Source organism: Sinohyriopsis cumingii, chromosome 15, assembly GCF_028554795.1.
Source record: "Sinohyriopsis cumingii isolate HCF-2022 chromosome 15, ASM2855479v2, whole genome shotgun sequence".
Classification (NCBI taxonomy): Eukaryota; Metazoa; Mollusca; class Bivalvia; order Unionida; family Unionidae; genus Sinohyriopsis; species Sinohyriopsis cumingii.
In genome coordinates this window covers 14641159-15217874 of record NC_142975.1, presented here as the reverse complement: position 1 = coordinate 15217874, position 576716 = coordinate 14641159, and the positions used below count along the sequence as shown (strand labels likewise).

At 35.3% G+C, this 576716-nt stretch overlaps 6 protein-coding genes across 11 annotated transcripts; 2 read left to right on the top strand and 4 right to left on the bottom strand.

The window, feature by feature from the left end:
* The first annotated feature begins 8041 nt into the window (after positions 1–8041).
* LOC149781299 (uncharacterized) lies at positions 8042–130673 on the top strand. Its single transcript, XM_089935386.1, has 13 exons — positions 8042–8514; positions 36528–36636; positions 65640–65770; positions 84493–84601; positions 85953–86112; positions 97027–97194; positions 99424–99643; positions 100346–100492; positions 103723–103876; positions 104396–104576; positions 115944–116131; positions 116938–117066; positions 126465–130673. Exons 1-13 carry the CDS (start codon positions 8336–8338, stop codon positions 126621–126623), a joined length of 2034 nt encoding a protein of 677 aa, XP_089791512.1. The 5' UTR covers positions 8042–8335; the 3' UTR covers positions 126624–130673.
* Positions 130674–134312: 3639 nt separating this feature from the next.
* Positions 134313–173623, bottom strand: LOC149781298 (YEATS domain-containing protein 4-like). Its single transcript, XM_089935387.1, has 8 exons — positions 173284–173623; positions 168066–168185; positions 162255–162321; positions 160859–160953; positions 154959–155051; positions 145381–145468; positions 140847–141071; positions 134313–137294 (listed from the first exon to the last, which is right to left on the bottom strand). The coding sequence occupies exons 1-7, from the start codon at positions 173323–173325 to the stop codon at positions 140878–140880; spliced, it is 699 nt and encodes a 232-aa protein (XP_089791513.1). The 5' UTR covers positions 173326–173623; the 3' UTR covers positions 134313–137294; positions 140847–140877.
* Positions 173624–182291: 8668 nt separating this feature from the next.
* Positions 182292–506390, top strand: LOC149781297 (putative N-acetylated-alpha-linked acidic dipeptidase). Of its 6 annotated transcripts, none has more exons than XM_089935382.1 (20): positions 182292–182413; positions 211617–211668; positions 386819–387173; positions 405461–405534; positions 418723–418863; positions 421784–421922; positions 423875–423997; positions 438409–438592; positions 439267–439357; positions 442680–442766; positions 454062–454147; positions 458893–459012; positions 467684–467766; positions 469359–469422; positions 475679–475838; positions 478156–478249; positions 488090–488342; positions 489475–489562; positions 497945–498037; positions 499672–506390. In XM_089935382.1, the coding sequence occupies exons 3-20, from the start codon at positions 386820–386822 to the stop codon at positions 499874–499876; spliced, it is 2439 nt and encodes an 812-aa protein (XP_089791508.1). In that variant the 5' UTR covers positions 182292–182413; positions 211617–211668; position 386819; the 3' UTR covers positions 499877–506390. The 6 variants fall into 6 exon arrangements, with proteins under 6 accessions (XP_089791508.1, XP_089791510.1, XP_089791507.1 ...); XM_089935384.1 differs by lacking the exon at positions 182292–182413 and adding an exon at positions 189662–189746; XM_089935381.1 differs by lacking the exons at positions 182292–182413; positions 211617–211668 and adding an exon at positions 268604–270389 and having other exon boundaries at positions 488093–488342.
* Positions 506391–552714: 46324 nt separating this feature from the next.
* LOC149781296 (uncharacterized) lies at positions 552715–553497 on the bottom strand. Its single transcript, XM_089934694.1, has one exon. The coding sequence runs from the start codon at positions 553495–553497 to the stop codon at positions 552715–552717; it is 783 nt and encodes a 260-aa protein (XP_089790820.1).
* An 8846-nt stretch (positions 553498–562343) lies between these two features.
* On the bottom strand, positions 562344–562864 carry LOC149781295 (uncharacterized). Its single transcript, XM_089934693.1, has 2 exons — positions 562643–562864; positions 562344–562439 (listed from the first exon to the last, which is right to left on the bottom strand). The coding sequence occupies exons 1-2, from the start codon at positions 562862–562864 to the stop codon at positions 562344–562346; spliced, it is 318 nt and encodes a 105-aa protein (XP_089790819.1).
* A 1582-nt stretch (positions 562865–564446) lies between these two features.
* On the bottom strand, positions 564447–565229 carry LOC149781294 (uncharacterized). The gene has a single exon (XM_089934692.1). The coding sequence runs from the start codon at positions 565227–565229 to the stop codon at positions 564447–564449; it is 783 nt and encodes a 260-aa protein (XP_089790818.1).
* Positions 565230–576716: the final 11487 nt, after the last annotated feature.

Genomic DNA, 576716 nt, shown 5'->3' with positions numbered 1-576716 from the left:
GGACACAACAGTATCAAATCAAGCCAAGGAAGGATTTGTTCTTTATTCGTTCACCCCGAAAGATATACCACCTGGATATCTGATTGTGCAAGAGCCGATCAATCCGGTTTATTTAAGGTGTTATAATCCACTGTTATCAAGAATAAATTTCAAACTAACAGACCAATCTGGCCACCTTCTGGATTTAAGGCATTAAACGCTACATATTAATCTACTTGTGAAATCCTAAGGATTTCCATTGTAAAGATCTCATCGTAAAGATTTCTATTCTAAAAATCTTCAAATCCATGATTTTCAAGGATTTTGTCTTAAGACTTTTATCCTAAGGATTTCTATCCTAAAAATCTCATTAAAAAAAAATCCTGACAGTCAGCGTGGATATTATTTTTACTGTCGCTCAGAATAAGAAATTTATTTTTCCTGACAGACCCTGATTTCCAATTAATCAAACGAGTATTATATAATGTACCAGAACGTGAAGGTTTTTATTCACGACAAGCAAACACTTGAAAACTACATCAAAGATGTGTTTATGCAGTCCCCGGTCAGCACAGTTGATTTGGTTATTGATGTATTCGGTAATGAAGACTTTTATTAACGCAGGGACAGTTAGATGAACTGCGGCAAAAACGTATTTGTGTGATCACATGTGACAGAGATCAGATTTTAAATTACGCGCATTCCTGCATTAAATTTGATCGGCTTAAGGAAATATTATTTAACTCATCAGATGCAGGTAAGATTGATACAAGTGAAGATAACTCATCAGATGCAGGTCAGATTGATTGATGTAGGTAAAAAAAAATCAGATTGATGCAGGTAAAAAATATTTTTTTTTACTGTCAGTGCAACCAGACTGACATCTACTTTCAATTTCTTTTCCACGTACCTGACTTCATTTCCCAGGGGTTTAACTCACGATTTGCACGACTCTATTATCTGCATCTACATAGGAAAACGAAATCCAGCTATTAAACTTGTATGAAAAAATTGATTTGGTTATATTTTCTGCAACACGTTGGACTGAACTCTGGTTAATGCAGAAATACCTGCCAGCCGCGTTCATTGACTGAAAATTTATCTTTTCACCGGTCGCTATATTTAAAGATTAAACCGCTCTCTTTCCAATGCTCTTAAACCGACCAGCTATTCCACGTGCAACATTCTCGCGTTGTGTGATAGCTTGTAGGTTAGAGAAATTATTGTTAAGTTTTTGTCCGTCAATATGATCGATCACAAGGCCGTCTTTAATCTCTCCAAAGAATCATTCGAATACAAACCTGTGATTGTAATATGTTCTTTTATTCCCAACGTTGAACATACGATAACCAGCATTATTAACAGCACCATCTGTTTTTTTCGACCTACAATTTCTAATATCACCATTACGATTCGCTTCGTAATTCTTGATGACAGGGTGTCGGACAAATTCTTGATTCATTATACAATAATAATGTCATTTGTCTAATTTATAATTTGTCTGAAATCTAGTTATATAATCGCGCTCACATTTCAGCGCATCATTGTTATTTTGTTTTGTTATAATATCGCTTAAGTTCACGATATCTTTTCCCCCCGCAACTTGCACATAACTGTGTTTTACCCTGACCCCAACACCACATCGCAGACACGGTATTGGTCCCAAACTTCCTTTTCGAACACTTTGGGAATGTTCCCCGCAGAATTCTTTTCTACAGGATTTATTGCAAGGAGTTACAGATCCCACTTTAAGCCACCTGCACTGATTGGTTTGAGGCATTATATATTCATTTCTTATTTAAATGTCTGCCTTAAATATAATATGGAAGAGTTTGAGAGATTATCTGCAATCAAGCCCCGGAAAGCTTCTAGATTCGATCTTGACAGACTAACCCCTGATTCGCGGAGGCAAGCCCTGACTGGTCTGTTTGATATTATCAGAGATGCCAAAGAAGAATTTCGTAATGATGGAGCATCTCACGTGTGGTCTACATTCAAAATTATACGCAACGTTGACAAAGTCAACGTCGACGAAGTCATTGATACTACAATGAGTGATGCACGAGCGAAAACAATTATCGATTACCTCAATCAGAAATATCATTTCAGAATAAAGTTTTTTGTGCAAGCAGATTCCGATACGTGGATTATCCGTGACAAACGTGACCCTGTCCTTGCTAATGGAAAAACCGCTCTGTTAAGTAAAGATTCCAAACCAGGAATGTTAACTGGGATTGATAAACCATATTACGCTCGAGCGTATCCTGTGACCGCGGTCATTTATGGAATCTAACAGCTAAATGATAGACCTAACATTAATGATCTTACCCCGATGAGATTTTCAAAGCTGAATTGTGTAGCCGAGGGAGTAATGGAACATTTTAAAAATGCGAAGCGTGGAAACGGTTTAACTGATCTGCGACGTGAAAAAATAGCGAAGTGGGCTGAATCGGTTAAGGATACAGGAGCGTCAATAAACGATGTAGCTGAGTTATCAAGTAAATTAAAATTTCCAATGGTAGTAAAAACGTTAACGGGGGAGGTTTTATATGAATCAGGGAATAAGGGAAATGGAGCACCAATTGAAATTATTGACCATAACGCTCACGCTTGGACTAACGCAGTAACAATATTTCCACTAAATCGTGTTGTGAGATATTACTCGTCAGAGAGTTTTTGGAGTGGAATGTTTGATGCTATCAGCCGGATAAGCGAAAACGACCCCGTGTCAGTGTGGTTGTTTAAAAGTTCCGAAGATGGCGAGTATGATCAATTTGTAAGACCTAACGGCGAATTATATCGTAAAGAATCTCTCCACAAAGAAATGAGAAAACTCGCACAGAGATACACAGAAAATACTGAGCAGTTATTAACCAATTGTTTTACAGTTCCGTCAGTTGCTGCCCACGCCGCGAGACAGAGAAACTCATGGAGACCAACACATGCTGAGTTCCTTGAAGATGTCCAGGATAGTTGTATCGAATACGGACACGGCGGTTTGTGGAACACCGAGTATAATATCGGCGAGATGATTTCCGTAGATATGACCGCGTGTTATCCCGGAAGTTTTTTTGGGATGGGCGAATGTGCTGGATATTTTAAAAGATTTGGTCATCCTTGTCATGAGATGGTAAGAGTATCAATTAATGGCCCATTACCTGATTTTGATCTGACAGGATTTGCTCTTGTAACGTTGTTTGAATTCACTATGAATCTTCATCCTTGCTATTATGTTTGGTTTGGCAGACACTTCTCGGAGAAACCTTGGGCGCCAATAGTGTTATTACGATATATGCTTGACAGTAAAATATTGATATCGTTGGTTGTCAGTGAAGCAATTATACCATATCGGCCGCAGACTTCGGTTTGGTTACCAACACCGGAGCATATCAGTGTCGATGAAGTCATCGAAGAATATTCGCGGAAATATCCGGACCTGTCCGCGGATATCATCGTTAATGATGCTTCTAATATTCTTAAGTTTAAACTCAGCAACAGTGAAAAAACAGCAAAGGATCTTGGTAGAAGAATAATCGGTAAATTTACTCAAGGTGGTGCATATGACCATAAACGGCATCACTCACGATTGATTATGGATGATGTTGAATTAGATTTTATAATTAATGATACCACTGCGAGAAATATACTTTGTAATCGGGAAGACGCTTACTTGTCTGACGGAACACGGTTGGGCACAATTGTTAGTTACATCAATGGAGAATCACCTCAGTACACACATTTAAGATCTTCGATGCTCGCTTATGTTTCTATAAATTTGCTATCGATGATAAATAGATTTACTGACACTGCAGTTAGAGTTGCAACGCATTCATTTTATATCGATAAAAGACATTCAGAATTACTGGCTCATTTCACAAGCAATGATGAATCATGGAGTTCATGGAGAATAAAAACAGAAATGTTACATTGTTATTGTAAATCCGCAGATGTTGCGGTTAAAGATAGCTATTGCAAATCAGAATTATCAGAAATGTCGAATTCACCATCTGTGTATGATCCAGTATCCAGACACAAAACCGTTTATTTGAACGGGGCGGGGAGCTCTGGTAAGACAACTCGAGTGATTGAATTATTTCGACATAATTCAGATATGATTGTGCTAACACCAACACACAGACTTGCCAGGGATATGAAACAACGAGGAGTCAATTCTAGTACTTATCACAGCTTTTTCAAATACAGCGGTGGTGTGTGCACTTCAGATCGAATGGGAGAGAAATATATTCCAAAGGTTATAATTTGGGATGAAATATGTACGGTACCGTTAGAAACATTAAAAACATTTCTCGATTGGTTATTAACAAAAAATACAGCTGTGATAATGTGCGGCGATCACGGTCAGCCACCTCCGTTTGTTGGACCATCCCCACACGATTGGTTGAAGAATTTTGTTGATTATTACGAAGTAGTGACTGATGATCATAGATCTCTTGATGCAGAATTAAAGGAATTTAAAACATTAATCAGACTACAATCGAATAAAATTCAAAGTGAAATTATGCGTGAAATAATTTCAGAAACTTCCTTGAACGACTTTTGGAAAACGTGGAGACCAAACGATTTGATAGTGGCAAGTAGAAAGATAGTCAGAGACACACTTCAACAACAGTTATTTCAATTACACAAGAAAAAATTTCCAACACTGCCAGTGCCATTGTGTTACAGACCAGCTGATACGCGGTTACAGAATATCGACGTTGATATACCAGGACAGTCAGGGAGGAAGCAGAATCTTGTGTTGAATGATATTGTCGCAGTTGATGTCAATGTTGTTGAAAATGCATTGCGCGCCGATAAATCCTCGTGGACCCTAGAATACGCAATGACGATACATTCATCTCAAGGACTAACTATCTCTGATACAGCTGTTTGGATCATTGATGATCGAATCGAGTGGTCAAACTTAGTTTACTTGGCTGTGTCCAGAGTCAGAATAATATCTCAACTGCGGAGAATTGTTTTGGATGAGTCAATGGCTGATGAAATTAATAATGAAAACAACAGTGATATAATCAGAAAAAAAATTAGCTGGTTACAAACAGAGTGACAAAAAAAATAATCGAGAATTTGACCTTGATGTTGAATTTATCATGACACTGAAGCAACAGCAGAATAATCATTGTGTAAGCTGTAATTGTATAATTCAAGACAATTTACCGTAGATAGAAAGGATAATAGTCTTGGTCATACACACGAAAATGTGATGCTGACCTGTCTCGAGTGCAACCGGCGTAGGGGTGCTAGTTAAGTGATCTAGGCGGTAATTGTGTGTCCTCGGAAATTACTTGTAATTGTTCACGTGTGAATCCACGTTGAGGAGCAGTCGAATCCAACCTGTAGATTGCTGGTCTACCAGTAGATCTGGTTATGTTAGATATCTTGTGTGTCGTGATGCTCCAGATAGGATCAGTCGCTCTTTTTTTAACTTTTTCAAGTTCACCTGGTTCATATAAATATCTAACAGTGACATCACCCAGTATTGGGTGTGCTGAAAAATCACGTCGTTGTGGTATATGTTTTTTGGTAATTGCGTTAATAGGTTTCATGCTGGTTGTTCGAGTAATTTCATTATTTAATGCAGCTATCAGGCTTGGTAATCTTGCAACCCATTCGCGTGATCTCTTGTCCTGAATGAATTCCTTCGCGTATTGATATCCAAATAACCGCTCAGCAAGTGTTCGATTAAATCGTTCAACAATTGCCTGATCACGGTGAATTTCAGTATGCCCTCGTCTGATGTTGACATTATGTTGCTTCATCAGCGATGATACTGCACCCTGAAATTCTTTGCCAGGATCAACTTGTAAGAGATTGGCCATCGTATACCACCTCGTTGATAAATTCGTTCAAAAGCATTGGCTACTTCAGATGCTGTTTTAGTCGTTAACGGTTCTGCATCTTTGTATCTACTTGCAGCATCAGCTACAGTTAACGCGTATTTATATGTTATTTATTTGACGTCTTCGGATTTTAATAGTATTATGTGGCAGAAATAATATATCAGCCTGATGAACTTCATTAGGAACACTAACATTGAAATGTGCAAAGTGAATTTGTTTAGGCGGTGGTTGGTAAATTTGCAATATTGCCTGTTTGGATAACCACTTTTTAGCAGTATCGCGCGTAACTTTTGCTGCTTCAGCGAGTTTACTAATTGCTGTGCTACCCCTCCAGTATCCTTTTGGGGAATAATAAATCGACTCCAGTATAATTAATTACCAGCACCTAACGCTAATTTACCTTTCATTGCGGATTTTATTAACCAACTAGCTAATTTTTCCTTGAGAGATTTATCAGTGATGGAATTTAACGCGTGAATTAATTTCACATCTGCGAGATGTCTATGCTGCAGATCTTTACTTTTATAAGCTACATCATGAGCATGACACGCCTTATCAATAGCGTTTATCGGATATTCACCTGGTTTTGGTTGATCTTGGTCATCAAGTCTGATATCAAGTCGGGTTCCAGGGCCGCAGTAATTATATCCTGGAAGATGTTTTTCTCCTGGGTATTTAGCCCACGGAGTCCCAGGTATGTTTGTTAATTTTGCTGCGATGTCACCCCTGTGTATCTTTTTTTATTACTTGATTTTGGCTTTGACTTTGACTTTGGTTTTGACTTTTCACCTGACTTGTCAGTGGAGATAAATTTAAATTTCTTTATTACCGCATCGTTCACACTTGCCCGTAACCGCAGATCTATTATTTTTTGTTGTAATGGTTGTTAGATCACTTGTTGGCGTGTGCGCCCTGCATTTAACACAATATAGATCCATATTTATTTTATATTATTCTAATGGAGATCACTGACTTTTCTGCTACAAAATGACGAGAACCAGTTAAGCATATTGCTGCGTTACTAAATTCTATTCGAATGATTATCATTGGTCCATCTGGAAGTGGCAAGACACAATTACTGTTGAATTTAATAATGAAGTGGATGAAGTGGGATAAATTATATCTGGTAGCTCCATCTGTAGACGATCAGCGTTGCTACGAAGTTTTAAAAGACTTTAATGAAAGCACAAAATCGTTAAGCGGAGACGATGTTGTTGACTTTATAACTGACATCAATGAACCGCCAAGTATTGATGATATTGATGGGTCAATTAACAATTTAGTTGTTTACGATGATGTAATGTTGGATAAACAATCAAATCCCGCCAGGATATTTTCCAGAGGTAGACACAAAAACACAGATGTAATTTATGTAACCCAGCGGTATACACAGATCCCTAAAGTGATAAGGGATAACTGTAATATTCTTACTGTCTTTAACGGAGTTGATACTCACACGTTACGAAATATTCATCAGATCTGGTGTAGTGGTGATATGGACATAAATAAGTTTAGAAATTTTTTTAGTCGTGCTAAAACAACCCCATACGGATTTATGACAATAAATTTACACGATCCTCGAACACGGTATCGAATCGGGTTAGATAAATTTTTTAATTGACATCAGCAGGGAGGGCGACGCTCTCAACGCGTCACCGACGATCGCGCATTTTTCCTTAAGTTGCATCGAAGAAAAAAAAAACTATCAGCGATAACAGGTAAACCAATTTGTCATTGACGGAGTTGTTTTCTGAATATAGCATTTTTTTAAAAAAAACAATTTTGCGATCCCCCAGGAAGTCGTATTTTGGCGAAATACAGGTGAACCAATTAGAGCTTGTTCGCCCTCCCTGCTGCTGTTTCTGCGCAAAACAGTTAGTTATATACTGTATATAGATTCATTTTAAAGATGGTTCAGACATACTATGTGCGATTTACGGTACTTTTTTGTCACATTTATCCATTGTAAGGTATATTTTTGGAAAAAAATCTGGAACATTTTCTTTCTAACGCATTATATATAATCTAGTCCAACAGACTCCAAGATATTTTATGTGTATGGTATGATCAGTATATATATATATATATATATATATATATATATATATATATATATATATATAAAATCTACATGCCTCCTTATGAGAAAAAATAACCACAGCTTCATCGCGCGCACGCAACTAAACCGTCGATACCTTAAAGACTATAAAGCACGAAGCACGCGGCAAGTGGATTTACCCTTTGCCAAAAGATAACTCAACCAATCAGATCGGGTTTGTACACGCTGGTCGGAAGCCTATCAGCGGTCAGTAATGCAGTACAATGAAATCAAGGTAATGCAAGTAAGAGCGATGATCGGCTCGGAAGTAAACATGTAAAGTGACCGACACGTAACCTTTGATTGTTGGCTTTTGGAGAGCTGATCGTACTTCTTTCTTGTGTGATGCATTTTATCACAGGAACTGAAAGGTGCAGCATCGAATTCGAACTTAAAGATGCCGTCGTCGGATGAAAAGTGTTTACGTTACTATCACTGTTATCTATTTTTATGGTCAATACTCAGTCTCGTAGTTCGCAGTGCAGATGTACCTATAGACCAGTTCAATTCGTGTACTGCCGTAATAAACAAGAGAATCATCAGCTTGCAACCCCTGGCCAAACGAAATGGACCTAGGTGAGTGGATTTTATTGTCTTAATCCAAAGGTGGGCTGTTATTTTCAATTTATAGTTTTATATTGCTCTGGTGTAATAGTGAAATAATACTATCATACCACAGAATCGTCATATATTATTCATGTATTTGGTGGACGCTGGAGTTGCATATATTGAATGGAATGAGGCTGATTGTTATTGTTTTTATTGCAATAATTAATGAGAGACAGTATATCAGGACGGTTTTGTATGACATAACTGGTAATTATGTACGTAAAGTGTTATTATTATTATTACTATTGTTATTATTATTATTATTATTATTATTAACAAATGCCAATGAAAAGAAGTAGACGATGAAGCAAAACAGCATTTTCAAAATCCAGAAAACCAATTATCTCCTTCTCCTAAATGTCATACCATCAACACCTATCACGGAGAGTTTGCTGTAACATGTTTGATATCTGGTTAGGATCTGAGATACCATTTGGTGTGATAAAGAATAAACGAAGTGAAAACTAGAAACATTTTGATATTCTACCTTGTCCTCCTGGATGATAATAATTATACAATTTTGAAAGGAGGGTATTGGAAGTAGATATTATATTTCTGTAAGCTTTGACAGGGAAAGTGTCTTGGTTGAGAAATAAATATAAAGTTATCAACAAATTGAATTTTGTTTCTCATGATCTTGTTTGTTCCTATCAGACTCATGTACCCTTTAAACATTATATGATATTTAGTTGAATTTTGGAGACAACTTAACAAATAAACATTACCTTAAATATCCAGTTGACATTATTATTATTATTATTGTTATTATCCATGATTATTATTCATGAGTATTGTTAATATTTGTATTAATATTAGTATTATCCGTGATTATGAAGATGATTATTATTATTATTATTATTATTATTCATTAACATGTCTTTTAGAAAAACTTTAAATACTGTGAACCAATATTGTGTGGTGTCTCAGCTTCCCTACTGAACATGTCAGCCATCAGTGATGATCAAAACCTCAGCGTATACTAGCATAGTTTAGAATCCTGAAAATATCTTCTTTTTTTGGACTTGTCAGTGATCTTTAACTTACAATAATTTTTTTAATGTAAACAATCTTTGTTATACTGAAATAATAATGTAGACTTCAGTTGTCAATGGTCTTAAATTGTAATTCTTTACCTACACAAGGTTTGATTTATTGAAATAATAATTAGAATGTCAGAATATTACATACTGCAGTGCTGTCCAATTTCTTTAAAAGCATTGCAAATAATTAATTTGTGAAAGAAATCCATTTATGCTTAGAGTTGTGACCAAAATGCTGACCATATTTATTATGGTAAATCAGTTTGTGGGCAGTTTATACTTTTCAAGATGAACACAAAATACAGTGTATATGTTTTGGATTGTATGATTTGTTCTTTAATTATTAGCAGTTTTGTTACCATACAGATCAGGAGCTGTACGTTTAGAACAATATTTCACAAAATTGAAAATATTTAATTTGTGCTTATATTGATTTTTTTCAGTTTGATATTTATTCCTTTACATGAAATTTTGTGAAACGCTTTCAAAGAAATATCCACAGGTTTTATAGATATGTGATTTTAACTTTCTTTGCAACTAAATGACCGTATATACATACTCATCTGTGAGGGTCCAGTTGCAGTCTTAATAAAAAAAATCTGAGTTTCAAATATTACAAAAATATTACATAAACTTCTTTTCATAATCAAAACAATTTTCAAATTTAATATGTTACGTTTTTTATGAAAATATTACTTTTGAGTGATAATATCTTGACAGTAATTTGAAGTGAAAATTATGTGTAATATAATTGTAATATGCATTTTCTATTTCGTATAGTCAGTTGTTCTGTTTTATCATCATCCGTACTTTAATGCACTATTACACCTTTTTCTTTACACTGGAATTCATTTGTATTAAAATCAAGGTCGCTGACATGCTTTACATATTGTGGAGATCTGATGGATCACAGAATGAGGTCATGTTCAGTTGAGATTTTGATTCACCAATCAAATTACAGCTTTCACATTTACAAAAAGTGAGATACTTTATTCAGAAGTCATTATTGTTTATTTCTCATTAACACAAAAGGCAGTGCTTATTCTGAGACATTAGCAAATATAAATTGACTGAATTAAAAAGGTTAGCAAAGCATGAACCCATATTAGAGTTTGTCGGATCTGCTTATTATGAGCAAGTCTTGAAATTAATCTGATTGCACCGAGATTACACCTAATGTGATCTAATGCAAGCATTTTTTCTAAACAGTTCAAAAAGTTGCACCAGTATGGGACTAATGGTGAATGTTGTCTTATCAATAACATAGATGGTGGAGACTGTACACAAATGCAAGGATGATTTCAAGAACAAAATTTGATTGTGAAATGAGTATGATGGGAAAATTTTAAAGCATTGGCTTCTGGTTTCTGGTATCCTATCCATCTTTCTTCATGTACGTTTCGGTACAATTTTTGGTCAGATTTAAATATTAATATTGGAGTTTGTATATAGCATAAAAAATGTACAATTTGTATATAATGTAACCAAGTTTACAATTCGTTGGATTTGTATGTAGTTTAAACCAAGTATTCATATTATTGGGTTTGTATATAGTGTAAAACAAACATTCATATTATTGGGGTTTATGTATAGTGTAAAACAAACATTCATATTATTGGGGTTTGTATATGGTGTAAAACAAACATTCATGTTATTGGGTTTGTATATGATGTAAACCAAGCATTCATATTATTGGGGTTTATGTATAGTGTAAACCAATTATTCATATTATAGGAATTTGTATATATTGTAAACAAGTAGTGATATTATTGGGGTCTGCATTTAGTGTAACCAAATAAATAATTTTGTATATAGTATAAACAAGTATTCATACTGCTTGGGTTTGTTTATACATGTAAACCAAATCGATCATTTTATTTCTGTTTTGTTCAGTTGTTAGCTATGTTTGCAGTTACAGTTCTTGATGTGTTTTTCTGTATGACAATGGTTTTCTTAAAGGTAGTCCCTTATTGAGACTGAATATGTTCAGTGAACAAAATTACCAAGCCGCCCCATAAGTGGTTTATCCAGGTCAGTTCACGTGAAGAAATTGGGTCACAGCTGACTTACATAATCAGACAGTTCTCCTCACTAGTAGCCTAAATCAAATTAATTGACACCATTATGTACATGAGCTGACAGAGGAGGATGGTACACTAACACTAGATTTTAGGATAAACCAATGTCAAGGCTGAATTGTCTGGATATGGGATAAAGTGACAAGGACAGTAAAGGCAGCTTAATTTCTGTCTAGCTGCAGCAAGAAAGGTTCATGTTTTTCAGTTTTGTATGCTTTATAGATTAGAAAACTAACCAACTTTTTAATGAACCAGTCGCCCGGAAAAACAGCCATTCTTGTTATGGTGCCAGTATGATTAAAAATGATATTCAGTATTTGAAGTAAAAAAGACAGCACTGATAGAAGTTCATCTTTGCATATCATTTTGGAATTCTAGATCCATTTATTTTATTTTTTGTCAGATAAATTTAGCAACTGTGTTACGAACATGTATTGTTAGCACAGATTATTCCAAATTACATTTTTCACTTTTAGAAAAATGAGAGTTATAAATGTAATTTGAATGGAGAATGAAAAGGTAAAGATAAATTGACCTCATATCCGTGCCCTTCATTTCTTCTTCTTATAAATAGATCTATAGTTCTGTGCATTGTAAGTCGTTCGGTTTCACTCAGATTGATCCAGAGCTTTGTTTATTTGTTGCCAGTGGATAATGGCAGATACGTAAATGAGGCTTGACTGTGCTAACATTGATATATGTATTAGAGATGTTTTCCAGCAGCTACGATCAGGCAGTTTTTAATTATGATGTCATCTGGCTATTTTAGTTTTGATGTCTGCTGGCTGGCCAGCCAATACGCTGCCTGTTACAAATTTAATTTCATTCAGTTACTCAAGTTCTCCACCCACCTGCTGTGATCAAACCTTGTAGGTGGCTTTTATATGGGTTAAAGAAGAAGGTTTTCAATATTGGGCTCAAAAGGTTGAAAGTCAAGGCCACTGACTAAATGAAGAAAAATGCACAATATCTTTTGATTACCAGACTTTGCATTTAGGGCAGGGAATGAAATAGTTGATGTTGGAGTCAACTGTTCAAAGCTCCAGGACACTGTGACAAAGAATGCAAATGGTTTCCAAATAGAAACATTGTTTCTACATCACTTACCTAGAACAAGGTTTGTAGATATCTTGTATTTTGTGTTAGAGTTAAGTCCATCATTTTTGAATAAAAAGGTCAAAGTTCAAGAGAACTTTAAGATGAAACGTGTTATATGCACAGTAACATCAGTTCTACATCACAAGCCGGGGCTAAACTTTGCGGATGCTTAGCACTTGGGGTAAAGAAGAAGATTATCATTGGTGGGGTCACATGGTCAAAGTTCATGGCCACTTTGATGGATTGTCTTTTCCATAAGTAGAAAAATGTAGCACCATAGTTATTTTATGTGAACGTTTCATACAAAGTCCCAGTTGCACATGGTCTATTACCTAATATGAAAGTCATGCTTTTATATGTTTACGCCCAGCCTATACTTCATTAAATTCTTCAGATATTTAGGAAATTTCCCCCATTTTTTTTTTTTATGGCAAGGGGGCAGTTTTTCCATAAATTTTGCTTGCTACAACAGACACTGGGGTTACTCTAGGCACAATCAAAATGATCATCTTGAAATACACATTATCAATTCAGAATAAATGGTCATATCAACATTAGGTTTTCACTAAAGGGCTTGTTATGAAGCTCATTTGGTTCTAAATGAAAATGGTGCAGATTTGACATCCATCATGACCACCATGGCAGTCATCTTTAAAATGTTGCTGCTCATCCTTAATGAAAAGTCATAACAACAATCTTACTAAATGGGTGGTCATAATCAACAAGGGGTTGTTACTGAAAGACTTCATATGATGTTTAGTTGGTCATCACTGAAAATGGTGCTGATATCAGACTTTGGTTAAATTACTTTTGTCTGTTACAATTACAGTGTGATTGCAGATGTCAATTACAATTTCAGTCATTCCAAGTTCTGGCTGTTCAATTACAATTACCATGTGCTGGTAGTTGTAAATTACAGTTATAATTCAGTCACTCAAAGTTATGACTGTTCAATTACAATTACTGTTATTTTTGTCAGTTACAAACATAATTACTTTTTCCTTGTAATGAGTCACAAAAAGACAAATAATTTTGTTTTGAGTATTTTATGTATCTCTTATATAAAAAATGTATTATAAGCAAACTTAAAAATATTGGTATGAAAATGATGGTATTATGGGAATTCCTTATCAGCCAGGAGCCAGGTGATTTACCCAGCCACTTTTACTTTACACCTGGCTACTTTAAAAAGAAACCTATATCCCCATCAGGGGAGGTCCCCCTGCCTACTTTGGCAACTCACCCTCCAACATTAATGGAAGGTCTTGTATATTTGACATAATTTATAAGAAATATCTGATAAAGACTACAAATATGCAAACCGGTTACATAAAATGCTGATTACATCTTTGAACCACTCGTCTGACAGCCTGCATCTTTCTGACCTAAAGATCTTGCCAGTGACTGAGAAGAGTCACCCTACTGGAGCTGATGAGGCAGGGATAAAGAGAGTCACTTACTCTTGAAAAGAGTCCTTATTAGCTTTCCAGTAATGTCATTGGGTCACATTTGTCATCAATGGAGCCCTCTCAGAGGTATAAATCCAGCACATTTCTGGAAAACTCATACTTGATCTTTATGCAAAGCTGAACAATTAACATCATACAACCGTAGGAATACTCATTTCGATCAGTCCATATGTCCACTGTCGGACACATTCCTGGTATATTCTGCAGGCACTCTGTGATTCTGGCATGGGTGTCATGAACCTTGACAGGCAGAGTCTTGATGCTGAAATGTTTTCATGTTGCCAGCGTATATGAAGGCTGTGCTGTTCAAAGAAGTTCATGAGATGCCTTGTTGTCCAGTATAGACAGGGAATCTATCCACTTGTCACAAAATTGGTCACCAAGTTTGTCATGTTTGTCTGTCACCAGTATGCCATGGTCTTCCGGTTTGAGTGATAACTAATGTCATACTAGACTATCTTATCTGTCAACACTGGAGATGTGGATGTGGCTGTAAAAATTATTGGAATATCAGGATGATTTCTCTGCATTAAATAAACATGGTTCATTTCTAATAGAATAATGTTGTTGTTGTTGTAGGGTTTAATGCCATTTTTCAGCACACAATAAGCTGTATGCCATGGCCAATATTAATGGTGGAGGAAGAACCCAGGAAATCCCTGGAAAGAACCACCAACCCTTGAAAAGCTACTGGCAAGCTTTCTCACATACCCACATTGGCCGAATCCAAGACTCGAACCCACGCAGACAGAGGTGAGATGGCAGTGATCCAAAACAGAGAGTGCTTTAGACCACTTGGCTACTCGGGGCCCCAATAGAATAATTAACAGACATGGATTAATATACAGGATTCTAATATTAGCACTGGATAATTTAATTTGATACCTTATGAGAATGATGATTTGATAATAACAGAATAACGACATTAAGGATGATTTATGCTTAAGATATTGCATCCGTCATTTGAAAACATTGTAAATTACAAAGTTATGAAATATCAGTTACTGTGCTTAACTATTTGTGTGACTCTGCTGTAATACGGTAGTTGGGAGCTATATAACACGACCATGCCATAGACCGAACCGTGTTATAAACAACCAGGTTAGTAAGCTGAAGAAAATGATGCATGTACCCCCAAAAATTGCAGGGGGGGGGGGGAATAGGTAATTAATGCGGGCGCAAAAATACATGCTTCATTGGCACAGTTACCATCTTAATCGATGCATATTAAATGAGAAATACACTGTAGTGAAAACAGAGAAGGCATATATAACATTTTACTTTATTCAGAGACTCGTGCATTGGTACATGTACTTGTATATGTACATGTCTAATGTATATCAATACCGTGTACTCACCCGCGAATCTCATCACATACAATGAATCCACAAGTAATTCTATCGAAAATATGCTCACACACACATACTTAAAATATTCATTACTTCTGTCACAGGTCTTATAGGTCTATCACATAACGAATGATAAACACATTTACTTTTCAGTACGTCCCAAGTTGGTAAAAGTTGGTTTGCGTTTTAAGCCGCCGTTAGTTGTATTCGTAAGCATGAACTTTTTCCCTACAAAAAGGAAACTTTCACGGCACAAAACTTAATCCAGTCACGTTGGAAAATGAAACAAGCCATCAGATTGCATTGCTTTTATTTAAGTTTGGTACTGACTTCTTTTCAAGAAAGGCTCTTTGTTTTTATTTAAGATTGTTGTCGGCTTTCTTTAATGAAGGGTGCATGTGTTATTGAAGTCACCGCTAAAGGACAACTTCGGAGAACCAAACAAATGCCCGTTTCTTACTGTGGCGGCAACATCAGATAATTGTACTGCATGATTGAGACTGATCCCCCCTCCCCCTTTGCTTAGTATATTTTCATAACAATCGGTGCTTCAAAGGTAATCTGTTTTCTCTGAAATCTGAGCAAACTATTTTATCTGGGTACATTAAAAAAAAAAGGAATTGGCCGTCGTTTGATTGATTGTGTTACTGTACTTCCCTGCCTTTTGAGTGCAACAAGTAAGCTCTTGGTGTTTGTTTATATTTTTTTACATTTGTGGTAGGTAGCTGAGTGATGCTGCTTTCCAGCAATGCGTCAGAAATTTAAAAAAGGGAAAACGGTCGATAGAGGCGCATGTGTTCTGGTCTGATGACAGGGATTAATATACAAATATGAGAGCTATGAAGGCTTTAATTATGAGCGAGAAGAAGAGGAATTTTACTTACCACCCAAACACAAATAACAATCTACGTAAATATATTAATTACTACTAGCGAGCAGCCGAAAAAAAGATTGAGATATAGCCTCGTCCGGTTGATCTCCGCTGCGAGAAATGTCAAAAATAAAAATATAAAATAATAAGCAGCAGAGAGGGCGAACAGACCATAGAATTCCGGCAAACAAATAAAACAAACAAAATAAAATCATCTGTAGAAAGGTCCAGATTTTTACAAATAAACGTTTCCTGGGAGGTTTTTATTTTTTGTTGAAACCAACCCCATCAATAAAACCCTAGTTCGAAAAGGTAGCTGAAAAATAAAGTACACTACGTATTTATTTATTTTTTTTGTTTAATTACTGGACGACCAACATTGGTAGGCGCCCTCTCTGCTGCTATATTAATTAAAAAATTGTTATATTAAAAATAATGGTACATCCAGAATCTCATACTGCAAGAATAGCACGAGAACGATTAGAAGCAATTAAAAAATTTCTTCCCGTGCGAGATTCATTTAGAAAAAATCTACAAGCGCAGCAAGAAGCACGAGTTGAGTACGAAGAAAACACTAAAAAACTGTTTAAGCCCGTCACTGCAGCTACTGAGAAAGTTACAACAGTCATCAAAGAGGATCTTCTTCCGGTATCAAAACAAACAGCAGAACAAACCGAAAAAATAGCAAGAAGAACTAAACAAACAAAGAAGATTTTACGAGATCTTCCACCTGACATAGCCAGGGAAATAGCTGCGGCTCAACCCCCACCTGTTGGTGAGGAAATACTTGAAAGTATTGGAAAACTTCGTACTGAAGTCGCCAACGTGCAAAAAGAACATACACCTGAACCTGAACTAGTAGAAAAAAACGTAGAATTGATTGCAAAATTTAGGAAAGGGTTTGTTGAAGAAATTAGAAATACTAAAAAAGAACAATTACCCGAGGTAATATTAAATTTAATAAATCTAGTATTTTAAAACCCCGTCATGAAAAAGTAAATGATGATAATCTTATTAAATATATATATATCGCGTATATTACAACAAAAAACAAGCTAGAGGTCAAGAATATGAAATTATTAATGAAGAAGTAAAATGACTTTATAGAGAGAGACTGAAACAACAAGAACAACTCTCCCAGTATCAGCTTCCTCCACCTCCACAACGTAAAAAAATTTCTGCGCCGGCAATGACATATTCACCGGTAGATTCACCACATGGATTTCGAAAAAGTGACTCCCCGGTCACCACTGAAGTACTTTCTCCGGTAATGCAACCACCAGTATTTAAAACACCTCAAGATGAACCTAAAACAGGATCTGGTTTATGTCCTGATAATATCATTAATGATGTGTCACGGTTAGAGGTTCTCATAGGAGGAAAACGTGCGGGAAATAATTCACCAGAAATAATTAATGAAGCATCTGATATTTGTCGGCGATTATTTCAAGGTGGTATCATGGATATCGGCGTTTACCGAGAACTTATCGATGAACTTGCTGATGACTAGTTGTTAGATAAATGGTAAATAAAAATAAGATGATCATACATGATAATCATCGTAAACCCGTGCAGGTCAGAGCGGTAAACTCACGATTACCAATCTACAGAGCTACTTACGGAGATGGACTTGGTGATGTTATTCAGGGATTATTTACAAGGATAGCCCCAAAAGTAGCACCCGTTGCAAAACAATTAACGATGAAAGCTATTGATATTGTTCGTTATAAAGCGCCTGGTGCAATTGTCAATGTTGCTGGTAAGGCGTTCTCGGCGATCAAAGAAAGACTAGCACGATTATTGCGACGAAAACAACAACCACCGGTGAAACTGGCAAGTACTGAGGTGATGCCAGCAGACGTAAGTAAAATAATAGATCAGGCTGCAAATCAAAAACTAGCGGCGATATCTGAAGAAGCAGAAAAAAATATAACAGCAAATTTAATAGCAGGAAGCGGTCTTCGTCGACGATGATCATCATTTGGAAAAATGGTAATTATAATAAAAATGTTCAAGCGCGAATCAGACCCAGCATTTGATATGGAGGCACCTGTCCTTAAGTATGAATCTATACGTGATTATCAGTTTTATTTTTATGACGCAAGACAACCAAATCAGCGGGGGAGAATCGAATTACAGGTTCATGATACAAGTAGATATTTCTTGCCCGCTGAGGCGTTTATTGAAGTAGAAGGTAGACTTGTAACGAATGTTGTAGCTAATACGCCCTATGCTGCTAATTTGCGTGTTGGTTTTGTCAACAACGGGATTATGGCGTTGTTTGATAGCGCCACATACATGATTGATGGAAAAAATATTGAATCAATTCAGAAAGACGTTGATGTTGCTACAACAATAATTGGTCTAGCGAGATATTCTGACGACTTTACAGGATCAGTCGGTCCAACAATGATGTTTGCTAAGGATATTACTAACCACGCTGATCATGTTCAATATACTAAATTACTGACACCAGCAGGTACTGCCGACGCACAACCAGTTGATTTTGAACACGCAGACAGACCAGGTGCTGCTTTTGATATTATAAAAAGTGTTAATACGACTTACAACTTAGGATTTGCAACACGCCGAGCAGCGCTGTCAGGAAATAATAGAAATTTTTCGTGTGCAATTCCATTATCTCACATCTTTGGATTTTGCAGAAATGTTAGAAAGGTCATCTTTGGAGCTAAACACACAATTGTGCTCGTAAGAAAAGGTGATGATAATGATGCAATCTGGCGAGGTGCTGGTGTTGCTGATGGTAAAGTAAATATATCAAAACTTTCATTGTGGATGCCAGTAATGACACCATCAATTACTGAGGAACAAAAATTACTTTCTTTTATGGATCAAGGCGGTAAATCATTGCTATCATGGTTAACAGTAACCACAGATGCTATTCAAAGTTCTGTTGTTGGTTTATTTACATGGCATATAGCATCACAGCAAGGTGTTTCTGCACCACGACATATTATTATTGCGCTGCAAGATAATGCTCGGACGAATAATCAAGAACGTTCACATATGATATTTGACAATCTTGAAGTTAATGAAGTTTCCTTACGGATAAATGGACATCAAGAACCAGCTGAAGATATATTGTTAAATTTTGATCAAAATCACGTAGCGCGTGCATATCATCGTTTAATGTCATTCATGGGACGTGATCAAAATATAGATACTGGTTTGCAAATATCACAATTAGATTTTACAAATCTATATCCGATTTATTATTTTTCGCTAGAACATCTTGATTTATCCAAACAATCTGTCGTTGATATACACTTTCGAGCTCGTGTTAATGCCCTGCCAGAAATCGCGGCTGGTCCACTGGTTGTTCATGGTCCTTACAGAGCAGTCGCGGTCATACTTAGCGATAAAGCCATGTTACTTGAAGGCGGTAGTGGTCGAATGAGAGTCGTTGATGCACCAGTGGAAAATATTTAATCATGTTATTTAGAAAAAATATATTTTATATAAAAATGTCGTATGGTCATGTTAATGTTACTCTGACTCCTGGTCAGGTAAAAAAGCTTCAATCAAAAACCGCCAACAAATGCGGAACTAAAATATCACTAAAACGAGATCAGATTAGTGGTGGTCCAAATAAATTATCGTTAACAAATAATCAGATTAAACATTTCAATAAAGCCCTAGAATCAAAAACTGGAGTTCAATTTCATCTTTCCCCGAGCGCCATCAAAGACATGGTTAAAACCGGTGGTATATTTCCACTTCTTGCGCCTATTCCAGCGTTAATAGCTGCTGCTGCTCCAGCCGTAGCAAAAGCAGCCGCGCTAGGTGCTGTTGGAACAGCTGCTGGAATGGCTCTAAAGAAAGCAACTGGAAATGGATACAAAAAAAGGGACGCGGTCTAACATTACCCGGATCTCGCTGGGGAAGAGGTCTAAGGCTTCCTCGTTAGACGTTCCAGCATCAAATTTTGATTTACTTGATGCTGCTAAACGATTAAAAATAAAAGCCTTTAGAGGTGTTTTTATGCGAGATCAATTACCAAAACAACCGAATAAACTTGAAACAGGTATTATTAATCTCGACTCCAATTCAGGACCCGGTACTCATTGGGTATCATACGCGGTTGATCCACGTGGAATCGTTTATTTTGATTCGTACGGGTTAGCTCCACCCGTTGAATTTATCAAGTATGTCGCACCACTCCACGCAAGAACCTCTGGTTCAAAAGTTTGGTATTCAACGCTACCCACACAAACAATGACAGATCCTCCAATATGTGGCCGTGAAGTAATTAATGTACTCGACGCTATATCAAAATCATCCAAACCACCACATAAAGTCGTGCATGATTATACAAGTAACCGATTCGTTTCGCGTAAAGTGTTTTAAACAACAGGTCTTATTATAATGGTTGATATTTACGGAAGATTCTCACGTGTTAAGAGAACATCCGGCGATGTTGATCTGTCGAAGTATGCGACTAAAGATGAACTTGCTGATATCATGAACCTGGCTGGAGTTGACCCAGATGAGGTTGTTATTTTTCAAGATCGATATGGTAAACTAAAAACGAGCAATATCAGATGGAATGGTATAGTTCGACGAGTGCTCGGTGCAGTTACAGATAATATTCCTGTGTTTACTGATGGCGGCAGAATCAGGGATTCAAGTATGTCGTTTGCAACCATCAGAGATGAAATTGCAAGAAGCGTTGCTAATCGCGTGAAAAACACCGGCGACACAATGACGGGTGAACTCAGAATGAACGGAAACAAAATAGTAGTTTTAAGAGATCCAACATCCGGTGAAGATGCTGCAACGAAAAAGTATGTTGACATTAGCTATGGTACGGTAGATAATAAATTATCCACGTTACGGGCTGAGTATGATGTTCACGTGGGCGCTTTTGCAAGATTTCGCAGAAACCATCAAAAAACCGCAGAAGATTTTTTTGGTTCTCCGCACTCCGTTGACATAAAACTCGTTGATATCAAAACCAACATTGACACGATCAAACAAACACAGCAGGATATCAAGACCAACATTGACACGATCAAACGAACACAGCAAGACATCGTAGTGGCGATTCCTGAGATCGTTAACAAAACCGGTCTGATTAAAATTCCAACCGGAATAACTCCCGGACAAATCACAAACATCGTATACACAGTATCATCGGGATTTGCAACATGGTCGCAGCAAAATAAAACTATCAAATATACCGCAACAGTCACTGGCGTGTACAGGTTGTCCGTGTTCAGTGCTGCGCGATTTGAGATATTTACAACGTTTCCATGGCGTGATTCCACCGACAGGTTTTCCGGGGTTGTATCTATTATATTAAATAGCGGAACCGAAGAAATATTTATTCTGGAAGCAGCTGATAAGAAATTAACCGCAACATCTTACTGGTGGTGTTTGGAATTTGTAGCTGAAACACCTCAATTGGTTACTGCATAAAAATATATGGACGGTGCACAATACAGATACAGTCAAGCGCGTGAATGGCAGGCGGCGCTAAAAGATCAAGTCGAACAATATACAGTAAAAGTAAAAAAAATATCGACGACGATTAGTTATCGTGGACGTGATTGTTTATTCAGTATCCGCTGTTGTTGCTGGAACGGGTGTTATATTATCAGCGGTGACAATGATGGCACCAGGAGCCGTAACTATTTGTATTTCAGCAGCAACAACTATTGCAGGTGTGCTTAATATCATCGCAAAAAAAATATGTACTTGCACGAACGAAAAATTATCCGATTGCTTAATAAAATTACACACAGCGACGGTAGCATACTCGAAATTATCCTCGTTGTTATCAGCGAGTCTCAGTGATGGAATTATATCTGATTTCGAGTTTTCAATGATAACTAAAATATATGACGAAGGTATCGGTATTAAAGATACAAGTATTAATAATGACAGAATTACTCCAGCAGATCGTGTCTAACACAACTCCGCCAAAGATAACGATGATCTCGGTAAGTTCATCTGATCCTGAATTTAGTATTAACTTTCCTACTGCAATTCCAGTAAAAGAAATAGCATCAGCTCAATTACGGGTATATTACAGCTGGCCAAATATCAGATCAAAATCAGTTAATGGTATACCAGCAAATAATTTGCTTGTATTTGCTAACAAGAACAAGCCAGATGGTACTCCTGACTGGATAGATGTTGGAATACCCACTGGTAGTTATGAGATTGAAGATATCAATGAGGAATTTCAACGTAGAATAAAATCAATAACCGGAAAAGAAGCAAAAATATCAATTAACGTTCATGAACCGACGCTATCTTCGACGGTTGAGATACATTCTCCTGATTACCTCGTTGATATTTATCAATCCACGATAAGATCCGTACTAGGTTGGCCTGAAATTCCCCCGGTGTATGAAGGACCACCAGAACCAACTCGGGATGATTTTACATCATCGAAAAGTTTTCATCATAATATTAAAATGAATTATACAAGTTTCTGGTGGAACATAGAAAAACGTGTATGGGATAAACTGGATCAATTTCGTGTCAATAATAATGGTGAGTACTATTGGCTCTTACACAACGTTGATGGTGGTAATTCATTTTACGATATAAATATCAATAATGTCATCAGTATCATAAATTCAGACCACGAAGAACAGCTAGACAATTTACGTGATAGTTTTCGAGAATATTTGTCTGATTTGACATCTACGCGTGAAGAAATTATTAAACGAGTAGAAATTTTAAATAATATAGCTGATACTATTGAATATTTTCATAATAGAATCATAAACCTGGTTTTTGAATCATCGGGCGATCATAGAAGATTTTTCGCAACCAAATACAAAATACCCGAAGCTGACATTGTAACGTTTAAGTTTCCTGATTATAATCCAGATAAATTAAGAAAATCTGTCAATGATGTCATTGATGAGTTTTATCCTAAAATACTCGATGCATGGAGAAAACTAGCACCACTAGCAACTGTTCTCAGACATAATAATGATCCACATGGCGGCGGCAGACACATATCTCCAGGAATCGTTAATATAACCAGCACGATCGTGGTCAATCTGGTTTGTGACGTAGTCGATGGTAGCTATCAAATAGATCTCGGAAAATCAAATCAGGCTCAACAAGGATATATTTTATATACATTTACACCACAAGTTTCCCCCGGAAGTTTAATCGTGCAAGAACCAACTAATCCTGTGTATTTGCGGTGTCACAATAATATGTTAGCACGAAAAATTTTTAAGCTCACAGACCACCTCAATCGCTTAATTGACATACGTGGAGAAGAACTTGTGATAAATCTGTATGTGAAATCATAGATCTTTGATTTTAAAGATACAGTAAATATTATATAATGTACCAGCATGTGAGGGTTTTTATACATGACAAAGAAGTACTTGAAAACGCCATCAGAACAACGTTTTCACAAAATACAGAACAATTTAACGTTAATTTAGTTATTGATAAATACGGAAACGAGGATTTCTTATTAACACAAGAACAGTTAGATGAGCTCCGTCAAAAACATATTATCGAGATCATTTGTAGCAGAGATCAGATTCTAAATTATGCACACTCCTGTATTAAAGTCGATCAACTTAAAAAAATAATATTCCAGAATGAATAAAATAAGGAGCGGATTAAGAAATATTTTATTTTATTTTATTTTATTTTATCAGAAATATTTTATTTTATTTTATCAGAAATATTTTATTTTTTCTGAATTTCAGTGAAAAATCAACAAATTTCGTGTTTTTTGAGGGGTATTTTACCCATCTTGGGTGATTTTGTCCATTAGATCGTCGGGTAAAGTTGCTTGATTCTCTAATTGATTTTAATTGAATAAGATACCAAAACCAGCAAAAACCAGTAAATCAGTAAAAAAAATTACATATTTTTGAGCTAATTTTACTGATTTTTTCTCATTTTTGCTGGTTTTGGTATTTTATTCAATTAAAATCAATTAGAGAATCAGGCAACTCCCCCCCCCCCCGATCTAATGGATAATTCAGAAAATAAAATAAATAATAAATCTGAGTACCAACTAACCCATCAGAGTTATAAATTTGATCATTTTACATAAATCCGAGTACCAACTAACCCATCAGTTATAAATTTGATCATTTTACATCAATCCGAGTACTAACTAACCCATCAGTTATAAATTTGATCATTTTACATAAATCTGAGTACCAACTAACCCATCAGTTTCAGAAAAAATAAAATATTTCAGAATAAATAAAATATTTCAGAAAAAATAAAATATTTCAGAATAAATAAAATATTTCAGAATAAATAAAATATTTCAGAATAAATAAATAATAATTCAGGATAAATAAAATATTTCAGAAAAAATAAATAATAATTCAGAATAAATAAATAATAATTCAGAATAAATAATAATTCAGAATAAATAAAATATTTCAGAATAAATAAATAATAATTCAGAATAAATATAATCTCAGAATAAATAAAATATTTCAGAATAAATATAATCTCAGAATAAATATAATCTCAGAATAAATAATAATTCAGAATAAATAAAATATTTCAGAATAAATAAATAATAATTCAGAATGAATATAATCTCAGAATAAATAAAATATTTCAGAATAAATATAATCTCAGAATAAATAAATAATAATTCAGACAGGGTTGCTTTGGTCGCTACCTGCTGACATCATTTTTCTTAAGTATCTTATGCGGGTACTGATTGTTTTATTCGTTTCGTACTCGTGGGATAACAGCGATCTAATTCTTTCTACTGCGACAGAAAGAGGAACAAATTCATTTACTTGATCATCGTTCACCATAGCTAGTAACTGAAACATAGCTGCCTGAATCCGCTTTATGAACTTATATTGAGATGATAGAACGTACTTATTTTCATCCTTAAGCTCTTCTAATGTTTCAAAATCAGATATTATTTTTTCAGGATTTAGTTCATCAGATATATTAATTTTGTTTTCTTCTAGTTTTTTGATAGCAGAAATAATGTCTTTGATACTTTCATGGTTCATTATATTATATATAAATCTTTAAAATAAAAAAAAAATTATCCCTACAGAACCCCTATCGAGTCTTTAGCGAGTTCGTCAGGATGTTTCAAGGACAGTACAGCCAAGAACTCGCAGATTGCCATCGTATTCTACCAAGTTCACCAGGCATACAGAACATTTAATGAATGAAGAGCCCCTATCGAGTCTTTAGTGAGCTCAGATTATGCAATGAATGATGACACAAACATATATTATGAGATGGAACCTCTATTCGAGTCTTTTAGCAGGTTTAAATATGCAATGAAAGAATTAAGGACGGCACAAATACATATTATGAATGAACCTCTATTCGAGTCTTTTACCAGGTTCATTAAGTATGTAATGAGATGTAATGAATGAAATATATGTAATGAGATGTAATGAATGAATGAATGAAATGAGATGTAATGAATGAAATGAAATGAGGCCATTTTCTCCGCTCAACAGAACACTCACCCACCAAATAATCAACCCGTGGGAAATACAAAAGCATGTATCTACCACGTTTGACATGGTAGGATGGTGTTCTGAGAGCGGAGGGGGGCTGGCGGAGCCCCAATTAATTATAAAAATCGCAATTATGCGTACACCACCGACAAGTTGTCAGCCATGGGATTCGATCCTGTACCGCGAGCGTCACAGTCCAATACGATACCGATTGAGCCATCGAATCCTGTTAGAAACATATGTTTGGGAAGTTAATATATAGCTAAGGAACTAATTTCAAATATATTTACACTAAAATAACGGTTTCTGAATAATAATAATTTCTACGCTTAAATAACTATTTCTGCATTCAAATAACGGTTTCTGAATAATAACAGCGGTTTCTGAATATATCTGTATTATAAAACAGACTGCAAAACCTGCGAAATCAATAACGGATTGTGAAATACACCTGTACACCATAACAACGGTTTCTAAGCTGTTTGTAAATGCAGCATATACAGCTACCTGCGGATCAATAACAGCGTTTGTAAAATTGCCCTGATTTCTCGTAATGTTGTATGATGGGAAATATTTAAAAACCATAAATATACTTCTACGAGTAATTAATTACGACGTAATTAGTTAAACTGACTAATTACGATCATAAAAAATAAAAAATCTGCGAAGAAAACTATATATTACAAAGTAATCTCCCCCTTATGTAATCAAAAATTCAGTAGTATACGATTATACAGTACTGGGTCTCCTCAAATAATAATATAATTCAATGTGGTGATGATAATTATTGATACTGAAAGATGATTTTTTGCTTATATTTCTTTGAGAAAGCGGTTTTATATATATTTTCTGCTACTTTTTGTACTGAATGCGGGTGAATATCAATATATTTCGCAGGAGAACATATCGAACGAAATATAATTACTTTGCCAGTTTCTGTGTTTGTGGAATTTACCGCCCTCTTTCCGATTGTTTTACATCTTCCAGTATTACCACATGCAGAGTTCATGCTTTGCGTGACAACCCGAAGGTTGGATAAACTATTATTTTGAGGATCTCTGTCAACATGATCAATAACAAGATCGTCTTTGATCACTCCGAAGAAACACTTGTACGTAAATCGATGACAGAGATACCTTTTCTTCCCAACAGTGAATCTAAGATAGCCAGTATTAGAAACAGTACCAACCGGTCTCTTCAACATGCAATTTCTAATCATGCCATTACGATCTGATTCATAGTTTGTTATTGTGGGATGTGGGACAAATATATTTTACTCCATTATAATAATATTGTTTGTCTGAAATCTTGATATATAATCCTCCACGGATTTTATAGCGTTTTCACCATTATTATTTTTTTTGTTGTAATATCTTTTAAGCTCTCTGAACCGTTTTCCCCCGCACTTTCCACATAATTCTTTTTTTCCTCGCACCCTAACACCACACCGCAGACACGGTATTGGTCCTAGACTTCCTCATCGTATGCCCTGTAAGTGCATCCAACAAAATTCACCTCTACAGGATTTGTTGCATCGATTTACTGAACCGATCATCAACCATCTGCATTGAGATATTGTATATATAATATTTTTTATTTAAATATTTGTTTTAATTATATGAACGAGTTTGAGAAATTATCCCAAGCTAGGCCTGTTAAATATAAATTCAACCTCGACAGATTATCTTCTGACTTGCCAGTACGAGATTTGGTTGATCCGAAAAATAAAAGTCTGATCTCGAAAATTCACTACGCCAAGAAAGAATTTTACACAGATGGTGCATCTCACACATGGTCAACGTTCAAGATTATTCGCAATACTGTCAAGGACGCCACAATGAATGACAAGCGAGCGGCAACTATCATTAACTACATCACTGTATACGAGGGCAATCAAAAATATTTCTTCAAAGTAAAATTTATTGTATTAACAGAAACAGGTAGTTGGATTATCTGTGACAAATTTGATCCTGTCCTTGGTAATAATAAAACTGTCATATTAAGTAAAAATTCCAGACCGGGTCTATTGACGGGTATTGATAAACCGTATTATGAGCGAGCGTATCCTGTAACAGCGGTTATTTATGGAATTTATGAGATAAATAAAAAACCCAAAGTTGATAAACTGGCACCCATGAAATTTTCAAGGTTAAATTGTGTAGCCGAACGAGTAATAGAACACTTTACAAACGTGATGCGTGGAAATGGATTAACTGATTTAAGACGTAAAAAAATAAACTCGTGTGCTGATTCAGTTAAGGATACCGGTGCTACAATAAAAGATGTTGCTGAACTAGGAAAAATATTAAAATTTCCAATAGCAGTATCAACAATAACGGGAGAAGTACTGTACGAATCGAAATATAAATCGAAAGGAGCTTCAATAAATATTATTGATCATAACGCGCACGCATGGACCAGCGCAGTAACAATATTTCCACGTGATCGAACTGTTAGATTTTACCCCTCAGACATGTTTGATTTTATCAACGAAATAAGTAAAAACGATCCTGTATCGGTATGGTTATTTAAAAGTAATGAGGAAGGTGAATTTGATCAGTTTGTTAGACTAAATGGTGAAATATATCGAACAGAATCTCTCCACGACGAGATGAAAAATCTCGCGAAAAACTTTTCCGCGGAAAATACTGACAGATTACTAACTAATTGCTTTACCGTTCCATCTGTTGCGGCTCATTTCGCCAGAGAAAGAAATTCATGGAAACCAACACGATTTGATTTACTTGAAGATGTGCGCGCAAGTTGTGTCGAATACGGACAAGGCGGATTGTGGAATACCAAATATAATTACGATGATGTTATTTCAGTTGATATGGCTGCATGTTATCCAGGAAGTTTTCTAGGATACAGAGATTGTTCTGTATACTTTAAAAGATTTGGTCACCCTACAAACGAGATGACGCGAGTGGCAATTAATGGACCATTACCTGATTTTGATCTGACTGGATTTGCTTGTGTTGAATCATTAGAGTTTAACGAAAATCTTCACAAGATTTGTTATGTTTGGTTTGGTAGACATTTTTGTGAAAAACGTTGGACGCCTATAGTTTTATTACGATATATGCTAGATTGTGCGATACTGACATCGTTGGTGGTCAGTGAGGCAATTATATCATATCATGCACAGACCGAAGTTTGGTTGCCCATGCCAGATTATATCAATCTCGATGAAGTTATTAGCGAGTTTAAGGAAAAATGTCCTGATGTTTCCGAAGATGATATTATCAAAGAAGCTCCTAAAATTCTCGAGATTAAACTCAAAACCGCAAAAGATCTCGGCAGAAAAATTATAGGTAAATTTACTCAAGGTGGTGCATATGATCATAAAAGACATCACGCATGATTAATTCTAGATGATGCCGAGTACGATTTTATAATCGCTGATACAACAGCGAGAAATATATTTGTAAATCGAGAAGGTGTTTATTTATCCGATGAAACAAAATTGGGCACGATCGTTAGTTACATAAATGACGTCTCCCCACAATATACTCATCTAAGATCTTCCATGTTGGCTTATGTTTCTATAAATTTATTATCAATGATTAATAGATTTCCCAAGACCGCAGTCAGAGTCGCAACAGATTCGTTTGATATTTCGAGTAAATATTTAGAATCTGTTATGAAATTCACAAGTAATGATGAACGATGGGGTTCGTGGAGGATAAAAAAAGAAATATTACACAATTACACAGAATCAGCAGATGTTCCAATGAGAGATTTGTATCGTAAGGGTAATAAAATATCAGAAATGTCGAAAGCGCCATCGTTGAGTGATCCAATAACCAGATATAAGACAGTATATCTCAATGGACCTGGTGGATGCGGCAAAACGACTCGAGCAATTAATGTTTTTAGAAATTCAGATATGATCGTGCTGACACCCACACATAGACTTGCACGCGAGATGAAACAACGGCAAGTACAATCGTGCACGTATCATAGTTTCTTTCAGTGGTGCGGGGATACATGGACTCCTGAACGAATGGGAGAAAAATATATACCTAAAATAATTATTTGGGATGAGATATGCACGGTGTCATTGGATACATTAAAAACGTTTCTTGATTGGTTGTTGACGAAAAATACCGCTGTGGTGGTGTGTGGCGATCATGGTCAACCACCGCCTTTTGTTGGACCATCTCCACATGATTGGTTAAAAAATTTCGTTGATTATTACGAAGAAATAGATGATGATCATAGAGCTCTCGATGCAAATTTAAAGGAGTTTAAAAAATTAATCAGATTACAATCAAACAAAATTCAGTGTGAAATAATACGCAGAGTAATCTCAGAGACCTCAATGAGTGATTTTTTGAATTTATGGAGACCCAACGATTTGATCGTAGCAAGCAGAAAAATAATCAGAGACGATTTACAACAGCAGTTATTTCAACTAAATAAAGAAAAATACTCAGAATTTCCTGTTCCGTTGTGTTATAGACCATCAGATACACGAAAACAAAATATTAATGTTGATAATCCAGGACAGACTGAAAAACAAAATCTCGTATTAAATGATATTGTCGCCGTTGATATCAGTGTGGTCGAAGATGCATTATGCGCTGACAAATCTCTATGGGTGTTGGGATACGCTATGACGATCCACTCATCTCAGGGATTAACTATTTCTGACACACGAGTCTGGATTGTGGACTATCGCATCGAGTGGTCAAATTTAGTCTATTTAGTGGTATCAAGGGTGAGAAAAATATCTCAATTACGTAGAATTATAATTCCTGAAATCGTTGATAAATTTAACATCATCGATGATGATATAATAAGAAAAAAATTAATCGGATACAAGCAATCTGATAAAAAAAATAAACGCAACTTTGATCTTGATGTTGAATTTATTATTGAGTTAAAACAGCAGCAGAATAATCATTGCACAAGTTGCAATTGTATAATGTTATGGCAGTATTCGAGTAATGATTCAAGACAATTTACCATAGATAGAAAAGATAATAGTCGCGGTCATACATGAGAAAATACCATGTTGACCTGTCTTGAATGTAATCGACGTAGAGGCGCCAGCGCCTTGGGTGCTAGTTAAGTGATCTGGGTGGTAATTGTGTTTCCGTGGGGATTATTTGTAGTTGTTCACGTGTAAATCCACATTGAGGAGCAGCCGAATCTAGTCTGTAGATTGCAGGTCTACCTGAGGATCTTGTCACGGTGGATATTTTGTGTGTGGTAACACTCCAAATAGGATCAGTCGCTCTTTTTTTACCACCTTCAAGTTCACCCAGTTCATATAAATATCTGACTGTAACATCACCCAATATTTTTTGTTTTTCAACATCTTTTCGTTGTGTTGGTATATTTTTTTGTGTGACTGCGCTAATGGGTTTCATGTTGGTTGTTCGTGTAATCTCATTATTTAATGCAGCTATCATGTTTGGTAATCTTACAACCCATTCGCGAGATCTTTTATCCTGAATAAATTCCTTCGCGTATTGATATCCAAATAACCGCTCAGCGAGTGTTCGATTAAATCGCTCAACAATTGCCTGATCACGGTGAATTGCAGTATGACCTCGTCGTATTTTGGTATTATGTTGTTTCATCAACGATGATACTGGACCAAGAAATTCTTACCAGGATCAACCTGTAATAATTGTGGCCATTGCAGACCACCTCGTTGATAAATTCGTTCAAACGCATCGGCCACTTCAGATGATGTTTTCGTTGATAACGGTTCTGCTTCTTTATATCTACTTGCAACATCAACTACGGTTAACGCGTACTTGTACGTTTTTCTACGTACAGTATCATGCGGTAAAAACAGAATATCTGCTTGATGAACTTCATTAGGAACACTAACATCAAAATACGTGTACTGAATTCGTTTCGGTGGTGGTAGATAAATTTGCCATATTGCTTGTTTGGATAACCACGCTTTAGCAGTAGAATGTTTAACCGCTGCTGCATCAGCAAGTTTACCAATTGCTGCTTTGCCTCTCCAGTATCCAATTGGTGAATAATAAATCGATTCCATTTATATATTACCAGCCCCAAGCGCTAATTTACTTTTCATCACGGATCTTACTAACCAATTAGCTAATTTTTCTTTGATATTTTTATTTTTTATAGAATCTAGCGCGTGAATTAATTTCACATCCGCAATATGTCTGTCTTGTAGATTTTTACTTTTATAAGCTACATCATGAGCGTGACAAGCTCGATCAATAGCGTTTATTGGTTCCTCGCCTGGTTTTGGTTGATCTTGATTATCGAGCCTGATATCAAGTCTGGTACCAGGACCGCAATAATTATGTCCTGGTAGATGTTTTTCTCCGCTGTATTTAGCCCATGGAGTACCTGGAAACTTTGACATCAAATTAGCAATATCACCGCGGCGCCCATTAGGTAAAAACGAAAATTTCTTCCTACCGCACACAGAACATTTTCCACCATATGCTATTTTTTTATTTTTTGTTGTAACCGTAGCTAAATCAGTAGTTGGAGTTTTAAATCTAGAATGTAAGCAATATAAATTCAGGATATAATATATATGGATATAATTGATTTCTCAGCAACAAGAAAACGAGAGCCAGTTAAACACCACCCTGCGTTACCAAATTCCATCAGAATGATTATCATAGGACCATCTGGATCGGGTAAGACGCAGTTATTACTTAATTTAATAATGAGATGGTTGAAATGGGATAAATTATATTTAGTAGCACCATCCGCTGATGATCAACGATGTTATGATGTACTTAAAGATTTCAATGAAAACGCGCGATTACTGGATGAAGGTAATGATGTTATAGAGTTTATAACCGATATTGATGAAGCACCGTCCGTAGATGTTTTAGACGGATTTATCAATAATTTAGTTGTATACGACGATGTGATGCTAGATAAACAATCAAATCCAGCTAGAATATTTTCTCGCGGTAGACATAAAAATACAGATGTGATCTATGTTACTCAACGATATACACAAATTCCGAAGGTGATTAGAGACAACTGCAACATTTTAGTTGTGTTTAATGGTGTAGACACACACACGCTGCGAAATATTCATCAAACTTGGTGTGGTGGTGAAATGGATATAATTAAATTCAGAAATTTCTTCTCACGAGCGCAAGCTACTCCGCATGGATTTATAACAATAAATTTACATGATCCAAGAACAAGATATCGTGTGGGTCTTGATAAAATTTTTTAATTAATATAGCAGCAGAGAGGGCGCCTACCAATGTTGGTCATCCAGTAATTAAACAAAAAAAAATAAATAAATACGTAGAGTACTTTATTTTTCAGCTACCTTTTTGAACTAGGGTTTTATTGATGGGGATGGTTTCAACAAAAAATAAAAACTTCCCAGGAAACGTTTATTTGTAAAAATCTGGACCTTTCTACAGATGATTTTATTTTGTTTGTTTTATTTGTTTGTCGGAATTCTATGGTCTGTTCGCCCTCTCTGCTGCTTAATAATTAAAAAAAATGCGGATATCTCACAACATACATTACTCGTTCCAGATGTCAACATAAGCGAATTATGACATAACAATGCACTGTTAAGATGGTTTGTTAGTATGGTCAAAAATTGTGTTTATGTAACAATAAATTTCAGTGCATTTTATATCAAGTTTGAGGCTTTCTTTCATTGGACTTCTGAATTTCTCCGTTCCAAACCAGTGGTTGTACATACAAGTTTAAACGGATAAAAAAGTTGTCAATTAAAAAAAAATCGCCCGGTGGTATATTTTTCCACCAATAAGGAAAATAAAAAGCAATTTGCGACATTGGAGAAGCCCTGCGCGATCACTGCATAAACTTTTGACGTGTTTTTCCCCCGTACTTTTAACAAGAAAAAACTTTCTTTGTGTACAACGAAAATACATATAATTTCAGGAGCCATGCCACAATAGTCTGATATTATTCATACGCGATTTCTTGCCAAAAAAATGAAAAACTTTTTTGTTTTTTTCGTTCCTTTAAGAAAGATTTTTTTATCCGAAAAAACAACATATATATATATATATATATATATATATATATATATATATATATATCTATATATATATATATATATATATATATATATATATAATCGGGAGCTATACAATGGCCGTGTTGTATCCTAATTCGTATTATAACGGAGCGCGCTATAGCGGGTTCACACTGTATGTACTTATGCAATAATGTTGCATACATTTAAATTTGTTTCAATGCAGAAAAGTTATTCAACTTTTAGCCAAAATTATTTTTGATGTATCTAAAATAACTTTCAGCATATATATATATATATATATATATATATATATATATATATATATATATATATATATATATATATATAGTTTACTTATCTAAAACTCAGCCTGATTGCTTATTGTATATTAATTCCTTTATTATTAGCTTAATTCCTGACTTAATATAAATGTGAATATTTTCCCAATCCTTACAGTTTATTTGTCATTAAAAAAAATACATTTATCTTTGCTTTTGTAATTGCCTTGTAATTGATCAATTACACAAATCTAGACCTTCAATTACAGATACAGTTTCAGTTACATCATATTGGTTATGTTCAGTTACAATTAAAATTACAGATAACAGAGTAATTGTAATTAATTTCTCAGTTACACCAAGTTATGTTGTAATTGAACCTGAGTCTGGCTAGTATGACTTCAAATATGGCCACCAAGACAGCTGTCTTGAAAATCTTGTTATTGCTATTTTTCCTGAGCAGAAAGTCATATTAACCGTAAGACTTCTTATGATATCAGTTTGGGGCTAAATGTAAATTGTGTCACTTGGACACCCACTATTGCAACAACAGCAGCTAATTTTATAACCTTGTTATAGCCACTCCTGCTGAATGTATGGCTGTGTCACTATGGGGATTTTATGAAAAGGCTTCTTATGACATTTGGTTGGTCCTAAATGAAGATGTTTGTGATCTGATATTAAATATGTCCACCATGCTAGCCATCTTGAGGGTGATTGTTATTGCTTTTCCTCAAAAATCATATTAAACATGGAGGCTTCATATGGTGTCTGGACTGTCTTAAATGAGAACTGTGGCACTGTAATGTCCAATATGGCAGCCACGGTGTTCATCTTGAAACTTTTACAAATGCTACTCCAATATGGAAAATCATATCAACAAGGAATTTGCACCAGAAGAGTTCTGATGATATCTAGTTCGGTCTTTGTTGAAAGTGTGCTGACATCCAATATAGTCACCATGGCAGCCATCTTGAAAATCTTTATTTTGCTACTTATCCAAAGTGGAAAGTCATATAACACAGGGTTTTCACCAGAATAACTATTATGTCTAGTTGGTCCTCAATAAAAATGTTGCTGATTGGACTTTAAACATCCATAACATGGCAGTCATCTTGTAAATCTTATTGTCTTTTCTAATAAATGGAAAGTCAGCGTGGTTTTTGTTTTACCAGAAGACTTCTTGTGATACATATATCTAGCCAATGCTGAATGAAAATGATGCTGATATGACCTCCAGTATTAACATAGCCAGTTATTGTTACTCCTACATAATTAGTAGTTGTAGTAACCTTATATTTTTCTCAACATATTTCTTATGACATCTATTTGGTTCTAGATGAAATTGCAGCCTAGCAGACATCCAAAATGGCTGCCACAATGAGCATATCCTACTGAATGGACGGTCATATTGCATGGGATTTTCTCCAGAAGTCTTCTAATGGCGTCAAAGTTTGTCATATTTGAAGATATTGATGAACTGACTCCAATATGGCCACCACAGTGGCTAATATAAAAATCTCATCTCAGAGAGATATTACAGATCACTTAAACATTGAGCCATAAAACAGAAGAAATGATCTTAAGCCAAAAAAACGTGTGATTTCATTGGGTCAGCTGTCCTTGTTTTTGGTGACAAACCTTACACTTTTTCCTTCTAGGGGAAATTTAAAAATGAAAGAAATCAATACCAAAAATTCCGAAATTGATTTTTGCATCTAGTTGAGCAGGTTTTGCCCACTTCTTGAAGTGCTTAGTACATTATATATACTAATCATTATAATTTATATAATATTTTTAACAAAAATTACCTACCTACCTACTTATCCCAATTTGTTTGTAAAAGATATTGTAATACATTGATGTGTCGCTGAAAATCCAGGCATCATAATTATGCAGTCCTCTTCATCTTTAAAAAAAAAGATAATGAGGGGTAGTACAGTGGTCTCTCACTGTAAAATATAATGAGTACTTCTCATCAGGTGTTTAAAAAATAAATTGATGGATAATATAGTGGCCTTTCACTGTAATGCCTGTCTTGGGTATAATTTTGCATTTCTCATCAGTAATAAAGTAGTCTCTCACAGTAATGTCTGTCTTGGGTATAATTTTGCATTTCTCATCAGTAATACAGTGGCCTCTCACAGTAAAGCACAGTCTTTTGTTTATCATCATTTGTTTAAATTAAGATACTAATGAGTAATGTAGTGGATTCTGCAGTTTTAAATAGCAGATATTTTTGCGTAAAATAATTGTTCTCATTTTCTGAAGATTTATTGAAAAATCATATTTGTTTCTGTTTCCTTTTGATGTTTTTTATGCATGTCCTTTCTTTTGCAGGATTTTTACAGTGTACAATTCTTGGAACTACAGTTTTAACCCATGTTTTTCGTTTGATGAACCTGAAAATCCTCATGAGGGATTTGGTGATCAGTGTCTGTCGGTTCTTGTGAGTAACGAAAAATGAAATAATTTTTGTTATATCTTAGCACATATTTATGATTCTCTTTATTAATTGTGTGTATGTCTGTGTTTATGTATGTGCATATGTCTGTGTTTATGTATGTGTGTATGTCTGTGTTTATGTATGTGTTTATGTATATGTGTGTATGTCTGTGTTTATATATGTGTATATGTCTGTGTTTATGTATGTGTGTATGTATATGTTTATGTCTGTGTATGTCTGTGTTTATATGTGTGTATATCTGTATTTATGTCTGTGTATGTCTGTGTTTATATGTGTGTATGCCTGTGTGTATGTCTGTGTTTATATATGTGTGTATGTCTGTGTTTATATATGTGTATGTCTGTGCTTATTTATTGTGTGTATGTCTGTGTTTATATATGTGTGTATGTCTGTTTATTTATTGTGTGTATGTCTGTGTTTATGTATGTGTGTATGTATGTGTGTATGTCTGTGTTTATATATGTGTGTATGTCTGTGTTTATGTATGTTTATGTACATAAGAACTATTTCGGATGCACCTGGATTTATGATTAAGTGAACTTGTATTATTTTTCTTTCATCCATTGTAATCGTCATTCAGTGTCCATTCTCAGTTGTCATTTACAACTTCTGTCAAAAACCACGTGACTATTTTCAACATGATTTTACAGGGAACGTTCTGGTATTAAGGCCACTGAAATTTCTTTGGTTGGTGCCAATCCATTATCCAGTTGGCTGCTGTTATTAAATGTAGAACAACCTTTACACAGCCTTAAAATCTACATAGCTGAATTTGACCATATTTTACTGAAAGCATGCTAGCCTGAAGGCTTTTTAGCTCTGTACATGTGACACGGATCTGCTATCTGATGCAAAATGGCCACCACTACTGAAAATAGAAAAGACTTTATAAAGAAAGGCTTTTGAATAACTGTAATTTGAAGTTGAAGACCATATATAAATGTGAAATATTGTGTAAAAGGAAGTAGCCTGATATTTTATGTATCATTTTGGGATTAAATTTGCTTACTGATTAAAAAAATATATATTGTTTTGGAGGTTCTGATACCTAGCAAAACTAAAGAGTCACTAATACTATAAAATTATATTTGCTTTAGTAAATGTCTAAAACATTGGTTGCTTTAATGTTATCACCTGTGTATTAATTATTTTGTGGCATTTTATTTGATACATGTTATTTAAGTCGCAGATTATTTCAAGATTTATATTTGATGTTTTCTGAGTGCCAACAACAGTAATTGTATAGCAATAAACCAGAATTTTAAAAACAATTAGGAACAACTGAAAAAATACCATTTTTTTCTGAATGTTTTGGCCAGCCCACATTTAATTTTGTTCATGGATAACATGAAAGATCATGCTCATTTAGATGTTTAAGTATTTGTCCCAGTATTTTTTAGTACCTTCTAGACATAGACTAAAATGCATGATTCAGTAATGGTTGCTTTTGCATGCAGTTTGCAAATCATTGTCAGTTCAAAGTTATGGCAGTTTGCATCAGAAAAATGCAAATTATTTATGTAAATATATATATATATAGAATGTGTAACTAATTATTAGTAAATGCAAGTTATTTAAGTAGTTATATACTGAATGTGTAACAGCATTGTGTTGTTGAGTAATACTGTCAAAATATTGTTTTAAAAAATTGAATTGAGTCTTGCAATTTGGTTGCCTTTCAGTAAATGGAGGGGATAAATGAACATTAAAAATCTTATTCTGACCAGGTGGTTCAGTTTTTAGCATGAAACCCATAGCACTCATATTTTATTTGGCTAATTAGACAGTGTGGTATAAGCAAAGTGCTCCAGACATATCTTTCTATTCCAATATCACTATACATAATAATGGGCTGTCACAAGTTTACATGTCTTTTATCCAGCTGACCAACATGAAACCCACTTGGGTCACTTGTTAGATCTTTGTATTAATTGTTCTTCATATAATTTTAACCAGTCTCTTTGAGAAAAGCATAGTGATAATAGAAGTTTGATTTTCGAGCACATTGATTACATTTAAGAGGAAAAAATGTTATGAAATTACTAAACCATTTTTTGTTTTAAAGAAAAAACACATTCTTGGTCAGTATCACAATGATTTGGGATTGCTTTATTTGAGGCGTGTTTGTTGTGCTGATTGCATTGCTGCACTTGTATTGCTTCCAGTATATTATAAATGTTTTATTAATGTAAGATGGAAAAACATATGGGGTTACATTTAATATTATGTATTGTGTTAATTTAGTCAGTTACTTGAAAGGGCAAGTTATTTTAGCAGGTCTTTGTCTTATGAAGTTCCACAAAAGTTACGATTGTAAAAGAATTTTTAATTGAGTTTTAAATTCAGGTTCCAAGTGCATTGTGAGGCAATAAAACAGTACCTGTTCAGGTGCCATAATTCAAAGTACTGGAGGGTAGCACTTGATAGTTTAAAGTCATTGTGATTGGGTTTTATTAAGCATTGGGGATATTAAAATACCCTATGGCTGCCTGGCTGTCTGTTCATTATCGTGTCATCTCCCAAAATGTTGGCGAAAATTTCTTGAAACTTTATGGTAACCATCAGCAAGAGTGGTTACATACTGGGCTACAGCCCCTATTCAGTTGGTTGGTATTTTATGACACAGCAAGAGTGGTTACATACTGAACTTCTGTCCCTATTTGGTTAGTTGGTGTTTTATGGCACATCAAGAGTGGTTACATCCTGAGCTTTTGTCTCTATTTGTTTAGATGTTGTGTAATGGCATGGCAAGAGGTGTTACATCCTGAGCTCCTATCCCTGCTTGATTGGTTGGTGTTTTATGGCACAGCAAGAGTGGTTACATCCTGAGCTCATATCCTTTATTGGTGGGTTGGTGTTTTATGTCACAGCAAGAATGGTTACACCATGAGCTCCTATCCCTACTTGGTTGGTTGGTGTTTTATGGCACAGCAAGAGTGGTTACATCCTGAGCTTCTATCCCTATTTGTTGGTTGGTGTTTTATGGCACAGCAAGAGTTGTTACACCCTGAGCTCCTATCCCTATTGGGTTGGTAGGTGTTTTATGGCATGGCAAGAGTGGTTTCATACGAGACTACTGCCCCTGTTCAGTTGGTTGGTGTTTTATGACACAGCAAGAGTGGTTACATATTGAACTTCTGTCCCTATTTGGTTGGTTATTGTTTTATGGCACATCAAGAGTGGTTACAACCTGAGCTTTTGTCCCTTTTTGCTTAGATGTTGTGTAATGGCATGGCAAGAGTGGTTACATCCTGAGCTCCTATCCCTATTTGGTTGGTTGGTGTTTTATGGCACAGCAAGAGTGGTTACATCCTGAGCTCCTATCCCTACTTGGTTGGTTGGTGTTTTATGGCACAGCAAGAATGGTTACATCCTGAGCTCCTATCCCTATTTGATTGGTTGGTGTTTTATGGCACAGCAAGAATGGTTACACCCTGAGCTCCTATCCCTACATGGTTGGTTGGTTGGTGTTTTATGGCACAGCAAGAGTGGTTACATCCAGAGCTCCTATCCCTATTTGGTTGGTTGGTGTTTTATGGCACAGCAAGAATGGTTACACCCTGAGCTCCTATCCCTACTTGGTTGGTTGGTTGGTGTTTTATGGCACAGCAAGAGTGGTTACATCCTGAGCTCCTATCCCTACCTGGTTGGTTGGTGTTTTATGGCACAGCAAGAGTAGTTACACCATGAGCTTCTATCCCTACTTGGTTGGTTGGTGTTTTATGGCACAGCAAGAGTAGTTACATCCTGGGCTCATATCCCTATTTGGTTGGTTGTTGTGTTGTGGCACAGCAAGAGTTGTTACACCCTGAGCTCCTATCCCTATTGGGTTGGTAGGTGTTTTATGGCATGGCAAGAGTGGTTTCATACGAGACTACTGCCCCTGTTCAGTTGGTTGGTGTTTTATGACACAGCAAGAGTGGTTACATATTGAACTTCTGTCCCTATTTGGTTGGTTATTGTTTTATGGCACATCAAGAGTGGTTACAACCTGAGCTTTTGTCCCTTTTTGCTTAGATGTTGTGTAATGGCATGGCAAGAGTGGTTACATCCTGAGCTCCTATCCCTATTTGGTTGGTTGGTGTTTTATGGCACAGCAAGAGTGGTTACATCCTGAGCTCCTATCCCTACTTGGTTGGTTGGTGTTTTATGGCACAGCAAGAATGGTTACATCCTGAGCTCCTATCCCTATTTGATTGGTTGGTGTTTTATGGCACAGCAAGAATGGTTACACCCTGAGCTCCTATCCCTACATGGTTGGTTGGTTGGTGTTTTATGGCACAGCAAGAGTGGTTACATCCTGAGCTCCTATCCCTATTTGGTTGGTTGGTGTTTTATGGCACAGCAAGAATGGTTACACCCTGAGCTCCTATCCCTACTTGGTTGGTTGGTTGGTGTTTTATGGCACAGCAAGAGTGGTTACATCCTGAGCTCCTATCCCTACCTGGTTGGTTGGTGTTTTATGGCACAGCAAGAGTAGTTACACCATGAGCTTCTATCCCTACTTGGTTGGTTGGTGTTTTATGGCACAGCAAGAGTGGTTACATCCTGGGCTCCTATCCCTTATTGTTGGGTTGGTGTTTTATGGCACAGCAAGAGTGGTTACATCCTGGGCTCATATCCCTATTTGGTTGGTTGTTGTGTTGTGGCACAGCAAGAGTGTTTACATCTTGGATTCCTGGCTTTGTTTGGTTTGTTTTTGTTTTTCCAGTAAAATGCAAATGGTACCTGGCCTAGACTGATTTTATGGTAGGATTTCAACATACACCTATATGATTTTGAGTTAGGCTTTCACATCACAGCTCCTGTTTCCATTATTTACCTCTTGTGACATACAGGAGGGTGCAGTTGTGCCTGTTTTACATTCTCAAGTCTGCAGGGGTTCCTGGGTTTGGGTCAGAAGTAAAATGTTTGAACATTTCAAGTACACTGATATTTTAAATATTTTCTGTCAAAGTTTGATACATACAGTCATGTGACAGATTTTATATGATGATCTGTGAGTTGTTGCCTTTGGTTGGAGTGAGGAATTGTGGGAAGATTTGGAATATGCAGCAAAAGTATGGTCCCATTTGCAATTGTGAGCCATTGTGGTTACTGAAGATCACGGATGTATTTGTGCGAAGAAGAAAGTAGATCATTATAAATTAACACTTGATGTGATTGAATTTTTTTTATCAATTTTGTGTGCTCAAAATGAGTAAAGCTTGATAGAGTTGATAACAAATGAAATGAGCATGTCACAAGTATGATATGTGACCCTTGTTTGTAAAACCGTGGATGCACTGATTTACTGTCTCAGTACATTGATTTACAGTCTCAATACATTGATTTACTGTCTCAATGCATTGATTTACTGTCTCAATACATTGATTTACTGTCTCAATGCATTTATTTACTGTCTCAACACATTGATTTACTGTCTCAGTGCATTGATTTACTGTCTCAATGCATTGATTTACTGTCTCAATACATTGATTTACTGTCTCAATGCATTGATTTACTGTCTCAGTGCATTTATTTACTGTCTCAATGCATTGATTTACTGTCTCAATACATTGATTTACTGTCTTAATACATTGATTTACTGTCTCGTAACATTATCTTGATGAATCAGCATTTATTCAACACTTTGATGCAACAAGAAGGTACAAGGGGCGTTAATATCCATCTGGGTTAGCAATATTCAGCAGCTAAGCTTTATTCTTTGTGTACATATACCCCATACACCAGAATTCATTTCAAACTGGGTTAAGATGTAATTAAGTCAGATCTACAGGCAAGGGTATTTCACTCCCTGGCTTGAAACTAATTGTTTTCTTTACTTATTTATGATGTAATGTAAATGAGTCCTAATAATGAAGATGAGAATTGTGCCATTTTGAATGTGTCAGATGGCTTAGTGACTATGGCTAGTTCAGGGTGTATTTGATTTTGTAACTCTTTGTGAGTTTGTATGTTGTGGTCAAGTACAGAAGAACCTCAGTTATCCGTCAGGGTTCAGGACTGAGACAACGACGGATATGAGAATAGACGGATAATAGAATGTGTACATTGAAAGTATTATAAAATAGACGAGGTCATCAAAAAATCATTAGAACTTCGATTATCCGTCAGGGTACGAGACTGAGACCATGACAGATATGAGAATAGACGGATAATAGAATGAGTACATTGAAAGTATTATAAAATAGACCATGTCATCAAAAAATCATAATATCTACATATGTACATGTACCTGTTTTTAATATTTTGACATACAATGCCTTGAAAGTTAACGGAGACTGGCGGTTAATCGGGTGCTGGATAAACAAATTCCTACTGTACAGTCATTTCTATTGTGCACAGAAAATTAGGAATTTGAACAGTTAGCATAGTTTATATTAATTATACATGTTGTCATACAACATGAGCTTTATATACAGCAGGAGATATGTAATGGCAGTTTTGGATTAAATGCATAAAATTAAATTGCTTTGTATAATGTGAATACATGAAAATATTTCTTATGTGTTTTTCTGTAAAATTTTCTGCACTAAAGACACAAATATTTTGCTTTTCTAGAGTGCTGGTGAAATTATGTATTTCCTGCAAAATGAAGTCACATTTATGAACGTGAATTTTATCTGACCTATATTGTGTGTGACAACCATTAATCTTTTGGCGCAATCATTACATTTTTTTCCCACCCATTAATGTCTTGCATTCAGCAGTATATGGCTTATGCTTTTTGGTACATTAAAAAAAGCAAAACATATGATGTATCATTTTTATTTTCATTGTTTAAATCCCACACATCATACAAATTGAGAATATGCCAAAAAGAAGAATACTGTTCACTGTCGACTTAAATGTATGTCCCTTATTTTCTATTTATAGCAGCTGTTTTTGACACATCTCCAAGAAAACAGACAGGTACATCAAACTGAAAACTCATATCAGAAATTCATTTTATTTTGATATCATACTTAGTGGACCAGTCTATATTTTTAAAAAATGTCATATGTTAATCAAAACAGTCATAATCGATGAGACTGATGTATTTCATATGACTGAAAAATGTAAGAGAGGACTCTTTTAAAGCTTCAATAGCACCTAACTCAATTAGAAAGAAAACTATGAATGTAATGTAATACATCATTCTCAGACTGAGTAGTACTGTCATGATCATTGCAGACTTTGTGGACAACGTTATGTATTGAAAGTTCATTATGTGGACCAGCGAAAAGTGAATGTTGTTTATAAATAATTTGTCGGTAAGTTTTTTGTTTATATCCTGGCAATAATCAACATGGATTTTAAATAACTGCAGATACAGGTTAGTAGCAAAAATAAATGTACATTTTTTTATGGTTTCTTGTAATTATGCCATGTAATCAGTTACACTTTTTACACTTAGATTATGCTTCTCTGCCACTTACATTAGTAACAGTTACACTTAGATTAGTAACAGTTACACTTACATTAGTAACAGTTACACTTACATTAGTAACAGTTACGCTTAGATTAGTAACAGTTACACTTACATTAGTAACAGTTACACTTACATTAGTAACAGTTACGCTTAGTCGTCTCTGTGGGTTGGCATGTATTCTGTATTGACAGGATCCACGTTTTCTCGTACAATTTAATTTGCTTGATATTTCTTCAGTAACATTCAGAATAAAGCATTCATAACATTGTTTGGTTCATTTTGATCTTACAAGTCACATGATTCCATATTTGAGGATATTTCTGCATGGAAGAGGTTCATTGTATTACTGGCATACTATTTTACCATATTTTTTTCTGGTAGTATGTACCATGGTGCTTTTTCACTGTACAGGTACTTCTGTAGTTTCTGTCAATAAGGAATGTACGGAAATTCCCAAGTAATCTTGTTACAGATTTCATGATAATAACAGCAGGCTTTACTGCTCCATTGGCCTAACTGATCAAAGCATATGCCTAGATGTGGGAGGTCACAGGTTTGAACCCTTTCTGAGTCATACCCATGAACTTATAAAAATAGCAGTTGTCTCACTTGGCACTCAGAATTAAGGGGTTAGTGTTAGGACTGATTAGCCTGGGTGGGACATGATGCTACATGACTGTGGCATCACACGTGCATATCCCAGTGCTAGATATCACTATAAATTGCCACATTTCAAATATTATAGCAATATAACTCAAATTGTTCAAGCTACTTTAAAAATCTTCCCCCATCACACACACAAACACAGAGGATGTTTTCATTTTTTGTGACAAAATAATTAAGAAAATTATTGTTTTTCTTTTTTACAAGCAGTCAGATTTGTCACAAATAAAATTCGAATATTACAAATATAATTATATTTATGATTCTTTAATCACATGATTGACACATGTCAAGTAGGCACACATGGTAGCCAAATGTAGAGTTGTGATATACCCAAATCCAATGTTTGAAAAAATGTTAAAAATTTTGGATTAAAAAAGTTTCATTAATTTGGTTATTTACTATCATATGCTAATGTTATATACATGTATTCATTTGTAAGAATGCAAAGGTTTTCAGGTACCAGTTAGAATTTTATGTAATTTCTCGGGTCCATTAAATGTTTTATCGTATTTTAAGTAAGTGTGTTTTATGTTTACTGGTCCTTTCTGATAAATATCATGCCCAGGCATTGGCAGACCACTCAAAGTTTTCCTGCCTATTGTAAGTAAGGTAGCTCATTAACTGTAGGCTTCAGTTTCAACACTTCTACTTTTATCAACAAACACTCTAATGGCAACACAATTTCTTTCACATGGTGTAAGCTACAGCATAAGCCTAATCACCCCACATTAGTTACAGTTGTTACAATTGTTAGATCACAACATCGTACAACATTTTACATGCAGGGTTCATACAGTTTTTTAAGGTCTTTGACAGTTTGGGAAAAATGAGGTAGCATTTTCAAGGCCTTAAACGTTTGGGAAAATCAAGCAGTTTACACTGAGGTCTTTAAATGTCTTTGAAAATTTAAATAAACTCAAACATTTAAATTTCTTTCCATAATCACAAATAAAATTGTCCCAGGTTGTTAGATTCGGATGTAGTCAAGTTTTCCTGGTTTCTTTCTTTTGATTAATTATAGTTTGAATTTCATCATTAAACAATATTGTAGTATTTTGCATTCATTGTTTTCTAACATACGTTTTATGCAAAATGTTAATGAAAAAAGTCTTTGCAATCTATGTTTGTGGTCTTTGATGAAACAAAATGCATAATTAGTTTCTGCAATATAAAATTTTTGTGTTTTTTAACTACTGCAAATGTCAAAACAAATAATACTGTGCATGAAAAATTGTGTACCATGGTATTCTGTGGTATTTCGGAGCATGCCATGATATACCACAAATATATTAGGGACCAGCAATTTAATGCTCAGGGACAGCAGCCTGACACTTTTGTTGGTAACTTTCTTTCTGTCAATAGCTGAAAAAATATCTTGTTCTGATTTATTGCAAAATAACACTATATTATATCCATTTTTTAAATAAAAAAAAAGAATAAAATTGAGATAAAACAAAGTAAAATATCTCAGCTCAAAAAAATATTGCAGCAACCACTCCCCTTCCCAAATATCAAAAAAATAAATATGATCAGTATCTTATAGCAGATGATTTTGTTATCACTCCGGAGGCCTAATTTTTTTATATCTGACAAAACTCAGAATATTAACTTTCATCATGAATTGTTCAGACGATGTTGATAATATGAAACATCAATGCATAGTTATTGGCGACAACATTTCTTCAAACCCAATGCATAGTCAGATACCACTCTGTATCTGATTGGCTGAGCTCATTACATACCACTCTGGAGATATATTTCTGATCTGAATTTTATCAGACCAGTAATACAGTACATGTATATGCTTTGCAGGTGATGTATTTCCTGGTCAACATGGTGGATATGGACACAGTGGGCAAGAGAGCAATTTTCCACTCTCAGTTCTGAAAGTTCACTATATCAGGCGGATGTCTTAGTGTATTTCTGTTCAGTCCACTGGAACTCTGTCATGGATTTAAGCCATTGAAATAAATACAGTCCCAAGTCAGAGGACGTGGGTTTCTTTTTTGCTTGGACCAGCAAAATTTCTAAGTTCACATGCTCACACAGTCAATTAATATTCAAAGAAATGCAAATAACAATTCAGATTGAAACAAAAAATATTGTCCAAAACGATGAAAAATACTGTCCATAATCTATTGTCTTTTCATCGTAACTGAACTACCATGTATCTAAACTAAATAATCCTGTTATATTCTGCCTCTCTCTGTTTACTACATTAACGCCTAAAGATGGAATAAATTAAAATGCATCAGCGCAGAAATTATGTTCAGAGTTATAAAAAATATTTTAAACACGTGCATTAGATTATATTCAGGTAAATTGTTTGTGTTAAAGTCATTTGTCTCCCATTTTGAACATCCAGTATTGATCTGGTCATTTGTACAGCAAACATGAATTATTACAGTCCTCTTTGGACATATGAAATTGGTCATCTTGTCATTTGTACAGCAAACATGAATTATTACAGTCCTCTTCGGACATATGAAATTGGTCATCTGGTCATTTGTACAGCAAACATGAATCATTACAGTCCTCTTTGGACATATGAAATTGGTCATCTGGTCATTTGTACAGCAAACATGAATTATTACAGTCCTCTTTGGACATATGAAATTGGTCATCTGGGTCAGATTCTCTGAGTGTTATGCATTTTTAACGTACACTGTTTAGAGTATTCAAGTTGTCATCTAGTGGTTGTAGGGTGTTGAAAATAATCAAGTTACTAAGAATTCTGTGCTTCATGACATTGTCCTGTTTTGTTTCTGGTTTTGGTATTTATTCAGTGTGTTACCATTGAATGAATTTTCTGATTCATTTGTGGGGAGTGGGGTGCCGAAAGAAATTTGACCATTTCAGGTGAAATACAATCTAAGCAAGCTAAATGATTCTATGAACAAACTAGGCGACAGCATTTCTTCAAACCCAAATGAATGAAATTTCATGTAAAACACATTTCAACAGTTGATGAACCTCACAATCTATGGAAGGAATGGAAAGCTTAAAAACTGATGGCATCAGAATTCACCAAGCATCTCAAATGTAAATAAATGCATCAAAACCAGTGACAACTCATTGTTTATTCAAGTTAAAGAATATGTGACCAGATGATTATAAAATTTAGAATTTATACATGCTCTAGTAAAATATCATCTGAGACTTAACTTTTATGTCATTTGCACATGTAGCAAAATGCCTGAAAGTTGATTCAGACTACTTGAATGACAAGGCAACAACGACATTTGAAATTACCATAGCCTTTAAAGAAGTTTGAGACATCCAGAGTTTGTAGTGTGACAATTGGTCATATTACGACTTAATGGTTTTAAACTAAGCAGCAGGAAAGAAGCACATTATGTAAAATTTGACAGCTAATTTATTTCCCTAGAATACTAGGTACATGTACAGAGTGAAAATTTAAAAGGAACAAGTATAAACACATGAAGTTGCAATGAAATTCCAGTGGTGTTCCAGATAAGTTCCAATATTGAATGTGTTGATGTGCATGTAGTTTCAAACATCCTACTTTGCCAGTGACCTAGAATGTTTTGATGTGTTAACAGTCTTTTGATGTACAACAATAATATAATCCAAAATGTTCATGTGTGAATTCACTCAAATTTTAAATTAATGTTTTAGTCCAAGAAAAATTTGAGTAAATAAATCCAACCAAATTAAAAACTGAATACAACTATAAGATGTTAAGGCAAGAATGAATAATTCTTAGGTAAACAAGATTACATAGCCCTCTACATGACATAGATTGCAGTTACCATTTTCTGGAAATACTCTGTCAACTTAATGGGAAATTTCCATTCTAGAAGTTTCTAAGGTCAGAATCAAGTCTATTTTCAACTCATTAACCCCTAGAGGTTTTTGTTGTTTTCACCTGAAGTGTGAGTAGGAAACACATTTTGGGGGCCATTTCTGAATATATCCTAATACATCGACTTCCAAGAGATTTTCCATTAGCTGTATGCCTAGTTGTGTTAGAAACATCATTTTTCATTGGTTATTTTGCTCACTCATGAGCAGAAGAGTAAGATTATTTTTTTTGCTTAATGGACCCATTATATTTGTATCAAGACCAAAGTTCACCGGTCTGCGTGCAGTTCAGACCGGTCTGCCTTAGATCTGAGGCAAAAAAGTCTAAAATCCAGACACAAAATCGGATTCCGACCACGGGCGAATTTTGGCTGGAAAAAAAAAAGGGGGGGGGGGGTCTAAAATATTAGTGCAACTAAAACATCCAGATTATTTGGTATCATTGTAGAGCTACATCCGTCTACCTTTCTATAATACCTCCCACTTTAGTGTATCATACATGGCCTTGATGCTACAGAGCTCGGCAGTAAGCTACTACCTGTAGCCACGTTAATGAGCTAACTTGAATTGGTGTAAACATGTTTACCATTAATGATGATCAGAATATTCAATGCACAATCATAGAGAAAATAATTATGTATTATGTTTTTAATTAAAAAAAATGTCACTGGTACACCATTATCTTGTGTTTAGACAATGGTAAGGTACAAAATACAGATATACATGACATATAATCTTGGAGAAAAGCCAATAAATAAGACAAATGTGCTAACAGTGGTTAATGTAACAGCTGACTTAACTGGTGAAGATCTTGATAATGTCAGAAGACACAGCCAGGATAAAATTTGGGAGACTTTTCTTCATATGTCAGCGGAGACCATTATGAAAGAGAAACTAGCAGGATTTACAGCTGATGGTGAAACAAATATTCAGGGTAAACAAAATTAAAAGTTTGCTTTGTATAGGCTGGGATCCTTAAGTCAACAGGACCAGAACTAAATAGCAAAGAGTCCGACAGTAGTAGTTCTGAAGATATTGATTATGAAATGGAGATATCACAAGAACTTGTTAATTTTGAGATATATTACTTTATGATGGAATAAAAGTAGAAGAATTCAGTGATTTGCTGTTTTGAACACAATGTATATTTGGTCGAAGTCAATCTAAGGTTATGAAAATATACTCTGGTAAGCTTGATATTTTGATATTTCTGTGCCTGATTGGAGCCTTAATATGTTTTATGGCAACCCTTGCTGGTTTTATTGCATTTGACCCCAACTCAACACAGTAAACAGATGGGGAAAACACTGAAGCCATAAACTTATCAATGGCAGGTGTAAATTCATATCTTTATCAGTACAATCTAGACAGTAGCAACATTTCTTGTAATATTTAGCAGTGTCCCATAGAGGCATACATAAATGAATGGATATACATGTAACATAGACAAAATACAACATTTTTAATTTCTTGGATATCTTGCCCCATCCCACAGCCTACCCCATGACAGAGTGTTTTAGTGGCCAAGTCGCTGACTATTAAATGGTTCTGCACACAACTTAGAAAGAACACTATCTTCCAATGGTCAGTTGAGGGGCAAGTTCCACATGAGTTGGTGGACATCCACTATTACATAATATTAGTGTGACTTTCTAACTGGAATAGTGAAACTTGTCTGTCCACCGCAGATAATGCAGTCATTCATCACTACCATTTATATCTTGTCCATTAAGGCCAACAAAAAAGACTGATTAATTTCCATTGTGGAAACATGGGTAATTTTCAGTGTATGTACATTTATATCATCATAATCTTGCATCTGATTAAATGAGCTTTTTACCACTAAAGGGGCCATATTTCTAATTTGATTTTGATAAAAATGGACTATAAGTTTGCATCTTGAAGATTCAGGATTTTTTTTTATTGATACTGTTTTGTAAGACCAGCAAGCATTTGTTGTTTCGGGTTTAATGGCTGTTTCTTAAGGCAATATAGGCTATACATGGTGGTCCAAATAATTGGTGGAGGAAGAACCTGGGAAAAAACACCGACCCATAGGAAACTAAAGGCAGCTTTTTCACATGTCCACATTGGCCAAGCCTTAGAATCAAACCCATGCAGATGGAGGTGAGATGGCAGTGATCAGTGAAGGCAAGCACTTTAGACCACTAAATTTCAGATTTACAGATACTATTAAATATGACATTGTTTTCAAATCCAGATATTGGCCACATTGGATCCAGATCCAGATTTTAATATTAGACTTGGTGTAGATGGACAGGAATCCAGAATAACTTGAATGCTTTAATCTACCCATACTGCCCATTTGTTTGATCCAGAATCAAACACAAAATTTGTTCTCTGTGCCACATTTCACTGTTGGACTCAAGTCCAACATATCTATTCGACCTCACCCATGTGTACACACCAGCAAGATACTTACGAAACAAGATGGCTGCCATGTATATGTGGTCTTAACACAGCTCCACTCAACTCCATGAACTTGGTGTAAAAACTGGTGTTAAATATGCTAATACCTGTAGCCATCATTTATACTGTGGATTTATGACAATATTAAGTTAGTGTAAGTGAAATTTTATGTGCACATGTTCATGTATTCAAGTGAATTTGGAAACCTATTCAGAACAAAGGATTTTTGGCTATCCAAGATGGCTACCGAAGTGGATATACTTGAAATTGAACTACACCTACCATATCTGAACTTAAGTTGATACCAACTCAAACACATTATGCAAGTTTCATTCAAAAGTTTATGGATATGTGCTAGTCATAAATAAGGATCTGATATACATTTGCTATCACTGCTATGAACAAGCTGAAAATATCAGAATCATGGAAACATATTTAAATACCAGCCTTGTAGGTTCCTTACTCAACACACTCAGCTCAGCCTTTTCTGCATCATTCTCTGGCTTTAGTATGTCTGATATACCTGAAGATCAGAGCCACACAGATAATCCCATGCAGGAAGGTCATGTTCAGAATAAAAATGAAAACGATGGTGCAGATGAGGATTTGGAATTATCCATTATGGCTGACACTCCAGAATTCTTGAGGGTCAAACATAATAAATACAGTATCACTGTGAATATAGATCCACAAAAGTTTGAGTTTGTAAAACAGATATTGGATTTAGAACCTTGCATGACTTCATGCAGTTCAAGTGTACAAAATGGTATTATCTACAGAACACAAGAGAAAAACACTGTGACAGCTACATTGTATAAAACAACATGTGTCTTACATATACAGGGGCTGAACAGTCTCACATGGTTAGATCATATTATCTGTAAATGTAGACAGGATGAGAATACCCATGCTAAAGGCATTTATATGCTGACATCTACACCAGTAACTAGATGTAGTACCAAACATGAAACAGTTCCTAAAGTCTTTGACCTAAATGACTCAGGCAATAAAATTAACACCCCTCCAGAGTGTCAGGCAATTACACGCTCCATAAATCATGCCCACAGCAGTGATGGCTTAAGCCTTAATAATTTCTTCATGTGTGTACATCAAAAAACAATTAGGAAATTGGAGACCCAAATCGAAGAATTAAAACTACAGTTACATGCTATTAAATCAGCACAGGGAAAGGTTAATGAGCAAGTAACCTCATGTGAAACAGCAATTCAGACAGACTCCCAAATATCAACAGTATCAGATGCTCAGACACAGACAATCCCAGTACCAGCCAAAAGAAAATGTAAAATGACCATGCAAATAAAAACTGATGCCCAAAGTAATCCTGCATTGCAGACAACAGTATCCCCCTCTCAGTCATGTGACACACCTGCAACAGCAATAAGTGTACATCCATGGCCCGCAGTTCAAACAAGTCTGTTACCTTCACCAACAACTGCATTTCCCAGTGCTCAGACAAATGTGTCAGAATCAACAACAGTAGTTCACACAACTGAAACACCAATTTCAGCACCCCTTCCTCCAAGATATGTGTCTGAAATACAATCCAGAGTCCAACACACGACATAAAAAGCCAGAAAAGATAGAACTCTAATAATTGGCTCCTCAATTTTGAAAAGTATAATGTAGTAGCGCCTTTCTGATGTCACTGCGCTATGGGGAATTAGTCACAAGCAAGAGGGTTTCTTCTTTTTCTACCTTTAATGATGTATGTTGCCCCTAGTTCTTCATGCTGACTCCCTGCACTATGTTTGACCTGGTTATTTAAACAATCCTAGCGGACTTAAGAGAAAACATTCCCTGAAGACCTATTCTAAACTAATATTCTGGTCTGATTGTGTTAGGTGCAGACCCTTTATCTAACTCTAATCTACATATCAAAATGCACAGAATCTAAATTTTGTAATCCAAAATAAAGCCATATATGTACTCTCCATACACACTCTTTTCCCACTGATGCTGTGTGTTAGAATTTATAAAAATATTATTTTGAATATGAAATTACTTGTAAACTTTATCCTTTTGAGCAAATTACTTCAAAATTAAACTAAAACTACTCAACTCTATTTTAAGCACCTTATACCTACTAAAAGAGATTCAAATTTCCCTTCAAATGGTCACTAATTTTAATGTTTAAGCATTATGGCAAACTTGCTATAATTGATTTTAATTAGCTTTACAAACACATCTTCCAACTGTTCTACTGACTCCTTTGTTTCAATTTCTCTGGACTGTAACTTGACACCATAGCATTTGAATAGCTGCTGGTAACCTAGTATTGACCCCAAATCTCTGCCTCTAAATCTAACAGTGACTGTAGAGTTACTCCTCTATCCTAGACATACTGTTATTAAATTTATGTAGAGAATTTAGAAAATTTATACACAAATATATCTTTCCTTCTAAAACTAATATAAATACCATAGCACCTGAAATAACTAAATTTAGCCCTATAATAATAATACCAAGGAGACTTTTTAAAACAGATGTACAGACTTTAAGAGGTGCAAAAATCAACATCACTGACAGAATAATGAACAGTGACCTAACCAAATACAAACAAATTATTATTTTAGTAGGTGGAAATGATGCCTGTGAGGGAAGGTCACTAAATCAACTCAAAACAGATTTTGAAAGTTTATTGTATGCTGCTAGATATTGCAGCCCAAATACATGTAAATTAATGATATCGGGACTACCTCCTCGTGTGGACACCAAGGCCAAAGAAATAAATGATCTGATAATTGACTTATGTGAAGATTTCAACCTACAGTACATTCCACAATACAAATCTTTCTTCATTCAGAATCAGGATGTCAACCTTAGTCTCTACCACAGAGACAAAATTCATCTAAGCAGAAAAGGAACCTCTCAGCTACTGAGAAATATTAACATGTATGCCCCTATTTTCAAGCACTTTAATGAAGAGTGTTGTCTTAACTGTGGAGAAACTGGGCACATGACACAGGTATGCCATCATGGCAAACAGATCGAGTGTTTTAGGTGCCATAAATATGGACACAAACAAAGACTTTGTCCATCAATGTATACATATTAGGAAGCTGGCAAAGAGGAGAATGCCAACACTTCATTTACAAAAAAACTAAATGTACCCAGTGGGACTCTTGACTCTAACTATTCAATGGACACTATTGTAGATGCAAATGTAAATGGATTTTCAGGGTTTGTATGTGACTTTGAAGATGCTAATATATATGAACATTTAAATATAGAAATAGGATGTCAGAATGATAAAAGCAGTATGGAGACAATCTCAGTGAGTACCCCATTGCATGATGACATACATGTAATTGATATGAAACTAAATACAAAAGGTTTTAACATAGGTCACTTAAATGTACAAGGTATAGTGGGAAAGATAGACCAGATTAAGTTAATGTTGTCTTCCATGGAAAATAATATACATGTTTTAGGACTCACTGAAACCAAATTAAATGCTAACCACAATGATGATCTATTTCACTGTCAAGGCTACAAGAAACCATTTCATAGGGACAGAGAGACAGCAGGGGGGGTCTTGTTGTATACATTAGGGAAGATGTAAATGTAAAAAGGCGACTTGACTTGGAGTCACATGAAATTGAGAGTATCTGGGTGGAAATTTTTCAAAATAATGCAAAATCTTTCCTAGCTGGTTTCATTTATAGACCACCTTCCTCCAAAGCATTTTGGAATGATAACTTTTTGAAACAAATAGAAAATGTTCTAGCACAGGAGAAAGAAACATATATACTCGGAGATATAAATAAGGACCTTCTCAATACTCAAATAAGGAACAACTGGATGGAATTTATTGAATCATTAGGCCTAGACCAGCTGGTAAATTAGCCTACAAGGGTAACAGAAAAATCAAGCACTCTTATTGATCACATTTATACTAACCTACCAGACAATGTGGCTTGTGTTAATGTACCAAATGGTCTTAGTGACCACTATCCTACTTTTTTGACAAGAAAGGTTAAATGCAAGAAAAATAAGAAAAATACACATAAAACGATCACTTACAGATCGTTCAAAACTTTTAATGAAGAACAATTTCTCAATGACCTATATAAAGTTCCATGGAGTATGATCCAAAATTTGGATGACATAGATGAAGCCATGAGGGTGTGGACTGACTTATTTATGGATGTAGTATCTAAGCATGCACCAATGAAAGTACATCGAGTAAAGACTGATATTCAACCTAATTGGCTTACTACTGAAATCCTAGATGCTATGAAAACACGAGACAAATTCAAGGCTATGGAAAACCATGCACATCATAAAGTATGGAGAAATAAAATAACAAGTATGATCAAAAAACCTAAAAAAACTTATTATCAATCATTGCTTGAAAACAAAAAGAGCAACACAAACTCCATTTGGAAAGTCTTCAATGAACTCACTGGAGGAACGCACAAAAAACAGACAAATAAAATTCACTCACTTCTGGTAAATGACACCATAGTCACTGATGAAACTGACATTGCAAATATTTTCTATGATTTTTTCATCAACATTACCACAAAGTTAAAAGAGCCAGTGATAGAAAACAACTTTAATGAACTGAAAAAGTTCTGCAGCAGTAAAATCTCAAAGGAGGTATGTTTCTCTATCCCACCAGTGTCAAAAAACTTTGTTAAAAAATGTCTCAGTGAACTTGATACCAAGAAAGCTACAGGACTTGATCAGATTGGTCCACGACTCATTAAATCTTCTGCCTTTGCTATTGTAGATAGCATAACATTCATAATTAATTTAAGTATTGCAACCTCATCTGTCCCCAAAATATGGAAAACTGCAAAAGTAACTCCTATTCACAAATCTGGTTCTAAGGATGATGCTGATAACTACCGACCAATTTCAATACTACCAAACTTGTCAAAATTGATTGAAAAACATGTCCATGACTCATTCATGTCGTATTTAACCAAACACTTGCTGTTACACCCTAATCAATCAGGCTTTAGACAGAACCATTCCTGTGAGACTGCCTTGATCTCCCTAACTGATAAATGGCTTCAAGCACTTGACCAAGGTAGAATAATAGGAACTGTATTTGTAGATTTCAGGAAAGCTTTTGACATGGTGGATCATGAAATCCTTTTGAAGAAACTGAAAATCTACCAGTGTGATGAAAGAACAATTAGATGGTTTACTTCGTACTTAAATGAGAGAACACAACATGTTTACATAAATAATGTTCTGTCTGAACCTGAAACAATTAGATATGGAGTACCACAAGGCTCAATTCTAGGTCCACTACTATTCATTTTATTTATTAATGACCTACCACTTTTACTAAGAGACTCAATATCATCTACAGATCTCTATGCAGATGACACAACATTGTCAGACATCCAAAACACAAAGCATGAGCTCGAAATTTCTTTACAGAATGCACTAAACAAACTGGAAAACTGGTGCACATGTAATGGCATGGTGGTAAAGACTGGTAAAACTAAAATATTACTTATCTCAACACGGCAAAGAAGGACAAATCTTGATAGTGATGAACTATGTCTGACATGGAAGGATACAAATCTGCAAATAGTCTGTCATGATAGGCTACTTGGTGTTCTGGTAGATAATAACCTATCATGGACTGAACATATCAAACATACCAGTAAAAAAGTCAATTCAAGTTTATGGCTTCTCAGTAGGATAAGACATTTTCTCCCTGAAAGGCACAGGAAACTATTTTATAACAGTTATATACAACCCTATTTGGACTACTGTAGTACAGTATGGGGTAATTCAAATGACAAAAACATAGCAAAGCTGGCACATCTTCAAAAAAGAGCATTTGGGCTAATATCAATCCAGAAAGAAAGCAAGGAAAGTTTAGCTGGTAGGTTAAAAATATTACCTATTAAAGATCGAATCTGTTTGAGAAAAGCCAAATTAATGTACATGATATCTCAGAATAGTGCTCCTGAATATTTACAATCACTATTCCAGTATAGGCTACCAGGTAATACTCCCCACCTGCGATCCATGTCTACCAAACAGTATAAAATTCCCAAACCAAATAAGGAGTTATTTAAAAAAAGTTTCCAATACTCTGGAACTCTGCTCTGGAATAGTATTCCAGCTGAGATTAGAAATGCCCACTCTATTTCCTTCTTCCAAACCCAATATATCCAGTGGCTTCAGAGATGCAGCTTAAATAAATAAATTCCTTTGTATGAGGGCCTCAAGGTAGATTAGTTGTTAGCTAATTGTGTTACCCTCTTTAAATAAGGTCATTATTATTACGCTCCTCTGCTAACAATCATATACTCATTATTCCCACTGAGAAAACAAAGTCATATGGACAGTGTTCTTTTGCATACCAGGGCCCAGCAACGTGGAATAAATTGCCCACTGAACTTAGACACAAAGACACAGTGACTACATTCAAGAGGGCTCTCAAAACTCACTTATTTCGACTGCAAAAACAAGTTTAAAGACCTAATAATGTTTCCTACCTTAAATATTCTCGGCATGTTTTTTTTAATGTTTTCTGATTTCATGGTGTTTGTTTTTGTAATCATATCATTATATGTTTTTTATCTTATAGGTATTTTCTAATGTTGTAAAGCGCTTAGAGCTTCTAAAGATTAGGTGCTATACAAAGTCCTCATTATTATTATTATTATAAGGCTTTAATCTTTGTGCATTTTCAAATGATGAAAGTACATTGAAGAAAATTGGCCACTTAAAAATCAGTGCAGAAGTTCTTTTTTTTAAATCTGATACATGACAATACTTTTTAAAAAAAAAAGCATAAAAGATGACAATCCCATATTTGTAGACATTATATCATGTCAAAATGAGCTTTGATCATAGAAGGAAAGATAACAATTCCATTCATTAGACATCATGTCATATCAAATTGTTTCTATGGAGAGATGCAGGAAAATTCCATTTTGTTTCCACAGAACAATTTGGGGAAGTTGCCCTTTTCATTTTCATATAAGGATTGGAGAAGGTGTTATTTTTTTCCACAGAAGGATTTGGGAAGTTGCACTTTTGTCTTTATAGAAAGATTGGGAATGTTGCTCTTTGTTTCCACAGAATGATTGGGGAAGTTTTTTGTTTCCACTGAGGGTTTGGGTAAGGTGTCATTTTGTTTTCAAAGAAAGCTTAGTTTTCATCGGCTTTCAAAATTTATGGTCTGTAACAACCACAAATCCACAAAAGGTAGGTTTGCATGAAAAACTGAATTCATGATGTTTGACAGTATCTTTTATTTGCATCTACTTAAAGATTTCATTGATACTTGGTACATATCGTACTCATCTTATGAAAATATGCTGATTGACCAGTGATTATGCTACTCTGACTTTGTAAGAATTATTGCATATTATTTTAAACTTCAATTGCAGCCTTAGTCAACTAGTCTTCTGCATGCTTTCATTGGGGTCAGTACTATAAACCTTTTGCCATCCTGTGCTGGGATGTGGGAAAGAATGATTATGTTTACATGAGTAGATTGCTCACCATTCCTTTAATCATTATATTGTCATTTGCATGTTTATGAAAACCTAGTTTGGGTGTGATGAGCCCAGGTAGCTTTTTTTGTTAGTCTCCTAAAGCTAGGTCAGTCCTTAATGTATTGCATACCATGTACTTGCTCCAACAAATACCGTATATATTCTGTTGAGTCAAACTGCAAACAACTAAGACATATTGCACATGCAGATCAGGGTCTCTGTTGTTTGTTCTACTGATTACTCCTGAGAAACTGCACAGACCCAGGTCTGCCAGCACATTATACAACAGTAGATCTGGGTCTGTACAGTTTGCCATGGACTCATCTTATAAATGAGTAGACACGATACCAGTGTAATTCATTGCATACCTTAACCTGAAAAAATTAGATGAACTAGGATTGCTTACTTATGGAGTAACCAGCCTCAAGGTCAGCTGAGCTTTGCAGTCTCATTAATCAGTTTTCTTCTGTCAGATGTCCTTGAAGGCAGCTGCCTAATCACAAACACATCACCTGTTATTATTATTACCTCAAACAATGGAAAGAATATTGTAGTGCTTACATTCAGACTTGTTGGTTTCACGAATGAAACTGGTATATGCCCCTCTGTCCATCAGTATTGCTGCCAAGGCTTCAGAAAACCTTGAAATTCTGATATTATAATAAAGCCTGTATTGAATGACCACTTGATATAAAAGACCACCTGCTTTTGAGGCCAGATTCTCAGTGCATGGGTTTGTTGATTTTAGAGTTATGACCTGTCCATGGAGACCACCTGTCTTGAGAAGCAATCATTTTTTTCGCAGAAGGGATGCTCTTAAAAGACGGGAACAACTGTGCTATTACTCTCATGAACCACCTAGAAAATCATCTGTGTAAACTTCTTTCATTTGTCTTGATGTCTGGTTGGTTGTAAATTGAGTTGGCACACTGCTAAATGAAAATGGTGCTGCTGGAATGCCCAATGTGGCTGCCACATCCTAAAATTCAGGTTATTGCTACACCTTCTGCATGGTAAGTCATATTGTTATGGGATTTTCACCTCAGGACTTATGATTATGTCTGCTTGTTTTGAAATGGTGCTGCTTGACGATTCGGTATGGCCACTACTTCTCCTGAGCAGAAAATTATATTGACATGGAGCTTTCACTGGAAATCTTTCTTGTGATATCTAGTCAGTAACAATGTTGCCGATCAGATCTAATGACCATTATGGCCACCATGGCAGCCATCTTGAAAATCTTGTTACCAGCACAACCCCACCACCCCATGACTTTGCTAAAATTGTCATGGTGCTTAATTAGGAAAGACTACCTTGTGTCTATTAAATTGCTGAACTTTAAAGTACAGTCTGGGATTTAGCGATGAGAGTTTTATAACACTGGAAATCAAAATGGATGAGACTGTAATCAGGTACAGTGTATTTAGCAATCTATAAATACTAACCAAACTGGAACAAGGAACACGTCATATATAAAGTTCTTCCAGCAAGCGTCATTTCTACTGGGTAACGTGTATCTAGATAATATAGAGACCCCCTTCCGACCAGGATATTTCTTTATCACAAGATGTATTTTGGCACAACTAAAATGTTGAACACAGCATGGTAATTTGTTTCTGCAAATCAAGACAATATAATTTTTCTGGGGACCAGATTTTTGTTTTTTGTTGTTGCTGCTTGGTTTAAAAGAATTTGATCTCTTTTAAGTAAAAAGTAGCATTGAATTATGTGTCTGTGTCACTCTCTCTCTCTCTCTCTCTCTCTCTCTCTCTCTCTCTCTCTCTATATATATATATATATATATATATATATATATATATATATATATATATATATATATATATATGAGAGTGTGTAACATCTGTGTAGCATCAGCATCTGTTTATAACAAAGACATGTAATTTACATATTAACTCATTAAAATTAACAAGCTAAGCATACATTGGATATATCAATTTCAATTCCATATTTCTGAGTTTTCAGGAGAGAGAGAGAGAGAGAGAGAGAGAGAATGAAATGGTATGGTATGGTATTTGCATGTCTGTATTGTTAATCTCCTAGCTTAACTGAAAATATAAAAGATGTAGTTATTTACTGTTTCATGGAAAATATAAAATACACAGTTACTTTTACCATAATGAGGTCACTAAAAAAGTTATATCTCTTGCCATTTATCTATATATTCATAAAAACATCTGAGACCTCTAATTTTCAAGCAGTTGTTATACAAAAAAGGTTAAAAAAGTCTATTAAAAACATGGTTTTAAGAATGTGAAAAATTAAGCATTATTTTAAATAGTTTATCTGTTTATACTTGTCTGCTTGTATATCACTGCAAAATATATAAAAAGCATTTACGGGAACAACACATGCAAAGTGCACTACCTATAGCATGCAAGAAAGAGTGAGAGATATATTTTCTTAAAGTCAACACTTAATTTCAGTAATCACACCTCTGTGTGTGTGTGTGTGTGTGTGTTCAGACTTGAAACTGGGTTCTAATGCTGGAGCGTTTTAAGCTGATAATTATAGAGCCTTGGCTGTTAATATGCTATCACTTACAACATGGCTAAATAAAGTGCATACAATTTCAGATTTACCTTTCTTATCTGATAAAATGTCTACCTTCTACTATCAGACACATTAATTAGATCTGCATTCTGGTCTTGTAAGTGATTTATCCCCACCCACACCACCAGCATTTTGTTTAACCAGATTTTTTAAAATAGAGATGAAAAGAAAATCTAAATCTGTATTAATGATATTACTGGCGTATATATGTTATTTTTCTTAATATGTGGCCATGTAAATTTCAATAAAATTTGATCATTCATTATACTTCATTATTGTATGCCCTTGTAGGCAAACTAGAATTGTACAGTGCTCAGCATTTAAAATGAGGTCAGTTGTAAAGGTGTTTCACTAGGTTTGGAAATAAAGCTTAAGGTGGTATGGTTTGTAGAGTGTTATCTATCATTGTAATTTCAATTTAAATTACACTCAGACATGTACAGTATGTACTCGCTAATAAGTAAGATCCATTGCAACTTTCCCATGTCCAAATGTGCCATTACATAATTGTTATGACCTAATCCGTAGAACAACCAACATACACCCTGATCTGCCATTTCATAAAGAGCCAAGAAATCTAATGCTAAAAGAAGAGCACCTAAATCCAGCCCACAAAAGGTGTCGCAAACCACTGACCCTGGTGGATACATTATATGTGTGACATGTAAGCCTCGTAACTCTACTACTGAGAAACTCGGGTTATTTCCGGCCCATCCAAAAATGGAGCAACAGACTAAAGGCGCAAGTGGAAATGGATGCTGTAAATCAAATAAAGATAAGATTAAAGAATCTGCAATGACTTTCAAAAAGGATCCATCCATGCACTTTAATAATTTAGGAATGTAGAGAGTATGGACACAAGAGTGCCCTCACGATGTCTTACAGTGGATAGCTTCTGGAAGTCCAATATGTTTGCCACATTCATAAATATGATTGACACTATAATAGAATGCTAAAGGGAATAATACAATAGCTGTTTGCCTTGAGGAGACATTTTTAGAAGAAAGCAATCGAGTTAATCTTAACAACTTTGTAACATTGCAGATTTTCAAGAAATCCTGAAGAGTGTCTATCATCATAAATAATACAATTAATCACGGCCAAATTAATCCCAATACTACTTTGTGTGTTGTTACATAAAGCTCGTTCACTTTGTGCAGTGTATCTCATTCCAAGCACTCCGATCAGTCCATCTGTTTAAACAGATGCCAGCACCTTTTGTTTTAATTTGAAACTTTAATGGCCACCATACACTTTGAGGCAGTGAAGATTTCAGCAAAAGAGAGAGAAGATAGAAGAGTTTGTTGCAAGACACAGTCTGCTTTTCTAAAGACATATACAATACATACATCCTGCCATAGGATCCACCTCATCCTAAAAGTCTTACTATTTGTAATCGCTGTTACTTCTTACGGAAATTGGTGACAACCCAATGTGGCTGGTTACCACTATCCAGCAATAGTCCCAAACCTTAAGAATTAATTAGGGTAGAAACAAAAATTGAACAAGGCAGGTTGGGAAAAGTTGCAATCCTTTGTGAATAAAAGTTGATCATGATTTTGATATCATAGTGAATCCAGTACCACTGTTTACTAAGATATGTTTATGTTGACGTCCTACCAAACACTTGGGCACTTCTAAATGTGTCAAGACACCATATTTTCACTGTGCTTGCAAAGATGCCTTCATGGAATGGAAAAATGTTCTTAAACCTTTCAGTATCAATCTCGCAACTGAAAATCTGAATACATTATATACCACATACATGTACACTAGGCAAAGGTTTATCATATCATCAGAGAGTGCAGTATGAAAACAAGGAAATCCTGTATCCCACTCTCACTCCTCTATTAAATCATTATGGAATAGTGTACAAAAAGTCTGTGGCAAAAATAACAACAGCTTTATCAAACATTGACATAAATCTGATGAAAATGGTCAAATCTGTAGAAGTTCAGATACATTGGCTGAAACATTCTTAGAAAACTTCATACAGTAAACTTTCACCATGTCAAAACCCTGGAAGAAACTAATTTTCTAAATTTCAAATTTGCTAAGACTGAATATTACAATAACCCTTGAACTCTCGAAGAATTACACACACACACATACGCATGCACACACACAGACACACACACACACACACATACACACTTTGGAGAAGTCCAGGGCATATTGTCCATCCGAGTCATTCTATTTACAATTTTTCTTTGTTGTCACTCTTTCATTTTTGTGTTAATTTTAGGAGTGTCAAACATTAAAAGTGAGTAATTGTTACTTACTTTTCATGATTTATTCATAATTGCTAAAATTTCATGTCTCTGGTTCTAATTTTGATACCAATTCATTTATTGCCACAAAATGTGCCCTGTTAATGGATCTTGTAATATGTCTTGCATGAAATCTGGGTCTCCATGACCTCATTCTAGTGATTTTTTTCTCAACTTTGTTTAGTTATATGCAGGCCTTAACTCCTGTAACTTTTCACTAATTTTTGCTACCAAACTTGGAGTGGGGTTGCATTTTCCAGAGATAATATGTCTTGCAACTGAAATATTTTTTGCAACATATTTTGCAGGACTTATTTAAAATTGCAAAACTTGCTCTTTGGTTGGTTTGTTGCTAGAATACATCAAAATTTGATTTCTTTACAGTGTTTTCCAGGGTTTATTTAACATTGCTTATATTAAATATAGCACATCCTGGCAAAAAAGTCCTATATCCCATCATTCGTTACTACATGTATGAGGTGACAGTTGAGGCAGAGATGTGTTGTGCATCAAGAGTAGGCCACTGTAACCTTCTTTCCAGGGTTTATTAAACATTGCTTATATAGCATGTCCTGGTTCAAAGTCTCATATTCCATCATTTGTTACTACATGTACGAGGTGCTAGTTGAGACAGTCTAGTGCCGAGCATCAAGAGTAGGCCACAGTAACCATCTTTCCAGGATTTATTAAACATTGCATAAAATTTATAACTTTGCCACAGCAGCTTGCATTGTGCAATATTGCTTATTAACATTAGTGACTTGGAAACCTCATCATAATGTCATAAGAAAATGTTATAGAAAGAATCCATTACAAATCCTTCATTCATTTTGCAATAGAAGTTACATAATTTATCGAAAAATTGGATCTTTACATTTTTTACGATGTGATGTTCATTTTTTGTTTAAGAGTTCTTTGTTTACACATCTTGGTATCTTTTAGGCTGTTTAATATCAAATTCCTGTGTAGAAACTATACTGAAAACAACATCATGCACTGTTTTTAAAGGTTACATTTTAATAATTTTGAAAGTAAGAATTTATATGAGGATTTATTACATTTCTCGTTTGTTTTAAATATGAGTGCCCTGTGTCACAATATCAAGTCTTCATGTAGTGTTTTCATTGGTTGCCATCCGGGTTGAATAATGATTTTTCATGTGCTTCTGACATGGGTTTCCATCTGGGTGTAATTATGATTTTTCATGTACTTCTGACATGGGTTGCATCTGGGTGGAACAAAGATGTTTCACATACTTTTGATGTGGGTTGTTATTTGTGGGAATATTGTTTTCATGTACTTTGAAAATGGGCAGCCATCTATGTAATTATTGTTTTTTCATGTACTTTGAAAATGGGCAGTCATCTAGTTAATTATTGTTTTTTCATGTACTTTTAAAATGGGCAGCTATCTGTTGGAAATAGATTTTTGATGTACTTATAAGGCATTGCCATCTGTGAGAATATTGATTTTTCATGTGCTTTTAAAATGGGCAGTGGTCTATGTAATTATTGGGTTTTCATGTACTTTTAACATGGGCAGCCATCTGTGTAATTATTTGGGTTTTCATGTACATGTACATTCAAAATAGGCAGCCTTTTGTGTAATTATTGGGTTTCCAATACTTTTAAAATGGGCAGCCATCTGTGTAATTATTGGGTTTTCATGTACTTTTAAATTGGGCATATGTGTAATTATTGGGGTCTTATGTACTTTTAAAATGGACAGCCATCTGTTTAATTATTGGGTTTTCATATATTTTAGAAATGGGGAGCTGTCTGTGCAGTTATTCGGTTTTCATGTACTTTTAGTAAGCAGTTGTCAGTGTAATGATTGGGTTTTTCATGTAATTTTAAAATGGGAAGCCATCTGTGTAATCATTGGGTTTTGGGGGTTTTCTTGTCCTTTTAAATTTGGCATCTGTGTAATTATTGGGGTTTTATGTACTTTTAGAATACATGTAGTTAGTCATCTGTGTAATTATTGGGTCTTCCTCTACTTTTAGAATAGTTAGTCATCTGTAATTATTGAGTTTCCAGGTACAGTAGTATTCAAATGGGCAGCCATCTTTGTAGTTATTGGTTTTTCATGTACTTTTAAAATTGGTAACCTTCTGGAATGTTTTGATTTAAAGCATGATTCAAATAAATGAATTTAAAAAAACCTCTTGAATCATAATTTCATTTCTCATTGGAAATATTGGAAAACATATTTGGAGTTTTGTAACAGAATGTTTTGTGACTAAATGAGAATTTCAAAACTAAAATTGTAAAGGATTTTACATGCTTGTCACATTTATTCACTCCTTAGGTATGCAAGTTTCGTGAAGAGAACAACAGGAAGTTCTACTATACATTGGGATTCCAGGCAGGAGCCAAATTCCAGGCATCAGTAGCGGAAGATGGCAACACCACAGTTGCCCTGATTTATCAGGGTTACAGGTAGGTACACAATTTAAAAAGAGAAAGAAAACAAGAAAAAATGCATCCATAATAATCAGTACATGTATTCACATTTATATGTATTATAACTTAATTTTCCTGAAAGTGGTACATCGTATCACCACACAAGGAAGAAAAACGCTTTATATTACTAAGCATGAGTCTGAGTTATGCAGTCTTTGTGATAAAAATAAAGTCTGAAATTTTTTAGTATTAGACGGTGAAATTTTGAAACTCTTTGAACAGATAATTTCAGTATTTTGTTTGAATTGAGCATTATTTGGTGTAATTAAGACTATTTACTTCCTGATGAAGACATTTATGTTGTTATCTATCATCTAATCATCGATAAATCTGTCTAGCCTATCATGCTGTGGTGTTGTCTGTTCATCATCTATCCATCGATAAATCAAGATTAACTTTTGTATTCCCTTTGCCTTAGTAACTTAACAACTCGTAGCCTTGTTTATTTTTGTGTTGTCTGTTCATTGATGCTGGCAACATGTGGTTGATATGTCTGTATGAGTTGCCCAATACAGGGTGTTATACAGTTTGTATGATTTGCAGAGTTGCCCAATACAGGATGTTATACAGTTTGTATGATTTTCAGAGTTGCCCAATACAGGATGTTATACAGTTTGTATGATTTTCAGAGTTGCCCAATACAGGATGTTATACAGTTTGTATGATTTGCAGAGTTGCCCAATACAGGATGTTATACAGTTTGTATGATTTGCAGAGTTGCCCAATACAGGATGTTATACAGTTTGTATGATTTGCAGAGTTGCCCAAGACAGGATGTTATACACTTTGTAGACAATAAGATCCTTTTTCAGTGCGCTGCACAGTTACTATGGAGACAACCTTTGCCAAATACAAAAATTATATTTAGCAGGGTAACTGCTTCACGTTCTGAAGGTTGCTTTGTCCAAAGGTTTATAAGTCTGAACTCATTTTTGTATGAGAGCTCTATTTTCCAAAAAATTTTGCCCCGAGTTCCATTGTTCTGAAGGTTCACAAGTTTGAAGAATATAGGGGTCATTGGTCCAAAGGATCATTGATCCAAGGGTTCATAACTTCATTGGAAAAGTTTGAAAGGTTGACAAGTCCAAAATTTGTTAGTCCAATGGATTTTAACTACGGGTTCATTGGATCAGATGTTCATCAGTCCAAAAATATTTGAAAAAGGGTTTACAGGTTCAAAGGGTCTTTATGGTCCAACAGTAGTTAAAAATGGGTTCATTGGTTCGAACATCCACTTCTGTTTTTTCATTCCATCTGAATCTTTGGCCAATATACCTTGGACTATTTCACCCTTCTTTTGGGTCAGTGAACCTTCCGACTAGCACACCTTTGGATCATGAAACTTAGGGCTACTGAACCTTGCTTTGGGACTGACGACCCCTCAGATGAATGAACCTTTGAAATGGCAAAACTATCTTTTGGACCATAGAACCTTCAGATCAATGAAGTGTAGGATAATTTAAATGTAACCATGTATCAGCTATGTTCAAAACATGCAAAAACAAGAATTTGTTTAATTATTCTCAAGGTTTGCCTGATGTTTTTTATTCCATTGGGATGAGGGCACTTTAGCGTCATAAAATGTCTTTTAAAAATGCACATTATCATAAAAGTGAAGAAATTAATATCATTGAAATATAATGACTGTATATGTACTTACAACGTGTTCTTTGTTATCTCCAAGTTATTATGTACGTAAAATGTGTTCTTTGTTATCTCCTGTACTTACGTGTTCTTTGTTATCTCCAAGTTATTATGTACTTACAATATGTTCTTTGTTATCTCCAAATTATTATGTACTTACAATGTGTTCTTTGTTATCTCCAAGTTATTACATGATTTAAGGTCAAATTCATTTGTCTTTCAGTTTAAGTAATTTTATATCCTCTTTTTCTTCACTACTCCATATAATTTGATTGCCACATTCTTAGGTAGGCCAACATTAGGCTAACATTGGACTAGCCAGGAACTGGACATTGCCGAGAACCCCACATCAAGGGTTATGTACTGTCAATTAGGTCAGCCCAGTACTAATGATGATGGTCGTGGGAATGAGTAGCCATCTTGGATTATCTTAATTGAATACTCATGTCATTAGAGTAATAGTGCTTTTCATTAGGTGATATGATGTTTATGTATCAGATTAATTGTATAAGGATAGCAGGAAAGGTATAAGCATAGTGGCAAAAGTTTATAGTGTAGCAGATGATTGGTTATAAGGCATAGTGAGCTTAAATGATAGTATAGTGGGACTCCTATGGTGAAAGGCCATGGGTAGAAAACTGGTTCTGAGTGATTGTGCAGTATACCCAATGACTTAAACACCAACACTGTAAATGTGCTTCATCGGCACACAGAAAAGCATATTTGAGGTCATGAATGCATTAGACAGTTTAGACTCTGTATCATGTTACTGTAAACCCACCCACCCCAGTATACTGCAGTCTCAATGCATACTGTAAACCCACCTACCCAGGTATGCTGCAGTCTCAATAAATACTGTAAACCCATCCACCCCAGTATGCTGCAGTCTCAATACATCCTGTAAACCTGGGACCACCCCAGTATTCTGCAGTCTCAATACATACTGTAAATCCACCCACCTCAGTATTCTGCAATCTCAATACATATTGTAAACCCCCCCCCATTATTCTGCAGTCTCAGTACATACTGTAAATCCAGGACCACCCCAGTATTCTGCAATCTCAATACATACTGTAAACCTGGGACCCACCTCAGTATTCTGCAGTCTCAATACATGCTGTAAATCCACCCACCTCAGTATTCTGCAATCTCAATACATACTGTAAACCTGGGACCCACCTCAGTATTCTGCAGTCTCAATACATGCTGTAAATCAATCCACCCCAGTATTTAGCAGTCTCAATACATACTTTAAACCCGGGATCACCCCAGTATGCTGCACTCTCAATAAATACTGTAAACTGACCCACCCCCGTATGCTGCAGTCTCAATACATACTGTAAACCTAGGACCACCCCAGTATGCTGCAGTCTCAATACATGCTGTAAATCAATCCGTCCCAGTATTTAGCAGTGTCAATACATACTTTAAACCCGGGATCACCCCAGTATGCTGCACTCTCAATAAATACTATAAACTGACCCACCCCAGTATGCTGCAGTCTTAGTACATACTGTAAACCTGGGACCACCCCAGTATTCTGCAGTCTTAATATATACTGTAAACCCAGGACCACCCCAGTATTCTGCAGTCTCAATACATACCGTAAATCCACCCATCTCAGTATTCTGCGATCTCAATACATATTGTAAACCCACCCACCCCATTATTCAGCAGTCTCAATACATACTGTAAACCCGGGACCACCAGAGGAAGCTGCAGTCTTAACACATACTGTAAACCCACCCACCCCAGTATGCTGCAGTCTCAATACATACTGTAAACCTGGGACCACCCGAGTAAGCTGCAGTCTCAATACATACGGTAAACCCACCCACCCCAGTTTGCTGCAGTCTCAATACATACTGTAAACCCGGGACACACCCCAGCATGCTGCAGGCTCAATACATACTGTAAACCCACCCAACCCAGTATGCTGCAGTTTCAATACATACTGCAAACCCACCCCTCAGTATTCTGCAGTCTCAATACATACTGTAAACCTGGAACCCACCCCAGTATTCTGCAGTCTTAGTACATACTGTAAACCTGGGACCACCCCAGTATTCTGCAGTCTCAATACATACTGTAAACCCGGGACCCACCCCAGTATTCTGCAGTCTCAATACATACTGTAAACCTGGGACCACCCCAGTATTCTGCAGTCTCAATACATACTGTAAACCCGGGACCCACCACAGTATTCTGCAGTCTTAATACATAATAATAAGTATATGGTTCTGGAGCACATTCAGTTGGTGTTTTGTTTTTGATCATGATTGATGCCTAATTTATTTTACTTCTAGTTTTTGGCTCATGATAAACAATTATAATATAGTTTCACTGCATTAAATAAAAGTACTCCACACTGCCTTAATTGACAATAGTCTACACTGCGTTAAATAACAGAATGCTACATTGCCTTAACTAAAAGTAGTCTACACCACATTAAGTAACAGTACACTGCCTACCTTAACTAACAGTATTCTGCACTGTATTAAACAACAGTACACTGCCTTAACTAACAGTATTCTACACCACATTAAACAACAGTACAGTGCCTACCTTAACTAACAGTATTCTGCACTGCATTGAACAACATTACACTGCCTTAACTAACAGTATTCTACACCACATTAAGCAACAGTACAAAGGATTAAACAACAGTACACTGCCTTAACTAACAGTATTCTATAAAGCATTAAACAACAGGGCTCTGTACTGCCTTAACTAACAGTATTTTACACTGTATTAAACAACAGTACACTGCCTTAACTAAAAGTAGTCTACACCACATTAAGTAACAGTACAGTGCCTACTTTAACTAACAGTATTCTGCACTGTATTGAACAACAGTACACTGCCTTAACTAACAGTATTCTACACCACATTGAACAACAGTACAAAGCCTTAAACAACAGTACTCTGCACTGCCTTAACTAACAGTATCCTACAAAGCATTAAACAAAAGTACACTGCCTTAACTAACAGTATTCTACAAAGCATGAAACTGTTCACTGCCTTAACTAATAGTTATACACTGCATTAAACAACAGAACATTACATTGTCTTAACTAACAGTATTCTACACTGCATTAAACAACAGTATACTGCCTTAACTAACAGCATTCTACAAAGCATGAAACAGTTCACTGCCTTTACTAGCAGTATTTTACAAAGCATTAAACAACAGTACACTGCCTGCCTTAACTATCAGTATTCTACAAGGCATTCAACAAAAGTACATTACCTTTACTAAACGTATTCTACAAAGCATTAAACAACAGTACACTGCCTTAGCTAACAGTATTATACACTGCATTAAGCAATGGTACACTGCCTTAACTAAAGTAGTCTACACCGCATTAAACAACAGTACACTACCTTAACTAACAGTATTATACACTGCATTAAGCAATGGTACACTGCCTTAACTAAAGTAGTCTACACCGCATTAAACAACAGTACACTGCCTTAACTAATAGTATTCTACACCGCATTGAACAACAGTACACTGCCTTATCTAAAAGTAGTTTACACTGCATTAAACAACAGTACACTGCCTGCCTTAACTAACAGTATTCTAGACTGCATTAAACAACAGTACACTGCCTTAACTAAAAGTAGTCTACACTGCATTAAACAACAGTACATTGCCTTAACTATCAGTATTCTACACTGCATTAAACAACAGTACTCTGCCTTAACAAACGGTAGACTACAAAGCATTAAACAACAGTACACTGCCTTAACTAACAGTATTCTGCACTGCATTAAACAACAGTACGCTGCCCTAACACTATTCTACACCACATTTAAGAACAGTTTACTAAGTTAAGGCAGGCAGTGTACTGTTGTTTAATGCTTTGTAAAATACTGCTAGTAAAGGCAGTGAACTGTTTCATGCTTTGTAGAATGCTAACAATATTCTACAAAGCTATAAACAACAGTATTCTGTACTGCCTTAACTAACAGTATTCTACAAAGCATTAAGCAACAGTACACTGCCTTAGCTAACAGGATTCTACAAATCATTAAACAACAGTACACTGCCCTAACTAACAGTATTCTACACTGCATTTAACAACAGTACTCTGCCTTAAAAATAGTATTCTACAAATCATTAAACAACAGTACACTACCCTAACAGTATTCTACACTGCATTAAACAACAGTACACTGCCTTAACTAACAGTATTATATAAATCATTAAACAACAGTACTCTGCACTGCCTTAACTAATAGTATTCTACAAAGCATTAAACAACAGCACACTGCCTTAACTAACAGTATTCTTCACTGCATTAAACAGCAATACTCTGCCTTGATATTATTCTACACTGCATTAAACAACATTACTCTACATTGCCTTAACTAACAGTATTCTAGACTGCATTAAACAACAGTACTCTACACTGCCTTTACTAGTAGTTGTCTACACTTCATTAAATAAAAGTACTCCACACTGCCTTAACTAACAGTAGTCTATACTGCATTCCAAAAAATACACTGCCTTAACTAGCAATAGTCTACTCTGCATTCAACAAAAATAATCTGCACTGCCTTAACTAATAGTAGTGTACACTGCATTAAATGAAAGTACACTGTTCACTGACACTAGTCTAAACTACATTAGATAAAACTATGCTGCCTTAATGAACAGTTGTCTACACTTCATTAAACAACAGTACTATACACTGCATTCAGAATTCTATTTTTATATTCTAATTGTGTTGTATGAATATCCCTTAATATAAAGCACCCTCACTTGTAGTGTGATTACTTTGATTCATGAAAAGTGTTAGAATGAGGGGTATTAGTGCATATTTTTTAGTAAAATGGTATACACAAAAAGATTAGATATTGTTGTTCTGCATTTCTTTGGCAAGGGCATCTGGTTTTATCAACGGTTAATCTGGTCATGCTAATTAACGAAACAGATATGCATCTTGTATTTATATGTAGATAGTTTTTACTTAGTGTTATTTCGTATCCATCCATGAGGCATTTCTGCAGAAAAAATAGATTACACATATATTCATAATCAGACATTGATAAACAAAGTAATCCAAAAATGACATTGACCAATATGTTTTGCAGATTTTATCAAGATAGCATTCAATCTCTTAAAAAATCTCATGCCAGGATAGACAGCACACATACCTACCATATTCTCAGACTTTTTTTTTTCCTTTTTTTTCTTGATGCTCAAAAGTATGTTTTGAGGTCCCAATGGGGGGTAGTGGGGTCAGTGCATGTAGCCATAGAGCAATGTCGTCCACTTTAGAATTCCGGTAAACTATTTCTAATAGCTTCTAGAAAATTATTGTAAATTAAAATCTGAATAGAAGACAATAACTTCTGTTTTTTTTCATAGCATTTAATACATTAAGTGTTCATTGAATTTGAAATAACACATTATTTTGGAATTATTCTGAACTCACTAAGAGACATTCTGGATTGCAGCATTGTGGTACATCAGGACATTCATGACTATTATAATTCATTCATAACATTCTGTATGTCTGGGTTTGCGATAAGACATTTAAGATTGTTTGGGATTTCATTTACAATACTGAAAGTATTGAAATTTTCACTCAGTATCTCAGAGAACTAAATCTTTGGTTGATTTATTAACTTATTTATATGCACATAACTTTGCATACATTTGTTCCATTTCTTGCAATTAATACATAATCCTTATCTAAAGGCATTATTAATATCTGATTGGAATATTATGGTAACATGAATTAATTTCTGCCCCATCATCAAATATGAAAAGATCTTGTTTCTTTTGGACATTTCTCTTAACATTTGTATGTAATTGTGCTTACTGTTAACATGACACACATCATGTTATTTGTAACTAGGATTATACATGTGTAATATATCAGTCTTCTGATGTTTTGCTTTATAATTATTAATACATGTTTTCTTATGTGTGCTTGTCTAAACCTTCGTACTTGTTTTGCTTGTGTGACATTGGTGTACTTGACTTGTAGTTAGGTACAAGTTGAACCTTGATGTACTTGTTTACTACTTGTCTAACCTTAGTGTACTTGTTTTTTGTGCTTGTCTATTTGTTTTTGTGCTTGTCTAACTTTGGTGTACTTGTTTTTGTACTTGTCTAACTTTGGTGTACTTGTTTTTGTGCACGTCTAACTTTGATATGCTTGTTTTTGTGCCTGTCTAACTTTGGTATACTTGTTTTTATGCATGTCTAACTTTGGAATGCTTGTTTTTATGCCTGTCTAACTTTGGTATGCTTGTTTTTGTGCTTGTCTGACTTTGGTGTACTTGTTTTTGTGCTTGTCTAACTTTGGTGTACTTGTTTTTGTGCTTGTCTAACTTTGGTGTACTTGTTTTTGTGCATGTCTAACTTTGGTATGCCTGTTTTAGTGCCTGTCTAACTTTGGTGTACTTGTTATGTACATGTACTTTTCTAACCTTGTTACACCTATTTTATGTGCTTTTCTAACCTTGGTGTACTTGTTTTATGTGTTTGCCTAGCCTTGGTGTATTTATTTTGTCCTTCTCCAATAATTATTAATACATGTTTTCTTATGTGTGCTTGTCTAAACCTTCGTACTTGTTTTCTTCTGTGACATTGGTGTACTTGACTTGTAGTTAGGTACAAGTTGAACCTTGATGTACTTGTTTACTACTTGTCTAACCTTAGTGTACTTGTTTTTTGTGCTTGTCTATTTGTTTTTGTGCTTGTCTAACTTTGGTGTACTTGTTTTTGTACTTGTCTAACTTTGGTGTACTTGTTTTTGTGCACGTCTAACTTTGATATGCTTGTTTTTGTGCCTGTCTAACTTTGGTATACTTGTTTTTATGCCTGTCTAACTTTGGTATGCTTGTTTTTATGCCTGTCTAACTTTGGTATGCTTGTTTTTGTGCTTGTCTGACTTTGGTGTACTTGTTTTTGTGCTTGTCTAACTTTGGTGTACTTGTTTTTGTGCTTGTCTAACTTTGGTGTACTTGTTTTTGTGCATGTCTAACTTTGGTATGCCTGTTTTAGTGCCTGTCTAACTTTGGTGTACTTGTTGTTATGTACATGTACTTTTCTAACCTTGTTACACCTATTTTATGTGCTTTTCTAACCTTGGTGTACTTGTTTTATGTGTTTGTCTAGCCTTGGTGTATTTATTTTGTCCTTCTCCAACCTTTGTGGACTTGTTATGTTCTTGTCTTACCTTGGTGTACTTGTTTAACTTATATATGTTTATGTTAGACTGCTGTTTTGATACCGCTATTTATTCTTGCAACCGTCTTTTACCTTGTGTCTTAGTTATTAGTCCTGGCCTAGTAATAAAGAAAGAAATAATGTTCAGACAGGTATGGATTTGCATAAAGGAGCTATTTCTGTGTAGGTAAATACACATGTAGCATATGTACATTTCTTCCTGTTAGAAATATTATTTTATTTTTAAAATAAAATTGTTTTCAGGGTACTGTTGTGTAATGCTTTGTAGACTACTTTTAGTTAAGGCAATGTGCTGTTGTATAACTCATTCGGCCCCAGCACTGTTATCAGTACCTCTGCTGCTATGCCCCGGAAGCACTAAGCTGTGTCTGGCTGCTTGTGCCCCAGAGTTTTTACCTGTTTTAAAATTTTTGAAAACATCATGCACATGCATTCATTTTTACCTTAATTTCTCTTCTTATATCCAATTAAAATCCACAACATTTTCACCAATTATTCCAAATGAATTTGTCTTCACAGTGGTGTATTTTTTCCCCCATTTTGTCCAAGTCTTTCACACTATTTACAAAATTATGTGCAACGTTTATCCACAAGAACTCTTACCATCATCACTGTCAGCATCCTCATCTTCTGACGATTCAATCTCAGAAATTTCTATGTCCGAATCTAATTCTTTTAAACTATCCAACTGCCGAACATATCTTTCCTCAGCTTGCTCAGTATTTTCAAGATCAAACCCAAGAAACTCCTCATTTTGCTCTCAGCATAAATCACTCTTATGTCTGCCATCATTTTTGATTTTTCGTGAACAGAACATGTGTAGTGAAACTGCTCTCAAAACAGTAACCCTTGGCTTCTGAACAATTCAAATTTCCACGAACAAAAGTAAAATAATTTCTGATTGGTTTAATAGTTGTTTAGTTCTTGGGGAAAAAAAAAAACATTTCTAACCAGTCAGAGAAATTGTATCTAACACACATTCATCATGCCTGGAGACAGTATCGGCCATTGAATGCAGTAAACAATCCACGACTACAGGCAGGATCAGCCAATGAAGGCAGAAACCGGATCATGCCTACAGACGGGATCGGGGCTGAACGAGTTAATGCAGTGTAGTACTTTTAGATAAGGCAGTGTACTATTGTTTAATACGGTGTAGACTACTTTTAGTTAAGGCAGTGTACTGCCAGTTTAATGAACTGGATTTTGAGCTTGTTTTTTTAATAATCATTTATTTGAGTTTTGGGCATTTTTTAGTCTTTACAATGGTTACCCCTTCCATTGATGACCCAGAGAAATGCCACACACGTTTTATCACTTGAATCACAAACCTAGGGATTGATCAAAAGTATAAATCCACAATTTACATTCGCAACATTTCTAAGCATATCCGGAGTTTTAAAGTTTGTTATACTGCATAAGAGGCCCTTTGTGCATCATTTTATATATAAAATAGGTATCATATATATTTTTTATTTTACTCTGTGAGTTGAAGCACAAAACAGATGTCGGAAACTCCAACACTGTAAATGTAATTATTTCAGGAGATTAATTTTATATGAAATTTTACAGACTATACAGCAGTAACATTTCCTATAACATTTCCTGTGTTATTTATCACTGGCTGAGCTAGGGATAGATACAGATAAATTTGCAATCTGTAGAAAAACACATTTTAAATTTACTTTATATCCCTTCAGACCCTTTCCACAAAAGATCTTTTATCAGAAACTTGTCTAGCTACAGTGGTCATCCCTTTTGATCCACTATATATATATACACGTACCTGGTAGCATGTACGCATGCAGAATTTACATGCTGTTTGGCACCAGAAAGTAACTTCATTGTTCTTTCTCAATAGATATTTCATAAAAGTTCTTTTCCACTCGTTATTTGTCTTTGTTTCCCTTTAATTTCCATACTCTTTCTTAAAGCCCCCTTTGAACAAATTTCTAAATTTCTATGAAACATGAAAAGTCCCATCTTTTCACAAACGCACAACACGATGAAAAGTATGACAGTTATCATTTTTTGAAGGTGTCCTTTAGATAAATATTAAGTCCAGCTTATATGAGGTGAACAGTTTTATTAAAAAGATAAAATTTAATCAATGTCAGAGACACATGCTGCAGTAAAAAAATAATTGAAAATGAAGGTAAACTTCATTGGTAATATTTATGACTATTAGCAGTTACAGATGAACATGGTACTATTTTTAGCTCCATCACTACCAGTTCATGTCATAAATAAAGTGATTTTTATCAAAGTTACTTTGTTCATCTTTTGTTTCATGAATCTGTTGTCATGTACCAGGTGAGGAGTGACGTTATTACTTCGAAGTCAGCTTGATAACAATTGTCAGTTAGAAAAGTGTTCATTATTTTTAGCACTGATGTTTCAAAAGAAAATGTTTCTTGTTGTCACAAATTCAGATACATGTATTGTAAAACTAATAGGATATTTGTTTATGAAAAATGAATTTTAGGCTTGTAATGTTGATGCAGATTGAGTTTTTTTTTTCTATTGGCATATAAAGTAGACCATACCGTATCTATATCTTTCCCACTAATCTTTTTATTTAGTACACAGAATATGTCTGTAACAACAGCACATAACTATGGTTAATGACAGCTCTACTACACTACAGGATTTCTTTTAAATTTTTTTTGCATCTTTCTTAGTAATAAAATGAGTTTTTTATAATCCAAAATATATGACAAAGAGATCAGTCATTGCTTTTATCTTTAATGTCGAAACATATATGGATGATTAGCAAGTCCGGTATTTAACAAGTACATGTAATATAAATTAATGCTTAGCGATTCATTTTCTTTCAAAAAGAATTTATATAACCAATTAGGTTATTAACTTGCTATTAAGTATTATTGGGATTTTCTTATTTACTTGTTATTTCCAGATTAGTTCCGTAGTCCAGTTTGGTCATAATAAACATGTACAAACTACAAGCTTAAGAAATTAGATTGAAAGTCAAATGGGCATTGCTGCAATAGTCCAACTGACCACTGACAATATTTGCTATGAAGCCACATGCTAATTATGATCAGTGCAATTAGAGATAGATTTTATAACCTTGGCAATAGATTTTATAACCTTGGCAATAGATTTTATAACCTTGGCAACCTTGGCAATAGATTTTATAACCTTGGCAAACACATTGCTTAGCAATTGCAGGTGATACACAAGTCAATATTAATAGATATTATGTGTTCAGCTTATGAATAATAGAGTACAAGTTAAATAAGGAAGAAGAAAAGGCCAATCAATAAGAAAAAAATCCACTTATATGAAGCTAAAACTAAACCTATGTAAAAAAATTAGAGGCCATTTGTTGTACAGTAATACTCATTTCACTGCTAAGCATGGATAATAGTAGGAATTTCAGCTGTTTGAAAAAGATGATGATATTTTGCGTGGTAAGGAGAAATTAAAGACTGCTGCAAGAATGAGAGAAAATAATTCCTTTAACCACCGGCACTAACGGGCCACACACTTGTTTCTGTGCTGTTTGCATTTATGTCTTAAGCCATTGGGAAAATTTGGACTGGATTTTTTTATGTCAAAAGAGGGAGGATTTTCACAGTAACATTTTGCTGTTCATGCTCTTATTATATGTACTATAGACATTTAATAATAATGAAAAGAATAAGAATAATAATAATAACAATAATAATAATAATAATAATAATAATAATAATAATGACCTTATTTAAAGAGGGTAACACAATTAGCTAAAAACTAATCTACCTTGAGGCCCACTTACAAAGGAATTCATTTATTTAAGCTGCATCTCTGAAGCCACTGGATATATTGGGTTTGGAAGAAGGAAATAGAGTGGGCATTTCTAATCTCAACTGGAATACTATTCCAGAGCAGAGTTCCAGAGTATTGGAAACTTTCTTCAAATAACTCCTTATTTGGTTTGGGAATTTTATACTGTTTGGTAGACATGGATCACAGGTGGGGAGTATTACCAGGTAGCCTATACTGGAATAGTGATTGTAAATATTCAGGAGCACTATTCTGAGATATCTTGTACATTAATTTGGCTTTTCTCAAACAGATTCGGTCTTTAATAGGTAATATTTTTAACCTACCAGCTAAACTTTCCTTGCTTTCTTTCTGGATTGATATTAGCCTAAATGCTCTTTTTTGAAGATGTGCCAGCTTTGCTATGTTTTTGTCATTTGAATTACCCCATACTGTACTACAGTAGTCCAAATAGGGTTGTATGTAACTGTTATAAAACAGTTATCTGTGCCTTTCAGGGAGAAAATGTCTTATCCTACTGAGAAGCCATAAACTTGAATTGACTTTTTTACTGGTATGTTTGATATGTTCAGTCCATGATAGGTTATTATCTACCAGAACACCAAGTAGCCTATCATGACAGACTATTTGCAGATTTGTATCCTTCCATGTCAGACATAGTTCATCACTATCAAGATTTGTCCTTCTTTGCCGTGTTGAGATAAGTAATATTTTAGTTTTACCAGTATTTACCACCATGCCATTACATGTGTACCAGTTTTCCAGTTTGTTTAGTGCATTCTGTAAAGAAATTTTGAGCTCATGCTTTGTGTTTTGGATGTCTGACAATGTTGTGTCATCTGCATAGAGATCTGTAGATGATATTGAGTCTCTTAGTAAAAGTGGTAGGTCATTAATAAATAAAATGAATAGTAGTGGACCTAGAATTGAGCCTTGTGGTACTCCATATCTAATTGTTTCAGGTTCAGACAGAACATTATTTATGTAAACATGTTGTGTTCTCTCATTTAAGTACAAAGTAAACCATCTAATTGTTCTTTCATCACACTGGTAGATTTTCAGTTTCTTCAAAAGGATTTCATGATCCACCATGGCAAAAGCTTTCTTGAAATCTACAAATACAGTTCCTATTATTCTACCTTGGTCAAGTGCTTGAAGCCATTTATCAGTTAGGGAGATCAAGGCAGTCTCACAGGAATGGTTCTGTCTAAAGCCTGATTGATTAGGGTGTAACAGCAAGTGTTTGGTTAAATATGACATGAATGAGTCATGGACATGTTTTTCAATCAATTTTGACAAGTTTGGTAGTATTGAGATTAATCGGTAGTTATCAGCATCATCCTTAGAACCAGATTTGTGAATAGGAGTTACTTTTGCAGTTTTCCATATTTTGGGGACAGATGAGGTTGCAATACTTAAATTAATTATGAATGTTATGCTATCTACAATAGCAAAGGCAGAAGATTTAATGAGTCGTGGACCAATCTGATCAATAATAATAGTAATAATAATAATAATAATAGTAATAATAATAATAAGAAGAAGAATAATAATAATACAGATAAATACTTAATTTGTTGAGGTAAACTCAGGATGAAATACTAGTGTAATAAAAGAGAAGAAAAATTTAACAATTGTAAAGCATGCTTACATATATACATCATGTATAAGAACACAAAGTGTACATAAAATGCATTAACAGAATAAATTGGAGCACATGTATATCAATATTTATAATAAAAATGTCCCTTCGAGATAGTCGTCATATGTTTTTGTTTTGAACATATTTAGATTCATTTCTGATCTAATTGCTTTGGGGAGTTCATTCCAGAGAATAGCACTGGAGCAAGCAAATGAATTTTTTTTAAATATTGTTTTTGGAAATGGTGTCTTGTAATGATCATTTGTAATCAGGTTCAGTTTAGGTCTTGGTACTGTTTTTTCTGACTTAAAATGAAAGAGTGTAGACAAAGTTAGTTCTTTACATTTTGAACATTAATACATGGACTTCTGGTAGACTTATCAGTATTCATATTTGAGCATTTTCGATTTTGAGAAAAGATTTCTGGATGGTGAATCAAATGATAAATGTATGATAATTCTTGCTGCTTTTTTTAAGATTGTGGATTGTTTCAGTATTGGTATCCATTGTATTTCCTCAAATTGTGCAGCAACAGTAGAAGTGGAAGAATGAATGCATTGTAAGATAATTTCTGATAATTGAGCTGTGTGGTAGATAAAATTTTTTCCCCAGTAAGAGGTAAATTCTCAAGCTTACTAAATAACGGATGTGTTTCACATGCTTACACTATCTTATCACCATGACCTCCAAAAGTTTTCCTGTGTCAGCATTTTCAATTTCTCTATTGAAGATATACAGCTCAAGATTTAGATGTGTTCACTGACAATCTTTGCATAGTTCCAATCCGCATGGCTTTGTTGTGGGTTTTTTAAAATGATTAACATGTCATCCAGTGAGCACCAATTTTCAGCATGATATAAGTTAAGATCAGACTTGTGCAGAGTAATTTCATCAGCATATAGATGAGATTTTGAATGTTGTATTTACTGGGCAAGTCATTTGTTGTATTTACAGGGCAAGTCATTTGTTGTATTTACAAGGCAAGTCATTTGTTGTATTTACAGGGCAAGTCATTTGTTGTATTTACAAGGCAAGTCATTTGTTGTATTTACAGGGAATGTCATTTCTTGTATTTACAGGCCAAGTCATTTGTTGTATTTACAGGCCAAGTCATTTGTTGTATTTACAGCCCAAGTCATTTGTTGTATTTACAAGGCAAGTCAGTTGTTGCAATTACTGAAATTCCTATTTCCAACCATCACTGGATTTTGATATTTTGATTGCTTGGAATTTGGTGTTTTGACATTGGCATGTGTTTGGCATGTTTAAATATCTTGAGAAACTTGAAACACCCAAGGCAAACCAACCCAGTTTTATGCAAATTGAGCTCTTGAAGCAATCCAGCTAAATGAATTAAGACCTTTGATCCTGTCCAACTTATTTATGATGACACATGCTGTAGACTCTAGTCTGTCTTGACTTTGATCCTGTCCAAATTATTTTTGATGATACATGCTGTAGACTCTATTATATCTCGACTTTGATCCTGTCCAACTTATTTTTGATGATACATGCTATAGACTCTATTATATCTCGACTTTGATCCTGTCCAAATTATTTATAATGATACATGCTATAGACTCTAGTCTGTCTTGACTTTGATCCTGTCCAAATTATTTATGATGATACATGCTGTAGACTCTATTATATCTCGACTTTGATCCTGTCCAAATTATTTATGATGATACATGCTATAAACTCTAGTCTGTCTTGACTTTGATCCTGTCCAAATTATTTTTGATGATACATGCTGTAGACTCTATTATATCTCGACTTTGATCCTGTCCAAATTATTTATGATGATACATGCTATAGACTCTAGTCTGTCTTGACTTTGATCCTGTCCAAATTATTTATGATGATACATGCTGTACACTCTATTATATCTGGACTTTGATCCTGTCCAAATTATTTATGATGATACATGCTATAGATTCTAGTCTGTCTTGACTTTGATCCTGTCCAAATTATTTTTGATGATACATGCTGTAGACTCTATTATATCTCGACTTTGATCCTGTCCAAATTATTTATGATGATACATGCTATAGACTCTAGTCTGTCTTGACTTTGATCCTGTCCAAATTATTTATGATGATACATGCTATAAACTCTAGTCTGTCTTGACTTTGATCCTGTCCAAATTATTTATGATGATACATGCTATAGACTCTATTATATCTGGACTTTGATCCTGTCCAAATTATTTATGATGATACATGCTATAAACTCTAGTCTGTCTTGACTTTGATCCTGTCCAAATTATTTATGATGATACATGCTATAGACTCTATTATATCTCGACTTTGATCCTGTCCAACTTATTTATGATGATACATGCTATAAACTCTAGTCTGTCTTGACTTTGATCCTGTCCAAATTATTTTTGATGATACATGCTATAAACTCTAGTCTGTCTTGACTTTGATCCTGTCCAAATTATTTATGATGATACATGCTATAGACTCTATTATATCTCGACTTTGATCCTGTCCAACTTATTTATGATGATACATGCTATAAACTCTAGTCTGTCTTGACTTTGATCCTCTCCAAATTATTTATGATGATACATGCTGTAGACTCTATTATATCTCGACTTTGATCCTGTCCAAATTATTTTTGATGATACATGCTATAAACTCAAGTCCGTCTTGACTTTGATCCTGTCCAAATTATTTTTGATGATACATGCTGTCGACTCTAGTCTGTCTTGACTTTGATCCTCTCCAAATTATTTATGATGATACATGCTATAGACTCTAGTCTGTCTTGACTTTGATCCTGTCCAAATTATTTATGATGATACATGCTGTAGACTCTATTATATCTCGACTTTGATCCTGTCCAAATTATTTTTGATGATGCATGCTATAAACTCTAGTCTGTCTTGACTTTGATCCTGTCCAAATTATTTATGATGATACATGCTATAGACTCTATTATATCTGGACTTTGATCCTGTCCAAATTATTTATGATGATACATGCTATAAACTCTAGTCTGTCTTGACTTTGATCCTGTCCAAATTATTTTTGATGATGCATGCTATAAACTCTAGTCTGTCTTGACTTTGATCCTGTCCAAATTATTTATGATGATACATGCTATAGACTCTATTATATCTGGACTTTGATCCTGTCCAAATTATTTATGATGATACATGCTGTAGACTCTATTATATCTCGACTTTGATCCTGTCCAAATTATTTTTGATGATGCATGCTATAAACTCTAGTCTGTCTTGACATTGATCCTGTCCAAATTATTTATGATGATACATGCTATAGACTCTATTATATCTCGACTTTGATCCTGTCCAAATTATTTTTGATGATACATGCTATAGACCCTAGTCTGTCTTGACTTTGATCCTGTCCAAATTATTTATGATGATAGAAGCTATAGACTCTAGTCTATCTCGACTTTGATCCTGTCCAAACTACTTTTCGTCATACATGCTTTAGACTCTTAACATGGAAGCAGAACATATCATGTCGATAGATTCAAAGTAATGTTGATCGTTTCATGCTGATTGGGCTCAGAGCCAACGGGGGGGCAAATGGGGATATATCCCTGGGGCGTGGGCCCATAAGGGGACCCAGGCCAAACAATAATTTTTAATTTTATTAAAGTAAAATTTTGTTGTAACAAGAACTAGGAGAGGCCAAGGTGTTTCTTACCAGGCCTATGATCGATCTCTACTGACCTGATTGGACGCTTTAATAACCCAACCATGATAAATTAATGCCTTAAATCCTTTCCATCACTATAAACTGCCACAATGCAGACATCATAGCGATATAAGTGGAAATTTTTTAAAGCTACATTAAAAATCCAAATCTCTCTCTCTCACACACACACACACACACACTCTTCTTGTATGAACCCTTAAAATTATGTGATTTGTTTTTTGTTTGTTTAAAAATGGAATTTCTTTTTCACCACAGTTATTAAAACTCCTGTACAGAAAAACTTAATGTGTTTTGTCAGGTACTAAATATTCTTATGGGATTCTTTGTTCTTATATCTGCTTTGTAGTGGATATATGTTTGAATACTGAAAGATACCATGTATAAATTAAGAAAAACATTCTGTACCGTCCACTAAGGCTCAGCCAATAGACAAGTTCCACTCAGTTCAGTGGATGTCCACCATTATATAACTATTGCTGCAACTGATGGGGAAGTTAAGCCTAATGTGTCCTCTATGTATACAAGCCATGAAATGGCAACATTGAAGACCACTATATCAAGTCCATCGATGAACAACGATTTGGAGGGATTCTTTTCCCAAAATATGGATTTTCCTTATGCATGTACTGTTGTCACCATTTTATTACATTTAGAAGTAAAATAAATTTATTTAGTCCTTAACTTCATGAACATCGTTTGTACTTGTTTCTGCTTTCAGGTCATTTCGTCACAGAAAAACTTTTGTCACGCTGGTCTGTGACAGAAATAGAACAAAAGATGAAGATGCCCTTTTTGTCATTAAAGAAGACAAAGGCAGAGGAAATATTGTAAGATGATATTTATAATATATATAATATAAAATAAAAGTCAACAGTTTTCATGTGCATAACACAGATTTTGAAAAACTAACATCTCATTTATTTCTCAGATTTTATGTGGCATCAATAATGCATAAAATCATAGAGATGAATTATAATAGTTTTCCAAATCTGTACTGTCATGTAAAATTTCAACCTGTAAAGACTATTGAAGATAAAAGTAAAGATTTAAAAGTTGTCACCTCCCTCACCCTCACTCCATCCCATCAAGGAAATACATCATCATGTAGTCGCATTACCTTTTTTATTTGTGGGAGGGAGATTAGGATTGGTGGTACATTTTGTAGAAGAGATTTTTTGGTATCCTTTCCAGATTTTTGTTTCTGAATACTCAATCATGAAGCTTTAGTGTCCCAGTTTCACAATATCATTCAGGGTAAATACCACACATTGTTGTTATTATTAAACTGCTGTGTCCCAGTTTGATAACATCATTACAAGACAAATATCATACAATATTGATATTAAACTGTAGTGTCCCAGTTTGATAATAATATAATATTACAAGATAAATATAGTGTTATTAAGCTGATGTGTCCCTGTTTGATAACAATATTACAGGATAAATACCAAACAATGCTGTTGTTATTAAACAGTAGTGTCCCAATTATATAATAGTTTTACAGGATAAATGCCATACAATTTTGTTATTAACTGTAGTGTCCCAGTTTTATAATAATGTTACAAGATAAATACCTTACAGTGTTGTTTTTATTAAACTGCAGTGCCAGTTTGATACCTAAGTGATAAATATCATAGTGTTATTAAACTGTTGTGTCCCAGTTTTATAACAATATTTCAGGAATATCAAAGTGTTATTAAACTGTTGTGTCCCTGTTTGATATCAGTATTACAAGATAAATATCATACAGTGATATTAAAATGTTGTGTCCCAGTTTGATAGTATTATTTCAAGATAAATATCATACAGTGTTATTAAACTGTTGTGTCCTAGTTTGATATCAATATTACAAGATAAATATTGTACAGTGTTATTAAACTGTTGTGTCCCAGTTTGATTGTAATATTTCAAGATAAATATCGTAGTGTTATTAAACTTGTGTCCCAGTTTGATATCAGTATTACAAGATAAATATCATACAGTGTTATTAGACTGTTGTGTCCCAGTTTGATATCAATATTACAAGATAAATATACAGTGTTATTAAACTGTTGTGTCCCAGTTTGATATCAATATTACAAGATAAATATCATACAGTGTTACTAAACTGTTGTGTCACAGTTGATTACAATATTGCAAGATAAATATTATACAATGTTGTTGTAATTAAACTTGCAGGAGGCAGAGTTGCATCATCTCTGCAGTTGCATCGATGGATGTCCTAATGTAACCTTGACCCATGTGACCTCTGTCACAAGACCTCAAGAGGATCTCTTAGATTTGGACTCTAAAAGGGACCCAGGAGTCAATGTGGGCAACAGCAGCTTAATTAGAAATGGTGAGACTTGTAGCAATAGTAGTAGTAGAGACTTCCATAGAGAAATTATGCTTTGTTCAGACATGGTGTTACTGTTTAGCTTTTTATCCTAGTAAATTGTGTTATTGCTTATGGATGCCTCTACCACATTTTAGTGGAAGCACCTTTTGACACCTTGGTTCAATTCTCATTCCTGTGCACTGTATGTTCTGGGACACATTTTTTTTTTTGGAGTCATAAGTTGTGCGACACCTTTTAAATCATTTGAAAATTACATGTAAAAAAATGCACTCAAATGAAATTCTATTAAAAAAAATATAAAACTGTATTTGACATAAAACTTTAATCCAAAGTAGAAGTATCTCATCAACACACCCCTTTTCCTGCACATGTACGATCCATTCTTTTGGTGCATGAATATTTTTTTAGCTTTTTCATACCATGAGAAATTGTTAGAGGCAACACATCACCTGAAGCGGAAACTGCAAGGACTAAAGTCCTTTCAAATCTGCACCAGTCTAATCCTCACACTTTTGACCCCCATCTTATCATCAGTCCATCCAGGAATGAGATCAAAGTACACTAGAATTTCATCCATGTTAATGATCATATTGTCAGCAAAATCATCTTCTCTTCTGACTTTCACAAATTCATCACATGATTTGATTTTGCTCTCCAATTCTCTTTCCTGTTCATCTGGACATTATGCACCATTGGAATGAAAACATTTTTTATTGTTGGCAGTAAACATTGGCCATTTAGAGCCACCTTTTGGGAAAACCACTTACTAGAAACTGGAAGAATTGAAGAAATGACCATAATGTTACACCATGTTTTTTGCTAAGGAAAATGTAGTCATAATATGTAATTTAAAGTGGGTTGGATTTATCTTTGTACAAGATGGAGGCAGTATGCTTCATTCAGCATTTTCCCAGAGATGCTGCCAGTCACGGGAATTGCGGGTTTCTCTGAACAGCAATTACTAGTCATACAGCTTCTCAAAACCAATGGGGGAAAGGTCACACAGATTATTTGTGGTTCCTGCAATTTGTTGTACCCCAGGTGTACTGACTTTTTTATAATACAAAAACCCAAAAATTTCAAATGGAGGTTTTTCAGATTAAGTCTTGGTCATCAATTTTTGCCATTGATCTCAATCAAGTTATTCTAAGACAGACTGAGCATCTGTATGACTGAAATCTGCTGCAGGTTTTGCAGAAACTATCTAGGCTCCAACTGAATTGTCTCCTAGATGGGTATAACAATTGAATCAGCCATAAGTGAATTTAAAGAGCAAGAAGAGTCAGAATGGAAAATAACCAGTTTGTTTATGGTAAGATTGTTTGCTGTAGTTGAGACTACAGAGCATGAGGAAATCTCTCATGAACTGAAGATGCTGCACATACTAGTGATACAGAAAGTGTTGGCACCTCATTCAGAGGGCATGTGGAAGGTAAATCAGATGCTGAGAAAAATAGAAAGGAACTGAAATTCCAAGACATTTGGCTGAGTACCTACATCTGGTTAAGAAAAAAGCAAAAGGAGGGTTATTATTGTTTTTTTGTTGGGAACATAAGAAAGATAATCCATTTCCTGACAAAAATTGTGTCACAAAGTTTTGAACATCAACTTTGACATGACATATGGAATCAGATTTTTTTTCCCTCAAACATCAGAGAAACAGTGAATAAACTGATGACTATTCATATACGTACAATTTCCTGTTTTCAGAAGAAGTAGAGAAAATAGCTTGTTTTAAATTATACCGTATATTAATATTGTCACTCATTTTCTATCCTATGGAATTGTTCCCTTCCCCCCATTTCCCCACTTTGTTAGGTGGGTGTGTGAGACCAACCCCTCTTAAGAAAATTCCTGGCAGCATCTCTGCTTTCTTGAGTTTGGATGATTAGAAGTACAGTGTAACCCCACTATAACGCGATAACTGGGGTCCAAAAAATTGGATTGTGTTGATATCGGGGTCGCGTTAATGCGGGGTTTTACAGTATTTTACTTTTTTGAGAGAACAACTTGTTGGCACATATACGTGTATTCATGTCTAATGTATATGATGAATAGGGTATCAACACCATTTACTATCATGGCATTCAGTTCATTTATAATGCATGTAATTCCATTGATTTACAATATTCAGTATTTTTTCCCCAGATCATTGTGTCTGAATTCAATGTCTGATATATAGCATGAACAAAGTATTGACACCATTTACTTGCCGTCTGATATTGTACCATTGGGGCTTGAAATTAATCCATAAAATATGTAATTCCTTTGCAAAAATTGCATACATATATAAACTATTCAATAATTTTGTTGAAAAATAAGTATACAGCGATAAAGATCAGATTTTGCTTTTTAAGCTTATCTTTAGATAATATGTACCAAAAAGGTAAAATTGTTACAATTTATATTGAATTTAACATATGCTCCATTGCTTTAAATTTTACACCCACACATATTGACATAGAATCAGTAATGTGTTATGTTTACAGTAAATTGCAGTCTGTTGTTTTCACCCATGTGTATCAACAGCATACACAGTTGCACTAATTTTGTCACGTGTATCGACAGCCTATACAGTGACACTGGCTTTGACATGTGTGCATTGACAGCCTACACAGTGCCACTGGCTTTGACACGTGTATTTTGACAGCCTACACAGTAACACTGGCTTTGACACGTGTATATTGACAGCCTACAAAGTAACACTGGCTTTGACACGTGTATATTGACAGCCTACACAGTAACACTGGTTTTGACGCATGTATACTGACAGCCGACACAGTAACACTGGTTTTGGTACATGAGTGTTCATTGTCAAACTTATACAATAAATCTGGTTTTGATGCATGTATATTGACAGCCTACACAGTAACACTGGCTTTGACACATGTATATTGACAGCCTACACAGTAACACTGGCTTTGACACATGTATATTGACAGCCTACAAAGTAACACTGGCTTTGACACGTGTATATTGACAGCCTACACAGTAACACTGGTTTTGACGCATGTATACTGACAGCCGACACAGTAACACTGGTTTTGGTACATGAGTGTTCATTGTCAAACTTATACAATAAATCTGGTTTTGATGCATGTATATTGACAGCCTACACAGTAACACTGGTTTTGGTACATGGGTTTTCATTGTCAAACTTGCACAGTAGAACTGGCTTTGACACATGTATATTGACAGCCTACACAGTAATCCTTGAATGACATCTGTTGGTGAATTTTCACCCTGTGAAACACAAGTATTTTGAGCAGTATAAAAAACTGTGATGAGATATTTAAATATATCAGTAGGAGTGAGATCACCACAATGGGATACTACTTTTATTGCCACAATGGGAAGATCACTTTTGGAATTATTGTCTTTCCCCATTTATCAACACAGCTGCCATTATGTATGTTATTCAAACCTGTATTTCCATATTTAGGCATATTTCATTTTTCTTTCTCTGTTCCATCTGTCCCTCCCTCCCTCCCACACTCTCTCCACCAGGATGAGTGATGTGATCTTAAACTGTGTCAGGACTGTAGACCAGCCATATAGTATATATTTTTGTAGTGAGAAGGTGCTGTCAAGAATGCTTCAAAATGAGTTCCAAAGAGCAAACAGCAGGCTTCAGATATATGTTTTAAGTTATTTTTAGTTTTTTTAAATGAATCATACAAATTTTTGGTTACTGACCTTACATGACCTTTTGCTATTCAGTGTTCTCTGTCACTCATTCAGTGTCTTCTATCCAGTGATGAGGAACACATTTTTAGGAAATATGAAAACTTTTTTTATCACCATTATCAAGTAATGTAATCAAAATTTATGAAAATAGGTGGGTTTGCCTCAAACAGTAGATAATACAATCTGTTCGTTTGGTAGGTATAAGAAAATATTTCAGTGGAAACATTTTGTTATCAGTTGTGATGTGGTCACTGAATTCAATAGCATTTTTCCTCCTGTGAAATACTGACCTAAAAGTCTACAGACAAAACCCATTCTTGTCTTCTATAATCTGCCTGAGAAAATCTTGAATTTTTGAGGGAGTTCCATTTATACACTCATTTTAATCATACATTTCAGAACTTGAAATCTGTTTCCTTTATTTGTTATTTTAGATACATTTGACAGAATTTTAAAATGTTTTATATTTTATTTTTTGATGTACCTGATATTTACATTTATATGGAAGGGTGTATCTTCTGAAATAGTTGTGCAAAATTCATTTTTGCATCTTCAGACTTTAACTTTTGTTGGCAAAATATAGCCACTATTGTATTGATGTGCCTTAAACACCCCCATACCCCCACATACACCCCCTATAGACACCCCCACTCCTATACCCCCCACACACAGACACCCCACACAAACCCCCACCTCCACACACATACCTCCCACACAAACCCCCACACACAGATACACAAACACCTGTCAACTCAAAAAAGCCATGGTTTTTGGAGTCATTTCACACCCACATCCTGATCCTCAATTTTTGCAGAGAACTCCTGATAGTTACATTATGTCTGTCAATTTTCATTTCTTCTACAAAAAATGCTACATAAATAGATGTATTGTATGCAGTCCACAGTAGTAATATTCTGTCTTGTTGCCTGGATATATTATAGTGATGCTATTATGTGCCAATACCAGAATTACATGTACATCATGTCTGGTAATTTTGTTGTTCTAAAGCTGTGTAAATTATCTCATTGCAGTGGAATAAATATGATGATTGCCATACATATATATACAGTAAATGTTGAGTATTCCATAACTGTGAATCAGATACATTTTTCTTCATTTGTTCTTGGTTAAATATAATATTTTGAAAATTTAGGCAGCGTTAATGTTCTCGTCAGAGACACATTTAGGGGAAGCATTCTTTGTAACTTCTGTTAATCTGTTATGGTAATACTAACACAGAGACTATGGCAGCTGCAAAAAATGGTATGGTATATGTTTCCTATAGGAACTTCGTACAATCCACATATGAGTTGATTTTGAAAGAAGATCATGGCCAATCTGATACAGAGGATGATTACCCAGTTTGAAGATTCTCAGGGTTGTAAGTTAAGATCATGTGCTGTCCATTTTGTCCATTATAGGTGTTATATTTTTATTGTAATTTATTTGTGCTTTAACTGTATTTATTCCTGTTTGATTATTAATATTGAATGTTTTTCGGAAAAGTGTTTTTATATCATAATAATAAAAAAAGCTTCAAAAATAAATGAGTCTTATGGTATTTTGTTGAAAATGGGAAATATTTAGTGAAAATGATGCTTAACAAATGCCATGAACAAACTACCTATTTGGGTCTCAATCCCCTTATTTATTTTTTATTCAATTTCCTACTTGGCTTTTGAAAAGTTTATGGTTATGACACACACGCACACATGCATGCATGTGCACACACACACACACACACACACTATAAGTTTCATCAAATATTTTAATAATTTGGTTTGTCTTTGATTTTTATACTACCATCAGTATAGCAAAAAAATTCCAAAATGCCATGTATGGACAATGTAAAATACTTCCCTTGAGAGCACTAACAGATACAAGATGGATAATTTTGTCATGAGTAAGCAGAATTTATTTCCATGGAAAATAGTATGGTTTCCACAAATTCATTTCAGTTTTATTGATACATTATATACTCCTATGTAAGTCTAGTCCAAATGTAAACTACACAGATCCAGATGTACTAGTGCAGAATACACCAGCAGATCTGCATTGTTCATTACAGGTAAATCATTATGCATTGGTAGATCAGGGTCTGTGTTGTTTGCAGTTTTACCTGACATATTCAAGTATATAATATGACATTTTATTAATAAGCAGTCATCAATAAAATCATAAGCTAAGGCAGCAAATGATTCCTCCAATCAAATTGATTGGATATTGATTTTATGGAGTTCATGCTAAAAGCTAATGAAGTATTTTTCCAGGAAAGTTAAGTTTTATCGGAACTGAAAGTTGTATATATTTTCTAAATTGCAAAGGAGAGACAACTCTGAAGGAGCAAAAGTTTGGTAATGACGATGTAGATAGTTGTCTACCTATGAAGCAGATATAAAAATTATCTTGAATATCTAATCTTTCCATAAATCAGCACCATTTTCCATTACACTGAATATTTTTAAATATGCCCATTTTTCAAGCAAATTTAAAAACTGCAAAAAGCATGTGTTCAGGATTATCATTTTTTGTGCATTTTCTAAAGTTACAATTAGCATGACTGTCCTTGTCTTTTTTATATCAGATATTACATAGGTATCATTTATGTACAATGAAATTGTCGGACATGATTTGTTATGTTCAGATGGTGCCAAAATTCTTGGAATAGAATATAAAACAGCAGAATATGCGGTTGAAAAAAATCATTTACCTCCCAGCTCTGTGCAAAACACTAATTCATTTTGATTCCAGAATTATGCTGTGAATGGGCATGCAAATTTTGATTGGTAAGCCGTTAGCAGAGCAGTAATTCAAGGACAGATTTTTGTGGAATTGGACAAAGATAATGTGTACATCTTTAAATAGCCTCTTTTAGGCAAGGACAATATCTGTATGAATTGTGTTTGCAAAAAAAACTTTATTTATTGTTGTTGGTATAAATTTAAATATTTAAGGTACATTGTTTTTTTAGAGTACAGTAGAATAATTGTCAGGTCACAAAAGAATAATGAATTGACAGTAATTGACACTTTAATATGTACAAGTTACAGAAATGTGGCACAGGGTTTCATGACACTAGACTGTGATGTACAGAAGTTACAGATGTATTGCATTGTGAATTGACAGTAACTGACACTTTACTATGATGTACAGAAGTTACAGATGTGTAGATTAATGAATAAACAGTAATTGACAATTTATTATGATATGCAAAAGTTACTGAAGTGTGGCTTAAGGCTTCACGACAACAGACTGATGTGCAGAAGTTACTGAAGTATAACATCAGGTCTCATGACACTTAATGTGATGTACAAAAGTTACAGAAGTATAACATGACACTAGACTGTGATGTGCAGAAGATACAGAAGTATAGTATAGGGTTTCATGACACTAGACTGTGATGTCCAGAAGTTACAAAAGTATAGCATAGGATTTCATGACACTAGACTGTGACATATAGAAGTCACAGAAGTATAGCATAGGGTCTCATGACACTAGACTGTGACATATAGAAGTTACAGAAGTATAGCATAGGATTTCATGACACTAGACTGTGACGTATAGAAGTTACAAAAGTATAGCATAGGGTCTCATGACACTAGACTGTGACATATAGAAGTATAGCAATGGGTTTCATGACACTAGACTTATGTACAGAAGTTATGAAAGTAAAACATAGGGTTTACTGTGCTGTAATTATAGGTTACTGCATTTGTATGGGAAAATACGAACAAGTTTTTTTTGGATGGAAAATTCTGCATGACCTTGAGAGTGCAGTATATCCTTCCGACAAAATGAGTTCATATTTTCCCATACAAATGCAGTAACTTTTTTATTATATGCTCATTTTTTTATTCTACCTAAGGCTTAATTATATAAACAAAATACACTACAAGAAACAACATAAATGAATGTATGCCACTATCCAAACTACACACAAAAGCGCATATTCATCATTACACAAATCAACATTGTTACTGCACACATAACTCGGCCCAGATAAATTTGAACTTAGTCGTGCGCTTGACATAACTTCCGAAAGAAAATGGCTTGTCTCGTTAAAATTGAAATTTGGAGTCATATTGTGAATGTATGTGCATTGCAACAATTTTTCCATTTGATCTAGAATGAATAGATTTTGGTATTTTTCTTGATTCTAGGAAATTTCATGATTATGGACTGGATTTGTATGTGACAATTCCACATGAAATACATGAGATTGAAGAAGCTAGGGATAAGCGTGTTTACATCTGCAGATGTGTTTCTGTTTCTGTCATTGAATGTTTGAAATCATAATGTTGGAAAAATATGAAGTTTTTCAATTGCAATTATTAAAAAGACGCTATGGAATTTAATGCTTATTTCATTTTGACTGCAGTAAGGAGGATGTAATTGCACTTATCAAAATTACAGCACAATTTTGAAATGTGTAATCCAGATTGAGAATCTATGATATGGCTCATGTAATTCAGATTTGCAGAACTAAGAATGTACATTTTGAGGAAATTCAGGATGTAAAACTGTAATTATATTTTATTTTGCCATTCTTATCACCAGCTAAAGAAGAGAGTATATGACTTGTCACTTGTATGTTATTTGTAAGGACCTTATCTTGCGTCTGTTATATACTGCAGCTAGCCTAAATCCGAAACAATGTATCAGTGTGGAATGTGTCAAAGCAGCTGGTATGTGGCAGTCCACGAAGCATGTTTTATTTCATTCAGAAACAAATTTAAACAACCACAACATAAAGAGCCTCTTGAGCGAGTGTATTGATTTGTGTACAAATCAAGAGTGCTGGCGTCTGCGTCCATTGTTTGTTTACAATAGAAAGTAGTTCCTATATGCACATGAATGCTATATGTGTGTATTGTCGTGCGGGTTCAACATTGGGTAATACTGAATGATTCTGTCAATGTAAAGTTAATGGGGAATAAAATGAGCATCTAATAATACTATTGTGTTAATTAATATCATAATGGCCATGATCATATTTTACCAAATTCAGTGCTACATTGGTAGACATTGATGTTTTTAGCCTTATTCCATCTCAAAAGCATATTGTATTTTATGTATACAATTTTTATATTGTTTCTATCACAAGTTTTTGTGATGGTAAGAAGTGGAGTACATGTACTATGCAATATGTTAAACTGATAATCTGTGATATTAAGTGTTTGGCAACTCATGCACTTGAGTTGAATATATGTCATTTATTGAAGCAATAAAACACTTCATGTACTAACGTTTCAAATGATTTAGGAAAGTTGATTTTAAAATACTTGTGTAGCATGACACATGGTTATAAATTTCAATTGTATGAAAGTAATTACATGTGAATCTATGTGTATGGTAAAGTTGCAACTTAAATCGTGAACTTTTGTTTGCCTGCTATTTATATTAAAACTGTTATCACCATACACATGCTAGCTTGGTCATAGTTGCTAGACTGTTACTATCAGGTATAATGACACTGTAAATGGTATAATAATCATTACAACCTCAATGTGATAGACATGTTTGACAGAACTGATCATTTGAACAGCTACAGAAGATCCAGTATGGACATTGGAAGTTTTGCCTAAGAAACTCGTATTCAGACTTTTTGAATAATTATTTTAAGTTGCAGTTGCATGTGGATATTGTCTTGAATGTAAGATGAGTATTGCAAAAAAAGTCCAGCCTGGTTTTGGAGTGGGTCATTTGATTGTATGAGTAAACTGGGATTTTGGAGTGGGTCATTTGATTGTATGAATAAACTGGGATTTTGGAGTGGGTCATTTGATTGCATGAGTAAAATGGGATTTTGGAGTGGGTCATTTGCTTGCATGAGTAAACTAAGATCTCCCAACAAACAGGTAATTTGGAGTGGGTCATTTGATTGCATGAGTAAATGGGGATTTTGGAGTGGATCATTTGATTGTATGAGTAAATTGGGATCTCCCAACAAACAGGTAATTTGGAGTGGGTCATTTGATTGCATGAGTAAACTGGGATTTTGGCGTGGATCATTTGATTGCATGAGTAAACTGTGATTTTGGTGTGGATCATTTGATTGTATGAGTAAACTGGGATTTTAGAGTGGGTCATTTGATTGCATGAGTAAGCTGGGATTTTGGAGTGGGTCATTTGATTGTACGAGTAAACTGGGATTTTGGCGTGGATCATTTGATTGCATGAGTAAACTGTGATTTTGGTGTGGATCATTTGATTGTATGAGTAAACTGGGATTTTAGAGTGGGTCATTTGATTGCATGAGTAAGCTGGGATTTTGGAGTGGGTCATTTGATTGTATGAGTAAACTGGGATTTTGGAGTGGGTCATTTGATTGCATGAGTAAACGGGGATTTTTGAGTGGGTCATTTGATTGTATGAGTAAACTGGGATTTTGGAGTGGGTCATTTGATTGTATGAGTAAACTGGGATTTTGGAGTGGGTCATTTCCTTGCATGAGTAAACTGGGATCTCCCAACAAACAGGTAATTTGGAGTGGGTCATTTGATTGCATGAGTAAACTGGGATTTTGGCGTGGATCATTTGATTGTATGAGTAAACTGGGATTTTAGATTGGGTCATTTGATTGCATGAGTAAACTGGGATTTTGGAGTGGGTAATTTGATTGTATGAGTAAACTGGGATTTTGGAGTGGGTCATTTGATTGCATGAGTAAACTGGGATCTCCCAACAAACAGGTAATTTTAAAAAGACAGCTGAAAGAAAAATGTTTTTATTAGTTGTCAAATATGACATTATACAAATGCACAGCCAGAACAGGGAGTAAAGAATGCGTATTTCATTGCAAATAATTTATCCCTACAACTTAAATGGTTCTGTTCCGAATTATTATTGTCCACCTAAACTACATGCATGCAATCACAGCTGTACAGTGTCATCATTATACATATGAGTGATACTCAGCTGACGTTTGCATTTCTAGACATATTTTAAAAAAAGGATTGTGTCACATTTTAAGCATATCAGTAATTCTATGAACCGATAACGAGTTCACAACTTTAATAAATTACTAAATATGGAGTTAATTTTTCAAGGCAAGATGAAGGAGGGTATATGGGATTTCTTACAACTGTCTCTAATGGAAATAATATATGACTACAGTCTGCACATTTTCCGAACCATAGGTACAGGTTATATACTCTGCAGAATGTGGCAAGCAGAAAGTTTCTTATAAATAAAATCTCTTTCATCTCTGGATATTTTTTATTTTAGACGCAGTATCAACATCTGAAATGGATGGGGAGATACGAGCCAAAGCCGACAAAACCAAAGTTCTGATAATTGTGGGTGTGAACATTGGGGTGATAATGTTAGGAGGAGTTGTTGGGATCATGTGCTATACGAAGAAAACACATCTTCAAATTTATCACAAGCTACCAGGTAAACAGAAGAATAAATAATGTAAAATGAAATAGACATTGATCGACAGACATACAGAACTTGTAAAAATCTACAACAAAAAGATAAATCTCGAGATCTTTCATAAATTCCCTGATAAGAAGTCAAGAAGAGAGACATGTAAGATCAAATATTATTTCTTGGTCTATTTATAGAGCTGAAACACGTGTATTGTTATCTAAACAATGAAAAATCTACTAGATAGAAAAGTTTACAGATCAGTTCAATGGTTTGATAAACATTCATGGAGGATATAACATATTTTTCCTTGGAGACTAAATTAAACAATTTATTTACTCAGGGTCACTTGATCTTAGTGTATGTCATGTGAAAAACAAACCTTATTTTCATTTTACCTTGTTGAGGGGAAAATGTATGACAGTGGTGGTGAAGGTAATGGCAGTAGCAGTATCATTGAAAAGTAACAAAAACCCATAACTGTTAAACTAAGTAATTGATGCAGATTACTATACTGTACATGACTATTAGGAATAGTGAATGGTTTTTTTATGTTCCACAATGGCATTTATAAGGAATATAGTGTTATCATGTCTGTATGTCCTTCACACATTGGTCAAATTTTGCATGCAGACAGCACTAGCTTCTGGATCACAGCCTACACTCTGTGGACTGGCTCTATAGCTTGAAAACTATTCAGAACCCTATCCTAAATGGACACTTTCTTGGCACAAAATGGAATCAACACCAAGTCTTTAAAAAAAGTGTGTGACATAGTGTCCAATTTAACCTTTTTGCGGACTTTTATGTGGTTTGTCAGCTACTATTACAACATCTCAAAAATTATTTCACCAGTTTTGATACCCATGGAATATATTATGTCCATACAGCTTTGTGTCTGTTCCCTATTTGTTTCTACACAATAGCTCGAGTTGTCTACCATATACCAATTACCATTCTTTTGTGGATGGCCTGCACTTGCAGTATGGAAGAAATATATCATTTTTGGGGTTGAAAGGTCAAAGTTCAAGGCCACTGACTGGAAGAAAATGGATGCACAATATCAACAGTTTGACATCACAGACCTGAAGCAAACTTTGTGAATGAATTACACTTGGGGTAATAAGGAAAAAGTTTATCAATTTTGGGATCAGAGGATAAAAGGTCAAGGTCATTGTAACTCGAAGAAAAATGAGTTTTGCAGACTAAATGTTGTTGTAGAGTAAGTTACTTGATCAGACTTTGTGGATGGCTTCTGCATAGGCTAATAACAAAATTATAAAATTGGGGTTCTAAAGGACAGAGGTTACAGACCTTGATCAAAGATTGTGAATGAATTACACTTGGGGTAAGGAAAAAGTTTATCAATTTTGGGATTAGAAGGTAAGGAGCCCCGAGTGGTCTAAAGCGCTCACCGTTACGGATCACTGCCATCTCACCTCTGTCTGCGCCGGTTTGAGTCTCGGATTCAGCCAATGTGGATATGTGAGAAAGCTTGCCAGTAGCTTCTCGTGGGTCGGTGGTTCTTTCCAGGGTTTTTCTGGGTTCTTCCTCCACCATTAATACTGGTTGCCATGTATAGCCTATCGTGTGCTGAAAAATGACGTTAAACCCCACAACAACAACAACAATTAGAAGGTAAAAGGTCGTGGTCATTATAACTTGAAGAAAAATGGGTTTTGCAGATTAAATGTTGTATAGTAAGTTACTTATCAGACTTTGTGGATGGCTTGCACATAGAGTAATAGCAAAATTATAGATTTGTGGTTCTAAAGGTCAAAGGTCACAGTGATTGTAAATCTATAAGAATTACGGTTTCTGCACAAGTTCTTTTATCAGATGTCCTAGTCATTGGGACTCATTGGTCAATACTCTCCAGAGCCAACATGTCTTACTAGTGTAAGACCTGGCATTAATTTACTGTGCTTGTTTTGTTTTAAATAAACTGGCCATATAAGATGCATCCTGTCAAAGTTTTATGTCTTTTTATTTTATATATTTTGCTCTTGTTGTTTATTTATCGACATTTTAGAGATTTGTAACAATTTTAAATTCATGTTTACATATTTTGGTAGGGTTTTCCTCCTAAAGTTGTGTGCAGTTCATTTTTGCATTGTTTTGAACTTTACTTTTAGTTGGCATCATGTAGCCAAAATGCTGTAAAATGATACTAGATTCATATCTGACCAAAAAGCTGACATTGTGAACACAAAAATAAAACTGAAAGATTTTGATTTTGAAATATCTCTTCAGGATTACGGACAGTACCTGAGGCTAGTATATGGCAGCTTGCCAGTTTGGGAGATCTTGCTGATCGAGGAGGGAAGATCACTAGCAGTGAAGGAAACTCTCAGTCTTGTGCATACAGAGATTACGAACCAGATCTCAACGAGAAAGCACGGAAAAGGAGCATTTTTGTACCTGTCCTAGAGGAATCAGTAATAGAAGAGAATTCCTTGCAACTTGGACAAAGGTCATTTACTCTAAAATAAAATTGGACTTAATTCAAAGAATATTGTTAAGTAAATGTGCAGAGTATTTGTCAGACATTTGATTCATATGTATACATTTCGGAAATTGAAAATTATAAATTAAGCTTTTACATTTCAAAGTGACCTGAATGAGAATGATAAGTTTTCACTCTGACGGGGCCCTAGATTGACCAAGTGGTCTAAGGCGCTCAGTTGTACAGATCATTCACATATGTCAGCTTGATCTCACCTTTAGAGATCATTTGTACATCTCACCTTTGTCTTCATGAGTTTAAGTCTCATCTCAACCATCATGTGTATGTGAGAAAGCTTGTCAGCCAGGTATGTCTTCCTGGAGTTGTCACAGGTTCTTGCTCCACTTCATTTATTGGCTGCCATGTATATCCTATCATGTGCTGGAAAATGGCATTAATTCCCACAAAACCAAACCAGCTATTGCTCTGAGAACACTACAGATCAAGTATATTATATTATATATATATATATATATATATATATATATATATATATATATATATATATATATATATATATATATGGAATAATTTTCAAAATTTTACCTTTAAAAGCAATTCTAGTTGTATATCTCAAACCACTAATAGGGTTAGTCATATGTGTATAGTGAGCACTCATCAATTGATGTGTGAACCTAGCCTTGAAATTGATGTACTCTTTTCCTCCAGGTTGGGTGGAGGTATATTTGGTGATACGTACATTGCCGAGTGGACAGAAATACAAGTTACAGTTAAAAGGATTACTCTAAGTGTGCATGAGAACCAACTTAGCACGGAATTCCTCAAGTGGATGAAGGATGAAGTCTGGCTCTTAAGGTAGTCTGCTTTTTTTAATCCATACATACTGCACTGCTCAAGATGTCAGGGTCATTACATGATGATGTCAGGGTCATTACATGATGATGTCATCAGTATGATGTCACTTTTTCCCTGGAGGATATCAGGTGTCTGTTCTTAAGTTCTTTTATAATTTTGAAAGCAACAGGAACAGTTTGTAAAAGACAATAATCTAGTCTCCAATAAGTGTGCAAGATTTTTGGATATTGTTTAGGCTTTCTATTGTGGAAAAATAAAGAGATCTTAAAAAATTAACTCACCAGTACACCCTTACGTGTGTGATTTTGGTAAGTGTGGTCTAGGAACTTCATTTGATTAATTTTTTAATAGAATTATCCCAGTTGAAAGGCACTTTATTATAATATGATGGTACCGCTATGGACCCATGACCAAAATCATTCCATTGTGTATCTGTGTGTGTTGAAAGAAAATGGTGAAGCTTGGTCTTGTATCTTCATTTCCTTTTCAAAGCGCCATTATTTAAAAAGTATTGATAGTGCCCAAAATACAGTGGAAAGGTATGTTATGCAGTACATTGCGATTCCCAACATATTATGGATCTCAGTGTAACGTTGTGTGGTACTTAACTCCATCAGCAGTAATGGATCCCAGTTACTACATTATAACAAGGGAGAACTGTACTCTTTCAAGTATTGCTTTTATGGGCAAATAGTGAGAGCCTTTTTCTTCATATACTTAATTGCGTAATTATGCAACTGTTAAAACCATAAGAGAATAATCATCACTTTCATATAAAAAATTATAGAGATCCTTAGTTTTCCTCTAATGTTTCAACACACTTTAACACCAATAATCACTCTCTGCTTGATTTTTCTTTCATGCCAGTAGATATTGTGCATGGTGACATGAATAGACTCATAAAAGAAACTTATTGGATTCATAAGTTAGATACTCTGTATCCTAATGGACTTAATGCTAATGCACTATATAAAATTGTATAATTTAAATTGATATATGGGAATATCTTTCATATTTGGAAATGCAGTATTTTGAATTTATATGTGGATTTGGTTACTCTGTGAAAGCAACATGAAAGGCCTTTTGCAGGGTTCATCAGTTGTTTTAAGGTTTGTGAATATTTAATTTTGTATCAGTAACTATTCTTGTCAGGAGATTTGTAATTTGATGAATAGACATTGTCCATATGGTCTTTCATCTAGTGACCACTTAAGTTTTGGCACAAACAACTTGGTTTTTTCACCATTAATAGTCACCAATATTGGAGTCAAAAGGTCAGTGGTCAGGGTTTCTGTGACTTTAAGAATTTTTCACAATAACATCATTTCAACATCATGTACCTGGACTGAACTTTGTGGATTGATTGCACTTGGAGGAAGGAAAAAGGCTGTTGATTTAGGGGGTCAAAAGGTCAAAGATCAGAGCCACTGTAACTGATAAATAAGACAATGGTTTCTGCACAGTAACATTAGTTCTACATTGCAGAGTTGGACCAAATGTAAAAATCATTGAGGCTGAAAGAAGAAAAATGGTTTTGTAACAAAATTTCAGTTCTTGACTATTTTCACTGGTGTTGGTAGTTAATTTAAATGTTATGTAAGAAAAATATTTATTGATTTTCAAGGCAAAAAGGCCAGAGGTCAAAGACATCCTGACCAAACTTTGTAAAGAGCATGTACTTAAAGTATGGAAAAACTAACTATTGTTTTCATGTGACATCACAAATGTGTTCACTTCCACATCTGCCATCTTGATTCCCTAGCCATGGAAACCGGCACCTAACATTGTTCTTCTCACATAATTATTAAGGCAGTTGGTTTGTACTTAAAAATATATCCTAATACATCATATTCTGTTTTGCATGTCAACAACAAAAGACCAAATTTGTGACTCCCCCGCACCATTTTTCAAATAAAACATTGAAATTTCAACCATCTTTGTTATTCTTTCATAAGCAAATAGATCCATCAATAAACAACACATAAACAAATTGTCAACTGTCTTTGGCACAAGTACTTGCTTCCTCAAAAAAGTAGTTGTGTGTAAAAGTTGTGGCATAATAAACATTGTTATGAAATTTTAATTCCACAACTGATATTGTATCCTGATCAAGATGACATTCTTGAGGACATCATGCAAATTAATTTTTGAAAACAAATCACAATGTTGTCTGCAAGAAATAACTGCATTTCTATTTGATGGCAATATGCATGATTATGGTTCAGCTTCAGTATTCAGTCTTTTGATACAAGCCAGGGAACATCCAGGTGTATTTTTGTATTTCATTCTCCAACTTCTATAATCGTTTTGATGAAGTAAAGATCCTTATTGACAATTTAATCTTGAATCTATGTGATGTTGACAAAGGTGTGTTATGGAAGCAAAATGGCAGCACAAGATGCATATGCATTGCACACATTTGTGACATCTGTAACAATCCATTGATTTTGGCATTAAAAGGTCTGGGTCACTGTATCACAAAGAAACCTGGTTTTCATTAAATAAATTTTGTTCTTGAATAAGTTATTATAGGTTATTTGACCAAACTCTGTGGATGGCTTGCACTTTTGGTTTTAAAGAAACCTGTAGATTCTGGAAGCTGTAGGACAGGTTTGTGCATAACAAATTATGTTTAAAACCACATGCCACAAGCAAAGGTCAAGGTCAGTGATGACCATTAAGCACAGAGTGGACATAATTTGTTATCGTATGCATGTTAAATAAATGCTTACAGCCTTTACTTTGCCATTACCTTAGTCATCAATCCTGAAAGCATGGTCTGAAAGAATATGTCCTCCATGGGACTTGATAATTCAGGTTTGGTCTTTATCTACCATGGATTTTACTGAATTACACCACAGACACTTTTTGTTATGAAAAGTAAAGGACATAATGGACCAATATCTAAGTAGAGAATGAAATTAGAGTATATTTCAATATAATGGACATTTGTTTCTAAAGTAACATATTTCATGAACCCTTTGTCTAATTTTGTAATTTACTGGAGGCTATAAATAGCACACTTCTGTAATCCCTTGAACAAGTATCCATTAAGGACTGGTTTCATTTTGGGAACATCACAAGGTAAAGGAGTTATTGTTTATATAAATGTTTTCATGATTAATCAGTTGTAATTGTTTTCATTTTACCATTTTTAAATTATATGTATAAATTTCCTAATTATTAATGGCGTAATTAATTGTTGGCAATCAACTGTTGTCTATTTCAAGTCGGCAGAGACATCGTAATATTGTGTCCATCCTTGGCCTCTGCCTTGAGTCTCGACACCCTTATGTCATCAGTGAATATGTAGATGGACAGTGTGTTAAGGACTTTATTAAGAGGGGAGGTGGACTCCTTAACTGGCCCTTAAGGGTCAAGCTGGTATGTTGTTTCACATTTACTTCATCTTTTAAAAGCTATTATTTTAAATGTACACATGTTTGTAAATGCATGGGCACTTATCTTTATGCTTATAGTTATTATCCTTGACTTTCTTGAAATATTTATTAAATAATTGTTTTTGTCTTCTGTGTTGTAAAAATATATAAAAAAAAATTGTATTAATAATTGAATTAATATTACTAATTAAAATTAGTATTCATAACTGAATTAGTGTTACTAATTAAAATTAATATTAATAACATCATCAGTCATCAGTTTTTCATTCAAGCAAATTGATGTTTAATACAGTAATCACAATGCCGATGTCTTCTAACACATGGAGGTATTGCCTATTCAAATTACATAGTTGAAACTATTAGGGTCACAAGGGAGATAATTAATAAGTGCATTTTTTTATGGTAGTGAAGCATTCATTTCCAATTAGGCAGGCCTTGAATTTTAATTAGCATATTTTTTATTTTGTTTTTGTGTAGTAACACTTACATCAATTAATTTCAGTTATCCCAAATAGCTGATGGCATGGCTTTTTTGCATTCTACAAAACCACCAATCCTGCACCGGGATCTCCGCTGTGCCAACTTGTTTATCACTGAGAGAGACATTGTTAAGGTTGGCGATTTTGGTCTTATTCACTTAACCCAGCCACTGAGATCTGCGTGTCAGGTGGAAGATTGCTGCTGTAGGTTTTCCTTTAAGCAGTTTATTAAATGGATCTCAGATCTCTTGTCCAAAAATACATTAATTGTCTTTGTGTATAAAGTCAATTCATGTTTCTATGGTGATTATTTTAATTTATATTTGCTCTAGTGCCATTCAGAATGAACATAATTAATTTGTATTTTACAATGTTGCTCCCAAAATTGAACATTTTGAGTAAAATTGAATAAAAATTTGTTAACATATAATTGTGTAAATTAAAATGTAGTATTGTATTCTTGAAGTCCTTACAATACAAAATTAGGTATTATTTAAAAGGTTGATAAGTCAGCTCCAAAACAACAATCATAGTGACTTTGCCTTTTATATGAACCCCTCTCTACTTCCTAGTTATGTTTGCTAGTAACTGTTGAGGCATCCTCACATTGAACCAAATTAAAAAAGGATTTTACATCCTAGTGTATCCCCCTAAGGTCTTTGGTGGATATTTTGTAAAAACTCAAGTAGAATTTAGGTACAGAAATTTATTTAAATAGATTCTTGAATTGGGTGTTTATTTCATTTTTCTTAAAATTGTGATGGGATCCTGATCTTAGGTTTGCCCTTGTTTCCTCCCCACTTCTAAAATAGTTGAGATAATGGAGTTTGTATTTCCTTCCATAGGCACATACCAATTAGGCAGGTTTCCTACCTCCTGTTTCTTGTTAGTGATCTTTGCCGAAAGATCTTCCTATAGTCCTGTGTTTGCTTGTGTGATGAATGTTATATTTTGTATATGTATTCCCCAGTGTTTTTGTTAGGACTGACATAATCAAATTCAGTCATAGTTGTCTAATTCATATTTGGTTTTTCTTACTACTCCAGTGGCCTAGTGGTTACAGCGTCTGCCTTGGATGCAGGAGATCATGGGTTCTAACCCTGACTGAGTCCTATCAAAGACTAGTATTAAAAAATGGTACTAACAGCTGCCTCGCTAGATGCTCAGCATTAAGAGGTTAATGTTAGGACTGGTCGCACTGATGTTAGGATAATGTGACTGGGTGGAATATCATGCTACACGTCTGTGGCATGATGTCTCAGTGCTTGACATCACTATAAACTGTCACACTGCAGACATCATATTGATATGACTGTAAAATTGTTAAGGCAATGTTAAAATTCCAAATCAAGAACACATATATCTGTTTACTATTTATATAAAGAAAAGAAGAAAATGGGAGGGATTCTTCTTTCATTTTTCTTCCTCTTCTCCAGGTCTGTTTCCTTTTTTGATTCTTTTTATGGGGTAAAATTTTGACTTTCTTTTGTCAAATGAGATACATAATGTATGGTCCATCTCTACAAAAATTGAAAAACTAAAATTAAAATGAATTCTTCTATTTGTTTCTTTGTAGCATTATCTTTATGCTCTGTGTCTATCCTGTGTCTCATTTTTGTTTCACAATGTCTATCCTGCGTCTCGGTTTTGTCTCACAGTTTTTATATTTTGTCTCATTTTTGTCTCACAGTTTCTATCCTGTGTCTCATTTTTTTCTCACAGGCTTTGTCTTGTAAGGGAATCCTTGTGTTCTTCAGTCTTTATTTCTTCATTTACTCCATATTTTGACTCAACTGATGTCATTTATACTAGTAGCTATAAACAAATACCGTTTTTCATGGGGTTTTTTCATACACATAAAAATAATTATTCATTTCAGTATACAAAAAATTATATGTAAAATAAATAATTATCATTTGTTGGTACTGACCATGTACAAAAAATAAAGGGATTGTACCTGAACAAGTTCTGTGGAACACAAGCTACTCAACAACCTAACGGTACAAATGTACAAAGTAAATATATATTTTCTATCTCATTCTGCTCTCAACTCAAGAACCTAATTACATTGAAAAAAAAAGTACTCAAAGATTTTTGTTGTTATTAGTGAGTGAGAGAGAGAGAGGATTATGTCTCAGTGTTCAAGCTCATCTGCATTTAGAGCATGTGTAGCTGTATTGTTGTGTAATGTTGGCAAAATGATTAAGATGGTTTGAACATGTATTAGTTATGGGTATTATTTATTGGTACATTGTATGCAACAATATGAGACCACATTGTCAAGAAATTAAGTGCAACTTCTACTTTTTCAGCAACAATAATCTCATTATCAAATTGCAGTTTTAAAAAAGACGCATGTGTGTGAGAGCGAGAAAGAGAGAAATGAAACAAAAATTTTGTCAGTGTACAAGACCATAATTTATTCAGGGTGGTTTTTGTTTGTAGCTTTTGCAAAGAGAAGAAAAGACTTACCTGACGATTGTGATAATCCTCATGTATTACGACCCTACTGTATTCCATTATCAATAAACACCGTTAAATCAACAATTCATTCTTGATTTAATTACAGTGTACATTGTCACAACAACCACACGGCTATGCAGTGTTATTTACACAGTAATTAAACATGGTTAGTGCTTTGGGTTATTCCATTTGAAACCAGACTGAGTGCAGGAATCGACAGAAGAGATCAAATCAGCAAGGCTGCCAGTAGGGAAATTAGGCTTTCTTTAGGGAAATGAAAATCTGTCAGTGTGCTGTTGAAGCCTTGTCCATACAGTAGATGTTATAAAGACAAGAGATCGTATGCAGGTTTTTATATTCATCTTGCCTCCGTTCCATGTGTTTATAATAGTTGTTAATCCCTCCCACTTTGAACAGGATATTTCCCATTGTAAATATATGTTGTTATATAAATACTCTAATGTCGGCTTGATCTCATTGCTAAAGTTTGATAAAACTCGGATGAGACCATCTGACCCTGGTGGTTTTCCTTTTGTCAAACACTACATCTGAATGATTTGAATGCAATATCATCAGATAGAGCAATATTATTACAGCCATAGTTTGGGTCTTCTCGTGACACAAAGGAGTAGTGTACCAATTTTCTGGTCTCTGTCTGCGTGGGTTTGAGTCTCGGATTTGGGCTGTTGTGGGTATATGAGAAAACTTGCCAGTAGATTCTCATGGGTCATTGGTTCTTTCCGGGGATTTCCCAGGTTCTTCCTCCACCATTAATACTTACCGCCATGTATAGCCTATCGTGTGCTGAAAAATGGCATTAAACCCTACAGCAACAACAACAACAACAACCAATTTTTGTTTTATATATGGTAATGAACATCCAAAAAATGCCAGTGTGCTGCTAAGTTAGCTCTTCGTAATGAACATCCAAAAAATGCCAGTGTGCTGCCAAGTTAGCTCTTCGATCTTTACCGCCAAGTGAGGCAGAAATAAACAACAGTATGAACACTGAGATGGAGTTTGAAACACTGGGGAGCTCGTGTATCCGGTACACATGTATGATGGGGATATTGGTTATCAGGTACTCTTTAGAGTGGAGCTGAAAGTCATTATTACCAAAAATTAACATAAATATTTCTCATTGATTATAAATTAAACAGCAAGAGTTGTGAAGTTTTCATTGATATTAATAATTGCAACTTGACAAAAATATTTGAAATAAATAAAATTTCTTGGCAACAATCTTAACAGATCATAACTTCTGCGTTGTCAAACATTTGAGGAAAAAAATATAAGAGATTCCAAGGTCACATACATTTCACATTGCTGTCATTAAATTAAGATGTGAATCTCTCTCTCTCTCTTTCTCTCTCTCTCTCTCTCTCTCTTTCTCTTGTCCATTTATTTTTCAAATGGATTGTTGAGAGAGATAGAGTAGCAGAGCAAAATGAACTTTATAATACGATAGAAATTTTTTATTTTTAATTTTTTTAAAATGATAGGCAAGGAAGGAATATGTAGGGAGTCAACACTCGACACACATACACCCCACCCACGTAAAATGAATGGTTGGTCCCTTTCAAGCTTGTACAGTTTTCACTCTTGATGATAAAATGTATCACCCAATATAAGAAAAGGCTCTGCACGTGACAGAATCATTGATAAACTTAGCTACTATATAGTTTAAGCTTGATTTAGTGTAACTTTAAAGTTGTTACTGAATGGGGGGCCATGCCGTAGCATTTATATATCAGTGTGCGATAGTGTCAGAGTATTTTCATATCAACAAGTGATATATTCCTGCAGAAAATTAATTTTCAAAATTTGTAAAAAAAAAAACTGCATATTGCTATTTATTCCTCCACAGAAAGCCCTAATAAACTTTATTCTAATTTGGACTATCCCATGTATATATACAGTAATCAGCACCAACTGGGTATGGGACAGCTGTGAGACTGCAACTACTTAACAGCCACCCTGTTGTTTACATCAACATCCACTATTGACAATAGACTTTCCTGGGCAAATAAGTTGGTTTAAATATTTGTTTCACTGATATTCTCTTACAGTGATGCAGACCCGTGATCTTCAAGACAATTACATATGCTATCTCCCTCTTATTATTAGCAAACGATTAATGATTGGCCTAGATTGGACATCCGTAGACGTCACGGTCCTGTGCCTTAAAACTATGGTATCCACACACAGAGCTAGGTGATGTTTGACCATAAATATATGGTTCCCGCATACACAGCCAGGTGACGTTATCCATTCATTTATCCTTTTTTTTCTTGTATAACTTTTCGTATCCAGCAGTACATTTTAGTTTTCCTTTTAATTTCTAATTTTAGATTTTCCTGTTCCTGTCTAATACTCTTCTGTTCTTTTTACGTATCTATATATTCCTTATCCTTTATTTCCTGGTACCTGGCCCCCACTTATCTCTCTTTGCCATTTTCATGTCAAATTCTACATTGTGGTGATGTCACTTACATTACATTCTTGAACATGTTGCATTCCCTCATTGTTTGGTTGATACCGTACTCATATGTATATTCTATCCTTAATAGGTGTAGTTTCCTATAGCCGTTTGTTAAATTATTTCTAAAGGTTTCTTTTAATAGGATATCTTTTTCTGTTAGTCTGGCTTTTCTGTTGATTTCTTCCACCACCCAATTAAAGTCACCTCCCAGTACGAATTTCTCCACAGAGAAAGTTTGGATATATTCAGTTAATTTTTCTATATAGTGTACATTTCTTGCATTATATTGTGGGAATATAAACATTTAAGATGTGCCATAACTAGATTTTTATATGCAGAAGTCAACCTTTGCAAAAGTCTCATATCTTTATTTCCTCCTATTGCATTTGTGTATTTTGTATATTTTATGATTGTTGCAACTTCTGCCTTCGCAACACTGATATTCTTACTGGTTATGACTATCACATAAAATTTATTTTATAGAAGATCTTTCCTTTCATTACTAGCATTGTGTGTTTCTTGAAGCAGAATTATGTTCTGCTTTTGTGTTTGTTGTTTTATTTACTCTATTTCCTTTTTATTTATTCCATTTACATTTATGCTAGCTATCCAAGTTTTAAGTTCATCCATTTTTCCGGTTGCAGGTATGTGGCTCTACATTTACATTTTTTAACTTTATTTCTTGTATGTTTTCAAAACATGTCTCAGCCATCTCTTGCCACGACAGCTTCTTCATTTAACTTCTCTTTCCCCTCATCATTGTCCTGTTTGTCTGAGCTGTCCTGTAATGTATAGAATTTGTTTTGTGGATGGAGTTCCTGTTTGTCTGAGCTGTCCTGTAATGTACAGAATTTGTTTTGTGGATGGAGTTTTGCTCTGCCTCTGCATGTTCTACTTGGTGGATTTTTACTGGGAGGCTACTTTCTTTGATGCTCTTCCATTCTAAATCCTTATTTTGGGTTGTGTCCCCTACTTCATTGTTATCCCCTCATAGACTTGAAATACTTCTTGCCCGTATTTCATAGGTTCTTTCAGCTTGGGCGATTATTGCCATTTTTCCGTCACTCACTGCGCTTAGTGTGCTGTGTTAGCTTTTTCCACGTATTTTTTCCATTTGCTGGGCTTCTCCCCAAAATTGTCCTTCTTGCTGTGTGTCTACCACTATAGGTTCTTCATCCATGTTTACATTACCATAGTTACCTCCTGTTTTGGTTGTACCTTGGTTGGGAGGTCTTTGCAGTCACTTGGCAGGTGGTCAAAGGCCTGGCACCTTGTGCATCCTCTGTCCCGTTCACATGCCATATACCATGTTTTGAATTTTGAGCAAGATAATGTAGCATAATGTAGAAGATGGTGGGAATTTTGGGGGTATCTTTTTTCAGAACTGTTATTAATCTAATCCTATATTAGATAGCTTTGATATCCCGTATGTTGCTGCCTTACTCATAATTTGAGCTTTTGTATTATTTTTCTTGCTATCTCACTTGTATTGACTTCCTTATGAATTCCAGATATATGAATGTCAATGAGTTTGGCTTCCACATTCCTTATCAGGCGCAACCTTAATTTTGCCCTAATCTCCATTTCCACTTGTAGAATTATTACCATTGTGATAAAAGAGGAAATGTCCCTTCCATTTTGCAGGGCATCAGTGCCCTCTAGTTTGATCAATTTGGCCTCTAAAACTGTTAGTATGTTTGCTTGTCTTCGGCAGGTTGGCTTATCCCCCAAATCTATCAGTTGATGCCCCAGAGGGTGGTAAGCTATTAATCCCCCACCTTATTTATGTTTTGTCTTAAAGTACCGGTGGTTACATTTTGTTGCCATGTTTCCATTAACTTGGGTTGTAACTTGACAGAGATATTGCTGATTAAAGCTCACTGTACAATGTTGAAGTAGATACTACTTCCAATTTGAAAATGCAGTGAATAGCAGTTCAGAATCCTTTAATGTGCAAAAAATTTCAGATATGAAAAGTTGCAAAACTATAATATTCTCATTGACATTGCAGAAGGCTAAGTGTTTTTTCAGCCATAGAAAAACTTTAAGAAGAAACAAGCAAAATAAGGAATTTAAAAAACTAAATATAGTAAACACAAATTTCTGGTTATGTCTTCCAACAGAATGCACATGCCTGAGGCATCAGTGATAATTGATGTTACATACAGGTGACTAGGTGGATGTGGTTTGGTGTTCTCTTTGATCTTTAATTAGCTGTGTAAAACAACAACCTCACCTCGAGTCATTGGATGCAATAGAACAGTTATAGGTTAATTTTTTTGACTGGTTTTCCTTTTCATAGTTAACAATGCAGTTAAAGAAATTTAGCAGACTGAATCAGAACTTTATACAGTAAAAGAACTCAAAAGATTTGTGTGGTTTTATGTGAAGGCATGCGTATGTGTGAGAGATATGAATGAAACAGTAAATTTGTGTTCACATATGCCCTCCACAAATTCAACTATGGAAGATGTTGCTGACTGAAATAATTTGTAACCCATCCATTCAAAATTTTAAAACTTACATGAATTGGGACAAACATACAATTCCTTCATATAGTTCAGCATACTCGAATGAGAACCAAATGCAGTAGCTTAAATAATGATTTATTTCTAAATCGTGTTTCTAATAATAGGTACTGCACCTAGAAAGAACTGAAAACTTGTTGTAAGAATGTCAAAATTACACAACCTTGTATAAATTATGGCCATCTTGAAACTTTTGTTATCTCTAATCCTTTCAAATCATATCAACATGAAATTGTACAAACAAGATTTTCATTGGTCCTTAATGAAAAGAGTGGTGCCAATCTGACATCCAATATGGGTACCATAGCAACCACTTTTAAATTTGTGTTAATGCTATTCCCTCAGAATGACTGATAATATCAGAATGAGGTTTTCATGACAAGACAACTTAATGATGCCTAGAAAATGTTAATGCTCAGACTTCCAGTAAGACTTTGCATAATGTCCAGATGTAACCAGAATGAAAATAGTGTTAATCAGACTTCCGATTTCATGACCATCTTTTAACTCTTGTTATTGCTATTTCTCCGGTCATTGTGACATGAAGTTTTCACTTAAGGACTTATAACTAACTGTAGTTGGTTCAAAATGAAAATGGTGCTGATCAAATGTACAATAAGGCCATCATATAGCTATCTTTCCTGAAAAGATGGTCCTGTAGCATGGGGATTTTGATGACAAACTTTTTGTTATTGAGTTGGTCCTAATTAAAAAATGGTGCTGAATAATGGTAGCCATCTTGGAAAATATGTTGTCTATATCCTTCATGTATTAAGCCTGGTGGTTGAAACCTAAGTGATCATAATGTTTCAGAATGGGACTAAAAGAAAAGTCAGTGTCATGTATTTGCATTTATTAAAGTTAAATATGAATTGTTGTTCAAGAATTTAATACTAAAATAGTTTAACAAGTATCAATTCTATCCCAATTGTTGAATGCTCTGCACTCTGAAAAAATATAAATATCTTCCAGACAAAAGTTATTGATCAAGATGGACTTTAATATGGACCTGGTACTAAACTGGGTCACAAAAAGAGGACGTTGGGCCTATCATAACAGATAACAGGATATTATGATGTTTTGAACACCTGCTTGCTTTCATTGTGACATCATAGTCCACAACATTAAATCCGATTTGTGTTGGATAACACCATTATTTTAACCTCATCCAAAAATTTAACATTGATTTCAATATGTGTACTTCTTGGGGTATGTATATAATGACTTTACAAAGGAATATCGATATCTGTATTGTTGATAAGGATCCAGATGACAAATGACATATTAATGAAGTGGCTTTGAATACCAACATACCATGTTTAACATTTACTATAGGAAATATCACAATGGCAACCATAATTACTCTATAAATTGTAATCCATTGGATTAGATGTTTCATTACATTAATATTGACCAATGTGCAAAACACCCAACCAGCATGGAGACATCTTTGCATTCCACACACACAAACACACATACACATCTGCGCACACACACATACACACACATTCATGGCAACAGTTGCCAGATCTGGAAGTGTGTTTAATTCCTCAATGAATTGTTTTTTGAGATTGCTCATTGTTCACATATTGAGTCAGACTATAGTGATTTTGGTATCTATAAGAACTTTAATGTACATGTATGTGGAACCATTGAATGGCTGTATAAGACATGTGACACTACAATAACTCCTGTTGGAAGTCTGTGTAAATACCATGATATTAAAAATTCAATAACTGCAAATTTCAAAATGCTTATACTAAAACCTGTCTTTATCAATATAGAATAATCTTTGATGAAAGCTGTGTGGAGAAAATCATATATCTGGTGGCATTACTTTGATCTACATATATTTGAAACATCCATCAATAAAACATTGTTTCCTTGTTTGACCACAAGTGGGATAAACTCTCAAAAGATTCATGTTATTAAAATTTTACATTTTCATTATCAACCAATCCTAGCCAACCAAAACTATATACACTCTTTTATCTTCATCTAGACTTGTTCCCTTTCTTCAGTGTAATTAGTACCGCAGTTGATACAGGTACGGCCTACACAGATGCTTTGAAGGAAAGTAATAATTGGCTTAGAATGAAAATTTTACAGATATGACAAATTGAACTCCCATTGTAAGCCTGTATAATTACCATATTAAAAATTCAAAAACTAAGTTTCAGGATGCATGTCTTAAAACCTATCTATCCCAATATAGGCTAATCCTTGATGAAAGCTTCTCTGTGGAGAATATAATATGTCTGGAGGCATTTTTTGTTTTATCTACATATGTTTGAAATGCCCATTGATAGAACATTGTTTAATTCTTCAAGTGAAAATAGGATAGGCCTTCAAAAGATTCTTTATACTAAAATTTTATGCTTTTATTAACAACCAATCTTAGCCAGTGAAACCCATATACACTCTCTTTTCACTTTGTACATGTCTAGACTTTTCCCGTTCTTCCACATAATTAGTAAACAGTTCATATAGTTACAGCCTTGGGGGAAAGAGTTGTTTGGTTCTGAATTGTGCAGATATGACCACCAATATATCAATGCTTGTGTGAAAGAGTTTTGAAAACAAGACCAAACTGACCTTATAAAATCAAAGGCCATAGCTTACAGTTTTATACAAGTAGAGATGGTAGCTAGGTGGCATGCATCTTGGAATTGCAACCAGAAGGGCACAGAGCTGAATTCTACCATTGGTTCAACCCAGGTTGGCTATCATGGTGTGTCTTTGACCAAGGCACTTTAGTCCAATTTCCTTTGTACTAAATAACCAGCTTGTGTTTTTGTGCTGTAAAAAACCAAAACTAAACCAAACCATTTTTGTCAAGATGATGACTTGTACAGACTTTGCTGCATTACAAATTAATAGCAGTCTGACAATTTTATTTTTAAGATCAAAGGTCTTTACTTAGGTTTTTTAATCTGTACATCCTTTCGGCATGATAATACAACAAGTATGAATGGATTTACATCAAAATTTAATGTGGCCACTTAAATAACTTAGTTATTCCTGCTAAAAGAATTGATTATAAGTTCAATCAGACTTGGCATGTGGATATATCTTAACATTGCCAGAGACAAATTAAGTAGATTTTATGCCTGCTATCAAGTTCATGGTTAAAGGCCAAGACAAAAAAATATTTTACTCTATTTACAGTTGTCTTTTGAACATGTTAACTCCTGCATGTAAGAAACTATTTTGATACTAAGGGACCTTGATTTAGTCATTATCAGGGAGAAATAATATTGTTCAAAATTCAAAACAAACCCTTTTGCGTGTTAATCCTTATTTTGAATTAGATGTGAGCTCATGTTTTCTCAGTATGTTGCCTAGATATCAGTTTGTTGCCTTGATATGAGTATGTTACCTTGATATGAATATGTTGCCTTGATAGTATTATCTTGCCTTGATATAAGTATGTTGCCTTGATATCATTCGCTTGCCTTGATATGAATATGTTGCCTTGATAGAATTATCTTGCCTTGATATCAGTATGTTGTCTTGATATCAGTATGTTGCCTTGATATCAATATCTTACCTTGATGTCAGTATGTTGCCTTGATATCAGTATCTTACCTTGATATCAGTATGTTGCCATGATAGTATTATCTTGCCTTAATATCAGTATTTTGCTGTAATATCTGTATGTTGCCTTGGTATCAGTATGTTGCCTTGATATCAGTATGTTGCCTTGATATCAGTATGTTGCCATGGTATCAGTTTGTTGCCTTGATATCAGTATGTTGCATTGATATCAGTCTCTTGCCTTGATATGAATATGTTGTCTTGATAGTATTATCTTGCCTTGATATCAGTATGTTGTCTTGTTAACAGTATGTTGCCTTGATACCATTATCTTGCCTTGATATCAGTATATTGCCTTGATATCAGTATGTCACCATGATAGTATTATCTTGCTCTAATATCAGTATTTTGCTGTAATATCTGTATGTTGCCTTGATATCAGTATGTTGCCTTGATATCAGTATATTGCCTTGGCATCAGTATGTTGCCTCGATATCAGCTTCTGCAATATTTCTTGCTTAGAGTATTATCAATGTGCATCACACCGTCGTTTATTTCCAGGCCAGGGAAAATACAGTGCATGTCCACCATCCATTGCATGGACAGCACCAGAGGTTTTTGAACATCCCAACTCGAATGAATCAGATGGATTTATCACAAAGGCAGCAGATGTTTATTCCTTTGGCATCGTGATGTGGGAGATTGTGATGTGCGAAGATCCTTTTGATGAAATTGGTACAACTAAGGAGGTGTGTGTTTTTGCATAGAATTGGCCAATTTGAGTAGTTAACTCCCCATAGAACAGGATTGACTTGGATTGGTTTGTTTGATGTTCGATAGCACAAAAACACGTAAAAGATTTATTTTATGCTAATCTATGAATTAATGGATTTTCCAAGATAAATAAGTTTGATATTAAACTGAAGTGAAATATTTTATTTCACCCAAGTCGCTATATGACCAGAGTTTCATCCATGATGCTGTGTGTCATGTTGACTCAGGCCCATGATTCCGGATTGTAGTTTTAGTATTCTTAAAATCTTGATGTAATAAGAAAAGTTGAAACGATTGTTTTCTAGAAGTGGAGCAGGTTTCTTCTAGCATCTCTTTAACTTCTATTTTAAACCTTTTTTTAGTTGCTTCCTTTCAATTAGTGTCCTTTATAGTTAAGAGAATGCTGAATGCAGTTCAGTTTCTTTTTAAAATTTGTCTGCCTAAGACAAGTAATCACTTGAAAGAGGTGACAACTCAGGCAGGTTTAACTTTTAATTTTTATTCTTCCTTCCAAATTAATAGGCTAACAGTATACCTTCACATTTTTAATTGTATACCTTCACATTTTTAACAGTATACCTTCACATTTTTAATTGTATACCTTCACATTTTTAACAGTATACCTTCACATTTTTAACAGTATACCTTCACATTTTTAACAGTATACCTTCACATTTTTAATTGTATACCTTCACATTTTTAACAGTATACCTTCACATTTTTAACAGTATACCTTCACATTTTTAATTGTATACCTTCACATTTTTAATGTCATTTACAGGTGATAGAACATGTTTTGGCAGGAGGTCGACCAGAGATTGCTGGTAATGCAGTCATACTGCCACAGTACAAGACACTGATGCAGAGTTGCTGGGATGGGGACCCAGAAAACAGACCCACTTTTAAACAGGTACAGTTTTAAAAACCATTTGAATTTGTAAGCCTCCATTGCTTGCAGGCAAGCACTGTGGGCATCTTGGTTATAGTTAGGTCCATTACTCCATCCTGCCATCCATCTGTCTGTTCAAAGAAACTTGCTAAAAAGATTATGCTAAAAAAGCCACTTGTACAGTTATTTATTTGTATCCATATGTAGATAAAATGAATAGTTTTTCAGGCTATTGTAGAAGGCTTTGAATTTTATTACTAATTTTAAAAAGTGACCTTTACACTTCATGTAGATAATGTGGTAGGCATATTTGTACCTGCATGTTGGTGACCTGATCATATTTTTAAGCAACTGAAGGAACTTTTAGCTCTGCTGGTCATGGATGGGATGGCTTACTACTCCTCTTAAATTACTTAGATGATTGCATTGAAACTTTACACAAACTTTCATCCCAAGGTCTAGTTGTTTCTAACTACAAATGGTGCCACTCAGATATTTAGTATGGTGGTCACGCTGAACATGAGATTTTTGCTTTAAAGATTTCTTTTGATGTCTAGTTGATCATGAATCAGGGTGGGGCTGATTTGACAGTCAGTATGGCCACCATAGTAGTCATCTTAAATATTATATTGCTGTTCCTCCAGAATGCATGATCATATATATCAACATGATGTTCTCACTTCTTATGAAGTCTGGCAGGTCCTAGATAAAAACTGTGCCAAAGTAACATTCAATATGGCCTCCATGTCTGCCATCTTAAAAATCTTGTCACTATTCATTGTAAATTGAAAGTCATATCAGCATAGGGTATTCACCAGATGACTTCCATCATAGTCTAATCAAACATTGTGATGATCTTTCTTTATGGCCACCATAGAGGCCATCTTGAAAATCTTGTTATGTCTGTTTCACCTGGATGGATGATCATATCAAGATGGTGTTATCAACAAAATGCTTCTTGTGAAGTCTAGTTGGGCTAATGAAAATGGTTCTGATTCAACATTCAATATGGCAACTTTGCAACCATTTTGAAAATCTGTTGCTGCTCCTATTAAACAGTGGATAATATTGAAATGGGGTTTTCAACAGAAGACTTTCGTAGGGTATCTAGTTGTTCCTTAATGAATATGATACTGATGTAGCATCTGATATTGTTAAAATCTTTTTTACTTTTGTTGTTACTGAATCTTGGTCATATTGACATGGGGTTTACACTGGAAACACTTCTTAAGATGTCTAGTTGGATGTAAATCAAAATGGTGCTGATTTTACATCCAATATGGCCACCACAGCAGCCATTACTACTTTTGAATAGTCATATGGAAATGGTGTTTTCTCTCAAAGACTTATGTCTGTCTGGTTCAAAATAAAAATGGTGATGATATGACATCCAATATGGCTACCATAACAGACATCTTTAAAAACCTCACTGTCCATTTTTGATGTGAATACATCCTCCCACGGTGGAGACAAGTCAGTATGCCTTTTTGCACACCACTCTTTATGTTGCATAGTCATACGCACAAGGTAGATATTACCTGTCATCCTCTTTCTTGGATGCCAGTTGTATAGATGTTTGGCAAAACCATCAGAGAAATTATGCCTGTAGCAACATAAAGCAAAGAAAATCAGTCTCCATATGGAGTTTTAATTAGTCCTGGTGTTACACCCTGGATCAGTTTTTGTAGATTTCAGGAAAGCATTTGACATGGCGGATCATGAAATCCTTTTGAAGAAACTGAAAATCTACCACCATTGTGATGAAAGAACAGTTAGATGGTTTACTTCCTACTGATGTGAGAGAACACAACATGTTTATATAAATAATGTTCTGTCTGAACCTGGACCAATTAGATATGGAGTACCACAAGGCTCAGTTCTAGGTCAGACATCCAAAACACAAATCATGAACTCGAAATTTCTTTACCGAATAACCTAAACAAACTGGACACATGCAATGGTATGGTGGTAAATACTGGTAAAACTAAAATATTACTTATCTCAACATGGCAGAAAAGGACAAATCTTGATAGTGATTAACTATGTCTGACATGGAAGGATAAAAATTTGCAAATGGTCTGTCATGATAGACTACTTGGTGTTTTGGTAGATAATAACCTATCATGGACTGAACATATCAAGCATATCAGTAAAAAAGTCGATTCAAGTTTATGGCATCTCAGTAGGATAAGACATTTTCTTCTTGAAAGGCACAGAAAACTATTTTATAACAGTTACATACAACTCTATTTAGACTACTGTAATACAGTATGGGGTACTTCAAATGATAAAAACATAGCAAAGCTGGCACATGTTCAAAAAAGAGCATTTGGGCTAATATCAATCCAGAAAGAAAGCAAGGAAAATGTAGCTGGTAAGTTAAAAATATTACCTATTAACATATTAACCCCTGGAGGTTTTTGTCATTTTCGCCTGAAATTTGAGTAGGGAACACATTTTGAAAGCTATTTCTGAATACATCCTAACACATCAACTTCTATGTCATTTTCGTATAACCTAATGCCTAGTTGTGTTAGAAACATCATTTTTCATTAGCTATTCGGCTCGTGCATGAGCAGAAGGATAAAATTTATTTATTAATTTTTTTTAAACTTTAAAAAAAATGCTTAATGGACCATTATTTTCATATCAAGACCACTCTTTATTCCAAATGCCCATCTTATCCTACTTTTTGCAAAGGTTCATCTGTCTGTTTGCAGTTCTTACTGGTCTGCCTTAGATCTGAGACCAAAAAGTCTAAAATCCAGACACAAAATCGGATTCTGACCACGGGCAAATTTTGGGTGGAAAAAAAATTGGGTCCAAAAAATGAGGTTTTTCCCATTGTATTTTGTAGTGCAACTAGAACTTCCAGATTTTTTGGTATTATTGTAGAGCTACATCTATCTACCTTTCTTTAATACCACCCACTTTAGTGTATCATACATGACCATGACGCTACAGAGCTCAGCAGTAGGCTGCCACCTCCTGCCACATAAACTCGTCGGCAGGGGTTAATGTGTTAAAAATTGAATCCATTTGAGAAAAGCCAAATTAATGTACAGGATATCCAATAATAGTGCTCCTGAATATTTACAGTCACTATTCCAGTATGGGCTACCTGGCAATACTCCCCACCTGCGATCTATGTCTACCAAACAGTATAAAATTCTCAAATAAGGAATTATTTTTAAAAAGTTTCCAATACTCTGGAAATTTGCTCTGGAATAGTGTTAAGTATATCTGATTTAATATATATTTATTTTAATTTAATTTGTTTGTTTGTCAGTTTTAATTTTTTTTTTAATTTTTCTTTTTCTTACATGCTATTGTAATGTAAATTTATTCACTGGAGATGATATTTTTTCAGAAAATTGGTTTCATAAACACCAGGTGTTGGCCTGGAAGCTGACCTTGATTCAGAATTAGTAAACAAAGTTCTGTTTTATTTTAAAATGATTGGTTGTTGTCAAGGTCATGATGGGACTACGTGGGTTAAGAAGTAAACACTTTTTTAATTTTTATTCTGGGAATAAAATCATTGGTCCAATCAAGGCCATATTCTGTGTATGTGATATAAACATGATCATGTGGACCCCCCACCTCTGATTTTGCAAGTTGGGGGAATTTAGAAATTGCGTCTTATGATACAACTTTTGTTTTTAAGAGAGAGATCTCAGTTTTTTGGGCTTTTTCACTTGGTATCAAGTTGTTTTCTTTGTTGTTGCCAGATTTTGAGTTAATTATCTTCAGATCATTTGGATTTCAAAAGGATTAATTTTTTATTCTCTGGAAATATTTTGGATTTCCAACACCGGAGTGCCATTATTTGTATTTCTACAAGGAACTGTAGATAAGCACAGTACTGACTACAGCATATGTCATCGTCATCCATCTTGGATTTTCCGTCAGGATTCAAACTTGAAATTATTAGAACATTTATTACTAGGACTTTTACAATTTAATTTGTGGATTATTCTTAGATTATTTTTGGATTTGATTCTTGAAACTGTAAGTTCTTCTCTTTTTTTTATTTTTACAGAATTTTCCAGGAAAATAAATTATTTGTTAAATTTTAAAAAGGTTGTTGTTTTCACTCTTTCTGTGTTACTGTTTATTCGAGCCTAAACACGTAACATAGAAATTGGGTGGCTCGTCCAAGATTTTTTTATTTTAGCTAAAATATTTCAGAAAACTTTGTTTTTTGAAATTTGAATTCCCCTAGTTTTTTTAAATCGTTAGTGAGATTGACAAGCTTTTTCTAAAATGGCATCAAAAGTGGAAATCTTTCTTTCAGATCCTACCCAGGAACAATTAGATCTTTTCAAAAAAGATGATTTGATTCAACTTGCCAGAAAATACAATGTTTCTGAGGTAAAGGCTTCTTTAACAAAAGAGGAAATGAGAAATATTTTGGTTGAGTATTTGGTAGAAAAGGATGTTTTGGATAAAAGTGCTTTGGTTTCAGTCAGTACGTCTGTATCAGACTCTGACACATAAATGAAGGAATTATAATTAAAATACAGGATGGAATTGGAGTTGAGAAAGCTGGAACTTCAGAAAGAAGAAAGAGAAAAACAAATGCAAATGCAGTTACAGTTGGAGAAAGAGAAAGAACAAATGAAATTGGAGAGAGAGAACAAATGAAATTAGAGAAAGAGAAAGAATAAATGAAATTGGAGAAAGAGAGAGAACAAATGAAATTGGAGAAAGAGAAAGAACAAATGAAATTGGAGAAAGGAAGAGAAAAAGAACAAATGTTATTGCAAGAAAAACAGATGCAGTTACAATATGAGAAAGAGGAGAGAGAGAGACAGGAAAGATAGTAAGAAAAACAAATTCCTTTGGACTGAAAAATGTCAGGAGGCCTTTGACAAGTTGAAAGCCGTACTTAAAAGTGCACCAGTTCTTACAGCTCCAAATTTCAGCCAATCTTTAAAACTGTCTGTTTATGCAAGTGATGTTGCGGTTGGAGCACTTTTGATTCAAGAAGATGAAAGTGGTATTGATCATCCAGTGTGCTACTTTTCCAAGAAATTAAATAAGCACCAAAGGAATTATTCACCAATCAAGAAGGAATGTTTGGCTTTGATATTGGTATTACAACATTTTGAGGTTTACCTTAGTTCAGCTCTTTCCTCGATTGTTGTATTTAGTTACCACAACCCCCTTATTTTCATTGGCAAGATGAAAAAGAAAAGTCAAAGACTGCTAAGGTAGTTTGTTGTTACAGGAATATAATCTTGACATCAGGCACATCAAAGTTAAAGATAATTTAATAGCAGATGGTAAAAAGAAAGCTTTATCATATAAATCTTTCTTTTTTTATGGGTGATGGTGTTATTTATATCTGATTCAATATATATTTATTTTAATTTAATTTGTTTGTTTGTCAGTTTTAATTTTTAAATTTTTCTTTTTTTCTTACATGCTATTGTAATGTAAATTTATTCACTGGAGATGATATTTTTTCAGAAAATTGGTTGACCTGAATCATTCTTTTCATAAACACCACGTATTGGCCTGGAAGCTGACCTTGATTCAGAATTAGTAAACAAAGTTCTATTTTATTTTAAAATGATTGGTTGTTGTCGAGGTCATGATGGGACTACATGGGTTAAGAAGTAAACACTTTTTTTAGTTTTATTCTGGGAATAAAATCATTGGTCCAATCAAGGCCATATTCTGTGTATGTGATATAAACATGATCATGTGACCCCCCGCCCCCCGATTTTGCAACTTGGGGGAATTTCAAAATTGCATCTTATGATACAATATAACCTTTGTTTTAGAGAGATCTCAGTTTTTTTTTACTTTTACACTTGGTATCAAGTTGTTTTCTTTGTTGTTGCCAGATTTTGAGTTAATTATCTTCAGATCATTTGGATTTCAAAAGGATTAATTTTTTATTCTCTGGAAATATTTTGAGGAGTGCTCAGACAAAAATTTTGGAAAGACTTTACTTACAAGTTTAATTTGGATTTCCAACACCGGAGTGCCATTATTTGTATTTCTACAAGGAACTATAGATAAGCACAGTACTGACTACAGCATACGTCATCGTCATCCATCTTGGATTTTCCGTCAGGATTCAAACTTGAAATTATTAGAACATTTATTACTAGGACTTTTGCAATTTAATTTATGGATTATTCTTAGATTATTTTTGGATTTGATTCTTTAAACCATAAGTTCTTCTACTTTTTTTTTTTATTTTTACAGAATTTTCCAGGAAAATAAATTATTTGTTAAATTTTAAAAAGCTTGTTGTTTCACTCTTTTTGTGTTACTGTTTATTCAAGCCTAAACATGTAACAATAGTATTCCAGTTGAGATTAGAAATGCCCACTCTATTTCCTTCTGCCAAACCCAATATATCCAGTGGTTTCAGAGATGCAGCTAAAATAAATAAATTCCTTTGTATGAGGGCCTTAAGATAGATTAGTTCTTAGCTAATTGTGTTGCCCTCTTTAAATAAAGTCATTATTATTATTATTATTACTGTCTGTTCTGTTCTTAAGAAAAGCCATATGGTAACCTTTCACCTTCAGAACTTTGTTTTTTTAAAGGGCATCTGTGGTTACCTTTTTTTCAGTCCTTTTGGGATGGGCACACGCTCATTTCATATACAGTATACACTGTGGTACAGGTAAGTCTCTGTGTTCTAAGGAAAATAACAGGCCCTACATAACAATGAGGACATCATTTCCTCAGTCTTCAATTTCATGTATACTTTTAATGTTTGCCCATGTTCGCATTGACATTGCATATGTATTTGCATGTTTCTTTTTTTTGTATGGAGAAAAACACAGGTAATTTCTACGAGGTCAGCTTTTTTTGTTTACTTTGTGCATATAGTATTCTTATTGCATACACTGGAGAGTATATGGTATGACACTGCATACAACCATGTAGGTTTTACAGCAACAACCTGTGAGTTAACATGCCATTCATTCATTCTTTATTACAGGATAATGTCAGGTCATAAACTGTTCAAAGTGCACACAGAAAAATCATTGCACATAGCTTTCTGGTACCTGGAATCCAGTTGATTCCAAGTGTACATCTCAAGGGCAGAGGAACCTTACCTTCCCCTCATCTTGATTAATCTTGTTTTCTCTACTCCTCCTAAACAGCAGGTCATATTAACTTGGGCTTTTCACCAGAAAATTTTATTAATGTCTGGTTTTGCCATGGTGGCCATCTTGAAGATCTTGTTTTGGCCTTCGTCATTGCTACCAATTCTGAATGGATGACGTGTCATATTGACATGATGTTTTCAGAAAAAGAATTATGATATTAACTCAGTTGTAGATGAAAATCATGCTGATGTTACATCTAGTATGGCTGCTGTGAATGACCATTCTGAAAATCGTGTTTTTGTTACTCCTCCTGAATGGATGGCCATCTTAAAAATCTTTTTATTGGTAAGGAATGGAAATTCCTTTCATTCAGTAGAACATCCTTTTGAGGGACTCTTTTGTGTAGTGTTTGCTTTTGGTTTTGTTTTGTATAAATTTTCAGATTTTGGACTTTATGCTTTTTGATATTTGGTGGGGGCATATGTGTTTTACTAAGGCAAATCTAATTGTTAATGAGGAGGATAATGATGACCTTGATGCAGTGTTGATTATGGTAATTTCCATGATGATGCAAAAAAGTAATACAGATGTTCTTGAATTTCTAGTTTAACAGTAAGCAAATATTTGCACTAAATACAATTCAAAAGGAACCACTCCGGTGGTCTAGTGGTTAGAGCGTCCACCTCGGAAGTGGGAGCTCGTGGGTTCGAATCCCGACCGAGTCATACCAAAGACTTACAAAAATGGTACTAACAGCTGCCTCGCTAGATGTTCAGCATTAAGAGGTTAGTGTTAGGACTGGTTGGCCTGGTGTCAGGATAATGTGACTGGGTGGGACATCATGCTATATGTCTGCGGTATGATGCCCCAGTGCTAGACATCAGTATAAACTGCCACACTGCAGACATCATAGCGATATGACTGGAAAATTGTAAAAGCTATGTTAAAATCCTAATCACACACACACAATTCAAAAGGAAAAAGGGGGGGCCTGAGAGGTCTAAAGCGCTCACCATTATGGATCATTGTATCTCACCTCTGTCTTTTTGGATTTGAGTCATGGGTTCAGCCAATGTGGATATGTGAGAAAGCTTGCCATTAGCTTCTCATGGGTTGATTGGTGGTTCTTTCCAGGGTTTTCCCAGTTTCTTCCTCCACCATTTATAGTGGCCACCATGTATAGCTTATCTTGTGCAGAAAAAGAGTGTTAAACCCTACAACTACAACAACAACAACAAAAGGCAAAAGTGAATTGAAAGGACCATAAGATGTTGAATTGGTCACATTGATAAAAAAACTGCAACTTTGATGGTGTACCATCTCTAAACTTTTCGCATATTGTCGAAACTAAAGTAGTATCTCTATGGACCCTTAATCCTCCATATATACATGCCTATCTTGCACGGAGAAATGGCTTTTAACCCAGAAAACAACAAGAAAAACCCTGTGCTTGATCCACCCTCCTGAATCAGTGTTATGTCTCTGTGTTGTAACTCACTGTAAATGAACTATATAGAAAATATTCAAAATTTGTACTGTGAATGCAGTTTTAATTAAATCTAGCCTTTTTATTGGGGGGGGGGGGTCCAATATGATCCCCCCTTATGCAAATTACTACTGTTTGAATAAGCAAACTACAAACCAGTATGAATTTGAATTAATGGGCTTTATGGAGGAGATGGACAGACAGCTATAGGTATTACCATATCCACATTACTTTTAAAAAAATGTAGTGATAAATAAAAGTAAGAATAGATACATTTCTGTAGCATAATAGGTTTTGACTTTTTAGCTTTCAACCTTATCACAAGGTCTTCATCAGAAAAATGGAGTCACACGATGATCAAAGTGTGGAGATAAATATTTGCAGTTTAGTGCATTATACTTCAAGTGAATCAACAAAAAATAGATAAAATTTGTGTGTATATATATATATAAATGGATAGTGGAAATTTCTTTTGGTCAAGTAAATTTTCTAATCACTTGTCCATTTAGTATTGATTCAGGGCTGATAAATTTTTCCCTTTAATTAAAACCATTTTTTTTGTTGAGAATATTGCTAACTTTGTTTATCAAAAAGTCCATACTTTCTTTCACTTCTGTACTTCACTCTCACTTCACTCTTCCAGCACTGTACTCTCACTACAGAATAAAGTCATGAAAACATTCTTTCACTCAATTGAGTTTAGCTCATTAATGTTGTCATCTGTAAGTTGGAGTTTATTATGAGTTAGTAAATGCCTGTCTGCAGGTGAGTGGACGTTGATATATTTTACAGCACTTGCTTTTTAAAGTGTTTTTTACTTACGCAAATTATATCTTTTTTGTCCATTTCAGATTTGTGTTCGTATGAAAGAGTTGTTATTCCAGGCCAGGTCCTTCCAGAAATCCATCTATAACAGGCGACTTAAACTCCACAAAGATGCAGCATCTATAAAAATTTCCAGAGATCCCACATCGGAGCCTTTAAATAATGCCTCAGCTGAACTTCCATAGTGACATTGAGATTAACAATGGAAATGTACCACATTTAACAACAGCATCAGTTTTTTTAACTGATTGTGCACGTCAGGATTGGAAGTTCTGAATAAAAATTTTAAGTCGGCTAAACTTTTTATTAGTGAAGAGCTTTGTAGGGCTAATTAATTTTCTTGGGATGTTGCCTAGCAGCTTAAGCCACAAAATTTCAGTTTGTGCTCCATGTTATTACAAAGGAGGTAGCTTAGCATTAGACAGCTGAAAGTGCTTTCACTGATTATAGAGTATGGACAAAAGTTGACCTTCCAGTTGAGAAAAATGAACAAGCGTGCTTTTGTTGAATACAGTAGTGTCTTGTGACTGCTATATATTCCTGGGATCCAGACATTGCGTTATTAAAGAATGATGATTCAAACTGATGTCTCACAATTTTGAATCAACACTTGAAACCTTTGGAAATGCCAAACAAGATTAATTGAAAGTTTAGTTTTGCTGAAAGTCAGCCAAATGCAGCTCTTTATCATAGATGATTCTTCTGATTGCTTCTAAAAAGAAACTTTAATTTTTGTGAATTAACAAGCATTGGAATCCTTTTCAATGGCAGTGAAGATTTTGGATCTTGTTGGTTCTGGGTACTTAAGCTGAAAATTCTCACAAGCATTGTGTAAAAAGTCAACCCATACTTCTACAGATATCATCCCATTGTTAAATGTGCCAGCCACAACTATGAAACTTTTGTTCTGTTACATACTTATCAGTGTAAGATAATTATTTACCTGTGTATTTTGTTTTTCAAGATTTTTGAATGATTTATAATTATCTGTTTGCTTTGCTCCAAAACATTGGGTATTTGTATGCTGCCACCAATGCACATTAATCTGTTTCATTCATGCAGTTATAATGTGTATGGTAATTTTTAATTCATAAAACAGCGATTATGATTTTTAATATGACAGTATTATGCTAAATTGGATCTACTGGTGTCACATGGCATAGATTATCTCCCTTTAAATAATGGCATAGATAATCTCCCTTTAAATAACCTAAACCATGATACCCCCCTTTTCATTGTTACTTGTAACGTTTTGTTATAATCATTGCTGATTATCCCCCACTCCATCCCCATGTGTCCATTTTCCTTATAATTATTACTAATGACTCCTGCTCCATCCCCAGTTGTACCTGAATGTTTTTAATCAATCATTAACCCCACTCAATCATCAGGTGTCACTTTTCATTATTATCAGTGTTCATTTGTAGATTATTTTCATATGAGCCTAAACTGTTTTACTTCATATCTACTGGACTGTTTTTATTTCTCCGCTCGCCCATATTCAGTTGTTGCTTCTAGAAAGAGTAAATAAAATTGGATGTCCTTTTTAGTTCAGAATACATGTACATTTATCCATAGTATAGGTTCATAAAAATTTACATTCTAGCTGTCTGAAAAGTTAAATATCTCAAAGTATGAAACTACAAAACAACTTCTTGTAAGGAAAGTGTCCCACAGACGTTTATAATTGTTTCAGACTGTTGGGGCATTGTTGGAATGTTGCCAAAAGCTGTTCAGACTGTTGAACTTTGCAGGGCTAAAATTTATTACTTGCATGCTCACATATAGTGAGTAGAAGGTGGAAAATTTGAGTTAAGTTTTTTTGTGAGTGCTTTATTTTTCAATTAAATATGGCAAATCATTAGTAATGTATAAATATTTAGCAAAATACATGTACATTGCCTTGAACTGGTTATCACAAGGTACTCTCTTTAAAATGTGGCCTAATAGTGTGGCAATGCATGTACCTAGTGATAATAACTGTCAACTAGGTAGGCACAACCATTATCTTTCAAGGGGAGCTGGATATCTCTTTAACACTGCGTCTCTGATGACTTGCATAGTTATAAACAAGAAAAACAATTTGGCTGTACATGCATTTGTTTTTATTCAAAATGGTATTAAAAATTACAGTTAAAACTTGTCCTCCTTATATCCAAACTTCTTTACTCCAATTATGTAATAACAGTAATTGTTTTTGTTTTTTTTTAAATTAAAATTCGATTTTGTTGAGCTTTTCTCTAGTCCCAAAAAATGCATGTTGTAAGAAGAGTTAAATTTTAACTCTCCTTTTTACATAGAAAAGTACTAGCTTTGAGAATTTACTAGTGATAAAATATTTGCAGTACCCATGCTTTTTGAAGAGTATGTTCTTTGTATGCAAGCCTAACTGTGCATGATGTGAAATTTGTATTACAGACCTGTTTGATCAAAATGCCAGTCATGATGTACAATCAGTACTGCAGTTCCACACATACTGTCACAAACTGTTTGGTGTTTTTCATTGCTGTAAGTACATGGATATTTTTAGATGTTCAGAAACTAACTTTTTTAAATCACTGTTTTGAATTTAATTCAAACTGTTTGCTAAATTTTGCTTTAGTTAGGATCTTAGTCAAAGACTATTTAATTTTTAAATTTTAATTGAAGATATAACCAGGTTATCAACGCACACAGTTTGTTGTTTTTAAATCTCCTTATATAGATCTATTATTTTGCAGTCTTTGGAATTCTTTTTTTGTAATTGATGATACCATTGTTAGTTATAATTACTTCTTACATGATTTATATCTTGTATTTACATGGCTTTACTTGTAAATTTACCATATTAATGTAATAATCAGTATAAAAATAAAATTTAAAAAAAAATTCTTGAGGCTAACAAGTGCACACCGATAATGAAAAAAGTTTTCTGATCATGTGTTTGTACCTATTAGAGTTAGCTCCCTTGGGCTGTGTTTATAAGCTTCCTCGGTTGAAAGGTGCATTCTGTATCCAGAAATAAAATGGACGTTTTTAAGAGTTTGGGGAGGAGGTGGAGATGCACTTATTTAGGTAGGTGTGTGTGTGTGTGTTATGCATAACAATGGAAATTATTCAGAAATTTTGGTCTAGTTATGTTGGCCACCATGTATAGCCTGTTGTGTGCTGAAAATGGCATTAAACCCACAACAATAAAATAGAATTTACATATTTAACATACACATGTATCAAAATGCATTGGTACTTGTAAACTTCAATTTATTTATTGTACACAGGACTATGATCAAGTGTCAGTTGAGTGATTCCAAGTATTTGATTGATATTTGAGTTATCTGAATTTGACTATTTGTCAGTCATTAATCTGTGAATATTTTATGCCACAAATATGCTGTATGAACTAAATTCATCAAACATTAATGATACTTAGATATTCCAATCAAAAAATACTAAACCTACTTTTTTTTCTTCTAATTTTTTTCTTCTAAAGCAATCACCTTTACCAAACACTGCCATCTGAATCTGAATCTATGTAAGAAAGCTGCCAGTAGCTTCCCCTGGGTCTGTGATATTTACCTGGCTTTTCCTGGGTTCTTCATCCACCAGTTATACTCGCCACCATGTATAGCCTATCTTGTGCTTAGAAACCAGGAACAAAAAAAATTGGGGGACATGAATTTGGGGATGGGGGAAATGTGAATAATGGTTAACAAAACATTTTTGGATGAATTTTAGACATCAGAACTCATTGGACACTTTCAGTATCCATGAAACAAATCATGAGCTTTTCTAATACTTTGTTATCTGTTGTTTGTAATGTTCAGTTTAAAATCTAAATTCAGAAAAAATAATAAAATATCCAAGTATTGCTTTTACTGTTTAAAACAGCTCTTAATTTCTTTTAAGTATATTACCATACTCTACTTAACATGGACATGTGTCTAAATAAGTTCACACCCACCCTCCTCGCTAGTGACAAGTATGACAACAACTGATGCATCAAAGTGCACGTCTTGATGATTACATATCTTGTGCGAAGGAAGTGGCTAGAACTACAGCTATAAATTGAGGGGCTCACAACATAGCTAAAAGGGAGGCAACGTTTTTGTTTATAGTATGTATGGGATATTTTTTTATGTCGTTTTCTCATGATGAGTTTTAATGGCATGAAATTTGTTCAGATAATTTTTAAAATGCTCAATGTATATACTATGTCATATACAGCATTCACAATATATAGATCTGTTAGCCTTCTATTCAGATAAATGGTGTTTTGACTTGTACTTTAACCTTAAAAAGTTGATAAAAGGCAGTTATTTTCAGTGTTGGCAAGTATTCTTCATGTAAATATATTTCAAATGCAACACAGAAGATGTAATGTGTAAAGATATTTTAATCAGAGTTTGAACAACATTAATGCAATTTACAATGAAAAATATATTTTGTAAATTGTATTTTGCATTATCTGTATTCAGAATATGTTCATTTTCACTTGCCTTCTATTGAATTTCACAACTTCAGCTTGTTACACAGACACACACACAAAACAGACACATGCACACAAAACACACTCAAACAGCTTATTATACTTAATGAGGCAGTAACTGCATAAATATAAAGGCGGTGAGAAAAATTGTCCTAAAAGACAGGTGGTTAATTAATAAGGATCCACATTATCAAGATATAGGTTTTTGGACTTTGAAAAATTTGCAGTCTTTGCCAGGAAATTGTTTAATTAAGGATTAATTAATTAAGGAAGGCTTAATTGTCATGGTTACAGGCTGTATCAGAATAATCATCTTCAGGCAAGTTCCATAAAGTGAGGTAGTCTTTATTACCTATTGCATCATTATATAATGAAGTCCGTAACGTTTAAAATTTTTAATCTGTTCATATCGTAAATCAATGAATTCAGTTATATATGATATATGGGTATAAAAATGATAATCCAGAATGATGCAATAACATCACGTAATATACTATTTCCAAAAGTATTATAATAAAACTTAAATTCCCACTTTTGTTGTTCACAGTATTCTGTAAATGTTGCTGTCTAATAGATCTGGTTCAAAGTCCAAGAATTCATCTTCATTGTCAGAGTTATCAAATAAAGTTCTGAATTCCTCCACTGTCATCAGTTGTTGTAAACATCGTCCAACTTGGATTCCTCATCCGATTGTCTTGAATGAAATCACTTAATAGTTTATCCTCCTCCGTCCCATCCATTGCATTGGAAATACCACATTTCTAACATGATTTTGGAATTTGCTCCCACACATTACACACCCACTGAGATACTAACCAAATCCCTGAACAATTCACATTTCCAGCCTTTGTAAATTCTCTGGGCTCCTTTACAGTCTACTTGTGCCACTGTTTACATATATTTGCCTTCAATGGCTTGCTTAGGCAAACATCCAATGCAAGTTTACCTTTACAAGCTAAGGGAGTAAATTCAGATTTAATTTTTATTCAATATGTTGCTCTGCATTTGAAAAATATTTTAGTAACAAAGGTCGAATTATCAACGAGTACTCTAGTCCTTGTTGTAATAGCATTTGTGATTTTCTCTATAGTCCTGCAAGTTCTAGTAGAATTTGAATTCACTTTTTGCTAACATTCTTCTCCCTATTTTATTTATATAACTTAAACATTTTTGAAAAAAGGATATTTTTACAGGAATTGCTCACCTTAGTTGTTTGAGACTTTTTAAAAAAAAAGAAATGTGTTTCAGCATATTTTTTAGTATTGAGTTCCAAGCTCAATCCATAATGGATGTTATGAAACACTAGTCACTCATCTGGCTAGACATCATCAGTTTCACTCAAAGTTCCATTTCTTGGGTAATTAGCATAATCAACTGAAAAGTTCAGTTTGCTGAATTAGCATAATCAATTTAAAAGTTCAGTTTACTGGGTAATTAGACTAATCAACTGAAAAGTCCAATTTACTGGGTAATTAGCATAATCAATTGAAAGTCCCATTTACTGAGTATTATAGCCTAATCAAGTGAAAGTTCAATTTACTGGGTAATTAGCATAATCAATAGAAAAGTCCACTTTACTGGGTAATTAGCATAATCAATTGAAAGTCCCATTTACTGGGTATTATAGCCTAATCAATTAAAAGTCCAATTTACTGGGTAAATAGCATAATCAATTGAAAGTCCCATTAACTGGGTAATTAGCATAATCAATTGAAAAGTCCAATTTACTGGGTAATTAGCATAATCAATTGTAAAGTCCAATTTACTGGGTAATTAGACTAATCAATTGAAAGTTAAATTTACTGGGTAATTAGCCTTATCAATTGAAAGTCAAATTTCCTGGGTAATTAGTATAATCAGTTGAAAGTCCTATTTACTGGGTATTATAGTCTAATCAATTGAAAGTCCAAATTTCCTGGGTAATTAGCCTAATCAATTGAAAGTCCAAATTTGCTGGGTAATTAGCCTAATCAGTTCCCAAAATATCCTTCCATTGATGCAATAGTCATTAAATGTGTTCAGATTGTTCTAACTGTGGTACAGATTTTAACGGTTTGTGTTGCTCAATCCATAGGTACAATTTCACACAGTTTCCTTATTGGTACAGCATATTTACAGTAAATCATTATTATATACACATACATTATGTTCAGTTGTTTTCTTGGGGGGGGGAGGGGGCATATGATGTGAAATTCTAAAATGTGAAATTTTTAGAAGGTAATAAAAATGTGATTTAATCTGTGATGCATTTGTCTATTGATGTTGAGTAAATTACACTTATACATCCATTTTGTTGTCTGAAAGAAATTCATCCATAAAGCACCTTAAGGTTTTTCCAACTGATAATACACCATACAAAACATTCTGAGAGAGACAGACACAAACACATGCACGTAAGTCCAGCTATTTGGTATTATGCTAGAAACTAAAGTTCATTCCATATAGCATTGTGAATTTTATCCGTAACTCGGTACATTTTCAGGTCAGCGTAATTAAATACAGGTAAAAGTATCTTTTAGATTTTATATATATATATATATATATATATATATATATAACTTATGGTGCTAATAAAAAGAACTGAACATATTGCACCAGGCATATCCCTCCCCACCCCCCACCAAATCTTGGGGTAAATTACTTCAAAAAGATTATTTTCAAGGCCAATCAAGTGGATCATTTATTTGGAGATACAGTTTTACCAATGCACAAGCAGAAATCTAAAAAATTCACCCACCACACTAGAAACCAACTTTTATTTAATGTCCCATCACAAAAGTGACAATCTATTTAAAATGTTAAGTACTCAGTACATTTTTCTTCAAGCATTTTATAATCTTGTCAACTACCTGAATTTTTCTCAATTTGTTTGATATAACATTCAGCTACCCCTTTAGAGAAGGTGTCTCTTAAAACACACATGCTAATTACTTCTTAATTTATACATAGCTCTTTTTTATTCTGTATTTCTATCATGTGGACATACAGACAGATGAACAAGATATAACCAAGTAAAATCTACATGTACATATGAAGTAGACTCTTCAACACAAGCCTCAACATGTTCACTAAATCATAGTTGAATAGTTTGAATATAGTGTATTAAAAATTCCAGGAAGGATTTAAGGAAACATAAGCCAATGAAAAAAATGTATATAAAAACCTATCTTGAAAACCTTAACAAACTTTCTATGACTCACCTTGACTTCAAGATCAAATGGGCAAGAGTGTGTGACCCATAAAAAGTCTTATTATCAAAATGATGAGGCCAAATATGATAAGAATACTGTATGCAAATAAAAAACATCAACCAAAACTTTAATTGTTGATGATGCCACTGTCACAAGAAAAAGTTACCTGTATCTCACTTTTCACTAATACAGGTTCAACATAAAACAAATTAGAAGAATACAATAAAATATTTATTGTTTATAGTTATTACTGACATTTTATTTTATATTCTAATTTATCCTTCATGTGATCAGTACAGAGAACTATCCATCATGTAATTAATACAAAGAAATACCCCCAAAATCAACATGTATATCTCAATTATTACTGTAAATAATGGGGGCTCCGAGTGGCCAAGTGGTCTACAGCGCTGTCCGTTACAGATCACTGCCATCTCGCCTATGTCTGCGTGGGTTCGAGTCCCGGAATTGGCCAATGTGGGTATGTGAGAAAGCTTGCCAGTAGCTTCTCATGGGTCGGTGGTTCTTTCTGGGGTTTTTCCGGGTTCTTCCTACACCATTAATACAGGCCGCCATGTATAGCCTATCGTGTGCTGAAAAATGGCGTTAAACCCTATAACAACAACAACAACAACAACTGTAAATAATGGACATTTTCTCAATTTATTGTGTATTCTTTACAAGTGACCTAAAACAACAAGCTGGGTATCATACAAGAGCATGAAAATTTCAGGTGATCCTTGGCTAGCATGGGCTCTCCAAGGCACTGTTGTGAAGATTACTGTTGTAATGGTAATGAACACTGCAAAACCAAGTTTCACAAAATCTGTAGAGATTTGTTTTGGTCCTCTTTTTCCGTCTCCATTATTCTAATCATACTGCTGTTTGAAGTTGCTAATTGTAATTATGACAAATAGTACTTGTAAGTTAAAAGTACTTATAACTTGGCATTACTTTTCCAGAATATGTAATCAATTACAAATTTATACTTCATGTGATCAATTATTTAATTAATAATTCATCACTGTACAACAGAGGTCTTGGTTTACTGCCAGTGCCAATCATAGGCCAATGTGGCTTCTGTTGTGTTGCACTGCTGCTGTACATTAAAAAAATTCTTCCAAATTCAAGATACATAACAGCTGACAAGAAGCAGTCTTACCAGACAGAAATAAGCAGGCAGAGATGGCATGTAGATCAGGACGAACTAATTTGAAATTAATGGCACTGTACATGTAGCTTTAAACCTCACTACAATGTTTTAATCTCTGTAATAAACACTAATCAGTTTAATGAACACTAACATGTGTAAAAAAAAAACACTAATCTGTGTAATAAACACTACTCAGAAAATATATAAGAGCTTAATTATCAACAAGTGTTACTATCAACTGAACATGATTTTTCTGCTTTCCCTAAAGGGGATTTAACTAGAAATATTTTAATGGAACCACAATGCCTAAAAAACTGACCTGAATGCAACATGTATCCAAGGTGACAGATGAACATGCCAACATGGGTAATATGATGTGACAGATGAACATACCGATATGGGTAATATGATGTGACAGATGAACATACTAACAGGGGTAATACAATGCGACACATGAACACACCAACATGGGTAATGTGATGTGACAGATGAACATACTGATATGGGTAATATGTGACAGATGAACATACTGATATGGGTAATATGATGTGACAGATGAACATACTGATATGGGTAATATGTGACAGATGAACATACCGATATGGGTAATATGATGTGACAGATGAACATACCGATATGGGTAATATGTGACAGATGAACATACCGATATGGGTAATATGATGTGACAGATGAACATACCGATATGGGTAATATGTGACAGATGAACATACTGATATGGGTAATATGATGTGACAGATGAACATACCGATATGGGTAATATGTGACAGATGAACATACTGATATGGGTAATATGATGTGACAGATGAACATACCGATATGGGTAATATGTGACAGATGAACATACTGATATGTGTAATATGTGACAGATGAACATACTGATATGGGTAATATGATGTGACAGATGAACATACTAACGGGGGTAATACAATGCGACACATGAACACACCAACATGGGTAATGTGATGTGACAGATGAACATACTGATATGGGTAATATGTGACAGATGAACATACTGATATGGGTAATATGTGACAGATGAACATACTGATATGGGTAATATGATGTGACAGATGAACATACTAACGGGGGTAATACAATGCGACACATGAACACACCAACATGGGTAATGTGATGTGACAGATGAACATACTGATATGGGTAATATGTGACAGATGAACATACTGATATGGGTAATATGTGACAGATGAACATACTGATATGGGTAATGTGTGACAGATGAACATACTGATATGGGTAATATGTGACAGATGAACATACTGACATGGGTAATATGATATGACAAATGAACATATCAACATGGGTAATACAATGTGACAGATGAACATACTGACTTGTGTAATATGATGTGACAGATGAACATACTGACATGGCTAATATGATGTGCATTATTGTAGTGGGGCATCAAAACTACAGACTCTGCAGTTTTTAAAAGCCTGTAACATAGATAACACAAGTGTCAGAAAGGATGAAAAACAGAAGCTGAAAGATGCTGTATATGAACAAAAGTTAATTTCTTGTTCTGACTGATTCCTTCTCACCATCCATGCCTTATTATCTATTAAATTTACAATGATCTTGTTTCTCAGAACTGTGATTAAAGGAATGTAAAGATTAATTATTAACTAATTAATCTGCATTTATTAAATTTAAATATAACAAAGCTTTTACTTAAATAGTAAGGAAGTTCAAGAAGGCACAGGGTTGACTAGTTCAGGTTTTAAAGCATTGTTAAAATCACCAGTGCTCAAAATCGATGATGTCCATGATCAGTTTATACTAACTCCATTTCCACGAATATATGACTGTATCAGTGTATTTATGTCTTCCAGAAGGATTCAACATGGCTGTTTATAAGAAACACTATCTGTTCCTTTGCAGTGGTATTCATTGATGAGCACAAAATTAATTGTGTTCCCTCATGCTGGTGAATGTCTTAAGGTCCACACATCACTGGCAGATTTCAAAGTGTAGCTGTTTTCAAAATGTCTTTACATCTCATAAGTACCTGTGGGTAAAATAATGAATGTTTCAGAATGTCTCTCTGTCTCATTTATACTTGTAGGTAAAATCATGTTTCAAAATGTCTCTCTATCTCATAAGTACCTGTGGGCAAAATAATGAATGTTTCAGAATGTCTCTCTGTCTCATTAGTACTTGTAGGTAAAATCATATTTCAAAATGTCTCTCTATCTCATAAGTACCTGTGGGTAAAATGTCAGGTAATAAAAACATTGCATTTATGCTAATTTTCTCTGGTAGATAACACAAATTAATGTAACAAACCCTTTAGAATACATAGGAATGAAGCTATGGAAATTAAACTCAAATGTGCTAACAAAGAAAACATTTCATCCTAGAATGCAATAAACAATCTTTACTGTAACACTCAGGATAATCTAACAATTTCCTATATAAATAATTTGTGCGAGATAACAGAATGTTCCACAAGAACTTGATGAATGTACAACAAAACAAAACAAAAATTGGCAGCTACATTTTATAAAGGCACTCTACTGAATACAAAACCCATGCAAGCTGTCTACTGCCGTCTCAGTATGCCAAAACACGGACATAAGGAGATTGATCATGATCTTTTACTGCAGTATAAAATGCAGCATACTACATACAGTGATTGACCACTAATCTTTTAAATAATAAAAGAATGTCTTGGAAGCTGTCAGTAGCTGAGTGACTTGTACTAAAAATGTATACAAGAAACTCAAGTTGCTATCTATAAACCAAATGTATACTTATTCTGCAGTGTACATGACCTTTGACCTTTTAACTACTGAACTGGTAGAATGTTGAAACACTGATAGATACTGTTCATGTTAAGTTTGTTGAGATGTGACTGAAATAAGTACGACCAACTGAATGTAACTGATGACAAATTTTTAAATATTTGACTCTGTGAGGCTCATATACAGAGGAAACATTTTCAAAGTTTTATTAAAAATGGATAAATGAAAATGTTATCACACATAAACCACAACAATGCATTTTACTTAAAGTGATTTTAACCCCCCGTCTTTTAATAAACACTCGTACAGATTTGCCCCAACACAATGAATGGGTGAGCACTGTCATACTAAATTTCAGAAACACAAAAACATGTTGCACACGTTAGTAAGCATTACAACCAAGCACAATCCAATCAAAATCGGATCAAATATTGCTCCATTTTTTTTTTACAGTACTATATATGCAAGGTATAATAGACATTAAACAATAAGAAAGAATATTCTTGTTTACAATGTAAAATCAGAAAAATGAGATCTATTAGCAAATGACCCTGCGGTACAATCAGGTCATCTGGGTCCTGTGTGCCAGATGAACAATATCAGGTCATCTGGGTCCTGTGTGCCTGATGAACAATATCAGGTCATCTGGGTCCTGTGTGCCAGATGAACAATATCAGGTCATCTGGGTCCTGTGTGCCAGATGTACAATATCAGGTCATCTGGGTCCTGTGTGCCAGATGTACAATATCAGGTCATCTGGGTCCTGTGCGCCTGATGTAAAATATCGGTTCATCTGGGTCCTGTGTGCCTGATGTACAATATCAGGTCCACATGAATCTCTTCTTTATAAATAGACTGGCATTAGAAATTTTGAAATAGTTGCAAAATTCGGACTAATGAAAATAACATGTTTAATTAAATGTTGATTTGCCTAAAATGGTTAGTACTAGTGAATTTCATACCAAATCTTGCTCTCTTTTAAAAAACTTCTGCTTTCACTTATAAACAAACAGTAACTTCTCTTTGAGTTAAATCTTCTTTTGAGCTAATGTTTTATTAATTTAATGCTATAAAAAGGAATTTTATTAAGTTTCTTCCTTCTGAAATTAACTTCCTTTCATAGTTAATTCAACCTCAAGTTACATTACAATAGAAGCTGCTACAGTCAGGCAAACATTTTTTTTCTTCATCTCAACACAAAGTTTTCTGCTTCTGAACTGGATAGCCATTTGAAATACCTTTTCATCTTTGACAACGGTTAATGTGTATATATATATATATATATACACACATATATATATATATATATATATATACACACATATATATATATATATATATATATATATATATATATATATATATATATATATATATATAGTGTAGAATATTTCAAAATTAAAAATCAAACATATGACTTCAAAAATATGGCTGAAATGTTGCTAAGGAAATATTTCCATTTATCTTTCGAAACTACCAAATTATTAGTCTCTGAAGAGTTTCTGAACAGAAAAATATACTGTCAAATCAGAATTCAGAAATCGTGATCAATTTTTAACAAATTTAGTATATAAAATTAGAGACCACTGCTGACTGGAAATTTTTGATGGCTAAATGGGAAGAATTTATTTCTTGGCACCGGAACAGGGCTTCAAAGTAAACTATGAAAAATGTTTATGATCCTTTCAATCATTAGACATGTCCAATGTTTTATTTATCAGTCCAATCATAATTAAAAAAGCACCAGAATAGGACTCAAAATGCGACTATACTAGAAACTTATTTGACCACTGATGAGCAGTTGAAAGCCAGGTATTTAATCATTTTACACTTGCACATCAGAAATCAATGCCCTCCATGACATATCAAGCAATAGATTTGAAGCTGACAGGTGAAAAATGACTCAAAGAAATTATTTCTCTCCATGACATATCAAGCAATAGATTAGAAGCTGACAGGTGATAAATGACTCAAAGAAATTATTTTTCTCCATGACATATCAAGCAATAGATTTGAAGCTGACAGGCAGTTAAATAAATCAAAGAAATCACTGCCCTCATTGACATATCAAGTAATTGATTTGAAGTTGACAGGTGATAAATGACTCCAAGAAATCACTGCCCTCTATGACATATCAAGCAATTGATTTGAAGTTGACAGGTGAAAAATGACTCCAAGAAATCATTGCCCTCCATGACATATCAAACAATTGATTTGAAGTTGACAGTTGACAAATGACTCCAAGAAATCATTGCCCTCCATGACATATCAAGCAACTGATTTGAAGTTGACAGTTGATAAATGACTCCAAGAAATCATTGCCCTCCATGACATACCAAGCAATTGATTTGAAGTTGATAGCTGATAAATGACTCTAAGAAATCATTGCCCTCCATGACATATCAAACAATTGATTTGAAGTTGACAGGTGATAAATGACTCCAAGAAATCATTGCCCTCCATGACATATCAAACAATTGATTTGAAGTTGACAGGTGATAAATGACTCCAAGAAATCACTGCCCTCCATGACATATCAAGCAATTAATTTGAAGTTGACAGGCGATAAATGACTCCAAGAAATCACTGCCCTCCATGACATATCAAGCAATTGATTTGAAATTGACAGGTGATAAATGACTCAAAGAAATTATTTCTCTCCATGACATATCAAGTAATAGATTTGAAACTGACAGGTGATAAATGACTCCAAGAAATTATTTCTCTCCATGGCATATCAAGTAATGCATTTGAAGTTGACAGGTGATAAATGACTTAAAGAAGATACAGACAGAGTTCATGCCAAAGAAACATACAAAGAGATCTCCCTCCAAACAGTTCAGGCAGTCATGTTAAAGACTCCACGTCTGGTTGTACACCAGTTTCACTGACACTTTCCTCCAGCTGGGAAATCTGCTTCTTTAACTTCTGTATTGTCTCTTTCTTCTGCTTTAATCTATCATTTAACTCTGTAATCTCATAACGTATTTTTTTCTTGGCCGCCAGGATGTTGTTCAGTGTTTTTTCCTTCCGCTCTTCAACTACAAAGAAGAAAATATTTTATGAAGTAAGTTTTGAAGATTTCATCTAAGGATAATGCCAATTACAGATACATCACAACAAAATAGCCAGAATTAAACAATTTTTAAAAGGGAAATTTTATAGTAAGTTATGTTTTTCTAAAAATACTTGCCCAATCACACCAACATTAAGAATTACATCTGCTACCTTAATCCAGCCTCACAAAAGCTTGAAAAACCTCTCGATCTAAATTTTAGAGGGAAGTAACTCTTTCAAAATAAGCCCCCTTACCTCACTAGGCGGTACTTTAACTTTAGCACTGTATTAGACATATTAATTACATGGCAGGGATGATTTATAGTGATGTGATTGGATAAGTATTTTCATAATTTACTATAAAATTTCCTTTCTGCATCAAATACAATCATATTAATATCAGGAGAATAGACAAGAGGAGGAAGAAATGCTGGACATCCAACCGCTACCTAAAAGCATCCTGTAGGGTGTCTGGACAGGAATCGTGGGACCAGCTAGATTCAACTCCATGTTTGGTTAGGCCATGTCTCACAAATAAAATGAGGAAAAAGTGGACTGGGCATGACAACAGAATGATTCTATTGCATCTTAATTGAGACAGTGTGTTGAAAGGCAAGGCTCACAGAAACAGTTTGTATTTCCTGAGCTGAAATCCTCTAGTGAGAGATCAGAGTATGCTGACTTAAGACTCCCTCTAGCCAGCACAATAATGCTTCTGGGATTACATCCTGTTTCTTTGGCTTTGGAGGGAGGAAAAGCCATTGCTGTCTGGACTGGATCGACTTGCTGCACTTCTGATAGATTTGGTGTGCATGTACCGGGACCTGTAACCTTGCCTCTCTTGAAGGATCAATCAATGAGAGTGGTCATAAAATTATTGTTTGGTTGCCTGTAGACAGAAGCCCTTGTTCTTTGCAATAAAATCTGGTTGTGTCATTAAAATAACTGAGCCATTTGAAAGAAACTTTAGGTTGTCTGGATCTGTGGACTGAGCATGGAGCTCACTTACTCTCAATGCTGAAGCCAAGGCTATCACGAAGAATGTCTAGTATGATAGTTGCTTCAGAAGGACAGTGGCAAAAGGTTCAAGCTTAGAACAGTTAAGCCAAATCAAGACCCATGATAGATTCCACTTCGGAAACAGGGTTAGCGAGCAAGGTCAGGATATCTCAACGTTGGTTAGCATATGTAAGTGAGATCTTTATTGTGACCAATGTCAAGCTGCTCCTCTCCCCAACATAAGTTTATTCTGCACAACACAATGTTGGACAAGTGCCATGCATGAAGCATAAGTTTCTCCAGACATGGGTGAAAGATTAGTGACTACATCTGTTTGAGGAGCTTTGGGGTTGCTGGGATTTTCCTGAGCATGTCTGTTGCCAAATCAAGCTGACCTTGCAATGTATGTCCCTCATTTTCTGGAATAACATTTGGATCAGAACGTTTTGGGGGACAGCATAAGACCAAAGTCTCTCCATTCAGATCCATGGAATGGTGAGATGAAGGTGGGCAGCTTGCTGTTCCACTTTATTGCAAAAAGGTTGCATACTAGATGGAAGATGGAGGGACCACTCTGTCTCTAGTAGACAGGATGGCCAAGACATTAAGAACGTGTCATATCTGATGTTGGGAACAACAACGACAGTAGTCCCATATCAACACACATAACTGTGGCAATTTTATTGCATCTTGTTTTCCGATGGTAACTGACAACCACTAAATTGTCCAACATAATTGGAACTGTTTCCAATGAAAATGTTTCTGCTAGACATGAAAGGCCCTGAGGATTGCCTCCAGTTCCAAGAGGATGATATGGAGGGTTCTCTTGTGTCAACTTGCCACTAACTATCTTGAAGTAAGTGGGTCCCTCCAAACTGACAAGTTAGCATTGTTATTTATATTTCATTTAACTGTTTGTCTATTAGTTTTATTTTTTAAATTTCATTACATGTTATTGTAATGTAACATTGTTTGTTGGACTTTACCTTGTCCAAAATTGAGTTCATTTCTGCTTGACCTGATTGACTTAATTTCATTTATGTAAATAACTAAAAATAGCTTCATTATACTTTATGTTTATGAGCTTATTAACCAAATTATTATTCAGGTAAACAAAAAGCTGTAAATATGTTGATCAGGGTCAGGGTTTTTGGAGATTCCAGTGTGAATTGTACAGGTTATTGTGTTATAAGTAAACAAGGCTCATTAAGATCATTCTAGAAGGTTATTTTCCATTAGATAATGGTTGCTTTTAGAAAATGCTAATGTAACCTGAGGTCAAGCATAGAACTATATTATCTTGTAACTGCACAGATTTTACCAGTTGTGCTTTAACATCTAGCACTATAAGTTGTATTATGTTGTGTCCAGTTTGGGCTGAATTTTATTTTCTTCAAATTACTGAATTCAAGTGATTATTTTCTCTGGAAATACAAAAGTGCTCTGACAAAATTCTTGGATAGACATTCATTGGAATTTATACTGAATTCAAATCTGGAATAATATTTCTGTGATTCAACAAGAGACTTTGACACATCAGCACTTTGCTGACCATAACAGACACGTCATCACCTTCAATTTTGGATCTCATTGGGACTTGATCTCAGTTTCATTCAGGACTTTTTATTACTAGGACTTGTTTTTAATTCTCAGATCATTTTGGATTTAATTCACAATACCATAAGTTCTTTTTTTCATATTTTTCACGGGGCCCTGAGTGGCAGAGTGGTCTAAAGTGCTTTCCGTTGCTGATCACTACCATCTCACCTCTGTCTGTGTGGGTTCGAGTCTAGGATTCAGCCAATGTGTGTATGTGAGAAAGCTTGCCAGTAGCTTCTTGTGGGTCGGTGGTTCTTTCTGGGGTTTTCCATGTTCCTCCTCCACCATTAATACTGGCCGCCATGTATAGCCTATCATGTGCTGAAAAATGGCATTAAACTCTACAACAACGAAAACAACTTATTTTTCACTTTGCATTTAAGAGAAATAAATTATTTGTTAAATTTGACAAAGCTTGTTGTCTTCACTCTTTTCTGTTACTTATTTAAAGAGCATAGACTCATAACAGCATCTGAGCAGACTGTGACCTGTGATTGTGAGGCTTCCAATGGTATTCCTAAAACAGCCATTCTCTGTTCTGCCACTGAATCAAGAAATGTTTTATTTTCATTAAAGGATGGTCACCACTGAGAGAGGACAGTCATCTGCAAAGGGTGAATGTATTGGCAACCTAGATTCGTGAGATCTGCAGTTGCACTGAAGAGGTGAAGGAACCCCCTTGCCATGATAAATGGAAGAAGCTCTCGTTAAGGCTAAGACAATACAGTCAATGCATTTGGGTGGAAGACATATTAGTTCATAAGGGTGAGGAACCCAAATCAATAAAATGTTGGACTTGTCCATATTTACTATCCACCCTAAACTTTGAATGAGACAGACATGGTTGTCATATCATGATGCAAAACTGAACTTACCAAGTGTTTCTGCTGGATGTCATGTGGTTATGCTTATGTCTGGATAAGGACGATGTCAGGAAAAGTGTGCTGTCTGTCATCACCCTTTTCCAGACAAAATCATATCTGGAAAACATCCTACTGAAAAATTAAGTAAGTTCAGTTTTGCTTCACAATATGCACAACCTTCTCTCTGTCTAATGCTGGTTCAAAGCTCAAGGCCTCATGCTGAGGCCAGAATTGATCTAGGGATGGTCAGCAAATGCTGAGGCCAGAATTGGTCTAGGGATGGTCAGCAAATGCTGAGGCCACAATTGATCTAGGGATGGTCAGCAAATGCTGAGGCCAGAATTGGTCTAGGGATGGTCAGTAACTTTCATAATAATAACATAAAACTTTATGTAGTTTAAAAAATAACTTACAGTCTGTTTTGTGTTTGTAAGGCACAACAGCAATTGGTCTAGGGTTGGTCAGCAACTTTCATAAAAATAACATAAAACTTCATGTAGTTTTAAAAAATACTTACAGTCTGTTTCATGTTTGTAAGACCCAACACCATTTGGTCTAGTGCTGGTCAGCAACTTTCATAATAATAACATACAACTTCATGTAGTTTAAAAAAATACTTAGTCTGTTTCATGTTTTGTAAGGCCCAACAGCAATTGGTATTATCGTTGGTCAGCAACTTTCATAATAATAACATACAACTTCATGTAGTTTAAAAAAATACTTACAGTCTGTTTCATGTTTTGTAAGGTCCAACAGCAATTGGTTATTATCGTTGGTCAGCAACTTTCATAATAATAACATACAACTTCATGTAGTTTAAAAAATAACTTACAGTCTGTTTCATGTTTGTAAGGCCCAACAGCAATTGGTCTAGGGTTGGTCAGCAACTGATGCATCATCACAGTGGGATCATTGAAAACCTATAGTCAACAAAAACATTGTACAGATAACAGGCAAACAAGTGATAATGGCTCACTAAATTAAAAGTGATGCAGTCTACCTTAACTCAATTTGCACCATAGGGAACCAAATAAAAAGACTACTATATGACAACCACCATGACGATCTTTTAAATTGGAGCTTCCATTTAGCATGAGTAAGTATACACTATCATGTTCCTGTCTGTCCAATGCAAACTCAGAGATCTGCAAAGACTCAAGGCTGAGCAATAGTCGTAACAGATTCTGTCCTACGCAAAAAGAAATAACATGAAGAACTTATATGATGGTTTGAAAACAAAATATGGACAGTCTGCAGAAACATCAATACTGAGTGCTGACAACAACATAATGCTCACTGAAAAAGAAAAGATAATTCAAAGATGGGCAGATCACTCCAACAACATCCTCGATCAACAGTCATCTATCAAAGAGGAGGCAACTGATCGACAGTCCCAATTGGAAATTAACATATCACTTGCTGATCTTCCAATGATTAAAACTGAAAAAGCAACTGACCTGCTGTCAAATGGTAAAATACCTCAAGCTGATGCTATACCAGCAGCGACCTAAAAAACAAAAGGCAAATATGGCATAGAAACTGACTGCCCTCTTTCAGTTATATGGGCTCAAGGAACTATACCCTAGGAGTAAAAGGGTGCATTCATCACCCACTTGTACAAGTGAAAAGGCAACAGATGATCCTGTAACAACACTAGGCCTTGATTCTCTACAGTCTTGGTGTCTGGGTACCCACTGACCGAGTTACTGGTACCCAGTGTTCCAAGTTCAAGAGCAGTTAATGGTGATAGTGACATACCTCCTATAACTGTCACTAGACAAATTTCTAGGTGTCTTGTGCCCCACGCCCTGTATGCCATGCCGTGGATATCATATAACAGCAGTTTTATCAACATTTTTGATTCCCAGACAAAGTTCATTATAGAAAAGCAAATTCCAAAGTTTGCAGTGAACTAAAAATTCCCAAATTGGCATCAACTACAGATGAGCAGACATTTCACTAGTACATGCAATTCAGTTATGGCATCATTAGTATACTAACAAGGCAATTTTAAGTAAAAACATTTTGACGTTGCTGTTGGACAAAATAAATTTCTCTTATTTTTGAATAAAAATGGTAATGTTGTTTTGTTATGAATCAATGATGAAACTCAAATATATCCACATTCACATGCAAAAGTACTGAAGTAATACACAATGGTTTTCCAGGTAGACATGTATGTTGAAACCACTTTAAGTTATGTTTTAAATAATCTTTCAAAGACTGATTATCTCGAAAATAATGGTAATTTATATATCAAAATGGACAACTTCATTAGAAAATTTTTTTTATTGATAATTATTCTCAGTGTTATAATAAAACAAGTATAAAACCATTAAACAGCTGTAGTCATGATGGCATCCCCTTCTACAGTCCGTTTAGGACCTTGCTGTGCACGCATTACTGATGTATACATGTACATCATTCCAGGTCAAGTGCATGAGGCAGTGCCATCTTTCTTACACAATATCTCCCCACCTGAAATGCAATGGCATACATGCCAACACCATGAGATAAATAAGATTAATTATTGCTATTATAATCAGACAAAAATCATAATTCGGGCATAACAAGCGTAATCTACATATTACCTGACAGAATTAACACAAATAAAAAAATACATTTATTTTGGCTACTAACCTGGTCAAAGTTCTTGTCACAAAAGGCAAAATTCATATGGATTAGCACCAGAATACAAACAAAATATTCTGAAAAATTATTCATCTTCAGTACACACGTGTGTAATTTTCACCGATGTTCTGCAACAAGATTGATCATAAGCTCAGAGCACTCCATTACATTACTATCATATTCTTTATTAAAAAGCAAATTTTTAGTAAATTATGTTTCTCCGAGAATACTTACCCATCACATTAACGTTAGGGATATAAGCCTGCTACCTCTCGAATTCAACCCTACTAAAAGATGAAAATTCGTCTTTTCTGTCTATCTCATATAGACCAAAGGGCAATAACTCTTGCCCCTTACCTCCCCTTGCCACTGCCAGGTGTCACTAGTTTTTTAAGCTGAGCGATATATATTATATGAGGATGCTCACATAGCAGGGTCGTTGGGAGGGTTTTTAAGTAATGTGATCGGGTAAGTATTCTTGGAGAAACATAATTTACTAAAAATTTGTTTTCTGCTTCAAATACGTTCCCCAATCACATTAACGTTAGGAGAATAGGTAATAGGAGGAGGGAATGCTGAGCATCCTACCTTCAACCTGGGTACCTTCTAGGGAATGATGGCTGGATTCCCCATTTGAACAATAACCTGTTCTCCTAATTTCATCAGCAACACAGCCTAGGGTCCCGTGATATGTGACCCCTATATACGGTTAAGAAGATAGTTATTGAAATCTTCTTACCTAAGAAATTTCACTGGCGAATCCAGCGAAGCTGATAGGCTGTGCTGATTGTTTTAAATGGGTCTGGTGGTCATCTGGGCTGCCGACACCGGACCTATCAGATTCAAGGTTTGCCTTTGCGAAGCCAAGTCTCTGAGATAAAAACTGGAGAAGGTTGACTCTGCATGCCAGCCAACAGCTTCTATTATATCTCGGATCGAAACATTGCGTTCGAATGCAAGGCTTGCCGCAACTGCTCTAATCTCATGAGCTGTAATCTTCATGAGGCGACTCTGATCTTGTGACACCTCAGAGTACGCTGAGCGTATAACCCACTTCAGCCGTGAAGCAAGGGCTTGAGGGGCGATATCCCGTTTACCAGCTTTGACCGGAAGAAAGAGGCGCTTATGTGTGTCCCGACACGCCTCTGTGCATTTTAAATAGTGCTTGAGTGCACAAACAGGATCTTGCATGGCTGTTGCTCTTGACTTATCTATGGAAGAGAGCGAGCGAATGACGATTCTTTGACTGCCAGTGGATGGTAACCTATTTTTGGCTATAAAGCCTGGTTGCGTCAGGAGGACCACTGAACCATCTGATCTGGACTGAAGAAAGTTCGGGTCACTGGAAAGGGCATGTAACTCGCTCACCCTGCCTGCTAAAGCTAAGGCTATCAAGAAACATGTTTTGTATGATAGTAGCTTTAATGAAGTGTGGGCTAAAGGTTCAAATTTGTCTGAATTGAGCCATGTTAAAACCCAGGACAGATTCCATTTTGGAAACAGGGTGAGAGATTTTGGTCGATTGAAATCAAAATTGGCTAAAAGATCTGATAGATCTTTGTTATGCCCAATATAACATCTACCATGATGGCGGAATGTGTCTGATATCATGGAGCGGTAACCTTTGATAATAATTGGGGCAAACTGTTTCTCCTCGAAAAAAAGTCGGCCAGTTGAGGGATTGAGACACTCAAAGGGACGATGTTATTGATATGGCACCAGTCCCTGAAAACACGCCACTTTCCCTCGTAAGCCTTCAGAGTGGAGGGCCTTCTTGCTCTTGAGATTCTCTCCACAATTGAAGGTTTAAATTGTTTGTCTCGCAAGGCTGTCCGGACAAAAGCCAAGCGTGAAGAAGAAGACGGTCCGGGCAGGGGTGGAACACCCGTGACCGCGGTTGTTTGAGAAGATTTGGGCTGGTTGGAATCTTCCTGGATAGATCTATCGCTAGATCGAATAGATTGGTGACCCAGGACTTGTTCCATCTGAGAGGGGCAATCAGAATCATCCGACAGTTCTGACCCCTTAACCTCTGGATTATTTTCGGTACCAAAACCGTGGGAGGGTAGGCGAATGCCCACAACCCCTCCCAGCTGATTGACAGAGCGTCCACGGCCCAAGCCTCTGGGTCTGGAACCGGAGGGACGAAGGTGGGCAACTTGCGATTCCACCTCGTCACAAAAAGATTGATCATCGGACGCCCCCAAAAGTGTGCAAATCCGAAGAAAGACTGATTGATGGAGTGACCATTCCGTGTGAATGACTTAACCTTTCCGGGATAGAGTGTCGGCCAAGACATTGAGTCTGCCGGGAATGTGTCTGATTTGTACGTTGATGTGGAGGTTGTCGCACCAATGTAGAAACTGCCAGATCAGAATGCACAGGTCTGGTGATTTGGTGCCCCCTTGTTTGAGGAGGCAAGTCACCACCACAGAGTTGTCTGACATAATGAGGACAGTTTTTCCTGAGAGCTGATCCTTCCAGAAATGAAAGGCATTGATGACAGCCCTCATTTCTAAAAGGTTGATGTGGAGAGGCCTCTCCCCTGGCTCCCACGTGCCGCTGACTGTAGCGAAGTCCGGCAACAGGTGGGCACCCCAACTGTAGGTACTGGCGTCAGTACATACCGTTATCTCCGCTTGGGGCATCTCTAGAGGAATCCCCATGGACAGCCAACTGGGGTTGTGCCACTGACGCAGGAATGATCGTATCTCGGGCGTGATCATTATTGTTTGATTGAGGGGACTTGAAAAGGGGCGCCATTGTGCCAGTACCGTCATTTGTAAGGGACGCATAAAAGGACAGCCGAGCGGGATCAAGTTCGCCGCCGTATTGAATAATCCGAGGAGTTGCAAGAATTCTCTCGCTGAAATCCATATCCTGTTGGAAACGGACTCGAAGAGTTCAACGATCCGGATTACACGAGTGCAAGGAAGCTGTACCAGATTCAGATCGGTGAGAAACTCCATACCCAGATGGACAAAACGCTGGGATGGATGGAGATCGGACTTTTTCCAGTTCACGAGAAAGCCTAGATGATCTAAAAGTGCTAAAAGATCATTTATGCCTTTGAGCAGAAAAGAACTTACCATATGTTTCTGGAGGATGTCGTCCAAGTACACTGCCGTCCCTGTAGATGAAGTCAAGCGGAACAGGGTGATGACACAATCCATAACCTTAGTAAAAACCCAAGGGCTGATGTTAAGGCCAAAGGGTAGGGCCTGGAACTGATAAACCACGTCGCAGTAAGCGAATCGGTGAAATTTCCGTGACGCAGGGTGGATAGGGACGTGAAAATATGCATCGGTCATATCTAGACTGACGGCATACTCATCCTGCTGGATGGAAAGACGGATTGATCTCGCTGTTTCCATCTTGAATTTCGGTGGTAAAATGTATTGGTTGAGGTGACTCAGGTCGATGATGGGCCTCAACTTGCTTTTTGCCTTCTGGATAAGAAACAGCCTGGAATAAAACCCCGGTGATTGTGGGTTTTTTTTTTTTTTACAATCTCCACCGCCCGTTTTTCTATGAGCAACCGTATCTCCTGTTGTAGATAGGTATCCTTCGTCCATGAAGAGGGGAGAGGAGGACAGGGGAGGGGGTTGGATAAATGAAATCCGAAGCCCCTCCGAAATGACCTGGATCACCCAATCGTTCTGAGGAAGAGAGGTGGTCCAGTAGTTCTGAAATTGCAGGAGGCGGCCACCCACAGGTAGGCTGTCCGTGGGTGGTGGCGAGGTTATGTCAACTTTTTGAGTAGAAAGGCTTGAAGACTGAGAAACTTTGTTTCTTACCGCCTCTGTATGTTTACCTCCTAGCTTGATTAGACTGTTGTCTCCTGGCATTGGGTTGGGATCTATACTGCACATTTGATTGTAAGGATCCCTTGTCCCTGGTCCACCAATCATCCCTCCGCTGTGGCAGGGGCTGATTTTTTCTAAACGCCTGCGAGGGTTGGGCAGCGAGTTGAATTGGCAGTTCCTGAGCTGCCTGCTTCCGAACTTCTTCAATTTTTCCTCCAAAGAGTAAAGGCGACCCAAACGGAGTCATCTGTAAAGCCAGAATATGATGGGGTTTGAGCGACATGGACCGCAGACATGCGTCACGTCGTATCAGGTCTAAGTTGGCAGAAGCAATCAATGCATTAGCCATGGAATGGTGAGCTGCCTTGTTAATAACTCTAGCCATCCAGGCTGTCGCTTCCCAAGCGTGGTCATTGTCGGATTTTTCTGCGAGTTGGAAAATGGCTAATGAAGCCAAGTCTAACATTGAAGAAGTAGCGACTATGTTCCGGACTAGCTTTGACGTGGCATGGAACACATTTTTGTCCACTTTGTGAAACAGTGGAGCGGACATGTGAACTGCTGCCATATTTTTGTCCAGGGCCAGAAGATCCGTACTGAAGGTGTCTGAATGAGTTTTGTACCAGCGACACGAGAACGTCGCTGGTACTTGGCTTTCTGAAAAGAACGCCTTAGCATTCCCCGGATCACCTATTCGTCCTGATAGACGATCACTGATCTCCTTAATTTTTGCCAACTGGGGAAGGAGCCGGAAGGACGGCGTCTCTTCCTCCTCGTCAAGATCTACAGACGCCTTAACTTTGTAGTCTTGAGTGGTGGTAGGAGGTGGAGGGCATTCTGAAGTTGCCAACACCCTATAAATTTCTTCCACTGCCGCCTTGAAGCCAAACTCAATCCATTCCATGGTTGGATCTGTGTACGGCTGATTTGCAGGAGTTTCGTCACCCTCATTGTGTGCCGAGTCGTGTTCTGGAATAGCTTGCATCTCTGGATAGAGCATACCAGGTGGCATAGATGACGCAATTCCGTCATCCTTGACACTGTCACTAACTCTCTCTTGTGGATAAGCCGTGAACATATGGACGGACGGCCCTACCGGCTGGTTTGTCTGGCTTGTGGTCGGCCTGAATGTTGGCAACGGTCCTGCTATCAGCGGTACCGGCTGCTCCAATGGCCTGGCTGGACGGACAGATTTCTCACTAAAATCTCCGCCATAGTATTGGTATGTTGCCGGCAGTACACCTTGACAGACGGATTTATCACTAAGATCCCCTTAAATCATATTTGGTCGGACTGTTTTAGCAATAGGGTCCCCATGCTGGGACAGCTGGACGGCCGGTGACATAAAGGTTGTGTAATGAAATGGATCCAATGGATCCGGTAAAAACCTCATGCGTCCTGACTTACAGGCCCGAAGGCCATGCTCGGACATGCGGGGGGACTTATGCCCACTGGGCAGCCTAAAATTGGGGGAACATTCCCCCAAAGAGTCAGAAAAAGCTGTGGAAGCGAGCGAGGCAAATAAGGGTAATATCTGGCCTGATGTCAATAGCTGCGTCATCGTTTCCTGGACCAAACGATGCATCTGTTCAAAGGTGGACTGTTGTACCCTGTCAACATTATTTTCCTCCGTTGCCGCTGATGTTACTGTGGTTGACGGTTGCAAACGACGAACTTTAGGTGGAGGGGGGACCCCAATGTCCCCCCTGCCTTCTGGACTACACCAGCCCACATTTGCTCTGTCCAAGTATTACACACGCTGCATGGTATAGATGATGTACACTTGGTAATACAATACAAGAGTCATGGTTGTCTTCTTTTGCTTTGAACTTTTTGCATTTCATGCAGTTGGTTGACATTTCTACTGAAATGACACAAGAAAAGAAAACAAAGCACAAATTAGCAATTCAGCATGTTATTAATTCGCTAATACCACAACCGTTACTAATGGAGTAAGCGAAATTAGTCAGTGTCGTGTTAACTCTTAATTGACAACACGAGTTCAGTGATAGCATGTGTAACATGGTCTTCAGTAGACGAAATCATAAGGGTGACAACGTCACTCAATTTTGAAAAAATTGTTAAAATAATGTATACAACCTGTAGAAGAATGATTGTCCAACGCAATAAATCCAAATTTAACTTCGGATGGCCCAATTTTAACACTAAGATGGCTTGGATTGTTTGGAGGTATAATGTACATGTTATCAGTACAAGCGAAGCTTAAAAACTAGTGACACCTGGCGGCAAGGGGAGGTAAGGGGCAAGAGTTATTGCCCTTTGGTCTATATGAGATAGACAGAAAAGATGAATTATCGTCTTTTAGTAGGGTTGGATTCAAGAGGTAGCAGACTTATATCCCTAACGTTAATGTGATCGGGGAACGTATTTGAAGGAGAAATTATAAAGCGGTGTTGATCTGTCCTTTTCTTGATCTGACATGTTTTGAAGTTGGAAAAGAACCATCTGCTCAAACATCTTTCGCCATACAGCCTAAACCACTCACAACATAAAGTGTTTCACTAAACATATGGCACCATTTTCTTTAAAAGTACAGACTGATCTGCTAACTAACTAGCTTATCAATATCAATGAATCTGTGAGGCAAAGTTCATATCTGAAGAAATCCATCTGTTTTCTTGGAAATGGGTCATATACAGTTGCTATAAATAGCAAATAAGAAAAGTACTCTTACACTATTCTTATGAAGATGCCATCTGCATAAGAAAAGTGTAAGAATATTCTCAAATTTCTATGAGTGGAATAAAGAGATGATAACAAAAGTATAATCCATATATAGGTGAACCTAAGACATAATTTGATGAAAAGAAAATGTAATGATTACACAAAAAGCATCATGGTTGGCATGTATGCAGAGCCTGCCAGATGAACTGGCAGTATGGACATCTGAAAGGGGCAGCCAAAAAGTGTGCTGGATAAATAGCTGCCACCAGAATGTCAGCTTGACTCGATGGTCGAGCTCGATGAAATGAGTGGCAAAGTCGAACAACCGATTCAAGTGATCCCCATATGAATCTGCATACCACTGACCAACTGCTGACATGCCACATGGATTGCTAATGCAATGGACCTCTAGTCATAAGTCAATATGTATGGCCAGCTGGGAAGATGGATGGACTGCTTAACATCCTGAGCAGTGGCATATGGTATGGAAGACAGGAAGAACAATGAGGAGTATCATATACTATGCAGCCAAACATTCTGGTTCAAAGGACATCATCAGACATACTGGGGAACTTATGCCCACTGCACTGCAGGAGGTTGACCTGTCATCAACTCCAAGCCACAACTGGAGATACATGATGACTATATGGACAGAAATTTCCTGTAGGCCAGAAGCTGCATCATCCTTTCTGCAAAAACAGCCATATGTTTGAAGCAGACATAGGACAGCATATCTTGCATGCACATATACTAACTTACACATAAAAGGTACTGATAACACCTAACTAGGTATTGATAACACCTAACTAGGTATTGGTAACACCTAACTAGGTATTGATAACACCCAACTCGGTATTGATAACAACTAACTAGGTATTGACAACACCTAACTAGGTATTGGTAACACCTAACTAGGTATTGATAACACCTAACTAGGTATTGATAACACCTAACTAGGTATTGATAACACCTAACTAGGTATTGGTAACACCTAACTAGGTATTGATAACACCTAACTAGGTATTGACAACACCTAACTAGGTATTGGTAACACCTAACTAGGTATTGATAACACCTAACTAGGTATTGACAACACCTAACAAGGTATTGGTAACACCTAACTAGGTATTGATAACACCTAACTAGGTATTGATAACACCTAACTAGGTATTGGTAACACCTAACTAGGTATTGATAACACCTAACTATGCTGCTCAAAACTTTGACAACAGGGTTAGAACACAAGCTCTCCCTAATGCATACGAGTGAGCTAAAAATACATTCTTACCAGTTCATCATAGAATTCTGCTACAAGAGACTTCTTGCCCAGCATGATGTCTGTCTCACTCTGGAAAAGCTTCAGAAGGTGGTACAGGGTGACCTGGTGTAAAAAGTGCAAGGTGAATACAAAATATGTCAAGGCATCCCCATAATTTAAAACTTTCCATCAGATTCCAGTACAATTTTCAAGTTCACTGAACACATACGTGAAACTATGTTTATATATTGCTTTCAAAATAGATACAGTAACTCCTCTTGGTGGTTGGAGTTATAGAATCTGACTGTGTTATAGAACGAACTGTGTTATAACTAACCAATTCAGTTAGCTGAAGAAAATATTGCATGCACCTAAAAAATGATGGGGGGGACATCAGGTGCAAATAGACAAACTTTAGTCTGAAATACACTTTTATATTGACAACTTGCATTTGTGTAACACAATCCATAATCCATTAAGTACCGTACATGTATATAAAACTCCATGAATTCCATGAATGGTAGTCTTCGTCTGATCTATATCTGAACAACACTAAACAATTTACTAAGATATTGTCGCCACTAGCACATGGATATGTTTGTTTACATGTAGTAAGTACATGTACTTAATTGGCCTAGACTTTGGTCAGCTGGAGACAGCTATAATCTTGCTGAGGCTACCCAGGGGATAAGGCTCTTCATAGATAAATGATAATGTCAACAAATCAAAAAGTTTAACAAACATCTTTGTGAGAAATCCCATCTTCAATAAAAAATTTGGCCACATATCTATGGTTTCCAAAGACTGGACATTTAATTTGCATTTGATGGTACCATTGGTAGCAATCATAAGCATAAACTTTTTTTCCTGTAGAAAGGAAACTTTCATGGCAAGTAAATGTGTTCCAGTCACTTTGGAAAATGAAACAATCCATCAGATTTCACTGCATTTATTTAAGTTTGGTGCTATCATCCTTTCATGAAAGGTTCTTTGTTTTTTTTAAAGATATTAGTCAGCTTTCTTCGATAAAGATTGCACGTGTTTTTGAAATCAGCACTAAAAGATAGCTTTGGAGTACTAAACAAATGTACATTTCTTATTGCAGCTGTAACATCAGACATTTGCTTTTGACTGATATTTTTTCATTAGCTTAATACTTTTATAGAATGATCAGTACTTCAAAGGTAATCTTTTAAGTTTCAGCAAAACTATATTTTCCAGGTACATTTTAATAAAAGGAATTAGACGTTGTTTGGTCAACTTAGCTGTTACTGTTCCTACCTTCAAAGGTTGGTCGATTGTAGCTAGTTCATGTAGCATGACTACTGGATAGACCAACAAGTAGATCTCCACTAATTTTTTCCCCCTTTCTGGTAGTGGAGTTATGCTGCCTTCCACACATGTTATAAATTTAAAAAAGGTCAACAGACAATGGATACACAGGTGTTTTGTTCTGACCATGGATTACTGCAGAAAATGTGGGTGTTCTTAAGATATAAGGAGTGAAAAGAAGAGGGATTTAAGACAATACTTTATTACATGAAAATCTGGACTTTGTTTTATACTCTGAATCTTCTTATACATGGATTATGTCATATAAATGTTTGTACAGAAACAAAAAAAATCTCCACAAGTAAGAAAAATAATCTGTAAAAAATTTCAATCTGGGGAAGAGATATGAGAGACAAAGAAAGACACAGAGCAAGAGTGGAGAGAGGTTTCAGGAATTCTTTTCCTGTATTTAGTTACTTTATGATTGTGATCTCACTCTTATACAAGTGCAACACTATGTTCCATTATCAATTATTACCAATGTAAACAATTCCTTCTGGTTTTGGTTTCCATATCCATTGTGCCAAGATCATCATGGCTTTGCAGTGTTATTTATATGTTAATTATAACTGTGGTCATCTTAGCTAACACCCATTTGATATCAAGATTTGGCAGACCAGATCAAATTAGTGAGGCTACCAATAGGGTATTATGAATATGGCACCATGTAATGAAAGGAAATGCCAGGTGGTGACTCATGTACCAGAAACCAGTGTCATCTTTTGAACTTGCCAACAGAACTATTAGAGCCACTTAAAGTAACAACTAGAATAAGCAAAGATCAAAATCACATTCTGCCTAAGTACGGGAAGAGTACATGAACTTACTGATAAAAGATATAATCTTATTTGCTTGGAATGAATAGGTCATGGTACTTGCAAAGAAAATTAAACAGCATACTAGTAAGCCATTTTACCCAGTAGGAGTCTATATGGATATAAATATTGTAAACTTTGAAACTGAAGGAGTATGGTATATATTTCAATAGTTTACATTTACAATTTAATTTATTACTGTTTTCTTTTCAACAAAAGCTTCGAATAAACAGGGGTAGTAAAATAACATGAAGAAGGCTGAAATCTCTCTCACTGCAAGTCATATTTTATTTTGATCATGAGGTGCAAGAAGAAAAATGTGATGGAATTCATATGCCTCTCTTTCTCTCTCTCTTCAAAACAAAACTGGAAAATGCATCAGTGATGCAATTTCTGTATTGCTGCTAATCTGATATAGCATAAGGTGATACCATTAATATTAATGAAAGCAGATGTTACTAAAGTTTCGTTCCATATATCATCACAAATTTTATCCTATCTGTAATTCAATAAATTTTCAGGTCATCATTATTAAATGTAGCTAAAAGTACATAATTCATTTAAAACAATTTGTTTGAAACAAATTAGGGTTTTATAGTTACAATTAATGATCCTGGCTTGAAAATGTACTGAGTTACAGATATGATAAAACTTGAGAACTTTTAAAATATTCATTTGACAATTACTGTTAACTCTTGAAGAGATGTGAACATGTGAAAATAGGCTGATACAGCAAATAAGCAAAAACAGGTATCTTGTATTTTTTAAAAGCAAATATTGCCCATATACATGTGCAAGAGAAAAACAAACCTTAAAATCTTTAAAGCTCTCTCCCACGCTATTCAACATCTTTCTGGAGAGAATCATGGCAGATGCGCTTGATAAGCATACAGAGAGACAGTCAGTATCGGAGGCAGAACAATCACCAACTTACGTTTTGCTGATGACTAGCAGGAAATGAGCAAGAATTAGCTAGCTTAGTAGAAAGCCTTGACAAAACCTCGGCAGCCTATGGCATGGAAATTAGTGCAGAAACGACCAAAATGATGACAACAACATCAAGGGCATCAGCACTGACATCAGGGTCCAAGGTACGAAGCTGGAAACACCCCATGCTTCAAGTATTTGGGGGCAACTGTAACAGATGAAGGATCAAAGCCTGAAATACTCTCCAGGATTGTACAGACAACAGCAGTGCTGACAAAACTGAAGCCCATCTGGAAGTACAATAACATCGCACTCAGCTCAAAAGTCAGGCTGTTGCACTCACTGGTGATCTTCATATTTCTCTGTGCCTGCAAATCATGGACCATAACAGCGGACTTGGAGAAAAGGATACAGGCTACAGAGATGAGATGTTTCCGAAAGATCCTCGGTGTCACATACAAAGACCATATCAACAATGAAGAAATACAGCAAAAGATAAGACAAGCCATTGTGCCTCACGATGACCTCCTGATCATAGTGAAAAAAATGGAAACTGCAGTGGTATGGGCATGTCTCACGATCATCAGGACTTGCCAAGACGACCCTACAAGGCACAGTACAAGGAAAAAGAAAGAGAGACAGGCAAAGAAAGAGGTGGGAAGATAGCATTCGAGCATGGACAGGCTTGATACCGAGCGACTCAATGAGAAAGATGGAAAATTGAGAAGAATGGAGGAAGCTGGTTGTTAGGTCTTGTGCAACAACGGTCTCCATGACTACATTAATAATGAGGATGATTTACTGATTTTCCCTTCTTTCTATCAATCTTTTCTTTACTCAACAATATTTCTATGGTATGCTGTTCAATTTGTCTGCAATGTGTAATCACCACAACTTTTGAAATAACTGTTTCTGAACAAATCTGAACATAAGCATATCATATACAAGTACACATGAGTGCATAACTTATCTAAATTTGATAGTATTTTATTGGATATCTGATAACAGTGTACCATTTCCATATCTCAAAACTTGTTATCTGGTAACAGTGTATCATTTCCACATCTCAAGACTGGTTATCTGGTAACCATGTACCACTTCCACATCTCAAAACTTATTATCTGGTAATAGTGTACCATTTCCATATCTCAAGACTGGTTATCTGGTAATTGTACCACTGCCATATCTCAAAACTTGTTATCTGGTAAAAGTGTACCCCATTCCATATCACAAGACTGGTTATCTGGTAACAGTACCATTTCCATATCTCAAGATAGGTTATCTGGTGACTGTACCATTTCCATTTCTCAAGAATGGTTATCTGGTGACAGTGTACCATTTCCATATCTCAAGACTGATTATCTGGTGACAGTGTACCATTTCCATATCTCAAGACTGGTTATCTAGTGACAGTGTGATATTTCCATATCTAAAGATATTTACAGGTCATGTTCTTTGTACAGTCAGAACACAAGAGATCTTCTTGTATGTATTTTGATGTAATAATGTTATGTAAAAAGAGAGAAATCCCCAGAAAATGGTGAAGAACTCAGTCACACATTAAAGTATGCAAGCCATAACAGAACATTCTTAAAGGAATTATAGTATCTTTAAGAAATTTTAAGTAAGTTCAGTAAAAAATACTGCTGTATAGCAGTGGTTCCCAATCCCCCGGGTCACAACCAAAATCAGGGTTGCAAGTATGTTTTAGAGGGTGGCAAAATGTATCAAAATGTGGAAATGGGGTCGTACAGCTCCGAAATCCTATCTTTTAGGGTTGCAGACAAAAAAGGGTTGGGAACCGCTGTTGTATAGTGAGTTCATACTTAAAGAATGTTCATAATGTTTTGGTCAAGAATATGTCAGCTCAGTTGAGTCGCCCATAATGAATGCTATTCATGGTGTAATACCCGATCACATTAACGTTAGGGATATAAGCCTGCTACCTCTCGAATTCACATAATGTAATTTGGTAAACAAGTTAAATGCATATGCAGTGGCAACTAAGCAGGTGCTTTTTTGATCACTGGTGGAAATGCCCAAGCATGTTCCAATTCACTATTTGTATTGCTGGAAATTATGGTTGAGACTTAAGTAAAGGGAGCACAAAGTACGCAAGGCAAGATTATCCACAGTACAAAACTATAACTTATTTATTAAGTACTGAATTTATTAAATATTGCATTGTACTTAAAGTAATTTTCACAAAAATCAAGTGAATACAAAAATGTCTCATGACAGAATAATGCAGAAAAACATGTGACATCATATTACATAGCAACAAATGTCTTGGGTCCAAAGTACACTTAATATTACCCCAAAAGTATGATTAGTGGAACATTTAGTGATGCAACCCATGCAATGCACTTCCATTAGAAATCATGGGCAGGGTTTATAATAGTGGCCCTTATCTTGTAAGACTGGATATGCTTTGTGACATATATTTCGTTAAATCTTTTCTCAAAAATATGTGGGGGCCCCGAGTGGCCGAGTGGTCTAAAGCGCTCTCTGTTACAGATCACTGCCATCTCACCTCTGTCTGCATGGGTTCGAGTCTTGGATTCAGTCAATGTGGGTATGTGAGAAAGCTTGCCAGTAGCTTCTCGAGGGTAGGTGGTTCTTTCCTGGGATTTCCCGGGTTCTTCCTTCACCATTAATACTGGCTGCCATGTATAGCCTATTGTGTACTGAAAATTGGCGTTAAACCCTACAACAACAAGAACAAAAATATATAACATAGCAATCTGCAATATTCTGGTGTTGTTGGGTTATATTTATTTTCAACAACAAAAACTGTTCAAACAATAAAACACTTCATCATTGATCATGCTTAAAGATCACAATATGTAACATTACCGGTCGTTCATTAGGGTCACAGAAGTAGATCTTGATGACCACTTCAAACTCTCCCCATCCAGTTTCTGTCACTTCATACGGAGGCTTGGTTATAACTGTAATACAAAGCATACATTATACAGATCTGCTTCAATAACAAATATTTAAGTCTATCTTCCAAAGAAACAATTTTTAAAACAACAGTCAGAGGGCAGGCATGTAAATATTGTGTAATTATTTGGATCCTGATTTCCCAAGCTTTTACTGTTTATTGCTCTTTGCCTTCTGAGGAAACACAAAGAAGTGATCCTGACTCCATTTTTGCCAGCTTTTGGAATTTTGTACACTCGCTCATTTAAAACTGAGATTTCAAATCTTGTGATATGACTGGTGACGGCTTGTATATATGCTGATTTCTGATGCTGCTAGCCTTAGAAGGGATGGGAGATGAATAATTGAGATTTTAAAAAAGCACTGTAGAACTGAGAATCCATTTTGATACAGACTTTTCTAAGTTTATCAAGCATTATCACATCAAGTGATGCAGAAAGCTAAAAGTTAATGGTTCATAACATTAGAAAGGAACTACTTATGTATTCATTCACCCTTTCATGTACTTTGACAATAGCTGTAAACAATTCTTAAAATGTACTTCTGTTTTTATATTTCTTGATATTCATAATTATTTGCACAATGTCTTGTGATTATAGAATAGAAGTATAGGATTTATAGGATTTATGAAGTTTTGAAGTTTGAAAAAGTATTACATAATGTGCATGGCCATTGCCATGCTTGACTGTTCATGCATAGCGCGTAATCAATCTTCAAACATCATGTATCTAATCATATCGGAGATTCAATTCTTAAATATTCAGCAATGGGATGAATCAGCTTCATTATATATGAATGTATGACAGTTAGTCCAAAAAATATATATTTAATTTACTGATAAAATATACTCAGGGGTAAAAAAAATAAAGTACCATGTTAAAGATGAGAACAGAATTTTTAATTTTTCTGGTAACAAGAACTTTGTCACTAAATTTTCCATCTTCGTAACTACAGCAGGGTGCCTCAATTTTCTCCATTTAATTCTGTAGTCCAGTGTACGGTGATGGCTATCAGTAAGTGGCCACACTAATCCACATCTGTTAGCTACTCTTTATCCAATTAAATAACCACAAGCCTTACTATTTTCCCCATTGGGTAAGCCTTTCAAGAAACAAGATTAGCAAATGCCCAATGCATCTTTTGTCCACATACATATGGTAGAAGTATATTTCTGTTTCTGTTTGTGTTTGTGAATTTTTTTAACCAGAAAGTCAAATCTCAACATTGACAATAAAACATATTTGGTGAAGACAAAAATAAAATCAAAAAATAAACAAAACAAAACAAAAAAATATCAAAAACTTGCCTCTGTTTTGGTTTGGATAACTTTCGTGAAGCTTGAAGTTCACCTTTTTGACATATGTTGACAGATCCTAAAAGGAAATCAGATAAAGTGAGTTATTAAAAGAAAACGAAATCCATTGATAAACAAAACCCAATCTGAACATATGAAATTAATGGTAATAGTACCCTGTATCTATAATGCATATTGTTTTCTTAAGTAATATATACATATAAGGCAGAGGTCTCGCTAGGATTTTAAAACTAGGAGTCCAGGACTCCCATTTTGGTAAAAATAGGAGTCCCACCATCAAAAGTTGCAGTCTCTTCTTTTCTACAGAATCAACACTGACGTGAGTGCATCTGTTTTTAGATGGAGAGGTTTTCGTAATGTAATCACTCACTTTAATATAGCTTCATTACAACAGTCCATTGACAGGATCACAAATTTATGGTTTATTTATTTGTATACGTACTTGTAGTAATTTTAGGCAAATAAATAGTATCTGAGTTGCTGTTTTTTCCCATATTTTGGCAAATATGTGTCAAGTCAGAAAACAGCTTAGACCTTAAAGCGGATATCGCGAATTCCACAACATAGCGTTGTCCAATATGTTTCTGACCTATATAATTTGCATTTTAAAGTTAAATCTTTAATAAAATAATACCTTGTCTTTGCTTTCAGTGATCTGTATATTTTTTTCTGAATATATTTGCCCGATGATTTAAGAAAACATACAATCTAATAAACTGGTACATCCCAGACTTAGCGAAGTCGCCATTATTTCCCGTTAGGCCTACTGGTTCACTTACAGTTTCAAACTACTTTTATGACGAAATAGTGTATAAGAGGCAGTTAATATATATCCAGATGACCGATTCTGATCTTAAAACACAAGTTTGTATGTTTTATCATCAAAGGATAGCATACAGAAAATAGACAGTTGCTACCTTACTCGGGAAAGGGTTAATGGTCAATCAGCTATCAAAACATAATGCTTGTGAAAGGGCAAGAGTTTGTCAACGTAACTGATATAGCAACTAGGCCTAGCTACTGATGCCTTGGTGAATACATTTCGCTACAACACCAGAACTAACCGAGCTAAGGCGAGGGGCATTTAAAATAAATATGGTATGGTCAATCAATGTACCTCTTAAATAATCACAGGGCAAAGTCGTTTTCACTTTCCTAAGAGAAGACGGCAACGTTTACATTTTTAGGTGACTTGTCACCCACTTACGAATGGCATTTTGCCTAAGTCTCAACATGTCTTGATTCTGAGGTCACATGCACTGCTTATTCCTCTACATTCGGAAAATGAACACAATAACGAAAGCTAAAGTTGTTTATTTGATGTACTTTTATAAATGACCACATGTACATCTCTGGGTCATTCTGCCTCTGAATTCAATCACTGTAAATATCAGTACATTTTCCCACCAGGATGCCAGTCAAAGCCTTTGAACGTGCCGCCCAGCTAATGTATCATGTTCTTTTTTATGTACACTTACAAAATGGCAACATGTATGTACATCAAGGGGCTTTTCAGTCACTGAATTCTGTTGTAAATATCAGCACAGCTAATTGATCAACACATTTTCCCCACAAAGCAGATGGCTGAAGCAGGGCTGGCAAGTCTTTGAATTTTAGCGCACACCTATTACATGCATACACAGGACTCCCACCCCAGTGATTTTATGCATTCCAAATAAAAAATTGGTGTCCAAATACGCGTAACTAAGCGTTTCTGAGATCTCTGTAAGGATATAACAAGTAAAACTATTTTGAATCTAGCCATCATAGCAACAGATCAGGAACATTACTGTTATATGATGAACATCATTCCAACTAAAACAAAATACATGATACAGTTAATTCAATCAAAAGACAAACCAATCCATAAAATGTAAATTGGCAGAAAAGTGCAAAATTTGTGCCAAATCTGCACTTATGCCATTTTGTTGTATGTCATAAAAACATTAAATATAGAAAACTTGTTCCCTATACCAGGTTTCTCCAGAATAAGTTTTAAAAATGAATATTGTTCTGTACTGACACATTAAAAACACATGACATGATTCCAAACATGCATATTTTTCTGTGCTGAGACATTAAAAACTCAAGACGTGAATCCAAAAATGCATATTTTTCTGTGCTGATGCATAAAAACACATGACATGAACCCAAACATGCATACAAATTTTTACAACACAGTCAATATCACTGATTTTCACTCTCAAAACTAGTGACCAATTTCAAGTCTAACTTCACACAAAAAGATATCACCAACATATATGAGAATTTTTTGACTATTTAATTTCACACAATTATAAACAGTACATCAGTCATCCACTTAAAAATTAAAGTTATGAACAAATTTTTAAGCCCAGAAGATTCGACATATCATGTGATACACATTTTATGTTGTATTGCAATTGGCAAAATACTAAATGGGGCACATTCTTTCACATTGTGGTTTTATTCAGTTTAAACAACAAATTTTGTAAGGGAAAAATACATGGTTGATCTTCTTGTCATTAGACTGCAAAGTCACTGCCAACTGCTAGAATGCATTAGACTGCAAAGTCACTGCCAACTGCTAGAATACATTAGACTGCAAAGTCAATGCCAACTGCTAGAATACATTAGACTGCAAAGTCACTGCCAACTGCTAGAATGCATTAGACTGCAAAGTCACTGCCAACTGCTAGAATGCATTAGACTGCAAAGTCACTGCCAACTGCTAGAATGCATTAGACTGCAAAGACACTGCCAACTGCTAGAATACATTAGACTGCAAAGTCACTGCCAACAGCTAATAATGCATTAGACTGCAAAGTCACTGCCAACTGCTAGAACGCATTAGACTGCAAAGTCACTGCCAACAGCTAGAATAATAATGCATTTTTAAAGCATATTAACTACACAAGAGACTTGAGTTCTGAAATTAAAACACTTGCTGAAATAATTTAACATTAGTTTAATCAATTATTACTTTGAAATGGTCAAAATAGATGAAGACTGACAGGCCCATTATGGTTAAACATAACTGATTATGGCAATAAATTTCATGGGGACCAACTGCAGGGAAAATAATATTGCAAATTTAGTAGATACTCCCCAACTTAGAAAACACCTGGGCAGAACAGCTGTGAAAACAAAAGTAGTTACCATGATTGCTTCTTCACTTTAATAAGGAATAATAAAATCAAACCATGAAGGTATAGAAATTTGGTAATATTTATTGCCAGATCACTTTGAAATACATAGGGTGTATCCATTTTTTCAAATATTCATAATGACATCAGTTCTGTTTGTTGTTGTTGTTGTAGGGTTTAACACCATATTTCAGCACACGATAGGCTATCCATGGCAGCCAGTATTAATGGTGGAGGAAGAACCCAGCAAAACCCTGGTCAGAACCACAGACACACGAGAAGCTACTGGAAAGCTTTCTCACATACCCACACTGGCGGAATCCTAGACTCGAACCCATGCGGACAGAGGTGAGATGGCAGTGATCTGTAATGGAAAGCACTTTAGACCACTCTGCCACTCTGGGCCCCTCTGTTTGTAGTAACGTACCACTTATTGTGTTCGTAAAGTGAGATGTTATATTGTGAAAAACAATCACTAAAAAGTGATCTATTGCTCACCATTACTAACAAAGCTTCATTTTATAATGAAAATACCTGTCACATGGTTTTGTGCAAATCCAACCATTAATTTGACCCCGTTTATTTATTTATTTATTTACTGGACTACATAAGAATGCTGATCATCGGCTATATATGGGTTGCTTGTGTGAAGTACAATTTATGTCTATGCTGCACAGGGCCTGAATTTAGCACATATTTCTTTGTAGCCAGAAAGACTACTAGACTGAGATATGGACTAGTCCTTCATTAAAAGTCCTTTCCACAAAACACATATCGAGATAAGCAATAACTCTATTTCTTAAACAGCGTTATACAGAAGTATATAAGTACAGCTCTTGCTTTAAGTCATCAATCCTCAGTCAATTTACAGTGATTGTTTCAAGATAAATCTGGATCCAATTCCAAGGTCTCAAACATAATCTCCATGCACTCTTCGCCATTTTCATCTCCTATGAACTCCTCTTGGCATCGGCAGTGGGCTGGGATCTTCAGGATAACGCAAGAATTACAGATTCAATAATAAATTTGTTCTCTGCATCTGCTTTTGCAAACTCCGTACACCAATTACACTGCATAATGCTGTTCTCATCATCATAATCCAGCCATTTCCTGTCTTTTGTCCATGTCTTCTGAAACGTTGAATTACACTTTTCCCTATCATAAGAAGTATTCCAATCCTTAATGTCATTTTCAGTCAACTTTTGGATTTTTTCCCCAGAAATTGAACGGCTTCTATAAAACAAAACTGTTTTTCCTCTCTTGAAATGAGGGAATTAAGCCTATTTTTATATACAATATGTTAAATCCAATTCTTCTAACCCTCTAGGGAGCAATTTAATAAAGGGGTTTGACGCAATAAGCTCTAAGAGAACTTCAATGTCGTCCAATTACTTGGATTTTTATAGCATAAACAAACTTTGTTGACAACTGAAACTTACTAATCCAACAGAAAATTCACTTGCCTCAGGTTAACGGAATACTGCTAATTTCAAACCCTGCTGCTGTAACATTTCATAGCTTAAAAACTACTTGTGGCAATAATGAATTTAGGATTGGGATTCCAAATCTTTTATCTGAGACTCCAATCTTTGCCAGATTGGGAGTCTTGGACTCCAGCTTCTGAAATTCTTGAGAAAACTCCAATAACAATTCTATTAAACTATTAAGCAAATATTAATTTACATGTCAACTGCTCTAGAAAGGTCTATGGATATAATTCTTAAGCAGTGACTTTAATCAATATTAATATTAATCTGAGGTTAATAAATTAGCTGATAGATGAAACACCAGTCCTCAAAAATTCATTTGATCAGTACAAATTTTCAAACAGTAGCTATAATTAAGTTAACAAGTGATTTTGTGCTGGATATATCTAATAAAACTTGCCATGGCATTTCTCTTTCACGGTTAATTGGTATTAATTGTGTTAATCAAATACCTGCAAAGACCATGTATTTGACAAAATACAATGAATCCATGTGGTGGATTCAGTCAGTACAGACAGCAAACTAGTCTGGTACCCTGGCCTATGGATTAATTCAAATAATGATGCTACAATTTGATACAGAATATCAAGTTAGTGACAATAACTTGTCCAATTGGAAAATTGTTGGCAGATTCAAAAATAAATGCAGAATAATAAACAGGTTTAATTTCAGATCAGTTGTGGATAAACATTTGAAGCATTGTGGGGTGACAATAGGAAAGATGTGGAAGCTCTTGCAGGGTGGCCAACTGCCACTGGAATGTAATGGCAAGAACATGTTCAAACATAAATATCCACGCAGAAACCATAAAGGATTAATAGTATTAACATGTTTAATAAAACATTGTCCACCAACGTTGAATGTCTGGCATCAAAGAAATAAGCTGCATAACATTAAACAGTCTGTCTAGTGTCTGCTAAAATTCAAACACCGAAAAGATGATAAAAAATATTCTTTAAATGCCGTGATCGACGTGTTTCGTGCATTAATTTGGCCATGCTATTAACCTTCTTGCTGCCCCCAACCAATTTTTTGGCAGATTTAGAAGGGTGAGAGGATTCAGTCAAATCCATACCAATTCTGTCCATTTGCTATGGTTTCTATAAGACACACCAAAAATTCCTAGATCAGTCCATGCAGTTAATTACCACAATTATAAATGTTTCTAGCTTGATGATGTGCTTACAAACCTCGTTTTTGTAGGGTTTAATGTAGACTGTCCACTGATGTGTGTGTCCATCTTCCTCCCTTTTCTTACCAAAGTAGCGGGCCACATTCCCAAACACCACTGGCTTCACAATTGTTAAGCCCTGAAATTAAAGAGTGCAATCACTATCAATGTCATGGACCAAGCCTTAAGTTTCATGTCCAGGGTTTTCTCAATGGCAGAAAACAAACTTCTTCCAAGTGTCCTATTTACCTGGGGCAAAACTGACATGCTGACAAAGATGAGAATTAATCTGACAAAGTCTAAACTGACCATCTTGCCTAGGGATGATTCCAACGATAACAATATGAGGTCCCCATACCTAGATTGGGAATTATACATCGCAGAATGGGGCCCCCATACCTAGATTGGGAATTATGTATCACAGATTGAGTATTTGGGGGAACTTTTGACATGCAGGCTTCTGATTTTTAACCTTATCACTCCTAATTTTAGTTTCAATCTATTTTCACATAGCCCTTTATAACAGATAAAACAAATTAATATTATAAACCAAATGTACCAATAATCACAAAACATTTTTTGTTTTGTTTTGAAGAGAAGTTTCCTTGTTTAAGTAGTAAAACTTGCTTTACCTGTTGTGTTCTTATAATAGAAAACTGGTAGTTTCACATCCAATTAAAATTCTGTTGTTTTAATGGACATTAACTTCGGAAGCATATTTACTAAGCTGACTAAAGCCTAAAAAATAGAATCTTGACCACTATTCAAAACTATTTTCCAATTATTTTTTTAAAAAAAGCTGAAACAGAATGTCAGAAAATTTGAGTCATTAGAAGTAAACAAAAAGTCATTTAGTGTTTCATGCCATTCAAAACATACCTTGGAAGACAAATCTCAGGTTGTGTGCTGAATATAAGCAATTCAATGTACATACTGTGTGTGTTGACCATTACAAATATGTACTATTAACTATCAAATCACCTAGTCTCAGCGAATTGTCTAATTCTGGAAAGAAACAAATCCATCACCATAAAATGGAGTGCTAACAGCTTTTTTCAAATGTACATAAGCTGGAGAATCTCGGTACAATGATAGGAGGGTAATTCAGACCTAATAGTCACTGCAGTCTGCCCATTCACCCAAAAGATGGCCCCCCAAATATTAAGTTCACTTTGCCTTGCATTGATTTCATGATATTTGCTTCAACACAATAATCAAACCAAGAAGTCTTTGGTTTTGTAGTCAATTTTGGTACAGATTTGATTCTCAGGCCCTGAATGTCTATCATTTATGATGGACTTTTTCTTGGTCATTCAGTAGCACATCTGAACCATTAAAAATATCTTATTATTATTCCAATCAAAATATAAAAAATATTTTGTGCAAATCAGGAACATTGTTTACCCATTTTTTTTAAACAGGTTAAGATCACATATTTGACATTTATCACATGTCTATGACACCATGCACCAGAACTCATGTGTCCTGCTAGTTGCATGGCCGAGTCATACCAAAGACTTAAAAAATGGTACTAATAGCTGCCTCACTTGGCACTCAGCATTAAGATGATAGTGTTAGGACTGCTTGGCCTGGTGTCAGGATAATGTGACTGGGTGGGACATCATGCTACATGTCTGCAGCATGATGCATCCGTGCTCAACATCACTGTAAACTGTCACACTGCAGACATCAGAGTGATTTGACTAAAAGCTTGTTAAAGCTGTGTTAAAAAACCAAACCACACACACCCAGCAAGTTTTACCTGCTGTCAGGTGTAAAAGTCAAAATCATACTCAATAACAAATAACTAAATCTGAACAGGTACTAAAGGATTAAGTTATGACGGTGTTGCCATGGAAGCTCAGAGCTATATAAATTGGATCACCCATTATCTGGAACTAGTTCAATTTATCAGGCTAGTACCTAATAGCAAAAATTTAGTCCAAAGCCTCATTCAAAACTTCAAGCTGGATATGTGCCGTTTAAAAGTCATAAATTCACTCGTTACTAAAGAATGCTTGTTTACTCATCACTCAGGCAGACAAGGACAAAGTAAGAATTGACAAAGAATTGATTGCAACAAAAACTTCATTTATGCCCATCTGTTACACAACATTCAGCACCCTAGTCATATCTTACAGAAAGAATATGGGCTGGTTATATAGTCATTACTTCTTTGCAGATGTATTTTTTCATACAAAAGTTAGAAAACCAGTCAAACCATGTGATATTGGTCATGCACTTCACTGCCCAAATCACTGGACAAATGTCCTGCAGTAAATTTTGATGTTTAAAGCATGAAAAGTCAGGCATGTCCTTTACTTGCCTTTAAAAAGCTGAGACAACTCCTGCTTACCTGAAATGTTATTAGAAGAACATGAAGACATGTACTTGATCACATGTAAAGTGAAAACTGGCAGCCAAATCAAAGATCAAAGATAAACATGAGATAAATATCTGAAATAATTTATTTGCTAATAAGCAGTACTCACATAATCTGATAGTCTGACAACTGTCTAATTTCAGATCAGGCCCCTCCTTTATTCTAAGTGAAGTGCCCATCATGCTTGTCAAAAAAAATGATCTAGTGATTTTCATTAGACAAATGTATAATGTTATTTAAATGTATGCATATTATTACTGAAAGTGGATGTTGTACAGGAGAAAAGTTAAAGAAATAGTAGATAATTATTTCAAATAATTTTATTTATATAATATATTAATGGAGAAACAAGCATGATCCATAAATGTTGTCATGTTGGAATCTGAGTTTATCATCGGATACCATCTAAACTGAAAGTATTGCCATTTGTTTATTACTTTGTTTGATCAGTGCATCCTTAATCAATTGAACTCCAAACACAAATAGCAGGATCATCTAACCACAAACTGGCAACCTTGTTTGACCAATACTGCTAAAATTAAAGCACATTTTAAGTCATTTACCAATTTACTGAATTTAATACAATTCTAGAACACAAAATATAATGCTGACTTGAATTAACTTTGAAATCATTGATTACATGGAAGTGTTATTATATTATATATGTAATAATATACAAAAATATATATTCAGAAATCAATATTTAATGGATTCAATATGTGCAATAAATTAAATATTTTCAAATGTTTAAAAGGTTAAGATAAAAATAAGTTGGTTTACTGGTTCGAGATTTTACTCAAAAGACAATAATTCAACAATAACAGTGGATACAAAATTGAATGATAAATAACTGCAAAATATGTTATATTGTAATTTTAATCATCGATAACTCTTAATACAATTCGATAAACACATTTAGTCAAGGGCGGCTAAGTGCTTGCCTTTACTGATAACTGCCATCTCACCTGTCTTCTTGAAAGAGTATTTCTGGACAATGAACTTTGGGATACAATATCAGTTAGAGAATTACAAATTCATAGCATGTGTATTGTGCAAGAACTTTTATGTACAAATACTTTTTGCAAAAACAAGTGCTTGTGCCAAAGACTGCTGACAAACCAATATTAATTTGTACAGTTAAATATTGTATTTGTGGTGGAAATGATGGACGTAGGACGATCTTGAGTGAAATCAATAACTGTTACAAGGAATTTCATCTTCAGTATATTAAAGTGAAACATGTGCCTAACAAAAAATGACTGTTGTGCCAAATGTCAATACCACATATTTTTTAAATGTTTTAGGAATAAAAAATTATATATAAACGATTGGACTTTTAATTTAAACGAAAACCAAATGATTGATTACAGCCCATGAAAACTGAAAATCATTACATGTTTCTACTTGTTTGTGTATCCATTTGTTTATGCATCTTTTTATTGATGGCTATATTTGCTTTTAAAAGAAAAACAAAGATGGGTGAAATTTCAATGTTTTACTTGAAATAAAAAAGGGGATAAGTCACACATTTGGTCACGGGCAGTTGACATACACAACTGAATGTGAAGTATTTTTAAATCCTTAGGCACAAAAGAGATGTGCCTTCATAAATTATGTAGGAAGAACACTGTTGTTAGGTGCCAGTTTGCTTGGCATGGGAATCAAAATGGTGGATATGGGAATACACACATTTAGTGACGTTGCATGAAAACAACAGATTCTGTTCTCATTTTTGCTTAAAACAATTTCATGTAAATTTTAATAGAAGAAAATCAACCTTTTATATTCTCTTAGTATGCTTGAGAAAACAGTAATAATTACTAAAATAAATCAGGTATATGTGCTCCATTGCTTTTCTTTCCTATGCAGAATGAATCATACTACAGATATGATATGATATGTCATGACAGATTTTGGAGCATCTTGTGTTTCAGAGCGGCCATTTTGTATAGCTGGCATGACATAATAACATGTAGCTGATGAAGCAATTTTCATCTTGACAGTAATTTCATGCTTTGCTGCATGTAAAGAAACTGTTAGAGTTTGGCTGAATTCCATAACTAGGCTTTAATACCCATTCAAAATACTTTTAGTTTTCAGTAATAATAATATCAATGAACTGACACCCACCCTTTGTGCAACTTGTTTGTTGTCAACTGTCAAATGAATAAAATCAGGTGACTTCTTATCTCTCTGTCAACATCACATTTTTATCCACTACTGAAGCTCATTAATGAAATAATTATCTATTTTGCTTTTCAATTTAATTATACTTTTTCTTCCTTTCTTTCTTTATTTCCTATTCTGAATACAGAAAAACAGTAAAATACTGAAATCAATATATTTTCTTTAAAAGATTAATATTTATATTTTGGTACATTGTCATATACATAATGTAGAAAACTGCATCGTTGTTTCGACCAAAGAAGCTTTAACAAAAACAGCCATAAATGTTAAGGAGAAGAAAATATTGATTCATTTTGTTAAGATTATTTATTGTTATATTCTCCATTGTTGCTATTTCCTGTGATCGTACATTTCTTTTCTCATTTATACGATGGCCGCAAGTGGAGCTGTGATCAACCACTCCGAAAAAAAATGTTAACAAACAGGACAGGAAAACGTGGTACTCATAAATAAACAAACTGTCACGAAACAAATGTCTGCAGTTATAACATGCACTTGATTCATGGGGAAACCAATGATAATACACTCCAGCCTTAATTGGGAGTGTGTTATCATTGGTTTCTACATGAACCATGTCCCCGTGTCAATAGTCAATTTACGTTTCATCGAGGGTATGCTATCGCGGTACAACATGTATTTCTTAATAAAATAATTAATTATAACGTACTTTAACTCTTCCACTGGACGTTGGGGTCCCGAATTCAGCCATAACACATACAGTAAACAAATTATTGTTTTAGTTATTCAGCATAACTTAGGCGATATGCACCTTCCCCTTTCGACGAAACAAGTTTTCGCGCTCAGACTGGTTATCCTATATATTACTGAAGAATTGTAAATTACAGTGTTCTGGTACCGAACAGGAACAATGTATCTCTTTTTTTTTTTCTTTTTTTTTTAATGCGACCGCTATGTCGGAACTTCTACCATCGTAATTTCTAGGTATGTGTGTGTGAAGGAAAATATGTATCTCACAAAATAAATAAATTAATACTTTTCTAGTCTAAATTTGTGTGCTTGCTCACAAATACAGATTATTAATTGTAACCGTATATGGCAGTATCCATCGTGATTTTTCAAATTAATATCAAGTTTTGCTCCCAGCTTGATTCGCATATTTAATCTTATTTTTCATTCTGTTTAATTTTGGATAATTTAATAATTAACGTTCACTCTGAATTTATCTGTGTATATTTGCCACAAACTTTGTATTATCTGCTTTAGCCGCCTTCACACGTTCACTTGATTTAAGGGAAATGTTAAATCCGATAATAGTTATAATGTAGAACATAAGTAGACGACAGAACCGAGGAAAACAGTACTCCTTAATCATGTTGTTAATACAAATATTCACGGTATACTTTGGATCAAGTCAGACTTAAGAGCTACAAAAAGTAACTATGTGTACAGTTTAGTAGTTGGTAAAATTATCCAGGCTTACTTTTTGTCATAGTGATACTCTTTCTCAATTAGTGCTTATGAAAAAACTCATCGAAGATATACAATTCCTACTTCAAAAAGTACAATTCATCTAAAGAAAGGACTTTATATTTGTTTGGTAGATATAAAACTTAACATCAGACACAGGTGGACATGACCCAATCTTATTATATATATAAGCGTTGAACACTTTACACCGTTTGCAGATTCTTGAGGTCACTAACCCCCAGACCTCACACAAAGGTCTACCTACCCATCCTCTTTGTAACACACATATAAATCTTCCCTCCTTTGTGTTGTGAATAAACTCGATTCAGTAAGCCAATCAGTCACCAGATATAGTAGATTACAGCTTCTAAGTGGTTATGTTTGATTGGTGGGTGAAATTTGTGGAATCAAATACAGAAAAATGCCAATTATAGACAATAAGTATAGCGAGTCAAATGGAGTTAAAAATAAGAGGAAAATATGTATATAAAAGGGAGATGTGGCTTGTGATAAAAGAAATAGAGACAAACAGCAATGAGAAATATGACACGTGAAAGTTTGATGACCTTACCTTGGACAAATATATGGAACAGGGTCATATAGGTCCAAGGACAGTCCGAATGCAACTGTGTTATAACATCCCTTACAGTACCCAAATTTCAGGTGAAGTAGTGTTCATTTCCATATAATATAAAAGGGTGAATAATTTAGATAATATAGATGCATATAATGTATATTTTTCCTACATATGATACTTAAAAAAGGGGCTTGCGTTATGCTGAAAAATATTGTGTGGTATTTCCCATTTTACTATATACGTTTGGCAGAAAAAATACCTAAACCAAACAAAACATACTTTATCCGTTTTTAAACTTGCAAACTTTACTGTGATAAATTATTAAATTGTTTCTACTTACATTTGCATCACGATTGAGGGCTAATATAATACTTCACATATCTTCTCTTTATTTGCATAACCAGTCACTAAAAATGTGAGTTTTTATTTCTTGAAATGTTATGTCTGGTATAAGGAAGATAACTGAATGATATACATAAGGTCAACTGGAGAGAAGGTAGTTGGAAGTGGTGAAGATTTGTTCTTTGACATTAGTAATCTCGAAGAGCTCTTTGCAGCTGGAACTTTCCATGATCTTAGTACTGTAGTGGGCTGATTTCGCTGCATGGACTATATTTGTGACATTCTTCTTAGCGGCTTTATATACTTGCTTATGTGTATGGGTTTCCGGGACAGTAAAAGTGAAAGTTGAAATCTCCAAGAATAATCAGGTTGCCACTTATTGCATTTCCTTACTCCTGGTGATTCAAAAACTGCTCCAAAAAGAAATATTCAGTCAGCTTGTTTTTTCTACTAGGAGGAGGTCGGTAGAGGCAGAAAACATAGACGGACCTTTGTTCCAGTGTGAGTGTGGTTTGGACTATGTGTGGTAGAAATTGAAGGTTGTAGTATGATTAAGACCTTTGATCATGGAGTTCTTTGTGATGACAGCAATTCCACCACCGCGAGAATGGTGGGGAAATGACTTGATGGAGTAACCGGTGGGTGTGTAATGGATTGTATGTGCTCTCCTTTTTCTTTTACTTACACCCAATGTATGATACTGTATTTATATGTGTGTGCATGTCTATCCATTTCATCGCTGATTATATGTGAGTATATATTCAAGTCTCCTGCTTGTTTGTTGGCTAGTAGGTGCTAGTCAGTAGACTAGTAGAGGTGTTGGTCAGTCAAATTGTGCATTGGTAATTAGTTTTAAGATTATTGTTTTCATTACAAATAACAACCGATCATGTTTAGCCTATGGATGGTTTTGGCATTATCATTCCTTCCTTGCATGCCAAAATGGCCCCTAATGTCAAACCTATAGACATTTTAGCATGGAATTCTTTTTGAGATGACATGGGTTGACCTTCATGATTACCGTAATGACCCTGTGGGATAAAAACCTACACCATACCTCACTCAAACCCAGCAATCCTCTACTTTTTCCCGTTTGCACCTCCGATGACTAGGAAGGGTTCGAGTCTGGGAGGCTTATTTTTATACACAAAAAATTAAAACAAATAATTTACTCGGGGGTTTTTATATATAAAAAGATAAATGATTATATAAAACAAACAAAAGGAAATGTGTCAGTGTTCAAAGTTGTCTTAAGGTTCAGCTCTGGATTTTCTCGATTTTTCACAGGGTTTAAGTTTGAGGACGTTTTATATTTTGTCCTGATTTTCCCCACTGATAATCCTTATTAAAAATGCATGTATTTGAAGTTAATCTTGAAAAATAAAACAACATATCACACTGAGAATATCCCACCATCTTTCTTTAAATCTACTCCTACTTTAGAGGTCACGTAAGTCCTCAGCCGGAAAACATCATTCGCGAACGATGTTCTTGATGTTAGGTCAAGAAAAGATGGCTTGCAAAACGATGCCAACTGGACTAAAATGCGTGTGAAAGTATCAGACTTGTAGGTAATAAAAACAAACGTCAACATTGCGGAAACTATAGCTGCCCTTTATCATACATTAATATGAATATTCCATTATCTGATAATACGAATACTTCCATCAATACTACAGCAATGCATAGGTTTCAGTTTCTTCCTATGCGAAACCTCCTCAATCAAATTAAAAGTATGTCTCGTGAAGATTTATTCACCAACGTTTTATCTTCGTGTGGGCGTGGGTGGTTGAAGTATATTTAAATGTTTACTGGGGCCATTCCGTATTTTCTTTCGCCTCGTCTGCAAGTATAAGAAACTCATAATAATCTAATAAATATGGTTGTGCTGCAATCTAATAATTCATGGATACTTCTATTGAAGCAACAGATGGTCGTTGTAGGTTTTTCTCTTTAAATATATACGTAGATAATCTAGTTAATCAAGTTCCCATTACTCCATATAAGAACAAAATGTTAAAATCGTATGTAAGTAAAATAAAAAGAATAATTGAAAAGAACTGTCACAAATTAATTACTCTTATCAATCTGTTGTACAGGAGTATTAGCTCAGAAATGGACCTGAAATAAACTCAATTAAACACGAGACAACAATTTGAATTTATATTTAGAGGACAAGTTCCACTTGCTAATCTCATCAATGGTGACTCCTCGAGCCACGAGCTCTGGTGACTCCTCGAGCCACGAGCTCTTCTGCGATCTCCTCGTTTTCCATTTCACCAATGCCTGGATTTTTCTGAGCTCTAATCCCACATATTCTTCAACTTCTGCAATACACAAAAATAATGTTGGCGCCAAATTTATTCCTATTAAAAAATTGGGTCAATTCAAGATTTGGAGAGATGTTTTATCACTTTAATACTGTAAAGCATGTGAAATTAAAATATGAAAATATATCATAAACGTGTGTTCGAATTCAACCTTAAATGTAGAAAGTAGGTAAATTATATTAAAAATTGTTCTCTATCACGAACCTACATATTACGATTACTACAACCAAATATGATACAAAATAAAGACATACGTATTATGCAATCAGTTTCCGTTTCTCCCCATTTTGTAGTTCTGTTTGGTTCTGCTGAACATATGAAACATTTAACTACTCACAAATGAGGGATTCCTGAGATCTTGATATCACTTTCTGGGCCCTCCTCAGGTAATGAAGTGGTAGAAGTCACTGTGGGGTTACTAATCGACCCTCGTAATTTCTCAGATGCAGCTGTTAGAAAAAAAACAAAACAACATTATTCCTTATTCTGTGACTGCAGTGTGCCCAGATCAGCTTAAAACAAATATTAGTCTACCTAAAACTATATATTTCAATCCACATTCAGTACAACATTGATAATTCAAACATCAGTTTATCACTCGAATATTTGACCTCAAACGATTAGGTCCACGTTTACAACATTTTCTTGTCTACATCTGAAAACATCTATTTAAAATAAAAAGACACACACACAATAAACAAGAGCACAACATAAACACGCAAAATTCAGATACATAAAGTCTTCTTTGGACAGGAGGAAAATATAAAGCTACGGGATGGGGTCAGAAGAGAACTCTAATTATCCTTTAAACGTTAGTTACAAACAAATTATCCATCTTAGCAGTATTTGATTCCAGGGATTACTTTATTCGGACAAAATCTGTGTCTCCTGGTTGATCCGGAAAATTTACATTTTACCTTACTTCTTCAAAGAGTGTAGTATCCACAAATGCAAAATATGTATAACTTGTTTTTATACATAGCACAAATATTACTGAACTGATGATATGTGTGAATGTTCACTTTTTTTTTAAAGGTTTATCTTGGATTTTCCGAATTTTGCACAAGGTTTAATTGTTGATGCCATTTTATTGTCTTGATTCTCCCTTATGAGAATCCTTGGTGTGAAAAAAGAAATGTGTATATTTACCAGATGCTTGATTGACCATTCAGTTTCTTAATGTTGATATGTAAATGATGACGATTAGTTTGGGTTTGAGAAACTATACAGCTAGGCCTTTTTACGGAAGTGTACAGAAGATTGGTAGCTCTGTTTGTTTAAATATGAACTTTAGAGGTAAATTGCATAAATACATGCTAGACATCAAATCATTGTTTTTCATTAAAATAAAATACTACATTTTTGACCGTACTACAAAATAATGCTGCAGCGTACTAACCTACGTCCTTGGGGATCAATCTTTCCCCTAATGAGTATCCTGCGCAGTCTTTGTCAAAACTCACCAAACTGCAAGTATACCATGATCAAGGAACGTTGTCAACACATGTTAACATTAAAATCATTATCCATAAAAAAATCGATGTTTTATGCGCCATATAAACTTCAAAATATGCAAAAATAATAATGCAGAGATCTAAAGGAATAAGCTTTCTTCATTTCATGCCTTCGTATTCACGCTTTTCTGTCTTGATTCACAACACCAAATTTAAAATAATTGTCAATCCGTCTTTCAAATAGTTTATATTTCTCACAATCATGTTGCTCTTTTTAAGGTACAAAACTAATCTTAATTAAGTACAGAGATCGCAAACTTTATGGAAGGAGCTCTCAATAGCTTGATAAGATCTCTTGATGTAGATCTTAACAGACCATACACTCGAATAATTGTGATTTTACTTAGAAACATTTTGGTTCAATTTTTGTTTGTTTCTGCATCCATACGTGATTTTGTGGGTTGGTAAGCTTGCAGTATATGTCGGTAAAAGACTCTACAACCAAATTTTGATCCTCGCTCAATTTCAGCTTGCAATCATCGACACTATTTAACGCCTGATTGTCCCCTCGTTTTCACACATGATCCTGATTCTGGTGACATTTAAAATCGCTACTGAAACTATTTTATAGAACTAGGTAACTAAGGGATTTTTCCTTTTAAAAAAACGACTGTCTTTGAGTGGAACAAGTATAACAAACAGAGTATCGAACAGCAAAAGGTCATGTAACATCAGGTACTGACAATTTGAACGATTCAGATGGAAAACTGATCATGAAAAATTAATACTTAAAACCTACTTTTTATTGTTTGAGAGAGAGAGAAGAGGAGAACAGGAAGAAGGAATTCAATTGGCCTTAATATGTAAATACAGGTCTAAATAACACACATAAATGATATTATACTTCCTAAACAAATAAAGAATGTAGTTCTAAAGTGATAATGCAATTTATTCCATTAAAGTGCTGTCACCACTGTGCCGATATTATCTCCCGGTGATACATTTCAATATTTCATTATCATATTATTAAATATATTAAAACCTTCGTATTTTCTATGAAACATAGTATTTGAGTTGTAAATTGTGACGTGTAAGTCACACGTGATATTTTACAAAGTATTATTTCAATTCGACTGTAGAAGAAATCTTAATAAATCGAAAGGAAACCCAGTAGGATATTACAAATATTATATAATGTATGCTGAGATAGCTCAGGTAATGAAGTTATTAATATATGCTAAAAAGAAGAGTTAATGGTGTGTGTGTGTGTGTGTGTGTGTGTAATATGAAGAAATGTCACTCTTCCATTTTGGCACAACTTAGTTACACCCATACATACATACATATTTAGATAGATATATAGATAAATAGATAAATAGATAGACAGATAGATAGATAAATAGATAGATAAATAGATAGATAGATAGATAGATAGATAGATAGATAGATAGACAGAGAGATAGATAAATAGATAGATAAACAGATATATAGATATATATAAAATTTTATTTTTGGATCAATTTGAGTGAAATATTTAAATTTTGGACAAATTTGACAGCAATGTTCAAAATGGGAACTTATACGACAGACTCAAATATTCCAGTTTTGGTCGCGGATATTTCTTGTCGTGTTGAAATATAGCTGCCTTTTATACAAACAGTTTTGTGTGCACTATTACACAGAAGTTTTTTTTTTTACATATGGAGTTACCGTTTTTACTCGCTTATACGACGAGTCCAACTGCAAACTACACATAACTACTGTATAATGTATCTGGGTCTGTGCAGTATGTAATGAATAGTCGGTAGAATAAACAATATATACCCATGATTGTTGTGCCTATTGAAACAATGCTGTCAGATACGCACCGGTCAAAGATATCTTTCATATGCTATGAAAAAAGTATGTCGTTTTTCCTCCGTTAAAAACTACTAATGGAATAGGTGTCTGAAACAATATTTACAATATTGTCAATGAAGAATATTTGCAGGTGTTGCAAATATGGTCGGTTAGGAATATTTTTCCGAAAATAAGAGTGGAATATTTACGACAGTCAACTCGTTGATATTCTAATATAGGAATAGTGAATCTGAATCATATTTTCAACACATTTTAGTGTAATATTAAAAAAGTCGTTTGTTTGTGCCGGCTGCAAAGTTCATTGAAAGAACTAATTATTTTTGTCCTATTGAGAACAAATTATTCCAAACACTGAGCATTTGCGATGGCCGCTGGTGGAAATATTTCCCTGCGTATACCCAAATATTTCGATTATGGAAGTTTTGCACTTGGTTTAATACTGGTGTTATTCAGGTCACAATAAGCATTAGACAGTGGGGTGTAGCTGTAGTGTGGGCAGTCTTGGATAATTACGATTTTAGTTAATGACACTTAATGTCCGTTTATATAGAACTCTACGAACTATAGACTTTGCTAAGTTTCATATGTAGTTGTCAGCTACTGTGTTGTTGTCAATATATATATATATATATATATATATATATATATATATATATATATATATATATATATATCCAGGATGATGTTTTAGTTCATTATAATTTTATTTATTTTCGGATAAAATTTGTATGGTGGTCAATATGGCATAACGGACGGTAAAGGTGGCGCTCTACAGTTTTGTGTTCTGCACAGAAGTTAGAATTTTAAAGAAAAATAATTTCCCCGGGGGTCCTCATTGTTTATACTGGCTATCTAAACAAAGACCTTGCTTATCTTAGGTATTGTTTTTAAAAAAAAGACAACTTTAATTCTCTTTATTTTGGTGTATTCTTGATTGGCTTAATGTAAGTTATAGAGAATACAGCTTGGCCTTAATCCAGATGAGCATCTTTAAAAAACTGCTAGCTCCGTTTGGTCATTTTCACTTCATGGACTTCAGAGGTAAAATGCAAAACAAAAAGAGTTTATAACTTTTTTAATTTTTTTTTCATACATCTTATATATTAGGTAATTCATTAATTGCACCTTCAGAAGCTGGTATTGTCTAGTTGTGCAAAATTCATTTTCCCTATTTTAATAGTTGCAAAGTGTACTTTAGACTAATTCAGACTGATTTGTTTTGCACTAGAAAGCAGTAATTTTAGATAGCAGTGTGCAAAGACACAATTTCCAAAATAAAGTCAACCATATTACATCAAAGTAGCATACATATATGCCAATATTTCTCCAGTGTGCATGTTTCAAATGCAAACAACTTCACCTTACATACGCCACACTCTGCTTCGGCCGATGTGGGTATGTGAGAAAGCTTGCCAGTAGCTTCTCGAGGATCGGTGGTTCTTCCGGAGTTTTCCCCAGTTCTTCCTCCACCATTTATACTGGCCGCCATATATGTGCTAAAAAATGGCACTAAACTCTACAACAACAACAACAATAACAGCAACATACGTCACACTCTCAACAGTACATAATAACTGGTGAGCGCCCCCAAATCAATTTTAAATTCTAACCAAAATTCATGAAATAAATGTATTATACCAGTCTAAAATCACTTTTGTAATTTCTCAGTGAAGAGGTCCCAGTTGTCAAAATTGGTACACATCTAATATACATGTATCTGGTTTGCTTAGATACACAAAGAATCAACCAAAGATTCCACAAACTCCTGTGCTAAAAAAGCGACATATTGTTGTATTGTTCATTCAGGTAAACATCTATATCAATATTATGTAGGCGAAACACTGTTTTATGTCTGTTTATTCAAATGAGTAGATATATTTCAGCTAGAAGCAGCAACGACCAGCATTCATTTTGACAATCTGAATAATAATGCTTAGTCCTACACGTAAGACGCTGATATTTATGTTAAAACAAAAACAAAATGTGCTGTAGGACTAAATAGTGCTTTGTTGTCGAACCGAACGTGTAAAAGACCGGGCTTATCAACGTCAGATATTAAAATGAAGATAGAGGGTCGGAACGACTGTAGAACGTAGGAACCACTGGCATTTTTAAAACTAGTTCTACAAGGTAAGACGTATACCAAGACCAACAGTTACGACTCCGCTTTATTTTATTTTCACATTTTGGTAGCGTAAATATCAGAAGAAAAATAGAGACGGAGATCCACTTATTGGTTTAGACGTATACCCTGATATTATGTTCGGGTCGACCCAAATAACATAACTATAAGGATTGACGTTTTACGCTGCACAGTTGTTAAACCTTTTGTGTTCGTCGATAACGTTGATGGGTTCCGACTGTACATACATCAGTATCGCCTCTGTTAAGTTATTCATTCAAGTCAGTTTCTAGGCTACTGTAAGTCATGCAACTTGTACTTGCCTGTGTTTTTGTTAGTATATCATATATCACTGACCAAATTTTAATGTTTCATTGTTTTGCATTTAGGTCATTTTTTCAAGGTATTTGCCTGAGATTCATGCAGTTGATGAGTAAAACATTCCCTTGACTAAATTAGGTCACTGTCATGTATAATGTGCAGTAAGTTCTGCATTTAGGTCGTTTTCTCAGGCATTACTTTTGTTTTACACAAATTTTGATTTTCTCCATAACCTCGGAAATGCATCTATGGAACGAATCGATTGTCACCGGTATTGAGAAAATAATTTATGATCCCAGATTTTCCAATACCATTGCCATTGTCTTAGGCATCAGTGTTAGGCTTTGCATTTACTGCTATGTATTCATGAAACTTGATTTTTACCCATGGAGGGTATTACTTATCAAAGAAAAAAGTAGATCAAAGTGACCTACTTATCTTCATCTATAAAGTTTGCAAGACTTTGAATTTTTTGATTATGAAACAGATGAGACACAACATTTTATGAAAATTTTTTATGTTATTCAAAGTAGCCATTAGGTGATACATTAGAACCTGTCTTGAAAGATCACCCCTTCTGCAAAAAATTAATGGTCCCTCAAGACAGGCGGTCTCTCATAACAGGTCATGACACTGTAATCAATGAAACTGTACATGGAGATCCTGGTCTCTCAAAACAGGTGGTTTTTCATAGCACTGGTCTCTCAGGACAGGTATTACTGTACTTGATTTAATAGAAAATGGTACATATTACATTAAAATTGATTTGATTGGTTATTGGTCAGATATATGGTTATTGAATTAAATATAAATCCATTTAAAAATGACCTGTGATATCACTTTCATGAATTGGAAAATATACGCTTACTTACACAGATGTCAGAAGTACAGATTTGAGTTTTTAATAAAAGCTGGTTGATGGGTTCAGTCCATATGTGCATGCAAATCAATTTTCTTTTCTTTCGGTTTTTTAAAAAGATGTACATGCTCATGGAACATTTTGGGATAGATTTTATTAACAGGGGTGCAGAAATTGTTTCAAAATCAAGTTGTCCATGGACAAGTAAATTAAAAGTTTACTTGTTCAAATTAAGTCCAACCTGTCTGAAGTTTTATAGTTACAATAGCATTGGAATACAGGATTGCTAATATGTTTACTTTTATTAAGCCATGCCATCTGTGACATATAAAATATACTGGATATTTCAACTTTTCTTATTTTTGGACTTTCATGGTCAGGGTCTACAAATCTAACAAGAATGCATGCATGAACTGTAACTGTTGAATCAGTACTAGCATCTGAAAAGATGGATATGAATTCAGCTTTAAATATTTTATCATTTGCACCTTTATGGTGTGTTAATGGTGTCTTTCATGATGATGACCTGTCCTGCAAACAATTCACCGGTTTTTCCTGCAGTTAAGGGGTATCTCTTAGATATTTTAAAACATGCTGTTCTTTGTTCTTTTTTGGCCTCAGGCCAAGGAAACTCTAGCAGCCAAGAATCTTTGAACTCCCAAATTATTATCATATTCTCTGTCATAGTCAAGTTTAGCTGTGTTGACTTTAAACCATTTGGCCCTAACTTGAAAATGATAAATCCACATGCATTCCTTGGACAAATTCATCATACTAGAGCATGCTAGTTTTAGAGTCCAGTGATTGGTTTAAAACAACAGATATGGCAGGAAAGCCCAATCCCACAGCCAGTGAAATTCATTCTGTTGTTACCATTAAAAGATATTGCCTAATACAGTACTATATGTTTCCTTTGGTTAAATTCACACAAGCTGTGTCTGATTCTTGTCCTAATTGATAAATTTCATCATATATTATATAAATATACAATACATCTGCATGGAACTTGCTGATAAGTATGATTGGCGCTTGCGTAAACATCGCTTGAACAAAACAGGATCTACTGCTCTTTCAAGTTAGAGCCACAATGTTTGCAAACAATTAACCTTGCAAAAGTCGCTTGGCCGTAAGAACAAATTTCCAACTCAGATGATGGATTTCTGCACCCCTGATTAATGTTTGTAGTGGTCAAATTTGCCTAATGTATTAGAGAATTTAGGAAAACAAATGATGTGCATCTTGAGGAAACTCTAAAGAAAGTTTGCAAGTATACTTTTTTGGCAGAAAGGTAAATTTGTTTTGTGGACCTCGTGTGGAATAGCAATAATCAGATATTGTACGAGATTGTAACTGTTATCTATATCATGTACGTAATTTATTAATGTGTGCAACATTATTTTCATTTCTACATTACTGAGATTCATATATGTTTCATTTGATTCAGCAAATATGTTGAAATTTGTTTTTTGTTTTCTTCTTCTGAATGTAGGGGGTCTTGAGTGGTCTGAAGCACTTTCCATTTCGGATCACTACCATCTCACCGCTGTCTGCTTGGGTTCGAGTCTCGGATTTGGCCAATGTGGGTATGTGAGAAAGCTTGCCAGTAGCTTCTCAAGGGTCAGTGGTTCATTCCATGGATTTCCTAGGTTCTTCCTCCACCATTAATACTGGCCGCCATGTATAGCCTATCTTGTGCTGAAAAATGGCATTAACCATTACAACAACAACAACAACAATCTTCTGAATAGTGAATTCATGAAAGGGAAATAACTCCACTATTCTACCCCATTATTCCATCATGCATTGAAAACTTTTGTCCCTTTTCTTTTTTGATCATTTTTACATTTCAGATCACTTTTGAATCTTTTAATGTAAAAGTTATCACATAGATTTAATTTCCATCCTAGTTTCTAGTTGATGTCTTAATAGACATTTAATTTTAACCCAGGTTCCTTGTTGATGTCTCAATAGATAGATTTAATTTCAATCCTGGTTCCTGGTTGATGTCTCAATAGACTGATTTAATTTCAATCCTGGTTCCTTGTTGATGTCTCAATAGATAGATTTAATTTCAATCCTGGTTCCTGGTTGATGTCTCAATATATAGATTTAATTTAAATCTCAGTTACAGGCTGATATATCAGTGCATCACATATCAGTTCGGTAAACAGCTCTGTATAATTTGGGTTCCAGTTATCAATTTTTTTTTCTTTTCAAAAAACTACAATGGATTTTGAACACTGTAATTTGAAGAAACAGGAATCAGATTTTGCTTGTTTATATATACTGTCAATATCACTTTACATTTAAGGTCAAAGGGTGCTAAATTTTTGTACCAAAATATGATCAGGTATGAGAGAATCTTTACCTCATCTGTAATGTGAGTGCATCTCCATCAGTCATAATAAATTTGACAATCACCTTTGTGTGATCTTTGGTTTTAAGATCCAATATCATTAGTTAATCCTTTAATCTGTATTTAATTAAGAACACCATTATACCGACAGGTTCCTGGTTGATGTCTCAATACATAGATTTAATTTCCATCCTGGTTCCTAGTTGTTGTCTTAATAGACAGATTTAATATCATCAGTTAATCCTTTAAGAACATCATTACATATACAGACAGGGTCAGCAATATCCGAACAAATTCAAACCACCCTTCTGTGACCTTGAGGCAAAGTCAAAGGTCACTTCCTATGATTTTTGTTACTTTATCAAAGATATGAGTACAACTACTTGTACAGATACAGATGGATTTTAACCAAACTTGAGGTGCTGTCTGCAGCATCAGTTTCAATGTCAAGGGTCATAATCTAGTTTTGAACTGTAATTGCTTGCAAATGCCATTTTGCAAAAGGTTTAAATGGATTATCATCTAGCCTGGTTTGTTCACTGGTATGTCTAAAGAATGTCAAATCAGTGTAAAAAAAAGAGTGTTATGATGTTATGATATTGGGGTCAGGGTCATAGGTAATGTAGTTTTTTTTCTGCTATGGTGGTTTGTAATAGTATTGTTGGATTGTAAATAATTTGGTATGTGACAATATCTTGATAATATCCAAAACTGGTTTAGTGATCTTCTATCCATGACCTCAGGTTTTGGGTCAAAGGTCATTACATTTGTTTGCATTACATGCACCTTTTTGGACATAGTGACTGAAATACTACAGTGAATTGTACTACAAATTAGGTATGCCTGAGTTCATCAAGTACTTATCAGTCTGAAATAATTTCATCACTCATCATCCCCTTCCAGGGACTCTTGTTTACTCTTTCATTTGAAGAAATGTTGTTTATATTTTTTTATTTGAATGGGTACTCATTTGGCTCTACATAATCACAAACATGTAGAATGTTGATTGAGAGAATGTGTTATATATTGAACACTATGCTCATATATTACCTAGAGATAACACATCTGAGAAGTCAAATACTGAACACTCTACTCAAATAGTCATTTATAGATAAACTTTATGGCTATGGATGATAGATAGACATAACTTTTTATCAGGTCAGGTTTTAATAAAAACATTATTTTGAAGGTGTTTCAAGGAACAGATGGTTACCCTATTCATGAAACAACAGATGGTTACCTTATTCTTGAAACAACAGATGGTTACCCTATTTTCAAAACAACAGATGGTTACCCTATTTGTAAAACAACAGATGGTTACCCTATTCTTGAAACAATAGCTGGTTACCCTTTTCCTGAAACAACTGATGATTACCCTATTTATGAAAAAACATATGGTTACCCTATTCTTGAAATAACAGATGGTTACCCTATACTTAAAACAACAGATGGTTACCTTGTTCTTGAAACAATAGATGGTTACCCTATACTTGAAACAACAGATGGTTACCTTGTTATTGAAACAATAGATGGATACCCTATTTTCAAAACAACAGATGGTTACCCTATACTTGAAACAACAGATGGTTACCTTGTTCTTGAAACAACAGATGGTCACCCTATTCTTGAAACAACAGATGGTTGCCCTATACTTGAAACAACAGATGGTTACCCTATACTTGAAACAACAGATGGTTACCCTATTCTTGAAACAACAGATGGTTACCCTATTTTCAAAACAACAGATGGTTACCTTGTTGTTGAAACAATAGATGGTTACCCTATTTTCAAAACAACAGATGGTTACCCTATACTTGAAACAACAGATGGTTACCTTGTTCATGAAACAACAGATGGTTACCCTATTCTTGAAACAACAGATGGTTACCCTATTTTCAAAACAACAGATGGTTACCCTATACTTGAAACAACAGATGGTTACCCTATTTTCAAAACAGCAGATGGTTACCTTGTTCTTGAAACAATAGATGGTTACCCTATTTTCAAAACAACAGATGGTTACACTATTCTTGAAACAACAGATGGTTACCCTATTCTTGAAACAAAAGATGGTTACCCTATTCTTGAAACAAGAGATACTTACCATATACTTGAAACAACAGATGGTTACCCTATTCTTGAAACAACAGATGGTTACCCTATACTTGAAACAACAGTCACCCTGTTCTTGATACAACAGATGGTTACCCTGTTCTTGATACAACAGATGGTTACCCTATTCTTGATACAACAGATGGTTACCCTACACTTGAAACAACAGATCGTTACCCTATTCTTGAAACAACAGATGGTTACCCTGTTCTTGATACAACAGATGGTTACCCTGTTCTTGATACAACAGTTGGTTACCCTATTCTTGAAACAACAGATAGTTACTTTATTCTTGATACAACAGATGGTTACCCTGTTCGTGAAGCAACAGATGGTTATCCCATTCTTGAAACAATAGATGGTTACCCTATTCTTGAAACAACAGATAGTTACCCTATTCTTGATACAACATTTAGTTACCCTGTTCGTGAAACAACAGATGGTTACCCTATTCTTGAAACAACAGATAGTTAGTTACCCTATACTTGAAACACCATATGGTTACCTATTCTTGAAACAGTGTTGTAGTTAATTTCTGGACCATAGCAACTAATTGACCCCACTTTAATGATGGTTAATGTAAACTGCTGATTGCATCTGTAGTGTCATTTCTCTTAAGCAACCTCCCCATAGGATGGATTAAGTTATGCTGTATTGAGACAGGTGGTTGTACTGGACAGGCAAAATGTATAGAAATAATAAAGACAAAGGAAAATTAGATGCTGCTTTATCTGAGAGGTCAGTGTGAAGAGAGGTCATTATTATGTAAAACAATAACACCTGTCAACAGCAACTGTTGAATGACTAAAACCATTTGTTTTAATTAGCGTACTGATACTACTTATACTAGTGATGAGAGCCTATTTACCTTGTGTTGTTTGTCACTGTCATTCTTTTACCTTTTCTTGTTTATCTGTGTCCTTTACCTTGCATTGTTCATTTGTGTCATTTACATTGTGTTGTCATTGTCATTTACTTTACATTTTTTGTCAGTAGTTTCCACCATGTACAGATTCATAGAGCTATAATTTTTCAGTGTATAGTTACATTCCACAGATGTTATGTCAAGAATCTGTTTTCTTCATGGTAATCATATTACAGAGGTTGTTGTTGTTGTTGTTATAGGGTTTAACGCCATTTTTCAGCACAAGATAGGCTATACATGGCGGCCAGTATTAATGGTGGAGAAAGAACCCGGGAAAACCCCGGAAAGAACCACCGACCCACGAGAAGCTATCGGCAAGCTTTCTCACATATCCACATTGACCGAGCCCGAGACTCGAACCCACACAGACAGAGGTGAGATGGCAGTGATCCGTGACAGAGAGCGCTTTAGTCCACTCGGGCACTCGGGGCCCCTATTACAGAGGTATGTAATAATTGTATAGTCAGTCATCTTTTCTTCCCATCATATATTTTTGATACATCATCATATGTTTCTGAATTTATTAATAGTTTCCATTTGGTCAGACAATTTCTCATAACCATGCTATCAAATTTAATATAGTTTAGCTATTGCAGGTTTTCTGTAATATTTTTATCTGAATTTAGGAGTTGGATTTGAGTTTGTTGTATTTTTTTATAATCCTTTGTATGAATATTCTTGATGTTAATAGTCGTGTAATAACATGGTGGCCATGTAATTTCATATAGTCATTCATAACCAGATCTGTTGTGTTTATGCATAGAAAACATGTATTTGTATTAAGCACACTAGAGCATTGATTCCCAACCTTTTTGAGTATGACAGCCATTTCTTAACTTAAAAATCAGCTGACCACCAGATGCAAATAGTTGTGCTTTTAGGCACCCTTGGAATAACCCCATATCCCTCATGGGTTAGGCAGTTGGGAACCACTTGTTGTTAGCATCCGTTAGTCTCGAGAGATGATGGAACTGTGCCCATGAGAGATGTCCCAGTTAGTGGTTGTGCAGCGTCTGCTGTGGCTATGTAGTCCAGTTCAGGAGTGGCAGTCCCTGCTGCACTTGCTGCACTTGAAGGTTGCATCTGGTGTTGGTTGGAGCTGCTTATTCTTCCTCTGTGATCATCTGTTGTCAGCTAGCAAGCGTAGTTTGTCCTCTCCAGCTTTCAGACCAGTGATCAGAGCATGTCACCAGCTTGATCTGTCTAGAGCGAGCTCTTCCCAGGTGTTGACATCAATATCAAGGGCTTTCATGTCGTGCTTGCAGACATCCTTGAAGTGGAGATGTGGCCATCCGATCGACCTTTTGCCAGAGGTGAGTTCCAAATAAAGAATGTCTTTGGGAATCCGTCCGTCATCCATCTGACATACATAGCCCAGCCATCTGATGCAACGTTGGCGGAGGAGTGTGATCATGCTAGGAATCTTAGCACACTCTAGAACCTTGTTGTTTGTTACTCGATTGCTCCAGGTGATCCCAAGTGCGTTGGAGGCAACGCATGTGAAAGGCGCTCAGTCTTTTCTCTTGTGAGGCATGCAGAGTCCAGGTTTCACTGGCGTACATGAGAGTGCTTAGCACGCAGGCACGGTACATGGTGATCTTAGTGTTCAGGGTCAGCATGCTGTTGTTCCACACTCTCTGCGACAACCTGGAGAGAGTTGTTGATGCCTTTCCGATCCGCTTGTTGAGCTCAGCATTGAGCGAGGGGTTGTTGGTGATGGTAGAGCTGAGGTACATGAACTGACCCACCACCTCAAGTTCGTAGTTGTTGATGATGATGCTTGGGTGGTCCACATCCTGAACCATCACGTTTGTTTTCTTAGGCTTTTGGTTAACCCAAACTTTTCGCATGCTTTAGCAAAGCGGGCCCTCAGATGCTGAAGCTCAGCTTCTGTGTTGGTGGCTAGAGCAGCATCATCTGTGAAGAGCATGTCCCTGATGGTTACTTCACGCACTTTGCTCTTTGCCTTCAGTCGTGCCAGGTTGAACAGTCTTCCGTCTGATCGTGTGTGCAGATAAATCCCTTCTGTGGACATCCCAAAGGCATGCTCGAGCAGGAATGCAAAGAAAATGCCGAAGAGTGTGGGGGCAAGGATGCAGCCCTGTTTAACTCCACTGCGGATGTCAATGGGGTTGGATGTTGAGCCATCGTACTGCACTATGCCTTTCATGTCATTGTGGAAGGACTGGATCATGCTTAGCAGCTTTGGAGGGCAACCAATTTTTGCCAGGATTGTGAAGAGTCCGTCTTTTGCAGCACCCCAGCGAGTGGTCAGTGTTGCAGTCAGCACTGTGGAAGGTATGGGTAAGAAGCACACCCTTCATGGCTTACTATCTTGTAATGATCAAGTCCAGCTGTGTCAGTGTTTAGACTGGGGATGCCTCCAAGACACTTTGTGCTGTGGCTTTGTCTGAAAGAATGCATTGGTGATGATGAGGCCGTGGTACGAGCACATCTCTAGAATGCGCTGCCCATTCTCATTCATCTTCCCAACACCAAACTTGCCAAGACAGGAGGGCCAAGAGTCATGGTCGGCACCCACCCTAGCATTGAAGTCGACCAGCAAAATCAAGTTCTCTTCCTTGGGAATTTTGTCAATGAGTGAGTTTAACTCATCATAAAACTCATCCTTGGTATCTGTGGAGGATCTTAGTGTGGGAGCATAAATGCTGATCAGGTTGACAGGCCCGTTTGTGGTGTGGAGGCGGAGGGATAGCAGTCTTCCCTCATATCCCTCATGGGTTAGGCGGTTGGGAACCACTGCACTTGCGTTAATTGATCATGCATTAAATGGTTCATTTTATTGTTTTTCCAGCTGAGTTGCAGTAGTATAAGATGGAAGTAGTGATCATGGCTGTTGTAAATCATGGTTCGCTTGGTTTAGCATCTTAGGGTACAATGGATAATATATCAGCCTATGTTGAGATAGATAAAATTTCTAACTTCATAAGGTCTAAATCACTCACATTGTTTTTGTAAGTGGAATCTTTCCTGACATAACTGAATTCAAACAGCGTGCATTCTTTTTTGACCCAACCTACTTTCAGCTTCAATGAGATGGCTTGGTGGTCCTTATTACACAACCCAATTTAGTTGCCAGAAATTGGATGCCATTAGTTGACATTCAAAATTCATCATACAACATCTCTTTGGTATTGACACAACCCAAGAGTCTTTCAAACAGGACCAAGTACATTTGCTTAAGCAGCCTGAGGCAGTTTGAGGAGCTCAAAGAGGTCTTTTTCTCCAAGTTAAACCGAGGAAAGAGGTTGAAGTGGGTAATATGCATGATATACTCTCACATATGCCTCATCAAGATCTCTGCAAGCCATGACTCATATCTCTATCAAAGATTTTGTCAAGGCCATCAGTTGGCATGCACAGGCAACATTTTAGAGTTGTATGTATGAGACTTGGTTCCACAGCAATGAACTCTGGATCTGGTAGACTCAGTTGCACTAGCAGCCTCCAGACACAATTGCCACCTGGACACCCTGTGGGCAAGCATCCTGCACAGATGTTGAGGGATTGACCAGGAAACTTATGTGGTAAGATCCCATTATTTCAGGGTGTAAACCACTTTGCCTCTGGATATGCTGCTCACAGTTGGGAGAATGGGTTAACCTTCATATGAGTAATCCGGTATTCTTCCCTCATGATTTTCTGGGGTGAAGGTTGGATGCTTAACATTTCTTTTGCCTTTTACCTATTCTGCTAATGTTAATGTGATGATGAAACCTATGTAAAAGATAAGAGAAAGCACATTTTTTTGGTAAATTCTTTTTCTTCAAGAATGTTTACCAGACCACATTAACTAGACAATTCCCTCCATCACCCCCTCCCACCTCCAATGTGAGTATCCCATTACACAATGTTCCACTCAGCTTAAATTAGCACCACCTGTAAATGGCAAGGGGAGGTAATTGGGCAAGAGATATCGCCCTTTGTCTATGTATTATAGACAGGATGAAATTTTGTCTTTGGGAGGGCTGGATTCAAGAGTTTTTAGGGCTTATATTCCTAAAATTAATGTGATTGGGTAAGTATTCTAGGAGTAACACAATTTACCAAAAATTTGCGTTTATATTTGTTATATGAATGGCACGATATCATAGCTTTATTGTCCATTTTCCTAAAGTGTATTTTCATATATTCATTTTTGTGAACACTTTAATGTTAGACATTTTTGTTATGTGGGTGAATTATCATAATCATAATTTTATTACACAACAAAAGTCTCATACTTGTCAAAGTGAACAGAACAATTTCATATCTTTTATGTCAACAGAATAATATAATCCATGTTGTATGCACCAACTAATGTGTTGAGTTAAATAATTAGTGGGAGAAAAACATCTCAGTGCTTCATGTGGAATTCAGCATTTTGTTGAAATGACTGTGTATACATGCAGTTTTATTTTTATATGTTGCTGTATTTATATTTAACCAAAATTGTGCACTAGATCAAAGTTGGATTGTGTAGTTCTGTAGTGTCATAACTGCACATGTTAGAGTAGATGTGAATTAAGTTCTGTATGTATCCACTAAGTCACTTTAATAATAGATTTTTGTCTCGTCACTAATTCACTAATCCAAAACCAACTTGGCTTATCCTTGAAACTGGTCTTTGGAAACAGGTGACCCCAGAATGCAGATTCATGACCTTTATAAACTTGCTTCTCAAACAAATTAAATACACCATTATTTTTATTATTATTACTTATATACTATTATTAAAAGTGGTAGTAGTAATAGTATTTTTAGAACATTTGGCATAATTTCCTATTCAAAGGATTCACCATTGCACTTTATTATTCATACATTTTTGGTGGAGAAGCGTTTTATACTTTTGTTTATATAGTGAGATGATAGCTTGTTCAATGGTCAGTATATTACAACTGTAGTAGTAGTTCTAGTACATAGAAAACATAGGCCAAACAGAGCAAATATCAACCCCATAATTGCTATGTTGTCTTTGTTCATAGACTTGTATTGCATTTTAAGTTGTAACTCTGGTCTAATGACTCGTGTTACATATTTGCAATCAATGTACTAGAGATTTTGTCATCATCTTTCAGAAGCTGGCACAGCAGTCTTTGAAAATTTTAAACCAAGAGAGTGTCTTGTATGAAATATTGTCTGACTGTAGTACTGGTACACTGTCCATTCTTGGATTCAAATGAGTAACCTAATAATTCATTGCCTTTTTTCATTTAAAAAATTTATGGATATTTAAATGTAGATGTGATAAGTGTCTGCTAATTTTTCTAGGACTATGCATTTTGTGCATTCAAATTTATGCAGACTTTTCTACATTATTACAAATATTATCTTCTCATTGTATGTACAATAACAGTAACTACAGCACAATTATTCAACAACAGGTTTTTTAAAACTGAATTTGGAAGGCCCTGGGTGGCCTTAGTAGTCTAAAATAGTTGCCTCACTTCTGTCCACATACAGGGCCCCGAGTGTCCGAGTGGTCTAAAGCGCTCATCGTTCCAGATCACTGCCATCTCACCTCTGTCTGCGTCGGTTTGAGTCCAAGGCTCGGCTAGCGTGGGTACATAGGAAAGCCTGCCAGTAGCTTCTCGTGGGTTGGTGGTTCTTCTCTGGGTTTTCCAGGGTTCTTCCTCCACCAGTTATACTGGCCACCATGTATAGCCTATCTTGTGCTGAAAAATGGCATTAAACCCTAGAACAACAACAAAAACAAAAATCTGTCCACACACACACGCACACACACACACAAAGTCACACACACACACACACACTTGGCCAACATGGGTATGTAAAAAATCTTGCCAGTTGCTTCCTGGGTGATTGGTGGATCTTCATAGAGTCTTCCCAGGGTCTTACGCCACCAATGTATTGACCACCATATTATAGCCAGTCTTGTGCTGAAAATGTGCATTAAAACCTAAAACTAAACCAAACTGAAATGTATTTTTCAAATTATACACAATGTGTGTTAAGAGCTTTCCACAGTATTGGTTCCCAAACTATTATTATATAGCAAAAACTGTTGAATAGGTCATATTTGAGAAATTAAAGCTAACTCAGTGTATAATTTGTTCTTTATTATTCTTTTTAGATTAAAACATTTCGTCATCAGTGCAACTCTCATGCTTTCTCTCTCACACACACATGCATGCATGCATGCTTGCACACACACACACACTATAGACATCACTATAAACTGCGACACTGCAGACATCATAGAGATATGAATGATTTTTTTTTAAAGGTTACATTTAAAAATCCAAATCACACTTGTACATAGCACTGTTATCCAGTACTTCTGTCTATAGTTAATCACGTTTGCCTTGTATAACACTTATCCAGTGCTTTCCTTGTCTATAGTTAATATTGTATGCCTTATAACACTGTTATTCAGTGCTTTCCTCTTCAGTAGTTAATATTGTATGCCTTATAACACTGTTATTCAGTGCTTTCCTCTTCAGTAGTTAATATTGTATGACTTATAACACTGTTATTCAGTGCTTTCCTCTTCAGTAGTTAATATTGTATGCCTTATAACACTGTTAAACAGTGTTGTCCTTGTCAGTAGTTATGGTAATGTTATATGCCATATATTACAGGGTCATCCAGTACTTTCCATGTCTATCATTAATTTAATATACTTTATATAATACTGTGATCTGGTACCTTCTGTATTCTATAATTAATTTTGCATGGCTTTAATAACCTTGTTATGTCTCAAAATTAATTTAGTTGTATCCATTTACATGTAATTGTTTTGGTCTCCTTGCTTCGCAACCAAATAATGTGTATATTGGAAACTGTGTAATTGTCATGCACATATAATTGAATTTACTTCAGGCTGTCTCATTGTATAAAATAAAATCAATGATAGAAAGAAAAAAATATTGAGTGTTGGTTGTAGGTCCATCTTTCTATTGTTGATTTTTTTGTTCAATCAGATGATGGGGTCTCTTTTGAATTTATTCGGTAGATCTACAATACCAGGGCAGAGGTAAGAGTTTGATGGAGACAATAAATGTTTTTTTCAATCATTTTGGTATTTGAGGTCTTGACAAGGTGCAAGATTTCATCAAATCTGTCAGAGATCACCAATTCTTGATTCCATGGTGCATTACAATTTCAGATATCTGTCATCCTGGACGTCTTTCTTTGGTCTCTTAAATGTACCTGAACCTTTAATGTCACATTCTGGAAAAAAGATTAGTTCTTTCCAACTAGTTACAAATACAGTAAAACTTATAAAAATTAGACACAAAAAATGTTCAGATTTTTAGAAATTGCATTTTTAATTGATTTTGATGTTCACAAGGTTTTTATCAAATGGATATGACTACATCCTGATTGCTGAAACTCTAGAATATCCAAGGACAACAAACATGAAAGGCATGTTTCTATGTATTCTGGGTAATTTTCATATAGATAAATAAATGAATGAACTTTTCAATTACCCATTGACTGATTGCTTTATTTTTGTTCTTGAGCATGGTTACTGTTTTTAGAAATAGCTGAATAACTTAAGCAACAGATTGTCCAAGCGTTATTGAATGGCAGTTCATATTCATTGGAAACAGACAAATATTAAGACCCACATAGCAAATGTAAATGTGGCATTATTATTATCCTGATTTTGGTAATTACCAACACCTTAATTGCAATTGAACTCCCATAGGAAAATACATAAAATTAAATGTCCAAATGATGAACATAAGTATCATATCTATATAAACTTGTTTATAAGTTGAGTCCAAATGCTCATATACACATACGTTATTCAATACCATATACACTTGCTTATAAGTCGAGTATAAATGCTCATACACAACCATTATTGATTACCATACATACTTTTTTATAAGTTGAGTCCAAATGCTCATATACACATACGTTTTTGAATGCCATATACACTTGCTTATAAGTCAAGTCTAAATGCTCATACACAAACGTTATTGAATACCATATACACTTGTTTATAAGTTGAGTCCAAATGCTCATACACACGTTATTGAATACCATATACTTTCTTTTAAGTCATCCAAATGCTCATATACAAATACGTTATTCAATACCATATACACTTGCTTATAAGTCAAGTCCAAATGCTCATACACAAATGTTATTGAATACTATATACACTTTTTTATAAGTCAAATCCAAATGCTCATATATACACACATTATTGAATGCCATATACACTTGCTTATAAGTTGAGTCCAAATGCTCATACACACACACATTATTGAATGCCATATACACTTGCTTATAAGTTGAGTCCAAATGCTCATACACAGACACATTATTTATTGAATACCATATACACTTGTTTATAAGTCAAGTCCATAGCTCATATATACACACGTTATTGAATACTATATACACTAGCTTATAAGTTGAGTCCAAATGCTCATACACACGTTATTGAATACGATATACTTTCTTTTAAGTCGTCCAAATGCTCATATACAAATACGTTATTCAATACCATATACACTTGCTTATAAGTCGAGTCCAAATGCTCATACACAAACGTTATTGAATACTATATACACTTGCTTATAAGTCAAGTCCAAATGCTCATACACACATACATTATTGAATACCATATACACTTGTTTGAAAGTCGAGTCCAAATGCTCATACACACATACGTTATTGAATACCATATACACTTGTTTGAAAGTCGAGTCCAAATGCTCCATATACACTTGTTTGAAAGTCTAGTCGAAACGCTCATATACACATACGTTATTGAATATCATGTAAGAGTTTAATGTTGTTTTTTCTGAGTTCATGTGGTATAAACTGTCAGTTGCCGACTCACACGGCAAATAACGCCCGAAGGGCATTATGTAAGCTGTCTGAGTCGGCAACTGACAGTTTATACCACGATGAACTCAGAAAAAACAACGTTAAACTCTTATAATTGAAATTGTAATTATTTGTTATGTTATTTTGTTTGCATCATTAAAAAACAGAAATCTTAATTGAGTGCAGTAATACATGTTTGTGGTTTTTCTGTTACGTAGCTATTTATAGCACTTGGGATGTCCAGCTTGATCGCAATAAGGTCATCATAATACCAGTCCTTCAACCAATGGAAACAAATTTTTTCAATTATTTTTTGTTTGTTTGTTAGAATGTTGTTTTTCTTTCATGCTTACTTCATGTCTGCCTTACCTGGCGGTGTTTATCTTATGCTGTACACGTGGCTATTTATAGAAGTGGAAAAGTAGTTCTCCTTACAGTTCATACAGAAATGAACGCAATTCGTTTTGATCACGTGGTAACATTCTGACCAATGGAAATGTTACTTTCCTGTACCAACTACTGGCATTACAATTATATACACTTGTTTGAAAGTCGTCAAAATGCTCATATGCACAGATGTTATTGAATACCATATACACTTGTTTGAAAGTCGAATCCAAATGCTCATACACACACACGCTATTGAATACCATATACACTTGTTTATAAGTCGAATCCAAATGCTCATACACACACATTATTGAATACCATATTCACTTGTTTATAAGTTGAATCCAAATGCTCATACACATACATTAATTAATACCATATACACTTGCTTATAAGTTGAGTCCAAATGCTCATACATACACGCATTATTGAATACCATATACAATTGTTTATAAGTTGAATCCAAATGCTCATACACATACATTATTTAATACCATATACACTTGCTTATAAGTTGAGTCCAAATGCTCATACATACACGCATTATTGAATACCATATACAATTGTTTATAAGTCGAGTCCAAATGCTCATACACAGACACATTATTGAATACCATATACACTTGTTTATAAGTTGAGTCCAAATGCTCATACACACATACGTTATTGAATACCATATACACTTGTTTATAAGTCAAGTCCAAATGCTTGTACACACACACACATTATTGAATACCCTATACACTTGTTTATAAGTTCAGTCCAAATGCTCATATATACATTATTGAATACCATATACACTTGCTTATAAGTAGAGCCCAAATGTTCATACATATGTTATTGAATACCATATACACTTGCTTATAAGTTGAATCCAAATGCTCATACACAAATGTTATTGAATACCCTATACACTTGTTTATAAGTTGAGTCCAAATGCTCATATACACATTATTGAATACCATATACACTTGTTTATAAGTAGAGTCCAATGTTCATACATATGTTATTGAATACCATATACACTTGCTTATAAGTTGAACCCAAATGCTCATACACATACATTATTCAATACCATATACACTTGTTTATAAGTTGAGTCCAATTGCTCATACACACACACGTTATTGAATACCATATACACTTGTTTATAAGTTGAGTCCAATTGCTCATACACACACACGTTATTGAATACCATATACACTTGCTTATATGTTGAGTCCAAATGCTCACACACACACACAATATTGAATACCATATACACTTGTTTATAAGTTGAGTCCAATTGCTCATACACACACACATTATTGAATACCATATACACTTGTTTATAAGTCGAATCCAAATGCTCATACACACACACATTATTGAATACCATATACACTTGTTTATAAGTTGAATCCAAATGCTCATACACACACACATTATTGAATACCATATACACTTGTTTATAAGTCGAATCCAAATGCTCATACACAGACGCATTATTGAATACCATGTACACTTGTTTATAAGTCGAATCCAAATGCTCATACACAGACGCATTATTGAATACCATGTACACTTGTTTATAAGTCGAATCCAAATGCTCATACACACACACATTATTGAATACCATATACACTTGTTTATAAGTCGAATCCAAATGCTCATACACAGACGCATTATTGAATACCATATACACTTGTTTATAAGTCGAATCCAAATGCTCATACACAGACGCATTATTGAATACCATGTACACTTGTTTATAAGTCAAATCCAAATGCTCATACACACACACACATTATTGAATACCATATACACTTGTTTATAAGTCGAATCCAAATGCTCATACACACACACATTATTGAATACCATATACACTTGTTTATAAGTCGAATCCAAATGCTCATACACAGACGCATTATTGAATACCATGTACACTTGTTTATAAGTCGAATCCAAATGCTCATACACACACACATTATTGAATACCATATACACTTGTTTATAAGTCGAATCCAAATGCTCATACACAGACGCACTATTGAATACCATGTACACTTGTTTATAAGTCGAATCCAAATGCTCATACACACACACACATTATTGAATACCATGTACACTTGTTTATAAGTCGAATCCAAATGCTCATACACACACACATTATTGAATACCATATACACTTGTTTATAAGTCGAATCCAAATGCTCATACACAGACGCACTATTGAATACCATGTACACTTGTTTATAAGTCGAATCCAAATGCTCATACACACACACATTATTGAATACCATGTACACTTGTTTATAAGTCGAATCCAAATGCTCATCCATATATGTATTATTGAATACCATATACACTTGTTTATAAGTTGAGTCCATAGCTCATATATGCACATGTTATTGAATACAGATTTACCTACATATAGGTTATTACTTATAATCATGTCTACTTCAGATGTAGCTACAAATAGGTTATTACTTATAATCATGTCTACAAAGATATACCTACATATAGGTTATTACTTATAATCATGTCTACGATGTACCTACATATAGGTTATTACTTATAATCATGTCTACTTCAGATGTAGCTACAAATAGGTTATCACCTATAATCATGCCCACTATAGATGTATATACATATAGGTTATTACTTATGATCATGTCTACTTCAGATGTAGCTACATATAGGTTATTACTCATAATCATGTCTACAAAGATATACCTACATATAGGTTATTACTTATAATCATGTCTACTTCAGATGTAGCTACATATAGGTTATTACTCATAATCATGTCTACAAAGATATACCTACATATAGGTTATTACTTATAATCATGTCTACGATGTACCTACATATAGGTTATTACTTATAATCATGTCTACTTCAGATGTAGCTACATATATGTTATTACTTATAATCATGTCTACTTCAGATGTAGCTACATATAGGTTATTACTTATAATCATGTCTGCACAGATGTAGCTACATATAGGTTATTACTTATAATCATATCTACTTCAGATGTAGCTACATATAGGTTATTACTTATAATCATGTCTACTTCAGATGTAGCTACATATAGGTTATTACTTATAATCATGTCTACTTTAGATGTAGCAACATATAGGTTATTAAACATCTACTACAGATGTACCTGTATATAGGTTATTACTTATAATCACATCTACTACAGATGTACCCGGGGCCCCGAGTGGCCGAGTGGTCTAAAGCACTCTTTGTTAAGGATCACTGCCATCTCACCTCTGTCTGCATGGGTTCTAGTCTTGAATTCAGCTAATGTGGGTATGTGAGAAAGCTTGCCAGTAGTTTCTCATGGGTTGGTGGTTCTTTCCAGGGTTTTCCCAGGTTCTTCCTCCACCATTAATACTGGCTTTCCATGTATAGCCTATCCTGTGCTGAAAAATGGCATTAAACCCTATGACAACAACAACTACAGATGTATCTACGTATAGGTTATTACTTATAATCACATCTACTACAGATGTACTACATAGGTTATTACTTATAATCACATCTACTATAGATGTTCCTACATATAGGTTATCACTTATACTCATGTCTACTACAGATGTACCTACATATAGGTTATTACATGTACTTATAATCACATCTACTACAGATTACCTACATGTAGGTTATTACTTATAATCATGTGTAATGTATATTTGATTTAATTATGCCTGATCTAATATATATTTATTTCAATTTAATTTTTTGTCAGTTTTAAAAATTTAAAATTTTTCATTACATGCTATTGTCATGTAAATTTATTCACTAGAGATGATACCTTTTCCAGAAAATAGTTTGACCTTGACTGTTTTAGTAAACACCAGGTGTTGATCTAGATCCTGACCTTGATTCAAAATTAGTAGCAACCACATAAATAAGTCATATTTTTATTTTATAATGATTGGTTGTTGTCGAGGTCATGATGGGACTACATGTTGAAGATGTAAATAATTTAATTTTTATTTTATTTCTTAGAGTAAAATGATTGGTTTTTGTCAGGGACACACTGGGTGTACATGATCTTTAACAAGCACATAATTTCTACGAGGGTTCTGGAACATGATTGCGTGGCCCCCTCTTTGCGTTTTTGAATAGGATATAACCTTTGGTTTGGAGAGACATTCTCAGTAGAAGCTGGGCTTTTTCTTTACACTGGAAGTTGTATGTTGTGCTGTTTGGAGTTAGTTCAAATTACTTGGATTCAAAAGGATTAATTCTTTTTTCATGTAAAACACATGTGCTTATGTGAAATTGTTGAACAAGGACAGCTTTTGTAAAAAAATTATTCAGATGTGCAAAACCAGAGCGATATTTCTTGTTTCTACAAGGAAATGTAGACTTCAGTGCTACAGGTTACAGCATAGGTCGTCATCTTCCATCTTGGATTCTTCATCGGAACTAGAACTTGAAATTATCAGAACATTTTCTTATTAGGACTACTAAAATTTTTTTCATGGATTATTCTTGGATTTGATTCTTAATTTGTTCCATTTTACAGAATTTTCCAAGGAAATAAATTATTGTATTTTTTCAAAGGTTGTTGTTTTCACTCTTTCTTGTGCTACTGTTTATTTGAGCTAAAACATGTAACATAAGACAGGTCTACTTCAGATGTAGCTACATATAGGCTATTATATATAATCATGTCTACTTCGGATGTATCTACATACTGGTTATTATTTATAATCATGACTACTACACATGTACCTACATATAGGTTATTCTACTTCACATGTAGCTACATATAGGTTATTACTTATAATCACATCTAATACAGATGTACCTACATATAGGTTATTACAGATGTACCTACATATATGTTATTACTTTTAATCGTATCATCTTCAGATGTAGCTACATATATGTTATTACTTATAATCATATCATCTACAGATGTAGCTACAAATAGGTTATTACCGCTCCAGTGGTCTAGTGGTTAGAGCATCCACCTCGGATGTGTGATGTCATGGGTTCGATCCCCGGCCGAGTCATACCAAAGACTTACAAAATTGGTACTAACAGCTACCTCGCATTGTGCTCAGCATTAAGAGGTTAGTGTTAGGACTGGTTGGCCTGGTGTCAGGATAATGTGACTGGGTGGGACATCATACTACGTGTCTGTGGCATGATGCCCCAGTGCTAAGCACTAAGACATCATTATAAACTGCCACACTACAGACATCATAGTGATATGACTGAAAAATTGGTAAAGCTACATTAAAAATCCAAATCACACACACACACACTTATAATAATGCCTACTACAGATGTAGCTACATATAGGTTATTACTTATAATCATGTGTACTATAGATGTACCTACATATAGGTTATTACTTATAATCATGTCTACACGGATTTAGCTACATGTAGGTTATTATAATCATGTCTACACAGATTTAGCTAAATAAAGTTTATTACTTATCACATCCACTACAGATTTAGCCACATAAAGGCTAAAATCGCAATTCATGGGAAATTATATGCCAGGAATGAATCCCAAATGGTTCAAAATGACACTTGGAGCACTGTGAGAACCATGTATATACATTTCATTTCGTGCTAAAATTATACAGTAGAACTTTGATTATCTGTAACTCTATTAACCATCAGTCTCTGTTAACCATCAGGGCATTGTATGTTAAAATATTAAAACAGGCACATCAATATATGTATATGTTATGATTTTTTGATAACCAGGTCTATTGTATAATATTTTTAATGTACATATTCTATTATCCATCAATATGATACTCAAATATATGGCAAAATTCAATAACAAGGTACTGGTTCACTTGGAACATTGGTTGTTTCAGGCATATTGGTATTCTTCCAGATAATTACCTGTCATCAAATTCTGGACTTGGAATCCTATTAAGTTGTCATTTAGGACATTTAGTGTATGTTGCTGAACCTATCCAATAATATATATAACTCATGTCATGTAGGACATTTAGGGTCTGTTGTTGAAGGTATTCAATAATATATATAACTCATGTCATGTAGGACATTTAGGGTCTGTTGTTGAAGGTATTCAATAGTATATATGACTCGTGTCATTTAGGACATTTAGTGTCTGTTGCTGAACCTATTCAATAGTATATATAACTCGTGTCATGTAGGACATTTATGGTCTGTTGTTGAAGGTATTCAATAATATATATAACTCATGTCATGTAGGACATTTATGGTCTGTTGTTGAAGGTATTCAATAATATATATAACTCGTGTCATGTAGGACATTTATGGTCTGTTGTTGAAGGTATTCAATAATATATATAACTCATGTCATGTAGGACATTTAGGGTCTGTTGTTGAAGGTATTCAATAATATATATAACTCATGTCATGTAGGACATTTATGGTCTGTTGCTGAAGGTATTCAATAATATATATAGCTCATGTCATGTAGGACATTATGGGTCTGTTGCTGAAGTATTGAATAATATATATAACTCATGTATGACATTTATGGTCTGTTGTTGAAGGTATTCAATAATATACATAGCTCATGTAATGTAGGACATTTAAGGCCTGTTGCTGAATGTATTCAATAATGTATATAGCTCATGTCATGTAGGACATTTATGGTTGTTGCTGAAGTATTGAATAATATACATAGCTCATGTCATGTAGGACATTTATGGTCTGTTGTTGAAGGTATTCAATAATATATATAACTCGTGTCATTTAGAACATTTAGTGTCTGTTGTTGAAGGTATTCAATAATATATATAACTCATGTCATGTAGGACATTTATGGTCTGTTGTTGAAGGTATTCAATAATATATATAACTCGTGTCATGTAGGACATTTATGGTCTGTTGTTGAAGGTATTCAGTAATATATATAGCTCATGTCATTTAGAACATTTAGTGTCTGTTGTTGAAGGTATTCAATAATATATATAACTCATGTCATGTAGGACATTTAGGGCCTGTTGTTGAAGGTATTCAATAATATATATAACTCATGTCATGTAGGACATTTAGGGCCTGTTGTTGAAGGTATTCAATAATATATATAACTCGTGTCATGTAGGACATTTAGGGCCTGTTGTTGAAGGTATTCAATAATATATATAACTCGTGTCATTTAGAACATTTAGTGTCTGTTGTTGAAGGTATTCAATAATATATATAACTCATGTCATGTAGGACATTTATGGTCTGTTGTTGAAGGTATTCAATAATATATATAGCTCATGTCATTTAGAACATTTAGTGTCTGTTGTTGAAGGTATTCAATAATATATATAACTCATGTCATGTAGGACATTTAGGGCCTGTTGTTGAAGGTATTCAATAATATATATAACTCGTGTCATTTAGAACATTTAGTGTCTGTTGTTGAAGGTATTCAATAACATATATAACTTATGTCATGTAGAACATTTATCATCTGTTGTTGAAGGTATTCAATAATAAATATAGCTCAAGTCATGTAGGACATTTAGGGCCTGTTGCTGAACATATTCAATAATATATATAACTTGTGTCATGTAGGACATTTATGGTCTGTTGTTGAAGGTATTCAATAGTATATATAACTCATGTCATGTAGGACATTTAGGGTCTGTTGTTGAAGGTACATGTATTCAATAGTATATATAACTCATGTCATGTAGGACATTTATTGTCTGTTGTTGAAGGTATTCAATAATATATATAACTCGTGTCATGTAGGACATTTAGGGTCAGTTGCTGAAGGTATTCAATAATATATATAACTCGTGTCATGTAGGACATTTATGGTCTGTTGTTGAAGGTATTCAGTAATATATATAGCTCATGTCATGTAGGACATTTAGGGCCTGTTGTTGAAGGTATTCAATAATATATATAACTCATGTCATGTAGGACATTTAGGGCCTGTTGTTGAAGGTATTCAATAGTATATATAACTCATGTCATGTAGGACATTTAGGGCCTGTTGTTGAAGGTATTCAATAATATATATAACTCATGTCATGTAGGACATTTAGGGCCTGTTGTTGAAGGTATTCAATAATATATATAACTCATGTCATGTACGTCATTTAGGGCCTGTTGTTGAAGGTATTCAATAATATATATAGCTCATGTCATGTAGGACATTTAGGGCCTGTTGTTGAAGGTATTCAATAATATATATAACTCATGTCATGTAGGACATTTAGGGCCTGTTGTTGAAGGTATTCAATAATATATATAACTCATGTCATGTAGGACATTTAGGGTCTGTTGTTGAACATATTCAATAATATATATAGCTCATGTCATGTAGGACATTTAGGGCCTGTTGTTGAAGGTATTCAATAATATATATAACTCATGTCATGTAGGACATTTAGGGTCTGTTGTTGAACATATTCAATAATATATATAGCTCATGTCATGTAGGACATTTATGGTCTGTTGTTGAAGGTATTCAATAGTATATATAACTCGTGTCATGTAGGACATTTATGGTCTGTTGTTGAAGGTATTCAATAGTATATATAACTTATGTCATGTATGACATTTAGGTTCTGTTGCTGAAGGTATTCAGTAATATATATAGCTCATGTCATGTAGGACATTTATGGTCTGTTGTTGAAGGTATTCAGTAATATATATAGCTCATGTCATGTAGGACATTTATGGTCTGTTGTTGAAGGTATTCAGTAATATATATAGCTCATGTCATGTAGGACATTTAGGGCCTGTTGTTGAAGGTATTCAATAATATATATAACTCATGTCATGTAGGACATTTAGGGCCTGTTGTTGAAGGTATTCAATAGTATATATAACTCATGTCATGTAGGACATTTAGGGTCTGTTGTTGAAGGTATTCAATAATATATATAACTCATGTCATGTAGGACATTTATGGTCTGTTGTTGAAGGTATTCAATAGTATATATAACTCATGTCATGTATGACATTTATGGTCTGTTGTTGAAGGTATTCAATAATATATATAACTCATGTCATGTAGGACATTTAGGGTCTGTTGTTGAAGGTATTCAATAATATATATAACTCATGTCATGTAGGACATTTAGGGCCTGTTGTTGAAGGTATTCAATAATATATATAACTCATGTCATGTAGGACATTTAGGGTCTGTTGTTGAACATATTCAATAATATATATAGCTCATGTCATGTAGGACATTCAGGGCCTGTTGTTGAAGGTATTCAATAATATATATAACTCATGTCATGTAGGACATTTAGGGTCTGTTGTTGAACATATTCAATAATATATATAGCTCATGTCATGTAGGACATTTAGGGCCTGTTGTTGAAGGTATTCAATAATATATATAACTCATGTCATGTAGGACAGTTAGGGTCTGTTGTTGAACATATTCAATAATATATATAGCTCATGTCATGTAGGACATTTAGGGCCTGTTGTTGAAGGTATTCAATAATATATATAACTCATGTCATGTAGGACATTTAGGGTCTGTTGTTGAACATATTCAATAATATATATAGCTCATGTCATGTAGGACATTTAGGGCCTGTTGTTGAAGGTATTCAATAATATATATAACTCATGTCATGTAGGACATTTAGGGTCTGTTGTTGAACATATTCAATAATATATATAACTCATGTCATGTAGGACATTTAGGGCCTGTTGTTGAAGGTATTCAATAATATATATAACTCATGTCATGTAGGACATTTATGGTCTGTTGTTGAAGGTATTCAGTAATATATATAACTCGTGTCATGTAGGACATTTATGGTCTGTTGTTGAAGGTATTCTATAGTATATATAACTCATGTCATGTATGTCATTTAGGGCCTGTTGTTGAAGGTATTCAATAATATATATAACTCATGTCATGTATGACATTTAGGTTCTGTTGCTGAAGATATTCAATAATATATAAAACTCTTGTCATGGAGGACATTTACAGTCTGTTGCTGAAGGTATTCAATAATATATATAACTCATGTCATGGAGGACATTTACAGTCTGTTGCTGAAGGTATTTAGTGATATTTCTCATGTCTTGAAGGGCATTTAGTGTCTGTTGAAGATATTCAATAATATCTCATGTCCTTGGACTGCAGAGGGCAAAAGTTATTGATCACTTTTGGGTGCTTTTCATTGGCATTTCCTTTTTGGTAATATATCATTGGAGAGATATTGGCAGATGCATGTAAGACAAATGAAAATGAAGCTGAAGCTGATGCCATCATTTTCTTGCTGATAGATTCCAATACATCTGATTCTTATTTTTGTTTGCTTGAATGGGCCACTTATTCCAGTTAATAAGTCATTTGCCAAACTAGTGTTTACCGAGATATAATTTCATCCCTACGTAAGCACATGATTCAGAAAGGAGTTTTGTTTTCAATCAATATTTCTCAACCAGTGCACATGCGGGTTTTTATAATTTGTATGTTCTATGAATAGTAGAATTAATTTACTGTAACTGATACAACTTGCATGACTTACATTTTGATTTTAATTACATTGTAAGGCATTTACAAATTAGCCGTACTGCAGGTACCCACGGTAAATTGGTTATTCTGTTTATACCAATCTGTTCATGGTGTGTGCATGATGACCACATTGCTATTATATACATTAGGCTGCGTAATGCATAAACAGATTAGACTCTATGTCATCTTCATTTTCTCCATGATTTCAAATAAATAGCACAGACAGATCAGTCAGTATGCAGTGTTCATTTTATCTGTAATTACAAACAAATAACAATGACAGATTATACAGTATGCTATGTTCATGTTATTCATGATTTCAAAAACAAATAGCAACAATAGATTAGGCTTATGCTGTATTAATGTTATCCATAATTTCAAACAAATAGCATTGACAGATTAGATTATATGCACATACAAATTAGACTGTATGCTGTATTAATTGTATCTATGATTTCAAACAAGTAACAATGACAGATTAGACTTTATGCTGTATTAATTTTATCAATGGTTTCAAAGAAATATCATTGCCAGTTTAGACTGTTTTATTCATTTTATCAATGATTTCTAACAAATAGCAATTACATATTAGACTGTAATGTTGTACTCATGTTATCCATGAGTTCATAGAAATAGCATAGACAGGTTAGATTGTATGCTGTATTCATTTTGTCTGTGATTTCAAATAGAAATGACAGATTAGACTATACTGTATTCATTGTATCCATGATTTCAAACAAATAGCAGTGATTTATTAGACTGTATGCTGTATTCATTTTATCCATTATTTCAAACAAATAGCTTATTTCCAGACCAGGATCAACAATTCCAATTTTGACTTACTATTCAGGCAAGGTTGATATGGGAAACAATGGCCTGGAGATTTCTAAATTTGAGCTTGTTGGTTTAGGAAATTCTCATTGCAGTATCAGATCTGGATCTATCCTGGTTTCAGTTGGGCTTTTTAAAAAATAGATCTGTTTTAGATCTTTGGTTACATAATGCAATATTAGATCGGAATCTGTCCTGATTTCAGTTGGGTGTTTATATATACCAGATTTCATACCATATTGCAGTTTTAACCCTAATGCAGTTCAGTTAATATAGTCAGTGGTTAATGGACATGACTTCCATACTCTAACAAATGGAGAGATGCACATATCAGAGACCCTGAAATCTCTATTTTACTAATGTGTCTGGCAGATAAAAGGTTATGATCCATATTTACTGTGACCAACTGGACATCAGTCATCAGATTTCTCAAGTATGTTTATCAATTATACTGTTATATAAACATGTTTAACAAAGTACATTTAAAAGGTCACTAGGTCATATTAGCAGGGTTTATTTTGGTTAGACAATCAAGAAAGATGTTGCTGGTGAGGCTTAATTCAAAAGTGACTAGGTCTAGTTTGCACATTGTTTCTTTGTTGGACTGTCAGTAGAGGTATTACCAACTAAACTTTTGGTCATTATGTTTCTATAGTAGGGACAGTTGATATGATTTAACTGTTTCTTAAATTTATTGTCTTGTACATAGTCATATTGTATAGAATCCACACATCAAGAGATGTTCTGCTTCTGCAGTCTGAAAATAAAAGCAGATTCTTTACAGCACACTCACCCCAGCACCTTATGGACATTAATCATTTGGTTTAACAGGTTTAGCTCCATGGTCTCTGTAGTAAGTGAGGACAACAGGCATTTGTGTTTATGTAAAGTAATTAAATGATTATTTATAAGACTAATAATTAGTTTTAGATTTTGAAAGTGCTGATGACACTCGAGACAAGATAGTAGATTAAGTGGCTCAGGTTAGCAATAGTAACTTGTATATAGTTTTAAAGGAAATATATATTTCTTACAATCTTTGCCAGCCATTACACCTAAAGTACATTTATTTAACCTTTATATTTTGAGGGAGAGGTTCAAAGTAAGTGTGAGTCTGATCAGATGTTGCAATATATATATATATATATATATATATATATATATATATATATATATATATATATATATATATATATATATATATATACACATACATACACACACACACCATGTTCAGCACCTAATACCTTTAAAACCAAATATGTGAAGTTCTTTGCCTAAATTAAGAAGAAGAAAAAACATTGACAACCAAAAAATTACTTTATCTTACTTTACAGGAAATGAACATCAATTAGGTGTTACATGTTTTACAAATATTAAGACTGCTTGTTGTGAAATTTGATAGTATAATGTTTGAAAGAGGAAATGATTTTTAAAAAAGTGAGAAAAAAATACTGTGAGAGGAAACAGTGAATCATGGAAATACGGTACAAAAGACAACAGATTTTCAGGTATATTTTAATAATTAAGTATATTAATCTTTTTTTTAACTGCAAATTGTTTATCTCTTTTGAAAGATTTTATATTACAATGCACAAATTTATGGCTTTTCAGGATCTCTGCACATTACATTTTTTTAAGGCAGAATTGATTGAAAAGCCAAATGTGAATTTTTGTTTTAATCTGATTATTATCATGGATGATCTAAGCATTACATTGAATCTTGTAAACCACTCCGAAATGTAGGTGGGTGGGTAACTAACTTTACCAAATTAATGTAGCTTTTTTAAATGTATTCTATCCATTATTTATTTCATTTTTCAGGAATCAAAGCAAGCACAAATAGCCACATTGTCCTGAGAAGTTAGACATGAAAGTAAGTTTCCCAAGAAGAATCTATGTTAAATTTAGGAAATATTAATCATGTGGGTTTTTGATTTTCTTATGACTCTGAAGTTAAAATTTGGCAAAACAATGGCACTAGCATTTTTGAGCCTATAATTTTACAGATATGGATCGATTTCAGTAAATTTTAAAACTTGACATGGGGGAAATAATTAAAGGTACCTCTACGTTCATGGTATGTATGTCATTATAAATAGGCATGTTTTAATCATAAGATTTATATGCTGCACATACATTGGTCTCACTACAAGACACCTCAGTATTAAACTGCACACACATTGGTCTCCCTATAAGACACCTCAGTATTATACTGCACATACATTGGTCTCCTATAAGATACCTCAGTATTATACTGCACATACATTGGTCTCCTATAAGACACCTCAGTATTATACTGCACATACATTGGTCTCCCTATAAGATACCTCGGTATTATACTGCACATACATTGGTCTCTCTATAAGACACCTCAGTATTATACTACTAATACAAGAGTCCATCAGGATAAAACACCACAGTATAATGCTTCATATACAGTGGTCTCACTACAGGTCACCTCAGTATTATACTGCATATACAATGGTCTCACTATAAGACACCTCAGTATTATACTGCATATACAATAGTCTGTCTGTAAAACACCTCTTAGTATTATAATGTATATACATTGGTCTCTCACTATAAGATACCCCATTATTATACTGCATATACAATAGTCTCACTATAAGATGCCTCAGTAATATACTGCATATACAGTGGTCTCACTATAAGATGCCTCAGTATTATTCTGCATATACAATGGTCTCACTATAAGATGCCTCAGTATTATACTGCATATACAATAGTGTCTCTGTAAAACACCTCTTAGTATTATACTGTATATACATTGGTCCCTCACTATAAGATACCCCAGTATTATACTGCATATACAGTGGTCTCACTGGATGACACTTCAGTATTATACTGCATATTCAGTAGTCCTATGCTATAAGATACCTCAATATTATACTGCACATACAGTGGTCTCCCTATAAGACACCTCAGTAATATACTGCATATACAATGGTCTCCCTATAAGACACCTCAGTAATATACTGCATATACAATGGTCCCTTACTATAAGATTCCTCAGTATTGTACTGCATGTGTGTGTGTGTGTGAGTTTGTGTATGTGTCTGTTGCATATTCCCATGTCTAGATTGTGGGCTTTAAAGGCAGTCTCTCAGACTACATGGCCTGCTAAACCCTATCACTCATCCTAATAACATAATATTCCAGAATCCAGTCTGGAAGCCCACATGCATGATATAACAAAACTTCCTGTTTGTTATATCATTTAAATGCTTTTGAATGGAAGTCCCCAAAGGCTTGGTAGACTTGGTTACTTGTTCAGTTTCTAACCCAGTTCAATTCATCAGGGCACCAGATAAGAAACCACATGTATACCTTTTGTGATGAGGAAAGATAATATTAAACAAAGTCCTTTTTCAGGCAGTTGTACATTATTTAAGATTTGTGTTGGCATGTAAAAACATGCAAGGTTGTTCTGTGTCTTGGCAGTTCAGGTAAAATGTCTTGCCAAGGTAAATATTGAGTGTTGACCCATACTTCATTGGGCAGGGTTTGAAACCCTGAGTGCTTGTGACTATGAGTCCAGCATGCTAAACAAGGGAGCCACCAAAGCTTCCAGTTGTGTATTGTTGATATTGACCTAGTCAGTTTGTGTAGTGTTGATATTGACCTAGTCAGTTTGTGTATTGTTGATATTGACCTAGTCAGTTTGTGTAGTGTTGATATTGACTTAGTCAGTTTGTGTATTGTTGATATTGACCTAGTCAGTTTGTGTATTGTTGATAATGACCTAGTCAGTTTGTGTATTGTTGATATTGACCTAGTCAGTTTGTGTATTGTTGATATTGACCTAGTCAGTTTGTGTATTGTTGATATTGACCTAGTCAGTTTGTGTATTGTTGATATTGACCGAGTCAGTTTGTGTATTGTTGATATTGACCTAGTCAGTTTGTGTATTGTTGATATTGACCTAGTCTGTTTGTGTAGTGTTGATATTGACCTAGTCAGTTTGTGTAGTGTTGATATTGACCTAGTCAGTTTGTATAGTGTTGATATTGACCTAGTCAGTTTGTGTATTGTTGATATTGACCTAGTCAGTTTGTGTATTGTTGATATTGACCTAGTCCGTTTGTGTAGTGTTGATATTGACCTAGTCAGTTTGTGTAGTGTTGATATTGACCTGGTTCGTTTGTGTAGTGTTGATATTGACCTAGTCAGTTTGTGTAGTGTTGATATTGACCGAATCAGTGTGTGTATTGTTGATATTGACCTAGTCAGTTTGTGTAGTGTTGATATTGACCTAGTCAGTTTGTGTGTTGTGTATACTGACCTAGTCAGTTTGTGTAGTGTTGATATTGACCTAGTCAGTTTGTATAGTGTTGATATTGACCTAGTCAGTTTGTGTATTGTTGATATTGACCTAGTCAGTTTGTGTATTGTTGATATTGACCTAGTCCGTTTGTGTAGTGTTGATATTGACCTAGTCCATTTGTGTAGTGTTGATATTGACCTAGTCAGTTTGTGTAGTGTTGATATTGACCTGGTTCGTTTGTGTAGTGTTGATATTGACCTAGTCAGTTTGTGTAGTGTTGATATTGACCTAGTCAGTTTGTGTATTGTTGATATTGACCTAGTCAGTTTGTGTAGTGTTGATATTGACCTAGTCAGTTTGTGTATTGTTGATATTGACCTAGTCAGTTTGTGTAGTGTTGATATTGACCGAGTCAGTTTGTGTATTGTTGATATTGACCTAGTCAGTTTGTGTAGTGTTGATATTGACCTAGTCAGTTTGTGTATTGTTGATATTGACCTAGTCAGTTTGTGTAGTGTTGATATTGACCTAGTCAGTTTGTGTATTGTTGATATTGACCTAGTCAGTTTGTGTAGTGTTGATATTGACCTAGTCAGTTTGTGCTTTGGTTTCAGGTACAAATATCAATTTCATAATTGATGTAAAATAACAAATTAGTGTGAATTTCTGGAATTTATGATACTTGTAAATTATGAAGTAGTATATTTGGTTAGAATATTCTTTTAGGCATGATGCTGGGTACAACAGGCAGAAAAATGAAGATATATGGTCAGAAATATTCCTTTATTATTACTTTGTTATATATAAATGTTTTATAAATAAAAAATAAGAATTCAGTAAATTAAAAGTTTAGCTCCTATAGAAAAATATCATGATTATTTTTCATGGATATGAATAGTACAAGTATTGCAAATTAATTAATACATTTATTGTAATTTATTGACAAGTACTAAAAAACGTGTTCATTTTTAAAATATATGGTAGGTATATGTTGCATTCTTGTTCTAAGGCATTGACAGAAGGTTTTGCAGGTTACTTCTGGTAAAAGAAAAACATGGGACTATTGCTAACTGTCAAAACATGGGACTATTGCTAACTGTCAAAACACTGGACTACTGCTAACTGTCAAAACCTGTAAATGCTCTTTAGCTGAGTCATTTGATATATAAGGACAGAAGCCATTTGATATGTAAGGACAGAAGCCATTTGATATGTAAGGACAGAAGCCATTTGATATGTAAGGACAGAAGCCATTTGATATATAAGGACAGAAGCCATTTTGATGTATGAGGACAGAAGCCATTTGATGTATAAGGACAGATGACATTTGACATATAAGGACAGATGACATTTGACGTATAAGGACATAAGCCATTTGATATATAAGGAGAGAAGCCATTTGATGTATAAGGACAGATGACATTTGATATATAAGGACAGATGACATTTGATATATAAGGACAGAAGCCATTTGATGTATAAGGACAGATGACATTTGATATATAAGGAAAGAAGCCATTTGATGTATAAGGACAGATGACATTTGATATATGAGGACAGAAGCCATTTGATGTATAAGGACAGATGACATTTGACATATAAGGACAGATGACATTTGACGTATAAGGACATAAGCCATTTGATGTATAAGGACAGAAGCCATTTGATGTATAAGGACAAAAGTCATTTGATATATAAGGACAGATGACATTTGACATATAAGGACATAAGCCATTTGATATATAAGGACAGATGACATTTGATATATAAGGAAAGAAGCCATTTGATGTATAAGGACAGATGACATTTGATGTATAAGGACAGATGACATTTGATATATAAGGACAGATGACATTTGATATATAAGGAAAGAAGCCATTTGATGTATAAGGACAGATGACATTTGATGTATAAGGACAGAAGCCATTTGATACATAAGGACAGATGACATTTGATGTATAAGGACAGATGACATTTGATGTATAAGGACAGATGACATTTGATATATAAGGACAGATGACATTTGATATATAAGGACAGAAGCCATTTGATGTATAAGGACAGATGACATTTGATATATGAGGACAGAAGCCATTTGATGTATAAGGACAGATGACATTTGATATATAAGGACAGAAGCCATTTGATGTATGAGGATGGAAGCCATTTCATATCTGAGGACAGAAGAGATTTGATATATGAGGACAGAAACAATTTGATATATAAGGACTGAAGCCATTTGATGTATGAGGATGGAAGCCATTTGATGTATGAGGACAGAAACCATTTGATATATAAGGACAGAAGCCATTTGATGTATGAGGATGGAAGCCATTTGATGTATGAGGACAGAAACCATTTGATATATGAGGACAGAAACCATTTGATATATGAGGACAGAAGCCATTTGATGTATGAGGATGGAAGCCATTTGATGTATAAGGACAGAAGCCATTTGATGGATAAGGACAGAAGTCATTTGACATATAAGGACAGATGACATTTGATATATAAGGACAGATGACATTTGATATATAAGGACAGATGACATTTGATGTATAAGGACAGAAGCCATTTGATATATAAGGACAGAAGCCATTTGATATCTAAGGACAGAAGCCATTTGATATATAAGGACAGAAGCCATTTGATATATAAGGACAGAAGCCATTTGATGTATAAGGACAGAAGCCATTTGATATCTAAGGACAGAAGCCATTTGATATATAAGGACAGATGACATTTGACGTATAAGGACATAAGCCATTTGATGTATAAGGACAGAAGCCATTTGATGTATAAGGACAGATGACATTTGATATATGAGGACAGAAGCCATTTGATGTATAAGGACAGATGACATTTGACGTATAAGGACATAAGCCATTTGATATATAAGGACAGAAGCCATTTGATGTATAAGGACAGATGACATTTGATATATGAGGACAGAAGCCATTTGATATATAAGGACAGATGACATTTGACGTATAAGGACATAAGCCATTTGATATATAAGGACAGAAGCCATTTGATGTATAAGGACAGATGACATTTGATATATGAGGACAGAAGCCATTTGATATCTAAGGACAGAAGCCATTTGATGTATAAGGACAGAAGTCATTTGATGTATAAGGACAGATGACATTTGATGTATAAGGACAGATGACATTTGATGTATAAGGACAGATGACATTTGATGTATAAGGACAGATGACATTTGATGTATAAGGACAGATGACATTTGATGTATAAGGACAGATGACATTTGATATATAAGGACAGATGACATTTGATGTATAAGGACAGATGACATTTGATGTATAAGGACAGAAGTCATTTGATGTATAAGGACAGAAGCCATTTGATGTATAAGGACAGATGACATTTGATGTATGAGGACAGATGACATTTGATATATAAGGACAGATGACATTTGATGTATAAGGACAGATGACATTTGATGTATAAGGACAGATGACATTTGATGTATAAGGACAGATGACATTTGATATATAAGGACAGATGACATTTGATATATAAGGACAGATGACATTTGATGTATGAGGACAGAAGCCATTTGATGTATAAGGACAGAAGTCATTTGATGTATAAGGACAGATGACATTTGATGTATAAGGACAGATGACATTTGATGTATAAGGACAGATGACATTTGATATATAAGGACAGATGACATTTGATATATAAGGACAGATGACATTTGATGTATGAGGACAGAAGCCATTTGATGTATAAGGACAGAAGTCATTTGATGTATAAGGACAGATGACATTTGATGTATAAGGACAGATGACATTTGATGTATAAGGACAGATGACATTTGATGTATAAGGACAGATGACATTTGATGTATAAGGACAGATGACATTTGATATATAAGGACAGATGACATTTGATGTATGAGGACAGAAGCCATTTGATGTATAAGGACAGAAGTCATTTGATGTATAAGGACAGATGACATTTGATGTATAAGGACAGATGACATTTGATGTATAAGGACAGATGACATTTGATGTATAAGGACAGATGACATTTGATGTATCAGGACAGATGACATTTGATGTATAAGGACAGATGACATTTGATGTATAAGGACAGATGACATTTGATATATAAGGACAGAAGCCATTTGATATATAAGGACAGAAGCCATTTGATATATAAGGACAGATGACATTTGATGTATAAGGACAGAAGCCATTTGATGTATAAGGACAGAAGCCATTTGATGTATAAGGACAGATGACATTTGATATATGAGGACAGAAGCCATTTGATATATAAGGACAGAAGCCATTTGATGTATAAGGACAGATGACATTTGATGTATAAGGACAGATGACATTTGATATATAAGGACAGAAGCCATTTGATGTATAAGGACAGAAGCCATTTGATATATAAGGACAGAAGCCATTTGATGTATAAGGACAGATGACATTTGATATATGAGGACAGAAGCCATTTGATGTATAAGGACAGAAGCCATTTGATATCTAAGGACAGAAGCCATTTGATATATAAGGACAGATGACATTTGACGTATAAGGACATAAGCCATTTGATATATAAGGACAGAAGCCATTTGATGTATAAGGACAGAAGCCATTTGATGTATAAGGACAGATGACATTTGATATCTAAGGACAGATGACATTTGATATATAAGGACAGAAGCCATTTGATGTATAAGGACAGATGACATTTGACATATAAGGACAGAAGCCATTTGATATATAAGGACAGAAGTCATTTGATGTATAAGGACAGAAGCCATTTGATATATAAGGACAGATGACATTTGACGTATAAGGACATAAGCCATTTGATATATAAGGACAGAAGTCATTTGATGTATAAGGACAGATGACATTTGACATATAAGGACAGATGACATTTGACATATAAGGACAGAAGCCATTTGATATATAAGGACAGAAGTCATTTGATGTATAAGGACAGAAGCCATTTGATATATAAGGACAGAAGCCATTTGATGTATAAGGACAGAAGTCATTTGATGTCTAAGGACAGAAGCCATTTGATATATAAGGACAGATGACATTTGACGTATAAGGACATAAGCCATTTGATATATAAGGACAGAAGCCATTTGATGTATAAGGACAGAAGCCATTTGATGTATAAGGACAGATGACATTTGATATCTAAGGACAGAAGCCATTTGATATATAAGGACAGAAGCCATTTGATATATAAGGACAGAAGCCATTTGATGTATAAGGACAGAAGCCATTTGATATCTAAGGACAGAAGCCATTTGATATATAAGGACAGATGACATTTGATATATGAGGACAGAAGCCATTTGATATATAAGGACAGATGACATTTGATATCTAAGGACAGAAGCCATTTGATATATAAGGACAGAAGCCATTTGATATATAAGGACAGAAGCCATTTGATGTATAAGGACAGAAGCCATTTGATATCTAAGGACAGAAGCCATTTGATATATAAGGACAGATGACATTTGACGTATAAGGACATAAGCCATTTGACATATAAGGACAGATGACATTTGATATATAAGGACAGAAGCCATTTGATATATAAGGACAGAAGCCATTTGATATATAAGGACAGATGACATTTGATATATAAGGACAGAAGCCATTTGATGTATAAGGACAGAAGTCATTTGACATATAAGGACAGATGACATTTGATATATAAGGACAGAAGCCATTTGATGTATAAGGACAGAAGCCATTTGATGTATAAGGACAGAAGTCATTTGACATATAAGGACAGATGACATTTGATATATAAGGACAGATGACATTTGATATATAAGGACAGATGACATTTGATGTATAAGGACAGAAGCCATTTGATGTATAAGGACAGAAGCCATTTGATATCTAAGGACAGAAGCCATTTGATATATAAGGACAGAAGCCATTTGATATATAAGGACAGAAGCCATTTGATGTATAAGGACAGAAGCCATTTGATATCTAAGGACAGAAGCCATTTGATATATAAGGACAGAAGCCATTTGATGTATAAGGACAGAAGCCATCTGATATCTAAGGACAGAAGCCATTTGATATATAAGGACAGATGACATTTGATATATAAGGACAGATGACATTTGATATCTAAGGACAGATGACATTTGATGTATAAGGACAGAAGCCATTTGATATATAAGGACAGAAGCCATTTGATATATGAGGACAGAAGCCATTTGATATATAAGGACAGATGACATTTGATGTATGAGGACAGATGACATTTGATGTATAAGGACAGAAGCCATTTGATATCTAAGGACAGAAGCCATTTGATATATAAGGACAGAAGCCATTTGATATATAAGGACAGAAGCCATTTGATATCTAAGGACAGAAGCCATTTGATGTATAAGGACAGAAGCCATTTGATATGTAAGGACAGAAGCCATTTGATATATAAGGACAGATGACATTTGACGTATAAGGACATAAGCCATTTGATATATAAGGACAGAAGCCATTTGATGTATAAGGACAGAAGCCATTTCATGTATAAGGACAGAAGCCATTTGATATCTAAGGACAGAAGCCATTTGATATATAAGGACAGATGACATTTGACGTATAAGGACATAAGCCATTTGATATATAAGGACAGAAGCCATTTGATGTATAAGGACAGAAGCCATTTGATATCTAAGGACAGAAGCCATTTGATATATAAGGACAGATGACATTTGATATATAAGGACAGATGACATTTGATATATAAGGACAGATGACATTTGATGTATAAGGATAGAAGCCATTTGATATATAAGGACAGAAGCCATTTGATGTATAAGGACAGATGCCATTTGATATCTAAGGACAGAAGCCATTTGATATATAAGGACAGAAGCCATTTGATATATAAGGACAGAAGCCATTTGATGTATAAGGACAGAAGCCATTTGATATATAAGGACAGAAGCCATTTGATATATAAGGACAGATGACATTTGATGTATGAGGACAGATGACATTTGATGTATAAGGACAGAAGCCATTTGATATCTAAGGACAGAAGCCATTTGATATATAGGGACAGAAGCCATTTGATATATAAGGACAGAAGCCATTTGATATATAAGGACAGAAGCCATTTGATGTATAAGGACAGAAGCCATTTGATATATAAGGACAGAAGCCATTTGATATATAAGGACAGATGACATTTGATGTATGAGGACAGATGACATTTGATGTATAAGGACAGAAGCCATTTGATATCTAAGGACAGAAGCCATTTGATATATAAGGACAGAAGCCATTTGATATATAAGGACAGAAGCCATTTGATGTATAAGGACAGAAGCCATTTGATATATAAGGACAGAAGCCATTTGATATATAAGGACAGATGACATTTGATATATAAGGACAGATGACATTTGATGTATAAGGACAGAAGCCATTTGATATATAAGGACAGAGGCCATTTGATATATAAGGACAGATGACATTTGATATATAAGGACAGATGACATTTGATGTATAAGGACAGAAGCCATTTGATATATAAGGACAGAAGCCATTTGATGTATAAGGACAGATGACATTTGACATATAAGGACAGAAGCTATTTAATATATAAGGACAGAAGCCATTTGATATATAAGGACAGATGACATTTGATATATAAGGACAGATGACATTTGACATATAAGGACAGATGACATTTGACATATAAGGACAGAAGCCATTTGATATATAAGGACAGAAGCCATTTGATGTATAAGGACAGAAGCCATTTGATATATAAGGACAGAAGCCATTTGATATATAAGGACAGATGACATTTGATGTATGAGGACAGATGACATTTGATGTATAAGGACAGATGACATTTCATGTATGAGGACAGATGACATTTGATATATAAGGACAGATGACATTTGACATATAAGGACAGAAGCCATTTGATATATAAGGACAGAAGCCATTTGATATATAAGGACAGAAGCCATTTGATGTATAAGGACAGAAGCCATTTGATATATAAGGACAGAAGCCATTTGATATATAAGGACAGATGACATTTGATGTATGAGGACAGATGACATTTGATGTATAAGGACAGATGACATTTGATGTATGAGGACAGATGACATTTGATGTATAAGGACAGAAGCCATTTGATGTATAAGGACAGAAGCCATTTAATATATAAGGACAGATGACATTTGATGTATGAGGACAGATGACATTTGATGTATAAGGACAGATGCCATTTGATATATAAGGACAGAAGCCATTTGATATATAAGGACAGAAGCCATTTGATATATAAGGACAGATGACATTTGATATATAAGGACAGATGACATTTGATGTATAAGGACAGAAGCCATTTGATATATAAGGACAGAAGCCATTTGATGTATAAGGACAGATGACATTTGATGTATGAGGACAGATGCCATTTGATATATAAGGACAGAAGCCATTTGATATATAAGGACAGAAGCCATTTTATATATAAGGACAGATGACATTTGATGTATAAGGACAGAAGCCATTTGATATATAAGGACAGATGACATTTGATATATAAGGACAGATGACATTTGATGTATAAGGACAGAAGCCATTTGATATATAAGGACAGAAGCCATTTGATATATAAGGACAGATGACATTTGATATATAAGGACAGATGACATTTGATGTATAAGGACAGAAGCCATTTGATATATAAGGACAGAAGCCATTTGATGTATAAGGACAGATGACATTTGACATATAAGGACAGAAGCTATTTAATATATAAGGACAGAAGCCATTTGATATATAAGGAGAGATGACATTTGATATATAAGGACAGATGACATTTGATGTATAAGGACAGAAGCCATTTGATATATAAGGAGAGATGACATTTGATATATAAGGACAGATGACATTTGATGTATAAGGACAGAAGCCATTTGATATATAAGGACAGAAGCCATTTGATGTATAAGGACAGCTGACATTTGATGTATCAGGACAGATGCCATTTGATATATAAGGACAGAAGCCATTTGATATATAAGGACAAAAGCCATTTGATGTATAAGGACAGAAGCCATTTGATATATAAGGACAGAAGCCATTTGATATATAAGGACAGATGACATTTGATATATAAGGACAGATGACATTTGATGTATAAGGACAGAAGCCATTTGATATATAAGGACAGAAGCCATTTGATATATAAGGACAGATGACATTTGATATATAAGGACAGATGACATTTGATGTATAAGGACAGAAGCCATTTGATATATAAGGACAGAAGCCATTTGATGTATAAGGACAGATGACATTTGACATATAAGGACAGAAGCTATTTAATATATAAGGACAGAAGCCATTTGATATATAAGGACAGATGACATTTGATATATAAGGACAGATGACATTTGACATATAAGGACAGATGACATTTGACATATAAGGACAGAAGCCATTTGATATATAAGGACAGAAGCCATTTGATGTATAAGGACAGAAGCCATTTGATATATAAGGACAGAAGCCATTTGATATATAAGGACAGATGACATTTGATGTATGAGAACAGATGACATTTGATGTATAAGGACAGATGACATTTAATGTATGAGGACAGATGACATTTGATGTATAAGGACAGATGACATTTGACATATAAGGACAGAAGCCATTTGATATATAAGGACAGAAGCCATTTGATATATAAGGACAGAAGCCATTTGATGTATAAGGACAGAAGCCATTTGATATATAAGGACAGAAGCCATTTGATATATAAGGACAGATGACATTTGATGTATGAGGACAGATGACATTTGATGTATAAGGACAGATGACATTTGATGTATGAGGACAGATGACATTTGATGTATAAGGACAGAACCCATTTGATGTATAAGGACAGAAGCCATTTAATATATAAGGACAGAAGCCATTTGATATATAAGGACAGATGACATTTGATATATAAGGACAGATGACATTTGACATATAAGGTCAGATGACATTTGACATATAAGGACAGATGACATTTGATATATAAGGACAGATGACATTTGACATATAAGGACAGATGACATTTGACATATAAAGACAGAAGCCATTTGATGTATCAGGACAGAAGCCATTTGATATATAAGGACAGAAGCCATTTGATATATAAGGACAGATGACATTTGATGTATGAGGACAGATGACATTTGATGTATAAGGACAGACGACATTTGATGTATGAGGACAGATGACATTTGATGTATAAGGACAGATGACATTTGATGTATAAGGACAGAAGCCATTTGATATATAAGGACAGAAGCCATTTGATATATAAGGACAGAAGCCATTTGATGTATAAGGACAGAAGCCATTTAGTATATAAGGACAGAAGCCATTTGATATATAAGGACAGATGACATTTGATATATAAGGACAGATGACATTTGACATATAAGGACAGAAGCCATTTGACATATAAGGACAGATGACATTTGATATATAAGGACAGATGACATTTGACATATAAGGACAGATGACATTTGACATATAAGGACACAAGCCATTTGACATATAAGGACAGATGACATTTGATATATAAGGACAGAAGCCATTTGATATATAAGGACAGATGACATTTGACATATAAGGACAGAAGCTATTTAATATATAAGGACAGAAGCCATTTGACATATAAGGACAGATGACATTTGATATATAAGGACAGATGACATTTGACATATAAGGACAGATGACATTTGACATATAAGGACAGAAGCCATTTGATATATAAGGACAGAAGCCATTTGATGTATAAGGACAGAAGCCATTTGATATATAAGGACAGAAGCCATTTGATATATAAGGACAGATGACATTTGATGTATGAGGACAGATGACATTTGATGTATAAGGACAGATGACATTTGATGTATGAGGACAGATGACATTTGATGTATAAGGACAGATGACATTTGTTGTATAAGGAAAGAAGCCATTTGATATATAAGGACAGAAGCCATTTGATATATAAGGACAGAAGCCATTTGATGTATAAGGACAGAAGCCATTTAATATATAAGGACAGAAGCCATTTGATATAAAAGGACAGATGACATTTGATATATAAGGACAGATGACATTTGACATATAAGGACAGAAGCCATTTGATATATAAGGACAGAAGCCATTTGATGTATAAGGACAGAAGCCATTTGATGTATGAGGACAGAAGCCATTTGATGTATAAGGACAGATGACATTTGATATATAAGGACAGAAGCCATTTGATATATAAGGACAGATGACATTTGATATATAAGGACAGAAGCCATTTGATGTATAAGGACAGAAGCCATTTGATATATAAGGACAGAAGCCATTTGATATATAAGGACAGATGACATTTGACATATAAGGACAGAAGCTATTTAATATATAAGGACAGAAACCGTTTGATATATAAGGACAGATGACATTTGATATATAAGGACAGATGACATTTGACATATAAGGACAGATGACATTTGACATATAAGGACAGAAGCCATTTGATATATAAGGACAGAAGCCATTTGATGTATAAGGACAGAAGCCATTTGATATATAAGGACAGAAGCCATTTGATATATAAGGACAGATGACATTTGATGTATGAGGACAGATGACATTTGATGTATGAGGACAGATGACATTTGATGTATGAGGACAGATGACATTTGATATATAAGGACAGATGACATTTGACATATAAGGACAGAAGCCATTTGATATATAAGGACAGAAGCCATTTGATGTATAAGGACAGAAGCCACTTGATGTATAAGGACAGAAGCCATTTGATATATAAGGACAGATGACATTCGATGTATAAGGACAGAAGCCATTTGATGTATGAGGACAGAAGCCATTTGATATATAAGGACAGATGACATTTGATAGATAAGGACAGAAGCCATTTGATATAAGGACAGAAGCCATTTGATGTATGAGGACAGAAGCCATTTGATATATAAGGACAGATGACATTTGATGTATAAGGACAGAAGCCATTTGATGTATGAGGACAGAAGCCATTTAATATATAAGGACAGATGACATTTGATATATAAGGACAGAAGCCATTTGATATATAAGGACAGATGACATTTGATGTATAAGGACAGATGACATTTGATGTATAAGGACAGAAGCCATTTGATATATAAGGACAGATGACATTTGATATATAAGGACAGATGACATTTGATATATAAGGACAGATGACATTTGATATATAAGGACAGAAGCCATTTGATGTATAAGGACACATGACATTTGATATATAAGGACAGAAGCCATTTGATATATAAGGACAGAAGCCATTTGATATATAAGGACAGATGACATTTGATATATAAGGACAGAAGCCATTTGATGTATAAGGACACATGACATTTGATATATAAGGACAGAAGCCATTTGATATATAAGGACAGATGACATTTGATAGATAAGGACAGAAGCCATTTGATATATAAGGACAGATGACATTTGATGTATAAGGACAGAAGCCATTTGATGTATGATGACAGAAGCCATTTAATATATAAGGACAGATGACATTTGATATATAAGGACAGAAGCCATTTGATGTATAAGGACAGATGACACTTGATATATAAGGACAGATGACATTTGATGTATGATGACAGAAGCCATTTAATATATAAGGACAGATGACATTTGATATATAAGGACAGAAGCCATTTGATGTATAAGGACAGATGACATTTGATATATAAGGACAGATGACATTTGATGTATAAGGACAGAAGCCATTTGATGTATGAGGACAGAAGCCATTTAATATATAAGGACAGATGACATTTGATATATAAGGACAGAAGCCATTTGATATATAAGGACAGATGACATTTGACGTATAAGGAAATAAGCCATTTGATGTATAAGGACAGAAGCCACTTGATGTATAAGGACAGAAGCCATTTGATATATAAGGACAGAAGCCATTTGATGTATAAGGACAGAAGCCATTTAATATATTAGGACAGAAGCCATTTGATATATAAGGACAGATGACATTTGACATATAAGGACAGAAGCCATTTGATATATAAGGACAGAAGCCATTTGATGTATAAGGACAGAAGCCATTTGATGTATGAGGACAGAAGCCATTTTATGTATAAGGACAGATGACATTTGATATATAAGGACAGAAGCCATTTGATATATAAGGACAGATGACATTTGATATATAAGGACAGAGGCCATTTGATGTATAAGGACAGAAGCCATTTGATATATAAGGACAGAAGCCATTTGATATATAAGGACAGATGACATTTGACATATAAGGACAGAAGCTATTTAATATATAAGGACAGAAGCCGTTTGATATATAAGGACAGATGACATTTGATATATAAGGACAGATGACATTTGACATATAAGGACAGATGACATTTGACATATAAGGACAGAAGCCATTTGATATATAAGGACAGAAGCCATTTGATGTATAAGGACAGAAGCCATTTGATATATAAGGACAGAAGCCATTTGATATATAAGGACAGATGACATTTGATGTATGAGGACAGATGACATTTGATGTATGAGGACAGATGACATTTGATGTATGAGGACAGATGACATTTGATATATAAGGACAGATGACATTTGACATATAAGGACAGAAGCCATTTGATATATAAGGACAGAAGCCATTTGATGTATAAGGACAGAAGCCACTTGATGTATAAGGACAGAAGCCATTTGATATATAAGGACAGATGACATTCGATGTATAAGGACAGAAGCCATTTGATGTATGAGGACAGAAGCCATTTGATATATAAGGACAGATGACATTTGATAGATAAGGACAGAAGCCGTTTGATATAAGGACAGAAGCCATTTGATGTATGAGGACAGAAGCCATTTGATATATAAGGACAGATGACATTTGATGTATAAGGACAGAAGCCATTTGATGTATGAGGACAGAAGCCATTTAATATATAAGGACAGATGACATTTGATATATAAGGACAGAAGCCATTTGATATATAAGGACAGATGACATTTGATGTATAAGGACAGATGACATTTGATGTATAAGGACAGAAGCCATTTGATATATAAGGACAGATGACATTTGATATATAAGGACAGATGACATTTGATATATAAGGGCAGATGACATTTGATATATAAGGACAGAAGCTATTTGATGTATAAGGACACATGACATTTGATATATAAGGACAGAAGCCATTTGATATATAAGGACAGAAGCCATTTGATATATAAGGACAGATGACATTTGATATATAAGGACAGAAGCCATTTGATGTATAAGGACACATGACATTTGATATATAAGGACAGAAGCCATTTGATATATAAGGACAGATGACATTTGATAGATAAGGACAGAAGCCATTTGATATATAAGGACAGATGACATTTGATGTATAAGGACAGAAGCCATTTGATGTATGATGACAGAAGCTATTTAATATATAAGGACAGATGACATTTGATATATAAGGACAGAAGCCATTTGATGTATAAGGACAGATGACACTTGATATATAAGGACAGATGACATTTGATGTATGATGACAGAAGCCATTTAATATATAAGACATATGACATTTGATATATAAGGACAGAAGCCATTTGATGTATAAGGACAGATGACATTTGATATATAAGGACAGATGACATTTGATGTATAAGGACAGAAGCCATTTGATGTATGAGGACAGAAGCCATTTAATATATAAGGACAGATGACATTTGATATATAAGGACAGAAGCCATTTGATATATAAGGACAGATGACATTTGACGTATAAGGAAATAAGCCATTTGATGTATAAGGACAGAAGCCACTTGATGTATAAGGACAGAAGCCATTTGATATATAAGGACAGAAGCCATTTGATGTATAAGGACAGATGACATTTGATATATAAGGACAGATGACATTTGATGTATAAGGACAGAAGCCATTTGATATATAAGGACAGATGACATTTGATAGATAAGGACAGAAGCCATTTGATATATAAGGACAGTTGACATTTGATGTATAAGGACAGATGACATTTGATATATAAGGACAGAAGCCAATTGATATATAAGGACAGATGACATTTGATATATAAGGACAGATGACATTTGATGTATAAGGACAGAAGCCATTTGATATATAAGGACAGATGACATTTGATAGATAAGGACAGAAGCCATTTGATATATAAGGACAGTTGACATTTGATGTATAAGGACAGATGACATTTGATATATAAGGACAGAAGCCATTTGATATATAAGGACAGATGACATTTGATATATAAGGACAGATGACATTTGACATATAAGGACAGAAGCCATTTGATATATAAGGACAGATGACATTTGACATATAAGGACAGAAGCCATTTGATGTATAAGGACAGAAGCCATTTGATATATAAGGACAGATGACATTTGATGTATAAGGACAGACGACATTTGATATATTAGGACATAAGCCATTTGATATATAAGGACAGATGACATTTGATAGATAAGGACAGAAGCCATTTGATATATAAGGGACAGTTGACATTTGATGTATAAGGACAGATGACATTTGACATATAAGGACAGATGCCATTTGATATATAGGGACAGTTGACATTTGATATATAAGGACAGAGGACATTTGATGTATAAGGACATAAGCCATTTGATATATAAGGACAGATGACATTTGACATATAAGGACAGAAGCCATTTGATGTATAAGGACGGAAGCCATTTGATATCTAAGGACAGATGCCATTTGATATATAAGGACAGAAGCCATTTGATATATAGGGACAGTTGACATTTGATGTATCAGGACAGATGACATTTGATGTATAAGGACAGAAGCCATTTGATATATAAGGACAGATGACATTTGATATATAAGGACAGATGACATTTGACATATAAGGACAGAAGCCATTTGATATATAAGGACAGAAGCCATTTGATGTATAAGGACAGATGACATTTGATGTATAAGGACAGAAGTCATTTGATATATAAGGATGGAAGCCATTTGATATATAAGGATGGAAGCCATTTGATATATAAGGATGGAAGCCATTTGCTGCATAAGGACAGAAGCCATTTGATGTATAAGGACAGATGACATTTGATACATAAGGACAGATGACATTTGATGTATAAGGACAGAAGCCATTTGATATATAAGGACAGATGACATTTGATATATAAGGACAGATGACATTTGATATACAGTGTATAAGGACAGAAGCCATTTGATGTATAAGGACAGATGACATTTGATGTATAAGGACAGAAGCCATTTTATATATAAGGACAGAAGCCATTTGATATATGAGGACAGAAGAGATTTGATATATGAGGACAGAAGAGATTTGATATATGAGGACAGAAGCCATTTGATATATAAGGACAGATGACATTTGATGTATGAGGACAGATGACATTTGTTGTATAAGAACAGATGACATTTGATGTATGAGGAGAGATGACATTTGATGTATAAGGACAGATGACATTTGATGTATAAGGACAGAAGCCATTTGATATATAAGGACAGAAGCCATTTGATATATAAGGACACATGACATTTGATGTATGAGGACAGATGACATTTGATGTATAAGAACAGATGACATTTGATGTATGAGGAGAGATGACATTTGATGTATAAGGACAGATGACATTTGACATATAAGGACAGAAGCTATTTAATATATAAGGACAGAAGCCATTTGATATATAAGGACAGATGACATTTGATATATAAGGACAGATGACATTTGACATATAAGGACAGATGACATTTGACATATAAGGACAGAAGCCATTTGATATATAAGGACAGAAGCCATTTGATGTATAAGGACAGAAGCCATTTGATATATAAGGACAGAAGCCATTTGATATATAAGGACAGATGACATTTGATGTATGAGGACAGATGACATTTGATGTATAAGGACAGATGACATTTGATGTATGAGGACAGATGACATTTGATATATAAGGACAGATGACATTTGACATATAAGGACAGAAGCCATTTGATATATAAGGACAGAAGCCATTTGATGTATAAGGACAGAAGCCATTTGATGTATAAGGACAGAAGCCATTTGATATATAAGGACAGAAGCCATTTGATGTATGAGGACAGAAGCCATTTAATATATAAGGACAGATGACATTTGATATATAAGGACAAAAGCCATTTGATATATAAGGACAGATGACATTTGATGTATAAGGACAGATGACATTTGATGTATAAGGACAGAAGCCATTTGATATATAAGGACAGATGACATTTGATGTATAAGGACAGAAGCCATTTGATATATAAGGACAGATGACATTTGATAGATAAGGACAGATGACATTTGATATATAAGGACAGATGACATTTGACATATAAGGACAGAAGCCATTTGATATATAAGGACAGAAGCCATTTGATGTATAAGGACAGATGACATTTGATGTATAAGGACAGAAGTCATTTGATATATAAGGATGGAAGCCATTTGATATATAAGGATGGAAGCCATTTGATATATAAGGATGGAAGCCATTTGCTGCATAAGGACAGAAGCCATTTGATGTATAAGGACAGATGACATTTGATACATAAGGACAGATGACATTTGATGTATAAGGACAGAAGCCATTTGATATATAAGGACAGATGACATTTGATATATAGGGACAGATGACATTTGATATACAGTGTATAAGGACAGAAGCCATTTGATGTATAAGGACAGATGACATTTGATGTATAAGGACAGAAGCCATTTGATATATAAGGACAGAAGCCATTTGATATATGAGGACAGAAGAGATTTGATATATGAGGACAGAAGAGATTTGATATATGAGGACAGAAGCCATTTGATATATAAGGACAGATGACATTTGATGTATGAGGACAGATGACATTTGTTGTATAAGAACAGATGACATTTGATGTATGAGGAGAGATGACATTTGATGTATAAGGACAGATGACATTTGATGTATAAGGACAGAAGCCATTTGATATATAAGGACAGAAGCCATTTGATATATAAGGACAGATGACATTTGATGTATGAGGACAGATGACATTTGATGTATAAGAACAGATGACATTTGATGTATGAGGAGAGATGACATTTGATGTATAAGGACAGATGACATTTGACATATAAGGACAGAAGCTATTTAATATATAAGGACAGAAGCCATTTGATATATAAGGACAGATGACATTTGATATATAAGGACAGATGACATTTGACATATAAGGACAGATGACATTTGACATATAAGGACAGAAGCCATTTGATATATAAGGACAGAAGCCATTTGATGTATAAGGACAGAAGCCATTTGATATATAAGGACAGAAGCCATTTGATATATAAGGACAGATGACATTTGATGTATGAGGACAGATGACATTTGATGTATAAGGACAGATGACATTTGATGTATGAGGACAGATGACATTTGATATATAAGGACAGATGACATTTGACATATAAGGACAGAAGCCATTTGATATATAAGGACAGAAGCCATTTGATGTATAAGGACAGAAGGCACTTGATGTATAAGGACAGAAGCCATTTGATATATAAGGACAGAAGCCATTTGATGTATGAGGACAGAAGCCATTTAATATATAAGGACAGATGACATTTGATATATAAGGACAGAAGCCATTTGATATATAAGGACAGATGACATTTGATGTATAAGGACAGATGACATTTGATGTATAAGGACAGAAGCCATTTGATATATAAGGACAGATGACATTTGATGTATAAGGACAGAAGCCATTTGATATATAAGGACAGATGACATTTGATAGATAAGGACAGATGACATTTGATGTATAAGGACAGAAGCCATTTGATGTATAAGAACAGATGACATTTGATGTATGAGGACAGAAGCCATTTGATATATAAGGACAGAAGCCATTTGATATATAAGAACAGAAGCCATTTGATGTATGAGGACAGAAGCCATTTGATATATAAGGACAGATGACATTTGATGTATAAGGACAGAAGCCATTTGATGTATGAGGACAGAAGCCATTTAATATATAAGGACAGAAGCCATTTGATGTATAAGGACAGATGACATTTGATGTATGAGGACAGAAGCCATTTGATATATAAGGACAGATGACATTTGATGTATAAGGACAGATGACATTTGATATATAAGGACAGATGACATTTGATGTATAAGGACAGAAGCCATTTGATATATAAGGACAGATGACATTTGATAGATAAGGACGGAAGCCATTTGATATATAAGGACAGATGACATTTGATGTATAAGGACAGAAGCCATTTGATGTATGAGGACAGAAGCCATTTAATATATAAGGACAGATGACATTTGATATATAAGGACAGAAGCCATTTGATATATAAGGACAGATGACATTTGACGTATAAGGAAATAAGCCATTTGATGTATAAGGACAGAAGCCACTTGATGTATAAGGACAGAAGCCATTTGATATATAAGGACAGATGACATTTGACGTATAAGGACATAAGCCATTTGATGTATAAGGACAGATGACATTTGATGTATAAGGACAGATGACATTTGATATATAAGGACAGATGACATTTGATAGATAAGGACAGATGACATTTGATGTATAAGGACAGAAGCCATTTGATATATAAAGACAGATGACATTTGATAGATAAGGACAGAAGCCCTTTGATATATATGGACAGTTGACATTTGATGTATAAGGACAGATGACATTTGATATATAAGGACAGAAGCCATTTGATATATAAGGACATATGACATTTGATATATAAGGACAGATGACATTTGACATATAAGGACAGATGACATTTGATATATATGGACAGATGACATTTGACATATAAGGACAGAAGCCATTTGATGTATAAGGACAGAAGCCATTTGATATATAAGGACAGATGACATTTGATGTATAAGGACAGATGACATTTGATATATAAGGACATAAGCCATTTGATATATAAGGACAGATGACATTTGATGTATAAGGACAGATGACATTTGATATATAAGGACAGATGACATTTGATGTATAAGGACAGAAGCCATTTGATATATAAGGACAGAAGCCATTTGATATATAAGGACAGAAGCCATTTGATGTATAAGGACAGAAGCCATTTGATATATAAGGACAGAGGCCATTTGATGTATAAGGACAGATGACATTTGATATATAAGGACAGAAGCTATTTAATAGATAAGGACAGAAGCCATTTGATATATAAGGACAGATGACATTTGATATATAAGGACAGAAGCCATTTGATATATAAGGACAGATGACATTTGATAGATAAGGACAGAAGCCATTTGATATATAAGGACAGTTGACATTTGATGTATAAGGACAGATGACATTTGATATATAAGGACAGAAGCCATTTGATATATAAGGACAGATGACATTTGATATATAAGGACATATGACATTTGACATATAAGGACAGAAGCCATTTGATATATAAGGACAGATGACATTTGACATATAAGGACAGAAGCCATTTGATGTATAAGGACAGAAGCCATTTGATATATAAGGACAGATGACATTTGATGTATAAGGACAGATGACATTTGATATATAAGGACATAAGCCATTTGATATATAAGGACAGATGACATTTGATAGATAAGGACAGAAGCCATTTGATATATAAGGACAGTTGACATTTGATATATAAGGACAGATGACATTTGACATATAAGGACAGAAGCCATTTGATATATAAGGACAGTTGACATTTGATATATAAGGACAGATGACATTTGATGTATAAGGACATAAGCCATTTGATATATAAGGACAGATGACATTTGACATATAAGGACAGATGACATTTGATGTATAAGGACAGAAGCCATTTGATATATAAGGACAGATGACATTTGACATATAAGGACAGATGCCATTTGATGTATAAGGACAGAAGCCATTTGATAGATAAGGACAGAAGCCATTTGATATATAAGGACAGAAGCCATTTGATGTATAAGGACAGATGACATTTGATGTATAAGGACAGAAGCCATTTGATATATAAGGATGGAAGCCATTTGATATATAAGGATGGAAGCCATTTGATATATAAGGATGGAAGCCATTTGATATATAAGGATGGAAGCCATTTGATATATAAGGATGGAAGCCATTTGATATATAAGGATGGAAGCCATTTGCTGCATTAGGACAGAAGCCATTTGATGTATAAGGACAGATGACATTTGATACATAAGGACAGATGACATTTGATGTATAAGGACAGAAGCCATTTGATATATAAGGACAGATGACATTTGATAGATAAGGACAGATGACATTTGATATACAGTGTATAAGGACAGATGACATTTGATATATAAGGACAGAAGCCATTTAATATATAAGCATGGAAGCCATTTGATATATAAGGATGGAAGCCATTTGCTGCATAAGGACAGAAGCCATTTGATGTATAAGGACAGAAGCCATTTGATATATGAGGACAGAAGAGATTTGATATATGAGGACAGAAGAGATTTGATATATGAGGACAGAAGAGATTTGATGTATGAGGATGGAATCCATTTGATATATGAGGACAGAAACCATTTGATATATGAGGATGGAAGCCATTTCATGGATGAGGACAGAAACCATTTGATATATAAGGACAGAAGCCATTTGATGTATGAGGATGGAAGCCATTTGATATATGAGGACAGAAACCATTTGATATATGAGGACAGAAGAGATTTGATGTATGAGGATGGAAGCCGTTTGATATATGAGGACAGAAACCATTTGATATATGAGTATGGAAGCCATTTGATATATAAGGACAGAAGCCATTTGATGTATGAGGACAGAAGCCATTTGATATATAAGGACAGATGACATTTGATGTATAAGGACAGATGACATTTGATATATAAGGACATAAGCCATTTGATATATAAGGACAGATGACATTTGATAGATAAGGACAGAAGCCATTTGATATATAAGGACAGTTGACATTTGATATATAAGGACAGATGACATTTGACATATAAGGACAGAAGCCATTTGATATATAAGGACAGTTGACATTTGATATATAAGGACAGATGACATTTGATGTATAAGGACATAAGCCATTTGATATATAAGGACAGATGACATTTGACATATAAGGACAGATGACATTTGATGTATAAGGACAGAAGCCATTTGATATATAAGGACAGATGACATTTGACATATAAGGACAGATGCCATTTGATGTATAAGGACAGAAGCCATTTGATAGATAAGGACAGAAGCCATTTGATATATAAGGACAGAAGCCATTTGATGTATAAGGACAGATGACATTTGATGTATAAGGACAGAAGCCATTTGATATATAGGGATGGAAGCCATTTGATATATAAGGATGGAAGCCATTTGATATATAAGGATGGAAGCCATTTGATATATAAGGATGGAAGCCATTTGATATATAAGGATGGAAGCCATTTGCTGCATAAGGACAGAAGCCATTTGATGTATAAGGACAGATGACATTTGATACATAAGGACAGATGACATTTGATACATAAGGACAGATGACATTTGATGTATAAGGACAGAAGCCATTTGATATATAAGGACAGATGACATTTGATAGATAAGGACAGATGACATTTGATATACAGTGTATAAGGACAGATGACATTTGATATATAAGGACAGAAGCCATTTAATATATAAGCATGGAAGCCATTTGATATATAAGGATGGAAGCCATTTGCTGCATAAGGACAGAAGCCATTTGATGTATAAGGACAGAAGCCATTTGATATATGAGGACAGAAGAGATTTGATATATGAGGACAGAGGAGATTTGATATATGAGGACAGAAGAGATTTGATGTATGAGGATGGAATCCATTTGATATATGAGGACAGAAACCATTTGATATATGAGGATGGAAGCCATTTCATGTATGAGGACAGAAACCATTTGATATATAAGGACAGAAGCCATTTGATGTATGAGGATGGAAGCCATTTGATATATGAGGACAGAAACCATTTGATATATGAGGACAGAAGAGATTTGATGTATGAGGATGGAAGCCGTTTGATATATGAGGACAGAAACGATTTGATATATGAGTATGGAAGCCATTTGATATATAAGGACAGAAGCCATTTGATGTATGAGGACAGAAGCCATTTGATATATAAGGACAGAAGCCATTTGATATATGAGGATGGAAGCCATTTGATGTATAAGGACAGAAGCCATTTGATATATGAGGACAGAAGCTATTTGATATATAAGGACAGAAGCCATTTTATATATAAGGACAGATGACATTTGATGTATGAGGATGGAAGCCATTTGATATATGAGGACAGAAGAGATTTGATATATAAGGACAGAAGCCATTTGATATATGAGGATGGAAGCCATTTTTTGATGTATGAGGACAGAAACCATTTGATATATGAGGACAGAAGCCATTTGATATATAAGGACAGAAGCCATTTGATATATAAGGACAGAAGCCAATTGATGTGTGAGGATGGAAGCCATTTGATATATGAGGACAGAAGATATTTGATATATAAGGACAGAAGCCATTTGATATATAAGGACAGAAGCCATTTGATGTATGAGGATGGAAGCCATTTCATATCTGAGGACAGAAGAGATTTGATATATGAGGACAGAAACAATTTGATATATAAGGACTGAAGCCATTTGATGTATGAGGATGGAAGCCATTTGATGTATGAGGACAGAAACCATTTGATATATAAGGACAGAAGCCATTTGATGTATGAGGATGGAAGCCATTTGATGTATGAGGACAGAAACCATTTGATGTATAAGGACAGAAGCCATTTGATGTATAAGGACAGATGACATTTGATATATAAGGACAGATGACATTTGATATATGAGGACAGAAGCCATTTGATGTATGAGGATGGAAGCCATTTGATGTATAAGGACAGAAGCCATTTGATGTATAAGGACAGATGACATTTGATATATAAGGACAGATGACATTTGATGTATAAGGACAGAAGCCATTTGATATATAAGGACTGAAGCCATTTGATGTATGAGGATGGAAGCCATTTGATGTATGAGGACAGAAACCATTTGATATATAAGGACAGAAGCCATTTGATGTATGAGGATGGAAGCCATTTCATATCTGAGGACAGAAGAGATTTGATATATGAGGACAGAAACAATTTGATATATAAGGACTGAAGCCATTTGATGTATGAGGATTGAAGCCATTTGATGTATGAGGACAGAAACCATTTGATATATAAGGACAGAAGCCATTTGATGTATGAGGATGGAAGCCATTTGATGTATGAGGACAGAAACCATTTGATATATGAGGACAGAAACCATTTGATATATAAGGACTGAAGCCATTTGATGTATGAGGATGGAAGCCATTTGATGTATAAGGACAGAAGCCATTTGATGTATAAGGACAGATGACATTTGACGTATAAGGACAGAAGCCATTTGATATATAAGGACAGAAGCCATTTGATGTATAAGGACAGAAACCATTTGATATATGAGGACAGAAGCCATTTGATATATAAGGACAGAAGCCATTTGATGTATAAGGACAGATGCCATTTGATATATGAGGACAGAAACCATTTGATATATAAGGACAAAAGCCATTTGATGTATGAGGATGGAAGCCATTTGCTATATGAGGACAGAAACCATTTGATATATAAGGATGGAAGCCATTTGATGTATGAGGACAGAAGCCATTTGATGTATAAGGACAGAAGCCATTTGATATATAAGGACAGAAGCCATTTGATATATGAGGATGGAAGCCATTTGATGTATGAGGACAGAAGCCATTTGATATATAAGGACAGAAGCCATTTGATATATAAGGACAGATGACATTTGATATATAAGGACAGATGACATTTGATATATAAGGATGGAAGCCATTTGATATATGAGGATGGAAGCCATTTGATGTATAAGGAAAGAAGCCATTTGATATATAAGGACAGAAGCCATTTGATATATGAGGATGGAAGCCATTTGATGTATAAGGAAAGAAGCCATTTGATATATAAGGACAGATGACATTTGATATATGAGGACAGAAGCCATTTAATATGAGAGCAGAAGCCATTTGATATATAAGGATGGAAGCCATTTGATATATGAGGATGGAAGCCATTTGATATATAAGGATGGAAGCCATTTGATATATGAGGATGGAAGCCATTTGATGTATGAGGACAGAAGAGATTTGATATATAAGGACAGAAGCCATTTGATATATGAGGATGGAAGCCATTTGATGTATGAGGACAGAAGCCATTTGATGTATAAGGACAGATGACATTTGATATATAAGGACAGAAGCCATTTGATATATGAGGATGGAAGCCATTTGATGTATGAGGACAGAAGCCATTTGATGTATAAGGACAGAAGCCATTTGATATATGAGGACAGAAGCCATTTGATGTATGAGGATGGAAGCCATTTGATGTATGAGGACAGAAGCCATTTGATGTATGAGGACAGAAGCCATTTGATGTATGAGGACAGAAACCATTTGATATATAAGGACAGAAGCCATTTGATGTATGAGGATGGAAGCCATTTGCTATATGAGGACAGAAACCATTTGATATATAAGAATGGAAACCATTTGATGTATGAGGACAGAAGCCATTTGATATATAAGGACAGAAGCCATTTGATGTATAAGGACAGATGACATTTGATATATAAGGACAGAAGCCATTTGATATATAAGGACAGATGACATTTGATATATAAGGACAGATGACATTTGATATATAAGGACAGAAGCCATTTGATATATGAGGATGGAAGCCATTTGATGTATAAGGACAGAAGCCATTTGATGTATGAGGATGGAAGACATTTGATGTATGAGGACAGAAGCCATTTGATATATAAGGACAGAAGCCATTTGATGTATGAGGACAGAAACCATTTGATATATGAGGACAGAAGCCATTTGATATATAAGGACAGAAGCCATTTGATATATAAGGACAGAAGCCATTTGATGTATAAGGACAGATGCCATTTGATATATGAGGACAGAAACCATTTGATATATAAGGACAAAAGCCATTTGATGTATGAGGATGGAAGCCATTTGCTATATGAGGACAGAAACCATTTGATATATAAGGATGGAAGCCATTTGATGTATTAGGACAGAAGCCATTTGATGTATAAGGACAGAAGCCATTTGATATATAAGGACAGAAGCCATTTGATATATGAGGATGGAAGCCATTTGATGTATGAGGACAGAAGCCATTTGATATATAAGGACAGAAGCCATTTGATATATAAGGACAGATGACATTTGATATATAAGGACAGATGACATTTGATATATAAGGATGGAAGCCATTTGATATATGAGGATGGAAGCCATTTGATGTATAAGGAAAGAAGCCATTTGATATATAAGGACAGAAACCATTTGATATATGAGGATGGAAGCCATTTGATGTATAAGGAAAGAAGCCATTTGATATATAAGGACAGATGACATTTGATATATGAGGACAGAAGCCATTTAATATGAGAGCAGAAGCCATTTGATATATAAGGATGGAAGCCATTTGATATATGAGGATGGAAGCCATTTGATATATAAGGATGGAAGCCATTTGATATATGAGGATGGAAGCCATTTGATGTATGAGGACAGAAGAGATTTGATATATAAGGACAGAAGCCATTTGATATATGAGGATGGAAGCCATTTGATGTATGAGGACAGAAGCCATTTGATGTATAAGGACAGATGACATTTGATATATAAGGACAGAAGCCATTTGATATATAAGGACAGAAGCCATTTGATGTATGAGGACAGAAGCCATTTGATGTATGAGGACAGAAACCATTTGATATATGAGGACAGAAACCATTTGATATATAAGGACAGAAGCCATTTGATGTATGAGGATGGAAGCCATTTGCTATATGAGGACAGAAACCATTTGATATATAAGGATGGAAACCATTTGATGTATGAGGACAGAAGCCATTTGATATATAAGGACAGATGACATTTGATATATAAGGACAGAAGCCATTTGATATATAAGGACAGATGACATTTGATATATAAGGACAGATGACATTTGATATATAAGGACAGAAGCCATTTGATATATGAGGATGGAAGCCATTTGATGTATGAGGACAGAAGCCATTTGATATATAAGGACAGAAGCCATTTGATATATGAGGACAGAAGCCATTTGATATATAAGGACAGAAGCCATTTGATGTATAAGGACAGATGACATTTGATATATAAGGACAGAAGCCATTTGATATATGAGGATGGAAGCCATTTGATGTATGAGGACAGAAGCCATTTGATATATAAGGACAGAAGCCATTTGATATATAAGGACAGAAGCCATTTGATGTATGAGGACAGAAACCATTTGATATATGAGGACAGAAACCATTTGATATATAAGGACAGAAGCCATTTGATGTATGAGGATGGAAGCCATTTGCTATATGAGGACAGAAACCATTTGATATATAAGGATGGAAACCATTTGATGTATGAGGACAGAAGCCATTTGATATATAAGGACAGAAGCCATTTGATATATGAGGATGGAAGCCATTTGATGTATGAGGACAGAAGCCATTTGATATATAAGGACAGAAGCCATTTGATGTATAAGGACAGATGACATTTGATATATAAGGACAGAAGCCATTTGATATATAAGGACAGATGACATTTGATATATAAGGACAGATGACATTTGATATATAAGGATGGAAGCCATTTGATATATGAGGATGGAAGCCATTTGATGTATAAGGAAAGAAGCCATTTGATATATAAGGACAGATGACATTTGATGTATAAGGACAGAAGCCATTTGATATATGAGGATGGAAGCCATTTGATGTATAAGGAAAGAAGCCATTTGATATATAAGGACAGATGACATTTGATATATGAGGACAGAAGCCATTTAATATGAGAGCAGACGCCATTTGATATATAAGGATGGAAGCCATTTGATATATGAGGATGGAAGCCATTTGATATATAAGGATGGAAGCCATTTGAGATATGAGGATGGAAGCCATTTGATGTATGAGGACAGAAGAGATTTGATATATAAGGACAGAAGCCATTTGATATATGAGGATGGAAGCCATTTGATGTATGAGGACAGAAGCCATTTAATATGAGAGCAGAAGCCATTTGATATATAAGGATGGAAGCTATTTGATATATAAGGATGGAAGCCATTTTGATGTATAAGGCATTTGGTAGTCCTCTGCAGACAGATCTGACAGCTGTGATCACCATTATCATGTTATGCAAAGTCTTATAAACTTTGTTAGTAAGACTGCATTTGGTGATGGCAGGATTGAAATTTTATATCTATAGTGCAGAGAGGTTGTTTGGGTTGCCTTTAAAGTTTCCATCCCTTCACATATATGAACTTCTAAACTTCTTCCTGCTCTGTCTTGTGTAGGAATAAAAAGTTCTCTAACCTCTATGATAGTATTATTTGTATTAACTTCGGCCCCAGAGGCTTTTGCCATTTTTGCCTGAAATGTGCATAGGAAAGACATTTGGGGGGCTATTTCAGAATACAACATAATACATCGGCTTTCAACCAATTTTCCATGAGACTAATGCCTAGTTGTATTAGAGACATCATTTTGCATTGGTTATTTTGCTTGCGCATGAGCAGAAAGGTAAAAGATGGAGCTCTTTTTAATTTTTTTTTTTTTTGCTTAATGGACCCTTTATTTTCATATGGAGACCACAATTTATTCCAAATGCCCATCTTATCCTAGTTTTTGCAAAGAATCATCTGTCTGTGTGCAGTTAAGCTGGTATGCCTTAGATCTGAGGCCAAAAGGTCTAAAATCCGGACACAAAATCGCATTCCGACCTCGAGCAAATTTGGGTGGAAAAAAAACCGGGTCAAAAAAATTAGTTTTTTTTCCCTCTGTATTTTGTAGTGCAACTAGAACTTCCAGATTACTTGGTATCATTTTAGAGCTATATCTGTCTGCTTTTTTTTAATACCACCCATGTTGGTGTATCTTAAATGACCTTGATGCTGCAGAGCTCGGAAGTAGGATACAGCCTCATCACACCTACAGACGGGATCGGGGCCGAATCGTTTAAAATATTAATTCTGCCTACTGTTATCAAGCATTCTTCTTTAGGAATCCATGGATAGCACTTTCTGTTCTGTCTGGTGTATATTTATAATTCTCTGTAATTAATTCTATATACCTTGATTTCTTTCTTATGGTATCACGGTACCAATTGTTTTTCCATATACCTCAATGCTAATGTTTTGTGAAATAAATATACTTTCTGTCCTACTTGGGCATGCATGTCACACACTGTCATATAGAACAATGCTAGATTGTCAATTTGACAATGACATAACCAGGTACTCCATTGCATTTAAGAGAGATAACTCTACTGGAACTAGACAGGGGTAAGAGTTATCTAGTCACAACAAGCACATTTTCAGCCATGTGTACCATATTTTAAAAAAATCATAAAAAATACAAAGTATGATCTAGATAGAAATTAACACAAACTCACATGTTGCCAAGAGGCTCAACATTTTTTTAAGCCAAACAGAAAGTACAACTCTTACATAATGCACCAATCACAGCTAGTGTTGTTCTTTAATTCTGAATACAATGTTCCATACACCTTAAGCGCCGCCCACCTGGACTTGCGCAATTGGTACCGTTATACCTATAGCAAACCTTAATTTTTCCAATAATCTGTGAAATAGTTCGGGACTGTATAAGTAACAAATATACTTAGTCTCACTTGTGAAAAACAATTTGATGAGGTACTAACCTATGTCTTATATGAATGTGTATAGAAATGTCATTGAGCTGTTTGAACTATTGTTTTCATACTTTTGCTTCACCATCAAAATCATCTTTTGAAATAAAATGAATTCTTTCAACTATGACTTGTATCTTATTCCTATCAGCACTTATTGAACTTCACATAGGTGATATGGGATAAATCACATTATGTCATATTACGTAATAACTAGGTCAAAGGTCAATGTACCAAATAGTATGTACCTGTCCTACTTCAAAATGTACAATTCACCTAAAAGAAAGGAATTTATATTTGTTTGGTAGGTGCAGAACTTAACATCAGAGACAGGTGGACATGACCCAATCTTATTATAAAGTATAAGCTTTGACCACTTTACACTATCTGCAGATACAAGAGGTCACTAACCACCAGTCCTGACACAAAGGTCCACCTACCCATTCTCTTTGTAACACAAATAGTAAGCTTTCCTCCTTTGTAATGTGAACAAAATTGTTTCAATAAGCCAATCAGTCACCAAATATAGTAAATCACAGCCTCTAAGTGGTTATGTTGGATTGGGGGGTGAACTTAGGGGAATAAAATACAGAAAAATGCCAAATATAAACACTAAGTATAGCACATCAAATGGAGTTAAAAACAGGAGGAAAGTGTTTATCTAAAAGGGAGAGGTAGCTTATGATAAAGGAATTAAAGGAGGCAAAATCAGCAATGCTGAAAATGAGAAGTGAAAGTTTGATGACCTTACCTTGGACAAATATATGGGGCAGGGCCCAACAGGTCCAAGGACAGCCCAATGGCAACTGTGCTATAACATCCCTTACAGGTACCCAAATTTCAAGTGAAGTTGTGTTCATTTCCATCTAATATGAAAGGGTGAATAATTTAGATAATATAGATACATATAAAGTATATTTCTTCTACATAAGAATTTAATAATAATTGGCATAAGATAGAGAGAAACTTATCTCAGATCCAAACAGAAGATACCTTATCAGTTTTCAAACTTGTAAACTTTACTGTGAGAAATTTTTAAATTGCTTCTACTTACATTTGCATCAAGATAGAGGGCTAATATAATACTTCACAAATCTTCTCTTTATTTTCATAACCAGTTACTGAAAATGTGAGATTTTATTTCCTTAAAATGTTATGACTGGTGTAAGGGAGATAACTGAATGATATACATAAGGTGTGGTAACCTCTAATACAGTATCCATGTAATATAGATGAGTTCATCAACAACCTGTATTAACTTCATTGCAATTAAATTATCTCAAAACACATTACTGATAAAGTGAGAACCCAACATTTAGACTCCTATATTTAGTGGAGACCTCAAGAGTCATGTAATTTTAATTTCTAAGATGACGCAGCTCTTTCATATCACATAGTTCATATTTTCTACAATGCCAGCATGTAGAGTGCAGCCTTCCATAACCATGCAGATATCATCTTATGCCAATTTGGATTCTTGTGATGAGATGCAAAGTTTCAAGAACAGTGTGGATTTGAATGGAATGAATACGCACTGTGTGACTAAAATGGTTATCATTCTGTAATGTTGGACCAAACATGGAAATTCCACAAGAGCAGCTTGACACAAAGAAATAGGATTAATTGAAAGTCAATAGTAGATTATAATTGGGCTTATACAAGTGCCAATGGCAAATGCTGACTTAAGGAAACTGTTCTTGTTTGTTGGTATTCACTGCTACTTTAACAAAAGGGAATGCAAGAGAACTGAACTAACTACATGAACAATTTCAAAGCAGGAAAGTGTAAAAAAAAAAGGACAATTAGAGCAGGACAATTCAAATCAAAGTGGGAAGAAATACCATATCCTTAATAAATTACCTAAAAATTACTCATGCCAGAACATCCCACATGGTACAAGTGATCTATCTACAAGTGTACTTAGAGTGTTCTCTATCCTGGTTTATGGCATGCCTTACAAGAACAAGATAGCTGTTTTTGTACACATGATTTTTCATCTTTTGCAGGTAAAATAGCCAATATTTGGCCAAAATCAATTATATTATGTTTACATAACTTATTTTGTTGCATGCATTCCAATCTAGGAGGTAACAGCACATACATAAAGGCATCAGGTAACACAAGCCTATATCTATCATAGCTATAGTTATCAAAAGTCCCCATCCAAAGCCAGCTTGTGCTATTTTCTGAAGATTTCATACATTTTATTCTTAAAGAACTTTCAATATTTGGCCAAAACTGTTCAGTACACATTTGTTTTCCTACATCAAACTAGTATAGTTCATAAATGCCGCCCACATGTATGCGTTTCTATGGATACACTGTGAGGCTATTCTTTCCTTTAGGTATCACGGTACCAATTGTTTTTCCATATACCTCAATGCTAATGTTTTGTGAAATAAATATACTTTCTGTCCTACTTGGGCATGCATGTCACACACTGTCATATAGAACAATGCTAGATTGTCAATTTGACAATGACATAACCAGGTACTCCATTGCATTTAAGAGAGATAACTCTACTGGAACTAGACAGGGGTAAGAGTTATCTAGTCACAACAAGCACATTTTCAGCCATGTGTACCATATTTTAAAAAAATCATAAAAAATACAAAATATGATCTAGATAGAAATTAACACAAACTCACATGTTGCCAAGAGGCTCAACATTTTTTTAAGCCAAACAGAAAGTACAACTCTTACATAATGCACCAATCACAGCTAGTGTTGTTCTTTAATTCTGAATACAATGTTCCATACACCTTAAGCGCCGCCCACCTGGACTTCCGCAATTGGTACCGTTATACCTTATGAATCTGGAATGACTGTGTGGATACATGAGAATTAATTACTAGGTCGTAATGTGAGTGTGTCTGCTACACACGAGTACATGTAACACCGATTGAGTAACATCATTTTTTGGTGATGTGTACTTAGTCATGAGGGAATATGGGCTTGTGTGTGCAGGCAAGGCGATGGGTCTTTCATGGCAATTACACAATACTAATGAAATTTTAAGTTTTTCTTTGATGCTTACTTGACAAGTGGAAAATTTGGCTACCTTCCAATAAAGACAGTTCAAGTTCAAATCCTGCAAGGAGTGAATTGTTAGTTTTTTTCTTAATGTGTTGTTTTACTTTGAATTAAGAAGGAGAATTATGGAAGTATTGATATTTTCCATGTGATAAACACAAAACAGCAGAACATAACTGTAAACCATGATCACTGTGTGGGAGCCAGTAAGAAATCTGTTGCTTTAGTCTTCTTTTGTTCATATTGCTAGCCAATACATTTTAGCATAGAATAAAAAGAAAATTTGCTGGCTACAATGCTACAAGTGAATAATGAATATATGCATTCCATTTTCTTTCCACATCGGGGGTAGATCCTCAAATATATAATACCGTGGAACCAACTTTCGCAGATTCAACTGTATTTATTTTCATCAAAATTGGATATACCTGAAATGGATCATCATATACCTTAAATTGAGAAATGCATATGTTGTGTGAAATTTATTTGTCATCATTTCAGATCATATCCTTGAATAGAGAAAGTACAGATGTGTGAGCATATATATATATGTGTGTGTATGTATGTATATATATATGTATATGTATATATACATACATATATATATATATATATATATATATATATATATATATATATATATATATATATATATATATATATATATATATATATATTCTCAGATTCACTGCAGAAATATACAAGGACTTGTATTTGTGTTTTGCATATAAGTCATTAGGTCTGTATTATTGAAACACTGATCTGAACTTGAGCGAAGACAGATGTTAATCTGAAAGAGATCCATTTCAATGTTATGGATAAATGAACAAGGAAACAAAATATACTTGATATGAAAACCTGTACCATGCAGTGATTAGCCCTGCCTCTTCCCGATCTTATAATCAGTCTTCTCTCTCCCCCATCTTATAATCATTCTTCTCTCTCCCCCATCTGATAATCAGTCTTCTTTCTCCCCCATCTTGTAATCAGTCTTCTCTCTCCCCCGTCTTATAATCAGTCTTCTCTCTCCCCCATCTTATAATCAGTCTTCTCTCTCTCCCCTTCTTATAATCAGTCTTGTCTCTCTCTCTCCCATCTTGTAATCAGTCTTCTCTCTCCCCATCTTGGGGCCCCTGAGTGGCCGAGTGGTCTAAAGCGCTTTCTGTTACGGATCACTGCCATCTCACCTCTGTTTGCATGGGTTCGAATCTCGGATTTGGCTACTGTGAGGATGTGAAAAAGCTTGCCAGTAGCTTCTCGTGGGTCAGTGGTTCTTTCTGGGGTTTTCCCGGTCTCTTCCTCCACCATTATTACTGGCCGCCATGTATAGCCTATCGTGTGCTGAAAAATGGCATTAAACCCTACAACAACAACAACTCTCCATCTTGTAATCAGTCTTCTCTCTCCCCCATCTTATAATCAGTCTTCTCTCTCCCCCGTCTTATAATCAGTCTTCTCTCTCCCCCATCTTATAATCAGTCTTCTCTCTCCCCCGTCTTATAATCAGTCTTCTCTCTCCCCCATCTTATAATCAGTCTTCTCTCTCCCCCATCTTATAATCAACCTTCTCTCTCCGCCATTTTATAAACAGCCTTCTCTCTTCCCATCTTATCCTTCTCTCTCCCACATCTTATAAACAGCCTCCTCTCTCCTCTTTGTTATAATCAGCCTCCTTTCTCCCACATCTTATAAACAGCCTTCTCTCTTCCCATCTTATCCTTCTCTCTCCCACATTTTATAAACAGCCTTCTCTCTTCCCATCTTATCCTTCTCTCTCCTCTATGTTATAATCAGCCTTCTCTCTCCCACATCTTATAAACAGCCTCCTCTCTCCTCTATGTTATAATCAGCCTTCTCTCTCCCACATCTTATAAACAGCCTTCTCTCTCACTCATCTCATAATCAATAACAAATCAGTAAGAACACTTTGTAGGGTCATGGTTCACACAAGCATGATAAAAAAAATCAATAAAAGGGACTTCATTCATGGTCAGGTTGCCTGAAAATTTAAAGTAACAAATAGGATTATGGAAATGACACAGTGTGTGTGTGTGTGGGTGGGGCTTTATCTAGGTTCAATAAACCAAATTGTATTTAAGGCATATGAATCACAGTTACAGAAAGTTTTGCTTCTGATTTAAGAAACTTGGATTTCAGTGGTACTAAAATATTTTCCTTTCTTTCCAAAAGTTTTGGATTGTTTATCATGTTAACTCAGTCTAAGCTTTTACTACAAAGTTTGTATAAACATTTTTAGATTTTTTAAAAAATGTTTGAAATATTAGAACAGATTTTATGATGGCAGCATACATTCTGAAAAGAAAACAGCTTGTAACTCTTCACATATCCAGTTAATTGCACTTAGTCTATCAAAACCACTTTTTTTCCTTAAATCCACAAGATTTGTCCAAGGAATAAAGTTATCATCCCCATGCTAATGAATTAGTGAGGAAATATAGCATTTTGCTCATTGATTTGCATGTTTGTTTGTTTGCTTGGTCGCTTCTTTTTTAACCTCACATTATTTTGTTTCAGGCACTATCTGATTTGTGTACAAAGTGCAACTTGTTAACATGTAAACAACTGTGTGATACTGTTCAAGTTACTTCTCCTTCTGAGGCCTCCCAAGTGTCTAATATGTCAGTGTCTTCTTGTATGTATGTAAATCAGTCTTGTGCTGAACATTTTCATGTATCCACTACATGTGGTCATGGTACAACAGATGGATCTTGTATGTTATCTTCTTCATATGTTTATGTAAATAATCAAGGCAATGTAAAGAAATCTGTCAAGTCTAAAAACAATACATTGCATACTGCCTTGTCTGAAGATCAATCCTCTGATCAAAATTGTCATGTATTTGGCCTCCTCAAAAGAGGTCTGCAAGTAATCAACCTAAATATTCAACACATCATTCCTAAACTGAATGAGATAAAGTTAATATTACAGCAAACTAGATCAGTCAATATTCTAGGTCTATGTGAAACCTTTCTTTCCGATGATACTGATGATTTGGCTCTCCAAATACAGGGGTTCAACTTTGAAAGAAAAGATAGGGAATCCATGGGGGGTGGGGGTATTCTTCTCTATGTAGACAGTTCCATTAGTTATAACAGACGTGTTGATCTAGAGACTATTGGGGTAGAGAGTATCTGGATCGAAGTAACCCTTGCCCAATCAAAGCCAATACTCTTATGTTCGGTTTACAGGCCACCTAGTTCCACAGCTGATTGGATTGATAGATTTGAGGTTCAAATTCAAAAAGCATTACTTAAGGAAGATTTAGAAATTATCATATTAGGTGATTTTAACATTGACTATATGAAAACTCCACCATTAACATGGATAAGTAGCTTTGAAACTTACAACTTTACTCAATTAATTAACACCCCAACTAGAGTAACGGATAAAAGTGCTACTATCATTGATCATATCTATACTAATAAACCTGAAAATGTAAGTGAAATTAAGGTACCAGTGTATGCACTGAGTGACCACTACCCAGTCTGTATAACTAGACATGTTCCGAAATCATCTAAAAATGGCCAACACATTGAAATTCAATACAGGGATTTGATGAGGAAATGTTCTTAAATGATTTAGTTTGCAAACCTTTCCAATCAGTCTGCACTATAGCTGATGTCAACACTGCCTTGGACAAATGGTATCAGATGTTCAATGCAGCCTTAGACAAGCATGCCCCAATTAAAACAAAAAGGGTTAAACACCAAATTACACCCACGTGGATTACCCCTGAGATCAATGAGGCTAGGCACCTAAGAGATAATTTCCACAAGAAAAAAGACATGAAAAGCTATAGAAAGTAGAGAAATAAAACTAAGCACCTGACAGATAAGGCAAAAGAGAACTACTATAAACAGGCTATTAAAGAAAGTAAGAGTACCAAAACATTGTGGAAGCATCTAAAAGAGCTGAACCCACGCAAGAACAGTTGTCTTCCCCCTAGACTTAAGCAAAATGATGATATAGCAACATCTGTACAAGACATTGTGGAAATGTTCAACAATTTCTTCATAAGCATCTCCAGTAAGAGTATTCAGAACCAGACTAATATCCCAATTGAACTTGATGCTCTTCTATTATTTATAAAAGCTAAAATTCCTGATGATAATTATTTTTCAATAGCTAATGTTAGTGAAGGTGATGTTTTTGATATGCTAATTAAGGTTAATATTAATAAATCCTCTGGATTGGATGGTATTGGTCCACGAATTCTTAAAATTGCCGCACCAGTAATAACAAAGTCACTAACGCATATCATAAATTTAAGTATAATGAGTGGTAATTTTCCAGAAACACTGAAATGTGCAAAGGTTACACCTATCTTTAAGAAAGGAGAAAAGGAGGATCCAGGAAATTACAGACCAATATCAATTCTACCTGTATTGTCAAAACTATTTGAAAAGCATGTAGTCATTCAGGTCTATAAATTTTTCGAAACATACTCTCTATTTCATAAAGCTCAATCAGGATTTAGAAAGTACCACTCGTGCCAAACAGAACTTACCAAATTAATTGATCTTTGGCTGAAGGAAATGGATAATGGACATATGACTTGGATTGTTTTCCTTGACTTCAAGAAAGCCTTTGATCTTGTTGATCATGAAATTCTGCTGCAAAAGTTGAACTGTTACAGATTTGACAATCCTTCTTTAAACTGGTTTAGATCATACCTAAACCAAAGGTCTCAACAAGTAAGCATTGGTAATATTAGCTCTCAAACTCGCACTATTCATTCAGGAGTCCCTCAAGGCTCAGTTTTGGGCCCTCTCCTCTTCCTTATCTATATCAATGATCTACCATTAAATAATGAATCCACAAACACAGATTTGTTTGCAGATGATGCAACTTTGTATACATCTAGTTCTGATACTGAAGTTATCCAAATGAAATTAAACTCAGACCTTATCAGAGTCCAAAACTGGGCACAACAAAATAGGATGATAATTAATGAAGGTAAAACAAAATGTATGATTTTAGGGACATCACAAAAGCTACACAAATCAGGGAACCCAAAACTGTCTCTTGCAATAAATAATCATCCATTAGAAAATGTCAAACATGAAAGGCTTGTAGGTGTGTCTGTAGATAAAAATTTATTATGGAATGACCATATTGATAAGCTTTGTAAAACACTGTCATCCAAAATTGCCCTTCTCAGCAGAATCAAGAAATATTTAAATATGCAAACTCGCAGTATATACTACAAGTCATATATTCTTCCAACAATGGATTATTGTTCTAATGTATGGGGAAACTGTGCCAAATCTGAGCTTGACAGGATTTATCAACTTCAGAAACGAGCAGCACGTGTAATTTTAGATGCATCTATTGATCATCCCTCAAAAGCATTATTTACAGAACTCAAATGGTTCACAATATATGACAGGATAGATTTTCACAAGGCAGTTCTTTTATATAAATGTCTACATGGAACTGCACCAGAGTATCTTCAAGACTTATTCAGGCCTTTTTCAGCACAATACCAGTTGAGATCAATATCACATGGAAACCTTCTAATACCAAAACCAAGAACAGAGCAATTTAAAAAGAGTTTTCAATACTCTGGTACAGTTCTGTGGAATAAGCTTCCACTACATGTAAAATCTGCTGAAAATATTAGAGTATTTAAGAAAAGATATCATGAGCATGTATGTGTTTCTAACAGATAATGGAATTTAGTATTTTAACACTAAACATGTTAAAATAAACAGTAATTATTGCCATCTTCATATAATGTGCATTGTTATACTCTCCTTAAGAGGGTCTCAAGGGAGAATAGTCCTTGACTAATGAGTCACCCTCTATAAATAAAGCATTATTATTATTATATTATTATTATTATTATTCCCTCAATATCTCAAATGCAATATCATCTAATTTGCAAACTTGAGTGGCATTTGTTTTTTTTCCAGCTTTATGTTTCTTTCATCCTCAGTGTCTTGGATTCTTTCACCAATACTCAAGAAGATTGGTATTTAGATATATCCAGATTAAAGTAACATAACCATATGAAACCTCTGTCATTGTGACCTAATTTGTACACTTTAGTAACTTTTATATTTTCAACTCTTTCTTCTTTACACCAATATTATCTTTGACCACATTTCACATACTCTTAAAAATTAATAAGTAGATAATATCTTGGTGAAAGTAAATCAACTGTATCGAAACTAGGCGAGTTTGATCTAATTTTTACACTGGACCAATTGTTTGTTGTCATCTGTTTCCTCATTACATCCCTAATATGAATGCTTAAGAAAATTTGCACCTGGATTCATCTGAATGAAAAAACTCAACCATACTAAACCAGGTCAACTTGACTCAGTATTTTACTTGAGTGACTTTTCTACTTTTAACTGTTTGTTTATCACATTCTCAATATCTTAGACTCAGTTTCATTTGCACTTCTGAAAATTGGTATTTAATGAAGTTAATCGAACCATATCAAAGCTACGGACTGTGACATCATTTGTATGATTGAGTGACTTTAATATTTACAGCTTTCTTTCTTTACCCCACTGACAATATCTTGCTTTCTATATCACCTACACTTATGAAAATTTGCTTGTGATTGCATGGCATTGAAAGTAACTCAGCCATGTCAAAACTTCATCACTTTGACCCAATCATCACACTTGACTGACTTTTGTATTTTCAGCTGTTTGTTCGAACCTTTTTCAATACATTGGACCCAATTTTATTTGTACTCCTGTAGCTGCATATCGGTGAACATTACTTAGCCGTAACAAAACTAGGTATACATGACCAATTATTATGTTTGAGTGCCTTATGTAGTCTTACCATTCCATTTATTAAACCCTCAATATTTTGGACCCTATTTCATCATAATTGAAAGAAAGTAATTTATCAGTACAAAGATCAGGTTTTTGTGTCCCAGTTTTCATACTTGAGTGTCTTTTGAATTTTCATCAATTCTTTTATTGCAACCACAGTATCTAGCATACCAACACTACAGTATACCAGCAATTAGGACAGTGTTACCATATTTTCATGCTTGAGTGGCTTTTCTATGTTTTGTTATCTCTTTGTTATATCCTAATTATCTTAGATATTATTAGATATTAGATAATTATTTCACATATGCTTTATTGACTGCTCTCGTCACTAGTTATTAGAGTGTAAGCCTCAGAAGTGGGAGGTTGTGGGTTCAAACACTGGCAGAGTCATAACAAAGACTTACAAAAATGGTACTAACAGTTGCCTCGCTTGCGCTCAGCATTAAGAGGTTAGTGTTAGGACTGGTCAGCTTGGTGTCAGGATAATGCGACTGGGTGGGACATCATGCTACGTGTCTTAGGCATGATGCCTCATTGCTAGACATAACTAAACTGCTACACTGCAGACATTGTAGCGATATGACTGAAACATTTTTAAAAGCTACCTTAAAAATCCAAGTCACACAAACATATGCTTATGAAAATTGTTAATTGGATACATATGAAGGTGAATAATCATTCCATGTGAATACTAGATCATTGTGACATACTTTTCAATGTTTTAGTGACATTTATATTTTCAGCTATCAGTTTGTTGTACCTTAGTATCTTCAGTCATGAAAAGCAGTTTGTGATTGGATCTTGAGGAGAGTATCTCATCCATAATAAAAATCAGTCACTGGGATCTAATTTTAGGCTTGAGTGACTGGTATTTTCCTCTGTACCAGTCTGTATATTAGAGTCTGTTCCAAATATGCTCTTGTGGGTGTGGGGATTCATCTTTACAAGTAAACACCTTGTTCTGTTTTTAATACAGACAAAATGAGACCCTAGAAAGGAAGAATGAAACCACAGCCCGATCCACAGTCGTGGTATTATAACTGTGTTAAAGGTTTATTTATTTTTACTCTTTGAGACTATGTAACTGCACATCTTGTCATGGCAGGTGGTTGAATGACTTTTCTTTCTAGTTTTGATTATAAAAGGTGTTGCAATATTGTCAAAGTTTCATATTTTGTCACTTAAAGCCCGATGCCACCATTACATGCAAAAAATCAAATGTGCCAATAATACGAAATCTTGAAAGATATTGGCACTAAACATCGTTGCATGCCATTAAGACTTTCATCACATTATGAGCCATATAATTTCTCACTCGAACCGAGAAAGCTGGCCATCTTTCACAGGTGTATAAGTTAATCTGATGTTGACAGGTGGCATCCGTGGTTCAAGTGAGTTTAGTTAAAAGCTGGAATACAAGATTTGATGATGTTACCATTGTGAACAGAAGTCAACACTACACTATGTCAGATACAGTAGACACTCTTTATGTTATATACTATTCTCATTTTTGCATTTGATAAGATGCAGTACTTGGCCTAGCATTTACGAGTATTTTTTCCATTAAATGCATAACAGACATTCATTATTTTGTACAAGTCAATATCATACGTTTACCAATTAATAAGGAAATCATAACAGCTGGGTTTGTCTTCAGCGCAAGCTCATCCTACAAAATATTCCAGCACCCCAGCTGATCACCAATATTCACCCAAGTCTAATGCATGCTCTTTCTTCTCAGATCCACTTAAAAAGGTGGGTTTACTTGTCTTCATTCCCTCTTCAATAATTGGTCTGCCAATGTTGTTATTAGATTAGAGCCTAATGGAATTTGTTGAATGTGTGATATCACTACTTTTGGAGCACTCCTGAAAATGAACGGAATTACAAGTAACTTCAATAATGGAATTAAGAGGTGACACCTCTTAATTTTAAATTGAATATTTGTTTGTTGTTTAAACCTTACATCTTGATTATTTCAAAGAATGGGTAATGTCAGATAGGTGGTGTTTTTTTTACAAATCACTTCCTTCCTTCAAAACTTTATTTAGATTGGAAATTTATGAAAATGGCAGCATTTGGGAAAAAATATTGTATTATTTTAATTGGAAAAAGTGTAAAATTATCCATGGGTTCAACTTTATATCCTGACCATCCTCCCAGATTCATTACTGATGTTGCTCTTGATGTCATAAAAGTATTGTTTGTTTTCAGTCACGACTTGTACTCATTACACACTTGTATAAACTTTCTGTAAGGACAGGCGTATCAAGTTATGATATTGTCCATCTCTCTGTACATTTGGCCATTTTGGGTTTCCACACAACAATATAAATTCCAGATGTCACACTCGGACCAAACTTGGTGTAAGGTTTGCATTTGGCATGAAGAAGAAGCCAAATGATATTGGGGGTTTAGTCACTGTCTGGAAGTTTTCTTTACAGTAATTTTAGTCTTTGACCACACACCATAGTGAGAGGCCTATTCTTTGTAATCATCCATGGTCAAGGTCACTGTGACTGAAAGAAGAAAAATGCTTTCTTCACAGTAATTTTAGCCTTTTAGTCTTACATCACACACTGTGACCAAACTTTATAATTGAGGTAAGAAGCCTATCCATTTTGCGGCTTAATGGTCCAAGGTCAAGGTCGCTGTGACTGAAAGATGAAAAATGGTTTCTGCACAAGAACTTTAATGCAAGCCATGTTCCTTCATCAAATATTGTCCCAGGTGTGCGCTTGAAGTAGGTAACAGGCATATTGATTCTAGAGTCAAAGATCAAGGTCATTTGGCTGATGGAAGAAAAGTTGTTTTTCACTTTTATTTTTAGCCCACCTACTTTTCACCATAATTTGTGGATGGCTTGCTGTCAGAATAAGAATGACACTAGATTTCTTTATGGATGGGTGGGTAAACAGTTCAGGTGTCAAGGTGACAGAAAGTAAATTTAGAAAACAATGGGTTTTGCATGTTAATTTTTATAGTTCAGACTGCATGCCTTTTTGAAATCATGTGGATAACATTGGCATGGATCAAAAAGGAACCAATTAATATTAGGGTAACACAAATAAGGTTAAAAGTCAGTGTAACACAAATAAGGGTAAAGGTCACTGTTATAAAATAACTTTAACTGCTCACCACATTATGGCACAAAACATTGCTGATGGCTTGCTGACATGGTAAGGAAATGTGCTACAGATGTTGGGTTTAATACATCTTGTTTCAAATTTGAAAGGCACTTGTGATACTGCAGATTCTGAAGATATCGTGGATGATGTTGACAGACTCTTTTAATTTCCAGTGCAGTTATTTACAAAAATGTTGAATTTACCAAGTTCTTCATCATTGAACATTTTAATATGTCACTTTGCTAAATAGCCAGGTACAGTGTGGTTCCTAATGGTTTTATTACTTATATAAATTCACACTCAGTTTGAGTAATATCAAGTGCCATGAGCAGTGCTGTCATGTCCTTAAAAACATCCTTATCAAGTACAAAATACGCTGGTCCACAATGACACATACATTGATAATTGGATGCAGCAAGATATAACAAACATCACAGAAAGGTTTATTGGTTCTGCATGGCCCAATGAGAGCAAATCTACCAGTTTGACCTTTTGAAAGCTCATCACTAAATATGAGAGCATGTAGCATCAGTTATCAATAGTTCCAGTGTGTTTTGGCATGCCATCATAAAGCCATTTTTCTCTTCATTTTCGATAAACCATTAGATTAAAGTGTTAAATTTAATTTAAAACCTTAAGTTTTTCCCTTTATTTGAGTTCATAACGAGATCTATTTAAAGTATTCAAACCAATTTTGATGTTTGTGTATCATGATCTTAAGGAATGCATGAAAAAGTAGAGGGAACCACTGATTTATGATTGCTAACCATGCGCTCATGTATGTGACTAAACTGAGTATCTAACTTGAAACCATGCAATAAATAGCAAATACATTATTGCTTCACCATACTCTTGAAGATAATTTGTTTCAGCTACACCATTGTATTGATTTTGTCACTACTGGTATAGTTTGAAAGGGCATAATTTAGTCATTCAGTTTTAATTGTCACTAATTTATTAAAATCTACATTATTAGTAGTTAGTACATTATTTAGAATAATAATAATAATAATAATAATAATAATAATAATACTGTAATAATAATAGTAATAATAATAATAATAATAATAATAATAGAAATAATAATAATAATAATAATAATAATGAAAATAATAATAATAATAATAGAAATAATAATAATTTATATGATACAGTTTCTGATAATTATCAGCAATATTTTGTGACTAAAGCTAACTTTAACCTTGAAATTGATTCTTTATCATTTTATGAAAATTGTTTATCATTAATACTGTTATAATAAATACAGTTTATTGTGAATACTATTTATTATGAATACATTTATAATGAATACTATTTATTATAAATAATTTTATCATGAATACTGTTTTATGAATACTTTATAATTAATGTTTATCATGAATACTGTTTATTCTGAGTACTCTTTATCATGAATACTTTTTATCAGAAATACTGGTTATCATGAATAGTTTTTAACATTAAAACTATTATCATGAATATGGCTTATTATGAATACTGTTACCACAAATACTGTTCATCATGAGTACTGTTTGTCATCAAAACTGGTTATCCTGAGTACATTTATCATGATTACTGTTTATCATAAATACTGTTTGTCATGAATACTTTTCATCATAAATTCTGTTATCATTAATGCTGTTCATCATAAGTAGTATTGATCATTAATATTTTTATCAACAAACACTGGTTAGTACAAATATGGTTAACATGAGTAGTGGTTACCATGAATATTGTTTATCATGGGTACTTTTATCATAAAACCTTTATCATGGGTACTTTTATCATGAATACTGTTTATCATGGGTACTTTTATCACGAATACTATTTATCATAAATCCTGGTTATCATGATTAATTTTTATAATGAATACTATATAATGAATATCATTTAATACTTTTTATAATAAATATCATAAATACTGTTTATCATGAATGCTTTTATCATGAATAATGTTCATCATGAATACTGTTATCATGGATATTGTTGTGAATACTGTTTATTATGAATGGTTTTATCATGAATAATAGTTATCATGAATACTGGTTATCATGAATACTGGTTATCCAGAGTACTTTTATCATGAATACTGGTTATCATGACTACTGGTTATCATGAATACTTTTTTTAAATCGTGAATACTATTATCATTAATGCTGTTCATCATAAGTAGTGTTGATCATGAATACTTTTATCACAAATACAGGTTAGTATGAATATGGTTACCATAAATAATGGTTATCTTGAAAATACTGTTTATCATGAATACTGTTTGTAATACTGTTTAACATGAATGCCATTTATCATGAATACTGGTGTCATGCATACTGTTATCATGAATATTGCTTGACATGAGTACTGGCTGTGTCTGTGTACATTATTTAGTCTTAGTTCCCCAAAGTTATCAGACTCTTTGCCTTGATAATAAATTGTCTTCATTATTGATTAAAATAATGAAGCATGGTTTTTCTTGGAACAAAATGTCATGTTTGAAATCATGTTTAATATATGCCTTGCAACGTGTAAAAGATCCAGGAGAATTGCATTAAAGTGCAGTAAGAATGCTCCACCAGAAATTATTGCTTTAATTGGAAAATCAGTAAAATGGAAGACAAGGAGAACAATCATATTTATAACAGAATGCCTTGAAAATTGGTCTTGTTTACTTTTACTTATATGAAAGTAAAAATTAAAGATAAAAAAGAAATGAGGATGAATGGACAGAAACATTTTGGTCCACCAGAACATTGGGATATGAATGGACAGAAACATTTTGGTCCACCAGAACATTGGGATATTCTACACTTGTTATATTACCAACATTTATCTGCATGTAAAATTAACATTATATTGAGGTTGGAATTAAAGGAGTTCTGACCTAGCTGATCGTTTATAATAAGGATAGATATATAGATAGACAGACACAGAAATGCACACGTATACATACATTACATACATATACACGTAGGGCCCCAGGTGGCAGAGTGGTCAAAAGTGCTTGCCTTTGCAATAAATTCTATCTCACCATTATTCATATGGGTTTGAGTCTCTGGTTAGGCCAATGTGGGTATGTGAGAAAGCTTGCCAGTAGCTTCCCATGGGTCAGTTCTTACTGGGGCTTTGCCAGTTATACTGGCTGCTATGTATAGCCTATCATGTGCTGAGAAATGGTGTTGAACCTAGAACAAAAGCATACATGCATGCATGTATATGTACATGCACACATACATATGCACACACATACACTCAGTCACACACTCACATGCATTCACACACACTCATACTCACACATATACACACACACACACACACACACGCACACACACACTCACACTCACACACACACTCACACAAACACACTTCATTGCACATACACTCACACACACACTCTCTCTCACACACACATTCACACATACACACACTCACACACATACACAATAGAATGTATAGAATAAGATGATTTATTAAAATAAAGTGACATCTATTTTATGCCCAAAGATGTGACAGTTTCCCAAAACATCACCAGTCATCTTTTTAAAAACCATAAATTAGCATTACTCTTAGTTTTGTTCATTCAAAAGCAATATTAAAACCTAAACAGAAAATAAAATGTTTAGTTGAGCCTGTAGGATGACAATGCTAACATTTGGTTTGGTTGGTTCCTGAAAGGTCATCTCTACTTTACATTCAAGTTATTTCATTCAGTTGCAAATATTTGCAGGAAATGCTGTATAACCTTTTGTAATTTAAGCTCATTAATCCATTAGGTCAGGTGTGCTTAGAGAATGGCCCAATATCCATTGTCCATTGTGTGTCCATCAGCCATTGCTGTTACAGCGCTTGTGTCCATGTGTTTATTCCTATTTCAATAAAACTTTGATATCATCTGAGACAAGTTTGATAATGTGTGAGATATGTCCATGTTAATGACATGATGTTGCACCTGAATGGCTGACCTTTGGAAGCCATATTTATGATCTGATTTTGATCAAACTTGGAATGTTTACTTATATCATTAAGATCTTGGACAATTTTGATAATGAGCAAGAGCATGCATACTAATAACATCATGAAGCATCTGGTTAGCTGAGTTTGGTACCCCTCTGGGGGCCATATTTTTTATCTGATTTTGATCAAACTTGATGTATAGGTTTATATCATAGAGATCTTGGATGGATTCGATAATGAGAAAGATCTGCCTATATTAATGAGGTAATCTTGTATCTGATTGGCTGACATTGTTACCACACTGGAGGCCAGATTTCTGATCCAATTTTGATTAAACTTGCAATACAGGCTTTATATCATCAGTATCAGACAAATTTAATAACGAGCAGGATTCCTGCATATTAATGAGTTGGCCTTGTATCTGATTGGCTTAGCTTGCAGCCACTTAAGAGGATGTATTTCTGATCCAAATTGTATCAAACTTGGAACAAATGCACATACAGGTAAACCTGTTATAATGTGATTCCACTTAAATCGCAATGTTATTCTTTAGACCCCGAGCATCGCATTATAATTGATTTTATCTGTATCATTAAGAGCTCAAATACAATATTGAGTGAGATCCATGCATTCTAAAGAGATGAACGTGTATCTCATTGGCTTTGCTTGTTTCAGCTCTTGGTGGTCATGTTTCTAATTCAGATCGTATTCAGTTGTTGTTGTTGTTGTGGGGTTTAACACCATTTTTCAGCACATGATTGGCTATGCATGGCAGCCAGTATTAATGGTGGAGGAAGAACCCGGGAAAACCCCAGGAAGAACTACCAACCCACGAGAAGCTGCTGGCAAGCTTTCTCACATACCCACATTGGCCAAATCCTAGACTCGAACCCACACAGACACAGGTGAGATGGCAGTGATCTGTAACAGAGAGCTCTTTAGACCACTCAGCCACTTGGGGCCGCAATATATTCAGTAATGCATAAGATGCACACATACTAATGAGTTAATCTTGCATCAGTTTTGGTTGGATATTTTTCCACTTTGGAAGCCTTATTTCTAATCCGATTTTGATCAAACTTGAAATATGGGTTTATATTAGCAAGACCTTAGATGGATTCAATAATGAGTGAGATCCGATCATAATAATATAATTTTTGCATCAAAATTGGCTAAGCTGATTACCACTCTAGGAGCCATTATTGTGGTCTGATTTGGATCAGATTTAGAACATATGCTTATATCATCAATATTTTGGACTGTTTCAGTAATAAGCGAGAGCCATGCATATTTATAAGGTGATCTTGGCAGGGCTTATTAATACTTTGGCAGCCATCATTCTAACAGAGTTTTAATCAAAACTGAAATAGGAGCTTTTATTATCAAGATGTTATGTAATTTAGAAAGTAAGCCTGATCAATACATGTTAATGAGGTAACTTGCATCTGATTGGCTGAGTCTGTCACCACTCTTGAGGCCATATTGCTTACTATACTACATAAGCCAGCTTAGTGAAATGGTCTGCTATTAAGGTGAGTAATTTTACGCTCACGTGGGCCTCTTGTTTGATGTGGTGTGCCTAAGTTAACATAAGTAAGTTAGCTTTGTGCGTCAGGTCTGATAACTAATGCACTGGATTTTATTGAAAATATAGACAAATGAATGAAATATGTAAGGAACCTAGTCATTTTCATAGTGCCTTTATGATCAGGCATATTATTTCAGTACACCTGATGACATCTGTGTTACAACACTTTTAGATGGTCTAAGTACCATCTATACTTGCTTATAAGTTGGGTATTTACAAATTGCATAGATCCAGATCTGCCGTTGTGTTATATGATGCGGTTTTGGGTTAGACCTGACTTCTAAATTAAGCATATTCCGTATATGCCACTTGGAACTGACTTCTAAGTAAGCATATATGGTATATGCCACTTGGAACTGACTTCTAAGTAAGCATATATGGTATATACAACTTGGACCTGACTTCTAAGAAAACATATATGGTATATACAACTTGGACCTGACTTCTAAGAAAACATGCGGTATATTGTAGTTCAGAATAAATACAGACAAACAACACTTGAAATTGAATCATATATTATTAAATTATGACAGCTTGTTAAATCCCCTGTGAGTCTGGCTTGTTTCATTTACATGATACATTATAACTGTTATTACTGTCGATGTACAATATCAACTGTGGTCAGTCTTAATCTGGAAGAAATCTATTTCTTTGAACCAATCCTCCAGTCACATTTTGTCTGCTCCCTCTCCCATTAGATTTTAAAGAATTTTGCCAATATTTTTTAAAGATATCTCTTCCTGATTATAACCCCACCTGCTACGTGGGGAAAATTTTATCAGGCTGCCCCATGTGCTTATATGATGAGAAAATTTTGTATAGAGAGTGACATCTTGGTTGATCCAAGAATTATTTATTTATTTATTTATTTATTTATTTATTTATTTATTTATTTTTTTACTTAAGAGCATACTTATGAATAAACAAAAGCAGCAGCATTGAAAAGATCAAATACTGACTGACTTGAGTTTGATAAAAAATGTGGGAGGTTTTAAAAGGTTTCCATTACCAATTTAATTTTTTTAAACCACAAACTTATGTTTATTTCTCAACCAATTCCACTATAAACTGGTTCCTTATTACTGGAAATGCCTCTGCAAATTGATTTTAGAAAAGGAAGTATTCATGCTATCTCTATAATTCGATTCAGTATGCCTCTAGAGGTGCTTGTTTGCTAGATAATTTGCATCGTTACATGCTTCCCTGAATAACTTGGATTTGATAGCAATCGAAGCTCTCTAATTTTCATTTTCTCACTTAATAGGTTCAGCAGAATTCACACTGTGAAAATCAGCCTCCTGTAATGTGGTGCCTATTAACTGGAAAATAAATTCTAAACTGAAGATGGGAACATAACAGTTACCAGATTGGGCCTGTCTAAATAACTATTTTCCTGGTGCAGATTTACAACAGACCCTAATTTATATTTGTTTGTTGTGGAAAATACCATTCTAGATAAATTTTTAATTAACACTTTTGGGTATCTGAGGTTTCATTTCTATTTCATCCGGAAAAAAAATCTTAATAGAATTGTCAGCTTCTATAACCTCCAGTAGACACTTATTTAAGGAAGCAGTATAACATATATATATATTTTGGGGGAGGGGATTTACACCATTTCAGAGAACATTTATGCCCAAATTAACACATGTTGTCAGTGGAATAATAGCAGGAGAAAATGGAAATATAATAAATTAATTGAAATAAGACAAGATGGCAAAAAGTTCATAAGATAAAATCGAGACAGATCAGTTATTGCTGAAATAAAAATACATAGCTGTTACAATTGGAAGAATAATTGATCATTATTATTTGGGGTTTTTTTTCGGTTTTTGGCAGGTTTTAACAGCACTTTTAACACACATGTGGCTGTATAATACAGAGTAAATTGATGCTAATTGATTTTACCAAGGACAGGGTAAATGACCTGGGCTATGCTGCACAGGTATCAAACCCAAAATCCTTGGATTAGGAGTCTACCACTTAGCCAAGTGAGGTACCATAGTTCCCAGTTTAGAAAGGATATTTTTTAATTAACAGTATGCTACTTCAGTGCTTAACACTTTTCATTATGATGACAGTATTGAGCTTCATTGCTATAACAATGTTCATCATGATGACATTATAGTACTCCATTGCTATAACACTGTTCAGGATGATGACATTATAGTACTCCATTGCTATAACACTGTTCATCATGATAACATTATAGTACTCCAATGCTATAACACTGTTCAGGATGATGAAAGTATAGTACTTCATTGTTATGACACTGTTGATGATGATGACATTCTAGTACTTTATTGTTATAACACTGTTGATATGATGACAGTTAGCACATCATTACTATAACAATATTCAGTATGAAGATTAAGTATAGTACTTCATTGTTATAACACTGTTCATGATGACATTATAGTACTCCATCACTATAACACTGTTCATTATGATGACTATAGGACTCCATTGCAATACCACTGTTCATTATGATGACTATAGTACTCCATTGCTATAACACTGTTTATTATGATGACTATAGTACTCCATTGCTATAACACTGTTCATTATGATGACTATAGGACTCCATTGCTATACCACTGTTTATTATGATGACTATAGTACTCCATTGCTATAACACTGTTTATTATGATGACTATAGTACTCCATTGCTATAACACTGTTTATTATGATGACTATAGGACTCCATTGCTATACCACTGTTTTTTATGATGACTATAGTACTCCATTGCTATAACACTGTTTATTATGATGACTATAGTACTCCATTGCTATAACAGTGTTAATTGTGATGACTATAATACTCCATTGCTATAACATTGTTCATTATGATGACTGTAATGCTCCATTGCTATGCCACTGTTCATTATGATGGTTATAGTACTCCATTGCTATGACACTGTTTATTATGATGAATATAGTACTCCATTGCTATAACACTGTTCATTATGATGACTATAGTACTCCATTGCTATAACACTGTTCATTGTGATGATTATAATACTCCATTGCTATAACACTGTTTATTGTGATGACTATAGTACTCCATTGGTATAACACTGTTCATTGTGATGAATATAATATTCCATTGCTATAACATTGTTCATTATGAAGAGTATAGTGCTCCATTGCTATAACATTGTTCATTATGATGAATATAGTACTCCATTGTTATGACACTGTTGATGATGATGACTATATAACTCTATTGGTATAACATTGTTCATTATGATGACTATAGTGCTCCATTGCTATGCCACTGTTCATTATGATGACTAGTACTCCATTGCTATAACACTGTTTATTATGATGGCTATAGTACTCCATTGCTATAACACTGTTTATTATGATGACTATAGTACTTCATTGCTATAACACTTCATTGTGATGACTATAATACTCCATTGCTATAACACTGTTTATTATGATGACTATAGTACTTCATTGCTATAACACTTCATTGTGATGACTATAATACTCCATTGCTATAACACTGTTTATTATAATGACTATAGTACTCCATTGCTATAACACTGTTCATTGTGATGACTATAGTACTCCATTGCTATAACACTGTTTATTATGATGGCTATAGTACTCCATTGCTATAACACTGTTTATTATGATGACTATAGTACTTCATTGCTATAACACTTCATTGTGATGACTATAATACTCCATTGCTATAACACTGTTTATTATAATGACTATAGTACTCCATTGCTATAACACTGTTCATTGTGATGACTATAGTACTCCATTGCTATAACATTGTTCATCATGATGACTATAGTGCTCCATTGCTATAACACTGATCATGATGATGACAGTTTAATCCTTCATCATTACTTCACTGTTCAGGATGATTGAAGACAGTATAGTATTTCACTGCTATAACACTGTTCATATGATGACAATATAGTACTGCATTGCTATAATGCTGTTCAGGATGATGACAGTATAGTACTTAATTGTTATGACACTGTTAATCTGATGACAGTATTGTATTTCACCGCTATACCACTGTTAATCTGATGACAGTATGGTATTTTATTGTTTTAACACTGTTAATCTGATGACAGTATATTATTTCACTGCTATAACACTATTAATCTGATGACAGTATGGTATTTTATTGTTTTAACACTGTCCATGATAATGACATTATAGTACTTCATTGCAAAAATACCGTTCATCATGATGACAGTATAGCATTTCATTGCCATTACACTGCTCAGGATGATGACAGTATAGCATTTCATTGCTAAAACACTGGTAGGGATGATGACAGTATAGCATTTCATTGCTAAGGATGATGACAATATAGTACTTTACTGCTATAATGAGAATGTACCTTGTTTGTATCGTACCCACATTCATCCCAATAGACTCCATAACCATACAAATGTTATATGAGAGAATACACTAAATGAGTTTTTTTTAATGATAAAAGATCATTAGATATTCTTTGTCTCTCATATACATATCCATGAGTGATCACTGTATATTTTTGTCATTTATATACATATGCATGAGGGATCACTGTATATTTTTGTCATTTATATACATATGCATGAGGGATCACTGTATATTCTTTGTCATTTATATACATATGCATGAGGGATCACTGTATATTTTTGTCATTTATATACATATGCATGAGGGATCACTGTATATTCTTTGTCATTTATATACATATGCATGAGGGATCACTGTATATTTTTGTCATTTATATACATATGCATGAGGATCACTGTATATTTTTTGCCATTTATATACATATGCATGAGGGATCACTGTATATTTTTGTCATTCATATGCATATGCATGAGTGATCACTGTATATTTTTTGCCATTTATATACATATACATGAGGGATAACTGTATATTCTTTGTCATTTATATATATATATCCATGAGGGATCTCTGTATATTCATTGTAATTCATATGCATATGCATGAGTGATCACTGTATATTCTTTGTCATTTATATACATATCCATGAGGGATCACTGTATATTGTTTGTCATTTATATACATATACATGAGGGATCACTGTATATTCTTTGTGATTTATATACATATCCATGAGGGATCTCTGTATATTCATTGTAATTCATATGCATATGCATGAGTGATCACTGTATATTCTTTGTCATTTATATACATATGCATGAGTGATCACTGTATATTCTTTGTCATTTATATACATATCCATGAGGGATCACGATCACTGTATATTTTTGTCATTTATATACATATGCATGAGGGATCACTGTATATTCTTTGTCATTTATATACATATGCATGAGGGATCACTGTATATTTTTGTCATTTATATACATATGCATGAGGATCACTATATTTTTTGCCATTTATATACATATGCATGAGGGATCACTGTATATTTTTGTCATTCATATGCATATGCATGAGTGATCACTGTATATTTTTTGCCATTTATATACATATATATGAGGGATAACTGTATATTCTTTGTCATTTATATGCATATGCATGAGGGATCACTGTATATTCTTTGTCATTCATATGCATATGCATGAGTGATCACTGTATATTTTTTGCCATTTATATACATATACATGAGGGATAACTGTATATTCTTTGTCATTTATATACATATCCATGAGGGATCACTGTATATTGTTTGTCATTCATATGCATATGCATGAGTGATCACTGTATATTCTTTGTCATTTATATACATATCCATGAGGGATCACTGTATATTGTTTGTCATTTATATACATATGCATGAGGGATCACTGTATATTCTTTGTCATTCATATAAATATCCATGAGGGATCTCTGTATATTCTTTGCCATTTATATACATATCCATGAGGGATCACTGTATATTCTTTGTCATTCATATACATATCCATGAGGGATCACTGTATATTCTTTGTCATTCATATACATATCCATGAGGGATCTCTGTATATTCTTTGTCATTTATATACATATCCATGAGGGATCACTGTATATTGTTTGTCATTTATATACATATGCATGAGGGATCACTGTATATTCTTTGTCATTCATATACATATCCATGAGGGATCTCTGTATATTCTTTGCCATTTATATACATATCCATGAGGGATCACTGTATATTCTTTGTCATTCATATACATATCCATGAGGGATCACTGTATATTCTTTGTCATTCATATACATATCCATGAGGGATCTCTGTATATTCTTTGTCATTTATATACATATGCATTGAACATAAACTAGTTTCAAAATACCTAATTTAGGCTCTGGTGTTCACATGGTTATTCGTATTAAACATTATTTATATTAATGAATCAAAATATGAGATTTTTTTTAAAAAGGTGCCCATAGGTGCCTGAATAATCTAAGTCAGATGCAAATCATGTACAAATCTCCTCTATCTACATAGTTCCCATATTCTTAATTCACCAAATATACTGGCCGCTATGTGTAGCCTATCCTAGGATGAAAAATGGCATGAAAGCTACAAAATCAAACCATTTTCATCAGTTTTATATAATATTTATGTTGAACTCAATACATTTTCTATAATTTCATGCAGATGAAACATGATTATTCACTGGATTTAAGTACAAAATTGTTTTTGTAAAAGTTCTGTATACTATGACTATAGACATATAGTGGTGTTGTGTCTCGTGTCAGGTTATTTACGTGTGACATTAGAATACTGTCAGGTTATTTACGTGTGACATTAGAATACTGTCAGGTTATTTACGTGTGACATTAGAATACTGTCAGGTTATTTACATGTGACATTAGAATACTGTTAGGTTATTTACGTGTGACATTAGAATACTGTCAGGTTATTTACGTGTGACATTAGAATACTGTCAGGTTATTTACGTGTGACATTAGAATACTGTCAGGTTATTTACGTGTGACATTAGAATACTGTCAGGTTATTTACGTGTGACATTAGAATACTGTCAGGTTATTTACGTGCGACATTAGAATACTGTCAGGTTATTTATGTGTGACATTAGAATACTGTCAGGTTATTTATGTGTGACATTAGAATACTGGATGGATGACATGACTAATATATATAAGACTTTATAAATGACTTTCAGAAATTCGTAACAGATTTGCTTGTTGCATGCTCAACCCTATCTCTGGCTTTCATCAGTCAGTGAAAGAGGCATGTAGGGAATGAAATTAAAATAGTAGAAGGGGAATGCCTGGTTTGTTTTACAAGCATAAATAGAAAGTAGTTGAGAGTTAGGTTCATTTCTAAACTCAATTATATCACATGGCTTGGAATTGTCAGTTACGTATAGACCAATCTTTCAATCTTTTCCAATGATTTATGTCTTGTGAAGCAACAGCATGTCTGGAATTTGTTCAAGAGCTGATATTGGCACTCCTCAGACCAGAAGATCATCTTTAACTCATGCTGCACTGCAGGGAACTATGTTTACACTTCCCTAAACATACTGCTTCAAGATATTGGAAGAAATGTTTTTGCTAGATTGGTGGCAGATGTGACAACATAGAAATTTCCTTGAGTGTATGCACAATTAAACAACTTTTAGTCCAGTGCAATTTAAAGTTGGACATCTTCCAGTTGGGATTACTGACAGTTGGTTTGTATAATAATGGAATCCAGTCTAATGAGCTCAATTGCGGTGATTTCTAAGGGGTAAGACATAACATATTTATTTCTTTACTTTCCATATTTTTGGAAATAGCTTTCTTCTACACTAATATGCTTCTGAAAGGTCAGTATAAATGGTGAAATAATCTTTATATTTGGTACAAATGTGCCTGTAATTTTTGTTAGTACTTCTTAATAATTTGCAGAGTGAAAATTTAGATATTATTGATTTGGTTCTGTTGTTATTATTTGTTAATACAAATATAGTATTTGTTAATACAAATACATGTAATAACATTCCCTACATCCTATTGTATTGGCTTGCTTGCAGTATCAGAACCAGCCTTTCACTTGTAATAGTAACATTCAGTTGATGGTTTGAAGTAAAAGCAGTTTGGTTTATTCTCTTTTGATCAGCCTGATAAAAAGAAAGATGACATTGAGTTGAATTTAAATTGTGATACAAATCAGTTGAGAATACTGTTTATGAATCTCTCTCTCTCTCTCTCTCTCTCTCTCTCTCTCTCTATATATATATATATATATATATATATATATATATATGTGTGTGTGTGTGTGTGTGTATATATAAAGGAATTTAGTCATGAAACTTATAACTGATATACTTGTTTAAAGAGTGTGATGAATTAATTTATAGAACACTTTTTGTTAAATTTTTTATCTGATTTTGAAAAGCTTGAGTTACAAACAATAATTATATAAATCAATGAAATTAAATGCTATTTTGTTTTATTTTGAGTAGCATATAATAGTATAGTGTGTTAGACTACAATCCATCAACATAGAAATGATGTTGCCTGTTTTGGACTTTTTTGATAACCTTCAGCGAAACTTCAACATCGCAGAGCACATAAACTGTATAGTATAGACAAATAGTACAGTATGCCATATTACTTTGTATGATAAAGACCAATAATACAGTATGCCTATTTCTTTTGTATGGTACAGAAATAGTACAGTATGCCATATTACTTTGTATTATAAAGACCAATAGTACAATATGCCTATTTCTTTTGTGTGGTACAGAAATAGTAGAGTATGTCATATTTCTTTGTATGGTACAGGCCAGCAGTAAAGTATGCCTATTTCTTTTATATGGTACAGACAAATAGTACAATATGCCATATTTATTTGTATGGTACAGACAAATAGTACAGAATTCCTTATTGCTTTCTATGGTACAGAGCAGCAGTATATTATGCCATATTTCTTCATATGGTACAGACCAATAGTACAGTATGCCATATTTCTTTGTATGATAAAGACCAATAATACAGTATGCCATATTACTTTGTATGATACAGACCAATAATACAGTATGCCATATTTCTTTTGTATGGCACAGACCAGTATATTATGCCATATTTCTTCATATGGCACAGACCAACAATACAGTATGCCATTTAATTTCGTATGGTACAGACAAGTTGTACATTATGCCAAATTGCTTTGTATGGTCAAGACCAATTGTTCATTATTCCTCATTCATTTTTTATGATGCAGATGAATAGCACAATATGCCATATCACTTTCTGTAGTATAGATCAATTGTACAGTATGACATCTTAATTTGGATAATACAGATTAATAGTACATTATTCTATATTCTTTTTGTATTGTGCAAAACCAATAGTACAATATGCCATATCACTTTCTGTAGTACATGTATAGATCTATTGTACAGTATGACGTCTTAATTTGGATGATAATAATAGTACATTATTCTATATTCTTTTTGTATGGTGCAAAACCAATAGTACAATATGCCATATCACTTTCTGTAGTACATGTATAGATCAATTGTACAGTGTGACGTCTTAATCTGAATGATACAGATTAATAGTACATTATTCCATATTCTTTTTGTATGGTGCAAAACCAATAGTACAATATGCCATATCTCTTTCTGTAGTACATGTATAGATCAATTGTACAGTATGATGTCCTAATCTGGATGATACAGATTAATAGTAATCTGGATGATACAGATTAATAGTACACTATTTCATATTCTTTTTGTATGGTGCAAAACCAATAGTACAATATGCCATATTGATTTTTATGGTACATACAATTAGTACAGTATGACATATTTGTACAGCATGCCATATTACTTTTTTTTATAAAGACCGTCCATCCATCCATTTCTTCTTTGGTCAGTATTTTAAGTTTTCCTTGATACTTTCCTTTCCATTCTAGAGTTTGAGCCTTTGAGATTAAGGAATGAATTTTGTCTTCAAGGTTAAGATCACATTTTAGGTTTTAGAACAGTTGCCTCTTCCTCTATAACCTGTTGAAGATAAATAAATGCAAGTTGGTATATTTGTTGAAGATGTTGTATTCAACATGGGGGGGGGGCAGTCATCACATATATTAAATGTTTGCTTTTATTCTGTTCTTTATTTCAAATGCAGTTTACTGTGCAGAATTAATCTATTGTACACATATGAAACTCATATTGATGGCCTGTAATGTATCATCATCAAGGTGTTTTCTTTAAGATGGCTTGTAATGTATCATCATCAAGGTGTTTTCTTTAAAAAGGCCTGTAATGTATCATCATTAAGGTGTTTTCTTTAAGATGGCCTGTAATGTATCATCATTAAGGTGTTTCTTTAAGATGGCCTGTAATGTATCATCATCAAGGTGTTGTTTTTAAGATGGCCTGTAATGTATCATCATCAAGGTGTTTTCTTTAAGATGGCCTGTAATGTATCATCATCAAGGTGTTTTCTTTAACATGACCTGTAATGTATCATCATCAAGGTGTTTTCTTTAAGAGAAATGTTAGTTATCAATTTATTTTCCCCATTTCTGTCATTGAACTGTAGTGCAGATAGAAGACATGAAATATGACCTCTTTCCATATCTGTTTAGGAACTCTGAGCTTTAACCACAAAGGTCACAGCCAGGTATCATTACTTTTAATGACCTGACCAAATCATTTTAGGGGACAAATTCACAGAATTTGTTTGTGTTATATATATATATATATATATATATATATATATATATATATATATATATATATATATATATATATATATATATATATATATATATATATATATATATTTCACTGAGTTAAAAAGTTAACTTGTAAATCTAACCATGCTTTTTGAATAAAGTTAGCTGAAAGCTATTCAATCGAAGTATCATGATCTTTTTTTAGAATTTAATAGAGTTATGGCCCTTGTACTGCATTGTAAGTTTATGCCTGCTCAATAACTTTTCAAGAACTTAATTTAAAGCTTGTTTGGTATGAAGCCTTACATCAAAAAGATAAAGGTAAATTTCAGTTTTCACCATATTCCAACATGACTTATGAGAGCTATGGTTCCTGATTGACTTAGAATTTTGCTCTTCAATTGGCAGGCTAGTAATTGATAAGGCCATTGACCAGTGTGCATAGAACTTGCTGCCTCGTAGTTTGTAGAGCAGAAAAACACTGAAAATAGGCTTTAGGACTGATAACAGTATTTATAGCATTGAAAATAGGCCTTAAGACTGATAACAGTATTAATAACATTGAAAATAGGCCTTATGACTGATAACAGTATTTATAACATTGAAAATAGGCCTTATGACTGATAACAGTATTTATAACATTGAAAATAGGCCTTATGACTGATAACAGTATTTATAACATTGAAAATAGGCCTTATGACTGATTAGTTATAACACTGAAAATAGTCATCAGGACTTCTGGACTGACTGGAGTACCTATAACACTGAAAATAGTCATCAGGACTTCTGGGCTGACTGGAGTACCTATAACACTGAAAATAGTCATCAGGACTTCTGGGCTGACTGGAGTACCTATAACACTGGAAATAACCTCCAGGACTGATTGGAGTATATATAACTCTAAAAACTAGCCTCGGGACTGATTAGATTACCTATAACACTAAAAAAAAGCCTTGCGACTGATAGGAATACCTATTACTCTGAAATATGCATGAAGTCTAATTATAGTACCAGTAGTTCTGAAAATAGGCCACAGGACTGATTGGAGCACCTGTAACCCCAATTTTCCTGATCAAATGTATCACAGGAATCTGATGCTTTATCAGTAAGGTATGGCGAAATCTCTGACAACATGAAATCACCTTATCGGTAATATAAGTGTTCATTTATATTACCAATAAGGTGATTTCATGTTGTCAGAGATTGCGCCATACTTTATTAATAAAATGTCAGACTCCTGTGAAAGTATGTTCGGTAATTTGCCATATAAGTTGGTAAACAATGTAAAACCCATGAGCTTAGGAAATAATTTTATAAATCACAAATACCTCTAATCTGTTTGGTAAACTTGAATGATTAAAGCATCAAAGGTGTTGATGTCATCTTCATTATTGGTATGGGTTTACTGCATTAAGATTTCAAACACTGTTGTGTGTACAGTCATAAAATTTGGAGGGTACTACTCACTGTGAAAAAGTAGATTACAGCGATCCACTTTTCACACTGTAATGATTACATTAAATTTATAACATTTAACTAAGTTACTCTCATACTGTCACATGTACAGTCATGAACCTTCATTACTTACTATCACAGGCAAAAGTAGGTCACATGGACCTACTTTTGATGTTCCATTGCTTGCAAGACATTTTTACATTTAGCTTGTTTCTCTGACGCTGTCAAATGTCAAGTTATGACACCTGATGGGTATATTAACCTTTGATGGTTCTACTCACCATTGTTGTTAATTGTTCTGAGTTACTCTGACACAGTCATATACACAGTCATTACACAGCCATATACACAGTCATTACACAGTCATTACACTAGATGGGTTAATTTTATCTTTGAGTGTACTGTACACCGTGGGTAGGAATATGTATTGTGACCTACATTTCTTGTTTCAGTGATTTGGCAGGATTTTCTTACAATGAGATGGCAGAGGTAGCATTCCACAGAATTCATGTAAACACATTTATAAATGTATACAGTCATTATGTTGAATTAGAAGGTACACAAAGCAATACTCTACACACAGACAGATGCAAATGTTTACAGAGGCACAAAATTAAGGACCAGAATAACTTGTTTATCATATTGTCATAGCTACATTGGACATTTGTGTTTGAAAAATGGTATTTGCAAAGTTAACTTCTACATGAAAACATGAATATTGTGGTGTGACAGTGTCCTCCATCCTGAAATAGATTAATAGATATTGTGATGTGACAGTATCCCCCATCAAGAGGTAAATTATAAATAATGCTGATCCACGGTATTATAAATAATACTGCAGAAGATGTGCATTAAAAATGAATGACTCACAAGCCCCCAGTCAGCAGTTCCGACTCTAAAAAATATAACAACTCAAAGTTGAATAAATAACAATTTTATCAAATATACGAATGCAAGAATTTCATGGACATAAATCTTCAGCTCAATATATCATAATAAAAAAAATGGCTGGGTTGACTAAATGCCATTTACTTCGTCATATAGAAATTACTGTCCTATTGTGAGACAATGAGTTTTCCCAAGTACTTATCTAATTTCTCTTCTTTCATCCTTCCTTCCTCTTCCTCCTTCTATACACTTTGCCTCTTGTGTACGCACTGGAAGTCTCCATGGCTTCCTTCTTATTCTTTTGGCGGCGTCACTTCGTACACTCTGGAATATCTCAGCACCGACTCTCATGGCACCCTGTGAGGTTCCTGAAGAAATATAAGGGATGTACACCTTTGTCTCTCTACTCTACTCTTTGAAATTGTCCACTCTCTCACGGACCTTCCATCAGACTAATGGGCGAACAATTTAACCAGGCCCTATGTACGTATAAATTTCCACTTATCGGATTCATGTCTTGCGCTATATGCACGAATAGCATTAGTCAGTGACTTATTGTAACACAATCATACTATCTCCCCATCATTATTATGTAATCATTTCTACTGCATGCGTCCTAAAAATTACAGAATTACACATATCAATACATATGCACATAAATCCAACTCCATCTAATTTTGCACAGTGCTCAATCTACATTCTGATAGATGTTAAGTACATGTCATAATTCAGTTATTTAATAAATTCAACACTATGATGCAATTAAATATTCAGATAAATGCAACTATACATGAGGATTCAATATTCTAATATATTTAACTATCTACACAACTCAAGCACAAAGACTCGGCCAAGATGCCATCTTACCTTTGAGAAGCTTGTTTACCCAATTGAATTCCCTTCTTTTTATGAGTTAAGTCTCGGAGTGGCTTTTAGCTACAAATTCCCTCCTCAACAAAAGCTTCCTGCTTTACTAGACAATACATCTATCTCCCCCAAGAATTAGCAGCTCACTAATGGGTCTGTGCGTGTTTACGACTAAGAATGAAGCATTTTCCCGCCTAAAGTATTAGTCCCTCCCAGTGGAAGATCTAGCTTCTCTCATCCCTAATTAGTCGACACCCCTACCGTTTGATATTCTTTTCACCTGGGTCCATGTTTCTTCACACCATCTTGGTGAGCTACAGGGTATCCAGCCCGAATATGCTCTTTGGCAGAAGCCCTGCTTGCACAAGGATTAAATACCTTTGAAGACAATTTAGAGATCCAAAATTATGTAACTCCTAGTAAGACGTCCGGCCAACATGCTCTGATTCTGCAAATTTCTGCCTTCGGTTTGTTACACAGAGCTAGATTAATAGACAGTGTGGTTTGACACTATCCCCCCATCCAGAGATAGATTAATAGACTTGGTGGTGTGATAGTATCCCCCATATGGAGACAAATTAATGGTCATTCCCAATCTGGAGACAAATTAATGGTCATTGTGGTGTGACAGTATCCCCCATCCAGAGGTAAATTAATAGACATTATGGTGTGATATATCCCCCATCTGGAGATAAATAAATCCAAAATAAAAGATATATAGCAATAATTTTAAATGCATTAGGAACCCACGATAACATAAGCAGACTTGCATGCCAGTGCCTATTGTTTTTATATAATACAGTTGATTCCTGTTAATTGAGACACATTGGGACTCGAACACTTTGGCCCATTTACATGGCGGCCCCAGTTATGTGAAGTTGTTAAAAATGTACAAATATATTTTGTCCTTTAAGATTTGTCCCAAATAAACGTCTTCCCTGATTAAAAGATCAACCCATATCTACTGTACAGTCATGTTTACATGTCTTACTCAGACCACATAACTAAAATATTGAATAAAAGAAAAGTTGACTGTGTTTAGGTCTCTTTGTTTTATTGAAAACTTTTCCAATCAGTTGTATCATAATGATATATTGATTGATTGAGGAATATAAGTGCATTTCTAGATTTAAGATCCGACAACAGTATGGTAGAAGTAAAGCAAATGACATGATAATGGGTGTAATTAGTTTACAATATGGTAGAAGTAAAGCAAATGACATGATAATGGGTGTAATTAGTTTACAATATGGTAGAAGTAAGCAAATGACATGATAATGGGTGTAATTAGTTTACAATATGGTAGAAGTAAAGCAAATGACATGATAATGGGTGTAATTAGTTTACAATATGGTAGAAGTAAAGCAAGTGACATGATAACGGGTGTAATTAGTTTACAATGTGGTAGACGTAAAGCAAGTGACATGATAATGGGTGTAATTAGTTTACAATGTGGTAGACGTAAAGCAAGTGACATGATAATGGGTGTAATTAGTTTACAATGTGGTAGACGTAAAGCAAATGACATGATAATGGGTGTAATTAGTTTACAATGTGGTAGACGTAAAGCAAGTGACATGATAATGGGTGTAATTAGTTTACAATGTGGTAGACGTAAAGCAAGTGACATGATAATGGGTGTAATTAGTTTACAATGTGGTAGACGTAAAGCAAATGACATGATAATGGGTGTAATTAGTTTACAATGTGGTAGACGTAAAGCAAGTGACATGATAATGGGTGTAATTAGTTTACAATATGGTACAAGTAAAGTAAGTGACATGATAATGGGTGTAATTAGTTTACTGTTCGACCATGTATTAATATGTTCACAAATCAATGCATTGAAACAAATATTCACTCATTCCTGTAGCCCCACCACATGAAATCATTCCAGTGAACATTTTGTTCTTATATTTTGCTTTATATTATAAACAATCTGAGTTTAAATGAATCATTATAGTGAGCAAATGAACCTTTTGAGTGCAGGAAATCCTTGATTTAATTAAGCAAAACATTCAGTGTTTGAAGTACACATTTAATTGATGGCATGCTGATAAGAAAAGATGTCAAAATCAAGCACCTTATTTGCATACTCTCATTGATCCTTGGTGTCTATCTAGACATTAGTCTTACATGTACATTGCTGATTAGAAGGCAAATCACATAAAACTAGATGGATTGTACACCAGTTTAAACTAAATTGGCAGCATGCATGGTTCTGGTGAAACATAACACTGACAATATATTACTGAATGCAAAATGGATTCTACAGTTCCTCTTTCAACTTTCATTTGTACGTTATTTCCCATATTGCTATTCAATTTGCTGAATTGTAACTAAAAATTGAACCAGACATGTTTTTTGTTTTCAAATTAATTCTGGTCTTTGAATTATTGCTTGAGTCTGCAATATAATACCATATTAAACAATCAGAATAGATGCCACAGTCACTTGTGTCATGCAGGACCAGTCCCCCATTGTAAAGCACCTCAGTATAACACATTTCCTTTTTATAAAGTTGGTATGGTCATGAATCCCATTACTAGTTGACCTCACTAACATGGTATACTTTAGGCATACCATTGTGTTTTAGACATATGTTTGTGATTTAGACACATCTTTGTCTTCAAAAATGAGAGCAAGGAAACAAGAAAAGAGAGAAAAGAGTGTTTAAAAATAATTCATCCCCCTAAATTAGATACAGAAATTCAAATTACAGACACATTGCTTTATAGATTTGTCGTGGAGAAACAAGAGCAAATATAAATGAGAACATATAGCATTAGCTGTTTAAATTTCTTAATGATTATTTTTTCACAATCTGTCAAAATTCATAACAGTACATATGTAATGTCTATTATTTCAGGTGGTATGTGACCACTCTGGTGGCCCCGTGGTTAGAGTGTCTGCCTCAGATGCAGAAGGTCAAGGGTTCAAACCTTGACCAAGTCATACCAAGGACTTATAAAAATGGTATTAGCAGCTGACTCACTAGGTGCTCAGTATTAAGAGGTTAGTGTTAGGACTGGTCAGCCTGGTGTCAGGATAATGTGACTGGGTGGGACGTGATGCTACGTGTCTGCGGCATGACGCTCAAGTTCTAGATATCACTATCAACTGCCACCACACTACAGACTTCATAGCAATATGAAAAAATGGTCAAAACTACGTTAAAAATCCTAATCACACCCCCACACATACCCCCCCACACACACTCGGGTATTTAATACCTGTGCCATCTTTTGTGAAAGTGATACCTTTAAATGCACTTGGTTGTTAATGATGCAATAGAAATTTATCAAAGCAACGCATACGGGGTTTTCAGGTATGGAAGATGAAAAATATACTTCTAAACAGAAACTTCCATATTGGGCTATCAAACAGTGTTATTGTAAGTTATGACTTTATTTGTTTTTTTTTCCCTTCAGTTTATGTCAGTTATAAAATTACTGCATTCATATAACATTTCAGATCTAGGACTGAAAATGGCTTGGGAATGTTTATCGATAATCTAGATTGCTTAGAATAATCTATCCTCTCTGGAGCTATGGTGGTTCATTAGTTTGCTTGTTGGACTCCGAACCAGAATGATGCCATCAGGCCCGCCCATGATGGCTGCTGCATGTATTGTGTTTCTGGGCAAGTTGCTCTGCTATTTTTGCTGCAGTACAGTACAACTTGTAATGTGTTGATCTGGTGTAAAACACACAAAATATCCAAATAACATAGAACTGTCTAGTAATTAGAAGTTAATATTTTTTAATTCCTATTCCATTTATCTGTAGCAATGCAAAATACAGCCAAGTAATTTTTCAATGTTTCAAAACAAACTTGATAAATTGTAACAGAACTATACAATTTTGCCTTGCATGATGTCATGGTTTCTCATAGCAGAGTTAAATAAGGTAGTTACATGTATAAAACAAGAATAAAAAGCACTGTCAAACATTTTATAGCAGGATATACATGCACAGTGTATAATCTAGTTGCTCTTTACTTTTATTTTGCAAGCATCCCCATAAAAATAGATCTAATGAAGTTTTGTCTATGGTTTTATTTTAGAAAGAACAATATATAATTCTTTATTTAGCATTTATCTTCATTTCAATAATTGACTGCTTTGTTGTTCAAGTGGTTAGAGTGTTCATCCCAGATGCAGAAGGTCTTGGGTTCGAACCCTGAGCGATTCATACCAAAGACTTGTTAAAAAAATGACTCTAACAGCTGTCTCACTAGGGGATCAGTCATTGTCTTTTCTTGTGTAGGCCTTCAGGGGATCAGTCAGTGTCTTTTCTTGTGTAGACCTTCAGGGGATCAGTTATTGTCTTTTCTTGTGAAGACCTTCAGGGGATCAGTGATTGTCTTTTCTTGTGTAGGTCTTCAGGGGATCAGTAATTGTCTTTTCTTGTATAGGCCTTCATGGGATAAGTCAGTGTCTTTTCTTGTTTAGACCTTCAGGGGATCAGTGATTGTCTTTTCTTGTGAAGATCTTCAGGGGATCAATGATTGTCTTTTCTTGGGTAGGCCTTCAGGGGATCAGTGATTGTCTTTTCTTGTGTAGACCTTCAGGGGATCAGTGATTGTCTTTTCTTGTGTAGATCTTCAGCCATACAAATTATAATTATATTTTTTTATACAGGAAACTTCTTTCCTGATTTAAAGTTCTGTGTATTTTTGGTAGTTAAAACAAATATACATTTACCTGTTTTATTTGAACATGAAATAAAATAATGACTAAAATTTATAGAGAGAATGAAGGACAGTACATTAGTGATACCAGTCTGTATTTAATATTATGATTGACATAAACACACAGATTACAGCTTTGATCCCTACTGTCTGAAGAATGTATGATCATCTACATTGTTAGAAACCTATGTGTGGTTTATTCTATAACCACTCCATTCATCATCCATGAGTCTACAGCATGGTAAATTGGTTCTGTAACCACTCCATTCATCATCCATGAGTCTTCAGCATGGTAAATTGATTCTATAACCACTCCATTCATCATCCATGAGTCTACAGAATGGTAAACTGATTCTATAACCACTCCATTCATCATCCATGAGTCTACAGCATGGTAAACTGATTCTATAACCACTCCATTCATCATCCATGAGTCTACAGCAAGGTAAATTGATTCTATAACCACTCTATTCATCATCCATGAGTCTACAGAATGGTAAACTGATTATATAACCACTCCATTCATTATCCATGAGTCTACAGCGTTGTAAATTGGTTCTATAACCACTCCATTCATCACCCATGAGTCTACATCATTGTAAATTGGTACTGTAACCATTCCATTCATCCATGATTCCACAGCAAGGTAAACTGATTATATAACCAATCCATTTGTCATCCATGAGTCTACAGCATGGTAAATTGAATCTGTAATCACTCCATTCATCATCCATGAGTCTACAGCATGGTAAATTGATTCTGTAACCACTCCATTCATCATCCATGAGTCTACAGCATGGTAAATTGATTCTGGTACCACTCCATTCATCATCCATGAGTCTACAGAATGGTAAACTGATTCTGTAACCACTCCATTCATCATCCATGAGTACAGCATGGTAAACTGATTCTATAACCACTCCATTCATCATCCATGAGTCTACAGCATGGTAAATTGATTCTATAACCACTCCGTTCATCATCCATGAGTCTACAGCATGGTAAATTGATTCTATAACCACTCTATTCATCATCCATGAGTCTACAGAATGGTAAACTAATTATATAACCACTCCATTCATCATCCATGAGTCTACAGCATTGTAAATTGGTTCTATAACCACTCCATTCATCACCCATGAGTCTACATCATTGTAAATTGGTACTGTAACCATTCCATTCATCCATGATTCCACAGCAAGGTAAACTGATTATATAACCACTCCATTCGTCATCCATGAGTCTACAGCATCGCAAATTGAATCTGTAATCACTCCATTCATCATCCATGAGTCCACAGCATGGCAAATTGATTCTGTAACCACTCCATTCATTAACAGTTGGGTCCACAGCATGTGAACGGTAATGGAATTGATGACATGTGGGTTTCCAATGACGCATATTTCATTGCATGGTAAACTGCAGAGCACAATACAACCTAATTCAAATTTTGAATGAAATGTTTTTGTGGGGGTGAAAGCTTCATGTATTTTCTAGTTGGTACAAAGTACAAATTTTAAGACCAAACAAATGTTGATTCATCTTTAAAAACAATAGAACCCTCATCAACTCAGTAAACTTAAATAGCATGAAAAATTAAATTTTTCATAAACCACTCAAATTGATATATACAAAAAACCAATTCAAAGTTGTTCCATTTCTTTCACCCTGAGTTTTTTTAATTATTCTTTCTCATTCTTGTAGATGTGATAATGTTGTGGGGACATGTTTGTTTGAAAATACATATTCTTGATAAAGCAGAAAAGAACCAATGCTGTAATCCAGGCCATGTAAATGTTCTGTAATTTTCTTATGGTCAGTAATTGATCCTTTTCATCCAGTACCTTAGTTTATCAGTTTAATCTCAGATATGCCAACTTTTTGATACCCTTCAGAAACATACAATTATGGTTTTGTCATGACATGTAATTAGTGGTTGTCAGTTGCAACAGGATGGCTGATACAGAGTGGGTAAAAAATCATTCTTTATGTCTATCAGACTATGTATTGGACTGTAAAATTCTGCATTCCAGATTCACACTTACATATTTTTTCACGTTCCACTCTGCTTTAATCCCTACTGTCTGTTTCTGTCGGAGTGTTAGGCAGTGTGCTTAACTTAGAGTCATTGGTTAATAAAAACATTACAGTTTTACTGGTCATAGATTGTAGCTTAGGGAAACCATAGAGCAGCAATCCTTTTTCCTATTGGTTTTAGATTATAGCTTTCAGGAAAAGTAGACCATCAGTCCTTTTGAGGGACTTTCGTAATGGTTATAAAATGTAGATTTTTGGAACAGTAGATGATCAGTCCCTATGAGGGACTCTTGTAACGGGAGTATCATTTTTTTTTTCTTTTTAGAACTTGTTTGATGATTATAGAGTGTTGATTTGAGGAAAAGTAAGCACCAGTCTCTTCAAGGGGTTATTGTATTGTGAGTCTCATTCCCTTCAAGGGGTGCTTGTAATGGGAGTCTCAGTCTTGTCAAGGGGCTCTTGTATTGGGAGTCTCAGTCCCTTCAAGGGGCTGTAATGGGAGTCTCAATCTCTTCAATGGGCTCTTTTATTGGGAATCTCAATCTCTTCAAGGGGCTTTTGTATTGGGAGTTTCAGTCTTTCAAGGGGCTCTTTTTATAGGAGTCACCAGCCCCTTCAAGGGACTCATGTAAAGTTTCTACAATACGGTTTTGAGGAAAAGTAGAGCATCAGTCTCTTCAAGGGGCTTTTGTAATGGTAGTATCAGTCCCCTAAGGAGCTCTTGTAATGCTAATAAAATGAATGAATGGAATAACATAATATAACAATTTAATCAGTTACATAAACAAAATGAAATTGAACATGACATTTGAATGATTCACTCTCTCTTAGAAACAGAGTTACAAAATTTATGCCCAATTCAATTAGCCATTCTGTTGCCCAATAAAACAAATTTCATTATATAATCAAGAGACTGATGAAACTCAAATTGCTGGAAAGTCAGCATCACCTGGATGCATCCGGTCTTTCTCAAATCACTGTTGGTTGTTGGTTGGTGTTACCATATTTCCCCTCCATCCCTCTCTCCTCTAGATTCTTTGGGTCAGCAACTGACGTGGTTGTAGACTGCTCTTTTCCAGTGTACAGTACAGGTATGGATCTATTTTTCCCTTTGTGCCTTTTCCTAGGATTGCTCCCTTTTCTATGAAGCTGAATCTCTCCCATTTCATGTCCTCAGCACTCTTACACATATCATTTGGTCAAACCAATGAGAAATAATTATTTCCTCAGCTAAAATTATGGTTTCCCTCAGAAATTTAGACTGACAAATTTCATGAGAAGAATTTCTTTTGACCTTGAAGTTTGTCTCAGGGACCCCCCCCCCCCCGTTTAGCTTAGCCAATCAGAATTGCTTTCTGTTACTGCCCCAAAAAATAACACTCCCAACACTCTCATCAGTGTCAAAATAATCATCTCTAATCTGCCTTTATTAAAAACTGTTCAGGAAATTAGCATTCTATGACACCTGTTTCAAACTTCCCAAGATTTCCCAAAATATTTACTCTGCTTTGTCCCAAATCTGTCATTTTCCACTATCGACTTTATGTTAACATTGGCCCCTTCTATCTGTCTGATCTAAACAGTTTGCACCATTACAAGTTGACCTGTTCAACTGCTTACTTATTATTTGCTGAAAGTAACAATGATAACCCAAATGCTTGATTGAATAGTTGTCTCTCCTAAGTCATGAAGTGCCAGGTTCAATTATTGTTCCGTCAATTCATTCCATCATAGTGGACAATCAAGACAGAGTCATCACTTCGTTTTCATTTATGTAGATAAAGTTTTATTTTAGATGTTGAACATAACAGGGTTAGAAAACAAGGAGAGAACCTTTCATTCTTGACCTGACAAAGGACCCTGAGTGGCCGAGTGGTCTAAAGTGCTCACCATTATGGATCACTGCCATCTCACCTCTATCTGCATGGATTCAAGCCTCGGGTTCAGCCAGTGTGGGTATATGAGAATGCTTCACAGTAGCTTCTCATGGGTCGTTGGTACTTTCCATTTATATTGTGCTGATAAATGGTGTTAAACCCTACAACAACAACAAGAGCAACTGACCTAACATTAAAATGCAAATTTACATTCTAAATAAATGCATGAAAAAGCGTAAATAGCTAACCAAAATCAGTAATAGCTACACATTAGAGTGATGGATTTTTAATCCTAAAGGAGAGAAGCGTATTTTTGCTCATTGGTGTAGTGACAAGAGAGATCTTGTCAACTAGGACTAGAAACTGTTATGACAAAGTCAGAATTTTAGCCTGTCAGTATTGTCTTCACACTTTGATATACCTGTCCTATTTCTTTCCAGTGATTTCCTTGTAGAAGAAATGTAAATTTTAGAAGCAACAGTTTCCTCATGAAAACTTCAACTTTCTTGATATATTTTGAATGCCTGCCTTGTGTTATTTGTCTGATCTCTGTGTAAGTTAATGCAATGCTGACATCTCTCTTCTGACATTTAATTATTTTCTGGACAACAGTGGTTGTCTTTGTTGAAACTTTTTAGCTGATGTTGAACTCTTAAGTCTTTGGATATTGTCATAGTTTCAAGAAATATTGTTAATGAATTTTTTTCTTTTATATTTCTGACATACTCCAAAATATTCAGTTGTTCAAGGATTTAAACATGCAGATTTCTAAAATGTTTGTTTTCATTTTTTCATTTTTAATTTATGATAATACAACAAACCATTATATGGCATAAAGGGGAAATCTGGCATTTTGCAGCCAAATGCTTTATTCAGGGCCACTCCAAGCCACCTAATTGTGTGACGTGGATCCGAACAATCTATAATCTTCATATATTGGTTTAATTTGAGAGCAATCTAGTATTGGAATTGGCTGATCTGTCCATTTATAAGTGTCATTACTGATATTGTCATGGGATTGCTCATTTGGAAGAGTACTAACACCTAAATTGATCAGCACTGCTAATGACACTGCACAACTCCTTCTGACCTTAGTATGTTTAGACATTTCAAGACTGTGAATAAACCACAACTCCTTCTGACCTTAGTATGTTTAGACATTTCAAAACAGATAAACCACAACTCTTTCTGACCTTAGTATGTTTAGACATTTCAAAACAGATAAACCACAACTCCTTCTGACCTTAGTGTGTTTAGACATTTCAAAACAGATAAACCACAACTCCTTCTGACCTTAGTATGTTTAGACATTTCAAGACAGATAAACTACATTGATCTCTCATCCAAAGAATCCATAAAATAGCTTTCTGGAGCTAAAGAGAAGAGACTGTGTCCCAACTATTGTTTATGAAACATTTGTCCAGCACTTCTGGTCAAGGTTCATTTTGAACTTTATGGTAATAAAACATATATGTTTAGCTTTGACATGTTTATACTAAATAGTTTATGATGAAAATGTCTAAAATACTTAATATATATGGGTTCTATAATATTTCTACTTTTTATGTATGTTACCTTCATTCTGCTCAATAACGTTAGTTTGACTTCATCATGGTTTCTTCATCATAACATTAGATTTACGTGACCGATAAATGTGAGTGGTTTGTAGTTTTGTATACTGGTAAAGATGGAGTTTGGTGTCCAAGGTCAAGCTCACTGGCTGACGGAAGAAAATCGGACTTTAGATGATAACTTTAGACCGTGAATATAAAGAGTGTAGATGACTTGAACTTGGAGTAAAGAAGAAGCCTATTGATTTTAAAATGTTAAAGGTCAGGGTCAGTGGCTGAAAAATGATAAATAGTTTATGCATACAAGCATTATTTCTCAGACATGTTCCTTAACAAAGTTTGTGGGTGGCTTAGACTTTGGATAAAAGAGAGTTTTACATGTTTAGGCTCCTACAAAAACCTAACAAGAAAAAAGTGAAGACAAGGTTTGTAAAATTTAACAAATAATTTATATCGCTAGGAAAAGAAGGTTAAAAATGAGAAAAAAAACTTACAGTTTTACGAATCAAATCGAAAAATAATCCAAGAATTAAATAATAGAAGTCCTATTGTTAAAAAGTTCTAAATGAATCTGAGTTTGAGTCCCAATGAAATCCAAAATTAAAGGCGATGATGTATGCTGTGGTCAGCATTGTACTGATGTGTCAACAGTTCTTTGTTGAATCACAGAAAATAATATTTTAGTTTTTGAATTCTGTGTAAATTTATATAAATGTCTTTGTCCAAGAATAATTAATAATTTATATGCTCTTTGTATACTAATTGATCTGCTCTTTGTGTATTAATTTATCTGCTCCTGGTGTACTAATTAATCAGCTCTTATATATTAATCTGCTGTTGGTGTATTAATCTGATCTTTGTAGTAAGTATTCTTCTTGTCATTTACTAATTAATCTGATCCTTGGTTATTAATTAATCAACTCTGTGTATTAACCTGCTCTTTGTATGCTATTTAATTTGACCCGTGCATACTAACTGCTTTTTGTGTATTAATTAATCTGCTCTTTGTTTGCTAATTAATCTGCTCTTTGTGTACTAATTAATCTGCAATTTGTGTATTAATTAATCTGTTCATTGTGTATTAAGTAATCTGCTCTTTGTTTAGTAATTAACCTGTTCTTTATGTTGTGTATTAATTAATATGCTCTTTGTATAATAATTAATCTGCTATTGGTCTATTAATTAATCTGTTTTTTCTGTATCAATTAATTGGCTATTTTAATTAATCTGGTGTTTGCGTTGCTGACCATCAATTTTGTAGCAAGCATACTGATGATCATTATGGTCACTTCCTGTTAGACAGATTGTAAAACTTGGTGCTGGTAGAGTTGGAGAAAAATGAGAAAAACTGGAGATCTCCCAGAAGCAAATCAAGGATTTTCTTATTTATTGTACATGATATATTTTGGAAAATGTTCAGGAAATGAAGAAATAACCTCACAGAAGGTTGTTATTGAAGTGTCACATGTTTCAAAACTACTGTTATAATTTGGGTTCCATTGGGCATTTTAGTGCCAATCATACAGTAATGTAGTCATTTATTGGTGTAGTTTGTTTCTAGGAACCTTCACATGTGTGAATTAGAGACAGTTTTCTGTCATATTCCTCTTTCTAAAGAATTCCTTACTGGTTCTTGCTGCAAAAAAACAGTTATAAATTATAGTTTCGGTACAGAAATATTGATTTCCATAAATTTCTGTTGAAAATTTGATACTATTGTTAGCAGATGTTGAAGTTATAATTGACTCAATTAGGAAGAATTGTCTGATGGTATGGCTTCCCATTGAATTGACTTACAGCAGTAAGGCAGTTTGGTAGACACTACACAGTAAATTCCTGCATTTGACTGGAAATGAAATGTGATAAAAATGTCATTTAGGAATTTAATAATTTCAAGTCCATGATAATCATTAGGAAAATGTAAACTAGCTAGATGTTTGAATGTTGATATTCTTGTATTATGGTAGCTCTGGAACTGAAGTTTAGGGTATCCTGTTTTGCCATGGGTATAAAGTACAATGAATAATTTACAAATCCTAACGGAAACCTAGGGAACATTTTAAATAGAATTGCTCTTGAAAGATAGATTGTGCTTCAAAAATGAATGAAACAAATGATTACCTCAGGGATTGCGAAGTTGACTAAATTTTAGGCATACTATTTTCTGAAGAAATAAAATTTTATTCCATCATTGTTAAGTGTAGTTCACGTTATTTTTGTGGCATTATGCGAAAGACACAATTGCAAGTGCAGTTTTTAAAATTATTTGCTACACAAAACAAATTAATGATAGCAGTATGCAGTTATTTTTGTGAGGCAAAGAAATTTTAAATTTTTAGTTGATAGTTTAAATTAGCAGATGAGGGTTAACACTTCTGTCCTAATTTAATTGGAAATACGTGTCATTTTTTCTTTTTGTGTTTGGGATACTTTAATACCTTGTCATCATCTTAGTGGCTTACCTTCGAAATAAACATTTTTGAATAAATTCTGAATTTGCAACCCAGCATTTACACAAAATGGTTAAGAACCAGTCTATAAGACTGATCATCAGGAAGACTGACCATCTATAACACCAGTCTTCATTTTGAATTTTTCATGCTGCTGCATAGTCAAATACAAACTATAAATCGCTTTTTTATATCAGTAATACCAAACCTGTTGCTACTGTATGGCTGGTACATTCAGAGTGGAAAGTATATCAACCATACGACAAGAATCTGTCCTCCCATTAGGATGAACCAGAAGATTCCAGAATATTGGATCACCCCTGGGACAGCCCACACTTGCTGCCCATGCATTCTGCCCTTTGTTCATTTTCTGGAGGCATGGCTGTAATGTTTGCATGTCAATGAGGATTTGCCATGTCTTCATTGGCTAGCAAGTGAATTTGATATATCTTTTGGGTACATATTCTTCATAAATGTTTGGATTATATAACTTAATGGAGTTTTTTTGCTATTATTTTAATCTTCCTTGAGAGTTATTAGTGTTTGTTCTGTACATGTTATATGTTGCTTTGAATTTTATTCTGCTTTTTCTCCCCTTCACAAGGCATTAGTGATTTTGCTTGTGCATTTTCTAGCTGGGGAATTGTTTCTATTCTTGCATCAAATGTAGTCTTTGAATTTGCCTTGAACCATATTATTTGTTCATTTGGAATCATTGTAATACACATTTACTTGTAGTCATTGTGATCAAGCTCCTACTGTAGTAAGGTGAGAGCTGAGATTCAAGTCTATCAGATCTAGTCAAGGTTCTTACTACAGATCTGGTCACTGGGACCTGCCCAGGTACTGGGTGCCAGTCACCAGAACCTGGTGATTCCGTGCTGGTCATTGGAGCCTGCACCTTACAGGGATAGGGTTCGAGCTGAGTCCCCCCCCCTCCCCCGATCTCTAGACTGTCATTGCATCTCACAAGGGACTGGGAATCAGCTTACAGCCACCAGATTAGTGAAGTGGGTTGGATTAGCCTTCCTTCTCAACTATCCCTCTAAATCCCTGTAGAATATGGAGCCTTCTGCTACATGTAGATGATCCAGGCCCCTAATCCCTACATGCAGTCATGGACTTCTGAACCTTCAACTCAAGTTAGTAAGGTTGTGGCTGCTAGCCATAGACCTGCAGTCTTATGAAGATGGGTCAGAAGAGAGGGAGGGGGTTGGACCTTCTTCATCCAATGGTGGAGAGTCACCCTGTCCCACCTACTGAGTCCACTACTAAGAACTGGATGTTAACTCTCCTGGAGGAGATACTGTTTCAAGTTCTTCTTTCGCCCAGGTCTCTCCCACAACAAAGACAGTGGGTTATATAGTCCTTCATCTCAGGAGATAGAGTGGGATGGAAACATCTTTTTGTTTGGTCCTCGTTGATACACAGTAGGTTGATGTGGTGCCTCTTCCTTTCAGGACCTCTGACCCCTCTCACCCATCATTTTGAGTGGTCAAGGAGGAAGAGACCAGGTCTTTCCATAAAGTGGTGTACTGATCCTTGCGTGATATGTGTCCCAAACCTACCAGTTCTGAGGACTCTAAAATTCTTTCCAGTTGGAAAAGCTGGTTCATGGGCCTATCTGGCTTATTCATCTTTAGATGATGTGACAAAAGCTTTGTTTTAACAATCTTACACTACTTTCTCTTTTTTGTTGACCTAGTTAGCAAAGGCATTTTCTCTTGGGTCCCAATCGTCATTACTCAGAAAGTGGCCCATGCGGATTTTATCCTGCAGTAATGTCCAACTTTGTGATTAGTTTCAAATTAGATTTACCCCTCTCCAGACCAAAAAATAAAAAATACAGGCTGCAAAAACACCCAACATTTCTGCTAAATGGTTGCTTACATTAAGTTAACATTTTGAACTCAGTCTGCCCTGTAGGTTTTTCTTTTAAATTTAAATAATGCAGTGTGGTTGCAGGTCTTCTTGTTACGGGTTTGTACACCTACTCAAATTCTAGTTTTCTTACATTTCCTTACTGAGTCTCCATACTAGTATTTGACGCAACTGGTAAAACTGTCTAAAGTATTTGTGAATGTAACCAGCTTTCTTTTTATGTATCAAAAAAGTTCAGAAAATACTTTCAGATACAGTTTGTTTTAAATTAGAAGAAATGTAAAAAGTTATAATTTGCTGCAGTACTTGCAGTGTGCTAAATAAATGATTTTTTTGGGAAATATACAAAGTTCGGGTTCATCATAATAACCACTGGAAGAATTAGCTCCCTTTGGCTGTATTTAGAACTTCACTTTGAAGATGCATTCTCACACCAATAATTGTTGTACTGAATAAAATCCATTTTTTTCTCCCATTATAAGACCAAGAGGTCAGTCTAATAAATACTAATAAAATAAATGTGTGTAGAATTAGTAGGCATTGCATATAAGTCAGGTCCGTTTGAAAAGAACATAAATCCTGATCTGCCATTACATAATGTGCTGGTAGATTAGGGTCTGTGTTGTTTGTTCCACTGATTACTCCAATATATACTGTAGGTTTAAAATCAAAGATATTCTTTGTAAATATTTGACTGAATTTTGTACAAATGAGTAGTTTCTTGTCATTAGATAGGAACTAATCATTGGATAAATATGGTATATTTAACATTGGATTTACCCTTCAAAATCAATGCTTAAAGACATTAGATAGGAACTAATCATTGGATAGATATGGTATTTTTAACATCGGATTTACCCTTCAAAATCAATGCTTAAAGACATTAGATAGGAATTAATCATTGGATAGATATGGTATATTTAACATCAAAATCAATGCTTAAAGACATTAGATAGGAACTAATCATTGGATAGATATGGTATATTTAACATCAAAATCAATGCTTAAAGACATTAGATAGGAACTAATCATTGGATAGATATGGTATATTTAACATCAAAATCAATGCTTAAAGAACAGTAGCTCAGATGGTATAGCACTGGACTTAGAATCCAAGGTTCAAAGCTTGGATCCCTGCCCAGGCCAGCCCAGATCAGCTGTCTTGGCATGCCCCTGGGAAAGGTACTAAGCTTCCATTTTCTTGGCATGAAATGGCCAATAATATGGTAAAAGTTTTGCTAGAACCAACAAACTGTATTAGGAGTCTATGATCCATGTGCTGCGCATTATTAGTGTGGTGTAAGGCAGATAACTCTTTGTTCTTATTGTATAGTCAGTTCTGAATGAATGGTGCTTCATTATTGATTTACATGGCTTGTGTTTTTTTGGATGGGAGGGTGTGGTAATTGTAGCATAATTCAAGAAACCTAATTTGGTTTAGTTGCATTGGTCAGCCATAATTTGTCCTGAGGGACATAGTACAGTGCATTAACATTTCTGTCCATTAATCTGTCTGTTCATTCATCACATTGTCTGTCTTTGCACTTTATGACCTTGAAGCCATTTAAGAAACTTGGTATACGTATCCATCATTACTAGATGGCATGACATTGGGAGAGTTCTCTTGAAGATCAAGGTTATGGCTCATTTTCTTTCACATTTTTTCTTTCACTATACAACTTAGAAACTATTAAGTTATGAAACTTTGTAAATTTATGTATCCTCACTAGACAGTGTGTTACATTCCACAATGTTAATCCTGTCTTCAGATATCCTCACTAGACAGTGTGTTACATTCCACAGTGTTGATCATGTCTTAAGATATAATCACTAGACAGTGTGACACATACCACATCACTGATCCTGTCTTCAGATATAATCACTAGACAGAGTGACATATACCACATTGTCAGTTCTGTCTTCAGACATAATCACTAGACAGTGTGACACATATCACATCACTGATCCTGTCATCAGATATAATCACTAGACAGTGTTACATTCCACAATGTTAATCCTGTCTTCAGATATCGTCACTAGACAGTGTGTTACATACCACAATGTTGATCCTGTCTTCAGATATAATCACTAGATAGTGTGACGCATATCACATCATTGATCCAGTCTTCAGATATCATCACTAGACAGTGTGTTACATTCCACAGTGTTGATCCTGTCTTCAGATAACCTCACTAGACAGTGTGTTACATTCTACATTGTTGATCCTGTCTTCAGATATCCTCACTAGACAGTGTTACATTCCACAATGTTGATCCTGTCTTCAGATATCCTCACTAGACAGTATGTTACATTCCATTGTTGATCCTGTCTTCAGATATAATCACTAGATAGTGTGCTACATTCCACAATGTTGATCCTGTCTTCAGATATCCTCACTAGATAGTGTGTTACATTCCACAATGTTAATCCTGTTTTCAGATATTATCACTAGACAGTGTGTTACATTCCACAATGTTGATCCTGTCTTCAGATATAATCACTAGATAGTGTGACACATATCACATCATTGATCCTGTCTTCAGATATAATCACTAGACAGTGACATATACCACATTGTTAGTCGTGTCTTCAGATATAATCAATTACTAGACAGTGTGTTACATATCACATTGTCTGTCCTGGCTTCAGATATAATCACTAGACATGTGTCACATACATATCCAATGGCATAGTGGTTAGAGTGTCCGCCTCAGATGCAGGAGGTTGTGGGGTCTAACCCTGGTTGAGTCATACCAAAGACGTGTAAAAATGGCACTGACAGCTGTGTTGCCTGGCACTCAGCATTAAGAGGTTAGTGTTAGGACTGGTTGGCCTGGTGTCTGGATAATGTGACTGGGTGGCACATCATGCCATGTATCTACATATTGTTAATCATGCCGCAGACATGTAGCATCATATCCCACCCAGTCACATTATCCTGATACCAGTCCAATCAGTGCTAACACTAACCTCATAGTGCTGAATGGAGGCTGCTAATACCATTCTTATAAGTCTTTGGTATGACTTGGCTGGTGTTCAAACCCATGATCTTTCACATTCGAGTCAGATGTTCTAACCACTTATGTGACCAGAGCAGTTTTTGTATACTTATACATCATCACAAGGTCAAGAGAATGATGCATTTTATGTTTCCGTCACACTTTTCCAAGCTGTTTGAGATTAACTCATTAAGTGATGACACTTGGCATCACTCTAAGGTAAGGTCATGGTCATCTTTTAAGTTGTCCTTGTTCAGTTTTACGGCCACTTGAGGTTAAGAGGTGAAACTTTGTATACTTGTACAGCATCACAATAACTCATGTAGTGTGCCACCTGGGTAGGGGGTGGCTTATAACTTTATGTTTTTTGTCTCCATTACACTTTCCTTTGCACTCTATAATTTTAAAGCTATTTGATAACTTAATTTGGTGACCTGTACCAATAAAAAGGCTGATTGATAAGAATTTGGCTCCCACTGCCACCCCCAACCCCACCAATATTTGTAGGGATGGCTTGGGCAATTGTTATGCTACTGGTCATGAAGTTTTTGGTTACTTAAACATCATTAGAAAGTGTCACATACCACATTGGGATTGTTATAGTCAAGGCCAAGCTCAATATTGTACATTTCCTATACATTTTCCTTTCTTCTCAACGTTAAACCGGCTGAGATGATTTGATGAAATTTGGTATACTTGTACATAATGAATAGAATTATGGGGGGTCATATTTCCAAGGTCAAGGTCAAAGATCAATATTTTGTATTTCAGTTTTGTTTTTCACAGCATTTTCTTTCCACTTTGTGACTTTAGAGCTGTTGGATATAATGGAAGGAAATCGGTATACAGATATGGTGTCACTCATTAGCAGGTGTGTTATGTATGACTTACCTTAATGGTCAATCATATGGAATTATATGTTGTCACTAGGTTGTCATTAGGAGGTGTGTTATGTATGACTTTGATGGACTTACCTTAATGGTCAGTCATATGGAATTATATGTTGTCACTAGGTTGTCATTAGCGGGTGTGTTATGTATGACTTTGATGGACTTACCTTAAAGGTCTGTCATATGGAATTATATGTTGAATTTTTCTATTTCACGTTCCTTTCCTGTCAATAACTTTAGAGCTCTATGTCAATGATTAAAAGTTCAGTCACATGCTGCATTAGGGGTCTCATCTTCAAGGTCATGGTCAGAGGTCAATATTTTAGGTTCAGATAAATTGTACCTTAAGCTTTTGAACTTGACATCTGTTTAAAATAAATGCATGAAGCATTTTATATATATATATATATATATATATATATATATATATATATATATATATATATATATATATATATATATATATATATATATATATATATATAAATATATAAATATATATATATATATATATATATATATCATCACTAGAATATATGTTGCATTACATGTTGGAGGTCATATCCTCAAGGTCAGGGTCATGTATCAACATTATCAGTTTATCTTTGTCTCTGCTTTCTGTCATAAAAGATATCTGAGGCACATGAATGAATCATGATACACATGTGCTTCTCTAATATATCACAGTCAAGGTTCTTTCTTCAAGTTCAAGGTCAGTGATCAATTCTGATACCCCTTTTCTGCACTTGTCCTTCCATACCCTTTGAAATAGAGCAGTGGAACTTGGTTACTTTCCATGTCTGCTTAGTAAATTTGAATCTCTGTCACAGAGGTCATAAATTTCATTATTGTTAACTTTTGTGACCTCTTCATGGTAGGCAGGGGACATAACTTAGGAATTTTGCATTATTTGACTATGACATCATCTCTGGCATTCGCCAATCAAAAACTGCTATCAAGACTCATTTGAGTAGGTGATTGACTTTGTTTGCATCAATTTCAAATTTTGACTTCAATAGTGAACAAAATCCCTCCTGTTTACCAATTTTGTTTGAAAACTAAACATTTATTACTAAAAACATTTCTTTAAAGTTTAATTTTCAGAGATTCTTTGATAATGCCAATTTTGAATTTTTAGTTAAAATGAAAAGTAGGATCCAAGTTAACTAATTATTTTCACCTACTGCAAATGAGAGTCTAGCCCAGTACAACCTGCAAGATGAAGATCAGTGGGGGTCTAGCACAGTGCAGTGCATATGGTTCCATCAATGGGGGTCTAGCCCTGTACAGCCTGCAAGGTTTGGATCATTGGGGGTCTAGCCCAGTGCAGCCTGTATGGTTGAGATCTATCAGGGTCTATTCCAGTGCAGCCTGTATGGCTGAGATCAATCAGGGACTATTCCAGTGCAGCCTGTATGGCTGAGATCAATCAGGGTCTATTCCAGTGCAGCCTGTATGGCTGAGATCAAGCAGGGTCTATTCCAGTGCAGCCTGTATGGTTGAGATCAAGCAAGGTCTATTCCAGTGCAGCCTTTATGGTTGAGATCAATCAGGGACAATTCCAGTGCAGCCTATATGGGTCAGATCAATGTGGGGTATTGGATTGGTTCAGTTTAAGAGGTGATTATATTTCCCTGTTAGTAGTTCATTTTTGAATAATTATAACCCTTCTATAATGTTGGTTTATTTTAGAAACAAAAATCTTTTTCATATGGTATGTTAATGCATATTTCCACATTATTGGAGATTCATTTTGAGAAAATACATTATTATTTCCCTTCAGTATTGTAAAGGAGGATCAGTGATATAACAAAAGTAATGCAGATGTTTTCATCTACTAGAAACATGGTTCTAAGTATGTATGTAACCATGGAAATATTAAATTTACATCTAGAAGGCACCTGGATAAAGAAGAGTAAATTAATTGCAGTAGCTGAGTGGCAGTAGGATTATTTCTTGCATAATGTTAGTTTTAAAATTTTAAAAATGTTTGAGAAATTTGAAAAATTGATATTTTTACATAGTTACTGGGTCAGGCAATCAAAAACCATGAAAATATGTATAAGTTGGTATGCACTTTCTAGCGATTACATAGTTCAGTATCTGCCACCATGTAAAGGTTGTTACAAAGAAAAATAAAGGATATGGCATCTTTTCATCAATTCCCATAAAATATTAGATGAGTACATAAGCAGACTGTATCAGATTTGCACAGATTAAATGGCCTTAGAGATCTCTTATCATATACACTGATAAAAGTGAATGTTGGCATGTGAAATGTTTCATTATTGCATAGTTTATTGAGCTCAAAGTGTCTTATATGTTTTGCTGAGTATATAATTTTCATGTGCAATTTTGTAAAAGTTTATTTTTAATTATTCAGTAAGAAACTGAAGTCACAATTACCATATACACTCGCTTATAAGATGAGTCCAACTGCAAACTGCACAGAGCTGGATCTACTGGAACAGTATGTGCCAGCAGATCTGGGTCTGTGCAGCTTGTTAGGACTAATCAGTAGAACAAACAACATGGACCCTGATCTGCAGGAGCATTATGCTACAACAGATCAGGCTCTTTGTTGTTTGCAGTTTAACTTACTTATAAGCGAGCATATATGGTAATGCAATGCTGCATTACGTCTCATCTAGATTTCATATTGCTACAAAATACTTTCCTAACAAATGACTTCATATCAGTGATATAAAATAATACATGTACTATCAGAATCATTTTAATTTCTAGCTGTAGAGTTAACGCTGATTTTACAAGACTGGACATGCTTATTAACGGTGTTCTTACAGTAGTCATTCTTCCTTTCTACAAAAGATCTTATGTGTACACATTGAAAAACAAAACCAATGATGGTGGTTTCATTTTGGTTTTGTGGGTTTAATGCCATTTTTTAGCACATGGTAGCACATGATAGACAATAACATGGTGGCCAGTATATTTGGTGCAGGAAGAACCCATAAGGCCCTTGGAAAAACTACTGACCCACTGAAAGCTACTGGCAAACTTTATCACATACTGGTCAAGCAGAGACTCTAACCCATGTAGAAGTAGATGAGATGCAACTGATCTGTTACCTTATACCACTCTGCCACCTAGGGCCACAAGTTAGAATGGGCGCTGAAAAAAGATAAAAATGCCTGGATGTTGATCTCTATCAGCTGTAATTAATTAAGATGTAATTGGTAAATCCAATACAATGTCTATCTTAATCCAGTTAACATTGCTACTAGACAGCTTTGTATCAGGTCAGAAGATTTTTATTAGCTGACAAAGAAAACAGTTTTATTGTGTTCTGATAGGTTTAAGTGTATAGATACTTGAGGTAGTAAGTAGCAAACACTTGGCTTAATTGTTAGCATTTTGAAACTGGAATGTCTGCTTTTTCTCATTTTGTTGTTCACATCTCTTTTAATCACTGTAGTTGTGGTGGATTAGTTGAACAAATGAATTAATCAGATCAATTTGAGTTAGTAACGAAACCGGTTAAGGACTGCGGGTGACTAGATCCCCTCAGCAGACAGGAGGGTACATCTCCACATTCTTTCAGTAATCACTTTCTGGCACTGGAAAAAAGTGCTAGAAACAGATCCATAATAACTTAGCCATTCCTTTGTTAGATTTTATTTAAAAATATTTAAATTCCAAGAATTTCTCATAATACTGCCTTCAGTATAGACAGATAATCTTTCTGAATGGAATTTACATTTTGCTGGGTAACATGTAGATCATTGCTTGTAATGATCATTTTAGTTCCATGAGAAATATCCTAGGGACGTTTTAATTTTAACACAGTGTCAGTTTTCTTACTTTTATGCATAGGCAATTAACTAAACTTTGTCAGACTAATAAGCCAGACAAGCCAAAAATTGAAGCAAATTAGACTTGAACTTTATAATTAATGCAGAAAACCAGACTGGCTAACGTACATTCTCCTTTTGAAATCCAATTTTGAAAGTTACACAAAGGAGCTGCTAGACTATTAGATTCATCCATTAATTATATAACTGTAGTGGATATGCTGTTCTTGAAATTGAATAATAACCCTGGGAAGGCATACCAATCCCTTGCTTTCTTTGAAAAAAATATAAGAACCTGGCAAAAATGAAGATTTAATCTGCACTGAATATATTATTTTCTGTCCATTTGAAATATTTTCAATACCAGCATGTCACTTTGTGTATATTGGTATCATTACAAGGATAAATTTCCAGTGTCACATAGCAGTGGCTGAATGTTATGGTCACATGTCACCGCTCCGGTGGACTAAGTGGTTAGAGCATTTGACATGGATGCAGGAGTTCATGGGTTTGAATTGTGGCCAAGTCATACCAAAGACTTAAAATGGTTCTAGCAGCTGCCCCGCTTGGTGCTCAGCATTAAGAGATTTAGAGATGTAGTGTTAGGACTGGTCGGCCTTGTGTCAGGATAATGTGACTGGATCTACAGCATGATTCCCCAGTGCTAGACATCACTATACGGCAGTGACTGCCTCAATGCAGTCATCATAACAATATGACTCAGATTGTTAAAGCTCTATGTTAAAAATCCAAGAAACACAAACACAATTACACATGGCCACATGACACAGTGTGGGACTTGTTTTTGTGTATGTGTGTATTTTTTATTTTTAACGTACCTTTACAAAAAATTCAGTCATACTGCTACAATGTATGCATTGTGACAGCTTATATAAATGTCTAGTATTGGGCACTTGCCGCAGACATTGTTTCCCCCTCAGTCACATTATCGTCACACGAGGCCAACCAGTCCTAAAACTAACCTCTTTTTAAAATGCTGAGTGCCAAGCACGGCAGCTGCAAAGTACCACTTTTTGTAAGTCTTTGGTATGACTTGGCCAGGGTTTGAAATTGCGGCCTCCCACATCTGAGGCTGATACTCTAACTGCTAGGCCACCAGAGCGATCCAAAACATGTATCTGTAAAAGTCTTTAAGATGCAAGGTTTACATTTGGTATATTTTTATTATCATTATCAAAGGGTGTAGGAGTGTATAAAATGGTGCCACTATGTTAAAGTCATGTTACAGGGTGTTACATGGTGGTGGTGGTTTTATTGTTATTTAGCGGATGATTTACATTTGTGTTGTTGCCTGGATCAAGTAAGTAATATTTTTTAAAAATATGAAATTTATAGAAGGAATAAATGGAGATCTGAGCAGAGATATAGAATAGATCAACTTGAGCCCTTGTTTGCAGAATATAACAGTTTGATCAATTGTACAAACAAAATGAAATTGAACATGGCATTTGAAGGATACGCTTCTCTTAGATATAATTACTGAGTTTATTAAAAATACAATTAGCCATTCTGTTTATACCAATAAGACACATTTCATCATGAAATCAAGTGAGCAATCAAACTCAATTGTCCAGCATGCCAGCAGAACCTGGTTACTTGCTGGTCCCGTCAGACTCAGCATTGATGACATGGTTTTGTCTACATTGTTCCTTTTCTTCCTCTCTGTCTCTCTCTCACTCTCTCTCCAGCCTCTTGTGAGTCATCAGCCATAATTTGGTTGTCTCCTCTCTGGCTAGTGTATATATGGAACTGTTTCCATTTTAGAAATAAATAAATAGGCAACTTAAATATTTGCCAGGTTTTTATTTCAGAGATTGAACATTACCCATCTCTTGTTATGTCAGTAATCATCATATTATAATTCAACAAAAACTAAGGCTAATATGGGTCACTTCACAGCCTGACATATGATACACAAACCCTAGTACAGAAGATTAATGTATCTCTCTAATGGGCTGTTCAGCATCCTAACTGAACTATAACATAAATTAGACACAATAAATCCATACACCCTGTTGTGAACTATAAATCATTGACTTGATTAATTGTTGGCTGGCAGGTACTCTATTTCTTGGTTGCAAGAGTTCATATCTTGATTATACAAGTGAATTTAATATTTTCTTTTCCTCTTAACTACAGTATTTGCTAACTACCAATTGATTGACATAACATTACCAGATATAGTAATATTAATTCCTAGCCTACATGATTCACATTACAGATAAACAAGTAAATTCAACAAGTATCTAAAGATTCTTTTCAAGAAAATAATGTCTGAAATTCTCAGAATAAATGAGTCATATAACACTAAAGTCAATTTGATACAAACAGTTATCTTCCAAACTTGTATCAGAGGAAAATTGAGGTATGAATATGAAACAAATAAATTTAAACAAATAATTACCAACTCGTATCAAAGAACAAATTGCATGAGATTGAGACAAATACCTTACGCTTTTGAGACTTGCTTGGTTCTATCATAGCAGAATCACTCTGTGCCTTTAAGGCTCATTTTCAGACACCCATCCAATGGACAGTTTATTTAATAGGAGAATGCTTGCTACTTCCCAGGAGATAAAATTTCACTTCTTGCAAGTTTGAACTGATTAATCTTAGGATGGAGAATACATCTAGGACCCCCTTTCTTTTTTAGCTTAGCCATTCAGAATTAAATTTATCTAATTGCCAAAATTAAATATTTGCCTATCCAGGTTTGGGTAACTTCTCATATTTCCATGCTTTCTTAATAAACTGTCTTCTGAAAAGTCTCGTCTTATGACATTTATTTCAACTGGTACAAAAATTGTCCCGACATTTTTTCAACTGTCATTTTTCCATTACTTAGCCCCAGCTTCACCTTGCTTTTTCCATCTGTCTAACCATTTTCAAACAGATGCTAATTAAAAATCAGTCATAATCCACACAGGAATATTTAAACCACCACAGTCTAATGATTTAACATGGTACCTAGACATATTCATCAGCTTAATTTGTAAGGTGTCACACTGATTGTGGCATATGTGCTGCGAGAACATCTACAAAATTTGCACAGTTACACAGGGTCATTGTCAGATGTATAGAGCAAGTATGATTCTTAACTGAAGCAATTATATCATAAAGTTATAAGGTTTTGGTAGACTTGCACGTATGTCTTCAGTAGTATATTCTTAGTTCTAACTTCTAATTCAAGGTCATAATTGTGAGCAAGTCTTACTTTTATTGCTAATAACAGCTTTTGGAACCAGTTGTTGATAATATGCTGAAACTTGAAACATTTTGCTGTCATCAATTTTGGTATTGTTTAAAATTGCTATGTACTTACTTACACACATGTGGAGGTCACCAATCATAATTTAGTTTTTTTGTCTATGACACTAAAACTGCAGAGAAAGAATTCTTTGAAAACATTGTTTTGTTGAGGAGAAAAAACCCCACCAAAGACAGGAAATGTATCTTGTTGGGATATATATTTTGCAAATTTAGGGCACAAAACATTTTTCTGATAAATTTGAACCTCATATATGAGACCACCAACCATTTCACTAGTCTGGTACTATAGCACTTAGATGTCAGATTCTGTTTTTACATGGTACTCTTGGCACTGATGTGTCAGACAAGAACCTAGTTTGCAGGTCTGGCATTTTAGTACTTATATGTCAGGCTCTATAACTGCACGCTGTAGACTTGTTGAGATTCTTCTACAGTGTATAGTTCTGTAAGTCATCAGAAACTGAGAATGTCACTTGTACTTTTTACCTCGTTGAAATGTCACAAGCAGTGATATCATTTTCTAAAAACAGCCATTTGGACGAGGCAAACCGGTGTAATGGCATTCAGTCTTCTTTTATTATTCTTATTATTGTTCTTATTGAAAACCATGTACCAGGCGTTAAATTTGCTCTTCTGAATATAAATATGCACTCCAATATTTACGCTCTGCTTAGTTGATTCGATATTATGTATGTGAAATCTTGAAATGTTGCATATATATTCCATAAGTTTAAAAACAATGTATCAATGTTTGTTTTGTTTTGTTTCATTTTTTTGTTTTTTATTTGTATTTTTTATTTTTGTATTATGCATTAGAGGTTTTATTAACCTTTTCTGATTCTGATGTGTTAATTGGTAAAAAGTTCAGAAAAAAGGAGAGAAAATTTATATGTTTATTTCAATGTCTGTTTTACAAAAAAATTGTAATTTTGACTGACAGTTTGGAAAATAAAAGAATCCATTATGTTCATTACAGTGATGGTGTTGAAAAGAGCAGCACTGGTTAATTATATTTATACTATGTGGATAATACATTTCCTTAATTAAAAGATATAAACAATTACATTTTGTTGGGGAGTATAAATGTAAGCCTGTATGAATGGAAACAGCAATACAAAAACTGCTGTCCCTAATGAGTATGGCCACCCTTAAAATGATACACATTTTACACACAAAAAATAACTGAAATTGAAACAGGGTAGATATAAATGAATATTACTGGCTTCAGCACATTCATTTGGCACACACACACACACACACACACACTCCTTTAATGTGTACATACAACAGCTTTACTCAATGTAGATTTGAAAATAATACAAAAGGATGACAAAGCAATAAAAAGTACAAAATTATTACTGTACACACTCATATATTATAGTAGAATATATCAAAACATTACATAGTGAGGGAAGAGCAAATAAAAACAACTTTATTTTTGCCTATATGTTGTGATTTACAATGTTTTTCTAAGCATCTCTCTGTGCTTTGTCCAAAAACAATATGGTGGCCGCCTGGCACAGTGATGTCATGATCTATTTTTAGCAAAAATTTGAATTCTGTACAAGTGCCATTGGAAATAGATTTCAGTTCATTTCTAAAACAAAATTGGCATCATAGAGAGACATATGAAATTATTTATTTATGGTAAATCTGTAAAAGTTTTCTTCAAACTTTGTCACATTCATATTGGATTGTAATTTTACCTTGGTTTTAGAAAAAAATATTTGACAAATATAAATTTTCATGGGACAGATATATCGTTTTGATTATTAGGGTAGGAAGAATGGCTGAAATTTATTTTCATTAGTCTGCATAAAACCAAAAGCAACATTAAGCCAACAAAACACTAATTTAGCAAGAGGAGATCTTTGCTTTTGTGGCCTAGTGGTTAGAGCATCCGCCTCAGATGCAGGAGGTTGCAGGGTTGAACCCCGGTCTAGTCATACTAAATACTTACAAAAAATGGTACTAACAGCTGCCTTGCTTGGCGCTCAGCATTAAGAGGTTAGTGTTAGGACTGGTCAGGATAATGCGACCGGCTGAGACATCATGCTACATGACTGTGGCATGATGCCCCAGAGTGCTAGACATCACTATAAGCTGCCACACTGCAGAAATCATAGTGATATGACTGAAAAATTGTTGAAGCTACATTAAAAATCCAAATCTCTCTCTCTCTCTCTCTCTCTCTCTCTCTCACACACACACAGACTTTGTATATCAAGGACTGTAAGGGAACCACAAAATCCTATCCTCTATGGACAGGTGTCCATGAAAGATGAGATACAAGTATGCAAGCAAGATTAAGGGTTTGGCATATGTTGTTTCATTAGGGACCAATTATTTATTTCTGTAACATTAAGTGCTGGGATTTTTTTGTTATTGTCTGGCACTGGGAAGGTTGAAAAAATATTATTGCTCAGATTTGTAGAATAAAAGAACTAATTAAATCCATTATATTAGTTTGGGGAAAAAAACTGTCATGAGGTTAAAGTAAGAGCATAAATCCTAAGCCTGCCTCATGAAAAATAAAATGGTCAGCCATTTATGATCAGATTTCCTGTATATTACATACATGTCTATCAAGACAAATTTTATTATGTTGTTATAGTGTACAGAAAATTAACACAAAAGGATTTTGATACTTTGATGTGCAAGTTCACCTTTGCAGTCATCAAAGAAGAATTATTTCAGCAACAGGTTCAGGGTTCCATCATCCTTGTTAGTCTGGGCTTTGAAGCTGTTGAAGTTACTCCTATCCTTGGATTTTCAAATCCAGCTCCTCCTGAAGCATTTACCATCTTTACTCACTTCAAAATCAAGTCAAACTGCAAATAACAAAGATCCTGTTCTGCCATAGCATAAAGTGCCTGTAGATCAGATTCCATATTGTTTGTTCTTCTGATTACTCCTAACAAACTGCACTGACCCAGAGTTACTGGTGCATTATGTGATAGCAGATCTGGTTCTGTGTATTTAGCAGTTGGACTCCTCTTCTAACTCTGCTTCTTAGTAGTATATACTGTAGTCTGGGACTCAAACCCATTATGGCTAAATTTCTTTGCTTTGGCAAAATAAAAGCAATTAAGGTCAGTAGAAACATGTCCTAATGGGAATAAAGTTATTCAGCTTGTTGCCATTAGCAGAGGCTCTGTCAACTTCCTGTACAGGAATCACATGCATGGTTTTAATGGCATCAAGGCAAGCTATGCTGGGGGATATGTTTAGAAACTACAGCGTATTTATGTACATGTATGTCTTTTACATGGCAGGACAATATCAGTTTAATGTCAACCGTAATATATGTAATTTTCATTTCCAGATTTGCAAGGAAACCTAGTCCACATTTGTTCACATTATGTGATCTATAATATTTTGTATCTAAAATTATAAAGCTTTACAAACTCAACTAAAGTGAACAAACCTTTCAGATTTAAACAAAATCAACACATATTTATATAGTTTACTTTATTTTTATATTGACTAGAAGAATGGAAGAATGTTTGTGTCTCCCAAAAACTTATATGATGAAGTCATTTCAGTCTGAATTTAACATTTGTGTATGGATGAATTTGTGTGTGCAAAAGACTGTACACCATAAATTAACATATCAGCATATTTATAGAATGCTGTAAAGTGAATATTGGTGCTTTTAAACATTACTGCCTTAAAATACATGCATCATTTAGTGTACTGTATATATAATCATCATTTAGTGTACTGTATATACATGAATCATTTAGTGTACTGTATATACATGCATCATTTAGTGTACTGTATATACATGCATCATTTAGTGTACTGTCTATACATGCATCATTTAGTGTACTGTATATACATGCATCATTTAGTGTTCTGTATATACATGCATCATTTAGTGTACTGTATATACATGCATCATTTAGTGTACTGTATATACATGCATCATTTAGTGTACTGTATATACATGCATCATTTAGTGTACTGTATATACATGCATCATTTAGTGTACTGTATATACATCCATCATCTAATGTACTGTATATACTTGCATCATTTAGTGTGCTGTATAATTACATGCATCATTTAGTGTACTGTATATACATGCATCATTTAGTGTACTGTATATACAATCATCATTTAGTGTACTGTATAATTACATGCATCATTTAGTGTACTGTATATACATGCATCATCTAGTGTACTGTATATACATGCATCATTTAGTGTACTGTATATACATGCATCATTTAGTGTACTGTATATATATCCATCATCTAATGTACTGTATATACTTGCATCATTTAGGGTACTGTATATACATGCATCATTTAGTGTTCTGTATATACATGAATCATTTAGTGTACTGTATATACATGCATCATTTAGTGTACTGTATATACATGCATCATTTAATGTACTGTATATACATGCATCATTTAGTGTACTGTATATACAATCATCATTTAGTGTACTGTATATACATGAATCATTTAGTGTACTGTATATACATGCATCATTTAGTGTACTGTATATACATGCATCATTTAGTGTACTGTATATACATGAATCATTTAGTGTACTGTATATACATGCATCATTTAGTGTACTGTATATACATGCATCATTTAATGTACTGTATATACATGCATCATTTAGTGTACTGTATATACATGCATCATTTAATGTACTGTATATACATGCATCGTTTAGTGTACTGTATATACATGCACCATTTAGTGTACTGTCTATACATGCATCATTTAATGTACTGTATATACATGCATCATTTAGTGTACTGTATATACATGCATCATTTAATGTACTGTATATACATGCATCGTTTAGTGTACTGTATATACATGCACCATTTAGTGTACTGTCTATACATGCATCATTTAGTGTACTGTATATACATGCATCATTTAGTGTACTGTATATACATGCATCATCTAATGTACTGTATATACTTGCATCATTTAGTGTACTGTATATACATGCATCATCTAATGTACTGTATATACATGCATCATTTAGTGTTGTCTATACATGCATCATTTAGTGTACTGTATATACTTGCATCAGTTAGTGTACTGTATATACATGCATCATTTAGTGTACTGTATATACATGCATCATTTAATGTACTGTATATACATGCATCATTTAGTGTACTGTATATACATGCACCATTTAGTGTACTGTATATACATGCATCATTTAGTGTTCTGTATATACATGCATCATTTAGTGTTCTGTATATACATGCATCATTTAGTGTACTGTCTATACATGTATCATTTAGTGTTCTGTATATACATGCATCATTTAGTGTTCTGTATATACATGCATCATTTAGTATACTGTATATACATGTATCATTTAGTGTTCTGTATATACATGCATCATTTAGTGTACTGTATGTACATGCTTTTAAATCAAGTCCAGCTGCAAATTGTACAGATTCTGATTTGCCATTGCTTGGTGTGCCAGCAGATCTGGGTCTATGCTGTATATTTGGAGTAATCAGACCCTGATATGCTGGTGCATAATATGATGGCAGACCAGGGTTTTTGTTGCTTGCAGAGGGACTCTAGTTATAGGTCAGTATGTATGATAGATGCCTGTAATTGGTCATCTAATTTTAGATAAGAAAACTGACAAGTAAACTATGATGAATAAAATTATTTTGCTTCGTTTCTGAATAGATTTTCAGAATTATAAGGACTACCGGGAGCTTCTTAAGAAGCTAATATTATGTGCATGGTTTGGTTGTTAACTGTATATTAACTCGATATATAACCTCAATCTGACTTTGGGTGTGAGGTTTATTTTAGTTGCAGTAGAATTTTTTACATGTAACTTTAAGTTTTAAACATGAAGTGCATAGCTAAATTTATCAATGAAATAATAATAGAATTGTATCCATTGATTAATCATTGCAGCTTAAACCTTTTTTTATAGATCACCTGACCATAAGCTAAGTGAGCTATTGGTACGGTTCCCTGTACATTATGTCTCATCCCTTATCCATCAACATTTGCTGTGTTCAATTTGTCCTAATTAAAAATCACACATATTGTTTTCATGGTATCTAGACATCATGGCTTCACAAAGTTTTAAAAAATGATGCTGATTTGCATTCATATATGGCCACCACTACTAAAAAAACCCAAAAACTTAAAACAAATTTTCTTTTTAAACTTCTCAACAAACCTTGTCAAAATTTAATAGCAAAAATTCTTCTATAAAGGCCTTTCAGAATTGTGAAATTGCATTTTAATAATTATGTCCTGTGGCACAAATATAACTATTTATGTAATTGTTCAAAGTCTGTCCATAAAATCTGCTGTGTTGTTGTTTGTTACAAAAACTTAAGTGAAGTGACATATTATTGTCTCACTTAAAGGAATGGAAAGTATCATTTGAATGGGTGCTGTTGATAACTGACCTCTACCAGGTTTTAAAAAAAGAAATGTAGAACTGATCTGATACCCAATACATTTATTTTTCTGTATTTGTGGATCAGAATTTAAAATATCAGTAATTTGGTATTTGTTAAGTTTAACAGACCAGCTCAAATTAATTATTGCAACAGGCACGTCTCATTTAAGGTACATGTCTCTGAAGTGTTCTTTAAATCTTATTCTGATATGAAATTCATGTTTGGTTTCATCTACCTGTTATTTAATTATTGCATTTTGAACACCTAATGAGATAGATAATGTACTTAGTTGTACATTTGGTAGTGCAGGTGTGTACAAAAATCTGTTGGGATTTATAAAATATTAAATACTTTCCTTGTACAAAGGTGTTATATATTGAATAATTTCCATGCACAAACGTGTTATATATTGAATAATTTCCTTATACAAAGGTGTTATATATTGAATAATTTCCATGCACAAACGTGTTATATATTGAATAATTTCCATGCACAAGTGTGTTATATATTGAATAATTTCCTTATACAAAGGTGTTATATATTGAATAATTTCCATGCACAAACATGTTATATATTGAATGATTTCCTTATACAAAGGTGTTATGTACTGAATAATTTCCATGCACAAACGTGTTATATATTGAATAATTTCCTTATACAAAGGTGTTATATATTGAATAATTTCCATGCACAAACGTGTTATATATTGAATAATTTCCTTATGCAAAGGTGTTATATATTGAATAATTTCCATGCACAAACGTGTTATATATTGAATAATTTCCATGCACAAACGTGTTATATATTGAATGATTTCTTTATACAAAGGTGTTATATATTGAATAATTTCCATGCACAAACGTGTTATATATTGAATGATTTCCTTATACAAAGGTGTTATATATTGAATAATTTCCATGCACAGACGTGTTATATATTGAATGATTTCCTTATACAAAGGTGTTATATATTGAATAATTTCCATGCACAGACGTGTTATATATTGAATGATTTCCTTATACAAAGGTGTTATATATTGAATAATTTCCATGCACAAAGGTGTTATATATTAAATAATTTTCTTGTACAAAGGTGTTATTCATTGAATAATTTCCTTGTACAAAGTGTTACGTATCGAAGAATTTCCTTGTACAAAGATGGTATATGCTTCTTTAGGTGCTTGAGTTGTTGTGCATGAGGTTTGCATTACCTTTTGAGATTGTTAATGACAATGGTAAGAAAAGAAGAGGGAGAGATACAAGGCTTTGGTTGCACTGTTGGTGGGTCATTCAGATCTTTTGCAATTGTGTGGGCTATATAGCATATGGTCTTATAGATTATTAATGTGATTTGATCACTCAGTTCATTTAGAAATTGATTTTTTTATGAAAGGTAAAAACTTGAAAATAACCTATATCATATATGTTTAAAGGATGATGTTATGCCTCTTTGCTTTAATAATAATAGTAATAATAATGTGTGTGTTTGTGTGTGTTTGGTTTGGATTTTTAATGTAGCTTTAAAAAATATTCAGTCATATCGCTATGATGTATGCAGACTGACAGTTTATAGTGATGTAGCATAATGTCCCACCCAGTCACATTATCCTAACACTAGGCTGACCAGTCCTAACACTAACTTCATAATGCTGAGTGCCAAGCGAGGCAGCTGTTAGTACCATTTTTGTAAGTCTTTGGTATGACTTGGCATGGGATCAAACCCACAACCTCCCACATCCAAGGCAGATGCTCTAACCACTAGACCACCAGAGCAGTCAGGAATAATAATAATAGTAATAATAATGATAATGATAATAATAATAATAATAACACCATTGATGATATTAATAAGAATTATTATTATTATTATTATTATTATTAACACTGTCGTCCTTATCTACATTGGATCACTCAGTCAGCTCACATAAATTTAACAACATTATCTTTTTTCAAAGCACAGAAATATATTTATGATGGTCATAAACCAGAAGACCCTGTTGTCCTTTCTCCATTATATATCCATCAGTTAGCACAAAGTTGATTATTGCTACTACTGTACTCTTAAATTTCTTCAAGATTGCCTTGAAACTTTACATACACATATTCATGTAATAGTACAGTGGGTCTTACATACACATTTATGTAATGGTACGGTGGGTCTTACATACACATTCATGCATTGGTACAGTGGGTCCTATATACACATTCATGCAGTGGTACAGTGGGTCCTACATACACATTCATGCCAAGGTACAGTAGGTCCTACATACACATTCATGTAATGGTACAGTGGGTCCTACATACACATTCATGCAGTGGTACAGTGGGTCCTACATACACATTCATGTAATGGTACAGTGGGTCCTACATATATATTCATGCATTGGTATGGTAGATCCTACATACACATTCATGCAATGGTACAGTGGGTCCTGTATACACATTCATGCAGTGGTAAGATAGGTTCTACATACACATTCATGCAATGATACGGTAGGTCCTACATACACATTCATGCAGTGATACGGCAGGTCCTACATATATATTCTTGTAATGGTATGATAGGTCCTACATACACATTCATGCAGTGGTACATTAGGTCCTACATACACATTCATGCAGTGGTACAGTAGGTCCTACATACACATTCATGTAATGGTACAGTGGGTCCTACATATTTATTCATGTAATGGTACAGTGGGTCCTACATACACATTCATGTAATGGTACAGTGGGTCCTACATATTTATTCATGTAATGGTACAGTGGGTCCTACATACACATTCATGTAATGGTACAGTGGGTCCTACATATTTATTCATGTAATGGTACAGTGGGTCCTACATACACATTCATGTAATGGTACAGTGGGTCCTACATACACATTCATGTAATGGTACAGTGGGTCCTACATATTTATTCATGCATTGGTACGGTAGGTCCTACATACACATTCATGCAATGGTACAGTAGGTCCAACATACACATTTATGTAATGGTACAGTGGGTCCTACATATTTATTCATGTAATGGTACAGTGGGTCCTACATACACATTCATGTAATGATACGATAGGTCCTGTATACACATTCATGCAGTGGTAAGATAGGTCCTACATACACATTCATGCAATGATACGGTAGGTCCTACATACACATTCATGTAATGGTATGATAGGTCCTACATACACATTCATGCAATGATACAGTGGGTCCTACATACACATTCATGTAATGGTACAGTGGGTCCTACATACACATTCGGGGCCCCAAGTGGCCGAGTGGTCTAAAGCGATCACTGCCATCTCACCTCTGTCTGCATGGGTTTGAATCTTGGGCTCGGCAAATGTGGATATGTGAGAAAGCTTGCCGGTAGCTTCTCATGGGTCGATGGTTCTTTCCGGGGTTTTCCTGGGTTCTTCCTCCACCATTAATACTGGCCGCCATGTATAGCCTATCTTGTGCTGAAAACGGAGTTAAACGCTATAACAACAACAACAACAACATACACATTCATGTAATGGTACAGTGGGTCCTACATACATATTTATGTAATGGTACAGTGGGTCCTACATACACATTCATGTAATGGTACAGTGGGTCCTACATACACATTCATGCATTGGTACAGTGGGTCCTACATACACATGTAATGGTACAGTGGGTCCTACATACACGTTCATATAATGGTACAGTGGGTCCTACATACACATTCATGCAATGGTACAGTGGGTCCTACATACACATTCATGTAATGGTACAGTGGGTCCTACATACACATTCATGCAATGGTACAGTGGGTCCTACATACACATTCATGTAATGATACAGTGGGTCCTACATACACATTCATGCAATGGTACAGTGGGTCCTACATACACATTCATGTAATGGTACAGTGGGTCCTACATACACATTCATGCAATGGTACAGTGGGTCCTACATACACATTCATGCAATGGTACAGTGGGTCCTACATACACATTCATGCAATGGTACAGTGGGTCCTACATACACATTCATGCAATGGTACAGTGGGTCCTACATACACATTCATGCAATGGTACAGTGGGTCCTACATACACATTCATGTAATGGTACAGTGGGTCCTACATACACATTCATGCAATGGTACAGTGGGTCCTACATACACATTCATGTAATGATACAGTAGGTCCTACATACACATTCATGTAATGATACGGTAGGTCCTAATTATATGGTAGGTCCTACATACATATTCATGCAATGGTACAGTAGGTCCTACATACACATTCATGTAATGATATGGTAGGTCCTAAATGAAAAGAATGCTACTCTTAAACAGAAAATCATATTTGTGTTTTCTCTGAAAATTTTACGAGGTTGTCCTAAAGGAAAATGATGCTGTTTGGACATCTAAAATGGCCACCACTATGCATGTATGTATGCATGTGCATGTGTGTGTGCATGTGCATACATGCATGTGTGTGTGCATGCATGTATGTATTTATGTATGCATGTGTGTGTTTATGTGTGTATATGTGCCTATGCATGTATGTATATATGCATATATGTTTGTGTATATGTGTATGTATGCATGTATGTATGCATGTATGCCTGTATATATGTATGTGTGTTATTTCTGGGTATATATTGCATTTAAATACCTGACAGGTGATGTACAGGCAGTTTTGTACAAATACAATAGTGCTAATCCACCATCAAATGGTTCCTAAAAATAGAACAACTTTTAAAGGAATTCTTAAAAAACACTGCAATAAAATCTTACTTGCATATTTAATAAAAAGCATTTTGGCATAAATATCTTTCAAAGTTGTGGAAGCAATGTTTTTAAACTGTAAAATATGGCTTCCGTTACTAAAAATGAATAAACTTTCAAAACACTTTTTCTTAAAACTGTTCAAGAAAATTTAAACAAATTTTGTTATAAAATTTTTTATATAATAGCCTGTCATCCTATTGAAATTAAGACCCATGAATCATCACATATGGCCAACATTTCTGAAAATAGAAATATCTGAAGCAATTTTTTTTAAATTATTGAATTTTACCTCGTCCTGGTAAATAGATAACTAAATTTTATGGATATTATTCAGATCTTCAACCAAATATGGCCACTTCAAATCATACAAAGTATATATTAATATGGCCACTTCTCTGTTATTAATGTTTTTAAAAAACCTTCTTTAGACCTTTAAAAGAAAGCATCTTGGTATAACGGCCATTCTATTTGTACAAATTTTAAGGATTAAAATGTTTGTACTGATGGTGCCGATACACCATAAAATCTGACCACTGTTGCTAAATATAGAAAATCTCCAAATTCCTGATCAACAGAATTTAATCAAACTTGACAAAAAGCATCCTGGTATGATTCATTTCATTAAATGTAGTCACCATTTAAAATTTTTTTTAAAAAATGATGTCTTTTTCCAAAATATTTGTCTTTAGTATTTTAATAAATGAAACATAAATCATTATATCATGAAGACCTTTAGAATAATTTTTATTAAAAATTATGCTGATCTGACCACAAAAATGGCTGACATGACTGAAAAGAGAAAAACCATTTAATGAGTTCTTGAAAACCATTCAAAAGAATTTGACCAAATTTTACAGACAGTACACTAAATAATGCATTTTACAGACAGTGTTCTGGCATGAAGACTTTTCATATTTCTATATCTAGTGTTGATATGCTAGCCAGTATGTCCACTGTTCTCTATAGAATTTAAGCAGATTTATCGTAAAGTATCCTGGCATAAAGGCCATTTTGTTTTGTAAAGTTGATGATGACATATTGTTAGCATGAACAAAGATTTAGAATGACCCAGAGAAATGTTCAGATAAGTGTATTTTTGTATCAACAAAATTAGAAAGCATGCATCTTTCTGACTTCAGTTCTTTGCCAACTGTTTTTGCATTTTGATGTTAGGCAAATGTCAACCAGTTGAGTGATCTTGGACCACTTGGGCCTCCTGCTTTTGCAGCCAAACATTATCATCATGTTTCATTATCTGTCCAAGGACTAACAAGACGTGAACCTTGTATTGTACCAATGAAGCTTTTGATTTGAGGAATTAATGAAATCTGATAATGGAGAACAGCAGAGTTGCAGCTTTCGTATAAAGGTTAGGCCTGCTATCATCAGAGCTTTCCTATGAAGGTTAGCCCTGCTGTCACCAGAGCTTTCCTATGAAGCTTAGGCCTGATGTTATCAGAGCTTTCCTATGAAGGTTAGGCCTGCTGTCATCAGAGCTTTCCTATGAATGTTAGGCCTGATGTCATCAGAGCTTTCCTATGAAGGTTAGGCCTGCTGTCATCAGAGGTTTACTGTGAAGGTTAGGCCTGCTGTCATCAGAGCTTTACTGTGAAGGTTAGGCCTGCTGTCATCAGTGGAGCCTTGTTTATACAGCAACCATTCAATCCTCATTATTAATTTCATTTCTAGAGTAAGATGTTGTGTAAACCATTAGCTTGCTAACTTGAATCAATTAGCATTGTTTGTCTTAAATTGTCTGGCAGAATTCCAATGCCTTTGTCCTGATGATAGCAGCCAGTTCAAGTCCACAGAAACACCTACTTAATTACAAGACACAACTTTAATGCATTGTCATTTGCAGAAGCCACTAACCAAATGCTTCCCCAGTCTTTGGCATTAATTATCTTGAATGGTTTGGATTTTTTTTTATATTAGGTGAAAAGCTAACCCACAAAATCAAACTGTAAATAGGCACTATTCATGAATAATAATAATAATAATAATAATAATAATAATACAGTTTTTATCTGATGAGAATAATTCAATTAGTTACATAATAGAACTAATCAACCTTGATGTTGTTGTAGGGTTTAACGCCATTTTTCAGCACACAATAGGCCATACATGACGGCCAGTATTAATGGTGGAGGAAGAACCTGGGAAACCCCAGGAAAGAACCACCGACCCACAAGAAGCTACTAGCAGACTTTCTCACATACCCACATTGGTTGAATCTGAGACTCGAACCCAAGCAGACATCTCTGTGATCCATAACAGAACACTTGGCCACTCGGGACCCCCAATCTACCTTGAGGCAATCTACTTGCACACACTCTCTCTCTCTCTTTCTCTCTCTCTCTCTCTCTATATATATATAGAGAGAGAGACAGACAGACAGACAGACAGACAGAGAGAAAAAGAGACTGTGCAATCAGTATTCGTCTCACACATGCATGCTCACATATGGATATACACATGCTTATTCATACACACATTCATGTACCTCATAGAAATTACATATCCAGGCTGGTTAACATAACTAAATTGTACATATGCTAACAGACACAAGTAACAGTGTTCACCAGTCAAAGTGAAACTAATGCATAACACATGCATGAAGGTATGTTCCATAAGAGTCACGAGGTTGTTGGCAGATTTAAGGAGACACTTCCTATTTACATTGCATGCTGGAGATTGAGACACAAGCACTTTGTAATGGATATTTTCATGTGACTTTTCACCTGAAAAAGGAATCATAATAATAATAATGCTTTATTTATAGAGGGTGACTCATTAGTCAAGGACTATTCTCCCTTGAGGCCCTCTTAAGGAGAGTATAACAATGTACATTATATGAAGATAGCAATAATTAGTGTTTATTTTAACATGTTTAGTATTAAAATACTAAATTCCGTTATCTATTAGAAACACATACATGATATCTTTTCTTAAATACTCTAATATTTTCAGCAGATTTTACATGTAGTGGAAGCTTATTCCACAGAACTGTACCAGAGTATTGAAAACTCTTTTTACATTGCTCTGTTCTTGGTTTTGGTACAAGAAGGTTTGCATGTGATATTGATTTCAACTGGTATTGTGTTGAAAAAGGCCTGAATAAGTCCTGAAGATACTTTGATGCAGTTCCATGTAGACATTTATATAAAAGAACTGCCTTGTGAAAATCTATCATGTCATATATTGTGAACCATTTGAGTTCTGTAAATAATACTTTTGAGGGATGATCAACAGATGCATCTAAAATTACACATGCTGCTCGTTTCTGAAATTTATAAATCCTGTCAAGCTCAGATTTAGCAGTTTCCCCATACATTAGAACAATAATCCATTGTTGGAAGAATATATGACTTGTAGTATAGATTGCAAGTTTCCATAGGTAAATATTTCTTGATTCTGCTGAGAAGGGCAATTTTGGATGACAGTGTTTTACAAAGCTTATCAATATGGTCATTCCATAATAAATTATTATCTACGGACACACCTACAAGCCTTTCATGTTTGACATTTTCTAATGGATGATTATTTATTGCAAGAGATAGTTTTGGGTTCCCGGACTTGTGTAGCTTTTGTGGTCCCCAAAATCATACATTTTGTTTTACCTTCATTAATTACCATCCTATTTTGTTGTGCCCAGTTTTGGACTCTAATAAGGGCTGAGTTTAATCTCATTTGGATAACTTCAGTATCAGAACTAGATGTATACAAAGTTGCATCATCTGCAAACAAATCTGTATTTGTGGATTCATTATTTAATGGTAGATCATTGATATAGATAAGGAAGAGGACAGGGCCCAAAACTGAGCCTTGAGGGACTCCTGAATGAATAGTGCGAGTTTGAGAGCTAATATTGCCAATGCTTACTTGTTGAGACCTTTGGTTTAGGTATGATCTAAACCAGTTTAAAGAAGGATTGTCAGACCTGTAACAGTTCAACTTTTGCAGCAGAATTTCATGATCAACAAGATCAAAGGCTTTCTTGAAGTCAAGGAAAACAATCCCAGTCATATGTCCATTATCCATTTCCTTCAGCCAAAGATCAATTAATTTGGTAAGTTCTGTTTGGCACGAGTGGTACTTTCTAAATCCTGATTGCGCTTTATGAAATAGAGAGCATGTTTCGAAAAATTTATGGACCTGAATGGCTACTTGCTTTTTAAATAGTTTTGACAATACAGGTAGAATTGATATTGGTCTGTAATTTCCTGGATCCTCCTTTTCTCCTTTCTTAAAGATAGGTGTAACCTTTGCACATTTCAGTGTTTCAGGAAAATTACTTAAGTTTATGATATGCATTAGTGACTTTGTTATTACTGATGCAGCAATTTTAAGAATTCATGGACCATTCCCATCCAATCCAGAGGATTTATTAATATTCACCTTAATTAGTATATCAAAAACATCAGCTTCACTAACATTAGCTATTGTAAAATAATTATCATTAGCAATTTTAGCTCTTATAAATGGGGGCCCCGAGTGGCTGAGTGGTCTAAAGCGCTCTTCATTACGGATCACTGCCATCTCACCTCTGTCTGCGGCGGTTCAAGTCTAAGATTCAGCCAATGTGGGCATGTGAGAAAGCTTGCCAGTAGCTTCTCGTGGGTCGGTGGTTCTTTCCGGGGTTTTCCGGGTTCTTCCTCCACCATTAATACTGGCCGCCATGTATAGCCTATTGTGCTGAAAAATGGCGTTAAACCCCACAACAACAACAACAACAAGCTCTTATAAATGATAGAAGAGCATCAAGTTCAATTGGGCTGTTAGTCTGGTTCTGAATACTGTTACTGGAGATGCTTATGAAGAAATTGTCGAACATTTCCACAATGTCTTGCACAGATGTTGCTATATCATCATTTTGCTTTAAAGTCTAGGGGGAAGACTGTGTACTTGTTAAGGCATATGTGGCTATTTTGCTGAACATGGTACTTGTATATCAGAAGGGAAGACTGCAAAGTTTAGATGTAGAAAATCATGATTTTGTAAAGTTTAAAATTTCCATCTGCCACAAGACTTTCAGATACAGGATGAATTTGTATTATATAGTTTTGTATAAAACCTGCATATTGTACACAAAAAGAATGTAATAACATTGTATGCATGGAGCATGTAATAACTTTGTATGCAGGAAACATGAACCAGTAATAACTTTGTATGCATGAAGAATATTACTTTGTATGCATGAAGAATGTAAAACCTTTGTATGCAGGAAATTGTGTAATAACTTTGTATGCAGTAAATGTGTAATAACTTCATATGCATGAAGTATTTTGAATAAGTTTCAGTATTCAGTGAATGAAAGTGAGATAAATGTACACAAGTCACTTCACTATTTCAATTCAGTAACCAGCACAATTTTAGACATTCATCAATCCAAATAAGCAAGACATCTGGATGTTTTCTTTTCACTTATATTTGATGATCTTACTTACTTACGTACATGTATCTCAAAGTAGACATGTAAATTGTCAGATCATGGGTACTACAAAATACCAGAACCAACATGTTGGCATAGATTGCACTCATACATGCATGTAATGTCAATTTTAAGAAAACAGTCCCAGTTATCAGTGTTCATCAGTCAACATTGATTCATTTATTTAAGATTATCATCAGTATATGATAATCTGGTCAACCTGGTGTCAGGATAATATGACTGGGTGGGACATGATGCTACATGTCTATGGCATGATACCCCAGTGCTATAAACTGCTAAACTGCAGACATCATAGCAATGTGACTAAAATTGTTCAGGCTACATTAAAATTAAAAACATTTAAACTCAAACTGCTGATAAGTCTGATGTCATTACACAATACTGCACCTGGCAAGAACCATCCATGAATTTTAGTGACAGCCTTGCTTTGGGTTTCTAAAATGTAGTGACAGCCTAGCTATGGCTTACTAAAATGCAGCAACAGCCTAGCTGTGCTTACTAAAATATAAAACAGGAAACCATCATCATACAGAAAGGATAAGTAAACTTCTGTCTTGTTTTCTGAGCAACACTCAGCAACACTAAGCAACACTCAGCAACATTAAGCAACACTCAGCAACACTCAGCAACACTAAGCAACACTCAGCAACACTCAGCAACACTAAGCAACACTCAGCAACACTCAGCAACACTTTCCAAGATTTGTGGCATGTTTACATTTTAATCTGGAAACATAATTTCTCTCTCTATACCATTCCTGTATAGGGAAGCAAGGTCAAAAACTAAGACTCTTAATTTTTTCCATCACAAATAATTTAGTTATCCTTTATCCAATCCAATTCATATCTGGAACATATTATTATATCATGAGACAAGTCTCTTCCTCTGTCTACCAATTTGTTTTTAAAAGGGTAAAGTTCACAGAGATGCCAACCATTCTGAATTTGGCAAAATGATTCCATTTTTTAACCCAAATTATGCCTTATGATCACCTGTCAAATTCTGGTTGTCAGGTAAAGCTATACATTTATGAATGCAATCAGCTGGTATTTATCACAGAAATGCATTCAGTTCTTTTATGGAAGCATACTTGAGCACTTGTTTTACAAACATGCATGAATCATGGCAGATTGTTTCATAAAAGGAACTGAATATTAACCATGCATGAATCTTGCTGCCATTTGATACACCAGGGGAAGTTCAGAAAAGATATTGAACTGAAAGTGGATTATACCTTAGTGAAAAAGCATGTACTGTATTACAGACATTCAAGCTGGAATACACAAGATATCAGTTTCAGCCTTAAATGCAGCAATGCCTGTGCAGTCTGTTCTTTATGGGCTTGAATATATCAGATGTTGGAAAAGATAGAGAAAGCATATTACAGTAAAAAGGCACTTAAATCAGTAAGATCTAATGCTAAAATAAATTTGTGATAAAAAATTTCAAGTAGTTTTTCATACTTTTATATTCAGATTCCAATTTTTTAACAAGGTTATGTATTTCATTTTCACCTCGGTATAGGCTGTTATATTTGTATTCATTCTCTTAAATAATAAAAATATCTTCTCTAGCTGGCTTAGTAGTATATGATTTGCATTATAGGATATTGTTTGCCAATGCCACCCACCTCTGTAACTTCTAACACCAGACCAGCTAGATCTCTCCAGGCCAAAACAAATGTTCCAAGCATTGCTTCAACATTGCTGTGGCAGTGACTTATACAGTGACTATCTGGTCAGAATTATGCTAATACAAGTCTGTTTTTTAGGTCAGAATTTACAGTGCAAACAAGAGGATGTTGACTGGTTCACATTCAGTATTGTCAGTGACTGGTTACAGTAGAATGTTGATTTCTGTACAGGGGTAATTATACCAGTCAGGTAACTTGTTTAAATTAAGTGTTGATTCTTATAGAGGTCAGCCCATCCCAGCGTAACTGGCACCACACTCCTCATACTGTGTTCATCTGTTCCAAAGTTCTGTAAGTAATTGTAAAGTGTATTTTCAATGAACCTCAAAGAAAGACAAAACAAGTCCCACTTTTCAGCAATCTTGTCTCTCCATTCACTCCAGAGATTAAGAAAGTGTAAATGTTGAGAAACACACAAGGTTCAGTTTCCATATAAGGCAGACAGACAATGAGGCTGATGTTGATGCCATTCAGTATAAGGCAAAAAGGCATTGGGGCTGGTGCCTTTAATGCCATTCGATATAAGGCAAAAAGGCATTGGGGCTGGTGTTGATGCCATTCGATATAAGGCAAAAAGGCTTTGGGGCTGGTGTTGATACCATTTGATATAAGGCAAAAAGGTATTGAGGCTGGTGCCTTTGATGCCATTCGATGTAAGGCAAAAAGGCTTTGGGGCTGGTGTTGATGCCATTTGATATAAGGCAAAAAGGCATTGGGGCTGGTGCCTTTGATGCCATTCGATATAACGCAAAAAGGCATTGGGGCTGGTGTTGATGCCATTTGATATATGGCAAAAAGGCATTGGGGCTGGTGTTGATGCCATTCAGTATAAAGCAAAAAGGCATTGGGACTGATGTTGATGCCATTCCATACAAGGCAATAAGGCATTTAGGCTGATGTTGATGCTAACACCAATGTACAGATCTGTCTTTTCATACCTCTTGCTATTGAGGTGCATCAGTAGTCTGCATATTGCCTGCCAATTTAAAAAGACAAATGACATAGACTTGTTGGGATAGCTGATAATTCCTCACTGGTCCAAACAGAAAGTCATTTGTATGATTTCTTGTTGAATAAATCTACCCCACCTGGCTGTGGGATACATTTTTCTGGATATGCTGAAGTTCAGGCAGTCTGCAGGTGTGTCATGCTATACCCAGTATTGTTGTACATAGGTGAAGGAATCCATTGTTGTGTTGACACCACTGATGTAAATTGGTCATGTCAAATTGCCTCCCATCCTAATGAATAAATCTGTGCTTGACAGTGTTATGGACTGCTGAGGTGGCGCTCGACAGTTTTGTATTTTGCATAGGGTTAGAATTTTAAAGAAAAAGAATTTCCCTGGCTTTCCTCACTGGTCATACTGGCTGTTTAAAAAAGACCTTGTATTTCTTAGGTATAATTCAAAGAACCTTTAATTCTCCTTATTTTGGTGTATGATTGATGGGTGTAATATTGGTTATAGAGTATACACCTTGGCCTTACTCCAGATTGCACTTTTCAAAACAACACTAGCTCCACTTTGTCATTTTCACTTCCTAAACTTCAGAGGTAAATTGTATAAAAAAGAGGTGATAATTTTTTTACATTTTATTTATTTGGTAATTCATTCATTACACTTTCAGAAGCTGGTATTGTCTAGTCTGGCAAAATTCATTTTCCCTATTTTAATATCTGCTATGGATAGTGTACTTTAGACTAATTCAGGCTGATTTTTTAGCACAAGGGAGCAGTCATTTTAGTTAGCAGTGTGCTTAAATCATGTACAATTTCCAAAAGTACAATACACTGTATCCAAAGAAATATCATACACATTACATTAATATAGCATAGAGGTATGCCAACATTCTCTCCACTGTGCATGTTTTAAATGCAAACAACTTCACCTTACATATGTCACTCAATCAAAAGTACATAATAACTGGTGAGCGCTGCCTGAGTCCTACATTCCCAATATGCTGTGGTCCAGAGACCTGAACCAAAGGAAGTGTTTCCATCGGACAAGCCTCCATGTGGCTTTTCGATTGTTATGGGCACAACAGGCACTGCTTACTTTCCTTAGGATGAAATACTGCTTGATTCACCTCTTCATGACTTGAACTCTGTCTGCGGCGGTTCGAGTCTAAGATTCAGCCAATGTGGGCATGTGAGAAAGCTTGCCAGTAGCTTCTCGTGGGTCGGTGGTTCTTTCCGGGGTTTTCCGGGTTCTTCCTCCACCATTAATACTGGCCGCCATGTATAGCCCATCGTGCTGAAAAATGGCGTTAAACCCCACAACAACAACATCATGACTTGAAGGATCCCCTGATCATGTCAACTCATAGCCACCAGGGTCAATCTAGAAATCTCTTGACAACTGTTCATCTCCATTCAGTTCATTAAGAATTAACCACTTTTCTAGGTCTGGGAAGGTTGTAGCTAAATGTGGTTCATACTGTATATAGTCTCTTATAAGTTGAGGTGAACTACAAACAACAAAGATCCTGATCTGCCATTACTTAATGTGCTTGCAGATCCAGGTCTATGTTGTTTGTTCTACATATTACTCCTATCAAACTGCACAGACTCAGATCTGCTGGTGCATTATGCAATATTTTTATATATGATTCCTTGGCAATATTTTTCAGAATTGATTTTGTGTGTGTGATTAAGATTTTTAGTGTACCTTAAACAATTTTCCAGTCATCACTATTGTGTCTGCAGAGTGGCAGTTTACAGTGATGTCTAGCACTGGAGAATCATGTCTCGTATATGTAGCATCATGTCCCATCTGGTCACATTATCTTGACACCAGGACAACCAGTCCTAACACTAACCTCATAATGCCGAGCACCAAGCTGTGAAGTGGCAAATTTTATGTCGATCTAACAAGAATACATTAGTTGAGACCAGACAACCATTAATTAGATTTATTGAGACAGGTGCGTATCATATCGCCATACTACTGTGTACGGTAATGTCCTTTAGAGGGAGAATTTCGTTCCTAATTAAACATTTGTTTATACAGCAGCCAGGCGGACAATTTGGGACAAGGAAAACTTCATTTTCTTGGTAAAGTTGTCACAATTGAGAGATCGCAGAAACTCTGTTACTCAAACTACCAGGTCAAGCTGACCCTGACTTTGGCGCCTCTGGAAAAAAGTGGCAGAGATATTTGATTCTGATTGGTACGTTAAATGAGAGGGCATGTTCCAACACAAAATTTCATAGGTTTTAATATTGCCCGCATCGAATTTTAATCAGTCTAAGCTTTTCCTACAAGAGGAGACCCAAAAAGTACGACTCCGGAAATTTGCAAGAAATTTCCGTAAAACAGCTGTTGTTCAAATAGGGGACGAGTGTCAAAAGGAACCGACGAACTAATTTACCGATTAGAAGGAGGAACGTTGAAAGCAAAGGGAGAAAATAGCTCCTGAGACGTATTATTCTGGGACGTATGAGGTGATGTTATTCTGAGACCTATATGGAGAAGTATAGAGAAGAGTGCAGTGAGACGTATAATCCTGTGACGCAATCCTGCGACGTATTAAGTTCTGAAGACGTATTCTGAGAATAGCCTGAGACGGATGTTAGAAAGTATCATCCTGAGATCCAAGGGTCTGAACAATGACAGAGGAAGCAAAACAGACTGAGGACGAGCAGGTTATAAAATCGTACAAGACGTTGACTTCGATTGTTCACTCGATCCTATGATGAACTAAATCTATCAGTAAACAGATTGGCTATTTTATTTAAATCTATTTGTGTTTTCTTTGTATTTCAGTGAAAGTTAAATTTCTAAAAGCAGAGTACATTCCTGATGTAATGAATTTTCACAGTGTTTGTATGTAATTGATTAAATTGTTTGTTTACATGTACAGGGGCTCGTGTTGGTTTGTTCTATATACCTGCTCAGATCTCTATCTATTTCACCTATAAGTTTCACCACTTATATTTACAATTACTCGAACCATGCAATAACATTGAGGGCAGTCAACCCCTAGATAACGAAAACCAAATATGGAGGGACAATCACTCCCCCCCGTGTAACAAGTTGGGAGCTTTCGTCCGGGATATCAGAACATTTTCATTCGAGTAAAAGAGTCTGAGCAAATATAGAACAAAATCAGTATCTGTATAGTAATAATTCCATTATTACTATAAGAAATAAGGATCAGAGTGAATCGAGTCATTGTCTGCTATTTTGTTTATAAATATATATATTGTGCATTTCTTTTCATATTGTGATGAGAATATTGTAAGAATTGAGACACATACCTTTGCTATCAAGTTGTATTCTAAATTTGTGGGGTAAAGTGGAAAATTTCCTTTGTATTCTCTTGTGAGAAGAGATATTTAAGCAGTAATAAATTACGCCTTGTTAGTGGGTAAGCGCTGCACTAATTTGCGGAGATATTCCAGCTGCGTAATGCCCGTTATTTATTGATTGATTGGTACAGGGACCGTCTGGTTTAACTGAGTCAGGCATACGCTAAATACGTGAGGGGCTATTTTCAAATAGGGCAGTAAAACTTAAGTTATAGGAAAAGGGCTTAATTCTTGTGTCACCTTACAAGTAGACCAGGATGGCGACAGACAGACAATTAGTTAGGGAATTTAAGTCGATAGGAAAAGAGGAATTAGGTTACGACGGAACCCAGTTAGCTGAATTTGTCAAACGAAGTGTTAGGGAACACAAGGAGCAATTAGCTGCGGAACAAGAGAAAGACATACAAGCAGCCGAGCGTGAGCGAGAGCTTGAATTAGCCAGATTGCAGGCCGAGGAAAGGGAACGAGAGAAAGACAGACAAGCAGCTGAACGAGAGCTTGAGCTAGCCAGATTGCAGGCCAAGGAGAAAACTAGAGAACGCGAACATATGTTAGCCATGGAGAGACTGAGGATCAAAGCCGAGTTCAGGAGGGGTGAAGATCTGAACAAATGTCCAGGGTCCACAAGTAGATGATCTGAAGACAGACGACCAATACAGATCACCATGCCCATGTTCAATGACAAGGACGAAATTGTTGACAACTTTTTGACACAGTTCGAAAAATTGGCACTGGTTCATCAGCTACCCAGAGACCAGTGGGCTATCAATGTTTCAGCATTCTTACAGGGAGCCGCGAAAGACGTCTACCACAATATGACACCGGAGGAGATAGACGACTACGACGCTCTGAAGAAGGCGCTACTACGGCACTATAAGCTGTCAGCAGAAACGTTCCAGAAACTTTTTAGAGAATCGTCGAAGAGAGCTACCGAAACGCATGCGCAATTCCATAGCCGAGTACGCGTAATTTTTGATAAATGGATGAAAATGTCTGGCACCGCGCTAATGTATGAAGGCATATGCAAAGAAATTTTGAAAGAGCACGTCTTAAGTACGTACAGGAAGGATTTAATAGTATTTTTAGCGGAGCGTGAGTTCTCGACCTTGGATGGTATAAGCGTGATGGCCGAGCGCTATGAGAGCGCTCACTCGCATCCAACCACCTGGGGTGGCAGGGACCGACCTGGAATTGGCGAGCATAGAAAGACCACTGAGGTGGCACCCCAAAGACGGAATGGACAGAATGGTGGGAGGCCAGGGGCCGGAAATCTCAGCCGAGAACATTTCCGTGGGTCGGGGAAGACTCAGGGGGTAGAAAAAGATGCCACAGGGAGTAAAGGTGAGCCAGTGTGTTACGGCTGCAACAGACCAGGCCATGTCGTTAAGGATTGTAGGAAGTATCGTCCGACGACGATTAATTCGGTAACTCCAAATACTGTTAAGAGACAAGAAACAGTGGAGTTGACTAATACAGCAGTAGCTACAGTTAACGGTGAGAGGGCAACCGTACTGTATGATACTGGCTGCAGTTATCCTGCCTTGGTGGATAGTAAGTATGTCAAGCCTGGGGATTATACAGGCGAGACGGTTGAGGTCCAGTTTGCTAATCAGACAAAGGATTCGCTTCCAGTCGTTAGCATTGATCTTGATTCACCGTATGTAAAGGGATGAATTCAAGCAGCGTGTTTGTCGGGACTGTCTCATGATGTAATATTAGGGTGTAGGTATGTGTTGCCGCAACCTAACCCTATGATGTGTACACCTGTATACGTCGGGTCTGTTGAGATGAGGGCTATGAAGCGAAGGTCAGGGTCAAAGCCGCTATGACCCACGACTTCGCCCATAGACAATTTGCTACCTGGCGAGTTGAGGAAACTTCAAGAGGAAGATTTGTCTCTCAACAAGGTACACAGGTATGCAAATGATGGGTCTATACAGAGGATGCCAGAAGGCGAGGTGAAGTTCGTGACAAAACACGATATTTTGTATCGGTATGCCAAGAAAGGTACCGATACGTTCAAGCAAGTTGTTGTGCCCAGAGCGAAGCGAGCAGAAGTGCTTAGGCTGGCACATGAGGGTCTACTTGGAAACCACATGGGTGTGGCGAAGACCAGAGATAGGTTAGTGAGGGAGTTCTATTGGCCAGGTGTGTATGGGGATGTTCGGAGGTATTGTTTGTCATGCGACAAGTGTCAGCAGGTGGCACCCAAGACCTCTCATCACCTGGTGCCACTAGGAACCACCCCACTGATTGATGAACCTTTTGCGAGGGTGGTGATGGACCTGGTAGGTCCGATAAAGCCGGCGCAAAAAGTGGTATTCGTTATATATTAACGATAGTAGATTACGCCACTCGGTACCCAGAGGCAGTGGCCTTGAAGAACATTGACTCAGTCACGGTGGCTGAGGCCTTGTTAGGAGTTTGGTCTAGAGTTCGTGTCCGTGAGGAGATACTGACTGACCAGGGGACACAGTTCGTGAGCCAGGTGATGGAAGAAGTAAATAGATTACTATCTATTAGACACCTGACGACTACCCCATATCACCCGCAGTGCAATGGTTTGGCGGAGCGTTTCAATGGGACATTGAAACAGGCTCTGAGGAAGCTATGTGATGGTCAACCTAGGGATTGGGATCGATACCTTCCCGCGATACTGTTTGCGTATCGAGAAGTGCCACAGGCAAGTTTGGGTTTTTCACCTTTTGAATTAGTATACGGAAGGACAGTCAGGGGACCCATGGCTGTGTTAAAACAATTATGGACGGATGAGAAAGCATCGGAGGAAGTGCGAACAACATACCAATATGTTGTTGATCTCCGCAACAAGCTGGAAGAGGTTTCGAAATTGGCTCAGGAGAATCTCTGTGACGCAAGGGGACGTCAAGCCAAATATTACAACTAAAGGATGAAGGAACGTCACTTTGAGGTGGGTGACAAGGTGGTGTTGTTGCTACCGTTAGAACACAACAAACTTCAAGTCTCATGGAGGGGACCATTCGTGGTAACGGAGAAAAAGGGTGGACAGAACTACCGTATCCGGGTAGGAGACAAGGACAAGTTGTACCACATATCTCCTGAAACGTTACCGTGAAAGAGAAACACCAACAAGAGTTCGTGGTAGCTACGGTTGTAATGGAAGAAGTCGACGACAATGGAGGAGAGTACTCCCTAGTTGTCCTTTGACAAGGGAAGAAACCTATGTCGACGTTGTGCTTGACGGGACGTTAACATCAGAGCAACGTAAGGAAGTGGAGTCGTTACTCCAAGATTATTCAAGCGTCTTGACAGAACGACCTGGCAAGACGGAGTTGGAGGAGTTCACCCTGAAATTACTGGATGAGAAACCAGTGAAGTTAAAGCCATATCCGCTACCCTATGCAAAATTAGAAACTGTCCAAAATGAAATTCAAGCTATGTTAGACTTGGGAGTTATAGAACGCACGGAGTCGGCGTATAGCTCTCCTGTTGTGTTGGTGCAGAAGAAAGACGGTACACACAGATTTTGCGTCAATTACAGGAAGTTGAACAGGATCATGGAATTTCAAGTGGAACTTTTGCCTGACCCTGAGTCCATATTTGCCGGGGTGACCAACGCGAAGTATTTTTCGAAAATCGATCTGTCCAAGGGATACTGACAAATACCATTTCGAAGTGAAGACAGAGCAAAACTCGCCTTCGCAACTCCTGATGGGACCTACCAGTGGGTAGTCATGCCATTCGGGGTCCAGAATGCGCCGAGTGTCTTCACACGTATGATGCGAAAACTACTTGAACCATTAAGAGGGACTGGAGTTTCAAACTTTATGGACGATTTACTCTTAGCAACAGCTACTTGGGACGATCATATCATTCTGTTGAAAAATGTTTTGGAGCGACTTCGACAAACGGGACTGACCGCACAACCATCTAAGTGCCATATAGGGTTTAGAAAACTAACCTACTTAGGTCATACCCTCAGCGAAGACGCGTTAACCCCAGATAGCTCAAAGGTCGACCAACTTAGGGACGCGGTACGACCGACCACTAAGACGGAAGTTCGATCTTTCTTGGGACTGGCAGGGTATTATCGTCAATATGTTGCTAACTTCAGCACTATTGCAAGCCCTTTAACTGACTTAACTCGAAAAAAGCTCCGACTAAAGTTGTATGGACGGACGCATGTGAACGAGCATTTCAGATGTTAAAGGACAGACTGACATCAGACGCAGTAGTGAAATTGCCTGATGTAACCCGAGATTTTGTCTTACTTACTGACGCTTGTGATAGATGTTTAGGGGCAGTGTTATTACAAGAGCATGACGGAAGCTTATTCCCAGTTGCTTACAGTAGCAGGAAATTGTCGACTGCAGAACGCAATTATTCGGTATCTGAGAAAGAATGCTTGGCAATTATCTTTGAAATAACTAAATTTCAACGTTACTTGTATGGACGAAAATTTATTTTTGAAACTGACCACCAGCCACTAGCTTATTTAGCTCAAGCTAAGTTGACAAATGGACGACTAATGAGATGGTCATTATTTCTATAGCAGTACCAAGTCCAGGTACGATACATTAAAGGCAGCAAGAATGTAGGAGCTGACTGCTTAAGTAGACTAGGGACGTCTGAGGTGAACAGTTCACCGAGGTCATATAACTGAATAAGATTAGATCTCCAAAAATTTGGAGAGCAAAATTCCTGATTTTACTCTTCAAGGAGGGGCCTATGTGAAGTGGCAAATTTTATGTCGATCTAACAAGAATACATTAGTTGAGACCAATCAACCATTAATTAGATTTATTGAGACAGGCGCGTATCATATCACCATACTACCGTGTACGGTAATGTCCTTTAGAGGGAGAATTTTGTTCCTAATTAAACATTTGTTTATACAGCAGCCAGGCAGACAATTTGGGACAAGGAAAACTTCATTTTCTTGGTAAAGTTGTCACAATTGAGAGATCGCAGAAACTCTGTTACTCAAACTACCAAGTCAAGCTGACCCTGACTTTGGCGCCTCTGGAAAAAAGTGGCAGAGATATTTGATTCTGATTGGTATGTTAAATGAGAGGGCATGTTCCAACACAAAATTTCATAGGTTTTAATATTGCCCACATCGAATTTTAATCAGTCTAAGCTTTTCCTACAAGAGGAGACCCAAAAAGTACGACTCCGGAAATTTGCAAGAAATTTCCGTAAAACAGCTGTTGTCCAAAAAGGGGACGATTGTCGAAAGGAACCGACGAACTAATTTACCGATTAGAGGGAGGAACATTGAAAGCAAAGGGAGAAAATAGCTCCTGAGACGTATTATTCTGGGACGTATGAGGTGATGTTATTCTGAGACCTATACGGAGAAGTATAGAGAAGAGTGCAGTGAGACGTATAATCCTGTGACGCAATCCTGCGACGTATTAAGTTCTGAAGACATATTCTGAGAATATCCTGAGACGGATGTTAGAAAGTATCATCCTGAGATCCAAGGGTCTGAACAACGACAGAGGAAGCAAAACAGACTGAGGACGAGCAGGTTATGAAATCGTACAAGACGTTGACTTCGACTGTTCACTCGATCCTGTGATGAACTAAATCTATCAGTAAACAGATCGGCTATTTTATTTAAATCTATTTGTGTTTTCTTTGTATTTCAGTGAAAGTTAAATTTCTAAAAGCAGAGTACATTCCTGATGTAATGAATTTTCACAATGTTTGTATGTAATTGATTAAATTGTTTGTTTACATGTACGGGGGCTCGTGTTGGTTTGTTCTATATACCTGCTCAGATCTCTGTCTATTTCACCTATAAGTTTCACCACTTATAGTTACAATTACTCGAACTGGGCAATAACATCGAGGGCGGTCAACCCCTAGATAACAAAAACCAAATACGGAGTGACAAAAACCCCCTCCGTGTAACACAAGCATACCATTTTTATAAGTCTTTGGTATGACTTGGCCAGGGTTCAAACCCACAAACTCCCACATCCTTAGGCAGATGTTCTAACCACTTAGGCTACCAGAGTGATCCTATCACTAGTATCCTGTTGAATAGATAAGATAATAAAGAGATAATTTTTTTAAATGAGTTGGCAAATTAAATGAATAGGTAGACATTGAAAACTGCTGATATTTTTTTTTGTCATCCTGTTTATGAACAATGAAAGAAGGCATATAATTGCATAAAGACAAAAATGAATCAATGCAAGGACAATATAAATTACAATGAGATAGTAAATTTTCATTATTCAGTAAATGAAATGAAATTGTAGACATTGAACATTGCATATATTTATCATGCCATCTTCTTTATTATGTTGGTTGTTGTTTGGATTGTAACAGCACATTGACTCATTATTAACTATATCATGTTGGGGATATGGGAACTAAACACCTTTTCCAAGACCATGCCAAAAAAAGAAGCCAACCTGGGCTGGCTTGAGCTGGTAGTGAACTCTGATCCTTGACTTAAGAATCCAAGATTGTTGTAACTGAGCTACCTTGACTCCCTCTTGTATATGAACAGTGGACAAAAAGAAGAAGCAAAAGCACCTAATTAGACCAAACAAATCACTACATAATAGAAAAATAAAAATTCACAAATCTTCTAAACCAATTTGCTTCTTAGATGGAATTCGGAAATTGCAAGTAAATGTTAAGTTGTCTGTATTCATTTTTTATAGTTTGGAATTATTTGAATGGTAAACCAACTCATTCCATCTCCGCAAACACATTGACTTAAACAGGAGTTTTGTATTTTCATCAGACATTTCCGTAGAGGTGAGAGGTGGGACAGTTTTTATTTGAGAACAGTATTTATAAATAGACTCTTTATAAGATTGTTTCAACGAAGTGTATGAACAGAATCCTTATCGTATGTTTCAGCAAGCGTGTGATAACTTCTAAAGAATAAAGACGAAATTTACAGTTCAGTGTACTCATTACTGGCACATTGATCATGTGATTTGACAATGGCATTATGCCATACAATTTAAGTATCAGCAGGACATTACAATTGAATACTGAAACCTGCATGTCCGTAGTTGGTAGAATGCTTTTAATAACTTGATAATCAATTAAAGTGCCTTATTGCACGGATGTAAAAACTGACTTGGCATTAATTTAGAATTCAGGTACTTTCATAGTGCACATTGAAGATTTTGTTTTGCTGACAAATATATCATAGAAACAAAGCAATATAATATTTCAAGATAAATTTAGGTTGGATTGTTAGACAGTTCTGCTTTTTCACAGCAGTTTTCCTTAAGCAGATCAAATATGGCAGTTTTCCTTAGGCAGCTGAAAGTTATAAAGAGGTCAAATTTTTCATGTCAAAGTGTTGAAAAATCTTTCTTTGATATGAAATTCATTTTCAGTTGAAAGATCCATAACTGTAAGCTATGTCATCCATTCCTGCACTGCCATCAAAATGGTCAAAAGCATGTGACCAAACAGTATGGATTACCAGTAGTCTTGTTCAGCTAACATCACAGTGTGTGTGTGTGTGTGTGTGTGCATGTGTGTGTATGTGTGGTTTGGCTTTTTTATGTAGAGTTAAATAAAATTCTGTCATATCACTATGATGTCTACAATATGGCAGTTTATAGTGATGTCTAGCACTGGGGCATCATGTCGCAGACATGTAGCATGATGTCCCACCCAGTCACATTATCCTGACACCAGGCCGACCAGTCCTAGCACTAACCTCTTAATGCTGAGTGCCAAGCGAGGCAGCTGTTAGTACCATTTTTGTATGTCTTTGGTATGACTTGGCTGGGGATCAAACCCACGACCTCCTGCATCCAAGACGGACACTCTAACCACTAGGCCAATGGAGCGGTAAATAACAAATAACATCACAGCATTGTCCAATGCTGGCCAATGCATGTATACAAAATGATGATGTGTTTTAAAGATATACAAGTACATCTATAGCCCTATAGGTTTCCGGCATTCATGTTATTCTGATAGATGATGCTATAGTAATATAATATAAATGGGAATATATATGCCTTGGGGAAGAAAAGAGAGCTGAAAATATAAAAATCAGAAAGAAAGCATCAGTTATCCAGTAAATCCTTTGGACAATATTCTGTGATGTATCATGTAATAATGTACCGGGTAGATTGATGGGTGGGAGAATCAGAAAATATTGATAGAGGAAAATTTGGATATTAGGTAATGTGTTCTTGATTTCTCCACAAAGACCAATTTTGTTTCACCATCCTGTGATTTATCTGGTATTCCACTCTGACATATCAACTGATGTGTGTGTGTGTGTGATTTGGACTTTTAACATAGCTTTAACAATTTTTCAGTGATATTGCTACAATATCTGCAGTGTGGCAGTTTATAGTAATGTCTAGCACAGGGGCATTGTTCCTCTGACATGTAGCATGATGTCCCACCCAGACACATTATCCTGACACCAGGACGACCAGTCCTAACACAGCTTCATCATGCTGAACACCAAGCAAGGCAGCTGCTTGTACCATTTTTTGTAAGTCTTTAGTATGACTCAGCTGGGGTTCAAACCCATGACTTCCCACATCCACTTAGGCCACTGGAGTGGTCATATCAACTGATAGAAATTGACAAAAACAAAATTTGCTTGACTTCAATTTAAACATTGATGTTAATCTGTATCGGGTGTAGAATAAATGTATGTAACTGATGTATTGAACTGATGGCTGTATATCTTTCCATTTAATGTTCAATCTGGGCCAGATTTAATTATCTGATACTGGACCTTGTTTTAGTCACGTCGATTAAAGTGTGTAAACACATGCATATTCCTTCTTGCTATTAGTATCCCTTAAGTGTTCTTTAATTTTTACTTGGAATTTAATCTCACCTGTAATAGTTTGCCACAGAAGTGGCAAGTGAGCTAAGTAAATTATGTGTATATATATATTGTGTATATATATATAGTACAATGACCTCTTAACTTTGAAGTTTTATTTGCAAATGTGCTTCTGGTTCTGTTAGATTTATCGATTTTAATGCATAGAGTGCAATTAACAGTCTTTTGATATAGTACTTGGTTTGTGAACAATTTACTCTTAAAACCGGGGTGTTTACATTGAAATTTAGCTCTTATTAAATAATAGCAAAATTCTCTTGCAAAAACATATATGGCTGACAAATGGCCAGAGAGATTTCATTGCACGTTTGAGGAAATAATTATCTTTGTCACATTTGCAGATAGTCAGTGCTACACTACTAGATTGCAGTGAAGTGTCAGTTTTACTAGGACTAATAAACTCTGATTTGAGACTTGAGAGAAGATATTTGGGTTAATTTTTAGCCAAAGTTCTGGCATTTTACGTTAATTTGCTGCTTTCAAATCTATTGGATGGAAAGTTGTCTCCAAGAGACCTACTGGCCTTTTGAAAGGTTGTATTCGCTTTGTTGAGTGTATTGGTAAAAGTTAGGCTGGTTAGTGTTTTAGAGGTTCCAGTAAGGATAATTTTCCATGCAGGTACAAATTTGGGGCAATTTAAAAATCTTGGGTACAAGTTGATCTGTAGACCTCACGTTATTTTGCCTCTTGAGCAGCATTGTTGAAGATAGCTACTCTTGCTAGTTTGACAAACTTTGATATTATAGTCTTATTTTCATTGTAGAAAGGCATTATTCTGATACCAGGTCATCCCTGCAGTTTTCTGATTTTTCGGTTGTTACCATTTCTTCGGATCTTACCCAGTGCACTGTTTTGTATATGGCATTCGTGTTTAATGCAACAGGGATTTGAATGACATTATGTTTGGAATGGTGCTTTATCAACAATATAATACACCAAGAAAGCTTCTGAGAGTAAAGGCCTTTATGATCCACCAGTAAATATGGCTAAAATCAGAAATTCCTTCCAAAACTACTTTTCAAAAACCACTTAACAGGATTAGACAAAACTTGACAGAATGCATACTGGCATTATAGTCTTTCATGTTTGTATAAACTGTCTTGATCTATCATCAGGTATGACTGACATTATTAAAAATGGAAACACCTTCAGATGACTTTTTAACAACTGCTGAACAAAATTTGACCATATTTGAAGCATCGTGGACTTTAAATATTTACAAATATTGTACATGACCACCATCATCATTACTCAAAAGCAAGCTAGCAAAGACAAACCAAATGAATAAACCTGAATAGAATTCAGCAAAATTTGACAATGTATTCTGGCCTGAAGGTCTTTTTTACATTTTCTTCAAATAATGCAAGTAAGACTGCCTTCAAATTTTGCTGCTATTAATACAAATAGAAACTCGTCAATAACTTGTCCTCCAAAATCGCTGAACAAAATTCAGCCAGTTTTAACACAAAGGGCCATGGCATCGTATCCTTTCATTTATATAAATGTTTCGAATCCACCAACAGATATAGCTCCATATCTAAAAATGGAATGAAAACTGAAACTGTTCTAGAAAATAAATACATACATAAGTTTACTAATACCCAGCCATAAATGCCTTTCCAATATGCCAATCTGTCATCAGATATAGCGGCTGGTATTATGATATTTAAAAAACTTCTTTTGATGTCTGAAAAATCACACTTACAAAAAGGCACTCTAGTGACCTTGATTTCTTGACTAACCTCATTTTTTAGGCAGCTGTCAGCTAGATGAACAGTCTTTGGCCCCTTGGGCCTCTTGTTATCACTCACGTTATATGGTGTAATTTGCATATATACAGCTGAACTGGTATAATGTTAAGCTGGTCTGTTTAGTGAATTTTGGGTCTACAAAAACAACATAAAAACAAAAACACCCCCGCCCCCCAAAAAACAGTACTTGTAGGAACATTTGTCAGTATAAATGTATGGTATCTCAGGGGAAATTCACCCAGAAGGAAAGATAACCAGGAAAATGGACAAAAAGTCAATACTATTGACCTGGGGGCAGGATTCTTAACTACATTTTGATAGGGAATAGCTCACTCTGGCACCAGTTGTGTGAACAAAGCATAGACTTAAGCAGCAGACCTACTGGATGAATTATTAGGCACATGTTGTAACAACAAAATGAAAAATAATGAAACTGGTTCAGATAAGGTGGACATGGCTTGTCATCAGTAGTCAAAAGCTACAGAGTGGAAATTGGAGAGCATTTTATAATAAATCAATATCTGATGTTGTATGTTGGTGGTGGCAGTGCTTTGGAAAACAATATGATAAAAGTTTGCTGCAGGGAAATAGGTGACTGTTTCATTCTTGTATGAGAGGAGATTTTAAATTCATTCAAAACTGAGCACAGGGTTGTAAATGGACTATGTAGGGATGGGAATACCAGAACTGTAAGACAATGTTTTTACCAGAGATTTCTTATGGTAGCAAAAGATGCTGAACCAAGGAATTTCACAGTGAAGGACTTGACAGTATTCAGTGTTTAAGAACTTTGGGAATATACAGCTAGGTAAGAATAGATCAGCTTGTGAATTAACAGTGTTCTCATTTAAGTGTTGCTGGTTTTGTTAGGAATCACTCATTTAAGTGTTACTGGTTTTGTTAGGAATCACACATTTAAGTGTTACTGGTTTTATTAAGAATCACTCATTTAAGTGTTGCTGGTTTTGTTAGGAATCACTCAGCAAGGCATAGGCATCATTCATGTTGATGGTGGCAGCAACAATATTAAAAATCTTTATTTTATTTTCATATGGTCACAAGCCCCTTACCCTTTGTGAGATAGTTGCCAAATCTATTAAAGGTATGCTATGCCATTCCACAGACTCTTATCTTTTCTCTGCCTCTTTTTGGTAGCAATGTGGTCCAAGGTGCTCACCTTACCAACACAGTTTACCTCGGTCTATGTGACTTCGAGTCTTGGCTCAACAAATGTGGTATGCAGAAAGCTTTCCTATAGTTTGCTGTGGGTTGGTGGTTCTTCCGGGGGCCTTCTCGGGTTCTTTGTTTACCAAATGTACTGGCCATGATGTATAACCTATCACATGCTGGAAAATGGTGTTACACCCCACAAAACAACAAACAAGCTTCAGGTGCAAGGTTGTTTGAACATCTTTAAGTTTTTGGGAAATATTGTTTGGTATCCCTAACTGTTGGAAATATATGTCATACTTTAATCTGTAGAATATTTAAACTTGTTCACATATTATGATTGACATACACACTTTCTCAGCCCTTGCTGCAAGGTCAAGGTCATTTTAAAACTCTTTATCAAGTTTTCAGTTAATTTTTGTCTCTGATCATGAATTCCAAACATCGAGGGATTGATTTCATATCTAGACTATAGATTAAGAAAGTACCAGACTTTAATTTTGACCAACCTGCATCTTCTGTTTGGATCAGCTGGCAATTTCAAGGTCATGTAAAAAGCTGGATGAAGCATATGGTTAATTCATTAATCCCAGGTGCCTTTAAGCATCAAAAGGTAGTACCCTACTTCTGAGCTCTGTAGTGTCAAGGTCATTTAAGATACACTAAAGTGGGTGGCATTACAGAAAAGTTGACAGATGTAGCTCTACAATGGTACCAAATAATCTGGACTTTCAAGTCACCTTACAAAATGCAGAGGGAAAAACATATTTTTGAAACCCGATTTTTTTACACCCAATATTCACTCATGGTTGGAATCCAATTTTGTGTCTGGATTGTAGACTTTTTGGCCTCAGATCTTAGCAGACCAGTCAGAACTGCACACAGACAGGAGAACCTTTGCAAAAAGGGGGATACAATGGGGATTTTAAATAAAAAGGGGCCAGGACACAAAATGATGGGTCCAATAAGCCAAAAAAAACCCAAAATGAACCACTTTTACCCTTCTGCATTTGCACAAGCAAATAGCCAATGAAAAATGTTTCTAACACAACTAACCTAAACTAAAATCTCTTGCAAACCAATTTATTTGGTTGTATTCAGAAGTAGCCCCCAAATTGTGTTTCCTACTTGCATTTCAGGCGAAAATGACAAAAATCTCCAGGGGTTAATGAGTTAAAATTAATCTGTATGATCTTTGTTTTCTATCCATGGAGGGATTGCTGTCATGCACAAAATTTAGAGTACCTTAAATGTTGTGATTTATTTCCACATGAAATTACCAGTATCGTATATTGTCACTAATAAATCTAATTCAACTACAAACAACCTAGGCTCTGATCGGCCATAGCATAATGGCCATCTGATCACAGTCGTTATTGTTTATTCTAATGACTGCTCCTGACAGGCTGCCAAGAACCAGATCTGTTGGAACATTATGCAATGGCAGATGCAATGGCAGATCTGGGTCTGTGTAGTTTGTGGTTGGACTTGACTTGTCAGCAAGCATATATGATATGTCCATCTGCCCATGAGATATGAACAACCTGAAGAACTTCAAACAGAACCATCTGTATCATATATGGGAACAGTCTAACTTAATAATTCTATGAAATTCATGTATTATGGTATTATAGAATGATCTGTTGCTAATGGGAACCACTTACTGTAAATTTCCTGACAATTATTTTTAAAAAAAACACAAGCCCTAATGACCTATTAAAATCCAACATTTATCTATAATGTCATGTACTGCAGAAATTGGATGGGACTTGATTAAAACAGTTATGAATAATTTTATAAACATTTGCTTAATAGTTCATACTGGTTTTTTTTTCTATGATATTCTTGCAAGAGAAAGAGTGTGCAAAACCAGTACAATAAAGGCATGCATCTACCATCAATGCATCGTCTGTTTCACCTCAGATCAATTCACCTAAATATTCTTAGAGCAATCATTTGATGAATAATTCATTAGGAAGCGGCTGTGTTGTTACAAATTAACAAGAGAGGAGTCATGAATTCTAGTCAGTGACATTATTTTTGCTGGGAGTATAGACCTTAGTAATTGCCATTCATTAAAAAATGTGTTGATTAAATGTTTTAAAAACTGTTGTGCAGAATTTTTTTAAAATGTGTTCCATGTAGTATTCAGTAATACTTCATGAGCAGGTTTACAACAAAATGAAAATCAACTAGAAAAATCTAGTACTTTTCAATGAGCATTCTTATCTTATTGGTTTCTTACTACTACTATTACTACTACTACTACTACTATTGCTACTACTATTGCTACTACAACTACTACTATTACTACTGCTAATACTATTATTACTGTAGTACTAATAATATATTACTCCCAATTAAAATGATGTCCACTGGAGCCATAGAGTAGGCTGCTTTAAAGCAAGACTACCTAATATAACAAAGTACACGACAAATACTTTTAGTGTAACCACTTAATGGTATTCATGACCATACCTGCTTTATAACAGGCACCATGTTATAATGAAGGGCCTTATAACAGGAACCATGTTATGATGAAGGGCCTTATAACAGGCACCATGTTATAATGAAGGGCCTTATAACAGGAACCATGTTATAATGAAGGGCCTTATAACAGGCACCATGTTATAATGAAGGGCCTTATAACAGGAACCATGTTATAATGAATGGCCTTATAACCAGAACCATGTTATAATGAAGGGCCTTATAACAGGAACCATGTTATAATGAAGGGCCTTATAACAGGCACCATGTTATAATGAAGGGTCTTATAACAGGAACCATGTTATAATGAAGGGCCTTATAACAGGCACTGTGTTATAATAAAGGGCCTTATAACAGGAACCCTGTTATGATGAAGGGCCTTATAACAGACACCCTGTGATAATGAAGGGTATTGTAACATGAACCATGGTATACTGAAGGGTATTATAATGTGAACCATGTTATAATGAAGAGCACAATAACAGGAATAATATTGTAATAAAAGGTCTTATAACATGAACAAGGTTATAATGAAGGGCTTTATAACATGAGCAATGTTATAATGAAGGACCTTAAAACAGGAATCATGTTTGTAATGAAGTCTTATAACATGAACCATGTAATAATGAAGGACCTTATAACATGAACCATGTAATAATGAAGGACCTTATAACATGAACCATGTAATAATGAAGGACCTTATAACATGAACCATGTAATAATGAAGGACCTTATAACATGAACCATGTAATAATGAAGGACCTTATAACATGAACCATGTAATAATGAAGGACCTTATAACATGAACCATGTAATAATGAAGGACCTTATAACATGAACCATGTAATAATGAAGGACCTTATAACATGAACCATGTAATAATGAAGGACCTTATAACATGAACCATGTAATAATGAAGGACCTTATAACATGAACCATGTAATAATGAAGGACCTTATAACATGAACCATGTAATAATGAAGGACCTTATAACAGGAAACATATTGTAATGAAGAGTCTTATAGCATCAACCATGTTATAATAAAGCAGGGGCCCCAAGTGGCAAAGTGGTCTAAAGCGCTGTCCATTATGGATCACTACTATCTCACCATTGTCTGTGTGGGTTCGAGTCTCGGATTCAGCCAATGTGGGTATGTGAGAAAGCTTGCCAGTAGCTTCTTGTGGGTCGGTGGTTCTTTGTGGGGTTTTCCCAGGTTCTTCCTCTGCCATTAATACCGGGCTGCCATGCATAGCCTATTGTGTGCTGAAAAATGGCATTAAACCCATCAACAACAACATAATAAAGGACCTTATAAAAGGAACCATATTATAATAAAGGGCCTTATAACATTACTTATGCTTTAATGAAGGGTCTTACAAGAAGTACCCTGTTGTAATGAGTGTGTGTGTGTGTTTTGGACTTTTAATGTAGCTTTAGCAATTTTTCAGTCATGTCACTGGGATGTCTGGTGTGTTTCAGTTTATAGTGATGACTAGAAATGGGGCATCATGCCGCAGACATGTAACATGATGTCCCACCCGGTAGCGTTATCCTGACCCCAGGCTGACTAGTCCTAACACTAACCTCTTAATGCTGAGCACCAAGCGAGGTAGTTGTTAGTACCATTTTTGTAATTTGTTGGCATGATTCGGGTGGGGATTGAACCCACAACCTCTCACATCTGAGAGCATTTACCATGGTGTAGTGAAGGGCCTTACAGTGAGGATGTGCTGTTTCATTTATTCACGTAAACAGGTAATACACTATTGCTTCATTTGAAGCCTCAATTAAAACTGAAGAAACACACATTCACACACATGTATAAAAACACAAATACACTTATAAATCTATGTATTGCTGCAAATAAATAGTTATATACAACCGCTCAGACCCAAAACATGCATTTTAAATAGAATGTACAACAATGGCAGCATGTGAATACGATTGTTTTATGCCACCACTATATGATAAATTACCATACAGTGAGTTTTATTGTAATTAACAAGACATGTCTATAAGATGTCACAGGCTACATTAACAGTTGATTGTTTTGTACAACAAAATTGATGATAGAAAGAAATTCCCTTGGACAGATAATTAAATAAGTTTGCTCGCTGAGTAAAATGTCCCCATTTGGGGATTTGACAATCTCACAAGGTTGCTTACTGAGTACATGTCCCCACTTAGAGATTTGCTAGTCTCACAAGGTTGCTTACTGAGTACATGTCCCCGCTTAGGGATTGGCTTGTCTCACTAGGTTGCTTACTGAGTACATGTCCCCCACTTAGGGATTTGCCAGTCTCACTTAAAGCATTATAAAGGAACTCAGATTATTCTGTCATACATTTATTCATGATTTTTCTTCAGTTGCTCCAGTTCCTTTACTAATTGCTATATCCTAAACCCAGTTTTCCAGGTCAAGTACTCGCTGAGCATGCTTGTCTGTTTCTTAGCTCATGTGACTTTCTTTATATTATTGATTTAGTTTTACAACAATGAAACACATATTAGCATGTGAAGAAGCAATGAAATTATTTAAGTTTTAACACAGAGTTGAAATCTTGATCGCTGTTTTAATCTGTCTCTACATATATGAAGTCATCATTTTTATTGCTCATGTATGTACATGATAATTTATTCATAATACTTTCTACAGTATTAGAAATATAGCACAATATATACTTGCTTTTAAGTCAAGTCAAACTGTAAAACAACAAAGATGCTGATCTGCTGTATCACATTGTGCCTGTATATCAGGATCTATGTTGTTTCTTTTACTGATTCCTCCTAACAAACTGCACAGACCCAGATCTGCTGGTGCATTATGTGATTTAATAATAATAATGATAATAATAATGACCTTATTTAAAGAGGGTAACACAATTAGCTAAAAACTAATCTACCTTGAGGCCCTCATACAAAGGAATTCATTTATTTAAGCTGCATCTCTGAAGCCACTGGATATATTGGGTTTGGAAGAAGGAAATAGAGTGGGCTTTTCTAATCTCAGCTGGAATACTATTCCAGAGCAGAGTTCCAGAGTATTGGAAACTTTTTTTAAATAACTCCTTATTTGGTTTGGGAATTTTATACTGTTTGGTAGACATGGATCGCAGGTGGGGAGTATTACCAGGTAGCCTATACTGGAATAGTGATTGTAAATATTCAGGAGCACTATTCTGAGATATCCTGTACATTAATTTGGCTTTTCTCAAACAGATTCGGTCTTTAATAGGTAATATTTTTAACCTACCAGCTAAACTTTCCTTGCTTTCTTTCTGGATTGATATTAGCCCAAATGCTCTTTTTTGAAGATGTGCCAGCTTTGCTATGTTTTTATCATTTGAATTACCCCATACTGTACTACAGTAGTCCAAATAGGGTTGTATGTAACTGTTATAAAATAGTTTCCTGTGCCTTTCAGGGAGAAAATGTCTTATCCTACTGAGAAGCCATAAACTTGAATTGACTTTTTTACTGGTATGTTTGATATGTTCAGTCCATGATAGGTTATTATCTACCAGAACACCAAGTAGCCTATCATGACAGACTATTTGCAGATTTGTATCCTTCCATGTCAGACATAGTTCATCACTATCAAGATTTGTCCTTCTTTGCAGTGTTGAGTAAGTAATATTTTAGTTTTACCAGTATTTACCACCATGCCATTACATGTGCACCAGTTTTCCAGTTTGTTTAGTGCATTCTGTAAAGAAATTTCGAGCTCATGTTTTGTGTTTTGGATGTCTGACAATGTTGTGTCATCTGCATAGAGATCTGTAGATGATATTGAGTCTCTTAGTAAAAGTGGTAGGTCATTAATAAATAAAATGAATAGTAGTGGACCTAGAATTGAGCCTTGTGGTACTCCATATCTAATTGTTTCAGGTTCAGACAGAACATTATTTATGTAAACATGTTGTGTTCTCTCATTTAAGTACGAAGTAAACCATCTAATTGTTCTTTCATCACACTGGTAGATTTTCAGTTTCTTCAAAAGGATTTCATGATCCACCATGTCAAAAGCTTTCCTGAAATCTACAAATGCAGTTCCTATTATTCTACCTTGGTCAAGTGCTTGAAGCCATTTATCAGTTAGGGAGATCAAGGCAGTCTCACAGGAATGGTTCTGTCTAAAGCCTGATTGATTAGGGTGTAACAGCAAGTGTTTGGTTAAATACGACATGAATGAGTCATGGACATGTTTTTCAATCAATTTTGACAAGTTTGGTAGTATTGAAATTGGTCAGTAGTTATCAGCATCATCCTTAGAACCAGATTTGTGAATAGGAGTTACTTTTGCAGTTTTCCATATTTTGGGGACAGATGAGGTTGCAATACTTAAATTAATTATGAATGTTATGCTATCTACAATAGCAAAGGCAGAAGATTTAATGAGTCGTGGACCAATCTGATCAAGTCCTGTAGCTTTCTTGGTATCAAGTTCACTGAGACATTTTTTAACAAAGTTTTTTGACACTGGTGGGATAGAGAAACATACCTCCTTTGAGATTTTACTGCTGCAGAACTTTTTCAGTTCATTAAAGTTGTTTTCTATCACTTGCTCTTTTAACTTTGTGGTAATGTTGATGAAAAAATCATTGAAAACATTTGCAATGTCAGTTTCATCAGTGACTATGGTGTCATTTACCAGAAGTGAGTGAATTTTATTTGTCTGTTTTTTGTGCGTTCCTCCAGTGAGTTCATTGAAGACTTTCCAAATGGAGTTTGTGTTGCTCTTTTTGTTTTCAAGCAATGATTGATAATAAGTTTTTTTAGCTTTTTTGATCATACTTGTTATTTTATTTCTCAATACTTTATATTGTGCATGGTTTTCCATAGCCTTGAATTTGTCTCGTGTTTTCATAGCATCTAGGATTTCAGTAGTAAGCCAATTAGGTTGAATATCAGTCTTTACTCGATGTACTTTCAGTGGTGCATGCTTAGATACTACATCCATAAATAAGTCAGTCCACACCCTCATGGCTTCATCTATGTCATCCAAATTTTGGATCATACTCCATGGAACTTTATATAGGTCACTGAGAAATTGTTCTTCATTAAAAGTTTTGAACGATCTGTAAGTGATCGTTTTATGTGTATTTTTATTATTTTTCTTGCATTTAACCTTTCTTGTCAAAAAAGTAGGATAGTGGTCTCTAAGACCAACATTCAGTACATTAACACAAGCCACATTGTCTGGTAGGTTAGTATAAATGTGATCAGTGCTTGATTTTTCTGTTACCCTTGTAGGCTAATTTACCAGCTGGTCTAGGCCTAATGATTCAATAAATTCCATCCAGTTGTTCCTTATTTGAGTATTGAGAAGGTCCTTATTTATATCTCCGAGTATATATGTTTCTTTCTCCTGTGCTAGAACATTTTCTATTTGTTTCAAAAAGTTATCATTCCAAAATGCTTTGGAGGAAGGTGGTCTATAAATGAAACCAGCTAGGAAAGATTTTGCATTATTTTGAAAAATTTCCACCCAGATACTCTCAATTTCATGTGACTCCAAGTCAAGTCGCCTTTTTACATTTACATCTTCCCTAATGTATACAACAAGACCCCCCCCCCCGCTGTCTCTCTGTCCCTACGAAATGGTTTATTGTAGCTTTGACAGTGAAATAGATCATCATTGTGGTTAGCATTTAATTTGGTTTCAGTGAGTCCTAAAACATGTATATTATTTTCCATGGAAGACAACATTAACTTAATCTGGTCTATCTTTCCCACTATACCTTGTACATTTAAGTGACCTGGATCAGTGCAGTTTGCAGTTGGACTCATAGATGAGTACATATGCCATGTATTTGAACAGGTACCTTAAAAGGTATCGCATAACTGGATATGCAATTACAAATGCTTTGTGAAACCACCCTTCTTCAATAAAAAATACAGTATCTGAAGACAACAGGTCTCAGAAAAGATGTCTGAAAGGTGGTCATAAAAAATATATAACAAATTAATCCATGCTGTTAGGTTTGATGTCACAAGACAGATAGTCTTTAGGGGCCCTGGATGGCCAGGTGGTCTTAGGCAATTGCCTTTACAGATCACTGCCATATCACCTGTGTCCACATGCATTCGAGTCTTGGGCTTGTCCAACATGGGTATGTGAGAAAGCTTGCCAGTAGCTTCCCTCAAGTCAGTGGTTCTTCTTGGGGTTTGCTCGGGTTCTTCATCCACCCAATACTCTGGCCACCCTGTATAGTGAGTACCATATGCTAAAATGTCATTAAACCCATAACAGCAATCAAGGGTTGGGTCCAACTGCAAATTCCACTGACACAGATCTGCCATCACATAAAGCTCAAGCAGATCTGGGATTATGCAGTTTGTTAGGAGTAATCAGTATTGTTATGAGCAGTCAGTAGAACAAACAACATAGACCCTGATCTGCTGGCACATTATGCAATGGCAGATCAGTGTCTATGTTGTTCACAGTTGGACCCAAATTCTAAGTGAGTATATATGGTACCGTAACACATTTATTCGTTATTATTCAGTTCGAGACTTGGGTAAACTGAGGCTAGATCCCAATTTTACTTTGGAGTTACTTGTTCAAAGATTATAGATTGTCTTGTTTTGTGTTTAATATTTCAGTACTATGATCTGGAGCATGCCTTCTAATACGCCTGTTGTAGGTGACAACTAATCAGGAATTTAAAAAAAAAATCAATTCAGAAGCACTGGTTGATTAAGAATATGTCAGATGATAATGTGTCTCATGTGGCACAAAGATGCAAATACAAATATAAAACATATAAAATTACTCTGGATGCTTTATAATACAGACATAAAACATATGAAAATACCATTGTTGCTCTATAATGCAAAATAAAAAATGAAAATACCATTGATGCTCTATGCTACAAATGTAAAACGTAAAAATACAAATATTAAACATATGGAAATACCATTGTTGCTCTATCATACAAATATAAAATATATATGAAAATACCATTGTTGCTCTATCATACAAATATAAAATATATGTGAAAATACCATTGTTGCTTTATTATACAAATATAAAATATATGTGAAAATACCATTGTTGCTCTATCATACAAATATAATATATATATGAAAATACCATTGTTGCTCTATGCTGCAAATATAAAAAATAACAATACAAATATAAAATATATGGAAAAACTATTGCTGTTCTATAATAAATATATAAAACATGTACAAAAGTACCATTGATGATTATAATACAAATATAAAACTTATATGGCATTGTGTTTGATGCTTTATAATATAAATATAATATTGTATGAAATTACCATTGATACTCTTTTGATACAAAATATAAAATGTATATAAAGTTACCATTGGTGCTCATTTATACAGATGTAAAACATCTAAGAAATTACCACTGATAATCTATAACACAAATATAAAATGTATATAAAGTTACCATTGATGCTCATTTATACAGATGTAAAACATCTAAGAAATTACCACTAATAATCTATAACACAAATATAAAATGCATATAAAGTTACCATTGATGCTTATTTATACAGCTGTAAAACATCTAAGAAATTACCACTGATAATCTATAACACAAATATAAAATGCATATAAAGTTACCATTGATGCTCATTTATACAGATGTAAAACATCTAAGAAATTACCACTAATAATCTATAACACAAATATAAAACATACAAAATTACCATCCAAGGCCATTGGAATGGGTCAGGAATGTGAATTTCTAGAATATAGTTACGGTAATGCTATTTTGACACCTGTTGAGGGACCTAGCTGTTTTGCCTGTTGGCAGTACCTCAGCTACTGGTATATTGCATATTTTATTCTTTTCAGAATGCTATCAGTTGATAATATCAATGAACAATAATGATTGTTAAAATTCCTACCCAGGAATGTGTAACAGCATACTCATAATGTAATTGTCATCTCAGTCATTGTCCTTGAGGTTTGGGAGTATTACTTATGGAGGTTTGGGAGTATTGCTTATGGAGGTTTGGGAGTATTACTTATGGAGGTTTGGGAGTATTACTTATGGAGGTTTGGGAGTATTATTTACGGAGGTTTGGGAGTATTGCTTATGGAGGTTTGGGAGTATTACTTATGGAGGTTTGGGAGTATTACTTATGGAGGTTTGGGAGTATTGCTTATGGAGGTTTGGGAGTATTACTTACAGAGGTTTGGGAGTATTACTTACAGAGGTTTGGGAGTATTATTTACGGAGGTTTGGGAGTATTGCTTATGGAGGTTTGGGAGTATTGCTTATGGAGGTTTGGGAGTATTACTTACAGAGGTTTGGGAGTATTACTTATGGAGGTTTGGTAATATTACTTATGGAAAGTGGTCACTTCCACAAAGGTTGTCACCAGCTTCCCAAGAGAAGTTGAAGTAAAAGAGCCGGATTGCCAATAGTCCGGTCTAAGCATTAGTATATGATCCTGGGGAGACTGCAGGTCGATATATTTAATTTTCATTAAAAAGGAAAAGATTGTATTTTGAAACACAGCCTTCCATTTTCATCTCTCTCATTAATGTTGTTATAGCCCCAAAGTGTATGGTGTCCCATAAAGTTGCCATGTAAAACAGAAGTTGCTGGTAACTATTCAACAAGATGGTGATGATTAGATGGATTGATTGGAGAAAGATCTCTTGAGCAGAGTGAGAATTTTTTGGGCGAACACAAACATTTGTAACCCATAAAGTAATAATAATTTGGGTATGAGTGCTTTTGTTTTTGATGATGTTAGGCACCCCTCCAATTGTCTTATCCACTATTAAATCATTTTGGACTAATGCTATCACTTTCTTTCAGAATGGTCTCCTGGAAACAGACAGATGCTAGCTCAAGCCCTTTATGTTGATTTATAGCCAGTATTTATCTTTAACCTTGGCAGTTCTATTTTATTACGGTATCATCAGCTATATTTATAGAAGTCATTGATATATGATACTTTCATTAGCTTTCCCTGGCTTGATATTTGGAAGTGGTTTCCAGTGTCCATGCGGAAGTCTAGTAGTTTCTTTAATTCTTTCTTTCTTCTGTGTTTAGCATGCACCAGGAGTCTGCCACTCTCTCTTATCTAGCTCAAGTCTCTGATGTGTTACAATGTTTCCATGACAACTGGGGCCACTGGTTTGCTGTCATTTCATGTGTAGGATTCGACTGGTTTTTAATTTTTGTAGCATTATGGTACTTATTTGTTGCACTTTCACATTTGTGTTATCAGTGCTTCACTCTTTTTTTGTGGCTGCTTACACAGGTTTTAGAAGCATCAAGACTTTGAACATGGTTTCACCTTCTGGCCATCTAATAATTGTCTGGGTACAGACTGTATTCCTGGAATGTTTCTTCACTTTAGCTGCACTGGTATAGATTTTGACATCTGTCTTAACACGTTAACCCCAGGAGGTTTTTGTTGTTTTTGCCTGAAATTTGACTAGGAAACACATTTTGAAAGCTATTTCTGAATAAATCCTAATACATTAACTTCAGGTGATTCTCAAATAACCTAATGCCTAATTGTGTTAGAAACATCGGTTTTCATTATCTATTTGGCTTGCACATGTGCAGAAGGATAAAAGTCAGATTGGGTGTGTGTGTTGATTTTGTTCTTCTTAATAGACCCATTATTTTCGTATCAAGACCACTCTTTATTCCAAATTCCTATCTTATCCTACTTTTGCAAAGATTCATCTGTCTGTTTGCAGCTTATACCAGTCTGCCTTAGATCTGAGTCCAAAAAGTATAAAATCCAGACACAAAGTCGGATTCCGACCATGTGCAAATTTTGGGTGTAAAATATTGGGTCCAAAAAATGAGGTTTTTGCCTCTGTGTTTTGTAGTGCAACTAGAACTTCCAGATTATTTGGTATCATTGTAGAGCTACACCTGTCTACCTTTCTATAATACCACCCACTTTAGTGTATCATACATGACCTTGACACTACAGAGCTCAGCAGTAGGCTACTACCTCCTGCTAGGTAAACTCATACACAGGGATTAATGTGTTAAGTGGAGCTGTCAGTTCACAAACTTCCTGGTCTCAAAGAAACTCATGCCTCCTTCAGGTGTTTCCATTTAGGGTCTCTAGAGTATGAGAAATGGTCTTCCTGGCAATTTGCACTTCAGATGATCCATCATTATGACCTGCCTGCCCTCATTTGGGGCGAACTGGTTTCCTTTTGCAGCCTTCATAATAATGTGGTAGCCATATTTCTGAAAGTTTCAACACCACAGAGGAATTATGGGATGAAAGGGTCAAACCAAAATATTCAAGAACCTGGATTTGATCATTATTGATAAAATGGCGTGGTCATACATCAGAATGAACGTGTGTGAAAACATACATGGATATATGGTGAATATTGATTTGGTTACTTCTGAGAAAATCTCAGATCTGAGTTGTTTTTACACCTCATTATTCTCCCCGCAGCCATCCAGACTTCCAGAATCTGAGAACACCACTGGAGCACCACTTCGGTGGCCTAGTGGTTAGAGCCCCCACCTCGAATGTGGGAGATCGGAGATTCTGGCAGTCACGGCCAAGTCATATCAAAGACTTCTAAAAATGGTACCAACAGCTGCCTCACTAGGTGCTCAACATTAAGAGGTTAGTGTTAGGGCTGCTAGGCCTGGTGTCAGGATTATGTGACTGGGTGGGACATTATGTTATATGTCTGTGGCATGATACCCCAGTACCAGACATCAATAAAAACTGACACACTGTAGACATCGTAGTGATATGACTGAATTTTTGTAAAGCTGTGTTAAAAATCTAAATCACACACACACACACACACACACACACACACACCATTGGATGAGCTGAGAGATATGTGTGGAAATACTTGGATGGATTTACATGTATTCATAAATCGGCAGATTGTAACAGCTCAAGTACGCTGACTATAGGTAATTTACCTAAGTTAATTTTTTATGCCTGTTTTGGCTCACCATCCAAATCTTGGTGTGCCTTTGTTATCATTAAAAGTTATAGATGTATTATCTTTTGATTCTTTTGATTGAATTCAGTGATGAGAAATTGTGGCCAATTTCCCATACCCTGATTGGTTCCCTCTTAAGATTCCCTGGTTGTTGAATTATTCCTGGTTCTTTTGTGATCAGGTCTTACACTAATATTAGTCATGGTTTTAATGTGTGTTTGCATAATGGAATACAATTATCTTGCCCAAGAAAGGGTCAGAGATTTATGCCTATTTATTGTTTTTCATATCAGCACTATGCAGGGTGATATACTCAACTGACCCTTGCCACTTCCCTAGGAGCATGTGTCGTATGTAAAGTTCTAAGAACATCAGTATGTTTCTTTAATTGCAATGATGACTGTTGAAAAAAACAGGGAAATCAGTGAAAATGAAAATCTTTAGTATACTGTATATACTCACTTATGAGTCCAACTGCAAACTGCACAGACCAAGATCTGCTTTCGCATTATGCGCTGGCAGATCTGGGACTGTGCAGTCTGTTATGAGGAATCAGTAGAAAAATTAGCATAGACCCTGATCTGCTTGTGTATTATGCTATAGCAGAGCAGGATCTTTGTTGTTTGCCGTTTGACTTGACTTATAGGCAAGTATATAAGGTAGTTCCTAAAGCTTGGCATTGATCAGACTGGGCCTTTCTTTGCATGCATCTGGCTAAAGTTGAAGCTGAAGTAGTGTGTATGTGATTTGTATTTTTAACACAGCTTTAAAAAAAATTCAGTCATATTGCTACAATGTCTGCAGTGTGCCGCAGACATGTAGCATGATGTCCCACAGTCACATTATCCTGACACCAGGCCAACCAGTCCTGACACTAACCTCTTAATGCTGAGCGCCAAGCGATGCAGCTGTTAGTACCATTTTTGTAAGTCTTTGGTATGACTTGGCCAGGGATCAAACCCACGACCTTCTGCTTCTGAGGCAGATGCGAAGCTGAAGTAGTGTGTTGCAAAAAATGGTAGCCATTTCCCTCTACTCTAGCTTACAAGGATCATCTTCAACAGGACAACACAGGATGTGGCCCACATCAAATGGGTTGCTGCCAATCGTTCATCATTACAATAAATTATTTAGAACATTGCATCAGGTCAATATTCTGCATTGTTCAAACCAGCAAGGGTAGTCAACCCTACCCCTAACCAGCTGGAGTAGTCTGACCTTAACCCTGAACACTAACCCTAACCAGCTGGGGTAGTCTAACCTTAACCCTGAACACTAACCCTAACCAGCTGGGGTAGTCTGACCTTAACCCTGAACACTAACACTCACCAACAGGGTATCCTGACCCTAATAATAACCTTGAACCCTAACCGAATCAGCAGGAGGTAATCTGACCCAAACCCTGAACCCTAACTCTAACCAGCAGGGGTGGTTATAAAGTGAAGGTAGATGATCAGGTTATATATGTACTATATATTTGGCTTTGTAAATAGCAGCAGTCCCATGAAAACACCAGCCATTAAAAAACACTTGCAAATTTTATTAATGCTATGTATTTTTTGTATGCATCCTGCTGTATGCCTAGGAAATAGCACTTAATGGCAAATAATAAACTGATTTCCAAGACTGTCTTATATTTGCTGCAAAGCTGCTGGTTGGCTTATGTGCACCAATTTTCCATAAATACACAGAAATAAATTAATTAAAAGAATTTTGAGAATAGTGTAAATAAGAGGAGAAGATTAAAGATGTTGTCCTCAGTCAAGAATTAAGCATCAGCTGACACTTAGCTTGTACATTGCAATCTACCATGGATAGTACAGATTAAGTTTAAGGGGAAGGCTGTGGAATTATGTGTTTGTAATAAAACCCATTCTTTATGGTTACAGCAGTGACAAAACAGACTTTTTAATGGTACATTATTTGCACAGGGATTTCTTACACTTTTTCATGAGCTAAAACTAGACCCAAGCCCAAAATATAAAATTTCAGTGTCATGATGAATTCATAATTCTGATGATTTATGTCTGATTTATAATTTTCCAAATAATCAAACAAAACAATTATTAATTCAGGTCATCTGTCCAATTTCCGTAGATCAAACATAATAGGTATAGGTTTGATCTGGTTTGGTGTTTTACAGCACAGCAACTCAAGTTGCTTATTTAATACCAATGCAATTGGTGTAATTAGTGCATAGCCCAAAAACACACTACTGTAGCTGACACAAGGCTGATCCAATAATAGGATTCAAACCCACACCCTTTCAGTTGTGAGTCTTGCATGTTAACCGCTGAGCCACTGTGGCACTGCTTTTAGGTACAGAAACAAAAAAATGGATTCATTAATGGAGGCTGATGGTTAAAGTACCAGTGATGCCCTCTTGTGGTCAACATATTGTTTATAACACTTAGTTTTGATGCTAGTTTCAGCAACTTTACATTCCTTTGAGATCACATTTTTTCACTTCAACCTACACTGTGGTACATGTAGATTTGCTTATAGTCAGGTGCCTTTGTTGTCCAGCTTTTTCAGAACACATTTTTACAATTCTCTTTGCTTTAAGGTTTGATGGGTTGATTGTGGCAGACAGTATATTTGGTGGAGGAAGAACCTGGGAAAACCTCATATAGGACAACCAACCCATAGGAAGCTACTGGCAAGCTTTCTCACATACTCAATTTGGCCGCACATGAGATTTGAACCACGCAGACAAAGGTGAGATGTCAATAATCTGTATTCCGCTCAGGTACAAGATGCATATTTACAGATGAGAAAAAAGAACAGGCAGACATACAGTGGAATTTGTAAATATGAGATGAAAGGATTGATGAATTACTGATGATATAATCTGACTTTACGGTAACAGCATGTTTTTCATTAACAAGTCATTTAGCTATTCTTTTTCTTTATTTATTGCTAAATGCGCTTATTCACTAGCACAGCTAAGTCAAGTAAAACAGTACAGGACATAATATACTCAGTAATTGCTGATCAGTCAAGTCCAACTGCAAGCTAAACAAACTAGATATGCTGTCACAGATTACACTGGCAGATCTGGGAGTACACTTTTTCGAGTGATCAGAAGAACAAACAACATAGATCCATTTCTGTCAGTGATCAGAAGAACAAACAACATAGATCCCTATCTGTCATTGATCAGAATAACAAACAACATAGATCCTGATCTGTCAGTGATCAGAAGAACAAACAACATAAATCCTGATCTGTCAGTGATCAGAAGAACAAACAACATAGATCCATTTCTGTCAGTGATCAGAAGAACAAACAACATAGATCCCTATCTGTCATTGATCAGAATAACAAACAACATAGATCCTGATCTGTCAGTGATCAGAAGAACAAACAACATAAATCCTGATCTGTCAGTGATCAGAAGAACAAACAACATAGATCCCTATCTGTCAGTGATCAGAAGGACAAACAACATAGATCCCTATCTGTCAGTGATCAGAAGAACAAACAACATATATCCTGATCTGTCAGTGATCAGAAGAACAAACAACATAGATCCCTATCTGTCAGTGATCAGAAGAACAAACAACATAGATCCTGATCTGTCAGTGCAATATGTAATGGCAGATTAGGATATATGTTGTTGCAACCACCCTGGTGGCCTAAGTAGTTAGAGCATCCATCTTGGATGCAAAGGTCGTGGGTTCTAACCCAAGCCAAGTCATACCAAAGAATATAAAAATGGTACTTGCAGCTGCCTCACTTGGCACTTAGCATTTTAAGAGGTCATTGTTAGGGCTGGTCATCCTGGTCCTGGTGTCAAGATTATGAGTGTGACTGGACATGAGTTGATGCTACGTGTCTGTGGCATGATGCCCCATTGCTAGACATCAATATGATCTGCCACATGCCAACATTATAGTGACAAGACTGAAAAGTTATTAAAGCACTTTAAAAATGCAAATCTCACACATGTTGCATGCAGTTGGACTCCACTGATAAAGTTAGGATATACTGTACTGATGATTACAGGTTTTTTTTCTCCAAAAAAAGAGTCACATATCCCATTATCAAGAAGAAGATAACATCAGCTACAAAATGTGATACAAGTAAATCTATAGACCAAATCATTGTCATGGCTACATTGTGTGGACTGGATTAAACCTGCAAACACTAATTTCTAGCATTCAACATCATTTAGAGACCATATGCAAGCTTACTTAAATGACATTGTACATCAGTAACAGCTGGATTAGAAGGTACATTATGTACTCACTTACAAGTCAAGTCAAACTGCAAACAGCAAAGAGCCTCATCTGCCATGGCATAGTGCACCTGCAGATCAGGGTCTATGCTGTTTGTTCTGATTATTCGAACAAACTGCACAGACCCAGATTTGCAGGTGCACAATGTGCCAGCAGATCTGGATAAGTGCATTTTGCAGTTGGACTCCATCTGATAAGTGAGTATATACGGTACAACACATCCTCGTTCTATTGTAATCAATTATAACATGGATCCAAGTATAAGCTGAATATGTTCATGGAACCCATTTCATTGTAAATTATATTTATCATCGTTATATGGTACTCTTACTTCACTATTTATAAGTCAAGTCACTACAAACAACAAAGATCATGATCTGACATAGCATTATGTGCCTGCAGATCAAGGTTACTGTAATTTGTTCTACTAATTACTCCTAACAAACTGCACAGACCCAGATCTGCCAGCTCATTATGTGATCTGGATCTGTGCAATTTACAGTTGGACTTGTCTTTATAAGCGAGTACATACAGTGAGTCAAACACTTCTAGTAATATAAGTACCTCAAGTTTTTCTCTACTTGTACATATTCCTCACTAATGATTTTTTCGATAGAGTATGAAGTGTTTTTTATTTTATGTGCTCATTGATGTTTATTCCTGAGTTTATGAGCTTGTTCAGTTTTAAAAAATAACTCTGCAGTGTAAAACCTAATGCCAATCAGGGTCTGTGCACTTGACTTATAAGCAAGTACATATGGTAGATAGATGTCAGTCCTTATAAATGGTTGTTGAATTTTTTAAGATGAGTATTTCTCATTTTTAAGTGTTTGGTAAAGCCTGGTTTATCACCACCCCACCCCCAAAAAACAAGAAAATAAACATCCCCCAAAATAAAATAATAAAGCCCCCCCTCCTTAAAAAAAACATTGACACACATAACATGCTCTGTTTATTGCTGTGCCTATATTAATATTACATATGAAATTATAAATGTTTCTGATTTTTTGGGGGAGAAAGAGATATAGTTTACTTAATTGCTTACAGTGGTAAAATATTTCCAAACATAAATAATATAACTTGTTGTTAGATTGCCTTTTACTTTTGTGTCTTGTTAAAGGTCATAATGATATATTTTGTGGAATAGTAGATATTTATTTTGGACAAATGGTGTATTATTTTGTAATGAAGTTGACTCTCCAAATGTTCTTTTAAAAATGTATATTGTCCATCAGTATTTCTCCCAGATGGGTTCAGAATATTTATTTAATCTATTAATTTTCTCATTTTTGCTCACTTGATGTTTCCCCTGCATTGTATATACTGAGTTGATGCCTCACATTTTGTTCTAGTCAATAACACAGTGTGAACATCAGGCTCCATCTATCTGTTGCTTGTCAAAATCCATATCACTCTTTGGGTATATTAGCATTATGTTACTCTCCTGTGGGATTGGAAGGGAAATGAACCCACCCACCCCACAATTGTTTTAAACACTTTTAGAAATTGAACATTTTGAGAAAATTATTGTTATTGTTAAATAATGCATGCTGGCACAATTTATTGTTATTATCAAATTAAAACATGCTGGGAAAAACAAAAGTTTTATAATTATTTTATAACTCTGAAACTGTGATATCCATAATTTGCTGTTAAATAATGCATGTTAGCACAATTTATTGTTATTATTAAATTAACACATGTTGGGAAAACAAGTTTTATAATTATTTTATAACTCTGAAACTGTCATATCCATAATTTGCTTACAAAATTGAATTCATTGCTGAGTTTTGTTGGGTTGAATGCCATTTTTTCGCACTTGATAGGCTATACATTGCAGCCAGTATATTTGGTGGAGGAAGAATCAAGGAAGAACCAACAACCTGCAGGAAACTACTGGCATGTTTTCTCACACACCCATGTTGGTTGAACCAAAACTCAAACTCTACTGGATAGAGTTGAAATATGCAAGTGATCTGATCCGTAGACCACATTGGGCTCCATATTGAAATTATGGGAGACAGCGATTTTTATGGACAAATGGCTACATACTGATGTATGGCACATTAGGGGTTCCATCATGCTAACAAGGTAATCTGCGGGCATAGTGTGCATTTAATGAAGCATACTTAGAGTCTAAGACAATGGCAGCCATATTCAGCTACTTCATCACCATCAAAGAAATATTTCCAAATTAATAAAAACCATTGAGGAAAGCAATACAAACACAAAAACAGCTTAAAGATATCCATGAAATAACAGAGGGAATGAAAACAAATCTCTGTGTGTGTGTGTATGTGTGGATAAGGAATAGATAATAAAAAAAACATCCTTTCAGAGCTTTCTGTGCTGAATGTGTGCTTCCAAAGCTATCAATTTCTCCTCCTGGTGAATCTCCCATTCTTTACTCAAATTTTAAGAAGGGGTCTGTATTTTCTTTTATATTATGCAATCATGGAATCAGACCTCCAGACAGTTATTTTCAAAATCATTTTAAGCACTCTTCCATGATTTCTCAGAAGTATTCATGGCATTAGGATCAGTTTATAGAACATTTTGCCTGTGTTAATGTGGAATAATTCCTCACCATCTATGAAGGTACAATAAAGTTGTCTTCAAAATATATATGCAGACTCAGATCTATTTGATGGCTTTTATGATGGGATGGGGTTTACTGTCATAACTGGATAAAGTGGGCGTAGTGTATTTGTCAGAATGCGGTACATTCCAGAGATGACAGAATATGGTACATTCTAGTGCTGACAGCATGATACATTTCAGAATTTAGTTTGAATTGGGCATGTATATACATGTATATATAGAATCATGTTTGGCAGCAAGTCCTTTTGTTTCCATTGATTGATAAAACTTTATTTTAAAGTTTATGTGCTTGTGCCTTATGTAGCGGTAACATGCCTTATATAGTGGTAACATGCCTTATGTAGGGCTAAATGCTTTATGTAGGGCTAAATGCCTTATATAGTGGTAACATGCCTTATGTAGGGCTAAATGCCTTATATAGTGGTAACATGCCTTATGTAGGGCTAAATGCCTTATATAGTGGTAAAATGTCTTATGTAGGGCTAAGTGCCTTATGTAGTGGTAACATTTCTTATGTAGTGGTTAAATGCCTTATGAAGTGGTTAAATGCCTTCTGTAATGGTTAAATGCCTTATGTAGGGCAAAATGCCTTATATAGTGGTAAAATGCCTTATGTAGTCGTTAAATGCCTTATGTAGTGGTTATATGCCTTATGTAGTGGTTATATGCCTTATGTAGTGGTTATATGCCTTATGTATGTTAAAATGCCTTATGTAGAGGTAAAATGCTTTATTTGCCATAGTCTTAAAATGCTTTATGTAGTGGTTAAATGACTTATGTAGGGCTAAATGCCTGATGTAGTGGTTAAATGCCTTATGTAGTGTTCATTGCCTTATGTAGTGGTTAAATGGCTTATGTAATGTTCATTGCCTTATGTAGTGGTAAAATGACTTATGTAGTGGTTAAATGACTTATGTAATGGTTAAATGCCTTATGTAGTGTTCATTGCCTTATGTAGTGGTTAAATGACTTATGTAGTGGTTAAATGCCTTATGTAGTGTTCATTGCCTTATGTAGTGGTTAAATGGCTTATGTAATGTTCAGTGCCTTATGTAGTGGTAAAATGCCTTATGTAGTGGTTAAATGACTTATGTACCATAGTCTTAAAATACCTTATGAAGTGGTAAAATGCCTTATGTAGTGGTTAAGTGACTTATGTTAAATGCCTTATGTAGTGGTTAAATGCCTTATGCAGTGATAAAATACCTTGTGTAGTGGTTAAATGCCTTATGTAGTGGTAAAATGCCTTATGTAGTGGTTAAATGACTTATGTACCATAGTCTTAAAATACCTTATGTAGTGGTAAAATGCCTTATGTAGTAGTGGTTAAGTGACTTATGTAATGTTAAATGCCTTATGTAGTGGTTAAATGCCTTATGCAGTGATAAAATACCTTATGTAGTGGTAAAATAACTTGTGTAGTGGTAAAATGCCTTATGTAGTGGTTAAATGACTTATGTAGGGCTAAATGCGTGATGTAGTGGTTAAGTGACTTATGTAGTGTTAAATGACCTATGTAGAGTTAAATGCCTTATGTACCATAGTCTTAAAATACCTTATGTAGTGGTAAAATGCCTGCCTTATGTAGTGGTTAAATGCCTTATGCAGTGATAAAATACCTTATGTAGTGGTAAAATAACTTGTTTAGTGGTAAAATGCCTTATGTAGTGGTTAAATTACTTACGTAGTGGTAAAATACCTTATGTAGTGATAAAATACCTTGTATAGTGGTTAAATGCCTTATGCAGTGATAAAATACCATATGTAGTGGTAAAATAACTTGTGTAGTGGTTAAGTGCCTTATGTACCATAGTTTAAAATGCTGTGTGTAATGGTAAAATGTTTTATGTACTGGTAAAGTGCCTTAAGTAGTGGTAGAATGCCTTAGGTAGTGGTAAAATGCCACTTACACCAGATCTGTGTAGTTTTTTAGGATTAATCAATATGACAAACACTATACCAGTAGATGCTGATCTGCAGATGCATTTAATGCAAGGGTAGATCAGGGTCATTGTTGCTTGCAGACTTGGATCCAACTTACAGTGGGTTTGTGTAGTTATGATGCTAGATGTTGAGGGCTGATTTATGGAATTACTCAGTTGTTGATGTTGTAGGGTTTAATGCCATTTTTCAGCACATGATAGGCTATACATGGCAGCCTGTATTAATGGTGGAGGAAGAACCCAGGAAAACCCCGGAAAGAACCACTGACCCATGAGAAGCTACTGGCATGCTTTCTCACATACCCACATTGGCTGACAGAGGTGAGATGGCAGTGATCCGTAACGGACAGTGCTTTAGACCACTCGGCCACTCGGGGCCCCTCAGAATTACTCAGTGACCAGCACATTAATGTAGATAGTGTAGAAAGGTGATAACACGGTCATTGTGTTATTAATAAGCAAATTTTGTTCTAGTTATGTATATTATATTAGGGTTCCCTTGGGTAATTCTAGGAACTGTATTCCAAATTTATGTGCCGGTCAGTTTAGTAATTAATCCTTTTAGGTTATAGTTTTGTCCCAGTTGGATCAAAATCAAGTTCTTTACAAAACCAAAAAAGCATCATTGAGAACATGTTACAAACTGTCCCAAACATGAAATGTAATGCTTTATCTGATTGGTTGCTAAATATAAATGTAAGAGGAATAACAAAGTTACAAGATCATGAACCTTGATCTGAGCTTGTAAGATCTACTTACTGTTAGCATTAACCTTTTTTAATCATAATGCATTTCACCCTTGTTATCTCACACTTGATGATAATGCATTTTACCCTTGTTATCGCAATCTTGATGATAATGCGTTTTACCCATGTTATCTCATTATTGATGATAATGCATTTTACCCTTGTTATCTCATTCTTGATGATAATGCATTTTACCCTTGTTATCTCATACATGATGTTAATGCATTTTACCCTTGTTATCTTCTACTTGATAATCACATTCCACCCTAGTTATCTCATACCTGATCATCATCATTTCACCCTAATTATCTCATACTTGACCATCATTTCACCCTAGTTATCTCATACTTGACCATCATTTCACCCTAGTTATCTCATTCTTGATCATCTCACCCTATTTATCTCATACCTGATTATCATCATATCACCTAAGTTATCTCAGACTTATCACCATCATCACACTTGACATTGCCTTCATGTTAAAATGATATTGCAGTATATGCTTCAGAAAATTTAATACTGTTTTCAAGGATCAGATAAACATATTTGTCTCACCTGCTTAAACGCATTATGATAATACTGTAGTCGTCACTTTTCTGCCAGTATTATCAACAGTGCTTTTGCATTAAAGTTTTTGTCATTTGCAAAGCTGGCTGCATCATGGTGAACAATGTTTAATGTTTATGTTGAAGTCTTTGAAAGTTGCAAATCTTCAGCATCAGTAGCTGCATTCAGTTAAAATCTTATCATAAGATTACTATGGGTATAAGGTTATACACTGATACTATTACTATGGGTCTAAGGTTATTCACTGATAATATTACAATGGGCCTAAGGTTGTACACTGATAATATTACAATGGGTCAAAGGTTATACACTGAAAATATTACAATGGGTCCAAGGTTATCCACTGATATTAGTACTATGGGTCTAAGGTTATACACTAATAATATTACTATGGGTCTAAGTTTATACATTGATAATATTACAATGGATCTAAGGTTATACACTAATAATATTAATATGGGTCTAAGGTTATACACTGATGATATTACAATGGATCTAAGGTTATACACTGATAATATTACAATGGATCTAAGGTTATACACTGATAATATTACAATGGGTCTAAGGTTATACGCTAATAATATTACAATGGGTCTAAGGTTATACACTGATGATATTACAATGGGTCTAAGGTTATACACTGATAATATTAATATGGGTCTAAGGTTATACACTGATAATATTGCAATGAGTCTAAGGTCATACATTGATACTATTAATATGGGTCTAAGGTTATACACTGATAATATTACAATGGGTCTAAGGTTATACACTGATATTAGTACTATGGGTCTAGGGTTATATACTGATAATATTACTATGGGTCTAAGGTTATACACTGATAATATTACAATGGGTCAAAGGTTATACACTGATAATGTTACTATGGATCTAAGGTTATACACTGATAATGTTACAATGGGTCTAAGGTTATACACTGATAATATTACTATGGGTCTAATGTTATACACTGATAATATTACTATGGGTCTAAGGTTATGCACTGATAATATTACTATGGGTCTAAGGTTATACACTGATAATATTAATATGGGTCTAAGGTTATGCACTGATAATATTACAATGGGAGGTTATACACTGATAATATTAATATGGGTCTAAGGTTATACACTGATAATATTACAATGGGTCAAAGGTTATACACTGATAATGTTACTATGGGTCTAAGGTTATACACTGATATATTACAATGGGTCTAAGGTTATACACTGATAATATTACTATGGGTCTAAGGTTATACACTGATAATATTACTATGGGTCTAAGGTTATACACTGATAATGTTACAATGGGTCTAAGGTTATACACTGATAATATTACTATGGGTCTAATGTTATACACTAATAATATTACTATGGGTCTAAGGTTATACACTGATAATATTACTATGGGTCTAAGGTTATACACTGATAATATTAACATGGGTCTAAGGTTATACACTGATAATATTACAATGGGAGGTTATACACTGATAATATTAATATGGGTCTAAGGTTATACACTGATAATATTACAATGGGTCTAAGGTTATACACTGATATTAGTACTATAGGTCTAGGGTTATACACTGATAATATTACTATGGGTCTAAGGTTATACACTGATAATATTACAATGGGTCAAAGGTTATACACTGATAATGTTACTATGGGTCTAAGGTTATACACTGATATGTTACAATGGGTCTAAGGTTATACACTGATAATATTACTATGGGTCTAAGGTTATACACTGATAATATTACTATGGGTCTAAGGTTATACACTGATAATGTTACAATTGGTCTATGGTTATACACTGATAATATTACTATGGGTCTAATGTTATGCACTAATAATATTACTATGGGTCTAAGGTTATACACTGATAATATTACTATGGGTCTAAGGTTATACACTGATAATATTAATATGGGTCTAAGGTTATACACTGATAATATTACAATGGGAGGTTATACACTGATAATATTAATATGGGTCTAAGGTTATACACTGATAATATTACAATGGGTCAAAGGTTTAACACTGATAATGTTACTATGGGTCTAAGGTTATACACTGATATATTACAATGGGTCTAAGGTGATACACTGATAATATTACTATGGGTCTAAGGTTATACACTGATAATATTACTGTGGGTCTAAGGTTATACACTGATAATGTTACAATGGGTCTAAGGTTATACACTGATAATATTACTATGGGTCTAATGTTATACACTAATAATATTACTATGGGTCTAAGGTTATACACTGATAATATTACTATGGGTCTAAGGTTATACACTGATAATATTAATATGGGTCTAAGGTTATACACTGATAATATTACAATGGGAGGTTATACACTGATAATATTAATATGGGTCAAAGGTTATACACTGATAATATTACAATGGGTCTAAGGTTATACACTGATAATATTACTATGGGTCTAAGGTTATACACTGATAATATTACTATGGGTCTAAGGTTATACACTGATAATATTACAATGGGTCTAAGGTTATACACTGATAATATTACTATGGGTCTAAGGTTATACACTAATAATATTACTATGGGTCTAAGATTATACACTATTATAATAATTTGCTATGGGTCTAATGTTATACACTAATAATATTACTATGGGTCTAAGGCTATACAATGATTTATACTTGGAGTTCATGTCTTGCCTGTCTCACCTACCTAAGCAGAATTCCTGCTCCATCATAGAAATTTTTTAAAAGTTTTTCTGCTTGTCTTGCAGCATTGCAATTTTAGTACAATATTAGAGTATGTCTAGAGTTTGTATGCTGATATTAATACTTTGTGTGAAAATGTTGGAAAGTTACATACTGGTATCTAAATTATCAGTAGCAGTATTGTGTTTGTATGTCTATCTATAATATACATATTGATTCAAATTACTATTTAAATTTAATTGAAAGTACTAAAAGAATTAAAAGCCTGTTGAAATGCATAGTTTGCCTTGCTTAGAAAGAAAAGGACTAAGCCACAACTAAAGACAGTAGTACTCTTGATGGTACATTAGATAATAGGACACTTGATGGTACATAAAACATTAGGGCACTGATGGTACATTAGAAAATAGAGCACTGATGGTACATTAGAAAATAGGGCACTTGATGGTACATAGGGAACTTGACTGCGCATAAGACAGTAGGGCATTTGATGGAACATAAGACAGTAGGGCACTTGATAGTACATAAGACAATAGGGCCCATGATGGAACATAAGACAATAGGGCACTTGATTGTACGTAAGACAGTAGGGCACTCTATGTTACATAAAACAGTAGGGGACTTGACTGTACCAAAGACAATAGGGCATTTGATGATACATAAGATGGTAAGGCACTTGATTGTACATAAAACAGTAGGGGACTTGACTGTACCGAAGACAATAGGGCACTTGATGATACATAAGACAGTAGGGCACTTGACAGTACGTAAGACAACAGGGCACTTGATGTTACATAAAACAGTAGGGGACTTGACTGTACCGAAGACAATAGGGTACTTGATGATACATAAGACAGTAGGGTACTTGATAGTACATAAGACAATAGGGCACTTGATGGTACATAAAACAGTAGGACACTTGATGGTGCAATAGACAATATTTCCCATGTGGGTGTGGTTTTAAAATTAGGATCATTATCATTAGAAGTAAACATATTTTTCTTGGCGTGAGTCAACAACATGTGTTTATCATGTTCTTTAATTTAATTTTAGTAACAGAATAGAAATTTCCATTTAATAATAGGTTTTTTAAAAATAGAAAATGCTAAGTGTCACCTAGGTCAGATAAAGGGCTTTATGATCTTGTTTGCTAGGAAAATGGGTTATGCTATAAGAGCATTTATTGTGTTCATTATTTGATTTGGGCTGAAATTATTTAATTAAAATTATTCTTATCTGGAAATACAAAGTACTCTATAATATTCTTGGAAAGAGACATTAACTTGGAACTATAGTGAATTCAGATAAGGAAACCACATATATATATATATATATATATATATATATATATATATATATATATATATATATATATATATATATATACATATACATATACATACATACATACATACATATATATATATATATATATATATATATATATATATATATATATATATATATATATATATATATATATATATATTACTGTGATTCAACAAAAGATATTTATATGAACCAGGTTTTATTAAATCAAGGTACACCATATTTTTTTCTCATTCATGGGGACAGTGAGCAAATAATGGAAAGGCATTAGAATGCACAAGATAAGGCACAAGTTATGAAAATTGTTAGACTATTTAGAAACCTTTATCATAGTGGATTGCTATTGTCAGACTTTAAAGGTAGGCTATTTTAAACAAAGGGAAACCAACATGGATTACACTATAGCAAGACAAAATCAGATTCATCAAAATCTAACTGTTATATGAAAGTTCTGCAGTGATGTTCAGATATGGTTGCAGTAAGAAGGGAATTTGAGTAATGACTATGGGAAATTGATTGAACTGGTGTATATACATGGTAATCAGTTTTCAATTTAGTGTGTGATGTGTTTAGGGTTTAATGGCATGCCAGCACAGTCCAGGCTATTTACTGCCTATCAACAGATAAGTTAAAAAATTGTGAAGTTAAAAATTGCAAAAATTGATAAACCCTTCCCAAAAAAACATAAGCATGCAGTCCTGAGATAAATGGCAAAGATGTTAAAATTATGCAACATGTATATATTTTGAAAGAGAAAATAAAAAAATATAAGATCAAATATTGGCTACATAAAACAATTCTTTGTTTAAAAATATGCGTGTAACATATTAAATGATAATACAAACATTTAATAATAAGTTCATGTGTTACAATTACTTTCAGTTAATAATTTTTTCAATTTCCAAAGGTAAGGATTAGTAAAACATTTGGACATTCTGTGCATAATATATCCTATTGAAAGCTTTTAACATGATTGCTAAACTGCACATCTTTGAGGAAAAAACCTCAGTGTAGATATCCACTATAAAAATCTGACCCAATGAGATCTGTCCGTTTCTGTGGTATCTGTGAATCCGCAAAATTACAAAAACATGAAAATGGTTTAAGTTTAAAGATATTTTTTCAATAAAATAGAATTAGGAATCTAAAAGAAAAGTTCTGACACTTATTTTTAGCCAATAAGTGGTCTTTAATTTTTTTAAATAATATATTTATTATTTCTCCATACCTAGGCTGGTTCTGTGGCTCACAACATAGTTTTGTGTGCCCTAAACTCAAATTTTAAAAACAAAATAAATATTCATTGCCAACGACTTTTTTTCCTCAGAATTTCCTCCAAAAGTTTTGTTGTATTGCAGTTGCAGTATTAAAAGATAGCAAAGATTTTTATTCTATTTGTGAGCCCTCTGTAATGATAAATTGTTTTAAAATATTACACAGAAGAATAAAATTCCCCTGGCCTCAACTCCACTGAACCTTCTTGATATAGAGAAATGGTAGAACAGCTTTTCCTCATAATAACACCCTTCATTATAATGTAATTATGGTTATAACATGCTACTACAATGGACTTTGAGAAAGTTTTAACCATTGTACTTAAGTTAATCTATCAAATGTTTGTCACTATGGGTTGATAGTCTATCAAATGTATGTCACTATGGGTTGACAGGCTATCAAATTTATGTCACTATGGGTTGACAGTCTATCAAATGTATGTCACTATGTGTTGACAGTCTATCAAATGTATGTCACTGTGGGTTGACAGTCTATCAAATGTATGTCACTATGGGTTGACAGTCTATCAAATGTGTGTCTCTATGGGTTTAACGTCTATCAAATTTATGTCAGGATGGGTTGACAGTCTATCAAATGTATGTCACTATGGGTTGAAAGTCCATCAAATTTATGTCAGGATGGGTTGACAGTCTATCAGATTTATGTCAGGATGGGTTGACAGTCTATCAAATGTATGTCACTATGGGTTGACAGTCTATCAAATTTATGTCAGGATGGGTTGACAGTCTATCAAATGTATGTCACTATGGATTGAAAGTCCATCAAATTTATGTTAGGATGGGTTGACAGTCTATCAAATGTATGTCACTATGGGTTGAAAGTCCATAAAATTTATGTCAGGATGGGTTGACAGTCTGCCAAATGTATGTCAGGATGGGTTGACAGTCTATCAAATGTATGTCAGGATGGGTTGACAGTCTATCAACTGTATGTCACTATGGGTTGACAGTCTATCAAATTTATGTCAGGATCGGTTGACAGTCTATCAAATGGATGTCACTATGGGTTGAAACTCCATCAAATTTATGTCAGGATGGGTTGACAGTCTATCAAATGTATGTCACTATGGGTTGAAAGTCCATCAAATGTATGTCAGGATGGGTTGACAGTCTATCAAATGTATGTCACTATGGGTTGAAACTCCATCAAATATACAACAGTGTGGGTTAAAATAAATCAATGTGAAGCTTACTATTTTATATTTCCTTTTAAAATATTATTTATTGCCAATATTAAGACAGGCTAATGGCTCAGTCAGTTACATGCCATTTCAAAAACAAAATGTTGGACATGTGCTGTTTTAAATGTAATAATGTCACTTGCACTCCTGTACATCCTTAATGCATTACTGACATATGCCATTTATTACCTTTGTAGTCATTACGGCAGCAGTATCAATAACAGACTGGTTCCCTGGTGTTTGATACTATAATTTCGATAAAATTATTACTATACATTTAGCGCAAGCATAAACTTATTCATAGAGTACATGATGCAGTTGACAGTTATGAATGGTAACAGCCTTGTTATTAACCAGGGAGAATTATATAATGAGTCGAACGGTAGACCACTTGTCTCTCCTGGGCCTCATTAAAGATGCTTACAATTTAAAAGAAAATGTTATAAACATGTTTTGCATGTTGTTATTTCCACATACCGAAAAACAACATATAATTTATTTGTTTGTTTGCATTAAGATTTTTAATGTTTTATGTCAATAAAATGAGGCATTGATATTTCATATTCTTTTTCCATTTTTTAAAAACAAATTGATGTCTGGCCCCCAGTTGATATTTTGTCACATTTGTTAGTATATTGATTTCATCCCCATATTGACTTTTTGTCACTTTCCTTAAGCCATTCCTTGTATTTTTATCTCTTAGTGTCATTGGATCAGAAAGATCTGCTCACATTACAAAGTGTGGAGAGTATCCATGGCTATTGATTTATGCTTCCTTAAAAGCTTGCTTTGGTCTTTCAGTGACAGACAAAGAAACCTTTTCTGTTCTTAGAATCATTTATTTCTTTCCAAATCATATGTTGTCACTCCATTGGCTTCCAGGAGCAATTCGGATCAAATACTTACGATAGTCATGTGTTTGGAAGTACTTCCAATTAAATGTTTGCATAGTTAGGTTGAAAAATTGATGAATTGCCATGCCTTTGTATTAGCATGGCATTTTGAAACACTACTTTGTTCTTTTAAATAAAAATGTTGTACAGTTTCATTTATTGAAAAATGTGACATGACTTTGTATGAAGTATAATGAAGTTATAAGCAGAGTTTTCTCAGTTAGGTGGCATGATGAGATGGCTGACTGCCACATTATTGCAAGGCACAAGATTGGCTAGCAGTAAAGTCAAACTACGAAGAACTGCCTGCTAGATGATGATGCATGCATCAGTGTTTCTCTTCTACTCTGATATGTTTTTGGTAACTTCTTGATAAACTGTGGAAAAGATTAGTGTGATAAAATGACAGTTTTCACAAATATTCTAATAATGACATGGATTAGAGTGATAAAAAGATAGTCCTCACAAACTTCTACTAACAACATAGATTAGAGTGATAAAATTACACCTTTTCTATATTTTCTAATAATAACATGCATAAGAGCAATAAAAAGTCTTCACAAATTTGTAATAATGACATGAATTACAGTGATAAAAAGATATCTTCACAAATTTGTAATAATGACATGCATTACAGTGGTAAAAAGATATCCTTCACAAATTTGTAATAATGACATGGATTGCAATGATAAAAAGATATCTTCACAAATTTGTAATAATGACATGCATTACAGTGGTAAAAAGATATCCTTCACAAATTTGTAATAATGACATGGATTGCAATGATAAAAAGATAGCCTTCACAAATTTGTAATAATGACATGGATTACAGTAATAAAAAGATAGTCTTCACAAATTTGTAATAATGACATGAATTACAGTGATAAAAAGATATCCTTCGCAAATTTGTAATAATGACATGCATTACAGTGGTAAAAAGAAAGCCTTCACAAATTTGTAATACTGACATGGATTGCAATGATAAAAAGATAGCCTTCACAAATTTGTAATAATGACATGGGTCACAGTAATAAAAAGATAGCCTTCACAAATTTGTAATAATGACATGGATTACAGTGATAAAAACATAACCTTCACAAATTTGTAATAATGACATGGATTACAGTAATAAAAAGATAGCCTTCACAAATTTGTAATAATGACATGCATTACAGTAATAAAAACATAGCCTTCACAAATTTGTAATAATGACATGGATTACAGTAATAAAAAATGGCCTTCACAAATTTGTTATAATGACATGAATTACAGTGATTAAAAGATAGCCTTCACAAATTTGTAATAATGACATGGATTACAGTAATACAAATATAGCCTTCACAAATTTGTAATGATAACATGGAATACAGTGATAAAAAGATAGCCTTCACAAATTTGTAATAATGACATGGGTTGCAGTGATAAAAACATAACCTTCACAAATTTGTAATAATGACATGGATTACAGTGATAAAAACAGCCTTCACAAATTTGTAACAATGACATGGGTTACAGTGATAAAAAGATAGTCTTCACAGATTTGTAATAATGACATGCATTACAGTAATAAAAAGATAGCCATCACAAATTTGTAATAATGACATAAATTGCAGTAATAAAAAGATAGCATTTACAAATTTGTAATAATGAGATGGATTGCATTAATACAAAGATAGTCCTCACATATTTTTGTATAGCATATATTAAAGTGATAAAAATCTCAGAAAGTGATACATTATATCAGTTTGCTTTTGTAGCTTTTTGGGTGATTTGAAAATTGAAGAAGAAATGATTGTTACCTCTGTTTCTTGACAGCTAAGAAATATACATCTTTTGTTTACAGTCCTTCAGTGAAAATGAATGAACTGCTGGAACAGCATTTTTTTCAAGCTTCACTGTTCCTGCTATATTTTAGCTAGATTTCTGTAAGCTCCATTATTATTTATATTTTTATATTTGCTGTAAATCTTTGTCCAAAAGAAGCTTTTAAAAATGCCTATGGACAGTACAGGTTCTGTTCTTTTATGTTTTAAAGTCGTTAGTAGTATACTTTGAATTAGCTGTTCATGATAATGATGTACAGTACATGATAATGATGCACAGTACATTATAATGATATACAGTACATTATAAAGATATACAGTACATTATAATGATATACAGTACATGATAATGATGTACAGTACATGATAATGATGTACACAGTACATTATAATGATATACAGTACATTATAATGATATACAGTACATAATAATGATGTACAATACATGATAATGATGTACAGTACATGATAATGATGTACACAGTACATTATAATAGTGTAAAGTACATTATAATGATGTACAATACATTATAATGATATACAGTACATAATAATGATGTACAGTACATGATAATGATGTACACAGTACATTATAATAGTGTAAAGTACATTATAATGATATACAGTACATAATAATGATATACAGTACATGATAATGATGTACACAGTACATTATAATGATATACAGTACATTATAATGATATACAGTACATAATAATGATGTACAGTACATGATAATGATGTACAGTACATGATAATGATGTACACAGTACATTATAATAGTGTAAAGTACATTATAATGATGTACAGTACATTATAATGATGTACAGTACATTATAATGATATACAGTACATAATAATGATGTACAGTACATTATAATGATATACAGTACATGATAATGATGTACAGTACATGATAATGATGTACACAGTACATTATAATGATATACAGTACATTATAATGATATACAGTACATAATAATGATATACAGTACATGATAATGATGTACACAGTACATTATAATGATATACAGTATATTATAATGATATACAGTACATAATAATGATGTACAGTACATGATAATGATGTACAGTACATGATAATGATGTACACAGTACATTATAATAGTGTAAAGTACATTATAGTGATGTACAGTACATTATAATGATGTACAGTACATTATAATGATATACAGTACATAATGATGTACAGTACATTATAATGATATACAGTACATGATAATGATGTACAGTACATGGTAATGATGTACACAGTACATTATAATGATATACAGTACATTATAATGATATACAGTACATAATAATGATGTACAGTACATGATAATGATGTACAGTACATGATAATGATGTACACAGTACATTATAATAGTGTAAAGTACATTATAATGATGTACAGTACATTATAATGATATACAGTACATAATAATGATGTACAGTACATTATAATGATATACAGTACATGATAATGATGTACAGTACATGATAATGATGTACACAGTACATTATAATAGTGTAAAGTACATTATAATGATATACAGTACATAATAATGATGTACAGTACATACTAATGATGTACAGTACATGATAATGATGTACACAGTACATTATAATGGTGTAAAGTACATTATAATGATATACAGTACATTATAATGATATACAGTACATTATAATGATGTACAGTACATGATAATGATGCACAGTACATGATAATGATATACAATACATTATAATGATATACAGTACATTATAATGATATACAGTACATTATAATGATGTAAAGTACATTATAATGATATACAGTACATTATAATGATGTACAGTACATTATAATGATGTACAGTACATGATAATTATATGCAGTACATTATAATGATGTACAGTACATTATAATGATATACAGTACATGATAATGATGTAAAGTACATGATAATGATGTACAGTAATGATATACAGTACATTATAATGATGTACACAGTACATTATAATGATATACAGTATATGATAATGATGTACAGTACATTATAATGATGTAAAGTACATGATAATTATATGCAGTACATTATAATGATGTACAGTACATTATAATGATATACAGTATATGATAATGATGTACAGTACATGATAATTAAATGCAGTACATTATAATGATGTACAGTACATTATAATGATATACAGTATATGATAATGATGTAAAGTACATGATAATGATGTACAGTACATGATAATTATATGCAGTACATTATAATGATGTACAGTACATGATAATTATATGCAGTACATTATAATGATGTACAGTACATTATAATGATGTACAGTACATACTAATGATGTACAGTACATGATAATGATGTACAGTACATTATAATGATATACAGTAATGATATACAGTACATTATAATGATGTAAAGTACATTATAATGATGTAACGTGCATTATACCTGTTGATACCTACATTGACTCAGCACTGTATTGTCAGGGTTGTGCTGATGTGCCAATAAATTATATGCATACACCCATACACACATAGATAGATAAGCAGATTAATTTGTATTATATTTTTTGTTGCATGAAAAACTTTTGTAATGTTTTATGAGACTAATTGAACAAAGTTCCATTTCTTTGAAGTCAGAAGCATCCCTCCACCCCCTTTTGACAAAAGAAATGTCCACCCCCTTTCTATAAATAAATTTTATTTATCGTTATTGCATATTTGTACAGAATGTGACATTGAACAGTTAAGCTGTTTTTACATGGTTTGTACAACCTTGAAACATTCTTGAATTTTGAGAATGGGCTTGAAAGCTTGAATTTTGATGAAATTGAAAAGTCCTTGATTTATTTTGAAAATCTCCTTAAGTATTTCCCCAAAACTAATTTTATTAAAAAGGCGTTAAAAATGAATAAAATATTTAACTCTATGAATTCAGAATTATTATTGCTTATTAAATTTAATGAATAATTCTAACAAATAATTTTAAAAATAAATACAATTTTGTGAAATTGGGTGGGTCAGATGACACATGGAAACATATGTAGTTACCAGATGGAGTTGTGGCCCTTTCCATGCTTTTTCTTCTACATTTGTAGCCATTTATTCAGTAAAGTTCAATTTCCATAAAACAGAATACTCCTTGAAAGCTTTCAGAAATCCTTGAAATCTTGAAAAATCCTGAAAACAACTCACTTGGGCGGTGCAAGCCATATTCTGTGCAATGTTTAAAGTGGCTAACCCAATATTTTGAATCAAATAAGACTAAGGAGTCACAAATTGTCATTTAAACGGGACACAGGGATTAATTCTAACAAACACCATTAAAATACAGATGTTTAAAACCAGCTTTTATTCCCACATGTGTTGTCAGTAAATAGCATTTTAGTTGTTTGCCAATAACTATTGGAATACCACTTTTAGAATGAGCCCATTTCAGTTGCTTTATTTTTTGTTTCAATTAAATAATAAGATTGGAAGACATGGTGGTTTGGTGTCTTGTGTGCTGCACTCACGACTGAAAGGGCGTGGATTTGACTCCTACCACTGAATCAGCCTGGGTCAACTATCATGCTTTGTCCTTGGGCAGGGCACTTTATTACAATTGTCTCCACATTAAATAATGAGATTGCAAGACATGGTGGTTTGGTGTCTAGTGTGCTGCACTCACGACTGAAAGAGTGTGGATTTGACTCCTACCACTGAATCAGCCTGGGTCAACTATCATGCTCTGTCCTTGGGCAGGGCACTTTATTACAATTGTGTCCACACTAAATAACCTACTTTTGTTGCTGCACCGTAAAATGCCAAACCAAAGAAAATAATGGTATTTCAGTTGATTACCAAATGTCACTGAAAAACATTTGATTTTGCCATTGGGGTGGTTTACCATATTTTCATATTTTATGATATTTCAGGGGTGTTTCAGTGGATTTTCTATGGTGTTTCAGGGGATTCTCTTGCTTTTAGATTTTATTTAAATAAGGGAGTAATGTCACATTTAACTCCAAGCACTGGCCATAGGAGAATTACTCTTAAGACTATATACTTATATATATATATATATATATATATATATATATATATATATATATATATATATATATATATATATATATATATATATATATATATATATATATATATTATTATTATTATTATTATTATTATATGAGCATGTATATTAAAATCCCTATGGTTGATGAATCTAGGGACCTTGATTACTACAAATATTGACACCCTAGCGCTAAACAAGCAATTTCAGTATTTCGTTCCATACTGGGTTTCTGCTTGGTATCGAACCTAGGACCTCTTTATGCAAGATAAGACAGCTATCGCCTGCCTGCATGTTCCAGTGCCCATACTACCATGGCTACCGCCACATCACCAAAATATGATGTTTTGGTAGCTGTTCATATAAGGTACCAGAATTCTCTCTGGTGTATTTTATTTTGCAAGACAACGAGAATTGATACCCATTAAGATAAATGAATTCAGTAAGTAAATATTCTGGAGAAAATTAGCAAGCGAAAAATATAACGAAGTTTTAAGAACATCTTTAAAAATTTGATATTTAATATCTTGGAATCATTATGCCAAAACAATGAATGTAAATATTTTCTGAATGGAAACAATTTATGCACATATTTACAATTTTGCACAAATTGTCCCAAAGGTTTATCTGTCTTGAGTGGTTATCTGTCTTGTATAAAAAATATGAGGGTTCAACATTGTGTGGTGTCTTGTCTTTCCTTATTTACCAATGTCTATATAATTAAGTTTCAACGTGATCTTTTTCCATTGAAGTAATACTGTAATAATGCTGTCAGTCTGAGTTATATTGCATTTACTGTGAGAAAAATAATTGTCCATGGCTGATGCACACTCATGCAAAATGAGATACTGATATTTTCCTCATATGTTGCTTATTGTAACCTGAGTGTAATAAAGAATTTGTCTTGTCTTGTCTTGTCTTGTCTTGTCTTCTTGTCTTGTCTTGTCTTGTCATCATTATGAGCTTGCCAAACGGTTAACAGTGAATGCAATTGTCTATGCCATCAACATTGATGGACAATGTCATTGTGCCATGCACTTTTCTCCACAAAAATCCAAGATGGAAATTTTAATAAGTATGACATTTTGTGTCCAATTTTGAAGTTTTTATGTATTATCCAATAATCAGTATGATGAAATAGTTGCTAGTTTGTTAAAGAATCATATGTATTTTTGCTGAGGATACATAGTGTAAAATGAAAGGTTTAAAAACACTGGAATTGTATGTGGTCAGAATAGAGCTAAGAACATAGAAAAAAAATATTGTTTATTTTTATGGGAAGATTGAAAAAGTAGGAATAAGTGCAGGAAGTTTAAATTTGAGAAAATATTGTAATTGTTGTGTTATTTTCATGAAGGAAAAAATTGCAAAGTTTTAGGAAATTAGAAAAACCTATTAATATGATGAAAGAAGAAATTTGACATGATTGGATGACCTAACATTTGTATTATACTGGAAAATACTTTCAGTAAGATATTTTAAGTAACAGACATGAGCTTTTTTGGGATATTTTTGCTGTTGCTTTGGGTTTAAAGCCATTTTGCAGTGCATGATATGCTATGCATGGCTCTGCATGGCAGCCAGTATAGCTGGTGGAGGAAGAACCTGGAAAGACCTTTGGTAAAAGCCATGAATCCATGGGAAGCTTCTGGCAAGCTTTCTTACGTAGCCATATTGGCAGTACCCAAAAATCAAAATCCACACCGACAGAGGTGAGATGCCAGTGATTGGTAAAAGGTGAGCACTTTAGACCACTTGATCACCCAGGGCCTTGGGATGTTTTTGAATTAAATAATATTAAATCATCTATGAGGTAGAATGTAAATTGATTTACAATTCAGTGGGGTTGGAAATATATTTGAGTGTTATGATTGCATGCTGGTTCTGTATTCTATAACTTGGTTACAATTTATTGTTCTTCTTCATTTACCTTATATGCATGCTTATAAGTCTGGCCAAGCTGCAAATGACATAGACCTATATTTGCCACCATATAATTTGCCATCTGATTGGGATCTGTGATGTTTGCTAGAAATAATCAGTGGAGCACACAACGTAGACCTAGACTTGCCACTGCATTTATGCAGTGGCAGATGAGGGACTGTACCGTTTCCTGTTGGTATGCGGTTTCCAGGTAGACTGGACCTATAAGAAAGTATATATATATATATATATATATATATATATATATATATATATATATATATATATATATATATATATATGGTTCATTACCATTCTTTTGGATGGATAAAAACAGAAGCAATTTGTTGCTTAAACCAGGAATATAAATATGGAATATATCAAACCTAATAACAGGCATGAGGTTCAAGACACACTTTATTTTAGTCATATAAAGCCACAGCATAAGTGCAAAAGGTTCAATCCAAGGATGCAACTTGTGTAATACATACTAAATCCCCATATATTGATAGGGAGACAGAGACATATAAAATGCCCTCTTAGCTGTTTAACTAAAGTACACAACTGAAGCCACTGGTACATGTATGTAGTATAGCTTCTCCACCTTTTAATACTGTCTGAATTGCACCAGTATTCTATTTTCAATAACCCTGTGTTAGGATCGAAAACAATAAATTCTAATCAATTTGAATAATTTCTTCATGATGAAATCTTAGTACATTAATGCATCCGTTGGCTGCAGAGGCAACAATCAAGTGAGTGTAGTTGAAGCATGCTTTTTATCTTTGTACTGGGGTTAGTTCATTTAAATTCACATTTTTGAATCAATTGACAGAAAGCACAAATTATACCTCCTGTGTAATCAACATGACATTTCAGATTGATAGAGTCTTGTTTCTGCTGTTAAATATGATGCAATGGATATCTGATATTGACAGCATGCAAATTCCACTTGGATACTTTATAGCATGCAAAATTCCACTTGGATACTTTTTAGCATTCAAATTCCACTTGGAGAGAAACATTATACCTTAATACATTCCACTTGGAGGTAAACTTTATAGCACATACATTCCACTTGGAGGGGAACATTATAGCACATACATTCCACTTGGAGGGAAACCTTATAGCACATACATTCCACTTGGAGGGAAACATTATAGCACATACATTCCACTTGGAGGGGAACATTATAGCACATACATTCCACTTGGAGGGAAACCTTATAGCACATACATTCCACTTGGAGGGAAACATTATAGCACATACATTCCACTTGGAGGGGAACATTATAGCACATACATTCCACTTGGAGGGAAACATTATAGCACATACATTTGACTTGGAGGGAAACTGTATAGGATGTACATTCCACTTGGAGGGAAGCTTTGTAGCATGTACATTTCAGTTAGAGGGAAATTTTATACCATGTTAATTGCACTTGGAGAGAATTCTATAGCATGTAAATTCCACATGGAGGGAAGTTTAAAGAATGTTAATTCCATTTGGTGGGAAATTTTATAGCATGTTAATTCCACTTGTAATCCAGTACATTTGGGTTTTATCATTTTTGTTGACACTGTGCAGCTTTCCACTAAAGGATACAATTTAAAATGGGTGTTTTCGTGTGGTACCACTTTCATAAAATGTTTCATCTTTGAGTACATACTCAGTTAAAAATGTCATATATTAGTAATAATTTTGGAAAATACAATAAAGACATCATCATAAATTTATTTTATTAAAGATGGGGTATGTTATGTTCTAGCATTAAGAAATAATTTGTTAATTTTACTTTGTACAGATGTGACGGCATGAAATTCTGTTCAGGGAATAGAATTTAGTCAGAATTTTGTCAGACCTATCTGACAATTTTACATTGAGATGAAGGAAACTTGTACTTCCATCCCAATATAACTCTCCAAAACTCTAAAATTGGGTAAAGACATTCAGAGTGGTCTTCATTACACATGTGGGGGTGATCTTCATTACACATTTGGGGGGGGGTCTATAGTACACATGTGGGGGTGGTCTTCATTACACATGTGGGGGGGTCTATAGTACACATGTGGGGGTGGTCTTCATTACACATGTGGGGTTGGTCTTCATTACACATGTGAGGGTGGTTTTCATTACACATGTGGGGGTGGTCTTCATTACACATGTGGGGGTGGTCTTGTTTACACGTAGGGGTGGTCTTCATTACACATGTGGGGGTGGTCTTCATTACATATGTGGGGGTGGTCTTCATTACACATGTGGGGGTGGTCTTGTTTACACGTGGGGTGGTCTTCATTACACATGTGTGGGTGGTCTTGTTTACGCGTGGGGTAGTCTTCATTACACATGTGGGGGTAGTCTTGAGTACATATGTTTGACAGGTCATCCATAAGATATCTGTTCCATGTTTTTTAAGTTTTAGATTTGAATTTCATTTTTGTCTCAATGCCAGATTATCCTTACTTTGCTTTTGTACAGAGCACATTGGAGAAGATTGACAAACTGTGAGGTATAAAATTGTTTTAGACTGCAGCCAGATAATTAATCTTTATTAATCTCCTGCCGTTGTCTGCTGCTGGTATTGAACAGGCCAGATATTGTAGCCAGCCTCTTCTGCTGTATGGCTTATTACGTTATTACCTCAGACTTGCATATGCTATAGCCAGTCGCTGCAGCGGGAGTGAAGTAATTGCAAGATACAAAGTTGACAGGTGACTTCATGTTAACAGAAACAGGTAACATTTATCTTCTTAAGATCAATTATGCCAAATGTAAGATTTAACCATTATGTCAGATTTCTCCATGTAAGATTTAAACATGATGTCGGATTTCTCCATGTAAGATTTAAACATTATGTCAGATTTCTCCATGTAAGATTTAACATGATGTCAGATTTCTCCATGTAAGATTTAAACATGATGTCAGATTTCTCCATGTAAGATTTAAACATTATGTCAGATTCCTCCATGTAAGATTTAAACATTATGTCAGATTTCTCCATGTAAGATTTAAACATTATGTCAGATTTCTCCATGTAAGATTTAAACATTATGTCAGATTTCTCCATGTAAGATTTAAACATTATGTCAGATTTCTCCATGTAAGATTTAAACATGATGTCAGATTTCTCCATGTAAGATTTAAACATTATGTCAGATTTCTCCATGTAAGATTTAAACATGATGTCAGATTTCTCCATGTAAGATTTAAACATTATGTCAGATTTCTCCATGTAAGATTTAAACATGATGTCAGATTTCTCCATGTAAGATTTAAACATTATGTCAGATTTCTCCATGTAAGATTTAAACATTATGTCAGATTCCTCCATGTAAGATTTAAACATGATGTCAGATTTCTCCATGTAAGATTTAAACATTATGTCAGATTCCTCCATGTAAGATTTAAAAATTATGTCAGATTTCTCCATGTAAGATTTAAACATTATGTCAGATTTCTCCATGGTACTTTGTTTTCTTCAGATGTTTTGTTTATGGTTTGAGTGTTTAGCCTTGCATGGTCTTTTATCTCTGGTTGACATTGAAGTAATATTATCACAGTTGGCACAAAGCATGTAAAGTGAAATCAGAGAACCCGTCTGGTCAGAGATCAAAGTCTTGTTAATGCTCATCAGGTCATACAAGCTCAGAATTCTGATGTTAGCTTTGAGACTGCGGGAAATTGGACAAAAGTGATGGAAAGTTTTCCAAAACCAGTCACAGCAAAATATTTATAGCTGACATAATTAAAAAATTTTTACCTAAAGAAAATATAAAATATCTAAGAGAATTCATCTGATAGGTGTTTCTTATGTCAAGGCGATAACTTTCCTCTTCTTCAGATTTAAATGAAACCTGTCATTTGTTTCTATGACAAACGTTTTGTAAAATGGTAAAAAGGCTGGAGATCTTGTTTCACTGTCGGACTGTAGTCCAACATACCTATCTGACCTCACCCATGTGTACACACCAGCAAGATACTTATGCTCCTCTTCTGACAATCATATACTTATTATTCCCACTATGAAAACAAAGTCATATGGACGGCATTCTTTTGCATACCAAGGCCCAGCAACATAGAATGAATTGCCCACTGAACTTAGACACAAAGACACAGTGATCACATTCAAGAGGGCTCTCAAAACTCAGTTATTTCAACTGCAAGAACAAACTTAAAGATCTAATAATGGCATGCTAGTGTGTCTGCTACACATGAATGCATATAACACCGATTGAGTAACATCATTTTTTGGTGATGCCTGCTTAGTCATGAGGGAATCTGGGCTCGAGTGTGCAGGCAATGTGATGGGTGCTGTTTACCCGCAGACCTGGGTTCGAACCTCCATAGATAATGAATTAAAAACTCTGTAACCTAAATGACAATATTATTTGTATTATATATATATATATATATATATATATATATATATATATATATATATATATATATATATATATATATATATATATATATATATATATATATATATATATATATATATTGTGATCCAGCATGATTGTATGTCATATTTGCAAGAGAAGATTGGTACCCAGGCTCTGCACTGTATTAGTCACTTGGTGACAGTGTAAAAGAAGATGGTATCTGAGGCCTTGGTGACAGAGTAGAAGACCATGGTATCTGAGGCCTTGTTGACAGAGTAGAAGACCATGATACCTGAGGCCTTGGTGACAGTGTAGAGCACAATGGTACCTGAGGCCTTGGTGACAATGTAGAAGACCATGGTACATGAAGCCTTGATAACATTGGTAACAGTGTAGAAGACCATGGTACTTGAGGCTTTGGTGACAATGTAGAATACCATGGTACCTTAGGTCTAGCCAAGAACTGTTTTGTTCTACAGAAACACTATATTTATATCAAAACAAAATGGTGCGTTGTGCAGGTATTGTTATGGAATTGACGTTTGAATTTTAAAGAGACCAGTACAAGGGTAATCCTTGTTATTGTTTGCAATGATTAACAGTGCTAGAAGTTTTAGAAAGATATATGTTGTTAGATCAGTCAGTGAAGACATACTTTGGGATGAGTATATAAAACTTTTCATTCTGATTTGGACACTTGGCAGAGCAAAAAAAAGGTCCTGTCATGAATTCCTGGACATTCTTTTTGGACAGTATGGCAACAGTCCCTAGGGACTCGTGTTTTTAACTGTCTGTTCTAGAACTGATGGGGGGTCTAAATGGTGGGAAGATTTGATGTAGTAAACAAGCTTAAAAAGGGATAATGTTAAATTTTCATGCATTTCATGACCTTTATGAAGAATGGTTTAGAAATGAATATGACTCTTAGAATAGATGCTAGATGACCCCAAGAGGGTTACAGTTTGTAATCTTGCATGAAATGTTTAACATTCAGTTGTCGACTAAAATATGACTGCTCCAGTGGCCTAGTGGTTAGAGCATCTACCTTGGATGCCGGTGGATGCTGGAGGTAGCAAGTTCGAACCGGATCCAAGTTATACCAAAAACTTACAAAAATGGTACTTGCAGCTGCATTGCCAGGCGCTCAGCACTAAGAGGTTAGTGTTAGGACTGGTTGGCCTGGTGTCAAGATAACGTGACTCAAGGTGGGACATCGTGCTACATGTCTGTGGCATGATGCCCCAGTGCTAGACTTTGCTATAAACTGCCATGCTGCAGAAATTATTATGATATAACTGACTTTATTTTATACAAATAGGTTAAAAATCTAAATCACACACACACACACACACACTGTGTTATGATTTAATTTTTTTATATTTTGGAGAACTTGTTTAATGCTTTTAGTATGATTTCAGTTTCTCTTCATTTTAAATGTGGTAGCACAAATCCTATGTTGTCTTTTTTCCAGACTTTTTAAAATGCATTCTATTCCAACTAAATACAAGACAATTTTTATTTTTTATACTATTGCTGGTGTCTCAAATTTGTTGCTTTCTTTCATTAGAACAAATTAAAAAAAAAACTTCCAGTAATTTTTTCATCAGCTTTTGAGTACCACAAGATTTTGCAGTTAGTTGGATCAAACCATTCATTTTGGTGTCCTTAAAGATCTGATGTGCAGTTTTTATTTTCCCAGACGTTAAATTGAATATGCCATAATCTACATAAACTTTTAGGTAAATATTTGACAACGTTGATGCAAACATCTTCAAAAATGAGAGGAAACTGTTGATGTTGCCATGATTAAAGCAGAGGACTATGTGCGCAAAATAGCTGGTTTCACATACAAAAGCTTTCAGCGACAGCCATGTTTTGGGCCCTCATCTTGCAGACTAATTACATCCAGTGCCAATAATACCTTTCAATTGGCCAAGTTCATGTCGTCGCTTGCAGTACATCATTCAGAATGTTTCAAAGGCTCTCTGCGCCAACAAATAATGAGATGTCTTAGAGACCACTTTAGCAGGAAAACATATGGTTTCTTTACTTAGGCAGCTCTCAATAAGGCCATTTTATGGTAATTATATTATCAGATTAATTTACAAAACAGTTGGCTTCATATTAAACCATGTCCGTATGAATGGGCTTTCATTATTCACACAGTATGTGAAATGGTATTGGAAAATAGTGTCTGCTAGCTTTCAGTAGTGGATGTTGATGAAAAACCAGTCGGATGACATCTTAAATTAAGAAACAGCCATGAATTTAAATATCTGTTTGTCATCTTTTTATCATGAAGTAGGTAAATTGTATGAGCTCTGCAGTCTTGCAAATGTGTCCACTGTGCAGATTTTTTATTTCAATATATTTTTTGTTTAATAGGTCTTTAACAATATTTTATCAATACTGTGCCTTACTTATATGAGGGACTGAAAAGAATTGTCCTACTTACCTGAGGATTGAGTTTGTCTGCCTGTGCATGGGTTGGGAGTTTATCATGCTTTTTCAGCACATTATAGGCTAAACATGACAGCCAGTATATCTAGTGGAAGAAGAACCCAGGAAGATGCCAGAAAGAACCACTGACCCACAGGAGGCTACGGTTGTTACTTACCCACATCTGTTGAGCCGAGACTCAAACCCAGACAGACAGAGGTGCTATGTGTGCGATCAGTAAAGGCAAATGCCTAAATTGACCATGCAGTCACCAAAGGTCCTAATTGTTGTACTTGACAAATAAATGTATTTGCTTCTTTGGTATGTGATGTATATATTTGGTTGGTGACTAGGCCTTCTAACCCATATTACCTGACATTTGGCCTTGTATTTCAAGTATTTGACTCTTATTAAGCATTATATTTGTTTTGTAGGCCTTTTTTTAAATATGTTTTGCAACACTTTTCACCTGTTTTCCTATGTTCCATGTTGGTTATTTATTTTTGGTCACTGATTTTTGTCTTCCAAAATTGTTCATCACAAACATGACTATATCTGAGTTAATTGTCAGTAGTAAGGATTACTTTTGTGTTTATTTGACGCTTTTATTCCTATCACCAAAAATGATTTAATTCAAAGTTCTTATCTAATTGCTGCTATCCTAAAAGTTGCAATTCCTTTGAATTTTATAGGATGGTTGACTGGCCCTTAAAATTGACCCAGTTCCCTATTTCTCTAGCCACTGTTGGCATCATAAAATTAATTATTGGAGGCCCCAGGTGGTCAGGTGGTCCAAATCAAAGCCATCTCTACTGTGTCAGCATGCATTTGAGTCTAGGGTTTGGCCATTGAAGGTATGTGAAAAAGCTTGCCAGTTTTCCCATGGTTCTTCCTGGGGTTTTCACTGGATCTTTCTCCACTGTCACCATGTTTAGCATATTTTGCAATGGCATTAAACCAACACCACCACCACCAAAAAACAAAACAACACTCAATTATTAAATAACAGTTAACTGCCATCCAGTTCAATTTACAGCTAGGTGTCATTCACTGCATAATTTGGTGGCCGGTGAAGTCCAACTCAGTACCACAAACAGTACAAGCTTTCTACATTTTATGCTCTCTTCCAAGTTGAATCCAACTAGGAAGTGGATAGACCAAGATCTTATGTTACATAATACACTGGCAGATCTGGGTCTGTGCAAGTTGCTATGTGATGGCAGATCTGGGTCTATACAGTTTGTTATGTGATGGCAGCTTTGGGTCTATGCAATTTGTTATGTGATAGCAGATCTGGGTCTATGCAGTTTGTCATGTGATGGCAGATCTGGGTCTATGCAGTTTGTTTTGTGATGGCAGATCTGGGTCTATGCAGTTTGGTATGGGATGGCATATCTGGGTCTATGCAGTTTGTTATGTGATGGCAGCTTTGGGTCTATGCAATTTGTTATGTGATAGCAGATCTGGGTCTATGCAGTTTGTTATGTGATGGCAGATCTGGGTCTATGCAGTTTGTTTTGTGATGGCAGATCTGGGTCTATGCAGTTTGGTATGGGATGGCATATCTGGGTCTATGCAGTTTGTTATGTGATGGCAGCTTTGGGTCTATGCAGTTTGTTATGTGATGGCATATCTGGGTCTATGCAATTTGTTATGTGATGGCATATCTGGGTCTATGCAATTTGTTATGTGATGGCAGATCTGGGTCTATGCAGTTTGTTATGTGATGGCAGATCTGGGTCTATGCAGTTTGTTATGTGATGGCAGATCTGGGTCTATGCAGTTTGCTATGTGATGGCATATCTGGGTCTATGCAGTTTGTTATGTGATAGCAGATCTGGGTCTATGCAGTTTGTTATGTGATGGCATATCTGGGTCTATGCAATTTGTTATGTGATGGCATATCTGGGTCTATGCAATTTGTTATGTGATGGCAGATCTGGGTCTATGTTATTTGCAGTGGGACTTGACTCATAAGATATGGTATGATGTAACGTACACCAATTCGTCTTTTTATAACCTTTGCGTCAAGTTTGGTTATAATTTTCACAGTATACTCACAAATCCTGATTCAGTCAGTAAACAATTTAGCAAGCTCAGAACTGTCTTATAGAAATAGATATGCAAATGAGTAGGCGGGGCATTCTCTGAGGGGCCAGTTTATTAAGAGAGGTGTGTATGAAGGCCTTCACCAAAAGTTGAGAAAATTATAGAGGATGTTACATGAGTGCTAAGTAGGGCAACATTAGATGAACTTGGTGAACCTCAGTAGTAATCACTCTGTCCAGCCCTTATGTAATGTCATCTGTTTGTCCAGTTGTCCATCCATCAGTAATCATACTATCCAGCCCATTTGTAATTGGTCATCTGTCTGTCTAGTTTTTTATCCATCAGTCATTTGATATTTACAAGATACATTTTTTCTGAATTGACAGATTTTTACCAGTTTGGTATGTAGCTGTATGCTGTTAAAACCTCAAAAGAGAATGAGTTTCAGCATCTTTTAGAAGAGTTATGTCTTCTGATTGCTTGACCTAATTGGTTTCCACAACATCTTTTTTTACATGGATTTTTGGATTTCAGCCAAACCTGGCATGAAGTTTTATAGTGAAAGTCCTTGAACGAGTTTGATTTCCATCATTCCATGGCCACATTTACAAGAATTATGCCCCCTAAGTGCCTGTTCTGATTCCTTTGTTGTCTGAAGCACATCTTTACAAGGATTATTTGATTTCATCCACATTGAATTATTGAGATCTTGATGATTCTGAGAGTTCCTTAACTTCATTTACATGAATTATGCCCCCTAATTGCCTCTCCTTCATACTTGGATTTCTGAAGCATGTGTGTGTGTGTGTGTGTGTGTGATTTGTATTTTTTAATGTAACTTTAACAATTTTTAAGTTATATGGCTACGCTGTCTCCATTGTGGCCATTTATAGTGATGTCTAGCACTGGGGCATCATGTCACAGACATGTAGCATGATGTCCCATCCAGTCACATTATCCTCTACACCAGGCCAACCGGTCCTAACACTAACCTCTTAATGCTGAGTGCCAAGCAAGGCAGCTGTTAGTACCATTTTTATAAGTCTTTGGTAGGACTCGGCTGGGGATTGAACCCACGACCTCCCACATCCGAGGTGGATGCTCTAACCACTAGGCCATCGGAACGTTATGGTTTCTGAAGTACAACTTTATAAAATGACTGATGGATTTTAAATAAATTTGGCATGAATTTGTATATTGATGAAACATTGTGTCAGTTTAATTTTTTTCCAGTGCTCCACATCTCCATTTTGAAGAATTATACCCCCTGATTGCTCATCTTTCTAACCTAATGTTTGCTAAGATATTTGGATTTTGTTCAGATTACAATGCAAGCAATATAATCTTAAAACCTTGAATGAGTTTGATTTCTGGCATTCCATTATGTCATATACAGGAGTTATGGGCCTTTGGATTCTGCAGCCATTGCTTTTACCAAGGATTGTTGGATATCAACCAAATTTAGCAAGAGGCTTTATATTGCCAGTATTCCATGGCTTCATTTAGTGGAGTTATGGCCCCTGAATGTCCATTTAAAGCCCCAATGAGCCAATTCTAGAGAGCAGGGGCCTTTGCAATGTACACATTGTGAATAGCTTAAAATGACATTTATGAAAAAGTTGAATAATTAATTTATAGACTTGGTGATTAAAAAGTGACATTATTTAAATGACTTCATAAATTTAATTTAAAATGGGCATGAATCTAAGGTTCCATTTTACACATGATGAAGGATGCTTACAAAAGTGCAGAATCATTTAGTGAAGTGACTTTGAAATAGATTATGATACTTTGGTCATTTAATGAACTCATGTGTTGTCCTGATGTGTAGTGATGTGTTTCATGACATGTAATCATATGTCATGTATGGAAAAGTTATAATATGGGCACATTAAACTAAACAACATGTACACAACTCATGTGATAAATTTACAAATATGAGATTATTGCTGAAGAACATTCTTGGTGTCTTTTATTTAACTGACTGGGGATGATCTTGTTTCTTATACTATAAGTCTGAGATACATTAGAACTATTGAACACTTCGTTAGATGCTGGAGACATACTATATGTACTTGCTTATAAGTCAAGTCAAACTAGAAACTACAAAGGTCCAGATCTGTCATACCATAATGTGCCTACAGATCATGGACTTCGTTGCTTGTTTGGCTGATACTCCTTCAAACTGTACAGATACAGATCAGTCAGTGCATTATGTGCCAGCAGATCTGGGTCTGTGCAGTTTGCAGTGGGACTCAACCTATAAGCGAGTATATATGGTAATGCATATGCATGCAGTCACATTTACACATGTATACACCATATGGCATGTAGCATTAAATATTCAACAGTCACAAGTTAATTAAGGTGATCCAACATGTGCTAGGTGTTTATCTTGCTTGAAGATCAGTGGGACCAACATCAGCATGACTTCAAATGTCTATGAACCAGTAAGAATTGAGAATTCATGGGCTCGTAGTGGGTGCAGACTTTGGTCCATTTATGGCTCATTTATGTGTGAATGATAACATCTTTTCTGACAGATTTGTCAGGTTTTGTTCTTCAGGTGTCAAAGGAAAGATTATTCCTTACATACATTTATCTGTATTTATTTTTTATGGAAATGATTAATAGCGACAATATTGATTTCTTGCAGTCACCTTGTTCTGAAGTGTACACATTGATTATTTTGAATTAAACTTGGCAACTTGAGTTCCACATTGTAGACAAGGTATTTTCCGTTTCTTTTACAGAATGCCTTCTAAGGGGAAATACAGGGCAGGAAAACAAGTTTCACGATGGGAGGCAGATTCAGAGAACATTGACATTGAATACAAAAATTTAGAGACCCCCACCCAGGCCCCTACTTGGCAGACTGATATCTTCAGTGGCAAAAAAGGAATAGCCCTCAAAATCTTGGGTGGTGTTGTACTCTTTTGTATAGGACTGGTCCTTGGTTACGTAATCCGAAAAGGTGTAAAAGAGGCGGAAGAGAGGACTTCTTTTCAGCCAGACATTGAGGCTGGTTCACATTCCACAGGAGGAGGTTCAGGTGGACCGTCTTCAAGTAAAGATAACCAGTCTGAACCAATTCTACGAATACAGGAGGTTGGTTCTCTGTCTTCTTTCTGTATGTCTCAGTCTTTCTATCTTTCTGTCAGTCAAACGCATGCAGTAAGAAGAGGGAAAATATCTGACACTGCATGAAAAACTGAAAAAAGCTATCTTGGAACAAAATTAGAATAATTATTTCTACTGTCATTGATTCTTTTTTCACGGAGCTTTAACTATTTACAAACATTTAAATAATAAACATCGTGGAGGAAGCATAGGGGATCAGAAGTATGGTATCTTTCTTTGTTATGATTGTTTTTATTGTAGAATTACATGTATACGCATTTATTGGTTATCGGTGTATCAAAAGCAAGAGTTGTTTCCTTCATTTAATGTGCTGATTATCATTGTTTGCCTTTAAATCAGAAAGGTGTGAGAAAATTGACTGAGCATTTGATTGCCACCTGATAATCTCCGTGACTTATAATCATGGATTTGAACCACTATTTTCCTTATTGATTAGAACAGTTGTTATTAGGTTTGTCAAGATGCAGCTTTATGGCCTGTATTCATTACACCAAAAGATATACAAATAATGGAACTAAACTTTGGTGGCCACTATTCATAAAATAGGAAAACCAGGGAAGAAATTCCTCTCAGGAAACTCAATATGCCAGTGTTACTTTACTGTGTAGATCCTGCCATCAAGGCCTTTCAGATTTGCACCATACAAATAATAATGCAAACAATCTGCTTATTTAAAGGTGGCTGCTGTTATCAATATCTTTTCCACAAAATATCCCCCCATTTGAAAAATATTTATTTACAGATCACTGGCACTTCAGGACCTTGCAATTCCATAATTCCATACCAGTGTTATGGATTTGCCATTGAATTTGGCAAACATTACATGATATAGCAAAATTGAACAAAAGGTTTATGGCAAAAAAATCTTCTTTGATTCCTTGGCCAACAGCTATAATTGTATTTTAAAAGATAATGCTTGCCTAGTGAACAGTCTTATTCCCACTTGAGACTCTTGCTTTCTCTTGGAAAGGATTTTTTGGTTCTTTGGAAGCAGATGAGTTTATATCAATAGAAAAAGCTCACTTCATATTTATGATGAGTGATGTATGCTTTATTTCATTGTAATATGCAAAATAGGAGTTAAGAATATTACTATCTTTGCATCCATGTACTTCAACAATAAAGCTGCTTTGTAGTAAAGGCAGTATAATATAGAATAATAGAAATATCACATTCAGTACTCAGATGAATGATGAACAAATAGAAGAAAATTGTAATACATGGATACTGATATAGTATTAACGAAAGGAAAAGAATTTGACCATGGTGAACTTGTTTCTTTACAATGAAGAATGATTAAAATATAAAGCATATGTTTACATCTTGGAGAAAAAATATCACTTGAATTACATTACCTGAGGGGCCCCGAGTGGCTGCGCGGTCTAAAGCGCTCTCCGTTACGGATCACTGCCATCTCACCTCTCTGCGTAGGTTCGAGTCTAGGATTCGGCCAGTGTGGGTTCGGCTAATGTGGGTATGTGAGAAAGCTTGTCAGTAGCTTCTTGAGGGTCGGTGGTTCTTTCCGGGGTTTTCCCGGGTTCTTCCTCCACCATTAATACTGGCCACCATGTATAGCCTATCGTGTGCTGAAAAATGGCATTAAACCCTACAACAACAACAACAACCTTACCTGGTAATATTGATTTAGAAAAAGACAACAAAATAATTGCATCTGAAATTATGAAGAAATGAGTATTTCAAATTCAGTTAGATCAAGATTTCAGCATATAGGTATAAATAGCATTAATCTTCAAGCAGTACTGCATACACCCACTTACAATTCCAGTCCAGTTGCAAATTGCACAAACCAAGATCTGCCACCAGATAATGCAACATCAGGTCTGGATCTATGCAGCTTGTTAGGAGTAATCAGTAGAACAACTAGCATAGACCCAGATCTTCCAGCACATTAGGTTAGGGTCTTTGTTGTTTGCAGCTGGACTCAACTTTTATGCAGCTATATATGGTACAAATTAATATGGTTTATCCATTATGCTGATATAAATTGAAGCTGCTGGTAATATGGTTTATTTTTGGTTGATAAAAGTCCAGATGGTAATGAATGTAAACAGTCTGCCTTATAAGTTCTAGTTATTCACAATAGGGAGAAGGTTTCCTTTGTTAAATCAAGCAAATTGCCTGAAGCTCTCTAGTTAGAAAGGCATATTTAATAGCTACTTGAAAAAAAACAAGATAAAATCAATTGTAAAAGAAATTTCTGAGACATAACTTTGACCATATTGAATTTACTTGTTATGCATTGGCAAATTGTTTTTGTCTAAAATACCAAACCTTTCATGAGAGCAAAGCAATATTTTGTGTTTTATAATCGCTTGACTTTGATTAAACAAGACATTTATTTCATTTACTGGTAGAAGTCATTTTTTAAAGATATGTTTGAGAAAATGTTTCAGAAAATATAATTTTTCAGATACGTATAAATGAGCCCATTAGTGAACAGAGAGTAGGAGTTTTATCAGTTATCTTTTAGTATTTAAGGCTCCATCTAAAGGAATCGGTCATAATCATTATGCAGTTTGGGGTTTTTTTTATATGCAGATAAAATAACATTCAATACTTGCTGTTTATGTTATTTTCATCCACTGGGTAATATTTTGTTTTCTCTGTCTATAGGCTTAAAGGTAAGAATATTATTTATAAGGCAGTGTACTTTGGGGTGTCTTGGATGGGGTAGTCCATTTTGAAATTTTTATATACATGTACATGTACATTTTTCAACTTCTGATCTGGTCAGTGTATGTTGCTTGTTTCTCCTTTGTTTTTTTAACCTGAGTAAAAGTGACATCAACCGCTCTGGTGGCCTAGTGGTTAGAGCGTCTGCCCTGGTTGTGGTATTTTGTAGGTTTGAACTCTGGCCTAGTCATACCAAAGATATCTAAAAATGGTACTATCAGCTGCCTTGCTAGGTGCTCAGCATTAAGAGGTTAGTGTTAGGACTGGTGACCCTGGTGTCAGAATAATGCGACTGGGTGGGACATCATGTTACATGTCTGCAGCATGATACCCCAGTGCTAGACAGCCCTTTTAAAACTGCCACACTGCAGACATCGTGGTGATATGACTGGAAAATTGTTAAAGCTATGTTAAAAATCTAAATCACACACACACAATAGTGTCTTCAAGTGAGAATGAAGTCCTAGATGGCTATCACTTTTGCACAGGTCAGTAAAACCATATATTGACTTAATGAAAATATGGCACTGTAATTATCATGTTGTTTTATGAGTATGACATGTAGATATACACTCAAAACTCTTTACAATGCTGCTGTTGGGAGTTAAGAAGATAATCTGTGAGTTATTGGAGATCTCAAATCTGTATTATTTGATAACTGAAGCTGATATATACATGTATACATATATATGTTTGTGCTTTTGTTTTTATTACCCCACCCCACTCTTTTCCCTAATATGGTCACAATTAATCCATAATTAGACCATACAACTAATTTGGATTTATTACAAAGAAGTAATGACATATTTAAAAAACAAAATCAATGTAATATTAGTTTTGGAGGGTGTGGTATTTTCTTTCAGGTCAAGGATTTGTTAATTCATTTTTTACTGTGAGGTAATTTATATTTGTCAACTAATATAATATAATGGATATAAGTTGGGTTTTTTCACTTTAAATCAGAGGTAGAATATTTTGTTCAAGCAATCTAAGTGTGAGAAATATTTTTATAAACAAATTTCAGCTTCCCCATGAAGAAAATTAATTGGATGGTCTCTCAGTCTATGTAGAATTATGACATGTTTATATTATAGAAACATATACAAAGAATCAAACTGTCTGACTGCTCAGTTTACTCTGGGCCCCCACCATCATAGAGCTCAACCAAGCTAGTTTTGTTTCAACATAATTACATAAGTCATCAATATTGATTAGGAGCAATAACAGACCCTAGTTGGCAGTCATTATTATTTGGCTACCAGACAGAAAAGAAAAACATGATAAGGTGCACTCAGTATAGTTTGTGTTTTATTCACATATCATTTTAGTACTAATAGACTTGGTGAAGCATTAGTTAAATCTGACCATGGCAGTAAAGGTAATAAAACAGCTAAATCAAGAAGTATAGTGTATATTCTTGCTTGAAAGTTGAGTCCATCTGCAAGATTGGACCCAGATCTACTTTCAGATAATGTGACAGCAGATCAGGGCCTATGTCTGTTCTAGTGATTACTCATGCATAGACCCAGACCTGCCAGCTCGTTCTGCAGCAGTGGATCAGGGTCTGATCAGTTTGCTGTTACAAATAAGTGTAAGTGGTGCATAACCTACAAGTGGTACGTAATCATCAAATCATAAGGAAACCATTCTAGGTCTACAAACAGATTTCAGGTTCCAAAAAGGCATCTCTTTGCCTCTATAATAAAAGGGAAAATATCAGTATCATATTGGTTTCTTTGATATTACTGTAATAAAATGGAAAATAACAGTATCAGACTGGGTTGCCTTGATATTATACTGGTTTCTTTGATATTGCTGTAATAAGATGAAAAATAACATTATCAGACTGGGTTGCCTTGATATTATTGTAAAAAGATGGAAAATATCAGTATCATACTGGTTGCTTTGATATTACTGTAATAAGATGGAAAACATCAGTATCAAACTGGGTTGCCTTGATAATATTGTAATAAGATGGAAAATGTCAGTATCAGACTGGGTTGCCTTCATATTATTGTAATAAGATGGAACATATCAGTATCAAACTGGGTTGCCTTGATAATATTGTAATAAGATGGAAAATATCAGTATCATACTGGGTTGCCTTGATAATGTTGTAATAAGATGGAAAATTTTAGTATCAAACTTGGTTGCCTTGATAATACTGTAATAAGCTGGAAATATTAGTATCAGACTGGGTTGCCTTGTTAATATTGTAATAAGATGGAACATACCAGTATCAAACTGGGTTGCCTTGATAATATTGTAATAAGATGGAAAATATCAGTATCATACTGGTTGCTTTGATATTATTGTAATAAGATGGAACATATCAGTATCAGACTGGGTTGCCTTGATATTATTGTAATAAGATGGAAAATATCAGTATCAAACTTGATTGCCTTGATATTATTGTAATAAGATGGAACATATCAGTATCAGACTGGGTTGCCTTGATATTATTGTAAAAAGATGGAAAATATCAGTATCAAACTTGGTTGCCTTGATATTATTGTAATAAGATGGAACATATCAGTATCAGACTATGATATTGTAATAAGATGGAAAATATCAGTATCATACTGGTTGCTTTGATATTACTGTAATAAGATGGAAAATGTTAGTATCAGACTGGGTTCCTTTGATATTATTGTAATAAGATGGAAAATACTAGTCTCAAACTGGGTTGCTTTAATATTATTGTCATAAGGTGGAAAATGTCAGTATCAAACTGGGTTGCATTGATTATGTTGTAATAAGATGGAAAATGTCAGTATCAGACTGGGTTCCTTTGATACTATTGTAATAAGATGGAAAATATCAGTATCAAACTGGGTTGCTTTGATATTATTGTAATAAGATGGAAAAATGTCAGTATAAAATTGGGTTGCTTTGATATTATTGTAATAAGATGGAAAATGTCAATATCAGTCTTGGTTCCTTTTATATTATTGTAACAAGATGGAAAATATCAGTATTAAACTGGGTTGCTTTGATATTATTGTATTAAGATGGAAAATATCAGTATTAAGCTGGGTTGGTTTGATATTATTTTGATAAGGGAAACATGACTAGACTGATCAGCTACCAAATACCAAATCTTGAAGTAGTATGGACAAAAACAGGCATGCATTGATAGAACACTTTTTGAAGATTTGAGATACAATGTTCTAAGTGCCAAACTTAGTTATTTCAATAAATTAGCTAGCACTCTTGGGAAAGGTAAATTTGTCTCAAACCTGTGGTGGTGGAGAGCAGAGAAAGTTCCAAAACACAATACAAAATTTACAATATCCAGTCTTAAAACAGCAAATTCTTTCATTCTAGCCTTGCCACCGCAAACTTGTTTAATGAATATTTCATTTGGCAATCCTTGATTGACAAGCATTCACTGTGGTACACAGTTTCCTGATGTTGCTTTTAATAGCTATGACTCTAATGATCTACTAGCATGTAACATCAGCTCTAGACATAGGTAAAGCAGCATGTCTTGATGAAATTATCCCAGTGTACTTAATAATGGCGCGTCTATCTAATCATATCTTTTGTCCAGCTTTTCAATGTCCTCCCTTGTTCCTGGAAATAAGCAACTCACATACAAGTTAATATAAAGGCAAAGAAAAGTGATGTTTCAAACTAAAGGATAATTGTCTGTTTGTCTGTGTCATTAAAATATATTAAGGATGTGTTTAATAGCATCTTTATAATTATTTTAATCTAATTAGCCAGTTTTGGTTTCATGTTTATGGTTTTATGTGATATGTATAATAAGTCTGTTAGGCTTTTGATAAATGATAATATTGTATTTTGTGACACAAGCAAACTTTTAAGCAAATTGGATAAATTCACAAACTTTGAACTGTTGGAATCAGTGGTAGTTTATCAGACTGGTCTCAGAATTATCTTACTAACAGGACACATATGGCTGTTTTGGAAGGCTGGGAACAACAGTGTATCAGGACTGGTATTTTACACAAATCTATACTTGGACCACTTTTATTCTTAATTGATATTAGTGATGTTTTCTGTGATATCCAGTCTGTATCAATCATTGTTGAGGATCCAGCATAGTATCATGAATGAAAATCTTCATAAAATTCAAACATGGAATGATAAATGGCTTGTCAGGTTTAATGCCAACAAAACTGATTCACTGATATTGTCATAAGACAATCTCATCCTTATACCACCCTCTACTTTTAAGGAACAATACAGTTGTTAAGCACATAAATTCCACCAAACATTAAGGTTTGACTATCAAAGAAATTCTCTCTTTGCAGATATGTATTCAAGACATGAACAAAAAGTCTGCTAAAGGACTGATTTACTGTTAAGTTTGAAATTCAAACTTGATAGGAGATCTCTGGAGGCTCCCTATCTCTCTTTTATAAAAACACTCCTGAAATATAGGCTATAATTCTGGACAGTTTTATACAATATGAAAAAGAAAGAAATTCAAAAAATATAGGCTGTATCAATTAGGATAGTATCTGAGAGATAGTTTGATATATTTGCAAGAAATCTTTTGATTTTTCTGTCTAAAGGTCAAATTTCAAGGTCACTGAGACTGAAAGAATAAATATGTTTTTGTTGAATAACTTCAGTTCAAGAAAACATATGTTAATGTAACTAGAGTTTTTGGAATTCTTGCAAATAATACATGGAAGAGGCTTACTAATTATGGTGTCAAAGGTCAATTGTCAAGATCATTGTGACTCAGAAAAATGGATTTTTGTCAATAACTTTTGTTTTGAGTAAGTTATTGAGCAATTTACTTTTGTATATGGCTTGCACTTACAGTAATAAAAAATATAAAGATTTTGGTGTCCTAAGGTCAAAGGACATTGTTGACAAAAGTCAAGTCTAATAAGAACATAATAGGTTTTGCACTGTAACCTTAACCATAACTAAAGGTCAAGGTTATTGAGACCTATTGGATAATAATCTCCTGTCAGTTTTGCCCAACTAGTACCAGTGTAGAAAAATATTAAACATGAGGCAGGTGTATAACATACCATGCACATTAACCTTGTATTAAAATGTATCATGGTGCTGATCCTAGTTAACTAGGAGATTTGTTTCTACCAAGCGTCCAGGAGATAAGCAATAAACACCTTTGTGTTAGATCAAATCTACAAACAATGTTTGTCAGGAACAGATACCAGAACCCTTTCTTGACAAAATTTTCTATTAACACATTAACCCCTGGAACTTTCTGTCATTTTCATCTGAAAATCGAGTAGGAAACACATTTTGAAAGCTATTTCTGAATAGATCCGAAAACACCAAATCCCCGGTGATCTTTCAATAACATACTGCCTAGTTGTGTTAGAAACATCGTTTTTCATTGGCTATTTGACTCGTGCATGAGCAGAAGGGTAAAAGTTTGAGTTCTTTTGGGTTTTTTGTTGTTGTTTTTTTTGCTATATGGAGCCATTATTTTTGTATGGAGACCACTCTTTATTCCAAATGCCCATCTTATCCTACTTTTTGCAAAGGCTCATCTGTCTGTTTGCAGTTCATACTGGTTTGCCTTACATCTGAGACCAAAAAGTCTCAAATCTGGACACAAAATCGGATTCAAACCATGGGCGAATTTTGGGTAGAAAAAAGTCGGGTCCAAAAAATGAGGTTTTTTATCTGTATTTTATAGTGCAACTAGATATTCCAGATTATTTGGTATCATTGTAGAGCTACATCTGTTTACCTTTCTATAATACCACCCACTTTTGTGTATCATGCATGACCATGACACTACAGAGCTCGGCAGTAGGCTACTACCTCCTGCTCCGTTAAGTCGTCACTAGGGGTTAATGTGTTAAATGGAACCTTGTCCTGCTGAAAGTGAGGGACAACTCTTGTCCTACTGAAAGTAAGGTACAACTCTTATAGGTATTTTAACTCTTACCTGAATAGGGATATTGAAAAGACCCCAGTGAAATTTTTGCTGAGGTGTAAGAATTGATCAAATTATACATGCTTGTTAAGACTGAGCTGTGGTTTGCTTAACACTGATATCTTTACACTGATATCTTTACACTTATATCTTTACACTAATATCTTCCAAAATAATTTACAACTGAATAATTAATTTTCCTGTGGCATGCCAGAAACTGCTGAATACTTTCTTAATTTTGTATTAACCTGCACAATGGGAATCTCATTGAGTCCAGATATAGTTTGATTACACTGGTCAACAGTGAAATCATTACTGACTTGAAAAGGCCCTAATCTGTAGTATTTTGGTGTGCCGAACACGAATATAACTGTGAAAAATTTGTATTGGCTCTCGTTTTGAAGATATTCATATACCTCATTTTCTATGTTTCACTGTGTAAATTTCTCCAGTAGGACTGCAGCAACATCCGGAATAATGATGTAACATTGCATAATACCATCATGCTCACATCATCCACAGTTGATTGCATCATTTTCTGATGCAATGCAATACTAATGCCATGCGGCTGCTGAAGTAAGTTGACGTCAGCAGTGTACTATACATGTGTAGGCCTATTATACTAATGCCAGGCGGCTGCTGAAGCTGACGTAAGCAGTGTACTATATAAAGCCCAATCAGATAGGTTCAGCATTTAAAATATTTTAGACGTTGTGCGAGACAGTTCAAGCTACTGTTACATAAAACTTATTATTTTATCCATTTACGTACAATAAAGAACAGTAATGCCTCGAAAGTGTGTTAATACTGCGGACAATTTTTGCTATATTTGTGGGGAAGTGACATTTGCCAACCAGAAGAAAAGTATCAATTCTCAAGTGAAGAAGGCATATCATCTTTACTTCGGATGCAAGGTTGGTGACCAAGACAAGCCTTGGGCTCCGCATATATGCTGTGCTACATGTACAACACAGCTTTCACAGTGGTTGAATTGCAAAAGGTCATCAATGCCGTTTGCAGTCCCAATGGTGTGGAGAGAGCCAAGCAACCACCTAAATGACTGTTACTTCTGCTTGGTTCCTCCTCTTTCCGGCGGAATAACGAAGCGAAAGAAGTCGAGAATAGTCTACCCAAACATTCCGTCTGCATTGAGACCAGTTCCACATGGTGAGGGACTTCCTATTCCAGAACCTCCAGCAGAATATTCTCTTGATTCATCTGATGAAGACAAAGGTGAGTCGACCTGTTCTTCTCCTGGTCCATCAGCATGCAGTGATCCAGATTTTCACTGTGGTGCATCATCAACCCCACACAGAATAACACAGGAAGAACTGAATGACCTGATTCGTGATTTGGACTTATCAAAGAACAAGGCAGAATTGTTAGGATCAAGACTCCAACAATGGAATCTTCTAGAAGAAGATGTCACAATTACTGCATATCGAAAGCGCCACCAGCAATTGGAGCCTTTCTTCAGAAAGGAAAGTAATCTGATATTCTGTTCCGATATTGAGGGCCTCATGAATGCTTTAAAAATCACTCATGACCCACAAGAATGGAGACTATTTGTGGACTCTTCGAAACTGAGTCTCAAGGCTGTGCTTTTGCACAATGGAAACATTCTTCCATCTATTTCAGTAGCGTATGCTGTCCACATGAAAGAGACATACGATAACTTAAGACAGCTACTGAATTCCATTGAGTATAACAAGTACAGCTGGCACCTCTGTGGTGATTTGAAGGTAGTTGCCCTTTTAATGGGACTGCAGCAAGGATATACAAAATACATGTGTTTCTTATGCGAGTGGGATAGCCGAGCAAGGGAAATGCACTACATGAGGAAGGAATGGACTCACAGGCAGAATGTAGCCATTGGAGAGAAGAATATCCAACACCCAGCTCTGGTTGAGGCTCAGAAAATCTTGCTACCACCCCTTCACATCAAACTAGGTTTGATGAAGAACTTCGTGAAAGCCATTGACCGGACTTTGCCAGCATTCCGATACCTGCATGAAAAATTCCCTCAACTCAGCGAAGCAAAGATTAAAGAGGGAGTTTTTGTGGGTCCTCAGATTCGAGAGCTTTTCAAAGATGACCGGTTCAACAACTTGCTGGAAGGTGACGCGAAACAAGCATGGAATGCTTTTCGCCTAGTTTCTACAAACTTCCTCGGAAATGTTAGGGCAGAAAACTATAAGGAACTAGTAGAAGACATGTTGATGAAGTATAAGAAACTTGGCTGCAATATGTCTCTAAAGATTCACTTCCTTCATTCCCATTTGGATTTCTTTCCTAGCAACTGTGGTATTGTTAGTGATGAACACGGCGAACGTTTTCATCAAGATATCGCAACAATGGAACAAAGATACCAGGGAAAATGGTCCACTACAATGCTGGCTGACTACTGCTGGACACTCCTCAGAGATGCTCCCGAACAGCTGTACAAGAGACAGGCGAAGAAATCTAAGATGTAGTCAATGACTTGATTTTTTATAGGTAGGCTATTACAGTTGACCTTTTACTATTGGAATGCATTTCGTTATGTAAACATTAATTTCTTGCAGATTACAAAAAAACTAGAGCCAATTTTGCAATTTGACTGTCATATTCGTGTTCAGCACATAAAAATTGATAAGAATTGACTAATTTTATTTCAGTAACATGACTTTTGTAAAAATTTGTTGTCCAGTGTTACTAACAGATGAATCCCTTGCCATCATTTGAGGACATTGAGGAGATATTTTGTAAAGTGCTGGATTCATTTCTACGACGAACAGATTCTTCTGAACTATTTAAATTATCTATAACACATGGTGTAATCTAGATTATGATGGCTTTTTTTAAAAATATCAGGATATAATTCCACTCTGTATTCTACATTGAGCTAACCCTGCCAAAACCAACAATAACACACAATGATACATACATGTATCTCTTTCTTTCATATCATTATTTTTTTTTCTTTCTTGCAAGTCAATGTCAAAAGATGCATTTCAATATACTGTTAACTAGCAGAGAGCTCAAAATATGCAATACTGCTCAAATTATCCAGTGCTTTATCTGATGTATGACCTATGAATTACTGGATGATGATATTCAATAAATATTCATAGATCCTATTATTTGTCTGTGTTATGCCAGAAATATGGTATTATTTACCATATACACTCACTTATAAGTCCAGTCCAACTGCAAACTGCACAGACCCAGATCTGCCAGTGCTTAATGTGCTGGCAGGTCTGAGTCTGTGCAGTTTAGAGTAATCAGTGGAACAAACAACATATACCCTTGTCTGCAGGTGCATTATACTATGGTAGATCAGGATCTTTGTTGTTTGCAGTTTGACTTTACTTGTAAGCGAGTGCTTACGGCGCAATAGGTATTTATATATATGCAGATGGAAAGAAAACTGCATATTGATTTTGGCTGCTAGTGAATGGGTTATCCTCAAAGAAAACTGGAGATTCTAGATAAATGTGCATTGAATAGATATAATCCTTTTTTTTTTTTAAAGTTGGTGCTCTTGATGTATGTGTGCAACAGGTGTATATGTGTACATATAACTAGTTTGGCATGAACTCAGTGAATTCAATGAAGATTTTCCTTCTAGGCCTTCCTAAAAATCTAAATCCATCTGTCCATCCAAACTCTGATTAGGTCAAGTTAGCTGTACATACATGTATCAACATAGACTTAAATGTATTACTGTCCTCAACAAAAACTTCTATCCCAAGTTAGCTGTACATACATGTATCAACACAGACTTAATGTATTACTGTCCTCAACAAAAACTTCTATCCCAAAACATACATTTTACAAATCAGGAGTGTTTCATATTTATTACCCCTAGAAATACTTAAAATGCTTTCGTATTAAAAATCAGTGTCTCTCTTGTATCATGACATTTGGAACATGAGATCAGATTCGGTGTTATTTGCAGTTGAATCTGACATATAAGTGTAGTATAGCTTGTTACATGGCAACTGATTATCCAGGATTTTATTTTGAAGTTTACATGTAATTAAGATATTTTTAACTTTCATTAATGTTCATGTAACTTAAGGATGTTGACATTCTGTAAACAAACTGCTTCGATAGAATGTACATGTACTATGTTTTTCAGTCTGGTTGGATGATTGTTAGGTTAACAAACCAAAGCTCGGTTATGCCATCTGAAACGATATCATTTTAATACTGATATTTAGATACATATAAGCTTACGATAATGTAAAGTGAACAAGGAATAATTGTCTGTGTTTCTAAATTTTAGACATGAAATTTGTATGAACCAGTTTCATTACATTGGAACTGTCACATAATACGGTACAGTGAATGATTGTTTTCATAGGATGTACAACGTAGATTAGAAACCATATAAAACCAGTATCCAGTAGTTTTATTAGTATCCTCTAATTGTTGCATTGACTAATGCATAATATGACCTATTCACATAAAATTTGTCTGTCTCATTTTTAGCACACAAAAAAAACACGTTTACTGTACTGTTATGAAGATCTATACAATATAGGAGCAGTGAATATTGAAATAAATGTTAAGTTTTTAAAAAATATTTCATATTTGAAATTGTGTGAGTTTAAATTTATGTAGGGAATATTGACATTTCTCAGTAGATTGAAGTGTTCATTGTTTTAAAATTTTTGAGTTTTTATAGGTTCTACCAAAATTTGATATCTTGGTTTCAGTTATGTTACACAGAACAATTCTCATCCAGTCAGACATTGTTTTATTACTACAATATCATATTACAGGCATGCAAATTGATAAATATAGTGAAACAACCTTTGTTCTAAGAATTCATTTGTAATAACTTGATATAAATATGAGCACAAGTTGTATTAGAGGAAAAAAAACAAATTTGTGTTCGCTGATTGATGCTACAGGGCGTGCATACACAATTCTTACATCGGGACCTACTACATAATTTAAGAACCTTGTATTTGTCAGCTGTGTATATTTTTTTTCATGCACCTTAACTGCCCATAAAAAGTACAGTCTCAGCAAATTTAAATCCAGTATATACTTTCTTATCAGTCATACAGCAAACTGCACAGACCCAGATCTGCCATCACATAATGTGACAGTTTATCTAGGTATAAGCAGTTTGGTAGGAGTAACCAGTAGAAAAAACAGCAAAGACCCTAATATGTAGGCACATTTTGTGATGACAGATCAGTATATGTGTTGTTTGCAGTTAGACTTATACTCAAGTATATATGTGTGCACTTCAGTATATGTATTTTAACAGAGGTACTTTTAAAGTTAAAAATATTATTCTTTATTATCTTTTTTATGTTCATCTAACACAAATGGGATTAACCAATTAGGCCAAAAAGAAAATGGATGTTTCTGCTGACCATTCCTGCTTTTTGTTGCCAACCCTATCACTTTTTTTCCCCAAAGGTAAAAAAAAAAACTACCTGCATACCCTAATTTTAAAACCAGTGCAATAGGAAACAGTTGTTTGTTTGGCTTCACAGGGATTATCCAGTTTAATGATAGCAGCCATGTACTTTCCCTTGATGAATTATGTGTCAGCTAGGGCTAGCAGCAATGCAGTCTGTATAGTCATGGCTGGTTAATTCATTGACCCCTCAAAATTCTTTTCATTTTTGCCTGAAATTTGGGTAGCAAATATGTTTTGGGGTTACTTCACAATGGATCTGAACAAATCCATTTCCAAGTGATTTTCATGTAACCAATTGCTCAGGCTTGTAAAAGACAATTTCTCAATTGGTAATTTTGGCTGTGCATGTGCAGAAGAGTGAAAACGGGACCGTTTTTTTTATTCTTTGTATTGAACTTTTTGTGTCCTGGCCCCATGTCAATTCAAATATGAAAAATATTCTACTTTTTGCACAAAAAAGTCTAAAAGATAGACATATACTCTGATTCTGAAACTGGTAATTCTAAAACATTCAACTATTTTTTAACATGAGTATAAAGTCTACATTATTATTCAGTTGGCTCATATTATTTGTGTCACATCCAAATATTTGGAAAAATGTCATTTTTGATACTGCAAACAGAATATAATCAGACTATCTATATATATGTTGCTAATGATTCTTACTTGTAATAACACACTTCAAATTATTATAATTATTGCAGTAGAAATTTTACTTTATATGTCCTGGTGACAGATGACTATTTTTCTGAGAAAAAAATCACCCTTTGGCAAGCTTGCATTTGATAAATTGACTGATGAATTGGCTTCGATCATGCATAGGCTACATGGATTATATAGCACAGAAACTTCAATATCTAGCGTCTTGGACATTTTCCAAATGTCTAGCGTATGGAATAGTGCTAGAATTGTCACAGGGGAATGCACAAAACTGGTTTCAGGATTGATTCATGAACACGTTTTTTGTTGCCCAGAAATACAAGAGAACATCATCATCTGACCAGCTTTTGTTTTGTCTAAATTATAGATTTATTTTGATAAATTAATGGTGTTGCATTGGCATAAACATGATAGTTGTACCAAATGGTGTTGCATTGGCATAAACATGATAGTTGTACCAAATGATGTTGCATTGGCATATACATGTTGTACCAAATGGTGTTGCATTGGCAGATACATGATAGTTGTAACAAAAGGTGTTGCATTGGCAGATACATGTTGTACCAAATGGTGTTGCATTGGCATATACATGATAGTTGTACCAAATGGTGTTGCATTGGCAGATACATGATAGTTGTAACAAAAGGTGTTGCATTGGCAGATACATGATAGTTGTACCAAATGGTGTTGCATTGGCATATACATGTTAGTTGTACAAAATGGTGTTGCATTGGCATATACATGATAGTTGTACCAAATGGTGTTGCATTGGCAGATACATGATAGTTGTACCAAATGGTGTTGCATTGGCAGATACATGATAGCTGTAACAAATGGTATTGCATTGGCAGATACATGATAGTTGTACCAAATGGTGTTGCATTGGCAGATACATAATAGCTGTACCAAATGGTGTTGCATTGGCATATAGACGATAGTTGTACAAAATGGTGTTGTATTAGCAGATACATGATAGTTGTACAAAATAGTGTTGCATTGGCAGATACATGATAGTTGTAACAAATGGTTTTGCATTGGCAGATACATGATAGTTGTACCAAATGGTGTTGCATTGGCAGATACATGATAGCTGTACCAAATGGTGTTGCATTGGCATATACATGATAGTTGTACCAAATGGTGTTGCATTGGCAGATATATGATAGATGTACCAAATGGTGTTGCATTGGCATATACATGATAGCTTTACAAAATGGTGTTGCATTGGCAGATACATGATAGTTGTAACAAATGGTATTGCATTGGCAGATACATGATAGTTGTACCAAATGGTGTTGCATTGGCAGATACATGATAGCTGTAACAAATGGTATTGCATTGGCAGATACATGATAGTTGTACCAAATGGTGTTGCATTGGCAGATACATAATAGCTGTACCAAATGGTGTTGCATTGGCATATACATGATAGTTGTAACAAATGATGTTGCATTGGCATATACATGATAGTTGTAACAAATGATGTTGCATTGGCATATACAGGATAGTTGTAACAAATGATGTTGCATTGGCATATACATGATAGTTGTAACAAATGATGTTGCATTGGCATATACATGATAGTTGTAACAAATGATGTTGCATTGGCATATACAGGATAGTTGTACCAAATGGTGTTGCATTGGCATATACATGATATTGTGCAAAATGGTTTTACATTGGCAGATACGTGATAGTTGTACAAAATGGTGTTGCATTGGCAGATACATGATAGTTGTACAAAATGGTGTTGCATTGGCAGATACGTGATAGTTGTACAAAATGGTGTTGCATTGGCAGATACATGATAGTTGTACCAAAGATACTAATTTTTGGCATTAAGTAATATGTTTTTTCAAGTATAATGGAAGCCTTCCTACTTTTAAACTGCAATATATTCGGGAGGTCTTTGACCCCAACAGTTTTTATTTCAGGTGTTTAATTTTGCATAAATGTAATGTTTCTAGTTTTCTTTATCAATCTGTAACAACCACTGTAACTAACTCTGGCTTTAGCAAAGTATTCTTTATAATGCATCATAAACTGGAAAAAGTAACACCCAAATATCAATAGAGCCCTTCAGGGAAGAAAATGTTTTTGACCTCTTTTTCCTTAGAAAGCATGCAGTGTCTTAACAGGTTATAACAGACTACCTTGATCATTCCCAGCACAGATTTGACTAAGACTGGGGATCTGTATGGGTAGTGGATGGTTTAAGTAAAGATCCTAGTTGGCAAGGAAGAGAAATGGGTGACAGGATTATAATTGTCAATAACTGGAGTTGGCCAGCAGTGTAGAAGACAAAGCATGAAGCTTGCTCTGTCTTCGTGCAGATGGCAAGGCAAGTAAGAATACAGGATTGGGTGTAAGGTCCTGTAAAGAAGCCTTCCTCACTGATTCATTGGGGTTTGGTCATAGACCACAAAACACAAAACAGATTGCATCTGGGTGTAACAAAGTCCTAGACAGGTCTTGCCGCATGAAATACTAATAAGATTGACAAAGTGTGAATCAAACTAGCTGCAGTACCCTTAAAGAATTTAAGTATTTTGGAAATGGCAAGTTGGTTATGATACCAACAGGAACAGAAAGGATCAACATGTTTGTACTGCACCAATCACAGAAGATTCTCCACCTTGCATCATAGACTTTGGACTAGTATCTCTCTTGGCTTAAATGATGCAATTGATAACCTAGCTCAAAACCTTGATCTGGCTGATAGGTCGCATGAGATAAACAAGGCATGAAGATGAAGAATGTGAGGGCTTTGTGTAGGAGGGAGCAACACAAGTTCCTTCCTTTGGAGTACAATCCTGGGTTGATCTATCAGCATTTCTAGATGATTGTTGAGCCATGATTATTGGGTTCATGGTGGCGCTGTTTGGATGATATGGGCAGTGGATGTTATGATTTTGGTAGAACTTGTGTTGGCAATTTGGAAAGTGGTAAGGCGTATGCACACGATGCTATTTTGAGGCTGAATGCATTCACTGTCCTCAGGTCAGATAATCATAAACCTACTATTTTTTTTTGTATGTGTATCGAATGTTTCAAAGAAAATAGATGTTATTTTCTTGGGTCATGTGTTGATCATTTCTGTCCCTGTTGGTATCATCACCAAATTTAAATTCGTGTCTTTTGAGAACAAAGGATGTACAGTATTGACTATCAAAGGCTACAGAGCTGCCATTTACAAAACACTTAAATTCTTTAAGGGCACTGCAGCTAGTTTGATTCACACCTTGTCAGTCTTATTAATATTAGATGGAACCTCAAAACAAATTGTTTGAGTCTTCAAAGTCCACCATTTTAAGTCAAATCAACCACCGCACATCACAAAATTGAACCCACCTAATCAAAAGTTTGAGAACCCACTGACTGATTTCTTTTTGCCATCACAAGTAGACAGTTGAATTACTGTATGTTTATATAATATGTTTTATTAAAATTAATGTCTGCTTTGAGGGCTTCAGAGTTGACTATTTTGTTTGTGAATTATGGAGTCTCTCTGCTTAAATAGGAAAATTATTAATATTATTATTATTATTATTATTATTATTATTGTTATTATTATTTCAGGACTACAACAGAACTTTGAGTCAGATCATCCAAGACAACTTGATGCAGAAAATCAACTATGAGGATGATCTAAGGTAGTTTTGGTTAAATGTCATTGGTCATTCTTAGCTCAACAGGTTATAAGGCCAAGTGAGCATATTGTCATGCATCCATCAACCATCATGCATAGTGTGTACATCTGTCAACAATTGCTTGTAAGTCCATTGTTCTGTTCCGATTTCACTCAAACATAGAATAAGGATTTATGTAGTCACATCTTGGTCAAGTTTGATAATGAGCACAATCCATGAATACTAATGAGGTAATCTTGCACCTGATTGGTTGAGCCTGTTCCCATTCTGGAGGTCATTGATCTGGTCTGATTTTGATCAGATTTATGTCATTAAGGTCTCAGATGAGTTCAATTATGAGTGAGATTAATTCATAATCGTTTGGTGTTCTTGCATCTGATTTTCTGAACTTTTTAAAAATTAGGAATTTGTTTATCTGATCCTATTTTGATCAAACATGGAGTATACTCTTGTGTCGTTAACATCTCAGATGAATTCAGTAATGAGCAAGATGCATGCATACTAATTAGGTGATCATGCAGCTTAATGGCTCAACTAATTAATCCTCTAGACGATTTTGATCAGACTTGATACATGAGCTTATATCAGCCAAAACAAATTATGTGTTTTCCAGTTTGATCAACCATCCCAGTTTCTCCTTGCTGACCCTAGCACTTTTTTGGCTCCAGGTTACAAAAAAAAAATCCCAAAATTGATCTGTACATCAAATTGAACCTTACTAACCATTATCATATATATATATATATATATATATATATATATATATATATATATATATATATATATATATATATATATATATATAATGCTTTAAAAAGTTACCTTCTTACCATCCTAATTTTAAAACCTGTGCCCGTAGGAATCACATTTTTTATGGCTTTATCAAGATCTTGCATGGATTCCACAATAAGTGAGATCCACATGTATTAATGAGGTAATTTTGCATCTGACTGGTTGAGCTTGTGACTTCTCTGAAAGGCATATTTCTGATCCAATTCATGCATATTAATGAAGTCATCTTGCATTTGATTGGCTGATTTGCTGAACTTATTACCACTCTAGAAAGCATAATTCTGATCCAGTTTTGATCGTAATTGGAATAGGTACTTATATCATGAAGATCTTGGACAGTATTGAGAGTGAAATGTGATTCATGCAAATAAATGAAGTGATCATGTCTCTGATTGGCTGAGCTTTGTGCCACTCATTAAGCCATATTTTTTTATCTGATTTTGATTCGACTTTAGCTGTACTTTATATTAATGATGTCCCTTGCATCTGATTGGTTGAACTTGTCTCTGGACCTAGAGAATACATTTCTCTTCTGATTCCTATAAAACTCAGTAAATGGGTTTTAATCATCATGATCTTGGATGATTTTGTTTATGAGCAGGAGAATATGCCCTTATTTCTGCCATTATGTTTAGAAAAAGTTTTTATCAGGATATAGTAAAATTAGTGAGATCACCATGTTATAAAATTAGTGAGGTCACCATGATATAAAATTAATGAGATCACCATGATATAAAATTAGTGAGATCACCATGATATAAAATTAATGAGATCACCATGATATAAAATTATTGAGATCACCATGATATAAAATTAGTGAGATATAAAATTAGTGAGATCACCATGATATAAAGTTTGGTATCAATAGATTGTGCTCTTACAATGCTGTTTGAGCTAGTTTAGTGTAATTGTCAACTTTTATGTTATTTGAGCCTGGTGAATATTATTTAAAAATTTAATTATTTATTTAAATATCATGCCAGGATTATTTTTTCCATGACTTTGGGTCAAATTCATTAGAATAGATGCATACCCCTCCTGCTGTTACATATGGGTATCAGGATAGATGTATACCCCTCCTCCTGTTACATATGGGCATCAGTATAGATGCATACCCCTCCTCCTGTTACATATGGGCATCAGTATAGATGCATACCCCTCCTGCTGTTACATATGGGCATCAGGATATATGCATACCCCTCCTGCTGTTACATATGGGCATCAGGATGTATGCATACCCATCCAGCTGTTACATATGGGCATCAGTATATATGCATACCCATCCAGCTGTTATATATGGGCATCAGTATATATGCATACCCATCCAGCTGTTACATATGGGAATCAGTATGTATGCATACCCATTCAGCTGTTACATATGGGAATCAGTATGTATGCATACCCATTCAGCTGTTACATATGGGCATCAGGATATATGCATACCCCTCCTGCTGTTACATATGGGCATCAGGATGTATGCATACCCATCCAGCTGTTACATATGGGCATCAGTATATATGCATACCCATCCAGCTGTTACATATGGGCATCAGTATATATGCATACCCATCCAGCTGTTACATATGGGAATCAGTATGTATGCATACCCATTCAGCTGTTACATATGGGCATCAGGATATATGCATACCCCTCCTGCTGTTACATATGGGCATCAGTATATATGCATACCCCTCCTGCTGTTACATATGGGCATCAGTATATATGCATACCCCTCCTGCTGTTACATATGGGCATCAGTATATATGCATACCCATCCAGCTGTTACATATGGGCATCAGCATAGATGCATATCCCTCCTGCTCACACAACCTCAAACTACAGGGACCCAGATCTGCTGTTGCATGATGCACTGGCAGATCTGGGTCTGGGCAGTTTGTTAGGAGTAGTCAGTAGAACAAACAAGACAGACCCTGATTTGCAAGCACTTTATGCTATGGCAGATAAGGATTTCTGTTGTTTGCAGTTTGATTCGAATTACAAGTGAGTATATATGGTATTTTTGTCATCTGTGACATGACGTATTTTAAGTGGGTGGGTTTTTGATTTTCTAGTTGACTGATGTTACTGATTTTATCATTTTTTGCTGTAATATGGCAGTACTCCAGCATTTATTTCTTGTATTAGTCTAAATAATCAGTTAACATCAAGTGGTTCGTATGCAATTCTGCCATGACAAATTTGAACTCAGTTTTAATACCCCCAGTCCCTCTATGGCAAATTAGGTAAATGTTATGTAATTTAAATGAAACCTGTACAGCCTGTCTGAAATGGAACAAATGGAAGATTTCCAATTTTGATGCCAACAGACAATGCATGAGGAACAAAATTAATGAATTTGGACATCAACCAGAAATAAATAATATGTGCAACATGTGTGAAGCAGAGAAACACTTTCAGTTTCTGCTGATAACTTGTGGTCAGTTTGAATGCAGATCTATATTTCTCACCTGACTACTGTATTCTTTATGTTAATATTTGCATATAATAATTTTTCCATATGTATATATAATAATAATAGTATCACATAACAATACCAGTAATTGAAAATTCATGCAAGGCTAAAGTATAGTGACTGCGGAGTTCATATTTATATCAGTTATTTGCTACACTCTTCTATTGTTGTATCAAATACAGTAGAACCTGTCTTGAAAGACCACCCCTTCTGCTAAAAAATAATGGCTTCTCAAGACAGGAAGTCTCTCAAGACAGGTCATAACACTGTATAACCAATAAATTTATGCAAGGAGAATGTGGTCTCTCAAGACAGGTGGTCTTTCATAGCAGTGGTCTCTCAAGACAGGTTTTACTGTAAAATTGTCTTTGGTCATTGTGATACATGACATTTTACATTCATGCTCATTCCAGATGCAATGTGTCAAATTCCTAGAATAATTTAAATCTTGTATATATTATATTTAATTTATTTGGTGCAGGTGACACTCAATTTATGCCCTTTCAATTTATGCATTTTCATTTTAATGAAATTATAATGAAGAAATAGCATTAAATTTGTGTCAGTGCGCTCATTTTAATGCCATTGCTGGTGCCATGTGCAGTGTGTGACTCTGCTCAACTCACATACATACATTTACATTAATTTCAGTTTTGGACAATTTTTATTTATGCCATAGGCTATGGAATGCATCTATGGAAGAAATTTAATGTCACCTACATATTAAATTTAAAATTGGCATCATCATTTATTAATGAAATCATAAGACAAAAATATCCAAAAAGTAATGTATTGTTTTACCTAAGAAACCCAGTGTCACAGACGTTTCATATTTTTGTAATGTGTCCATTCCATTTATGGAACAAAGAATATTAATTTACAAGATATTGAAATTACTGAATAAAATATTTGTTTTCAAAGCTTGTTTGTATTATATTATGATATTAGAAGTCTTATAAAGCGAAAATCAAGAAAACCGTCAATAATTTCCTGCCGCTATTGGTAAGAATGGAGTTGTAACTGTTGACGATTTGACAGCTGAAGCCATATTAAGTTTTGTATTTGATAATTAATTCCTAGAGGATTAGCTGCATCTTGAGTTAATTGGTATTCTGTCAGCATCACTCCTGTCAATTAAGCTATTTGGATATCAGGAGAATGAATGTCAGTAAGGTGGCAAACATCGTACTGCATCATCCGACTAATTTGTAACCCTCTTGGTAATTTCTCTTGGAGACTGGTATCCAGAATTACATTGTAAACACCACAGAAAAAAAGTGCAACTCTTAAGATGGATCAGATTATAAAACAAATAAAATTGTAAGCAGCTTCCACAGTGGCTAAGATGCAATTGAAGCAAAATTACAATACAATATTATTAGTTATAGATGGCTAAAGTAGTAAAGTTCATAATGATATACAGTTCAGGCCAAAAAAATGTTATTATTTTATTATTTTGAAACATTATATATATTATAATGATTAGTATATATAATGTTCTATGCACTTCAAGTACTGGGCAAAACCAGCTCCATTAGATGCAAAAATCAATTTTTGGGAATTGTTTTTCAAAATTAAAAGAAAAAATATCTTATATAATGATTAGTATATATAATGTTCTATGCCCTTCAAGTACTGGGCAAAAACAAGCTCAATTAGATGCAAAAATCAATTTTTGGGACATTTTTAATTTGTTTATATTTTAAAACATCATATATATTATAATGATTGGTATTTATAATGTACTAAACATTTCAAGTACTGGGCAAAACCAGCTCCATTAGATGCATAAATCAATTTTGGGAAGGGGGGGGGATGAGAAGGGGGAAAGTGCTAGGATTGGCAATGAAAAACATGGACAGTTGGAATGACCGGAAATACATTTTTGTTGTTGTTGGCCTCATAAAAAATTTGACACTGTTCTGTGTTAGAAATATAAATTTCATTATAGAAATGTATCAAACAAATATTACAATTTGGTAGTAAAGCTATATATGAGTCTATCTTATTTTGGACAATTGGCACATTGTTTGTAGCCTTAAATATCATATACAGGGACCACTCTGTAGGCCTAGTGGTTAGAGCATCTGCCTCAGATGGGGGAGATCATGGGTTCGAATCCCAGTAGAGTCATACCAAAGACATAAAAATGGTACTAACAGCTGCCTTGCTAGGCACTCAGCATTAAGAGGTTAGTGTTAGGATTGGTTGGCCTGGTGTCAGGATAATGTGACTGGGTGGGACATCATGCTACATGTCTGCATCATCATGCCCCAGTGCTAGACATGACTTATAATAAGCTGCCACACTGCAGTCATTGTAGCAATATTACTGAAAAATTGGTAAAGCTATATTAAAAATGCAAATCACACACACACATACACACACACAAACTATCTTGTAGGTTTATCAGACAGGTGTGAAGATATTCCAGGAACATAAAATCAGCCAGGTAACCAACTTCATCTAATAAATGAACCTTTCTAGTTTTGATATCGAAGTGCAAGTGGAAGGGAATGATGCAAGTTTATGGACTTATTTATACTTGGACCAGTTGCAGGAGAAGTCTTAAAAGCATGCTTTATTATTTTGTTAATACGCCTATACAGAAAACAGTATAATTGTATCTCAACTTATCCCTTGGGTGGATGCTGATGTGGGGCCTGTGAAATTAATGTTGATAGATCTGTGAGAGCCTTAATGTTCGTTATGTTTCACAATGTGATTCACACACAGATCAGAGATAAAATGAACAACCTACTATTTTTAGAGATGTTGTTTATTTGAGTCAGTGAGGACTGCACAGTGCATGAAAAGTCTGAATAATAACATAGTCATTTTGATGTCCACCAGGACTGGTTGCTGCTTCTTCTATGGGAGACAAGGCCATATCCCTGTTACTATTGGAAGAGGATTCCTTAACTGGTGTAACATGTTTGGACAAGAATACAACTTTTGTTCCTACTTTAGCCTGTATTAGGAATGTGGCAAACAAGAAATGGTCCACTTGACTTAAACTCGATCTATGAAACTTAAAGGTTATTGTAATAGTTACTGATTTAATCCTTTATTAGATGCCATACCTACCATCTTTCTAAGCAGTGTTATTTTGTTAGACTCAAAATATGTTTTATTGTTCAAATGTGTGAGTGTATGTGACTCAGATAAGTAATGTTATAATGTGACTCAGATAAGTAATGTTATAATGTGACTCAGATAAGTAATGTTATAATGTGACTCAGATAAGTAATGTTATAATGTGACTCAGATAAGTAATGTTATAATGTGACTCAGATAAGTAATGTTATAATGTGACTCAGATAAGTAATGTTATAATGTGACTCAGATAAGTAATGTTATAATGTGACTCAGATAAGTAATGTTATACCACTGAGAATAAGTCATCAACTCATTTCATTCTTTTGAAATTTACTGATAATTCAAATGTGAATAAAAGAAAATAAATACAGTACTTTCTTGATTACCAGCCTAGCCCACACACAATTGAAAATGGCAGATGATCCAAATTTGTCTGAGAGAGAGAGAGGTATTCAACCAGTGGATCATACTCTGTAAAAACTAAACACAGATCAATAAAATGAATTTTAATAACTTTAAAATTCTCACATATATACAGAAAATTATTTTTAATTATTCTAACTGCACACACACACACACAAACAAACACACACACAGAAATATAAAAAAGAAACAAAGTTTCTGTTTTTCAAAATGTTCTGATTGTGCAATATGGTATTAATATGGTGACTTTCATGCACTCATTTGTTTATTAGATGGTTTGAAGGTGATGCAGATGTCATTAGTATTCACACTTAATACTCATCAGAGACTGCATGGTACAGTGTTGTAGAAAATATAGCACTTCAGTTCCTGTGACATGATCTGTCAATGACTATTTAAAAACACTTCAGCCCTTTAACATTTTTTGTCAATGATTGTTTAAACTTGTTAGTTACATTCAGGGTTTAGCTCTGCTGTTTTACAATGTCCCGATGCAGTCATACATTGTCCCAGTGTTGACTGGTGTTACTGTGTGAAGTGTTACGTGTCAACAGATGTAGTATGCTTCAGAATGACTAATATCAATATTGTGTTTGCAGTATTTGCAAAGTATACAATGCTCCTCCTCGCTGCTGTAATTTACAAAAACAAACTGTCAATCAGGAGTCATTAAATTTTTTATTTTGCAGGGCTTTGCAAGCTTCACAGATGGCTCATCCTTTTCTGAATCGTAGCTGCATTTTGACATTTTGCCACAGTGTTCCTAACATTACCTACAATTCCACCTACCAAACATAATCATATTTTACTTTTTGTCTACAGGTTGAAATCTGATGCCAAAATAACATTACTGCTGATCATGTACTAGCAATGTATCATTAATAAAGATGGTTTAAACGTATCAATAATAAAGATGGTTTAAATGTATCATTAATAAAGATGGTTTAAATGTATCAATAATAAAGATGGTTTAAATGTATCAATAATTAAGATGGTTTAAATGTATCAATAATAAAGATGGTTTAAATGTATCAATAATTAAGATGGTTTAAATGTATCATTAATAAAGGTGGTTTAAATGTATCATTAATAAAAATGGTTTAAATGTATCATTAATAAAGATGGTTTAAATGTATCATTAATAAAGATGGTTTAAATGTATCAATAATAAAAATGGTTTAAATGTATCATTAATAAAGATGGTTTAAATGTATCATTAATAAAGATGGTTTAAATGTATCAATAATAAAGATGGTTTAAATGTATCAATAATAAAGATGGTTTAAATGTATCATTAATAAAGATGGTTTAAACCTTCTCATTCAAGACAATGAAGGGTAAAATCTTAGATTGTTCCACTTGTGTACTTTACCTATGCAAATGAACCTATTTGGGTTTTCCTAATGCAATACTTGCACACTAGCTATTATCAGTCAGTCAAGTAATCTGTGGAATGATAGTCATTTATATTTGACCATCTTAAAGTTTTAATAGACTTTGTGACAATTGACTGAATAAACTGCCTAGTAGTCATGTTTTCATGAGCATTAGGCATTAAACTCATGACTGTTGACTGTTCACACAGGTTATTGGCATATATTACAGTGTCAGGAAATATCTCTTTCACTATTTGGGGAAGATTTATTGGAAATTGTTTTTATAAACATGACCATGTTGGGCTGTGGGGGTGGTCAGGAGTTAAAACGATGTGATTTTTCATTTGATGTGTCGTGATCAGCAAGCAGGTAAGACTGATGCATGTGAGGACTATGTGAATGCAAAGTAGTGTCATTAGCTCAGTGTGATGGTCTTTGTAATATTTTCAGAACAAGAGATATGATGTACTACACCTATTTCACATACTGTATGATCCCTGTATGATGAATACAATCTTGTTAATATTACTTCTTCTTCTTTGGCTCAAGTGTCTAATACATCTTTATCATCATGTACATATAGAAATCATGTGTTTTATGTAAATAATTTTCAAGGCTATTAATAATAAGTTTATTAATAGTGTTACCTATGAAAAATCAATCCCATAATCCAAAATGACCTATATTTTCCCTATTCAAAAGATGTCTTCAAGTAGCCATCCTAAATAACCAACATACTCATCCTAAACTAAACAAGATTAAATTAACATATGATGAACAAAATCAGTATCCTAGGTTAATGTGAGAACTTTCTCTGGTGATGATGATAAATTTCCTCTCTCTTTTATCATGTTTATCTCACCGTTCCAGATACCTAAGTGATTAGAATGTCCACTTTGGATGCAGGAGGTCACGGGTTTGAACCCTGGTCGAGTCATACAAAAGACTCATAAAAATGGTATTAGCAGCTGCATTAAGAGGTTAGGGTTAGAATGGGTCGGCCTGGTGTCAGGATAATGTGACTGGGTGGGACATGATGTCATATGTCTGTGGCATGATGCATTAGTGCTAGACATCACTATAAACTGACACACTGCAGACATCATAGTGACATGACTGAAAAATTGTTAAAGGTAAATTAAAAATCAGAAACACACAGACACAGACACACACACACACACACTTTCTTATTTATCTAAGTACTGCATTCACAGATACAGATTTATTGGCAGATGATGGACCTGGTAAATGCCTAGCTTCTGACACTGTGGTTATCCAACCAAGATTAGTCTGAGACCTTATTAGAGTTCATAATTGGACATAATAAAATGCAATGGTAATAAATGAAGAGGAAAAATATTTGAAAATGGGGTATCAAAAATGTTAGAGACCCAAAACTATTTTTTAAAATAAATAATTGTCATTTAGAAAAGATCAAAGATGAAATCTTTTAGGTTTTATGACTCTGTTGTCTTAAAATAAATAATATAAAAGAGTGAGAAGCAACAAGACTTGTAAAATTCAAACCTATTTCCCTAGAATACAAAGTGAAAATGTAAAGAAAAGGAACTTACGGTATTGTGAAATAAAACCCAAATAATCTTTGAATTACAGACACAATTCATAATGATTAATGTTCTGAATAAACTTTAGTGGAAATCCGAATTAAATCCAACTTTGGAAGTGTTGATATGCCTGTGGTGTCCATTGTAATGATGATGTGCAACAGTCTTTTGTTGGATCACAATAATACATTCCAAGAAAATAGTGTTATTTGAAATTTCACTATAAATTCAAATCTGTTTCCTAGAATGTTATTTTTGATGAGCACTTTGTATTTCCAGTGAATAACTAATCTGAACAAATATAATTCCAGCCCAAATCAACTACTGTACACAACATTAATACACATGATTTTGCTTAGATTTTAAAGCACAAATGCCATTAGCTTTATTTGGGTCAATGGTTCTTTCCATGGTTTTCCCAGGTTCTTCTTTCACCACTTATACTGGCTGCCATATATGTCCTATCTTGCACTGAGAAATGGCACAAAGCCCCAAAGAAAAGGAAATGGTGCTTAATACTCTGCTGTGTGTGAAAACTGTACCACATTTCAGCTTGATGGGATTTATAAGCTTCAGAAAATGGCACTAAATGTTATTTTATATCATGGACCTATAAAACTAGCAAAACAATGTTAGAATATCTGAGAAAAAAATGAAAAGAAATAATTCCTTTACAGATACAAGAATGTTTTCAATATTGACAGATTTACAAAAGCCAGTGTTTAGACACACATATTGAATATTCATCTACATGTAAATATTAAATATTCATCTATATGTAAATGCATTGTTTACAGAACTAAAATGGCTTGCAGTATACGTAAGGATTGAGATTTTAAGGTATAGAATAAGGCATACATTTCATATGTATCCACACAATTTATTTACTGGCCTTTTTCAACACTTTACCAAATCTCAGGTCAACACTTCATGGATATCTTCATCTACCAAAATTAAGGACATTTATAGTTAAGGTTCAAGTACTCTGGTACAGTTTTGGGAATATTCTATATTACATACTATAAAAGGGATATTTGTAATATGGAATCATCACCTACAATTCTGGATGCTATTTCTAAAACTTTGCAGAAAATAATAGAAATGGGCAGTATCAGAGAAGTACAAGTCTCTGAAGGAGGTGATGTTGAGCGGCATAAGACCAAGAGCTTTCTGTTGTTGTTGTTGTAGGGTTTAAAGCCATTTTTCAGCACACGATAGGCTATACATGGCGGCCAGTATTAATGGTGGAGGAAGAACCCAGGAAAACCCCAGAAAGAACCACCGACCCACGAGAAGACCAAGAGCGGCAAAATTCACTATTTCCAAAAGCACCCACTGTGACTGGGCAGAAACAGATTTATCTCTGTCTGTTCAGAAAACTCGAACAGGATCTGTACCCATTGCTGGGTGTCTACTGAGAAATTTATTGGAAAATTAATGAAATCTATGCATACAGGATTACCATGTTTCTATAAAAACAGAAATGGTGAAGAACTTTGCTTTGACATAATAATCAAGGAAGATTGTCCAGATGGGATCTGAGGCTTTTCAAGTGAAATAATCTCCCACTTAGATGTGGAACTTAAATTTTTCAAAAGTTCCCTGCAGACTCAGAAGTCAAAGTAACAAATTTTGCTAACTGTATGAAGAAATTGTGTGATGTGGAGAAGTATGAAAACAGACTAATGGAGGACCATCTATTCAGAAAATATTTTAGAATCACTTTATAAAATTGATTTCAGTGATGAAGAATGGTTTCATGATTTTGTGTGTGCGTGTGTGTGTGTGTGTGTGATTTGGAGTTTTAACATAGCTTTAACAATTTTGCAGTCATATTGCAATGATGACTGCAGTGTGGCAATCTCAAATACATTTGTGTATTGTATATCATATCAGTTTCAAATGCATTTATGTATTGTATATGAAATCAGTCTCAAATGTATTAATGTATAATGATTGACATCAGTCTCAAATGCATTAGTGTATTGTATATGACATCAGTCTCAAATGCATTTATGTATTGTATATGATATCAGTCTCAAATGCATTTGTGTATAGTGTATGACATCAGTCTCAAATGCATTTTTGTATTGTATATAATATCAGTCCCAAATGCATTAGTGTATAGTATATTAGTCTCAAATGCATTAGTGTATAGTGTATGACATCAGTCTCAAATGCATTAGTGTATAATATATGACATCAGTCTCAAATGCATTTATGTATTGTATACAATATCAGTCTCAAATGCATTAGTGTATAGTGTATGAAATCAGTCTCAAATGCATTAGTGTATAGTGTATGACATCAGTCTCAAATGCATTTATGTATTGTATATAATATCAGTCTCAAATGCATTAGTGTATAGTGTATGACATCAGTCTCAAATGCATTAGTGTATAGTGTATGACATGAGTCTCAAATGCGTTAGTGTATAATGTATGGTATCAGTCTCAAATGCATTAGTGTATAGTGTATGACATCAGTCTCAAATGCATTTATGTATTGTATATAATATCAGTCTCAAATGCATTAGTGTATAGTGTATGACATCAGTCTCAAATGCATTAGTGTATAGTATATGACATCAGTCTCAAATGCATTAGTGTATAGTGTATGGCATTAGTCTCAAATGCATTAGTGTATAGCGTATGACATCAGTCTCAAATGCATTAGTGTATAGTGTATGACATCAGTCTCAAATGCATCATCTCCACTTCAAGTTTTCTGCAAGAATTTCTTTAATTCAATAATAGAACAATTTATAGCTGATGCATCATCATCAAGACAAGAATTGCTGTAAAATAACACCCATTTAGTGGCAGATGTTGTCTCAATTGACATTGACTCAACTTGCTATTTAAATCATCTGTGTATTATTACATTTGTCAAATTAATTTTTCAGACTATCTCGGCTTTGTTGAATATCTTTCATCTTTGCCTATAATGCATGTTGAATGGTTGGCTATATTTCATCTTTCCTCGAAGTGTTCAAACGATGTAACAATTGATTCTTCATTATTATGAATCCAAACTGGAATTTCATATAAATGAAGATATGACTTTAATATACTTTGATTAAAGGAAAAAAATAAATTGTGTAAATGTATTAAAAATGTTTTAGATAATAATATGGTATCATGTAAATGTTTAATGCAGTCATACAATAGTGTATGGAAGAATTCCTGCTGCATGACTTCATTTCTTAATATGATATCAAATACTCTTTGAACATTCAGGCAAATAACAGAACAAATTTATTCATTTTAATTCTATGCTTGTAGAAACTAAAATAAATTTTCAAGGGAAATCACTTTAATAGCCATGTGCTCATTTCTGCAGTTGCTTTGATGAAAGACTGCCGATAAGACTGCCGATGTGTCTCTTTCACGAATACTATAATCATGTTTTTTTGTAAGAAAACATTTCATGTGTGACTTTTTTGTGGTTCTTTTTGTTTTAGAACAATCACAAAGAAAGTGCGCCTGTCAGGTGTTGGTGGGACCAACAAACTGATACATTACGTTCAGCAAGAATGGCTGACATTTCCTTTTGATGCTGTTAAACACAAGAAATACAGCGTGTCATTGTCCTATCCAAACTAGTAAGTTCTTATGTTATTTGATGAAATACAACCCATACAATTTAGTACTATGTTAGATATAGTCTTCTTGTAACCTTAACATATATCCTGAATTCATCTTATATTGAACTTATATCAGTTAAAAAGCTAAATGCAGTGGTCAGTTTTCCTGTAATGGTGGCAGTGGTGACATTGTCAACAGTCTTGTATAGATGTCGCTTTTAGTTATTCACTTGGTTTATATTTATTTAACTGCATGAGAACTGTTTACATTTGAGGCATCTTATAAAAAAGCAAAGACCATTCATTGTGACACACATCCTCATTCATTGGGTAAAGGTCACAGACATGCTACCTTCCTTTTATCTTTGGGTCAAGGTTACAGATAGAATATTTGTGTAAAGAATTTAATTATAGCTGTTCATATGCTTGTATTTGCTTACTCCATTCATTGATTCTGTTTGTATTTTTAATGTCACCTTAAAGAGCAAAGATAATGTATTCAGTGACATAATTAGTAGCTCCATTTATCTTGGGGTCAAGGTCACAGACATAGTAGATTTGCTGTAATGTTTTGGTCATAGATTTTTTATTGTCTATTTAATTGATATGCCTTTAACACATTTAATTCATATTGATCTAATTAGCTATAACCAACCAACACAATATATTCATCCATTTCATTCCTATTTATCTATATATCTATAACCAACCAACACAATATATTAATTCATTTCATTCCTATTTATCTATATAGCTATAACCAACCAACACAATATATTAATTCATTTCATTCCTATTTATCTATATAGCTATAACCAACCAACACAATATATTCATTCATTTCATTCCTATTTATCTATATAGCTATAACCAACCAACACAATATATTCATTCATTTCATTCCTATTTATCTATATAGCTATAACCAACCAACACAATATATTAATTCATTTCATTCCTATTTATCTATATAGCTATAACCAACCAACACAATATATTCATTCATTTCATTCCTATTTATCTATATAGCTATAACCAACCAACACAATATATTCATTCATTTCATTCCTATTTATCTATATATCTATAACCAACCAACACAATATATTAATTCATTTCATTCCTATTTATCTATATAGCTATAACCAACCAACACAATATATTGATTCATTTCATTCCTATTTATCTATATAGCTATAACCAACCAACACAATATATTAATTCATTTCATTCCTATTTATCTATATAGCTATAACCAACCAACACAATATATTCATCCATTTCATTTCTATTTATCTATATAGCTATAACCAACCAACACAATATATTAATCCATTTCATTCCTATTTATCTATATAGCTATAACCAACCAACACAATATATTAATTCATTTCATTCCTATTTATCTATATAGCTATAACCAACCAACACAATATATTAATTCATTTCATTCCTATTTATCTATATAGCTATAACCAACCAACACAATATATTCATCCATTTCATTTCTATTGATCTAATTAGCTATAACCAACCAACACAATTTATTAAAATGTGACGACATTATTAATAGATTCCGATAGAAGTGGTTTTAACTGCTTGGGTTAAAGTAAAAGTCATACAGGTCATATATATGCAGTTACTCATCTTAAAATAAATATAAATTTCCTTTTAAAATGTAAAACTAATTTCTATTCAATGGCTGCACCATAACTATCATTAAGAAACTTCCAGGTGAAACTTATCAATCACTATGGTCTTTACAATGGTGGCCAGGTAATAAACTGGGTCAAGAAAAGAGCATGTTAAGTCTAGTCATCACAATACTGGGGAGTACCAACTTGTTTATCAGCATGCATAGGTTTCATTGTGACATCACAGCATGCATAGGTTTCACTGTGACATCACAGCATGCATAGGTTTCATTGTGACATCACAGCATGCAAAATTCAGTCCGAATTGTACTGGATGACACCATTAGTTTGATCTCGTCCCAACTTGCCCATGTACTTGAACATTGAATTTGCCATATGTACTTTTTGGGGCATGTAAATAATGACCTTCCAAAGGATCATTGATAGATGAGGATCCAAGTAAAGAGAATGATTACTATTTAAAATTCTGTAAAACAAATTCTAAAAAAAATGACATCCATTACTTAAATAGTTGGTATTAATGCCTATGTGACCTGTACAACTGCCCCTATATGACCTGTACGACTGCCCCTATATGACCTGTACGACTTCCCCTATATTACCTGTATGACTGCCCCTATTTTCTTATTCTCTTTAGTACCTCAGTTAGTGTAATATCAAATTTCTTTGGCAGTGCTGAGAATTAAAGTTTAGAGGCACTTCCTAGAAAATTTCAGTCTGTCCCTCTTTCCATTCTCCTGCCTTCTTACAGAGTCTAGTTGTTAAAAGGACTAGAAAATTTCAGTCTGTCCCTCTTTCCATTCTCCTGCCTTCTTACAGAGTCTAGTTGTTAAAAGGACTAGAAAATTTCAGTCTGTCCCACTTTCCATTCTCCTGCCTTCTTACAGAGTCTAGTTGTTAAAAGGACTAGAAAATTTCAGTCTGTCCCACTTTCCATTCTCCTGCCTTCTTACAGAGTCTAGTTGTTAAAAGGACTAGAAAATTTCAGTCTGTCCCTCCTTCCATTCTCCTGCCTTGTTACAGAGTCTAGTTGTTAAAAGGACAAATCTTTATGTGAATTTGTCTTTATTGCATATAGAAATTTAATAGGAATAACTCTTGTCTTCAATTCAATCTCATCAAAAATTAATACATTATGTCTACTTAAATTATGGCACTTTTCCGGACTTAAATTAAACTTAAATTATTTGTCAGAATAAAACATTTATTACAGACTTTTCTGATTTTTGTGCTGATTTACAAAAATAATTATCAGATTATCTGATGGATTCTTTTCTTTCCAGTACAAATGAAAATGGGAACAGTATTAGTGTCAGGACAGTAAATGGAAGCCTGTTGTTTCATTCCCATTTTAATGGCTCCAGTGCCCATCCAGAGTACACTCCCTTTAATGCCTATTCTCCTGCTAAGTTCGTAGCAACGGTAAGATCAATGAATCAAAGTATAACAATTAAAAATTTGTATATCCTTACCTTCTGCTCCAATTAAATTAAACAGCAAAAAAGAAAACATAATATTTAAAAAATTTTAAGAAAAAGAAACAATGTCACAGATGAAATAACACCAGTGTGCTAGGGCATTCTGGACCAAAAACATATATGTTAACTATTTGGGGCAATCCATTGGGTACAAAACCTGACTTAAGTGCACCAACCATTTTGTCCACCTCTTAATTTGGCCTGAGCTGTTTCTGGTATTGTAAAAGGACCCATTTTCACTGTTTGGATTTGACACTGTGATTCCATGCCTCAAGATGTCAGCCTTCTAAAAAAAACAATTAGAGCTCTCATACTGCAGAAATTTAAAAGATTGGTACAAATTTTGGTATCGTTCTATTGTGACATAATGTGCCACACTAGTGGGCTGGGACAGTTAAGCATATTGCAACAAATATGGTACTGTTTTAATGTGACTATATGCCACACTGTTGAGATGGGACAATTAAGCATATTACTGCAAATCAGGTACTGTTTTATTGTGACTGCATGTGCCACACTGGTGGGATGGGACAATTAAGCATCTGGTACTGTTTTAATATGAGAGTGCATGTGCCACACTGGTGGGCTAGGACAGTAAAGCAAATTACAACAAATCTGGTACTGTTTTATTGTGGCTGCATGTGCCACACTAGTAGGATGGGCCAGTTAAGCATACTACAACAAATCTGGTACTATTTTATTGCAACTGCATGTGCCATACTGTGGGATGGATAGTTTAGCATATTGCAACAAATGTTGTACTTTTTTAATGTGATTATGTGCAGAACTGGTGGGCTGGGACAATTAAGAATATTTGCTACAAATTTGGTACTGTTTTAATGTGACTACATGTATCACACTGGTGGGATGGGACAATCAAGCATATTACAACAAATCTGGTACTGATTGATTGTGGCTGCATGTGCCACATGGGTGGGCTGGGTCAGTTGAGCATATTACAACAAATCTGGTACTGTTTTAATGTGACTATGTGCAGAACTGGTGAGCTGGGACAATTAAGAATATTTGTTACAAATTTGGTACTGTTTTAATGTGACTGCATGTGTCACACTGGTGGGATGGGACAATTAAGCATGTTACTACAAATCTGGTACTGTTTTAATGTGACTGTATGTGCCACACTGGTGGAATGGGATAATTAAGCATTTTACTACAAATCTGGTACTCTTTATTGTGTTTTTATTGTGACTGCATGTGCCACACTGGTGGGATGGGACAATTATGCATATCTTGACCTCTTTTATTGTGACTACATGTGCCACACTGGTAGGCTGGGACAATTAAGTATATCACTACAAATAATGTATATTTGTTTAATGAAGGATAGGTAGTGAAAATACTACTTTGTTGCAGACCTCTAGCTTTTAAGTTCACCTGTCGACATAAATGTAATAAGAACTGTCTTCTGATCATTAGAAATATGCAAACTATAGACTCCATTTATAATGACATGGTGGAGACACAGGTTGAAAGGTTAACATAATGGCTAATAAAAACTACAGTCCTGGAGCATTTGGACTAAAGTCTTAACTTGCTAGATTGATTGATTGATTTATTTAGTTATTAGGTTTTACACATAAATAAGCAAGAAATCCTGATCATTAAATATACCAATTAGTTAATCTGGTAGGTCAAGTCCAGGCTTCTTTTATTTTTTATTTTGTCTTTTTGATAACATCATGATTTATATATCAGTTTATATAATTATAAATAAATGAAGTTACAAAAAATAATTTAGTTATTTATTTCAAATATGTTGGTTACATTAATGTCAAAAGCACAAACATTCGTAGGAAAACCTGAAATCATGAGCTCAGTTCAGTGTTAGTATTCAGTCTTCTAAATTTTGGAATTACATTTTTTTCTTTTCTTCAGACAAATGTTGTATATGCCCACTATGGTCGCTCAGATGATTTTGAAGAATTGAAGCTGCAAAACATTTCTGTAAATGGTTCTCTTCTCATCATTAGATATGGCAAGAATCATCCAGCTAGTAAGGTAGTACAGACCAGTTTTATATACAAATACTATGGTGTACATTTAAAAAAATCAAATACAGGTAAAACCCATTGTACTGTGATGCTTGGGGTCCTAAGAATAACATCACAATATAAGCCGGATCGCATACAAAATTAATTTGAAAAATTTTCTCATAGAAAATATACATTGAAATTTCAATGTTATCAGCTTTAACTAACCTCTTGATTATATAATCTACTTGGGATACAAATAATCGGCTTTTCCATGAGCATGCATTTAGGATGCTAGAAAGAGAATTCACCTTAAATTCAGAAATGGGAGCCATGCTTCCATTGTGTTATAAGTGGAATGGTATTATAACGTATCACATTATAATGAGTTTTACCTGTATTCACCTTTAAAACCAGTTTGAAGATATAGGCAAAGATATAGTCAAGCATGACTGAGGAAATGAACAATAGATTATAACTCTGGTCATTCCCAATATTTTGATATAAAATATTATCAGCCCAAACCCTCCCTCTAAAAGATTCCTGCTAATAATTTGATAGTATCTACTTTTGAAAAAAGGGATACAATTTATAAATGAAATAGTAGCCATCAGGCTGTAATGAGAGGGATCAACGGGGATGTATTATCAATGTATCCACTCATGTGCAAGATCGAGAGGCAAAAATCCCCTTGTTATCAGGACTAGGGGTCAGACTGTGTGAAGAAACAAAACTTGATGTCAGAACCAAGGGTCAGAATATAAATTTGGGGGTATCTGATGTATAAATGAGGGTAATGGGAAATGCTGTTATTATAGTATAGTTGGTATTAGATTGTAATGAGGGTAATGGGAAATGCTGTTATTATAGTATAGTTGGTATCAGATTGTAATGAGGGTAATGGGAAATGCTGTTATTATAGTATAGTTGGTATCAGATTGTAATGAGGGTAATGGGAAATGCTGTTATTATAGTATAGTTGGTATCAGATTGTAATGAGGGTAATGGGAAATGCTGTTATTATAGTATAGTTGGTATCAGATTGTAATGAGGGTAATGGGAAATGCTGTTGGTATCAGATTGTAATGAGAGATACTATAGATAGCAAGATAGTCTAGTGGCATTCAGGCTGTAATGAAAGAAATAAGTAGCAATATAATGTATTAACACATTAACCCCTTGAGCTTTTTGTCATTTTCACCTGAAAATCGAGTAGGAAACACATTTTAAAAGCTATTTCTGAATAGATCCAAAAACACCCAAACCCCGGTGATCTTTCAATAACATACTGCCTAGTTGTGTTAGAAACATCATTTTTCATTGGCTATTTGACTCGCACATGAACAGAAGGGTAAAAGCTGGAGTTCTTTTTTTTTTTTTTTCTCTAAACAGAGCCATTATTTTTGTGTGGAGACCACTCTTTATTCCAAATGCCCATCTTATCCTACAATATAGTATCTGTCCAGCTGTAATGAGAGAGAAAAACATTTTAGTGTAGTAGGTATAAGGCTGTAATGGCAGATAAATAGTGTTATAATGTTGTAGCTATCAGGCTGTAATGAGAAATACCTAGTGTTATAGTGTTGTAGCTATCAGGCTGTAATGATAAATACATAGTGTTATAATAGCTGTTGGGCTGTAACGAGAAATTAATAGCAGAGTAGTACAGTAGCTATCAGGCTGTAATAAGAAATAGTGTTATAGTATTGTAGCTGTCTGTCTTTAATGAGAAATAGTTATAGTATAGTAGCTGTTGGGCTTTATTGAGAAATAAATAGCAGTGTAGTATATTGGCTATTAGGCTGTAATGAGAAATAAATAGCAGTTTAGTACAGAAGCTATCTGGCTGTATTGAGAAATAAATAGTTTAGTATAGAAGCTATCTGGCTGTAATGAGAAATAAATAGTGTTATGATAGCTATCTGGCTGAAATGATAAATAGTGATATACTTTAGTAGCTATCAATAGGGATGAGAAACAAATAGTGTTATAGGTTAGTAGGTATCAGTCTGTAATGAGAGATAAATAGTAATACACTGTATAGAGTTTACTGACACTTTGGTCTTAAGACATTTTGGCTCTTAGACATTTTGGACTTTAGACATTTCAGAATTAGACATTTCAGCCTGAGATATTTATCCCTAAAACATTTCAGCCCTGGACATTTTTCTCAAGCTTTAATTATGTTGATTTTGTACAATTTGCAGAGATTATAGTCAGGTTGTAGTTGTGTTTATACATGTCAGTGCATTCTATCTTGGTATTAACATGGTATGTTGTCAAGCAATTGTAACGTATTACATCATGTTATGAGTCAACATGTTGTTGTTGTTGTGGGGTTTAATGCCATTTTTCAGCACACGATAGGCTATACATGGCAGCCAGTATTAATGGTGAAGGAAGAATCTGGGAAAACCCTGGAAAGAACCACCGGCCCACGAGAAGCTACTGGCAAGCTTTCTCACATACCTACATTGGCCGATTCCGAGACTCGAACCCACACAGATAAAGGTGAGATGGCAGTGATCCATAACGGAGAGTGCTTTAGACCACTCGGCCACTCGGGGCCCCTGTGAGTCAACACAATGGGCAAAACAAATTCTACAGGGTCCAGACATTTTATACTTACATGCAGTGACACAATAGGTAGAACAAAATCTACAGTGTGCAGACATTTTATGCTGATTGAAGATAGGGGCCCCGAGTGGCCGAGTGGTCTAAAGTGCTCTCCATTACAGATCACTGCAATCTCATCTCTGTCTGCGTGGGTTCGAGTCTAGGATTCGGCCAAGGTGGGTATGTGAGAAAGCTTGACAGTAGCTTCTCGTGGGTCGGTGGTTCTTCCCGGGGTTTTCCCGAGTTCTTCCTTTACCATTAATACTGGTCACCGTGCATAGCCTATCATGTGCTGAAAAATGGCGTTAAACTCCACAACAACAACAACAACTGATGGAAGATAACCAGTCTCAGTTGCATGGGGTACAATTCAGGTCAGAATCCTGTGAAAATATGCATCCAGTATTGCTAGTCCCCGCACTGGCTTTGAGTCTGACTTCATGTCTTTTTGGTATTCAGCATCAAAGAGCATATGGCCTCTGGTACCATAGTCTTAGAAGTATTGTGGACTGACACCAGACAACAACAGCATAAGCCCCAGCATTGTCTTGACCCAGCACTACCTGTAGGAAGATTCCAGTTCCAGATAATCTTTAACATTCCCAGGCCATTGATGATTTGCTCAGTGAATGTCTGATGAAAATAGTGTCACAACTTTGCCAAACTCCCAGTCTTGTTCTCTATGCTTTTTGTAGTTTGGCTTTGCCAGCTTCATGACAGTCATCACAGGAAGCATTCCTATCACCTTTGATCTAATGATGTCCAGAAAGGACTTGGGGTTTCTGTGTGTCAATTGAAGAAATCTTCTGGCTTCTGCCAATTGAGTTTTGTCAACCTCCTCTTGTGTCATCATTAACAACTGACAAAATTCCTGCATCTGATTGGTCAAGAAAGACCACCTGACATTCAACTAGCAGTGAGAGTCTGGTTGAGTTACTCATTTATTTGACTGGTTAAAGAGGGAGCTTCAAAACTTAGGTGTAACCTGACTTTTCTCTTCAAAGCCACAAATCCCATCATATTTTAAGAAGGTTTTCTTTAAGGCATGTATGCCTGTTTTTCAAGTTAAGGTTTCAGATGTAGATATGGATGTTTCAAGCCTGGGAATGACAAAACCTCCATTGATACATATAGACCAAAAGTCCTCTTTTGACACAAAGCAACTGGTTGAGAATATCATTGCAATAGGGTCCATGTTCAGCTGGATATCCATGGATATATTTCAGTAGTCTGAAGATGGCCTAGCCTCATCCATCGAGACCTCCACTGATCAAGTCTTATAGTAAGTCTCACAGATGGTAAATATTCTAAATGGAGCAGCAAATCATATGCTTTCCAATTTTGCCAGCATCAGTAAACATACAGCTTTCAAAAAGATATGCCTTTCTGTCCATATATGCCTTCCTTAAGGAACACCCTAAAGCCAAACTTACTGTTAGATCATCAAGCAAATGTTGTCTAAAAAGTTGTTTAATGTTATGTAGAGAAACGTAGGAAACAGGCTGCCAGAGAGTAGGAAACAGGCTGGCAAAGAGTAGGAAACAGGCTGGCAAAGAGTAGGAAACAGGCTGCCAAAGAGGAAAATTTTGCTGAATGCCCTTGAGCTCAGCCATCTTTTCCGAGTTGAAACCAGAAAAATAGAAAGGAGCCCCACCTTAGGGCATGGTAAATAAAAAAGTAATAACACAGCCCTTTTTTCAGATAACATACTTTCCAGCGGTCACTGAAGAAAAAATGGGGAGATAAGGATTGTTTCCTTCCCAGTTTCTCTCTATGTCCCACGGAAAATAATGCCGTGTACACACACCCCATTTTACACTTCCTGATTTGGGGGGCGGGGGAAGACTCAAACACTTTGCCTCAGAATGGAAGAGACTTTGCCCTAACTATCGATAGGTGTTACAAATCATCTTGAGGGTCTCCAGATCCTGGTCAGAGTTGTTCCCCTTTTCATTGACTTCCTTTGCTACATGTGTCTCAACAGACTTATTCAGAGCTGACATTCTGCAGCAGAAGATAGTCATCTCACAAAAAAGCAATAGAGATTGTTCAAAATGTGAACTCACTGTGATTGTCCTGCTGATTGTTTTTGGTGCCAGAGACCAGTGACGTGCTTCACCAGGTCATTCATCTTAGTTCTCTCAACCTTTTCATTTGAGCGCCATGATTCTGAATGGAGACACGAAGACTAGTTCTAAGCATTAGGATTTTTGGATGGAATTTTTTTTCCTACAAGTCATATCCAGGCATATCTATGTGTAGCTTGCATCTTTCACCAGGTTTGAAGCTGCTTGACATGCATTAGGGTACCAATGATTGGGCCTTTTCTGGGGTAAGGGAATGTAACTCACTAAATCTTATACCTATTATCCTAATGTATTATGATCAGGTTACTAAAAACAAACTCACTAAGTTTGGGTTTCAGAGGTAGTGCCTGTACTTCAGATGCATTATAATGAGGGAAGTATTATCAAAGAATATATTTTACTCCAAAATTTAGGTTCTGGCATGTATTCTACCATGGCACATTGTTTAGATGGGTAATTGTTATTTGGTTAGTAAATGGATAGTTGGATACCATGGTAACCATCAACATGCCATGCTAAATATGGGGTCAGATTTATCAGTCGAGTAGGTAGGAAGATGAACAGCAATGAAGATACAAACCTAGATCGTAATAAAATCAGAATCAGATTGTATGTATCATATATTGTTAATGAAGGTAATATTTTTAAATTCGGGACAAAAGTTGAATTCACCAAAAATGTATATCATTTGACATAAAATCATGCAGATTACTAGTTCTCATATTGCCTAAACTTACGTGTTTAAAAAAACAATCTAAATTACATTGTGTAATAATTTTAAGTCCTGAAAATTGTTAAAGTGTTGTTTTATTTTAGATTATGAAATCTGGGATTTATGATAATTATTGTCTGTTCTTTACATTGTACTTGCTATATTTGTACTTTACAGTGTACTTGCTAAATTAATATATTACATTGTACTTGCTATATTAGTACATTACAGTGTATTTGCTATATTAGTATATTATAGTGTACTTGCTATATTAGTACATTACAGTGTATTTGGCTATATTAGTACATTATAGTGTACTTGCTGTATTAATACTTAACAGTGTACTGCTATATTAATACTTTACAGTGTACTTGCTATATTAGTACATTACATTGTACTTGCTATATTAGTACATTATAGTGTACTTGCTATATTAATACTTAACAATGTACTACTGTATTAGTACTTTACAGTGTACATGCTATATTAGTACATTACAGTGTACATGCTTTATTAGTACATTACATTGTACTTGCTATATTAATACTTTACAGTGTACTTGCTATATTAGTACTTTTAGGTGTATTTGCTATATTAGTACATTACAGTGTACTTACTATAATGGTACATTACAATGTATTTGCTATATTAGTACATTATAATGTACTTGCTATATTAGTACATTGCAGTGTACTTGCTATCTTAGTACATTAAAACGTACTTGTTATATTAATACTTTTAGATGTACTTGCTAAATTAGTACATTACATTGTACTTGCTATATTAGTACTTTACAGTGTACTTATTATAATATTACATTACAGTGTACCTGCTATCTTTGTACATTAAAATGCACTTGTTATATTAGTACTTTACAGTGTACTTGCTATATTAGTACATTACAATGTACTTGTTATATTAGTACATTTAGGTGTACTTGCTAAATTAGTACTTTGTAGTGTACTTGGTATTTTAGTACATTACAGAGTACTTGATATATTAGTACTTTACAGTGTATTTGCTAAATTAGTACTTTACTATGTACTTCCTATATTAATTCTTTCAGTGTACTTGTTAACTTAGTACTTTACAGTGTTATATGCTGAATTAGTACTAATTTGACGATCATGTAATCTTTCCCAGTTGTTCACTTAATATTTGCTTTAATCAGGGTCTATTTTAGGATTGTGGAATTCAGACAAATTTCTCAAAAATGAAAACCAAAAATGTCAATACAATGTGTGACAATTTACAAGCCCATCTTTATTTCTTTGATATTTAGAAAACTCTCCACTTCTACTAGTCATAGACCAAAAGAGCTTATCGGTTTGACTGTTGTCCTTTCTCTGTTGTTTTTTATGTCTGTCCTTTGATATCTGTCTGTCCATTAGCTCAAGTTTGTTATTGTTACCCATGTAAAACTACTTAGAGTATTCCCATAAAACTTAACACACATTCATCCAAAGGCCTGCTTGGTGTTGGAAATCTTGTTATCACTACTCGCCCTGAAAGTATGGTCATATCAACATGGGGTTTTCACTAATCAGGCATCCAATATGGCCACGGTCACCCCAGCATTCTTGAAACTTTTGCTATTGCTATTTCTCCTAATGGATGGCCATATCGACATATGGTTTTCAGTAAAGACTTCATATAGTGCATTTGTTGGTATTAAATGAAAATTGTGCTATCTGGTATCCAGTCTGACTACAATAGCAGCCATCTTGAAAATCTTGTTATCACTACTGCTCCTCAAAGGAAAGTCATATCAACATGAGAAGGCATATTATGATGTAGCTAGTACTAAATGAAAACAGTTCATCATGGGCATCTAACATGGCCACCACAGCAGCCATTTTTAAAACCTTGTTATCTCTACTGTTATAACTGGATGGTCATATCAACATGTTGTTTTACTAAAAGACTTCTTATGATGTCTAGTTGCTCCTAAATGAAACTGCTCTGGTGGACTAGTGGTTAGAGCGTACGCTTTGGATGTGGGAGATCATGGGTTCGATTCCCAGCCAAGTCATACCAGAGACTTACAAAAATGGTACTAACAGCTGCCTCGCTTGGTGTTCAGCATTAAGAGGTTAGTGTTAGGACTGGTCGGCCTGGTGTCAGAATAATGTGACTGGGTAGTACATCATGCTACATGTCTGCGGCATGATGCCTCAGTGCTAGACATCACTATAAACTGGCTCATTGCAGACATTGTAGCGATATGACTGAAATTTATTTAAAGCTACATTAAAAATCAAAATCACATCACATCACATCCTAAATGAAAATGGTGCCAATCTTCAGAGGATGAAATGGAATAGACTAGATTATAAAGAATAAACATATTTGGGGCCATTTGCATGACACTCTTATGCATTTTTACACCACCAGCATGGCTTCCAAAATGGCAGACTGAAATGTAGAATTTGTTTTACATATACAATTCATATCCATCAGTGTGGATTTAACTTATTCATTTTAGTTTTAAAGCATCTCCACATTGTATAACTGGTAATTTTTTTAATGTTTATGGGTAAGTCAAGCCCATACTTGGGTAAGGGGGGAGAGGGTGAAACATAGCAATTTTGTGGTATGGACTTATCAGCTTAATCGAACAAGGTTTTAACCCCTTGAATAAATTACAGATCAGTTTCTTGGCTTCTGAGAACAGCATTGTAATGAGTTCTAACCATAAATGGAACAATACTGTTAACCAATACAAAATTACTAATGGCTATTGCTGCAAAAAGGGTCACCTTAGTTAATAACTTGTACTGTACATACTTGCTTATAGGTTGAATCAAACTGCAAACAACAAAGAGCCAGATCTGTCATGGCATAATGTGCCATCAGATTGGGGTCTATGTAATTTGTTCTACTGATTGCTCCTAACAAACTGTACAGACCCAGATCTTCCAGTGCATTATGTGACATGAATCTGGAGCTGTGCAATATGCATTTGGACTTATTAATGAGTACATATGGTAGTTGTGTAGATTTTGCTGAATTAGAATTTTAAACTCTTCTCCTTCTCCTGGTAAATCCTGTTATTGTGAGCATATATTCTCAGAAACACCTGCCTGCAACTTTATTCTGAGCAGGGAGTAATCTGTAACAATAAGCATCAGTCATATTTTTATTGTCAGAGTGTAAGGGGAAAATGTTGTACTGAGTTTGATGGTATAACTACTACTAAACACCGTAGAATGGGAACATTTCAAAACCTTTTTGCAAGAGTAATTTTATTGTCAAGCTTGATGCATAATCATAGTTACTAAGCATATGTATAAAGTTTTATCTGTAGAAATGAAAATTAAAGGAATCTGAAAAGTTACTTAGCTCTGAGAAGTACAACATTCCTTTTTAGTATCGAGTAATCTTTTATAAAAAATTATATTTAGCCATTTGTGGACTATTGTAATGTAATTTTTGGTACTGTCTCTAATTCAAACATTATAATAAAACATGTAAGATTCCAAAAAAAAGAAAGCATGCCATTTCATTATAGAGGAATATATAGATAATTTCCAGGATGCAATGAATTATATAAAACTTTTACCAATACATGAAACAATATTTCTTAGAAAGGCCAAATTTATGTGTAAAATGTCTCAATAATACATTTCTGCCTACCTAAGCAATATCTTTGACCAAAGAGATGATGATGGTATTCCAGTTTAAGGGCTGTTAGAAGTAAAAATTACTTTATACCAAAGCCAAAGAACTATTAATGTACCATTAATATACTATCCATTGGAGTAAACAATATTCCCAGTGTCACACGGCAGGCCTTTAGCATTTCCTCTTTTCATAACCAATGTCTCAGTAGGATGAAATTTTATGACAGTTGAAGAGTTCTATTAATACATATATAAACACCTCCTGTATTCCTCTGCTTGTACCTTTTTCTTAAAGATGAATTTTTAGATACAATTTGATGTGCTATACATGTTTGTGTACTCAGTGGTGCTTGTGCATATGTTCTGGGCATGATTTTCAGAATAAATCAAGACTATTGTATCACACTGCTATATATACTGCATGTGTTGTGGTATATATTGCACATTACAGAAGGCATGAAGGTAGATAATTTCCTGTAACTAACTAAGTTTCCTTCTCTTAATCAAGTCATCATCATCATCATCATCATTGTTGTCATCACCATCTTCATCATCATCATCATCATCATCATCGTCTGGACTATGTTATGCACATGTACTTGTGCTTGTATATCATGCAGTTCGCACTAGAAATTAGATTTCTCAAATTTGGTGGAGCTCAAATCTAATTGTTGAAAGAAAGTCTTACAGTTTATAACACTAGTGGCTGGGTACAATGTGTTGACAGTAATAAAGAAATGTTGTCCTAAATTTGTAATTTATCAGTCCCAGATGATTGCACAACTTGTCGAACTTTAACCAAAAAGCATATCATGTTTTCAATTAACACATGTACAGTGTATTTATGTAGTCAGAGGAAACTTGGATTAGTATTTATAAAGCAGTTTAGAATAATAGATGAGAAGTCCCTGTTTTGTCAAAATTGTTCATGCTTATGAGGGCCACATTCCATAGGGATACTAACATATCAATACAGTAAGATAATTTCATGCACTATTGGTCACTGAAACTTTGAAATTTTGTTCTTTTTTATTAATTTTTGGGGGGTAAAAGTTACAATTCTATGTCTTTTTATGCTGAAATAATTATAGTGAATTCAAATAGCAATGAGAAGCCAAAATGGGGGTGGGGGGAAGTTCAGTTGACTGCTGATTACATCTTTGCTGGTTAATTACGAGCTAGATGGCCAATTCAGTACTTCTTATGACACAAATAGCTTTTTGACATGACTACTGTGTTATTTCTGTTAATGTACCAACTTCATATATTCTTAAGTGTGAAATATAGAAACTTATTGGCAAAATAATTTTTGCTTTTTCATTCCAATATTTTCACATATGAAAAATATATCCTTATATTTTCTTATTTAAAACTACAACTTCCCATCATGCCTTGCAATGCTTGATTGTGTGTGAATACACAAGCTATACATGTAGCAACAAAAATGAGCACTTTGTGAGCTAGAACAAATAAATAGAAATTGCATTACATTTCAGACATGGAAATTAAAGTTTAGCTGAAAACAATTTGACTGTAGGCTGTTCATGTATGAAGAAGTTACTTCCCCTTCTTTGACAACATTGATAAACCTGCTGTGATGCACTACTGAATCAAACTTACTTTGTGGTCATATATGATCAAATAGTTTCCAAAATGCCAAAAATGTAATTCACTGCCACTGATTTGATTAAACCTATCCCATTACTCTATTAAATTACCAATATTAATCTGATCAGCCTATAACAGTAAGATGAATTTATGTAAGGTGGCTGTTTGTTTAATCTTCTAAGTATCGACTCTGGAACAACTTTGGAACAGAATAAAATGATAATCTTTCTTTTCCTGTCTTAATGCCAGATATATTTCACCTTTTGGTACCAAAAACAATATATTTTAAATCATGGCTTTGTGACATTTAAAAAAGCAACTTGTTATAGAGTATATGCTGTTCATAGTTGTGCTAAATGCAGAGTGTACACTGTTCATAGTGGTGCTAAGTGCAGAGTGTACACTGTTCATAGTGGTGCTAAGTGCAGAGTGTACACTGTTCATAGTGGTATTAAGTGCAGAGTGTACACTGTTCATAGTAGTGCAGACTGCAGAGTATACGCTGTTCATAGTGGTGCTAAGTGCAGAGTGTACACTGTTCATAGTGTGTACACTGTTCATAGTTGTGCTAAGTGCTGAGTGTACACTGTTCATATAGTGTACACTGTTCATGGGGGTGCTAAGTGCAGAGTGTACACTGTTCACAGTTGTGCTAAGTGCAGTGTACACTGTTCATAGTGATGCTAAGTGCAGAGTGTACACTGTTCATAGTTGTGCTAAGTGCAAAGTGTACACTGTTCATAGTGGTGCTAAGTGCAAAGTATACACTGTTCATAGTGGTGCTAAGTGCAGAGTGTACACTGTTCATAGAGTGTACACTGTTCATAGTTGTGCTAAGTGCTGAGTGTACACTGTTCATATAGTGTACACTGTTCATGGTGGTGCTAAGTGCAGAGTGTACACTGTTCACAGTTGTGCTAAGTGCAGTGTACATTGTTCATAGTGGTGCTAAGTGCAGAGTGTACACTGTTCATAGTTGTGCTAAGTGCAAAGTGTACACTGTTCATAGTGGTGCTAAGTGCAAAGTGTACACTGTTCATAGTGGTGCTAAGTGCAGAGTGTACACTGTTATAGTTGTGCTAAGTGCAAAGTGTATACTGTTCATAGTGGTGCTAAGTACTGAGTGTACACTGTTCATAGTGGTGCTAAGTGCAGAGTGTACACTGTTCATAGTTGTGCTAAGTGCAGAGTGTACACTGTTCATAGAGTGTACACTGTTCATAGTTGTGCTAAGTGCAGAGTGTACACTGTTCATAGTTGTGCTAAGTGCAAAGAGTACACCGTTCATAGAGTGTACACTGTTCATAGTTGTGCTAAGTGCAAAGTGTACACTGTTCATAGTGGTGCTAAGTGCAAAGTGTACACTGTTCATAGTGGTGCTAAGTGCAGAGTGTACACTGTTATAGTTGTGCTAAGTGCAAAGTGTATACTGTTCATAGTGGTGCTAAGTGCTGAGTGTACACTGTTCATAGTGGTGCTAAGTGCAGAGTGTACACTGTTCATAGTTGTGCTAAGTGCAGAGTGTATACTGTTCATAGTTGTGCTAAGTGCAAAGAGTACACCGCTCATAGAGTGTACACTGTTCATAGTTGTGCTAGGTGTAGAGTGTGCACTGTTCATAGAGTGTACACTGTTCATAGTTGTGCTAAGTGCAGAGTGTACACTGTTCATAGAGTGTACACTGTTCATAGTTGTGCTAAGTGCAGAGTGTACACTATTCATAGTTGTGCTAAGTGCAGTGTGTACACTGTTCATAGTGGTGCTAAGTGCAGAGTGTACACTGTTCATAGTTGTGCTAAGTGCAGAGTGTACACCATTCATAGAGTGTACACTGTTCATAGTTGTGCAGACTGCAGAGTGTATGCCGTTCACTTAAAATGATAAGGAAATGCAAATATAGTCAACATTTATTGGCTTTTTCACAAGGTCCTGCAGCAGTCTTGCTTTGGCATTACCTGGTAATTATAATTGTGCTATTTACGACATTGGTCAATAAAATCTTTATCAGTATTACACCTCTGCAAATATGAGTTGTGTGTTTATGCTCTTACATTCGCATCATTTATGACCATGTTCTAAATCTAGTTCTTTGGTTTTCTAATTGATTTTCACGTACAATGCAGCATAGCAACAGAAAATGATTTTTTTTTAGAGATCTTCACTTATTGCATATTTACCAGTACATTGTTTTCAATCTTTTTATTATTACTAATGTTTATTTAATTAACTAATAAATTATTTAGAATTGTTTGATTAATAAAGTTTTTAGATTCATTTCTCTGGTGGATTTCAAAGTCAGATTATGTCTGAAATGCAAAAAAAATGATTTTGATTTGGATATAGTTAAGTGTTCTTTTATTTAGTTGAAATTATAGGTCCAGAAACAGTAGATCTGGAAATTTGAATGTCTTGATGTATTTAAAAAGCATATTATCGTGCAGTTATGTATGGATCAAGGTTAAGTAAGTGCAGAGTATAGAGCTACTAGAGGTATGTATATGTCCTGACATGGATTTCTTATGCCATATGATGTCTTTTATTGAAATATCCTTAGACTGGTACACTGCAATTTATTTTAGGCTCCAGATACTGAAGAACAAAATGTAGAGAATACAATTTTGGCACAGTATAATAAGTATGAAGTCACTTCTGTTTGGATCTGTGGAAGATGAGGTTGTGGTAACATGCCTGACTTGCATCTCTAATTGAGTCTAAGAAGATTGCAGTTGGATGCAGAAAGTTTTAAATAACTCTGCAGTAGGGATCCATTATAATTGTGAATATGCAATTTATACAAACCTGCTGTAGCAGACACCTCTATATAAAGGATACATACTCATACAGGACATTTTCAAGTCTCTTGGTAATATAGTAATACATACCTGTTGCTATGATGTAGGTGGTACATGTCTAGACAGAAAATACCCTGACCATTTGTCCTCTCATCAGGGTGAACCTAAAGATTCTAGAAGACATGATGATTCCAAGTCCAAACCATAGATACATTGCCCTTGAAAAGTCCTTCATTTGTTTTCAATCACATGGCTGTAATGTTGACATTGATGAAGAATCACCTTCACTTTACAGTGATTTTATTATGTGCATTGTCTTTGTAGCTTGGAAATATTCCTAATTAAGAATTTTCTCAGTTTAAATTGAGCTGTCTCTCCCATTTTTATCACTTGTTCAGGTGCACTTTGCTTACTGCCATGCATTTGATTTTTCTAACCCCACAGTGGTGTCAGTGTAATAATTTGGTAGTGAATTATTTCTGGATATATATGACCACTCCAGTGGCCTAGTGGTTAGAGCGTCTGACTCGTTTTTTGAAAGTCATGGGTTCCATCCCCGGCCGAGTCATAGCAAAGACTTACAAAAATGGTACTAACAGCTGCCTTGCTTGGCGCTCAGCATTAAGAGGTTAATGTTAGGACTGGTCGGCCTGGTGTCAGGATAATGTGACTGGGTGGGACGTCATGCTACATGTCTGCAGCATGATGCCTCAGTGCTAGACATCACTATTAACTGCCACACTGCAGACATCATAGTGATATGACTGAAAAAATTTTAAAGCTACTTTAAAAATCTAATCACACACACACACACACATTGCCTTTTAATATTGTAACATTATTGATGCCCTGTGTCTTGAAATAAGGTTTCTAATTTAGAAGTATTGCATTTTGGTGCAATTTTTATACAGTTGTATGACTTCAGGGTCAGACATCTTACTTAGTTGGTCTATAAGTCAAGTCTTAATGATAAACTATTTTTTTTGTTTTTTTGGAGTTAGGTACGTAATGCAGAGTTGCAGGGAGCAGCTGGTGTTATTTTATACCCTGATCCACTGGACTATTGCCAGAACCAGTCACAAGTTTATCCTGACACCTGGTGGTTACCGGACTGGGCTGTACAGTTTGCACATGTACGATACAGCCTGATGGGGGACCCAAGGACTCCTGATTACTTTGCTCTTTGTAAGTCTTTTCACAAGAAATAATTCACACATTTATACTCATTTATAAGTCAAGTCAAACTGCAAACAATAAAGATCCTGATCTGCCATAACTTAATGCACCTGCAGATCGTGGTTTGTATTGTTTGTTCTACTAACTATTCCTAATAAATTGCACAGACCCTGATCTGCTAATGCATTATGATCTGGGTCTATGTAGTTGGCATTTGGCCTTGGTTTATAAATGACTATATACAGTGTACATCTTACATTTAGAAGATGGCTCCATCTGTGATTATTAATGAACTCACCAACTAAATCCCATGTGGCAGCTGGATTTGATTTTTTTCTTCTTCAAACTTGAGATTTTTTATGGTTTAGAAAATAGACAGTAGATGTATATACTTTGAAGGCATGTAAATCTACATACTTTCACAAAGCGTTTGACAGTTATAACTGAAAAGTAGTCTCAATGCTGACTGAATATAGTAAATGAATAATAATAAATATATAATAATAAATAAATAATAAACGAATAGTAATATGTCTCTAATTTTACTGTCTATATTGAAATTTTCCAGTTTTTGTATGTGGGGTTTCTCTGCATAATTAGTCAAAACATTGTAAATTTATCAAGGCCTGCCTATTAATACGAAATTTTAATAGCTAAATTGACAGACTTTCTTTTCATTCCAGCTGGAATATACCAGGTTCCAGAAGACATTTCTCAATATCCCAGCATTCCTGTGCAGCCAATCAGTTACAGTGATGCCAGATATCTCCTCAGGTAGCAACTGATTCACCATGCTGAGATCACTCTAGTAACAAACACTCATCTGTGACTTTGCACAACATTGGTACAGAGTAGAACTCTGGAAATCCCAGTATATGTAGGATATATCTGGTAGATTAAAGTTTTGCCTTTCACTTATTTATTCAGTAAAATGCTGAAATACTTCAGCAAAGTAAAATTAGAAAGGTCACTAGGTCTGATTCACAGATTGTTTCTTTGATGAACAATACAAATGTTACCAACTGAACCTAATTCAGAGGTAACTTGGTCTGGTATACATATTTTTTGTTTGAGGTGTCACTGACAAACCTAGATTGGTCACTATGTTTGCTATTGTTTAATTACTTGATAGCCACAAAACACAAGACACAAAAATGTGAAAGCTTAGTTCCTGGACTTACTAAATAAAAAAATATATAATTGTATAATTGCCATAGAGTCTGTACTTTAGAAATTACATCAGTTCCTCACACCACATGGTTTGTGTCAGCACATGATACCTTTAGAACGAAGTACATGAAGCCTAGGCCTGAATTAAAAAAACAGAGCTACTAGAAACAACAAATAACTTTTTTATCATCCTTTAGGGAACTGATTAAGTAAAACTACACCATCCAACTTTACTGTTATTGCCTGTAAATTAAGTTTTACATATTTTTGAGGTAGTATGTCTGTTTATCATAAATTAATAATTTAAAAATGGAGTGGAATCAAGTACTATTGTTGAGTGAAATCCTATAGAATAGTTTCTTTAGAACAGTTTTCTGAGAGTAAAAATGACTTTTATAAATAATTCGGTTGCCAGGAAACCAGTCAATCATGGAAGGATTATACTTACATTAAAGCAGAAGTAAACCTGGAACTGCCAATGTTTTCTTGTACATTTAGCCCCACTGGTCATGGACCAGAAGAGTTTTTAGGTTGACCTGTTGTCCATTATCCATCATCAATTGACCATTCTGTTAGCAGAAAGTCAGGTCAACACCAAAAGACTGTTGATGATATCTAATTTGTTCTGAATAAAAATGGTTCTGCTCAAATACGGATCACAGTGGCCATTCTGAAAAGCTTGTTATCACTACTTAAACTGAATGGATTGTCATATCAACATGAGACCGTTTTTGATGTAATGTTGGTTCTAAAAGAAAATGGTGGTAGCCTGACATCCAATATGGCCAGCACAGAGCCATATTGAAAATTGCTGTTGCTACTTATTGCTGATGTTTACAAAGAAATGGAGCACATTTCATGTATACTTGTTCTCTCATGTTTGCTTGTTATTAAGAATGTCACAACATTTTGCTTTTGTTTTCCACATGAGTTTAACATGATTCGATATGTTGCAGTGAGGGTTACAATATCTTGTCATAATTAACAAATCTGATTGGCCATTGCTTATTTACACAAGCAGTGAAAATGGCAGGATTAGTTCTCAGACATACCAATTTGGTAGGCATGGTACAGAGATTTTTGAGCTCTTAACTCACTAACCCCTGGAGATTTTTGTCATTTTCACCTGAAATGGGAGTATGAAATGTATTTTGGGGGTTACTTCTAAATACATCCAAAACATCTGATTCCAAGAGATTTTTGTTTAGCCAGATGCCTAGTTGTGTTAGAAATGTTGTTTTTTATTGCCTATTTCTCTCATGCACATGCAGACTGGTAAAAGTTGGCTTTCTTTTTTATTTCTTTATTTTTAATGCTTATTGAATCCATCATTTTTATGTATTGGGCACTTTTTTCTCTCCAAATCCCCAACTTATCCAACATTTTGCAAAGGTTCACCTATTTGTGGGCAGTTTAGACCAGTCAGCGTCAGATCTCAGGCCAAAAAGTCTAAAATCCAGACACAAAACCCAAATCCAACAACAGGAGAATTATTGGTGTCGAAAAAGTTGGGTCTCAAAAAGTGTGTGTGTGTGTGTGATTTGGATTTTTAACATAGCTTTAACGGTTGTTCAGTCATGTGACTACAATGTCTGCAGTGTGTCTAGCACTGGGGCATCTTGCCACAGACATGTAGCATGCTGTCCCACCCACCCAGTCACATTATCCTAACACCAGGCCAACCAATCCTAATACTAACCTTTTAATGCTGAGCTCCTAGCATGGCAGCTGTCTGTACCATTTTTGTAAGTCTTTGATATTACTCGTCCGTGGTTTGGACGCTCTAACCAATGGGTAATGGAACTGTCCAAAAAGTATGTTTTTCCCTGCGTATTTTGCTATGCAAGTAAAATGTCCATATTATTCAGTATCATTGTAGAGCTACATCTGTCTAGTTTTTTGTAACATCACACGCTTAAGAGTATCTTAAATAACCTTGATACTTTTGAGCTCAGAAGTAGGGTACAACTTCATGATGCATAAACGTGACTCCAGACCTTAAGAAAGTAAAATTCAAAGATGATTAGATTTCCATGTTTCCTTGTGTACAATAAATACAGCAGTGTCACTGACTAAACAATCCAGCCTAACAGTTGAGGGCTATACCAGTCACAGCTAATTAGTGGAGATAGAGAATGGAAAAATAGCCTATTATTGAATGGTTGTCTCAGGGTCTATACTACCAACATTTCAATAATCAGTTGCATATGCCATATACCTTTTAACAATGTGGTGGTGTTTTGGCACCTATGAGACCTTTAGGGCAAAATTTCTATGGGCTAAGACCTAATTAACCTGGGCTAGGACCTAATTAACCTGAAAAAAGAAGACTAGTAACAACAACTAACCTTTATTATCATCCTACAATACAAATTTGAAGAAATAAAACTTTACCACTAGATTTAAGCCATAAATTAAGTTTTATGTATTTTCAATGTACTAGGTCTGCTTGTATAAAAAAATAATGATTTTTAAAGCAGTGATGTGACATAAAATACTGTTGTTGGATGAAATTCTAAAATAGTCATTTTCTCAAAGATTTTTTAAAATAAATAATTATTTCATAGAAAACTAGTTTAGTATGTAAACACAATGCAATACATTTAGCAAGAGCTAATCCAGAAACCAAAATTTTCTGATATATTTAATAACTCGGTAAATCAGTGTTTTCTTATTTGTTGCAACTTTTTATATATCCATTAAATGTTTTTTAATAATGTCCACAAATGTTTGTCTACTCTGTTAATATTCTGGAAATAATGTCTGACAACAGCCATACAAATTTCAGGATCTCTGATATATAGCTTTGTAACAGGATCTGTGGCTTAATCATCACATCATGTCCAGTATTGCATAATAATGAATGATACTATAATAAATGCGAGCTGTCCTGTATTTAATGCTGTATTTTCAACTTTATTTACAGCAATATGAAAGGACCAATTGTCAGAAATGACTGGTTTGGTGGACTGAATATAACCTATAGACTGGGTCCTGCATATATTGATGACAGGTAATATAACATTCAGTAATGTGATTTGTTGATATTTGTGTGGAATCACTAATAGTCAATTGCGTGACTTTTGTTGAAGCTGATAGCCAATAAATCCCCTACCCCACATTACCCCCACCCCCACAATTTATATATATATATATATATATATATATATATATATATATATATATATATATATATATATATATATATATATATATATATATATATGTGTGTGTGTGTGTGTGTGTTGGGATTACTTTCCTTGTTAGCTGATGTAATAATTTGATTGGTTTAATTTTTCTGCCAGAAATGATAACAGATGACAAGAGATGAATTTTTTGTACATGTCTTACTCAGAACTTCATGGCAGGCAACATTTTAAAAATCATTCACATGCTGTGAGATAATGGCATACATGTAACTGAACCAGGACATCAACTCAGTAGATTTCAAAATTTTGATCAGTAGTTTGCTTCTCAATTAGTAAGAATTTTTTTGACAGAAAGGTTATGAATTTTAAAGGGAGTGAAGACAAAGAAAACTAGTGCATTTTTTTGTTGCCATAATACATATTCTCCATATTAAAATCAAGCAGCGAGTTTTGGATGTGAATCAGATTCTGATGGCAGTGTCATATTAATAATTGATTAAAATGAGTAAGGTTAGAGACAGTCAAATAAAACAAAAAGAGTTTTTATATCTTCTTGTTCACTCACAGATATTATAATAAAATTCAAAAGCATTTTTAGTTTAATTCGCAAGTTCACTGCCTAGCAACCACTGATGACATTCATTGTGATTATTAAGCTTCACACTTAGTATGCTGTCGGTAGTTTTTGGTCGTACATTGCCCCTTAAATCAATTTATATTTCGCAAGGAAGGGAGAATGAACATCCTGTATCAGCATTAGAATGATGCAATGATAGAATTTTTACCCAGTCTCAAATAAGGCCTTCAAAAGTTTGTGTGTTTCTTACAGAAAAATCATTGTAAACAGTGGTGTCTGCATATGCATCATTGTATCATTTCTTCCTCCATGTACTTTTTTGAAAATATACTTTGCATGAAACACAAAATGCAGACTCAAAACCTTTGTTGTTTGCATACACTTAAACTCTGATTTCCAAGCATTATTAAACTTCTTGTAACATTTTTTTAGGTATTATGGACTTTTTTGAGTAAATAAATATGTACATTTTGGCATTTCAACATGAACTGACCAAAAAGAAATAAGAGCTTGTCTGAAAATGTATCTTTAAAAGTCCTAAAAAATACAAATCAGTATGAAATGTTGTGAATACAGGGGACCTTACATGAGTGTCCATCATACATGACAGGTGTGAATTTCTGTTAATACAGGGGACCTTGCATGTGTGTCCATCAGATGTGACAAGTGTGAAATGAAATTCTGTTAATACATGGGACCTTGCAAGTATAGTCCATCAGATATGACGTGTGAAATACTGTTAGTACAGAGGACCTTGCATGTGTATCCATCAGATATGAGAAGCATGAAATACTGTTAATACAGGAGACCTTACTAGTATGTCCATCAGATATGACAAGTGTGAAATACTGTTAATACAGGGGACCTTACTAGTATGTCCATCATATATGAGAAGTGTGAAATACTGTTAATACAGGGGACCTTACTAGTATGTTCATCAGATATGACAAATGTGAAATACTGTTAATACAGGGGACTTTGCAAGTATGTCCATCAGATATGAGAAGTGTGAAATACTGTTAATACAGGGGACCTTACTAGTATGTCCATCAGATATGACAAGTGTGAAATACTGTTAATACAGGGGACCTTACTAGTATGTCCATCAGATATGAGAAGTGTGAAATACTGTTAATACAGGGGACCTTACTAGTATGTCCATCAGATATGACAAATGTGAAATACTGTTAATACAGGGGACTTTGCAAGTATGTCCATCAGATATGAGAAGTGTGAAATACTGTTAATACAGAGGACCTTACTAGTATGTCCATCAGATATGACAAGTGTGAAATACTGTTAATACAGGGGACCTTACTAGTATGTCCATCAGATATGACAAATGTGAAATACTGTTAATACAGGGGACCTTTCTAGTATGTCCATCAGATATGACAAATGTGAAATACTGTTAATACAGGGGACTTTGCAAGTATGTCCATCAGATTTGAGAAGTGTGAAATACTGTTAATACAGGGGACCTTACTAGTATGTCCATCAGATATGACAAGTGTGAAATACTGTTAATGCAGGGGACCTTACTAGTGTGTTCATCAGATATGACAAGTGTGAAATACTGTTAATACAGGGGACCTTTCTAGTATGTCCATCAGATATGAGATGTGTGAAATACTGTTAATACAGGGGACTTTGCAAGTATGTCCATCAGATATGAGAAGTGTGAAATACTGTTAATACAGGGGACCTTACCAGTATGTCCATCAGATATGACAAGTGTGAAATACTGTTAATACAGGGGACCTTACTAGTGTGTTCATCAGATATGACAAGTGTGAAATACTGTTAATATAGAGGACCTTGCAAGTATAGTCCATCAGATATGACAAGTGTGAAATACTGTTAATATAGGGGACCTTGCAAGTATAGTCCATCAGATATGACAAGTGTGAAATACTGTTAATACAGAGGACCTTGCATGTGTCCCTCAGATATGACAAGTAAAGGTGAAAGTATTCCAATTTCAGATAGAGACACAGAATAACGATTACAATTTGAGGTTCATGTCATATATGCATTTATTCATCACAGGCTTGTATGGTTGCTTACAATTTACTTGTCATACATGTACTATATAATAATACAAGGGAGACACTTCTCTCCTTTCTCACATGAACTATTTAAAAATCAGGGCTGATATTTAAAGCTATACCATCCTAACTTCATGCCTGTACATGGATCGTACCATTTTTCTCATGATTCAAACGCACTTGTTATGAGATCATGATGACATTAACTTGATCAGTACCTTTTGTAGTGATTAAGAAATATTCAACGAAATAAAATTTAAATACATATAACAATTCAGACAAAAGGTAGCACAATGGAAATGTCTGGTTTAACTTATGCCAGTTTTACCTCAAGTTTGTGGCCCTGGAGCGAGTGTTAGCTGTTCAAGTCAGGACCCCTATTCGTGAGTTTGTTTACTAGACTCTATTTTCTTATCGGAAAACCCAAGACAGATATTTTTTTCATGTCAGAGGCAAGGCAAGACGAAAATTTGGTTACTGTAATATGCACTTTTTATACCTTGTTAGGAAAATATGAGCAAAAGGGACAACTATACAGAATTAAATTTTTCACGGAAATATTTAAATATAAGATAAATCTTTGTTATTTAATAACACTGAAAACAATCTAATAAAAATTGATCATTTGTGTAAATATGGTAATTTTTGCATTTAATTTATGTGAAACAGTTCTAAGAAAACATTGGATTCTTGAATGTGATATCATTGTCATGGATTCATTGACAGGCAGGTTGAGGATAATACAACAGTCATTATTTGTGGACTTTATGACTATTCAGGAAAGTTACTGTAGAATTTTGACTAGTTAAAGTGAGTGTTATGCATAAATAATTTATCAATTTCTTTTAAGTCTATACTGTTGTATTAACTACTAATCCACATGGATTTAGCCAATTTGTGACTAAAGTTTTAACTGCAGATCTGGTATGTAGCAAAAATAAATATACGTTAAATAAAATGCATATACGTATATTTTTCATACAGTTTTCTGTAATTATGGCATTTAATATACAGATTGCTCTTTTTATGTTCAGATTACACTTTTTGCCACTTATAATAGTAATAAATTACATTTATACCTCTCTTGGGAGTTGGCATGAGTGAACCTACAACAAAGCAGTTCAGGTTCACATTTAATACAGTTCACTTTGATGGGTACCTAGGTTCACATTTAATACAGTTCACTTTGATGGGTACCTAGGTTCACATTTAATACAGTTCACTTTGATGGGTACCTAGGTTCACATTTAATACAGTTCACTTTGATGGGTACCTAGGTCACCAATCCTTAGGATTGGCCGGTACCTGGTGGAAATTTTCCAGTATTTCAACATCTCTAATGACAGATGTAAAATACTGTTAATACAAGGGATTTTACATTTTTGTTCATCAGATATGACAAGTATGAAATACTGTGAATTAATTTATTTTTGTATCAGATTGCAAGTTTTTATTTAAATAGAACATTTTCATTGGTGCTTAAATTCATGCATTTGTATAGGGGTTCAACTGTTTCCACAAAGAATCATTTGGGAAGGGCTCCAGCTGTTTCCACAAAGAATCATTTGTGAAGGGTCCCACTGTTTCCAAAAAGAATCATTTGTTGAAGGATCCAAATGTTTCCACAGAGAATCATTTGGGAAGGGGTCCTTTTGTTTCCACAACCAATCATTTGGTGAAGGGTTCAACTGTTTCCACAAAGAATCATTTGTGAAGAGTAATAATGTTTCCACAAAAATAATTTGTGAAGAGTCCAGCTATTTCAACAAAATATATTTGGGAAGGTGTCCTACTGTCTACACTTGGAATCTTTTGGGAAGGGCTCCTGCTGTTTCCACAAAGAATCATTTGGGAAGGAGTCCTGCTGTTTTTACACAAATAATCATTTGGGAATGGGTCCTACTGTTTCCACAAGAAATCTTTCATGAACGGGTCCTACTGTTTCCACTTAGAATCATTTGTGTAGGGGACACATTGTTTCCACAAGGAACTCTTGTTTGTTTTGTCATTAAAATTCATGATTTATATCAACCCACATAAATTAGTATACTGTAGGAATTAGTTTAATTAGATGTACTTGCTTAAAAATTTAATACAAATCTTATTGAAATTTATGAAACAGGTCAAATAATTTGTAAATTTGATGATGAAAACATGGATTATACAAGCTTGAAAAGTCATTGAAATTGAAGATTTGCTTGGAAAACTCCTTGAATTTTAAAATTATTCATTTTATCTTTGTAACCTACTTGAATATATTGAAGAACGTTGTGAATTTTTCTACATACTTCTCAAATTTATCTGAGGGAGTACAAAATGTTAAAACTGAATATATCACTTCTAAACTTCAGAAATATTTGTGTATTTTCCAAAAATAATATATGAATTAAACAGAATACAATTGGATGGCTCAAATCATGCACAAGTAGTGTCCCTTTTGCTGTATTGGAATGCTATTTAGATATGTGTTGTTATCTTTTCATCTTTTGTACCTGTTTATACAGTACTGCAGGAATGGCCTTTGCAAACACAGAGCCCAGTTTGGATCCTTTTGGCATGGACCCCTGGATTTTCATGTGGGGCCCTCTGTGACATAAATATTACTTTCTCTCAATAGATATATTTTTGAAAATTACTAATGCATGGGGCCCTTGTGAGACTGGGGTCTAATTGGGCCAAATTGGTCCACTCGGTCTAAGGCTGGCCCTGCAGTACTGATATGCCATGATAATAAAAAAAAAGAAGGAAATTTGTTTCATAAGTAAAGATTCATCTTGAAAACTTTTACAAGTTCTTATAAACTCATGGAAAAGTCTTTGAAAATCAAATTGTTGGTACTGTTAATCATGTAAATGAAAAGTCCATACAAATTAAGTTATTGGGACTGTACAGTTTATGTAAGTGATTGAAATTATTTGACAATTTTCCTCAATTTGATTTAAATTGAGCACAAGTATAAGATTATAGAGGAAAATTACTGATTTTATTAGACAATCCCAAATATCAGTGTAGTGATACAAATATTAAATGCCTTTGGTGCCTGTCAGTAGTCCTTGGCCTTAGCTAATGTCAAGGTGTCATTAGCGATATTATGAGGTGTTGTTATAGGTGCTACATATTGAGAAAACAATTATATAGAGGTGTTATTATAAGTGTTACATATAGAAAAATAATGATAAAGAGGATATTTTCTTGTATTGATTGAATAATGGTTACTTTCATAAAGTGGGTAAAAAAATTTGTAGTTTCACAGGTGGTAAAGATGTGAGTGAACATACTAGTTTTTCACCTGTACTTGAAAAAAAAATAAAATTTTCTCTTTATTTTATGTTCTATTGTGCTAGCTAGCAAAAGTGTATAACAGATTGAAATATCAGATTTCTTATTGTAATGTCATCTGTTACCGTTAATGTTGTCAGTGTTTCGTGTGTATTAGTACAAAACATTCAGTGGTCACATATTTCTCTTTCCTAATTCAACATTAAAAAAAACATACATTTATTATAAATTAAGTACACAGTGAGATCTGAATCTAAGTTTTACAGGTTGCAGTATTTACCACTTGGCCATTACAGTGTTTACCACTTGGCCAAGCAGTCAAAAAAATAGCAGATGAGAGTTTTCAATCATAATGTTATCAATATCCTGTTACATTTTAGGCTCTTTAAAATAGCAACAAGAAAAGAGTGAAGACAACAAGCCTTTTAAAATTTAACAAATAATTTATTTCCTTAGAAAAACAAGGTAAAAATGAGAAAAAGAACTTATGGTTTTATAATCAGATCCAAAAATAATCCAAGAATTAAAAAAAGAAGTCCTAGAAAATAAAAGTCCTGGAAAACAAAAGTCCTAAATGAATCTGAGTTGGAGTTCTAATACAAAATCCAAGATGGAGGAGGATTACATATGCAGTAGGCATGTTGTCCTGATGTTTTAAGAGTTCCTTGTTGAGCCACAGAAAATAATATTACAGTTTTGAATTCCAAATAAAATTTCAATAAATATCTTTGTCTAATTTTTCTGTATGAGCACTTACATTTTTCCAAGGAAAAGAATTAATAATTCCATAAAATAGAATTTCAATTCAAGCTGGTCACAACAAAACACCTTTAAGTGTCAATGTTTTATAGCCCAACTGAAATTCTCTATAGAAAAAATGTTATACACTAATTTAACAGATTCCCGTATGAGGGTCACATGATCATGTTTCTAGAACAATGTAGAAGCTTTTTACATGTCTAACATCACATATTCCCAGTATGGCCTCGACTAAAACCGATGATTTTACTCTGAGAAAGAATGTAATTATTTTTTTTTTTTTAAATGTTGTTTACTTCATCTCTTACTGATTCTGAATCAAGGTCAGGAGCTAGGTCAACATTTGATACAAAGTTTCTATTATTAGTGTAGATAAGAAAACAGCTCAAATTAATTTATGGAAAATGTCATATCCAATAAATAAAGTTACATTACAGTAGCTTGTAATGGTATATATAAAAAAATGTGAAACTCATAAACAAACAATTAAATTAAATCAAATATAAATTAATCAAATATACATAAAAATCTTTTGAATAGAATGGAAAAATAAAATTGTTAATTTCACTCTAGTGACTTAATCAAAATGATTTCTCTAGGAAAATTCACCATTTCTTGGACTAGTTTTAATTTGATGGGCATAATGAACCTCAATAACATGGTTGGCTAGGGACAAATTGAATTTAGGCTGAACATGAATTAAAGACCATTTGTCACACAACTGCAAAGAATTGATGTTACACAATTATATTGGTGTATGATGATACTCTGTATTGTCATATATACTCACTGGTAAGTTATACTGCATTGATCCAAATCAGCAATTGCAAAAGTTACCTGCAGATCTGGGTCTATACCTGAGCAATAAGTAGAACAAACCAACAAAGACCTTGAGCAAAGGTCAGTCCATTTTTTCTGCCTATACCGCCCTCCAAGTAGAACAAAATAAGTTGGCTGACTCTCTCTTTTTGGAGCAGTTTCCAAATCTCCTGGAGTATGGAAATTCGATAGGTGGCAACCTGGTTATTCTTGGAGATTTCAACTATCACTTTGACTGTCCCGGAAACTCAAATACATCAAAACTCATAGATTCCATTAATGTTTTCAACCTCAAACAGTCAGTTAACCAACCCACCCATAAACACGGTCACATTTTAGACTGGATTCTTTATAGACCTGATGATAACATTCTACGGTCTTCCCTGGTATCCCATGACCTTGCATCAGATCACCTCTGCATTATATGCCATCTTGACGTATCAGTCTCTAACCCTCCACCTTTATCTGCTACTAAGAGAAACCTCTGTATGATAAATAGAACCAAACTAATGCACGATATCCAAGCAACTAACTTAACAACTTGCTTACCTCCTACCGCAGAACAACTCGATAACTGCCTGCATTCATTGCTTGACAAACATGCCCCAGCTACCAAGTGCAGAGTATCAATTCAAAAGTGTTCTCCATGGTATAGCAGTGTTAGGGACCAGCTTCGCGCTGCTAAAAGAGACAGCCGTAAAGTTGAGAGGCTTTGGCTTTCCACCAGACTCACTATCCATAAACAAATCTATGAAGCCTCTAAGAAGAATATCACATAGTCCATGCAGTGAAATCAGCCCACTACACTACTAAGATCATGGAAAGTTCCAGCTGTAAAGAGCTCTTGAGATTACTAACAAGCTAATGTCAAGGAACAAATCTAAACCACTTCCAACTACCTTCTTTCCAGTCAACCTTCCAGACATGTTTGCAAATTTCTTCCATGACAAAGTACAAACCATTAGAGATAAGCTTGACATCACAATTTCAATTGACTCGTCATCACCATACAGTTGGGATACAGAATTTGAGCGGTAACCATTAGCAGCATTTGAACCTGTCTCTATGGATTTCGAACTTACAATCATGATGAAGAGTACACCAAAATCATGTGAACTTGATCCAATTCAAACATCACTGCTGCTTGAGTGCTTAGATCCAGCATTGCCTTCACTAACTGATGTTATTAATACCTCTCTCTCATCCAGGGAATTCCCATTATTTTTCAAAACTGCCATTGTAACGCCTCTGCTGAAGAAATCAACACTTGACCATAACGATTTAAAGAACTACTGCCCAGTTTCTAATCTCCCATTCATGTAAAAAATCTTAGAAAAGGTTGTTCTATCCCAGCTTGTATCTCATCTAAATTCAAACAGTCTTTTTAGCAATGTACAATCTGCATATTGCCCTTGCCATGGTACTGAAACTGCTCTTCTAAAAGTAGTTAATGACGTTCTCTCTGCATTGGATAGCGGAAAGATTACAGCCCTCACCCTCCTTGATTTGTCTGCAGCATTTGACACAATAGACCATGATATTTTACTTCACCGTCTCAAGCATGTATTTGGCATTCATGATACAGCCTTACTGTGGTTCAAGTCTTACTTGTTCAACAGGACACAAATTGTGTCTGCAAATGGAATACACTGCAGCCAAGTTGATCAGAGCACACCTCCCCACTGCTCTGTACCCTACACTGGCTATCCATTCGATCCAGAATCAAACACAAAATTTGTTCTCTGTGCTACGTTTCACTGTCGGACACTAGTCCAACATACCTCTCCGACCTCACCCATGTGTGCACACCAGCAAGATAATTACGTTCCTCTTCTGAAAATCATATACTCATTATTCCCACTATGAAAACAAAGTCATATGGACAGCGTTCTTTTGCATACCAGGGCCCAGCAACGTGGAATGAATTGCCCACTGAACTTAGACACAAAGACACAGTGATCACATTCAAGAGAACTCTCAAAACTCACTTATTTTGACTGCAAGAACAAACTTAAAGACCTAATAATGTTTCCTACCTTTAATATTCTCAGCATGTTTTTTTAATGTTTTCTAATTTCATGGTGTTTGTTTTTGTAATCATATAATTATATGTTTTTTTTTTATCTTATAGGCGTTGTCTAATGTTGTAAAGCACTTTAAGCTTCTAAAGATTAGGCGCTATACAAAGTCTTCATTATTATTATTATTATCTGCTTGTCCATGTTTCCAGTTAGACCCAATTTTATAAGTAAGCATAAACAGTATTTGAAAGTGTGACAATTTTCATGACAGTGCTAATAAATATGTGAAAGTGTGACATGATTTTCATGACAGTGCACATAAATATGTAAAAATGTAACATGCTTTTCATAACAGGGACAATAAATTTGTGAAAGTGTGACAGTTTTCATGACTGCTAATAAATATGTGAAAGTGTGACATAATTTTCAGGAAATAGACAAATATGTGATAGTGTAACACAATTTTCAGGAAAAGGCTAGTAAATATGTGAAAGTGACGTAATTTTCATGACAGTAGCAATAGATATGTGAAAGTGTGACAATTTTCATGACACTGCTAATAAATATGTGAAAGTGTGTCATAATTTTCATGACAGTGCCCATAAATACGTGAAAGTGTGACATAATTATCATGACAGTGCCAATAAATATGTGAACATGTTGCAGTTTTCACGACAGGGTCAATTAAGATCATAAACCAGCATCTCTGTATTGGTTCAGCTTTACATATTTCAAATTTTACCTTGAATTGGCATCATATAGTCACTATTTTGCTAAGGTGCTGTAAAACACACACACACGCATGCACGCATGCATGCATGCATGCACACATACATACATACATACATACATACATACATATATACATACATACACACACTTTCACACACATACATACATACATACATACATGCCGTGTTTTTTTGTGTGGTATACCGCTTTGTAGTTTGTTACTGTGGTCGAGTGAATAGAGTGTGATATCATGTCATTTTTTCATTTAATTTGTTATCAGATTAATTAGGATCAATTACCAAACTTATGTTGTTAATGACGGGACCATAAGTTGCGCTGTTAAGTGAAATGCACAAAATCGGATGGATTCTGGTTATTGAAATGCAATTTTCCATGGCAGAAATTTACTTATCTTCTCATGCTAATATTTTGTGACTGTGTTTACAATGGCCACTGCTTTGATTCTACAGAACATCTGGTAAGTCAAGTCTTTATTAGGGAATGGTGTAAACAAATGCTGACTATTGATAACCGAAACTTACCAGCCCATCAGACTATTGACATTACGAAAGTTACTAGTCTGACAGGAAATATGCTAGCATTGGGCTAGCGGACTACCACTAATTTTGAGCCCTGATATGTATGTATGTATGTATGTATGTATGTATATGTATATATATGTATATATATGTAAATATATATATATAGTGTACTTTAAGTCCATTAATGTCAAGCTATGTTAATGTCTTCTCTGTATTAACGAAAAATGAACTGAATGAAATCTCTTCTGAAGACGAAATAAAGAAAGTCACACACACACACACACACACACACACACCATTTATCTGACTCTACATTTTTATAAGTGCAGCTTCAGGTAATTTACCCAATAACTATGTATTTGTACTATACTGTATTTTACAGACTGGTGGAGCTTTCAGTAGAAAATGTGATCCAGTCCCGGTCTATCACCAACATTTTTTCTGTCATAGAAGGGCACTATGAGAAAGGTAAGAAATGATTTAAATGTTAACAGTTATAGACTAAGATTGATTTTCTTGTTTGTTACAGTGTTGTTGCAGTAATCAAATGGTCCCCATATTTTCTTTAACTTTTTATCTTCTGATGACACATGCATGCATCACTAAAAGTAGTTCTTGCTTCCCCACACATGCATGCAACACTAAAAGTAGTTCTTGCTTCCCCACACATGCATGCAACACTAAAAGTAGTTCTTGCTTCCCCACACATGCATTCAACACTAAAAGTAGTTCTTGCTTTCCCACACATGCAAGCATCACTAAAAGTAGTTCTTGCTTCCCCACACATGCATTCAACACTAAAAGTAGTCCTTGCTTTCCCACACATGCATGCAACATTAAAGGTAGTCCTTGCTTGCCCACACATGCTGTGTTGCATTACTAGAAACACTCTCTCTGAACTGTTTGCTTCTACAACCATTGGTTGCCAAGGGTTGGATAACCTCAGATGCACATAGATGCATTTCTCCATAAAGCTTTGCACCAGGTGAAGTTGCAAACATCAAGGCATTTTAAAAATATTAAGCCAGTGAAAGTGGTCCTTGCATAGAATGTATATTACCTTCTGCTGACACATGTATGCATCATTAAAAATAGGCTTGATTCCCCACACATGCTGTGTTGCATTACTAGAATCACTTTCTGACCTTGTTGACTCCTACAAGCATTTCTGTCCAAGAGTCGGTTAGTCCCAGATGCACATATATCAAAGCTTTGCATTGGATGAAATTGCAAATATCTAGGCTCTTTAAATATATTTAACCAATGATAGTAGTATCTAAATAAAATTTTAGAAGTGTTCTAATATTAGTTTTATGTCCAGCCAGCAAGAATTGTGAGATCAAACAAATGTGAAAAGTGAAATAAAATGGCAACCTTCTTGAAGGATTTTGAAGACTTTGAAAGTGATTATATGAAATAACATTGATTTTCTTCACAAGATTCGATGTGAATGATTGGACTTTAGTACGAGTCCTGCTTCAACACCTATTATTTCAGATATTGTACTTTGGTATTTATAACGTGATATTTTTATACCTATTTTTCTGATTTTCAGGGTCACTGTAACAAAAGAAATACGGCATCAAAGCTGCCTATACATGTGTTACATCGAATTCATTGCATTTTAACTACTAGTTACTAGCCTTATCTAAAAAATAACTAATGCTTACAAACAGCGATAGTTCTGTTCTTTGATTGCTTATTTTAATAAACTCTTTTCTTTCACATTGAGTAGTACATTTTGTTTGCACACAAGATACTGGTAACTTGTTCAGCTACTGTGTCATGACCATTTATAAACGGTGCAAAATGCAACATTTTGGTTACTTTGATACATAATCCTGAAAATACAGAATGTGCTGTTGTATCAAATTGACAACTTATTTACTTTTCTTTAGACAGCTGTTGTGGCCAAAGTGGTTAGAGCATCCACCTGAGATGCTGGAGGTCACGGGTTTGAACCCTGGCCAAGTCATACCAAAGACTTATATAAATATGGTACTAGCAGCTACCTCGCTTGGTGCTCAGCATTAAGAGGTTAGTGTAAGGACTGGTTTGCCTGGTGTCAGGATAATGTGACTGGGTGGGACATCATGCTACATGCATGCAGCATGAAGCCAAGTGCTAGAAATTACTATAAACTGCACACTGCAGACATTGTAGCAGTCCAACTAAAAAATTTAAAACTGTGTTAAAAAAACCCACAGTCTTTACTTTGGAAATAAACGTCTTTCTTTTTTATTATCAAATTAAATCACAGTGATTTATACATTGTAACCATAGAGTGATTTTGCTACATTGACTCTATGGTAGTCTGTGCCAGCTAAGGCTTCTGATGTGCCACACATAATTGTGTTGCCATGTGGGTAAATTTTAGCTTAGAAACTGACATATATTTCACAGGTATCATGATAGTCCCAAATCTAAATGGCAATAATGCATCAAAATATTATGATGGGCAACGTAAGAAACCCCACTACTAAAAGAACCATGCAAATCATAATAGCTACATATTAATCACTAACAGAAAAGAATGGAGAAGCAGTCCAGATCTGTTTTAAAGCAACCAAATGACATATAACAAATGGTGAACAGTGCACTATTCAAATGGTCAAATGTTGTCAAGATTTTGTAATGAAGGCTATCACAGGCACGTAATATGGCAGAACAGTGTTTTTCACCTCTTGCTGAGTCAAAAATTAGCTTACACATTATTCACACAAATATACAGTATATCTGATAATGGGAATTAAATGTGTGATGATCCTTATGGTCACAACAGATGAAACTGATGCATCAGTGACTTCACAAATGAATGATAATGCAAGGGAACGTTTTAACTAAATTTTCAGAAGAAATAATTGAATCTGTGGAAACTGAAATGAATACGTATGCTGAGAGGAAATTAGAAGCCTGATCCCATGTGGTCACCTACTTAAGCAGCAGAATCGAAGGTATTTATTGGAATAAATGTTGTTTTAAATATCATGCAAATTCCACAATATAAGATTGGCTGGAACATGGGTAATTTGTTTATAATGATGAGAGAAAGAGATTAAATTCAGGGTATTTCCATATTAATAACATGATTAACAACCCTTCCAGGAGACAACTTCAACATGACGAGTTGTGTTGTGTTAAACCAATACTTACCAGTAGCCATGTAAGAAGACTTGAAAATTACAATCCACACAAGGACGAAGTAATCAATGAGGGTTTGTTAGCATTTACAGGTAGATTGTCTTTTTAGACAATACATGCTTAAGTTAAGATGAAAGTTTGGGAGAGGGCCACTTCTGCTAATTGCTATATTTTCTGAATTTTAAATATAGGATGGATGCAAGGAAGGTCAAGGAACTAAATAAGGCCATAATGTCAGGCTCAAGGTCAGTGCACTAAATAAGGCCAAGATGTTGGGTTCAAGGTCAAAGGCCATGACACATATTATAATACAGCACATATCTTGTGAACATGTTAACACATTAACCCCTGAGCCAAACAGCTAGGCAGTCCCCTGAAGCATACTTGCAGAGATCACCTAGAGCAGTGTTAGCCTTTCCAGTGCCTGTATCCCTGAGACTAGCTGACAGCAATTGGATTGCAGATTTTTATAGAGGGGCTACTTACAATAAAATTGTTATTATTTTATTTGCATTCATTTAATTCAGCTCAAATTTGGCACGGCAGTTCTCAATAAACTTACATACATAATGGTATAAATTTCATGCCACATGCAGAAATAAAACTAATGCATGATGGTGAAAACAAATGATGTACTTGCCAATTTGCTTCTCTTGCCGTGAATAATCGATAAAATCCATTATGAATTCACAAAGAATTATTAACACCATCAACACATGAAATAATTATATTTTATGTACACAAAAATTCCACTTGTCGTCTCTTGTAAACTAAACATCCTGTGAATACTGTACACAAATGGGCATATTTTATTTGCTCTTTACTTACCTTTCTTCGTAAGAATTCTCACTGAAATTTTTAAAACTAATAAAACACTTAACAAACCTTGAACTATGAACACTCATGTTAACAACGTATATTTCCCAAACATTTATTCAACGATTATTCAAAAGAAAAAAGAAGCTCCACGAAATCAAATGCATTTGCATCAGGGTCTAAATCCGTTGCTGGTCCTTGGTAAGTTGGTATAGCCTCTTGTCAATGTGTGTTTTATCATTTACGATCATCGATCAGCTCTACCTTCATTTTCTTCTTCTTCTTCAACATTCTCATTTTCGTCACTACCGCTGTTATTTTCAGTAGCTTTTTCGATGTCACTATCAATCTCGTCTGATTAAAATCCAGAAAATTATCCATCAGAATCCGTCAAGAAAAAGTCTGCTCCTAGAGGCTGATTCTCATCAATTTGCATCATTTTGAAATCGAAATATTTTCACTAAATCAACTGATATCGAAGTGAAAAAAATTTCCCGCTGTTCAGCAATGTGCGCTCTATCTATGTAAGCTAAAATTTGATTGGTTAAACTGCCTGCATTAGTAGGAAATGGCTTTAAATCGACCAATGGTTTGCGCCGAGTTAACTCGTCGTGCGGGAGAAAGGCCTTGCTAAATACTGCCTCTTAAACTCGGCGCTCGGGAGACAAGCTATGCAAACTCAGCCACTTTAGCGAGGCTCGCGGGAGATCAGGGGTGTAAAGTACGACGAGTATACTCGTCGCCAGGGGTTAATGTGTTAACTCAAACATGAGAAAATACTTTTGCTTCCAAAGTTTTTATTTTGGGTTTTCTCAGGAATATCTGAAGTAATTCCAATAATCAGAATAAATGGCAGAAACAGATCTCTCTCCCATGGATTCCTAGAAATTTTTTTCAGCAATTAGTGCATCAGTCCATTTCAAGGGACTCTTGTTTTGATATACGTAATTCTGACCTTTTAATTATTATGATGCATTCATGACAAATCTCCTTATTAGTTCCATGCAGATCAGCAGCACATGGCAATGGCATTGCAAATCTCACGTTCTGCTGTTCACTAATTACTGCTATTATAGGTATAATTCACTCCATGTTTGACAGAAATGTGCAGCAGTGATTGTTTTCTTAGTAAGTATGAAGACTTTACCCATATTAAAGGACCAAGCATTCATTCCAATAAAGCATTGGAGTCATTGTTATTTTTTTCATTGCCTCTTCAAATGCCCTTGTAAATGTCCTTCATTTCGTACTTACAGATAAATATGTTATAATTGGAGCACACATAGATTCCTGGACAGAGGGAGCTATAGATGCTGGCACTGGCTATGCAGTTTTAAGGGAGTTAGCCAGAAGTTTTAGCCATCATGTTGGCAAAGGTAACGATTAGTCAAATTTGTATGCAGGTTTTATTGATGATGTTATACAGTCATGTCTTAATCCAGTCCAAATTATCTGTGAGTTTTATTGATAATGTTAAACATTCATGTCTTAAATCCAGTCAAACTTATCAATGAGTTTTAGTCATGTCTTAAATCCAGTTCAGATTGTTGTTGTTTTATTGATCATGTTATACACTCATGTCTTAAATCCAGTCCAACTTACCTATGAGTTTTAGTCATGTCTTAAATCCAGTTCAAATTGTTGTTGTTTTATTGATCATGTTATACAATCATGTCTTAAATCCAGTTCAATTGGTCATGATTACAGTCACGACTTAAAACTGATCAAACCTATATTTAAATTTTATTAATCATGTTATACAGTCATGTCTTTAAAACCAGTCCAACTTATCTTTAAATTGCATTGATCTTGTTACAGTCATGTCTTAAAACCAGTCCAACTTATCTTTAAATTTTATTGATCTTGTTTGTCATGTCTTAAAACCAGTCCAACTTATCTTTAAAAGTTATTGATCATGTTATACAGTCATGTCTTAAAACCAGTCCAACTTATCTTTAAAATTTATTGATCATGTTATACAGTCATGTCTTAAAACCAGTCCAGCTTATCTTTAAATTGTATTGATCATGTTATACAGCCATGTCTTAAAACGAAAGCAAAAGAACTAACTACCCCTCCCCCAACAAAAGTTAATGCTTTGAAAAATTTCCTAATTTTCCACAAGATTTTGCCATTTTGCAGTGGTAACAACAGGAGTTCGAACATCAGAATTTTGATTGCTTTCAAAAACAGCTTTTTCAGGGAAGCATGTAACGTTGCATATTGTTTAGCAAACAAGCACCTCTATAGGCATGTTAAATCAAATTATTAATATACCATGAATACTTCCTTTTCTAAAATCAATTTGCAGAGGCATTTCCAGTAATAAGGAACTAGTGGAATCATTTGAGAAATAAATTAAAGGTTTATTTAAAAAAAATCAATAATGGACACCATTTCAGACCTCCCAAATTTTTTACACAAACTCCGTCAGTTTTACTTATTTGTTCCTTTTAATGTTTCTTTTTTCATAAGCATATTCTGTATTAAATAAACAAATAAACAAATAAACAAATCAATCAATCAATCAATCAATCAATCAATCAACCAAAATATCACTCTCTACACAAATGTTCTCATCTTATTATCACATTGGGCAGCCTGTTAAAATTTTCCCATTATATCAGGTGGGGTTATAATCAGGCAAAGATATTTTGGATAAATATTTGCCAAAATTGTTTAAAACTTGGGAGGTGGAGCAAGCAGAATCAAAGTTAGGATTGGTTCAAAGAAATAGATTTCTTCCAGATAAAGACTGACCACAGTTGATATTGTACATCTACAGTATTAACAGTTCTGATTTATCATATAATTTAAACTAGCCAGACTCACAGGGGATTTAGCAAGCTGTCATAATTTAATAATACATGATTCAATTTCAAGTGTTGTTTGTCTGTAGACATTCAGAACTTGTATATACAATCATATGCTAACTTAGAAGTCAGGGTCCAAGTTGTATGTACCATATGTGCTTACTTGGAAGTCAGGTCCAAGTTGTATGTACCATATACGCTTACCTAAAATTCAGGACCAACTATAATAATGACCTTATTTAAAGAGGGTAACACAATTAGCTAAAAACTAATCTACCTTGAGGCCCTCATACAAAGGAATTTATTTATTTAAGCTGCATCTCTGAAGCCACTGGATATATTGGGTTTGGAAGAAGGAAATAGAGTGGGCATTTCTAATCTCAGCTGGAATACTATTCCAGAGCCGAGTTCCAGAGTATTGGAAACTTTTTTTAAATAACTCCTTATTTGGTTTGGGAATTTTATACTGTTTGGTAGACATGGATCGCAGGTGGGGAGTATTACCAGGTAGCCTATACTGGAATAGTGATTGTAAATATTCAGGAGCACTATTCTGAGATATCCTGTACATTAATTTGGCTTTTCTCAAACAGATTCGGTCTTTAATAGGTAATATTTTTAACCTACCAGCTAAACTTTCCTTGCTTTCTTTCTGGATTGATATTAGCCCAAATGCTCTTTTTTGAAGATGTGCCAGCTTTGCTATGTTTTTATCATTTGAATTACCCCATACTGTACTACAGTAGTCCAAATAGGGTTGTATGTAACTGTTATAAAATAGTTTCCTGTGCCTTTCAGGGAGAAAATGTCTTATCCTACTGAGAAGCCATAAACTTGAATTGACTTTTTTACTGGTATGTTTGATATGTTCAGTTCATGATAGGTTATTATCTACCAGAACACCAAGTAGCCTATCATGACAGACTATTTGCAGATTTGTATCCTTCCATGTCAGACATAGTTCATCACTATCAAGATTTGTCCTTCTTTGCCGTGTTGAGATAAGTAATATTTTAGTTTTACCAGTATTTACCACCATGCCATTACATGTGCACCAGTTTTCCAGTTTGTTTAGTGCATTCTGTAAAGAAATTTTGAGCTCATGCTTTGTGTTTTGGATGTCTGACAATGTTGTGTCATCTGCATAGAGATCTGTAGATGATATTGAGTCTCTTAGTAAAAGTGGTAGGTCATTAATAAATAAAATGAATAGTAGTGGACCTAGAATTGAGCCTTGTGGTACTCCATATCTAATTGTTTCAGGTTCAGACAGAACATTATTTATGTAAACATGTTGTGTTCTCTCATTTAAGTATGAAGTAAACCATCTAATTGTTCTTTCATCACACTGGTAGATTTTCAGTTTCTTCAAAAGGATTTCATGATCCACCATGTCAAAAGCTTTCCTGAAATCTACAAATGCAGTTCCTATTATTCTACCTTGGTCAAGTGCTTGAAGCCATTTATCAGTTAGGGAGATCAAGGCAGTCTCACAGGAATGGTTCTGTCTAAAGCCTGATTGATTAGGGTGTAACAGCAAGTGTTTGGTTAAATATGACATGAATGAGTCATGGACATGTTTTTCAATCAATTTTGACAAGTTTGGTAGTATTGAAATTGGTCGGTAGTTATCAGCATCATCCTTAGAACCAGATTTGTGAATAGGAGTTACTTTTGCAGTTTTCCATATTTTGGGGACAGATGAGGTTGCAATACTTAAATTAATTATGAATGTTATGCTATCTACAATAGCAAAGGCAGAAGATTTAATGAGTCGTGGACCAATCTGATCAAGTCCTGTAGCTTTCTTGGTATCAAGTTCACAGAGACATTTTTTAACAAAGTTTTTTGACACTGGTGGGATAGAGAAACATACCTCCTTTGAGATTTTACTGCTGCAGAACTTTTTCAGTTCATTAAAGTTGTTTTCTATCACTGGCTCTTTTAACTTTGTGGTAATGTTGATGAAAAAATCATTGAAAACATTTGCAATGTCAGTTTCATCAGTGACTATGGTGTCATTTACCAGAAGTGAGTGAATTTTATTTGTCTGTTTTTTGTGCGTTCCTCCAGTGAGTTCATTGAAGACTTTCCAAATGGAGTTTGTGTTGCTCTTTTTGTTTTCAAGCAATGATTGATAATAAGTTTTTTTAGCATTTTTGATCATACTTGTTATTTTATTTCTCCATACTTTATATTGTGCATGGTTTTCCATAGCCTTGAATTTGTCTCGTGTTTTCATAGCATCTAGGATTTCAGTAGTAAGCCAATTAGGTTGAATATCAGTCTTTACTCGATGTACTTTCAGTGGTGCATGCTTAGATACTACATCCATAAATAAGTCAGTCCACACCCTCATGGCTTCATCTATGTCATCCAAATTTTGGATCATACTCCATGGAACTTTATATAGGTCATTGAGAAATTGTTCTTCATTAAAAGTTTTGAACGATCTGTAAGTGATCGTTTTATGTGTATTTTTCTTATTTTTCTTGCATTTAACCTTTCTTGTCAAAAAAGTAGGATAGTGGTCACTAAGACCAACATTTGGTACATTAACACAAGCCACATTGTCTGGTAGGTTAGTATAAATGTGATCAATAAGAGTGCTTGATTTTTCTGTTACCCTTGTAGGCTCATTTACCAGCTGGTCTAGGCCTAATGATTCAATAAATTCCATTCAGTTGTTCCTTATTTGAGGATTGAGAAGGTCCTTACTTATATCTCCGAGTATATATGTTTCTTTCTCCTGTGCTAGAACATTTTCTATTTGTTTCAAAAAGTTATCATTCCAAAATGCTTTGGAGGAAGGTGGTCTATAAATTACACCAGCTAGGAAAGATTTTGCATTATTTTGAAAAATTTCCACCCAGATACTCTCAATTTCTTGTGACTCCAAGTCAAGTCGCCTTTTTACATTTACATCTTCCCTAATGTATACAACAAGACCCCCCCCCCCGCTGTCTCTCTGTTCCTACGAAATGGTTTATTGTTGCCTTGACAGTGAAATAGATCATCATTGTGGTTAGCATTTAATTTGGTTTCAGTGAGTCCTAAAACATGTATATTATTTTCCATGGAAGACAACATTAACTTAATCTGGTCTATCTTTCCCACTATACCTTGTACATTTAAGTGACCTATGTTAAAACCTTTTGTATTTAGTTTCATATCAATTACATGTATGTCATCATGCAATGGGGTACTCACTGAGATTGTCTCCATACTGCTTTTATCATTCTGACATCCTATTTCTATATTTAAATGTTCATATATATTAGCATCTTCAAAGTCACATACAAACCCTGAAAATCCATTTACATTTGCATCTACAATAGTGTCCATTGAATAGTTAGAGTCAAGAGTCCCACTGGGTACATTTAGTTTTTTTGTAAATGAAGCGTTGGCATTCTCCTCTTTGCCAGCTTCCTAATATGTATACATTGATGGACAAAGTCTTTGTTTGTGTCCATATTTATGGCACCTAAAACACTCGATCTGTTTGCCATGATGGCATACCTGTGTCATGTGCCCAGTTTCTCCACAGTTAAGACAACACTCTTCATTAAAGTGCTTGAAAATAGGGAAATACATGTTAATATTTCTCAGTAGCTGAGAGGTTCCTTTTCTGCTTAGATGAATTTTGTCTCTGTGGTAGAGACTAAGGTTGACATCCTGATTCTGAATGAAGAAAGATTTGTATTGTGGAATGTACTGTAGGTTGAAATCTTCACATAAGTCAATTATCAGATCATTTATTTCTTTGGCCTTGGTGTCCACACGAGGAGGTAGTCCCGATATCATTAATTTACATGTATTTGGGCTGCAATATCTAGCAGCATACAATAAACTTTCAAAATCTGTTTTAAGTTGATTTAGTGACCTTCCCTCACAGGCATCATTTCCACCTACTAAAATAATAATTTGTTTGTATTTGGTTAGGTCACTGTTCATTATTCTGTCAGTGATGTTGTTGATTTTTGCACCTCTTAAAGTCTGTACATCTGTTTTAAAAAGTCTCCTTGGTATTATACTTTTCAAAATTGAGGAGCCAATTATCAGAGTCCTATCTTTTCTGGCTTGTGATGTTGACGTGTGTTGGACTCTGGATTGTATTTCAGACACATATCTTGGAGGAAGGGGTGCTGAAATTGGTGTTTCAGTTGTGTGAACTACTGTTGTTGATTCTGACACATTTGTCTGAGCACTGGGAAATGCATTTGTTGGTGAAGGTAACAGACTTGTTTGAACTGCGGGCCATGGATGTACACTTATTGCTGTTGCAGGTGTGTCACATGGCTGAGAGGGGGATACTGTTGTCTGCAATGCAGGATTACTTTGGGCATCAGTTTTTATTTGCATGGTCATTTTACATTTTCTTTTGGCTGGTACTGGGATTGTCTGTGTCTGAGCATCTGATACTGTTGATATTTGGGAGTCTGTCTGAATTGCTGTTTCACATGAGGTTACTTGGTCATTAACCTTTCCCTGTGCTGATTTAATAATAAAAACTGCATGTACCAACATCTTCCATCACATAACGCACTGGCAGATCTGGATCTATGCATTTTGTGGGGACCCAACTTATAAGCAAGAATAGATGGTACTTTCCTGAATTGTGGACCATCTAAAAATGTTATGACATGGATTTCATCAGGTGTACTGAAATAATATGCCTGATCATAAAGGCACTACAAAAATAACTAGGTTCCTTACATATTTCATTCAATTGTCTTCATTTTCAATAAAATCCAGTGCATTAGTTATCAGTTCTGATGCACAAAACTAGCTTACTTTTGTTAGGCACTAACTAACTTAGGCACACTACATCAAACAAGAGGCCCAACTGAACCTCAAATTGCTCACTGGCTTATGTAACTTAATAGCATACCATTTCACTAAGCTGGCTTATGTAGTATAGTAAGCAATATGGCCTCACGAGTGGTGACAGACTCAGCCAATCAGATGCAAGTTACCTCATTAACATCTGTTGATCAGGCTTACTTTCTAAATTTCATAAGATCTTAATAATAAAAGCCCCTATTCCAGTTTTGATTAAAGCTGGATTAGAATGATGGCTTCAAAAGTAGAAGTCCTGTTGCTTGCCACCAATCTGAAAGCACATCTTTAGTTCCATATATACTTGCTTGTAAGTCAAGTCCAACTGCTAACTGCAAAGAAAAAGATCTGCAAGCAACATGTACTCTGATTTTCAATACTAAACTTAGTTATAAGGTTATATCAACTGTTGGCTTGAAGTTCATATCTTGGTTTTGGTATCAAGATTGGGGATTAGAACTTCTTGAGGGACTTACTTCCATCTGGTTTGGATTTCATGAAGACGATGTTTGTCGAGTCTAAACCCAAATATTAGTCAAGAATCCAGCAATCTGATTGGCTGGATATCAAAAATATGATTTAAAATTGACCAGTGAAATGTCTTAGATCTAGCGTTCAATTTTGTTGGTGAAATTGGGACCTGATTAGAATGGGTAATGGTATAGATTCAACCATAGCACAGAGTTTTTGCCAGGATGTATGCATGCATGAGGTCACAGTCTAAACAATGCTTTAGGTTAAGGAGCAGTCCAATTATCAATCCTATGTTAGTGGGAAACAAGATGTACTTGTCACTTTCTTTTCTTGCTGGTAGCAGCAGCAGTATCAACAGTTTGGTAAGGTTTTGGTTAATGTTTTTTATTTGCTTATATTTCCTCAACTCCTCTACAGATTCTCTTCATACTTGGGATAGCTAATTATGAATCATTATAATGCAAAGCTCATTCATTCCGAGTCAAAGTGAAAGTCATGGAAAATTTGCTTTAGTGTATTTTCTAGGCCCCTTCATAGATTCTTATCATACATGGCAAGAACCATTATGAAAGTAAGAAGTTCATCTGCAGCCTGCTTGCTCACCGCTTTGACCTTGTAGACAAGGTTACACTCAGAAAATTTGTATTATTGTCTTAAAGTTTTTCATTTGCATTATGTATCATAATTTTGATTTTTTTTTTTCCCCATAATTGGAATGAATCATTATGATGCAGAGAGAATTTACTCTGACTTTCTTGTCCCTTAGTCCTTAAGGTCAAGATCACATTTAAAGAAAATTTGCATTAAAGTTTTGGTCAAAGTTTTTCTATTTGCTAATGTTTCTTAAAACCATTGGTGGGTTTTCTTCATACTTTAAATGAACCATTATGAGGTTAGGGCAATTCTATTTGTCATATGATTGCTCAACCTTTTGAACTTGGGGTCAAGGTCACATGTTTTATATCAATACTTTGATTGTGGAGTCATGCAGGCCATGATCTTCTTCTTTTATCATATTTGATAGTGCAAAATTCCATTGAATTGTCCAATGCTGAAGAAAATCAAAGTCATCATTTGTATGAAATCTTTAATACTAACAGTGTTCTTTTTTGACATTTATAAATTTGTACTTGAAATCTACTTCCTAACTAAATAGTTTGGTGAATGTACTGATACATCCATTATATGTACAGTAAGCAAGCCTCTTTCATCCCAGAACTAGTTTGAAAATTACAACTGCAAACAGAAGTTTGTATGCTTCTCTTTATTTCATTTGTTGGATGTTTATTCTGTACTTTTATTGGATGTATATACTGTACTTTTATTGGAATAAGATATTGTTTTTCTGTTGTACACATTTGGCTTTTGTTGGATGTACACTGTACTTTTATTGGCTGTACATATGCTACTTTTGTTGGATGTACAGACTACTTTTTGTTGGATTACAGACTGTACCTTTGCTGGCTGTACATATTGTACTTTTGTTGGATGTACTTGCTGTACTTTAGTTTGATGTACAGACTACTTTTTGTTGGATTACAGACTGTACCTTTGCTGGATGTACATACTGTACTTTTGTTGGAATTACATAACGTACCTTTTGTTGCATGAACTTATTGTACTTTGTTAGATATACATACTGTACTTTTTGATGGATGTACACGCTGTACTTTTATTTTGATGTACGTATTGTACTTTTGTTTGATGCATGTTCTGTACTTATACTGTATTTTTATTGCATGCACATACTGTACTTTTTTGGGATGTATATACTGTACTTTTTGCTGGATGTAAATACTACTTTTATTGGATGTACATAATTTACTTTTGTTGGATGTACATATTGCATTTTGTATATTGAAAACACAAGTATATATTTATGATTGATTTGGTTTGACTGTTTACTCTGATTCTGTTTTAGGATGGAGACCCAGAAGGACAATAATGTTTGCTCTGTGGGATGCCTCTAAATATGGTCATATTGGAGCCTATGAATGGGTGCAGGTTTGTCATTTTCTGATATTGTTAATTTTTTTTATACCATTTTTTTATAAATACCATTTTGTTAATTTATGCCACTTTCTTTTTTTCATACCATTTTGTTAATTTATATCAATTTGTTTTTTTATATCCTTTTGTGAATTTATACCATTTTTTAAATTTATTTAATTTTGTTAATTTATACCATTTTGTTTACCTCAATAATGTTTACACTACTTATACAAAAACAATGTTGGGGCCCCTAGTGGCCGAATGGTCTAAAGCGCTCACTGTTCTGGATCACTGCCATCTCACCTCTGTCTGTGTGGGTTCGAGTCCAAGGATCGGCTAGCGTGGGTACGTAGGAAAGCCTGTCAGTAGCTTCTCGTGGGTCAGTGGTTCTTCCCAGGGCTTTCCAGGGTTCTTCCTCCACCAGTTATACTGGCCGCTATGTATAGCCTATCTTGTGCTGAAAAATGGCGTTAACTCATTCGGCCCCGATCCCGTCTGTAGGTGTGATCCGGTTTCTGCATTCATTGGCCGATCCTGCCTGTAGTCGTGAATTGTTTACTGCATTCAGTGGCTGATCCCATCTCCAGGCATGATGAATGTGTGTTAGATACAATGTCTCTGATTGGTTAGAAATGGTTTATTCCAAGAACTAAACAACTATTAAACCAATCAGAAATGATTTTACTTTCATTTGTGGAAATTTGAATTGTTCAGAAGCAAAAGGCTAAAGTTTGAGAGCGGTTTAACTACACATATTCTGTTCATGAAAAATCGTAAATGATGGCGGATGGAAGAGTGATTTTTGATGAGAGCAAAAATGTGGAGTTTCTTGGGTTTGATTTTGAAATTATTGAGCAAGCTGAGGAAAGATATGTTCAGCAGTTGAATATTTTGTGAGATTTAGATTTGGACATAAAAGTTTCTGAGATTGAATTGTCCGAAGATGATGATGCTGACAGCGATGATGACGGAGTTCTTGCAGATAAACGTTGAACATAAGTTTGTAAATACTGTATAAATAAGTTGTGAAAGACTTCGACAAATAGGGGAAAAATTACACCAATGTGTCGACAAATTCATTTGAAATAAATGGTGAAAATTTCGTGGATTTTGTTTGGATATAAGAAGAGAAATTAAGATAAGCGTGAATGCATGTGCACAATGTTTTCAAACAGGTAAAAACTATGGGGCACAAGCAGCTAGACACAGCAGCTTTGTGCTTCTGAGGCATATCAGCAGAGATACTGAAAACAGTGCTGGGGACGAATAAGTTAAACCCTAAAACAACAACAATAACAACAAAAACAATGTTGACTGTTAGGTTTGTTCTCAGTTGGAGTGGTTTTGTTGCTTGAACAAATGGAGGTGGGGAGAGGGGCACTTATGTATGTATTTGGATCCAGTAAATGAATAATAGTTATTTTCTAATATACACCAGTTTACAATAGCATGGTTTTAAAGTTTTTAATATTAAACTCACAAATAATTTGTAAATAAGTTATTTAGTGATGGAAATTTTGGGATTCTAAGAATATTTTTTTAATATAAATTTTAACTGGCAAGAATGTCTTTGTTTCTAAAGTAATGCTTTGTTATTTTTTTAGGAGTATGAGCAACAACTGTCAGAAGGGGCCATAGCTTATATCAACTTAGATTCACTTATCAGAGGTAAGACTGTCTGGCATTTTTACAAGAAATAACCATGGCAGTGTTTATTTGCATCTGTCAGTTAAACTGGTCATTTCTATACAGTCTGAAGCAGAGTGTTTAAGGCATTTGTATGTTAAGTTCACACACAATAAAAGAGTGTTTAAGGTGTTTTTATGTAAAGTTGATACATAATAAGAGAGTGCTTGAAGGTGTTTGTATGTTAAGTTCATACATAATAAAAGAGTGCTTGAAGGTATTTGTTTGTAAAGTTCATACATAATAAAAGAGAGTGCTTGAAGGTATTTGTATGTAAAGTTCATACATAATAAAAGAGAGTGCTTGAAGGTGTTTGTATGTAAAGTTCATACCTAATAAAATAGAGTGTTTGAAGGTGTTATATGTATATAATGCTCAGTCATGATGCAAGAGAGTGCTTGAAGGTGTTTGTATGTAAAGTTCATACATAATAAATTAGAGTGCTTGAAGGTGCTTGTATATAAAGTTCATATATATATATCTATATATATATATATATATATATATATATATATATATATATATATATATATATATATATATATATATATATATATATATATATATGGTTATCATTTAAATCATGGGATTGTTTATACTAGATATTTCCTTGAACAGTTCCAGTGAAATGAATAGTTAACATTAAATCAAGATTTAATGTCAGTAATAGCTTACCTGTCACTGTTATAAATCTTTACCTTTCTGAATGAAAGTAATATCTTACCTGTCACAGTTATAAAGCTTTACTTTTCTGAATGTCAGTAATAGCTTACCTGTCACTATCATAAAACTTTACCTTTCTGAATGTCAGTAATAGCTTACCTGTCACTGTTATAAACCTTTACCTTTCTGAATGTCAGTAATAGCTTACCTGTCACTGTTATAAACCTTTACCTTTCTGAATGTCAGTAATAGCTTACCTGTCACTGTTATAAACCTTTACCTTTCTGAATGTCAGTAATAGCTTACCTGTCACTGTTATAAACCTTTACCTTTCTGAATGTCAGTAATAGCTTACCTGTCACTATTATAAAACTTTACCTTTCTGAATGTCAGTAATAGCTTACCTGTCACTATTATAAAACTTTACCTTTCTGAATGTCAGTATTAGCTTACCAGTCACTATTGTAAAGCTTTACCTTTCTGAATGGAATGACCTCATGCCTGCTAGATGCACCAACTCCCTGTTCTAGAAATTCTTAGAATGCACGCATAGACCCAGTCTGATCTACATCATCAGCCCTGGCTCTATAGAGCCTCCTTAGTCTTTTCTGGATTACCATGGCAACACTATGAAGAGAAATATCTTCAAGTGCAGTGGTTTCATGCTAGTAACCAGGGCTTTAATAGTGAATTTGAAACTTCTGTCTGCATTATCAAATTTGTGTCTACTTTTACCATCCCCTTCTGAAAAAAGGTGAAAGGGAGAAAGATATGCTGTACCTAGGGACACTTCAGTCTCCTGCAATGCTTACCTCTTCCTTCAATACAAGTAGGTACTTGATTGGCCCTCTTTTTGGAGACCTATTCAAACATCATGGAAGATCAGTGGGTTATTTATGTAGCGAAGGAGAGTTTACATCTATGCTTCATAGAACTCCCTCCTCTCAAGGACACCCATCTTCTTCCATGAATCAAACATTTTCAAATTAATGGAAGTAGTGCACACCCATCTTTGGATGGGTGGTCAGGGTTCAAAACATCCAGTCACCAGCTTTCTACTACTTGATATTTCTGGTTGCCAAAAGGAAAGAAAACTGAGGCTTGTTATCTATCTTTCCACTTAAAAATATTTCTGCAAGTGGAAACTTTTAAGATGGGAGCTGCAGATTCAGTTCGGAATGCTATCAAACTGGCCAGCTAGGCAGATTCCTTCAGTTTTCAGGATGCATACAGCCACATCCCGATTTTTCCTTTAAACAAAGAATATTTCCATTTCTTGATTGGACAGGAAGTATTTCATTTCTCAGACATGCCATTTGGTCTAGTCTCATTGCCCAGGATCTTTACCAGCATCATGGGAGTAATAGCTATGCACTTGAGATTCCCATATTCAAGTATTTCGACAACTGGCAGCTACATGACTGGTACGAACAGTCCTTATGAAGCCACATGACCTGCTGTTGCTCTGTGGTGACACAATTGAGACTGACTCCAAACCAAGAGAAATTGAAACATTCTTCCCCTCCAAGATTTCCTGTACATAAGAATGAATTTCCTTACGTCCCTGGGCCAGGTTTGTATTCTGTCCTCTTAAGTTTGTTCTTTTGTTGGTTTGGAAATACAGAATACATCAGAGGGCATTGCATTATGATCTCCTCAGTCAACACATCAGTGTTTGCATAGCCCAGATGACAAGGAGGTGCTCATAATTCTGGAACCTTCTTTGTTGGGCACAGTCAGAAGGGATTACAGTCAGAACAGTCATATTCCAGCGAAGGAAAACATTCTGCCAAATAGTCTGTCCAGAACAGACAAGGTAGTCCTAACAGAATGGTCTCTTCAAGTAGTTGCAGAGTTTCTGTTCAGTCTATGAGAACTACCTCAAATGAACTTGTTTGTGACAAAATTCAGCAACATGCTCCCATTTTATGTCTCCCCAGTCCAATACCAGGTAGTCTGGGTAGTGGAAACCTTCATTCTACATTGAGATTGACTGTTTCCTTATGCATTCCCATCCTTCCAGGTGATTCCACAAGTATTGGACAAGATCAGGATGTCCACTGCATGGATCATCTTGACTGTGTCTCTTTGGCCTCAGAGGGTTGTGGGTCATTGACTTACTCAACCTGTTGATCGACACACCAATGGTATTACCTCCTTGGGACAATCGTTTCTCACAACAGACAGGTACTATAGTTCACACCAATCCCAGATATTCCACCTTCACACTTGGCCCATCTTAAATGATAGATCCACCAGGCACAGTTTTCTAGCAAAGTTGCTGATTGCATTGTATAGGCCCAGTGATGTTCCACATCCAAGATCTATAACTCAAAGTGGAAAACCTTCTCTGGTTGGTCTGCTAGGAAATGCATGAATCCTTGCTGGCCCTCTCTAGCTGCAGTAGTGAATTTTCTTATCTTTTGAGTGGAGATCTTATTCAGCCTCTGCAATCCAATGTTATAGGGCAGCCCTTTCAAACACTCTTACATTTTCCAAAGGATAATCCATTGGTTCAGATCCTCCTTGATCAGATCTTACCAAGTATTTCAAGCTACAGAAACCATCTTCTCACTCATGGAGACCAAAATTTGAGACCTTTCATGTGTTTTATGGACATTGACAAAAAACACCTTATCAACACTCGAAACCATTTTTCTTCTGGCCATTTCATCTGCTTGGAGAAGAAGCAAACTATGTACTTTATCAACTGAGGAAGGACTTTACGCTTCCTTGGGAAGAATGACTCCATTTCCCTGTTATGTCAGCCTGATTTCCTTACTGAAATCCAACTTCCATCAGAATTTCTATCCCCAGTTGAAATCCCTTGTCTGAGTCGCATCTGTGCTGGGGTTGAACATCATAGACTTCTTTGGCCAGTTAGGGCACTTAGATTATATTAGTAACTGTTAAAGGGAGAAGAAAGGGTAAGGAAAGGCTTTTTCTCCCCTTAAGGGGTTCAGCTGATATTTCAGTATTCACTGTCTCTCAATGGACTTTGTTCACCATCAAGATAGCTTATGCGTTTTTCAGAAAAAGAGGTTTATTGTTCATGAAGATCCAAGCCCATAGTCGGGAAGATTGCTACTTCATGGCATATTTCAACCATTCATCTCTAGAAAATATTATGAAGGTTACCTTTTGGTGCTCACACAACAACCTTCTCTTCCTTTTACCTTCAGTTGTTACCAAATTAAAGCAAAGGTATATTCTGTTTGGGTCGGATTGTCGCTGCACAGTCTGTGATCCAGAGAACTGTTACATATAACTGCAGTTGACTGCTAGGACTAGAAGCTGAGTAATTTTTCCATACTATTTTCAAAGTCCATCAGCCATCCTCATTACTGACGAATTCAGCTTGATAATATTGATAGGTAAGCTATTGCGTCTACTGACATTAAAATGTGGTTTTTTGGGGGGAGTAAAACTTGTTTTAATTATGTTATACGTACCTGTCACTATTGGATGCCTTCCTACCACCTAAGCTGATATCCTTCATTAGCCACACAACCTGAAAAGAATGAGGATACTCTTATAATAGAGTATGGGCTGATGATGTAGATCAGATTGGGTCAGTCTAAGTTATCTCTAGAACAGAGAGTTGGTACGTCTAGCAAGGACAATATCTTTTCATGAGAAAAGGCAGAGCTTAATAATAGTCACAGGTAAGTATTACTTAATTAAACTTAGTTTAACTCCCCCAGAATACTACATTATGTTGCAGATGTCTGATCAAATTATCAACTTCATTTTTTAATAAATTTTACAAAAATGTTTTATCAAATTACTAACTTAATTTTTCAATAAACGATACTAAAAATGCATGATTTAATCAACATCTGCAGTTTAAGATTTCTGATTCATCGGTTTCCCCATATGCACTTGGAGCTTAAAGGGAATGATGATATTGATATGAAAGAACCAGTTCAAAATACCAAATAGATTCCATTCTGCCTGTCTCCAAATTATAATTTATCATAGGGTCAGTCCTGTCTATAAGTTTGGAATTATCTTATCTGACATTTACAAGCTTTATTTAACAAATACTAGGCTTATACCAAGCACATTTATTTGATCGTGACAATAAAACGTTTATTTTTTCATATACTAAAATATTTATTTTACTGTGCACGTTATTTTAGTTAATTTCACCCCATTGATTTTATCCTCCTCCTACACTTACATAAATGTATCTTGCAAGTTACCAAATGTCATTTTGTGTCTTATATTATCTATCTGTCATATTTAAAACACAAAAAACAGAGAAGAAAGAAAAGACTTATAACAGTTAGCAGTGTAGGTGTTTATTGGCATACTGTATCTGCTTAGAATTATGAAAGAGTAATGGCCCTTCGAAGTCATCTAGATCTAAATACATGTACTATTAAGATAAAGGTGCTCCATGACATGGAGGAATTGAAAGCCATTACAATATCAGCATGTGGCTATGTATGAATGTTGGTTCAAGAAATGTATATATTGGAGTACATATCTTTTCTTGGTGGCTCCTCTTTGGGTAGTTGTTATTTTTGCAATGCCCTTAATCATTACCAGAAAATAAACATGCTTGTTTCCAGGTGACAGTGATCTTAACATCTGGCATTAGCAACCCCTGAACTTTTAGGTGATGACAGGAAGTAGGATTATTACACATGATTGACTCTGTAGTGAATATTAACATCTGACATAAATAACAACTAGCTGACCAGTCTTTATAAATTGATTTTTCATCATGGTACTCAAGACAGGCCATAGTCATCAAAAATCTAGTTGTAATTCTGTTGGGCTCTGACTGTAATACACATGTTACTCAGAGCTAACATTTGTTGTCCCAGATTGCTGGACAATGGATTTTTCTATCCCAGAAATCTCATTATTTTTAATATGCAGAAGTGACATTTCATAGAATAATCATTACCTTCCTTGGGGCCCCAAGTTGCTGAGTGGTCTAAAGCACTCACCATTATGGATTATTGCCATCTTGCCTCTGTCTTTGTGGGTTCAAGTCTTGGGTTCGGACAATGTGTATGTGAGAAAGCTTGCCATTAGCATTGACGTTATACACATATTTTTCATGTACACGTGATGGTTGTTCAAACCAGTTGGAACGATCTTTCATATGTTGGATATTTTGAGAAAAGAAATGTTATTTAAACAGAATAATGAACAACTTCATTAGAAAAAGTGCATTATTAAAAATTATTATCAACATGAATGTAAAATGAGGATTCAGTCATTAAACAGCCCAGTTCCCTAATGCCACCCCCCCCCCATTACGGTTTTCTTGATGTGAAAGCGATTTTTTCAATTTTTGGAGGTCCCTCAGTAACTCATGCCTCGCTTATAGTGCGGTCTATGTTTGTGGACCCTGTTGTGCACAAATTATCGAGGGAGAGGTGTAGCTGATAAGGTACTATCATAGAATTGCCTGAATTACAATAGATCTGTAGTCGATCAGTTAACTTCCATAAAATACTTGGATTGCCTTAGTAGTGGATCAGCTGGTCCATGGAACAGTAAAGTCACATCAGTCACTTTCTGAGTTTTTCTTATTATCTGCTTTTGTCTATTCCAGGAAATTATTCATTTTTTGCCCGGGCCAGCTCCATGTTATACACAGTTATCTATGATGCAGCCAGAACAGTCCCATGTCCAGAGCCAGGCTATGAGAATAAGACAATGTTTGATTTGTGGAGAGACAGATTCCCAGACCCAATTAATGAATCACAGCCAAGGTTACTCTTGTTATCTCTTAGTTCCATTAGTTAATGAAAGTCAAGAGACCATTTCACTGAATTAAAATAGAAATAAATGGTCAAGTCAACATGGACTTTTCACTAAAAAACTTATTATGATGCCTAATTGAGTCTAAATGAAAATGTTGCTGCGCTGCCCTGATGTCCAATATAGCCACCATGATAGAACATTTTCGTATTGCTTTCCTCCTGCAGAGAAAGTGGGCCTGAATCAAAATGGTGTTGATCTGACAACCAGTTTAGCCACCATTTTAGACCTCTTGAAAATCATGCTGTTGGCATTCCTGCTAAATGGAAAGTTATTTTGAGAAAATTTAATTATGATACTTTTGTCCTGAATGAAAATGGTGCTGATCATACCTCAAATATGGCTTCCACAATGACTTTATTGAAAATATTGAAAAGTCTTCTAATGGTGTCTTGTTTGACTTGAATCAAAATGGTGCTAATCTTACATCCAGTATGGCTGACACTGCTGCAAGTTTGAAAATCTTGTCATGCAAAAATATCAGATGGTTTTAACATCAAGCAGTTAAAAAAATATGTTCTTGAATTGTTACAAATTATTTTCAGTCCTTTCAAGGGATACTTGTTTTTGACAGAATACCTTGCATTTGACATTTGTAAGACCTTTTTACAAATCACAACTAAAGTACAGGTATTGAAATGGATGCATTTTTTTATAAAACAAAAGAAAATATGAATGCAAGCTGAAAGTAAATGGAACACAAAATAAATAAAAATGGAATGTAGAATGAACAAAAAAAAAGCGATGACAATAAATGATAAATGAAAATCAGTGCAAATGTATGTCATGAATGAATTTATAAATTGTTTCTTGTGAAGCTGTTGCTTAATTTTTGAATTTTGAAAGTTCTTTTACATGACAATCAAGAATCTGTTTCTCCACTTACAAGATGTGGAGTTGCAGTTATATTTTAATTTATTGTAATTTCAGTGCTGTTCTTTGCCTTTTGTGTATTTGCTACGGGTGTTGCTCGATTTATCCGATAGAGGTTACGGTGTAAATCTAAATTGGAATAAATCGAAAGTAATTTTCCCATAGGAAATAAAGGAAGTTCTTGGGCAAATGGCACCTCTCAGTTTTTAAGTAATGATTATTTATGAATAATTTTCAAACAAAATAATACATACAATACATATGTGAGCTGTGCACAAGTCGCAATACATGGCGTAAGCGATGGCGTAAAACAAATAGCACAAATTGAATTCTGTTTCTTAATTATAAATGGCATTAAAATAAAACATGTACATCAATTGGTGTATTATGAACATCACCTGTATTTAATTAAAACAAATTGTTAATAAGTATCTAGCTACCTCACTTTATCACTTTTAAATAAAGAAAACATGACTTTAGTAATGCATTTCCATTAGTTTCATACAAGCAGTAATGATAGGAAATAATAGGTGATAGCAATAAACATGAATTTGGCATGCACTTTGAATGAACAATTATGAGATAACAGATGAAATTAAAACACAAATGATATGCAAAATATAGGTCTAATGTAGAGTTTTTGATACATTTCAGAGTTTGTACATCCATTCTGTAAGTCCTCATGTTAGTCTATCCCAATTTGTAGTCAAGGAAACCTTTACTGTATCCAAATAGAAAAATTGTTTATGATTTTGCATGAGCTGGAAAAGATTTCCAGTTTTTTAATTTATTTTATACAGGTTATTTCACAACTGTTCATGATGCTCCAAAATATTTGAAAAATCTGTTATGTTCCATTCTTTTGTCAGATAATTTCTGCTCCAATTTTTTAAGTGGCATTAAACAAATTTGTATTTTCACAATTATATAGTTCAGTTACCACAGAAATACATATTTAAAAGACTGGATAAATTTGTATTTTCACAATTATTTAGTTCAGTTATCACAGAGATACATATTTAAAAGACTGGATAAATTTGTTGTGACACTTTCTTCCTTACAGATGTCATGCCAGGTTAGTAACATCAGGCCTGCTTTTGTTTTGAATTGGTGGCATCATCTTGTCTAATGATATACAGGCACTAGACCTTTCTTTAAGGTACTAAATCTGACTTTTACTTTTTAGAATTGACTCTTGGAGACTACAGGGGTTCTAAATCCAGCTTTTATCTTGTAGGATTGACTCTCTTGGAGATTACAGGGGTTTTAAATCCAGCTTTTATTTTGTAAAATTTATCCTCTTGGAGATTACAGGGTTCTAAATCCAACTTTTATTTTGTAGGATCGCCTCATTTGGAGATTACAGGGGTTCTAAATCTGACTTTTATTTTGTAGGATTGACTCTCTTGGAGATTACAGTGACCATGGAGCCTTCATATACAGGCTGGGTATTCCCGTATTAGAACCCTTATATAACTATAATGAAAAGGTAAGCTTCATCATAAATTTACATACCATGTATATTCTTGTATTAGTGGAGACCTTGATCTGCCATTGCATAATGTGCAAGCAAATAAGGGTTTATGCTGTTTATTCTACTGATCACTTCTAACAAAGTGCATTGACCCAAATCTGCCTGTGCATTAATAATAATAATAATAATACCGTATATACTCGCATATAAGCAGAATAATTTAGGGAAAAATAAAGGCCTGGAGGTCGGCTTATCTGCGGGCCAATGTCTAATTTTTACAGTTTTTAAATCTTTTTGTTGACTACTGTAATGGCTCTAAATCTTGGGACATGAAAAAATAATTTTTTCTGTGTCCTAAGACATAGGCATGTAAAAAAATTAACGTTCAGTGATGCAACAATTATTAAACTGTTATAAAGTACTTTGATTGATTTTGTTATTATTTTGCGTGTGCATATTTTCTGATTTCTCCAACATGAAATTAAATAAAGGTAATTACAGACTTCATAATTTGCAGGCTGGTTGAGTTTACCCAGGAGACCAGGCTGAATGATAATGTATGGTACCTACACAGTGCAAATCATGCATTGCGTCACTTAAATCCTTATATATTCCCAAACATATTAGATGCAGATTTTGCTTTATTCATTGTTTCGACCAAATTGCATTCTTCCAGATAACATTTCAGCTAGTCCTTAATAGCCGTTTCATTTATGTTGAATCATGCGCTCACAAGCTACTCATTTTCAATGATATAAGTGATCCTACAACTTAAAAAGGTACACATGTTTAATTGTACAAGGCACATAACCAGTATAATTTACATGTTCATGAAGAGTGGTAATAATAAAGGCTAAAATTCTCATATAGATCAACTAAGATCAACATCAATCAATATTAGTTTTGTGTTTTGGCTGAACAAACATTATAACTTTCCACACAGTGGAAAGCTTGATGTTTCGGCGTCTCCTTTGTTGAAAGTCGGCAAATTTGTCTTTTGTTTTGCAACAGCAGTACAGGCAAGATAATCATTAAAACCCTGAAACTGGCTTGTGCTAAGAGGGAATTTTGACTGGTAACTATACAAGTATATTGATGTGTAATTGCCTTTTACTCCATAATATTAGCATGATTACCGTAGTTTTGTAAAACGGGGTCAAGGGCATACCTAAGAACTTTTCAAAAGCCAAGTAGGTAGACTGAATAAAAAAAATTTGAGATTGGGACCTAAAATCTGGAGGTTTTCCATGGCATTTTTAAAGCCTTGTTTTCACCAAATATTGATAGATCTTCCTGGCCCAATATATGTGAAATGCGCAAAAAGACAATGTTTCTCCCTGTGACGCACCCTATTGTCCCCCAGGACATTCCCTATTTTCATATTCTGGTCAGCTGTGGTCAAATTGCACAATAGCTAAAGATTAGTCTTAAATAAACAAGCAAGAAAGACAGAGCGACTATTTAAAAGTTAATCCTTATCGATGCAACTATTTTGTGAAAACGACTGGTCCTCCATCATAATTCAAAGAAACCACGTTCTACACTATTGTGTGTTATGCAAGCACCAGCAATTGATTGGCAAATAAAGGAATCCCAATTTTGTTGAACTAAAGGTACTTAAATAGGCAGCCTTATGGTACCGTACATGTGACAACTATTTTCCCCTCATTGTATATCTGACCTTTTTCCCTTATTGTCAGCTTGTAAAGCATTTAGTATTGTTTACTATAAAACATGTATACTGAATTAGTATTTTTAGGACACATTTGCTGTGTGGTATGTAGTTTTCATTCCTTCTTTTAATTTAACGATGTAATTAACATTGGTATATACAGTATAAAAATGCCAGATGTTCACTCGTGTAAGTTTCTTTTGTGGGAATGGCGCTATAGCATACAGGGTTACATCATTCATAGTGATCATTCTTGGGATTGAAATTAATTGTGGACGATTTTATTGTTGTGGTTTATTTTTTGTTCTGGTTTATTTTATTTCTTTTGTATTGTTGTAGAGGTTTAAAAAAATCATTAATTTATGTGAATAATGTTTAAACTTAACATTCTATTTAGTGAAGAAGTGAATTTTTTCTAGTAAAGTAATTATTTCGTCACAACAATAATTCACAGGTGACACAACAGAACATGTAGGGCTTTTCTTGTTTAGGAGAAATGAAAATCGAAGACATTATGTAATAATCGGAAGTTCTCTGCAAAAATCAGAAGATATTATGAAATTTGGAGGTAGGCATGGAGCGACCCCAAAAATCGGGAGTTTTTTTTCTCTGACGTGAAGGTTGACAGGTATTGTGTAAGGTCACTTACATCAAAACAAACTACAACTCAGCTTTAATGGTATTAGCATAATTTTCGAAGCATTATTTCTGAAACTTCATTATTGTAATTCGGAGATATCATTAAAGTTTAGTGCAATGGTGCTAATGATTCAGCTCCAAGGGATGTGCTTAATTCAGCGCGTAATCAAACCTACAATGTACATGCAGTGATGCCATCATGTAAATACATTCATTAGCCTAACTGCGAGCATTGAATTGATCCATATTGTTATTCGTTGTGTTGTCATACTGGAATTACATTTTAATGAGTTAGGTATTTACAATTTCAAAGCAAAGTCAAAACCTAATTACCGGTACACTGATATAAAATGTCGAATGTTATAATGCATAAACAAACAGTAATCGAGTCAGATGTGAGAGGTAGTGTTACAGCAACTTGCAATTGCATCGTTTGTTCAAATTATACACAATAAATTAGGCAGAAAAAAAGAAAACAGAAAATTAAATAAATTACTTTTCGAACAAGTTTATACCTTTTCTTTGTAATAATCATACACGCCAACCTCGAGATAAGTATGCATGTAATTTTATTAAAATATAACTTTGCCTAAATAAATGCAAGTAGAACTTAACTCGTGCATCTTGAGATGTCTGAGTTGTGGGTCAGCTTATATGCAGGTCATGCACTTTTTAGTGTTTATACTGTTCAGTTTGGGTGTCAGCTTATAAGCAAATGGGCTTATACATGAGTATATATGGTAATAACAATAATGTGGACCTAGTACAGTGTCTAATCTTTAGAAGCTCCAAGCACATTACAATATTAGATAAAACATATGCACAAGATAACAAAAACAAACAACATGAAATTGCATAAACAAAATCATGCGAACAATAACTAAAGAAATGAACATTAAGTTTCTTATAGTCAAAATTGTGAGATTAAAGAGCACTCTTGAATGAGATCACAGTGTGCTTGTGTCTACGATCTATAGATAATTCGTTCCACTTAGCTAGGCCCTGGTATGCAAAAGAAATGAGAATGCGAGTGTCAAAAGAGGAGCGTAAGTTTCTAGATCGGGTGTACACTTGGATCAGGTCAGATAGGTATATTGGACTTAAGCCAGTCAACAAAATGTATCATAGTGAACTGATTTTGTTGCTGAGTCTTCATTAAATTATTGGCCAATGGAGTTTACAGAGCAGGGAAGAGGTTTGCTAAGTTCTTCATATTGTCAAGATAAGTCAAGCATCTGTCTTGACTTGCCTGTGTCATTTGACACAATAGACTATGATATACTACTTCATCATATACAATGGTAGATCTGGGTGTGTAAGTTTGAAATTGGATTGGACATGTAAGTGAGTATATATGTTAGGTATTGAGAACTAAGATTAATTTTACACTTCTTAAAGTTCAGATTTTTTTTACTTGATCTGGCAGGCTTTAGCAGCTTGATGTGTGTAGTTTTGTGAAATCAGACTTATTTGCTTTTTGTGTGCTTTAATACCTCCTTTTGTATGTTTAATATATATGTACATGTAAAAATAACAATCATACATGGTTTGCTTTTCATTAGATAATGATTGGCACTTCTACCAATGACTAGAAATGATACAATAGACAACATTGTAAATGTGTGTCAAGTGCACCTTGTTAACTAAATGACATGATTATGTACATTAACCACTCCAGTGGCCTAATTAGTTAGAGCACCCACCTCAGATGTCAGAGGTTGTGTGTTCAAACCCTGATCAATCATGCCAAAGACTTATAAAAATGGTACTAGCAGCTGCCTCGCTTGACACTCAGTATTAATAGGTTAGTGTTCAGGCTGGTCGGCATGGTGTCAGGAAATGTGACTGGGTGGGACTTGATGCCACTTATCTGCAGCAAGATACCCCAGTGCTAGACATCAGTATAAACTGCCACACTGCAGACATCATAATGATATGATTCAGATTGTTAAAGCTGTGTTAAAATTCCAAGAAACACAAATGCAATTATGTACATTGCATTACATCACACAACAGTATAATGAATTATCGACTAAGATTACTGTCCCTTGACCTAAAATATTCTCAAGTGTTTTTATTCAAGTTGCTATTGTGTACTTCAGTGTGTTACTGAGTTCTCACCATTTTCCAGTGGTCTCTTTTAGTTAACACGTCATCAACCAGATGAGCTAATGGATAGTCATTCATCAGTCATTCATCAATCATTTGTCATCTATCTGTCCATTAGCACAAGTTTGTAATTACTACACCTCCTAATCTACCTGGAGGGTTGCCTTGAAACTTTACACACATTTATCCCATGGTTTAGTTGGTTCTAAGTGAAAATAGTGCTGCTTGGACATTCAATATGGTGCCACAGTGACCATCTTGAAAATCTTGTCATTGCTACTCCGACCTCCCTAATGGATGACCATATCAACAAAGAGTTTTCACTAAGAGACCTCTTATGATGTCAAGTTGGTACTAAGTAGAAACAATGCCAATTTGAAGTCCCATATGGCCACCATGGCAGCCATTTTGAAAATCTTATCGCTAATCCTCTTGAATAAATGGTCATATCGGTATGGGGTTTTCACTAAAAGACTTTTTATGATGTCTTGTTGGTCTTAAATAAAAATGGTGCTGATCTAAAATAAAATATTGCCACCATGGAGCTATCTTTAAAGTCTTGTTATCACTACTCCTCCTTATTGAATGTTTGTATCAACTTTGGATTTTCTTTCAAGAGTTTTTAAGATGTCTAGCTGATCCTAAACACTGGTGCTGATCTGACATCAGGTATGACCACCATGGCAGCCATCTTAAAAATCTTGTTATCATGACTCCTTGAACAGAAAGGCATATTGATGTGAGGTTTTTAGCAGAAGACTTTTTATGCTGCCCGTTTGATCTGAAATAAAATTAGTGCCAATCTGAAATCCAATATGGCTGCCACAGTGGAACTCTTGAAAACCTTGTTATTGTTACTATTCCTGAATGGAAAGTCATGTCTTGAAAACAGTATTAGCTCAACTCCTCTCCAAGTCGATGGTTATATCAACCAATAGACTTCTTATGATACCTAGCTGGTCATAAATCAAAATATGGCTGTCAAAAAGACTGTCTTAAAAGTTAAGTTATCACTACTTCCCATGAATGAATGATAACACTGGTCAACAGTGAAATCATTACTGACTTGAAAAGGCCCTAATCTGTAGTATTTTGGTGTGCCGAACACGAATATAACCGTGAAAAATTTGTATTGGCTCTCGTTTTGAAGATATTCATATACCTCATTTTCTATGTTTCACTGTGTAAATTTCTCCAGTAGGACTGCAGCAACATCCGGAATAATGATGTAACATTGCATAATACCATCATGCTCACATCATCCACAGTTGATTGCATCATTTTCTGATGCAATGCAATACTAATGCCATGCGGCTGCTGAAGTAAGTTGACGTCAGCAGTGTACTATACATGTGTAGGCCTATTATACTAATGCCAGGCTGCTGCTGAAGCTGACATAAGCAGTGTACTATATAAAGCCCAATCAGATAGGTTCAGCATTTAAAATATTTTAGACGTTGTGCGAGACAGTTCAAGCTACTGTTACATAAAACTTATTATTTTATCCATTTACGTACAATAAAGAACAGTAATGCCTCGAAAGTGTGTTAATACCGCGGACAATTTTTGCTATATTTGTGGGGAAGTGACATTTGCCAACCAGAAGAAAAGTATCAATTCTCAAGTGAAGAAGGCATATCATCTTTACTTCGGATGCAAGGTTGGTGACCAAGACAAGCCTTGGGCTCCGCATATATGCTGTGCTACATGTACAACACAGCTTTCACAGTGGTTGAATTGCAAAAGGTCATCAATGCCGTTTGCAGTCCCAATGGTGTGGAGAGAGCCAAGCAACCACCTAAATGACTGTTACTTCTGCTTGGTTCCTCCTCTTTCCGGCGGAATAACGAAGCGAAAGAAGTCGAGAATAGTCTACCCAAACATTCCGTCTGCATTGAGACCAGTTCCACATGGTGAGGGACTTCCTATTCCAGAACCTCCAGCAGAATATTCTCTTGATTCATCTGACGAAGACAAAGGTGAGTCGACCTGTTCTTCTCCTGGTCCATCAGCATGCAGTGATCCAGATTTTCACTGTGGTGCATCATCAACCCCACACAGAATAACACAGGAAGAACTAAATGACCTGATTCGTGATTTGGACTTATCAAAGAACAAGGCAGAATTGCTAGGATCAAGACTCCAACAATGGAATCTTCTAGAAGAAGATGTCACAATTACTGCATATCGAAAGCGCCACCAGCAATTGGAGCCTTTCTTCAGAAAGGAAAGTAATCTGATATTCTGTTCCGATATTGAGGGCCTCATGAATGCTTTAAAAATCACTCATGACCCACAAGAATGGAGACTATTTGTGGACTCTTCGAAACTGAGTCTCAAGGCTGTGCTTTTGCACAATGGAAACATTCTTCCATCTATTCCAGTAGCGTATGCTGTCCACATGAAAGAGACATACGATAACTTAAGGCAACTACTGAATTCCATTGAGTATAACAAGTACAGCTGGCACCTCTGTGGTGATTTGAAGGTAGTTGCCCTTTTAATGGGACTGCAGCAAGGATATACAAAATACATGTGTTTCTTATGCGAGTGGGATAGCCGAGCAAGGGAAATGCACTACATGAGGAAGGAATGGACTCACAGGCAGAATGTAGCCATTGGAGAGAAGAATATCCAACACCCAGCTCTGGTTGAGGCTCAGAAAATCTTGCTACCACCCCTTCACATCAAACTAGGTTTGATGAAGAACTTCGTGAAAGCCATTGACCGGACTTTGCCAGCATTCCGATACCTGCATGAAAAATTCCCTCGACTCAGCGAAGCAAAGATTAAAGAGGGAGTTTTTGTGGGTCCTCAGATTCGAGAGCTTTTCAAAGATGACCGGTTCAACAACTTGCTGGAAGGTGACGCGAAACAAGCATGGAATGCTTTTCGCCTAGTTTCTACAAACTTCCTCGGAAATGTTAGGGCAGAAAACTATAAGGAACTAGTAGAAGACATGTCGATGAAGTATAAGAAACTTGGCTGCAATATGTCTCTAAAGATTCACTTCCTTCATTCCCATTTGGATTTCTTTCCTAGCAACTGTGGTATTGTTAGTGATGAACACGGCGAACGTTTTCATCAAGATATCACAACAATGGAACAAAGATACCAGGGAAAATGGCCCACTACAATGCTGGCTGACTACTGCTGGACACTCCTCAGAGATGCTCCCGAACAGCTGTACAAGAGACAGGCGAAGAAATCTAAGATGTAGTCAATGACTTGATTTTTTATAGGTAGGCTATTACAGTTGACCTTTTACTATTGGAATGCATTTCGTTATGTAAACATTAATTTCTTGCAGATTACAAAAAAACTAGAGCCAATTTTGCAATTTGACTGTCATATTCGTGTTCAGCACATAAAAATTGATAAGAATTGACTAATTTTATTTCAGTAACATGACTTTTGTAAAAATTTGTTGTCCAGTGTAATCATAATGTGCTTTTCTTTAAATCCTAAACGAAAGTGGTGCCATTTGTACATCCAATATGACTACCATTATGAATATCTTAAAAATCTTGTTATCACTATTCTCCTGAATCCAGTATGCCAGTTTGACAATCTTGTTATCCCTGAATCCAGTATGACAATTTGACAATCTTGTTATCACTATCTCCTGAATCCAGTATGACAATTTGACAATCTTGTTATCCCTGAATCCAGTATGACAATTTGACAATCTTGTTATCACTATTCTCCTGAATCCAGTATGACAATTTGACAATCCTGTTATCACTATTCTCCTGAATCCAGTATGACAATTTGACAATCATGTTATCACTATTCTCCTGTATGACAATTTGACAATCTTGTTATCCCTAAATCCAGTATGACAATTTGACAATCTTGTTATCACTATTCTCCTGTATGACAATTTGACAGTCTTGTTATCCCTAAATCCAGTATGACAATTTGACAATCTTGTTATCCCTGAATCCAGTATGACAATTTGACAATCTTGTTATCCCTGAAGAATATCAGAGATGGTTTGAACACTCAACAGCTAAAAGGAGGAAATGGTCTTATCTTGAATTGGAAAATCTTGTCAGTCCATGTCATGTATATCTCTTTGTCAGTCCATGTCATGTATATCTCTATGCCAGTCCATGTCATGTATATCTCTATGCCAGTCATGTCATGTAGATTTATATTTCTGTGTCAGTCCTTGTCATGTATATCTCTGGCAGTCCATGTCATGTTTATCTCTGTGTCAATCCATGGCATGTATTTCTCTGTGTAAGTCCATGTCATGTATATCTCTGTGTCAGTCCTTGTCATGTATATCTCTGGCAGTCAATGTTATGTATATCTCTATGCCAGGCCATATCGTGTAGATTTCTGTTTCTATGTCAGTCCGTGTAATATATGTCTCTGTGTAAGTCCATGTTATGTATATCTCTGACAATCCATGTCAGGTATATCTCTGTGTCGATCCATGTCATGTATTTCTCTGTGTAAGTCCATGTCATGTATTTCTCTATATAAGTCCATGTCAGGTATTTCTCTGGGTAAATCCATGTCTGTATTTCTCTATGTAAGTCCATGTCATGTATTTATCTATATAAGTCCATGTCATGAGTTTCTTTATATAAGTCCATGTCATGTATTTCTCTATGTAAGTCCATGTCATGTATTTATCTATGTAAGTCCATGTCATGTGTTTCTCTATATAAGTCCATGTCATGTATTTCTCTGTATAAGTCCATGTCATGTATTTATCTATGTAAGTCCATGTCATGTGTTTCTCTATGTAAGTCCATGTCATGTGTTTCTCTATATAAGTCCATGTCATGTATTTCTCTATGTAAGTCCATGTCATGTATTTATCTATGTAAGTCCATGTCATGTGTTTCTCTATGTAAGTCCATGTCATGTGTTTCTCTATATAAGTCCATGTCATGTATTTCTCTATATAAGTCCATGTCATGTTTTTCTCTGGGTAAGTCCATGTCATGTATTTCTCTATGTATGTCCTTGTCATGTATTTCACTATGTCTGTCCATGTGAGTTTATATTGTAATTATTCTAGTGTATGTTTAATTAATGACATGGAAAGATTTCTGTGATAGTTATGGTGTTGTAAATGTTACGATACTGTGGCCATTTAATTCCTATGTATTACCGTACCAAACAATAGTCAACTCTTACTGCAACAAATTAATTTCTTACTGTTTCTGTTGACCTAATAAATCAGTCAACATAAATTTGGCAGAGGGACCCATTGATAAAATATTCTGAAAGTAACAAGTCAAAGATGAATTGATTTTATAAACTACAAAATGTAATCAAGTATAACAACAGACTCATAGAGTTAAATTTTGATCAGGTTACAAAAGCTTTGACATAACTTATAGTTTTTCACTTGCATTGAAAAAATGTATTGCTCTTTATTTAATGACCATATTTCTCTTTTGTATTTTCTGCAGCAGCATTTTAATTTACCCAACTATCCGGCGTACAACACCTTGTATGACACAATGGAATATGTAACATCATTCTTGGACCCTGAATACACCCTGCACATCACAGTGGCAAAAATACTTGCAGATGTAATACTTCGTCTTGCTGATTCAGCAATATTGCCCCTTGATGTGGACAATTTTTCAAGAGTGTTGCGGAAAGGAAAAGAAGCCCTGTATGGTTTAGACTCAGTATTTTCAGATGCTGAGATTGATTTAAGTAAGTTTTCTCAGTTTTCACATTTATCATTAAAGTGAATGATTTACTCCAATTATGGAGACAGAGCAGTTGTACACAATTATTCAAGTGTTAATCTAAAGTTTATTACATGGTCCGTACCTTTGACCTCCTGTGTGAAGTTTCAGTTAAAGCACTTTTCAAACCTAAATACAGGTTACTTTTCAGAAATTTACAGTATCTGCATTTTAGTATTTATAGAAAAAATTCAAGCAAATATGAAAATGTGAATATTTCAGAAATACAGTGTTTCTTAAGAGTCTGTTATCAAAAAATTAAGCCTTTGGATTTAAATGGAATCAAGCTGGAGATAAATTACACTTCTTTGAGCAAAGAAATTATTATTATGGATATCACAAGATCAGCTGGGTGAGTTTTAGTTGCTAGTTTTCTTATATACATACGTGTATGTACCAATGAATGGGTCTCTGTCAGAAATTGTTTTGGAACTTGCACAGTACAGATTATGGCACAATACTACTTGTAGCGCTATAGCAGAGTTTCACGGTATACTGATATGATTTTGGGAGTTGCTGGGGTTTCGTTGTCTAATGATATGATTTTTGGGAATTGCTTGGGTTTCATTACATTAATATAACTTTAAGAAACTAAACTTTGCTCTTCTAAAATTAATTTTTTGTAATCAGGCGATCAGTATGAATGGGTGTAATATCTCTTAAGCTGCCACCAACAGGCAGGGAAATTTTTTGGCTAGGTAAGGGAGGTAATTGTAGTGGAAAGGTAAATGAAATGAAGAAACTGGAACATTAGAGTCTGGATGGATATGAGAGTATTTTACTTAAGCAAGATAACCATTATTGTAGTTTGCACTTTATTTATCTGTACTTCATTCTGATTTGGCCTTCATGCTTCCAATATTTTTAAAAAAAATCAACCATGTTAATGTAAGATAGTGTTAAATGTGACTGAAAAGTGCAAAATAAATTTCACTATGAACTGCACACAGGTTCATTCATTTAAAAATAAGTGCATTTGTATATATATTACCCCCCCCACATGCAAAATGGGCCTAAAACTTAATTTCCAAAGTTTGTAAGGTAAAAGAAAAATATATTAATTGAAATGAATGTCACAATATCTTTTTATTTCTCAGCCCTGTTGACTTCATCAATAGACATGTTCTGCATGATAGCCGACAATTTTTCTGCAGAGATCAAAAGTTTAAACAAGGAAGAAATCAGGTATGCCTATATGTATCACACATTATCACACAGTCTTAAAATGGTGGAATATACAGTGCAAATTTGATGGACGTTTTTATGATCAAGATTCAGGCTTATTGCTTGCTAATGCTAGAATGCATGAGACAACAATGTACCATTGTTGTTTGCATCAGCAATATATATATATGGTAGCCTTCAGTTTCTCTTCTAATTTGTTGTTTATTGATATGATGGAAACCCATAATAATCATCTTTTCCATATGTCTGTAAATATTTTGACATAAGTCTGTTGACATTATGTGTTCAGTGTTAAATAAAATTGACTGTACATGCACTTTAGTCAGATAAATTTATTACCTGATTCATCAGCGCATTAGTTTCTCTGTTTGTCTATCAATATGGAGAATTCTACTCAGTCACATCAGGGACAATTCATGTGGATGATAACATAATAGACAAGGACACCATCATTACTGGCAAAAATAATTTTTTCCTCCCCTGCAAAACATAGGACATGAAATCATAGTAACCTGTTCATGTACTATAAGTTTGGAGGTACCTGAGCACTAGTGTGTTTTTTGAAATTACCAATTGGCATATGCTATCAACCATAACATTAGAAAGATTTAGTGGTTGTTAAGGGGTTACTCCCATTGCTTGGTAGATAGGATTGTTATAAATTAGGTTTATATAAATTGTTTGAGAACTTTCATTTTCTATTTTCACATTTGTATAATATCATGAGACACTGACATGTATTTGGCATTACTACAGTGTTGTTGCAAGTAATAAGCATTACACAGTGTTGTTATAAGTAATTAACATTACCACAGTGTTGTTGCAAGTAATTAACATTACCACATTGTTACAAGTAATTAGCATAAGCACAATGTAGTTGCAGGTAATTAGCATTACCAGTGTTGTTGCAAGTAATTAACATTACTACAGTATTGTTGCAAGTAATTAACATTACCAGTGTTGTGTGTAATAAGCATTACCATAGTGTTGTTGCAAGTAATTAACATTACCACATTGTTACAAGTAATTAGCATAAGCACAATGTAGTTGCAGGTAATTAGCATTACCAGTGTTGTTGCAAGTAATTAGCATTACCACAGTATTGTTGCAAGTAATTAACATTACCAGTGTCGTGTGTAATTAGTATTACCATGGTGTTGTTGCAAATAATTAACATTACCACATTGTTACAAGTAATTAGCACAAGCACAATGTAGTTGCAGGTAATTAGCATTACCATTCTTGTTGTAAGTAATTAGCATTACCACAGTATTGTTGCAAGTAATTAACATTACCAGTGTCGTGTATAATTAGCATTACCATAGTGTTGTTGCAAGTAATTAACATTACCACATTGTTACAAGTAATTAGCATAAGCAAAATGTTGTTGTAGTTAATTAGCATTACCAGTGTTGTTGCAAGTAATTAGCATTACCACAGTATTGTTGCAAGTAATTAACATTACCAGTGTCATGTGTAATTAGCATTACCAGTGTTGTTGCAAGTAATTAGAATTACCACAGTAATGTTGCAAGTAATTAATATTACCAGTGTCATGTGTAATTAGCATTACCAGTGTCATGTGTAATAAGCATTACCATAGTGTTGTTGCAAGTAATTAGCATGTTGCAAATGCAAAACACCTTCCTCATTTTTGTGTTAGGCATTAGTGAAACTAATTAAGATTTGTTACTTTATGGACATAATTATTTTTTAAAAATGTGCCAGTATGCTGTGTACATTTATGTAACTAACTGTTTACCATGTGGTACTGGTATTTTGTTTATTGCTCCTACTGAGTGAGCTTGTTTACATCACAGTGTCACTACTTGTACTGAAAACCTGTACTGAAATGAAGTATACCTCTTCTAATTGAATCATAAACACCACTGTACTGAACCTAATTAATTATAGAGAAGTAAAAGATCTAATACACAACTGAAATTAATTAATTCCTGTACAAATTATAGATATGTCACAGATCTAATACATAACTGAACCTAATTAATACATATACAAATTATAGATAAATCAGGGGTCTAATACTCAAGTGAACTTAATTTTTTCGGTTAGCCTATCATTTTTTTATCTCACTTTTTTGGAAGGTTGACCAATCTTTAATCAATGAGACACAAGTCATCATGGACCAACTTTTATTCTTTTATTATGCACAACACCTCAATAAACATCCCACCCTTGGCCTTAAACTCTCTAAATTACAACAGTTAGGTGATCAATTTACAATTTCTTGTGTAAACATATCTGCCATTTAGTAGCAATCCTTTAGCACACATCATTGCACAAGTTGTTGTATTGGTGTAACAGTTCTAGTCTCCAGTAGACTGGTTCTGGCTGATTTCTGTAATATGGGGATAGAAAGCATAACAATAACTTTTGTTGTACTGGTGGAACAGTTCTAGTCTCCAGAAGACTAGTTCTGGCTGATTTCTGTAATAATGGGATAGAATGCATAACAATAACTTTGTTTTTAATTTAAAAAAGGTATATATCTTTTAATTTTCCAACGTTTTAGTTTCAACTATGAAATGGTATTTGTTGTGAAAGGTGTTTAAAACAGAATTTTTGACCTGCTGCCAGTAAAATCACATGTATGCATACCTGACTCAATTTCCTGTGACAGGTCAATCAGTTGGAGGGGGCATGGGCAATATGGATACCACAGTCACAAATCATTTTTGTCCCACTAAATCCTCTTTAGGTTTTGAATGGTTGTCATATGCATAAATTCAGTGGAACCAAGGGTTTTCACCACATGAAAATATCCCCCTCTTTATATTTTTCAGGGTGTAAAATATTTAGTAGACTAGATTACTGTCATAAAATGAAAAAATGGATCACCACATATTAGAACAAATATGAACAAACTAATGTACAAAAATAACCAGCCTGCTAACATTAACAGTTGAATAAATAGTGAGTTGTAATTACAACTTTGTGTTACACAAAAAAAATGGATATATAATGATCTAGTCAAATCTTAATTTAACATTTAAGCTTTTATTAGTTCTTTAATGAATATATTACAGTTATGTTACCATGTGGCTTGAGATCTAGACTTGAATTACCTTTATTTTAATTGTCATTTTGAGAAATGAGAAAGTATGCAAGCAAAATTAACAATATAGAATCAATAATAGTAGTGTATAACAGTTTATTAATTTGCTGACTGAACAAGAGCATAATATGTAAGGATCAAACCAATTATATCTCAAAAACTTGGTTGTCTGTAACTGTTCAGATCCTGAATAGGTTATATTTCTTTGTATGTATGTACAGGTCTTCAGACTGTTCAGATCCCTGAATAGGTTATGTTTCTTTGTATGTACATACAGGTCTTCAGACTGTTCAGATCCTGAATAGGTTATATTTCTTTGTATGTACGTACAGGTCTTCAGACTGTTCAGATCCTGAATAGGTCATATTTCTTTGTATGTACATACAGGTCTTCAGACTGTTCAGATCCTGAATAGGTTATATTTCTTTGTGTATATGTACAAGTCTTCAGACTGTTCAGATCCCTGAATAGGTTATATTTCTTTGTATGTACATACAGGTCTTCAGACTGTTCAGATCCTGAATAGGTTATATTTCTTTGTATGTATGTACAAGTCTTCAGACTGTTCAGATCCCTGAATAGGTTATGTTTCTTTGTATGTACATACAGGTCTTCAGACTGTTCAGGTACTGAATAGGTTATATTTCTTTGTGTGTATGTAGCAGTTTTCAGACTGTTCAGATCCTGAGTAGGTTATGTTTCTTTGTATGTACATACATGTCTTCAGACTGTTCAGATCCTTAATAGGTTATATTTCTTTGTATGTATGTACAGGTCTTCAGACTGTCCAGATCCTGAATAGGTCATATTTCTTTGTATGTACGTACAGGTCTTCAGACTATTCAGATCCTGAATAGGTCATATTTCTTTGTATGTACGTACAGGTCTTCAGACTGTTCATATCCTGAATAGGTTATATTTCTTTGTATTTACATACAGGTCTTCAGGCTGTTCAGATCCTGAATAGGTCATATTTCTTTGTATGTATGTACAAGTCTTCAGACTGTTCCAGTCCTGAATAGGTTATATTTCTTTATATGTATGTACAAGTCTTCAGACTGTTCAGATCCTGAATAGGTTATATTTCTATGTATGTATGTGCAAGTCCTCAGACTGTTCAGATCCTGAATAGGTTATATTTCTTTGTATTTACGTACAAGTCTTCACACTGTTCAGATCCTGAATAGGTTATATTTCTTTGTATGTACATACAAGTCTTCAGACTGTTCAGGTCCTGAATAGATTATATTTCTTTGTACATACAGGTCTTCAGACTGTTCAAATCCTGAGTAGGTTATGTTTCTTTGTATGCACATACAGGTCTTCAGACTGTTCAGGTCCTGAATAGGTTATATTTCTTTGTATGTATGTACAAGTCTTCAGACTGTTCAGATCCTGAATAGGTTATATTTCTTTGTATGTAGGTACAAGTCTTCAGACTGTTCAGATCCTGAATAGGTTATATTTCTTTGTATGTACATACAGGTCTTCAGACTGTTCAGGCCCTGAATAGGTTATATTTCTTTGTATGTACGTACTAGTCTTCAGACTGTTCAGATCCAGAATAGGTCATATTTCTTTGTATGTACATACAAGTCTTCAGACTGTTTGGGTCCTGAATAGGTTATATTTCTTTGTATGCACATACAGGTCTTCAGACTGTTCAGGCCCTGAATAGGTTATATTTCTTTGTATGTACGTACAAGTCTTCAGACTTTTCAGGTCCTGAATAGGTCATATTTCTTTGTACGTACAAGTCTTCAGACTGTTCAGGTCCTGAATAGGTTATATTTCTTTGTATGCACATACAGGTCTTCAGACTGTTCAGGTCCTGAATAGGTTATATTTCTTTGTATGCACATACAGGTCTTCAGACTGTTCAGGTCCTGAATAGGTTATATTTCTTTGTATGCACATACAGGTCTTCAGACTGTTCAGGTCCTGAATAGGTCATATTTCTTTGTATGTACGTACAAGTCTTCAGACTGTTCAGGTCCTGAATAGGTTATATTTCTTTGTATGCACAAACAGGTCTTCAGACTGTTCAGGTCCTGAATAGGTTATATTTCTTTGTATGCAGATACAGGTCTTCAGACTGTTCAGGTCCTGAATAGGTCATATTTCTTTGTATGTACGTACAAGTCTTCAGACTGTTCAGGTCCTGAATAGGTTATATTTCTTTGTATGCACAAACAGGTCTTCAGACTGTTCAGGTCCTGAATAGGTCATATTTCTTTGTATGCACATACAATTCTTCAGACTCTTCAGATCCTGAATAGGTTATATATTTTTGTATGTATATACAAGTCTTCAGACTGTTCAGATCCTGAATAGGTTATATTTCTTTGTATGCACGTACAAGTCTTCAGACTGTTCAGGTCCTGAATAGGTTATATTTCTTTGTATGTACAGGTCTTCAGACTGTTCAGATCCTGAGTAGGTTATGTTTCTTTGTATGCACATACAGGTCTTCAGACTGTTCAGGTCCTGAATAGGTTATATTTCTTTGTATGTAGGTACAAGTCTTCAGACTGTTCAGGTCCTGAATAGGTTATATTTCTTTGTATGTACATAGAGGTCTTCAGACTGTTCAGGTTCTGAATAGGTTTTATTTCTTTGTATGTACATTCAGGTCTTCAGACTGTTCAGGTCCTGAATAGGTTATATTTCTTTGTATGTACAAGTCTTCAGACTGTTCAAATCCTGAGTAGCTTATGTTTCTTTGCATGCACATACAGGTCTTCAGACTGTTCAGGTCCTGAATAGGTTATATTTCTTTGTATGTACAGGTCTTCAGACTGTTCAGGTCATGAATAGGTTATATTTCTTTGTATGTAGGTACAAGTCTTCAGACTGTTCAGGTCCTTTATATTTCTTTGTATGCACATACAGGTCTTCAGACTGTTCAGGTCCTGAATATGTTATATTTCTTTGTATGTACGTACAAGTCTTCAGACTATTCAGGTCCTGAATAGGTTATATTTCTTTGTATGCACATGCAGGTCTTCAGACTGTTCAGGTCCTGAATAGGTTATATTTCTTTGTATGTACATACAGGTCTTAAGACTGTTCAGATCCTGAATAGGTTATATTTCTTTGTATGCACATGCAGGTCTTCAGACTGTTCAGGTCCTGAATAGGTTATATTTCTTTGTATGTACATACAGGTCTTAAGACTGTTCAGGCCCTGAATAGGTTATATTTCTTTGTATGTACATACAGGTTTTCAGACTGTTCAGGTCCTGAATAGGTTATATTTCTTTGTATGTACATACAGGTCTTAAGACTGTTCAGGCCCTGAATAGGTTATATTTCTTTGTATGTACAAGTCTTCAGACTGTTCAAATCCTGAGTAGGTTATGTTTCTTTGTATGCACATACAGGTCTTCAGACTGTTCAGGATCTGAATAGGTCATATTTCTTTGTATGCACATACAGGTCTTCAGACTCTTCAGATCCTGAATAGGTTATATTTCTTTGTATGTAGGTACAAGTCTTCAGACTGTTCAGATCCTGAATAGGTTATATTTTTGTATGCACGTACAAGTCTTCAGACTGTTCAGGTCCTGAATAGGTTATATTTCTTTGTATGTACAGGTCTTCAGACTGTTCAGATCATGAATAGGTTATATTTCTTTGTATGTAGGTACAGGTCTTCAGACTGTTCAGGTCCTGAATAGGTTATATTTCTTTGTATGTACATTGAGGTCTTCAGACTGTTCAGGTCCTTTATATTTCTTTGTATGCACATACTGGTCTTCAGACTGTTCAGGTCCTTTATATTTCTTTGTATGTACATACAGGTGTTCAGACTGTTCAGGTCCTGAATAGGTTATATTTCTTTGTATGTAGGTACAAGTCTTCAGACTGTTCAGATCCTGAATAGGTCATATTTCTTTGTATGTACATACAGGTCTTCAGACTGTTCAGATCCTGAATATGTTATTTTTCTTTGTATGTATGTACAAGTCTTCAGATACATAAGATGCTAATTATTTTTTACAGTCCCAGGACGTCTATTATGGTTTTGTTACTTCATGGCATAATCATCTCCTTTTGAAGGATTTATTGCCTCTACAGTGTAAAACTACTGTCTGTACAATTAACCGTTTACACATAACATCTCATGGTTTTGATCGTATAGATGATGAGACATAGAAATAATAAATGTTCATCCATCCATCCATCCATCACATGGTAAACATTCTAGCAACCAAATTGTAAAGAAACAAGATTTCAAAGTAATTTCCTGTAAACATTCATCTTACCAAAGTCTCAGATGAGTTCGATTATCTAGCCTGGAAATTATAACATTTTTTGAGTTTGAGATTGCATTTCAACCAGTCACAACTGACATAATTTTTATAAGCTCGTTTATGTTTGGTTGATAATTAAAACCCATTCTCAGACCAGCTTCAAGTTTTATGATCTTCTCTTATTATAATCAACCTTTCTCTTGTTAAAAACACAGAAAGGCAGTCCAATATTTTCAGGCACAGCATTCTCATTATGTTATGTGTGTTGGGTACACCATCTACTATTTCCCAATTATAGTCAATTTTTTCGTATATAAAGTTGAGAAAGACAGTCCAATGAAATAGTACCATTCTACCCCAAAAAAAGAATACAGTCTAAAAATACATGTATGTAAAAAAAACCAATCTATTGAATTCCAGGCTAGCTTATTTGGACAGTATTGTATAGAGTTATATCATATCATGATCATAAAAATGCCTAATGACTCATGTCCACTTTAGCATCCATATATTTGGTCAATTTTTTTGGGAAGGATTACCTTTATCAAGGTCAAGGTCAGTGTCTGATGATAATATGATGCAAAATGGCTTGGTCACATTTTATGGATTCTTTTGACTTTCATTGACTAAGCTAGTACCTTAAGTTAGTTTTTATGCTTTATTTGTACCTTCAGATTTTCTTGGTGCAAACTGATATTTATATACGTATCATATGCTAGGCTAGTAGCCTTGTCCATCCAGCCATATTTCTTAACATTCAGTTAAACATTATCTCATTTATCCACAGTCATAATTTTAACCTCAAGGTCAAGGTCATTACAAAGACAATATAAATCATCAGCAATTTCCTTTTCAGGTTGTTCCATTTTATGGCCTACTTATATTTTGATCAAACTTTGCCCAGGTCCACATATTATCATATAATGAACAAGTCCATAGCTCCAAGGTAAGATGTAAAGGTCAAAGTATGGTGTACCATGTGTACCATAATAATCTTTCAAAATGATCTACGAGAATACTCATATCTCAGTTGTTTGCTTTCAATTTCAGTGAATTTGATTTATACCTGATAAATAATCAACTGATACAAGTATCAAGAGCTTTTATCATAGAGAAGGGAATACCTGGACAACAACATTATAGGTAAAAAGTTTACTCATTTTATTTAATATAATGTAACTGTTAATATCGACAACACATCATTTTAATCTTCCTTGTGAGAAAACAAGAACTGCAGTTGGCAAATGTAGTTTTATACAATAATTACTACAGGGGTTTAGAACAAGGCATATATAGCTTCAGTCTGTGGAGACTTCCATTATAGTGACCCGGAAGATCGGTCTCTCATATCCAGCTAAACTAACCTGAAATCATAAAGCTTTTGAGCTTGAGTTTTGTTACAATCAGTTGAAAATGATGTTACAAAAGTAAAGTTACATCTGATTGGCTCAACACAAGTAATGTTATGTATGATTGGTTGAGATCAGATTGCAAGCACAAGATTGTTATGATCTGCAGATTGGTAACTAAGGCTTTGAGTCCAGCCCTGTTTTAAGAAATATTTCATGTACTGGACTAATATGTTAGACATGTCCATATTTAGTAGTGAGATGTTGTCTCCTCTGTCAAAGGGTAAACTGGGAAATCTCATGAAGAATGGACTTAAAGAACACAGAAATGCTTGTTTGTGTACATTAATGTGAAAATGCAAAAAAAATCCACAGAAAAAAGGTAATGACATGGACCTGTTGTGATGATATTTCTAATTTTTTTTTGGTAATAATTTCCTTGTACACAGAATAATCAGACATTAAAACTTGTATGAGGGACTATGTTGTGGTTAATTATAGTACATCTGTGTTTTTCTGCACCTGCTGCATTTGCAGTAATCAGCATTTGCAGGGGTGTTGAACTATGGGAATGTTGTTCTCTTACTTTTTGCACTCGCCATTGTCCCCCCACATCTGGGTAGCATGCATCCTTTCACATCTTTATTGCAGTCTCTCACTTTTTTATTTAGCACTAGGCATATAGTTCATCCATATATTCTCATAGTCACACAGCCATCTTGAATAGGTTTTGCACAATAGCAACAAAAGCTCGTTGTTTTTGTTGTTGTTGGGTTTAACGCCATTTTTCAGCACACGATAGGCTATACATGGCGGCCAGTATTAATGGTGGAGGAAGAACCCGGGAAATCCCCAGAAAGAACCACCGACCCTCCAACAAAAGCTTGTAACTTTTGGGCATTTTTAATGAAAACATTCTAAGCTGGATTAAGCAAAACTACACGAGTCAGACAAATGAAATGTGGTAGTTGTATTTGTATTCATACGTAGATTATTCGAATAAATTTAATTGTCACATCTTTGCATCTTTTTTTTTCTTCATATTTTTATCACATTTTAAAACATTTAGAATTTTTGAAGAAAAAAACTTTTTATTGCAATTTAGCAAAATCCACTAAAGGCAAGTATATGAATTTGGTATGCTAGTTTGCATTGATAGGTAGATGTCCACATTAGATTTCCAGGCAATTATAGCAATTTTTAAGGTTTTTGTTTAAAGTTTATACTTTTTTACATGTATATTTTTAACATAAAACCTGTTTAGCACTATCAAGTGAAATTGTTTGAGGTAAATAAAGGAAATGTTCCACATTTTGCAGCTTTTTTAACTTGGACTTTTTGGTTCTGCTATTGGGGAATGCCTGTTTAACAAATGATAGTCTGTTTTTAATACAGAGACTGATTTCCTTTTTTCTTTTTACTTTTCAGAAATGTACTAGTGGCTCCAGATCCTGAAAATTTAAATCAGGAAATAGTATTTCCAGGAATTATCAGTGCCGTTTATGAAGGGAAACAATCCAAACAGTGGAACTCATTAAGAGAGCAGCTTGCCTATTTAGTTATCTCCCTTAGAAGGGCAAGAGATATTCTTCAGAATGGTATGAGGACTGGGAGGTCAGATCCTGATGCCTGAATAAAGTCCATATAGAATGAGTTATGTGAATAGCTCCACTTAAGTGCTCAAAAAATTGTAGATACCAAATTCCATGGTGAGGTATTCAGTTCTGGACATCCTGAAAACATACTTAATACTGGAATCATACTTCAGTTGTAGTTCATACTGGAATCATACTTCATGTTGGAATCATATTTCCTACTGGAATCATACTTCATTTTGGAGTTGTATTTCGATCATCCTTCAAACTGAATCATACTTCATATTGGAATCATACTTCAATCATTCTCCATTTATACTTCATTTGATCTTAAAATTATCAATAACAAAAAGATGCAACGATGTCATTTGATACATAGAGGCTATTTATTTATGAGGGCAAAAGTTTTTGGGGAAATTCAATAACAGATTCAGTGTTGCATCAAGAGTGTATTTTTGTGTAAATTGCATATATTTGGGAAAACCTGATGAAAAATTTTGAGTGTGTGGGTCATTTGAAGCATGAATTATACACAGTAGCACAAAATTGATTCCTAATGCCTTATTTATTTTCATAATCAATTAATAATATCCTCTAGAAGGCTTGACATTTTGGAAATTCCCAAGCTAAAATTAGCATTTCTCAGAAGTTAAAACTTACTGTACATTGTTTTGATTGATTGGTGTCTTCCATATCTGTCCACTGTATTTTAGACATGATCTTGGTCACATGCTGCACCCGGTGATTAAGTTCATATTGATTATCAAATGTGATGGAGGGGGCCAATCTCATGCCTTCAGAAAATACCAACTCAGAGTTAGTGAGCAATTGAAATGATCCAAGGCTTTTTGAAACCAGGCAGTTAAAAATGTATCACGAGTTGTGTCTCAGGCATGGGATGACATCAGAGGATATATGAACATTTTCATATTCTTTGGAGCCTGTCCATAATGGCATATTATATTTCTCCATGACTATTATCAACCTGGAGCATTTTACCTTTGTGGTTTGTATTGTTTTGTCCTGACACTGTTAAGAACATCTCACCTTAGTCACTTGGTCCAGTGACTTGCTTAGTCCATTGACTTACTCAGACAAATGAATTGTTCAGCCCCATTACAAAGCATTTTCTTGTCTGTAACCTCAAAAAACTTGAAACAAGGAAAAACTGTAACCAAGATGTTTGCCTGGAGCTCTTAAAGTATTATATGTATTACTGTATGCAAATCTCTTCTTAAATTTGCCTTGATAATCTGTGAACCTAATAAGCAATGCAAAAAGGTCTTTAACTGCCTTTTCAGTTTCTTAAAATTTGATGACAAAAATTACAAATTGGGTGATGACCAAGTGTTGTTGTTGTTCTAGGGTTTAACGCCATTTTTCAGCACAAGATAGGCTATACATGGCGGCCAGTATAACTGGTGGAGGAAGAACCCTGGAAAACCCAGGGAAGAACCACCGACCCATGAGAAGCTACTGGCAGGCTTTCCCACATACCCATGCTAGCCGAGCCTTGGACTCAAGCCCACGCAGACAGAGGTGAGATGGCAGTGATCCGGAATGGTGAGCGCTTTAGACCACTCGGGATGACCAAGTGCATAGGTCCTATCATATTTGCATGTCAAACATACAGCTTCTTAATATTTGACATACTGTATTTGGTTTTTTGGTTTATTGATATTGCAGGGTAATACAATAGAAATAAGTGAAATACACAGAGGTTTTACTGCCCAAAGAGTGATTAGTCCTTTGTATAATTTCTAGGGCATCAAGCAAAGGATAACAAAACACTGTAATTGTTCCCTGTATATTTGCAAAATGTGGGAACATAGTATTCACCCATCACAACTGCCAAACATTTGTTTCCTCTTTTACATTTTGAAGACATTTGTAATTTAGGAATAAAACTTGTGAGTCACATAGCACAGAATGGGTCCTATCAATGAGTAGGGTCGTGGTGTAATGGTTTAAGTTTTCTGTCATACTTTGCCTTCCACTCCACAACTCTAAAGCAGTTTGAGATTAAGGATTGTAACCTTGTATACTTGTAATTAAGATTGTTCTTGGTCAGCAGGTCATGAGGAAAAAGATAAGAGAAAAGTTAATGATTTTGTTGAGCCCACCTTGGCAAATTTGATGCAGTGGTCAATTTGGTGTCTGTATGCATGCCCATACATCCAACTATATGTCAGTCCGTGCCCTGGATTAACCTTTATGTTTTTGCTCTTTTTATTACATTACAGTTTTACCTGACCCTTTTTAGATTTGGTATATAGATTAGGTATATACTTAGCCCACATTGTCAATGCTTGGAAGTGGGGGGTGGGGCGACATACAGGCCATGGCCACGTTGTCTTGGGACAGCAGTGGGATCCATAAATGGCATATTGTCTCAGTCAGTGTAGCAATACTTTCATTTACATTCCCAGTAGTAGATAATTTAGTATCTAATGTCTTTTCATCTTAAAAATGATTCAAATCACCACGTTACAATTTTTTTCACATTCATATACCTTTATCTGTTGACATACATTTTAAGTACATTCAATAACTTTTTGTCATGAACTATTAAATATACTCGCTTATATGTCAAATCCAACAGCAAACTGCACAGACCCAGATCTACTGTCATATAATACACCTGCAGATCTGGGTCTATGCAGTTTGTAGTAATCAGTAGAACAAACAACACAGACCCTGACCTATATTTTACAATGGCAGATCAGGGTCTGTGTTGTTTGTAGTTGTACTTTACTTATAAGTAAGTATATATTGTACTTACATCCATTTTTATTTCTATTTATTTTAAGCCAATGCCAAATATTATCAAAATTCTACGATATTTTTAATAGCAGAATATTATTACCATATTTACTACATTATTACATTATTTACTACATTACATAAATATTGATCTCAGGTTCTGGTTAAGACCAAGTTGTCCCGGGATCATATATGTAACATGTAATATTCTTAAAGCTTTATGTATGCCTATCTTAGCCAGGTGTATTCCATTAATGGGCATTCTCCATCTGTAGGTCCATCTATTTTGGGAACATTTATTAGTCCAGAATATTTGGATGAAATTTCACCCAAGAGTATATCCTGACTCAAGAATATATCCTGACTCAAGAGTATATCCTGACCCAAGAGTATATCCTGACCAAAGAGTATATCCTGAATCAAGAGTAATGGCAAGAAAAAAATTTAACCAGTGACATATTTTTATGAAAGTTTAGCCAACTGAGCATCATGTCAAAATAGTATGTTGTGTATCACTAATACACATACTGTGACAAGGTCAAGGTTATGGCAGGTGAAAATGAAATTATGTGACTTGTATCTTGTCTGGAACATAACTCTTGAGTTGCTCAATATATTTTAATGAACATTAGCCATTATATATCAGACAGTATGTCACAGATGATAGCGATGCCCTTTGTTTCAAGGTCAGGTTCTCAGTATAACTCAGACATGTTTTCTTGTGAGAAAAAATCTCTGAAACACTGAGGAGATTATAATGAAACTTGAACTACCATGACTAGACAGTGTATTACTTAACATAGCCATTCTCTTGCCTCAAGGTCAAGGGCAGATCAGTAGAAAATATGAAGTAGAGCCCCCTATCCATGTATGGGCATAACTTTTGAACCAATAAAGATATTTTAATGAAATTTTAGCCAGTTATATATATTGACTTGTCAGTGCCTCACATATTTATACATAAGGCTTCATGCTGAAGGTGACATTGACCTGTTTCCTTATTTGTTCACTTTAAATCCCAATAGACATTTTGGTAAAACTTGACCAAGGTCCACACTTTATCATACAGTAGTCAAGTCCCTAGGTCAAAGGTCAAGGTCATTAGTAGGTTACAAGATGGGCTGTCTTACACACATCTTCAGAAGGATACAGAGCATTATGAGTTTCATATTGTAATTTGTTTTTCATTAGGAATTAATTGTTGTACTTGTTTAAAATAATTAAATTGTGTTTTATTACAATTCCTTGTTGTACTTGTTAAAATTATTTGAATTGTGTTTTATTACAAATGCTTATTTATTACTTATTTAAAGAGTTTTGTGTTTTTTATGCCTGTTTTATTAAACATACCATTCTAGTTATTGGGAATTTCAGCAAATTTTTTAAATTTTATTGTTGAATGCTGTATGACACAGAGTGTTGGAGTACAGTGATTGCATACTTTTCCATTCCAAGTAACTGATTCCTTCCTTAGTTGTTTCAGTGCCATCCAAAAAGAGATTATTTTGGGTATTTATGTCTTAATTGATATAATATAATTTGTACTTTTTTGCTTGTTATTGTAGTTATATTATTTTATTTTGTGTCTCTTTAGTTTGTTCCGGTGCCATTCAGTAACAAATTTTTCAGTATCTAAGTCTTAAATTACATAATACAATTTGTACTTGTGTGCTTGTTATTGTAGTTGAAGTATTTTATTTGGTGTGTATTTCTGGAGGAAGGGGGAAGGCTGTCATCACTAATAATGAAATACAATATGCATCCTAATATGTAGGTTGTGATATGTGTGATAAGCTCCCCTTTGTCGGCACAGTTTAGTACCACCTTACTATTGATTATTTTTAAACTGGTTCTGATACCAAATAATGGAAAATAAAAAATTGATACAGTATAAGCAAAAAATCAAGACAAGTCAATACATATTACAACTTTGTCCAATTTCAAGCATTAATAAATTAAAAAAATTACTCTCATATATTCTGGTTGTAGTATTTTGCAGTATTTGGTGGAGATGAGATACGTCGTCCATAAGTTATGGATATTTTCAATATATATCACTATATCATTACATACTAAGTTCTAGATAAAAAGAAAACTGAGGCATACACTCTGTTGATGTAATTATCACCTTCTGCAGTTGAACTACATCAACCATGATCTGCCAGTGCATTATGTGACAGCTGATAAGGGTCTGTGTTGTTTATAGTTGGACTGGACTCAATCATTTATCAAGCATTATGTCGCTGTTGACATGTAGCATGTAGTGAATTGTCTTTAAGGGACAAAGTTTTACATAAGACATCAACAATTAGCAAAAAGTGACATTTTATTTAAAATCAAAATTATACATCCTAATAGTATTTGCATGCCTACCATCATATTTTCCTGGATTTTGTGCATTTTCTTATAATTTTTGGTACACTATACATAACCAATTAGTCTTCCATAAATTCTGAGCATTATATCAGCCATTCCATGTGTCATTTGCCAAAGGTTATTAAGGGTTGTTCCATTTAAACATACATGGTACCCAGAGAAGGCAGTTTTTAGAAAATATATACCTAGGTAATTTGATTCTACTGAATTCACATTAAAATGGTAAGAAAATTATAAATTACATAAATGGGTGAATACCCCAGATTAAAAGTGCCTTCCCTGGATCCCAGGTATGTTTTACTGGAACAGCCCTAACTAATCTAGGGCATTCACCATAGTATCTTGTATTATATGGGCCATATTATCTTCGATCATATGGGCCAAAGCAGCTTGTTGTATCTTATGGGCCATAGTATCTTGTTGTATCATATGGGCCATAGTATCTTGTTGAATCATATGGGCCATAGTATCTTGTTGTATCATATGAGTTCTAATATCTTGTTTTTTCATATGGGCCATGGTATCTTTTATTATATGGGCCATAGTATGAATTTGTATGATAAGCACCATAATATCTTCTTGTATCATATGGGCCTCAGTATCTTGTTGTACCATTTGGGCCATAGTATCTTATTGTGTTTTATGTGCTTGTTTTGCCAATATGATCATTCCTTTGGAAGTAGTGTTTGCTTGGCTGTAGTGTTTGCTGTTTGCTTGGCTGTAATATTTGCTGTTTGATTGGCTGTCATGTTTGCTGTTTTCTTGGCTGTCATGTTTGCTTTGCAGAATCTTATTTACTATACTAATCAATTAATTTGTATGAAAAATTTCTTAAACTTTTGATCAGATAATCTTTTTCAAAAGTATAACAACAACAAAATCACAAGGCTGACCTATGTAGTTGCCTTTCTAAATAAAAACTGTTTTTGAAGAGACATATTTTGCATAATATTTCTTGCTCTTACTAATTTAAGGTCTTGTTGTTTTATACATGTGTATTACCTGAATATACATTGATGCTCATTCACTGCATGTTTTATGTTTGCCATTTCATTTTTTTAGCGTATTGTATCCCAATTTATGTTGTGATTTTAGAATTTTATTCTATTTTCATTTTATTCTATAATGTATTTTCAGTTTAATTTGTAAATAAAGCTTAATTCAAATTTTCTATTTTACATGTAGGCACATAAGTTTTATCATCTTTCATTGATTTTCATTCATTATTTGTTCACTTTCCTTTTTTCTTCTATGGTGTCAGAATTTTGTAAACTATATTACTTATTTTTATGTAAATAATGTTTTGTTTTTACCTTTAAAAGAAAGCTTGATCCATCCACCTTTATACTGCAAGTCAAATCATTGAATTGTTTTTAGGATGATGTATTTGCATAATAAATGATGGGTTGTCTCCTCTTGCTTTAATTGAATTATGCTACTGACAGCAAACCATGTATGATTTGACCATTGCCCTTCCATACTCATAGAAGCTACAGTTATCGAGTGGTGACCAGGATGGACTCTTGACCAGCAGTGTTTGAGTTTGGATCCTGTTCGGAGCTTGGCCACCATGGTGTGTCCCTAGGCAAGCTACATTACTCCATTTGTCTCAAGTAGATGACATTTCACGTGTTGATGTGACATTCAACTGCATACTTGGGACTAGTGAACACTGAAAATTCCACTGAACTCAAAGATAAAACCCCTTACCTTCTGATATGGATATGTGGTTGCCAATGGTCTGTTTAACCCTGAGATCAAAGGAATTGTATGGGTTACTCAGGCCATAAAGCCCACATGCACATTGAAAGCAGCCACCTGTGGGGAAAAGCACCAGAATGGAGGTTCACATTTCAACTTTGTTCAAAAATATGCTAGGAATGCTTTTATCACTAATTATTTTTTATTAGCTCTACTGGTCATACACCAGAAGAGTGTATGAGATGGTCTGTTGCACATTGTCGATCATCCATCATCATCTGTTGCCTGCCCATCTGTTAGCACAAGTTTGTTATTGTTACTTCTCCTAAGCTAGCTGGAGGATTGCCTTGAAACTTCACACACACATTCATTCCATGGTTTAGTTGGCTGTAAATGAAAATGGTACTGCTTGCCCATCCAATATGGCCACCATAGGGGCCATCTTGAAAATTTTATTATAGCTACTCCTGATATCAGCATGGGATTTTTACTAAAAGACTTCTTACATCTAGCCATTTCTGAATGGTGCTGATCTGGCATCCAATATGGCCTTCATATAAGCCATTTCTGAAATCTTGTTATTACAAATCTTCTTGAACAGAAAGTCGTGTTAACATGGGATTTTTACCAGAAGACTTCTTATGATGTCCAGTTGTTCTTAAATAAAAATGGTGTCGATATGACATCCATTATGGCCACCATAGCAGCCATCTTGAAATTCGTGTTATTCCTTCTCCTCCCTAGTAGAAGATCATATCTGGAAGATATTGTTTACTCTACTCCTCACTAAATGGATGACAATATCAACATGGGGGTTTTCACCAGTAGACTTCTTACTGATGCCTAGTTGGTTTTAAATTAAAAATATTGTGCTGATATGGCTTCCATGACAACCATATTAAAAATCTTGTTGTCACTACTTCCACTAAACGGATGATCATTATGAAATGGGGTTTTCACCAAAATACTTCTGATCATGTCTATTTTGTCTGAGATGAAAAGGATGCCAAGATCATTTCCAACATATGTATCATGGCAGCTAAAATGAAAATCTCGTTATCACTGAAGAACATCAGACACATTTTCATCACTAAAATGAAGAAATCATTTGATATAAAATTTCTGGAAATTCATTTTTAATGAAAATCTGGTATATGCATTATCCCTGTCTGTTCAGTTTCCACAATAAATTTTCTGCATAAGGATACTATAGGTTTGTATTGGTGTGGATTTTTATATACAAGTACAATCCATTTCTCTGACAGAACAGATTGACTCGAGTATGCTGAATGTTAGCCATCATCACCTTTGTAAAAATGCCACATGGACCTCTTAACACAGGTAACCTCTGAATGTAGGTTCAGATATATTGAACAAATACTAGTAATACTGCTACTAATAATATAATTATTGTTATATCATTATTGGTGCCATTTTCATTGTTGTCTAATTAGTTTTATTCTAAAATTATTCTTCAATCACTTTTCTTAATAAAAGGTTTTTACATTTTGGAAGGGGAGTGGGGTTTCAGGTAATTCACATAATTGCCTATGTAAATAATTAGTTTCACAAATATATTTTTAGCATTCTTTTATTTATAGCTGTCTTGAAGTTTTTCATGCATCTATTTTGCATTTAGTCTGTTTCTGCTTTAAACAAATATATATATATATATATATATATATATATATATATATATATATATATATATATATATATATATATATATATATATATATATATATATATAGTAAGGAGACAGCTATGTCAGCTAATATATTGTGGCTGAAGTTGTCTGTCTCAGAAATAGCAGACTTAGGCCAAATAAAAGAAAATGTGTCAACCCAATGATTGACAGGTCACCCTTGTAATCAAAGGCTTATAATAACATTTAAGTTGAAATGCTGATATTGTGTTATCACAGTTAAAAGCTAACCTGTTTTTGCCCACACAATGTTCTTACAAAATTTGGCAAAGCATATCTTGGAAATTTTAAACCAACAGAATATTTTGTGTGATATATTGTAATATTAGTTCACTATCTATTCTTGAATTGCAAAGAGTAACCTGAATACTGTAACGTTAGTCCAGTATCTATTCTTGGATTAAATAGAGTAATTTGAATACTGTAATGTTAGTCCAGTATCTATTCTTGGATCAAATAGAGTAACTTGAATACTGTAATGTTAGTCCAGTATCTATTCTTGGATTAAATAGAGTAACCTGAATACTGTAATGCTAGTCCATTATCTATTCTTGGATTAAATAGAGTAATTTGAATACTGTAATGTTAGTCCAGTATCTATTCTTGGATTAAATAGAGTAACCTGAATACTGTAATGCTAGTCCAGTATCTGTTCTTGAATTAAATAGAGTAATTTGAATAATGTAATGAGTAACTTTTAATACTGTAATGCTAGTCCACTATCCTTGGATTAAAATGTGTAGCTTGAATACTGTAATGTTAGTTCACTCTCTATTCTTGGATTAAGAAGAGTAACTTGAATACTGTAATGTTAGTCCAGCATCAATTCTTGGATTAAATAGAGTAACTTGAATACTGTAATGTTAATCCAGTATCAATTCTTGGATTAAATAGAGTAACCTGAATACTGTAATGCTAGTCCATTATCTATTCTTGGATTAAATAGAGTAACTTGAATACTGTAATGTTAGTCCAGTATCTATTCTTGGATTAAATAGAGTAACTTGAATACTGTAATGTTAGTCCAGTATCTATTCTTGGATTAAACAGAGTAACTTGAATACTGTAATGTTAGTCCAGTATCTATTCTTGGATTAAATAGAGTAACTTGAATAATGTAATGAGTAACTTTTAATACTGTAATGTTAGTTCACTATCCTTGGATTAAAATGTGTAGCTTGAATACTGTAATGTTAGTTCACTCTCTATTCTTGGATTAAGAAGAGTAACTTGAATACTGTAATGTTAGTCCAGTATCAATTCTTGGATTAAATAGAGTAACTTGAATATTGAATACTGTAATGTTAGTCCAGTATCTATTCTTGGATTAAATAGAGTAACTTGAATACTGTAATGTTAGTCCAGTATCTATTCTTGAATTACAAAGAGTAACTTGAATACTGTAATGAGTAACTTTTAATACAGTAATGTTAGTCCAGTATCCTTGGATTACAATTTGTAGCTTGGATACTGTAATGTTACTTCACTATCTATTCTTGGATTAAAATGAGTGACTAAAATACTGTTATGTTAGTCCAGTACCTATCTTGGATTAAAATGAGTGACTAGAATACTATAATGTTAGTCCAGTACCTATCTTGGACTAAAATGAGTGACTAGAATACTATAATGTTAGTCCAGTACCTATTTTGGACTAAAATGAGTGACTAGAATACTGTAATGTTAGTCCAGTACCTATCTTGGACTAAAATGAGTGACTAGAATACTATAATGTTAGTCCAGTACCTATCTTGGACTAAAATGAGTGACTAGAATACTGTAATGTTAATCCAGTACCTATCTTGGACTAAAATGAGTGACTAAAATACTGTAATGTTAGTCCAGTACCTATTCTTGGACTAAAATGAGTGACTAGAATACTATAATGTTAGTTCACTATCTATTCTTGGACTAAAATGAGTGACTAGAATACTGTAATGTTAGTTCACTATCTATTCTTGGACTAAAATGAGTGAATAGAATACTATAATGTTAGTCCAGTACCTATCTTGGACTAAAATGAGTGACTAGAATACTGTAATGTTAGTCCAGTACCTATCTTGGACTAAAATGAGTGACTAGAATACTGTAATGTTAGTCCAGTACCTATCTTGGACTAAAATGAGTGACTAGAATACTGTAATGTTAGTCCAGTACCTATTCTTGGACTAAAATGAGTGACTTGATTACTTATAAATGCCTGGTAACATTTTCATCTCAGACATTTTTAAATTTATTCTTTTCCATACTGTTATAAAGATTGTGCTTTTTACATTTGCAGTAATAACCAAAAAATTGCAATGTCTCAAAAGCTGAACAGTTAACTCTGACAGAAATTGTTGAATAGGTGAAATTGGATGAAAACAAATTCAGCGTAAAAATTATTTCTCAATTTAAACATTTCTAATAAATAAAAGTACAGCCAATAGTACGTCTGAAACAGGGTAGGCAATAAGAACAATGACTAGCCTCCTTTTTTTACCTGATTTTAATAATAATGGAGAGATTAGCCAGTTTAAAGTTAAAATGACACCATCCTACATGTATCTACAATCTGAACATATCCCTTTTAATTTGTTCTCATCGGCTCATTCTCATAAAACTATTATCAACATCTTTACTTAGGTGCCAATAAAGTTAAGGGTACAAGAAAAATCAAAAGACAGACACATGGATGGGCATATCCAGTGAAAATATATCCTCAAAAGCATGATTAATGTAGAAGTCTCATTCATAAATATATGAACAAGCAAAAATCAAAAGAAATTTGTGCCTATATTTTCACCTGAAAAATGATTTTACTGGAATATATAAATTTTTCCAAAATGTTCCGTCACCTCCATTGCAAAGGTTTTATGTAACAAAATAGCGTGGGTATTTACATATCAGATATGATATAATTTAGGAAATGAAAAATAAAAATCGTGCATTTAATAGTCGAGTTTAAATTACAATTCATCTTGTGACCTCGCTAGACAAGAAAATTATGATATCAGATTTCCTGATCTTGAAGCTACAAGGGGTTCATCTGACTCTAGCAATATTCAGAAGGTTAAAATTAGGACTGCTTTATTCAATATTTTTTCATACTTATTTGGTCAGAATAATATATGAAGAGAAATATTCTCTTTACCATTGAGATATCTAGTATTAGGCACAAATATCCGTGCAACTCCAAACATTTTGTCCACTATTTAAAAAATTTGTTTAATAATTTCCTATCTATGACAAACGCTCAGCCTCTTGGTTTAAAGTTTCAATATCTAGTCCAGAATGGTCCAGCTGCTGGCCCGGCATCATTTTTGTGGCCCACGCTAATACAAAAAGTCAGTCCTATAATTATAGTATAATTACTCTAATATATATCATGTGTGGCCAACGAACTTGACATTTTTGGCCCATGTGACCTACCCTGATCTAGACTAAACCAAAAATCACAAGTATGAAATTCTGAGCTCTGATTGTTGAGCTATAGGGTTGGTATTTAAGTATTCTGGTATTTTAAAAGCATGCATTGGTGCAGTTGATCGGCTAATCCGAAATGAATTTTTTTGGGAGCTTGACCTCGCTATTGATCTGTATTCACAGCTCCGTGCTTCAAATCACCTAAATTTATACAGTAGGAAATAAAATCAGTAATGACAAACGTAACCAAATATATGGATGTACTCTTTGACTATTTGTGCAGGTAATTTTATTTGACGACCTTGCATTGTTGTACAAAATACACAAAAGTGTTACATGCATTTCGATGTACCATGGGCCTTCTCAAAATGTCACAGGCTGTTTCCACACGATAACTTATTCTGTTCAGTATCTTCAGTTATCATAGTTTATGGATGGCATACTTAGGGCTGTTATTTTTATGGGTTGAATGATTCTTTCAACGCATGATAGGCTATACATGGCAGCCACTATATTTGGTGGAGGATGAACCCAGGAAAAACCACCTACCCATCGGCAAACTACTGGCAGGCTTTCTTGCATACCCACGTTGGGCGAGCTCGAGACTAGAAATCACAGGGACAGAGGTGAGATGTCAGTGATCTGTAAAGGCGATGGCCTTAGACCACTCACCCCCCAGATATACTTGGAGTCAGGAAGAACCCTATTGATTTGGGGTTAAAAGGTCAAGGATCACAGAGTCAGTGTAGAACATTGTTTTCCATGCAATAACATCGATTATACTTCAAGAGTGGGAAATCAGCACTGCTCCAGCCCCTGCATGTACTCCTCTGCCTCTGCTGGGAACAGGGACACATCCCCCAGGACGTTGCGTGATGCCAACATTGGCACTTTGTACAAGAACTAAGGAGACCATAAAGACTGAAACAACTACTGTGGCATCTGCCTCCTCAGCATCGTCGGAAAGGCTAGCCTTCCGCGTCTACCCAGAGTCTCAGTGTGGCCTCCAAGCCGGCCGGTCAACTGTAGATATGATCTTCTCACTACGCCAGTTGCAGGGGAAGTGTCGCTAGCAGCAGATGCCTCTCTACCTCGCCTTCATAGACCTGACGAAGGTGTTTCACCTGGTCAGTCGGAGCGGACTCTTCAGGATCCTGCAGAAGATCGGCTGCCCCCCACGATTGCTCGCTGTCATCATGTCGTTCCACGAGAACGTGCACAGCACAGTTTGCTTCAATGGTGCAACATCGGAGGCCTTTCCAGTTAGCAGCGGGGTAAGCAAGGCTGAGTCTTTGCACCGATATTCTTTGTCATCTTCTTCTCCATGCTTTTCCAGTACGCATTCAAGGACTTCAGCGAGGGAGTGTACATCTATACCAGGGTTGATGGCAAGCTGTTCAGCATTGCCCATCTCCATGCTAAGACTAAAGTCACAGAGGTCCTCATCCGTGAATTGCTCTTCGCCGACGATGCAGCCTTGACATCACACACGGAAGATGGACTACAGCAGCTAGTATGCTGCCTCTCCCACTCCTGTAAGGAGTTAGGACTGATCATCAGTTTGAAGAAAACGAACGTCATGGTGCAGGACGCAGACTCCTCTCCCTCCGTCGCCATCGAGTTGTACAACTTGGAGGTTGTTGAGAACTTCAGATACCTCGGGTCCACCATCTCCAGCTCACTCTCCATTGATTCTGAGGTGAACGGCAGGATTGCCAAGGCATCAGCAGTGATGGCCAGACTGAATCAGAGGGTCTGGAACAATCGCAACCTCACCGAGAAGACCAACCTGCGCGTCTACCAGGCCTGCGTGCTCAGCACACTCCTCGACAGCAGCGAGACATGGACCACCTTAGATGCCTGCGGACCATTCTGCACATCCAGTGGCAGGACAAAGGACCCAACACAGAGGTTCTGGAACGCGCCAACATGAACAGCATGTTCTCCATTCTCAACGAGAGGTGCCTTCGCTGGCTCAGTCACGTCAAGAGAACGGACCCAGGCCGCATTCCCAAAGACCTGCTATACGGCGATTTAGCAGAAGGCGCACGACCGACTGGACGCCACGTCTGCATTAGAAAGATGTCTGCAAGAAGGACATAAAGACGGGCAAGATCAACGTCAAGGACAGCTATGTTAACGACTGCTCCACCTAGCGCCTAGCTGTCAGACAGGGCGTTGAAAATGCCGAGAAAGACAGGAACACAAAGCACGCTGAAAAAGATTCAGGAAGAAGGCGAAACAACAACTTATTCTGGAACTACACCATCGTCTCCCGTAGACGGACGGATGCCAAAAAGAAGATATCAACCAATCTGTGGATGACATGTACTAGGGTTAAAAAGAAGCCTTTTGATTTAAGGGAAAATGTGTGGAAGGTCAGTGTCGCTGTGCCTGAGAGAAGAAAAATGGTTGCTGAAAACTTGGTGGATAGCTTGTACTTGGAGTAGGAAAAAAACCCTGGATAACCCATATTTATTTGATTAACTTGTCAAATGCAATTACAAACATATGATTTTGTGGGATTCGGTAGAAAGCATAAGCTTTATTATCACTGTCTCCAAACAGTAACAAAAAAAGCTTACAAAAGTGATCTCGTTGCCGGTACTAACGGTTATACAGAAAATTTTCATACACCTACGTACAAAGCATAACAATGAATAAGAACTAAATAATTGCGATTCAAAAGGTTGTGAATTCAGTCTATTAATTAAATCTCTTCGTCTTCCACAGTTAACATACGTTGCCAAATAATAATTTTTCAATCTTAAGAGCGAAAGGGAGTCTGTACAGGATTTGATCTCTGATTAAAATATTTGGAACAGTCTAGAAGAAAGTGTTTTCCAGCCACAATTTCACCATATGACCAATACTTATTATTAGAATTCATCTATAAATCGTGATTTAAGTCACTACATTTTGTTCTTAGCCTGGCATGCATGATCTGAGACATTCTATCACCAGTGAATTAGTAACATGAAGTTGTTTTTTTTAAAAATATTATTTTAATTGCGGTTCAAATTGGCTTTAAAATTATATATTGAAGGGTTGTTTCTTAATTCATCAGGTATCAAGTTCCATATTCGAATTGCAGATGGTAGAAATGAATTATAAAACAAGTCCGTTCTACACATTGGAGGTCTCATGTTCTGTAAATAAATGTCGAATCAAATCTTGAAGATATGCGGGAGCTAGTCGGTGGTAAATTTTAAATAATTGAAGCAGTTAATGCTTATAATGGCGAGAGTTTAGTCTTCCCCAGCTAGTTTTATGGTACAGTTGTGAAGGAGATGCACCTTTTGTTGCACCCGTTAGTAGGGTATAGGGGCACCTTAGCGTCAAAGGGACTTACCATTAAAAACAGGGTCCCGGCACTTTGGCGTCTATGTAAATTTAACATGGGGAAAACTAGCCCGGCACTTTGGCGTCAAGGGGAATTTAACATGGGAATAGATCGTGGGCCTGTATAGCGTCAAAGGAAATTTAACATGGTGGGCCTGTATAGCGTCAAGGGAAATTGAACATTGTGGGCCTGTATAGCGTCAAGGGGAATTGAACAGGGTCGGGATCCTATTTTAATAGGGTCCCGACCTTATGGGTCTATGGAAATTGAACATGGGAAAATTTAAACAGGGAAGGGTATCTATTTTTATTTTATTTTTTTTAAATTAAAAAGGGATAGACATGAAAGTCAAGGTTAACACAGAGGGCACCGCATTGGTCTTCTTCTTGTCCTCAAACTACGTCTGATTTCTGGGCCTTAAATGAGAACCCTCTTTAGGCATCCTTGCCTCTCCACATAAATCCTTCTTATCCACAGACTTGTTTCTGTCATCCTAACAATAGTCCACTTGGATCGGACATACATCGGTATGTCCGTCCGGAACATCATGGAAGATACAAGAGTTGATGATTGCACGTCGGTCCACATGTTGGGGTGCCGAGAACAGGTGAAGGAATGCAGTGAACTGCGCTTATTTATAGGGAAAGAGAGGATTGAAACGGATTGAGTTCATTGACCAATCCAAACATGCGCTACAAAATTCAGTCAACCCACATCCAATCCGAAGAGAGCAGTCTGTGACGTCACATGTCCTATATAGATTCGCTTGCGCCTGTGCGCAGTCAATCCATGTGACAGTTTTTCAACATGACGGAAACTCAGAAAACGATAAATTGGGGTGTACCAGCCGTGGAGACTACCCAAGGGAACCCGGACTTACTTTCAGAAGAGGTGAATTGGGATTTTGTGGATTTTCTTACCTCGCAAGAATTTGTTCCGGAACCTCCGTCACCTTTTCCTTCATTACCGCACGTGGAGAATTTTAGACAGAGACAGAAAGAAGAATTGGAGAAATTTATCAAACAGCAAAAGGAAGCAGAACAAGCTTTACTCCTACAGCAACAGCAGCAAGAAGAAGAGGTAAGAAAAAAACAACAAGAAGAAGAAGAAGCAGCAGCAGCAAAGAAACAAGGGTGTGAAAATCAAACGGTCACGGTATTGTTAGACATTTTAGCGGAGTTAAGAAGTCTGAAACAAATGTATCAGACTTCTTTATTACGACCGAAGAGAATACGACCTTCCCGAGCTAACACTCCAACTCTGTGACTAAGCCTACCGTACCACCCTTACTGATTTCAACCAAATCATCATCATCATCAACAGTATGCAGTCCCGAAGTAGGCCTTGGCAGTGGCAAAGGCTTAAGGCAGTTAAAGTTGATTGTTTAAACTCACCCATACACCAAAAAGGCCCTTTTCAGGGCCACCCATGTCTCTCGAAAAGAGATAGTCTTTCAATTGCCAACATTCATTCAAACTCCAAAAAAAAACAACAAAAAAAACCCCCCATTTTACCCCTATTGTACGTGTCTGTGTATGAGTGCGTGAGTATAGGTTCTTATTTTAAAATCAAAACCCAAAGACACTTACCTTTTATACTTAATTTATTCTTTTATAAATATTTACAATCCAATTCACAATTCACAACATAACACTTTAAAAAGTTAATAGACTTCTTCTGTCTCATTGTTCACTCTTTGTTTTTTGAATTTCTTCACAGTCACAGTCTTTTCCTCCTCTTCATCCTCACTTTCTTCCCTTCTTTTCTTCACCTGTCTGCTTTCTTCCTCTTCTTCTTCTTCTTCCTCTTCTTCTTCCTCTTCTTCTTCCTCTCCAGAATCCCTCTCTTCTTCTGACTCCTCTTGTTTCTTAGGACAATCTTGAGACCAATGTCCTTTTTCTTGACAATAATAACAGGTATCTTGATTTTTGTTTCTTCTAGTCCCTTTTTTTCTTTTTTGACGGTCTGGACACTCTGAAGACCAATGCCCTTTCTTCTGACAGATATAGCAAGTATCTTGACTTTTATCTCGATAGGAGGGTGAGTAGTCCCTCGGCTGGTCTGAAGAAAATTTTCGGATGACCCCTCGCAAAGCTCTGATGAAAAGTTCGATTTGTGTAGTCTCGTCCATCGTTGTGCTCGATTTGAGAGTGAAATGAATAGTGGAAAGACAAGACACACACCCTTTATATACGCTGGTCTGTCATGACTATAAAGTAACCCATGGTGTTTAAATTTTAGTCATTTGACGTTTTGCTATCAAGATGAAACGATCCAATTCATTCAAGAAGAAATTAAGAGGCAGAAACGTAATCTATCGCCTCGTACCAGGGCTGAAGTCTTGGCACAAATTCATGCCAGTGATTTTGAAGAGGACATGAGTGAACCGGAATCCAAGCCCAGAGAGTTTTCCTCTAAACAAAGTTCACCACCCTTAGTCAACCCTGAAAAGTACTATTCCATTCAAGAGACGGAAAAGCGTCCCTCTAGAAAATTTAGAACCACGGCTTACAAATACACGCTGAAGTTTAAAGAATTCAAGTCCGAAGTACCGTTAGAGAAAGCAGAAGGGTTCATCACCGAGATGTGGGATTCTTTGCTCACCACACTCAAGCGACAATGTCAACCCAAAGAAGACGATCGCTTGAGACTTTCCATACAACACGACGGTTTGAAATCCCCTGTTTGGATCGAGTTTAGCAGCCCTGCAGAATTGACCGCTTCCAAAGTCATGGACAAGATTCAACACGTACAACAACCCAATGACCAGTTTGACATCACCGATGGAAAAGCACACTGGACATGACCCACGTTTCTCCTCCTCAAAGAACTGGACGCAAAAAGGTCTTATTGGTGAACGGTCTTCGCAGCACCGAAAATAGTCTCGTTCAAATTCACAACCCTCAAGACCAGATGTGCTTAGCCCGAGCCATCGTGGTGGGACGAACCTATGCCAACAAGAACGACACGGTAGAATGGAAAAGAACCTGGAAAACTATTCAACAATCGGACCGAGCCAAACAACGAAACAAAGCAGAACTCCTGTTGCAACAAGCTGGCCTGTCCAAAGACACACCCTGTGGCATTCCTGAGCTGCAAAAATTGCAAGATATCCTAGCTCCACTCTACACCTTGAAAGTGCACCCTCAAGAAGTGCGCGGGCCTCTGTTGTTTCGAGGCCAAGATTTTAAGGATGGAAAATACATTCACCTTTATCATCACGATGAACATTTCGATGCCATTACCGCCATCAACGGATTCCTGGGATACAGTTATTACTATGAGAAATGTGACTATGGCTATAACAATCGAGAGCAACACAAGCATTGTGGATCGAAATGCTCAGGATGTTTGGCTTCTCAACCCTGTCTTAACGAAGGGCAAGAACGAGTGCATTGTCCTGCTTCTCTGCGAAAGTATGTCAACCCTGCCTGTTACCAACAACATCTGAAGACGCAAGGTTCACAGCAGAAATGCGCTTGTCAACTCCTGAGATTGTGCCCTACGTGTGGACAAGGCATATGTACCAACAGTGCCAAGGCACACGTATGTCGAGGAAAGAAAAAATGTCACATTTGTTACCACATCGTGGACTTGGAACATCAATGCTACATACAAAAATACCAACCCCAACCAGAGAAAGAGGATGGTCACAAAAAGAGAGGCAATTTCATCTTTTTCGATTTCGAATGCATGCAAGAGGCTGGCATTCACATTCCTAATTTCTGCGTGGCTCATCGAGCGTGCGAGAAGTGCATTCAAGAACCTATCTTCAGTCATTGCCCTCACTGCAGCAAAATTCCTGGAGGGCGTGAAAAAAATCTTTCGAGGACCAAAGACGCTAGACGATTTTGCCAAATGGGTCTTAGACCCCATCGACAAGACATAGAGCCAAGAGGACATCGAACGTTACCGAGATTGTCATCGCCATGCCACGGTGATGGCCCACAATTTCTCAGGATACGATGGACAGTTTCTTTTGAGATACTATACCGAACATGGTACCGAACGTCCTAAAGTGACTTTGAACGGAGCTAAAATCATTTCCATGCAAGTGGGACAAGTACAGTTTAAAGGTTCGATGAGCTATTTGGCCATGCCTTTGAGTCGAATACCTAAAACGTTTGGAATGACAGAAATGGCTAAAGGGTACTTTCCACACTTTTTCAGTACCGAAGCCAATCAACACGCCGTTCTACCCCATTTGCCTGAGGCTCACTATTACGACCCCGACAACATGCGTACCGAACAACGAGAAGCTTTCTACGCTTGGTACCAGGCTCACGCCTCAGACCCTTTTTACTTTCAGGAAGAAATGCTAAAGTATTGTCGTTCCGAGGTGGACATTTTACGGCGTTGCTGTGGAAAATTTCGAGAACTGTTCATGGAACACGGAGGGGTCGATCCTTTGAAAGAAGCTTGCACCATTGCCAAAGCGTGTTCCTTAGTGTACCTGCAACGATTCATGCCTGAAAAGACCATTGCTGTCGTCAGTCCTCAAACGATTAACTATGTCAAACGTCAATACTCGGTCAAAGCCCTACGCTGGTTACATTACTTGTGCGACAAGGAAGACAAATGGATTCAGCATGCCCGCAACGGAGGGGGCGAAAAGACCATCGGAACGTATTCGGTCGATTGCTGGGTTTTAGAAAACCCCAAGATCGTGTACGAGTTTATCGGTTGCTTATTTCACGGATGTCCCGTCTGTTACATTGACCGTGGCACTAAAAATCAGTTTTTACATCGAACCATGGAAGACTTGTACCAGGCCACTTGTCAGCGACGCTTGAAGTTAGAACAGCAAGGATACCAAGTGGTGGAAATGTGGGAACACGAATACGATCACCGTTTGAAAACCGATCCCGAATTTAAACACACCGTGGAAAGCTGCCAGTTCATGGACCCCCTGAATCCGAGGGATAGTTTGTACGGAGGAAGGACCAATGCCGCCTGTTTGTTGTACCAAGCCGACGAAGGGAAAGGAGAAGAAATCAAATACTTGGACGTGTGTTCACCGTATCCCTACGTGTGCAAATATTGTCGCTTTCCTGCAGGGCACCCACAATTGTTAACGGAACACATCGACCTGAAAAACATTCGACAATACGAAGGCTTGATCAAATGTAAAGTTTTGCCTCCCACGGACTTGTACCATCCCGTGCTACCTCACCATTGTCAAGACAAACTGATGTTTCCTTTGTGCCGTACTTGTGCCGAAACGTGCAACCAAGACCAGCCTTCTCAGCACACTCAGGAAGAACGTGCCTTGACGGGGACGTGGGTCAGCATAAAATTGTTCAAAGCTATGGACATGGGATACCAACTGTTAGAAGTGTACAAAATTTGCCACTTTCCCAAGACAGAACAATACCACAAGGGTGACCCCACTCAGAAAGGTATTTTCGCAGACTACGTGGATGCCTTTTTGAAACTGAAGTAAGAAGCCAGCGGCTATCCTTCCTGGTGTCAAACTCCCGAAGACCAAATAAAATTCAAAGAGAAATACCGAGAACAAGAAGGCATTACTTTAAACCACATCGAGAAAAACGAAGGCAGCCGATCGTTTGCCAAAGTGATGTTAAATTGCTTGTGGGGTAAAATGGCACAACGACCGTTTTTACCCAAGACGGAGTATTTAACAGAACCTTACCGCTACTTTCAGATGATTCACGACAAAACCAAATTCATGAAAAACGTGGACGTCGTTCGCGAGGATTTGATCTTAGTCAATTACGAAGAAGATCTGGACTTTGTAGAAGCCGACCCCTTTGGAAATGTCATCATTGCGGCTTACGTGACAGCTCATGCTCGCTTAAAACTGTACGAAGCTTTAGAACTGTTAGGGGAACGCGTCCTGTACTTTGACACGGACAGTTGCATTTACATCGATCACCCAAGTCAACAGCACCCTGACATCGAAGGAGACCGTTTAGGAGCCTGGACAGACGAGCACCCCGACGACAAGATTCTAAGTTTCGCGAGTGGAGGTCCTAAAAATTACGGCCACGAATACCGGACAAACAAGGAGAAGTGCACACGAAGTGTAAAGTGAAAGGATTGACTCTGAATTATCGTACCAGTCGAGTGGTGAATTTTGGCGTATTAAAAGAAGCCTTACACTCTGGAAAAGACGACCACTTTAAAGTGACCACCTATCAACCCAACAAGATTGTACGTTTACCCACTCACCACATCGTCAGTCGACCCTTGGAAAAAGTCTATCAAATCGTGTACCAAATCGTGTACCAGAAGCGAGTGCGACTTCCCAATCACTTTACTTTGCCGTATGGACATGTCGGTATAAAACATTGGTTGTAAGAGGATAGCCACCCACCAGAAGCATGACTTCGCCACAGCAAGAATCGAGTGAGAAATCCAGTGAGAACTCCAAGTTCAAACCCCACCATTTTCCAGTCTTCTTGCCTGACTATTGTGATTGTGCCCGTCGATTGGACACGTTTCAAGCGTGGCCTACGGATAGGGAAGGATTACCTTCTTCGCATGTTTTAGCTAGAACACAATTTGTCTACTTGGGACTTGAGACTGGTTTGGGACTTGAGACTGGTTTACATCAACAGATTTCAATGAGATTCTTGGACGTTACCCTGAGTGGCAGTGGTCAGAAATTACTCACTATGTGGATTACTTTTGCTCTAGGAGAAGATTGTGAATTGTACGGACTGACCTATTCATGGATACTTTACAAGAGAACATTCGTGCTTTGCCTGTGGAGTTGAGAGAACGCATTTACCGAGAACTGATTAAAATACAAGTGAAACGTAAAGAACAATAGCATCCGTTACGTCACCGGTGTTTGAACCACTGGTACCTGAATGCTATACAAGGACTGATTCAGTTGGAAGTGTTCCATTGGACAGACATTGATCAACGACCCCATGGTTTAAAAAAGGATTGGTTTGCTATTGATGATTCTATGTACTACATTGTAAATTTACTGGATCGAATTCCAGAGGAAGAGTTAAAGACTTATCAACATCTTTTACACAATGCCAACTTAGTGAAAGAGGAAACTTCTGAACGAATTGTAATGTGTAAATTAGTGACTAAACGATTTAAATTCGACACTGAAGTAAAACCATGTCTGTGCAAACGGTACATTTCTTGTGTCAGACAAAAGAGGATTTAGTATGACCTATTCATGGATACTTTACAAGAGAACATTCGTGCTTTGCCTGTGGAGTTGAGAGAACGCATTTACCGAGAACTGGTCAAAATACAAGTGACACGTAAAGAACAATTGCATCCGTTACGTCACCAGATGTTTAACCACTGGTACCTGAATGGTATAAGAGAACTGATTCGTCAGAAATTGTTTCAGTGGTCAGACCTTGTTCAACACTTTGAGTTAGTGAATGATCGAAATGTTCATCATTTTGGTTACTTTGAGATTCACCTAGGGCAACGCATTGAGGAAGACGAGTTAAAGGATTACAAAGGTCTATTAAGTGGAATCTGCTTAGCGGAAGAGGAAACTTCTAATCGAACTTTGAAGTTTAGGTTACAGTTTGGAGCATTTAAATTTCCAACTGAAGAACGAAGATCTCTAGCTAGAAAGTACGTGTATTCCTTCCGAAACAAAGAAACTATAAAAACAGGAATCCATGACACGACTTTTATCACATGTGATTGAACAGATTCCTGGAAGGAACTCAATGAAAATATTCAAACCGTGGATCATTACCATCAATTATTACAAGAACTGTTTCCGTTCAATTTGGGTCGACAAGTGGTGTGTGTCTTAGTGACTTGTTTTCTGGGACTTCTTTTACCAGCCGATTCCTTGTGGACTCTTTATGAACAATACTTACCACCCAAATGGCCTTAAATGGTCACGAGATACTCATTTTGCTCAAAGCCTTGCGTTTTCATCTGGATACTTCTCGACCTCTACAGGAAAAAAAGATTCGTCAACTTTTAGCTACCGAAGACGTGTATGACGATGTGTGTGTAGCTTGTAACTTACACCCCCATTGGACAGATGTACGTGCCTGGAAAAAAGGGGGATTTGAGGCTTGGACCCAAGAAGCGGCCCAGTATGCACGAGAGTTGTTCAAGGAAACAAGTCACTTTTCAACCTGTGTTAGTGACAGTACCAGATGAAGAACTCGTCACTCAGGACAGGACTGTTGTGGACATGTCTGAAAGACCCTTTCGGGAGGACACTTGTGTAACCTTACCCTCTATAGAACTGGTCAGAACATTACCCAAAACATGTTGTACAGAAACTTGTTTCTATTCCACGTTGATGGTTTTCATGCGCCTTTTATCGTTGTACTTAAGCCTTTGGTTTTATGTATTTTTGTCTTTCGTGTTCATGTTTAAAACATTCAATAAACGTGTCCTGAAAAAAAGTATATAAACTCTTGTCTTGTTTGTTTTCGTGTCACAAGTGACATTCCTAACACTATGGCTACCTTTGCTGTCTCTGCTCCCTCTTTCTCCACTGTCAAAGTCATCGACGAACACTTAGATCGTGCCAGTTGGGAGGCTTTGTATCTTCGCCATCCCTTTAACATGCTCATTGCTGGACCTAGCGGTTCAGGCAAAACCGAATTTGTCAAACGTTTGATCGAACATAAACATCATTTGATCGATCGACCACCTCAGAGCATCGTGTGGTGTTACAAAGAGTGGCAATCGGCGTACAGCCTCTTGCGAGAAAGTCAAGGCGATTATATCGTATTTCTGGAAGGCATTCCTAAAGAAGACGACGGAATTGTCTCTGACTCCCGTCAAACCCTTTGGTCATTTTCGACGACATGTTAGGAGAAGACGAAGAAGAAATTAAACTGTGGTTTACACGCAAAGGGCATCATCGTAACGCCAGTGTCGTTTACATCATTCAAAATTTGTTTCAACAAAGTAAAGCCCATCGCACCATCAGTCTCAATGCGCATTACTTGGTCTTGTTTAAAAGCCCTCGAGATAAATCGCAAGTGCAAGTCTTAGCCAAACGCCTTGGCTAACTCAGGCGTACGACGATGCCACTCAAACTCCACACGTCTATTTACTCGTCGATTTGAAACCTACGACCCCCGATAATTTGCGATTTCGTACCCAATTGTTTCACCACTGGTGTCAAGACGGAGGGTCCGTCATGTACACGTCTCCGTCCTCGACTTAAATTCACTCAAAAAAAAATCTATAAAAACCTCAGACACTTCTCGTTTGTCTCACACAGTTTGAACATGACGTCCCTTCAGTCGCATCTTCCCGTCAAATTGATTCGTGCCTTGTATGGCATCAGTCGAGAAAAAAATCCACAAATACGGGCTCGTGTCTTAGAAGCTAATCTCAAAGAAGTCTTACGATGGTTCACGGTGAGAGCACGTCAATTATTGCAAGGGATCATTCAGATTCCTCATCAAACCAAACGCTTTTTTGATCGAAACAAAGTCGCTTTGAATCAACTGGCCGATCCCCGCATCGACACTCAGACCAAAAATCAAATCATTTTGAAACCTGGAGGGGGCGGTACTCTAGGAGGTGTCATCATTCGCTCTCTCTTAAGATGGGATCCTAATGCTCCCAAAGTTCTCCCCAAGAAAAAAGTCAAACGATGCTCCAAGAAGAAGAAAAAGAGCCACGGTGTCAAGACCAGGTCCCCAAGGAGACCCGTATCTCCAAGAACTTCTCCAGTGACGGGACCCTCCTCTTACCAATCACCACCCCGGAAAAAGAAACGTCCCCAGAAAAAGAAGCAGAGAAAAAGTCCCCAGAAAAAGAAAAGCCCACAAAAAACTAGTCGCTAGAGAGGCACATCGGCCAGGACGCAACCTTACACTCGCAAACCACGACCTGCAACGGCGGTGACCGCGTCTCCGGTATCCGCAGGTTCATTCACTTCTCCTTTGATGACACCAAGAACTGAGAAGTACTTGGAGACGTTGATAACACTAAGAACTTCTCCGTTAATGACCCCAAGAACATCCCCAGTGGCAGGACCCTCCAATTTAGCGGCAGTGGCCGCTGCTCACAAAGTACCTTCTCCCAAAATCAAAGTCCAAGACAGATCGGGCATGTTACCAAGTTTACTGGATTTGTCCAAGCAAGAACTGGCTCGATTTAGTCCGTTGCGTACCCCTGCACGACGTATCATGCCTGTCCTCAAGTTGATACGCCGTAAAGACGATCAGTGACGACGCGTTCCACTATAAAAAAGGCCTGCGACAAAGTAGGGGTATCAGTGAACTTCCAAAAGATATCACCTCAAAGAAGTGCACACCGTCACTATCGTCAAAAAAGAAAGAGACAAAGGCAGACTCGTCATCCGACAAAGCGCTTAGCCAAGCACCGACGTTAGCCTAAGAAAAGATACAGTCATTCAAAGAAAAAGAGGCGTCAACAAAGGGGAGGATTCCTTGGCGATTTTGGAAAAAACATTGTCACCTTTATGACAAAGCGATAGTCCAAAAAAAAGATAAAAGAGCGTGTGTTAAGTCATCGACGATAGTGTATGTTTGGTGAATGTCCCGGAACCCACAAGCAAAGATGTCACCCTCCAGAAAACATTCCTCTTCTAAACCCCAAGGAAAGAAAAGGAAAGGACTGCCTCCACGTTTAGTCAAACATGGGGACATGTTATCTGTCCTGTCCAAAGCTTCTCCACCCCTGCAAAAAAAAACTCATTCAATCAGCCTCCAAAGAGATCATCGATACCGTGCGCGAATGTTGTTTGAACATCTTGAAAGGCACGATCCCTTTGTCCAAACACCAGAAACAATGCTTAGGCAAACATCGTCACGTTCTTCGCCAAATGGTTCAAAAGAAAATTCCATTCGTCAAAAGAAGAAGATGTTGGTCCAACGTGGAGGAATTTTACCCCTCTTGCTAGGCCCATTACTGAAAGGAGTCTTGGGAACCGTGTTGGGAGGACTGGTGGGAGCAAGATAAAAAGGCCCTCTGGAGTCCCAAGATCTCAGAATCGACCCTTGACATCCCATGGAAGGACGAAAACTAGCTTTAGTGCCTTACAAACGATGGATGGAATACCATCGTTGGCAAGAACAACGCACCCCGCATTTACCTCCCAATCCCAATTGGAGCTAGATGTCCCAGTTACAACACGAATTGCAGTCCTTAATGGATCGCCAAGATTTGTCCGAAACAGAAAAATCGCAAAAGTACGGTCAGCTCTTGCAACGACTGCAACTCTTTCACCAGAAAGCTTTAGACGAAACAGCTCTTCCCACTCTGAAAGATTTTAAGACCTTGATGAAAAGTCCAGCACCATCACTACTACCACCACCACTACCAGAGACCAAGACAGAAAAAGGAGAAGAAGAAGAAGAAGGGTTTCAAACTCCACCAGAAAAAGTACGCAAGTTAACAACACCACCTACCTCCAGAATTGGATGGATTAAAAAGATGATGACCACCCCTTTTTCATCAGAAGAGAAAAAGAAGGTGAAGACAGAAGTGAAACAAGAAAAGATATCCCCTGTTCAGACATCCTCCTCTGCGACACCTATTGCCGGTCGCACACGCAAAGCATTGCAATCCAAGAAAATACCCCAAGAGAAAAAGAGTAGCATCCTCCAAGAGTGGGTGTCTTATTAACAAACAAACAAAAAATGGAAAAAGTGTTAGCCAGCATTTACTACAATCCCTCCCATCCTGCAGGTTACGCAGGAGTTCAAAAATTGTATCGTGCTGCCAAAACGCGACTGAAAAGTCTCCGTTTACCTCAAGTGCAACGATGGTTACAAGAACAAGCTACTTACACTTTACACAAACCCATTCGACGCAAGTTTTCCAGAAGTCGCACCCGAGTGGAAGGCATCGATCATCAATGGCAAGCCGATTTAGCCGATGTCTCTCATTTGGCCAGCTACAATCGCGGATACAAATATTTGTTTTGTGTCATCGACGTCTTTTCCAAATTTGCCTGGGTTGTGCCCTTGACTTCCAAATCGAGCAGTGAGTTAGTGCGAGCCCTGCAACGAGTGTTGAAACAAAGCGGTCGTCACCCTCTTAGATGGCAAACGAACCGAATTTCTGAACCAAGCTTTCCAAAAAGAATTAAAGAAACGTGACATTCATTTTTTTACCACCGAGAATCCTGAAACCAAAGCTAGCATCGTGGAACGTTTTCAACGCACTTTGAAAGAACGCATGTGGAAATATTTTACGCATTACCACACTCTGAAGTACATCGACATCTTACCGCACCTAGTGCAAGCATACAACCAATCTTACCATCGAAGCAATGGACGTGCCCCGCAAGAGGTGACTCCCGAGAACGAAGTGCTGGTGTCTGATCGCCTGTTTGGTACGTCCCCGACTAGGGCTGTCCCCAAGAAATGTGGAGTGTTGGACGTAGGAGATTGGGTACGCATTGGCAAAACCAAACGCACTTTCGACAAAGGTTACTTACCTAACTGGACTACCGAATTGTTTCGTGTCACTGGACGAGTGCATGGCCGTCATCCTGCCGTCTATAAATTGCAAGACATGAACGGAGAAGTGCTCAAAGGAACGTTTTATTTTGCCCGAGTTACAACGTGTCACCAAAAAAGAAGACGACGTGTACGACATCGAAAGCATTCTCGAAAGCAGAACCCGTAAAGTGGGCAAACGACGTGTCAAAGAAGTCAAAGTACGTTGGAAAGGATATCCACCCAGTTTTGATTCTTGGATCGACGCTTCGCAAGTCATCGACTATAAAAAGAAGTGACCATCATGCCCTTTCACACAGACGCAGCTACTGCGACCACTCCTTCACCTAGATCTTCTCTGCAAGATTTACAGAAACAACCCTTGTGGGTGTGGTGTAGAGAACGTGTGCCTAAAACGCAAATCGTCTTTTTCTGCCAAATCTTCGTGGTGTATTGTGTCATCGGTGCAGCCATTGCCAATTTGAGTTTGCAACAAGGAGACAAATAATTGTGGACCATTTTATTGAGCAGTTGCATCGGTTAGCTGCTTCCCAATCCCTCCCTGAAATACTCCTCGAACGGGAACAACGGGAACCTTGTGTCCAGTGCCAGTGCCAGTCACCACTACAACAAAAATAACAATCCCATTTTGGGCGGAGACACTCCTCTGACTTCCAGTAACCCCTCGGACAGCCACAGAACTCTGGAATTATGAGTCACACTAACCAATTTTACTTAACCTTACCCAGTGACAGTTCCATGAAGGTGTTTCCCAACAACACGTTGTGCTGTTACACGGCCAAATTACCTCAGGCCATCCAATTAGATCACGAAGCCCATTGGGAAGTGGCTTTAGTGGAAATGATTCACCCGACTCAAGTCCTCAGTGTCCTTCCCAATCAAAATTATTTTACGGTGGAAGTTCATGACAAACAATTGCAACAGTACTTGAATACCCATGTCAAATATGATAACAAAATATATAACTCAGAAACTCAAAAGACGACCTATCGCATTCCCCCAGGCTATTATTTTAGTGGTCAACATTTGGTGAGCACCATTGCCTCCAGGTTTAATGTCGTGTTTCTTAAAGCTCTGGAGAGTGTCAGAAAAAGTGTCACCCTGGAGTACCATAAAGTAGCTCGTCGCTTCCTGATGAAATTTCTTGAGGGGAACAAAATGTTGTCTTTCTTATTTTGTCCTATTTGTTTGACATGTTGGGCCGGGACCTGGACATGAGGATGGCCATGATGAAGATAAACGAATTGCCAGTCATTTTCGACAACGATTCTTTTGCCACGTTATTTCGTTCCCCAGTAGAAATGAACCAAGGACTGAATTTGATCTTTGTGTACTCTGATGTGGTGGAGTATAACGTGGTGGGACACACCTCCGTACCGTTACTGCGTGTCATTCCTTTCAAAGTGGATTTTGCCACGCTCGCTGACGAGGAAGGTGGAAACTCTTATCACGTACACCGCGAATTTGTACATCCTCATTATTTGCCGGTCAGCAAGTCTTATTTGGACACGGTCAACATTGCTAGAAAAGGAGATCTGGGACAAAATATTCCAATCACCAAAGGAAAAGTCACGGTGAAACTCCATTTTCGAAAACGGTTCTCTAACGACTTGTAAGTCATGTATCCAGTGTACCGAGGCGTTGCTCGACAGCGAGGACACGGCTTAGGAGATATGCTAAAATCGGCTTTTCGTTCGGTGGCTCCCGTGTTGAAACCGATGGTAACACGCGGATTGCACGCCTTGAAAGATGCCGCACTGACACAAGGCAAAGAATTTCTCCAAAATGTCATTATCGACAAACAAAACCCAAAAGAAGCCTTCTTGAGGGCAGGCAAAAATGTCTTGCTGCAAACAGGTAAAGACATTTTAGGCCGACGAGAAACACCTATAAATGCCCTGCACGCTACCGAGTCATGCATTCCTACTTCCCTGAAGTCACAGCAAGGACAAGGCAGAAAGAGACGACGAAGAAAACACCCTTTCACCAGACTTCACACTTCTAAAGCTAGAAAGACAAAGAAAAGAAGAACCGTTCGAGACTTAGACGTTTTCGATTATTAAATTATTGAGAAAGAGAAAAATGATGCACCGAGAATCTTGCGTTTGTTCCAAGTCGGAACTGGATCTGTTTCCATGCCACCCACCATGATGACCATGCAAGAATCCCAGTGGGTGGAATTTCACTCCGTCTTCTCTTTGACAGCCTCAGCTCCCATTGAGTTTGAAATCAAAGGACAGCCCGAAGATTATATCGATCTGAATAGCAGTTACTTGTACCTGAAAGTCAAAGTTATAGATGAGGACAATTCGAGCCTAGATGGTGATGAGGTAATAGCTCCCGTCAACAATTTCATGCATTCCTTGTTTAGCGGAGTGGACTTGTACTTGAATAACAAACTAGTCAGTAGCAGCATGGATACTTACCCTTATCGAGCGTACCTGGAAAATCTTTTGACGTACGGAATAGACGCCAAGAACACTCATCTCAATGCTTGTGTGGTATGGGAAGCTGACGATGCGGGCCAGTTTGAAGAATTGGAAATTATACAAAAAAAGATGTTTTCCTTCACGTCCGCGCTTTGACTATAAAACCGGGGGTAATCTCCAGTCTAACCATAGTACACGAACTAACTAAACTACTCCCCATAGAAATAAAACAAATAGAAAATAATAATATCTTCGATTCTGAACCTTGATATAACGAAGGCCCAAACATCAATACTACCATCACCAAACACGGTAATAAATCAAATCAAGAACTGCAGCTGCACACTATAACATCAGAAATACTAACAACTAAGTATTCAAACCATCTACAAATATACACAGATGGATCAAAAATCACAGAACCCGCAAAAACAGCAGCTGCTTACGTAATACCTAAACTAAACATACAAGTTGGTAACCGACTACCAGACCACTGTTCGATCTACACAGCTGAATTCTGGGCAATACTAAAAGCACTAGAATGGGTGGAAAAATACAACCCACCCCTAACAGTAATAATAAGCGACTCGCTAAGCGTCCTTACAACCATCCTAAATAACAATACCAAATGTAGAGAAAACTTCCTAAATCAAACTAACTTAATACTAAAAAAACTGAAAAGCCACAAACAACAAATAGATTTCCTATGGGTCCCATCCTACATAAACATACTAGGAAACAATCTAGCAGACGAATTAGCTAAACAAAAGCTAAGCGAGCTAAACCACGTACCACTGGCATACAGTGTTAGTGAAATATACAGAATAACAACAATCATGATTAACCAAAAATGGCAGGAATATTGGAACAATAACAAGAAAGGTAGAAAACTACATAACACACTCAATGAAACCATTAGAAATAGAAAACCACCTTTACTTAAAGGAAAAGATCAAAAAGTAATAAATAGAATTTACACTGGAATAACCAAGCTGGCCAACAGCTACGGAAAACACATAGGACCAAAACCTCATAACCCAAATTGTTTCTACTGCCGGGTGCCAGAAGATCTGCACCACATTTTCAACATATGCAACAGATTAAAGAAAGAAAGGGAAATTTTGAAAACCGAACAAAACAAAATAGGATCGCCTAATACATACCCAGAATTCCTAAATAGCACAAACCCCAATCTAAATATCACATACAACAACATCATAACTTTCCTTAAAAAACTGAAATAAATACAAAAATTTAAATAACAACCATAATTATATAATTAAACAATGCTCCAATTTTAGACCATTAGCGAGGATTAAGATTCGGTTTTCCTGATATCTCCAATTATGAGATGCGAGTGTGATCGACAAGGGAATCTAATCTGAAACTAGCTAAAATACAAAAAATTAATTAGATCACAATAATAAATACGTTCATAAAATATATACCAAATTTAGACCAATAGCGAAGACAAGGATTCGGTTTTCCTGATATCTCCAATTATGAGATGCGAGCGTGATCGACAAGGAAATCTAATCTGAATCTAGCCAAAATTATTACAGGAATAAATACACTCATGAAATATATACCAAATTCAGACCAGTAGCAAAAACTCAGATTACTTTTATTTACATAACTATAGAACTATTATTTAGGAACTAGGGCGGCCGGACAGGTCTCGTGGGTTCACAGACTTACACGGCCGTGCATGGCCCTGAATAATAAAAACAAACTAAGGATGAATCCAAACAATTATAATCAAAATAAGCCCACTGACTGATAAAACTATCCAAGCAATAAACGTAAATTAAAAAACACCAACTATAAATAAAATAACTAGTCCAAAAACCAGGAAGAAAATTACAGGGGGGTAGGTGGTGAAAAAAACAAACTTTTCTCTACCTCTCATACCATACCACTCTCCTAACACCCTAACTAACAGCTATAAAAACTCTATCTTCTACACATTGGTGACAGCTAAAACAAATCTAGATATAACCATACAATCCCAAAATAGAACGTATAAGGTGGTCGCAAGAATAGACCATCAGGGACACCCGCAATAAGACCCCAAACTTACACATATAAGGTAGTCGAAACCCAACGACTATCAGGCCCGGCGGCACATTGCTGCAAAAATAACAACTATATAGAATAATACCCCAAAAATCACTTGTATAAGGTAGTCAAAAAACAAAATGACTATCAGGGCCAGCAGCACAAGGCTGCAACCAAAAATTACAACTAGAAAAATAGGACCCAAAATTACTCATTAAGATGGAAAAAACACCAACTCCATCTAGGGCCAGCAGCACAAGGCTGCAAAACCAATTGATTAAACTGCTGTCACCTAGTAACTAACATCAACCTCAATAGGCTCTATCTCTCTCTTAAAAACAGCACAGAGTTTTATTATACAAATTTCAAAGACGGAATTTAGAACAAAATATCCTGGATCGGAAAAACGTTACTGACCTGTGGCAAGACATCACCCCCCGAGCCTGACCACTTTTGCCCTTTACCACGGACAGACACCAAAACCCATACGTGCAGTGCACGAATCATAAATTAAAAAAACGAACTACATCGGGTCCAATCCCACTAGTCACTAATCAATGTAAATGAATGACTGAGTGCGTGCTGGGTCCAATCCCACTCAAACATAAAACATAGGCCTTACAATCAGATCGATATGTACACAAATAGTACCTCGACCTGACGGCCCAATCAATAAGTGTTCTCTGAACCCATAAAAACCTGGAGAAAGTGGCACCATTCCTTCCCCCAGGAGTAATCAAAAAGGTGCCTGTGGCACCATAAACCAGTGGTACATGTTCAATGCGAGCGCACACCACTATAATTCAACGCAACAACAACAACAACAACAGTCTAACCATCCATTGTCGACTCATCCTCCGACGAAGATGTGCTCCAGGCTAGCTAAGCTAAACGAAGCCTACGTGAATTTGCATAGGGTCAGACACAGTCTGATACCGAAGCCAGAAGAGATAGAGAATGTGAGAATGTTAAAAGTCACTGAAGACCTAATAGAAGAGCTCTTCAGAGAAGAAATTAACAGGGAGAAAGAAGAATGGACAGAGAAGTACAGACTTCAGAAACAGCAGAGAGAGCAGCAACAGCAACAACATCAGCAGCAGCAACCTGAACCTGACAGAGGCTTTGTCGACTGTCGTATCGATACCAAAGAGTTCTTCTTCTCTTTCCGAAGAAGCAGACCTTATCCTGGGAGAAAGCCTATCGTCAGAGGAGGCCGCAATCTTAGAACCTAAAAGATGGCCATAGCTTCAAGTTCACACGCAAAAAAACCCCAGCCCTTTTCAGGGCTACCCCAACCTTTAGAAAAGAAATAAAAATCGATTGCCTATAATAATTTAAAAAAATCGAAGTGGGTGTATAAGCATATAAATTCTTTATCTTGCTTAGAAAGTGTGTGTGTGTGTGTATAAGTATTTTCTTTAAGTGGACTGTCAACATGTTTTAGAATAGTGATCGGTAGTATAAAAAAGTGAGTGAGTGTTTCTTTTAGGTCCGCGCGTTGTTTGGTCATGATCTAGGTAATATAAGTTTTGTCTACGGGATGTTTTCCTTCACGTCCGCGCGTTTTAAGTGATGATCTAGGTAATATATGTTTTGGGTCTTAGGGGGATGTTTTCCTTCACGTCCGCGCTTTCTGAGTTGAGAGCATTATTTGCTAGCTGAAAAGCACACTCAAGGTAAAAAATACAAACAGGATAACACAAAATACAGGCTACCAAACACACATCAATAACGAGAACAGGTACCTTTGAGAAGTCCCCAGGACCTGATTATTCAGCAAAGGTGCCTCCATACTCGATATATAAAAAAGAAGAATAACTAACTTTACAAACAATACAAATCTTTACAAAAAAAAAAAAAAAATAAATAATATTAAATAAAATAAAATAGCAATTTTAAAAATAAAAACTAAAAATAAAATAAAATAAACTAACGAAAAGGGAAAGGGAAAAAAAACAACAAAAAAACTATCTTTAAGAAAATGGGGAGACAGGCACCTTTGATAAGTCCACCCGGACCTGAGTATTCAGCAAAGGTGCCTGCACCCATAAAATTATTAAAATACATGCATGTACCAATCTTCCCTTCTCTACCTTCCAACTTTGCATGTCTATATTCTAACTATAACATCTAAGGTCTGACAACAAGAACAGAATACATTAACTCCCTAAATTTAGATATATAAGGTGACATAAGCCCAGTCATCAGGACCCTCCGCACAAGGCGGAACTAAACTAAAGTCACAACAAAACTTATCATTAATAACACACTACACAGGGAGCACAGGACTTTTTCAGACCACGTGCTGACAATTTCAACTATTGAAAAAAAAAAAAAAAAAAAAAAATATTATTATTATATTAGAGTTTGAGGCACAATGATAATTAAGATAATGGTGTGTGGCAGTTGAGCAGAAGGGGACTCCAACAAGAAAAGACCAGCAACCCACAACAACGATGACAGAAAGAAGACACAGACATCGGTCAATTGCCTCAAAAGAAGCTCTCACATTGGCTATTAGAGGGCTCTTCAGACATACCAAATTTTTTTTGGCCCTAATTCAATATGATCATTTTTGGACACCGCCATCAAAATTCAAAACTTAAAAATTACAATACAAGAACTGAAAGTAACGGGTGACAAACACCTAATTGATTGGCATCATTTATTTTTTATATACATACACAAAAGTACACTCTGTACATAAACAAAAGAAAACTGCTATAGGTTAACATAAACAAATCTAACAACTATCAAGATCAGGATAATTACAGTGGCTAACACGACATTGATATATTTAACGTCCATTAGTACAACTGGACTCGATTTGAACAATAGGCTTTGGCGTTTCTAACAACATGGACCTGTGACGTCGGGCTCCTCCTGGACTCATGCCTTCCCTCCCTTGCCACGGACAGACATTGTAATTAAGTAATGCGGTCATCGCATATAAACACGGGGATGTAGTGGCACCATTCCTACAAACCCGATCAAATAAATAGCCTGGTCATCAGGCATTAACAAGACGCAAAAGTACTAGTACGTAAGCGTCTATAATTCAATATTCATTCAGTCTAGCTACCCTTGTTGATTGATCAACACTAGAGAATGAACACCAGACTAGCTAAACTGTTAGAACTCCAGATGCACCTGGAACATGCCAGGCGCTTACTTAATGAACTGGCCGCGGAGGCCATCGTCGAAGAAGGGAGAATAAAAGAGGAAGAGGTGCAAAAAAGGAAAAAAGAAGAGGAGGAAAAGAAAATAGGAGAGAAGATGGCTTACAATATTCCAAAGACAGAGGATTGGGGTGCTGAAGCCAATTATCCTCCCTCTGCGCTCCCAGTCAAAAGAGTAAACTGGGAGAAAGACTGGAGGTTTAGATGTGTCTGCAGTGCCAGGCCGGGGAGGTGTAACCATTAACCAGGTGCCCTGGAGTTCAAAACAAACAGCCCTTTTCAGGGCTAGCCAAAAAACTTGAAAAGAGATAGTAATCTATTTGCCAATGTGTGTATGTGAAGTAGTGTATTTATAAACACTCAGTCTTTTCTTGTTACGATTGTATGTGTTTATGTATATGACTGTGTGTTTGTAAGCTCTCAAGTAGGTTTGTATGGATAGTAGATTATTGGGTTTTGTAAGCGATAACGTATGTTTGTGTGGATAGTAGATTAATGGGTTTGATTTTTTGCTCATTGGCGTGTGTGGATGGTATATTTTGGGTTTGTTTATTGCTGCTTCGCGTATGTGGATAGAAGATAATATGAGATGAGAAAAGTAGGGAATGTTTTCCTTCACGTCCGCGCTTTCCATATAAGAACCCTCAGTGTTCGTCGTTCGCGCCATTTCACGGAATAACCAAAACGAAGATGGAAGTGTCTCAATTGTTTAACAATTTAAGGAATATTTACTTTTGGATGGTGGACGGAGAATATGCTATCGAAAGGATAGAAAGAGAATGGAAGTTAAGAAAAAGTCTTCACTATGTGAATGAACCAAAATTAGCAAGGAAGATGAAAGAGGAGATGATAGAGGAAGAAGTTAAGAGATTGAGAGGATTGATTCAATCAGAGTATGTCAGAGTGGGGACAGTAAAAGAGGCCATGGACAAGGTAACAGAAGTAAGAAGGTTTTTGGAAGAGATAGAAGAAAGGTCAGACTGGTTCTTTGTGAAAAGGGGCAGTGAACAAATAAAGAAAGCGGAGGAACAGATGAAAAAGGTAATAGACGAAGAAGTGCAGAAAATCAAGGACAGGTGGGCAAAAGATAGGAAAGAACAAGAGAATAGAAAGAAAAAGGAAGAAGATGAGAGACTGAACAATAACTGGATAAAAATCCAACAGAAGTTTAGAGCGATGGGCCACCCTGACTGGATACCGGAAATTGAAAAGAGGAAGAAGAAAGGAATTTTGGAAAAGATAAGGGGATGGATAAAGAAATGGAGAAAATAGAAGAAGAGGAAAACCAAAGGCCCTTTTCAGGGCTCCTTCATATGCCTCGAAAAGACCTTGACTTTCATGCCTATCCCTTTTTAATTTAAAAAAAATGAAATAAAAATAGATACCCTTCCCTGTTTAAATTTTCCCATGTTCAATTTCCATAGACCCATAAGGTCGGGACCCTATTTTAATAGGGTCCTGACCCTGTTCAATTCCCCTTGACGCTATACAGGCCCACCATGTTCAATTCCCCTTGACGCTATACAGGCCCACCATGTTCAATTTCCCTTGACGCTAAACAGGCCCACCATGTTCAATTTCCCTTGACGCTATACAGGCCCACCATGTTAAATTTCCCTTGACGCTATACAGGCCCACGATCTATTCCCATGTTAAATTCCCCTTGACGCCAAAGTGCCGGGCTAGTTTTCCCCATGTTAAATTTACATAGACGCCAAAGTGCCGGGACCCTGTTTTTAATGGTAAGTCCCCTTGACGCTAAGGTGCCCCTATACACTACTCCCGTTATTATTATTATTCTCATCGCCTCAACATTTTTTTCTTCTATGAATTCTTTATCATACATAGTACAATTGTCCCAAATGTGATTGGGGTAGTCAAAAGTTGGAACAATACAAGATCTGTACATTTTTTCCCAATGATAACCGATCTAGTTTGAATTTGAGACTTATTAAGCAATTTAATTTCTCCCAGGCTTTGTCGGAAATGTATTTGTAAGAAAGGTCAAAGATCACGATCACCATGACTAATGACCGCTCCGGTGGTCTAGTGGTTAGAGCGTCCGCCTCGCATGCGGGAGGTCGTTGATTCGATCCCTGGCCGAGTCATACCAAAGACTTACAAAAATGGTACTAACAGCTGCTTCGCTTGGTGCTCAGCATTAAGAGGTTAGTGTTAGGACTGGTCAGCCTGGTGTCTGTGGCATGATGCCCCAGTGCTAGACATCACTATAAACTGTCACACTGCAGACATCGTAGCGATATGACTGAAAAATTGTTAAAGTTACGTTAAAAGTCCAAATCACACACGCACCGTGACTAAAGAAAGAACAATGGTGTCTGCCATCTTCATAGAGGACTATTGAATACAAGACGGACACATATTGTGCTGTTCACAGTACTTTTGCGCTGATTCTAACAGTTGATATTCGTTTATCCGAGTGTTACGAAAATGCAACGCCATGAATGGGACAATGTATTGATGATAATATAAAGTTCTTTGTTCAACATTTGGTCAGAGCTTATTAATAATTCGCTCGGTTTGCGATATTTGCGGTAGGCAATTCATTCAATTATGCTTTTCAACCATAACTATCCACAGGTTTTATAAGACCTATGAAAATACTTGAACCAGATCGGGCTGCCTTTACAATCAGTGAATCACGCCTTGCACTGTTCACTAAATACATGCTCTATTAGTTACACTTGAGGTGAGGAGTTTCTCCCAAGAAGTATATTTGTTAAAAAGAGCTTTCGAGGGACGAAAAATAATCAGTCTACCGTCCCTCGCTCAATTTTTTGGAGAATATTACTGCGGAGACTGTTGTTTTTCCATTTTGATGTTTCGCGTGCGCGTGCTAGCGTGTCTAGATCGTTGCACAACTGTTTCCATACTTCTTATGCCGTACAGGTAGAATTTTAAACATGAGGGCCGCGGTTTTAATTTCCTAATCTATTTCCTCGAGAAATATCTATATATTGTTAAACAAAAGAGAAAAAGGCATTAGATGTACCAAGGGAGTTGTTTACGGAGCAATTTGTATCTCGGCGTCTCTTTCTTAACTCTATCAAAACCATTATTAGTGACCCAATACGTCAGATTCAATATATGTATCTCACGAAATAAACTAAAAGGTATTATCTTAAATGGTATAGTTCATGCCTTCCTTTTCAAAACGAAAGCAATTTCTTCAGGTGATAATAAAGGCAAATATAACCTGATTATCAGTCCAATCACTCACTGTGGTAGTTTACTTTTATTTCTCTTGTGAAGGGTACGTGAAAATCTTTATATGTCTTTTTACTGCATTTATCCAATTAAGTATGATCAGTAAACCAATGCGCTCAAGCGAAGAACTAACTGACATTAAGACAAATCAAAGTGAAAAGGTTGAAGAAAAACAGCACACAAAAAGAGGGAAGGGAACATGCGTTCTGTTGGTTTTGGCTAGCAGAATCCTTAGACTTCAGATTGTCGAATTGCTGTCAGAATTGCGAAAGGATATGCTGAAAGAAAAACTTAAACGAAACGAAAAGCCTTCACGTGCAATCACAGAACTCCAGCTCGATTGGAGGAGAGATACAGTGGCCCAGGTCAATTACGATCTTTTGCTGAAATGGCATTATTATTATTATTATTATTAATAGAAGGGTTATTATTTTGAGGTACAAATGCGTTGTTGCCTTTTTGTGTTGGTGTCCATGAACTTTGATGCAAGTGATTTGCACAGAAAGCAAATAGGTAGTGAGTAGAAAATATGTTTTAAGTAAATTTTATTCCCAACTAATCACATACAGTATAAAAAAATAACATTACACTTAAACTTGTAAACGTTTGCCAGAAAACGTCTATGGTTTCTCTAAGTGATTTCAAAGAAGAATGCAAAATTATTTCAGTCCTCACTTTTTCCATGAAATCTACATTCATTTCTGTGTAATCTTTAGTCCGTCATTGTCGCTGTTCCTCCTCTTTACCATTTTCCCTTCTTTGACTAGCTGAGATGGGTTCCTTGTTTTCCTTGAAAGTGTGCATGTAATGTCGTATAGCTTTTTCATATCTTTTTTCCTTACTGCCATCTTGCCATCTTCAGTCAGGTCATATATGCATTTGCTTTTGTCTTTCTTGACGCTTGTCTTGACATGTTTATTAAAATACGGATGATGAGCTATGTTCCTCTTTTTCTTATTCATCTACTGCATCCTTGTTCTACGATTTTTAATGAGCGACCAGTTCTTTGGTTCGGACTTTTATGTATCTTATTATTCTCTTGCCCAGGATTGTTCTACGAGAATTCTGCCACAGCTCTCTTAGTTTATTGCAGTGGTCGTTAATGGGTTCTTCTGTCATGTTTCCGAGCCTGTATATCTGTTTCTAATCTGTATATCTACTTCTAAGCTGTATATCTGTTGATGAATTCCATATTGATGTCTTTGTACTTCCGATTTTGCACGTTCAGCTTTATGTGTGGCATGTCGCACCGTCCATTGATCACGTGGTCTATCTGACTTTCTGTTTTTCTATCTGGTGAAACCCGTGTTGCTTTTTGGATAGGTTAATGGTGGTGGTGGTGGTGGTGGGGGGAACAATGCCTCCGTTGACCAGGTCACTGAAAATAAGAAGTCAATTAAACAGTCTTCGTTTTTCTTCATTGTTCCCAGCCCATGCATTCCTATGGTTAGTTCTTTCCCTCGGTTCTATAGGTCCACATAGTTACTCATTATGATCCTGACGTCTTTATTAGATGCCTGGTTAACAGCAGGCTGTAACCTTTCATAGAGCTCTTCGTTTTCTTCTGCAAAATTTGAAGAGGGGTATTATTGTATGATAGTGGTTTTCCTTCCTTTAGAGGTGAACCTTACTGTGGTTGTTCTTGGAGTTCACAGTTTTCAGTCAATCAACGTCTTGGCTGCATCAGTCGATACCATTAAGGCAACTCGTTCCATGTGGTCAGTGGTGGTCTTTTGGAGTAGGTCATTTTCTCCCCTGTAATTGATCTTGTTTTAACTGTTTCATTCCACCGGGTTTCACTTCGGACAAGCACTTTAATTTTGTTCCTACTCATTTCATTTGCAACTTGTAATGTCTTCCTTCTCTAGTATTGGGTTCTGGTGTTCCAGGTCCCTATCCTGGTCTTTACCGTCATCGTTAGAAATTGGTCAGCTGCCTGACGTCCAGAAGGTTATAGGTCACGTCATAATCCTGATGCAGAGATCATCTACCTGGATCAGATCCATAGTTTCTCGTGGTTGCTGTAATCGGTATAATCCAGTGATATATATTGGCACAGGCAACTTTTTCAGACCCCGGTTTGATCCGATTTGGTCTTCATGGCTACCGTAACGCCCTAGCGTGATAATGCGCCATTATATTTCACCCAAACTCAAAAGTTCCCACCTTTGTCTGTTTCCGACTTCCACGTTGAGGATTATGAGTTGCTACTCAGGCATCCAGCATGTGTCCATCTTTAAAATCTTGCTATCATTACTCAGTCAGATAAATTATTTGTTGAATTTTACAATACAAAACTTGTTGGTTTTGCCCTCATTTCTGTTACTTAGTTCAAGACCATAGAGTCGTAACAATATATATACAATGGAACCCCGCTATAACGCGCCCCACCATAACGCGAATTCGGATATAACGCGGTCGTAGCATGGCTCCCGAAATTTCGTATATTCATTCACACATGGAGAAAAAAATTTGGAGAAAAGTAAAAAAAATAAAACAAGAAATTAACTTCATTTTGGGCATGAGATTAGTTGTGACTTTTAAAATAATATGATCGTGGCATGGTTCCTGAAATTTGAAATTCATTTACGTGTATTTTTATCGGACCGTGAAAATATTTGTTTAACGTACGAGAAATAGTGTGTTTATTATAATTTGGTGGAAGAATTCGCGTATGACTTTTAATAATAAACGATCGGAACTTAACAATTTATCCAGGTTCTTTAAGTGATTTTGGAGAAGTGATCGTGTATGAATTCTAAAATAATACGATATATATAACGTACGAGAAATAGTGTGTACAACGCTTGGCTTCTGAAATTTATCAATTTGAACAGGTTGTGGTGAAGCTCCGTATTCTACTCTAGAAGAGAAAACTGGTTTCATTAGGTTTTTGAATTGTTAAGCCGAAGTAAACATTATCGGAAGTGTCATTTATTACGGATCCATGAGTAAAGCCAGTAAATCGTCTTTGTGATTGTCTTCCATGAATTCTGTATACAGTCGTTGCTCAAACAATAGCCGACATGGGCTTATTTAACTGCAATCACAGCCAAGCAGCAGACAAAGCTGTGGTTGATACAAGAGTCGCACAATTTAATAAACATCAAAGGACGAAAGCCGCCAACATGTATGCTGTGCTTGGCGGTGTGATCAAACAACAAACAGTTGAAAGTAAATAATATCCACTTTATTATCTGTAAATTAAAAGGGTATGAAATTGTACATCCGTTCAGCTTAATTTTGTTTTATATAAAAAGTGATTCGTAACCATTGCAGGCCTTCATTACTTAGTTATCGAGCTTTATCTGTGTACGTTGTTTGCTTATATAAAAAAATATTTTACTGTTATGGAAAAGCAAGTTCAAAAACGCAAGTCGTTTTCTGCTAAAGAGAAACTGTATGCCCTAGATCAACTAAAGAAGGGCAAACAACAAACTCAGCTAGCCAGAGATTTAGGAATCAGCGAGTCCACTTTGCGAGGTTGGAAAACAGATGAAGGAAAGCTCCGTAGTCTACCCAACATTCTTGAAGAGGAAACTGGTTTACAGCGTAAAAGGGTTAAGTTAGCTAATGACAATGTCCTAGATTCAGCTTTGTACCAATGGTTTGTACAAGCTCGCTCAGAAGGTGTTCCAATTTCTGGCCCAATTCTGAAAGCCCAAGCAGAGAAATTTGATCGCCGTATCAATGGAGATGATTCCAAATTTAAGGCGAGTAATGGCTGGCTAGACAGATTCAAGAAAAGGCACGCTATCAGCCAAGTTCTTGTGTCTGGGGAAATCCGCTCCGCTGACAAAGAGGCTGCCAATTCCTACCCGATTGGGCTTAAAAAGTTGCTGGAGGACGGTTGCTACACAGCCGACCAAGTTTACAACTGCGATGAGACTGGTTTATGTTATAAAATGTTACCCGATCGCACCCTTGCAACCAAGACTGACAGTCACAAACGAGAAGGTTTCAAGAAGAGGAAGGACAGAATGACTCTCTTATTTTGTGTTAACAAGTCTGGCAGCCACAAAGTCAGACCTCTGATGATTGGAAAATCGAAAGCTCCCAGATGTTTTCATCATGTAAATATGAAGGCACTTCCATTTCAGTACACTAACAGCAAGAATGCTTGGATGAATAGCTCCATATTTGACGACTGGTTTCACAAAACATTCGTTCCAGATGTTCGGGCTCATTTACGAAAACTCAAGCTGGAGGAAAAAGCTCTCCTCCTGCTGGATAATTGCCCTGCCCACCCCCCAGCGGAAAATCTTGTCAGCAGAGATGGCAAGATCAAAGTTTCGTACCTCCCGAAAAACACTACGTCAGAAATCCAGCCCCTTGACCAAGGCATAATTTCCGTATTTAAACAAAATTTTCGCCGTGAAATGATAAAGGGAATGGTAGCAGATAATAACGCATCCGTCGACACCTCATTGGCATTACTCAACTTAAAAGAAGTATGTCACCTTGGAGGTAAAGCCTGGGATGCTATTACTGCACGCTGCATTGAACGATGCTGGATAAAGGGTCTTGGGCCAGCTTTTACGCCCTCGACACAAAATGGTAGTGACGATGAGCTTGAATTTACAGGATTTACTGAAGACGACGTACGTTTAGCAGAAGAAGCACTCAAAAAATACGAGCACAGTCATCATGATATCCTTAACTGGTATTCAGTAGATGACATCTGCCCTATATACGAACACATATCAGATGACGAAATTGTTACAAATGTCAGCAGGAAGAATGAAGCTGCACAATCAGAACCTGAAACCAGTGACGATAATGATAACGATGACGATGGCACCCCAAATCCCCCACCAAAAGTGTCTGAAGCAGTAGTACATTTAGAAGCAAGTTTAAGGTGGCTGGAAACACAAGATGTTGACAGCGTCAAAGTCCTTCAATTAAGAAACATTCTTGACTTTGCTAGAACCCAACAGTTCGCGGCAAAGAAGCAAACGTCATTGGATATATTTTTCAAGAAATGATGAAATTTAAATTTGGAACCACACTGACTTTGCACTTTGCGCAACGATTAATTTAGCAGTTTTCACATGTTTCTTTTGATGTTCACAAAATCTGAAATAAAAGTTATTTGCACGCTGAAATCATGCGTTGATTGTTAATTATTCTTGCAGTTGTCGCATATGATAAAATTTTAGCGGTATGAAATTTGTACAGACACCGTATGTAGACCCGGGAATAGCTGCATGCAATGACCGTACGATATCAGACGGCAAGTAAATGGTTTCAATATTTTGTTCATCCTATATTTTACACGACGAATTCAGACTATTACAAAATTATTGAATATTTTAAATCTGTACGATTTTCAATGAAATTACATCCATTATGGATGAACTGCATGCCACGACGGCACGGTAGCATACGGTGTTGATACACTTTTCATGATATAGCGATAGTCTGGTATTATCGGTCAATCTGTATTATCGTTCAAACAAACAAAAATTAGTAAATGTTTTTAATGCACAGTAATAACCTATAAATATATTAGCCATCGATTATTTTGAATATATCTTAATTAATGCATTCCAGTTAATATTCATCTGATGATAAGCCGACTTTTGATCATTGTACATGTATACACGTATATGTTCTCGGAAAAAAAAGTTAAATATTGTAAAACCCCGCATTAACGCGACCCCGCTTTTAACGCGATCCGATTTTATGGACCCCGATCATCGCGTTATAGCGGGGTTCCACTATATATATATATATATATATATATATATATATATATATATATATATATATATATATATATATATATATATATATCTGTGTGTGTGTGTGTGTGTGTGTGTGTGTAGTAAGGAAACAGTTAGGTCGGCTGCTCATATACTGCAGTTGAAACTGTCTCTCTTGAGATATCAGACTTTGGCCAAATACAAAAATAATCAACCCAATGATTGACAAGTCACCCTTGCTTGCTGAAAGACTTGTAATGACATTGTTCTGTTCAGGCACTAGTCTCATGATATAATCACTGTTACATGTAAACGAAATTTTGTCCGCACAATGTACTTATAAAAGTAGGCACAGCATACTTTGGATATTTCAAACGAGCAGAATGATTTGTGTGATGTAATGTAAGTCCAATATCTAGTCGTGGACTAAAAAGATTAAAATGATTACTGGTAAATGCCTGTCAACATTTTCATCTCAAATGTCAATAGATATTTGATGAAAATCTAGTATTTGCAATATCGCTGCCTTTCGTTTTTCTCATATCACAATGCATTCGTGTAGCTAAATTTATAAAATCTTTTTGATCTTATTATAACTATCTAGTGTTTTGTTTCTTTTTTACTTACAACAATGACAAAATTGAGTGGTGTCTGAAATCTGAACAGTAAACTCATCACAGAAATTGTTGAATAGGTCAAATTTAATAAACTAATGCACATTCAGCTTAAAATTAGTTCCCTATTCAAACTTTTCTAAACGGTGCATCTGAGGCAGGCAATACGAACAATGATTTACCTCACGTATTTACCTGACATTAATAATGGTGGTGAGATTAGCCAGTGAAAAGTTAAAATCACCCCAGCCCCACCATTCGACCACATCACATCCCCCACAATTTGTTGTCATGAACAGTTCTTGTAAAACTTACCAAATATTATCATCGTCTTAAAATATATGTCGAAAGAGTTCTGATAGAGGAAGATTGAAATGACGGACAGACGAACACATGGACGGACATATCCAGTCACAGGATATCCTCAACAGCGCGGTTATTATTGCATAAGTCTAATTTATAAATTGATGAACAAGGAAAACTTCAAAAGCAATTATCAGCTACATTTTGATCCGAAAAAGGATTTTCCTGGAATAAAGCATTTCCCCCCAAAAAGTTATATTACCTCCAATGAGAAGTTTTTATGATTTGGGTATATACATATCAGATATGATATAATTTAGGAAAATAAAAATAAAAATAAATATTCTCTTTACCATTTACATAGTTAAGTTTAAACACAAAATCATACACGTAATTCCAAACGCGTCTGGAGTTTGTCCACTGTTTAAAAAGTTAGTTTTATAAATTCATATCTCACACAAAAACTCAGCCTGTTGGTAAGCAGTTAATCATGTAGGCAAATTCTGTACTTTGATAATTTCAACAAATCCGTAAACTGTGGCACTACATCACTTTGAACATTTGTATATAATAGTTCATCCTTTTCATTTGTTCAATTTGTTGTAGAAATATTATAACCAGAAATTGCAAATATTGGACGCATTTTTAACTGCACCATCTAGATGTGTATGTGTGTGCGTTTGCTTGTGTGTGTGTGTGTGTGTGTGTGTGTGAGAGAGAGAGAGAGAGAGAGAGAGAGAGAGAGAGAGAGAGAGAGAGATTCGTGCTTGGATAACCAAGGAAGGTCGAAGACGATTTCAGTCCGCTTTATATCCTCTTTACATTATTTCATGGATGTTCTGTTCATTCATTTATATCATTCAACTATGACCATATATCTATCTTTCATAAGGCCAGTGAAAATATTTGAATCGAATCCGGCTGCATTTATAAAGAATGAATCACGTTATGCGCGTTTGCTAAATAAAAGATGTGTTTGTTACTCTTCAGGTGAGGAGTTTCTCCACAGCAATGTCTTTTAAAACAAGTTTTCGAAGGATGAAAAAAAATTACCGTCCCAAGATCATTTTTTGGAGAACATTACTGCGGAGAATATTGTTTTTTTTTATTTTTTTATTTTATTTCGTGTGCTCCTCCTTGCATACCTACACCATATTGCACAACTGTTTCCATATTTCTCGTATTATACAGGTAGTATCTTCAAGACGAAGGCCAAAGTTTTAAATTCCTAATTTGTTTCCTCGAGAAGTATCGTTGTAATTAAACAACGGAAAAAAGTTTTATGTGTACCATGGTGGTTCCTTGCGGTCCTCCGGTGACCTAGTGGTTCGAGGGTCCGCCTCGGATTCTGGAAGGCGCAGGTTTGAACCCTGGCCGAATATCACCAAAGTCTTATAAAAATGATACTAGCAGCTGCCTCGCTAGGTGCTCAGAATTAACAGGTTAATGTTAGGACTGATCAGCCTGGTGTCAGGATAATGTGACTGGGTGGGACATCATGGAACATGTCTGCGGCATGATGCCCCGGTGCTAGCATCACTATAAACTGCTACACTGCATACATCTATTAGGACAGAATTTTTTAGTACAAGTAATAAGATTGAAATTTTCTCTAAATTGTATTAAAAGTAAGTTTTGATTAAATTATATTGAAAGTAATTTTCTATAAAAATATATTGAGATTAAATTCATTTATTTCGTTATCACAAGTATATACTATTTAACAAAGATTTGCGCCGTTATGAACAAAATACAAAACCGTCTTATACATACATTTCCCTTGTATCACAAACTCAGCACAAAAAAAATACATTCGGTAAGTTGTGTAGATAGATGACCTAGACGAATTCCAATGATTTATCTAGATTGGTAAATGAGTTGATCGTGCAGAATTACCTAAGTAGTGACGTACATAGACCCAGACGATAATCTGTAAGAAACTATGAAGCCTCACCTTGAGATTCTGGCGGCACACAAGAGCTAGGCACATGTCCATATTTGGCTTTGTCCTAAGAAACTGACATAAAAAGCCCCAGCCAACGGGCACGCCAGTTTATTCGCCAGAAACTCAAACAGCCTTCTGTCTTTACAGGTAAGATTATCGTCTATGTACAATTCTTCATATATTATAAGGATTTTTAGTGTTATAAGAATTTTTAGTGTTAAGATGTTAATTTAACATTAGTACGTTTAAACATTGGATTATTTTAATATTTCTTTACTATTCTTTAATATAATGTATTGGAAAGTTTAATTGTTTGAAGAACTTATATTTACTTGTAATTATATTATTGATTATAGTAAAAAGCAACGTTCTCTACCAGCTTCATACTCAGAAATAGTTAATTTAGAAATAAAACACTCTTTAAATAATAGAGTTTAATACGTTGACATTTTAGAATAAATTCAGTAAAATATATTTCACTTACGGTATTAGTCTGAAATATTGAATTTTAGATTCTTTAGCTATGGTTAAATTATTCAATATTTAATTATATTCTAAAAGGCAGAAATTATATGATGTTGGTAAGTGAAAGAATATCGTAGTTTTATATGTATCTCTTATATCCGTAATTTAAGCTTATGTAATTTGATATTGGAATGTAATCTTATATGTTGAGTATTTCAATGAAGTTCATTAGCCAGAAACTCAAACAGGCTTCTGTCTTTACAGTCGATCCCGCACCTTCGCTTCCCCACATGTAGCCACATCTTCATCGTCAAGTGACACCTCTTTCAAGAGGATTGAACTTCGTCTTTCCTTTCTCTCTCTCTCTCTCTCTCTCTCTCTCTCTCTCTCTCTCTCTCTCTCCGTTGGGTCTTGAAAACAGCTTGACCAAGAACATATGAGACAATTCTTCTCATAAAAGCTGGTGGACAATCCTTTCTCGTAAAGGCCTATGGATAAATCTTTTTCCGATGGACTCCGGAACGACTGGACAACTCTTCTGTGATTTTCTTACTTTTCGCACACGAGAAGGGTCTGTTCTGAAACATCAGCGCCAGAAACATCACAAAGGTAACGAACATATTACAAGTATACAATGTATACATCGCCACTGAGAATTCTTCTTCCAGTAACACCTGAAATTCCGACATGTCGAATGCATACTATACTTAGTCCAGCCCCGAATTCGAGCTACCTACAACCCAGGCTAGATACATCTTTCCATGCCATAAACATAGATTTCCATGGGTCCAACAGCGACATCTCCATCATCCCCCAAGTCAACGACAGTTTCCTTTCCAGTGATAGTGACTTTAACTTTTAGAATTTGAACTCTTTCTATATTGAAGATAATACGTGTATTGTTTACTATTAATTTAATATACAATTCGTTTCATAAGGAAAATATTTCTGGACTGTGGTAATTCTCACATAGGTATGTTTTTGCTATACCATACTTTGTATTACAAACATTACAAGGTTAGTGCGTTAATTTCAAAATATTTCCAAACAAAATGATCTAACTTATGCTGTATTTAATTTCTTATTTAGTAACAATAACTTTTTCTATACCTACTTCAGTAACATTCAGCGCGCTAGCTAAGGTTTCCACTACAGAGAGTGAATGAACCTACCGACTTTAACTTGCATTCCAGACTAAGCTTTTACATCAAACCTGTTCGTACTGAAATCTAAAACCACCGCATACATGTTTCGCAGTCTGCACATATAACAATGTCTTACCGTATTTGCCTATCCTAGGGAGAATTGTAATTTCCGCCTAGCCGTCTCAAACATATTGATGCAGATGTTTATTGTGTCAGCCCAGTGGGGTTCGATAATGTTATTGAGAGTTTTCACTTAGGTGGCAGGGTCCAGTTTCGTAAATTGGCCCCTGGCAAATTTCTTAACTTAAGGCTATGGTGTGACTTTTTCAGCTATTATTGTTTACTATTTATAGATATGGAAATCTTTGTGAACTAGGTGTTTCGGGCTTGTGTTGTTCTTGAAATTGATGTCAGGCATGTACACCTTCCATAGTTGCTGTGCAGTATGTTGATAGTGAAATACCAATAGTCGGCTAGGAAGAAGAGCTAGCCTCCCATAGCAGTAGACACGTGGGTTCAAGGCAAGTAGAGTATGTAAAAAACGGCTTGGATGACAACTATTCTGAATTGCATCAAACTATTTAGTAGACAACGCTTTTCAAAATTTTCATCCAGGGAAAGAGCTTGCGTTTGCACTGTGAGTACCACATGCTGTCAAAAATGGCCTTTGGATGTGAAAAATGTATGTATAAAACAGGGGTTGGGGTGCATAAACTTTTTCTGCTATGAACTGCCATTGACTTCTCTGGTCAAGTGAATACTATTCTTATGCTTTGTTTTAATATAGGTATCTAAAAATATGGACCTTTTCGACCTCACTTGTGTATTTGATTTTTTATGATTTTTTATACTAGGTCGCTGATTGCGGTATTAAATTTGTACATAAAAACTGGCCCCTGCTCCCTTATGTTTTCATACGAATCGTATGAGTGTATACCTTATGGTATTGTGTCACAGCGATAACGCCATAGAAACGGCTCTAATGCTTTCAAACCAGTCAGAAGAGGTGCTACCTTCTCTAGTTAGGCAACATCGATTGATGTTGTCGTGTTGTTCATTATATATGTATATATGTATGCTAAAATGCTAAATTAGTCAAAGTGTCGGAGCGATTATTCGAAACCGAGTTTTCCGCGTTGCATAGCTCTCATGGGACATGAGCAGCTATTGGCCTACATACGGCCAACTTCTGCGTCTCCTTTGTTTGGAACGATAACGGCGATACATTCTCTTTGCTACGTAGCACGTAACTTCAGTAATACACGCACATTTCACAGTTGTACTAGACCACACCAAACCAGTTTACGATTATAATGATATTTTTACTTATTGTGTTTAGGTTAGTTAAAATGCGATTTCTGTTTCATACATTCGCAGTTCAAGGTTTGATTGCAAGTGAATAGACGTTATGGTTATAAGGTAGGACATAACACAACACTAAAATTGTTACTTTCCTTATTCTTGGCTAATACCAGATTCTTACTACATTCTATTCGCAACCATTTTTACTTCATTGTTGGTGGTATTTCTTTGTTGATATTATCTATGCAATAGGAAGTTACACTCAATATCGGCTCACAGGTACTATCCATAAGAACGGGAATTCTTTTCGCCACACTTGGCTGAAGCAAAATAATAACCGTAGTCATCCATAAATATGTTCTGCTGATGTTATACAAAATAATTTTTTTTTTTAAATAACAAAAAAAAAAAAAGAAAGAGTAAAATAAATACAAAAAAGAAAATTAAAGATAACAAGAACTGCACGTTAATATTAGTGTTATAATTATTTAATAAGCCTAGTCGAAGAAGTAGATTGCGCATGATTCTACTGAGTATTTTTCAGTGCTTTTTCTCATTGTAATTTTTGTATTTTACTGAGTATTTTGCAGTGTTTTTTTCTCATTGTACCTTTTGTATTTTACTGAATACTTGCATTGTTTTTCTCATTGTATATTTTGTATTTTACTCAGTATTTGCAGTGTTTTTCTTATGTATTTTTGAACTTACAATATGTCTCACAATGTTTTATTATTGTATTTTTTGATCTTTCACCTTTTACCTTCCTTTTACGAATGTAATTTGTTTCTCTCGAACCTCGAGGACTCGGCTCAAATGACCCGGAGGGTATTATTAGGACAGAATTTTTTAGTACAAGTAATAAGATTGAAATTTTCTGTAAATTGTATTAAAGGTAAGTTTTGATTAAATTATATTGAAAGTAATTTTCTATAAAAATATATCGAGATTAAATCTATTTATTTGGTATTACAATTATATACTATTTAACAAAGATTGCGCACTTATGAACAAAAAACAAAACCGTCTTATACATACATTTCCCTTGTATCATAAAGTCAGCACAAAAAAATGCATTCGATAAGTTGTGTAGATAGATGAACTAGACGAATTCCAATGATTTATCTAGATGGGTAAATGATCGTGCAGAATTACCTAAGTAGTGACGTACATAGACCCAGACGATAATCTGTAAGAAACTATGAAGCCTCACCTTGAGATTCTGGCGGCACACAAGAGCTAGGCACATGTCCATATTTGGCTTTGTCCTAAGAAACTGATATAAAAAGCTCCAGCCCACGGGCACGCCAGTTTATTCGCCAGAAACTCAAACAGCCTTCTGTCTTTACAGGTAAGATTATCGTCTATGTACAATTTTTCATATATTATAAGGATTTTTGGTGTTATAAGAAATTTATTGTTAAGATGTTAATCTAACATCAGTACATTTGAACATTGGATTATTTTAATATTTCCTTACTATTCTTTAATATAATGTATTGGAGAGTTTAGTTGTTTGAAGAACTTATATTTACTTGTAATTATATTATTGATTATAGTAAAAAGAAACGTTCGCTACCAACTTTATACTCAGTAATAGTTAATTTAGGAATAAAACTCTTTAAATAATAGAGTTTAATATGTTGACATTTTAGAATAAATTCAGCAAAATATATTTCACTTACGGTATTAGTCTGAAATATTGAATTTTAGATTCTTTAGCTATGGTTAAATTATTCGATATTTAATTATATTCTAAAAGGCAGAAATTATACAAATGTATGATGTTGGTAAGTGAAAGAATATCGTAGTTTTATATGTATCTCTTATATACGTAATTTAAGCTTATGTAATTTGATATTGGAATGTAGTCTTATATGTTGAGTATTTCAATAAAGTTTATTCGCCAGAAACTCAAACAGGCTTCTGTCTTTACAGTCGATCGCGTACCTTCGCTTCCATAGATGTAGCCACATCTTCATCGTCAAGGGACACCTCTTTCAAGAGGATTGAACTTCGTCTTTCCTTCTCTCTTCTCTCTCTCTCTCTCTCTCTCTCTCTCTCTCCGTTGGGTCTTGAAAACAGCTTGACCAAGAACATATGAGACAATTCTTTTCATAAAAGCTGGTGGACAATCCTTTCTCGTAAAGGCCTACGGATAAATCTTTTTTCCGATGGATAAAATCTTTTTTCATAAAACATCGTAGAGAAATGACTGAGCAATTGTTAAACCTACTTTAAAAATCCCGATATCACACACACACACACACACAAACACACACATTTGTTTGAAAGCCAGAAGATATGGACTCTAGATACAGAGATTGTTAAATTGCCATCAGAATTGCAAGAAAAGGTGCTGTAATGAAAACTTAATTAAAAACAAAACGAGAAACCTTCACATGAAAACACAGAAATCGCGCCTGCTTGGAACATATTAACCATTGTCCAGGTCATTTACGATCTTTCGCTGAAAAGGCATTAGTAGTAGTACTAGTAGTGATAGAAGGATTACTATTTCGCACTACAAAAGAAATGTTGCCCTTTTATGTTAGTATATACGAAATTGGATGCAAGAGATTAGCCAGTATGCAAATAAGAATCCAGCATAAAAGATGTGCTTTAGGTTAACTTTATTCCCAAAACAAACTACATTCAATTTTATAAAAAAATTAACATTAAAAAATAAACTTCTAGGTGTCTGCCTGAAATAAAAATGATCAACTTTAACATAATGCACATATTGAAAATGGTGCACGCGTAGCTCTACGGAACATCGAGAAAGAAATGCTTACTGATTGGTCTTATTAAACAGAAGAAACATATCATCTAAAGAGGCTTTGTGATAAAGCAGATATTTCTGACAAAAGTTCTCTTCCTTACGGATGTCCAGGCTGGGTTTCTCACCTCGATTATAGTGAATAATGTTCGCGTTATCTGGAACAGTTATGACGTCATCATAAGCAGAAAGCCAACGTCCGAGAGACGTTCCTCCATAGTTTGTGTCCACCAGTTCCGATTTTTCACATTCGGACTCTTTTGCCGAGCAGATTCTCCTTTGAGAAATCCTCATCACAAGGTCAATTCCAAGAACAACAAACATTTCATCAATTCGCACGATACCTTTTTGGTGCTGCCAGCCATAATACAATTTTGTATGCTTTAACTCGTTTAACCTTGCAATCATTTCCTTCGTGCAGAGAAACACATCATCGTCCATTTTGGCCACAATAGTGGGCTCATGATTGTGTTCGGCGACATACTTGAACCAGCCGTACAATTTTTCACCGAATTTAACCGCATATCCCGAATACGACGAATTCAAAAATACGATATCCTTTTCTCTGTCATGTTCAGCTTGGGTCTCTTGGGTGGGTCTGTCCAGAACGAATTTATACTCAACAGCTAAGGGTAGATCTTGTTTCAGTGCGGATAGCCATGTTTGTCTTTGAGCATCACGTAATTCCCTATTTCCTGCAGCAGACAAAATGCCAATTATGAATTTAGGAGCCCCATGGGAAACTTCTTTCCATGCACCAGATAAAGGTTTTGTTTGAATAGAAGTTCTTGTCATAAAATATGGAGAGAAAACAACTATACATGATATAAGAATCAAATTTGCTGAAATAATAAGCACAACGTTTCTACGTGCCATACCCGTGTGAATTCTATATTGAAGGTAGACATTGTGATGTTTTTCATACTGGTGAGAAACCACTGTATGGCACGCCTTCCATTCATACTCAGTGAAGCATTATTTAGTAATATATATCTTTACGATTCAGTACACTATTGTTCATGTACCCCAAAGCAATTACTTTTAAGAAACGTTAAACCTGTAAAATCGTATATATGTTAATGCACCCGAATGAATTAAATTAGTAAGCAATACCACTATATGGTCCTACAAAAGGACTATATATCACTAGTTCATAAATAGTGCATACCAGGGGTTACAAACTCAAACCACCCTGAGGGCCGCCTGAGGGCACTTTCGATGGCCCAAGGGCCGCACCAACTTTGTATCTCTTATGACACCTTGTGACGTCAGTCGTTTGCGAGTCACAATATACGGCATGGCAGGCTGAATGCGGTCCGCGGGCCTTGTGTTTGAGACCCCATGTGTATATACATTTAAATTTACCTTAGCACGTGATTTAAATATTGAGTACCACATTCTTATACACTGTACTATACAAACCCACACACAAACCGGTTATTTATTATTTTCCACACGTCTAGGGTAGACTCGAGTCACGTAGAATTTAGCCAGAAGAGCACGTCGTGATGGAATCCAATACTGCAGCACAAGGCGTGGGACCAAGATGGCTGCCAACTATTGCAGTTACTCCTGCACCAGCCTTAAGGGCCGTTAAGGCATTGGGGAAAAAAAGCTTCAAATTGGAGTTGGCAAGCTGAGGCAAAAAGAAATACGTTAGTTTTAACCTGGGATATAAACACTGAGGAAGAGGATCTGAATACCGAGAGACTGGGAGACTATGATAACGTTATAAATAATAGCAATTGGATACGTAGGGAGAGGAGGAAAGCTGCTCAAGCCAGGGCGGCCAAACACTCTAATACGCCAGCTAGTAATTTTAGCAATACACCGAGACATACAGACCAGATACCCCCCCCCCCCGCAATGTTCATAACACTAATATCTACCAGACCATTACTCGGCATAATTTGAAGGACGTGGAAGCACAGACGGACATTACCATTTCGGAGGCCACCATAGCCAATGCGCAGGCCAAAGCCATGGCCGAAAGAGAGGTCAAGGCAGAATCTGAGGCACCAATACAGGATAAACAAGGCACAGACGAAGAAGTTGAATATGAAGGTGATAATTCTGAGGATGAAGAGACAGAAGAGCTTGTACAGCGCTACACACAGCTAGAAATAGAGGAAACTCTATACAACCGGACAAAAGCTGAAAACTATTCCAGCGCTGTGAAGTATATGGCGTGGAGACCCTTGAGGACTAGGAAACCCAGACCACAGCAATGGCAATTGGAGCTGCGCATCCTTACCGAATTTTACGACATGGCGTACAATGAGTGCCCTTTTACCATTGAGTTTTTAGGCAATATGTGAGGGAACATACATAGAACCACTCACTGCGCCGGAGATACAAGAAGAATACCGCCGGAAAACACTCATGCTGCCGACTTAGCATCCCTTCTTAGGGCTAACTTATGAAAATTGCCTTTACAATTTGTGGTTCATATTTGGCCTGGAATACAATAATAATAATAAGTAAATTTATAACTTTTTTGCTTGACTCTAATTACAATTGTGGCTTACACAGAATTGGTTAGAGGGAATCGCAATAATTAAACAACTGGGGCAATTTGATATATAGTGGGTCTTGGCGTTTCAGGCACGTTCCTATTGGCTTATTTTTAACGTATCCATCCGAGTCCCTTTCGTCTTTTTTATCTCGGACATTTCAAAAAACGAATGTGTGGGTCGATTCCCACTCGTCATGACGTCATCATAGTCGTGACCAATCACGACTGACGTCTCAAACTCCTGCGGTAGACACCTGGAATAAAAGCATGAGTGTGTGTTGGATCTATTCCCTCTGGGTCCTACTAAATACTGCTAAGCCTGACAAAGCCCGACAAAGCCTGACAAAGCCACACAAAGCCTGGCAAAGCCACGAAAAGCACCACAAAGCCATGACAAGTCAAATTAAAAATGTGTATTTATATTGTTAATGATATTGATGAATAAATTAACCAAGCCGAAAGATTAGTTTTCAACATATTTATGCAGAATTAAATGACCGAAAATTGGGCGACAAAGTTCGAAATCGAATAATGACAATGTAATAACAAAGTCTGATAAAATCATATGTAAACTGTTTATTTACTCTTTAAACTGTTCATTTATCTTATTACATGTATCGAAAGAAAATGCAGTTTTTTAATATATCCTAATTACATAAAGCCGGACAAAGTCATACAAAGCCTGACAACTCCTATCAAAGCCTCACAAAACCTGACAGTCATACAAGTCGTTTTAGAGAAGTGTATTTATGTTGTAAATTATGCTGACGAATAAATTATCCAAACTGAAGGATTAGTTTTCAACATAAATTATGCCGATTTAAATAACCGAATAAAATTTGGCAGCAAAGTTCGAATTCGAATAATGACAAAATCGAATGTAAAATGTGTATTATTTGATAAATTGATTGATTATTTGAAATTCGAACTTATTCGCCCAATTTTCGGTCATTTAAATCTGCATAAATATGTTGAAAACTAGTCTTTCGGCTACGTTAATTGATTCATCAATATAATGAACAATATAAACACTCTTTTTTAATCTTACTTTGCATGGCTTTGTGTGGCTTTGTATGGCTTTGTCAGGTTTTATTTGGGTTTTGTGTGGCTTTATGAGGCTTTGTGTGGCTTTGTCGGGCTTTGTCAGGCTTAACAGTATTTAGTAGGACCGATTCCCACTCATGATAACCTTACATACAGGTCAAATTGGACTTTATTGTCCATTGACCTGTCGGCTAAATTTATCAGCACTCGTTGAGTGCATTAAAGCGTGGGGGATGAGGGTCTCTTTCCTGCTCACACGTTCAATTAAATAGCCTGCTTTGCAGGCATAAACCTGTTGCACATACCCGCATGGGCCAAAGTGACATTAATTTAAGTATGATGATGATGATGGGTAGACTTGAATTTGCCATCATCTATGCCGAATCTTAAGGTTTGTATGCCCGTTTTAGCCACTGCATAATGCATTTTAGCCATATGGCATTTTTGAAGTTTCCAAAGCATTCACATTCATTTTGTAATGGACTTCTTAAAAATGCAGTCTTAAAGTTGAGGTAACTTGCCTATAACATCCGATACACGCATACTATAGTGTGAAATAGGTAGGTATATGTGTTTCCATGTACATGTATAGGGGTTGTTTCCATGTACAGGTATGTGTTTCCATGTACATGTATAGGGGTTGTTTCCATGTACATGCATATGTGTTTCCATGTACAGGTATATATGTTTCCATATACAGGTATATTTGTTTCCATGTACAGGTATATGTGTTTCCATGTACAGATATATGTGTTTCCATGTACATGTATAGGGGTTGTTTCCATGTACATGTATATGTGTTTCCATGTACAGGTATATATGTTTCCATGTATATGTATAGGGGTTGTTTCCATGTACATGTATATGTGTTTCCATGTACATGAATAGGGGTTGTTTCCATGTACAGGTATATGTGTTTCCATGTACATGTATAGGGGTTGTTTCCATGTACATGCATATGTGTTTCCATGTACAGTTATATATGTTTCCATATACAGGTATATTTGTTTTCATGTACAGGTATATGTGTTTCCATGTACAGATATATGTGTTTCCATGTACATGTATAGGGGTTGTTTCCATGTACATGTATAGGGGTTGTTTCCATGTACAGGTATATGTGTTTCCATGTACATGTATAGGGGTTGTTTCCATGTACATGTATATGTGTTTCCATGTACAGGTATATGTGTTTTCATGTACAGGTATATGTGTTTCCATGTACAGGTATAGGGGTTGTTTTACATTATCTTTATCTTTGAATGAAGTTTTCGAATTAAAACAAAACATTTGTTGTTCTAGGACAATTTATTAAATATTTTTACCTAGTAGCTATTGCAACCATCAAACGAACTAATTATGATGTATAGTTTCTTATGTGCTTATTTAAAGTCACATAGCTATCATTCATCGTGTAATGACCACATTAGATAAATAAACCATAACTTTTTGTATAGTTTACATAAAATAATTCGAAGCGCGAACGAGTATTTGCCAAGGATAGGAAAATAAAGATATAAAATGGTTTAAATATTATGTCAGAGAAGCAAAGAAAACTGATCGATTGATTGATTGTGGTTTAACGGCGCACCAGTACTGTAAGGCTATTTAGCGCCATAAAAAAGGTTATATGTAAGATTATTTGTAGTTTATAAAAGGTTTCTTATTGACCAGCGATAATAAAATCAATTTAAAACAGCAATGAGCTGGTGAAGATAATATATGACGATGAACCGGGAGTGTAAATGGTATATGCCAATGAATAATTAGATAGAAGAGGCTACTTAGTATGAACGGCAGTATATATTATGTTACGTAAAAATACTCAGTGATATTAAATTAAAGTTATATTTAAGAACAGATGTTTACTTCTTTCAAGGAAATGTAAGATGCAAGACACGTTTACTGTATCAAAATGTTCCTTCATACGATGAACATTGTAGTAACAACAATCGCGTGTAAAGTGGTAATCTAATCACTCTGTCATGAAGAAGAAAAAAAAAACATTGACTAGTTCATTGCAAGAAATGCAGCAGGTGGGTTGTCGCCTTTTAGGATGTAGGAGAGGGTTATTTGAGCATGACCAATTTAAATTCTTGCAATGACTACCTAGTCCCTACTGATGGGTCTCTACGAAGGAGCCCAGTCGCCTAGAGTTGGTTTGATCGCACGGAGATTTTATTCACTGCATCATTCCATGATGCCTGCGACTATGTTAAAATTTTTGACACTGGATTTAACATCAGTGTATGGCATTTTAAAATTAGGTGGTTCTTAGGACAGGGCCTTTTTAACAGCTCGGTCTGCCTTTTCATTAATACCGACATGGCTAGGCAGCCAACGATATAATATATATTGTCGGAGGTACACAGTTCTGCATGTTTTAGGAGAATATCAGTCAGTAATCGATTTTCCAACTTCTTACTGTATACTGACCGAAATACTGATAGTAAATCGGAGAAGATGATGGAGTTTAAACTCTCTTTGCTTTTGACATATTTCAGGGTAAGGCTTATTTAAAGGAATTTAGGTTTATGCTGACACTGAACTAGTGTTTTATTCAATATTTTTTCATACTTATTTGGTCAGAATAATATATGAAGAGAAATATTCTCTTTACCATTGACATATCTAGTATTCGGCACAAATATGCGTGCAACTCCAAACACTTTGTCCACTATTTAAAAATAAAACAATTGTTTATAAAATTCCTATCTATGACAAACACTCAGCATCTTGGTTTAAAGTTTCAATATCTAGTCCAGAATGGTCCAACTACTGGACCGGCATCATTTGTGTGGCCCACGCTAATACAAAAAGTCAGTCCTATAATTATAGTATAATTACTCTAATATATATAGAGTGTGTGGCCAACAAACTTGACATTTTTGGTCCATGTGGCCTACCCTGATCTAGACTAAACCAAAAATCACAAGTATGAAATTCTGAGCTCTGACTGTTGATATATAAGGTTGGCATTTAAGTAATCTGGTATTCAAAGCATGTATTGATGCAGTCGTTTGGCTAATCTAACATGAAGTTTTTATGGGAGCATGACCTTGCTATTGATCTGCACGCACAGCTCCGTGCTTGAAATCACCTAAATTTATACAGTAGGAAATACAATTAGTAATGACACACGTACATGAATATATAGATGTACTCTTTGACTATTTGTGCAGGTAATTTTATTTGACAACCTTGCATTGTTGTACAAAATATGTAAAAGTGTTAAATGTATTTCGATGTACCATGGACCTTCTCAAAATGTGTCACAGACTGTGTTTCCACACAATAACTTATTCTGTTTTCAGTATCTTCAGTTATCATATTTTATGGATGGCATAATTACGGCTGTTATTTTTATGGGTTGAACGCTATTTTCAAGGCATGATAGGCTATACATGGCAGCCAGTATATCTGGTGGAGGATGAACCGAGGAAGAACCACCTACCCATCGGCAAACTACTAGCAGGCTTTCTTAGATACCCACGTTGGGAGAGCTCGAGACTAGAAATTACACGGACAGAGGTGAGATGTCAGTGAACTGTAAAGGCGATGGCCTTAGACCACTCACCCCCCACCCACCCCAGACATACTTGGGGTCAGGAAGAACCCTATCAATTTGAGGTTAAAGGTCAAGGATCACAGTGTCAATGTAGAACATTGTTTTCCACGCAGTAACATCGATTATACTTCAAGAATGGGAAGTCAGCACTGCTCCAGCCCCTGCACGTTCTCCTCTCACTCTGTTGGGAACAGGGACACATCGCCCAGGACATACGTGACGCTAACATCGTCACTTTGTACAAGAACTAAGGAGACCGTAGCGATTGCAACAACTACTGGGGCATCTCTCTCCTCAGCATCGCCGGAAAGGCTAGCCTCCTGCGTCTATACAGAGTCTCAGTATGGCTTACGAGCCGGCCGGTCAACTGTAGACATGATCTTCTCACTAAGCCATTTACAGGAGAAGTGTCGTAATCAGCAGATGCCCCTCTACATCGCCTTCATAAACCTGACGAAGGTATTTGACCTGGTCAGTCGGAGCGGACTCTTCAGGCTCCTGCAGAAGATCGGCTGTCCCCCACGATTGCTCGCGGTCGTCACTTCGTTCCACGAGAACATGCACAGCACAGTGTGCTTCAATGGCACAACATCGGAGGCCTTTCCAGTTAGCAGCGGAGTGAAGCAGGGCTGAGTCCTTGCGCCAACACTCTTTGTCATCTTCTTCTCCATGCTTCTCCAGTACGCATTCAAGGACTTCAGCGAGGGAGTGTACATCTATACCAGGGTTGACGGCAAGCTGTTCAGCATCGCTCGTCTCCGTGCTAAGACTAAAGTCACAGAGGTCCTCATCCGTGAATTGCTCTTCGCCGACGATGCAGCCTTGACATCACACACGGAATATGGACTGCAGCAACTGGTATGCCGCCTCTTCCACGCCTGTAAGGAGTTTGGTCTGATCATCAGTTTGAAGAAAACTAACGTCATGGCACACGACGCAGACTCCCCTCCCTCTGTCGCTATCGGCGGATACAACTCGGAAGATGTTGAGAACTTCACATACCTCTGGTCCACCATCTCCAGCTCACTCTCCATTGATTCTGAGGTGAACGGCAGGATTTCCAAGGCAGCAGAAGTGATGGCCAGACTGAATCAGAGGATCTGGAACAACCACAACCTCACTGAGAAGGCCAACCTGAGCGTCTACCAAGCCTGCGTGCTCAGCACACTCCACGACAGCAGCGAGACATAGACCATCTGTGCAAGACACAAGAGGAAACTCAACCGCTTCCACCTTAGATGCCTTCAGTGCATTCTGCACATCCAGTGGCAGGACAAAGTACCCAACACAGAGGTTCTGGAACGCGCCAACATGAACAACATGTTCTCCATTCTCAACGAGTAGCGTCTTCGCTTGCTCGGCTATGTCAAGAGAATGGACCCAGGCCGCATTTCCAAGGACCTGCTATACGGGTAGCTAGCAGAAGGCGCACGACCGACAGGACGGCCACGTCTGCGTTAGAAAGATGTCAGCAAGAAGGACATGAAGACGAGCAACATCAACGTCAACGACTGGGAGAGCTGTGTTAACGACCGCTCCACCTGGCACATAGCTGTAAGATAGGGCGTTCAAAAAGTCAAGAAAGACAGGAACATAAAAAGAACCAGGAAGAAGGCGAAACAACAACTTACTCTGGAGCTACACCATCGTCTTCCGTAGACGGATGGATGCCAAGAAGAAGATATCAACTAAACTGTGTGGATGACATGTACTAGGGGTAAGAAAGAAACCTCTTGATTTAAGGGCAAATGTGTGGAAGGTCAAGGTCGCTGTGCCTGAGAGAAGAAAAATGGTTGCTGAAAACTTAGTGGATAGCTTGTGCTTGGAGTAGGAAAGAAACCTGTTTAACCCAGTTTTATTTGATTTACTTGTCAAATGCAATTGCAAACATATGATTTTGGGGAATTCGGTAGAAAGCATAAGCTTATTAGCACTGTCTCCCAAACAGTAACAAAAAAAAAAGCTTACAAAAGTGATCTTGATGCCGGTACAAACGGTTATATAGAAAATATGCATACACTTACGTACAATGCATAACGATGAATAAGAACTAAATAATTGCGATTCAAAAGGTTGTGAGTTCAGTCTATTAATAAAATCTCTTCGTCTTCCACAGTTAACATAAGTTGCCAAATAATAATATTTCAATCTTAAGAGCGAAAGGGAGTGTGTACAGGATTTGATCTCTGATTTAAATATTTGGAACAGTCTAGAAGAAAGTGTTTTCCAGCCACAATTTCACCATAGGAGCAATACTTACAATTAGTATTTGTGTATAAATCGTGATTTAAATCACTACATTTTGTTCTTAACCTAACATGCATGATCTGAGACATTTTATCACCAGCGTAGTAGTAACGTGAAGTTTTTTTTTTTTTTTTTTTTTTTTTTTTATAATTGCGGTTCAAATAGGCTTTAAAATTATATATTGAAGGGTTGTTTCTTAATTCATCGGGTAACAAGTTCTATATTCGAATTGTAGATGGTATAAATGAATTATAAAACAAGTCCGTTCTACACATTGGAGGTCTCATGTTCTGTAAATAAATGTCGAATCAAATCTTGAAGATATGTGGGAGCTAGTCCGTGGTAAATTTTAAATAATTGAAGCAGTTAATGCTTGTAACGGCGAGAGTTTAGTCTTCCCCAGTTAGTTTCATGGTACACTTGTGAAGGAGATGCACCTTTGGTTGCACCCGTTATTATTTTCAACGCCTCAACATTTTATTTTCTATGAATTCTTTATCATACATAGTAGAATTGTCCAAATGTGATTGGCGTAGTCAGAAGTTGGAAAAATACAAGATCTGTACATTTTCTTCCAATGATAACCGATCTAGTTTGAATTTGAGACTTATTAAACAATTTAATTTCTCCCAGGCTTTGTCGGAAATGTATTTAATATGTGCATGCCAAGTGGCATCATTAGTTAATATTATGCCCAAATGTTTGTGCTGAGTAACCTCTTGCAGGTTTGTTTCGGCTTTACATAATATCCAATGGTGGATCTGGTTCCGTTTTCGAGTTATTTGCATTGTTTCAGTCTCATCTAAATTAAAAGTAATTAGCCAACGTCTGGACCATTCATGAATCTTTTGAATATCAGTGTTTAAGATTTCACCAGTTGCTATCTGATTTTCAACTATTATATATAATAATGTATCATCATCAAATAGTCTAATTGATGATTATATATTCTCTACAATACCAATGATGAAATTTACAACTAACGGGGTACCAAAATGGAACCTTGGCGTTTCTGGTGTTAATGCATCAAACATCTGAGGATTTCGAATTTTTAATAACTCGTTGTTTTCTTGACAGTAAATAACTTTCAAACCATAACTAATTTCCATGAAAATCAATACTTTTTTAATTTTGAGAACAAGCCTTTGTGCCAACTCTGTTGAACCTCTTGCTAATATGGAACAAAAACTGTCCTTGTCTCCTTTCCTTGGTTTTGCGGAACAAATTGTATTGTAAATGCCAGTTAAATGATGTGTTGTCTAGTTACCCTGTCAATAACATGACTGATGATGTGAAACTATATCGTGCTAAACCATGTAATTAAGTATTTATATACAAATCCTCAAATACTTTAGATAAAGTACGTAGCAATAAAAACTGTTGATTTTGGAATCGAAAGGTCAAAGTCACTGTAATTGAAAAAAATAAAAACGTTTTCCGCACATTACATTAGTTCAACATCACATATCTGGATCAAGGTTTTTGTAAGAAAGGTCAAAGATCACGATCACCATGACATAAAGACCGCTCCGGTGGCCTAGTGGTTAGAGCGTCCGCCTCGGATGCGGGAGGTCGTTGATTCGATCCCCGGCCGAGTCATACCAAAGACTTACAAAAATGGCACTAACAGCTGCCTCACTTAGCGCTCAGCATTAAGAGGTTAGTATTAGGACTGGTTAGCCGGGTGTCAGGATAATGTGACTGGGTGGGACATCATGCTACATGTCTGCGGGATGATGCCCCAGTGCTAGACATCACTATAAACTGCCACACTGCAGACGTCATAGCCATATGACTGAACAGTTGTTAAACCTACGTTAAAAATCCCGATATCACACACACATACACACAAACACACACATTTGTTTGAAAGCCAGAAGATATGGACTCAAGATACAGAGATTGTTAAATTGCCATCAGAATTGCAAGAAAAGGTGCTGTAATGAAAACTTAATTTAAAAACAAAACGAGAAACCTTCACATGCAAACACAGAAATCGCGCCTGCTTGGAACATATTAACCACTGTCCAGGTCATTTACGATCTTTCGCTGAAAAGGCATTAGTAGTAGTACTAGTAGTGATAGAAGGATTACTATTTCGCACTACAAAAGAAATGTTGCCCTTTTATGTTAGTATATACGAAATTGGATGCAAGAGATTAGCCAGTATGCAAATAAGAATCCAGCATAAAAGATGTGCTTTAGGTTAGCTTTATTCCCAAAACAAACTACATTCAATTTTATAAAAAAGTTAACATTAAAAAATAAACTTCTAGGTGTCTGCCTGAAATAAAAATGATCAACTTTAACATAATGCACATATTGAAAATGGTGCACGCGTAGCTCTACGGAACATCGAGAAAGAAATGCTTACTGACTGGTCTTCTTAAACAGAAGAAACATGTCATCGACAGAGGCTTTGTGAAAAAGCAGATATTTCTGACAAAAGTTATCTTCCTTACGGATGTCCAGGATGGGTTTCTGACGTCGATGATAGTGAATAATATTCGCGTTATCTGGAACAGTTATGACGTCATCATAAGCAGAAAGCCAACGTCCGAGAGACGTTCCTCCATAGTTTGTGTCCACCAGTTCCGATTTTTCACATTCGGACTCTTTTGCCGAGCAGATTCTCCTTTGAGAAATCCTCATCACAAGGTCAATTCCAAGAACAACAAACATTTCATCAATTCGCACGATACCTTTTTGGTGCTGCCAGCCATAATACAATCTTGTATGTTTTAACTCGTTTAATCTTGCAATCATTTCCTTCGTGCAGAGAAACACATCATCGTCCATTTTGGCCACAATAGTGGCCTCATGATTGTGTTCGGCGACATACTTGAACCAGCCGTACAATTTTTCACCGAATTTAACCGCATATCCCGAATACGACGAATTCAAAAATACGATATCCTTTTCTCTGTCATGTTCAGCTTGGGTCTCTTGGGTGGGTCTGTCCAGAACGAATTTATACTCAACAGCTAAGGGTAGATCTTGTTTCAGTGCGGATAGCCATGTCTGTCTTTGAGCATCACGTAATTCCCTATTTCCTGCAGCAGACAAAATGCCAATTATGAATTTAGGAGCCCCATGGGAAACTTCTTTCCATGCACCAGATAAAGGTTTTGTTTGAATAGAAGTTCTTGTCATAAAATATGGAGAGAAAACAACTATACATGATATAAAAATCAAATTAGTTGCAATAATAAGCACAACTGTTCTACGTGCCATACTCGTGTGAATAGTATATTGAAGGTAGATATTGTGATGTTTTGTCATGCTGGTGAGAAACCTCTGTATGGCACGCCTTCCGCTGACACTCAGTGAAGCATTTTTTATAATATATTTCTTTACGATTCAGTACACCATTGTTAATGTACCCCGAAGCAAATACTTTTCAGAAACGGTAAACCTGTAAAATTGTATATATATATTAATGTACCCCGAAGGAATTAAATTAATAAGCATTAACACTGTATGTTCCTACAAAAGGACTATATATCACTAGTTCATAAATAGTGCATACTAGGGGTTACAAACTCAAACGACCTTGATGACCGCATGAGGGCACTTTCGATGGCCCAAGGGCCGCACCAGTTTCGTTATCTCTCATGACACCTTGTTACATCAGTCATTTGCGAGTCACAATATACGGTATGGCGGGCCGCATGCGGCCCGCGGCCATTGTGTTTGAGACCCCATTTGAAAAATCATTTAAATTTACCTGAGCACGTAATTTAAATATTGAGCGCCACATTCTTATACAATGTACCATTCAAACTCACACACAAATCAGTACACACAAACCAGTTACTTTTTTTTCCCACACGTTTATGGTAGACTCGAGTCACGTAGAATCTAGCCAGAAGAGCACTTCGTAATGGAACTCAATGCTGGAGCACAAGGAGTGGCACCAAGATGGCTGCCAACTATTGCAGTTATTCCTGCACCAGCCTTAAGGACCGTTAAGGCACTGGGGGAAAAAAGCTTCAAATTGGAGTTGGCAGGCTGAGGCAAAAAGAAATAGACTTGTTTTAACCTGGGATATAAACACTGAGGAAGAGGATCTGAGTACCGAGAGACTGGGAGACTATGGTAACGTTATAAATAATAACAATAGGATACGTAGGGAGAGGAGGAAAGCTGCTCAAGCCAGGGCGGCCAAACACTCTAATACGCCAGCTAGTAATTTTAGCAATACACCGAAACACCCAGACCAGATACAGACCCCCCCCCCCCAATGTTCAAAACATCAACATCCACCAGACCATTACTCGGCAGAATTTGAAGGACGTGGAAACACAGACGCACATTACCATTTCGGAGGCCACCATAGCCAATGAGCAGGCCAAAGCCATGGCCGAAATAGAGGTCAAGGCAGAATCTGAGGCACCAATACAGGATAAACAAGGCACAGACGAAGAAGCTGAATATGAAGGTGATAATTCTGAGGATGAAGAGACAGAAGAGCTTGTGCAGCGCTACACACAGCTAGAAATAGAGGGAACTCTATACAACCGGACAAAAGCTGAAAACTATGCCAGCGCTGTGAAGTATATGGCGTGGAGACCCTTGAGGACAAAGAAACCCAGACCACAGCAATGGCAATTGGAGCTGCGCATCCTTACCGAATATTACGACAAGGCGTACCATGAGTGCCCTCTTAGCACCCTCATTGAAACTGCCATTGAGGTTTTAGGCAATATGTGAGGGAACATATATAGAACCACTCACTGCGGCAGAGATACGAGAAGAAGAAGACCGCCGGAAAATCTTCATGCTGCCGACTTAACATCCCTTCTTAGGGCTAACTTATCAAAATTGCCTTTACAATTTGTGGTTCATATTTGGCTAAAACCAACATACTGATATGATTTTTGGGTTCCGTTAGAAATGTCTCAAATTACTCCTAATATTGACTTAAGAAATCGTTTTAAGTCACTATGACTTATTTGGGATATAATCTAAAAATAATTTATGTATACATTCTTGAAAAAGCCGTGTGATTGTTTCTTTTCTGAAAAACTGTAAATCCAATGTTAGAAAAAGAAATCCGTGACACATTGCAGTGCCAAAATAGGATAAAATTAAGATACCTGAATTGTACAAGCTCAAGCTTTTATTTCATCCAAAGATTTACTGATGGAAGAAAAAAAATTCGTTCTTAGAGTGTAAACTTTTGAATAAAATGACTTGACAAACGGAACAGTTCTCGTAATTATGGTGACTACTGATTACAATTTTGGATAGGTATCTTCAAACGGGAACATATTCCATTAGGGTATAAATCAAAACTACAATGAGAGAGAGAGAGAGAATGTATTTCCTACTTTAAAAATATCACGACACGTACGTTTGTTTTTATTGTATATTTTCCTTATGAAAGTTTTAAACAAACATTCCACTTACACAAGATAAGATAAGAATTCTTTATTTCATACTACATAGTCCATACATCAAAATTAAAATAATGATATAAAGTAAAATCATTGAAAACATAAAAGAACATATAGAACATAACATAATCACATCCATAGAAAAAATACACCATTAAAAAAATATCACAAGAGTGAACTGAAGACGGATGTGATTACAAAGTGACCACAGAATAGTACATCCAAAACAAGTCGTGATATATTTCGTAATATGACTAACATAGTTTCCATGAGTCCCCCATGGCGTGATCGTTTGTGTGTTAGTTTTATTGTTTGTGAAGTGACTAGTGGTCAGGTACAGAAAAACGCGTCTGATAACAACTGAAACTAATTTGAGGCAAAGGCGGTGGAAAATATCGGTTAGCCAATGAAGTCACTTACAATGTGTAACACATTGCTTGGTTGTAAATTCAGGACAAGTAGTGTAGCGGCCAGCCGCAGAATAAGAAAAAACACGTCCGATCTTGTCACTGTGCGAAAAGCTACTGAAGTCAATTCGAAGCGAACGCGGTAAGAAAACAAGTAAAGCCAATGAAAGTGTTTATGATGAGTGATGCATTTTTTTTTCTAAGGTAGTGTGGCAAAATAATGCCAACGCAAGAGCGTTGTTACCATTGCAGTGCAGAAAGATTGGAATGTAAACTTACAATCCCTTTGTTGCGTATTGTACCATTTATTATTGCCACATCAAATATTAAATGGCCACAGTACTGGTTCGCGTTTTGAAACTAAGAATCGTTTTGAATCTCACTCAAAAATTTTGACAAGCACACTCACATCAACGGAGACAGAAGTGTTACAGTACCGGGTGTCAGTTTTTGTTACATTTTTCCCCCTTCAAACTAGTGAATTTGGGGTTTGTATGAAGTAAATAAACTAAAGTACAGTGAACCTCAAGGATGATAACCCAAGGGGACGTCCATTAATTATGTCAACAATTTTTAGGCAATGTTTTACCCCCCCCCCTTGTCAACAACTGTCAAACTTTCAGTAACCCCCCTAATAAAATTTTACCCCCCCCCAAAAAAAAACTAACAATATTTTATACGGCTGGCTTTGATGCTAAAAATAGAATTATGGAAATTAAAAGGTCTACAAATAAATTTTAATACATTTTTTTTTACTTGTTTAACAGATTTTAAATTGACTATAACACTTTGAAATCATGAAAAAATCGAGAGTTTATATTCTAGCTTCTGTCATCTTCCCATGGGGAAGCCAAATGTTCCTCAATTGTTATAATGGGCATAGTGGCTGATTCATTAATTTCTTGTGGAACCGACACACCCGACAAGTCAACATCATCGTCATCTAACTATTCTGCGCTTAACATCTCTCCATGAGCAATAATTGCCATCAGCTCTCTCTGTCTTTTGGCAGCCACTCGTATTGGCCGAATTCTTTGCGGTTGAGGAGCATGTGGTAATTGCCTAGGCCCAAGATCGCGTTTTCGGTGCTGTTGAACATGCTTCTTCAAAAATTAACATTGTTTGACGTCAATTTATCTTGAACTCCCCTCTCCCCCATGTCAACAATTGTCAAACTTCTTCAAAGCCCCTCCCCCTATTTTGTTGACATAATTAATGGACGACCCCCAAGCTGTCTGTCCATTGATTCATGTATTTACATCAGAAGACATATGATCTCTAAAACACAAAGATATAAGGCAAGCATGATTAGAACAAACACAAAGACAGCAAACTGTAGTAACAAAGGTATGTTTTCCTTCACGTCCGCGTAACTTAAAGTTTCAGTCCCCTTGCAAGACAAACTTGGTATTATAACTCTTATAATTTGATTAATTGCAGAGGTGGCTAACACATCACTGGTGTGTTTTGTCCAATAGTGAAACTGGACATGATTTGGAATAAGTACGGGCTGGCGTTTTGGGGAGTACATGACATCCATGGCTGGCTTTCCGAGTACCTTTCCTCCTTTACCACGCTCGGACAACGTACACGTGGCAGTATGTGGAACGATTTCCACCTGCCACAAGACCAGGTGTCCTAATGTGACGTCATCGCTGCCGACCAATCGTAGCGGGCGTCACATACTGCTTGGGTTGACACCTGGGGCATTTCAATCCAACTCAGAAACATGAGTGTGTGGTGTGACTATTCCCACTCATGTTTATTAGCCTTTCAGTTAGGTTGTTAAGGACTAGTTAGTCCTACACCTGAGTGGCTAAATTAAAAAGTACTCTGTGAGTACATAAAAGCCTGGGGGATGAGGCTCCTTTTCCTTCCCCCAGGAGTAATTAAAAATCACGCAGTGCGTGAATAAACAAGTGGTACATGTTCAAAAGAACGAAAGCCACTATAATCCAACTAACCAACCAACAAACTTGGTACCTTTTGTAGAGCTTGAATTAAAAAAGCTGAACAAACTTAAGCACTTTGCTATAGATATTTTCTTTCTCAGCAACAGACTAAACAACATAAATACCGTTACAATAATAAACAGTCTTACATCTTCTATTTAAAAAAAAGAAATACATCAAAGAATAGAATTAAAGATTAACGATGACTAACCAACAAAAGCAAATTTAACAAAGGCAATGACATGTGTAGAAATGCCTCTCACTTTGAGAAGGTATTTGGATGTAATCTGCCATGCACCAACAACTTGAAAAAATGTATAAACAGAGAGAAACCTTAATTCAAAATTTAATTTTGTTCCAAATTGCTTGTGTCTTTAGGGAACATACCTAAGCACTAATAAAGGGTGGAACAGAGAAGCTTTGATATTTCTGAAAAAATGAGGGGATATTCCTACAGTTCTTAACCAGCTATATATGCTGGGACGGGTCTTTGAGATATCCACAAATAAAGAAGTACAGATTTATGGCCACGTTACAAGTGTGTGCGTGTTTTGGAAAATGGTAAAAATTGGATACACAATTTTCTCGTGACACTTATAAAGTGAAGAGTCTGTACAACTGTCAGAAGCCAAAGTCATATAACTTTTGTATGGTTTGTAAAGATTTACACTTTAAAAAAGTGAAGTATCACAAGTTATTATCACATACAGAAATGGAACATAGGGGCTTGACAGTTGTTGTTTAGACACTTCCGCTCAACTTCACAACTTACTTGCTCTGTCTCATATTTTGATCTTAAGGAAAGATCACCTTTGTGCAGCAACAGTGGTAACAGCAGGAGGAGACGCCGTCGCTACTGTCGAAAAAGGGTAGTTCTTTTAAAAATGAGTTTAGTATTTTTAAAAAACAATATCAGATGAAGAAAAACGTGTGTTAAAACAGGGTTGGTAGAATTGTAGTCAGCGACAAAGTAGAAGTGACTGAGAGAAGGAGACATCGTTGTCGAGTAGCGTAGTTTTCTGGAGTACGTACGTGCCCCAGCGACACAGTGCCGTCTCTAGCTCTCTTGAAGACACCAACTGTCTGTTTGTTTTTTCTAGCAACTTTTTTCTTTCGTGGTAGGGTTTAAATCGAAGGGTCGTCAAGATGCATGAGGTGTTTAAGACGCACCGCTGTCGATGGGTTCCTATATGCTTGGCTTTCACATGCCCTTGTGAAATATACCAAGTCAATGTAACAACAACAGGTGGAGAGGGTATATATGGAGAGAATTAACTTGGTTAAATCATTTCTGAATCAGAGTCGAGATGAAACGATCGCACGATTTCAGTGAGAGAGAAGAAGAACGTAAGAGGCAGCGAAGTGACGTATCGCCTCAAACACGAAAAGAAGTGTTCGCTCAAATAGAAAACATGAGCGAACCTGAACCAACACTTTCCACGTCTGCGACCAGACAGAGAGAGCCTACTCCAGACCAAAGTCCACCAGTATCACCCGCAAAGTATTTCCACATTCGAGAGACGGAAAAGCGCTCCTCTAGAGAATTTAGAACAACGGCTTACACGTACACTGTGAAGTTTACGGATTTAAAGTCCGACGTACCGCTGGAGAAAGCAGAAGAGTTCATCACCGAGGTGTGGGATTCTTTGTTAACCACACTGAAACGACAATGGGAAGCCAAAGAAGACGATTGCTTGAGACTTTCCATTCATCACGACAGCTTGAAGTCACCCGTTTGGATCCAGTTTAGCAGCCCAGCAGAATCGACACCTTCCAAAGTCATCGACAAGATTCACTACGTGCAACAATCCAATGACAGGTTTCACATCACCGATGGAAAAGCCACACTGTTTATGACCCACGTGTCTCTTTCTCAAGGGACAGGACGCAAAAAGGTGTTATTGATGGACGACCTTCGCAGTATCAAAAAGAGCCTCGTCCAAATTAACAACCCTCAAGACCAGATGTGTTTAGCCCGTGCCATCGTGGTGGGACGAACGTATGCCAACAAGAACGACACGATAGAATGGAAAAGAGCCTGGAAAACTATTCAAAAATCGAACCGAGCCAAACAACGAAGTGAAGCAGAACTCCTGTTACAACAAGCCGGCCTGTCCAAGGACACACCCTGTGGCACTCCTGAAATGCAAAAATTGCAAGATATCCTAGCTCCACTCTACACCTTGAAAGTGCACCCTCAAGAAGTGCGCGGGCCTCTGTTGTTTCGAGGCAAATATTTCCAAGACGGAAAATACATTCACGTCTATCATCACGATCAACATTTCGATGCCATTACCGCCATCACCGGATTCATGGGATACAGTTATTACTGTGAGAAATGTGACTATGGCTATAACAATCGAGAGCAACACAAGCATTGTGGAACGAAATGCTCAGGATGTTTGGCCTCTCAACCATGTCTAGACGAAGGACAACCACGAGTGCATTGTCCAGCTTGTCAGCGCACTTTTGTCAGCCCTACCTGTTACCAACAACAGCTAACAACGCAAGGTTCACAGCAGAAACGTGCTTGTCAACTGCTGAGATTGTGCCCCACTTGTGGACAAGGCATACGTACCAATAGTGCCAAGGCACACGCATGTTCAGGAAAGAAACGATGTCACATTTGTCACCAAATCGTGGACTTGGAACACCAATGCTACATTCAAAAATACCAACCACAACAAGAGGAAGCTGACCAGAAGAAAGGGAATTTCATCTTTTTCGATTTCGAATGCATGCAAGAGACCGGCATTCACATTCCTAATTTCTGCGTGGCAAATCGAGCGTCCGAGAAGTGCATCCAAGAACCTATCTTTAGGCATTGCCATCACTGCAGCAAGATTCCTGGAGGACGTGAAAAAATCTTTCGGAGACCGAACACGCTGGCCGATTTTGCCCGATGGATCTTAGACCCAATCGACGAGACGTGGAGCCAAGAGGACATCGAACGTTATGGAGATTGTCATCGCCATGCCACGGTGATGGCCCACAATTTCTCAGGATACGATGGACATTTTCTTCTTAGATACTATACGGAACAAGGCACCGAACGTCCTAAAGTCACTTTGAACGGAGCCAAAATCACTTTCATGCAAGTGGGACAAGTACAGTTTAAAGATTCGATGAGCTATTTGGCCATGCCTTTGAGTTGAATGCCTGAAAAGTATGGAATAACAGAAATGGCTAAAGGTTATTTTCCTCACTTTTTCAATACCGAAGCCAATCAACATGACGTTCTACCCCATTTACCTGAGGCTCACGATTACGACCCCAACAACATGCGTACCGAACAACGAGAAGCTTTCTACGCTTGGTACCAGGCTCACGCTTCGGACCCCATCGACTTTCAGGAAGAAATGTTAAAGTATTGTCGTTCTGACGTGGACATTTTACGGCGTTGAGGTGGAAAATTTCGAGAACTGTTCATGGAACACGGAGGGGTCGATCCTTTGAAAGAAGCCTGCACCATTGCCAAAGCGTGTTACTTAGTGTACCGCCAACGATTCATGCCTGAAAACACCCTGGCTGTCATCAGCCCTCAAACGACCAACTTTGTCAAACGTCAGTACTCGGTCAAAGCCCTACGCTGGTTACATTACTTGTGCGACAAGGAAGACAAATCGATCCAACATGCCCGCAAAAGAGGAGGCGAAAAGACCATCGGAACGTATTCGGTGGATGGCTGAGACTTAGAAAACCCCAAGATCGTGTACGAAATTTACCACTTTCCCAAGACACAAAAATACTACAAGGGCGACGAGACTCAGAAAGGAATTTTCGCAGACTACGTGGATGCCTTTTTGAAACTGAAACAAGAAGCCAGTGGCTATCCTTCTTGGTGTCACAGTCCCGAAGATCAAAAGATTTTCAAAGAGAAATACTGGGAGCAGGAATGTATCACTTTAGACCGCATCGAGAAAAACGAAGGCAGCCGATCGTTTGCCAAAGTGATGTGAAATTGCTTGTGGGGAAAAATGGCACAACGACCGTGTTTACCCAAGACGGAGTATTTAACAGAACCTTCCCGCTACTTCCAGATGATTCACGACAAAACCAAATACATGAAACACGTGGACGTCGTTCGTGAGGATTTGATCTTAGTCAATTACGAAGAAGATCTGGACTTTGTACAAGCCGACGAATTGAGAAATGTCATCATTGCGGCTTACGTGACAGCCCATGCTCGATTAAAATTGTACGAAGCTTTAGAACTGTTAGGTGGTCACGTCCTGTACTTTGACACGGACAGTTACATTTACATCGATCGCCCGGGTCAACATCACCCTTACATCGAAGGAGACCGTTTAGGAGCCTCGACAGACGAACACCCCGACGAGAAGATTTAAAGTTTCGCTAGTGGCGGTCCAAACAATTATGGCTACGAATAACGGGACAAACAAGGAGAAGTGCACACAGAGTGTAAAGTGAAAGGATTGACTCAATCATCGCACCAGTCAAGTGGTGAACTTTGGCGTATTGAAAGAAGCCTTGCAATCTGGAGAGGATGGAAACTTTAAAGTGACCACCTGCGAACCGAACAAGATTGAACGTTTACCCACTCACCAAATCGTCAGTCGACCCTTGGAAAAGCTGTATCAAATCGTGTACCAGAAGCAAGTGCGGCTTCCCAACCACTTCACTTTGCCGTACGGTCACGTCGATATTGGTCAGCATATAAAAAAGGACAACGTCCAAGACCAATAGTTCATTGTCACTACTAAGACCAATCGAGAAAAATGAATCCTTTCAAACAGCAAGTATAGAGCGTAAGACTCAAGTCCAACGAGAAACTCGGGTGTGATTCTATGCCTCACTATCAGATCACCAATGCAGTACCACGTCTTAGTTGTTTATGTACTAACACCATGACAAACTACCTGCAACCAGTGAAACTTCCAGACCACAAAACTTTACCTTATGGACATGCTGATATCACCCAGTATAAAAAGGGACGACTTCCAAGAACGACACTTCATTGCGAGGACAAGCGACGAGAAAGATGAAACACTCTACGCAGATGAAAAATGAGAAGGAACAAACATCATTGACCTCTTTCACCACCATACCGTCATAGCAAAGTGCGTCCAAGAAGGGAAAGGATTCAGTAGACCTAAAGGGGTATTTTAGCATCCAAATGACTCAGAGAGCGACCTCGAGAAAATTTAGAACGACAACTTACACCTACACGGTGATATTTAAAAACTTCGCGTCTGACATTTCAGACGAGGAAGTAGCAGGTTTCATTACAGACCTACTTGACTCACTGTTAGAGGAACTCAAATGTCATTGCCAAGTCAAAGATCGAGGTCGTTTGAGCCTATCTATGTATCACGACAGTTTGAACTCGCCTGTATGTCTCGGATTTAGTACACCTGCAGAAATAACTTCTTCCAAACTTTTGAGGGCTATAGAAGACGTGCAGTCGATGAGAGGAAAATTTGACATCACCGATGGAAAAGTGACTATTCATATGCGTATGTTGTACCTCCATGGGAAGAAGACAATGACTGCACATGATCTGCTTACCGATAAGTGTACTTAGCATGATGGACATAACAGCAGATTTACAAGTGAAAGAGAGTACCTGATGGGAAACATCTCTGCTAGGACACAAGTGGTAGCTGACCAGATTTTAAACAACGTGTGTGACGGATAGAGACAGAAACATGAACTTTGTCTTATTTGATTGTTTGTTACTTGTCTTGTTTTACCTTTTTCTTATATATGAACATTTAATGTAAATAAGTTGTATATGAAGTGATTTTTAGAAGGGCTTGAATTTTAATTTTAAAAAGTAGTTTAATAGAAGCAAGAACTAAATAATTCGTAAATAGGTTTGTTTCATGTCCAAATGTTTATATATTAAATGGATAGTGCTTAGACCAAAGCACAGGCCAGAGAGCCCATGTATATAAATGTTTACATAAGACTTTTCTTTTTCGAGTCTCTATTCTATCTGTGAGTCTTTCTTTAGAACATTTCTGTCCTCTTTTCTGTGTGTTTGGATGTTTTATTTGTTTGTTTCTGTATGTCATGTTTGCCCCTATCAACCCTTTGTCCCTACAAATACATTTCACCCTATAAAAAGTTTTGACCCTATAAACCCCATGACGTCACCAATGTTCAATTCCCATTGACCTCCAGGTGACATTCCCATGTTAAATTCCCATTGTCGCTAAAGTGCAAACCTCTATTTTAACATTAAAGTCCCATTGTCCCTATAGTGCCCCCATTAACTACTTATGTCACTTGATCCACCAAATTTTATGTCATTTTATTTATTCATTAAATTTTTTGAGTCTGAATAGTTTTTTAAAATTGTCTATGAAAAAGTGATATGTTTTGTTAAGTTTTAACTCATTTTTAATGTTTATATATGCTTCAATACAGTGCATACGTTTTTGTAACAATTCAAGGAGTTTTATTTTGAAGATAAAACTATTTTTAAATACAATTTTAGGAGTTTTCAAGAAAACCGTCACATTGAAAAGTTTTCCAAGGTTGTCCAAACCATGGTGTGCTACAAGAAAACCAGTAAACCATTGGGCTTTACAGTGATGGAGCAATGTTTTGTTTTAGAAGTGTACATTTAGTGGGAAACTCCTCTCCACTTCATTTACAAAGGGGAAATTTCTTAATATAGGGTGATTTGTTTCAGTAAAATGAGGTGGTACTTGCACAGTTGTGCAGTATTTGTACATTAGGTTGAATATTTGGGCACGATACTTTTAGAAATTCACATTTTATAATTACATGCAAAGATTTGACATTGGCATTATATTTAAGTTCGATGATTTGGGCTGTTTGCAGAGTTAGCAAATTTTCTGTGAATGCAAGTAAGATGATGTGCGTGTAGAACAATGCTGTTCATTGCCTTGT

Coding starts and splice junctions, on each gene's coding strand:
- LOC149781294 (XM_089934692.1), bottom strand. CDS start 565,229: ATGACAAGAACTTCTATTCAAACAAAACCTTTATCTGGTGCATGGAAA.
- LOC149781298 (XM_089935387.1), bottom strand. CDS start 173,325: ATGGCTGAATTCGGGACCCCAACGTCCAGTGGAAGAGTTAAA. Junction 155,052..160,858: donor GTGACCCTAATGAACGACCG/GTAATGTTACAT, acceptor TTTTTACACCAG/GTCACCCTGTACCACCTTCT. Junction 145,469..154,958: donor CAGAATTCTATGATGAACTG/GTAAGAATGTAT, acceptor TGTTGACTATAG/GTTTTCAATGATCCCACTGT.
- LOC149781295 (XM_089934693.1), bottom strand. CDS start 562,864: ATGCAAATAACTCGAAAACGGAACCAGATCCACCATTGGATATTATGT. Junction 562,440..562,642: donor GGTTATCATTGGAAGAAAAT/GTACAGATCTTG, acceptor AAGCATTAACTG/CTTCAATTATTTAAAATTTA.
- LOC149781296 (XM_089934694.1), bottom strand. CDS start 553,497: ATGACAAGAACTTCTATTCAAACAAAACCTTTATCTGGTGCATGGAAA.
- LOC149781299 (XM_089935386.1), top strand. CDS start 8,336: ATGCCGTCGTCGGATGAAAAGTGTTTACGTTACTATCACTGTTATCTA. Junction 116,132..116,937: donor AAATTGGTACAACTAAGGAG/GTGTGTGTTTTT, acceptor TGTCATTTACAG/GTGATAGAACATGTTTTGGC. Junction 117,067..126,464: donor ACAGACCCACTTTTAAACAG/GTACAGTTTTAA, acceptor TGTCCATTTCAG/ATTTGTGTTCGTATGAAAGA.
- LOC149781297 (XM_089935380.1), top strand. CDS start 270,346: ATGGAATCCAGTCTAATGAGCTCAATTGCGGTGATTTCTAAGGG. Junction 270,390..386,818: donor ATTGCGGTGATTTCTAAGGG/GTAAGACATAAC, acceptor TTTCTTTTACAG/AATGCCTTCTAAGGGGAAAT. Junction 387,174..405,460: donor CAATTCTACGAATACAGGAG/GTTGGTTCTCTG, acceptor TTATTATTTCAG/GACTACAACAGAACTTTGAG.